At 39.7% G+C, this 576,716-nt stretch overlaps 1 protein-coding gene across 1 annotated transcript; it reads left to right on the top strand.

Moving 5' to 3' along the window:
• Window positions 1-100,965: 100,965 nt before the first annotated feature.
• Window positions 100,966-498,027, top strand: XKR4 (XK related 4). Its single transcript, XM_087420559.1, has 3 exons — window positions 100,966-102,685; window positions 353,783-353,982; window positions 493,345-498,027. The coding sequence occupies exons 1-3, from the start codon at window positions 101,880-101,882 to the stop codon at window positions 494,289-494,291; spliced, it is 1,953 nt and encodes a 650-aa protein (XP_087276685.1). The 5' UTR covers window positions 100,966-101,879; the 3' UTR covers window positions 494,292-498,027.
• The last annotated feature ends 78,689 nt before the right edge of the window (window positions 498,028-576,716 follow it).

The raw sequence follows: 576,716 nt of genomic DNA, 5'->3' as shown, positions 1-576,716 counted from the left end.
CAAGCCGCCAGCTTCATGGCCGCCGGGAGCAGCTCACAGGTACGCAGCCTCCCTGGAGGCGCGGGGCCCTGAGCCGGGGAGTGTCCCAGCTGGGGGCATTTTGTGGACCCACCATAATTAAGACCAGCAGCATAATATCTGACTTTGCCTGCTATTAAAGCATTGGGAGTGCCCCCAGAAAACCCGGTTCACAAAGAAACTAAAACTGGCTCTTAAAGGGCCCACACGCAAACTCATCCATTTCAGAAAACATCCTAAAATCACCAGAAAGAAAGGTGCATAGTGCTGTGGTGAAAAGAGACTCATCTAATAGGCCTGAGTGCATCTCGGTGAGGGGTGAGACCTCTCCAAGGACTGGGACATTGGCGGTGACCATTGTTGTTGCCTGGTGTGGGCATGCTGACACAGAGGCCACTGGAGTTCTCCCTGGGGCCTGCTAGCCCAGGGTCTGCCCCACCCCCTAGAGCACCGATTTAATCCAGCTCAGCCAGGGCAGGCAGCCCACCCTAGAGACTGGCCCCACCCAACAACAAGCCCTCAGGCAACTTGTGGGCCTGCAAAGATTGGTGACTGGATTCTCTGCAGCCTGGCAATTGAGCCGACTTGACGGGGACACGGTGTGTACAAGGAGCAGGTGGAGAGTGTGGGGCAGTGGCAGAATGTGTGGGGCTCCCAACGTGGAGAGACTGAGTCCACTTGGGGAGGTCTGGCCGCTCACATGGGGCAGAACTGTGTTGACTGTTTGTGTGGACCTGTGGGCAGCAGGGTTTGTCAGCTGCAGAAGAATTGTGCTTCTCAAAGACCCACATAGGAGGTTTGCCCCACCTTCCAAAGCCTGGAACAATTGGGTGTTCCTGTGCCTGAGGCCAGCCCCACCCAGCTGCAATCCTCAGAGAGCTGACAAGAGACCTAATAGGCTCGAGGCTTACAGCAATTGTAAGGCCCTGAGCCTAACATCCTGCCACGGTGGGGGCCTACTCACTTAAAAGAAATACTGCAACACAAATGTGGTATTAGAACTTGCAGCCTACTGTGCTGGGGCTCCCCACACCTGATAAAGAGACTGAAGGGCCACAACAACTACAAGCAGCTGAGCATTACAACAGCTGGCCAGGAGCATAACTCAGCCTCCCTGGGCGCCTACAGGGAGAGCAAACAGGCCACAACAGAAGGACACATGTAGCCCACATAGTGGTCACCCCTGGAACATTGAGAACTGAGGGAAGCACACTGGAAGCCTCCTAAGGCATCACTTACATAAGGTCACCTATCCAAGAGCAGGAGACGTAGCTGACCTACCTAATACGTAGACACAAGCACAGGGAAAGAGGCAAAATGAGGAGGCAAAGGAATACATTCCAAGTAAGGGAACAGGACAAAACCCCAGAAAAGGAACTAAGTGAAACAGAAATGAGCAACCTACCCGACAGAGAGTTCAAACTAAGAGTGTTAAGGATGCTCACTGATCTGGGGAGAAGAATAGATGAACTCAGTGAGAATGTCAACAAAGAAATGGAAGATATAAAAAAGAACCAATAAGAAATGAAGAATACAATACTGGAAATGAAAAATTCATTAGAGGGACTCAAAAGCAGAGTAGAGGATACAGAAGAACGGATCTGTGAGCTGGACGAAAGACTAGAAGAAATTACCCAAGGTGAACAGGTAAAAGAGAAAAGAATTAAAAAGACTGAGGACAGTTTAAGGGACATCTGGGACAACATCAAGCACACTAACATCCGTGTTATAGGTGTCGCGGAAGGAGAAGAGCGAGACAAGGGGGCAGAGAATCTATTTCAAGAAATAATAGATAAAAACTTCCCTAAATTAAGGAAGGAAACAGACATCCAGGTACAGGAAGCACAGAGAGCCCCAAACAAGATAAATCCAAAGAGGCCCACACCAAGACACATCATAATCAAAATGTCCAGAATTAAAGATAAAGAGAGAATCCTAAAAGCCGCAAGAGAATGTCAAGTTACATACAAAGGAAACCCCATAAGGCTATTAGCTGACTTCTCAGCAGAAACCTTACAGGCTAGAAGAGAATGGCATGATATATTTAAAGTGCTAAAAGGAAAAAACTTACAGCCAAGAATACTCTACCCAGCAAGGTTATCATTCAAAATGGAAGGAGAGATCAAAAATTTCCCAGACAAGCAAAAATTAAAGGAGTTTGTCACCAAGAAACCAGTGCTACAAGAAATGTTAAAGGGACTGATTTAAGGGGAAAAGAGAAGACCACAAATAGGAAAAAGTATCTATTTCCATGATTAGAACGTAATGGATACAAATACACAAAAAAGAGGTTAGATATTATATCAAAAACATAAAAGGAGGGAGGAGTGGTGTTAAGAGTACAGCTTTCAGGCAGAGGTCAAACTAAAGTGACCATCAATTCTGTATAGAAGAAGAAAGGAACAGAGAAGGACTACTAAAACACTGAGGAAAAAAAAGTTAAAAAATGGCAGTAAGTACATACTTATCAATAGCTACTTTAAACGTCAATGGACTAAATGCTCCAATTAAAAGGCATAGGGTGGCTGACTGGATAAAAAAACAACACCCATATATATGCTGCATACAAGAGACACACTTCAGACCTAAAGACACTCACAAACTGAAAGTGAAGGGATGGAAAAAGATACTCCACGCAAATCGCAATGAAAAGAAAGCTGGGGTAGCAGTACTCATATCAGACAAAATAGACTTTAAAACAAAAACTGTAAAAAGAGACAAAGAAGGGCATTACATAATGATCAAGGGAACAACCCAACAAGAGGATATAACACTTGTAAATATCTACGCACCCAATGTAGGTGCACCTTAATATATAAAGCAATTATTAACAGACATAAAAACAGAAATAGACAGTAACACAATAATAGTAGGGGACTTTAACACTCCACTTACACCAACAGATAGATCATCCAAACAGAAGATCAATAAGGAAACATTGGTCTTAAACGACACACTAGAACAGATGGACCTAGTAGATATATATAGAGCATTCCATCCAAAAACCGAAGAATACACGTTCTTTTCAAATGCACATGGAACATTCTCCAGGATTGATCACATATTAGGCCACAAAACAAGTCTCCATAAATTTAAGAAGATTGAAATAATACCAAGCATCCTTTCTGACCACAACGGTATGAAACTAGAAATCAACTATAGGAAGAAAATCAGAAAAGCCACAAATAAGTGGAGCTTAAACAAAATGCTACTGAACAACGACTGGGTTAACGAAGAAATCAAAGAAGAAATCCAAAAATACCTGGAGAAAAATGAAAATGAAAATACTACATGCCAGAATTTATGGGATACAGCAAAAGCGGTTCTAAGAGGGAAGTTTATAGCGATACAGGCCTATCTCAACAAACAAGAAAAATCTCAAATAAACAATCTAACAATGCACCTAAAGGAACTGGAAAAAGAAGAACAAACCAAGCCCAAAATCAGTAGAAGAAGGGAAATAATAAAAATCAGAGCAGAAATAAATGAAATAGAGACTAAAAAAACAATAGAAAAAATTAATAAATCCAAGAGCTGCTTCTTTGAAAAGGTCAACAAAATTGACAAATCTTTAGTTAGACTCACCAAGAAAAAAAGAGAGAAGGCACAAATAAGTAAAATCAGAAATGAAAGAGGAGAGGTTACAACAGACACCTCAGAAAAACAAAAGATTATAAGAGAATACTATGAAAAGCTGTATGCCAACCAATTCGACAATATGGAAGAAATAGATAAATTCTTAGAATCATACAACCTTCCAAAACTGGATCAAGAAGAAGTAGAGAATTTGAATAGACCAATCACCAGTAAGGAGATTGAAACAGTAATCACAAACCTCCCCAAAAATAAAACTCCAGGACCAGACGGCTTCCCTGGTGAATTCTACCAAACATTCAAAGACAACTTAATACCTATCCTTCTCAAACTCTTCCGAAAAATTGAGGAGGGGGGGAAGCTCCCTAACTCATTCTACGAAGCCGACATTATCCTGATACCAAAACCAGACAAGGACAACATAAAAAAAGAAAATTACAGGCCAATATCACTGATGAACATCGATGCAAAAATCCTCAACAAAATACTAGCAAATCGCATACAACAATACGTTAAAAAGATTATACACCATGATCAAGTGGGATTTATTCCAGGTATGCAGGGATGGTTTAACATTCGCAAATCAATCAACGTAATACACCACATTAATAAAATGAAGAATAAAAATCACATGATCATCTCAATAGATGCAGAGAAAGCATTTGACAAGATACAGCATCCATTTATGATAAAAACTCTGAATAAAATGGGTATAGAAGGAAAGTATCTCAACATAATAAAGACCATATATGAGAAACCCACAGCTAATATCATCCTCAATGGTGAAAAACTGAAAGCTATCCCTCTAAGAACAGGAACCAGACAAGGATGCCCACTGTCACCACTCCTATTTAACATAGTACTGTAAGTCCTAGCCAGAGCAATCAGGCAAGAGAAAGAAATAAAAGGGATCCAAATTGGAAAGGAAGAAGTGAAACTGTCACTATTTGCAGAAGACATGATTTTTTTTTTTTTTTTTTTTAATTTTTTGTTTATTGCAGTGACATTGGTTTATAACATTGTAAAAATTTCAGGTGTACATCATTGTACTTCTATTTCTGCATGGACTACATCATGTTCACCACCAAAATACTAATTACAACCCATCACCACACACATGTACCGAATTATCCATTTCACCCTCCTCCCTCCCCCCTTCCCCTCTGGTAACCACCAATCCAATCTCTGTCCCTATGTGTTTGTTTCTTGTTGTTATTATCTACTACTTAATGAAGGAAATCATACGGTATTTGACCTTCTCCCTCTGACTTATTTCACTTTGCATTATACCCTCAATGTCCATCCATGTTGTCACAAATGGCTGGATTTCGTCGTTTCTTATGGCTGAGTAGTATTCCATTGTGTATATATACCACAGCTTCTTTATCCATTCGTCACTTGATGGGCACTTAGGTTGCTTCCAAGTCTTGGCTATCGTGAATAAGGCTGCAATGAACACAGGGGTGCATGTACCTTTGCAAATTGGTGTTTTCAAGTTCTTTGGATAAATACCCAACAGTGGAATAGCTGGATCATATGGTAGTTCTATCGTTGATTTTTTGAGGAATCTCCATACTGTTTTCCATAGTGGCTGCACCAGTTTGCACTCCCACCAGCAGTGTATGAGAGTTCCCTTCTCTCCACATCCTCTCCAACACATGTTATTTCCTGTCTTGTTAATTATAGCCATTCTGATGGGCGTGAGGTGATATCTCATTGTAGTTTTGATTTGCATTTCCCTGATAGTTAGTGATTTTGAACATCTTTTCATGTGTCTGTTGGCCATCTGTATATCTTCTTTGGAGAAATGTCTGTTCAGGTCTTTTGCCCATTTTTTAATTGGGTTGGTAGTTTTTTTGTTGTTGAGATGCATGAGTTCTTTATATATTTTGGAGATTAAGCCATTATCAGATGTATGGTTTGCAAATATCTTCTCCCAATTGTTAGGTTGTCTTTTCGTTTTGTTGATGGTTTCCTTTGCTGTGCAGAAGCTTTTTAGTTTGATGTAGTCCCATTTGTTTATTTTTTCTATTGTTTCTCTTGCCCGGTCAGAAGTGGTGTTTGAAAAGATGTTGCTAAGACCGATGTCGAAGAGCCTACTGCCTATGTTTTCTTCTAGAACTTTCACAGTTTCAGGTCTTACATTCAAGTCTTTAATCCATTTGGAGTTAATTTTTGTGTATGGTGTAAGGTAAGGGTCTACTTTCATTTTTTTGCATATGGCTATCCAGTTTTCCCAACACCATTTGTTGAAGACACTTTCTTTTCCCCATTGTATGTTCTTGGCTCCTTTGTCAAAGATTAGCTGTCCATAGATGTGTGGGTTTATTTCTGGGCTTTCGATTCTATTCCATTGATCTGTGTGTCTGTTTTTGTGCCAGTACCATGCTGTTTTGGTTACTATAGCTTTGTAGTATATTTTGAAATCAGGGAGTGTGATACCTCCAGCTTTGTTCTTTTTTCTCAGGATTCCTTTAGCTATTCGGGGTCTTTTGTTGTTCCATATAAATTTTAGGATTCTTTGTTCTATTTCTGTGAAAAATGTTGTTGGAACTTTGATAGGGATTGCATTGAATCTATAGATGGCTTTAGGAAGTATGGACATCTTAACTATGTTAATTCTTCCAATCCAAGAGCATGGAATATCTTTCCATTTCTCTGTGTCTTCTTCAATTTCTTTCAGAAATGTTTTATAGTTTTCAGTGTACAGATCTTTCACCTCTTTGGTTAAGTTTATTCCTAGGTATTTTATTCTTTTTGTTGCAATTGTAAATGCGATGGTATTCTGAATTTCTCTTTCTGCTACTTCGTTGTTAGTGTACAGAAATGCAACTGATTTTTGTATGTTGATTTTGTATCCTGCAACTTTACCATATTCGTTTATTACTTCTAAAAATTTTCTGGTGGATTCTTTAGGGTTTTCTCTATATAAAATCATGTCATCTGCAAATAGTGACAGTTTCACTTCTTCCTTTCCAATTTGGATCCCTTTTATTTCTTTCTCTTGCCTGATTGCTCTGGCTAGGACTTACAGTACTATGTTAAATAGGAGTGGTGACAGTGGGCATCCTTGTCTGGTTCCTGTTCTTAGAGGGATAGCTTTCAGTTTTTCACCATTGAGGATGATATTAGCTGTGGGTTTCTCATATATGGTCTTTATTATGTTGAGGTACTTTCCTTCTATCCCCATTTTATTCAGAGTTTTTATCATAAATGGATGCTGAATCTTGTCAAATGCTTTCTCTGCATCTATTGAGATGATCATGTGATTTTTGTTCTTCATTTTATTAATGTGGTGTATTACGTTGATTGATTTGCGAATGTTAAACCATCCCTGCATACCTGGAATAAATCCCACTTGATCATGGTGTATAATCTTTTTAATGTATTGTTGTATGCGATTTGCTAGTATTTTGTTGAGGATTTTTGCATCGATGTTCATCAGTGATATTGGCCTGTAATTTTCTTTTTTTGTGTTGTCCTTGTCTGGTTTTGGTATCAGGATAATGTCGGCTTCGTAGAATGAGTTAGGGAGCTTCCCCCCCTCCTCAATTTTTTGGAAGAGTTTGAGAAGGATAGGTATTAAGTCTTCTTTGAATGTTTGGTAGAATTCACCAAGGAAGCCGTCTGGTCCTGGACTTTTATTTTGGGGGAGGTTTTTGATTACTGTTTCGATCTCCTTACTGGTGATTGGTCTATTCAAATTCTCTACTTCTTCTTGATCCAGTTTTGGAAGGTTGTATGATTCTAAGAATTTATCCATTTCTTCCAGATTGTCAAATTGGTTGGCATATAGTTTTTCATAGTATTCTCTTATAATCTTTTGTATTTCTGAGGTGTCCGTTGTAACCTCTCCTCTTTCATTTCTGATTTTACTTATTTGTGCCTTCTCTCTTTTTTTCTTGGTGAGTCTAGCTAAAGGTTTGTCTATTTTGTTGATCTTTTCAAAGAACCAGCTCTTGGTTTTATTAATTTTTTCTATTGTTTTTTTGGTCTCTATTTCATTTATTTCTGCTCTGATTTTTATTATTTCCCTTCTTCTACTGATTTTGGGCTTGGTTTGTTCTTCTTTTTCCAGTTCCTTTAGGTGCATTGTTAGATTGTTTATTTGAGATTTTTCTTGTTTGTTGAGATAGGCCTGTATTGCTATAAACTTCCCTCTTAGAACCGCTTTTGCTGTATCCCATAAATTCTGGCATGTCGTATTTTCATTTTCATTTGTCTCCAGGTATTTTTTGATTTCTTCTTTGATTTCTTCGTTAACCCAATCGTTGTTCAGTAGCATTTTGTTTAATCTCCATGTATTTGTGGCTTTTCTGATTTTCTTCCTATAGTTGATTTCTAGTTTCATACCGTTGTGGTCAGAAAAGATGCTTGGTATTATTTCAATAGAAGACATGATTTTATGTATAGAAAACCCTAAAGAATCCACCAGAAAACTTTTAGAAGTAATAAACGAATATGGTAAAGTTGCAGGATACAAAATCAACATACAAAAATCAGTTGCATTTCTGTACACTAACAACAAAGTAGCAGAAAGAGAAATTAAGAATACAATCCCATTTACAATTGCAACAAAAAGAATAAAATACCTAGGAATAAACTTAACCAAAGAGGTGAAAGATCTGTACACCGAAAACTATAAAACATTGCTGAAAGATATTGAAGAAGACACAAAGTAATGGAAAGATATTCCATGCTCTTGGATTGGAAGAATTAACATAATTAAGATATCCATATTTCCTAAAGCCATCTATAGATTCAATGCAATCCCTATCAAAGTTCCAACAACATTTTTCACAGAAATAGAACAAAGAATCCTAAAATTTATATGGAACAACAAAAGACCCCGAATAGCTAAAGGAATCCTGAGAAAAAAGAACAAAGCTGGAGGTATCACACTCCCTGATTTCAAAATATACTACAAAGCTATAGTAACCAAAACAGCATGGTACTGGCACAAAAACAGACACACAGATCAATGGAATAGAATCGAAAGCCCAGAAATAAACCCACACATCTATTGACAGCTAGTGTTTGACAAAGGAGCCAGGAACATACAATGGGGAAAAGAAAGTCTCTTCAACAAATGGTGTTGGGAAAACTGGATAGCCATATGCAAAAAAAATGAAAGTAGACCCTTACCTTACACCATACACAAAAATTAACTCCAAATGGATTAAAGACTTGAATGTAAGACCTGAAACTGTGAAACTTCTAGAAGAAAACATAGGCAGTACGCTCTTCGACATCGGTCTTAGCAGCATCTTTTCAAACCCCACGTCTGACCGGGGAAGAAAAACAATAGAAAAAATAAACAAATGGGACTACATCAAACTAAAAAGCTTCTGCACAGCAAAGGAAACCATCAACAAAACAAAAAGACAACCTAACAATTGGGAGAAGATATTTGCAAACCATACTTCTGATAAGGGGTTAATCTCCAAAATATATAAAGAACTCATGCATCTCAACAACAAAAAAACTAACAATCCAATTAAAAAATGGGCCAAAGACCTGAACAGACATTTCTCGAAAGAAGATATACAGATGGCCAACAGACACATGAAAAGATGTTCAAAATCACTATCAGGGAAATGCAGATCAAAACTACAATGAGATATCACCTCACGCCCATCAGAATGGCTATAATTAACAAGACAGGAAACAACATGTGTTGGAGAGGATGTGGAGAGAAGGGAACTCTCATACACTGCTGGTGGGAGTGCAAACTGGTGCAGCCACTATGGAAAACAGTATGGAGATTCCTCAAAAAATCAACGATAGAACTACCATATGATCCAGCTATTCCACTGCTGGGTATTTATCCAAAGAACTTGAAAACACCAACGCTTAAAGATACATGCACCCCTGTGTTCATTGCAGCGTTATTCGCAATAGCCAAGACTTGGAACCAACCTAAGTGCCCATCAAGGGACGAAGGGATAAAGAAGATGTGGTATATATACACAATAGAATACTGCTCAGCCATAAGAAACGATGAAATCCAACCATTTGTGACAACATTGATGGACATTGAGGGTATAATGCAAAGTGAAATAAGTTAGAGGGAGAAGGTCAAATACCGTATGATTTCCTTCATTAAGTAGTAGATAATAACAACAACAAACAAACACATAGGGACAGAGATTGGATTGGTGGTTACCAGAGGGGAGGGGGGAGGGAGGAGGGTGAAAGGGATAATTCGGCACGTGTGTGGTGATGGGTTGTAATTAGTATTTGGGTGGTGAACATGATATAATCTATGCAGAAATAGAAGTATAATGATGTACACCTGAAATTTATACAATGTTATAACCCAATGTTAGTGCAATAAACAAAAAATTAAAAAAAAAAAAAAGACATACTTCTGATACAATGAGGAAGAGCTCTGACAGAGATATACAGAGGCAGCAGGGAATTACAGAAGCACTAAGAAGAAAGAATAGTGTTTAGAGGCAAAGTGGGGGATGAACAGGGAAAGCTATCAGAAGGAAATGATAACTGAGCTAGATTTTAAAAGTATAAGCAAGTCTTAATCAGCTAAAAAGATTGGGAAGAGGAAGGCTACCCCAGCAGGAGTGGAGGCCAGGCTAAGCAAAGACAAGGAGTAGAAAATAGCATCACCCATGCGGGGAACTATAGGCAGTCTGGTATTGCTGGAGGGTCAAGTGGCATTTTTGTATGAATAATTTGCTTAATTATGCCTTTTTTTCTTCAGATATCACTTAAAAAAATCCTGATCTAGTTTTAGTTAGGTTGTCATTCTTTGAAGAAAAACTGTGTGGATTTAGGTTTTAAGTTCTTTTTGATTAGGTCATAATAACATCATCAAGGTACTACCATTCTGGTAGAGTTTACTTACCAAGGGACCCAACTGGTTCATTAGATCAGTGGACTTGGCACATCAGTGCAATAGTTTTGAAAGGATGTGAGCATCCAGGTGATGATGATTATATTAGACTTGACATCCATGCCAGTCAATTAATTAATGGCAAAAGCAAAAACAAGTGCTTTGAGATAAAGGGACGATATGTTTTCTGCCCTCTGAACCAGAAGACTGTTATATGTACATGCAGATGGTAAATGGGAAGTAGTGGAATTGACAACCACTATATAAAACCACAAATAAAATAAAATGCAAGAGAGATTCCATAATCCTTGATAAATAATTTCTGCTATGTGTAAAGTATTTTTCTAAAAATATTTGTATTCTACACATTTATATTTTTAGTAGAAAAAATTTAAAACCAGATCTACTTGCTTTACTGCTCATCTTGATTGTTCCCTTAAAATTATCTTGCTACTCCAGTCACGGAGCTGTCTTCTCTGAAATTTTTGTTAGATCTGTAGAATTAATGTGGGAGAAAGCCAGAATTATCAATTCAGCAAATTTTATGTTTTTCCAGATCTCCAAGGAGACTTAAAATTCTTCCCTTCATTGGTTATAAGGATTGTTCTTAAGAGTAAAAGATGAGCCATGGAAAGAGTTATTACAAAAAAATGGTGTTGCTAAGTCAGATTAAGCCTAGAGTAAGATGTTCTTTTCCCTGTGAGCCACGGCATGACCTCTCCCTGGAGTGAGGATTTATTTCTGCAATCTCAGTGGTGGGGAAAATCCTTAGAAGCCTCATCAATCAGAGCATTTTTTTCACTTGATTCTGGCTTTAATCTTAAAATAATGTAATGTTTTGAGTAGCATGTAACTACTCACTACTAAGAGTAATATGTAACCAGTGCAACTGCTTGTGATGGAAACTGTTATTCTCCATCTGGTCTACTCAGGTAAAACTTGAGCACAGGGCAAGTCAGGAAGCCTAGGATTCCCTTTCCTGAAGCTCTTCACAAATGCAGAATGATGCACAGTAGCTGAGGGCACACTTCTTAAGGCCAGCTATTCCTCCCCATCACATTTGTCATGCTTTTAAGACAAAATACTGAGAGGTCAAACAATGTGTTGGGATGATGATGTTTTAAATACATAAAATAGGTACCTGTCACTCAATGAGCTCTTGCTTAAGAGCTTCTTCTACTACTTTCAGTACTTTTACTTAAACATGAAATGCAAAGTTGATACTTGTGGGGCATTAGGCATTGCTAGAGCTCTATTTCCTTATCTGTAAAACCAGTGTTAGATAAATGGTCTCTACTTTTCTTTTCAGTTCTGAAATTCTATAGTTTATCTTACAATATCAAGAAATTGCCCTAGTAAGGATAACAATTATTTATGTTGTCTTACTTATTGATCATTTGTAGATATACTCACTGAGTAGGGGGCAGGCAGATGTCATGTCATTCCCAATACTACACTGTACCTAGCACCATCTGAAATGGAGTGCACCACGGAGCAGGTTTTAATTTGCTAAATACGTTTTCATTAAAATAAGAAAAGTGCTCTCTCAGAAATTGCCTTAATTATCTCTCTCCAAATATGATGAACAATGTTCTTTATTGATTGTTTCTAATTTTAGATCACTCAAAATGGGCCACTTAGTGAATATTTGTCACCTAGACACAAATGATGTAGGTGTGTTCAAGAAGTGATCTATAGGAGAATAAACTTGGGGTAGGTAATCAGTCGACAGGGTTATGGGATCTTGGGCAATTGTCTAAGTTTTATGGATCTCAGGATTTCTCATCTTTTTTTAACTGGGCTTCAGTTTAAAATATTCCATATGTGATTCTCAAATTCCCAATGTTGTGAGACCTTCGTCTGGATGGACATACACTTTAATTAACTGTCTAATGAAATCATTTTACTCTTTCTTTTTCTTTCAATTATTTTATTGAAGTCATATTGATTTATAACATTGTATAATTTCAGGTGTACATTATTATATCAGTTTCTGTATAGACTGCATCACACTCACCACCAATAGTCTAATTTTTATCCATCACCACACATATGTGCCCCTTTAACCCTTTTGCCCACCCCCTCCAACCTTATCCCCTCTGGTAACCACTTATCTGTTCTATTGAGCCATGCGTTTGTTTATCTTCCACATACAAGTGAAATCACACGGTGTTTGTCTTTTGCTGTCTGGCTTATTTCACTTAACATCATACCCTCAAAGTCCATCCATGTTGTTGCAAATGGGATGATTTTTGAGTAGCTGAGTAGTATTGCATTGTGTATATATACCACATGTTCTTTACCCCATTCCTCAGTTGATGGGCACTTGGGTTGCTTCCACATCTTGGCCATTGTGAATAATGCTGCAATGAACATAGGGGTGCACAAATCTCTTTGAATTGTTGATTTCAAGTTCTTTGGATAAATACCCAGTAGTGGGATAGCTGGATCATACGGCAGTTCTATTTTTAATTTTCTGAGAAATCTCCATACTGTTTTCCATAGTGGCTGCACCAGTTTGCATTCCCACCAGCAGTGTATGAGGGTTCCCTTTTCTCCACATCCTCTCCAACATTTGTTATTTTTGTCTTGTTAATTATAGCCATTCTAACAGCTGTAAGGTGATATCTCATTGTAGTTTCCATTTGTATTTCCCTAATAATTAGTGATGTTGAACATCTTTTCATGTGTCTGTTGGCCATCTGTATACCTTCTTTGGGAAAATCTCTGTTCACATCCTCTGCCCATTTTTCGGTCGAGTTCTTTGTTTTTTTGTTGTAGAGTTGTATGAGTTCTTTATATATTTTGGAGATTAACTCCTTGTCAGATATATGATTTGCAAATATCTTCTCCCAGTTGGTGGGTTGTCTTTTCATTTTGTTGATGGTTTCTTTTGCAGTGCAGAAGATTTTTAGCCTGTTGTACTTTCATTTGTTTACTTTTTCTTTTGTTTCCCTTGCTTGAGTAGACAGAGAATTTGAAAAGATGCTGCTACCACCAATGTCAAAGAGTACACTGACTATATTTTCTTCTAGGAGTTTTACGGTTTCAGGTCTCACATTCAAGTTTTTAATCCATTTTGAGTTAAGTTTTGTGTATGTTGTAAGATAATGGTCTACTTTCATTCCTTTGCATGTGGCTGTCCAGTTTTCCCAGCACCATTTATGGAAGAGACTTTCTTTTCTCCGTTGTATGTTCTTGGCTCCTTTGTCAAAGATTAGCTGTCAATAGATGTGTGGGTTTATTTCTGGGCTTTCAATTCTATTCCATTGATCTATGTGTCTGTTCTTCTACCAGTACCATGTTGTTTTGATTACTATAGCTTTGTAGTACATTTTCAAGTCAGGGATTGTGATGCCTCCAGCTTTGTTCTTTTTTCTCAGGATTGCTTTGGCTATTTGGGCTTTTTTGTTGTTCTATATAAATTGTAGGATTCTTTGTTCTATCTCTGTGAAAAATGTTGCAACTTTGATAATGATTGCATTGAATCTGTAGATTGCTTTAGGTAATATGGACATTTTAACTATGTGTATTCTTCCAATCCATGAGCATGGAATATCTTTCCATTTCTTTATATCTTCTTTTCTTTCAATAATATCTTATAGTTTCCAGTATATAGGTCTTTCACTTCCTTGGTTAAATTTATTCCTAGATATTTTATTCTTTTTGTTGAGATTGTAAATGGGTTTGTCTTCTTGAGTTCTCTTTCTGTCAGTTCGTTGTTGGCATATAGAAATGCAACTGATTTTTGTAAGTTGATTTTGTACCCTGCAACTTTGCTGCAGTTGTTGATTATTTCTAATAGTTTTCTGATGGATTCTTTAGGGTTTTCTATATACAGAATCATGTAATCTGCAAGCAGCGAGAGTTTCACTTCTTCTTTTCCAATTTGGATACCTTTTATTTCTTTTTCTTACCTAATTGCTCTGGCCAAAACCTCCAGTTCTATACTGAATAGGAGTGGCAAGAGTGGGCACCCTCGTCTTGTTCCTGTTCTCAGAGGGATTGCTTCCAGTTTTCCCCATTGAGTATGATGTTGGCTGTGGATTTCTCATATATGGCCTTTATTATGTTGAAGTACTTTCCTTCTATATTCATTTTATTGAGAGTTTTTATCATAAATGGATGTTGGTTATTGTCAAATGATTTCTCTGCATCCATTGAGAAGATCATATGCTTTTTATTCCTCATTTTGTTAATGTCGTATATCACATTGATTGATTTGTGAATATTAAACCATCCATGAGTCCTTAGTATAAATTCCACTTGATCATGGTATATAATCTTTTTAATGTATTGCTATATTTGGTTTGCCAATATTTTGCTGAGAATTTTTGCATCTATGTTCATCAGCAATATTGGCTCGTAATATTCCTTCCTTGTGTTGTCCTTTAAAGTATCTGTGTAGAGCCAGAAATCTCAGATGGTGTGGACAATGACACGACACTGTGAACACCTGAAGGCTTACTATGTGCTGAAGCTGTTGTCAGCACTTTGCAGAGCTTCTTCTCTTGTCCTCCCACAAAGACATTGAGCTAGACACTACTATTACCTCTTTCCTATCTGTAAGATCACGGAGGCTGAGAGACTAAACAGCTTCCAGAGGGTCGCACACGTAGTCAGTGGTGCAGGGAAAGGGAGCCTGAATCTTTCTTGCAGCTACATGGGTATTCTCAGCTCAATCACTCTAGGTTTACTCTTTTTGTAGGAGCACAAAGTAAATATCAGGAAGCTGCTTTAGTGAGGCCCACGGAAAGTTATCTTTGTGATGAAAAAAGTTTGTTTTTTATTGAAAATGACCCAGATTTCCCTTCTCAGGTTTTAATGACCACATTTTTCTACTCAAATGGACAATTATTTCTTTCCTTTACCCTCTTTGACCATATGTGGTTCCCTCATGCCAGCCTATGGAAGATCCCACATCCATCACCTCTGTAGTTGCATGCTCACGCACATGCATGCACACCCCACACTCTCACACACAGTTAGGGACCCTCATGGAGGCATCAACTCCAGATACGCAGCTGGAAATGGACAATGACATCTCTTCAACATACATAATCTCCATTTATAGTCTCATAGCCAATGTGGGTGTTTTAATCTCCAGGAAGATTTAACCCTAAAGCTGTAGACAAAGAATTTTATGTGTCCTCAAATCATGTAGTAAAACTGATGATGACGTAAAGGTCCTGGTTTGGTGTAGCTCAATCTCTCACTGAAAATGGAAATAAACCGGGTCAAGAGGTCACACCAGACTCAGTTTAGGTATGTATCAATTAACAGTGTGTTCATTCAATGACGACTGCTGCATTCTGCCTCAGGGAGAGAAGCCATTCCTTCCACCCGTCCTGGCCACCCCCCCATCCCCCGCCCCGGCTCAGGCATCGCGGTGGAAGCTAGTGTCGTGCTTCCGGTCCTCAATAGCCACTGGGAGAAGGAGGATCAGCAAGAGGAAAAATGGGTGGTACTTTTTCAGATTCTCTGACTTTGGCTGGCTTATATTTCCTTTCTTCTGAATTGTGGTCATTTTTTATACAGACATTTAAATGTATTATTTGAGGCAACCTATTTCTTCAAGGAATCAGATCATTTTTCTGCTATTGATAATTTTTTTCAGCACATACCTTACATTCCTTGGCAGCCGTGACACGGAAAAGGGGAGCCGGTTTCTTGCCTTTGGGAAGACAGCACTGTTTCCATCCCCTGCCTCTTCCATCTTGCTCTCAGTGTGCTCCCCACAGACCCTTACTTTTCTCAGCTGAAAGCATCCTTCTTCCTCTCGCCCTCCCCCTTATATGCCCTCTCTTGATATTTCTCTCATCCTCTTTCCACTGCTAAAAGCCAGTCGTTGCAGTTCTGTCCCTTACTTCAGGGCAGTAGCAGCTAGGAACACAGACTTCACAGAGAGGTTGCCTCAGTTCAGATCCTAGCTCTGCCACATTAAACCTCTCTGAGCCACATTTTTTTTTTTAACTTATAAAACAAAGACAAAAATAGCACCAACTTCCTAGAGCTTTTGTGAAGATGCACCCTATAAAACACTTAGGAAGCATCCAGCAGTACCCAGAACTTAGTCATGTTGGTTATCATTATCCCTGTACTCCGCCACATCTGCGCTCAGCATAAGAGACACAGACACAATCCTGAACACTTACACAAGATCATCCATATTTCGTGACTCAGTTTCCCCATTTGAAAAATAAAACTGATAATCACTATCTACGTCAGGAGCTATTTTGAGCGCCTGAGCTGCACCAACTTATATTCCTTTCACCTTCTGAAGGTGAACGAATTTTTCAAAATTGTTGCCACATTCTTTAGGAAATAGTTCACTATTCCATTAATCAACACAAAACTCCACTGGCCTAAATGAGACCAGACTCTTTCAAAAGGTAAGTGTCCTCCTCTCTGATTCCTGGCAAGGTATTTGAAAATGACCTTGGGCTCCTTAGAAGTGTGTCAAAATCCCAGAAGGACACTTCTCCTTGAGTTAAGTAGTCACCTTGCCCTGAGGGCCACTGGTACTTCCAAATTCAAAGAGGAATTTCTCTCTTGAAGATAATATGTTGCCTGTGAGAAAGATAGTTTGCACATCTGAGCACAGTTCCTCTCCTGGTATGTTATAGCTGGTTAGAATTAGGTGACATCAAGGGCGGCTAAGGAATGCACAGTGAGTAACAGACTGACCCACTTACGCCACTTTATTAGATGAAACTATGTAGGACACAAATGTTATTTTCTTCCCCTTTTCCTATCTTCACAGACACCTTTGTTTCCCTCCCTGAAGCGCCTTAGTTTATTCCAGAAGTCTTGGCCCCCAGCCTGAGAACCACACATGTAGATAATAAATGCAAGTCAGCCCCAAACCTTAGGAGGACAAGTGAACGACAGCTACAGGACCAGAGGGCACTGTCAGGATAGGGGTTTCTAGCCAGGAAAGTTTTCACAGGAATATTCCTGTGGTCTTCCTTCCTCTCTTCCTCCCTCCCCCCGTTCTTTCTTTCTTTTCTTTTCTCTTTCTTCCCTCCTTCCTTCCTTCCTTTCTCTCTCTCTCTTTTTCTTCCTTCCTTTTCTTCCTTTCTTCCTTTCTTTCTTTCTCTCTCTTTCTTTCTCTCTCTCCCTTCCTTCCTTTCTTTCCTTTTTTCTTTATTTCTTTCCTTTCTTTCTCTCTCTTTCCCTTCCTTCCTTCTTTCCTTCCTTCCTTCCTCTCTCCCTCCCTCCCTTCCTCTCTCTCTTTCTTCTGTCTTCTTTCTTTCCGTGTGTATGCGTGTTTAGCTTTGAATTTCTATGGACTCTTTGGCTGACTGAAATGACACCCAGTGTAAAGATGTTGACCTTGGCTTCTTACCTTAGGAGACATTATTAGGGTCTCAGGTGGCTGCAGTACCTATGCGTGTGTTTCCAAATCCCTGTTCTATCAGAACGTCAACCTGGCTGGTAGCTGCTGATGAAAGACATGACTGGAATTGGAAGACAGGTTTTAGTTCAAACCTGTTATACTTCAGAGTGAGGGAGCCCAGAAAAAACCCTTCCTTCCAAGCTGTCTGAGTCAATGGGCTTTGCAATGCCACTTGATGGGTTCAATTTGTAATCTGCTTCTGAACTGGAATCTCCTCACACTGAAGTGACACCTCCCCTGTAAGTTGGGTGGCTCTGGAAGGTAGAGCTGCACTTCCAGGTGAGCGCGGCGGGGGGGGCGGCGCGCAGTGACACAACCCTGCAGTGCTGTGTTGTAGAGCTCAGAGGGCAGGCTCGGAAGCAGGTGGGGAGGGGGCTCTGCACAGCTGCTCACTCTTCCTTTTCCGTCATTAGGAAGACTTCAAAATAGGCATTTATCTTAAAGAAATATTGACTAGTCCTAGCATTGTTGTCAGATTTACATTTGGCAGAAGTAAAGCGAACCTTATTGAATTCTTCCTTTGTGTCAGGAACTCTTCTGAGCACTTTGTATGTATTAAGCATTTAATCTGTAAAACAATTACATACTTCAAGCACTATTAATATCCTATTTGTGTAAGGAGGAAACTCAGCTCCAATTAAATTAAATACCTTCCTCTTGGTGATAAAATATGTCTAGAAGGTAAAAAGAAAACAAAGTTTGAACGCGGACACTAACTCTAATCTTAATCCCAACCCTAACCCTAACTCTAAGCCTAAATCTAAACCCTACTTTAACCCTAACCCTAACCCAAACCTGTTGTCTCCAGAAACCTCACTCTTAGCCCCTAAGCTGCTAGTGAAATAGCTCAATAGAGAATAAAATGCATAGGGATTACTATCTGGTGAAAATGATGAGATAATTTCATTACATAGAATGATGGATTCAGTGAATGACTAAATATCATGGCTTTGAGCTAGTGAGTTAAAGAAAATATTTAAAAGGTGTATTTGTCATTTATGCCTAAGTTTCAGGTAGTTTTCAGGTAGAAAAATGCTCCATTAGGATTAAAAGATAATGCATTTGTGAGGGTAACAGAAGTGAGATTTTCATTTTTAAGGTTGCGTTGACATTCTTAAAAAAAATGTTCTTTTTTCTTGTGAGACTTTATCTTGCCTCAAAGATGCTAGTAACTATATTTTATCGTTGAAATAAAGTGCTGTCAAATATTAAATTAGTTATATAACAATCCAGCTGCTGAGAACACAAATATTAGGTCTGTTGCACCCAAAAGATTGGCAAGATGCAAAGCAGAATGGAAAACATCAACATTCAAATGGATTTGCCATGAACTGAAAGCTCATTTAGAAGATGATAGATTCTTTCCCCTTGTGAGGCAAACACCAGCTGTAGGGTCAATGGAAATTAAATTTCACATTCAGTTTTATATTCAAAGACAGTAACAATGGAAATCAAATTCAGGATCTACAAATAGGCCAGGTAAATAAGGCAAAGAGACAGCAGAAGAATGCATTTCTATGATACTGCTCATCCCCAGGATTTTGCCCCAACAATATTTAAAACAGATCCTTCTGCATCACATAGGTGCTTAATACCTACTTGTTGACTGAATGAAGGAAATAAGTCATCACAGCTGATCTGTATGTTTGAATAGACTGAGAGAGAGACTTCAAGATATTAAGGAACCATATCACATAATTTTAGCCAGCTGCATCTTCAAAGAGCATGTGGAGAAGATAATATACTTTTTATGTGTTTGGGATTTTTTTTCTCAACTGACAGAGACATAAGTTGCTTCAACTCATTAAAGAGTTTAAACATGTTAAAAATCACTCTTTGATAAAAAATTTCTCTCCAAAATAAAATTTGTTTAGGAACAATGATTGGACTGTAAATTTGGTAACTGTAGCCATCTATGTAAATTGACCAGATTATTTAAGTTGATGAAATTTCCAGGGGAAAGGGAAAAAAGGAATTCAACTCACAAGTTGTAGCCTTTTCTAGCATTTGTTCCTTTATAATAGTAGAGGGTCACTCTGAGCATGTCCATCCGAAGGTACTTTGGTGCTAACTCAATTCAATTGCCATTACTCTCTGTTCTTTCTTTCACATGAACTGAGTGACAAACTTTACTGTATGTCTAAGTTGGACTGGTTGCTTCGTAGAAATATGTGACAGAATTATAACAGATTATGTCACTCTCTTGCTTAAATCCTTCCATTGGCCTCCTTTATGCTCAGAATAAAATCTGAGACACTTGATGGTGACTTTTGAGACACTCCATGAATGCTCTCCTGACTAATTGTTCTATATCATCTTCTACCAATTTCCTCCTCGATCACTAAGCAAAATATCTTTTGCTTATATTGTTCTTTTCCTCTTTTGCTTGTCATGATTTATAATTGTATATCCATATGTATGTTTATTTGTTCAGTGCCTTTTCTTCCACTTGATTAGAGAGGTGAATGATTTAGTGGATGTGCTTGTTAAATGAATGAAGGAATGACCCCTGACTTCAAAGACACTTGGAATGCAGTAGGGAGACAAAACTATAAATATAAACCAGAGAATTATATAAAAAGAAGAAAGTCAGTTGTGCGACATTCTGTGACTTCATGTAAATGCTATGGCAGTTAAAGAAAATGAGTAATCTGAATTGGAGCTTTTGGGTGGAATTAAGCCTGAATGCATATAACAAAACTGGTGGGAAGAGGTGGTTTAGATGGGGAATGGCTTGGGGAAAGGCTCAGGCAGGAATGACAATCACCTATGAGGCGCCATACCTGGAGTGCAATCCTCAGAGGAGTTAACCAGGTTCCGGGGATTATGTACACTTGCACCCCATCATGCCTGTGCCATGGTCCACACTCTGGGCAAAGGTAAGGGCTCAGGAGCATCATCTGCCATAGGTGCTCTGGAAGCCAAAGGATCGATTAGGCCAAAACTATTTGTCTCTTTTGGTCAGCTCTTCTTCCCCCAAAGCCTGTGAGGGTGCAATTCTCATTCCTGCCTGAGCCATTTCCCAGTCTAAACCACATCTCCGCACTGGTTTTGTTATATTCATTCAGGCTTAATTCCATCTAAAACCTTCTCCAATAACTTTAGTTCAGATCACTCATTTTCCTTAACTGCCATAATTTTTACAATACAGTCAGAGAATGTTGCACAACTGATGTTCCTCCTTTTGTATAATTCTCTGGTTTATGTTTATAGATTTGTCTTCCCACTGCATTCCAGTGTCCTTGAAGTCAGGGGTCATTCCTTCATTCACTTAACCAGCACACATCCTCACAGGTGTTGGAGAAAGAAGAGCTGACCATACAGAGAAATTGCATTTGCCCAGATTAAAAGGAAAAAAAATAGTATATACACTGGAGATGTGGTCCGACAATGGAATAAAAGCTTAAATTTGTATGATAAACATCTTCTGTGTAAGCTCGTTTAGGGATAACTTTAAAGTCTAAATTAGGAGCTATAAGCCCTGTGCGTATTTGTCATCCAGTAAGTATCTATTAAATGCCTACTCTGTGCCAGACACTGTTCATGGTGCTGAGTGTAGATAGATGAGCAGGCTCCCCAAGGAGTTTACAGGCTGAAACTGAGAGGTGGGTCCCCTCTTGGGACTCGTGAGGACATTCTAGGCCTGAGAGCTGACACTAAACTAGAGAGAAAGTGACCAAGCTAAGATAAATTTTGAAGGAAAAAAATTTTTTAATGTAAATTAAAAATGGCTCTACGGTAGGGTAGGACTGTTGATAAAAATGGTGATATTGGGAAAGGATACTTATGGGCAAGGATTGCAAGTTAGGTTTTATGTTCACTTGGGTTGAGGATGATGGTAAAGTAGAGAAGTGGAAAACTACTTAAGGCCTTCAAAATGTGAAACTAAAGAATAATGGACAGGCCAGGGCTGGGGTCATCATATGAGAGTATTGGACAAGAAAATAATTGCAGGTGCAAAAAAGGCAGAAGATTTGGCAGAAGGATTTGAATGAGAGTTCAACACATTGCTCCTACTTACCTTACCTCTCCCTCTTCTCCCCAAAAATCTGTTATCCCAAATTCATAAGCAATCAATGAGGGACAATTGGTTTCATTAATGATGCACTAAATCATAAATCACAGAAAAAAAATATGGAGTCAAAGATAGTGACTTTTGAGACGTCCCAAAAAGTTCGCTTTCAGTCTTAACCAAATTCAATGGCTTTATTCTTCTTCTCTGACATGACTTTCCTCTGGCTGAACTTGAAATGACTAGTTCCTTCACTCAGCCTTATGTGTACATAGAACAGTTAAATGGCTATATGAATATTTTGAGAGACAGCTAGAGTGGGAATTAGCAATTTAGGTCTTTGGATTAAATATTATCCTATTTATCCATTTATCTTTTCAAAAGTAAATACTCCTTGGGGCCGGCCCAGTGGCGCAGCGGTTAAGTGCGCGTGCTCTGCTTCGGTGGCCCAGGGTTTGCAGGTTCAGATCCTGGGAGCACACTGACGCACCACTTGTCAAGCCATGGTATAGCGGTGTCCTGTATAAAGTAGAGGAAGACGGGCACAGATGTTAGCTCAGGGCCAATCTTCCTCAGCAAAGAAGAGGAGGATTGGCATCGGATGTTAGCTCAGGGCTGATCTTCCTCACACACAAAAAAGTAAATACTCCCTGATGTTGAAATCTACTAAGTGATTAACATCTTAGTGGAAATTAATTTTTCAGATTTTTTTTGGTGGTAGAAAGAAACAGGTGCAGCTGAGGGTACTGAGCATTTGTTTTTGGTGAGGGAAATGGAAGAGACCCCACTGAGTCTAGAATGGAAGACAAACATAGGGCCCCCATGTGAACACTGTGCCCTCCCAGCTCACCACTGAGGCAGCCATGTTAAATGGGATGTTGTGTAAACAGAACACAATGAGCCCACTGCTTGATGCATTAGACGCACACAAGGCTAGCACACCCAAGGCTCCCTCTCCCAGACTTTGTATGGGGGCCGACAGGGACACAGCTCCAGGGCCATGGCAGCCCCGACAGCAAGTAGCAGCTTCTCAGTGCTTCTTTCACACCTGACCTGTTGAGGGGGACTCCGCACGGCCCCATTCTCTACCTCTGAAGCCATTCATTTCCAAGACATTGGAGTTGGGTTCCCCAGGGCACACAGCCTGAGATGTGATGACACTGACAGAGTCTTGGTGAAACCCCATTTCACTATTGGGACACTAGCCTCAGAGGGACTACTGTGCAGATTCTCTCAGCATTCTCCAAAGGCACCACACTTGACTACGGAGACTCTTCTTGTGTGCCAGGCCTGGAGTGAGCCTGGGGATAAAGAATACACAGACAGAGCCACTTCTACAGCCAGAATCTCTCAGGGTTCTGACTCCAAGCCCAGGGATCCTGCATAACCTTGTCTAAGGGAAGGGCTCTCCCTAGAGAAAGGGTAACTTGTTTGGCGTGTTGTTCAAAGGGGCTAATTTTAAAATAAATTTATCTGCTTTACATGAACACTTTATGATTCCAGAGCCAAACTGGCACTTCTATGATTTAATACACTACCTTTTCTCTCTGATTCACATTTTGTGAGTTCTCTCAAAGTTCAAGTTGTTGCTCAGTACTCTGGAAAAGGGAAGGAACAAATTTTTATGTTGCATTCAAAGGCCTTTTAATGAATATGACCATTGCAAAACATTGTCATCTTAGCTTCTCCTAAACTGTAGTGTCCTATGATAGAAGGTTTACTGTGGTAATGAAGTAATGCAGTGTCTCCTTTCTCTTTGAGTTATGGCTTTGGATAGACATATCCACACCCCACCCCCATTTTATCCTTAATATGTATTTTCTCCCCTCGGCCTAAAACGTTTTGAGCTATCACAGGATGTCTCTCCTGGGTTAATTCCATGCATGTCATACTTACTTGAGAATTACTAAAATAATCATTCTAAAACATAGCTGTTTATTACCCCCCACCTCCAAATAAGCTTATGATCTTTAAAAAAAACAAAGTTCAATACATCAATATGATAATGCAACAAATAACCTCTTAAATATAAATAAAAACTATAAATCACTCTTTTCCTTACATTTGAAAAATAATAGATAAAATGTTACCCTCCCCCCTCAAAAAAATAATAGCACAGAACATTTATTTTTCTTTGCTCCTCAAATTTGTCTTTTAGTAGTTGAGAGCAGAAAATCTTTTATCACTATATTTAGACGTCAACCAGGCAGGTTGGTACCATGGCAACTGCTGCACGAGGAAATGTTAGCAAGGGAGGCGCATGCGTGCTGAGAGGAGATGCTTACTTAGTGCCACTCGAGTGAGATTAAAGATACTGCCCGGCCAAGGCTACATGCCCGGCTGCTCTTGGATCCCTGCAACAGGGGAGGGCGGGCCATCTAAGCACCACTGTCACCCTGTATCAGTGAAGTCCAAGAAATGGCTGAAGGATGGATGCAAATGAGCTCTTGTGCTCTGGGCCCCTCACCTGAATCCAGGCTCCTCTCTGATCCTCAATAATGCTGCCTCGACCTTAAAAAATCCTACTCACTTTAAGTCCTGGGATTATTCTGAATGCTTACTTTATAAGAAGATATGGATAAAAGAGGTTTATTCCCTTGCATTTGTATCTCATGGTTTTTTTTGCACACCCGTCTGATGGGAAGAACTCATACAGTCAACAAGTTTTTATTGAGAGCTTGCCTTTTGCCCAATACTGTTTTAGGTGCTAGAGAGAGAGAAAGACAGACAGGGTCCTTGTCTTCTCAGAGCTTAAATTCACCAGCAGAGAGATGGATGACAAAATACAATAATAAACAACAATAGTACACATACAGTAGACATACATTTTAAAACCCCATGTTAGTAAGTGATGTGAAAACTACCTAGCAAGGTAGTTTTCATACGAGGGAGCTGGGTTGGTGGAGGGGGAACTCAGGGAGGGCCGCTCTGAAAGACAGGCACACGAGTTGTCACTTGAGTGGTGGGAAGACCAGTCACTCAAGACACGGAGAAGAGGGCCGCTCTGAAAGACAGGCACACGAGTTGTCACTTGAGTGGTGGGAAGACCAGTCACTCAAGACACGGAGAACACGTTTCCAGGGGAGGGCGGCAGTGCAAAGGCTCTTCGGAGCGAATGGCCCTGCTACATTCCAGGAACAAATACAAGTCTGGGAGAGCAGTGAGTGCTGCACAAGTAGCAAATCAGCTTGTCCAATCTATCACCTGCATGCTCTTCAGAAGCGCTCATGTCTTCAAGCACCTCTCAGACAGGCCGGGGAGTCCCCGGGAAGCAGTCTCCCATGAGATCCAAAAGGAAGAGTGCACGTCTACTAGCGAAATGCATCATTTTCCTTCTTTCCCGAGAGCTCCAGCCCACTGCAGCTGGGGCAGATGCCCAACAAGGCACTGATGCCCTCGGTGCCTGTCAAAGACGCTGCTGAAGTGTCTCACCTCCTGCTGAGGAACAGGGAGGTGCTGCTTGATTGAGGACTGTGCTCTGGCTTTCTAGACACTTCCTGTGACCACTGCTACCTACTCTGTGGCCTTTATCTCCTGCTCACAGGCACCCAGACTGCCCTTGGCCTCCTTGGGGCTGCCGCAATGACTGCTTATGCCAGTGCCAGGGTGATGATAGAAACAGCTCTTCATTCATACCCTTCTTGTGTGGCGGTCTTCTTTCCCTAGGACTCAGAGCATTTGGTGACCTGGAGACAAGCTGGGCAGTAGGCAGCATGTCTGGCTTAAAATTATCCTTCCCTTTCAATAATCCTTAGCTTCGAGCACCTCAACTTTCTCTTCCATGCAAGTGAATTCTTTCTTTCTTTTCCAGAAGGGTCTTTGATTTCTCCTGTGATGTTACCTCTACTGTCTTCCACAGGTGCAGATCAGCCTAAACTTGAGAACAAACCCAGCTAGGGTTCAAGTTGATTCTTTATTTAAACGTGTTTACATATTAATCTGTCTTGGACACCTCTCTCCCCCGCACTATTGAGAAATGTGCATCATATAGGTGAGCTATGTGGACTGGGTCACAGAGTTCCACAATGCTTCTTGGAAAGGACTAGAAAGTCAGTGGTTTTCCTTTCCTGGGTGTGAGGACTTTCTCTTGTTTGATTACAGCAGGATTTACAGTGATCTGGTAGCCCTATATTATCACTCTCTCTAGCTGATCAAACTTAAGAAGAATAAAGGAGTCTTAGAAAATGTGATTTTATTGGAAAAAGAAGTGATCTCTTTTGAACTTTCATCTAATGTCTACCTAATCTGGTCAGAAATACTTGAGGAGGAAAGTATGCAAAATGCATAGGAACATGGGAGATGGTAGCAAAGACCAGCATTCCCTTAGCCTAACCATGCTGTCATAGCCTCCACGTCCTAGTGAGGAATATGCATTAGAAACCAAAGAATTAATTTTCTTTAAAAAAGAAGACAAGGCATAGAGACAGGACACATATGGCACCATAGTTGTGGAAACATGTTTTTCAGGTTCAAGTATAATTTGCTCTGTTTCACATGAACTTGCTATTAAAAACAAGGAAATAGATCTTCCTCTTTGAGATACTGACCCTTAAAATAGTGAGAAAATTTGTTATTTCTCACGTTTAATAGGAACTGTGGAGAGAGTCAGGACATATGGCAATCTACTCAAGAAATAGTGTGAGCTGCTTCCCCAGCAGAAAACACTCTGCTAAGACTTTGGAGCGGCTGAGCTCAAGCAAGGGCAGACTACTGCGACTTGCTCACTCACCCAACATACATTTATTGATTAGTTCTAATAAGTGGTGTCCAATTTATAGCTGTGTTAGTAACACTTTCTTCAGGGTTTCTTGTGAGACATAAATTAGATAAAGTTGCTTAACAATACTTGTTAACTGGTAGGGAATTGTTAGATAATTTCCTGCCCCTTTCCACCCTTTTCAAGATAAATACTTAATTCTTTGCTTGGCATTTATGAGTCTTAAGAGAAAAAACTTCCAAACACCTATCTAGTCTTATTTCCTATGACTCTTGTTTCTGGAACTCCTATTACAACAATGGTGCATTAGTTTGCTAGGACTGCAGTAACAAAGTACCACAAACTAGGTGGCTTAAAGCACAGAAATTTATTGTCTCACAGTTCTGGAGGCTGGATGTCCTAGAGCAAAGTGTCAGCAGGGTTGGTTCCTTCTGAAGCTACGAGGGAAGAGTCTATTCCAGTCCTCTTTCCTTGTTTGTGAAAGGCTGTTTTCCTGGCACATGGCGTTCTCCCTTTACACCTCGATGTGTCCAAATTCCCCCTTTTTATAAGGACACCTGTTATATTGGATTAGAACCCACCCTAATGACCTCATCTTAACTTAAGTAATTATATCTGCAACAATGCTATTTCCAAATAAGATCACATTCTGAGACATTGGGGTTAGGACGTCAACATATGAATTGGGGGAGCAGTGATGGGGGGCAATTCAACTCAGAACAAGTGGTATTGTTTTCCTTGCAGTATTTGAACACACCCTGTTCTCCTCTGCTTTTCTAAAATCTATTCCTATTGAAATCTCTCTCCTTCAAGTCTAATTCAATGCTCACCTCTTTCATGTAGCTTTTCTGATTTCTCTAGCTGGAGTCGACTTAATTTTTTTGAACACTAGATGCAGTAATTTTACTTTATTTTTAAAGTAGTTTTATTTATTCTAGTACTTATTTTCTGTATCATTAACATATAGTACTATTCAATCAATAAATATTTGAATGAATGAAAGTATTTGTGGAGATGTTTCTTCTTCCTAAATAGGCTGGAAACTTTCAAAATAAGGGACCACATTTATACTTATTTTTATAATGAATTTTTTTTTTAACACAGATCCTTGTATGTATGTGGATGAACAGAGAAAATGCTCAAGTGGGGAAGGAGGAGGATCATTTGGGAAAGGACCGCACTCAGGCAGGACCCCAAAGGATACCACTTCCTTGGTAGACTTTTCACAGAACAGAGGCTGGTTCTTCACCTTACTAGCTTTGAAAACTGATTCCAACAGCAAACGGAGAGTGGTTTCATCTTTAAGATAAACACACGTATAAGGTCGATGGATAAAATCAGAACATCGATTTATTAATTCACAGTGAGAAATGAACTATCATAAACGCTGAAAGGTAATGTCTCTTGGTTAGTTCTATGTGGAAAGCCAGATATAATCAGAAGTTTGCTGGGTGAGCATGGCGTCAGATCGGGGGGAAATCAATAATTGATTTGAATATTTAATGGTGTCAGACTAAGAGAGTCTGACGCATTTATCTCCATAGTTGTAATTATCTTGCCAATGGAAGAATGTTCCGAGTCTATTGGCTAAGCAAAAGGGCACTACCAATGTTTTAATCTTGGGCTATTCTTTCTCTTTTTGTAAGTGGATTATCCTGTTTTATAATCTTCTTGGATCATACCTTCTTTTTAATATCCAAATAATCTACTTTATGGCTCTCATATGGTGTGACTATAAAAAAATCAGTCATTTCTCAAATATTTCTGAGAATTTCTTGTCCTACTTGTCGTTTTTTATCTCTCATTCCAAACTACTGCCCCTTAGGATCCTTCCCCTGTCACTTCTTAACATCTTACTGCTATCTCTATATGTTGTTTTGTCTCTCACTTGTCCACTTGGTCTCGACACTTATATATAAAGCTCTCTTTACTCCCCAGAAAAATAGGAACACTTGGCTGCACCAGTTAACTAATTTTCTTGAAATCTGTGTAATAAAGGAATTTTGAAACAGGAAAGGAAAGAAAAAGTTGACCAGATATCACTGCTTTCAAAGATTATTGGCCATGGTCCGTCAGACCATCCCTTAGTGGCAATTTCTCTGCTACCATGTTTTTGAAACTCCTATCTTGCTCTGATTAGAGATTTCTTCACTATCTTCTCCCGTGCTGTCTTTTGCCCCCAAACTCCCAAGCTACCTTCTCCACCTACGTAGAAAAACAATAGCAAAATCTCTTATTTAAAAAAAAATCAGGTTGGTGTCAAGACGGCGGTGTGGGCAGACTCTGAACTCACTTCCTCCCATGAACACAACAAATTCACAGGTACTCTTGGAATAATTACCCCTGAGAGAGAACTGAAAACTGAATAAAAAGAACCCACACAACAAGGGACAGGCCTGGCTGAGGTATGAAGAGGCAGAAACTCCTTTCTGCAGAGAAAAAATGCCACCTTTGCAAGCCACAGCACTTCATAGTCACCCGGGAGCAATCTAAATGTACACAGCCTTCCCTGGAGGAGAGGGGGACCTGAGTGGGGGAGCATTACCACTATAAGCATCTTTTGGTCCCAGCACAACCGAGACGAGTGCCATAATATCTGGCTTTGCTGGCTACTAACAACAACAAGGAATACCCCCAGAAAAGCTATTGGACATAAAGGAAAAAAAAAGTTGGCTCTTAAAGAGCCCTCAAACAAATTCACCCATTTTGGGAAACAACCTAAAATCACGAGACGGAAAGGTACACAGTCCTTTGGTGAAAAGAGACTCACCTTATAGGATCTGGGTGCATCTCAGGGAGATGTGAGACCTCTCCAGGGACTGAGACATTGGTGGCAGCCATAACTGTGACCTAGTACAGGTGTGCTGACACAGACGGTGGCAGACACCATTGGAGTTCTTCCCCTGGCCTGCTAGCCCAGGGTCTGCCCCACCCACTAGAGCACTGATATAATCCAGTTCAGCCAGGGCAGGCAGCCCACCCAAGGGACTGGCCCCACCCAACAGCAAGCCCACAGGGAACTGGTGGGCCTGCATAGGCTGGGTGCCTGGATCCTCTGAAGCTGGGCAAGTGCATCCACCTCTGCAGGGGAGGGCTTTGCGTGAGGAGTGGGTGGAGTATGTGGGACCTCTGCAGTGGGGCAACTGGGTCTGCTTCAGGGGGTCAGGGTGTGCACACAGGGCAGGACTGTGTTGACGGGGTATGTGGTCCTATGGGTGGTGAGGCTTGTCAGCTGCAGCAGACTTGTGCTTCTCAAACAGCCACATAGGGGATCGGTCCCACCTTCCAAAGCCTGAAACAATTGGGTGCTCCCGTGCCTGGGACCAGCCCCACCCAGCTGCAATCCTGGGAGAGCTGACAAGAGCCTTATAGGCTAGAGGCCTATAGCAATTGTAAGCCCTGGAGCCTAATAACCAGCCACTCTGGAGTCCTCCTCACTTAACAGAAAAACTACAACAGGAAAGTGTTATTAGAGCTTGCAGCCAACTGTGCCGGGGCCCTCCACACCCGATAAAGTGACTGAAGGGTCCATAGCAGCCACATGCAGCTGAGCAATACAACCAGCTGGCCAGGGGGACAGCCCAGCCTCCCTGGCACCTCCAGCAAGAGCAACCCTGCCACAACAGGAGAACATACATAGCCCACACTCTTGGAATGTTTGGAACTGGTGATGAGAGGGAAGCACACTGCTGGGCCTCATAAGGCATCTTTTACATAAGGCCACCTCTCCAAGATCAGGAGATGCAGCTAAAATGTCCATACTTCCTAAAGGATTCTATAGATTCAATGCAATCCCTATCGAAGTCCCAACAACATTTTTCACAGAAATAGAAACTAAAAAATTTCACAAAAACTTTTTTCACTGGAATTTATATGGAACAACAAAAGAGCCCAAATAGCAAAAGGAATCCTGAGAATAAAGAACAAAGCTGGAGGCATCACACTCCCTGATTTCAAAATATACTACAAAGCTATAGTAACCAAAACAGCATGGTACTGGCACAAAAACAGACACACAAGTCAATGGAACAGAATTGAGAGCCCAGAAATAAACCCACACATCTATGGACAGCTAATTTTTGACAAGGGATCCAAGAACATACAATGGAGAAAGGAAAGTCTCTTCAATAAATGATGATGAGAAAACTGGACAGCCACATGCAAAAGAATGAAAGTAGACCATTATCTTACACCATACATAAAAATTAACTCAAAATGGATTAAAGACTTGAACGCAAGACTTGGAACCACGAAACTTCTAGAAGAAAACATAGGCAGTTTGCTCTTTGACATTGGTCTTAGCAGCATATTTTCAAGCACCATGTCTGATCTGGCAAGGGAAACAACAGAAAAAATAAACAAACGGGACTACATCAAACTAAAAAGCTTCTGTGCAGCAAAGAAACCATCAACAAAACGAAAAGACAACCTAACAATTGGGAGAAGATATTTGATAAGATATCTGATAAGGGGTTAATCTCAAAAATATATAAAGGACTCATACATCTCAACAACAAAAAAACTAACAACCCAATTAAAAAATGGGCAAAAGATCTGAACAGACATTTCTCCAAAGAAGATACACAGAAGGCCTACTGGCACATGAAAAGATGCTCAACATCATTAACTATCAGGGAAATGCAAATCAAAACTACAATGAGATATCACCTCACCCCCGTCAGAATGGCTATAATTAACAAGACAGGAAACAACATGTGTTGGAGAGGATGTGGAGAGAAGGGAACTCTCATACACTGCTGGTGGGAGTGCAAACTGGTGCAGCCACTATGGAAAACAGTATGGAGATTCCTCAAAAAATTAAGAACAGAGCTACCATACAATCCAGCTATCCCACTGCTGGGTATTTATCCAAAGAACATGAAAACATGAATGCATAAAGATACATGCACCCCTATGTTCACTGCAGCATTATTCACAATAGCCAAGACTTGGAAGCAACCTAGGTGCCCATCAAGCGACGAATGGATAAAGAAGATGTGGTATATATACACAATGCAATACTACTCAGCCATAAGATACAATGAAACCCATCCATTTGTGACAATATGGATGGACATTGAAGGTATTATGCTAAGAGAAATAAGTCAGAGGAAGAAAGTCAAATACCGTATGATCTCATTCGTAAGTAGAAGATAAAAACAACAACAAACAAACACATAGAGACAGAGATTGGATTGGTGGTTACCAGAGGGGAAGGGGGGAGGGAGGAGAGCAAAAGGGATGATTAGGCATATGTGTGTGGTTATGGATTGTAATTAGTATTTGGGTGGTGAACATGAAGTAATCTACACAGAAATCGAAATATAATAACATATACCTGAAATTTATACAATGTTATAAACCAAGGCTACCGCAATTCTAAAAAAAAGCAAAGATGAAGAAAAATCTTGAAAGCAGTCAGGGAAAATGACATGTCATATATAAGAGAACATCACTTTGAAGGGCTGTAATTACTCCCCAGAAAACATAGAGGCAGAAGAGATGGAATTGCATCTTTAAAGTTCTGAAAGAAAAGATCAATCCAGGACATGATAGGGAGCAAAGATATTCTTAAGGATCAAAAGTCAAACAAAACCAAAACCAAAACCAAAAGAAAGGAAGATGGAGATGAGAGAAAAGGAGGAGAATTCATCACCAGACAACGGCTACAAAACACTCTGCGACAGGAACTTCTTCAGGCTGAGGTGAAATGACACCAGAGAGAAGCAGGGAACTTCGGGAACAAAGGAAGAACAGAAATGGTCATCTTTGAAAAAATGTGGTAGCCTATTTTCTCCTCTTAATTCTTTAATATGCATATAACTTTGAATGTAAAAAGGGCACCACAGTCTCAGAGGGCGGCATTCAAATCATATAAGGGTGACCCATATGACAACTATGAAAGAGTCGAAGGTAAAGAATCCATATGGCTGTAAGGCCTCTACATTTTATTTCATTGGAAAATGTTGTGTCTTATTAGACAGTGAAACAGTTCATATACATAATGTTATTCCCAGGGCAACTAAAAGTCATACAAACTCACTCAAGAAAAACTGGAAAACCTCAATAGTCCTATATGAGGAAATTTGAATAAGGCAGTGAACACATTCACCACACACATGTTCCTGTGAGAACATAAGTTGTGATTTCTCTTGGTTCACTGCCTAGGAGTGGGTTTGTTGGGTCATATGTTAAGTATGTCCCACCCCAGGTCCTCGTGAGTCCTCTGCACCCGCGGCCTTCCTTCCAGAATCTTCGCACACATCCATTCTTCCCTCACACATTCCAAAGCTGCAACCTAGCAACAGGCCAAACAGTGCCCACTTTGCCTTTGGTCTAGTTGGGACCTGAAGGAGAAAACTCGGAGTCCAGCTGTCTATTGAGGGACAGACCTTACCCACGTGCATTATGGGCAGTTTCCAGGGCAGGCTGTGCCCCTCACTCCCACCCTGGGCACCAGGGGCCAGCCCCTGCCAAGAGGGCTCTGCCACCTCCAGCCCTCTCACCGGGTCCACTGACTTCCCTTGGCTGGCCGGGGTCACCCAGCTGTCCACGTCCCATCATCCACTCGCAGGCCGTCCTACAGGTATCCAGTGATTTTACATCTGCGATTTCTCATAGCAACTCCCAGACGATGTGCCATGATCTGGAAGACCCTGTGCTCCTTTCTGGGGGTCCTTACCTCCATCTTCAGGCCTGGCCATCAGAGGAAGGCCATGCTATCTGCTCACACCTCTGAGATGTCCTGCAGCTCAGCATCTGCTGTGGGCAAAATCACCCTTGTTGTGGTCCAAGAGCAGGGAGTCACCCCGATACCACCCACAACACCCAGGTGTGCCCAGGACTCCTGCAGGGAGAAGATGGGAAAGAGTGGGAGAGAGACGGCCAAGCAGGAGGAAGACCCCCCCAGTCATAGAGAGGCAGGACAATCAGGAAAGGGGCCCTGACAATCCTGAGGGATCATCTTCTGCATTCAGCCCCCTGGGGGTCCCGGGAGGCCTCTGTTCCTCTGTGTCCAGGCCTGGGCCTCTGCAGAGAAACTTCCAAACCATGAGCTCAGACAGCAGATCCAACCAGAAATCCCAGACCTCGTGTATGAGCCTCCGCCCCAAGCGACATCCCATCACAAGCTCATACAACTCTACCTGAGGGTTCCCATTAGCACAGAGGAGGAGGGGTCTGGCCACATCCCACCCCCAGCTTCCCCAGAGGCCCTCCAAGAAAGCAAGTGAGGAGGGCCCTGGTCTCCCTCTGCAGCCTCAGTGCTTTCCCAGAGGAAGACCCAGCATGGAAAGGGTGCAGAGGCAACAACAGGGCAGACACAAACTCAGAGGAACTGTTCACCCACATCTGACAGTTCCAGGCCCTGAAAATGTAAGATTCCTCTGCTGCCACACAGGTGAGGGGACCCTCTGAGGCTGCCACCACCTGCTGAGGTGGGTTTTCAAGTCACTGTGGAAGACCTGGACTCAGAGAAGGAAGCAGCACTCCAGACCATCAACAGTTCATTGCGGAGTGAGACTGAGGCCATCTGGGACTGTGGCGCCACACAGCCTTCCTGTTCTGTCCCCGTGCTTGCTGCAGGGACTTCTCCTCCACCAGCTGTCCCTCCAGCCCCAAGCCTGGCTCCAAAGCTGGAGAAACAAGGGAAGATCCAAGTCTCCCTGGGCCCAGTGGCCATCGTGGAAACTGGGGGACTGGCTACCTCTGGGCATCCTTTGTCTCAGAGGAAGCACAGTTCACCAGGTGCCCTCGTCTCCCTGTCACAGCTCCTTCCAGAGACCTCTTCACACTCACTGCCCTCAGCCCCGTGCACCTGGCTGACCCCTGCTTCCTCCCCAGTATCAGGCAGGGCTGACCTGTCACTCAAGCCCCCAAACCCCTTCCTCCCTGCTCCCTCCCCCACACCAGGCATGGAGTCTGCAACCAGAAGCCCAACTGCTGCTGGCCTGGCCCTGCAGTTGCTGCAGCATTCCCTCCCCACTTCGTGTTGAAGTCCACCTGGGGGCCCCCTCTGAATGGGGGGAGGAGGCCATTTGAAACCTAAGGCCACAGTGTCAGCTGCAGCAGATGCCAGTTCTGCCTCCCCTGCAGCTCCCAGCACCTCCAGAATGGAGTCCCCCTCCCCCATGTGCATAGACCCTCCTGTCTCCCCCTCACAGAGCCCCCCTCCCATCACTGATCCTAGTGCCCCTCCCTCCACCGGCCTGCCAGTCACTTCTGCTCTCAGTTCCAGCCCCTCAACCAGCACATCTGCAGGCCTGGCTCCCCAGCCCTCTTCCAACACTGAGGTCACCCCCATGGACACCACTCCATCTCCCCAGCCTCTCCTCTGAGGTTTCCCCCTGGTCCAGTAGGAGCATCTTCTCATCTGCCCAGGCCCTTCCGACGTCTCCTAGTGACAGCATGGCCTCAGTCACCACTAGCCTCTCTGCACTGAGGCTCTGCAGCCCCACCCCAACTCTCAAACTTCCCATAAACCCTGGAGCCACTGCCCAGCCCATATCTGGGGCCCCTGATGGGCAGCAGCACGGAGCCACCACCTCACACAACTCTCACCAGAATGGAACACTGGCGGCTTCAGCTCCAGCCTGGGCCCCAGCCTCTGCTCCAGGCCAGCCAGCCTTGGGCAGGACCACATGGGGAGCTTTTCGGGTTTCACTACCCACACCTGCCCTCTTGGGCACCCATACCTACACCTGGCCAACCTTTGCTGCCATCCCAGATGTATGCCCCTTTGGCATAGCCCACATCTCTGGCTTTGCAGCTGCCACCTACTTGCCGAGCACTGTGACCAATGCTGGGCCCCAAATTAGGCAGCAACAATCAACATTTGGCAGCATAAGCCCAGCCCCCTTCAGGTTGGGGGTCTTGGCAGCACCTAAGGGCTTTGGGAGCAGAAAAGCTGTCTCGGATCTGATCTCTGCTTTTGCAGCACTCAGCATCACAACACAGACGAGTGGGGCCCTGAATGCCACACACTGCTATGGGGGACAGTTGGGCCTGAACACCTGGGGCCCCCCTCGCCCGAGCACTCCCACGGTGACCACAGGACCCAGCACTAGGAAGAACCCTGGGTTTGGAGGCACTTCTGCCCCTTCCTTAAGTCACATCCCCAGAGGCCTTCCCAGTAAGAGATGCCTTACTTCCAGCTGAGGGCCCAGCACCACTGCCCGCAAGGTGCCTTTAGGGGCATGTCCGTCCCCACCTCCACTCCTAGCAGCCCTGCCACTGCAGGGGCACAGCAGGAGCAGCCTTGCCATTTGGGATCCTTCATCCCCTGTTCCCGTGGTCAGAGTCCTCAGGACAGTAGACAGGGACACATGGCCAGTTTCCTTCCAGTCTTGGAGCAGCAGGGACACCCCCTGCCACCTACAGTTGACCATTCCCCTCTCCTCGTCTTCCTCCAGGAATCCTTGTGTCTTCCCCATAACTTATAATAAAGCCTTGTTCTTGTTCCTTTGGGGAAAAAAAGATAAATAAATAAATAAAAATCATTGCCCCCTTTTATACAATTATACCATCATTTCCATAAAATGTTTATTAAATTCCTACTATGTGCCAAACACTGTGATAGGTCTCAGGATACAATAAAGAAAAAAAAAACAAATATAGCCTATATTCTCAAATATTAATTAAAAAAATTACACAAATCAGTGTATAATTACAAAGCGAGGTTAGTATTCTGAAGACAAGAAATGTGGTATTTGGGGAGCATTAAACAATAGCATCTGGATTAGGTTAGGCATCAGAGAGAGCCTCTGTCAGGAAGTCATGGTAACACTAATCAGTGGACATGGAAGATGGGAAGATAGAGAGAAGAGAAGGGTGGAGAGGCACAGCCTTCCAAGCAGAGGGACACTGCATAGAAAATGTGCCTGGAGCACCTGGGAGACTAACAGAAGTCCAGTGTGATTGGAGAGCAGACAGTGTGGAGGAGAGAGGTATGAGAGCTCATGATGAAGCTGGGAAGAGGGGCAGAGAGGTCAAACCATGTAGGAACTTAGAGGGTTGATGAAACTCAGATTTAAGTTTTGAAAAAAGAGTCACTCTGGCTGCAGTGTGGAAAATGAATTGGAGGTAGACCAGTCTGCACAAGAAAACAGTCCAATCAAGAGATGATAAATGTTAGAACTAAGAGCAACCATCAACTGAAGAGGAGAGAGGAGGAAGGTCTTGAGAATTGTTAAGGGGCGAGCATCAATAGGGATCGGTGATGGATTGGATATTAGCAGTAAAAGAGGGAAAAGCCACAAATGTGACTCTCAGACTTGTGACCGCACACCTGAAAAGATGGAAGAATCATAGATAGAACTAGGCAGCCCTAGGAGAAGAGCAAGATTTGGAGGCTAATGTCCTGAGTTTAGTCTTACTTATGTTGAGTTTGAGCTGCCTTTGAGACACCCAAGTGGAATTGTTGGTAGTGACTGGATAAGCTGGCTGGAGCTCAGAAGAGAGACCTGGGCTATAATCATTTAAGCAATATTTGATCTGAAGATGTAGTTGAGGGTGGTGGATGATTGTCTAGGAAGAGAGTACAAAGTGAAAAGAGCAAAGAGTCTAAACATGAGCTGTGAGAAGTACCAGCATGCCATGGCTGTGAAAAGGAGGATGTGCCTAGAAAGGAGGATGAGAAGGAGAATGAAGTGCCATACGAGACTGCAGGAGGGGTATGTCAGAAGGGAAGAAAGTTCACATGCAGCTGCTTCTCATTTCAAGTAAAATAAGAACTTAAAGAAAATGCTCTTTAGAGTAATATAAAGGTCTGGGGGCTCTAACAAGAGCTGCTTTGGTGGAATGATGGGAGCCAAAATCAGAGTAGAGAGACTTGAGGAGGCTGGACCATGAGGAAATGAGCCAGATGGAGCAGGAAGGAAAGAGGCAATCAGCAGGGACAAGTCGTTCAGGAAGTTTTCTACAAAGTAAGAGAACAGCAAAAGGTCAGAATTTAGACAGGGATGTATGATAAAGAAAGGTTTTTGTTTATCACGTATGTAATTTAGTTGGGGGAGTTTACATGTAGATGGCAATAATAGGGTTGATAGATGTGGATAATTATACTAGATAGAGAGGATAATTGATACTTTTGGATTCCTTAGGATCAAAACACTGATACGGCAATTAACTTTCAATTGGAGGAGGTGCACTTCTGAAAAAAACAAGAAGAAAGAAAGTGGATGTTTCTAGACACAGGCAGGGTGATAGGTTGGAAGTTGAAGGATATTCCAAACGATGGCTTCAACTTTTTCTGTTAAGTAGAAAGTTTAATCTTTCCTGGGTGAGGGGATTGTTTGGGTGGAGTTATAGATTGGGGGAAAGTAGAGAAATTTTGAAGTGATCATTGGAGATGGATATGATGAAAAGAGAAAAAAGACAGTTTAGAGTGGTGACAAAATGTCTCTAAAATGTAGGAACATAAAATCAAAGTTGGATAAAGAAGGAAAGTAGAAGGGAGGCTAGATGATTGGGACACCATAGAGGCATCCTTGGAGGCCCCGTTGACGCTGAAACAATGCATAGTGGTAACAAGTGACAAGGGCATGGAAGGGGAGGGAGCTGCGGGAAGAATGTGGGATACTTGGGTTGGATCAATTTCATTCAGTGACAAGTCTTGGGTGTGACTTTGAGAGTGTATGGCTGAGGTGGAGAGAAGAAAGTCTTTCAATAGGAAGAGGTCAAGGAACCAAGAGGTTGAGGTATTGAGTGGGTCATCCCAGTCAGGGCTGAAGAGCAGTTCAGCTTCTCTTCTCAATCTATCTCTCAAGACTAAATTCTGGACCACAAACCTACAGAACCAAAAACGTCCATGGGAATGCTTTCCTAATCAAAAGAAAACCCTCCTAAAGATAAATTTTGTTTGCCTCCTGAGTGGTCTTTTCCCTGACACTAAATACATGGTGTCTTTTCCAACACCAATTCTCAGACAATAAGTGTTATGGACGGAATGTTTGTGCCTCCCCAAATTCATATGTTGAAGCCCTAACCCTTCAGTGTGGCTGTATTTGGAATAAGAAAGTAATTAAAGTTAAAGGAGGTCATAAGAATGTGGCCCTGATACAATAGGCTTCGTGTCCTTATAAGAAGAGACACCAGAGCGCTCTCTCTCTCTCTCTCTCTCTCTGCACACATGTGTGGAAGAAAGGCCACATGAGGACATAGGAAGAAGAAAGCTGTCTACAAGCCAGGAAGAGAGCTCTCACCAGGAACTGACCATGCTGGCACCTTAATCTCAGATTCCCAGCCTCCAGAACTGTGAGAAAACAAATTTCTATTGTTTAAGCCACCCAGTATATGGTATTTGTTATGGCAGCTCAAGCAGACTAATATACTAACCATCCAGAGTTAATGCAGACTCCATAAGTTAAGGATCTCAGTCCCACAAGACTGCCCTCACTTCACATGCCAGTTGAAAGTCCCGGGTCTCCAGAGTCCCTGCACTTCTGTCTGGCTTGGCTACAAATTGGGGGGTTCTCATGACCCCTGCACCGCTTTGATAATTTGCTGGAATGACTCACAGAACTTAGGAAAACACTTACTTATTTTTATTGGTTTATTATGAAGCATACAACTCAGGAACAGCCAAACAGAAGAGATGCATAGGGCAAGGTTTGAGGTGAGGGGGCGAGGCACTGAGCTTCTATGCCCTCCCTCGATGTGCCGTCCTCCCAGCAGCTTCATGTGTTCACGAACCTGGAAGCTCTCTGAACCCCATTGTTGAAGGGGTTTCTATAAAGGTTTCATTACATGCACGTGTACATATATGCATGATTGATTAAATCATTGGCCATTGGTAATTGAACTCAATCTTCAGCTCATCTTCCCTCCCCAGAGGTTGGGAGGTGGGGATAAGGATGGAAGGTTCCAACCCTCTAATCATACCTTGGTCTTTCTGGCAACCAACTCCCATCCTGAAGCTATCTAGGAGCCCTCAAGAGCCACTTCATTAGCATAAACTCAGGTATGGTTGAAAGGGGTTTGTTATGAACAACAAAAGCTCCTATCACTCAAGAAATTCCAAAGGTTTTAGGGGCTCTGTGTCAGGAACCAGGGAACAAAGATCAAATATATATTTGCCATTATACCACACTCCCCTTGAACGGTGAACCTGGCAGCAGACAGCTTTTGAAATAACAGCCATTGTTTCTGGTTGCTTGTCTTCATTGGTGGCCAAACTCTCCTCTTGTTGACCAATTCATTCATTTAGTTAGTTGCAATCAAACCATGGTAGCACAGCAGCCATCTTCTCTCCCCAAGATGACCTTGTGGATCTCTTATTCAATTCATTATATTTTGATTTTATACTTTAACTCAGAAGATATTCATAATTCTTTTATTGTCAAGTTCTTCAGGTACAGTAGTCTCCCCTTATCTGCAGGGGATATATTCCATGACCCTTAGTGGATGCTGGAAACCACAGACAGTACCAAACCCTATATATGCTGTGTTTTTCATAACTAACGAGCTAAACAGGCAGCAATGTAGACAGTGTGGATATGCTGGACAAAGGGATGATTCTTGCCCAAGTGGGACAGAGTGGGGATGGCGTGAGATTTCATCACACTACTCAGAATGATGTGCAATTTAAATCTTACGAATTGTTTACTTCTGGAATTTTCCGTTTAATATTTTTGGACCATGGTTGACGGTGGGTAAGTGAAACCTTGGAAAGTGAGACTGTGGATAAGGGGGTCCACTGTATACCTCCTAGTAGCCTTCAAGTACTTAATAAATATGAGTGCCTAAGTCCCATAAGAGCACAGAAATAAACAAATAAGAGCAAATGGCTACATTTTTTTCTGTTATGTTTTAAAATATTCTCTATTTGGATGTTTTAAATTAATATGTAGAGAGGAAGTTCATTACATTTTATGTTATGTTGCTTAAATAATTAAATGTGATATCTACATGTGCATACACTTCTATTTGGCCATCGCTTCTTATATCTACCGCTTAGTTTGCTGTACTCAAGGATAACCTGCCATTAGGCCCGACTGTCATGAAAAGACCCCTGGTTCACCTGGAGCACCATCTGGGCAACCAGACAGGCCCCTAGGGATAAAAGAAGCTACTCGAAGACCCACACTTAATTTTGGAATTCTTTAAACAGCATGACAAATCATCATGGTAAAAATGTTCCAAATTGATAAAGTATCTTTGGACTCTCTGCCTCATGTCTTTAGAATGTAAGTTAATAGTCCTAGCTTTCCTTTGCATTACCCATCAGGCTTATATTTTTCATCTGGTTTTATGAATAATGACACACATACAAAAATAAATCTGGGAGTGATTTTCTCAAGGTGCTGTCAAGTTTAGAAGGACCTTAGCTTTTCTTTTGTGAAGTGAGTAGGACATTCATTAAGGAATACTAGAGTTGTTATACATTATATACTTCAGAGCGAAACCGGTATAAATGGGAACAACAGTTACTTTGCTTCATTAGTCATTATAAATAGCCTTTTAAAAACATTTCGGGGGGTCTTACTTTTATTATTAAATCAAATTTTATAATTTTGTAGATGAGAAAATTTGGCCCAACGAGACAAGCCTAGGTTAGCGCTTGGGCCAGGCTGCTCCAAATCTGCGCTCCTTCTCTCCTCAGCCTGGGAAATGGCCTTCGAAGCCACAAATCAACACGAAGAGGCAACATACAGTCCTACCCTGATTCCCACTCCTCCACCTCATATTTTACTAGCAAACTGCTCAAAATTCTTTTTTAATAGATGATGTGTGGCTTTTAAACTAAGTTGAGCTGCTTCACAGAACATAAAGTTTCTACATTTGATACTTTGATTATGAGTATTTGCTGCCGGGAGCAATGTGACATCATGGCAAGCAGTATGCCCTGAAGTCACACAGACAGAAAGCAGTGGGATCTGGTGGGATCATAACGAGCTCTGAGTCAGGCGGAGCATCCCATAGCATCCTGACTTGGTAGCCAAGCGACATCCGGCAAATCACTAACCCCTTCGAGGTTTAACTTACTTATCTATCAAATGAGAAATAACACTTAACTTATAGAGTCACGTAGGGACTAAATGTAGTGTGTAGCAGAGTAGTGAAGCTTAACAACTAGAAACTCAGTGCTGTTTCTCTCTTTTATGTGTCACTTATCAGATTTGTGGTTTTGGGCAAATTATTTAACCTCTTTGAAGTCTCTGTATGCTCGCTGGCAAAATAGAGAAAATCATATCAACCTCACAGGAATGTTATGAGGATTAAATGATAAAAACATGTACAGTGGCCTTCAATACATATTTGTTCATTTTTCTCTCCTCTTTTCTCTTACCAATAATTCGTTCTGGTTAATCTGAACCAATGAACAGTTCAGAGTGAACTTTAGACTGGATCAACTTGATGGCAAGGGTGTTTGTGTCTTCATTTCAGGTGGCATATCATCTGCCCGTGCGCTCTAAAAGTAAAAACAACCAATGTACTGAGTTGTGGTTTTCTTGATTTTGAAAGTACCTCTTCCAAGGGATTTCTGACAAGAGGCTCTTGCATTTAGAGTTTCTTACATCATAGAAACTCTAACTCTGGGCACAGCTGGTCAGGCATGCCCCTCTTGGAAAGGCTTATAGATCCAGCAGTATGTGAAATGATCTTAACACAAGCTCTCAAGTTTATCTTACAAAGAAAGGAGGTGGGAGCTTATGACTCAGCGTCACTCAGAGTCAGCTGTTTTTCCTGGAATAAAAGTTTGTTGCGCTTCTCTCAGGGTGAAGATGAGGATTTCATCCTTGCTAACCATGATGTAACCCCTGCGGAAGCAGTTGTCTTGGTTCTTTTGCAAACCTTGGATGTGAAAGTGGGGCAAGGCCTTGACTGGGGTTTGGAAAAGATGACTGTGAGGGAGGCACCCACAAATGCAAAGGAACTGCTATTTCTGGCTCAGGCCTGTTCAGAAACAGAACAGAATAGTCACTGGTTACTCTAAAAATCACAGGTGATTTGTTTTTCCTTTTAAAAAAAAAATCACTCATAATAATTATCAATTTGTTAATAATTTTCTAAAATAATTTTGGGAGACAAGTAATATAGCCAAGCTATATGTTCATTGCTGTTGTTAGAGAGCATCCTAACTTTATAAGTTTCCACTTTACAGCAAACTTAAGACCTTGGACTAGACTCAGCATAACAAGCAAAACTGGAGTTAGCAGAGTTTGATTTTATTTCCAATTTTGGAGCTTACTTTTTGGAAGAACTTGGAAAAAGATAATAATACATTCATTCCAACAACAACAAAACTTAGGTTCTCTGAGCTATAGTAAACGAGCAGGATTGTGAGGTTTAATTGGATGATCCATGCATGTAAAACTTATCACAAGACCCAGCATCATGCACAGAATAGACCATTCCTGCATCTCGTCTTGTCTAATTAGGAAACACAATTGGAAGTTAAAGTCTGAGAATTTATTAGATCCGTTTGATACTGTTCTCAAAAGGCCAAAAGACCACAGTGTGATCCAATTGCAAGCAGCAAAATGCTTACTTTATATGTATTTTAGGATTTATTTATGTTATACAAAAAAAAGAAAATATTTTGATACTTACTCTGATACTTACTTTGATACTTACTTTCCACAAAGAAATAATGTGGTCTGCTAGTGTTGTTAGTATGTGCATTGTTACCTAATTTTTAATTATCTAGCCTTAACTTTACTTTTTTGAAAGGAAGTGAATTATTGTCATCTGCTTACAGCAAATTGTTATAGACAATATGCCATTAAAAATCTTGAATAAGTTTTGACAGTTTAACAAGTAATTCTTAAGAACAATAGATAATGCAAAGTTTGATATGAAGTATTCATTTTGTGAACTACAGGAATATAGAGGGCTTGTGCTTTACCACAAAATCATAGAAGAACAAGTTGCACTTTATTGTACACAATTGTATCTTGTTATGATTTAAGTAATTAGTTTGATATTAGAAGTATCTGATTAATTCAGTCACATCCAAACCAGTGAGAGCAGTAATTATGTAAATGAAGCATAAATAATTAAAAATGAAAAATAGTGAGTGTCTAGATCTAAAGCTTTTCAAAATAGTGTGCATGTTCTAGAACCAGCTCATTATACAGAGCAGTGTCTAGGAGGGTAAAGTTAAGTAGAAAATCACTTTGCAGACTTCTCAGTTTAATCTTAATCTAAATGATAATCTAAATGTCTAACCACAAATGAATACGTATGCTCATTATCATTTAGATAACTGTTTTGCCAAAACATTAATTTGGATTTCAATCTCCTTTTCAATTAGAAATCGAGGAAAGCAGAAATGTAAATGCCTTACCACTAAGGCACCCTACTGGAAATCAGCTGAGGCATATGCCACTGCCACCAAAATTGTGCCAGTCAGTTGAAGTCTAGTCATATGTTAGCTGTTAATCCCCACGTGAGAATTGCCCTTGGCAGGAAAGTCATTTCACATTTTCCTTGTGCTACTCAAAAATAGAGATATGTTTAGAGTAAATTATCCAGTCAAAATATACATTTTTATTTATTAGAGCAACTTCTTTTTGGTCCCTAAGTTACTGTCTGGTATAAGTTTGGCCCCCAAAGAAACCTATAAGTTTCTAAAACAGCTCAGTTCCCCTAAACGCCTGCCTTTCTTCTTTAAAGTAGAAGCCATATAAGCAATGGAAAGGACACTTTGTTAGGTGCTGTGCTGTCCAGATAAGTGCTTGATTGAAACAGAGTGAAAATGTGTTTCCTTTTCCTGAATATTTTTTGGATATCACAGTTTTTATTGTGAAAATTTTATCTTACATTTATGATATCCTTATATAATTTGGTCAGAAAGCACATTGAAAATATGCCTAGAGGTTCAAGATGAACCAGTACAAGAATGTAAAAAATCTGGGCTAAATATGTTTTATTTAGAGGAACGTCTGCTTCCAGATAGATGGAGTAGAAATACTTTTCTATATTCCCACCACTAAGTACAGCTAAACACCCTGGACGTTATACGTATAAGAAACTTAAGAAGACTGAAAGGTGGAGAGAAGAAGGAAGACTAACTAGGGATATCAGGACCCAAGCAATAACATGGAGATGAATTCTCTGGTTTTTCTTTTTGCCTTGTATGTCCAAGAGTGAATACTGGAGAAGCTAGCAACCTGAAATATTGCCAATGGGCACAGATAAAAAATAATAATAATAAAAATAAAATATAAAAATTATGCTCTCTCTAGTCAAATGACTAGGAAAGGAGCAGTCTAGAAAGACAGAAAATCTTTTAGGCAATAACCACTCTACTCTAGCCAAACACCACAGGAAAAATATATGGCTGCTTCCCCACTTCTGCCACCAAAGACTGAGTGAAGAACCCAGGTTTCCACCATCTAGGGTGATAACAGAGAAGAACAAGAAAGAAGTCAAAACATTTACCCCTGCTGGATGGTAATGGGGCCCTCTCCTTCCAAAGGTGTCAAAGAGACCACATTAGGATTCTGAACTTCCATCTCATCTGGTAGCAATGAGTTGCTCTTCTACTTCCTTCCTGAGGCAATATCAGGGGAGGATTAGTGGGGAGTCAGGACTTTCACCACCACTCAGGGGTAACAAGGCCACCCCCTCTGCCATGGTGTAAGTGGAGGCCACTTGGGGAGCAGTAACAAGGCACTCCTGCCACTCCCAGCCAGGGCAGTATCAGTGGAGGCCTAGTAGGGGGCAGGCATTCCCATCCCACCCAGCAAGAATGACCACCACCAGTGCTGATGTAGGTCAAGAAGGGAAACTGTACTTCCACCCCTTACCTGGCAGTGATGAGGCAGCACTCCCTTATTCTTCTGCTAGGGTAGTGTCAAAAGAAGCCACATAGAAGATTTAAGTAAGATCCAGGGTCTTATAACATAATACCCAAAGTATCTAGATTTCAATTAAAAATCACTCACCATACCAAGAACCAGAAAAATCTCAATTTGAATGATAAAAAACAATCAAAAGACAAAAATTCTGAGACAGCAGTGCTATTAGAATTATCTGAGAAGGATTTTAAAGCAGTCATCATAAAAATGATCCAATGAAAATTATGAGCATATTTGAAATGAATGAAAAAGTAGAAAATCTCAGCAAAGAAACACAAGAGAGAAGAAGAATCAAATGGAAATTTTATCACTGACAAAATGAAAAACTCAATGGTTGGGCTCAAGGGCAGAATGCAGAAGATAAAGAAAAAAAAATCAGTGAACTTGAAGATAGAGCAGGAGAAGTTACTCAATCTGAACAACAGAAAGAAAATAGATAGGGGCACAGAGGGAGAACAGAATGGGATTTTGAGGACTTTAATAATATTATTGAAGACCTAATATTTATGTTATTGGAGTCCCTGGAAGAAAGGACCTAAAAGTATTTGAAGAAATAATGGCTGAAAATTCCCCATATTTGGTAAAAGATATAAATCTACAGATTCAAGAAGCTGAGTAAACTCTAACAGGATATATCCAAAGAAATCCACTCAAAGACACATCATAGTCAAACTTCAAAAAAGTAAAAACAAAGAAAAAAAATTGAAAGCAGAAACAGTAAAAGTAAAGGTTTGAAAGCAGCAGAAAATCTTGCCTATAAAGGAAAAACAATTTGAATGACACTGAATTTCTTATAAAGGAAAAACAATTTGAATGACACTGAATTTCTTATCGGAAACCATGGAGGTCAGGAGGAAGTGGCACAATATTTTCGAGTGCTGAAATTAAAAAAGTGTCAACTAGAATTCTTCAGGAATGAAGAGGAAGTCAAAACATTCTCAGATGAGGGAAAACTAAGATAACTGTTGCCAGAGACCTACCTTTAAATAATGACTAAAATAAGTTTTCTAAACAAAAAGGAAATGCTACAAGGACTCTTGAAACATCTGAAGAGAAGAAAGAACAAGGTAAAGAGGGAAAATAGGGATGGATATCCATTTTTTTCTCCTCTTGTTTTCTAAATTGTGTTTGACAGTTGAAACAAACATTATAACACTGACTGATGTGATTCTCAATGTATGGAGAGAAAATATATAAGCAATTATATCATAAATGGGGAGGGTAAAGGAACGTAAAGGGAGGAAAGATTTCTATACTTCACTCAAGGTGGTAGAACCAGAAGACTGTGATAAGTTATGCATGTATAATACCTAAATAAACCACTAAAAATCTTTGTATAAGAAGCTATATAAAGAGAGACTCAAAAACACTATAAATAAATCAAAATTAGAATTCTGGGGAAAAAAAATTTCAGCTAACCCAAAGGAAGGTAGGAAAAGGAAACAGAGAAACATAAAACAGAGATAACAAACATAAAACAAAAAATAAAATGATACATGTAAGCCCTATAATGTCAATAACTTCATTAAACGTAAATGGTCCAAATGCACCAATTGAAGGACAGAGACTGGCAAACTGAAATTTAAAAAAGCATGACCTAACTATATACTGTCACTTCAAGTATAATGATATAGGTAGGTTGAAAGTAAAAGGATGGAAAAATATATACCATGAAAACACTAATCAAAATTAAGCAGGAGTGGCCATATTAATATCAGATAAAGTAAACTTTAGGGCAAAGAAAATTACCAGGGACAGAGAGGGCCATCACATAGTAATAAAAGGTCAACCCACCAAGAAGTATAGCAAACAGTAGAGCTGCAAAATATATGAAGCAAAACTGAGAACAGCAGAAGAAATAGAAAAATCCACAATTGTAGTTGTAAACATCAGCAACCCTCTCTCAACAATTGACAGAGTAACTAGACAGAAAATCAGCAAGGATATAGAAAAACAACATACCAACTGACATACATAGAGCACTTCACCCAATAACAGAATGTATATTCTTTTCAAGCACCCCAGGAACAAATACCAAGATAGACCATATCTTGGGCCACAAAACAAACCACAACAAATTTAAATGAATTTAAATCATGCAAAGAGTGTACTCGGATCACAGTGGAACCAAACTAGAAATCAAAAACAGAAAGCAACAGGAAAATCTTCAAACACTTGAAAACTAAGCAACACACTTCTAAATAAGACATGGGCCAGTGAGGAAGTCTGAGGGGAAAACTAAAATTAAATGTAAGTGAAGGAAATAAAAATACAGCATATCAAAATTTGTGGAACACAGGTAAAGCCATGCTGAAAGGGAAATTTATAGCATTAAATGCCTACATTAGAAAAGAGAAAAAATTCTAAATCAATAATCTGAACATAACATCAAGAATCTAGAAATAGAAGATCAAAAGAACCCAAGCAAGCAGAAGGAAAGAAATAATATAAAGCAGAAATTAATTAAGTTGAAAATAGAAAAAACAAGAGAGAAAATTAATGAAACAAAAACCTGGTTCTCTGAAAAGATAATAAAATTGTCAAACCTATAACAAAAGTGACAAAGAAAAAAACCATAGAGGACACAAATTGACAATGCCAGGAATAAAACATAGGGCATCACTACAAACTACATCAAAAGTGTAATAAGAGAATATTATGCACAACCCTATACACATAAATTTGACAGCTTACATGAAACAGACCAATTCCTCAAAATGCATGAATACTACAACTCACCTAATGGGAGCTAGATAATTTGAATAGCTCCTCACTGTTAAAGAAATTGTATTTATAATTAAAAATCTTCCAAAAAATATATCTCCAGCCCAGATGGCTTCACTAGAAAATTGATTTAAAGGAGAATTAGCATCAATGTTACACAATATCTTCCAGAAAACAGAAGAGGGACATTTGCCAAGTCATTTTATGAAGCTAGTGTGATCCTGATACCAAAACCAAAGACAGTACAAAATAGAGGAAACTAAAGACCAATAGCATTCATGAATATAGACACAACAATCCCTAATAAAATATTAGTAAATATAACTTGGCAATATATAGAAGGAATTTTATGTCTTGACCAGATGGCACTTATTTTAGGAATGCAAGGCTGGTTCGCTATTCAAAAATCAATAATGTAGTTCACCATATTAACACAAAAATCACATAATCTTATCAATTGATGCGGGAAAATCACTTGACAAAATCCAACACTCATGCATAATTAAAATATCAGAAAACTAGGAACAGATGGGAAGTTCTTCATTGACAAAGAACATGTACAAAAAACCTACAACTAACATGATATTTAATGGTGAAAAATTGAATGCTTTCTCCCTAACATCAGGAACAAGCAAGGATGATCAGTTCTCATCACTGTTACTGAACACAGCATTAGAAGTGGTAGCCACTTCAAAAAGGCAAGAAAAAGAAATAAAGGCATACAATTTGGAAAGGAAGTGGGAAAAACCCTCCTTACTCACAGATGACGTGATTGTATATGTAGAAAATCCCAAGGAATCTACCAAAAAGAAAGAAAAACTTTTCTAACTAATAATTGAATTCAGCAATGTCACAGGATTCAAGATTAACACAAAAATATCAATTGTATGTCTATGTACTAGCAATGAATATGTGGACACCGAAATTAAAAATATAATACAGTTGACAAAACTGTATCCCCTAAAATATCCCCCCTAAAATAATGAGGCTATACTTGTGTGTAAACCTAATAAAATTTATAAGACTTGTATGCTGAAAACTATAAAAAGTTGATGAAAGAAATCAAAGAAGATCTAAATAAATGGAGAGGAATGCCTATTCATACACTGGAAGGCTCTACATAATAAAGATATCAATTCTCCCTAAATTGATGTACAGATTTAATGCAATTCCTGTCAAATTTATAGCAAGATTTTTTTGTAGATATAGAAAAGATTGTTCAAAAATAATATGTAGAAAAGAAAAGGAACTGGAATAGCTAAAAACAATTCTGAAAAAGAACGAAGTGGGAGGAATCAGTCTACCCAATTTTAAGACTTATTATATAGTTACAGTAACCAAGACAGGGTGATATTGGTGGAAGGGTGGAAACGTCGATCAATGGAACAGATTAGAGAACCAGGAATAGTACCCCCCACATAGATATGCCCAGTTGATTTTTTTTTAAGTAATAACTTTTTAATTAATTTTCCTGTTGGTCTCTTTACCTGGGTTTCTACTTTTTAATTTTTTTGAGGAAGATTGGCCCTGAGCTAACATCTGTTGCCAGTCTTCCTCTTTTTTCTTTTTTCTCCCCAAAGCACCAGTACATAGTTGGAGGTACTTCTAGTTCTACGTGGGGCGCTGCCTCAGCATGGCTTGATGAGCAATGAGCAGGTCCTCGCCCAGGGTCCAAACGTGCGAACCCGGAGCTGCCTAAGCACCCGAACTGAACCGCTGTGCCACCGGGCTGGCCTCCCCGGCTAGCTTTTCATAAGGGTGCAAAAGTGATTCAATGGAGGAAGGAAAGCATTTTAAACAATGGCATTGTAGCAACTGAACAACCCATAAGCAAAAAAGAAATATATAAACTTCAACCTAAACCTAATGCCTTACACAAAAAATAACTCAAAATGGATGACATTTTAAATGCAAAATATAAAACTCTATTATGTTTAGAAAAAAACATAGAAGAAAAACTTCAGGACCTAGTGTTTCACTAAGATCTCTCGGACATGAAAACCATGATCCATAAAAGTAAAAAATGATACATTGGACTTCATCAAGTTTAAAATTTTTACTCTGCAAAAGACCCCATTAAGATGATGAAAAGATAAGCTACAGACTGTGAAAACGTATTTGCAAACAACATATATGTTAAAGGACTCATATCTGGACTATATAAAAAACTCTCAAAACTCAACAGCAAAAAACAAACAACAAACAAATCCAACAAGAAACTGGGCAAATAGCATGAAGAGACTTTTCACTGAAGAAGATATATGGAGAGCAAACAAGGAAATAAAATGTTCAACATCACTAGCTGTTAAGACCACAATGAGATATCGCTCCACACCTGTTACAACAACAAAAATTTAAAAATAGTGACAATAACAAATGCTGGTGAGGATGCAGAGAAACAGGATCTCTCATACTTTGCTAGTGGGAATGTTAAATGGTACAGTTATGTTGGAAATTAGTTCGTTAAAAAACTGAACATACACTTAACATGTGACCCAGCAATTGACACAAAAATAAAAAGGAGTAGAACAACTTGGATAAACCTCAATGACATTATGCCAAGTGAAACAAATCCAATATAAAAAACCCACTGTAGGGCCAGTCTGGTGGTGTAGTGGTTAAGTTCTCGTGCTCCACTTTGGTGGCCTGGGGTTTGCAGGTTTGGATCCCGGGTGCGGACCTACACACCATTTATCCAGCCATGCTGTGGCAGGTCTCCGACATATAAAGTAGAGGAAGATGGGCATGAATGTTAGCCCAGGGCCAATCTTCCTCAGCAAAGAGGGGAAGATTGGCAAGAGATGTTAGTTCAGGGCTAATCTTCCTCAGACACACACAAAAAAGCCACTGTATAACCTATATGATTCCATTTGTATAACTTTCACACAATGACAAAATTATAGAGATGGAGAACAAATTAATGCCAGGTTTAGGGATGGTGAGGAGTAGGGAGATGAGTGTGGCTATAAAAACGTACCACGTGGGAGAAGTTTGTGGTGATGGAACAGTTGTGTACCTCAACTGCGGTGGTAGTTACACAAAGCTACACATACAATAACATGACAGAACCATCCATGTGCTTTACACCATGTCAGTTTCCTAGTTTTGACAGCCTGCTCTTTGTGGGAGGTAGATAGTGCCAGGAAACGGGTGAAGCTACACAGGTCCTTTCTGTGCTGTCTTCGCAATTTCCTAAGAACCTATAATTATCTCAAAACAAAAAGTTTAAAAAATTCCTAATTTGGCTCTGGTGCTCTGTGGAACTCACAGTCCATATGACACCCTGTGTTGCAGAATCAAGGAGCCATTTAAAGTACATGTAATTTCTTTCATTGAGATGCTTGTCCACCAAGTGATAATGTGGGTCATTGCCTTCTAGGTTCTTACCCCTCTGACTTGGGATTGATCAATCAAGTCCTACTTGGGCTGAAGAGCTTGAGAAGCAGCATCTGTGTTTCTTCATTATTTTAAAATACTACAGCATAAAGCCATACTGGACACTTTTAGTCGTTCTATAAATAAAACACTTCCTCTTTCTTTTAGGAGACAGATGGATTGTGTCCCTGCTGAGTGGCCATTAAGGGAAGCACTGGTAGGTATATCTAGTTGCATGGAAGACGATAAAGGATTCTGGAGCTAATAGCATGTATTAGACATTTTTCTCAAAGTACTACATTTTTGGTATGTTTAAAAATTCCTGAAAAGCCATCTATTAATCCTAGATTTAATTCTAATTAAACTGGAATTCATTTACTTTTTATTTTAGAATTAGTATAACTAGAGCAAATTTATTTTTTACACACTTCAAGCTTTTCTTACAAAGCATAGCTAAATGTTATTTGGCAAGTTGCTCTAGTTTCACATCCTTCAGTAGTCTTTGGTGCTGCTTTATGCTGCCAGGGTGGCTCAAATCACAGAACTAAAAAAGACCTTACACATCATCTGGTCCAGAGGGCTCAAATTGGCAGCCAACAAGTTTTCTCTCTTGAAACATGACTATTTTTTAATGGACTTTGAATGTTTTTAGATTGGGCATGAGACATCCTGTTGGCCACAGCCCAAACCAGCCTCTCTGGGTCACCTCCACTTTCCCGCAATATAGTCCCTGCTTGGAATTTGAGTGTGAAACTCCTCCTTGTTTGGTACTCTCACAGCAGCCATACGATGTTCAGTTATTGTATCAAGGTCATATAGTTAATTCATTGCAAACCTGGATCTACGCCCATGTCTCAGTCTTCTGGTCCCCCACTTACTCCACTGCTCACCAGGCATTAAAAAAAAAAAAAAAAAAAGCCAGGTCCTGGGAGAGATCTAGAAACCCCACCTGTACAGAAGAATTTCTCTGTGTGTCCAAAAATACTCCAAGGAACAGCCCCGAGGGAGACCCAGGCAGAGTTCAGAGCCAGCTCTTGTTGCCTAACGTGGATCAGCCCCTATGAAGAGAAACAGCCCGCTTCTTGGTCAGCTCTCTCCCACCCCCAGTGAAACTGATTTTGTGCTTCCTGTTTTTCTGTGCTTGACAAAGAAAGCAAAAGTAACCTGCTGTCAATGGATAGCTGCCAGAAAAGCAGAGTGGCCTTTAAAAAAATCACTTGTTTCAAATTTCCAACTACAGTTCACAGTTGCCTTCCAAGCAGACACTGCATTATGCTAATAATATGATAATCATGACAGTCTTCCTATGTGTCTATTGACTGTTTAAGTAGACTGTTATGAGGGGGAAGTATTGGTGCCAGGAGTATTGACCCAGGTGCAATGTGTTCTTAAGCAGGCAACTCTGGTGTATGCATTACACTAACTCTGATACATTGCATGTCATAAGCCATCTCATCATGGCCCTTGATGTCACACTGAGATGGTCTTTTGGAAACTTTAACATTCTATAAAAATTGAGAAAATATAGGCCGTATAAAAATAATATTAATAATTATTTATTACTCATTGAGTTGTTTCTCTGAGCCAGGAACAGGGCTAGGAATTTTACCTATAGCATTTCTAATATATCAATGCTACTCTTAGGGATTATTGTCTTCTTTGTACATTTGCTGAAATTCAATAATGGCTATTATCAGGATTTGAACCTAGATCCATCTGAGTTGAAGTACATGCTCTTAAAAATGTCTGTACATTGCTTAAAGAATAATTCAAATTTCCTTGATCTTTTCTCTCTTTGACCTTTGAGCTATCAGACAAAGAGTTATCAGCAGTTTGGGGGTCCAACTGTCTTTTAGTCAAGTCAGTTTTCCCTCCATTAGTGACAAAGTGAGGGACACTGAAGGCAAAGGGGCTGCAGCATAGCAGGGTCCTCTGTGATGCGGTAACAGACATACATAATTCACACACATCCTTGGCAGCACCCAGAACCCAGTGCACACTTACTGGTGGTTTGGGCACACTTGCTAACTGTTGTACAGGCTTCCAGGGAAGCTGACAGAGGTGAGGTCCTGGAGGGAAGGGGAAAATTAGGATTAGGAGGGTTACTTTGACACTTAAATATAATTTTCAAAGGATCATTTTTAAAAGGCTAAATAAATTACAGAATGGTTTTCAAGTTGAGATTCATGGAGATGTCTTACCAGACAGAGGCTGGAGAAAGAGACAGGTTTAAGATGGGGGAGAATTAAAACGGCAGCCCTCAGGGTCCCAACCGGCCACGAGCATAGCAGCATTTGTCACTCTTTATACAATAGAGATAACGTATGACCTCTGTCCTTTAAAGACAGTACTCCATGGGGGGAAAAACTCTGAAATAGGAGTTGAATTGGCCTGAAATATTTGCAAACTAATCACAGATTATATAAAGACCCATTCAAAATGTTCTTGTTTATTTTACTTTAACTTCAGAATTTTAGAAAGATTTATATTCCTTGACGGTTCAGGTCTCTCTCTCTCTCTTTACCATTAAGTTAGAAAGTAGAATTTTTTGACCCTAACACTCATCCTGACTATGAACCTTCTTCTAAATTTGCCTTCTCAGCAGAGCAGAGCGTATGGTAACTATTTGCTGCTTCTCCATTCACACATTACATGGATTAGCTCTCTGTCAGACAAAGGGACAGCTATTATATTCCAAGGAGTAATTCATAACAACATTCTTTCTGTCAATGGGGACTAATAGTTCTCTTGCTGCCTTTTCTAGAATATTATGCTCTGAGCTTCAAAAAGCTTCTTTCATTTTCACGATTATTTTTCGTCTTTAATACCTTTTTCTTATCCAGGTCTTCATTCATTAATCCTTGTGCGTGGCTCATTCTCTGTGCATGTAAGAATGCTCTGTTTCCTGCTTCTACCCCAACTGTTCTTTTACTATGCTCTCTGGGCTCTGTTCAAAGTTATATATCTGTTTCCTCTTCTTTCCTTTTTTCTTTCTTTATAACATTATTTACTTAAATCATTTATAAATGAAATTTCAAGACTTTTCCCCAGAATTGACTCTCAAGAGCTATTTTCCCTGGAGAAGAATAATGTACCAGCAAAATTAGATAGAAAAATCTAGCATTGATTTTAGTTTAGTTTAGAAACATTTGTTGTGTGCCACCTCCTTGTAAGTTATATGCACAGTACATAGAATCTTGCTAAGTTGTGTGCATGGCACATAGAATCTCAGGACTCAAGTAAACACTCAGTGCCAGAAACCGCCCACCCCACACCCTGTCCTGTCTCTTCAGGGTCACTCTCACAACCTTCCTCCTGACCCTTTACCCACCTCAGCACATTAACTTTCCTCTCTCCTCTTAAAAGAGGAGCAAACAAATACATCCTGAACCACCCTCACCCCCAGATACAATTGATGCTTTCAGCTTCACAGCCAAACTTTAAAAAATGATCTATTTTCCTGTTTCAACTCCTATTCAATGTTCTAATCCATTGCAAACTAGTCCATCTGTTGCCCTACCACCCATTCTGCTCCTGCTTTTTAAAAAATATAACCTACCATTAAAAATCCACTCTAATTATTCACCCTGCACTTGCTCATGTCTGTTTATAAGTCTGTTTTCCTAACCAGACTGGGCCCCATAACGATAACGATTATGTTTTACTTATTAGATTAAATCATGTTAAATTGCTGTTTAAATTGCCATTAACTGTTTTTCACTTACAAAAACAGCAATTATGGATCAATCTACTATCTCTGTACCCTTAGCACCAAATACAGTATGTGGCACAAAGTTTAGGTTCAATAAATACTCAAGAACTGAATTAACATAAAATACTCATACTTTATGGACTTGTTAAATAGTTATTGCAAATTTTTAACTGACATTTATTTCTCAAAATTTGTTTTCTCTTAAATGATTTGTTCTCTAAATCTTCAAGCATCAAAACATATTTTACCTAAAGAAAAAGTTATCTATATACTTATAGAATCTAATATATTATAAATATTATAATATACATATATTCATGTATATACTGAAAGTGTACATAAAGCCATATTATAGATCTCTGAAATAAAACATTTAATTTGTATGTTTTTATACTACAATCATTAAAGTTGCAGTAAAATTTGGAAACTCATGTTACTTCTATGTGAAAATTGTTTCAACTTTGATGTGTGTTTGTTACTCTAAAATGAAAAGACGATGTCATCTTTTAAAAGCAAACTTCTAAGTTATATTTAGAGCAGTGGTCTATATGTCTTTTTCTTATCACACGGCAGTGGGTAAGTGCCAGGTAACACTGATTTCTAGTCATTTTCCTGACTTAGGGAATTGAGTTCACTTTAAAATGTTCATCTTTAGAGTAGAGACACAGGGACCTTCTCCCTAATCAGCGGCACATCCTGAAAAAGGCAGAAAGGTATTCTACCTTTCATTCTCTCTACGAAACGCATTTCATTTGTTCTTTGTCTTTGAATTAATAACATTGTCCCAATTCTCTTTTCAGAGGCTTGATCGTGATCCTGGATGTTTTTGCTGTTGCTTTTGTGTTTTTTTTCCTGGAGGCTGTTGAACTGGGAAAACTGTCACATTTCCTTCTATATCAGCAAATCAAATGTATCCTTTAAGTAAGCTAGATAGTTGAAAGAAAATGTATCCAACACAGATCTCCGGCGACATGGGCAGCCGTTACATCAGGCAGGAAAATCACCGCCCAGGCATGGACGCCAATGTATACTTCCAGAAATCCACTTCTACTCACTCCAGAAAGCCCCGGAAGCATGATGAGAGCAAACCCTTACCGCTGTGCGTCCCCGTGGCAGGAGGCACACACTCAAGTGGATTTGTTGTCCACCTTCTGTGGAATGCTGTGGAAAGCAGAGTATACAGCAGTCCCAGTAAAAAGAGGATTTGGATAAGAGAGGGAAGGAAACTCATCATTACTAGGCAGACACCGTATCATATATACCTTTACATATCCACTTGGATATAATGTTGGCTATAAAGAGGTAACCCAGGTAAGGTTCAAAGTTCTGCTTTGGCAAGAAAAGTCCAAATGGCCATGCTAAAGTTGAAAAAGTGCTTATAACCATGAAAATTTCACATTCACAAGAGGTGCAATAACTCTTTGATTCATTTCAAAGGAAAGAAAAACTCAACTTTCTAAAGGGTAAAATGTTTATGTAAGATTGTGTACTGCAAAATCCAAAAAATTTGAAGCCAGGTGAGGTGGAGTGAAGTTGAATCCAATGACTTTGGGAAAATGGCCTGAGTCTTAGGCCACGGCTTCCTCAAATAAAAATGGAAATAAGAATTCTTGCTTCTCAGGGTTATTGTGAGCATGGAAAGCATTGAACATTTGAAAGTGTTTTGTAAGTGTAAAATGTAAAATACATTTAACTATCTTACTTCCACTTCCTGGGGAAGGAGTGGAAGGCTGCCTGTTATCTTCTCACTGGACCTTGAAAGAAGGTGAGGTGAAGCAGAAAGAGCACGGCCAGAGAGACAGAAAGAGCTTAGTCTGAATCCTGGCTCCACTAGTGATGAGCTGGCTAATCCTGTAAAGTTACTTATTGGGAGGCTGGGAGACAGCATGTGTAGTGGTTGAGTGACTTGGCTCTGTATTTTGAATTTCATCTCTATCACTCTGACATCTTGTAATCTCAGGGAAGTTGTCCAACCTCAATTGATACTTCTATCAAATGGGGATAATGAAGTATATTTCTCATAGTATTGAAAGGAATAATAATAATGGCTAATATTTACTAGTTTCTGTTTTGGGAGTGTAAAATAGTCAGAACACGGTGAAGCAGACCCTTGCATTATTCTGAGATGGCCTGGAAGCACTAAGTGTCCACTTAAAGCCAGCGTTCAGAGAAGGAACTTGGATAACCTTTTCAAGTAAATGCTATTTTCCTTTCCTTTTCTTGGCCATGAATTAGATATTAAAGCACTGCATCTGAAGGAGACTCCTGGAAGAGAACTCACTTATGTTTTTGAAGTGAATAAATAAGTTTGATCCTTAAAACTCACCAGACAATCTGGTGTGTAGGGAGTTTGGGAGAAGGACTTTTAACAAGTACGCAGACTTCTAAATCTCCTCCATATGTGAGAAAAGCAAGCTGCCACACGAAGGGTCAAATGTTTCCACAAAGCTCACCAGGCTAATTCCCACACTACATGGGCTGCCTACAAAATGGGCATAAAAAGAAATAAGGTTTTTAAAGATACTCACCTCTAGACCCCTAAATATGGGTTGTCTTCAACCACCCTTGTGACTGCTTTCATAGATCACGTTGTCAGGACACAAGGCAGAAGTTTCAGCAATTGTAAACCCTGCAGATCCTTCTCAGTCCCCAGGAAAAAGGCAGGAGATGAAATTTTATTCACACACAATGGAATAGAAAGTCAATTGCCATGATGGAGCCCAAGTCTGCTATTTGGAGCCCACAGGACCTATTTTACATTATTTGTGAAGGAGAGATGCCCTCATCACCCAGCCCAGGCCAGGGTCACCTCGTGACAGGCAGCAACACCCAGCTCTGACCGGGAAGGATAATGCAGACTAAGAAAGAACATGGTTTGTGGCAAAAAGAGCTGGAGCTGCAAGCCGTCTCCTGCCTGGAGGTCAGTTCTGTTTTTGCACATCCTCTTCCAGACCAAAACCCAAGAGAGATGTTGGATGCCCAGCGAAAACTCATTGTGATTGGAAGTCCATGCCACCAGGGCAGCTCTCTCTCCCTTTAACAGAGCCAGCAATCTCCCAATGGTTGTGACCCAACCAATCTCTCTCTTTACAGAAATATAGGTTACAAGAATAATAATAAAAATAAATAGTGTTATTATTCAAAGAGGACTTTATAGTTTGAAAAGTCCTCTTCTATACAGTAGCTCATCTACTTCTCACAACAAACCTAGGAAATAAACGCTAGGCATTGTAGAAGAGAAACATTTGGCTAACATCCCAAAACAAGGGATTCTTGGTCAGCTGTCCAGTCACCACGTATTTTAAAGAAGATAGCCTCATAGAATTCTCCAGGCAAAGGAAGACTCTAATACTGTGCAAAGCTTGAGTTCCAAATCCTGTGATCTTTTACTCTGGTGAATAGGGCTGGACCAAAGATGAACCTTCTGTCTTTCTTCTTTTAACCCCCTTTCCTCTGATCTTACCCTTGTTCCCACCTGATCATGTAAAGGGAGAGTCATCTGTTCCTAAGTGTGAGAAGCCACAGATAAATCTCAGGTGACCAGCTGCGTGGAAGATGAGTTATAAGAGGGGAAAACATTCCAAAATGGAAATATTGAGTCTAAACAAGACCAGGAAAGAAACAGGTAATCCAGAGCAAGCAGTTCCACACAAAAGCGAGAACTGTGTGTTCTCCGTTCCAAAGTTCCACCTCCACCATCTCTGCCCAATAGTCGTTGGCAACAATCTGTCTCAGCAATTCTGCTCCACAGAAATGAGAAGATGGAGGAGATTTTGCCCTTCTTCACCCATGAAGGATCCTAATGATGCCCATGTCCCATCTAAGAAAGATTACCAAATTATCAGAAAAAACTCCTCTGTATTCTTCTGAGGGCAGTTTTCCAAACTTGTCTTTGCTTGTTTGTAGTCATGTTGTACCAGTTTGACATTACCCCAACCCACCTCTGAAAGGTGTGCTTCTGGTTAGATTTGGAAAATGATAAGAAACCTTTATTCCCTCAGTAACAACAAGAAAAACCCAGATAAAATTATGAGCATGTTTTCTACAGGGCTAGCAAGGAATTGTGGATACAAATGAGCCCTGATGCACTGAATTACAGAAAGAAATAAGCTCTTAACAGATCAGCCCAAAACTGTGTCAGCTTCCATAAATGAGACCGATATCTAATATAGGTATGGTCAGACTGAAAAGTTGGTTAGCTGTAGAGATGCATTTCAGAAATGAGGAAAAATCAGCTGAGCCTTAGACCACAGAGAAGACTGGCAACACTAATAGCAACTATGTATGGTGACAGATTTTAACTAGACTTACTGTGGTGATCATTTGGTAATACTGTCACACACCACACAATGATGTTTTGGTCAAAGACAGATCGCATATGTGATGACAGTCCCATAAGATTAGTACTAGATAGCCTAGGTGTGTAGTAGGCTATACCATCTAGATTTGCACAGTCTGATGTTTGAACAACTATGAAATCGCCTAGCGACGCATTTCTCAGAATGCATCACTGTTGTTAAGCAAAGCTGACTATAAATACAAATATTGCATCATTATGTTGTACATCTGAAACTAATATAATGTCACATGTCAATTATATCTCAATAAAAAAATAAAATACAACCCAATTAGATGTCAAGCTGAGAACATTAGGAAAAAAAGAAATTTTCTAATTTTTGATAAAAATTATAGACCCATAGATCCAAGAAACTAAAATAAATATCCAAGTAGAATAATTACCCCAAAAAAGAGAGAGAGAGGGAGAGAAACCCTCTGCAGTTAGCTGAAATACAAAGACAATTTTAAAAAAAAACCACTTTAAAGTAGCAATAGGAAATGACACATTACATAGAGACAATAAACAGTAAGAATTATAGCTGATTTCTAATCAGAAACAATGTAAATCAGAAGATGATGGAAAGATATCTTTAAAGTGTTAAAGGAAAAAAATAATTAGCAACCTAGAATTCTATTCTATTATTCAAGAAAAATATCCTTTAAACATTAAGATGCAATAATGACATTTTCAAATAAATGAAAGCTTTGAGAATTTGTCTCCAGCACACCTGCACTTTAAGAGAGGCTAAAGAAAGTATTTTGGATGGAAAGAAATGATAACGTAAAGAAACTTGACTCTATAGGAAGAAATGTATATATGCATGTATATAAATACAAAAGGAAACTTGTCTCTTTTTATATTTACATTAAATGACTCTTGATTTTTTAAAGCAAAAAGAACAATGTAGCAGTGGGTTTATAAAGTGTAGAAGAAAACATTTTGACAGCAACAGGAAGGACAGGAGGAGTGTGGCTCAGAGTATAGCAATGTCTCATTCTACAAGAAGTAGTACAACATGATTTCAAGGTAGACGATGATAAGTTAAACATGTTTATGATAACTTCTAGAGAAACCACTAAAAATAAAACAAAGAGGCATGTCTAAAAATCCAATAAAAGAAAGAAAATGGAATACTAAAAAAGTGCTCAATTTTTAAAAAAGCCAGGAAAGGAAGAATAAAGACTAGAAGGGACAATTAGAAAACAAATGAAAAGATAATAAATGTAAACAAAACCTTTTCAAAAATAAATTAAATGTAAATGGACTAAACACTATCATTAAAAATCAGAGATGTTCAGACTGGATAAAAACATAGCAGATTAACTACATATGGTTGATAAGGTTTAAATATAAAGACAAGCTGAAAGTGAAAACATGGAAATGATATAAAATATGAAGTACTGAGCATAAGAAATTGGTGTGATCACATTAATATCAGACAAAATAGAATTCAAGACAAAGATTATTATCAGATATAAGACAGATATTTCATGATGATAAAGAGGTCAATTCACTAGGAAGACATAACAATCTTAAATGTGAGTTCAATTATAGTTGAATATTTTAACACTTCTCCCTCAGTAATTGATAGAACAATGAACAAAAATCAGTAAGAATATAGGTTTGAACAACATTATTAACTATCTTAACCTAGTTGACATGTATGGAGTTGACACTCCACCCAACAAGATCAAAATATACATCCTTTCCAAGTGTTCAGGGAGCACTCACCAAGATATCCCATATTCTGGTCCATTAAAAACCTCAGTAGGGGCCCCCCAGGGGCCCCCCGGTGGCATAGCGGTTATGTTTTTGCATTCTGCTTCAGCGGCCTGGAGTTCGTTGGTTTGGATCCTGCATTTGGACCTACTCACCGCTTATCAAGCCATGCTGAGGTGGCAGCCCACATAGAAGAACTAGAAGGACCTACAACTAGGATATACAACTATGTACTGGGGCTTTGGGGAGAAAAAAGAAAAAGAGGAAGATTGGCAACAGATGTTCACTCAGGGCCAATATTCCTCAAAAAACAAAAAAAAAAACCCTCAGTAAATTTGAAAGGAATGAAATAATAGGTATTCGAAACCATTAACAATAAGATGTTTTAAAATTCTCCATATAATTAGACATTAAGCAATGCCCTTTGATTAAGAATTACAGGGAGATCAGAAAACATTTTGTGTGGTAATATAAAAACAACATATCAAAATTTACATACTGTAGCTACACCAGTGTTTAGAAAAAATGTATTCTTTAAAATTTTATATTAGAAAAGAAGAAAATTTTAAAGTCAATGACTTTAGTCAAGCCCATGTTAAGAGACTAGGAAATTTAGAGCAAATTAAACCCAAAGTAAGTAGAAGAAAGGAAATTATAAAAATGAGAGCAATAATCAATGAAATAAAAAACAAGCAATAGAGAAAATCAACAAAACCATTATTAGTTCCTTGAAAATATTATTAAAATTGATTGATCTCTACCAATGCTGTTCAAGAAAAATAAAAAGCACCCATTACCAATACAGGGAGCAAAATAGAGGACATTGCTGTTGATCATACAAATATTAAAGGGAAGTATATTATAATTACTTTTATGCCACTAAATTTTACAGGTTACATAAAATAGACAAATTCCTTAAAAGACAAAAATATCAAAGCTGACATACGAAGAAACAGAAAATCTGAATAGCTCTCTATCTATTTAAATGAATTGAATTTATAATTGGAAACTTTTCCTTAAAGAAAATTCGAAGCCCAAATGGCTATTTTGAATAATAGTAATCTTAGACAAAATCTTTTAGAAAACAGAGAAGTTATTGCTTCTCAACTCATTTAACAATATTACCATAACCCTAAAACAAAAACCTGACAAGGAACATCACAAGAAGAGGAAATTAAAGATCAATATTCCTAATGAACCTAGACATAAAGAACCTTTACAAGTATTAGTTAATTAAATCTAGCATTATATAAAAAGGATAATACATCATGTTTAACTGGGGTTTACCTAGAAATAAAAGATTCGTTTGATGATGAAACTTCAATCCATGTTATTCACCACATTAACGTAATAAAAGAGACAAATCATGTAATTATCTAAGTAGAAGAAGAAAAAACATTAGACAAACTGAAAACTCTGTTCATGATACAAGCTTTCAACAAACTATAAATAAAAGAGGCTTCCTCAATTTGGTAATGGCCATCACAAAAGCCTAGCTAACATTATGCTTAATGGCAAAGACTGTATTCTTTCCCCTGCATTACTCAGAGTTCTCCAAAGAAATAGAACAAATAACATATATATATATAAGAATTCACTTGTGCAATTTTGGAGGTTAAGTCCTAAGATCTGCAGTCGACAAGCTGGAGACCCAGGAGAGCTGATGGTATAGTTCCAGCCCAAGTCCAAAGGCAGGAAAATCTGATGTCCTAGATTGAAGGCAGTCAGGCAGGAGGAGTTCCCTGTTACTCATAGAAGGATCAGCCTTTTTTATTCTATTCAGGCCTTCAACTGACTGGATGAGGCCCATCAACATGAGGGAGGGCAATATGCTTTACTCAGTCTACCAATTCGAATGTTAATCTCCAGAAACACCCTTACAGACATTCTCAGAATAATGTTTGACCAAATGTCTGGGCACAGCATGGCCCAGTCAAATTAAGACATAAAATTAACCATCACCCCCCCTAAGATCAGGAACAAGGCAAAGATAATTGAATTTATTGAGGTCACGAGATATAAGATTGATAAACAATCATTATAATTTTATATACTAGCTGCAAACAATTGATAATGAAATTCAAATAAAATTTTTATGACAGCATTAAGGAAGGTAAAATAGTTAGGAAAAAAATAACCAAATATGTGTAAAACCTCTACAATGAAAACTACAAAACATCTCTGAGAGAAATTAAAGAAAACGTAAATAAACAGAAAGATATAGTATGTTTATTGATTGGAAGATTCAATATTATTAAAGATGTCAGTTCTCCCCAAACTGACCTATAGTTTCAATGCACTCTCAATCAAAACAGCAGCAAGCACTTCTTTTGCAGAAATTGATAAACTAGTTATAAAATTTTTTTACAGATAAGCAAAGGATCTAGAAACCCCAAAATAATCTTGAAAAAGAACAAAGTTTGAGTACCTACACTAGATGATTTCCAAATTTACCATAAAACTACAGTAATGAATAGAATGTATTGTTGGTGAAACAGCAGGCAAATAGAATAGATTAGGGAAACAGAATAGATCCCATAAATAGTCTCACTTATAGTTAATTTATTTCCACAAAAGCATCAAAGCAATTCAGTGGGGAAAGGAATATCTTTTCAAAAACTAGTGTTAGAGGGGCTGGCCCAGTGGCGTAGTGGTTAAGTTCGCGTGTTTTGTTTGGTGGGGGTTCACGGGTTCGGATCCCAGGCACGGCCCTATCCCCTGTTTATCAAGCCATGCTATGGCAGGCATCCCACATATAAAGTAGAGGAAGATGGGCACAGATGTTAGCTCAGGGCCAATCTTCCTCACCAAAAAAAAAAAAAAAAAAGGTGTTAGAACAACTGATTAACTACATGGATAAAGTGAACATTGACACCTTCATCACATTTTAGTGAAAAATTTATTCAGTAAGAATCACAGACCTAAATGTAAAATCAAAAAGTACAGAACTTCTAGAAGTATGGGATTATATATTCGTGCCTTTTAGGTAGGTAAGGATTTCTTAGAACACTGAAAGTGAAAAAGAAAAAAATACAAAAAAAAAAGGATAAATTAAATTTTATCAAAGTTAAGACTTTTGCTCTTCAAGATACCCTTAAAAAATTGAAAAGCAAATGACAGACTGAAGAAAATATTTACAATTCTTGTATCTGTTGTATATATGATGGTGATCCCATGAGATCTGTACCATATAGCCTAGGTGTGTAGTAGGCTATACCATCCAGGTTTGTGTAAGTACACTCTGTGATGTTCACACAAGAATGAAATCACCTAATGATGCAATTCTCAGAATTTATCCTGCTTGTTTAGCAATGCATGACTGTGTTGCTTTCACTCAACACTGGCCAATGAGTCCTATTCTAAGGCTTGGAGTGATCTGAGGTCTCTGGCTCAGTAACTAAAGTTTGGGTCAGCTCGCTGGAATTAATCCAGTTTCTTTAACCAGTGCTAGCATTGTTCCATTTCCATTGTCTCTGTTTCAGGAGCTAAGTGAACTCTGCAGTGGATTGCAGCCACCACCCCACATCTACAAGATGTCAAAAGCACCAAATCCTGGAGCCTAATGGGACCTCTGCAGTAGCCAACATCCCATGTGCATAAAAGAACCTTATATAGTAGTGTCTCCCCATCCAAGGGGCTGTTCCCAGAAGCCTAACCATGCTGTTCTAGACCCGCATGCCATTGTTAGCTGTACAGGAGAGCAGGGGCAGTGCTAGGATGTGGAAGGACATAGACAGAGAGAAGGGAGGAGAGAAAAAGAGAAAGGCATTTTAGTTCTTGTTGGTACCAGTTATCAGTGAATTTAATATACCAGTGAATTTAAAATGCACTTGGGGGAAGTTTCCCATAAATAGGTTAACTGCAAAAAGATTCCCACAACTAGGCAGACTGCCTCCTCTGAGGAGAGTGCCTTCAGAAACACTATTTTTCTGACTAACTTGAGAAACTTTAAATGCGGCCAACTCTAGCCCTTGGGTCTTCCCCAAGGCCTTCTTATTCTCTTTAGCATCCTTAATAAATATTTAAAGAACACCTTTTTAACATTTCTCTTTAGCTTCTGCATTCCTGATACCTTAATTCTGAATTGAAAAAGATCCCTGGTCTAGGACAATCTTTTTGCCTGTGAGCATTCGTAACAAGAAGCTCTCCAAGCTATGTGCCCGTGGCTTTGCGTTTCCTGGGAAAGGAGGAAGAAAGGAAAAGCAAATGTTATTTCATTCACCAGTGTCCAAAAGGCCCAATCACAGCCTCTCCCCAGGATCTCTGCCTATTCCAGGGCAAGTGGGCTTGGCCCCAGAGGGATCCGTCTCCCTCCTCTAATCAGATGGATGTACAGATTTCGTGGTCCACAGACCACAGTTGCTTTCGCAACTTGAGGTACCTAAGGGAGGCCGCCTTGACCCACCTGTGAACAAGCCTCTCTCCAAAGCTTTCCTCTCTTGACTAAAAGTGTGTCAAAGAATTGTGCAGCCGCTCTACAGCTTGGGGCTGCTGAGGGGCCCAGCCTCCAGTGAACACCTTGAGCTTCGCTTTGCTGAGCAATGCCAGAATTATCATTCTAAGGAAAAGGGACTTTGGCAGGATCCCAAGTCCTCAATGGGCTAACATAGCCACAGCCCAGTAAATTTCTGGGAAAAATTAATGCAATGGGACACTAAAGACAAAAATGCATGCTGAATTATTAAGCTACAGCTTTAGACTCGAATTTCTACCTGGACTCTTACCCTTGTGAACCTGAGTGGTATCTTGCCAGACCACGGAGGGCAAATTCATGCCCTGCATGCTCTGCATCCCCGCGAGGTGCCATCACGACCCAGAGGTGGCCTCAATGCTCCTCCATGGAGCACTCTGGGGCACATGAAAGGAAACCTATTTACCGTCTTGCACTAGATTAAGAATAGAACTAAGAAGACTGTTCCTTTGGCTTTTTTCCCTGGTCTTTGTTCCTTCTTGTTCTAAGGTGGGCACGGGTCTCTTCTTTCCAAATAAAACGCATGCTCAACCCTTTTATCACCCTAAAAGAGAATTATTAAAATTTTTTTTTAAATAGAGATACAAAAGGCCTGGGATTCACCAAACAACCTTTCAAGCAGAAACAAGACTTTTAAATGTTTTATTCCAAACTGTGACCCCATAGGTCTTGATCCACATCACACTTCTTCCGTGGGGTGGAATTGACAGGAAGGATCCTGGTGCGACACAGCAGGGATTAGAGCTTCCACTCATGTTAGAATGTATAACTACTAGTATGATTTGCATTGTCATCATTACATTAAAAATTATTGTTATTATGTTCATTTTACGGATTAGGTTACACCAAGACTGAGAGAGGCAAAATCACCATCTTGAGGTCACAGAGCCAGTGAGAGTCAGAGCTGAGTTGGAAAGTGCCCATGACACAAGTCCCTTGCTTTACCCCATTCCTAGATAATCCCCTCAGCAAGATGACTAGGAATCAGTAGTGTCTGTGGATCCTGAGAGGCCCGGGCTTAACAGTAGACCAAGGTAGTGTGATTCATAGGCTAATGGGAAACCCCACCTCCTCACCATCCCACTGCCTGCAACTCTCCCCTCACACCCACCCCACTCCACCCCAATACCCAGCTGTCTGGAACTCTACAATAAAAGACTCATAGTTTTGGAGAAATCATTAGTTTCACTGGGCATTGTATTAAATCAAAATACCCCTGAAAAGAACAAGCTTCTTCCATCACTCCCACCTTAGCATCAAACCTGTCTGACTGACGGCTTTTCTCTGGCACAACTGACCCCAGCTTTATAAGAGCACAAGCTACCTGCTTGGAAAGGAAGGAGAGTGTTTCCTAAAAAGGTAGAAAGAAGGCAGACTTTACAGCTGGGTAGAAAGAGCTTCCCTCTCACACCCAGGTGCCAAAAGACTGCCCTTCTCTTAGATAGTGTGTCAGCACAGGGCAAAGATGACTCATGGATTCTACTAAGTCTAGAAGCCGAGGTTTGAGCTCTCTTCCCATGGTGAGGAGTGGGTAGTCCTGCTAGAAGAACAGGGGACTTTCAGAAGGCCAATTTTCTCATTTATTACCCGAGTGTAACCTCTTTTTCTGATACTTCTCAGCTAAAATGCTAACAAATTTTATTTTTATATTGATTTACTTGGCAGAAAGTTCATTATGAACACTGGTAAGCTTGAAATTCAAGAAAAAAAATCTCAGTCTCTTCCATTATTGATAAAAAAAACAGAGTCGACTCTGGTACTGAAATCATTCTTAATTCACAGGAGGCAAGAGGCCTGGACGCAGTAAGACTATCAAATTAAAGTGTATGCAGGTGATGCCAAAGGCAGAGGGAGCAATGCTGATGTCCATGTGACTGTCTGAACCTCTGCAACTCCCCAGGACCTTTCAGACCCATTGAAAGAGGAGAAGTGAGTTTTGATAAGTCTGTTTTATTAAATAAATTAGTGTTACTCACACAGATACCATCCTTCTCTTCATTTTTGATTTAAATGAGATCTTTTTAATACTTGATATTTACATCGGTTCCTTTTTTCCTGTTTTAAGAGTTAGAGTATTGGCACTGAATTACCCACCTGAGTGGAGGTAAAGGAGTAGGCTGGGGAAAAAGTGTGAGGCTCTGACTGTTGAGTTAGAATATTGTGGTGATTGGTGAGTGTCCACTGGTTCCTCAGGCTTGAGCTCTTGTACCATTCACCCTCTGCTCTGGTGCACCAGTCACATTCTCTCCTGAATTCCTGTGCCATCTCTATGATAGCCACACTGGTCGGTGCGAGTTTTCTGGGGCTGTTTTCTTGGTCTCCCTCCCACATTATATTGCTAATCAGTTACAAAATCCTTCACGATTTTCTCCCTGACAAGAAATGTTTACCTTGACAACCACATTTACAGGCTATATCTCTCAAAATAGATTTACGAAGAAGGAAGACAGAGAGACAAAGGCTAGGGAAGGGCTTCTTACTCTGCTGAAGAGATTTTTAAATGTCAAAACTCCAGTGGACAAACTACTAGACAAGGAGGCCAGGAAGGGACGTAAGGAACATGAGGGGGGTTAGACGGGGGCTGGGGAAGACCCCAGGTGGGGGTTGTACAGGACCAGGATCTGACACCTGAAGGTGAACCTTGAGCTTATCATTCTGAACATGAAGGTAATAATGACCTGCCCTACTTTTGTCAGAATGTATCATATTAATTAATATTTTTGGGACAGCCTATGGAACCATATTTCTTTTTTCTTGTCTATATGTTTATAGCACTCTAGAAGAAAGATTTTAATTTGAAATTTATTGCCATCTTTTTACATTCAGACTATGAGAAATAAACTTGCCTTTCCAAACTAAAAGGGAAGATGAGCTTGAGCAACATAATGAAATCCAAGAACTTACTCTGTTTCACCCTTTCCGATCACTGGTCTTCCTATGTTCAGAGGGTAACGATAATAAAAAGTAAAATATCTTTTTTGTTATTTTGGACATTTTCTTAAACTGCAGCTCCAACCATGTCATTTTCTTGCTCAAAATCCTTCAAACAGTATATCAAATCCCTTCATATAGGGCTCAGCTTTCCTTTTCAGCTTTTTCTTTTATCCAAACTAGATGACTATATGGTTTCCCAAGATCTTCATCTGTCAAAATCCTAATTCTTTAAGGTCCATCTCCAAGTCACTTCTTGATTCCTTCTCCTTGATCTAAACTCTCCCTCTTTCTATCCCCATAGGACATTTGTGGATTTGTGTGTGCGTGTGTGTGCACTTAATCCATTCTGCCTTGCTGCCTTATGTTATAAATTATTTGTGCACCAGCTCTGCCCGTGTCTGAGTATAAACACCGTCCTGGGGGAAAAGTGGGCATCTTCATTATTTGGTGTTCTCTGCAGGCCCCACCACTGTAGGGTGTACAGCTCTGGCGACACTAAATGCCTGTTTGCTGAGTCCCTCTGTCAAATCACAACCAAGGGGGGACCTCATCCCTCACATACCCCACTTCAAAGTTGAGGATTGTCAGTTGATAACGAGGAAAGTACATTTTTCAGGTTTAAAGAAGAGAATATTAACCCCAAAAGAATACACAAATATCCTGCCATCCGTCTATTTGGTGCAGTCAGAAACCTGAACCAGACATCTCAACATTTAATGCTCTAATTTCTCTATTTTAATAGCCCCATTTCTTCTATTTTAAAGGCTGAGACATTTCCACATTAAAACAAAGAATCTGGGACAACCAGAGAGAACTGAATTTGGGCATAATGGAAAAGGACTTGGTAAGTGTTCCTTGAGGAAAACGTAACTGAATTGGAGTTATCCCAGATACCTATCCGTGTCTTTTATATTCAAAGCTCCTGCCACTGACTATGTTGCTAAATCTGTGCACGAGGCTGGCTGAACAGACCGAGGTGACCAGCCGTCCTCTCTGCAGCGCATTTGAATGAAGGCTGTTCTCTCCTTAGCAGCTGTAGACGCTGTTCGCTGAGCTGGTTGCTATTTTTGATTCTGGCTTCTTCAAAAAGAAGGAAAAGAAAAGAAAAGAAGGAAAAGTCACACCATCTCTGGCAGCCCCCATGTCCAGCTGCCCTCTGTCCACCTTCCCTAGGCTCGGGACTGCCAATGAGCATATACTCCTAGGTTTTCCGTTCCCCATTTTCAGTTCACTTTATTGCAATTGCTCCTTATTGAATCCACAGTCGTATATTAGTCTCACATCTGGAGCAGCAGAGAAGTTGCAAGCATTTTCAGTAGAGCCGGCTCACTGGCTGCGTTCCAAGGCTTCATTTTTTTGTTCCCATCTAGTGGTTTATTAATGGATACTGGCTCCCAGGTGACACTGGTTAAACCGCCCAGAACGGTGCACGTGAAGTCGGAGGTGAATCCGCTGGGCTCTGAATCCCCGCGTCCTGTCGGCATTTAGACCTTCCCCAGCCTGATGCCGCGCCTCGCCGGCCAGCCCCTCTGAGGGCCCCGCCGCCAACTTCATCGGGGCACTGGGATCTGCTTATGGAGCATCTTGTCCCTGGAGCTGAGTGTGACGACTGCTTCCGGACCTTGATTGCTGAAGGAAATCTCTGGCTTTATGCAGATGGATACGTAACATCTATTTCCCCCGGGCTTACCCTCCCTCATTGAGTGACTGACCAATAGAATGCAATTTCTTGCGTAATCCTCCAGGCCCTAGACATTTATGCCTCTGGCCTACATTCACTGACATTAAAGACGGCACACTCCTACCCACCCAGGTCCTCCTGTGTCACTGGAATACTTTGTTCCTCTGAGTCCACTACCCCTTAGCTAGGCAGCTCAGGTGTTGCCTGCTGTGACCTCCTCATACAGCTTCAATGTTCTATCTATCAGCAATGTCCTAGGCGAAAGCAGGGACTCCCTAGTATTTGTGTCTAAATAGCACTCAACAGAAACCATTCTAAAATATTCATATATAAACTGCCCGTGGTCTAACTGATATAAACACACAAAATTCTCCAAAGTCAATCCTAGTTCTCCTCCTCATGGCGAGAGGCACTGTGCTGTCAGGGTCACAGGCTTGGTCCTGGAGCTGGGTGACCGTGGGTCATCATCAGGCTCTGCCCCTTGTGAGCTTGTGACCTTTGGGAGCTATTCACCTTCTCTCTCCTTCAGTTAAATTATCTGTACAATGAGAATAATAATAGTCTCTACATCGTAGGATTGCTATGAGAAATAAATGATTTACTATATGTGCAAATTATACAAATAAATATAAATAATTAAGCAATGGAAAATTCTCATTCACCTAAACAATTTTGTGTAGAGCTTATAGAAATCTATAAAATCTACCAGAATCTTGCCAGCATTGAAGAGTTAACAGATGAATTGCTTTGATCAGTTTTTTATGATCCACCCTTCCTTTTCTGGTTGTGATAAGGATTTCAAAGAAATCTTTCTTCAGCAGCTTGAAGGTCATGGGGAAAAATATGTAGAATATTTAGACTCCCTCTTCTACTCGTGATTTTAAAATATCAGAGGCAGACTGTCTAACTTTGGGAATCAATTTAGGTATATACAATAGTCTTTATTAAAATATTAGCATGCAGAAAGTCATACATTTCACTCAAATTTCAGTGAGCATTTATAAACGCACTTAAATATGCTTGACTCTCCTGTTTTCTTCATATGTTTTGTTGTAAGTCAAATCAACGAACTACATGTCAGCATTTCTCTTTGGAATGATTGTAGAAAATGTATATTTCTTATGTTTTACGAACACAATTCAACTAGATTGTCATGATCACTTAGGCTAAGAAGGCAGCCACTCATGTTTGTTGAATGCCAGAACTATGCTGAGACGTTAATGGAGAAGGAGATGATCCTGTGGAAGTGAGAGGAATATACGACACTATTCTTTGAGATTAGTATTGGTATTTGTATTAGTAGAAAGTTACAGCTTAGTGGGGCTATATAGAGGACTTCCAACAATCTTATAATTTTACAGGGAAGTAACTAAAATCCAAAGAGGTGAAGATCACAAAACTAGTTATCTTTTGCCTAAGTTTGTTGACCTTCTCGCTGTACTGCCTAAGTCAGCAAAGTAGCCCTTGAACAGAAACACAGCTAGGTTGAAGGATTCAAAATGGAAATCTGGAATTGCTATGTGCTTACCAAAATTTAAAATATATTCAATGAGTAAATGCACTCCAAAGCCCAAAGGTGATGAAGTAAGTTCTCTTCTTTAAGTCTGATATACACAGAAATCTCGGTTTTTCTTAGAAAAAATAAAATCTCCCATGACTGGTTGTCTTACCTGGCCAGAGCATCAAGATCTACAGCATCAGGCTCTGGTAACATTCTTTAATAGCATCTCACAGTGGGAGAAGGAGCAAAAATTAAAATGTAGAAATTGGTCTTGTATTGCCTCATGTTGTTAATTTGATCTGATTCACTAAGCTGCTGTTTGGACTGTACTTTAAATGATACCAAAACTCAACTTCAGAGTCTTGAGAATTGTTCTCATAACCATAATTAGTGGTCCTCATCACCACTAAATAACTTTCTAAAATGATCTGAAAGCTTTATCTTACGGCTTTTGGAGAGGGGTATGGGTATGATAGTAAATACTCTCAGGCAGTATTCCTCTATAAGCCTCAGGCTAGTGGTGAGAATAAAAACACAGAGAATCTTTATCTATATCTGAATGTTCAGTATATTAAAATATTTTGGCACTTGAAGGTTTTTCCCCTATAGATTATGACTGTTTTTTTTTTTTTTTTTTTGGTGAGGAAGATTAGCCCTGAGCTAACATCTGTTGTCAATCCTCCTTTTTTTGCTGGGGAAGATTGGCCCTGGGCTAACATTCATGCCCATCTTCCTCTACTTTATATGTGAGATGCCTGCCACGGCATGGCTTGATAAGCGGTGCATGGGTCTGTGCCCGGGATCTGAAGCCGTGAACCCTGTGCCACTGAAGCAGTGCATGCGAACTTAACCACTACGCCACCAGGTCAGCCCCTGTTTTCTTTTTTACAAAAGAAATTATAGAAATGTCCAGGGAGAAAATACAGTTCCTTCTTTGCAAGAGGTCTGTACACAAATTATGTTTTATCTTGGAGTGGAACCATCTTATAAATTGTATATTCTAAATATATTGATATACTTCCATCTCTATCTCTAGGCTTTCTAGCTTTCTTCACTATGTTAAATTATCTGGATCAAGATCCTTTTGATTGCAAGAGATAGATTCTCAATTCAAATTAGCTCAACTCTAAGAAGGAAATTTGTTGGTTTGGGTTCCTAGGAAGCCCAGGGGTGGATCTTGGCCTCAGGTAAGGCTGGATCTAAGAACTCAAACAATATTGCCGGCTTTTCTCTCTTTCTCTCTCCTGTCTCCCATAATTTCTTTTGATTCTCTCTTACTGAAGATGTGCTAACTCTATTTTGGCAGGGTAGAAAGCAAGAGAAAACCTCAGCACAACTTTCCGACATCTCCACTTAACATCATTTGTATAAAGAGACTTATCTCTTCCCAATCCAAATGCCATTCCACGGAATGGACTCTGATTGGCCTTCCTGAGTCAGGTCACCGACCATGGATTAATAACTGTTGCCACAGGGATGGATTATTGTTACAGGCCCAGCTTAGGTCACATGCCTACCCTTCAGGTGGAGGTTGAGATTGGGACACCATTTCTGACAGCTCCATCAGAACCTCAAGGAATGGGAAGGAGTTTTGCAAACAGAGGGAGGCGTGTTAATCAGAAGATAGGGCATGGGAAAATGTGCTAGGCGGATCAAAAATTGCAGCTACCACAGTTTGGCACACTGGCTTTAGCTTTTTCAGCAAGGATAGCCTAAAGACAAGACACATGACTCCAATAGACACAATGCATTGCTCCTCATAACTAACCCCCCCACCTGAGGAAACATCACCACTTCACCACCACTTCTTCATTGTCCTCATATGAGCCTCCCACTCTCCTCTCTGCCACGAGTAAGGGTGGGTGCAGCTTTCCAAAGAACAGAAGTAGACCTCTGAGGTGCCAAGGGGAGAATACGGAATGGCTGTCAGGAAACAGGTTACGTACGTAGTTATTAGAACACAGGCTTTGGTGTCAAAGAGAATACAGGTTCAAATCCCAGCTTGACAATTCAGTGACTGTGATCCTAACTTTTCAGAATTTCAGTTTCTACCTCATTGGGTTATTGTGAGGATTTATTGAAATAATATATATAAAGTGTATGGCATAACACGTGGTGACAAGTAAGCTCTTAATAAGCAGTAGTCACCATTGTTATCAAGGATATGACAGCGATTATTATTTCCCTCACTCTGCTTCTCAAGCTGGGAATGAAGAGTAGCAATTTGGGATGGCGGAACCCTCTTGAGTTAAGACCCTGATGTTACAATGACATATATGTTGTTATGTAGGTGCATGAAGCTCTTTTATACCAGAGCTTTGTATTCTCTCATTTAGTCTTCAAAGCCCCCACTGAGTTGGATGTCGTTAAAACCCACTTTTCAAGTGAGAAAAATGAAGTGCAGTGAGATTATGATTTTATCAGGTCACGTAACTGGTAAGTCATGGAGAGAGGATTCAAACATAGGTTTTCTGACTCCAGATTCTGTTCTCTCTTAATTATACCACATTGTAGAGACCCATTTTTCTGAGAGCCCAGCATGTGCCTGAATATGGCCTAGCTAATCAGATGGCATAATGGGTAAGAACAGTGGCCTGAGAAGACCCTGGGAATTCTCATTAGGTCACCAAGGTTTTGAACATTTTGCCAGGGATTGTTTCTAAAGGTGATAATAGCTGGCAAGCTGTGACCTGTTGGAGAGAAGAGAGGAGAGGAAAGTTAAGAAGAAGGAAGAGAAGCTGAGTGAACAAAAGAAAAAGATGAAGGTTGGGGTGAGGAAAATTAAAGTCTGCCTGATTAGAACTGGTAGGAAGCCAAAGTTATTTTTTAAACTTGTTGCACTTTTTGATAAAAGAAAATTATCCTTGCCCAAATGCAACAATTATTAGTTACAGAGTCTAAGAAAGGAGAAAAAGAAATGATAATGCCCACTTTAGGAATAAATTGAATTATGTTTTCCCTCTGAAACTTTTAGATTTTTAAGCTTAGAAAGTGATATCCTTAGGGATTTCTATAAATGCAAACTTGTTTATTTAGTTTATTATTATGTGGTTTATTCCCCTTCCCATACAAAATCCCCAAATTTTAATGTATATATCCTATTACTCAAAATATCACCGTGTAAAACATGCTTTATCCAATATTGATACAGGGATTTAATTTTTAATTATTGCTCTAAACCTAATTTTCAACTTTCTCCACATTTCTCTGATATCCCCACCTACTTTCAGGGAAGAGTCTTGAAGATCTCTTGAAGAGAGCAGTAAACACAAATAGATGAGACATACGATACACACTTGAGCTTTGAAAAATGTCAAAGGATACATCTGTGGGATGAAATCACAAGCCCGTCATCTGGGCTCTTTATTTTTCTTTATTTTTTTTTCATTTTTGATTCTCAGCCCTTCTCTTCTCTATATTCACAGGCAAAAGCCAGAGAATGTAAATTATGAACAAAAGAAATGCTACATCGCTCTCAGTCATTCGTTCCATCACACAACATTGTGCCGAAAAGAGGGACGCAAAGCTGATATAAACCATCTCCGAAGTGGGGCAATTCTACTCTAATTTGGGAGAGGAGGTGTTTGCAGACATAATTTTAAAGCGAATAGAAACTTAAAAATAAATGTCTGGTTTTATTACCAAGGTATTACTGACTTCAAGGAGTGAGTTAGGAATTGTTCTCTCTATTTTTTGGAAGAGTTTGGGAGCTATTAGTGTTCATTCTTCTGTAAATGTTTGAAAAGAATGTGAATTCACCTGGGAAGCCATCAAATCCTGGGCTTTTTCTTTTTTTTCCCGATGTTTTTTGATTACTGATTCAATCTGTTTACTTGCTATAAGTCTTTTTAGATTTTCTATTTCTTTTCTAGTCAATTTTGGTACTTTGTGTCTTTCTAGCAATTTTTCCATTTCATGACTCTCTCGTCCACACAACAACAACAAAAAAAGCTGAACAAACTGGAAATCAACTACTCTTCTTAGGTCCACCAGGGAACTGAGGTCACAGGGCAAACTGCTGCCCCCCAAAATTGGAGAGACAGGCAGATACAGAGAATCACAACTTAGTAGAGCAGGAGATCAGGAGCAGAAGCCTCCAGGGAAACAGTTCCCGGGTAGGAAATCTAAGCTATAACTGGCAAATTGCTGGGGGCTCAGAGTGAGAGTTAAAAACCCTAGGGGTACCTAGTCATAGCAGACCCCCACACTTTTGTGAATTTTATCTGCAGGAGCTCTACCAGATTATCACAGTGAAGACTGGAGAAAAATCTCCTTGTGCTTCTGGCCAAGGGAGGGAGAAAAGGAACCATTTTGAAGTATGCCAGAGCGTTCTGTTCTTCTTAACAAGGCCTGCCTCAGCAGAAACTATTTAACCAGAGCTAAACTATTAGAGTTTTATCAGAGCCTAACTGACCCCAGGGGCTGGGAAATACCCAACTCCAGCCCTGTCTAGCCTTCCTGTCTCATCCAAAGAGAAAAAAACCAAGCAAAACTGAGAAGCCCCTGGAAGATCATACACCAGGGACACAGGCCCACTAAAGCACTGAGACTTAAGGATAGAACTATAGAAACTGTAAAATGCTAGAAGAAATACATCTTTCCATGAAAGTTTCTTTTGTTTCAAGGATCTAAAATCCATTCACATCTGCTCAAATAAAATGGGAATGTCTTCTTTTGAAGGAAGCAGACAGATCTTAGAAGAATCCAGGAAAACAAACAAACTGAATCCACAGGAAGGCTCTATCAGACTCTACACGGCCTGTCACCTCCCTCTTCCACTCTGACCCTGGCCCTCCCACTGTCCCCTTACGCCCACCACCCCAGCCTCATGGCCCCCTGGCTGTAACGCCAGTATGCTAGGAGCCCTCCTGCCTCAAAGCATTTGTGCAGGGGAGTGCTCCTCCCCAGATATGAGCATGACTCACTGCTTCTCCACTCAGGTCTTTGCTCAATGTCACCTGCCAGAGAGGCCTTCCTTAAAGACCGGAGGTAAAATAACACGGGTCCTGCTCCTTGTTCGAATCTTCCTTACACTGCTTTGTCTTTCCTCACAGGACTTATCAGCACCTCAACTTCATATGCCTTTATGTTTATTTTTCTCTTTTCCCCCTAGACTGGCCCATGGTAGACTCTAGGTAAGGAATAATTGGATAGGTGGAATAATTGGATAAATAAATGGATGAGTGAAGAACAGACACCAAGTTGGCTTTAGGGACCAGCTCTATCTCATTTCCTGTCTCCTGGTTTCTCTGCTTCTCTCTGTATGTTTGCTTCATTCTTCCTGTTCTTCCAACCAGCTTCTGACTCTCTGCTTATGACACTGGGGACACATAACCTAATGATAGGCACCCATCCCTGTTCTGCTGGTAGCTCCATTCAAGTGTTTATCTCCAACGTCTACTCCCCTCTCCGTCTCTTAGTTCAGAGACGCTATTTGTCCTGCAGGAATTTTCCTTAGTTTGTTTTGTTTTCTGTTTTTTGCAGGGCAGGAGTGAGGGTGGGGGAGGGAGAACTAGGTATCACAGACTCTGCTACCTGATCCTTGCAGGTTGGAATTCTTCTAGAAAAGAGTGTGAGAAGAAGGCAGGTACTTGAAATGTGTTTTTTCGAGGTAAGAGGTCAGTGGAACGAAGTGAAGAAAGGATTAATATTTGTTTGTTGAGCCCCTGCTAATTGCTAAGGACTGTGCTCAGCACATGGAGTGCATGTCATTCAGCCTTTCTATCTGCTTTCCAAGCTAGATATTACTGTCACCATTTTCACAGAGAGGTTAACCTATCATCATAGGATGTTGTTAGATTAGAAGAGGTGGAGATTTAAACCCTGGAAGGCTGACTCTAAAATCAATGCTCTTTCCTTTCTAACAATTTAGCTTTGGGTGGAGTTTACTTTAGAGTGGAAAAGGATGTGAGGAGGGCTTCATAAAGGAAGGAGCATTTGAGAGAAGATAGGCTTGGTGTTACCAAGCATGAGAGAAAGGCATTGCCAATGGAGAGAAGAGTGTGAGCAAATGGACACATAACAAGAAGGTAAGAGGAAGCAGTCTGGCTTGCCTGGAACATAGGGAAACGAGGAAGAAATGGGGCTGGAAAGTCATGTGGGATCAGATCACGGGGGGCCTTTAATGTCAGGCTAAGGACTTTGGATCTAGTGGACCTCATACAACTTATAAATTTCTAAGAAACAGAAAGATTCAAACTTTGTGATTCAAATTAGCATACATTTTAGAACGTGAGATTTTCTATTACTATGTCTTAAAATATATAGGCTGTATTAGTCTGCTCAAGCTGCTATAACAAAATACCACAGAGTAGGTGGCTTAAACAACAGAACTTTGTTTCTCCCAGTTCTGGAGGCTGGGAAGTCCAAAGCAAGGTGCCAGCTGATTCACCTCTTGGTGAGGGCTCTCTTCCTGGCTTGTTGATGGCTGCCTTCTTACCGTGCCCTCCCATGGATTTTCCTCAGTGTGTGTGCATGGAGAGAGAGAGAGGGCTCTCTGATGTCTCTTCTTACAAGCGCACTAATCCCACCAGACCAGGACCCCACCCTCATGACGTTATCTAACCCTAGTTATCTCCCAAGACCCCATCTCCAAATATCATCACACTGGGGGCTTCAGGTTCAACATATGAATTTCGAGGGGACACAAACATTCAGTCCATAACGTAGGCCAATCCAAATAAAATAAGAAATACAATTAATATAAGGATAGCTTTAGAATGACAGCCTCCCTGATGAGTGTCTGTTTCCTGCATGAATCAACATGACCTTCAGAGGGACCTGGCACCCGAAAGACCAGACTTGGGAATTTACATTGAGAATTCAACACTGAAGCGACTCTTCTTTATCATGTTGCTCAATTTTAATTTTTCCAGTAGTGCTTTCTACATGTACAAAATATGAACCACTGTTCAAACCTGAAATATTCCTCTTCAGCTGTTCTCCTTGCTTCAATGTGGCTCTCACTGACTGCCCCTCCTGACTGCCATCCAAGAGGTTTATGAACCAGGAAGAAAGGCTATTGCTCAAGAACTCTCATTTATAGGAAACATAAAGCAGAGATTTTTTCTTGTCTCAAAATATCCAAATAATGCATCCCCCAAAAATGAAATAATAAATCTCTCACCTGGGCTCTTTGCTTTGCTTTTATCGTCAGCTTTACTTCTCAATCATCTCATCCTAGTGCAACTAGCTCAAAATCAGAAAATAATCTGTGTTTGAAGGAAATATAGGAGGAAAGGCAAGGAAATGAGAGTTTTCCAAACACCCTTGCACCAGATATTGCATCAGACACTTTATACATATTTCATTTAAAAACTACAAAAACAGAGGGTATATTAATGTCTTTAACATACAGACGAGGACACTGAGGCTCAGAGAGATTCAATTGTCTGTCTGCACTCGCTTGGTAAGTCAAGGAGCCAGCTGAGAAACCAGGGTCTCATGTGCTGGCATGGATGCTACCCACGCTGCTCCCCGGAAACCATAACATTGAAATCTGCAGGATTTTAGTCACTTAAAATAAGTTGAAGTCTCTTAACGAGTCTCAGAAAAGCTTTAAAATTTCTCCTAGGTCGGAATGCCAAACCACCGTTTATTAGATTTCCCTCACCAGAGGGGGAGCGAGCCGGTTGCGGGAGCTTCCTCAGGCCCACTAGTTCAGCTGTGAGTTATCATAGAGGCGAACCCCACACGCAGGAGGGCATTTTGGCTCCTCTGGGGACCCCAGTGTTCTCCAACAAAGGGCCACTTGCCCTCTTTGGCATAAGGCTTCTGCGTGTGCTTTTGGCGTTCTGCTGCCATGTAGTTCAAGCCGCGGCTTCCCTTCTCACTATTCTGAGCCACATTTTCAAAGGAAGGTATATATTGTCCTTGGATTTTTGACAGCTATTTCCATATCCCTCAGTCAGTACGTGGCACTCATCTACGTAACGAGCCAACTGATGTCTTAAAGGAGCCAGATATTTATTCCTGCTGCAGAATTTTATGCCAAACAAATAATATTTATAAAAAATAAAGTTCTTGAGAAGAATTCCATATCTTTCCCTTCTATCTTCTCATGGCACTGAGAAAAATAAAACAGAGAGCAAAAAGCAGGTTTTCAATGGGTATCTATTGCATATGTGGTTTGGGGAAAATCTTAGATGGCAACCAATTATTTTTTCCAGTGTGCAGGATGAATACTAGAAATAGAATTTAGTTCATTTTCAGGGCATGAGTAGGATGATTAGGTTTCAGAGGAAGTGGAGATTATCCTTGCAATTAGTGAGCATGTTTGCTCACTGCCTCTGGGATTTATTTTGGGCTGTACCTGAGACAAGTGTGTCTCCTCCCCCACCCCCGGTCCCCCAAAGTTGGTTGACGGAGCATGAGAGACACGAACTCCTCGTGATGAAGCTTTACTGGTGAATCGGCTTTTATTTTTTCCAGCATTTATTCTCCATGTAATTCTCTTTTTTCAAGTAATGCTAATTTTACATCCCAGATTTCTTCACGTGAAATTATAAGGGTACCATAATTATTTATGAAGAATGTCAAAACAATACATTAATAACATTGTAGAGTTTAAAGCTCTTTAATACATAATCCATTCATGGGCACTACTAAGTACTTTGCTAAAATGATGTGTAAATAAATAACAAATGAAGTCTCATGCTGTGAGTTTGTTGTTTATTTCCCATATATTCAAGCTAGCTCGTATTCAGTTCTTTGAACCAAGACCTTGTCCTTCCACCTGGTAGCTGGTTGTCCATGTAGCTTTTAATAAGATGGCATGAGAGAGTAATGATCATATACGGACATACCTTTTTTTCTCCAAAGAATTTTTCACTTGGTCTACATGGAGAAACATAGCAATGAATTAAAATAATAACGTTAATAGCTGAACTGGCCATTTGTTGAAAGGCCTTTCCTCCTTCCCTTTCCATAAATTCTCAGCTGTGTCCTTCAAGTGGGGTTGCTCTCATCCCCCACTGAAGGGATGAGCTTTGCCTATGCTCGATTGCTGTGTTCCACCTTCTGGGATTTGTGACAGTTGGACACCTGTTGTAACTTGGGCCGATGCGACTGAGATGCTTACTGACAGCCTCTGGAAGAGAAGCTGTCTCTTTCTTCTTTGGGGACTACCAGAAGAGAGAGAGTTTCTTTCTCTGGATAGAGTGTTCTGGATTTAAGGTCTGAAATGCTGCAGCTATGATGCTACCAGGAGGGGAGAAGGCCTAGAGATGATGATGGCACACAGAGGAAGCCAGTGCTTTAGAGAACTGCAGAGAAAGAAAGCCCAGGCCTAGCAACCTGGAAACCTCTGGACTAAGCCTCCCCTGAAGCTAGATCTACTATTATTTAGTTACGTTAATCAATATATTACCAGTTTTTCTCAAACCACTTTGCATCATGCTTTCTATTCCTGGCAACCAAAGCATGCTAATAATGGATGCAACCTTCCAGATATCTAGGAGAGAGTCAGACATCTACTTCATGTTGGTGATGGTTTTCCTAGAGGCCTCTCTCTTTCTCTTTGGCTCTTTCTATGCCAGAAAGACCTTAACTCTTTATTTGACGTTTCAAAAATAATTTAGCCAAGATGCTCTGTGGAGTTCCTCACCTGCCTCTTAAAGGAGTTTTAGAGTCAATCATCCAACAAGTATTTACTGAATACATATTATACGGCAACAGCCCTCTCTACAAAAAGAGCACCTCAATTTTTATCTGTTTTTACTATTCAATGTCCACATAATATTATTTTGAAGAAACTATTCTGCAGTTAAATATATGAACTACTGATTTAGTCTGACCTCCTCATCTTGAAGGCTACAAAATTGAGCCTAAAGGAAGTTAGATGATTTGTCCAAGGTCTTATGGTAAATTTCAGAATTAGAAAGAAATTCCTGGTTTCCTGATCCACAGTCCAGTGGTCTTTCATTACCCTCTGCTGCCTCCTCACATTGTCACTACCTTTGATAATAGTTATGATATTATTGTTTTTCCCAGGCTTTAATTATTCAAATCACTTTGGTCTGCGAAGACTGAATCAGAAAGCCAACAAGAACTGACTTTCCTATGAAATTTCTAACACTTCCTATTTTCAGACAGGCTAGAAATACCCTGTGAACAGCCTTTCTCATAAGATTTGGCATCTGCTTCTTGCTATGATCAGAAATAAAAAGTGTAGAGGTTGGAGAAAATTAACCAGAAAAATATACCTGAAAAGTTTTAGTTCTACACACGTGGGAACTTTCATATATCAGACCTAGACCCTGATATTGCCCAAGCTCTCTTGATGTTTCCCTACAGACTAAATGCTTGTCCTGACCTGTTCAGTTTTCACAGAGGTCATTTGTTGTGGTATGTTGTGATATCATATGTTGTGATATATGTTGTGATAACACTAATTTCAGAATTGAGAGGAAAAGTTTTTGTTTTTAAAAATCAGATTCAGGAATGATTTCTGCCCAGTCATCTCCCATAGGCTGTAACCTTTCTCGCAACAGAGAACCACAGGGTCCTCTTGGAAGTTGATCTTTGTTTCTGTGTGGCCCCATAAGTAATAATTCAAGTGATTCCTCAGAAGCTCCAAGTAGACAAATAATGACATAATAACAGTTCTTCAGAAATATAACTTCCTTTTATACTGCTACAGTAGGGCCTGAATGGATTTTAATTCAATCCTGGGAGTCTAGTCTGGTTACTTACTATCAGTATTTGTTATACTAATCCACTTTGTTGTGACCAGCTATGTGCTCTGTTTCATTACTGTGCCTTTCATTAATTGTGTGCAATCCTAACTCTCCTCGATACCATATTTCATTATCATGTGTAAATAAGCCCCACCTAATCTATTTGCTTTCTCTTACTAATAAGAACACTTTCCTTTAGTGGTCGTAATGCTTCTTGAGGAGGGGGAGCTAGACTTTACCACACCTGTCTGACTGATCAGTGTGCTTATCCATATGGATCAACAACACGAGAAACGTATTTTGACCTTAAAACTCACTCAAAATATGTTGTTTTTATTTTGATCAGTAATGAGGGTGGCAACTTCCCTCTCTAATATTAAAGATTGCCCTTAGGGATTATAGTTCTAGGCTTTTAAAGAGGAGAGTAACTCTCAAGTTCCTTATATAAATGGAGTGTTGGGAAAACCACTAGAAGGAAAAGCTAGAAAAGTTTTATTGGAAAAAGGAACAGAAGTCACAAACTAAAGAATGGGGTATCAGATTTTTTTGTGTGTGTGTGAGGAAGATCAGCCCTGAGCTAGCATCCATGCTAATCCTCCTCTTTTTGCTGAGGAAGACTGGCTCTGAGCTAACATCTATTGCCAATCCTCCTCCTTTTTTTCCCAAAGCCCCAGTAGATAGTTGTATGTCATAGTTGCACATCCTGCTAGTTGCTGTATGTGGGATGCGGCCTCAGCATGGCCGGAGAAGCGGTGCATCGGTGTGCGCCCGGGATCCGAACCTGGGCCGCCAGTAGCGGAGTGCACACACTTAACAGCTAAGCCACGGGGCCGGCCCTGGGGTATCCAATTTTAACAAAGAAAAAGAACATTTCTCTTTCTGCTTTCTAAACTTTCTAATACTTCATATAGATAATATAGGAGATTCTGTATAAGTAGGTAGGTTAAGTGCATATTCACATATGTGTGTATATATTTATTATGAGGCATTCTTAGTAAATGAATCTTAAAAGTTCATCTAACTCAAAAAACAAATAGGAGATTTTAAAATTCACCAGGGTAAAAAGACCTATAGAGGAATAAGAAAGTATAATTGTACTGACAAGTGTCATACTGAGTTAATTCTAATAACTTTGATTCTGTCTACTTTGGTCATAATTACTCTACAAGAAAGTTGTTACCACTGTTGTCTATAATATTTAGATGATGGGTAGGATGCCAAAAGGTATTGAGTTTTGTTCAATTGAGTCTTTTCCAACAATACACAGTTGAATACATCCACTTTGGATATATTACAATTGTTACTGATATAATAAAAAATGAATACTTCTCGAGGTTTCCTAATGGTGAAATTATGTCAATAATCTGTTGTATGGTGTGGGCACCTTCAATAATTGCTTACAGTGTGCTTTCAGAACAAGCTGAGTAGTGCACTTGAGTTCCTTGTTTTTAAATCCTCAATGAAATGAAATGAAGCTCATTTCATTCATTGGTTTCACCTGCCTTATTTAGTTATTTGAAAAGCACAACCGTAGTCAAATCCTGTTTTAAGAGTTGGCATGCCCTTTCACTGGTGGCCAAGCATGAGAAATCCTGCCCTGATACCCCAGGGGACTCTGACTAGCATCTGGCTATACGGTAATTGATCCGGTGTTTCTGAGTGAAGAACACTGTCTTCTTTTCCACATTCCTCATCTCTTATAGGTCTTTATATTCATGTTTTCAACACAATTGGAAACACAACTATCCCCAAGGATGACTTGGCAAGAACACTTGGGTCCAACCAGGCGTCTCCAGGGCTTCCAGCTAATTCTGATTATCCACAGGGTTATTTTCAGAGTTCAAGTGCAACATAAGATTCAGGAGTCTAGAGCTTATCTCTATTCCCTCTGTTGATCCTAGAACCACAGCAGTGACAAGTCTTGACTTCCCTCACTCCCACCCTGGTTGGATCCTCTTCTGCTTCATGAAGTATCTCTTGTACCCATGCCTATCACCTGTGAAAAAAGTTGTAGACTCCCCATTTTCTTGATTCAGAGAAGTCAGTTGACTTCCCCAAGTTCCGAAAACAGGAAATCTAATCCTGTCTTTGGAAGAACAAAATCTGACTGACCTCTGTGCCCCTGGACTCAATGGCACCCAGGGCTCAACCAGAACTGGACCCTCTGTGAATGAAGCCAATTTTGTTTACAGCTTGCCTATTCAAAAACATACTTGAGTTGAATACATGATATGACATTTGCTCAGTAATTAACTCCAGGGACTTTCAAGTTCTTGGATAAGCTGAAATGGGTGGGCAGTCCACACAATATCCAATATGTATCCCCAGCATACTTAAGCGAACTAAAATTCTAATTTGCATCTACCTTCTGAGAGTTATTTCGTGAGAGATCACATTTCTCTTTGTTCTTGTTCCTGTGCGAAGCAGACAATTAGACCTAACCTTTGTAAATTTAGAAAATAAAAGCTGCCTTTGAGTGGAGAAATTATTTTGCTGGGCTTTTTATGCTATTTAATTTAATTATTCACATTAATCCTCTCTACAGTTCTAATATATTTATGAATTCCTTAAGATTTTCCCATTGTCCAAAAAGATATCTATATATTTTGGTGGATGTGTTACTGACTAATTTCTATTTATCATCACCTTAAAAATTTGTCATGGTTAAATTTAATTCAATTGAATTCAAACTCTCCTGAGATTGTTTATGTCAAATATTATCACATCTTTATTCTTCCTGACAAGTGGTTGATTATATTTCCACAATTTATCTGTAACATACACTAAGACCATTTTGGAAGCAGCAGAAACATTAAATACCTATTATAATTCTGGCTAAGTGTTGCTGGGTGTTTTTGTTTATTTGTCTGTTTTGTTTTGTTTTTTTGAAAGCTCAGTATAAGTCTGAGAGAAAAGAAAATTATTCCAGCATTGCCCATTTTAATTTTTATGTTTAGTCATATCTTTTTCAATCAGAATAATTAAAAACAATTTAAATCTACATCTGATTTATGAAGAAGTTAAGTTGAAATGTAAAGCCGCTGGGTTTTTCAATTACTTCCAGTTTTATTAGACAAAAAATAGGGAGTTTCCATTTCCGCTGCCTTCCACACCTTCATATTTTCTGAGGCATGTATGAATTACCTCAGTTTGCTATAATACTCTTTCTCAAGGAACTCGGAAACTTAATCAGGAAAAGAGAGTTCAGCAGCCACTAGAACAGGGTCCAGTTCTCTCTCAGACTTCAAAGGGAGCTCCTACTGCAGAAGTGATTTGGGAGCAGGAAACGGGAGGCGAGCTCGGGGTCTGTGGGCTCTTCAGGATCTGCTCTCCATGCTCCGTATGAACGACGGAAGCCCATCTAGAGGAGGATTGAGGGTAGCGGGGATCAAGTGCCGTGGAAGGAAATTTGCTACTATCAACACCAGAAACATTTCTATTACAACAATTAAGATTTCCGTGGACCCGTTTTTCAGTAGCCATCTTGAGTATATTCCAGTTAGGTATTTTACACCTTGAGTGCATTCCATTTGGATTTGTGGTTTTGAAAATTCTCTTGTCTCTATGTACTTACTTTCCTGTGAAATTTAATTGCATATAGTTCAGTAAATATGTCATACTGTTTCATGCCTCTTTATTCTTAGAAATTCTGCTTGCTCTGCATGGAATGCACTTCCCCACTCTGCCTCCCTGATGAACTTTGACTAATTCTTTACGGACTGTCATCAAACATCATCTCCTCTGAAAAACCATCCCTGATTGCAGAGGCTTAATTACGTATGACTTGAATCCATATTCTATCTTATATGTATTGCTAGTATACTTTTCATACTATATTACCAGCATGTGTATCTGTTTACCACACTGGACTAAAAGCTTTTTGAAGGAATGATCCATACCTTCTCCACTTTTTATGTTCATCTACCAGGTGCCAAGTTTATTGTCTATAAATATATATAAATTTACTGTTTATAATTGCTAATATTGTCTGTAATTTTTACAGCAGTTTCATAGCCATCACACAATAATCTCCAATTTATTTTCAGGGGAGGACATCGAGGCTCAGAGAATGTTGTTCAGAGAAGCAACTTTCCCAAGGGTGAGCACCCAAAATTCCTGTCCAGGATGAAATCATGACTCAAGTCCAGGCTCCCTAAAGTCCAGGCTCATTTAAGCCACCCCTATACTCACTTTCTGCAGACTGTTATGCAGATCACAATTTCAGACACTAAGAATGTTGTGTAATCAGTGTTTGCTGAATTGATGAAGAAATTGATTTAAAAAATTCAGACCACTTTTGGTACTTGTAATCTGCACTGTGTGCAGAACAATCCACTTATAGTCAACAAGAGAGACACCTGCCTCTGGAGATAACAGACCCTAGAAGACAGAGCTACTGCAACTTTTGTGGTTCCCCAGAAAATCCCCCTGGAGTAGGTGCTGCGTGAATATGAAGTATGGGATCCTCAAAACACTGGGTGCCCCTCCCTGTGCTCACATAAACAGAGTAAGACCCAAAGCGTTAGAGGACACGTCCCAGGTTGACCAGCTAAGGGGGGTCAGAGAAGGGACTAGTGAAGAGAGAGCTTTGGCCAGAATTGGTGGTGATCTGGACTTGATGATGCGACTCTACAATGCAGAGGCAACCTATGCTCTGGTTAGTACTTATTCCCTCTGTTCTTTATCATCAGCACAGTTTCGCCTTTCATTTTTCTTTATTTCCTTCTTTATTAAGTAAGACCAACTATTGATAACCTGTACCCCCTGTTGTTGTAAATCATTGTGCCTTCACCTTTACATGTTTGGGCTTTGTATGACTCTGATGCTGAGAAAGGGGGATCAAGGGATAAGACATCTAGTGTAACTTCCCTTGGTTCCAAGTGTGACATAAAGCCCAAATCCATTGTAAATGTCTCTGAGCTCTGGATGTGTGATGATAAGAACTCAGGAGAAGAATATGAGATGAAACTTTCAAAGCAGACTTTGCAGTAAAAGTTATACTTTAGTTTCTCCTAATAGTGCTTCAGCTGCTGATTATGGGATGTCGGTTGTTGGGTGATGGGAGGCCACTGCAGAGAGGGCAAAGAAAGAGTAAATCTAGAAAATGATTAGGAAATATTGGGGTGAGAGAGGGAGTTTCTGGCATATAAGCTTTGGCCGAAATACTTGAGTGAGGTTGGAGACCATCGAAACCTTGTCCCCATAGGCTGGCTAGAAAAATCATGTCACAAAAATCTCCTATGGTTCTGTGACCCAGAACTTGTATCCGCTTCTTTCTCTTTTAACCAAGATCCTCAAATGTCATAGCCACAAAAAGGGGGATCCTGGTATATACTGCACTTAGGACCCAGCTCTCCTGGCCCCCACTGCAGTGACCCTTCAGTCTCACTATACTTTATAGTGTACCATACTATACTCACTCACTGTACTGTATGATATACTATGCTATATTCACTATACTATACTCTCTCACTATACTCTGTAGTATGCTATACTATACTCACTATACTGTATAGTATGCTGTACTATCTATACTCACTATGCTACACTCACTATACTGTGTAGTGTACTATACTGTACTCACTGTAGTATACTCATTCACTATACTATCTCTTGATTATGCATTTTCAGAACAACACAGAACAGTGACAGACCTCAAAAAGCAGAAAGAGAATTTTAAGGAGATTGATTTTGTTGAATTTGAATTCAATTGATCTATATTTTTGTTTAATCATGAATCAGAGTTAGATTCAACCTAGCGGCTTATTTCAAAGTCAGCATTCTCTTTAAAAACCATTGGTGTCGGGGCCGGCCCCATGGCTTAGCGGTAAAGCGCTCATGCTCCGCTACTGGCGGCCCGGGTTCAGATCCCGGGCGCGCACCGACACACCGCTTGTCCGGCCATGCTGAGGCCGCATCCCACATACAGCGACTGGAGGGATGTGCAGCTATGACATACAGCTATCTGCTGGGGCTTTGGGGGGAAAAATAAATAAATAAAAAATTAAAAAAAAAAAAACCATTGGTGTCACTTCTTTATTAAAATTCCACTTTTGTGTTTTTGTTAAAAATACTCTCATTTATTTTAATAACAATATTATTAATTTCCTATTTATTACTTTGTTATTGTAATAACTTTCCTACAAAGGAAAACATTGTTGGAGTTCAGAGATAATTTTATTTGAGATCCAGGACAATTAGAAGACAAAACTTCAAAACAAATTATTACTCTCACTAAAGTAGATAACACAGCATTGCAAATAACTTCACTAGATTATTTGAAGTTACAGAAAGAAAAGAAACCAGAGAGGCAGAGAGAGAGAGGGAGAGCAAGAAGGAGAGGGAAAGACTTATTAAAAACATTTGAATGAAGTCTATAAATATATTAAATAAGGAGCATAATACTTCTCTTTAGTTGATATGCTCTATTGCGTATTACTTTTTCATACAAAATTATTTCCAATACAGATATGATTTCTTACCATTCTATAAAATATAAGTAGGAACTATTTCATGTAAAAACATTTTCCCAACCTTAAATGACCTAGAAAATAGATTGGAAATGGTTTATTCCTTGATTAAATAAAGATATTATATCTAATAATATGGTTGGCTCTGGAATTGTATCTTCCATATAGAAACCTATGTAACAAGGAAGTCGCTTTAGTTCCAATTTGTTTGTATGACCAGTGATTTGGGTACAGAGATTTAGGACCAGCTCTCCTGGCTCCTGGAATTTTGATATCAAAATTTAACATGTGTACGCATCCACACTCCTTTCATTAAAATAATACTTTTTTGGGGCCGCCCCAGTGGCACAAGTAGTTAAGTGTGCGCACTCCGTTGCGGCGGCCCGGGGTTCGCTGGTTCAGATCCCAGGCGCGCACTGACACACCTCTTGGCAAGCCATGCTGTGGCGGCGTCCCATATAAAGTGGAGGAGGATGAGCACGGATGTTAGCCCAGGGCCAGTCTTCCTCAGCAAAAAGAGGAGGATTGGCAGATGTTAGCTCAGGGCCAATCTTCCTCACAAAAATAAATAAATAAATAAAATAATATTTTTTTGATATTTATTGTATTCCTTTCTTCTCTTTTCCAACTTGTCTTTTCCTATCCTTTGCAAACATGCAAAAACAGGTTTGGTCAAACGTACATCAAAGAAACAACTGTGTGGGCCAGTAAATGCAAGAGGCTAAAAGAGAATTAATTCTAGATTCTGACACATCCCCAACATGGTGAAATGAAAACAAATCCACACTGAGTTCCAAAGGACAGGTAGTTGATATAATTACATCATTATGACCTCTTCCTTGCATATTTTTGGTAATGTGTTTATTACTTTCCTAGGGTTGCCATAACAATTGACCACAAATTGGGTGGCTTAAGATAACAGAAATTGATTCTTTCATAGTTCTGGAAGAGAGAAGTCTAAAATTAAGGTGTTGGCAGGGCTATGGACCCTCCGAAGACTCTAGAGAAGGATCCTTCCATGCCTCCTCCAGCTTCAGGTGGCTCCTGGTGTTCCTTGGCTTGTGGCCACATCACTCCAACCTCTGCCTTTGTCTTCACATTTCTTTCTTCCCTGTGTCTCTGTGTGTCCTTTTCTGTCTCTTAAAAGGATGCTGTCATTGGATTTAGGGCCCACCCTAATCCAGGATGATTTCTTCCCAATCTTTACCTTAATCATATCTGCAAAGACTCTATTTCCCAATAAGGTCACATTCTGAGGTTCTAAGTGGATGTGAGTTTTGGAAGGACACTATTCAAGCCACTACAAGGTGGAAAAAAAGTGTCTCTACAGGCACTCTTAGATCCATCTCTTACGATGGATGCTGTCCATACAAGTGCTTTGGTGCCTACTGCTGCTCCTTCGGCCCCAGCCCTTCCCCTCCTCAGTCATTCTCCACTGCCAGCAAACTTGAGCAATGGGACTCAGTCACCTGGCAACCTGCGTTTGAATATATTCCCCACCTAGTGTCTTCTGCCATCGTCCATCATTTGTTTTGCGCCCCCCCAGGCATATGTGCACATCTGGAATAATGGACTCTGTGTCCAAAAGAGCCCTGTCACCAACTAGTGCCCCAAGGAACTCAAGGGTGGGTTTGGAAGCATTTAACTGTTTGTCCAAGTTGTTTTTTTATGTTAAGGAGACACAACCAGCAACCACCTGAAGCTAACCAAACTTCCCTACAAGAGCTATGCCCATGATCTTGCCTTATTTTTAATGCGAAGATCTCTTCAAGAGGAGATTAAGCCTCATTACCATATTCTGCAGTGTACCTGCCTCTCCCTCTTCAATATTCATTCCCCAACTGAAATAAAAGTTCCTGCTTCCCTTTTTTCAGGGACACCATGACTTTGGAAATGATTCCTCATGGCCTCCTATTTGCTGCAAATACACTTTACTTTGTGAGACAATTTCCACTGGTGTAGAGTCTTATTTAACTCACCAGGAGGCGAGCCCACTTGGTTTGGTATCATGACTTCTACCTTTGTCATATTTTGCAAAGGAGCATCTCAGAGCAGAGAGGTGGAGCCTTTGCCTGAGGTTACATTGTGTCTGACCCACCCTCTGTACACAGGTTGTCCTAAGGGGGCTGTGCCACAATGTGCTGACTCGCTTCCTGTCACTTCATTTTGCGCAGTCTTGCAAGGTCATCTCTTTATTATAAAATTCTTGTTCTTTCCATTCCTCCTAGCCCTCTTCCAGATTCCAACTGACCCCTCATAAATCTTGTCCCGCTCCTTTCTCATCTCCTCTCCCTTGTCTTACATGAATTTTATTTGTTACCCCCCACATCCCCAAAGCCCCAGAGTTAAAAATGCTAATGATATATCTGTATCCAAGAAAAGAGAGAATATAAGTTCTGAAGTAAAATTAGAATAAAGAATCCTTGCCATCAGCTTCTAAGGCTCTTGAAAGTGGAGGGTCTCCTTCAATATATTTATAAAACTCTCATATAGTTTCTGTCTCAGTTGTTTCATTTATTGGCATAAAGTTGTTCATAATATCACCCCGTATTATCTGTGTGTGTGTTCAGTTCTCTGTGGTTTATCACCTGTATATGTTCATGTAACACCTGTATAGGTTCATGTATAGGTCAAGATACAGAACAGTTCCATCACCACAAGGATCCTCTTATAGCCACTCCCCTCCATCCTTAACCCCTGGCAATCACTAATCTGTTCTCCATCTGTATATTTTTGTCATTTGAAGAATGTTATATAAAGGGAATCCTACTGTATGTAATCTCTTGGGATTGCCTTTTTTCACTCAGCATAATTCTCTGGAGATTCACCCAAGTTGTTGCACATATCACTAGTTTGTGTCTTTTAATTGCTGAGTAGTATTCCATAGTGTGGATGTACCACAATTTGTTTAATTATTTACCCATTAAAAGATGTTTGCATCATTTCCAGTTTTTGGCTATTATGAATAAAGCTGCCATGAACATTCCTCTTTGTGTGAACATAAATTTTCATTTCTCTGGGATAAATGCCCAGGACTACAACTGCTGGGCTATACAGTAGTTTCATGCTTATTATCCTTTTAATGTTTGTCGAATTTGAAGTGATATTCCCTCTTTCACACCTAAGACTGGTAATTTTTTGTTTTCTCTTTTTCTTGACTGATGTTGCTTTTAACTTTATTGATTTTATTAATCTTTTCAAAGTACCAATTTTTTCAGTTTTTAAATAAACTTAGTTTTAGAATTGTTTTAAATTTACAGAAAAGTTACAAAAATGGCATCGAGAGTTCCTATCCATACCTCTCATTCAGTTTCCCCTATTGTTAACATCTTACATTAGTGTGGTACATTTGTCACAACTAAGAAACCAACATTGATACACTACTATTAACCAAACTTTGGACTTTAATTGAATTGCACCGGTTTACCCAGTAATATCGATTCCAGGATCCCATCCCGGACACCACATGACATTTAGTTGTCATGTTTCCTTAGCTTCCTCTTAGCTGTGACAGTTTCTCAGATGTTCCTTGTTTTTGATGACCTTGATGATTTTGAGGCGTACTGGTCAGGTGTTTTGTAGAATGTTCCTCAATTGGGATTTGTCTGATGTTTTCCTAATGTTTAGACTGTGGTTGTAGGTTTTTGGGAACAAGACCACAGAGAAGTCCTCATCCCATTTTCTTAGGGGTATCTGCTGTCAACATGACTTACCACTGTTGATGTTACCTAGATCACCAGCCAAGGGAAAGTTTGCCAGGTTCCTCCACTGGGAAATTACTCCCCCCTCCCATACTATGTTCCTTGGCAGCAGGTGACTAAGTGCAGGGTACGCTCAGGTGGAGGGTAAGAAAGGAATTAAGCTCCTTCTTCTGAAGAGGCTCATATGCTTTCTAATTCTCTTACTTTCCTCTCAAGTACCAGCACTAATATAAATAAAACTCTTTCTTATTCAATACTATAGTAATTTAAAAATTTGTCTAAGTGCTAGTATGGAAATGATGTATTTTCTTCTTTCTTATTGCAAATGTACATTTCAACCATGTCAGGGTTAAACAGGTTTTTATTGGCTGGCTTGGGGACTTAATCACCATTTATAATTTTTTTCTTATGGGAAAATGCATTTTAAGGCTTGAATGACTCACTAACATACTTCAGAAACAAAACGCACTTACCAGTCGGAGGCTACTATGAAGTATAGAAAGAAACCCGGGGCTCCTTTTTTCTTTCTGCATCAAATCTAAACCCCTGTTCCCAGCTGTGGAAACATTTCATTTTAGACCCTAAATTGCTTCCCATTTTATTTTCTTTTACTGAGGTTGTGTTGCTATGCCAATTTGGAAATGAAAATATTGGGGCATTTCAATCCTCCAAATTCCTCTAATGATAATTTTTAATACTTGTATCCCTTAGCACTAATATGCTCCTTCCCCAACTTACTTCTAAACTTTAAATTCCTTAGTATTGTTCTATATTTTATTTAAAAGCCATTTTCGTTGATTTTTTAGCATTTCATAAGTCTCTATGTTTTTGGAACTTCAGCTTTTTGAAAGTCGCAGTTATAGTTTTAACGGTCCTCAGAAGAGGTGCAGATTATTTATCCGGGAAACTTTTTCCTGGAATATTTATCAAACGTCTGTTAATATGTCAGACACTGTGTTAGGCTCTGGGCTCAGAGTATAGACATGGAAGATTAGTGGAATGTCATAAATCATAAACAGTCTTATATAAGATCTCTCTTCACTTCTCTACTTTGCTACTAGAATGCAAAACTAATCATGTCACTCCTTTATGTTAAATTCTTCAAGAATCTCTATAGTTTTTGGGGAAAAAATTATATCATCATCATTTATCTCCAAAGAATTGTGATACTGGGTAGTCTTTCAAACTCTCAAAGTCTCATTTGATTCTCTTTTTTAAATGGTGGTAAGATGTCTGTCTGGGTTCTTTCACAAATGTGTCATAAGGTCTTAATAACGCAATTGTGTTTGAAAAACATAGGATACAACATAATTTTATTTCCTCTTGTTTGTAAACTGTTTATTTCATATTTCTTACATTAAAAAGCTATGAGTTATTCTATTCATTTAAATGGAAGCCTGAAGAATGGAGAGGACTTACAAAAACGGGTATTGGGGTGAGGCGAAGGAGAGCATGCTCCAGACATCTGGAGAAGATGAGAATCTTCCCATACCTGGGACTGTGCAGTGAAGGGCATCTTGGCACACAGAAGGGGTTGCTGGCCAAGAACTAGAGCAGATAGCTCCAACATGATGGTTCCCATCAACTCTTAGAACAGGCCCAGAGGATACTTCTGCACTAATTAGAGATGATTGGACCTATAAACTTCTCAGAATTACAGTTGATACTATAAGAGAAAAATCTAAGATTTGGTAGTTCTCTAGATGGACTTCAGAGAAAGGTTCTGGGACATATACTATTGGCTTATTTATCAAAGCAGCTGTCTCAGTAGCATTCAATTACTTCAGAAATTTAAGGTTAGCTTTTGTTTTTTCAAAAGAAGCTTTTATTAGTGAACAAAAATATAACAGAGGAGTATAAATATGGATAACTATCCCATCTTAGTCTACTCAGGCTACTGTAACAAAATACCATAGACTAGGGGGACACAAATACTCAGTGCATAACACACTGCAAGGGGAATTCTTAATTCACCTAGTGTTTAACCACTGAATTTCCTGGCTGACTTCTGGGGACAGCTAGGTCTTCCCCTTTACTTCACCTCTACCTTTTCAGGGTCAAGTGAACTGAGTCAAAATACTTAATGTTGACTCTGTTTTACTTTCTACCTCTCCCCTGAGTCCATATATTCCCTCTCTAAACTTAGGTTGTAAGAAAATAGAAACACACTGTAGGTGGATCCCAATAAACCTTGCTTTCCAGCCTTCAGACTCACGTGATATGAATCTTTTGGGCAAAAGTTAGCATTAATGCATATTTGGATGTAGCTTCTGTGTTGGAGCCTACTGGATGAGCTCAGAGACCAGCGGGAAGTGTGGGGGCTCCCTCCAGAATGGGGAGGTTATCCTGCCCCCCCCCCCCCCTTAGCTGCCACAGAACAAGGCAGAACCTTGAATGGGAAATCAGAACTGTGAGTAAGGGCCCTAGGTAGACAGCCAAAGAGCCAGGCCTCTTGCTCTTGGTCTAGATGTAGAGACTCAGGGTATGAGTGAGATGAAGAGAGGACCCCTACTCAAAAGAAGAATGACCAAGCTGGAGGTGAAGGATCCCACAAAGGAGGATCTGAAGAGAAGACTTGTAGAAAATGAAACAAGCCCTATGCATACATGGAGAAGAGCACCCCAAAAAGAAAGAACAGCACAAGCAAAGACCCTGGGCACTGGCCTTCCTGGTGTGTTTGAGAAATCATAAGAACAGTGCAACTGGAGTGGAGGGAGGGAGAGAGTGGGTGAACAGTAGGAAATAGGGTCAGAGGGAAACTGTTTGCCCAGGGGTCAGATTATGTAGGGCCTTGAAGAAAAGTTTCCCTTTTATATGGTGCAGGATGAGAAGATGTTGGATGAATATGAGTCAGGGCTGGCTTCCTGAGTGTGTGACCAGTGCAGGTGCACAGGGCTCCACGCTGGGAAGGGCCCCATGCTCTAACACGTTGTAGTTGCCATCTTTGAACCTTGCATGTGTGTTTTGTGAGTGAAATCCAATGGGACAATGGAGCACGTGCCAGGGGCTTGGAGCCTCAGCTCACGAGTGGTCCTGCCTCCTGCTTTCCTGCCTCCCTGTCTCCTGAGGATGGGTTCTCAGCTATCCACCCACCACCTCCTGGTGCTCCAGCCCTGCCTGGCCTCTCCTTCGCACTCTCGCCCTATCCCATTATCACTGCTGTCCTCCACCCACAGTGCGGGCCTGGGCACAGAAGCGGGGAGTGTTGGGGTCAGGCGTGTGCCCCATGGCATTTCAGGGTGAGGCAAGGTGATAGACTTCCCCTTCTTGGGCTGGCAGCACCAGATGCCTTTCGCAGGGGCGTCTCACCTACCCAGGATCCAGGCACTGAGCATGTCTGTGTCCCAGTGTGAAGGCTGCAATCTCTGAGGGATTGCTTGTCTAATGTGGGTTGGGGCAGATGCCCATGGGAAGGGAGATTGATTTCTCTGCCCTGGCCGGGGTCCTGCATTATCATTTTACACTGGGCCCCACAAATTATGTAGCCAACCCTGATGTGAGTGGATAAATAGCATGATCTGGCTTGCTTTTCGAAGGGATCACTGACTGCTATGTCAACTGTAGGAGAGCAAGGGTGAAAACAGGAAGACCAGTAAGGAGGCAGGAATCCAGGTGGGAGATAATTGTGAATCAAATCAGAGTGGTATCAGGGAGGATGGTAATATATGGTAAAATAAAAATAGATTTTGAAGGTAGAGCCAAAAATATTTTCTGGCAGATTAGATATGGGGTCTAAGAGAGAGAAGTGGTCAAGGATGACTCCACCTTTTTTTGGCTTGAGGAACCAAAAGGACAGAGTTGTCAACTGAAATGAGGAAGGAGGAGCAGATTTGGGGGGGGCAAGATCTGAGGTTCAGCTTCAGATTATTTAGATTTGAGATGTCCACTAGGCATCCGAGTATAGATGTTGAGAGAGCAGTTGGGTGTATTCTGGGGTTCAGGGGACATATTCAGTCTAGAGAAATAAATATGGGATCATCAGTATGTGGTTGGTATTTTAAAACACACGATTCCATAAAATTATTGAGGGAGTGAGAGTACATAGAGGAAGATTTGAGGACCGAGACTATTCAAGGATAGAGGAAATGAGAAAGAATTAGCACAGAAGCAGACTTTGAGACAGGGACACAACCAAGAGTGTGAGGTATAGCGAAAGCCAAGCAAGAACATATTTCAATGAGAAGGGAGTGATCAGCTAGGTCAACTGCTGCTGAGGGGTTCAAGAAAGATGAGAACTGAGACGTTTAGTCAAGTGGAGCTAGACGGCTCAGGGCCTGGGAAGAGCAGTTTCAGTGGAGCGATTGTTGGTTTATTTGAGTGCGTTCAAGAGCATAGGAGAACAGGATTGAAGAAAGCCAGGTCAGGCAACTCTAGAGTCAGTTTGTTGTAAAAGGTTTCAAAGGAATGCAGTGGTGGTTAGAAAAGGAAGTGGAATCAAAAGAAGTTTTTTGTTTTGTTTTTTTGCTTTGCTTTGTTTTTTAACCGATAAATAGGAGCATATTTGTCTGCTGACGGGGATAATCCGGCAGAGAGGGAAAATTGATGATTGCAGAAATTAGTTTTGAATTGTGCTCTTGAGCAGTGAGAGGGGCTGGGAGCTGGTGAACAAGTGGAGGGGGCCCCTTGTAGAGGCAGGAGGCTGAGTAGGTGGGTACAAATGCTGGTAGGTGGGCAGGGAAGGTGCTGAGAGCTTCATGGGTTCTGTTCTGATTGCTTCATTTTTCTCAATGAAATGGGAAGCAGAGTCATCAGCTGAGAGCAAGAGTGGAGAAGGAGGGGTTTAAAGCTTAAGAAGGGAAAATAAGAAAAGAAATAATAATTTAAATGAGTAGAGAAGCAAATGGACTAGGAAGACGTGGAGTGATTGCTGAGCAGCCCTGGGCTCCACTTCATGTTTAAGGTTATGGATCCAAAAGATGCACAGCCAGCATGGCCGTGCCCCTTCTCCAGCCACAACCAGTTGCACAGGCTGAGGTCTGAATTTGGTGGAGAGCAGGGTTCAATAAGGGTTGGTGTCTTGTCAAGTAATAGGAGCAACAGAGATGAAGATGTGTTGGAAGGAATGACAATGGTGGTTGACCATGGGATTTAAGCTGTATAAGGAGAAAGGTGAGGGCAAGATGGGGTTAAGGGATAAGAAAATGAGGTAGAATTGAGTCCAAGGGTACTTGAGGGAATGAGCTAACCATTTAGGAGGAATTAATCGGAGAGCAGGATGCTCAAAATTGAGATTATGAAGCTGTTGAGTAATGATATAGTTCAGGTTATGACACTGGGAATGAACTTCTAAGTCAGGATGGAAGACAAGACCTGGAAGGAGAAAAGATCACAGTACTGACAGACCAGGCATCTGTATTAAAAAACAGATTCTGATGCAGGTGGTCCAAGGACTGCGTTTTGAGGAAATCTCGTTTTAGGGAGAGTTGACTAGCTAACCACAAATTTTAAAGTTAAACCAGAAATCATGAGGTGGGGGAAGAAACATGGAGACTGTTAGCAGAATGTTGTATGTTGAGTGTGCTGGACACGATGTCAAACAGTTTACATGCATTGTTTTATTTATTCCTGGCAACAAAACTGGATGCTACAGATCATTACCATTCCTACTTTACAAATGATGAACATGAGGGCCAGAGAGCTTACATAAGATGCCCAAGGATACCTTTGTCTGAGCCTGAACTCTGAGCTCTTCACCATTATCTCCATCTGCCTTGACAGGTGCAGTGATTACAAGAGAGCAGGTGATATTAAAATCTGCACCCTGAGATGTAAGTAATAGACTTACAGGGTTAGAGACTCCTGAGAACAATATTGTATACAAAGCCCAGCAATATACATTATCTCATCTAATCCTCACATTAATCCTCATAGTGTATTAAGCAATTTGCCCAGATCATGGGGCCAGTAAGTAGCAGAACCTGGATGTGAATGCTCATCCTCTGACCTCCTACTTGTGTACTCCCTTCACTAACTTCCACTGTCACTTTCCAGAGATGGTTCAGACAGAAACTTTAAAGAGTCTAAACAGTTCTGAATAAATGTATTAATAAGGAAACCATTACTAGTTACTTCTTTTTTAGAACAGGATAAGTCTCATAATTCCTATGTTTCCATGGGAACATCAGTTAGTACAGAATGTGGCCTTCTTCCTGTTGTGGAATATTTTTTTCTATAACTTTATGCATTCATTCAACTATAATTTATTGAGCAAATAGTCTCTGCAGGCACTATGCTAGGTGCAGAGGATACGATTAAATCAGAAACATCCCTGCGCTAAATGAACCTTCAGTCAGCTCCAGGCCTTCAAGACCTGATGCTCTGCAGGGCTTTTTCACACCTGGTGCAATTTAAGGCGCTGCATTTGACCGAGAATACACTCTATCCCTTAGGACCCAGTTACCTAAGAGATCATTCCTCTCCCCAATGGTTTGGCACAAAGTAAGATCAGCTGTAGTGCCCTGGAGATGGAATCTTAGATTTGGACTTTGGGGAAATAGAACTAGAGTGTCTTCCAAAAAAGGATTTTCTTACTCCAAGGTCCAATTTTAAAGCTATACTGAACAATACACCCTTTGCCTGGCATCCTCACTGGCTCAGTGGTTCTGCACTGACCCTCATTCACCACTTGGCCATGCCTTTTGCTAGAAATACTGGATTTGTACATGTCCTGTAATATTTATGGGTCAACCCTGGGGGTCTAGTGGTTAAGATTTGGTGCTCCCACCCCCATAGCCTGGGTTCAGCCTGGGTTTGTTTCCTGGTCAGGGAACCACACCACTGTCTGTGGGTTGTCACACTGTGGCAGCTGCCTGTTGCCATGATGCTGAAAGCTATGCCACTGGTATTTTGAATACCAGCAGGGTCACCCATGGTGGACAGGTTTCAGCAGAGCTTCTAGACTAAGACAGACTAGGAAGAAGGACCTGGCCACCCACTTGTGAAAAAATTGGCCACGAAAACCCTATGAATAGCAGTGGAACTTTGATATACTGCCTGAAGGTGAGAGGATGGTGAAAAAAGACTGGGCAGAGTTCCACTGTGCTCTACACAAGGTCACTAGGAGTCAGAATCAACTCAGTCACCACCAACAATATAATGTTTATGGGCTCTGTGGCCCAACACCTTCCTAATAGACTGTCAGGCAAAGGCCAAGTAAGGCACAGTCTGTAAGAATAAAGGACAATGCATCGAGGACTGGGGCAAATTCCACTTTGTCCAGGTTGGTGCTAAAATAGCAGATGAGCTGTAGCACAAGATGTCAAGGGTGGCTATTTCTACATGCAGAGAACTTGGGGCACTTCTACTTCCTAAGGCTACTGATTAAGAATGCACATACACTACTTCAGACGGAGCCTGCTGTCTACAACAGAGAAGGGGGAGGGCGTTATGTTTTGCCTCCAGATTTAGACCACAACTGGTGCTCTTAGCGGCAGTGTAACGCGTGTTGCCTCACTTCCCTCCGGTCTTAAAACAAGTGAGTCACAGTATAACTTAAGAATTACACTCTCTGTCTCTTACATTGCAATAGTTAAGTGAGACAAATCAAAGACTAAGTTTTCTTATTTAAAAAAAAAGATACTATATATATTGGGTTTTTAAGAATCTTTTCAAGCCGCAAAAATTTTATATTCTCTGTCTAATTTGGTGAACCACTCTGATCACAGATTTAATTTATTCGAGTCATCTCTGGAGTTGTGGGATCACACATTAAGTCTGCAACTCCTATAGCTTTAAGAGAAGGCAATTCTTGTCTCGGAGTAAGGGAGGTGCGCCGGCTCCCGGCTCCGCCACGCCCCGCCCGCGGGCCGGCACTCAGTTTCCAGCGGCTGCCAGCCCCGCCCCGCCCCGCCGCCCCGCGGCCCTCCGAGCCGCCGCCAGGGGTGCTGCGCTCCCCACCAGCTGGAGGGTACGGCCGAGGGCCGCCGCCCGGCCCGCCTGGCCCCCCTGGCCCGCCGCTCCTCCTGGCTTGGCCTTTTCCCGGCCGCGGAGAGCCGGTGAGGGGTATCGGCCAGGCGACGGGGGCCCGGGCCGCGGCGGGCGGCCGAGCCGCCTCCTCACCTTGCCGAGCCAGGGCGCTCCTGCCTACCGGAGAAGCCTGGAGCCTTCGGGCGGCCGGCTCCTTCCCTCGAGGGCGCGGGCGCGGGGCTCCCGGCGGATCCGCCCGCTCTCTGCGGCCCGCGCGGCCCGGGGCTAGCGCTCCGCTCTGCGCCTCCGCGGGCCCTGCACGCCCTCTCACTCCCCAGCTCTCCAAGGCCGGGCACACCCCCTGCCGCTGCCAGCGTTCGGGGCCCTGGCGTCCGAGTTAAACCCAGTCTCCCAGCTGCACACCCGGTCGTTCTCCAGGTACCCGCAGATCAGAACGGAATACAAAGCGGCCTGCGCTTCCCCAGCCCTCGCCGCCGCCGCACCCGCCCATGCCCACTCTTCTTCGACCTCCGCGATGGCTGGACGCTGGGACCCCTCCTCTCTGCGCCCTCCTGCCCCTCCCCCAGTGTCGGTCAAGTCCACCTAGCGTTCTCCGAAATCCCGTGAGCTGGGGCCCTCGACCGTCTCCCTCCAACCTCTCGGTCGCTCCTCCTGGCCCCCGGGATCGGCCAATCCCCCACCCCCACCCTAGCCGCGGTTCTCGTCCCGGCCCCTCCTCCGGGGCCCTCCTCCTCCCTCGCCCCTCCCGAGCCGGGGTGGGAGCGGCGGCAGCTGGAAGAGAAGGGATGAGGTCATCCTCTCCCTCGGAGTCAGCTGGTGGAGGAGAGGAAGCGGGAGGAGGGAGCGCTTGCGAGGGGAGGAGAGGAATGTGCAGGTCCGAGGAGCGCCGCGGCGGCCGCTGCTGCTCCTGCTCCTGGCGGCGGCGGCGGCTCGGGCGGCAGCCGCGGGGCCGGGACGGCGAGGAGCGCGGGCGGCGGGCAGGGGCGCGCGCTGGGCGCCGCGAGCAGCTTGGCTCCGCGCAGGCAGCCAGGCGGCGCTCCTGCCGGCCCCAGGCGCACCGCTAGCCCGGCCCAGCGCCCAGCCCGGCGGGCGGCGGGCGGCGGCGGGCGGCGGGCGAGGCGGCGCAGGAGCAGGAGGAGGGAGAGCCGCGCCGCCGGGGAGGGAAGCCGGGGCGAGGCGAGGAGGTGGCGGGAGGAGGAGACAGCGGGGAAAGGTGTCAGATAAAGGAAGGCTCTTCTCCGGTTTGGAGGCATCATGGCCGCTAAGTCAGACGGGAGGCTGAAAATGAAGAAGAGCAGCGACGTGGCGTTCACTCCGCTGCAGAACTCGGACCACTCGGGGTCGGTGCAGGGCTTGGCTCCGGGCTTGCCGTCGGGGTCGGGAGCCGAGGACGAGGAGGCGGCTGGGGGCGGCTGCTGCCCGGACGGCGGCGGCTGCTCGCGCTGCTGCTGCTGCTGCTCCGGGAGCGGCGGCTCGGGCGGCGGCTCGGGGGGCTCGGGCGGCGGCGTTGGCGGCCCGGGCGGCGGCGGGGCGGGCTCGGCGGCGCTGTGCCTGCGCCTGGGCAGGGAGCAGCGGCGCTACTCGCTGTGGGACTGCCTCTGGATCCTGGCCGCCGTGGCCGTGTACTTCGCGGACGTGGGCACGGACATCTGGCTCGCCGTGGACTACTACTTGCGCGGCCAGCGCTGGTGGTTCGGGCTCACGCTCTTCTTCGTGGTGCTCGGCTCGCTCTCGGTGCAAGTGTTCAGCTTCCGCTGGTTTGTGCACGATTTCAGCACCGAGGACAGCGCCGCGGCCGCCTCCAGCTGCCGGCAGCCTGGAGCCGATTGCAAGACCATGGTCAGCAGTGGGTCTGCGGCCGCGGAAGGCGAGGCTCGTCCTTCCACGCCGCAAAGGCAAGCATCCAGCGCCAGCAAGAGCAACATCGCCGCCACCAACAGCGGCAGCAACAGCAGCGGGGCCACCCGAGCCAGCGGCAAACACAGGTCTGCGTCCTGCTCCTTCTGCATCTGGCTCCTGCAGTCACTCATCCACATCTTGCAGCTCGGGCAAATCTGGAGGTACCGTATCAGGGGTGGGGGAGGGGGAGATCTGCTGTTGCTACTACATCCTCACTGCTTTGCTTTTGCGCGAATATCGTTTAGCGTGGCTGTGGTAGTAACCCTAGTCACACTCTTGCCGTGTTTTTTTTTTAGCTGGGTTTTGCATTTTTTGAATTTGTGATCACAACCTGGGGTGGGAGGGAAGTGAGAAACAAGGGAAAGGCAGCAAAGTGGTTTTGATCACCTCATCCCTTCTGTCCCCCCACTCTGCTTCACTGGCTTTTCTCTCTTTATATGCCACGACGCCTCCCCCTCCCATTTTCAGTGATACTGTTTCAGTGAGTAGGAGAAGATTCCTGTCACATCTTCTAAAAATCCCTTTTTATTATGTTGAATTTGAAATATATGTTGCAATTTGGCTGGCTCCTTTTGTTCCCGGAGAAAAATTGTTAATTCTAGTTAGATAGGAGTTGTTGCTGCTCAAAAGTACTCACATTTTAATGATCACTGGTGGAGAAGTACTGTGCTCCAAATGAAGAGCTTAGTAAAGACACGGCTTGTCTTTTTAGAGACTATCTGTATCTGTACCTATATTTATATCTATCTTCAAATATGAGTAAGGACTTTATGGGACCTAGACTTACTTTTCTGGTACACTTTCTGATTATCTTGCAATATCCCGGCATCTGGTTTCTCATATAACTAAGAACACTTGGAAAAGAGGTGCTGCACTTGTTAACTTGAATCGTACTTGGCATCTTCATTGACTGCTTTGCTCCTTGTCATCTGATCCACTAAGTCTTTTTATGCAGATATCACTTCCACTTACAAACTGGAATACAAGGCTAAACTCATTGGGCAGAGGGAACCATCATTTGAACAGTCACTGCCTGGAATTAGGAATATAATGAAACAATATACTCAAGAATGTGTTCCTCCGACTTTCACATGTTTTTTAATAGCTTTTTGAAGCAATATTTTGTCTATAAAAATTCTTTGTGTGGAAGTGTTTAGATGCTAACATCCAGAGCTTTTTGGTTTAACATGACTTAGTAGGTGTGTAGTATAAGTAAAATGAGGAAACTTCCTAGCGAGTGCACCGATATGGGGCTACATTCTGCCGTGCCAGTATCCTTTTCAATTTCATTTGTAGTTATTTTTGTGATAAAAGACATTATAAGTCGTTAACTATGCTGAGATATTCCATGTGGAAACAACTCAGAGAATTTGTAGAATAGAACTAATAACTTCTTTTTGTTTATGGTGAACAATAGTGTTTTCATTGAGAAGAGCAAGTGTGATTATTTTACAAGCCTTCCCGGGACCATTGCTCTGTAAAGCAGGGTGAGCATTTCCATAGACAGTGATCTTTCAAATTGTGAAACTTTTGTTTTTTTCAAGCAGATACTTTCTGGAAAGTGATCTATGATATGCAGTCAGACAAACTGCTGTTGGAAGCCTCCATAGTTTGGACTCAGAGGACTTTTTGAAATGTCAGTTAAATGTGATAGCTATATTTCCCATGGTTGACTGTTGTGAAGACTTATAGCTTGAAGCTCTTCTTCAAGTTAGATGAAGAACTCAAATGCTTGATTTGATTACTGAAACTGTTTAGTGGCTAGGATGCATGTGATTATCAGTTTTAATCTGATAATGTGGTACCTGATGCTTAACATTCTATGTGTTACCTTTTGCAAACTTTCTACAGGATTTGGAAATCACTTACTTTCAATCACTTTTAAAATTTCTAGATTTATGTAAATAATGCAAACACTTCTCAATTCTATTAGCTGAAGAACTATCCATGTTTCCTATGGTTTGATGCTTTATGAAAAATCTGATATCAAGTTCTGTGAAGTGAAGAAGTCATTTTAATTATAGCTGTGTTTACTAGACCTTCTAAACCAAGCATTTTCCCAATTGAAAAATGTTTGGTTCAAAATGATGTTTAATATCTCAGGGTATACAATGCAGAAAGTGAGAAATAATTAGGAAAAGAAAAGGGCCTAAACACATCTCAGTGAGACCACAGCCACTGGGTGAACTGGCCATACAGGAAAGCTATCAAGGGGGAGGGGGAATAGAAGGGTGAGGTTGAATGCAGAAGGAAAACCACAGGCTGTCAGACAAATGCGTTAACCTACACAACCCCAGAGAAACTATGGTCACACATGGCTCCTTTTTGTTAAGCATTTATACGATGTTTTCCTTAGAGGTTTTGAAGTTTATTCTGCTAACGCATGGTCATCTAGGAGGAAGTATTGTAAATATTTTCAGATATTTGTCTACATTTTGGGGATAACATGTTTAATATATAAATCTGAAGGATCTAATCTAACTGTTCTTGGATCCTAGTTAAGATATTTGGTGGATGGTGGAGTAACTTGGTGGAAGCATGATCTAAGATCAGCCTCATTTTCTCTCTATAAAGTATGTGTGAGAAAAAAAAAAAAACTTTAGCCTAATGCAAGAAATTGAAATGGGATCAGAAAGTTCATGAAATTTAACACTCAGATGCATTGTAATTGTTTCAGCTTCTCTGAGTGTAGAATATTTGATTGGAACCTGGGTGGTAGATAATCTTTGATAATAAGCTGGTGTAATGCAATTAATCTCAGATTATTGTATTAGATCATTATGTTAGACTACTATGATTCCCTAAATTAGGAACATTCCTCTGCCTCCTCTAGCTTTTCTTTTCAATGCATTGTACACAAGTATTGCAGACACCAGGGTACTGGATGGTTCAAAGCTCAGAGGTCATTATTCACGTTTTTAACATGCTACTTTCTAAGATCAATAAAATAGATTTTAGCTAGGTTGGTAACTGTTCATTGTACTTCCATGAAATTCTAGTTATTTTAGGTAAGGGCCAGATTCTAAAAGCTTTCTGTAGGTAAAATCCTTTGAAATAACATCAAAGTGTTTGCTTATTCAGAAATAGCTATTTCTGAACAAGCTATTTCTGAACAAGCTATTTTGGACAAGATCTGCACGTATTCATACTTTGATTACAAATGCAACTGCTGAAAGCAAATATACATATTCATTTTAATTACTGTTTACTAATGGGAAATTACTGGCAGCTTTTAAAGTCACAGGAGTTGATGCTAAGAAAGAGCCATTTGAAATAATGAAGTGAACTTTTGCTACCATGTGAAAAGAGCGTTTATGACTTTAAAGGAACTGTGCCTGTGAATGAATGAGAAACTACTTTTCTTTCTTGTTCATTTCATATAATTCCAGAAGTTACTAAGAGTGCAGTTCAACCAGTGAGCATCACATATGCCCCATCAGAACAGTTTTTAGTCTTCATACCAATGATCAATTATATCCAGATGTCTTCTTCCTTCAGAATTTATGACTCACTCTTAAAATTCTACCTGAATTTCTCCTGTGTATGTGTGTATGTATTTAGTTGTTTTCTAGCAAATAGGCACATTGCCAACAATAAATCAATGGATGGTATTTTTACTATTCTGGTTTTTGTGTCTGAATATCTATTATAAGAGTCATGTGAGGAAGATGGGGTGAAAGAACAGCTTTTTCTGCTCTTCTCATGCTTGACATTGCACGAGGTATTAATGTGTGTCCATGTTCAGATAAACTGGGAAAATGACATGTTAAACAGAGTTAAACAGATCTCTCTACAGCAAGACTTTTCAGAGCCTTTAATAAGCTAATGTGCAGTTGTCAATAACTTTTTAAAGGCATATCTATTAAATACTCTTGTAGTGATATGAGAAATACTGTTCTATGCTATTCTTAAACCTGGCTGAACAAAAATAATAATAACAACAATTTTATATGGCACTTTAAAAATGTTTTTATACTCCTTATGTCATCTAAGTTTTACAGTCACCAAAGAGGAAATCATTAGTATCTCTATATATGAGAAAACTGGCTCAGAGGAATTAAATAAGAGGCACAGGATTACCCAACTATTATGTTTTGTAGCTTAGAGTCAAAACCAGGCCTGTCTTATCCTAAAGTCTATGCTCTTTCTGGCTCAGTTAGCTACCTGCAAATGCCAACTTGGATAAGAAGGACAACAATGTATAAAAATGACAATTTACCTTCACTAAGGATGGCAAAGTGGGAGAGGGAGCTGCAGTTTAGATAAGTTAGGAGATCTTTCTGACAACATACCAGTAGTTAAATGGCGGAACAGGGACTTGAGCTCAGATCTTCTGACTGTAAGCCCAGTGCTCCTCTTACTACACTGTTAGGACATGCTGAGCTTGTTCCATTAAGTCCCAACTGAGTAATATGATCTTGTAGTGGAGTTAATGATTAAATGGCATCATGTATGTGAACAAGTGAAAAGTGCTTTGCAAATGATGACGAGGTTCTAGCGATAAGGAATGGATAGGAAAATAGAGAATACATAGGTTATATGTTCGTCTAGTGAAAAAGTACTTTATCAATTCTGAGTTAGTTCTGAATTCTGATAGAGGTCAGGCAAGATTGGCGCCCTTTCCTGAGTTGATTTAATGATCGTTTTTTGTGCATTTGTGCTCCCTCTAATACAGATTAATTAATTTGTTCATTCATCATATCTTGAGACCTATGCTGTGCAAGGCATTGTGCTAGTTACTAATTATCCCAAGATGAATAAAATACACATCTTCTTTCAAGAAATCTACTGTCTGATCAGAAAGACAGAAAAGAGAACAGACAATTTCAATACAGGGAAATAAGCACTATGATAGAAACAGGAGACTCAAACCACCTTAGTGGTTCAGGTAAGACTCCTGGAAGAGGGGATGTTTGAGCAAAGGTTTTAATGGTGAGAACATCTACTCTCTGAATAGAGAGGGGCGTTGGCTGTAGAGCCTTGGAAGTGATTATGCGTGAAGGCAGCCGGGCAAGAAAGAACAAGGCAGGTTGAGTGTGTGCTTTGAATAGAGAGTGAGTAAGAGATACTAACTAGAGATGAGGTTGGAGAATCAGTTGGGATGGACAAGGAAAAGAATTCAGATTTTATTCTGAAGACATTGAGGAACCACTGAAGGATTATAAGTGGGGAGGGATTGTTAACAAAAGTGTTAAAACATTGCTTTATCCAAAGGAATGGCAAAAGCTAAAAGTTTCAGGGGATATGTCATCAATTCCCCTCTAATTCAGTCTTCTCTTTCATTTATGAAAATTCATTGATTTTAAGGGGATTGAGTTTTATGTAATTGGGGCATATAAATAGGCCCAACATGGTGGGAGAGTTCGTTTTCAAAAGAACAGATTGGTTGAAATTTTTAATTGTATTTATACTAAAGTAAATTCTTGGCAAAACTGTATTTTGTGTTACTTTTTGAAGAAATTTTCTTTAGGATATGGTGGTCTTCACCTTATTGAAATTTAGGTTTCCTAGTCCTTAGAAACTTGTTCCTTATATTTTTGTAACACTTTTTAATCTTCTGAGGGCTTCCGTGTCTTCTTTCTTATTCGACCCTCAGGTAACACTTTCATTTTGCCTATGTGGAAACTGAGACAGAATGTTAAATCTTTTCCTCTTTAGGTCACATAGTTCTGCACAGATTCTAGGCTAGAATTTAATATTGATATGGGAAGGAAGAAAGGAACCTGAAAAATGGTTGATGAGACCAAGGATGATTAGGTAGAAGAGAAGCCTGAAAACTTGAGAGCTGTCTGGTAAGTATTGAAAGATGGTGATCTGGAAGAGGCAGTTGACTTTTGCATGAACCGTCTGGGACAAAATGGATGAGACCTACAGGAAGAGATTTTGAATTAATTCAAGGAAGAACTTTTTAAGTAGTCAAAGAGATCCCAAGATAAAGCAAGATTCCACAGAAACAGCAAGTTCTGCGTCGTTGGAGTGTCTAAGCATAGTTTGGAAAACTGTAGGCAGAGTTGCAGTAGAAGAGACTTTAACTCTCATACAGAGGGTTGAACTAGATCGTTTTCCAGCCCTGAGATTTTATGATGATTTCTATCATTGCATGCTGCTTCAAACATAGTGGACTAACCTTTGCTTTTTTGTGGATAAAAGAAGTAGGAGTTTGCTTGAAATATTGCAGTTGTGTCACTTTGAAATCTATTCATTGGTTTATGGACCCAGTATCTTCCCTGGAGCATCACAAATCCATACAACATCCTTGAATGTTGGGCTTGGTATTTAAATCTCTCAGTTAGCTAACAGATATAAATCCACACACAAGTAGTCCTCTGTGCATTTACTTGGGTTTCTGTATGAGTTGGAGTAATTTATGCATAAATCTATGTGGTAGATATACCTGAATTAGGTACAAAAAAATTCCTTAATATTTGAATATCCAAGTACACAACTCACTGTTCAATATGCTTTATATTTTACAGTTTGAATGAAATAGTCTACCTATGAATTTAAATAGCACCAGTCACTGAGTAGCAGATAAATAGAATGATCCCCGTTTATATGGACTTGCTGACTAATCTGATTAGCACATTTCTTTGACTTGCTTTAGAATTTGAATGGCACACTAACTAAGCCTATGGAAGCAAGACTAGGAATTAGAATCGGATTTATTATTCTTATGCATTATCAAATATAAGGTGCAGTGTGGTGCTAGTCATGAGAAAGTGCTTACCAGGTGTAATCTTATAAAATAGTTGTAATATGTTGATGGATTTCAGGGAAAAACATATTCAATAATTCTCAACAGGAAATATTGTCTTGAATGGCATTGCATAATTCTGACCAACATACTAAGTGACTTCCTTCCTGCTATATGATGGTTGGTAACTGTTATCATGGCCAGTTGGGAAGGAAGACCATGCATAAGTCCTCATGAAGTTACTCATGTATAAGAACATGCTCGGTGAATATTTACTGACCTGTAAATGAAACTTGGGCATTATTTTTTCTTCTTTGTGAGAGTGTAGCTGAACTTGCTGCTTGGTTGCTTCTTGAGTTTCGAATGGTACAGTGAATCAGAAAATGTGCAATGTTATCTCGAAAATATATGACAAATCACCCAGCTCTTTTTTAGATTACTAGTGTTAGGGAAGTGGGGCTAAATTTCAGAAAGTACTAGTTATCCTCTGAGACAGATGCAGCTAGAAGCCCAGCTTTGTATTCCTATTCTTGCTAATAGAAAAGTCAGACTGGGAAGCTTTGGGATAGATATTTTTCACTTAATTCTTACCTACACTTGGCTGTCTGAGAATATACTTATATACTGAATGATTTTTGGTGTTTTGAGGGCTTCTATTTGTCTACACAAAGAAAGTTTGTAGCTTCCACTATTACTGCCATTGCCACCATCATGACCATAATTCTTATCACTATAAAACATTAATTCCGTGTCTAGTCTATGTACAGAACTAGTACAGGTTACTGATTGCAAGAGAAACTAAAGGAGGGTTAAAATGGAAATAAATCAGTTCAAAAGTTGCCTAGAGGCAAGAGGTGGTCTGAGGGACACCATTAGATCTCTTCTAACTGTGGGATTAAGGTATAAGGTCAGAGTTAGAATATCACCGATGGGTCTTATTTAGAGAGACAGCTGTCCTTTGGGGAATTGGACTAAATGGGGAGTCAGAAGCGATGCTTTGGCTGCTCAGTAGCTCAGACCCCAGCAGGTCACTAACTGCTCTGTGTCGTGTGCAACACATGTGCCGATAATGCCGCACAGCACTCTGGTCCCCACAAAGTGAACCTTCTTTCAGTTTCCTCCTTCTGGATCTTAGTTTTCTATCTGTGAGATGTGATTGGTCAAAAAATAATATCTAAGTTTCTTTCCAGGTCTAAAATTCTGGTCCTGCTCTTATTATAAATTCTTTTTGCTTGCCCAGTCCCCAGAGTATACACACCAGCAAGTCTGTATGTTCCTCTAAGGCCACCGTTACTGGTCATGTAAGTCAAAGGGGATCTACAGGGGGTTTTCCAGAGTTGATAATATTAGTGTCTAAACCCCAGAAACTGGTATTATTCGTAAATGAGCAGGGAATCTTAAGCTTATTTGTGTAGTGCAACTTATTTTGTGTCATTTCCAAATTTTAGTTATAATCTAATGAAACAATTTTCCTTAAAACCCATATCTAAATATGTGAAGCTGATATTAAAAGTGTTCCATTTCACTAATTCTAAAATATATACCATATAAACTTGGGAAGCCAAAATTGCCATCTACCTTTTCTGTAGTGAGGTATGCACAGCTGGAGTGCTATGATTAGCAAATAGGAACAATGCTTCATGGGCTTAAAAAGAACTATCCATTATGTCAATGAGAAGGCTGTTGTCAGAGCAAGATTTGCTTTTAAATTAAAAGCTTTTCCTGGGTTACACTGTCACAGATTTAATATGCTAGAAATTGAATTTAAACTCTGTACAAAGATACTGTATCAGGCTTGTACTTGTTAAAGAATAGGAAGATGTTACACTCCACTAGAAGAAGAGAGCATTGCATTAACCTTTCCTAGATGAGAATTACCTGGATCTCTAGGATGTTAGAGATCTGTTGTGAAGCTGAACAATTTTCAACCCCAATTTTCAACCCCGTGACAACATTTCAGATTTTTAAATTAAAAAAAAAATTTTAAGCATTTATTTTAACATTATCTGAAGTATGTCAAACTATTTTCTCATCTTCATGATTCATAAGTAGGCTGTTTGAATCAGTTCTGCTTCTTTTGTTTAATTTATGCACATGCCCTGTTTTCCTGTCAGGGGAATCCTTTTATATAAACAGAGCAGTGGGCAGTGTGTGGGGTTGGTGAGGATTAGTCAAAGAGAAAATCACGCATATAGAGAAAAAGTGGGATCTACAGTGAATATGAGTCTAACAAGACTTGAGACGACTTTGATTTGACTTCCCATCAAGTACACTCTATTTAAGAAGGACAAAGTCACTTTTCTGAACAGCCTTTCTGGGTGATTTCATCCTGTAAAAAGCAGTCTGACTTCCTCTTTTTGCAGCACAAATAATAGACATGAATAAAGATATCAGTTTTGGGCTGAATTCTTTGCTTTTCAGGTCTTTTTTCAGTAAGCAAAGAGTCAATAATCAAAAAACAAAGGTAGCCATTGCAGCAGTAACAGTAACAAAATTCTCCCCCATAGCCTCCATCATTAGTTCATGGCATAATCACTGTATCAATGTAAGGTTAACAATGAAGAAATGATCCTTGAGGAAAGCAGGGCAAGGGATTTGTAAAGGCTTCTCTTGTTTTGATGGACTTTCAACTCATTAATTTCCTGTTTTACAAAAGTAAAATTAATAACAATCTTTTTTAATTTTTATTTATTTTGGTGGGGAAGACCGGCTCTGAGCTAACATCTGCCAATCCTCCTCTTTTTGCTGAGGAAGACTGGCCCTGGGCTAACATCCATGCCCATCTTCCTCCACTTTATATGGGACGCCACCACAGCATGTCTTGGCAAGCGGTGCGTCGGTGCGCGCCCAGCATCCGAGCCGGCGAGCCCCGGGCCACCGCAGCAGAGCTCAGGCACCTAACCGCTTGCACCACTGGGCCGGCCCCAACAATCTTTTTTTAAAATGTAAGTCAATTTCAGAAGACTTTCCAAAGTGATTTACAATACTTGGGTCTGTTATTATAACATAAATTAGGAAGTATGTCCCATAGGGTTTCATATTTCCAGGGGATGTACTACTAGTAAGAGTAGCAGTCACAGATATCTTATGGGATTTTTCCTGATTTGGTGATAGTCAGGTTTGAAAAATTGAGTTCTAGACTGGAACAGGTAACATAACATCAGCCTATTGACAGCATAAATATTAGCTGTGTTGCCACTTCTGAAAAGTAATCAAATAGTTACAATTATTTAAGGATATATTATCTACCTGCTTTAAAGTTGGAATCAAATTAGTAAGGGGGAGGAAACCTGCAGTTTTTATCAAGGAAGGATGTCCAAGTACCCTGGAAACTATCATTGAGTCCCATTCTTTGATGTGCTAAGAGGAGAGGAGGGTGGTATAGATAGGGCATGCATTTATTAGCTTGAGGAAGAAAATTTTAGCCATGAGAGAAATGAACAAAAATGGAGAATTTTATCCCATAATAAGAGGGTGGGATAAATCCTTGGTAGTAGGGGTGTGAAAATTGTACAGACCCCCATTATAAAACATAGCACAGGAAAGTTAAAGCAAGGCTTCACCAGCCGGGCCAGGCTTCCATTAGATGAGTTTGTTATAGGGGCAAAGAAGGCAAAACTCAAGTTGTGATAATGTTCAAGTCTATGGGATCAGCTTGATATTGAGGGCACCAGTGGGGTCTTTGTCTGAGAGTGTTTGACTTGAGAGTCCTGTGTTATCACACAGATCAGAAATAGGAAAGAAGTCAGCCGCCAGAGGGTCAAGGCCAAGGCACATCATCACAAATGGGAATATATTAAAAACCTGGGAATCCAAGCAAGGGCCAGAAACAGACTTGCTAATAGTAAAGGTAGGTGAGAATCTGAAATCAAGAGCATCGCGAAAGCAAACCATGATACTCGTGCTTCCAAATGTAAAACTAAAGGGAAATTTGTTTCATTGATGTTCTCATTATATAATTTCTGGCTGGTGAGATATTCAGAGTAAGGCCTAAGACTGGAGGTTGGGTTCTCATCCCACTGAGGGGAGGGCAAGGGGCTGGGATGGCAGGCAGGTGCTCAGTCACCGCTGTTGACACCTGCAAATTCATTAGGAGCCCAGTGACTACGTCACTCCTTGGTCACTGTAATCAGTTGCTGAGAATACAGTGACAAAAATAAGTGAACAATGATGACCTTTTAATCATGATTCCACAAACATCTGCTTAAAATCACAGTAAGGAAAATATATTAAAAAGAATTTGCTCTCAAAAGTTTTACTGTTTAGGAAAGGAGCCAAGTCATGTTCATACCCCCCAAATCAGTCTGTGATGGTGTGCTAAGCGTGGAGCTACTGCCTTGCAGCTCAAGGTGGGATCTGCAACCAGCAGCATCAGCATCTCTTGGAAGTGTCTCAGAGATGCAGAATCTCAGGCTCACCCCAAACCTACTGAGTCACAACGTGCATTTGAACAAGATCCCCAAGGGATGAGTATGCATATTAAAGTTTGAGAAGCCGAGTAGCATCTACTCCTGCCACCGAGGAGGGAGGAGTCCCTTTCAGCTGAAATGGCCAAGGACATTAATGGAAAATATGGTTGATTCAGACATTGTCACTGGCTTTCTCACCAAAGATATCTAACCAAGTATGATAGCGTGAGTTGGTGCTTAGAAACTAACAGTGATAGGGACATACATACACACAAAGGAACCTCCTTATAGGCAATATTACAAGCAAAAATATGAAATCTCCCATTGACAAAGAGAGTAAAAGATTTTAGTAAAATCTATTAAAAATCCATTACTTTATGATTTTGTTGTTTGCAACTGATCTCTCAAAAAATAGTTCATCACATTGACTGCCCACCTGTCACAGTTTTATACTATCCTCAGACCTTATGCCAGTGGGTCACTTGGGATGGAGCGGACAAGGGGTGATGAGAGAGGGACCAGACCTTCTCAACAGAGGTGGACACGAAGGAAAGTGTTGGGCTCAGAGTAACCAGGCACTGAGGATAGAGAATGAGGAGAGGAATGCAGGAGTGGTAGCTCTTACCAAGACGTAACGATTGCCCTCTCTGCTTAGAGAGGTGGAGCTGGACTGGTTGTGGCACTCTTATCTATACTTTTCTGGAAAAGAAGCAGCATGAGGATGAACAAAGGACACCCCACCGTGGGGAGTCAGGGATGGTGCATGGGGAGGTTGGCTTCAGGAATCCCTCACCTTCAGCCGGAAGTCTGATGGACCAAGGAGCCTCTGTATCTATGTGGGGAAAGAGGAACTAAGGAAGGAATAGAAGAAAATGGAACTAGGACTCCAGGCCTGCAGGGCTAGGCCCTGGCCGAGAGTTAGGGGGGGTATGTTTATAAAACAATATGGAAAGATTTCTGATGACCAACCCACTCTGTGCAATTCAGGTCTTCACAGTGACCCATAGGCCCACAAGGCAGGCTATACCATGGGAAGAAATAAGATGGTTCAGCCAGACTTCATGCTTTACTATTTTCTTCCTGAGAAATGTAACATTCAACAATAGACAAAATATGTCAGTGTCTGTATTGTAGAATAAAGAGAATGTGCCTTATAAAAGGTATATTTGCAGGGGCCAGCCCGGTGGCACAAGCGGTTAAGTGCGCGTGCTCTGCTGCGGCAGCCTGGGGTTCAGTAGTTCAGATCCCGGGCGCGCACCAATGCACTGCTTGTCGGGCCATGCTGTGGCGGCATCCCATATAAAGTAGAGGAAGATGGGCACAGATGTTAGCCCAGTGCCAATCTTCCTCAGGAAAAAAAAAAAAAAAGAGGAGGATTGCCATCAGATGTTAGCTCAGGGCTGATCTTCCTCACAAAAAAAAAAGAAAAGAAAAAAGATGTACATTTGTGTAGATCTATTATCAGTTTTCTTATTTTACACTAAACAATATAGAAAAGGATAACCTTCCCAGAAATGCTTCTTTTCAAAGTACTAGTTTTCTAATTTCCCTTTCCTAAAACAGCTGGTATTGCTATGCTGTCACTTGTGTTGCTAGGGTTCCTTCCCCCATCTCTGTGCTAGGATATGATTGTTTTCTTACATGTTTCCATGGAGAGTTACTAAGTTAGTTTTTCTCAGTCAGCTTTATCAGTGGGTGTGGTCCCCCTGCCAGGCTCTAGACCCACAGGGCTTTTCAATATGGCAGCTACTAGCTACACATGGCTGTTGAGCTGTGGAAATGTGGTCCAATTGAGGTACGTTGTAAGTGTCAGATACTCAGGGGATTTTGAGGACTTGCTGTGAAAAAAAGGGACGATAAATACCTCATTAATAATTTTTAAGTTGATTATATGTTGAACTGTAACATTTTGGATATATTGGGTTAAATAAAACGTATCATTAAAATTAATTTCACCTGTTGCTCTTTTTTGCTTTTTAAATGTGACTACCAGAAAATTAAACTTACACATGTGGTTTGCATTATATTTCTGTTGGACAGAGCTGCTCTAGAAGATATCAGAGCTCGGTTCTTCAGGAGTGAAAAGAGGGAAATCCAAAGTGAAGTGAAATGTTTTGAATGCTAAGATAGGAACTGACTAAAGTTACCAGGGAAAGGGCAGTGAGCTCTTTCACTTCTGAGGCAGGTTGAGTACATGGATTTTGCAAATAAGATTACCTGCTGGCAAAAACTGACTCTTTAGGACACGAAACCCCTAATGTGAGTGAAGCCCATTGTCTTCCCCGCCTCCTGCCTTGCTTAAGGCCTAGCGACATGCTGTGCTTATTTGGGGGTTTAATAAGTAGTATTCCATGATGACAGTAAGGACTAAATCTTTGTAAGTGCCATTGTAGCTTGCCAAGCACATTCACTCATAGTAAACCATCCAGTCTTCTCATCAGCTTCTCAAGGTAGGTATTACTGTTGTTGCCATTTGAAGATGAATGACTAAGGTTCAGAGGAGGTAGGAGACTTGCCCAAGTGCACACAGCTACTAAGCAGCAAGTACCTGCACTCACATTCGTGACTTCAGCTTCCCCGTCGTGTGCTGTCCCCACTCTATCTTACTGCTCCAGGGTTAATCCAAGAGAACCACTTGGAGAAGCATTTCCCAACCTTTCAGACTGGCAACTGTGCTGAAAACTGCAATGAGTCCAATTTTACTGTGACGTCAGTGGGAATTAGTTAAGACCAATTATGGGATTTTCCTCTGATTGCCAGGAAAGGGAGAGACACACCTGACCAAGGGAGGTCAGATCTGTGTCTTGACTTTATGCTGTAAACTTCTCAACAATAAAATGATGAGTAGGTGTTACATCGGATAATTTCTAAGGTCCCTCCCAGCCCTATAATTCTATGAAAACTAGTACCCACATGGAACATATTAACTCTTTTTATACGCCTTATAAGATATCCACTTGGGGGACAATATTCATGTTTTGTTGACCTGGGCTAGATTTCTGATAAACTATTCCTGGGATTGGTATTTCACACCAAACATCAAACACAGAAACTATAGATCAATTTTATCCATAATGTGTCACTTTCATCTGATATCTACTGGTAAATACATGTTATTTCCATTGGGAAAGGCATGGCACTAAAGAATACTGAGTAGGCTCCAGTCCCACCTGAATAGTATGTAATTAACCTGCATTTATATCCTCATTTTGCATGCAGTCATGCTTAGCATCTACTAGCATTCTACCCCACATATGCTCATGAATTATGAATTCGACTACAAGCACGCAAGGCAAAGCCACTCTGTCAGTCACATCTCTCTCTCTGAGATCAGCAGGATTTACATCTATGTGACTTAACTTCAAATTCAACTCCTAAGACCTATCTCAGAACCCAGCTCTCTAATAGCCCAGCGTATGTAAGTGCTAGAAAATTCATTCTCAAATGCACACAACGTGAAATTTTCAGAATCAGGCACAGCTAGTTTTTGTAAAAGCAATTCCAAATGTTCATTTCTAAAAATCGAGAGTTCCCCTGTACCTGTTTAAAAGATGCCCCCCAAAAGTGGATATGACTTGCCTTGAAAGGGCTTGTGAACTGCATTCTGGGCCTTATTATAATTTTTTTGTTTTTTGGTAGCGTTCCATGAAAAATATACAGTATATACAGTACATTTTTTTTTTTAGTTCAAATGACATTTTTGCAAAGTATAGTTTTTCCAGAGAAACTGAGTGGTTTCAAATATGATTTTAATGTTCATGACGTTAAATGGGTTCTTATTTACTGGATTTTTATCCCAAGTAGTATGTTCTAAGAAACATGTATATCTATACCATTGTTATTTTTCTCATGATTTTCTTCTATGTATATGCCTGATCATGTGGTTGTGTAGGTTAGGATATGCTAGAAAGAGCAGAAATGATTTAATTAAACTCAGATACTCTGGTGTGAAAATGCCTTCATTCATTCATTTTATAAATATTTATCCACATTCACTGTGTGCAAGCTCTGGGCACACCGAGATTAATGAAATGCCCCCCCTGACTTAAAAGAGCTCACTGTCTTGTAAGAGTCTCTCCTTATAACCGTTTACACCTCAAAGGGGCATACATCATCAGCAATGGCAGGAATAGGATTGTTTTGGGAGGATGGCGGAGGGATGGGAGACTTTGGTCTGGAAGGTTTCATAAGGGAGTAACATCTGAGTGGGACCTAAGGGAATTCCAAGCAGAAAGAAAAGAAGAAACAGAGACATGTTATACTGTGCTCTGTAAAGGGCTGAAATGGAAGATGTGAAGGAAAGAATGTCAAGAGATGAGTTGTGAGTTTGGGGCCAAACTAACCAGGGCCTTGGGTACTTTCCTGAAGAATCTGGACTTGATTCTGTTAGTGAATGGAGGTTCAGGGGACAGGTTCCAATATGTATTTTCAAACAGTTACCTTTTAGCATTGGGAAAGATTGAATCACAGTCTGGAAATATTGGAGAAAGAAGTCTCCTGCATTCGTCAGAGGCAGGGAAAAGAAAATGTGAGTGAGAGATGGACTTGAAAAATATTTGGAACTTAAAATGCTCTATGATGTGAGTGAAATGAAAGCGCTTCAGTGGGCTTGGCTGGTTCTTGCTAAAGATTCTGATAGTACTGGTTAAGAACTCTACTTAAGGGCCGACCCCGTGGCTTAGCGGTTAAGTGCGCACGCTCCGCTGCTGGCTGCCCGGGTTCGGATCCCGGGCGTGCATCGACGCACCGCTTCTCTGGCCATGCTGGGGCCGCGTCCCACATACAGCAACTAGAAGGATGTGCAACTACGACATACAACTATCTACTGGGGCTTTGGGGGAAAAATTAAAAAAAAAAAAAAAGAACTCTATTTAATGAGCTATTGGAAAAGGCATAAACATAAACAGAGTAGGGAGTGTGTTAAATAAAGATGCTCTGTAAATGCAGACTGGGCAATTAAAAAAGATTTACCAGAGTAAAGCTAAATGCAGTATAGCGGATAATTAATGGGCCTGTGACAACTCAGTAATAAGTACTCTGAACTTTTACAATAGTGCATTAACGTATGTGCATGTCAGAGGGAGGGTTTGCTTTTATAATCAACACCAGTTAGCCAAGAAATTCCCCTGCAGACGTTAATTAGGGGTTCCTGATAGTGGAACCTGTTGATTAACTTCCTGAGCCAAAGGTGACTGACTGCTCTTTGTACGTGGGTTTCTTGTTGAGCCTAAAAGGAATTTGGTTGTAAATTCAATCTCCCTTTCCTCAATTCTCTTGGCTCTAGATGCTATTTTAGCTTTCAGTGGGATTTACCTTTCTTACTTTAGGAAATGAACTTCTGTTCTTTTGTAGGTAGCTGAACTCCAACCTGGGAAAGACCTTTGTAGGTGAGGGAGCGTTCCCTGAATGGAACGGGCCATTCAGGTCTTTAGGATGTGGTGAATGCTCCATCTTTGACACTTAGCTCAGTAAAGATTTCTTAGAGGAAGGTACTTTTGAGACTCTTTTATTTCAGTATATCTTCACTTAACAACTTTTTAAATTTTTTAAATTTTTATTTTTTAATTAATAGACTATTTTTTTTCAAGCAGTTTTAAGTTTACAGAAAAAATTGAATGGGAAGTACAGAGTTCCTATATACTTCCTCTCACTTCCAATTTCCCCTGTTATTCACATCTTAATATTAGTGTGGTACATTTCATACAGTTGATGGACCAATATTGATACATTGTCATTAACTGAGGTCCATAGTTTACATTAGAGTATACTCTGTGTTCTAGATTCTGTGGATTTTGACAAATGTATAATGACATCTGTCTGCCATTACAGTAGGATACAGAATAGTTTCACTGCCCTAAAAATCCCTGTGCTCCGCCTATTCATCCCTGTTACCCCCGCCCCTGGCAACCACTCATCTTTTTACTCTATCCTTAGTTTTGCCTTTTCCAGAATGTCATATAGTTGGAGTCATAGAGTATATAGCCTTTTCAGACTGGCTTCTTTCACTTAGTAACATGCATTTAGGGTTCTTCCATATGTTTTGTGGCTTCATAGCTCATTTCTTTTTAGCGCAGAATAATATTCCACTGTATGGATGTGCCACAATTTATTTATCCACTCACCTGCTGAAGAATATCTTGGTTGCTTACAAGTTTTGGCAATTATGAATAAAGCTGCTGTAAACACTTGTGTGTAGGTTTTGTGGGGATATAAATTTTCAACTCCTTTGGGTAAATACCAAGAAGCGTGATTGCTGGGTCTTGTGGGAAGAGTATGTTTACTTTTGTAGGAAACTGTCAACTGTCTTCTAAAATGGTTGTACCATTTTACATTCCCACACTTAATAACTTTTGAGTAACTACCACATGCCGAATGTCCCTTGTTTGAGGGTACAAAGTTAGTGAATTGGGGCACAAAATGTCATTCTAGAAAGAGTTAAGATACCATGAACTTGTCCAAGTTACAAGTTCTAAATTTACTCTAAAGTTTTGGAGTGGTTTACTGATTAGCATCTATGCTTTATAGTACAAGTCACATAGTTATTCTGAAATGAGAAATGGGTAAAATAGTAAAAATTTAAATTCCAGTAAAATACTTCAGTTATTTCAGTGATGCATTTAAGTAGCTTTATGAAATTATTCTGCTAGACATCTAGACATTGAGGTCTTGTACCAACTCTCTGGTTTCACATGGGTAAAAGAAAAACTATTAGAATAAAATTAGCCTTCTTTTAATGTACCTTTGGGATTAGTGATTTTCATGGATTCCTGAACTTGCTTGGTAATTATTTCTTTAAAAATGTAACCATGGGGTAAATACTTCCTGTTTTTCAGGAAAAAAAAAAGCGCAACACACACCCCTCTGAAATGCTGTGGAGTTCTGCCCCAGCCTTGCACACTGGCCCTGCGGAGGCCGCAGCCCAAGTCACGACCCCTGTTCAGCTTTGACTTTGCCTCCACTGGACTTGACTGGAGAGTGTACACAAATGAATGGCACAAAACTGGTTTCTCTACCTTTTAAAAGGCCTTGTCAGAATTTTTGTTTGCATTGTTATAATATTAGCTAAAATTGAACTGAATTAGTTCTGTAATTCTTAAAAGCGGATAATGAATTACAAATTTTGTTCTCATCTGTTCAATGATAGCAACAAGTGTTAATCCTTTTTAGCCTAAATGATATAATCAGATAATTTTTTTGTTTCATTTGCACTATATAGAAACAAGTTGGGTATCATTGTTAAGTGTCTTTGCATTATGCCTAAATATTCATTTCAATCCATGTTCGCAAATTTGTCTCCATATCGCCAACGTTTTTCGTTTTAAAATTATATACAAATTCTTGTGAAACTGAAAATTTTACATGACGCTTAATGACGATTCTAGTAAGGCTGTCTGGCTGAGAAGGACACTAAAAATTTGCTAAGTTCGTTAAACAGAATCAGTCATTCTATCTGGTTGAGGCCTCTTAGCTTTAAAAGGGATTGAGACCTTTGCTTCTCTGTCATGCGTGTAAATATAAGTCTGTTGATTAGAATGGGAGGATTTGTGAATGGGCAGTCTGTGGGCACTTATTTCTTTTTTTGGAATTAGCAAAGAAATGCTAAAGAATCAGTTTACTGTGTGCGTGAAAGGAAGAACAAAGTTTTACCTGACGGAGACATGAAAGTTCTGAAATCCACTGAATTAAAAACAAGGATGACATAGAGTAGCAATAGACAAAGAAATAGGGTTCACATGAACTCTAGTCTAAATGCTGTGACTTGCAGCAAAGTGCTGTCTTTCTTTTCTTCTGTATAAGAAATAATTAACTAAACCCACAGTCACCTGAGGCTTTTCCTGTGTCATATGGGGGCCTTCTAGGGAAGTGAGAGGAAGATGAACTGGAAGGATGAGAGAGGAGGGGCAAGGCAGGCTGTGGATCAGGTCTATGTAAAAACACCTTTAGAAACTCGCTTCAACCCATTATTTATATGCTGGGTTGCACTTCTTCCATAATATCTCTTGCTTATTTTGGAATATAGTTATTGATTCAGATCACTTCTTGGTTTTGTCAGCCTCCCACTGGTTAGTTTCACTTGTAAATGCTGGCCCTTTCTGGAATGTGTGCTTCCTGAGAGCAGAAACTTTGATTTGCTCACCGCAGTGTCCTTGGTGTATAGGATAGTGTCTGGCACATTGTCATTTTATACATATTTGTGGATTAAATGAATGAAAATCAGCAAATTATTAGAGGACTTTATTTTTATTCTAGTGAAAGATGGGTAAATTCCTAATTTCTTTATGTTCTATTTTATTTGTGAATTTAATCCATGATTTTAAAAAGTATCTGATGCCCGGGACATCCCCTTGTAGCATGCCTGGTGCACTCCCTGTTGAATTTTGCAGTTAGCATCAGGCCAGTGGATGGAAGGACTGGATTTCTGCAGAGTTGGGACTGACTTGAACCCCAGAGCTTAGCCACCAGGACTTCAGAGCCTCCGGCCTGCAGACACTACATAATCTAAATTTGCCCATTGGTTCCCAATGAGAACAACTCAGGAGCAGCTACTTACTGAGAAAACTGTGTTCCTTCCATCCCAGACCCAGGACGAGCCTGGCCCCTAAAAAGTAGAAGCTTTGGCCCTGCTGGTTATGCTGTCCTTCCCAGAAGCAGCCTCAGAAGCCTGTCTTTGCATAATACGCTCCTGCAGTGTGTGTCCCACAGGGAAGATCCCCAGGGCTCCCTGGTGACAGCCGTGATTTATTATTCCAGGTGGTCCCCTTCTTGTTTTGTCTTGTGGAGTTAGAGTGAGCAAGAGATGCAATTTGCACCGTTTTCTTAGACCTTAAACCTACATTTTACACTTAACATTTCTGATTGGACAAAAATAAATGGCAAGAGGCATGATAGCGTCACATCATTTTTACCTGCTTTTGCCTGTCCACGAAGTCCATTCATTCACAGCAATCCCTCTATTTTTTTTTTTTTTTGCCACTATCTATAACGCCAGATGAATTCTGCTGTTTTAATTGTGCCCTATATTCCTTCCCCCTCTCTGTCCCCAATGCCATAATCTTAACTTGTATATGGTTCATAAATGCTTCCCCTGACTTACCCCTGCCTGGCTCAGAAGGCTGGGTCCACCTCTCCCGTACTGGCTACTGTCCTCTCTGTAAATGTGGTCCCTTCCCCTGTGCTCCTCCACTATTCATTGGTGCTTACTGTCACTGCCTGTCCCATCACAGTACCCTCTCCTGAGGTCTCCCTGTGAAGTGAGCAGAATCTGCCTCTGCATTCCTTCTTCCCAGCCTCTTGTTCCTGCAGAGTATCTTGAATTCCTCCTGAAGGCAGGGCAAAAGGTGCTTTGATTGGTCCATCCTCCAGGGTCCTTTCAGCTCCTTTCTGAACACCAGGGCTGCTGTGAGATTTAAAGCCCATTATTGTTAATAACAGTAGTAGTGGTCGTGAGATGGTGTCTCCTTGTATTAGTGTGGTTTAGCTTTTTTCTTTTTCAAAGCAGTCTCACAAACTTTTAAAGCAATTGTATTTTTATTACAGTTTCTTCTGTGGCATCAGAGTGTTGAGATTCACAAGAGTTTTCAGCATCTGGATAACGTGAAAATTCGACTGTGGTTCTACTGTTTACTCCTCTGACTCTTAGACAGCATCCAAACCATTTTAAATATCCTTATGTTTAACTGGAAAGCTAGACTGAGGTTTCCAGGTGTAATGCAAGATCACTAACATTTTCTTCAATGATAATTAATCTACCCATGCTTGAAATACTATATTCAATAATTCATTAGAAGTATTTAATAATGTCCTGCCAAATGCCAGACAGCCATTCACGGCAACACCTAGCCTCTGTTTACTCCTATGAGGATATTTCACTCATAAATTATAGGTTTTAACAAGAAGACTTTTTCCTGGAAAATGGTGTTGATGGGAGAAATAAGTATACCTGATGTCATCTTATAACGAAATCCAATTTAACAACTGTTTTTCAGATAGCTACAGATTGTGTGTGAGAGCCATAAGAAATAGTATTTGCCTAGCAATATTCACTTACCGGTTTTCATTTCTTTACAAATAAGTTGGTTTGTCCATTAATATGGTAAAATCCTTTCACACACACACACACAGGCTATGATAAGCTGTGATAGCATGTCAAAAGGCATATGATAAACTGGATAAATATCTTTGCAACACATATTACATATTATAGACAAAGAGCTATTTCTCCTAACATAAAAATTCTTATCAATCAATTAAAAAAATGGCCAATAACCGTTTTAAAAATGGGCAAAGAACATGTGTAGGCAGTTCACAGAAAAAATGTTTTTAGCACACAGCAAGATGAACAACTTAACTTACAATAAATAAATACATTTTTGTTTTCAAGCTGTGTTTGCATTTGCTCAGTGTATGAAATCTGCCTTGTGTCTCTTAAAAGCAAGTGCAGGGCCTTGTATTATGGCACAGGTTGCACACCCATGAAGCAGACCTTGTCTGTAGTCTACACCTGTAGGGGCTGAGATTCTTTTATCCCTTCATTTATGTAGTGGATATTATAGATTGGCTCACCGAACACCCATTCCAGCTCCCTTCTATCTTATGTGATAGAAACTGAAAAACTTAAAAAAAAAAGAGAAAAAGAGAGGAAAGGAGGGAGGGACAGAAGAAGAAAAAATTTTCAATCCTTTCATGCAGATAGAGAACCCAGTTTCTGGCAGAAAGTTGCATTTGTGGTAACTTGGGATGAGGAAGTGAGCAACTTAAGGTGAGCGCTGTGTGCTGGGAAGTGTTTTGTTCTTCTGGGGAAACCGTGCTAGAGATCCTGATGTCCTGTTCCTGTAGTCCTAGGTGCTGAGCAGCAGGTGGTTGCTATGACAGAGTCCCTGGAAGTGAAGTCTCAGGATGTGGCTAGTCACGGTCCAGCTGCGTTGCTCCTGGCCATGGAGCATCTGGGCTTGGTTCCTTGATGACCCTAGAAATTCTTCAAGTTATCTAATACCTTGTAATAAATCTTTCTCTACATAAACCAGCTGGAGTGGATTCAACAGATAAATTTTGAGGTAATCAGAGAGTAGAAGTGGAGGATGGAGGAGAGAACAGAGGCATATAAATAAATAAACCAAACCAAGAGAAGTTCCATACATAGTTTCCGTTCAATTTTCAGTTCCACCTACTTCGCTGCTGAAAAACACTGTAAATTAAAACTAAATTTGCTTCTTGGGTCTCCCCATTGAAATCTCATAAAATGTTATTTTCTAGATATTTACTCATTCGTTTAGTCAAATAACATATATCAATCAAGCACTTCACCAAATTAACCACAATTACAGAATTCAGGCGCACATTGATTTGTACGACTTATCTTTTCCCTAAAACGTATAAACCCAAGTAGTAACTTGCTATTTTCAAAAAATATGAACAGGAGTCTTTTTAAAAAAATAATGAGAATTCAAAGATGAATAGGATGTGGTTTCTCAGCCTCAGGGAAATTTCATCTGGTTGAACAATCAGATTAGAAAACCAGTCATAAAAATGCAACCTGAGTCCTACATTAGTAGGTTGTGTGGAGAGCTACGGGAACATGGAGGAATGCAAGAAACTGGTTGACACACTCAGGATTTCTCCACTTTTAAACGATTCTGTAATGAGGCAGCCAGAATGCCCTAAAGAGAATGTTAAAAGCTATTGGTGCCCATCATGGAAGATTGGGAGGTTGACCCTTAAAGCAGAGACAAGTTCCCCTGGAACTTCGCTCATTAGAGTTCTGAGTGCAGAAGCTCGAGCATCCTCAGTGAGTGCTCACTGAAGACACACACAGGCTGCTGAGCCAGCCTTGACTTTGCTTCAGCCAAAAACACTCATTCACACTTCTCTGAATGAAAGATTTAGTCAAGTCTGTCTTAGAGGCAAGCCTTAGCAGACGAGATTAAATGACTTCATTTTAAGATGGCATCTTGCTCATTGCAATGAAGTAAAAGCAACAGTGATTGAGTTCGTCTTGGAAGAGTGTATATATTTTCAGCTCATTTAAAACTTAAAAATTTGAAAACAAAAGAAAATCTAGTGATATGGCCCTGGAGGTTTTCTCTGGCTGACAATCAAACCAAACATGCAATAGTTCCTGGCATTTCAACACCTGATGTTTGACCTGTGCAACAAATAGATTCCTGATTTCTCTTTGGGGAGAAATCTTATGTAAAAAATGTCTCCGAAAAATGAACGGCACGGGTGACCTGGCCCCACATGTTGTTTATGTAGCTGCACTTTATTCAGGAAGTTGAAACACGGGTATTTGGTCATAAAGGTGGACTGAGAACCGGAATTTGGGAAACATGTACAGGAAACTTTTGTTTATAGGATCATCTCACCCATGGTGACGGGCTCTGAACCTTTCATCAACGAGAACCCCAAGCGAACTGAAAGCTTCTGCAAACATTCTTACATTCCAACTGAACCCTGGAGATTTTTGAATCAAAATAGGGAAATATTGACATTATAGCAAGAAAAATATTTTTCAGCAAAATTCTGAGAAGAGGTGAATAGCTGCTGAGTTTTGAAAATGGAGAGATAACCCAAAAATATCAGTTTTAAGGGAAAAAAACATTTTTCTTTCTAGTTACAAAGCTGGTTACCCACGTTATATTCTGAGAGCCTATATTCTGAGTCAAAAAAAGAATCTTCCCAGATAAAAAAGTGATGCCCTCAAGGGACTTCTCCCCTCTGGGCAAATTCCAATAAAAAAAATTCTGTATCCTCTCAAACATTCCTGCAAGTCTGGTGCCCGGAGGCAAAACTGTGTATTTCTAGAGCTGTACCTCCATAGGAAGTGAGGTGGAGTTAAAGGAGGATTTCAGTTTTACCAACTTCTCTTCACTGACTATAATTTAACCTCAGTTATGTGGATCTTAACTCATTACTCGACTGCAGAACTTTCACTGGATTTAGTAACAGGGTGATTGATCATTGGTGACCTGAGCTAGAGCAGTTTTGCTGAAGCGTGGTGGGCAGAAGCTTGATTTCGGTGGGTGGAGGACTGAGAGGTGAGGAAGTGGGGAGGGTGGGTGTGGCAACACTAGAAAGATGGACTGTGGGGCCCAAAGAGGGCTGGACAGGAATACGGGTCCCAGAAGGGGAAACACTTAGTTTTTCTTTTCTTCTCTTCCTTTTCTTTTGTGCCTTGTTGTTGTATTTTAAATGGGAGAGTCTGAAACATGTTTGAATATGGTTGAGAAGGATCCAAGGGGGGGGGGTGGAGAGAGAGAGAGAGGGAGGGAGGGAGGGAGAGAAGGAGAGGGAGGGAGGGAGGGGAGGGGAGGCGAGGCAGAGGCAGAGGCAGAGGCAGGGGTTGATGATATCTGAGACCAGCTTGGTTTCACGTGTAAGGTTTCTACGAAGCGGAGAGGAACGGTCCAGAGCACAGGAAGAAATGGTCTTTCTCAGGTGGATGAAGGAGAGGGGAGGACTGGTGTGATTTCAGGGGCTGCTGGCCATCTGGTAACTTCCATTCTCTGTTTGAATTAGGAGACAGAGCCATCTGCTGCGGGAGGGGTGGGTGTGGGTTAGAGCAGGATTTACAAGTGTGAAGAAATGGTGGTTGAAATAGTGACTTAAAAGAATGGAAAAATAACCTGAGTGGAGAAATCTGATAAGATGAAGGGTTAGGGGGCCCAGCTGAATTTGATGACCTTGATTTGGGAGCATTGCCAATCTACCTGATTTGTGATTTTTCTCTGCAGCATTCAGATTCTCAGAAGCATTCATTTAGACATCAGCATTCAATCAGCTTTTTTTATTCAAGTGCTCTTATTGGCACCAAATAGACGGTGACTTATATTCCAAAGAGGAGATATAGACAATAATTAAAAAAGGTAATAAACCCATACTGTGTCAGGTGATATATGCTATGAAGAAAAGGAAAGCAGGGAGAGGGTTCTGTTTTAGGTAGGGTGGTCAGGGAGAGTGTGCCATTTGAGCAGCGAACTGAAGGAAGTGATGGAGTCAGCCGTGCAGGTAGCTGAGACAGGAGCATCCCAGGTAGCAGTGTCACAACTGGGATACTGACAGTGTGGCAAGAGCACAGACAGCAGGTGGCAGAAGAGGATGAGGGAGAGGTAGCAGGAACCACACTCCGGGGTCTTGTTGGCCACAGTAAGGACTTTGGATTTTAATTTGAATGAGTATGTGTAGACTGTAAAAGGTCGACAGTGAAGTTCACTCCTTGTTGGGGTTTCACCGGGGGTGTGGAACCAAGGACAGAAGAGCACAGGTTGAAGGCATTTGCAAGAGAGTGATGGATGGACGCTGGTTAGGGAATGCACTGAAAAGAGGAGGGAACTGATTGGGCAAAGTGAAATGGTCCAGGGACTGTCACACCTCATGACCTTGAGGGACAGTTGCACCGTTGGTGGAGTTTGAGGAAGTCACCTGGAAGGACAGGAGGTTGTGGTCAGTGGTGTGGGAAGCAGTGTAGAGGAGATGTACTCCATTCTTTCAACACACTGTACAGCATGCTCGCTGTGCATCAGTGCTCTGCTGGGGTTGGGGGGATCCGTGGTGAAGGAGACAGATGTGCCCTGATATGAGGGGCCCTGTGTCTGAGAGGGACGCTGCCCACACAGGGGCTAGGTTACCTGGAGTGGCAGGAGGGGAGTGGACAGCTTGGGCCAGGGGTCCCTGAGTTTCCCCCTAGTTGCCTCACATGAGCCCCTCCAGATTGAGCATCAGTTTGCAAAGTCTGTGCACATTGCTTCTGGCTTTGCCCTGGACGGTGTTTCTAGACTCCAGTCCCAAGGTATGAATGACCAGATGACCAGGCCCCCGTCGTCTACGACAGAGTTCATATGACTTGTGCTGCATGTGTGTGTGTGCCCATGCACATGTGTGTAGACACGCACAAGTCTCCTTGGTAGAGGGAAGTTAAAGTTCGCCCCTGACGATCTGGACGTGACCGAGTGACTGGTAGTTTACTTTGCGTTGCCACTGTGGAGACTCAGCACCTTGAGACCCAAGGTTTGGTCCTTACCTGCTTGAAAGAAATGCAGACTCTTGGGCCACACCTCAAATCTAATGGATTAGGATCAGAAGGTGCATTTTAACAGGTTCCCCAGGTGATTTGTATGCATATTGAACTTGAGAAGTGCTGCTTTAGAGAGGCTCAAAACAAACAAACAAAAAAATTGGAGGGTTTTTATTTTTTCTATTTAAGATGATTTTTCTGAGATCCTTCTTGTTCTAAGCACATTCTAACAGGCCTCTACTTTCTTTGAACAAAGTAGAAACATTTGTATAATTACTTTGTTACAAAGTGGAGTACACATCATCTAATTACTTGTATAATGCGAAATCATTCCTTTTTCATCTGATCTTTCTTTTCAAGATCCAGATTCTTTTGTCTTTCTAGATAAGAGTCCTCTTGCCTTGAAGCTTGGACCACTTCAGCTACGTCAGATGTCTGGCTTTAGCCTCCCCTGAACTTAGTTGAGTTAAATAGCTCATATGCATGATTAGTATGCTTTTTGAAAGGATATTTGTAAAGATTTTCCAACATCTTACTGATGTTGGTTGCAGTATAAGTTCTGTTAATGCTTAGACTTGTGCATGGCTTCATGAAAGTCATTGTAGGGATAAAATGATCCTGTTTCTGCCCTGGCAGAGCAGTTTCATCTGGTAGCTAAAGCACAGGGCCCAAGGGGTAGGGCACTGCCATGTCATCAGTCGGGCCATACGAATGTCCAAGCCACGGGAATCCTCGCAGATGGGCAGAGCGTGATGGCAGGGACTGAGAACAGTGGCTTTAATGTATTGAGCTCGTTCTGTACACCAGGCACTGTGCTTTGCCTAAATGCTCTCCTTTCATTCTCATAACCCCCATAGTGTGAGCACTGTTATTTGCCCATTTTACAAAGAGGTCGAGAGAGAAGTTAAATGGCTTGTCCAAGATCATATAATTAATAGGCAAAGCTAATCTTCAAATCCAGGTGTATCTGACTCTAGGGACATATTATTAACTTCTGTGCTAGAACCATTTGTCAGAAATTGAGGTGTCAGACCTTTAACTTCAAGGAGGTTAGTAGTAATGGACAGCGTACCTGCCTCATGAGGAGCCCGTGAGTGGGAAAATTTAGTTGTGAGGTGGTAGTGGTATATCCAGGATGTTATCAGAGTAGAATTATAGTAAGAGGAATGAGGAAGGGACTGAGGTCCAGGAAAAAGACAGGTGTCTAGTTACTCAAACTGGGGTGCCCTGGCAGTGCCCGGCTCCCTGTGTGACTGGATATGGTACCATTGAAGATTGGTGAGGATGGCTGGAAGCATATGATAATCAGTCAGGCTTGGTCCTGGCTGGGGTGGGCTTAAGCCTATAGATGAGAAGTGGCTAAGTGACCAGGCTGGTCCTTGAAAGATGATAAGCTTTGGACACATCTGGGAAGTGGAGGTGGGAATAAAGAGAGAAATGCATTTTTGCCTGAGCCAGAAAGAGCCTGTCTGCCTTGCTGCTTCCATTTCTCCAAATACATAGTTGTATGGAAGGGAATAATTATTGGAAAACAGCCACAAATTTATGGAAAAGGAGATAATGGAATAGACGAGAGATAAATTTTTTAAAAATCTACCATGAAGGGTAAGTGGGGGGGTGAAAGTATTAAACTGCTCTGGTTCGAACTGCTGTGCTGAGGCCTGAAAACGACAGGCTTGCATTTCATCTTGCACAGAAGCACGCATAAACTAGTTTCAGTGCATAAGGCACGGAAGTCTGCCCAAGACACACGCATGGAGTTCCCATCAAATTCAACAAATTCAGTTCTGTCGGAAATGAACATGTTATCTGTATGATTTAGTTCAGCGGTTGGTGTAACAGATTAGGGTGAAAAGATGGCTTATGAATAGGAATCGTGCACTGAAGTATTGGTGTCTGTGAATAACCAGAAAGTGACTGATTTCTTGAAGCGGTTGATACTGAAGATTACTGAATAATAAGTTAACACTCCAGGGCATAGGAAAACTGAGAATGTATTTACCAGCCAAAGTTGTCAAAGTTTTGAATTAGGTATTTTGATACATAATGGATGATATTTGCTCCACTCAGTAACTGTCATCAATTAAAAAGAAGAGATGGATAGGGAGAATTATGTTGCACTTAATTTTGTCTGAATATTTAATCACAAATAATGGAGATGAAGATTTATAAGAGATATTTTGACATTCTGGGAGATGCAGTAAAGTTAATATTGTTGGAGCCTTTTCAGTTATGGATTGCTTAGAAAGTGAGAAAGTCCACAATAGCTACAGAGACCTGAGACTCATAAATTCAGCCTTTTAGATGTTTTGGAAGAGTTTTCCTCCCAGATAGAATTTTTTCTCTAAAATCAATTTATAAGTTGCTTCAATTACTAAATTTGAAAGGAAAGTAAAAGTCTGTTTATAAAAACGGATTAGAGGAAAAAAATACTTTCCCCACAGTGCTAATATGTATTGATATCTGTTGTATTAACATTTTCTCCCAAATGGGAGCTGCCCAGATCAGTTCACCCAAATTGTAGAAGAGAAAGTGGGTGAAATTAGATTGGTGGCTGCTATTTGAAGTGGGACATTTCTTTTCTTTCTTCTTTTAAAATTAGTTGGATTTATCCAGAAATATTTCTGTGATTATGGGAAGCTTTTTGTGTATATTTATACAGATGACAATAGCCAGTATCTACTTTGTGAAGGTAAAGAAAGCAAAATTTAAAAGGGAAAGGTCTATACATTCACATCAAATGTTGTTTTCACATAAAATCTATGAAAGGACAAAAAGGAGGGTAGAGGAAAGGGGAGTCAAAATAATGTTATCTACATTAGTTCATTCGTTCATTCTATGTTCAAACCTCCCAGCATGGCAGTGTGCACCTTTTTTTTCATGGGCATCTCTTATATTGGTTGCAGAGAAGCAATGGGGTGTAATGGAACATCACAGACCTGGTTTCTGCCTTTCTCACTGCTGTTTACGAGCTGCATAACTTTGAGGAAGTTACAATCTCTGAGCTATAGTTTCTTCATTTGTAAGTGGGGTAATAATATCTGTAACCCTGTCTTGGCAGGCTCTTCTATCAAATGAATCAAGTTTTGTGAAATTATCTCATACCCTTTGTTAAAATAGCATATACATATGTTCCACATTGAGCACTTTAGGTGAATTATTCTCATGTAATTCTCACAATCCAAGCCCTAATTAGCAGATGAAGAATATGAAGTACAGAGAACTTTGAAGGCACAGAGCTAGTAGGTGGAGAAAATGGTATTTGAACCTTAGTGACAGAGATCTAGAACAGTTTTGTTTTTTTCTATTTTTTTTAAATATGCATAGTAAGAAACAGATTTTACATTGTGAATCAGTACAGACAGACATACAGATATAGATATAGATATAGATATCCAAACAGATATAGATAGATGGATAGATAGATTTACACATATATGTATAATGTATGCATGTAAATTTGAAACAAAAATGTCATCAAACAATAGTCACACTTTTTGTGACACAAACTATATATATGGAATAGAATTATTCTTTTTTTATATATATGGGATAAAATTGTTCTTTTTTATATATATGGAATGGAATATATTCTTTTTTATGATGGTAATAACATACTAAATTGACTATGCAAGTCAATTATGATGCACAATTTCAAAAACACTAGTCTAAATCTCACACCCTTTAACCACTACATTATAATGCTTCTGTATTTGATAACAGTTCTTGGTACATAGTAGGTACACAATAAATATTTGTTCAGTGTTTTATGAATAATGAATAAGAATAATGAAATCTGCAGATCCTCCAAAAATCTTATCTGAACCAACAGCTTTCGTCTTTCTTCACCTATAATGTTAACTGTTTCCCTTCAGTTGATAAGAAGAAGCACAATCTAATGACACCATGGCTTTCTGCAGCCACCATAGTGTAAGCGATCTGGTAAGGGGAAGCCAACGGCAGATGTATCCACCGGACAGTTGAGTTTTCAAAGAGCAGGAGATGCATAAAGTCACAGCTGAGGTTTTGGCATTTATCCCATTATACCCAATAATATCAGCTTTAGATTCTTTGGTGACTCCTTTTTGCAGCCTCAGAGTCGAGATAAAGGAAAGGGGATGGTTGAGCCAGAGAAGGAAGTCTTATACTGTCCTTCGGGTACCCCCCTGGTCCCAGACCCACTAGGCAGGTCCACTCTTGCACTTGCTGCCTATTGGCTACTCATTCTCGCCTGTCTTAGGAGGTGGGAAGGCTCCTCAAAGAAGAGACTGGATATAAATCTTTTATTTTTCTCCTACATTTTCTCTCAACATTCTCAAGAGTTTGCCTTTACTGCAAACAAATCACAATATAATTACACACTGTTATTTTATAATTGGGGCATATTATTGGATATGCCTGGGGTGAGTAGGGAATTGTTTTGGGAGTGGCAGATGTATCTTCCTTCCTTCAGAGAGAGCAATCTAAAATTTCTAATATTCACTTGTCTATCCTTGATGAATCGGAGCGGAATGAATTACCCTTCAAGTATCTCCTCAGTTTAACTACTGCTTTGAGGCTTTCTGTAAATATGTAAAATAAAAATAAAGACCATATCTTTTAATTTTCTTTCTCAAATCAGCAAAGTGTTATACGTATGAGAGTTTTGAGTAAGTGGTAGTATGTGGGGTAATAGTATTTTTAATATAATATTCATGCTACCAGGAATAGTCAAAAAGCCTTTACTGCTTGTGTTATCAGAAAGGTTGCCCAGTAATCCAACAATAATAATTGGAGTAATTCAAATCCATAGGTCTTGATAATTTTATTCTCTCATATTAAATGAATTAGAGGTTCTCCTTTTACTGTGGGTAAATCTGATGTTTAACAAATTGATTATGTTTCTTTAATTAGTGATGGAGACTTTAAAATGGTAGTTACACAAAGAAATGAGAAAACCTGTTAAATCCTTTAGCTTAAGTTTAAACAATTTTAGCTCCTAAAATAGTTTTTAAAAATACCCTCGGGCTTTCTCCATGTATTACAGTTTTAAATGGCCTTAACCACAGAAGAAAAGATAATGTTAGACATTTCTGAGAACAATAGTTTTTAGGTCCTGGAGCTGAACTAGCATGAGCATTTCGTGTTTAGTAATCTTTAAGACTAGACTCTCATGTCAACTCCTGTGAAGATATCCAGAGAACCTGTTAGAAAAAAGGTTGGAAGGATTTGTATCAAGTCAAAAGAAAGTTGGGGGCTTTGGGAGTGAATGGGTAGGGAGAGAAAGGAGGAGAGGGGAGAAGGAGACAAGAGAATTTCTGAAATTCCTTCCAGGCTTCTTAACTCTGCCTACAGACTGTAAAATTTGCCTTTAAGGTGATTACCTCAGTTGCTCATTATTATCCAATCCAGTTAAATTCTGAGCACCTACTCTGATCAAGGCATTCAGTTAAAATAAAGACGGATTTAAAGAATAGCAGGTTTTCTCAAGCTCTTTAAGTCATTATTATGTAAGTGAAGAGGTAAAAAACAAAAATACTTGAAATAATCCAAATAACTAATAATCCAAAGCTAAAAATGATGAGGCCTACACACTTCACAGAAAGTTATAGAAGAGAGAAGACTCAACCTTGGAATGAAAGAATAATTTGGATAGAGTATTTAATAATATCTAGTATATAGAACACACATAATGGTCTTATTTGTATTAAGAGGTATGTTCTGGTATCCTGAAAGAGTGGCTGTTTTGCGTGTTTAATTTATAATCTTGCATAGCTAAGGAAGGTCTAATACTGGGGCAAGATCTTTAGGCCAAGATCCTTTTTTCGGGGAGGGGAAAAGTGTAGATTTCTATCTTTGAAAAGACAGAAGGAAGGAGGCTGGCTCATTAACTCTTGAAAGCCCGCCATTATTTTGGTGTCCTAAAATGGAAACAGAGGAGAGAGAGGCTAGTTCCAAAGCAAGTTTCTGTTTATGGCTCCTCAGTCCAAAGGAAGCCCTTTCTGCTTTAGGGTCGTCTCAGCAATTATTCCTTTATTGGCATTTAGCTCATTTAGGCCAGTTTACTAGCTGTTAGTAAGTTAGTTAAAAAGATATGATGGGGGAGGAGGAGACTGAAGCAAACAGATGCAACAAGGCTTTCAGATCATCTGTAGGTCTTAGAATTCATTCTATTCTCACTCTCCCTAATGGGTAACCAGGAGTGTGTGCTCGAGAGAAAGATGAGGAAGAGAAGGAGTCTGGGCAACGTGGAGAGTTGAGAAAAGTTTAATGTTAACTCACAGGAAAATATTCAGAGAATCTTCTAGAAAAAAGATATAATAGATAAAAATAGTCTTCTTTCTTAGATGCTCTACAAATATGTTAAAATTATAATGACTGCTAAAGAGTACCAGGATATTTCTGAAACACGGTGTCTAAGAATTGGTGCTAAACTTTGCCAAAGCAAAGACCGTGCATCTAATTATACATAAGTTTCAGTTAGTGTTTCTCTTATGAAATGAGGCTTACTTTCAGCTCATCCATTTAGTCAACAGATATTATTGAGAGTCCAGCATGTGCAAGGCACTATGCTGAGGGAAGTGACAGGAAAGTTTCTAGATGGGGATGCAGGGTTGAGGGAGATGATTCTTTCGTTTGTTTAGTTTTGCTTATTTTTTATTTTTCTGGAGGTGAGAGAGAAATGATAGTGGCTGCGAAGGAGTCTTGCGAGAAGATAAGTTGAATATGCGGAAAAGAGAGGAAGTAGCTGTTGAAGCAAGTTCAAGAAGAGAGTGGAGGGAATAAGATCAAGAACACGTATTAGGCGCTCATGCTTGAATAAGAAATAAGGCAGCTCTTCTGTCTCTCACATTTCTGTCTGAAATCTTTCAATTCTGTACTTAATCTGTGACAGTAGAGAGTGAAACTGTAAATGGTGCCCATGTGTATACTTTTTTGTGTTGGGACAAGATTCTGGAAACCCAAATTCTAATCCCCATCCAGTTGTCTGGCTTTAAACTGTGTTCCATCTTCTGTGAAAGAGGGTAGTAATGTTGATCCCATCTGTGTCGCAGGAGGGTCCAATGCGTCCGTGAGAAAGGACTTGTAGTAAGGAAAAGTAAGAAGTGCTAGTTAAGTACTTTTGAGCCCTAACTGAAATGTTAATAAAACAGGTTACTCAGAGGAAAATATACTTGATATCAATGCTGTATTGTCAAAATGAAGAAGCCGGAAAAGATAAATCAAATATTAAAGGGAGAATAATTTTTTAGTGCAATTATCTTCTTTGAGAAAACACCGAACTGAAACATCCAATTCCTCATTTGCAGAATGGGAATAATAATAATTGCTACCTCAAAAGGTTTGTGTGAGCATTTCATGAGCTAATACATTTAAAGTGTGCCTGGCACAGAAAGAGTGCTCAGGAACGGTTAGCTATTATTTCTATCATCCTCATCAATAAAAAGCAATAATAAAACCTTTTTACTTAATTGAATATGTATACCATTAAGCACATGTCCTTAATTTACCAAATTATGTGTAATTAAAGTTAATGTATTTACAAATCATTGATTCTTTTCCACTTCAATTAGCTAACAGTTGATTTTTAAGCTAGCAAAAATTAGGAAAGTCTTACTGAAAAAGTTCACATCCTATTTTATTTATTAAATTAGAAAAACATTACTTTTTTAGACCATTTTACAAGGTGAACTCTTTCTTTACAATGAAAAATCTCTCTCAGTTATTCTGAGTTGGTACCGTCTTGACAGAGTATCTTTTCCTCTGTAATTATCACGAAGTTGAGTTTCATCTGCAGACTCAAATAATTATTAGTTTCAAATCCTGGAGTCCATTTCAACTCTTAGGGAGGGAAGTGTGAAAATTTAAGAATGTGGTCTTAGTGGAAATCTGTAAAAAAATTTGTATTTGGGCCACTGTTTTGTTCACAGACCGTTCTTAAGACTTCAGATTATGATGCCACATGGGACAGAGAAACGTCTTCAGTTTGCTTATTAGGAGATGTTTCTGTTGCTGGAGCCCCACCTGTCAGCACCTGGTGATCTCAGCCCAGTGTGTGTCTTCATCCCAAAGATTAGCCAGAGGTCCCCACACTCCCCACCCAATACCTCCTGCTGGGCCTTCCCCTCAGCCTCTTTTCCTCAAATGCACTGAGGATTACCCATATCACAGCACTGTTGGTGCGCTAGAAAATATGTTGCCCTGGGTGTTTTCAACTTCTCTCTTTTTTTTCTTTCATATTGAAATGGACATAAAAGTGTGTATTTGGGGATATACAGTATTAAATATACGTTCGAGTGTTGCTGCAGTGGGTCCCTAGTCTGAGAGGCACTTGTCCTCTGCCTGGCTCCCCGTCAAGGCTCCGTCCTGTATGGTGCCTGAGGTGGGACCTTAGCTTATGTGACAAAGAGTTCCTTGCCCATGGACTTTGGCCTCTTTATAAGAGAATAATCTCTATCAAATAGAGAAATGAAGCTAGGTCATAAGGCCGTCTTGAGGGACCTTTCAAATGAACTGCAGACATTCCCTTGGGGATTTTCATTCTGTGCTGCAGGAAGTATTTTCAACTGGACGCTGTGATCACCCTGCCAACCAGCCCAGCTGTTACAGGATTGCCCCTCCTGCTCCCTCTGTCTCCAGGCCTCTCTCTCCATCTCCCTGCGGGGTCCTCCCTCCCCTTTCACTGTCTCTTGTCCCTCCCCCTGAATTACCTTGTCCCTACTGTCACTGCTTTGGCATCACCTGAGGTCGCCGCTCACCAGAGTCAGGAAGTCTGATTTCTCTTCTGCTCCCCTCCTCCTCACCTTCGGTCTACCGTGGAGCCCCAGATCCCATCTGCCTTAAGGAATGTTGGGTCATACAGACCAGAAACCTGCTGAAACTGGTGTAATCAATGGAGAGAGATGCCGGGAAGGCTGGGAGAACCCCAGGTGGGGACTTGGGCAGCTGTGGGTGACAGCTGTCGTCCTCTGTGTCTGGGTGTCCTGGGCTCTCCTTTCTGCTTCTCTCGGTGCTTCTTCTTCCTTCTTCTCTCTCTCCCTCAGTGGGCTGGCCTCTTCTGGTCTACTTCCTCCTAGTCCGTCAGTGTGGTCCCCAAAACAGATTGCCATAGATTCAAACCCCTGAATCTCAATTGAAAGCTCCCAGAAAAGAAAATGGGTTGGACTGAATTTGGTTTGGAGTCTATGAGCTATAAACACCCATTGGTCGCTCAGCAGGAGTTGGGCCTCTAAGGAGGTGAGCCCGCAGGGCCGAGAACAGACACGCTGGCCACAGCACACCTTCTCATCCTGAGGCTCCTCCAAGATGCTTCCCGGGCTCCACCCCCCCCAACCTGAGGGCGGTAAGCTGGAGCCAGAGCCTGGCTGTCTTGAAAGGCAGAGGACTGCACTCATGTTTCTTCCTTCCTCCCCCTCAGGCCTTGCCATTCCCCTGGTGAGTCCCCCAGCTGCTCAGAACTGTTAACACACTATTCTCCCCTCCCTGCCTTCCCTTCATCCACCACGGGGATGCAGGGCACTGACTCACCCTTGCTCTCCGGAGCACTTTGTCTTATCCTGTCCATCTGCTGGTTTAATGAGAGAATTCCATGTTATTGAAACTGGCTTTCACCCCTTTCCTTTCCCTCCATTTTTCCCAAAAGTAGGAGAAGTTGCTCTTCTCCTAGAAGTTGCTCTTCTAGAAATGGAAGGGGTGGAGTGCACAATGCTCTCTTCAGACTGCTGGCTGATTGCTGTCTTCCTACCTCATTGTCCTAATTAAAGGCCATTCTCCCTGTCCCCACCGTTCCCTCTTCTGGGTCCCACTCAGTGCTCCTGAGGTTGTCAATGGTCCAGTCTATCCTCCTGGGTCCTCCTGAAGGGCAGGCCTCAGAGCCACACGTAGGCCAAGAACTTGTTCAAAATGAAAAGATTTCTATGTTTTTTAATATTAATTAAAAAAATTTTACTCAAGTATATTTTAAAACTATTTATTTCAAGTGTATCTAGATGATTTTTCACAACTTAGATTTGAAGAATTGACCTCCAGAGATTTAAATACAGAGAAATAAACAAAAGTGGGACCTATAAGTGTATTAATTCTTAGTATTCTATACACTTTTTTTTCTCTTAAAGTTCCCAATTTTGGTAAGTAAATCCATCAATCTTCTGAACTTTGAAGCTTGAAATTTTGAGTTAGTGTCTTCTGTTGTTGTTGTTTTTCAGTAAGCATTTATTGCATGAATGTGTGAAGTATAACATACTTGCACAGACATGCACAGTGAAATGCAGCTCAATGAATACTCACTGAATGAGCCCACCCATGTAACGAGCACCCCAAGGAAGGAGCAGAACCCAGCAGCTCTTTTCATGCCCTCCGGCCAGCAGTCAGTCCCTCAAGGTGACAACTAGCATGACTTAACATTCTAGGTTAGTTTTCCCTGTTTTTTAACATCATATAAATGGAATCACACAATATATATTCATTTTATCTGACTTCTTTCACTCAACATTTAAGCTGAGAAGAGTCATCCTTGTTGTTATGGTTCATTTATTCTCATTGCTATGTAGTATTCTATCTTACAAATTTACCACATCATTCAATTATTGCTGTATGTTTGGAAATTTATTTCCCATTTGGGCTTTTACAGACAGTGCTCCTGTGATCATTCTCATGAATGCCTTTTGGTGAACATATGTGGCCTTTTCTCTTAGGTATGTGACTGGGAGTGGAATTGCTGCGTCATAAAGCATGTATCTGTTCAGCTTTAGTAGGCACCCCCAATTGTCTCCAAAGTTGTTTCACTCTTAATGACAATTTAAAAAGTGCAAAAAAAAAAATTATTTAACATTTCATAAAATTTTGATTTTTCTCAAAAGAGCTAATATCTGTAATGTAAATACTGCATTTTGTTCACTTCTGGAAGAGTAGGAATCATTATTCAAAAAAGGAAATTGCATAGAAGATGTTAGAATTTTTCAACCAAAAGAGGCCATAGAGGTTATCTAGGGCATTTTGAGATTAAAAACAAATTCCCTAGGGTTTGGTGACACCATGGTCATACCATGACTACATAGTCACACTGAGAAGGAGTGGCAGGGCAGGACTTGCCTCAGAGTCCTTATTTATATGACCCATGTTCTCTTCATTGTCGTTGGATTCTACACACAAGTTGGGTGTCCTTCTCTGGGCAGGTCAGTACACTAAGCATGTGGAGATTTCTAGTAACGGCAGAAAAGAACATTGTAGTGTAGGACCTTAACCCTTAGTGCAAAAGCAGATCCCTACAGTATTTCTGCTGGAGTGATTTTTGACTCTTACCTGACTTTTATCTCTAATAGCTAATCTGTCATTTATACCAAATTGACCCTTTTCCTTTCCCTTTTCATTACTTTTCCCCTAATTCAGATCCTCATCACTCCAAGACTGAATTATTGCAACAACCTCTTGGCTGGTTTCCTCAGCTGTATCTTCTGTCATCTCTAATATATCTCAGCATATTACTGATAAGATTAGTCTTTGTAAAACTACACATTCATTTTGCCTCTCTTCTAGTCAATGCTCTCCAACAGGAGTTACACACTCATATACCTTTGGGGCCAGGTAATGCATATGCATGAAGAAGGCCAAGTAATGGTCTTTGCATATTAAGCATCTAGTAATATTCTTTAAGTCCATAGAGGATTATGCTTTGTTCCATTTTCCTTGAAATCTATGAAGCTCCTGGTCTAGGTTTCATTTTTCTGATTTGATAAAGACTGAGCCAGAAAAAAATTCACTTCTCTTTTAACCCTACAATAAGAAAACCAACAGCAAGAGCACAAGCCCAACTAGAAACAGTGATGGAAATGCAGGAAATCCCCATTTCAAGAGAGCTGTCTGCAGCTGTTCAGCTCTGGGCAATTGTTGCCGCGATGGATTTTGACCTAGTGTTTTTAGATCTTCCAATTTTTCAAATGAATTAGGAAAGCCAGACTTTTCTGTGAAATCTCCTTATATTTAGATTTTTGCATCTAATCCAAGTTTTTTGGGGAAAAAACTTGTAAGTCAATAACAAAGCAAAACAACAGAAAAAAGAGGTTCTGTATGTGAAGGGGGTCCCCAAGCTGCCTGTTTGACTTCTGTCCTTCATCAAATACATGAAAAGCATTTCTATCATCCAAACAGTTACGACGCTTCGTGGCTAGGCCACTATTAATATTATTTCCCACTATCCCCAAAACATGGGCTTAGCTTCACCCTCTCCCCTGTCTTCTTCACGGAACACGTCCCGTCATACCTGTGGCCATCCCTTTGGCCATTTTTGAGTTTTAATCCAGTCATGCTCTCCAGTTCTCTCCTTTAAAGCTCATTCACATCCTACTTTGTTGATGAAACCATTCTTAAATACTTCAGGATACATTGATTTCTCCTTTTTCTGAACACAATATATTTAAAATCCATATATTTAAAAATCACTGGCACCACAATTACCATTAAAATTTTTTTTATTTAATTTTCCTAACAAGATTGTCTGCTCTTGTGTTTTAGATCCATATTGTAGTGCCCTTCCCCCCAGCAATATTTTGGTGTAATTTGGAGCATGTAGAGAGGATTAATAGCTGTTTTGTTAGCTGAGTGATTATATAAAATGTGAGATGGCATCTACAGCTCATCAAAATGATCGAAATATTTTAGCAACTATTCAGTTAGTTGTGATGCATACGTACTTTAACTCAAGATGTTTTGTTTGCTACTTAAGAAACTGAAACAGATTTAATAGTCTGGATTTTGAAATAAACTCTTTTATTTATGTGTATGCTCATGAAGGTGCATTTCCCTTGTGAAATTCTTAAGACAGGGCCATCTATTTATATCTTTCCTTCACATAAATTTTGCGTGCGATAGATGTAAAATGAATATGTATTGGCTGGTTAGTTCACTTCAGTAGTCTCATGAAGAGATTTGAACAGTTTCATTATTGGAAGCAGATCTATTTGTGAAACAAAGACATTATCAGTCATTTAGATTTGGAAAAAATGTTTTTTGTTTTTTTTTGTAAGGAAGATCAGCCCTGAGCTAACATTGGTGCTAATCCTCCTCTTTTTGCTGAGGAAGACTGGCTCTGAGCTAACATCTATTGCCAATCCTCCTCCTTTTTTTTACCCCCCAAAGCCGCAGTAGATAGTTGTATGTCATAGTTGCACATCCTCCTAGTTGCTGTATGTGGGACGCGGCCTCAGCATGGCCGGAGAAGCGGTGCGTTGGTGCGCGCCTGGGATCCGAACCTGGGCCGCCAGTAGCGGAGCACGCGCACTTAACTGCTAAGTCACAGGGCCGGCCCTGGAAAAAATGTTTTAGGGTCAGTTGGTAATGTAGATATTATCTCAGGTTTATTTTTATTGGTTGGGTAAGCTGTGAAGTAAAGCTGATGCTTTGGAAATGTGAACAATGAGATGACATTGTAACCTGAGTCACCAAAGAGCATGAAATATGATCTAAGGGCACACTGTTTTTGTTATACCTTTTGTGTTCTGCAAAGAGACTTGACTACTAGTGTTATAGGAGGTCTGAGATATGCATTCCTTGCCTATGCCACAAACAAGATTGAAATTCCTGGGCAAAAGCCAAGACTTTTCCTGGGAGCCCTCCTAAACAGCGCTATAAGCTTAGCAGAGACAACTGACAGGAAGGACAGCTTGGAGTTGGGGATGAGAAATACAAGCCTCTGGTTTCTAAGAAGTTAATGAAGGAGACTTTTGAAACAGTGTTAATAGCATGTAGTAATTACAGTGAGGTGAAAATTAGTTTCCAATATGACAAATACCATTCTATTAGAAATATCATATTTTGTAGAGTAACATTTTCCATTGCAGAACTTTCTGCAGTGATGGAAATGTTCTGTATCTGTGCTGTCCTACATGTGGCTACTGAGCACTTGAAATGTGGCAAATGTGGCAATTGTGACCAAGAAACTGAATTTTTAAATTTTAGTTAACTTAGGTGTCAATAGCCACTAGTGGCTACCATATTGGACAGCACAGTTCTAGAGGAAAATATATCTTTTTCATGTCTTTTAAAAGAAGGCTTAAAATAATTTTTGTTCTTCTATCCCAGTGAAGAACCCCAAATATCTTCAATGAAGATCTTTGCTTTTCAGTTTCTGAAGGTGAAAAGTCTTTAGGGAGAGAGAGGATGTGGGCAGTGTGAATGAAAGGCAGGGCTGACACTGAGCAGGAGAGAGAAGGCCAGCACCTCCGCCGTGCCTCTAAGACTGCCCTCTGGGTGAGGGAGACAGCCGCCCCCGCCCGTGCTGGACTTCCCTTCGGCAACAGCAGATATGGCAATTTACATATAATCATTCCGTAGAAGGGGAAGCTATGCTATATCCAATACAATGAAATGCTGTTTTTGAAAATAACTTAGGCACTTTATTAAAGTCAAGAGCAGTATGATTTGGTAGGTCATAGTATTAAACATATTCATGCTTATCATTAAAGTAGGTTCTGGGAATCTTTGAAGTCAAACATCTATTTTTTAGTGTATGTGTCCCAGTAAATGTGAAAGCAGCTATATAAGAAAATCAATTCACATCTGCTTTATTTTATATCTGACAGCTTCGATTAACATCTTCTTTTTTTAAAAGAAGAGACTGAAGCTTTATTTGGAGAATTCAGTGATCATAAAATAACCAAATAAAGTGACCTATCAACTAGTACAATAGCCATCAGTGAGAGATTGGGAAAGCCGTGGAGAGGTTAGCTAGACCAGCGGCCGGGATGAGCTGAGAAGACTGAAAGGGAGGGATACCTCTCCTATTTTTAAAGACCTGTAGGGAAGAGATCTAATAGCCTCTTTCATCTTTTAATTATGAGGAACACCCTATTTTATGCTGAACTTCATGATTCAGATTCTAATTTACATGCTTTATAGATTCTCCGAACTCTTAAATGACAAACTAAATTATTTCCAGTATGTTGAGAGCAGAAAATGTTGCTTATTCAATCCCGGTGGCTGTGCTTCAGAGTGGAGGGACTTTGCCGTTGCTGTGAGACTCCTGTTCAGGAGAGGCAGGAGGCTCTTTGACCACTTGTCTCTTCCCATTTTTCTAAACCTGTGCATTTGGCTTGAAATGTCGTGTTTTTTAGAGCACTGACATCTTGACTTTGGAAGAATCTCTGTAAACATGTGATGTCAGGTTGATAAATTACCAGTGATGGGCAAGAAGTAAAACCATAAGTCCTTCAGGCTTTGGTACTTTGATCCTATTTTGTATATTTTGTAATTTCCTGTCATAAATATGAAATTGTGCCAAAAGGGGAAAATATAACCAAACGAATGACGTAAATCAAGAAAACTAAAGCCACTACATTTGTGAGCCAAGACTTTTGTCGTTTGTGGAATCATAGCTGTTTTCGACCCTGGAGGACAGGAGTGTAGGTGGGAAGGGACAGGTGGCCTTGGGCTCCCATTCCTCATTTCTCTAACCTGTTACAAAAAGGGGGTGGTGGGACTGCGTTACGGGCATACTGGTCCATGTTAGAGCATGAATGTGTGAACACCGAATGTGCAGGTGGTTCCATAAATACGAGAGTTCTCATATATGAATTGCCAGAGGTTGGGTTTCAAGAAGGAAATATTTCACAGAGGCGTATAGCTTCCTTTTCTTCAAAATTACCATAGCTTAGGTTGACCAGGAACTGATGACCCCTATCTCCTCGAGGAGAAGAGTGTCTCATGTCCAGGCCTAGAATGCGATGTGGAGCTTTCTCTTTTAACTCATCAGGTCAAATAGTGTAAAATACATGACAGCATGAAATTCTTAAATTCTGGCCTTCCTCTCCCCCACTAAACCATGTTGAATTCTATCCAACTTAATTATCTAGAGGATTATAATTTATTATTGGTCTTTGAAATAATTAAAGATTTTTTTCCTTTTCTTTATTTCCTTTCACAATTAAAACCCAAACCTACACCCGTGAAGTGGTCAGTTAGCTTAAGGGGAAATTAAAATTATGTGCAGTTACATTACAATTGGTGAGTTACTTCTCAAAGCTGGGTTATAGATTTCTTTGGTTCTGTCACAGAAAGAGTCCTTAGCAGAGAATGGGCCTTCCTTCTTAATGATTTGCTTTCCTACTATTAACCCTTAAATTCTTGAGAATGAATATAATGTCAAAGACACAAGTAGCAATAAGACAAATTCTCCCATGGCTTAATTGGATGACACTCAAAAAATACTGCTTAGGACATAGTTTAACTTTTTTTGACTTCTAAGACATAGTCTTATTTAGTTTTTGTCTAGGACCAAGTTCTTAATTGATTTATTTGGATAATGGGCAGTGTCCCTTGCCCTGGATCTCAGGCAGGCAGACTTTGCTGACTGTGTCTATATCATTCAAGTTTTTGTGACTTCTTCATAATGTCCTTGACCCACATCCAAGTATTCCAACTGCCCACCAAATCATCTAATTATTCCCTTCACTCACCTCAGTCAACTAGTTCTCTTTCTCAATTGAACTCCTTTTCTCCAAGTGCTAATGAGGCAGAAAAAATTGTAATATTATCAGAAAGAGCTGCCCTAAGCCTGTGAAGTAGGAGAAAATGCAGGGAGGCGGGAATGGGGGACAGGAGCATAGAGGTGATGCATTTGAAAAGCTTAACACACACACAAGTAGGAGAATGAGAGAAAGGAAGAAAAGAGTGGGCCTGAATGGGGTGGTGGGGAGCCTTTGGAATTGAGAAAAAGTTTAAATTTAAACATTACGTAATGCTCTTCAGGGTTTCTTGGCAACATGGGGACCGTTTTTGATAACTGACACGATGATCACTCTGATCATGGTCGTGAACTGGAAAGAGCATTTCGGAAGATGCCACAAGCTCTGCCCTTTGGAGTATTTATAGCTTGGCTGAGGCTTTAGCAGGGCGGCAACCAGCAGACTGGAATTAGGAAAGAACTAGGTGTGGTGTTTGAACCTAGTTCTTTGCAACCCACTGCAGAAGCAGGTGCCCCCTTATGGCGCAATTCATAGGCACCTTTCATAGTGGCGGTGGTGCTAGCTCTCAGGGAGGCTTGCCTATCAAAACCCATACTGGGAAGCTTGGCTATTTATTAGTACTCAATTCCAGATAAGGGGAAACCAGATCGACCTGTTATTTATCTTGAAAATGCCTGCCCTCCAATGGTGCACCGTGAGCCGTAGGAAGAAACTGCTCTGTGAACCTAGAGATGTAGATCCAGTCCTGTCCAGTATAGTCATGGACAAGTCATGGACAAGTCAGCATAAAGCCTCAGTTTTGTCTTCCATGAAGTGTGGAACAATATGACCTTGATTATGCTTTACAACTCTAAGATGATATAAGCATCATTTCATGGGTTGCTTACTAAAATTGTCACTGGTTTGTGTAACTGAGTCTTGAAATTAATCAGAGCAATAGTTTCATCATCACACACTTTTTGTGACTATACTCAAACGCTTGGGTAACTGTAACTGCCACTGCATTTCTCTGCCACTTTTTTCCCTTCTTGTTTTGGTTCAGTTTACGGTTAAATCTGTTCCTAACGCCAAACATAGCAGATTTATTGCAGACTGATGCCGGTATGTTTTAGTATACTGTACGAGTCGCTGAAGAAGGAAGTGGGAGGGAGATTGTTAATAGAGGGTTAGATTTAGCTATTGCAGACTATGTAGATAAAATATAGTTTGAGCATCCAACAACTACGGAGTGATCTTTGTAAAGAGATCACTCATACTTAGCAAGTCACGCATGATCCTGCATAACTTTCCCTTTCCTCAACCCAACTCACTCACCCCTGCCAGTGTCCCCTCTACCATACCCCACCCTGCCTGTCACTGTTCCATCAGCAGGCCATGTGTCTTCACACCACTGAGCCCTACGCCCCACGTGCTCTCTGTGCTTTCTCCCTCTTCCCTGTTCATCAAACTCCTCGTCATCCTGGAAGTCCCAGTTCAGATGTTAGCAGACAAATATTTCTTCTTCTAGACTTGCACAGCCCTTTGTAAGTATCTCTCATATAATACTTATCACATGTCACATATGCTTGTGTGTTTTTATGCTCCAATAAACTGTGAGAACCCTGGGAAGAGGCTGGTGTCTTCTTCATAGTGGTCTCCACGATGTCTGGTGCAAAGTAGGTGCCAAAAAGCATTGTTTGAAAGAATGAAGGAGTGGACGGATGAGTGGAGGATGAGTGAATACATTTGTCTAAGTTTATGTCCGTGAAATAGCTAGTATTTCCCTCCCCATTACATTTAAGCAATAGATGCTTTGCCAAGGTATAACTGGTTGTAAATAACAGTGTTTGGTTTAGTAATTAGTAAACTTGCATTCAGTAGTTAAAGGAAATTTAGTAATATTAACATATTAGTACTTTTGTCTGCACAAGGCTGTCTTTTATTTATCATCTCTCAAGCTATAGGTAGTACATATCCAAACCCAACTCAGATTGCCTATCAACACTCTATCTCACACAGCAGCATGTTAATATTTAGTGAACAAGAATAGTACTATCTTATTATATCTAGAATTTATACCTAAATTTCTGGTTTGCAAAGTAAAATTCACAAATGTATTGAAAAGACAGTGTTTGACCTTAAAAATTTATCTGGTCGAATACCAGATCTGACAGTGAAAGAGGCTGAGACTGAGGGAAAAGTGACAGGAGTGTGAGGTGAATTTCTATCATCCGCTTCCTCTGAAGCAAAAGACATGCTGCCAATCGGACCGCAAACTCATGCCTCTCCTTGTTGTCTAATACATGATGTTACCACAAAATGATCAGTGAATAAGCCACACATAAAAATTCAGGCATTCTGCTGTCTTTCCTAGTATAGACATCCAGCTATATCACAAAAATAGATAGTTATCACTTAGAGTGCACATAACAAACATTTAGATATTGTTTTTCATAAGTATAAAAATAATGTATATTTCTGATAAACATTTAGAAAGGTACAAAAAAAGAAAATTTAAATCACTCCATGCCTTCCACTCACTACTGTTGTTGAACTGCAAAGACAGATCAGTCCACAGATAGAATTGCAATCAAGCTGTAAATGGTTTTTGTATCCTATTTTCACCTTACATTTCATTATGAACATTTCCTCATATCATTAAATGATTCTCAAAAAAATAATTTTAATGCCCTATCAATATTCAATGGGTGAATTCATCATAATTTATTTAACCATTTCCCTAATGTTTTCACTATTTTTACTGTCAAAATGCAATGAAGAATCTTGTGAGTAATTTTTTGTGTGTATCTTTATTTCTTTAAATTCGCAGAAGTATAATTGCTGGGTCATAATATGAAGCTTTTTAAGTCTCCTGATATGATAACAAATTGCTCATGTTATCTCATATTTCTTCTAATTGCAGCAGAGTCTACTTAAGTGAAAATAATACCCACTCTTACAATGGAAAAAAGTAGTTTTGAATTAACTTTATCTAGAAAACTTCCTGATAAAAGAGACTATTATTAAAAGAATAAGTGCTTTCAACATGAGCTTTATTTGTGAGGGGACCCTAGACCTCTCGATTCACAGAGGTCAATGAGGAAGTAGCTATGATAGTTTTGTTAACTTTTACATCTCCACACTCTTTAAAGCTAGAGAATAGATATTACGCAATTTTAAAGGACTCTCCAGAGAGTTTTAAGGCCTGATTTGAAATCTGATAAGATGTTCGTTATATACCATCTATCTTTCCTTCACAGAAAAATGGCAGGTTTTATACAGAAGCTGTATATGAGGCAAAAAATAAGAAAATATTACACAGGCTCTGAAAATTCTACTTTGTCTTCCGGGAATGATGAATGAATGGTCAGTCATTTAGATTCCTAAATTCTTTTTTTTTTCCAATTATTTTATTGAGGTCATAGTGGTTTGTAACATTGTGTAATTTCAGGTGTACATTGTTATTTGTCAGTTTCTGTATAGACTAAAATTCTTAATACTTATTAAGTATAGAGAACTTTTTAATTGATTCTTTCCAACTTTCCTGTAACTTAAATCTAGCAGTGGTACTCATCTAAACAAAAAGTGAGAAAAGTTATTAGTACAGATGATTTTTAAAGTTGGAAACATCTAGATAATTGATCACAAAGTGAAGGGGAAAAGTCAACTGATTTGTTTTTCTGTAAGTTTACTCAGTTCAGCAATCAAATCCAAATGAGACCTGGTATTTATCAGAGGACTGAATAGATCACATAACATTGTGAACTGAGACACCGAGATCCAGTTCCAGCTCATCTCTTAACTAGATTTGACCCCAGGCAAGTTGCTTCATGATTCCAAGCTTCAATTACTCACCTCTGAAGCCTGAGGATTGAATGATGCAATGTAACTGGAGGGCCTAACTTGAAATATAGCACGTGTTCTTTATAAGTATGAACTCAAGGCTTTGGAATTGATATGGTGAAGAACTGGAAGCCATAGATCCTATTCCAGGGGATATCTTTCCACCAGTATTTTTCTGGTGCTCCCTTGTGGGAGTCTAGGCTCACATGGGGTTGAGTTTAGTGTGCTTCTTTGGTTTGGAATGATCAAGACTCAAGGTCCACACTAGAGTTGACCTTAATTGCCTTAATTGCCACACAAGTTGTAGCATCAAATTGGCCTTTCAAGTGTCTCCTGATTTTAAAATGGGATGGGTTATTTGTATTCACTCAGCCTATATACAATTCTTGGTCCAAGTGTGCTATAGAAAAACTTTTGCTGGAGCAAACATCAAAAAATTGACATTTTCAGTGCTTTCACCTTCTAGTTTTTCTCCCAAGGGAAGATACAAGGGAGAAAGAGCCAGTTATTTCTCAAAGCATTGGACCCTTAATGGGAGAAAATATTCAAAGACTGTTCTATGACCTGTGGACCTTCAAAGAGCATATACACCAACGCTTCAGCCTTCCAAAGAGAAGACCAGGAGGAAATTAGCACTGCAGTTGCTAGGAGAAGAACTACCTTCACAGAGGTGTATCCACTTTAATGATAAAAATAAAATACATGAGATGTGGGTCAGGTTGAATCACTTGTTTCTGCATACTTTACTGTATATGGTGAACCACGAGAACATTCCATGAATTCCAATACAAAGGCAACATGCTCAGATTAATAATAGTTTCCCCCTCTTTGAAAGGCTTCTTTTAATGCCTTGACTAACTGTTAAGTACTCAGTTCTCTTACCCTTCTGAGCATGGAAACACAGATCAAGTCCTTGGTGCAGACATATCAGATATTTCCTCTGCCTCTAACTGATAGGTTCAGTGCTATCTTGAGTCTATGCAAATCCACTTGGAAAAAGGAAAGCCAGGTTTGTTAATTTATGAAGATATTAGACATATAGACAAATCAAAGATATGGGGGGGGAATTGACAAAGCATGTTGGCTTAGAGTATACTTTTGATGAGAGTGTATTCCCAGGAAGAGTAAACACATTGATAAACTCATTGCCCTTGATCTTCCAACACAGTTTCTATTGACATTTTTTACAGCTCCAGGCACAGATTAGAGAGTATATGGCCCATTGATTGCATTTAGGTCTCTTAATGACAGGAAAGAAGATTGAATTCGTCTCCCTGTATACACAGAGAAGGTTAGCAGCACTTCCGTTCTGGTGTTAACACACTTTTGAATTTGCAGATCTATTTTCAGATTCTGTTACTAATTCAGTAATTATTTCAAGAGATGTTTTTATTGTAATTCTTAAAAAAATTTAATAATATTATTTTAAATATGACAATTCAAGTCATAGTTTTTGCTTCTCTATACAAACAAAATTTTGAGAAAGTTGTATGAAAAAAGTTTACGCTATTCTTGTGATGTTTTCTATGTATATCTGTCATATGTATGGCAACCTTAAAACCCAAAAAGTTGATATTCCTAAATATTTGGGGAACTTTTTCTATTTTAAAAGATTAAAGATTTCTGAGAAAAATGTACTTAAGGTCAGTGACATCAAATATTCCATTCCACCAAGCCATGTGCAATGTTGGATAGGAACGGTTAACCAGCTTCCTTTGGCTTGCCTTAGGCCTTGGACCTCGCAGCATCTTTTCCATATTCATGGTACTGGACAAAATCCTCTGAAAAGCTGTCGCTGGAGATGTATGGGGGCCAAAGGCCTATTCATCAGGACACTGCACTTTAATAGAGATAAGAAACTCATTCCCATCATTAGGTTATTAGCAGCTGTGAGTAACCTAAACTCACTTAAAATGCTTTAGTAGAAAGTAGTTATAATTAATTAAAAGCAGCTTATTTATTGAGGTGGGAAATAGGTCAATTGAATGGAGATTTGGGGTGCATATTGGCTGGAAAGGATCACTACAGAATTTGTATTCACACTGTCAGAAAATCTCCTTGGTGTACAATGTGAGGACTAAGCAAGAGGACTTCTGTTTACACATGGCCAATTAAGCACATGGGTGTCCTGAGCAGTTCAAGGAGCTCCCTCCTCTATCCCATGTGGACAGATGACTTTCTTTCTCACCTTTTTTGCAGACCAGAAATTAATTCTCTAGAGAAATCAATCCAGAGAGGCTTGACTTGAGTCAATAGGTCCAGGGAAGAGTAGGGTTAAGATGTAAGAATGAAAACAGAGATCGAATATAATGCTGCACGCTGATCTATGAGATCTCCAGCCCCCTCCCCACTCTGCTCCCAGGGAGCCTGCAACTAGTTATATGCTCCCGGTATTCTCAGAAGAATGTGAATACCTCCAGAGAAAACAAAATCACAAATACTCTTAAGGTGAACAGAAAGCGAAAATCACCAGGTATTAGAAGAACATTCCCATTGTGAAAAACTGACCAAACAAATTTAAAAATGAGTTCTTTTTTTTCAGTTTTATTGAGATATAACTGATGTACAGCACTGTATAAGTCAGGTGTGCAGCATAATGACTTGACTTACATATACAGTTATGCGTAACTTAACAATGGGGATACATTCTAAGAAATGTCATTAGGTGATTTTGTCATTGTGCAAACATCATAGAGTGTACTTACACAAACCTAGATGGTACAGTCTACTACACACCTAGGCTGTATGGTACTCATCTTATGGGACCACTGGTGTATATGTAGTCCATCTTTGACTGAAATGTCATTATGCAGAGCATGACTGTATTGTGAAATGATTACCACAATAAGTTCAGTTAACATCTGTCACCTCATGTAGTTATCAAAAAAATTTTATTTCCTTGTGGTGAGAACTTTTAGAATTTACTCTTAGCAACTTTCAAATATACCATGGCAGTGATACTATAGTCATGATGGGGCATATTACACCCCCCAGTACTTATTTATTTTATAACTGGAAGTTTATACCTTTTTACCACCTTCCTCCAATTCCCCATCCCCACCCCCCATCTCTGGTAATCACAAATCTCATCTCTTTTTGTATGACTTTGGGTTTTTTTTCTTTTTTTTTTAGATTCCACATGTAAGTGAGATTATTTCTCTGTCTGACTTATTTCACATAGCACAATGCCCTCAGGGTTCAAGCATGTTGTTGCAAATGGCAGGATTTCCTTCTTTTTTTAATGGCCGAATAGCATTCCATTGTGTATGCATGTATGTGTGTGTGTATATATATATACATATATATATATATGTATATATATATGCACACTACGTTTTCTTTATCCATTCATCTACTGATGGACACTTAGGTTGCTTCTATATCTTGGCTATTGTAAATAATGCTGCAGTGAACATGAGGATACATATGTCTTTTCAAGTTAGAGTTTTTGTTTTCTTCAGATAAATACCCAGAAGTGGAACTGCTGGATCTTATGGTAGTTCTTTTAATTTTTTAAGGAATCTTCATACTGTTTTCCATAGTGGCTGCACCAGTTTATATTCCCACCAATAGTGCACAGGATTCCCTTTTCTCCACATCTTCATCTGCATTTGTTTAAAAGAGTTCTTAAAAGAAACTTAATACAGGGGCAAAAGAAAAATTTCAAAATAATAATATTTTTTTAAAAGACAAGATATTGAACATAAGGTAAAATAAGAGAATATTGTAATAGGAGGAACATCAGAAAACAATAAAGAGCTCTTGGAAATTTAAAATAAAGTAGGAATGTAAAAAAAGTTTTGAGAGTTTGGAAGAAGTCATTAAATCTCATAGAAAGTAAGGACACTAAGAGAAAAAAGATAAGAATCTTAGATGATTGATCCAAAAAGTTTAACATAACTAATTGAAGTTCCAAAAAAAAAAAATAGATATAAATAGAAGATATTATTCAAGAAATAACACATAAAATTGTGAAGAATATAAAGTTCTAAGTTAAGAGAGACCATCAAACACCCAGTCTAATTAAGAGAATAAAGCACACACAAACCCATGCTAACCATTGTAAGATATCAGAATAACAGGGATAAAGTATAGATCTTAAAAGTGTTAAAAATAGGACTACCCACAGGGAATAGCAGTCAACCCTCATATCAGTATTAGATAATAGGAAGCAGTGGAGATATACTCTAAAATTCTGAGGGGAATATGATTTTCCATATAAAATTCTACATTCAGCCAATTATCCTTCAAACATAAAGCAGAATAAGACGCATTCAGACATGCAAGAACTCACACACACACACAAAAAAGTACCTCTGAAACAACCTATCTTAAGAAGCTGCTGGAAGATGTAATTCAGCCAAAAGAAGAATGAGTGAGACATGAGATACAGGGACTGGGCTTTGAACGTAGGACAGTGGCCTTCAGGAGCAGCCGGTTTTGTCTGGAGCTGAGAAGCGTGACTGTGGGAGGGGGACCTCCATGGGGAAAACAAGGGGTGGATAGTTTGCTATTGTTTTGTACATTTGGAAAAATATCTTGCTAGGCTTGTGGCAAATCTGTTGGAACGCTTGGGAAGAAATTGGCAATTGATATATAAGAAAACAAAAATAAAAAAAATGAAACAATTTTAAATTCAAATAATTGTATAAATATTTGTGAGTCAGGGCATGTAATCAAGTACACTGAACAGCAGACGATGCTTATTTACATCATCACAATATGAGATGGTAAGGGGAGGGAGAAGTGAGGTGGAATGTAAGAGTTAAATCTTTACCTTAGTGGGTAGTTAATTCTGTAATCATGTCAAGAATTCATAAGGCAACAAATAGAAACATAAAGAGACTGGAGATAAATGCTTGAAGGAATACCTAAAAGGGTTGAAAGTATTTGTCTCTGGGGTGTGGGATTGGGCATCCAAGCTAAAAAAGAATAAACACAGGTTGCCTTTTCTCCCAATGTAAATCACTTAATACTATTTGATTTTAAAAAATGATATAGGTTTAAACTTTAATAAAAGTTTAAAAATCCTTAACGAAATGAAGAGACAGGAAAAGGGATGTACACCCTAAGTGTTCAGAGAGTCAAAATTTTGTTATACCACCACCCCAACTCTGAATGGGGTGTGGTCCATCCATAGGAAGGCCACATCACGGTGTGCAGGACTACACTAACAGCAGGTCTCTGTAAACTTACAGTGTAAACCAGTCTCTAAGAAGATTACTAACAATGGAGCTGAACTGAATATCCAGAATTTCAAATGTGTTATCAGACCATAAAATATAAAGCAGATTTTCACAGGTGAACATCACATCATCTTCTAATTTGATGCTCAGTGAATGAATATATATAATCACTTTTCATTGTGTTTTAAGGTGCATGCTGTTCCTGCAGATAATTCGTTGTTCTGTCATCTTAACTCAAAAGCCTGCTGCGTGAGGAACATTAAATCATCCCTCTACCATTTAGCCAAGTGACCTGTTGGCTTGCGCACTGTCTTTGCAATGGAAGGCTTTAGGATTTTTCCTGGCTCTATCTGAACTTTCAGCATGTCAGAATATAGCGCAAGATCCATTTCCTAAATTCTTTCCTGACATTTGTTTTTTTCTCCAGTGGTCTTTCCTAGCAAGCCTTCAGATCTACGCCACATAAGGTCTGGATTCTGCCCAATTGGCAGGGAAGTAAGGACAAGTAGAATTAAGGTAACTTACTACCTCCTCTACCAAGGACGACTTAATTCTTACTCTTGGACTGTCTCATTCCATTTGATGCTGTACTGACTTCTTTTATTGATAATATCCAGATTTATGCTGACTTATCAAGATCCTGAATTACCTTTCCTGCTATGTGTACCCTGAGGAACCTTTCCCACTCCAGCTTCTGGTTCCCTATCTGGTCAGAATTGATGCTATTCCATCACATTCATGTTGACCATTCTATCATTGGTCACCTATCCCAACCTTACTCTGGATATTAATGTTTGCTCCTGTACCTTCTATAGCAACTTTCTATGACCCAGTCATCCTATGGAATTCTAGAACAAACTACCATCTACATTGTGTGACTTTGGGCAAGTCATGAACATTACTGATGTTTTTATCTGTTGACCGAACATTGATCCATGTCCTACATTATTTATAGAGATATTTATGAATAGGTTTAATACTAGAAGTAGTAGGAAGCTTACAAGTAGAACTTATGCAGTCATTGTGAAATTAGAATAATATAGAAAATCATTATGATCCAGACAAAAGAAAAAGGTAATTGGGAAATTCTTAACATTTCCTGCTTCTATTTACCTGAGATGTATATATTTCAGACAGCTCTGCTCTGGAATGTGGGTTTACCAGCTCATAGTTGATATCCTTTCTTTGTTTCCTCTTTCCTATTAGCCACCAAGATGCTTACAGCTTTTGAATTTGATACCACTCCTGGTACTATGCCAAGTCTCTCAGCTAGAAGGCAGGGAGTCATCACCCAGAATGGCTGCCATATGGCTCAGTCTACCGTAGGGAGTTGTGTTAGGATTCCCACAGGCAGAGCTCACATATAAGAGCAGCAAGTTGGAGTTATGTCACTCAGAAATGTCTCCTGGGCATCATTGTCCTAATCATACACATTAGATAATAGCGAACTAAATCCAGGGTATAACCATGAGCTTCTGGGACCACTGGGCTAAAAGTATTAAGGAGAGAGAATGTAACCTGCAAGGCTGGGCAAAGGCATCTGCTTTGACTGCTTCAAATCCACTGAAGAGCCATTCCTTCCTTTCCTTTCTTTCTTGGAGGGGCCCAGGTCATCCTTTCAACATATTTTCGTGGAGAGTAGTCAGTGGAGGAAGAGGACTTCGTATATCACAGGGAACAGATAAACCTGGACCTAATCTGACTTCAAGTTTTTTGTGGATATTTCTTTGTTGACTGAGAGCACCCCAGTCCTGGAAATGACCCTCCAGATTACCCTTTTGTAAGTGCTTTACAACAAACTGCTGAAAATGCTTAGCTGTTGGATACATGAATGGAAAGGAAATTGTTAAATTGCCTGTAAAATGACACACAAGTCAAATCAAATTTAGGAAAATATAAAAAAACTGAAAAGTATGTCTTTTCTATGTTAAATTTATTAAATTTATTTTAAATTTATTATAAGCAAATTTACAAATAAGGAAAAATAAAAATAAAACTTAAAAATCATCCATGGTTGTACCACCTAAAGCCAAACTCTCTCTTTTTGCACTTATTATGCGATTCTGATCCCACTGTGCACAGAACTTTGTGTCCTTGTTTTTTTCATTTATCATAATAAATATTTCCCCACGTTTATAAGCTCTTTAGTAAATATTTTCAATGCCTGCTCAAGATGCAATTGTATGGTATTATTATGACTTATATCACCATTCACATGGAAGATTTGTGGTCAACTTTGTTTAGTATAGTAGCCAGAACATATTGCTTTACATGTTTACCTCTTATAATTTGCTTTTCTGACTTGGTCTATATAGTTCTGGAATCAGTTCTTGGGAATGTTTATCTATGGATAGGACATCGAGTTTACTTACTTAGAGAACAAAACAAGTATGTAACTTGAGTAGTGAGGTTTTTTGCATTGAAGAAATATTTTTCTCTTAGGATTAAATGAATAACGATAAAGGAATGCAATGTTATCCAAAATGGACAAGATGAGATATAGTCGATTTTAGTAACTTAAAACGTTATTTCAACTCTTAATATTATGCTTATTCTCCTTAAAATATGAGTAAAACATATATATCTCAAGACATTTTTGGAAGTACTTTTTAAATCCATGAACATGTATTAAGTGTCTACTATATGCCATACATTTCAAAGCACTTGAGATATATCATTGAACAAAGTAAAGATCCCTGCCCTCATAGAGCTTAAATTCTAGTGGGGAAGACAAGAGACAATAAGTAAAATAAATGATTTATATATATATATGTACACACATATATATGTACATGTACACACATATTTTATGTTATAAGGCAATAAATGCTATAAAAACAGAAAGAGGAGAGGAGTATGATGAGGTTTTGATGGAGCATGCAGTTTTAATACTGTGACAAGGTATCTTTTGAGCAAAGATTGAAGAGGTCATGTTGTCCTTGATATGAGTAGTTTAAGTGGAACAGTAAGGATGAAAGACTGAAAGCCTGCAACTAAGAGAGAACATGAGAAAAGGAATGAACAGGAAACATTGAGTGTTGATGACCCTTCAAAGAAATTTTGATGCAAAGTTGAGCATCAAAAGGAGGCAAGATAAGATTCTGTCTATTTAAGATGGGGGAAATAATATCTGATGGGAATAATCTAGCAGAGGGGGAAATTGATGATGTTGGACAAGGGACGGGTTCTAGGGCACAAATAGGGGAAATGGCTTGAGATGTGCACAGGGCTAGGTCATCTATGGTACCAGACTGCATCACATTGCCAATGGATTCAGGTGGTGATGTAGTAGGTGCATTGGCGCGGTGATAGATATGGCTTTTCTCTGATTGCTTCTTTAATTGAGATCATTGGATAAGAGTAAGGATGGGAAGGTGGTACTATGGATTTGAGTGAAGAAGAGAAGTTGTATAATAGCCATCTAGGAATGTAGGGAATAAATGCACAAGGGAAATATGGTATTGTTAGAAGCAATAGGGCTATGGTCGTGGAAGCAAAGTGAGACCATCTTTGTGGTTGCATTTTCATTCCAGCCGTATTCAGCTCATGGGTGCAGACCTGAAGTAGGTGGAAAGTTCGATTTAATCAGGATATGTTATTTTCCAAGTGAGAACAATGCAGCAATATGTATGCAATGTAAGGAGTGTTTAAATTAGTTGGCATGCAATATAAACTGGGAAAGGAGGGGAGAGAGGGTGAGGGACAGTGAGGAGGTGGTAGGATCAATGGATCAAAAGTTCCAGTAGGGTTGGAGTTGGAATTCTCCAGATTTGAACTGGAAGGAAAAGAGGTGATGGTTAGTGAAATGCATGGGCCTGAGATATCAGAGTGGTTGCCAGCTGCAGCTATTGGCAATGACAAGGTCTAGAGTGAATCCAAAGGTGAGACTGTGCAGGGCCTGCTCATCTTGCAAAACACAGTTCCTGGCAGAGCCTTCCCTAACCCTCTCAGGGAAATTCACGCGCCTCATTCTGCATTTCCATAATTCCATGTGAATGTGCATTTTTTATCATTATTTATTATCATCACCATCATCATTATTATATTAGTTGAACCACACAGAATTGCCTAAATTTGACTGTCTTCCTGTAAAAAGGGCAATTTAATGTGGTTCAACCTAATATTTTCACTAGTCTGAGCTTCTTGAGGGTAGGGACCATGTTATATTTATCTTTATATTTCTAGCACTTATCACAGTGTCTCATGTAATTGAGACTCATTAAATGTTTCTGAATAGATAAGTAAATAAATGAAATTTCATAAATAAGACCCCCACGCAAAAGTTTAAAGGTACTATATACTATATTCCAGTGGATGGAGTGTTTAACAGCAGACGAGAGATTTAATGGAAAGGCAAGAGTGCTCTCGGGACACGTCAGCGACCAGCGAGCAGTGCAACGGCTTCCTTAATTAAAGTAGGATTCGTGTTCTGGGCTTTTCCTTCAGTGGTGATTCTCTTCCCTGGGATCTTGCCAGCCAGCACCTGGAACTGGTTACAGCAGTGCTTCTCACGTGGCATGCGCACATTGGATGGGGGATTCGTGAGTTGGACAGCAGCAGTGATGCTCATTTTGCACAGTCATAGGTGCAATGCAGATGTAATAAAACTAGATCTCTTGTGTCTGCTTTTACAGACGGATTTATTTCATTTGTAGACAAGTTTCCTGGAATTTAAGATACAGGCTTAGATTTATTCAAACATATAACTGACATTTTCCCATGCAATGGAGTTGGTTGGTTGCCTCTTCACATCATGGTTCACATCCTAACTCCTGGATTCTCCCAGAGGTCCTGAGAGGAACCTGGAGTCCCCGAGCACCTGCTATGGGCTGGGCAGTGATGGGTCCTTACAGCCACCATCTCAAGAGGCAGGAAAAGACAAGATAAGCAATGCTCAAACCTCCCTCCACCTGTCTTCATTGGTTAAACGTGGATGCACAGTAGTTTCCACTTCCGACGGCTGCAGTGAAGATCAGACAGGTTATTACCTACACTGTTGGGAAGCACCTGGTTCCTCACTAGTGGTCACTGAGAAATTGCTTCCAGCAGGTGCCACCTACTGCTTTGTATGCATGAACTCTTTTAATCATTGATAAGTCCTTTTCTTCATTTTACCCGCGACAAAACTGTGCTTTAGAAAAGTTGAATATCCAAGGTCTTAAAAACCAATGTGTTCCTGTCAGCCCTTCCTTAAAATCCTGGGGTGCCTCTTATGATATTCAGATAAATTTTTCATGATCTGACCTCTGCTTTCCTGCCAGTGTCTCCTTCTGCTCTTCTACCCACTATAGACCTTTGATCTGACAGAAGAGCTGACGGCGTCATATGGTTTCAAGACTCTAGAAAAATATTTTCACATGATCTTCCCCTTACCAATTGGCCATCCTTCTCTAAATGATTTCTACTTGTCCTTTAGAGCTCATCTCGAGCATCATCTCCTCCAGGAAGCCCTCCCTGACCTGACTTGAAGTCGGACTGCGAGCATTCTCTGGGCCCTGGACAACTTTGTCTCTCATCCTCTCATAACATTCATTACAGTCTACTGTGGTCACAGAGAGCACGCCCAGATCCCTTGATGAGACTGGAAGGGCTTTAAGGATACAAACCAGCCCTTGTTTGTCTTTGTATCCATGGCACCCAGCACTCTGCTGTGCACCGAGCATGGCAGCAAGAAGTGCCTTTGGAAATAAGTGAGTTCATGGTGGAGCCCATGGTCTTTGGCATCATATAGACTTAAATGTTAGCATCATTTCCATACCTTAATAGCTGAATGAACTGCTTTTCTTAAGTTCTTACAACAGCAGCTTCTTCATCTGTAAAATGAGGATAATAATATCTTCTTTACAGAAATGTTGTAAGGATTAAATAAGATAATGTATTTAAATGATTTACTCAGAGCTTGGTACATAGTAATCATTGAATAAATGATATTATTGTTATGATCATTATTTTTAAAGCCAGGAAACAAACCCGAGTCTGGTTCCAGAAAAGATGTTCTTCCCACTAGTACCTGAGAGTGCCTCCTTGAAAACAGGCTAGATGTACAGAAAGCACGTTTATCTATGGGGTGTCAAGAGTACAATTTAGGGCATTACCATGTGAAATTGGACTACTTGTACCCTTTTACTATTCTAACTACTCAGTTAGAAATGTCCAAAATCTACACCAGAAGTTTTTTTTTCTGATAAGAAAACTGTATTATATCTGTCCATATGAAATGGTTATTCTGAGCTAAACTGCAAAATATCTGGACTCAACAGTATGTATCTTTGAACATATAAGTGGGAACAATTTAAAAAATATAGTCAAGTATTATGAAATATATATTACACAAATATATAAAGCTGTGCAATGCTTTCTTGACAATTTCCACTAAGGTCACAGTGTGCAAAAGGGCTGGAATTCATACACATTTCTAGTCCTGGCCTTACCTGTCACCAGGCAAGAGCATTTATGTCGTAATTTCAGCTATATGAGAATGTCTCCTTCCTAAAATAAATCCATGGCCTGCCCTCCTATACATACACATACCTGCTGGAACACAAAAGCTTAATTCTTTAAACTGAAGGCTCCAATCTCTGTTAACGTGCTGATAACTCTGGGAAGAGAAGACTTTTACTTACCCTTAGCCATTTGCATTTAAGTGTGAGTGACTTTCAGATCATTCATTCAAATAGGTTGCCTTTAGGCAGGGTCTGTAGGGAGAGACCGTGAAGACCCTGTGGACCCCAGAGAGAAGAAGCAGGAACAACTAAATGGCAAATGGGCAGCTCAGGTGTTGTAGGTGACCTGCATGGTTCCAAATAGAATTTCACTTCAACAAAGACTTCTAAATATTCTTAATTTATCCCTATGGACTCTGCCTTTTGATTCCATAGCTCAGGTAACCATGTTAAATAATCAGCATTATTATAAATACTATATAAATGCTCTTTAAAATAGAGTGAGAAAGCTGACTAAGAAGGGCCCAGCTCTCTAACGCCAGCATGCATATTCTAGGATGAGTGCGGGTATGTGTACACACACATGTGACACGCACACAATTGCTTCAGGAGGCTCCTGCACCCTTTTCTGTGACCCACACTGAGATCTCTGTCCTCTCTTCTGTCCAGGCCAGAGCCCCAGAGCAGCCCCACAGGAGCTCACCTGAGCATCGCCGGCAGGGAACATAGGCATCCTCCTCAGCCCCGTGCCGCCCCTCAGCCCCCCCACCCTGTGTTCAGTAGGCATTGGGATCCACCCCTCTTTCTCCATCTCTCTTCTCCTGACACTCTTCCACTATCCTGGCGGGCAGGATGCTGTGAGCCATTGCCGCTTGGTGGAGGAAATGCCTCTGGACTAGAAATAACTCCCACGTGTTCCAAGATCTAGCCTCTAAGAGGCTAATATTCACATTTTGCTGGTGGATACCTTGAAAAGTAAAATATAAGTACCTTGAGGATAGAGATTGGGTATTCTCCACAACTGCTAGCACAATGTTCTGAATATATTAGTCCTCAGGAAATGTTAGGAATTGTTTTTGCCCTTATGGTGGTACAATGGGCAAAACAAATACACACAGAACCAGCCCCTGAGCTGGCTGGACTGTGAGGAAGGGAGAAGGAGAGCGTGGATCATTTTCTAACGTGTTTTTATTTAAAGATTGCAGAGAGAGGGAGAGCAAAAGAATAAGACTGACTCAAATCTGATCCGTGTATAAGTACCATTGCCAATTTTTAAAAATTGTTTCATGTTTTATTCCAAATCTTCCTAACAAAAGTTGATCTATATTCCCCAGTGCTCAGGTTGAAAATAAGGGCTATTTTTCATACCAAAAAGTGGTGTATTCTGCTTTCCAATTTCCAGAGAAGATTCCCTGACTTGCCCCTACCTCTCCAGGGTCCTCCAGGCCCGGTGTTCAGGATTAGTCCCTTGAATTCACATTGAGGCAAGGTATTCATTTCTTGTCGAAAGGCAAAATCTGTGAAATTATGGCCTAGTGGCACAGAGGAAGTAGGACAGCCCTGGGAATTAGGATGATCAGGTCCCATAGAGGGTGAGACAATGAAAACTCAATATACTTGTTTTTTTCCAGTAGTTCCTTTTTGGATGAAGAGCCCAAGTTGCTTAACTGGTCTTTATTTGAAATTAGAGTGCTAATTTGTAAGAACCTCTCAATGTGAAACTAATGACATGTTAGAGGTGTATTAATGAATCCATGTATGGAAGACAAAAGAGGAATCAGGGCTAATCAAAATGCCGGCTATTTTAAGATCTTTCCTTGACCATGTAATGACCTTCATATATATTATGCACTATTAGTATTCATGACGATTATATATTTTTAATTTTCTCAATGTTACAAAACATTAATCATCGGTACCAGCAAATAAGATATTTTTTGCCTGAGTAGTTTATACAAAATTTTGGCAGTACTAAACTTGCAAATATCATGAAGTGTGTAAAAGAAAAGCCAAAAACTGGAAATAATCTACAAAACATTTACTAAATTCTGAATGTTGACAATTAACTTTGGTGTTATAATCAATGTCAGCGAAGAGGCATTTCAGAATCAAATTGACGTAAATCTTCATCTCTTCATCTGAAAGCTCATAAAATATGGTCTTGAGAATCAAAGAAATTTGTGGAAAAATAGGATGTTAATGATTATATGTCCTGAGAGAAAGTAACTACTTAAGTATAAACAAAATGAGTCAGGATACTTTTTACCTTTGCTCTTTGTGTATCTTTCACACTCAGGGTCAAGTGTGATGTGTTCAGAAATGACGTTGGGCATTACTTTGAACAAAATCAGTAGGGTGCAGGGAAAACCTATACATGTAGCAAAGTCTGTGGAGTTGGCTGTCGCTATCAAGCAAATGAGTCGGGGAAGGAAGGAAGTAATAGTGCTAATGTTGCACAAACTGTGGCCCAATAAATGTTGTGTTGGCAATAAATAATCAACCAGTCCAACTGTCTCTGTGTGTTTGGCCATAGAAGGTATCTTCTTTTCTTTTGCCATGACGCATAATACTGTGGTGATACTTAGGGATAATTGGATCCCAATCGATAGAGAAGTTCCAGCACTGTCATCCTGCTGATAGAGCATGAGGAGACTGGCTGGTTGGCATAAGAACAGGCATCTAGCCTGAGTCTTTAAAGAGAAGTGTTTCATTTATTCGTTTTAAAAATACATCTTAAGCACCTATCATGCCAAACACTATCCCAGCTCTGTGGATGCAGCAGCAAAAATGAACAAACAAAAAGTCGACAAAGGTCTCTGCCTGTGTGGAGCTCACATTCTAATGGAAGGAAACACAATTTAACATCTTAAGAAAAGCACATGATTTGTATGATGATAAGTGCTCTGCAGAAAAAATAAAATGAGAATGGCACAAGAAGTCCTGGGTGGAGTGGAGGAATGATTTAAATCTGCCTGAGAAGATGGTATATGGTGAGCAATGTGCCATCTGGGGGATATGCAGGTGGAGGGATCTAAGAAAGGCCTTGCATAGCATGTTCAAGGGCAGCAAGAATGTCAATATGTCTGAATAGGAGTGAGTGCAGAGGCAAAGAGCAGGAATAAGGATGGGCCCAAATCCAATACCAGCTGGTGGAACAGAGCAAAGGTGCTCTTTTGCTTTGAGTGAGATATGGAGACATTGGAGGGCTTTGAGCAGAGAGTCATATCAGCTTTACATTTTAAAAGGATCATTTAGGCTAAGAGTTGAGAATAGGTTGCAAGAAGGCAAGAGTAGAAGTTAAATGCTTTTGCCGTAATTTTAAGGGAGGAAGGATAGAAGCTTAAACTGGGATAGTAGCAGTAAAAGTGGTGGGAAGTGGTCTGGTTCTGTATCTATTTTGAAGGTAGTGTTAGCAGATTTCTTGATGGACTGGATGTGAGATGTGAGAGAAAGATAAGAATCCAGGGTGATACCCTGGTTGGCCTGAGTGACTAGAAGAATTAAGTTGTCACTTAACGTGATGGGAAAGACTCTGGAAAAAAAATGAGGTGTTTTTTGAGGAGGAATATTAGGGGTTATTATTTGGATATGCTAAGATTGAGATGTTTATTAGACTTTCTTCTTCCTCCACGGCATTCACTAGACTATATTTCCTGGTCTCCTTGCAGTTAGTCTGGCTTTGTGGCTCAGTTCTAGCCTGAAAATATGAGCACAAGTGATATGCATCACTTCCAGCATAGGCTGTGAAAACCTCAGAAGCATGATGATGCTCTCTAGTCTCTTTCCCCATCCTTAGAGGACTTCTAGCAGAAGGCAGTAGAACCACAGATGGAAAAAGCCTAGTATCTGAATAACTAGGTCTAAGGCCACCTGCCAGTTAGGAATGCTTATTAGAGACTTGAGGAGCAAGAAATTAACTTTTGTTGCATTAATATTTATTGCTTTATCTGTTATAGAAATTAGTGTTACACTAACTAGTACAGTATCCAGATTGGACGTATATGTTTGGGAGTCACCAGCTTATAGATAGATGGGTTTTAGAGTCACACAAGTGGATGTGATCCCCGAGGGAATGAGCATGGATTGAAAAGAGAAGAGGTGCAATGATTGAGTTTTGAGGACCCTAATATTTAGCACTCAGAGAGATGGGGGGTGAACCAGCATAGAAGCCAGAAGGGGTGACCAGAGAAGTAGAAGGACGACCAGGAGAGTGTGAGGTGTAGGAAACCACTTAAAGCAGAATTTCAAGGAGGAGGGAATGACCAAGTGTAAAATGAAGCTGATAGGTCAAGTATGGGAAGGAATTGGTCATTTCATTATGATAAGTGTAGGTATTTTGGAGAGAAGCTAACTTTACAGCAGAATATAATACAGACATGAAAATTAGGAAACTCTAGATTCTTTAAAAATAATACCCACTGTTTAAGAAGGGAAGAATGATATAGAAAATCTATTGTCCTACATGATAGTCCAGTGAAATATTCATTTCTCATTTACTACTTGAACCTGTAACTCTTCTAATTGGCCAAACATTCATTTTTCTTCATTTCTTAACAAGTGGGACCTTGAATTGAAGAGTTGTACTCATTTGCATTGCTTTTTTGTTTTGTTTATGGTGCGTTTTGCATCAAGGATATAGAGCAAAGATGGCTGTTTTAAATTGGGAAGTGGGAAATGAGTGACAAATATCGAATCCTTCACCCTGTTTTGTTTCATTCTAAGTTACATGAGAGGCTGATAGGTTGTTACTTTATAATAATTTAAAAATACATCCATTTTCCCACTTCTGTACACTTCCCTCCTAGTCTATGCTTTATTTTCTAGAGTCAGGAAAATCACTCTGGAAATATTGCTCTGAGGTAAATAAAATGAATGATACTGATTCTCACTGTGGGAAAAATGGATGCCCTGTTTTCTACTCACCCTGTATTATCTCATCTATTTGCTTTAGTTTTTGTTTACTCTGTGGTGGTTCTTAATTCATATGCCCGTCTACTGTAACTTCTCTTGTCAGAGTTGTGGTAAAAATTCTTCCAGAACATCCTTACACTTTTGGAGACTTTCCAAATCACCTTCTCAGCTCTTTCTTGCTGATCATACTCTCTTCCTTCATATGAGCAAGAAATTCCAGGACTTTTTGCCTTTATTTTACAAACAAGGACGTGGCAATTACCTCTGAAGTGTATACACTGAACGCTCTGAGTCCACCAGTCTGTCTGTATCCAGTCAACTGATTAACTGTGGCCATGGACCAGTCCTAGCAAACTGTAGGCCTACGGAAAATTCACTTCACATTTGATAGACCACTTCTTAATGAGCATTTCAGAAATAGTTTTTTTCAAATCATGTTCCTTTAAAAATATTTTTTGATTTAGTTTTTATTTTTTCTAGACACATGTTGCATACTAAATTTTGAAGAGTAAGCAGTCAAGTTTTTAACATGTGCTCTTTGAAATATTGACACAATTTGAAGTTTTTATACCTGGTGACCTTTGATAATGTCTTACATATAGTTTAAAATCTAAAACTCATCTTATTTCCCATGACCTCGGTGCTGGGGAAGGCTCTGTAGCTCTTGAGTCTTTCTGCCAGTGGTGGTTTCTAACTAACCTTTTTCGACTGAACACTGCAAGGAGGAAGACGGCAGAGCAGGCAAAATGGCAATAATGCCCATGAGTAGTTTCATCTTTTTGCAAAGATTGAATTTGAACAGTAAAAATGCCAAGCCAATATGAAAGTCATCAATTCAGGGTTATAGAAGGGCACGAACTTGTAACTTTCTCAAGATCCTTAGTGTATAATGTCCCATTTCCAACATACTACCAGGTGGATAGGAATCCAGCATCAGGGTTGGTCCTTTCACAAAACCATAATGACTAAATGGGCACTCAGGATTGAGACATCTTTCCTCCTTTGTGCTCAGAAACACTAGTGTGCAAAAATGATTCATTTTTCTGTGTTCCATCCAACTAAACTTTATTGATTTCAGACAAAGTGATATTAAGTTGTTTCTCCAATTAAATAAAAACTTAAAATTGTAGAGCTACAATGGAAATATCTACTATTCAAAGTTAAAATTTGGATAAGGATATTTACATAGCCAAGAAATCCCAAATCATTGAATCCCATATCATTGAATGTAAGGAGTTCTTACTCTCCTCCTAACCAACATTGATTCTTATAAGCGTAATCAGAGTAAGCTAACATCCTCTTAACCCTAGTTTAACTTTTATTCATCTGCCATTTTATAGTATTGCATGTGTCTTGAATTATGAAAGTAACATTGCCTTATACTCTAACAAAACAGGCAATAGTTGTCTTTTAAATACATATTCATAGTCATGTTTTTCTCTTCATATACTTCAACCAAAAGTTTATACCATATTCCAAACATACCACTCTTGGATTATGCAAGATGAACTAGTAGAGTATGTAAGATACTGTGGTAGACAGAATAATGGCCCCCCAAAGATGTCCCCATCTTAATCCCTGTGAATATGTTAGGCTACAAAGCAAAAGGGACTTACTAATACAGATGGAATTAAGGTTGCTAATCAGCTGACTTTAAAGTAGGGAAACTATCCTAGATTATCCAGATGGATGTAACGTAATCACAAGAGCCCTTAAAAGCGGAAGAGGGAGGCAGAAAAAGAGAGCCAGAGGGAGATGTAACTACAGAAGAAGGATCAGAGAGATGCATTGTAGCTGGCTTTGAAGATGGAGGAACAGGGCTGTGAGTCAAGGAATGTGGGTGGCCTCTAGAAGCTGGCAAAGACAAGGAAACATGTTCTCCCCTAGAGCCTCCACAAGAAGCACAACCCTGCTGCCACCTTTTGTTTTTTTTGTGTGTGAGGAAGATCAGCCCTGAGCTAACATCCGTGCTAATCCTCCTCTTTTTGCTGAGGAAGACCAGCCCTGAGCTAACGTCTATTGCCAATCCTCCTCCTCTTTTTTTTTTTTCCTCCAAAGCCCCAGTAGATAGTTGTATGTCATAGTTGCACATCCTTCTAGTTGCTGTATGTGGGACGCGGCCTCAGCATGGCGGGAGAAGCGGTGCGTTGGTGCGCGCCCGGGATCCGAACCCCGGGCTGCCAGTAGTGGAGCGCACGCACTTAACCACTAAGCCACGGGGCCGGCCCACCCTGCTGCCACCTTGATTTGAGCCCAGAGAGACCTGTTTCAGACTACTGACCTACAGAACTGTAAGAAAATAAAGTTATATTTGCTTTAAGCCGCTAAATTTGTGGTAATTTGTTACAGCAGCAATAGGAAATTAATATAGATACTCATGAGACATATGCATTCATCGCCTTCTATATCTATTGGCTGCATTCATTTTAGTCTGGAAGACATAAAGACTGTGATGATGGGCTCTGCGGAAAGATTTCAGTTAGTCGACAGAACATAGAGCACTTGGGGTAGCAGCGGCTGCCCCACAGTTTGAGTTTCTGGACTAAAATCTCTCTCTGACTTTCTGGGTATTGGCGAATGCTTGGTACCTGGGAGAGGGTGAGGCACACAGCTCGTTGTTTCCCCGTCACACCGCAGAAGGTCAAAGTCTCGCAACCCTTCCTTCCTAAGCAGTGAACTTGGTGCTTCCTGGAAGTATTAGCTAATAATTTTCTGTCAATTCTTCTGTGGTACTTTTAGCATCAGATTATTATATACCTTCTAAAAGTTAATATTTACTGAAAATAGCTCATGTATTTACTTCATAGATTATATGTCTTTCTTCAGATATGGGCAGAAAAATGGATCAAAATACTTACATATGTATACAATGAAAAAATAGCTCAGAAATAGTGAAGATGATTTTCAGTAGTTATGATAGAAAAAATGAAAATGCATTTCTGAGTAACTAAAGACTATTTTTGAGGTGATAGTGCTGAGTTTTATTTGTGAGGCATTTGATAGAAAATGTATCCTTACAGGCATTTGCTGTGGCATCTGATGGGAGGCAGAGTGGGGAGAAGGAAAGGAAACCGGGCCTGGGGCCAGGCAAGCGTGGGTTTGATTCCCACATCTAATACTTAGCTGGAGACCTTTTGAAAGTCTCTCAAGAGCTCAGGGCTTCCGTGGTTCCACTACAAAATGGACAACATAGGTCTTACCTCATAGATTCACTGTGTCCTTTCACCTAGTCATCACCCTAGGTTTCCCTAGTCTTCATTTCCAGCCCTGACTTGTATCCCTGCGTCAATGCATAGTGTGACTGAATTCTTCATCTGATGGTGCTTGGTTTTCCCTGTCTGTTTGGGATGCTACAGTCCATTCACTCTGCAGCCATAAACCCAGGAATTGCCCTACACTCTTTCTTCCCTTCACCTGCCAATGGGGTAACAAGTTCAGTTTATGTCACCTTCTGGTGTCTTAGCCATGTTCCCTGTTCTCCATCTGCACTTCCTGAGTTCAGATCCTCACCACCCCTCCCCTGAACTACAGCCATTGCTCTCTGGCTGCCTCCTTGCCTCCATTTCCAGCCCTTCCACTTTATTCTTCTTCTGTCTCCTCAGAGACCTTTATAACATACATGTGTCCAGTCGTTGACATTCTTCACTGGTTCCCTTCACCCACAGGATAAGGGCCTTAGGCGTTACTCACCTTTTCTCTGCCTCAGTTTCCTCAATTCTAAAATGAAAATAATAATCGTATGCAAACATAGGATTTTATAATTGTATTTTATTTTTAAATAGGTAATATATTTCCATGGTTCAAAAATTAATCATGTGAAAAATCTGACTCCCATACTTGCCCTACCCAGTTTCTCCTCTGCTCCAAATGGGCAAGAATTTTTATATTTTCTTCTGCATCCTTTCAAAGTTTCTTTATACAAATAAAATGCATACATACACACACGGATATAATATATATATAATTTTTTAATTTCCCTTTTCTTACACTAAAAAAGAGAAGGACTCAGAGTCAAAAGCATTTAGAAAAGGAAAGAAACTAACTTGTGCAGAAGTACATGGGAGCTAGCCAAATTTAAAATGGCACAGGTAGTTAAAACACACATATGATGTCACCAAATTTATCAGGTTTACAGTTTGTTCATAAAGAAAAACAGTCATTTTCTCACAAGATTAGCATATCCACTTTGTGGATATGCTGGGGCACATTATCAGACATCAGCAATGGAAAACCCAGGGAGAGAATGACTTCTGTTAGAATACCAATGATTTACAGGACGTGTTCAAGGTTTCATTTATTTCGGGAATTAGAGCAAGATGGGTTGACCCTGTTCTTTTGGGTTTTTGTTTGTTGGTTGGTTTGGCTTGGTTGCAACACACAAAGAAATTGTTTTCTTTTCTTTTCCTCTGACTGTGGAACGTGCTTATTCCTCATGGCAGCAGGGAGCGATGTCAGTGTCGCTTCCACACAGTTTTGCAGCTGGAGCAAGTACTTGTGTTACTTGCGTTAATGTGGCGCTAGCTTCATAAGCTCTCCCAGACTCTGAGTTGCTACAAATGCTCACCCCCTGCAGCTGTCCTGCTCTGCCTCCCCAGTGCACTCAGCTGATGATAAGTCCCTGTCCTAGCAGTGTGGCAAGGACTAGGTATAGGTTAACGCATGCACACTGGCATCAATTCCTGGCATGTCACGCGGGCTCAATAAATGTGTGGTGTTGTTGCTGTTGTTGTTATCAGTATGACTTCGCTCTCTTTACTTAAGACCTCCTTACTTCTCTAGCTTAATTTCTAAATATTCCCCTTCCTCCATTGTCTTGTACTTCATACCCCATAAATATAGGAAGATGTATAGCTTTAGAACATGTTACATTCATGCTTTATGCCTTTAATTGTGCTGTCCTCTCTTCTTGGACTGCCCTTCTCACTGTTCTTCCAACACTTTTTCTGATCTCCTCACAGAAGAGCTGACTTTTATTCTTATAATTTCCCTCATCTCTGCAACCCACTACCTAGCACAGTGCCAGGCACATTGTAAGAAAATGTTTGTTGAACTAACGTATGGTTGCAGGGCCTGGCGCAATAGCCTTTCCCAAACATGCTTGTCTTGTAAGATAATACCACCAATTAATAAAGTGGATATTTAATTCAATGTTAAGTTTCCTTTTTCATGTTAGAAAAATGTCTAAAAAAACATCTTCTAGATGTCTTGCATAAGCCCAGCCTCCTAATACATCAAGCCACCTGGCTTTTATAGGTCACTTTCTATTTACAGCAAAAGCAAAGGTACAAATGGATCTTGCATTCACCTAAAAGAAGGGCAAAGCTGGTTTCTTTGTGTCCTCTAAAAAAGGATTCCTCTCAAAGAACAAAAGGATGTTTCTTGCGCTAGAGCAGAAGGATGGAGACCACATCTATATCTTTGAGTGTCCAGTCCTTGCACAGTGCTTGGCATGTGACTTTCAGTAATGCTTGTTGAATGTCTAAATGAACATTTTCTTCAGAAAAAAATAAAGCAACCATCCTGTGATTTTAGGTTAGTTCCTGCTACCCTCCATCCATGACTGAATGGTTCCTTATCATAAGGTGTGAGTAGTACACGGGTAAAAATTGGAAGGCTTGGGGCTTTGGCCTCTTCTAACTCTGTTTATCAGCTAGTTGGAGTAGCAGCTGTCACTAGTCTTTCCTAGTTGGGATAATCGTAAACCAGTTAGAGATAATTCAGGGATGGTTTATCGTTCAAGAGGTTTAAGATGCAGCTGATTTAGCAGTGTCAGAAGCATCTCTCACAGAGTGGCCTGGGACATGGCGTAGTTGTCTCCACCAACTATCCCATGTCGTGGCCTGTGTGTCTCAGCTTGTTCTCCAGGATTAGGAGTCTCAAGTTCCTCCTCTGATGAGAAGACAATCAGAGAGATGTGACCAAAGCAATATGTCTTTTAATGGTAAACTGGAAGAAAGTAATTGCATTAGTAGACTTCAGAATTTTATATGCACATACACATTAGTGTTAAATGGTATAATTCAAAATAACAACTAATAAAATGCTATTGCATTTGGCTCAGAATACAACCAAAGATAGTATTTTGAACATTATTATCGTCTATATGAGATTTGTCAGGAAACCCAGGAAATGGTGGTGAATTAGAGATTTAAAACCAAAATTTCACCTGATGGTTGAAGAGCCTTTTGAGAAATTTTTATAATAAGCTTAGGTTTTGTAATTCAAAGCTTTAATAGAAATTGGCTTTGTCAGAAAGCAGTTTTTTATCCAGTATTTTGGTTGCTATGGAATCAATTCAGGCAGATTCTGAATAACTGAGAATAATATAAGGTCTAGCTTCCAAAGGCCTGAAACTGTGTGAGAGATGCAGCTAGTTGACCAATGGATGTTGACTGATTTTTAAATGTCCAGTTTTGTAATTAGGAATTTTTGCTGACATAATCAAGACTTATGCTTGGTCATTTAATGACTCAAGAAGTCTTTTTTAAACACTTTGCTACACGTTCAGAGTTTTGTCTGGATGCTAGGTCCAAGAAGAAAGCATCGCACTCAGAATTTCAGCCTTTGTCCTGGCCATAGAGACACCAAGGAACATCAGCACTGTCAGAATAGAAGTAGAACATTATGCTTATTTAAGCTTTATTTTAGGTTCTGTTTATAAAAAAAAAAGATCTGCTTTTGAGTCACTCACTTGTAAGATGGGAAAGAACATACTAGTGTGTACAAATATTTAAAACAAATAGTAAATAAATAAGCATATATAAATTATGTGAGTGGTCCATAAGTTTTAGAAGAAGTACACATTTAGATGTTTGGGGGTATAGGACCCCTTTCTGCTAGCTACTGTGATTAGAGGAGATAGGTTAAGTCACTTAATAGTTGCTCCACACTCTATAGAATGAAATTCTTAATCCCCATAAAAATGTGACGTCTGAGCCAGCCCTGATGGCCTAGTGGGTAAAGTTCAGCATTCTCACCACTTCAGCAGCCCGGGTTCGTTTCCCAGACGCAGAACCACACCACCCATCTGTCAGTTGCCACACTGTGGCGGCAGCTCACATAGAAGAACTAGAAGGACTTACAGCTAGAATATACAACTATGTACTCGGGCTTTGGGGAGGAAAAAAAAAGAGAGAGTGGAAGATTGGCAACAAATGTTAGCTCCGGGCGAATCTTTCCCTATTAAAACAAATGTGATTTTTTTTTTCTCTCTGTACTTGACAGATATGAAGTTGAGACTGCCTTCTAAAGCTTGAGATAAGCACACATCCTCTTTCTAAGTTACCTAATAAAGTAAATCATAGAGATGCAGGTGGCCTGTGACAAAACGCAGATCTATATTGTCAGAACGGAAGAACAAATTGTGCACAGCTACTAATATTTATCTCTGGCATATAAAACTTACATCGCATCATTTTTCAAGGAGCTCAGAAGTATATGTTCTATAAATATAGCATCCAGAGTTGGGGATTAACATCACAACATAGACAGATTAGGTGCCTTCATGACTGGAAGGGCTCACAATGGATCTAGCTGTGCCAGCTATGCATCCTGAGTGCAGTCCCTCAACCACTGCCTGTAGAAGAGACACACTTAAATGCAGAGTCCTATACTCCATTGTGTCCTTAGGACTCCTGCTTGCGGGCTGGGGCCTGGCGTGTGAGAGTGGTGTGTGTGCGGATGTAGGAAAATGGCCCAGTTAGTTCTGATTGTCTGTCAGGTTTGGAAGCACTGCATGAAGACATTTTTTCTGAAACAAATCTATTCAACTTATGGTAGGCACCAGACATTCACAAGGGTTTTCTCTCTAGTCCTTTGTAAATGTCTAAATTGTCAAATATGGACAGGCTTCTGATTTTGATCTGATCTTATTTCCGTTGAGAATCATGTGTTTCCTGTTAGGAAGCCTCATGGCACACCTTGGTGTACTTTTCACATATGTTGAAATTCTCTCCTGCTGGATGGCCAGTTTTCTTTTTTTTCACAACTAAACAATGGTATGATGATTTCCTGGGCACCGTGAGCCAAGGATGATGGTGATGGGTTGAGATGTGGGAGTGTGGATCAGTTACCTCACTCCCTGGCTAACTCACTTCTGCACACCAACATCGATCTCGGTGTGCACAAGGCAAATTTGTGCTCAGCCAAATTACAAAATAACAGGTGTAATTGCCTAATAATTTTCAACTCATCATAAGCAGAAATGTTAAATCCATAAATGTCAATGGTCTACCCTTTGTAACTATAAGAAAACATACTTCTCCTTGATTGACTCCTACATTTGTAAGGATGCCTAACAACACAGGAAGTATTGAGCTCCCACCCAGGGGCCATCTCAAGCACAGTGAATTTGCAGGCAGAGCCTAAGCATGGCAGAGCATACTAATAGCAGGAGGAGGGTCTTGTGCCCACCTTTGAATCTCTTTCCTACTAGACATGTTCCTCATAAAGCAAACTCATGCCTGGATCTCCCATTGGCTTTGAAAGGTATTCTCCCTGACTTTAGTTAGCTCTGTGGGTCACAGCAGGCAGGCCTGGAGCCCCAGCACATTCTCTCCTGCTTGGAAAAGATATGTGCTCTTTGTCATTCCTTGTAGGTAGTGTTCACTGACACCAACTGAAAGATGTCATTGTTCTGAAGTTATAAATGTCACATTGCTTCTTTCCCCGAGGATTTGGTTTTATAGCATGGCTATTGTCGGCTTTGAGATGGTTCTGATTTGTTTTGCATTTCTCATTATTGTTCTTTATCCTTTGAAAGGAGATTTTTTACAAATGTGATTTCCACAGCTTCCCTGCTCAACTCCAGTCCCTTCCCCTCAAATCCTCTCAAATATGTAGCCAGAGCTACATAGGCAGCCAAGGACCAGTGCCCTGCCAGGATGAGACTTAGTGCACTTAGGAACACCCCTGCCCTATGGAGGTGATCTGGAATTTGTCTTATCAAGGATTAAAACAAAACCCCTTAATAGCAGTGATTTCCCAGGAAGAGAAACCACTGTCAGCAATTTTTGCATTGTCTTCTGGTTTTACCAAGGTCACACACATTCTTGTGCTTGGGGGCATACAAATGGGCAGAGATAAAAGACATTGGAGGTCTTCTAGGAAAATTGCTACAAAGCAGAAAATGTTACTCCTTATATTTATTTCACAAACTCTATGGCCTTAGAGTTCAATGCCCTCATTGTCTTGACTAAGTAATAGCTGAAAGATGTTAAATGACCTAGTTGGGTCAGTTTCAAGGACAAGCCATGCCAACTACTGTGTAATCTGGGGCTAACCATTTAAATTAGTGGCTCCATTTCCCCATCTGTAAGATGGACATGGTGATATCACCTAATTCAATGAGTTGTTGTGAAGGTTAAAAAAGACATTGAACGTCAAGCCTTTAGTGCAGTGCCTGTCATATTTTAAAAAGTGTTCCCTACAATAATAGTTACAGTATTATTACTAAAACGGATCTCCTGACCCTAGCTGGCAGAGGGCTTCTCCTCTCATGCTAACATGTGTTCTCCTGGGAGTACATCCTGCCAGGGTTTATGTACTGTGGTAGAAGACAGGACTCTGATAACCATCAGAAGACCTGTGTTCTAGAACCCACGGGACCCTAACTAGTCAACGTGACCTTAGTAAATTAATCTAATTTCTTTTGGCCTTCATTTCCTCATAGATAACATGAAGACTAGAAAATAGAAAACCCTTGAAGAACTCTGTCATCTCTAACAGTTCTGGATCTACAAATATGAAAATAGCCACTTATATATACCCTCTCTTGCTTCAGGCTGTTGGTTATTACTGTGGCCACAGCTGCCTCATCTTCCTCACAGAATAGTCCAATCCTACTCTTCAAGTGGCAAAGAATTCAGAATGCTCACTTTCTTGCCTCTTGTTAGTGGAGTGTGGTGAGGTAAAGTGGATTTATCTGAGCACTGGGGAAATAAGAGTGAAAATAAGAACCTGTCCTTTATTTTCCCTGAAATATAATCCAAGAGGAAGTGAGCTTAAATGCAGCAGAACGAGCTAGAAATCATGGAACCATAGATTAGTATAGAGTAATAGAGTATTACAGTTTGTTAGTAGAAAGGATCCTGACAATAATAACTGTCAGTTCAATTACCAAACAGTGTTTGAAATATCTACCTTAGATACTTTAAAATAAGATAGGTTAATTTTCCTGAGACAGCTTGAGTTCAACTCTGTCCAACAGCAGAAGCATGAGGACACTCTACCTATTCATTCATTCGCTCATCCTGCACTGAGTGAGTGCCTGCTGTATGCCAGTGCTGATATGCAAGTCTTCTCAAAATCCCTTTCAGTCCTAAAGTTCTTCAGTTTTAGCAAGAGGGATATTGTTTGGCCCCCTAAACAGGTCATCTCGCACATTTTCAGTTTGGTATCCATCCATGGATTTCTACCAATTAATTGCTTTTGTGCTATGCTGTTGATCATTAGAAAATAATCCATAGCCTAAAAATGATTTATATTTTAAAATCTGGTTTATTAATCAACTTTTTGTAAAGATTGAAGGAGTAAGTTTCAGCTTTACATTAAGATCTGCAAATGTCAAAGCTGAGGCTAGCCTGGGGTAGGGCATTTGTTCTTCTACATTTGTCATTAGAAAATAAGCGAGTCTATTTTCATTGCCTAGGTAATGATACAACTTTGCTTTGGCTTCCTGGACACACAGCAATAGTACAGAATGGATTGTAATAAATAGTCAAGTGTGGCTGGTGTAATGGAATGTTGTAGGAGGCCTCTCAGCTTTACTCTTTTTTATTTGTCTTTTGTGCTAGTTCCATTAATATCATATTATAATAAAAATTACTAGTAACTTACTTAAATATGATCATATTTTCTTTTCAATGAAAATAGGAAATTTCTGAGAAGGCTTTATAGAAGAGTTTCTTCCTCTTCTGGCAGAAACTAGAATTATCCAGTGTTCCCCTAGAAGACCTTGATTATAGTCATTCTTTTAATGCAGTGATGTTTAAACACAATATTATTATAATTATATGCATAATGAGCTATGTCTTGATGTCAACATGTGGATTATAAACCTTTCTATTTGAAATAAATAGTAGTTCAAATGAACTAAATCATCTGAGATTAGATAGTTGAAAAGATTCATGAGTCAGAAGTCACATCTATAAACACCATTGATGGCATAACATATTTCAGCTTTGGTTGACCATTAATCCATCAGAGATTATCTGTATAGGCAAGGCTGCAAGCACTGGGGTGTAAATAGATCTCTATGTGAATGAGCATGAATTGGTTGGATATGTAGCTGGTGTATCGAAGTCTTTGGCCAGGAAAATGAATATGCAGATTTCATAGCTCTAATGAAGGCTACCTTCCTACTTTATTTAAGAAGTAACTCATTCCCTATGCATCTCTTGTGCTGTTGCAGCTCAGGGAGTCAATGTGGCCAGAGGACCTTGGAAGTCACTTTTTTAGTGTGACTGTGTATATTTGTACAAAAATATCGTGTATTTTTGTATAATTGTTTCTCCCTCTCCATGCTTTCTTGGTAACAAATGAGAGATTCATTTTGCTCTCAAATAATGAGAAGCTACCTGACACAGATCACAGCAAACTTACTAAAGAGTGATATTGATGAAGGATGCTGACGTTTGATGATATCAGTGCAAATTGATTGATGAACCCATTGAATAAAACTTTAAGTAAATTTGGACTTAGAGTCCTATTGGCAGGACTTTTATGAATAGATCCAAGTTCCTACCATGTCTCAAGAAAGGAAATTTGCAATTCTAAGCAAGTGGACTAAGTCTTATATATCATCCCTACTCTGGCTTCCAGTGTTCTTCTAGTACTTAGGCTTGATTGTCAAATAAGCATCTATATTCTCCAGTTCGTTCTTTGTGAGGATTAATCAGTAGAGTTTAAAATTATTGTTGTTTCCTTCTCTCTGTATGTCTCGTTCTGGCCCTAGTCTCTCAGCAGTGTCATCTGCTGGCACCCACGTGCATCTCGTACGTGGGTCACTCTGATGACCATTCCACAAGCCTCTATACCTCCTCCTTCATGGGCCTGCATTTTACACTCCTCCTTTGCTCTCTTTCTCCCTCTCTCCATGCCCTCCTTCTATTCATACTTTCAGGAACATTTATTGGGGATTTTTATTTATTTACTTATTTTTAAATTTTTTTTAATAAGATAACATTGGGGATTTTTATTGAAACATTTTAAGCAAGCTGAGGGCCCACTACCTGATATGTAGTAGCCATTCAATAAAAATTTGTGGAACGAATGAGGAATAACTCATGTTCATTTAGAAGGGTCACCTGGGCAGCAGCGTGAAGGTTGAAAGGCAGGTAAACCTATGAGGATCCAGCTGCATCTAGGCCAGTAGGAGATGATGAGGACCATGACTTCGGGGACGAAGGGGAGGAAAAAGATGAAAGGAGAGAAAATTGAATGGTAAAACAAAGAGGACTTGGACATTGACTTATTGGAGAGGGGGGTGTACCTTAAAGCAATGAGGGCAGAGAGGAGATGAGAATTTCTGCATTCATTGGATAATTTAAGACCCAATAGCTTAAAAGTCCTTTCCTCCACGAATCTTTTCTGAACTCTCTCTGACTGAATTAATTTCTCCCTTCTCTTGATTTTCATCACATTAGACTGAATTGAAATTATTTGTTTTTGTTGATTTTAAACATCTAAATTTTATTACTTTCTCAAGGCTGAGGTTGTATGTGGTTCAGTATTGTGTCTTCTACACATGGCATATGGCCCTCAGGTCACAAGTCTTCAGCAGATACCTGGGGACCGAATCCCTGTTCAATGCTGTATGCACCAGTTATTGATTTGCACATTTTTCTTACATTTAAAGATACACTCTACTTCTGTGAATTTTTCAGGCTACCATACAATGTGGGTCATAATTCCTTGAGTAACTTACAATTATGTTTTAAAGTTTTTGTTCAAAAAATAATTTTAGACATACGGAAGAATTGCAAAGATAGTAGAGTTCTGGTATATACTCTCACCTAGAATCCCCTACTGCTAACACCTTACGTAACCATGGGATAATTATCAAAATTTAAAAATTGATATTAATATAGTATATATTATGAATGCAATTAATCAATAATTAGTGTAAATGCTGTTAAGTAAACTATAGACTGGATTCAGATTTTCCAAGTTTTTCCACTAATGTTCTTTTTCTGTTTCAGGATCCAATCAGGGATCCCACAAATTGTTTTCAATTTTCCTTAGTCTCCTCCATTCTCTCCAAGTTCCTCCATCCATCTTTACTTTGTTTTATGATCTTGATATTTTTAAGGTACTGGCAGGTTTCTTCCTCCATTGTAAGATGCTATTTTCTCTCTACACACTGTATTCCTTATAAGCATGTCACTAAGTCCAGCCCATTCTCAAGGGAAGAGGACTTAAGCTCTGCCTCCTGGAGGAAGGAATGTTAAAGAATTAGTGGACATGTGTTAAAACCACCATAGTAATTAATATTTTGGAGGAGACTTTGAGGCTATCCTGTTTTTCCTCAAAGTTTTACCTGCTAATTTTAGCACTCATCAATGGATTTTTGCCTGCAGCAATTATTACCATAGTGATATAATGGCCTCTGTGTCCTTTTCAAATGACCCATGATTTGTTTTTTGGCGGGGAGGGGGTACTTATGTACTTTCTTACTTTTTGACACAGCAAGATGCTCCGGGCTCATCTGTTATTTTTCCTATCCCAGTCCTATAATCAGCAATTTCTCCAAGAAGCCCTGATTCCTTTTACTGGAGAATGTTATTTAGAATCCAAGATCTGGACACTAGACATGCTGGTTGCTACTTGGGGGTCAGAGCTTCTAGTCTCTTTAAGCAGACAGTTAGGATATATATTTAAGTATACCAATGCATGTATACACACTTCTATATTTCTGTATATCTATCTATCTATTAAATAAACATGAGTTCATTCTGATAGATTGAACTCCAGTCCAGCACCACAGGGTTCATTCTCACATTCCCCGTTGCTTATTTGTAGCTTCATTCTCCAAAATTGAGACCCTGACTCTCATTATGTATGATACATTTCCTTATTTCTTCTGCCCTAGTGTACATCTAAAGTCGTCTTACAGTCACTAACCTGAACCCTATGAGAAACAAATTTACAAATTAGAATATAGTGTTTGCATACAGCTCTTTTGTCTTTAGCCTCACAAGATCCAGTCAAAACTCTGTTTTCCAAAGTGGCTAGGGTCAGCATCTTTCCTCCCCATCCCCTTCAGTGTGGTTATGTAGCAGTCCCTTTGAAACATAATCTGTCACAGTCTGTGTTCCATCTTTGATTCCTCCCACATCCTAGTTGACTTTTTTTTCTATTTAAATAGAGTAAAATTCACTCTTTATGGTATACAGTTCTATGGGTTTTGACAAATTCAGAGAGTCATGTATCTACCCCCCATAGTATCATACACGATGTTCTATAAATCCCAAACTTCCCTCATGCCTCTCTGTAGTCAACCCCTCACTCCACCTCCAGACTGGTAATGACTGATCGCTTTTCTGTTCCTATAGCTTTGGCTTTTCCAGAATGTAATATAAATGAAATCATATAATATGTAGCTGTTTGAGTCTAGCTTCTTTCCCTCAGAAAATTACATTTCAGATTCATCCCTGTTGATGCATGAATCAGTTGCTCATTCCGTTTTATTGCCAAGTAGTATTTCATTGTGTGGATAGATGTACTACAGCTTATCCATTCAGTTACTGAAGGACATGTGAGTTGTTTCCATTTGGGGGCAATTGTGAGTAAGGCTGCAATTATTAATAAAGCTGTCAATAGGTTTTTGCATGAACATAAGTTTTCAACTCACTTGAGTAAACACCTAGGAGTGGTTTCGCTATGTTGTGTGAGGAATGTATGTGTAACTATATAAGAGACTCCAAACGATTTTCCAGTGTGGCCATAACATTCTCATACATTCCCACCAGTATTGTATGACAGTGACAGTTGCTCCACATCCTCACCTGCATTTGGCATTACCAGTGTTTTTTTTCTTTATCTGTTCTAATAGATGTGTAGTAGTATCTCCTTGTGGTTTTAATTTGCATTTCCTAAATGACTAATGATGTTGAGCTTTTTTTCATATGCTTATTTACCATGCATAATTCTTTTTTAGTGAAGTGTCTACTAAATCTTTTGTCAATTTTTTATCAAGTTGTTTGTTTTCTTATTGTTCCAGTTTAAGAGTTCTTTATATATTCTGGAAAGGACTTCTTTATCAGATATGTGATTTGCAAATATTTTCTTCTAGTCTGTGGTTTGTCTCTTCATTCTCTTAACATTCTGTTGCACAGAGCAAAAGCTTTAAATTTTGATAAAGTCCAATTTATCAATTTATTCTTTTATGGATAATGCTTTTGGCGTATTTTGAAAACTCTTTGCAAAAATAAAGATCACGGCTTTTCTCTTATATTTTCTTTGAGAAGTTTTATAGTTTTATGTTTTGCATTTAGTTATAATCCTTATTGAGTTAGTGTTTGCATAAGGTATAAGGTAAGCATCAAGGTTTATTTTTTGCATATGGATGTCTAATTTTTCCATTTCTGAAAAGATTCATTTCTCCATTGAATTGCTTTTGTGCCTTTGTCAAAAATCAACTGACTACATTTGTGTGCATCTATTTCTGGGCCCTCTATTCTTTTCCATAGATCTATGTCTCTATAGTTTCACCAATATCACACAGTTTTGATTACTATAAATTTATGTAAGTTATGAAATTGTGAAATGTGAGTCCTTCAACTTTGTTCTTCTTTTTAAATATTGGTTTGGCCTTTGCCTTTCATATAAATTTTAGAATTAGCTTGTCAATATCTACAAAAAACCTTGCTGGAGTTTTGATTGGGATTGTGTAGAAGCTATAAATCAATTTGGGAAAAATGGAGATGTTAACAACATTGAGTTTCCCAATCCATGAATATGGTATCTCTCGTCATTTATTCAACTTTTAATTTTTTTAATGAGCATTTTGTAATTTTCAACATATAGATCATACATATACTTTCTTCTCACACATGCTTGCTTGTTTTTGTGCTCACTCTTTGTTGCTATTGTGAATGGTGGTTTTTTTTTTTTTTTTTTTTAAATTCCAAGTGCTCGTTGCTGGTATTTAGGAATAAAACTTCCTATTGTATATTGACCTTATATCCTGTGACATTGCTAAACTCACTTATTAGTTCTAGATCAGTGAAGCCATCTGGGACTGGATTTCTTTTTTAGAAGATTTTTAACTACAATTCCATTCTTTAATAGATACGGGACTATTCACATTATCTGTTTCTTCTTGAATGACTTTTGGTAGTCTGCATCTTTCAGAAATTTATCGATCTCACCTAAGTTGTCCAATTTATGAGGGTACAGCTGTTCACAGTATCCCATCATTATCCTTTTAATGTCTATGGAGTCAATACTGATTTTCCTTCCCAATGTTTTCAATATTGGTAATTTGTATTTTCTTTCCTTTTTCTTATCTTCAGTCTGAATAGAATTTTATCATCTTATTGATCTTTTCTAAGAACTAGCTCTTGGTTTCATGGATTTTCTCATTATTTTTCTATTTTCAGTTTCATTGATTTCTGCTCTAATAAATACTTAATAAATAAATAAATAATATTATTGCTTTTCTTCTGCTTACTTTTGGTTTAAATTGATCTCTTTTCTCTGGTTTCTTCTGGTGGAAGCTTAGGTTAATGATTTTAGACATTTCTTCTTTTTTATTGTAAGCATTAATGCTACAAACTTACCTGTAAGTGCTCCTTTAGCTGTGCCCCACAAATTTTGTGTGATGTATTTTCATTTTTATTCAACTCAAAGTATTTAAAAATTTTCCTTGACACTTCCTCTTTGATCTGTGGGATATTTACAAATGTATTGTTTAATTTCCAAATGCCTGGGGATTTTCCATGTATCTTTTTGTTATTGATTTAGAGTTTAATCCCATTATAATCTGAGAACATACTTTGTATGATTTCTATTCTTCTAAATTTTCCAAGGTTTTTTTTATGTCCCAGAATATGGTCTATTGTGAATGCTCCATGTGCACTGGAAAAGGATGTCTATTATGCAGTTGTTGCATGGGATGATCTAGAAAATTCCATTAAGTCAAGTTGGCAGATAGTGTTGTTCAGGTCATCTATATCCCTACTTATTTTCTGCCTACTTGTTCTATCAGTTCCTGAGAGAGGTGAGTTATGAAGTCTCTATCTACAATTGTGGATTTGTCTATATCTCTTTTCAGTTCTGTTAGCTTTGCCTCATGTAATTTGAATCTCTGTAGGTGTGTACACATTTAGGACAATTACTGTTCCTCCCCACAAGTCAGCTCTACCCAGGAAGCTTTCTCAAGATTCTCACCAAACTTGCCTGGGTGCCTGGTAGGGTTCATGGAGAGGAATCCCACCAGAGAGTATGAATCCTTCCATTCTGAATCCCCAGCGGCTTCACTCCTCCTGATAGCCCACATTTAGCCTTTAGTAATTTGTTAGAAACGTATTTAGCTGAATCTTCTGACCAGCTCATATGGTGTCCAGCAGTATTTGCTCCAGGTAAGCAAATGCTTGGATTCTGTTCTCCCTGTAGATGCCTTTCTTTCCCCAGATATCATCTTGATTGGTTGCTCTCCAGCCTCAATTTTCTTGTAGGTTTAAAAAAAGGTGTTAATTTGCTGTTTGTTTGGCCTTTTCCTTGTTGTAAAAGTGGGAGAGACACTTTCCACATCTCCAAGCTGAAACCAGATGCCTCATAAATATTTTTGAGAATTGAAAATCTCTGTTTTTCTTGTTGCCACAATTTGTGTTATTTTGCCCTTTGGCTTCCCTTGTTTGTAGGCATCATGGTCCCCTGAAGCGCTCTGCTGGCAGAATATTACTTACTTCTTTCTGGAAAATTCTAACCATTGACTTTTCACAATGGGAATTGTGTATTTTTCTGCTATTCTCTTCCATATTCATGTGTATCCATTCCATGTGTCTGTACAATTACATTGGTGCTTTTTTGGAAATAAACTACTTATAAATCTCTGTGCCAGGCTGGGTCTCACTGTTGAGTACGTGTTAAGGGTGGTGATGATCTCGGTGATAACTATGGTAAACATGATTCACTTTACAGTTTCCAAAGCAATGTTTCTCCAGCATTAACCTTAGCTTTTCTGTCTTCTAATCAAGATGTGTGTTGTGTTTAGGTAATAGAAACCACTCTTCTCAGGAGTATTTCTATTTCCCTTTTTTAGGCCTAAATTATTATTAGTCACAGCATAGTAATATGCAACTGAAGAATTGCTTAACTCCGAAAAGGTATTAATATCTATATCTTAATATTCAATAATAAAGATGCTCAATAATGAAAGCCGTTCATTAATTATAGTTCATCTAATCTTATGTCGTTTGAGGTTCAGTTTAAATTGTAAAAAAAAAACAACACAGACAAACAATAGTTTTGCATATAAGCTGATCTGAGACATTGTGTTGTTAAGCAGTGACACAAAGCAAATTTATTTTTTAATAGCTTGACATGATGAAAAGCGGTCAGAGAAATATGGGGATCCTGTTTTTACTGCTTGAGGCAATCTCATTTGCAAAACCATTTCAAACCAAAGCCCATCTATCACTATGTAAACAACCTAGAGTAGTTTTTTCAGTATTGATATGTTTGAATTTAGAAATCCCACTTCTACGTAGTGACATTGAGGCAATAATTCCTATTGAAAGGTTACCTTCTCTTGCTTTGTTCTTCCTTTAACTCTTTTATTCATCTAGTGTACATGCACTCCCTTTCATGAAGCCATTTTTCACATCAACTGAGTTTTCTGATGGACACAAATGGAAAATAACCACAATTTGAATGACCTTTTAATAATTGTAAGACAATTCAAAACTAATGAAAGGTCTTCCTGCCAGCATATCCATTAGTATAATATTTAGAGTAATAGAAATGCAACTAGGTAAACTTTTGTTGAAAAACAGTTGTAAATATTTAAGCATTATTTGGAATTCAAGAACTCTGGACTCTTAAGGGTTTGCTATCACTTTCTGTGGTTAGGTAAAAAGTGCCTGGTTAAAATATGGATTTCTCATTAGAGAACTAAATGCATCATGACTGTAGCTGAAATTACAGATTATTAACTTATTAATGGACAGTAGAAATTTTCCAGAAGACAGTCTAAGAGTTTGATTCCATCTATGGAACCTAATCAGCTATTAACTCTCCTGCCATCTTTGGCCACTTGAGGCCTTAATGCGACGAAGTCATTGTTAAGTTTCTATGAACTTAGAGTCAAAAAAGCCAATGGGGTTGTTAATGGAACCAAAGCATGAAATTGATCACAAAAAATGGTTGGTAATTGTTAAACTATTTATATCTCTCTTTGGGAAGTGCTTCATATTTATATCAGTAAGGGTCTTTCTAAGGTTCCAGACATTCAGTGTACCCCAAAAAGAGTGATGAAAGCAAGCTGCAAACTCAGTAATCCAGCTTCCCCACCCTCGCTGGCAATGGACTGTTTCATGTTTCAGAATAATGCAAAAGATCAGGATAAGCACAAGCTTGACCCTCATGACAAAATTGCTAATTTGTGTTTTTCCTAAAGGGCAGGGAAATAATAGTTTAGATTTTAAAGTTCTTCTCTTCTGATTCCTGCAGATACATGGACCCCATTTATGTTAACAAAGTGCTAAAGCCAAAGAGATGATAATATCAGTAAGAATTTGGAAACAAGATTTGGCTTTAAAAGTCCAAATAGGAGTGATCCATCTGAGATAATCAACTGTGAATTCTTTTATACAGAATATATACCTTTTTCATCCTCAAATGTGCTTCATAATATATCCTGCTTTTCTTGAAGGAAATTATGCTCCCTAGATTAGGATAATAATAGTAATGAAATAATAGACTATTATATTTGTAATCAGTAATTACATAGTCACTAAATAAGTGGCCAGTCTCTAGGGAACAAGCAATTATAGGAGCTGTGATTACTAAAGAAGTAATTACGAAGAAAGATAAACCCCTCTTAGTTGTGCTTTATTTTTTTCTTGAGACTGGCATTTACATAACACAGTGCCTAATCCATAGGGAACATTTGTTTAGGTCTGAGAGAATGTGTATCTGTCATGTACAATTTAATACAGGAACCTTTGGCATTCGCGGATTTGACATTCTCAATTTCAACCTAGTGACTAGCGGTTTGAAGGACAGTGGCTTACTGTAACTACTCTACAGCACGAATTGGAATCATTTGCTGCAGTGTTTCTGTGCAGGAACCTAGACTGCCTAGCATTGCACCCAGTGTCATGACATGCAGGTCTCTTGTCTAGTGGGAGAAGCTCTGTGTCCAGGAAAAAAAGGTAAAAACACCTGCTATCGATAGTGATGGAACTAAGGAAACATAATTGCCATGGTCTGAATGTCTGTGTCCCCTCAAAATTCATATGTTGAAATTCTAACTCCCAAAGGGGATGGTATTAGTAGGTAGAGCCTTTGGGTGATGCTTAAATTGTGAGGGTGGAGCCCTCAGGAATGGGATTAGTGCCTTATAAAAAAGGCTCCAAAGAGCTCCTTAGCCCCTTTGGCCCTGTGATTACACAGGGAGAAGTCTGCACACAGCCTGGAAGAGAGCCCTCACCCGACCGTGCTGGCGCCCTGATCTCAGACTTCCAGACTCCAGAACTGTGAGAAGTACATTTCTGCTGTTTGTAAGCCACCCAGTCTGTGGTATTTTGTTATAGTAGCAGGAATAGACTAAGGCAGTAATAAATACTTGGAAAAACTAAACAGTAGGGGAAAGTATATACTGAAAATGTCTGATTGAATTTGGGAATTCTCAAAGTTCTCAAAGCATGAGCCTGTGATTATTAAGGCACTTTGGTGACCTTGTTGGATGTGTGAATCTAGCTGAGTAGTATTCTCTTCTCAGGAATCTGACCATCCAGGCCATCAAGATCTTGTTTTAAGTGATACAATGTGACATAAGAATTTTACTTTAGAGATAACTGCATTTTTTTAAAAATTACATTTAGCAAAACACCTACATCTCTAATAAACCTCAAGGCTGTTATTTTCTGTCTCTGTCTGGGGATGTTTTATGTTTTCTCAGATCCTGGATAATCCTGCGTGTTTATTCATTCTGTATATATAGCAAACAAGAACCATGGTAGGCACAGAGAAATGGAGCTAAGTAAGACCAGATCACGAATTGTTGAAAATAATATGATGGATCAAAAATTGCAAGGAGGTCCCAGGAAGCATGTTTAGCAGGGTCGTTTCCTTTTTTCCCCTTGCTTTTTAAATTCAAATTATTTATATAAACTATCTTTTCACAAACATTTAAAGATTGAATTTTCTCTATCTACTTGGAAATTTAAGATCCTTCTTCAGTGTGTGTATGTTTTTTGCTTTTTGCAATGGAGACAAAAATCACGACTTTTTCCTGGTGCCAGTATAATTTTCTCAAAAGTCTATAAATAATCTGTTAAAAGAATGCTATTAATTTTGTTTCAGAAATTCAGATATTTATGTAGACACTTGGGTCTGGATTCATAGAAACTTATAGGACTATATATTTAAAGTTACAACTGGAATTAAATCAATAGAACACTTCTTGTAACTAATCTCTTTTTAAAGTTGTTTAGTAATGCTTCATGAGAAATAGTCACATTTATTGTCTTACATTTCTAGCCATAACCATTAAATCAGTTTGATTTGATTTATTCTTAATTTTACTTTATAATGGTAGGAATTGGGTTTTTCAAGAAAACTCATTTCCCTTAAAAAAGGAACCTCACAACTCTTTGAGACCCTTTAATAGTCCACAATTTGTCCAAAGTAATCCTTAGTGATTAAAAGAAGCCAAATAGTAAGAATAAGACCCCGGGCTGAGAATATACCCTTTTCTAAGATAGTCTAGTGGTTCAACAGATCCAACCTCATCAACCCCCCAACTTTAAAGAAGGCAACAGGGCTGGCCCTGTGGTTTAGCAGTTAAGTGCACGTGCTCCGCTACTGGCGGCCTGGGTTCGGATCCCAGGCACACGATGACGCACCGCTTCTCCGGCCATGCTGAGGCCGCATCCCACATGCAGCAACTAGAAGGATGTGCAACTATGACATACAACTATCTACTGGGGCTTTGGGGAAAAAAAAGTAGGAGGATTGGCAATAGATGTTAGCTCAGAGCCGGTCTTCCTCAGCAAAAAAAAAAAAAAAAAAAAAACAGGAGGATTAGCATGGATGTTAGCTCAGGGCCGATCTTCCTCACAAAAAAAAAATTTAAAAAGAAAAACGACTGTGGCTTCCATCTTGGGTGTTCTCTCACTTTCTCTCGGATTTCTTAAAGAAGGGAACATTTTTTAAAGTATTTTTAAATAGAGACACTGAATTCCTGATATTCAACCAAGGGAGTTGGTGTCTATAAAAAAAGTAGAGAGAAATGCTCAACAGTTTTGGGTCTTGGGTTAAATTGCTAGGGTTTAAATCCTTGTTCCACCACTTCCTAGAGAAGTGACAAGTAATTAGAATGCTTAGTAATTGTGTGAAGTTGGGCATGTTGCTTAACTTTGCTAAGCCACAGTTTCCCCATCTATAAAATGGCAGTTATTATAATAATAATACCTACTTATAGAGTTGTTTGGAGAGTTAAATGAGATAATGCAATTGAAAGTCCTTAACACAGAATCTAGCTCATAGCAAGTATTCAATTAATTTCTGTTATTGTTTATTGAACTAAAGTATATGAGGTACCAGCTCTGTGCTAGGTGATAGGTTACACAAATCTCTTTTTTCATCTTGATTGGGAACTAGAGATCTAAACACACAGTTATAATTCAAAGTACAAGTTTAGATACACAGGATTGGAATCTTGAACTACTCCCTCTGCTCTACTAGGTCCCTGACTCCTAAATTGATGAGTTAATTGTGATTTCAATGGAACTGTGACCCCTGTTTAACTTAGTTTATTTCAGATTTTTTCCTAAGAAAGAGCAAACATAGATACATAACTAGTAAAAGAGGCTTAGCATCATCTGAAAAAGATAGAGCTTTGCCTGTTAGCTGACAATCTTTTTTCAAACTTCTTTTCAAAGATGCACATGTTCTGAATCTTCTTAAGAAATGTCTGCCAAGGCACAGCTGGTGTATGAATGTTTGTATTTGTCAAGATTTATGTTTCCTGTTCATTTTAAAGTCTCCTTTCTGCTACCATTTGATTTTGATAAAAATCTGCATCTATATAGATATGTAATCTTTATCTAATCTATATTGTGATATAATCTATGCTGAGTTTGTATTTGTACTAATCCCTTATTAGGAAAAGAAAAGGGAGTTAGAAATGAGTGTCCACACAACCTGAAAATCCACATGGCAGGCCCTTCTGTCATATTCTAATTAATTAAAACTATATTTTTTATTTCTTAAAGAAATTTGGTTTGTTAATCAGAAAGATTTTCATGAACCAAGACCAAAATCCCAGTTCTGGAAAGAATCATTGACTCCCTTGTTTAGAGAAACAAACCTAAAGGAAGTATATCACTGCACCTAATAAATTCCAAGTCTACCTGAAACAGGTTCACTTCGATCTGTATCTATATTTGGAACCTTTTGAAATGACTTTTTATGGGGCCATGTTTATGAACGGAGCCTGTGAAGGTTTGCCATTCATGGCTGCTGGTGCATTTTACTTTTCCCAAGGATCTGAGAGCAGGATCAGAAGGCTGGAGTGGCTGAGCTCAGAGCAAGAATGACTGTCAAGCATTTTGCGCACCAAGTACTATTTTCTATGCCCAATGATCTAGGGGAAATAATTACTAGCCTTCAAAGACTTGTAATAAGAGAAGAACAATTCCTTTGTGGCCATAGCTATATGATGAGGAAAAGAAATATTTCTTTTCAAAAATTATGAGCTGTAAAAAGTGGCCCCTGTTTAATTCAACAATTCTTTATCACAATGTTTCCAAAATTTTCCCTAAATTCACCTGGGCACTCTTTACAAACCTTGATTCCTGGGCTTGCTACTGAACTAGAGAATCACAACGTCTAGGAGATGGGACTCTGAATTTATATTTTTAAGAAGAACTCAGCTGATTCTTATGATCATTTAAGTTTAGGAGACACTGCTATGTAGGCTTAAATAGAGAATAAAAGTGTACGTGGAAAGGAATAATAATTTTTGAAAGATAACATGATATGCTAAAGCAGAAGGACAGGGGCCTTCAAATATTTTTTCAAGTAGGTTGTGTTCTGGACCAACAGCAAAAAGAATTGAACACCAGAATCCAGGGCTACTTCGCATTATGGAAACACGTATGTGGTGTGCAGTCTTGACAAATCTGAGAACTGCAATTTTTTAAGATACTGAAAACAGGGCTTTTTCAGTCTTTAAAACAATATAATATAGGGACTCACCTTTTCTCTCTGTAGATAGACTTAGCGATAATACCAACCTTTTTGTTTGTCAGCAGAGGGCTTCCCTATTTACTAAAATTTGGAAAATAGGGCTTTGGGATGAAAATCAGATGTTATTTAAACATGAGGCCCTTACAGAGCCCTGTAGAACTAAAGTGAGGAGGAGCAATCAGGTTAATAGGGCTTTTCTGGTCTTTCCTAAGATTTGTAACGGAGATCGCCTTAGTCAATGGCTCCGTGGAAAAATCCCCTTCTGTCCTTTAAAGGCTGGATGAATAGGTATGCTTTTGAGGAACCCCTCTGTGTCCTGTTTTGTGAGTTTTGATGAGTCTTCCATACACTGAGTGTTTGTGAGGACCCTCAACCCCCTCCTCTAGCCACCCTCATGCCCTGTCAGCTTTGCCATAGGCTTGCCACTCCCAAATTCTGTGTCTGTCCTGGAATGCAACTTATAGAAGGGATTGTGTAGTGGCCAACTTTCTGTATGTTTATAATATTTGTTCAACATATCCATAATAGTTTAGTCACTTAGGTTTTATATGGAACCAAATGTCTGCCAGTAGACCTTTAGCCCTTCTGTGCTCAGGACCTGCCGTTTGCTCAAGACCATGATCTGCTCCCTATGGATCTGCCCATTCTCTTCACAAGTATTCATTTAAAGGGTATGATGAGTATGGCTTTAATGTCCAAGTAAATGGTTAGCAATAAGTCATTCAACCATTACATAAACATGTGCTGTGACACAGGATTGGGCCATGCTTCCATTTCCAGTTTCCTTTTTTTTTAATACAATTCTTGCAAAGCCCCTTAACTTCTTTGTTGGAATTCCTGTGCTATCCATTCCACAGAGAATTATAGTCAGAAGTGTCTTGTAACCTAAACCCACAAAGTAAGTTAGGAGGCTTTTCTTTTCTATCAAAACATTAAAAAATGATTACTTTGACACTTATATGACAAAATTTTGGGAAATTTTGAATTATTTGTAGTTTAATCAGTTATTTAAAATGAATGTATACACTTTGTGTAATTAATTTTTATATACTTGTGTATTGTGCCTTTAGGCAGAAAAAATAAAACCTAGTAGACTGAAAGGAACATCCAACGTTTTTCATACTGGATCAAAACTAATCTGAAATACAGAGCTGTGTGAATAACTGGAGACTCTTGGGTTGCTGAGGCAGACCATGGGGGAGAATTCTAGATTTATTTTATCAGTTATATGGCAACATGTTAGCTGGTACTGTGCAAGTAAATTGTACATGTGTAAAAGAATGCAGTCATTGCTCCGTTCATCTTGAATGGAGTCTTTACTCTAGTTAGGTTTGTGGGGCAAATGGGGATGAGAACAAATGAACACTAAGCAGCCTGTTTGCAGGAAGCTTCACTTGATAGGGGAAACCCGCTCTGCAGTTGAGTTTGGAGCCCTTAGGCAGGGTCATGGGGTGGAAGGGGGGCTGTGAGTATGGCGCTGGGGAGCTCAGATCCGCATTTGGTGGCTGAGCAACTCCCCCGAGCGTGTTAGATGTGGCTGGGTGGCCAGAGAAAGGAGGTGGGCCTGGGCTGCCCCCACCCCCCCACAGAGGCCCTTCTTCATCTCTTCTGCTTCCAGCCTTCCCCTCCTTTCCCCTTTGTCCCCTGAAAGGATGCAGTGGGGATGGGAGTGAGAGTATCTCGGGAGACTTTAGAGAGGTCTTGGGATGCAAAAGATCTGAATATATTGGACTGGTTTAGACCTGCATTCCTGTTTTCCCCCACAAGCCATCAAATTCTGTGGCCTGAGGCAAATACCCTGATTTATTTATGCTCCTCTTTCTCCTTTTCAACTCCAGTCATTCTGTGTGATTAATCTTATGGGTGCTTTTTTAATTTCTACACTTCTTGTTCCCTTTCCCGTCTCTGTCTACAGTTTCTTTGTCTTTAGCTTACCCCAGCCCTTCTTCCCACACAAGTTCTCTGCACATTTTCTCCCTTTTTCCCCACTTACAGAAGTGCTAGGACGTTTCCCACACCGGCCAATCCCCCTGTGCCCTAACCTCTACTCCCTCTGAGGCTTGGTTCTCTTATCAAGGCATGTCTTCAGAGTTGCTGCTTGGGGTGGCCCGGGGTCCCGCTGTGGGCCCCTCACCCACACTTCTCGGGTCCATACTCCTGCATTCCCCTTCCTGACCATGCCCCCCAAGAGCAAGTTTCTGGAATTCTCTCCTGTAGTGACTCTCGTCTGCAGAAACAAGAATCACCAGGCTAGAAAAGACTCAAAGCAATGCAGAGCCCACCGAGCTCGAGGGAAAGACAGGAGCCTGTCTTTGTGATTTTCTTAGAAGCCCCAGGGTACTGAGTGGTGCCCCTGCCAGCCTTTGGGGGCTCTGGGTATGAGACAGCTGAGGACAGACGCTGTGTTTCTGGTCAGTTAAGCCGGTCACCCGACTGCCCACTCTCCTAACACAAACGACGACTGAGAACGTGAGACCCCCACAGGCTCTGCTGGCCTTCTGCCCTCTTCCCCGTGGGGCCCTGCCAGGGCCTCCCTGGGCGTTTAGCCCCAGCAAGGGGCTCCCTGCTCAGGTCCCCTCTCAGGCTACCTTTCAATCTGTGCCCTAGACACCCTGCAGCACGCACCTGTCTTCAGGGTCTGCTCCAGTGGGCAGCTGCCCTCTTTCAGAGTACCTAAGTAACCAAATGCCAGGTCGGATTTCCTATGTCTCAGAGAAAGAGTGGTTCCTTAATCCCATTGAATGATCTGGCTGTTCTGCAGAGTGACAGTTTGGTGCCCCTGGGAGCCAGTGAAATGACATGTCATTCAGCCCTGCAGACTTTCCTGAAATATTTTTAGTCAGCTCCTCATAAACCCTGACGACTGCGAGGTGCCAGTCCACTCTCTCTGGCTGCTTCAGGGAAATCTTCTCCTCCTTGAGGAACGACGGGGCTGCTACGTGGAGTCTCAGGGCTGACCCACTTAGGGGACCTCACAAGCAAGGCAGGTAAGCATCCCTTCTCCCCAGTGAGGACTCAGGTTTGGGGTGCCTCAGGCCCACACACCATGATTGTCTGACACCATTCTTTCCTTAGCTACCCCGTGGGCATGAACCTGTTGTAGAGAGACTGTCAGCGTACTTTAAGGCAGTAGTCTGTGTAAACGTTCCTTTGAAGAAACATAATAACTCTCAATGGGGTGCACGGGTCAGAGAGCTTTCAGATGTCTACTTCCCTCTGCATTATGCTACAATTAATCTACACAGCTCTCCCTTTCTCCCACCTCTTTCACAGTCAGCCTTTTCCAACTTTACAAAAGAAAGACATACCCACGTGGAACCCTACTATGATTCATAGCCCTGGGACTCAAAGGCCTCCCAGGTGTCAAACAAAGGGATAACTGGAACAATGTTGTTGAAAGAAATCAGTGATGCTAACGAATGGGTGACAATTATGATTAATAAATCCTTTTACAAGCTAGGTGGTTTCCAATTCTTTGCTTTCAACAAAAGTGAAGGAGGACCTAAGGAAGTTATCAGGTGATGGATTATTAAAAATTATTTCCTGATAGGTGACTATATGATTTGGGCTATATAACTTGGAAAGAATACAATGAGTTGAGTAAGTCACTACAAGGAAACCCCTTCCATTCCCATCTATTTATGTGAATAAAGCTCTTTAGCACTCAATTCTAAAAAAAGGGGAAAAAAAGGAATGGAGTTGATATTGATCCCTGTCCCTTCCAGCAATAAATAATTTTTAACAAACAAGTACATGAACTAGTTGAAAAAAAGCGTTGTCCATCAAAACAGATGCATTTACTGTCAAATGTCACTCTTAATATTAATAATCCATCAAAACTATAATATATTTATGTTTTTGATCAATTGTACACTAATAATAACATAATGAAAATAAAACAATTTTTTTAACACTTTAGAGATCTACAATCACATCAATTTTTTTCATTTTCATATATATATAATTTTTGTTTCAGAAAAGTCTAATAGCATGATCAATTAAATTTTGAAAATAAAAATATATTATATTAGCCTAAAATATAATGAGGGATGTAAAATGGAAATAAAAATTCAAGAAGAAAAGGGAATTATAAAAAAGTCTAATTGTTTAAAAAATAATGTTTACATATTTTTTATTGAGAGATAATTGACATATAACATTGTATTAGTTTTAGGTGTACAGCATAATGATTTGAAATATGTATACATTGTGAAATGATCACCACAGTAAGTCTAGTTAACATCCATCACCACAGTTACAATTTTTTTTTCTGGTGATGAGAACTTGTAAGATCTACTCTCTTAGCAACATTCAAATATGCAATATAGTATTATTAACTATAGTCACCATGCTGTACTTTACATCCCAGGACTTAATTATTTTGTAACTGGAAGTTTGTGTCTTTTGACCCTCTTCACCCATTTTGCCCAGCCCCCAGCCCCTGTCTCTGGCAACCACCAATCTGTTCCCTGTATCTTGAGTTTAGTTTTTTTGTTTGTTTTTAGATTCCACATATAAGTGAGAACACACGATATTTGTCTTTCTCTGTCTTATTTCACTTAGCATACTGTCCTCAAGTTCCATCCATGTTGTCACAAATGGCAAAATTTCATTCTTTTTTATGTCTGAATAATATATACACCATATCCATATGTATATATACCATATATATTCCATATATATACACACACACATGCATACACACCATACTTTCTTCATTCATACATTGGTGGACACTTAGCTTGCTTCCATGTCTTAGCTATTGTAAATAATGCTGTAGTGAACATGGGGGTGCAGATAGATATCTTTTCGAGTTAGTGTTTTCATTTCCTTTGGATAAATACCCAGAAGTGCAATTGCTGGATCATATGGTAGTTCTATTTTTAATTTTTTGAGGTACCACCATACTGTTTAATTTTTTGAGGTACCACCATAAATTGGTGGCTGCACCAATTTATATTCCTACCGATGGTGCACAAGTGTTCTTTTTTCTCCACATCCTCACCAACACTTATTATCTCTTGTTTTTTTAATAGCCATTCAAACAGGTATGAGATAGATCTCATTGTGGGTTTGATTCACATTTCTCTGATGATTAGCAGTGTTGAGCATCTTTTCACGTGCCTGTTGGCCATCTGTATGTCTTCTTTGGAAAAATGTCTGTTCAGATCCTCTGCCCATTTTTTAATCAGATTGTTTGCTTTTTTGCTATTGAGCTGTATGGGTTCTTTATATTTTTGGATATTAACCCCTTATCGCCCCTTATTTACATGATTTGCAAATATTTTCTCTCATTTGGTAGGTTGCCTTTTCATCTTGTTGATGGTTTCCTTTGCTGTGCAGAAGCTTTTTAGTGTGATGTAGTCCCACTTATTTATTTTTGCTTTTGTTGCCTTTGCATTTGGTGTCAAATCCAAAAAATCATCACCTAGACAAAGGCCATGGAGCTTACTTCCTATGTTTTCTTCTAGGAGTTTTATGGTTTCAGGTTTTATGTCCAAGTCTTTAATCCATTTTGAAGTTTTGTGAATGGGGGAAGATAGTGGTCCGGTTTCATTCTTTTGCATGTGGCTGTCCAGTTTTCATAATACCGTTTATTGAAGAAACTGTCCTTTCCCCATTGTATATTCTTGACACTTTTGTGGGAAAGTAATTGACCATGTATTTGTGGGTTTATTTCTGGGCTCTTTATTCTGTTCCATTGATCTGTGTATCTGTTTTTATGCCAGAACCATACTGTTTTGGTTACTATAGCTTTGTTAATATAGTTTGAAATCAGGGAGTGTGGTGCCTCCAGCTCCACTCTTGTTTCTCATGATTGCTTTGGCTATTCGGGGCCTTTTGTGGTTCTGTATTTTCCTCATATTTTTTAAATGGACAATTTTGGCTATCAAATTGCTTGGATATTTAGATTCCAATGCAAATATTTAAAAGGATGATATAACAGTTAAAATTTAAAATGACATCAATTTTATATCCTTTACAATTTTTAAAACTTATAAAGAAAAATTTTGTGTTTCCACTGTCAGAGGAGGTGTCTAGTTTTCAAAATTCTTTTGAGTATACAAATATTTGAAGACTACTGTTTACGATACTGACCCATGGATTCTAAAGGAGACTACCCATCAAAACCATTTCAAGGTATTTTTACATTTTATCAATACCAAAGCTCTGGCCACGCCCCTAAATCTGCCAAATCAGAATCTCTGGTCACGTGGCTTAGGAATCTATGGTTTCTCACGTCTCTCCAGGTGAGTCAGCCAAGTGGTTGGCTTGCCGTCTGCTGCTTTGTGTCACCAAGGACACAGCCCAAGTTTATCCAGACCCTGTTGGAGATCTTCTCTTCTCTAGCTCTCGGAGCTGAGGGCAATGTCCTTATGCTGCCATCTGAGACATCAGGGAAGCACTAGGTGGGGTAGAGAGAGCAGCCACTAGTTCTGGAGAGAACTGTGCTTGCATTGAGCTCTGCCATTTGCTGATTGTGCAGCCTGAGGCAAAACGTTTCTCTTCTCTGGGCCCCAAAATGCCTTCTTATACTGTTCAGAGGACAGTATAGTAGCTGATTCACGGTGATCTCTCAAAAAGAGGCAATTTCCCTCTACTCCTTTGTAGTAAATATAGTAACCCCCATATGAATGTGTGGTTGTGCTTCGCTAAGGATTTTGAATCCATGTTTTTAAAGCTCATAATTGAGCATCTTAAAAACGTTGCATTATTTTCTTACAACCTTAAAAACTCAACCAGATTATGGGTTTGTGAAAGCAAATGTTATATGGGAATCAAGACATGATTTATTTAAGTAATTTAAGTGCTGGAAAAAATTAGGAAACAATTGAATTTGTTGAATAAAAGAAAGAATCAGAAAAAACAATGTTAATATCTAAATTTCTATTAAAAGATCAAAAATGAATTAGAACGAGGGAGAATGAGTTAGAATCTTCAAGATAGCATAAGATAGAAGGAAAGAAGGGTGGACCTCTCTTTCTTTGGTGCTTCCCAGGCATACACATAATGCATGTCATGTAGTTGAACACTAAAATAGTTGGTCAGAGAGCATCTCTACAGTATGGTCAGTAGGTTTCTGAGTTGTCTCATCTACAGCCATTTCTGGTACAATTGATAGATACAAGTTAAGTAACTGGTAACACAGCCTTGAATAGAGAGAAGATGTATGGAGGGAAAAACAATCCATATTCCCTTTCTATAATCTATTAGTTATGGATATCAGTAAGGAGAACCCTAGCCCTGGTAGTTTACATTGCAGTTTTAGGTGCTATGATAATGTCACTCATGCTTTTGGGTAGTAAAGTTTAAGGCTGCCACAACTCTTGATGATTCAGTTCAATCATTGTCTCAAATTATAATCTGATTTTCTTTTGTTCTCTGACTCTTTTAATGGAGTGTATCCATACACCTTCATATTAAGTAATGTATTGCTAGTGTATTAACAGCATTTAATAAGAAGTATCCTTAGCTACAGCAATGAGCTTCTTGCAAAAACTGGATTTTTGTTACTTTGTGAACAAAAGGTATCCACTTTTTGTGATAATTTTAATGTAATTAAATGAATGGATAAAATGAGCTCCTTATGAGCTTTATATTTTAAATTTCAAAATGGAATCTGTCCAACACCAAAGCATTGGCTTCAGCTAAATTTTTAAAAATGAAGTTTTATGACTAAGATACTTGATTAAAAGTACAGTAAGAAATTTTCACTAAAGATCTGTCTAATTTTATGGTGGTCCTAAGCATCCTGAGACTGTCATAAAAAATAAATGCCCAACTAAAGTTATCTGCACGGTCCAAATAAAGTGTTTTTCTTAAAATCAAAGGTTTTGCCTAATTGATAATATCAGGCCCTACGACTATTTTCATGAAATGTTGGAACATCTCCATCCTGGCTACTATTGATTCCAATATAGCTGCCAAAAAGTGAAGAGTAAAAATTCTCTGTGCATCAACTAGATTGGGTCTCTATGGACTGAGATATCTATGCTATCCCGAGAGTGATTTCATCACAGTAATGACTGGTCGTGACAAGGATGTTAACTGTCATCTTCTCTACCTGAACAACTTGGTGTTTAATGCCAAATCTAAGACACAGCTTCCCGTATTTCAATAATCTTTTTATAGAATATAGTATAGATGATCAAAAATCATAAAAATATTAAAAAACAACTTAGAACTCATAAAGAGGATTAAATTATTGAAACTCTGTCAAGAAAAGTTATAAATAAAACTTTATAAATATATAAACTTTTTTATTGTATATAAATATGTTATATAAATATATGTATGTATATAGATACAACCCATACCTTAATTTACCTTCATGTAAATTAAGAAGAGAGTTCCACCTTTGAATACATTTATCAATTAGAAAATTGTAGTAAAATACCAATTTTGTTGGAAAAATTATTATATTCATATTTTAGAAAATATTAGAAAAATATACTCATCTGTCAGAAATTTGTCATAATAAATAAATGATCATTACAGTGTGAATGGTGCCCCTACAGTTTGTACAGGCTGTACAATATACAACTTCATAAATGTAGGTGGTGGCCCAGAATCCTTTAGTAACATTGGGCAAATATAACAAGTACATCTCAACCCTCTCTGTTTTATAGTGAGAGATATTATGTATCTCAATGTCTACAGAAAATATAATTTGACATTAAATTTAGCAAATTGATAGTCTAACCTTTGAACCAACTGTAAACAGCTCAGCTCCCTGCAGTTGGAAGGGATATGGAAAGCAATTTTAAAAAGCAAAGAAAATATTCAGCTCACGTATAAAGAAGCTATTAAAAACTTATCTTGATGTAGGCAACAAGATGGAAGGCAGTAAATGCGTTTGTAGTACTCCTTCTTCCGTATTAATGTGGTGTAAAATGGTCCATTACAGAGCTAGAGGTAATAGCACAATGACGGAAGGTCAAAGGCATTTCCCAAAACTACAGTGGACTGGGTCAGACTTTGATTTTAAAAGATAATAATAAGGTAAAAGAAGAGAGGTTAAAATCAGCAATTCAGCTATTTATAGATTGCCAAACTGCGAAATTCCCTTTATATGATCTCAGATTACACTTAGGGACAGGAGATAATGCATCTAAAGTGCTTAGCACTGTGTCTGCCTCATGGTAAGCACTAAATAATTGTTGATTATCATTATCAATTCATCATTATTTCCTTTTATATGAATCACTCATTAATAATACCTTACATCTCTTAGGGGCGGTGCAATTTCCAAAATACTTCTGTATATGGTTATTTTATTTCATCTTTATCACAAACCTCTCTGAGGGTTATGACACCATTGTGCAGGTGAGGGAACAAAGGCTCAGGGGCGTGAATGACCTGCACATAGTTTCAGAGTTAATAAGTTACAGGATCCATGCACAAAGTCTTTGAACTCTTCAGTTGGTGGCCTCTTCAGTATCCCAACTCTCCTGATAACAGCTAGTACCACTAAGATTGGAAAAAAATAAAAACTCCTCTAGATCAATGGCTGGGTTAGTGTTGGACTATATATAAAATAGCTGTGTAATATTAACTACTAACATTTATCTGAGGCTTACTATGTGACAAGTATTGTCCTAACCACTTAACCTGCGTTGTCCTTTAATTCTCTCAATACACCTTCTGAGATAGGTGCTATCATTTTCTCCATTTTTTAGTTGAAAAATTGAGGCTTAAAAGGGTTAAGGTACTTGCCTGAGGTCATGTAGCTGGCAAGTTGTAGAACCTATCAAACATACTGAGGGGTTCCAGAACCCTCAGCTCCTAACTACCTCACTGCAGCAATTCACATCAGTTAGACAATACCATGTGGATACGTCTGTACTGTATTTATAGTTCCAATAAGAGATATTGAGGATAAAGATAACCAGAACAATTATTACAAATACAGTGAAATATTCAGAACTTTTGATAGACATTTTAGGCAACTCTCAAGTTTATGTTTGATTTATTTGCCAGGAAAGTTAAATGTAAAAATGATATCAGTAAAATGTTTTTGGAAATAGAAGTGATCATAGCCTTTTAAAGCATTTTAGAAGTGAGTTAAAAATCATTTTTTTATCCGATAAATCAGGTCATTCTCTAATTCAGATTTGCAATAATATGCTGACACGGTAGTATGATTTAGTGTGATTTTTACTGTTAAACAAAGAAAAAGCCTTGTTTATGAAAGTTCTGAGGGAGAGAAGCTGTTTGTAGCATGATGAACTCTATCGCAGAGTCTACACCTCCTTGACTTTTGGGGCATATGTCAGCAGAAACTATGTTTTTAATGTTTTAATAATGGCTAAACAGTTTAAACGTAAGGTAACAAAGTAAATGTTTGTAAACAGTTGCTCTAAGCTGTACCAGTCTTGAATCATAGTTAATGGTAGACTAGCTGAATCTAACCAAAATATCCTTTTAGTTTATATTAACTAATAATGATGTACTACTTATTTGAGTAGCATTTCCTTCCAGCAGAACATCATAGGAATCTCTTTAGAGATTTCATTGTTGCTGTTGTTGTTTGCTCGTTTTTGTTTTAAGAATAGGTATTGGCTCCGGCACAGATAATGAACAAATGTGAATCTAAAAGTAAATCATTAATAAAGTTGACTTTATATCTCATAATTGAAAGTCTTGAAGAAATCAAGATTAATCAGTACTTTCTCTGTCTTTTCAGTTTATATCTGCAGAGCCAGGGACAGTGCAGGCAAATAGAAGGCACTCAAAAATGTTTGTGGCTGCAGTTGAATTGAGATGACAATGCATCTGAAAAATTGTCACGTCATTGGGACATTTCTATACCAACAATTGGTATGGTGACAGAGCCCATGCTGTTATAATGATAACTTAGTTTAACCTAAGCAGTAAGGAGAATACTATGTAAGGTTTATATATCTCTGTCGTCTCTGGACTCCAGAGTAATTTAAAATATGTCATTTTTCTCATAGCATTTCTGGGAAAATTGAGACCCAGAGAATTTTTATAATTCACTGGGGAGTACACAGCTGCTGTGCAGGGGGCAGCCTCCTCCTCCCTCCAGCTTCACCTCCTCCCGGTCTGTAGGAGAGAGCTGTTAGGGAGCTTTGTAATGATGAGGTATAAGGAATGAAGCTTTAGATCTGATTCTGGAATTTTCCAGTGTTCTGTGAAATGAGGGATGACTGCATGGCCAAATTGAGGGCTAACGTTCTGATGGCTCTGGAGCGGTACTGAACTAGCCGTGGATTCCCGCTGAGTTTGCACAGCCTCTTGGTGCTGACATAGTTGGGCATTTATAGGAAGGGGAAGCTTCCAATCAATATCTAATTCTCCAAATGGGGCCTCTATTTATGTTGTTTGGGAAATCTGTTGTTAAATCAGATGTCCCATTAATATTAAAAAGGAGCATCATTCTTTGGTTGCTAAAACCAAGACTTAATTTCTTTATTTACAAAATGGAGGCTTTGATGTTAGTTTTGCTCCGTATTACCCGCATTAAAGAATAGTGACTGCTCAAGAACTTTTCTCACTTAGGCAAATAATGTGAAGAGGAAGGAACTGGTGCCAACAGCTATTCAGATTCTAATAAGGATGAAATCCTAACAAGGGAATTGGTTCCAAATGTGAAGGGTACTCCATAGCTTGGACTTGCCTTTTAAAAGCTAGTGAACACGTAATCAGCCAGGGGCGTGAGGGACCTGAAATTCAATATGTCATTACAGCCAATTGGCTTGAGGCCTTACAAGAAGTGAAATGATTTATAGCACCGGGGTGGGATGGCTACCGAGGGAAGCTGGGAGTTGCCTTAGGAGGTTTATAGGAAAGAGCTAAACAATGTACTTTCTAGACTGAGAGATACCCCAAAAAGATGCCCTCTCCAAGGAGACCCTTCACAGACTCTGAATTCATCTTCAATGCCTTCCAAACAGTTCCAGACCAACAATTAACATTTTAATATTTACCAGTGATATAATCTTTGTGCTTCTCATGTACATCACATTTACTGCTCAGCATTTGGCTTACCAGTAAAGCTCTTTAGACCATGCTTCCCAGTGTTTGTCATCATGGCTCACCTGGAAATGACCAGCATTTATGGCTGGAGACCAGTGGTCTGGGGTCTCCTGCTACTTCCAGGCCATGCCCAGGGATCTCAGCATACCTGTAATCCTTTCAAAGCATAAGAGTGCCTCTGTTTGGGTAAGATTTAATTCTGATTCTAAGCAAACGACAGACTAAAATGTGTCATCATTGATGAAGATTTGAAGAAAGAAATGAGACTACTTCTAAAAGGTCCAATAGAGCAGCCATTAGATATGGCAGTTCCCAAAGTCATTGCCAAGTCTGCAGAGCAGCTCTGCCCATTCACTCACATGGACCTTTAGGGAGAGCCCTTGAATCCAGGCATAACTGGAGGGGTATCCCTAAGTCACAGGCATTTGAGATGACTCATGAGACCACATCATTGAGTGCTTGTTCCATGTGTAGCCAAGTTCAGACAATTTCAGGCTTAGCAAAATGCGCGGCAAGGAGCTTGGTGTAGAATAGCTACCAGAGTGTTTGACAAAACAACAGGCATGTAGTGTGCACGTCACAGTGGGCACCAGCTGTGACTCATTGTCTGTAATAATGATAAAGCAGACATGAATGCCTGCCAACCGGTGCCCCTGTTTCCAAAACCTGTACCTTGGCTTTAGACCAATACCACACTATCCTCCCTTTCCCTGCCTCCTCTGCTGCCCAAATTGCATCTGAGCACACCTTATGTCTGCAGTCACTGGGGAAAAGGGACTTGAAGGTAGGATGAAAATAATATGTCGCTGATGAATATGAGTTGGCAATAGTGTACCTCATTACTTTCAGGAGAGCCGTGAGCCATCTTCTATGCCTCCCCAAATTCCCTGATGATGAAAATTACTGGAGGGAGGTGGTTAGATTGTATATGGGGAGACTCCATCTCAGACCCACTGAATCAAGTTGACAGGATAGGCTTGGTAATCTGCACAGTGAATAAGCTTCCAGGTTATTCTTCTCAGGGAAGTTTGAGGAAGAATGAAGCTGGAGCAATGATTCTCAGTCTTGGCTGGAGATAGAACACCTAGGGAGCTAAAACAATCCCAACATCCAGACCATACTCAGACTAGTTAACTCACAATCTTTGGTGATGGGACCCAGCCATTGGTATCTTGTAAACCCCCCAAGGAACTTGAATGTGTAGCCAAGACAGAACCACTGAGCTGGAGGGAATGACTCATAAAGGAGATTCTAGCTGTCCAGAAAATCTATGTCCTAATGAGCACTCATCTGACATTTGTGTACAGACCACACCGCTGGGCACTGTGAAAATATGTGGCCTTATTTTAAGTTACAGAAAGATCCCTGCCTTTCTGAAGCCTTCAATTTCCTGGAAGAGATATGTACATGAAATGAATTCATAGTTCTTGAGCAACAAATCACAATGTGAAGTGGTGTTAAAAACAGAATAATACCTATCTGAGGGCTCAGACAATAAAGAAAGATCAGAATTTGGAGTGAGGTAAAGAGGAAATGATTCCTGGAAAGTACATTTTGAGCTGGAATCTCAAGTGTACAACTTCTCGTCTCTGAGAATACTTTATAAAAATGTATTTTCTACACTTTTCTTAGTGTCTAATAGTAACAGAGAGGATAAAATGGAAGATAACAAGAATGTATCAGTGATACATTTTAATGTTTTCGAAGGTAAATAAAAAACTTCTGAGGCTCTCCCCACAGGGCCCCCTTGGAGAGGGGCTGGAAGGCTGGTCAGGCGCACGCTGGGGCCTCGTGAGGCATTTACTGGATCAGATGGTTCAGGTGTAACTTGTTTTCCTGACTGCTGCCCTAACTAGCTGTGAAGACAGTTCTCTAGGCTTTCCAGAAGTTTTCTGATGAATGCCATCACAGCTGGAAAAGTGAAGAACAGCCATTTGATTCTATGCTTTCTTGTATTTACTAAAACAAACAGCAAAGAAAAACTTTCTTATTTTGAGTAAAGGAGATGAATATTAGCCCAGCCTCTTCTGTTATGTTTTGTTTTTTAAGGAGCAAAAATCTTTCTTGCCTAGTTGATCACATTTCATCATTTTCATGTCATGAGACATACACGACATTGCACTTTCAGATGTGTTATTTTGCTTTGTACTTAGGTTGTCTGACATGCACTTGTTGTTTTACAAGTTGATTCAAATTCAGAAGTGGAGAATGTTCCTTCTATTTTCATGCTGAAAGGCTCAATAAAGACTTGTGGAATCAATGAACAAATGTACTTAGGATGTCAGCAGACTGGAAATAGCAAATTCAGGAAAAAGAATCACACGGTTATCTGCTTGGGGCAAAGAATGTGTCCTCCAACTTCTCTTGAAAAATTAATTTTTAGTGAAAAATTTGACTGAGAGAAATCAACACTATTTCATTTCCATTCTTTTGCAATATGGTTTATTCAATAATTACAAGGAAGGGGTAAATCCACAATAAAGTTTCTATGTTTGATAAAACACTGGACACAAAAGCTCAAGTAAGTGATTTGTCTCTGGAGCCTCTCATGGTCAGAACTTTATGTGGCACATCTTATGGCACATAAAAATAGCATATGAAATATGTGACATTTCCTTTGTCCAGAATAACTATTTGGTTTTTTGTTGTTGTTATTTGTATACATTTACTGAATATGAGCCAGAGATGAGAGTAGGAACCAGCCTACAACTATGATAAAGAAAATCTCAACCTCTGAAAAAGAGAAACTGCCAGATAAACTGCAAATATTGTCACAAAAAAAGCTGGATCATTCACCTTAGTGAGTATTTGATTTTTGACATATTTATGATTTTGGAAAAAGGTCAATTTCTGATAAAAATACAGTTTTGGAGACTTTTTTTCATGGTCAGGAGTAAAGATTTAGGTTGGAAGTGGTGAAGGAAATTCCATGTAATTATCACAGGAAGAAGGGAGATTATGCTAAAAAACCAAGACTTATCATGACAGACCAATTCTGCATGAAGGGAATTGGAGCGGGTCTGGTTCAACAGAGTAACTGGCACATATTAGAATGCCAACCAGCCCCACGGGAATATTCTGCTTAATCAGGAAAAATTCAGCATCCTGAGGCCTGTGAACCTCACAGCATTTCAACTAGGAACCAAGGCTTGGAAGAAAAATTTCACACTCCCCAAATTCCAAAACCATGTTGAAGTTTGCCATTCCTTTCTGAAAGTGCACCAAGCAGGGAGGGCAGGCGAAGCTATGAATAGCTTGGTGCTCTGCCAGCCCAGTCTCAATTGTCCTGGCCTCAACCATAAGGACAGCATTTTTTTTGCAGCCTCCAAGTTTGTCAGTTCTATCTTAACATCTGGCACACACAGGGCCTGGGGGCCAGGCAGGGTAGGGCGGCATGGGCAGTGGCTTCCAACTCGATCTCAGCCAGGTGGAACAACATCCAACTCAACATCCCTGGTGCTCCCAAGGGACCATTCCTGCGCACACCTCTCGACAAATGGAGAGGCTGTTCTCCTTCAGGATGCTGTGTAAATCTTGCATACTCCATCCCCAAACCTTTCTTCAGTCATCTCCCAGCCCTAATTATCCCATGAACTCTGTTCCCCAGGGTTGAATCATATTGTGCTTGCACAGAGGTATCTTATATGTGTGACATTCCTGTCAACCTCGTTACATTTTGAGTCCTGCTGTAGCAGGAATCATTGTTATTATCTTATCATCACTATCCCCATCCCTACTCCTTCCTCTGTCGCTTCCTCCATTCTCTTGCAAAACACAAATTCACCAGCCCCCCGACACACAGTAGCTCTTGCCCCTGTTGAATGCTTAGTAAATGGAGACTTAATCCCTGCTCATCTTCTCATAAAGTGCGTCAGGCCCGCAAGAAGAGAAAACTAGGCAGAGGAAGAGGAAGAAGAGGGAAAAAACAAACCAGTTTCATATTGGCAGTGTGATTAGATCCAAGCAAACCCGTGTGGTCAACCCTGGTGTCTAGACCCCACCTCCACCCCCGTCCTGCTCAGGCCCCAAGTTCCTCTGGCCCTCTCTCTCCTTCCTCGGCTCCCCTGATCAAAACGGCTTTGGGAAAAGAGTTCATAAGTGTCCTGAAACCATGTTGACCCACAAACCTCCTGTTGGCTTCCTGGTTTAGCAGAATGATGGAAGCCTATGGTCTGTATAGATCCTCTGGTGTAACTCTGTTGTTTTTTAGTTAAAGAAACTCGAGTTCATGGAACCAGACTAGCTGGTTCTACAACACACATAGTTGTAGAGAAATGGAGAAAATTCCCCACATTCAGTTTTTTTCCCCAACGTACCTGTTAACCACTCAAGAAAATGCCTTTAAGCTGAAGGAGAGAATTTCTAATTAGGTTATTTTAGATACAGTGATTAAATGAGAACGAAGTTGGGAAGTTGCTATGGTTTGTTTTCTTTTGTGAAAGGAACCTTAAAACCCTACAGTATAGAGCCCGTCACTGCATCCCCCCACAAGCCTGGCCCGTGCAGATGTATATGAATAGACAAGCTGCTCTTTATTCAGTCCCCTGCTCATAAGTAACGTGATCCTTCTGGTGGACAGACATATACCACACACTGGATATAGAGGATGAGGAGAAGAGAGATGTTCTGCCTCACCCATCGCCTATGCCCTAGCACTCTTATTGGTTTTCTTGTTTTTCCTTTTTCCTCTCATGTTTCAAATTAATATCTTTCAAAAAGATCCACTCTTGGCTCACAGGCAAGCAAGTTTGTAGTCGAGGCCCTGCTGTAACCAGCTGGGTAATCTCGGAAAGTCAATCCACTCCAGTAAGGACATTACCCAGCTCTATAAAGTGAATGTGCCCGATCAGACAGCTGGGGTCCTGATTATAGAGAGCACTTATTGGCTAAGCTCCCTTTCATTTAGAGAATTTTTAATTTGGGGAAGGAGTTCTCAGAACACCCTGAGGAGAGAGAGAAGAGGCAGGAAGAGAGGCAGAGCTGTGTCTGTGTACGACATTTATCTTTCACCCCCTCTCCTAGCACCTCCCAGGCGCAGGCACTGTGCCCAGGGCTTCACGTGTTACCACGCTTGCTCCTCGTAACCAGCCCTTACACATTGCCGTCGCTGTTCCCATTTTACAGGTGAGCAAGCTGGGCACAGAGAGGTCAGTTAATGTGTTAGTTGTTTATGGTGTCATGCTAGCTAGTGGCAGATCTGGAATTTGAACCCAAGCAGTCAGTTCCAGAGCCTGTGCTCTTAAAAACTACCCTGTGTGGCCTCCACCTGATCGTGTTAAAACATCTTTTCGAAGGCAGTTTTGCGGGGAGGGCAGGGTGAGGGATAGTAGTCCTAACTACAGAGTTTGTAAAGTTCTTTCACATGCCTGCTATGGTGTGATCAGCAGATGTGCTTTATCTCAAGGTCCAGGCGTGGCCCAAAGCCGGGCATATGGCTTCCAGGGTGATCTGGCTGCGCCCCCTGCTGGTCCCCCAGCTGCTGCTTCTGCTCTGCAGGCCAGGAGGCGTCTCCTCCTCTCTTCACTGCACAAGTCACAGCCTGGGGAGGGCCACCATCAGCCAGAGCAGACTCCTTCCCAGAGAGGGCCCGTGAGTGGCTTGGGTTCCTGCTTGACCTTTCAAGTAAGATTTAAGTGGCAGGGCCAGTACTAGAATCCCTGTCTTTTTTTTTTTTAATTTTAAGCTCACTTTTCTTTTCCTAGACATGAGTCCAAGAGTTTTGGACACAAAGGACAGTCTTATGTGGCACTTGTTTTCTGCAGACCTAGTTATGGGAAGATCCAGTGATTTGCCCAAAGGTTGAACAATAAACTCATATTGGAGACCAGGCCAAGAAACACAGATTTCATCTATTCTAGAATCTAGTGTCTTCACCCTCTCCATTCTTTTGTTCTGGTCTTGTAGTTGGCATTTCTCTTCTTTGACAAATCCGCCACACGTAAGTGTGATAAACGTTAACAAATGTGGTGAATTTTCATCATTCTCTATGATAATTAGCAGAGCTTGTGCATATTTTTCATCTCTCTCTCATGAACAGAATGGCGGATTTGTAAGTAATTATGAGAAGAAGAAAAACCGGAAAGTTTTGAGGCATTCAAATTGGGTTCTTAAATTATTAATTGGTCAAAGACAACTTCATTAGAAGGTCCTAAAACACCCAAACATCATTCACAGTATGTCTACATTTATTTATTCTGAGGCTTTAAGTGTTACCGTTTTGTTATTTATGAATCTATTTCAAAGAAGAGGAAAATTTGATTGTCCCTCCAAATTTATTTGGGCTTGGAGATTAGTTAATTAGATTCATTACGCCAAGTACTTTGTCAAAATGAACATTGCACACATCACGATTTGATTGCACAGATGAAGATTTGATATACAGACCCCTTGGCAGGCGCCTGCCAGGAGTGTCTGGGGCAGGAAGGGAGTGCTAACACTTCCAACCTGAGCTGGTTCCTTACATAGTATGTTTCTATAGTAGTTTCAATTTTTAAAATAACTCTGGCTCTCTCCTTTTAATAATAACCGGTAAGGCAGTTTTACTGGGTAATTCCATGTGAAAGAATTTGGACATCAGTTTTCTTTCTTTCAAAGAGTTTGTGCTTATATGTCAATTATATCTCAGTAAAGATGGGGAAAAAAAGAGTTTGTGCTTCCTCTACTACTGAGGTCAAATAACGCCATTTATAGTTGTGTCTAAAATGCATCATGCTCGATCAAATATTAACCTACTGGTTTCACTTATAGATAGGGAAAGATAGTTCTCCACAAGTATTCCTCATGTACCTTAAAAATCCAGAGGCTCATATAGACACGCTTCAGGTAACTCAGATAGAAGTGAATCTCAAAGCAACATTCTGTAAGGTGTGTTGCCTTCCTGGCTTTTCTCCCTTCTGAGCCGTAGACTTTGATTAAATTGTTTGGTGGTGCTCAGCCAATTCTTATATCAGCTTACACCAATAGCTGGAGCAGGTCATTGATTCAAGAGTATGGAAACTCCAAAATATAATTTGCTGAAAATGATTGCACACTGAGGATACGAATAATTTATTATTCATTATACATGAAGTAAATATAAACATACATACAGAACAATAATGAATAGCCAATAGAGTTTGGATAGGAAATTTCTAGTTCTTTCTCATTAAAAATTGATGAAAATTTTTCAAGTTTTACTGATTCTTTTTTGGGTGTCTTACCCAATTCTTGGTTCCAAAGTCTGAGTTGAGATTTATCATTTTCTTATACAAGACTCGTGGTTACTATTAGGAGATAGTTCTTTATCTTTGCATCTGGTACGTAGTCACTGTCAATTGACTCCTGTTCAGATTTGCCCTTTTCATATTCCTCTGCATACTGCTGGCTGGCTGCCCCACATCTCACCCTGGAACTCCTGCTGCCTGCTTGCTTGGCCTTGCAGTTCTCACTAATCTGGACTTCTTTAAGTGTCTGTCGGTCTTATGTATCCTTTAATGTACTCTGTCTTCTGTGACCTTGTGGGTTCTACATGATGTGGCAATGAGGGGCATTTTAAACACATTTTGGTGGAATCATTTTCTGATACAGGTCCAAACTGATTAAAGTTTATCCACCTCTCCAACTCCTGCCTTTCACTCAGTAGCGAAATCAGGCCGTGAGAAGACTTCCTGTGTAACGATCTCAAATATTTTCCCTGGCTACAGGGTCTTTTTTATGCAGGCTACCATTTATTTGCTGAGTCAGTAAACAGAGTTGAATCAATAAAAGCTCATTATTAATACAGGATAAGCTCAGACAAAATAAAATAGAAAATGAAGTAACTAAAATATAACTCAACGAATTTTTAAAAAGTTCTGGTATGCACATTGTGAATAAAAATGTCAGATTGTAAACATGTTGAGAGCAATCTTGTCCCTAAGGTCATCTAAGGCAATGATGCTGACTTAAGTTCATAATTTTCACAATGCTTAACATACTGCCTTGTACTTAAATGTACTTAATAAATGTGTTCTTAATGGAATATTTTATTTATGTTTCCTACATAATACTTAGCTCAATACCTTGACCACAGTACGTATTTGATATATGTTGATGAAGAGTAAATAAATGAATGAAAAAATTACTTTTTCCTGAATTCCCAGCTTTCATTGATCATATTCACACAAGCACATAGATATCACCAAAATATATTTAGTGATGATGATGGTGATGGTGATGGTTTTTTATTTTAAAACATTATAATATCATTTAGGCAAGTCCTTCAATCCCATTGAACTTGAGGTTTTGCATCCCAGTAGTGACCATGGTAATCTGTAGTGTAATTCTCAGGTCTGGGGAGTGGAGTGGGCAGGGTTGCACTGACACTGAAGTTCCCTACTTCTCTGTAGGTAATTGGGTAGAGGTGGAAGGGGAAGAGAAACTACCTTTCCATTTCACTTTAAAGGAGGTTCATGGTTGCATCTGGGACTAGTAGCAAAACAACACAAAATGTCATTTATTGAACAAGTTATCTATCCGATGTCAGAAAGAATTCTGTTTTATAAAATGCACGTACTTTAGAGCTGTACACAAAAGAAGAAAATATACCAGAAATTACTCCTCCAGGCTATGTTTCTTTAACAAAATAAGGTAATAAATTGTGATTCTACTGCCAATTAATATTTCCTATATTGTGAATTCTAACATCTTTATCATATGCCTCTTAAACTGATTCAGGTTTAGAGTATACAATAAAAACAATTCCTAAAGCCAAGACCAAGTGTATTTGTTTTTCTCTTACTCTTCATTCAGCTGGTGAAGAGTATCCCATCAACATGGGATAGATCAGAACTCCTCAAACATCTCCTACTGATTAGGGGGAGCCCTGAGGGCTTACTGTTGAGGTCATAACTTACCCACTCATAGACCATATAATTTAATCTGGTCCAACAAAATTCCTCAGGTGCATATAGCATAATAAGGCTTTTTCTGGATTAAACAGGTAAGAATTATTTTAATCTTAGTTTTTTTCCCCAAAGAATAGAAAAATGGGAACATCCCCTAACTTATTATATGATATTAAAACTAGAAAAGATCAGTATGAAAAAGAAATTACTGGTCAATCTCATTCATGGATACAGATGTAAAACTACTATACAAAACACTAGCAAACTGAATTCAACCATGATTAAATTGAATTAATCTTAAGAATGCAAGAATAATTTACCATTAAAAAAACTCTAAGTGTAATTCACCATAATAACAAACAAAGAGGTTAAAAACTACATAGTCATCTTACTAGCTGCAAAACAATTGATAAAATTCCACATCTAATCATAATTTAAAAAAACAAACTCTTGGAAACTAGGATGAGAACATACTTCCTTAAACTGATAAAGGCTATCTACCAAAAATCTATAACGAACATTATTCTTTGTAATGAGATATTAGAAGTATCTTCTTTAAAATCAAGAGCAAGACAAAAATGCCCACTAATGCTCATTTCATTCAGGATTGCTTTTGAGGTATTGATTAATGCAATACAACAAGAAAAATAATTATGAGTGTTGAAAAATAAGACACCAAACTGTTTTCTTGTAAATGGCATGTTTGTCTACATTGGAAACTATCTTCCTCCTCCCCCCCAAATACTATTTATAGTAGAATCTAAACACATAAACTGCCAAAGAAAAATATATATAACAAAAATAAACAAGACCTTCATGGAAAAATTTTATAAGTTGTTGGAAGTTTTTAAAGGGGGAACTAATTAAGTGAAGATATATACCATGTTCATGGATAGGATGATTAAAAATCATGCATTATCAGTTCTCCACAAATTGATCTCTACAGATTGATCAAGGAAAATCAAGTCAAAATTCATAGAGTACTGTCACAGGAACTTGACAAAGTGATTCTAACATGTACATAGAAGGATATAGGGGCAAACATAGCCAAAACTCTCCTGAAGAAGTAATTAAGGTGGCACACGCTGTACCTGATATGAAGACTCACAACAAAGCTGTAGTAATCAGGGAAGTGTGTAGTGTTGGTGCAGGGACAGACAAAGACTATGGAACAGAATTGAGAGCCCAGAACCAGACCTACATATTTTTGGTCATTTGATTATGACACAGGTGGCATTGTAAATAACTGGAGAGAACTAACTATTCAATCAATCAATCATGCTGAGTCAGTTGTTTATTAATATGGAAAAGTTAAAATTGGACCCTACTTCATACCACACACAAAAAATAAATTCCACATGGACTAAAGGCTTAAATTTTAAAGGCAAAGCTTTTAGAAGTCTACATAGGGGAATATCTTTATGAACTTATGGTGGGGAAAGATTTTCTCAAACAAGACAATAAAAAATGTTATCCGTAAAGGATTGACAAGTTTTAATCAAAGCAATAAAAACCTTTAGCCTTAAAATATTGATGAGTTCAACAACATTAAAATTAGAAATTTCTGTTTGTAAAATTACCATAAAGATAATGGAAGAATCAGCCTTGATCTGGAATAAGATATTTCCCAGATGTATAAATAAGAAAGCATTACAATTGCAAATAAATAAATATCTTTGGCAAAAAAAAGTTCAAAAGAACTATGCACAAAAGACATGGATATTCCTTTCACAGAAAAAGTAAATTAATGGCTAATAAATGTATGAAAATATCTAAATTATATTAGTAATCTGATAAATACAAATTAAAACTACAAAGTGATACCATTTTATATCATCTAGATTGGCAAAAATTAAGAAATCTAGTAATACCAAGCACTGGAGATTTGAAGCCATAGACCTGCTACATACTGTCAGTGGGCATGCAAATGGGTACCACCATATTAGAAAATAATTTTGTATTGTCTTACAAAATTGAACGCATAAATATTCTCTGACCTAGCTGTTCCTTTCCTAAGTCTAGGAAATACACTTGCACTTTTGAGGTATATTCAAATGATGGAATATTACTCAAAATTAAAGTGAATCATCTACAAATATAAACAAATAAGTTGTAGATACAAGCCAGTTGCAGAAGTCTATATAAGTATGATACCATTTTTTTATAGAGATCAAAAGTTCACAGGGCAAAACCAGGTAGTATTATACATAGATTACATAGAAAGATAGACACATGCATACATACACACATACATATAGATATAAATATAGGTAATATAGTTTTAGAAGACTGTTTTGCAGAAGACAGTGAAATCATAAACACACACTTTAGGAAAGTAGTTACCTCTGGTGGGGGGAAGTAATGAGAGCAGAGATAAACACACAGGAAGACTCTGTTCTCTTCAGTACTAGAATGATGAAAACAAACGAAAATCATAATAGATGATCTTTTCTAACTCTTCCCCATGACTCTCTCCCTTCATTTTTCACTAGATGTTTTTAAAGCTTTCTCTCAAAATGTAATAGAAGTTGGAGAAAGGGGACTGTGGGTCGGCACTCAACAAATATTCTCATTTATTCCTCACAAGAACCAGTAAGCTGCATATTACCTTACTTACTCTAAAGATAAGAACACTAAAGCCAAGGAAGTACAATTATCTGCACAATCTCACACAGCTCTAAAATGGTAAAGCTAAATTTTGAATTCACATCTGTGTTATGAAAGCCCATTTTTCTAACAAATGATTCAATTAGTCATGTGATAGATGGTTATTATCCTTTAAAACCAAGGGACATTTTCCCTAGGATGAGGTGACCTTTCAATTTGCTTTTATCAAGAAATTAAACTCTTTATGAAATGTAGTATGAAGGAAGATGACCTAAAATTTAAGTGAGAGTTATCCACATACCAGAAGAGACTGAAACACTGTCTCATTTGTTCTGCATAGATTTTGAGTGATAAAAATAAACAAAAATCACCACTAGAATTAAATTTAAAGGGTAAAAACTAGTATCAAAATCATTGTAACTAATCCCTTTTAAGTTATAAGAATAGGAATATTTTACATCTCTTTGAAACCTAATTTTAAAATAGTTCCAACCTTTGTGTGTCCAGAGATCTTATTTTTCTTTGTGATATAAAACTTCTTGTAAAATATTTTAGTCACAAGGCACCTTTATAGCAAGTTATCATATTCTTTGAAGTAGGTATAAATCTGAACAAACAATAGATAATGATTCCACAATTTTTGAGATGTTGTTACATTTCTGCAAAAAGGAGCATCCCTCTCATCTGCTCAGAATCATGACTTGGTTTATTGAGGTGCCATTAGTGTTCTGCAGGAATTGTTCCCACATCTGACACACATATGAGAGCAGGCATTCCAAACACCTCCAGTTCAGAAAGTTTAGTATCTTAAAAACAGTGAGATCCACCTCACACCAAATTCTAGAAGCTGTCTTTTTTTTTTTCTTTAGACAGGGGCCTTTATTCTGGCATGAACCCTGCAAACCTGGAGAGTCCTGTATCCCTTGCCATAGCTTGGACTTCTGTAAGCCATTCCCCAAGCAATCAGGTACTGGGTTCCCATCATCTCTGAGTAATTACGGGAAATGGCAGTCATGTCTAAGGTACCCGTTAAAAGCATTGTTGTTTGCTGGGCCCTTAACTAGTCAGTGATAGCTGATTCATTCATGGTCTTGCCATGGATCTTGGTTCCTTTCCCATTCAGAATCGGCTCTTCCCACTTCAGTCTGGATGTTTGCAGATCATGCTGAGAGTAGCAATTCATTCTTGGCAAAGGCTCCCCGGTGGCTAGGATTACCCAGCTCCTATGTTACTGTGCTCTGCAGTGAGCATGCAGGCTGAGGTGGAGGGGTGGAAGAGGGCCTTAGTGGTTTTCAGTGTGCTCAAGCTTTCTCAACATTGATCTGCTTACCAAGGGGCTCCAAAAACTAAAATATCACAGTTATTTTGGCTGGGCTCTGAAAAGGATGTGTGTGTCTCTGAATGATGAATGATATTCTCTCCTCAGTCGATTTCTGATAAATCAGGAAAATACCTGGACCCCAGGCCCTGCAAAACAACAACTTCCCCCATCCTCTTCTCAGAGCCAACCAACAAAGTATTGATTCCTACTGGAATAAATACTTTTAAACCAAACCTGAGGCTTATAGGTATGTAAGCTTTTCCATAAACTTTTGCTTTCTTATAACCTTCACTAGTTCCTTTGCTTTGGTGACAAGGGCATAGAAATAAAGTTAAACTTTCTATATATATTCTGTTCTATGGGAGCTTTAAGGAAAACGAAGAATTGAAAGTTCTTTTTTGCTTCTCCCATGCATGTTTTTTTACATGCGTTTACCTTAGGTCCCAACAAGATCACGAGCTCTCACAGGCTGGGAGCACATTTTCTTCTTATAATCTCCTCACATGGCCCCATGGCCAGCACATGACTGGCACTTCGTACATGTTTCATGAAAGAAGGGCCTAATAAATTGATTTATTACCTCATTGCAATCTTATAGCAACTCTTTAAAGTAGGTTCCTGTAAGGTTCCTGATAATTATAGAAGCTAGAATCTTAAAGTTAACATCAAGCAACAAATAGGTATTGCTAAAATTAAGAATTCTCAAAAAATAAGTGGAAGCATGTTTTCTCATAAAATGCTGGAGTTTGTGCCCATAGCAAATCCATTGCTTAAATAGGAAGTCGTAGAAAATTTTTGGAGTATATACTTCTAATTTGACATCTATCTTTTCTTCCAGATGACTCAGTTCTTAATTTGCTAGATCAAAACTTTACAATAGCATTGAAAACTACAGGTTTTAAATCTTGGCTTACATAATCAAATGAATAGAATAAACTAGTGGTTAAGTGTGGCAAAGGCAAAGACTCTGAAAATGTTCAGTTACATGCCACAAGGGAAAGGAAGCACGTAAGTCTTCTTGAACGTTAAATATCCTATACAAATACTGCAATGCGGTGACAGTGGTCATAAATATTTACTTTTCTTGGAATAGAAAACAAATTTTTAAAAAATGCTCTAAAGGATATAGCAGTGTCTGTTGCTCCAGCACCAGCTAGCTTCATGTACTGAAACCTACAGTTTCTGAGCCAATTCCCATCAAGCCCGGCTCTTGGGGAGGTGAGGAAGGTCCTGGTGTGACTGGGAAGGGCTCCATGGGCCAACATGGCCCCGCACCAGAGTCTTCCACTAAACTCCTCAATTTTCGCTCCTAAAACCCAGCCAGTTTGGTTGGGGCTCTTGCTGTCTTCTAGGTCTTGCCATCTCTTTTTTCCCCAGGGGCTGAGACCTCTATCCTCTACTCCCAGTATCTGGTTCTAGCTTTATCACTTACTAACTAGTTTATCCTGAGCTAGTTACTTAATCTCAATTTTAATCTTTAATCATAATCTTTAAAATGAGGATATTAACTTATAAGACTGTTACGAGGATTAAATGTAAAGTACTTAATATAGTGCCTTGCCTATAGTACATTCTACATTAATGGTAGATACTATTGCTACTAATGGTCCAATGTGGACAGACCTCTCTTTACCTACAAACCACCTTCAATTATCACCTCCTCCAAGATGTACCTATTATTCCTCCTAAACCATCATTGGCTCAGGTGTTTTGGGTGTCCTTGCCAGGCAAGATTAGATTTGAATTGGGCTTTGAACACTAGGATTTGCAAGGGTGGCCAACCAGTATGGAGCCCAGCCCTGTTGGTTGGAGTCTTCCAAGTGTTTTCTTGTTTTCCTTGCCTGCCAACCCATGGATAAAATACCTAAAAAATTATAGCAGATAAGCAGACAGTGTGTTTTATCAACCTGGGTCACGGGTGAGTTTTGTCAACCTGGGTCACAGGTGAGTTTTGTCAACCTAACTTGCATACAGGGATAATAAAATAAAAAGGGATTAAAATGACAGTTATGACAGTCTCTGGCTCTGAGAAAGCCAATGAGACTATCTCCTTTTGTCCTGCAAGGTCCAAGCAAGGTTCATTTGCTCTCCTTAGCATCCGTTCCCAGTCTCCTGGCAAATAGTGTGTGGTAGTTTCTCTGCCCCACACCCTGAAGGCCCTGGTTTGCTGCCCTCATGGTCAGCAAAGCCAAGATGGGCATCATCTCAAGGTTTATATTTCTTTAGAGAAATTGCTTTTTTATCTTTGTGGCGCTCACGCTACTTCTTGGTGACCCTCTTTCTGTCATCATTCACATTCTTCAACTGAGCTCGAGAAGTTTCTTCTCCCACCAGCCGTAACTCTCCTTACCAGCCTCCCCAAATGGAGTGAGGTGAGGAGCAGCGAGAAGCATGCACTCCTCGAGTACTCTAGTGTCACAGTTCCTCCATTAGGCTTCTTCACTATCTTACAGCCCCTTCTCCAGAGGATCTTACGGGGACAGGATAACCTATCCTAGTTAATTTTGTGCTAGTACTGTTAGTTGTAGCATGTGTAATCATTGTCTTCTTGGACGTTGTTTTTAGATCACATTTTTCAAACTTTTGAATCATGACCCATAGAAACAAAAGTTTCATTAAACACTCATCTTTATTATGTACAATGCTTTCTAATATTTTCTACTCTATTCCATTCCATATTTTAAAAATAATGGCCACAACCCACTAAATTGATTTTTTAACCCATGAATAGGTCGCAGCCCACAGTTTGAAAAATACTGTATTAAGACCTTATTCATATAAAGCTATTGACATTCTGCCATGACTTGACTCAGTCTTTTTAGTGAGGGCACTTTCATCCGCCTCACAAAGCCTTCTCTGATCACTGAATCTAAAGTAGATCAACATTACCTGTCACAGAACTTTGTTAATTCCCTTCATAACATTAATAGCAATCCGTAAGTATTTTATTCATTTATTTAAGTCCTTATTTCTGCCTCCTTAAATGAAAGATCCACAAGCTGAACTTTGCCTTGTCCCATTCTATCCTCAGAACAAAGTCCCTGGCATGCCTTCGTTGAATTATTGAATTAATGACTGAAACCCTCACTACATATGTATATATAAGGAAGTCTGGTTCTTGAGGGCATTATGATTCCCTGTCAATTTCATTTACCGGATTCTGGCTAATTTTTTTTTTAAAGGAAGGGACATTTTGTGTGTGTGAGGAATATAAGGTCATTTATGGCATAGAATGGGAGGAGCCAGGCAGCTTCAGGGATCCAAGTAGTGGATATAGAGGACTGTCTCTTAGGGCAACATCGTGAGGTTAAATCATCTCCACTCAATGTTAAATTCGAAGAAAAGAGCATCGGACTGAACTTGTATCTTATGAACCACTCTTGACCAAAAAGCACAGAGCACCTTACTGACAGCGAGACTGAATGCAATGAGAAGGCATACTTAGTTACTCAAAGAAAAACGCTGATGCTGTTACCACAGGTAAGATTGGATAAACAAAACCAATGGATGTCCACTATGCACATGTTTTTATGACTACTGTTCTTGCAAGAATTAACAGTGACAGCCAGGGTGCGATGTTGGCTAAGTAACTGAGACAGATAGTATTTCTTAATTTTACAAACCCTTCACTTCTCTAAATCCACATAGACTAATAGGTCTCCTATGGAGTACTTCTGTTGTACTCTACTTTTTATTAGTATTATTATTAATCCATTTATCCAAAAAGTATTTAAAATGCCATTTTGTATTCAGTAATAAATGAGGCACTGTGGAAATTTCTAAGATAAAAATGAGGCACAGTACCCCCCTCCAGCAGTTTACAATCCTAATGGAAGTCAAGACATTTGACACATTTAGGAAGTGATATAATATAGGTTTGTATCAAAAAATGTAAAGTAAATGATGACATTTCTTTTATTCTGCATTTCTAGAAAGTAGCTAATATTCTTCCAGTGAATTTCTAGAGAGTAGTTGAAATTCCTCTAAATTCTTTAGAGTAGTTAGAATGAAAACTGTAGTTGTTTGCCTCCACTCCAACCTCCTTGAGTTGCTTGAGTTGTTAGTTGATTTAATACAGGGATAAAGGACAGAAAGACTTCAGAGTGATGGCTAGATTTCGTTGGCCCTTGAACGTTTATTGTCACCTTTCACTGGAGGGTAACAGTTTGCAACGCAAGGAGAGATGGTTCGTGTGGGACATGGTAAAGCTAAGTTGCTTGATCTTCCGCCGAAATTCTCTTTACTCCTGTACAAGCTATAAATGTCTGCCATAGAAAAGGAAAGAAATCAAAGGAGAGAGAGAGAACTCTAAAAGAAATGACTAAACTTGCAGAAAAAAAGATTATTTAAACTTATATTATATTGAGTGAAATGGAAAGAACATTGCTTCACTAAAATTTGTATAAATTCATTTATCTGCTCTTTGAAATTTTCTCTTCCCTCCTCTCTCTCCCTCTTCATTTTTACCTCCCTTCTCTAAGAATTTTATTCTTTTGTTCTCTTAAGTACTGAGTATCCTATTTCCTTTCATTTTGCAATAGTCCTCACACCTCCAGAAGTGTTAAATTTCTTACCTTCTAAAATTAGTTCCCATTAACTGAGTCCAATTTAGCAAACCTTAGAATAAAGAATATGGATAATCCTCATATAAAGAATATGGATAATCGTATTTGTGTCGAAAAAGTAAGTTTACCTTTCTACATGAAAATATATAAAAGTTTCATAGTGTCAGTTCTGGAATTTGCGAACTGGTAAATTGGGTTAGAAAATTAAAAGGAAAGATATTTGTCTCCTGTGTATTCTACGGAACAGGCTCAACAATTATGTCATACGATTTTGTTCACTCTCAATTGTGTCATGTAATTATTCTTGACACTCCACAATTGATTTGGGCAATAAAATCCTTTTAAAATAACATTTCCCAAGATATGCTAGAAGGAGCTCTAGTTTCATGAAAATGTAATGTTCAGTACTAGAGAAAGAGAATGGACTAGGAGAGTGCTGGGTTAAACAAACATGCAAGTTTCTTTTCTCAAGTGCACTTGAGAGTCACCGAGGTGAGCTGTAGTATATGTTGCACTTCCTAAACTTATTTAACCACACTTTTTTTTTTTCCTACAGAAAATCATAAAGGTTTATTATTCTCTGGTAAACATTTTGGAAAAGACTAGATGAGATTTTCTAAATGTTGCTTTATGGCATTTCTCATTCTATAGAAACATTGGTTTCAAGTAATGGCATTTACTGCAGTATATGATTTCAGAAGCACTGAGGGGCTATAAACTCATTTTTTAAAATAATAAAAATTGGGTGTTTTCTGATATTGATGAACTGTCATTTATGATATTAGGAGCAATACACATCCTGGTTTTTGTATAAGGTATCACATGTGAACTAAATGAAATAATTTTAAAACTTAGTACATTATAAATATTTAGAATAAAACATGGTGTAAAACTTAGTGTACCCTCCACCCTCATTGTGGAGCTTTCTCCATGCTTCCCTTAATCTACTCAAGTGAGTGCATCTGTCTCATTTAGGATTCATGCAACATCAAGTCACGCTGTGTGACTGTGCATATTCCAGATTTCACAAGCTTGAATGACTCTTTCGCTTCCTCATTTGGCTATTTTTGATTTTGGTGAGGTATAATGTTTCAATTCACAATTTACATTTTTTAGAAATAATGACTAATTCTGCAAGTTAATTATTTACATACAAGCATATGTATTGTATAGCACAATTATAATATTTAGAAATTGCACTTTAGGTGGCATAGATTGTATAAAGAACTTTATGGTGTTCTTTGCCTGTTAACCTTTTCGCATTTCCTACAGCCTAAATGGGCTGTGTAATAGGATCATTGCTGTCACTGACCCTATCATGCTGCTCTGTGACAAGCGGTCATGCTAATGATAATCTGCACCTGGAATGGTCTATGGACCATTCTCTTCCTATGGAGACAGATGGCAGGTTTAGCAGTGACCCACAATGATAGCTCCTATACTTAGGTTTTCAGTTTAGTCATATTCTTCCTGAGCCAAAGGCTGAACTGTACATGAAACCATCACACTCTTAGCAGATGTCCCCATGACATATGCACATCAAACCCATTCCCGTGCTGTGACAGGTTGTTTTGAATAAATGGCATTGCACTGTATGGTGTTGACAATCATCGTTGTTTTCTAGAGAATATTAGAAGCAGGCACCAGCTAGCAAGTGAAACAAGACAGTCCACATCAAATGTGTTGTTATAATGTCTCAAGTGTTTTGGTTTATTTGCTTTTTTAAAGTAAGAAAGTTATTTTGTTTTGTAAGAGGTGAAGCAATACAGAAAGCATTTAGTGGCCAGAGTTGGCCAGAGTGGAGATGGCCAAAGTCTTAGGACCTTGTCTCCATATGAACCAGATAACTCTGCCCTCTACCATGGCTACCCGCAGTGACCATGGTCCATTTGGATGCCTGGCCAAAATAGCCAATGAAGCAATATTTTTTAAAGTCCTTCAAAATACAACCAAGAACCTCAACATAACCTGTTGAAGGTAAGTCAATAACATCTTTACATGCAAAGATTAGCAAAATATAATTTATTTAAGGATTCATGAAAGGAGACAGGAAAAGCAGGAAATGTGGTTTAAGGAATTTCAAAATTAAGGCAAGAGTATAAATTTTTTCTCAGATCTACAGGAATTTTGCATTAATTCATGGAAGAGAGAAAACACACACCCAGTAGGGTAACTGAGCATATAAATTAGACTGAAGGAGAAATTTTCTTAGGTGTGAAATGAAAAGAATGATAAAGGAGGGCTTTCATGTAGGCTGTGACCTATGAAATGATTGTCTACTCACAGAATGAAATTTTTTGACTCTGAATGTCAAGAAGAATGGCAGCAGTGCGGGAGGTAGAGAAGGAGGGATGCATCCTTGAGTGAAAAATGTCTTCCCAACTCACTTTTAAAAGATTCCTTCTGGGCCGGCCCTGTGGCTTGGTGGTTAAGTGCGCGCACTGCGATGCTGGTGGCCCGGGTTCGGATCCCGGGTGCGCATCGAGGCACCACTTCTCCGTTCATCCTGAGGCCGAGTCCCACATACAGCAACTAGAAGGATGTGCAGCTACGACACACAACTATCCACTGGGGCTTTGGGGGGAAAAATAAAATAAATAAAATCTTTAAAAGATTCCTTCTAAGGGCTGGCCCAGTGGTGTAGTGGTTAAGTTCACGTGCTCTGCTTCAGCAGCCTGGGGTTTGCAGGTTCAGATCCAAGGCGCAAACCTACACACCACTCATCAAGCCATGCTGTGGCGGCATCCCATGTACAAAATAGAGGAAGATGGGAACAGACGTTAGCTCAGGGCTAAACTTCTTCAGCAAAAAGAGGAGCATTGGCAATGGATGTTAGCTCAGAACCAGTCTTCCTCACAAAAAAATAAAAGAAGATCCCTCCTAGATTCCTTCCTCTTCTTTAGGACCCCTGATGTACAGTAAATCATCCAGTGTGACCTGTCTTGCTTCCTAAATAGCTTGAAACACTACCTTCCTCTCCATCCCCACTGTCACTACATTTGTTCAGGCCCTCATCATTCTTGACTACACTGCTAAAATCTCCCCCTAACAGATCTTACCCTCCCACCTTCCTTTCAGTGCATCTTGTTAGAAGAATCCTGCTGCTGACAGAGTGATCCTTCTAAAATGTGAATTTGATTATATCATCCTGTAACTCAGAATCCTTTACTGCCTCCCCATCACCTTCAAGATGAAAGTCAAGAACGTGAGCAAGACATGTGAGGCTTTTTATTGTCTTGTCCCTCCTATCTGGCTGCTCCATAAAATGTATCCTGTATACCTGGCCCACTCTTACTTATCTTTGCATACTTGGGGATCAGCTCATTCAGGAAGCCCTTGAGGAACACCCCAACACCATCCACCCTCCAGGGTGTAGCAAGAGCCCTCCACTTTCTGCCAGGGTGCCCTATGCATAAACTTCTCATGACGTTTATCACGTGCATCACGACTGTCTGTTTTCTCATCTATGTCCTTCCCTAGACCATGAGCAACTCTGCCATTGGATAGGCCTCAAATAGTTACTGACATTATTATTATTATTCTTATACATTAATGATGTGATGGTCTCACTACACTATGCACAAAGGCTTGAGAATTTTCACTTATTCAACATATGCAATGTCCAAACCATGATTTCATTCATTAAATAACTATTGAGGGGCCAAGGCAGGCCCAGCACTGAGAGTGTTGCCTCCATCTGCTCACTTCACCTCACGATGACATTGCATGGTAAGAGTTGTCATTCCTTTCTCAGATGAATAAAATAAGCCTCTTCATCCAGCCTGAGGTCCCAGAGTCAGTGCCCCAACCAGGTCTTTCAGGGTCCAAACCCATGTTCTCTCCACTTTTTTTTTTAAATTTTTTGTTTATTGCAGTAACATTGGTTTATAACATTGTATAAATTTCAGGTGTACATCATTATACTTCTATTTCTGCATAGATTACATCATGTTCACCACCCAAATACTAATTACAACCCATCACCACACACATGTGCTGAATTATCCCTTTCGCCCTCCTCCCTCCCCCCTTCCCCTCTGGTAACCACCAATCCAATCTCTGTCTCTATGTGTTTGTTTATTGTTATTATTATCTACTACTTAATGAAGGAGATCATACGGTATTTGACCTTCTCCCTCTGACCTATTTCACTTTGCATAATACCCTCAATATCCATCCATGTTGTCACAAATGGCTGGATTTCATCCTTTCTTATGGCTGAGTAGTATTCCATTGAGTATATATACCACATCTTCTTTATCCATTCGTCCCTTGATGGGCACTTAGGTTGCTTCCAAGTCTTGGCTATTGTGAATAACGCTGCAATGAACACAGGGGTGCATGTTGATCAAGGATAATCAACGCCTCTTCCTTAAAATGGGGAAACAAAATTAGTTGCCTGAACCAATACGCCTTGAAAGGGCTCTGGCTGAGCTACTGACTCACGGTTACAGTGGGACATTTTGGTGGTACTTCTGCACAAACAGCTTGAGAACCCTGAGGAGACAGATGGGAGGAATAGAGGGTGGCAGGCCAGGGGACTGTGAAAGAGCAGCCTCCGGCACAGGGCTCCGGGATGCGATTTAGTGCAGCCCAGGGCCTCCTCCATGTCCAATCGCATGAACAGGAATGTGCAGCTCAGACCCATCTTTATCTTCAGGACTTGCTCTGGTTCTGTGTACGCCACATAATGCCATGACTGTTTTTAGCATGCCAGTCACGTGGGATCCGAGATAGTCAAAGATAGGAGACAGAAGGCATACCTATCTTTGAATATATCAAATTTTACAACACAGTCATTAAGTACAGTTTGCTCTACATATTAGATATCAAAAAGAACCACTGAAAAAAAATAAATACTCTTCATCCAAAGAGGGTGAACCTACAGGAAATGGTAACTTTTAAGAAAAGTCAAATTTTAACATAAAATCATTTGTATTTATTATGCATTATTTGTTTGATTTCTTACCAGGGCTCTCATTTCTCAGAAGCCTTGGGCACATGTGTGAAATATAAATGGAATCATTAAATCCAATAGTAAAATCTACACAAACGAAAAAAAAAATCAATGTAATGTTATTGTTTACAATTTAATTGAAGAAATCACTTAAAACATTTAACAACTTAAACAGTTTAATAAGGCCTTCACCCTAGTCTCAAAATGAGGAGACAGGATCTAACTTAATGTAGCCCCCCTCCTGCTAGTCCTTGTGTAGTAGCACCATATCTATATTCTTCATAGCTTACCATAGTTGTAACTATTTTATTTGTTTCCATTTTGTGTGTTTCATTAAATATTTGTTGAAGTGTATGAATGCAAGTATGTATATATATATGAATATGCATATATAATATATGTATATATGTGCATATATATATGTATACACACACATACACACATTTCTATTTCTGTCTCTAAAATGTGATTCTGGATTCAGGAATTTATTAAAAGAAAAGGTTGTTTCTAAACAACCCTGATCATGGGGCTCCCTTCCATTTGACTGATGTTTGGTTAAAGAAGAATCACTTCACTTCTGTCAGAAATTTCTATATCTTGCCATTAAAGCATTTTTCTTTCTAAAGAGCTGAATAAAAGCTTTGTAAAGGAGCAGAGCAGCAGCTGCTGTCCCCGGCTGGAAACGTGCTATCAGACACCCATGGCTGGGTTCCCAAACCGAGCCTATCTGCCCTGGATAAGAAGCCTAATGGTCCTTGCTTAAATTTATTCTGCCTGTAATGTAGGCAGCGAAGGATGCCTGACCTACACTCTGAAAGGGTTGATGGCATTTGCTGTCCACATTTTGTTGATTTCAGCTCATCTCTAACCAAGGCTTTTGGGCAGGACCAGAAGTTGTGAGCAAAAGAGCAGAGTAAAGAAAAGAAGGATCTGGAAGGCACTGAGCTGATGGAGGTAAGGCACATCCTCCACTGTGTACTCCACCCTTCCTTAGAACCTGATAGTTTCCTTTAGTTGTTTCAGCCTCCCCCGTACCCTTGACTTATTCAGAGACAAGTTCAGTGTCTGGAACACAGCAAGTGCTCAATAAATAAATGGATGGGGGATGGATGGATGAGTGGATAGATGGATCGATAGATGGATGAAAAGAAGGAAGGAAAGAAGGATGGAAGGAAGGAAGGAAAGAAGGAAGGAATTGAACACTGTTTCTTTCATATTAAAACTCTCCTTTTCTTCCTGGGTTTCTTCTCTCTCTCAGGCTGATCTTCTCTGTCTCCATCACCATCCGTGTATCCTTCCCTTCTGTAAAAGATGTATTACCTTCTCCCGCCCTTGGTCCTCTGTGTGTCTCTATTCTCTCTATTCTTGTGGCTACTACGTATTTGTGGGTTTCCCATAGGATTCCCTTGGCCTCCCTACAGAATCTTAGTCCTGCATTGCCAAATTCTAATTGGACATTCTCCATTATGCATTTACCATATCCTTAAACCAAATATAGCTATTGCCAAATTAACCAGGTTTTTTTTCCTCCTAAGTTCTCCAGTTTTCCTGGTAAATACATAAATCATCCTTTTGGGTACCTGGGCTTGAAATCTTATAGTCGTCTTTGCCTCTTGCCTCTCCTTTGCCTGTTCCCTTTGTTTCAGCCTTTGCTGCCCCCTTGCTAGCTCATTCCTCTCACTCTATGCTGATGGTGTTGCAATTATTTTCTAAGCAGGCTTTCTGACTTCATTTTCTTCCCACTAAAGTTGATACTATTCACTGAAGAACAATTAATTTTCCCAAATTACTTCTCTGTTCATGTTACTCTCTGATTTAAAAATCTCCAGTGACTCATTATGGCTTAAGGCAGTGGTTTCCCAGAATTTTAGATATGATAGAGCAGTAAATAAAGCAATTAGAAAAAAAATCAAAACTAGAAAAAAATTAAGGAGGGAAATCTCTTCTTTTTTCTCCTAGTAAAGACATTTTCAAAATTGCTGTCTGTGGTAGCCATTATTACATTTACGGAAAGACATTTTAATCCTAAAAAGTAGGAATGACAATTTCAGAATAGAAGACAACCTTTAAAATTAGAAACAGTACTTTTATGAAAAACTCAAACCATCATTCACCTTTGTCTCCTTGTTCCTTGGACTGGTGGCAGCGTCCCTGCAGCAGCACGCGCTGTCCAGCCCCACCGAGCCCCCAGCAGCACTCACAGTCCGTTCTGTGTCTGTCTCTCCTCTCACCGGCAGCTGCCCGGCTGATGACGTCTGAGCACTGTGATTTTACTTAAGAGGCGTGTGACATGCTGCCTGAACTCTTTAGGCCTCAGTTTCTTCCTCTTTAAAATGAAGGCTTTGAAATTGATGATAATGAGGTTTCTTCCAGTCCTAAAGTCTATATTGTTGATTGATTGATTTACCTAATTAAGGGTGATAGCTATATTCATCTAAATCTGGTTTTCTGTTACAGAAACTCAAATTAAAATACTGACGATTATAGGCAAGGATTTTCCCATTAGAGGATGAAGAATAAATCAAAGTATTAAATTGAAACCGTTCTTTATTCACACCTGGTTAGCTTGACTTCTGTAAATTGGGAAAGCAGAGAACATCATGAGTGAAGTGGGACAGGATGATGAAAATACTCATTTCATACATCATTTTAGTGTGAGGGGAAAGGAAATAAAGCCATCATTGCTAATCATAAGAGAATATCTACCCTTCCATGTCATTTAACTATGAAGAAACCACTGATTTAATTTACATTGTCATTTTTAATCCCTTTGATTTTGATTTGTTTACTTCCCCCCGCCCTATCCTTCCCACTCTGACACAGGCAGAGTTCAAATTGAGGTAGCCAAGACAAAAAGGAGGGGGCAATCAATCAATCAGACCAATTCATATTTTTTGGCAAAGGAATTATAAGGCTTGTGATCGCTAATCTTGGCAGGTGGATGTGATCTCATGAGTCTGTTTTGTAGACTTTCAGGGCTATCCGGGAAGAGCTGACTGAAAGATTGAGTGGGGAAGAACATGGACACAGGGTCTACAGTAGGAACCCCACCTGTAGAGCAGAAATACTTATCAATCCTACAAATTCCATCTCAACTGATCTAATTTGAAAGATTCCCTACCACCCTGTGTACGTGAGTAGCAGCAAACTCAGAGAGCTTGAGATATTTAACTACAATATATTCATGTATGGATTTCCAGCCCTGAGGGCCAGTTATCATTTCATATCCATTTAGTGTAACTGAGGGTTTCACAAATACTTCTTTGATATTGACATCATTATCAAACTGATGGATGGGCTCATAAAAGAAAGGCATTTTGTCCTTTCCAGTTTTATGTCTCCCTGACAAGGCATTGTTGGTTCAAAATTGAATCCCTTCTCAAGCTTGTCATTCCAGACCACGGATGGCATCTTGACTCTCAGAAATCATTTCCTATTATGCTGCACATCCAATCCCCTGGCTCTTGTGGCCAAGGGGAGGGAAGTCTGGATGGCTCTCTTCAAATAGGAAAGTGGCACTCTCACTTTTGGTGTGGGCAGGCAACTTGCTGGTCATTAGTGATGCTTGACCAAGTGCCAGGAAGAGGCCATTAGCTGGTGTACTGCTGGGAAGAGCCCATTAGCACCCAGCTGCCAGCCATGGTTTAGAATGTGGAGTAGGCTATGTGTTCACAGCCTGAACACGGTGCTTCTCTCACTATCCTGCAGATGGCTTGGAAAGCATGTAAAGCTGAACCACACTCCACAATCACTTTGACACTTCATCCCCAAGACATCAAAATGAAAACTGTGGTCAGTCTCCTGTATGTTTTGTATACAAGGGGCTTGTATGGAAACATCAGACGAATGACCAAACTTTTTCATTTTATGAACATACAGAGAATCATGTAGAAGCCTGAATTTTTCCCGTAATAGGATTTTGTTGTATGCAAAACCTATACTTTAAAAAGGACTCATGAGCTAATTAAAAATAACAGTAATAACAATGTATCAAAAATTCTGTATTCTTAAGAGAGCATTTGTTTTCTCCTCCATTCTCTCCCATCTCGTTTGTGGGCATTTCCAATGAGGAGACAAGGGATTGTATTATCAGGGTTCTCAAGAGAAGCAGAACCAATAAGATATACAGGAAGAGATTTCTTATGAGGAATTGGCTCCTGCAATTGTGGAGGCTGAGAAGTCCCAAGCTCTGCTATCTGCAAGCTGGAGGCCCAGGAGAGCTGGTGGTGTAGCTCCAGTCCCAGTCCAAAGACCTCCCCTGAGTCCAGGGAGCTAAGGGTGGAAATCCCAGTGCAAGAGCAGGAGAAGACTGATGTCCCAGCTCAGGTAGGTAGGCAGGAAGCAAAAAGGGGCAAATTCACCCTTCCTCCACCTTTGTGTTCTATTCAGGCCCTCAACAGATAGGATGATGCCCACACACACTGGGGAGGGCAAAACACTTGACTGAGTCCACTGATTCAAATGCTGACCTCATCTGAAACACCCTCACAATCACACCCAGAAATCATGTTTAATCTGGGCAACTGTTGGCGCATAAAATTAGCCCTACAGAGATCAACCAGTGTGTGTGTCCATGAGCCCTCCATGGCCTGGTGCACCTCACGGGCCTAGTTCTCTCTGCTTTGTACATCTTAATCTCTCCCACTCTCTGCCTCCTGGCTCTGTGTGATCCTTTGTCGCTCTCAGCCCTTTTGGTGCCTGCATCCTTCTCAGGCTGTGTCCATCTGTGTCTTTTCTGCCCACTATGAGTGGGGCATGGACAGGAAGGAGGGACGGTGCATTTGTGAGAGACAAAGTGGGTATATGGAGGGCTGGGCAGACTGGTTTGGGGAAAGTTCTGTTCATGGGTCACTTTTCACTCTGTGTTTTGATCCAGGCAGTTGATTGTAAATTAAAGTCACTCAGTTGTAAAGAGAAATTCATTACAAGGACACAGAGATGTCTCACTGACCTGGCCTCAGAAAGGGCAGGAAGTAGAGCGTGTTCCTTGATCTCAGAAGCAATAGTTCAAGGAGTTTCACTCCAGTTCCACTATGAATGAAATTCATCTATATTCCTTCATGTCTACTGGTTTCTGTCCTGCTACTAACTCACTCAGTCTCTTATCCCATTCCAAATTCCCCGTAGGAGAATCTGATCAGCCCACCCTTTTTTCACCAGGCCAAAGTTACTGGCCAGACTGTGGGTAGCTCCCTTTCAGGTCAGGAACAGCACTTGGTCCAATCAGCTGCACTCATGCCTGCACTTCCTCCACAAGCTCTAGAAGGCAGTAGATTCTTTGAGAAGGTATGGGCATGCCAAACATGCAGAGCACATCTAATTACATGGCTAAGAACCATGGCACCTGCCATAGTGAAGTGGACCTGATTTCCCATTCAGAGAGCTTATTTATAGGGGAAAAATGCCCCCAAAATGTGAAAATGCCTAAAATGTGACTTTAAGAGAAACCTGCAAAATGGTGAAGTCTAACGCATTTTAACAAGCTTCTCCCACATTTGCTTTAGCCCTTTGTCTCCTTAACCCCACTGAAACATCGTCCTTTAATATTAGCTTAAGAAAATGCAACAAGAGTATACTTGTTGCAAACACTCTGAATAATTGAAACTATGAAAAAAATGCAGAAACAAAAGATAGTATTTCAGAGATTGTGATTATTACATCGTGGACTTAGCGAGGAAAGACAAAAATTACATAAGAAAAATTGTGCTAAATGGGAAACCCAGAAAATGTGGGTCAGAGCCAGAAGGAGCTTATGAGTGAGTACCAGCGTCAATGCCATTATCGAGCCCCTGAAGTCCGAATTAATATCACACAGAATTTAGGAAACTGTGGTCAAGAAAAATATTAGCGAAGTGTAATTCCCACGGACCATGAGTGGAGAAGCCTTCATTACCTACATAGATGCGGCTTTCAATTTCACACTGGTGTAATTTTAACAGCCTGGAGCTCCTCAGACCTGAAAATGCTGTTAGGCTTGTACCCAACCTATAGATTTGGATATTAGCCTCAAAAAAAAAAAAAAAAATGTTCTTACTGTATTTCAAGCAATGCAAAGTCAGATTTTTGGAAAAATACTTTGTTTTTCATCTTTGTCCATTTATAGCTACTTGAAAATACTTTTCATTATAAACAAACATGAATTGTGAACTGAAATGGTTAATCAAAACAAAAGAGACAGGGATCTTGAGGTCACTCCAAATTCAATACCTTTGGGGGCTGAGTCTGAAGACCGCCTCTGAACTCAAATGTTTGCAGTCTGAACCAGACTGCTGAAATCACCCCACATTACACATATCACAAAATCTTATTACTTCCAAATCCAAACTCTTGTTAAAATTTGTATCACTCCAGTAGTTTTATATCAGTAGGAACACTGGCAATGTTGAGTGATTTTAAGGTAATTGAAGCATATTTATTTTAACAGGCATTGTAATCTGGCAGCCACTGAAGCAAACACAGGAATATTGTAGCAAATGGGGATATTGAAAGGCATATCACCAAGAATATAATAATCAGATTCATTAAAGACACAGCAAAAACCAGGTATGATGGCTCCAGGGATATCTCTCGGGACATCCACAGACCCTTTGCTGTGGAGACAGCACAGCAGAGTGATCAGGAGCAGACTCTGCATCCAGACTATTTGGCCCTGTACTTCCCACCTGTGTGTCCTTGGGCAAGGGCCTCAGTTGCTGTGTCAGTTTCCTGTGGCTACCATAACAAATTATACAAACTGGGTGGCTTCAAGCAACAGAAATTTATTCTCTCACAGTTCAGGTGGCCAGAAGTCTGAAATCAAGGTGTTGGCAGGGTTGGTTTGGTTCCTTCTGGAGGCTCTGAAGAAGAAGCTGTTCCATGCCTCTCTCCTAGTTTCTGCTGGGGACCAGTGGTCCTTGGTGACCCTTGGCCTGTAGACGCATTGCTCCAATCTCACCTTCTTATTCACATGGCCTCTTCCCTGTATCTCCGCGTGTCCTCTCCTTATATTGTTACTAGTCATTGGATTTAGGGCCCACCCTAATCCAGTATGCTTTCATCTCAATCCTTACTTTAATCACATCTACGAAGACCCTATTTCCAAATAAGGTTACATTCTGAGGTTCCCAGTGAACATGAATTTGGGGGAGGTCACTATTCAACCCACTGCAGTTGCCTCGATTGTAAAAAGTAGAAGCTAAGAATATCTGCCTCATGGGTTGCTGTAATGTGTCAGATAATGGAGACAGAGTGCTTAGAACAGTACTTTGTATGTGGTAAGCAGTGTATAAGTTTTAGCTATTAATTACAGTAGTAAGTGAAAAGACCACACTTACTAAATGAACATAAGTTTGTTTTTATTTGTCATAGAATCCTTTGCAAGTACATTTGTAAGATGTACTTTTTTTCCAACAATACCATCCCTACCTCCTTTCTCCTTTACCTACAAACTGTCCATGTTTTAAAATAAGAACCTGAAGGCAAACCTTGGCACCAAATGCTGCCACAGCAATAGAAAGGGAAAAGAAGGCAAACTCATCCACAGCCTGATCCTGGGTGACAGAGGACAAAGAATCCGTCAAAACAGTGCATGGCTGCTGGTTGCCAAGTTACAAATTGGCAAGGCTTGTTGGGCCTATATAACTGACTCCCTTTGATTAAATTGCCTCAAATTGAGCTTCGGGCTATGATTTTTCATATTGAGTTTGGATCTGTGTGATCCGGCTCAGGCCTCTTGGCATAAAATTGTGGTTGTCTGATGGTATTTCAAATCCCAACTCATCTCGCTCCAGGTCTGCTTGGCCAGCGTGGACATCATACCTGGTTTGCATTGATCATAAAGTGCAGGTGCTCCCAGTCTACAGGCCCAGCATGGCCTTGCAGGCCATGGTGAGTTGGGGCATGTGGAGGAGCATAAACACCAGCTTATAACTACCCAGGTACAGGTGGGAACCAAGGGGGGCAGGTGCAAGCTAAAGAGAAAGAGGGGAAAGCGATGCTTTCTTGTCTTTCCCCTTCTCCTTCCCTTTGTATGGGAAAGATTGTTAAAGGGAGGCACCACGGGACTGCATGAAGTCCACCACTGGCTTGGATTTCCAGTGGTTTCTGGCCCTGTGTCTCCCAGTCCACATGAATGAGCACTTCATATTAACCCACATGATCATTTATTCAACCTGACTCCTGTGCAGTCCACACAAGGCTGGAGATCTTTCCAAATGCAGGTGTGAAGGGAATTACCTGAGCCTGCTTATCCTGAGGGAAGATAAGCAAGTGGGTGGCACATGGAGCTGGCCTTGGGTGGACTCCCTGTCCACACATACTGCGTGACTAACAGATCATGTCCTCACAATGTAGATGGCCAGCACCGATTGGCTAAAATCAATGCAGTACCTTGGATGGACCAATGATTCACACCTGCCCCCAGTCTGTCTCTCCATCCTTCCTTATCTGGCCCCAGCTCCTCTATACCACACCTGCTCACTGTTCCCTGATCAACGGGCCCTTTCCCCGTCTTGGTCTTTGAGTCTGTCCTTCCTTACTTCCCACCCGGAATGTTTATTTTATCTTTAAAGCAAAAATGAGGCCACGTTTTCAGAGGAGAGTAAGAGGTGGTGGGAAACCAGCCACCATTTAACCATCTGTCTGTCCATCTTGCTCTTTCTGAAGTTGTTTTCAATCACTGTGTTCCCACTGCTTCTTGAATGGTGATGGTCTTCAAAACCATCCTCATGGCAACTGATCACCTATTGATGGTTGAAAAGTGTGTGCTCAGGGTGGAGAATGACTCGTCTCCTTTTGTCCCCTCTAGTTACACTTCAGCTTCAAGGTCTAGTTCAAATATCACTCTGATTTGAAGTCTTCAACTCTCCAAGGCAGAGGTAGTTTTTTTCCTTCTCTGAGTCCACAGCGCTTTATAGAAAACTTTGTACCCATTTTGCTCTCCTTCACTGGGGATGGGGGAATGGAGGGAACAGAGAATGTGTCTCAATCACTTTCATATCTTGGTCATTAGCAGAGGATCAGCATATAGTGAATGATCAATATAAGGAGCAAAGGGAATGAACACTGTGCAGTGCATATTATATTTGTTAAGTCATTTTATCCAGGTGTAGAATGTCAAAATCTCAGCCCAGCAATTCAAATGTGAACGAAATCATCACTTTCTTTCTTTTCCATAACTCCACCTGATTTATAGCTCTGACCCCCTCACGCTTCTGGGCTTGTGGAAAAATAATCTGCCATACTCTGTGTCCCCTCCTCCTCCACCCCCAGACTAGTGCCCAGTTCAAGCTTGTGGGTATCACCAAAGCACTGGGGCAGGATGACGTGGGCCTCTGGCCCTGGGTAATTGTTTGACTTAAGAATCTGCTGAAACATCCGTTTCCATAGTCTGAAGTGTCCTTCCCAGTCCAACAGACTCCACCGCTCATGGCCACTCTCTGGGCATCAAAATCTTCTTGTGGGAATACGGTTCTGTCTGCCTCTTCTGCTATGGGGTCCTGTTTCCTGCCTGGAGGGCTACAAGGAAACCAGGCCCTAATGCATGATCTTGGCTGCTAGAACTCTCCTTCTCTGACTTTAAACCCTTCTTAGTCTTGGCTGAGGGTACAGAGAGCACATCAAGAAACTCACTCTTCTGCTGCTTTTTCAAGACATTTTTTTTTCTACCAAAGAATCCCTTTCTGTTATTTTTGCTTCCTCCAAAAATCTTCCAAGTTCTAAGGAGTTAAGCTTTTGGAAAACAAAGGAAAAAAAAGACTTGGTCATATTTTTTCTCTGACTCGATACTATGAACTAGTATGATTTGGGGGGATCAAAGATGAAAATGAGAATTAACCAGTAGGAAAGTAACCCCAAAATACAGTGGCTTAAATAAATAGAAGTTTATCTCTCTTTAATACAGTCCAAATGTGGGTAGGCCACCCAGCCAGAGGTACAGCTGTGCACCAAGAGGTCAATGGTACCATTCTCAACATGTGGCTTCCAACTCTGGATCCAAGCCTGCTGGTTCAGCCATGCCATCTTCTATCCAGCAAGCATCAGGGAGCAGAATTCAGGGCAAGCATAGCTAAGGTGACTACCTGGAGTTACACACACTGCTCTGCACACACCCTTTGCCCTGAGCTAAATATGGCCGCACCTGGCCGCAAGACAGGGCAGACACGGTCAGGAGCTGTCTGCCAGGGGCCCAGCTAAAACCCTGGTGGGAGAGGTGGTTCTTTTATTAAAAGGAGGAGAGAATTGATATGAGAGCCCAGTCAGCAGTCTGCCTCTTATAAGGAAAATAAAAACGACGTAAATTAAAACCTCAAATATTGTCCAATTATGCTGGCAACAAAGCTGTTCTGATTCCATTTTAAGAATGAATAAATGAGATTCAGAGAACATTAATATTTTATCTAGGTTCATATAGGTAGCAAATAAGTAAATAGTGGAGTTGAGTCAATCCTAAACCTGTCTGACTTCACAATCTATACATTTCCTCTATATTCTACAGTTATTGACGCATTTGAGTGAATAAATTTTAAGATTTTCTTTCAGTTTTTGCTGGTTAACTAGCATGTTTTATTTTTTCATATTAACCCATATGAAAATGTAATAATTTGGACTCTGTTTTAATGTTCTTTGCTTTTTATAATTATATAATTTATTGTTACAGTGGCATTTGAAATATCGATAGATTTTTAGGATATTGGAGCTTGAAAAGCACTGTTAGCTTCACTGCTCTGTGTTGGGTAGAGATGTCATGAATTCGTGTCACTTTATACATGAAGTATCTTGTTGTTTGGTCATGGGTGATAGCTCAAATTGTGTTCAGATAGAAAAGGAAGGCAACAAATCAATATCAATAAACTCTATGCTCTACCGGATGATGCTTCTTTATATGCAAAACACAAGCTGCCTGCAGCTCAGAGCGACTTAGAAATGCCTCTTACTAGCTGAAAGGCAAGCAGCATCTTTACACTGCCTAGCAGCCCCTGAGAACTGGAGCGTGTCTCTGTGCACCTCGCTCCCTGCACTGCCCTTGGCTTCTGTGCAGCTCTGCTCCTGCTCCTCCTCCTGGTTTCCACGTCGTTCATTGTGCTCCTCTTCCTTCCTTGGCCTCTATGTGTGGACATTCTTCTAACGTTCTGCCCTGGAACTCTTCTCATGCTGGGTGTTCTCTTTTAGAAACCCATCCACTCCCATTTCTCCAATAATTTGGAAAATTATCAAATTTGTATATCTAGCCATGACCCTCCTGGCATATTATAATAATTTCCTGATATCCCCTCTCCAATTTTTTTGCCTAAGTTCCCATTGCATCCTGCAGCTTTCAGAAGTGGCCTCCTTCACGCAGCTTGCATGGTAGTTGGCACTTTGAAGAAGGTCCCAAGAGCAATAACTCTTGCAAACCATTTCCCCAAAGCACTTCCTATTCACACTTGACCTCATGCTCTTTCCCCAGAACTTATCCGCCTCTGATACCACCAGGCTAAACTGAGCATCCTGCTACTGTGACCCCATAGATCTTGCTTGCATCTCTATCATTGCACTTAGAACATCTCATTGAGCTTGCATATGTTTCTGCCTCCCCTCTACACTGTAAGATCCTTAAGATAGGGTTATGCTCTTGTCCCTAGCGTGTACAGTGCCTGGTGCATAGTCTCTGTGCACACAACTTTGAGCTGAATTAAACAGATCCTTTTTTTCCAGTGATTTCTCATGAGTCAACCAGTAAGAACACGTTTATTAAATATTCCCAATAGTAAGAATCATGAGGATTTAAAAAACTAAATATAAAAACACAGCTCAAAATATACAAAGAACTCTTGAACCTCAAAAATAAGAAAGCAAACAGTCCAAGTAAAAATGGGCCAAAGACTTTAACAGACTCCTCACCAAAGAAGAAAGTATGGATGACAAATAAGCATATAAAAAGATACTCCATATCACATGTCATTAGGAAAATGCAAATTAAAACGAGATACCACTATATACCTATTAGAATGGACAAAATCCAGAACACTGACAACATCAAATGCTGGCGAGGATGTGGAGCAATGGGAACTCTCATTCATTGTTGGTGAGAATGCAAAATGGTACAGCCATTTTGGAAGACAGTTGGTGTTTTTTAACAAAACTACACATACTCACCATATGATCCAGCAATGGAGCTCCTTGATATCTACCCCAAGGAGTTGAAAATTTATGTCCACAAAAAACTTGCACATGGATGTTTATAGAAGCTTTATTCATAATTGTCAGGACTTGCAAGCAGCCAAGATATCCTTCAGCAGGTGAATGGATAAGTAAACTGTGATATATCTAGACAGTGGAATATTGTGCAACACTAAAAAGAAATGAGCTGTCAAGCCATGAAGAGACATGGAGGAATCTTAAATGCATATTACTAAGTGAAAGAAGCCAGTTTGAAAAGGCTACATATTGTATGATTCCAACTATATGACACTCTGGAAAAGGCAAAACTATGGAGACAGTAAAAGATAAGTGGTTGCCAGGGATTGGGAAGGAGGAGAGGGATGAAAAGGTGAAGCACAGAGGATTTTTAGAGCAGTGAAACTACTCTGTATGATACCGTAATAATGGATAAATGACATTACACATTTATCAAACTCACAGAATGTATAACATCAAAAGTAAACCCTAAGGAAACTATGGACTTTGGGTGGCTATAATGTGTCAATATAGGTTCATCAGTTGTAACAAATGTGCTATTTGGTGTGGGATGTTGATAATGGGGGAGGATATGCATGTGTGGGGGCATGGGATATATGGGAAATCTCTGTACTTTCCCCTCAATTTTGCTGTGAACCTAAAACTACTCTAAAAAAACAAAGTCTTGACAAATTGGACACCAAAGCTAACATTCAAGTACAAAGCAATCTACATGTTCTTAGATACATAAAATATATATATATTTAAAGACATGGAGCTGGAGGGCTTTATCACTTGTATCGATGAATCTTGGGACAGTTTAACCAGCATCCAAAGGAGGATGTCTTGGCAAAGAGATAAGACAGGCCCAAGAGATTGGGAGGATGTTTGTATTAGGGGTTTGAAGGCTGCAAGGCATAAGCCTGGGGCAGGGAAAAATAAAAAATAGGGGTTAAAGAGCAGGAGAGAATATGATTAAATGGAGGGGAAGATTAAAACTTCATGTGACCAGGAATTATTTGAGCCACATTGTACTAAGAAGGGTGATAGGAGGAAAATAAAGCCTCCTTTTCCCCACGAGGAAACTGAACCCGGGAGGCAGATCAGTAGATTCCAAGACACAGGCAAAGGAACAGCTTCGAGTCTCCGAAGCCAATTACTAAAAAAAAAAAAAAAATAAAAGTTTTTCCAAATAAATTGTCATTTCATAAGACAATACACTAAGTTTAGTTATGACCATGACATTTTCCAAGACTGACACAGCTCAAAAACAAAGCAATGACTGAATCACACATGTTGAAGATAGCAATTCCAACTTGAGAGAATTTCCTTATTTCCAGTGTTGTGCTCTGGCTTAGGAAAAGTAAGCCTAAAAACCCTGCAGAGGACTACTTGGCTCTCTCTTATAACAGAAGATTTTACCTGCTAATCAGATTGAGTCTTTAGCCAGTAGGGACCAAGCATCCAGTTCATTTTAAGGATAAAGATTTCTAGCTTTCTGTGCTTACGTCTGCTTAAAGAAGAGGAATTATTCAAAACGAGTGTGTTTGACTTTGGTTTAACCTCAGACAATGAGGGTACAATGGATTATGAGTGTATGGAGGAGTTTGGCTCTTAGCCCGTCATGTTTCTGTTATTGGAACTCCAAACCCTTTCATTCATTTACTCAATCATTCATTCTTTCAACTAGAATTTATTGAGCACTTTGTCTATTCCTATGTATATTTCCTTGTATATTCCTATGTTTACTTTTTGTATATTCCCTTGTATGTCCCTGCCCTCACGGCACTTACACATCAGCCCCTTCTCCTTTCTTTGGAGTCTTTGAGCTGGGTCCTGAGATTCGCACTCAGTGGCTGTTTTTCCTGTCCTGTGACAGCCTTGGTTGTCCTTGCATTGCTGCTGTGCTCACTTTTCTCAATGTCCCACGAGCACTATAACCATGAGTGAATAGAGTTCTTCCTTTTAAGCCCTTAAAAGCTAGCCTTTCTCTGTCTTCACTGCAACCCCTTCAGCCCAGGAACACAGTTCCTTTGGGGACTGGCCTAGAGACTCCCGGCACAGCCAGTGTCCCTGGATATGTATTTTGTTTCCCGCTTAAAGAGAATTTCTGGCCTTCTCAGAGGTTGGGTTGGCTTTATACCCTCATCTTGCCAAAATCTTAATAACAGAACATCAGAGTTCTGATCATTCAGCCGAGGTATCCTTCGTTATTTTTCATGTTTGGCTTAAGAAACTTGATGCAAATACCTCTGCTTCTTGCTGCCTTGATATTTCAGAGTTCCAGAGCTAGATTTTAATCAAATGCCATAAGGCTTATAAAGTGCTTAACCTCTGACATGTGGTAGATCCTCAATAAATGATAACTATTATAGCTAATATACAATTATTATTACTAGTATGTAGATTAAATTCTAAACATGATCCCAACTTCCTGGCTATGTGTAACAACAACAACAGTAATGATGACGATAATAATAATAATAAATTATGGCTATAAATGTACTTGCAAATCTAAAAGTTCTAAACTTTTGGTTCTTATCTCTTCTAGAAACATTACTATATAAAAAAATAACACTTTTATATCCTAAATGATTTATTAAGAGCCAAAAGTGGAATACAACTTATGTTCATTCATTTATTTACATGTTAAATAGTTGCTTTGTTCTTACTTTCTTTCAACTTAATTCCATCTGAGTGTCTTTTCAGTCCCCCATAGGGGTCCATAGCTTTGCTCTTGTCCCGATTGGTGTGCATCTCTTCAGAGACTCCACTTGGGAGTAGAGGTCAGCATCCGCACCTCTTTGGGGTCCTTATTCTACCATGTATAAGGTTCTGAGTACAAAGGATCAGGTGAGGACCAGCCCACAGTTGCCTTGACCAGTTCCATCCCTACTGTGTCAGCGTCAATTATCTTGCTAAGACTCGGAGGGAGACAGGCTGGACCTCAGAACTTCATGAATCACCTCTGAGAGAGGAAATGAGATGAGACATTTAGCAAGACAGTGCAAGAGGGAAAAAGGGGAGTCAAGATTCCTAGTCACTTGGACAGTTCAAAAGGGAATGGGATTTTAGAGTGAATAAAATGTTTAAAAATATTTATTGATAATCAAGGAAATGCAAATAGAATAATTGGTACGATGCCATTATCACTTTCAAAATGGTAGTAATTTAAAAAATAATAACTCAAAATGTTGGTGAGCATGCAGGAGAAGGTGCGTGTGCCTACATTGCAACAAGACTCTGGGTTAGTCCCAGGGTCCTAGAGAACAGTTGACAGTGAGCACCATGGGAAGCATGCATTCAATTTTAGTTCAAGGAATTTATTCTATGGACGTTATCCGAAATATGTCCAAAGATTTCTATTTAAAGGTATCCATTATGTGAGGAAAATTCCAATGAGTGTCATGGCTCGGGCTGCTATAACAAACTATCATACACTAGGTGGCTTAAACAACAGAAATTTCTCTCTCACAGTTCTGGAGGCAAAAAGTTTAAGATCAAGATGCCATCAATTCTTCTTCCTGCCTTGCAGATGGCCACCTTCTTGCTGTGTCCTCACATGGCCTTTCCTCTGTACACATACATGGAGTAAAGGCTCTGATGTCTTTTCTTATAAGGATGCTAATCCCATCAGATCCTAACAGAGGCCTCACTCTTATGACCTTATTTAACCTTAATTACTTCCTAAAGGCTCTATCTCCAAATACAGCCACACTGGGAATTAGGGCTTTCAACATATGAATTTTGAGGGACACAAACATTCAGTCCAGAACATTCCATCCCAACCATCCCAAATTTATGTCCTTGCATGCAAAAGATATTTGTTCCATCCTAACAGCCCGAAAAGTCCTAACTCATTCCAGCATCAACTCTAAAGTCTAAAGTCCAAAGTCTCATCTAAATATCATTTAAATCAGATATGGGTGAGACTGCAGAATGGTTCATCATGAGGCAAAATTCCTCTCCAGCTGTGAATCTATAAAACCAGAGGTGCTTCCAAAATATAGTGATGGAACAGGCATAGAATATGCATTCTCATCCCAAAAGGGAGAAGTAGAAAAGAGGTAAGGGGTGATGGGTCCCAAGCAAGTCCAACTTAGCAAGACAAATTCTATCAGATCTTAAGTCTCAAGAATAATCCTCTTTGGGTCAATGCTCTGTCCTCCAGGCCTCCTGGGGTGGCAGCCTGACCACCATAGCTCTCTGCAAAGGCCCTGCCTATGCACCTCTCTCACTGTTATAATCAATGAACTCACATTGACACATCATTATCACCCAAAGTCCATAGCTTACATTAAGGATCACTCTTGGTGTTGTTATGTACATTCTATAGGTTTTGACAAATATATAATAACATGTATCCAACATTATAGTATCATACAGAATAATTTCACTGCCCTAAAAATTCCCTGTGTTCAACTTATTTATCCCTCCTTCTGCAAAAATCCCTGGCAACCACTGAGCTCTTTACAGTTTCTGTAGCTGTGCCTTTTCCAGAACGTCATATTGCTAAAATCATACAGTACGTAGCCCTTTCAGATTGGCTTCTTTCACCTAGTAATGTACATTTAAGTTTCTTTCATGTCTTTTCAGTGGTTGCTTCCAAGTTTTGGCAATTATGAATAGAGCTGCTATAAATATACGTGTGCAGGTTTTTGCATGAACGTAAGTTCTCAATTCGTTTGGGTAAATACCAAGGAGCTTGACTGCTGCATCGTGTAGTAAGAGTATGTTTAGCTTTGTAAGAAACTGCCAAAGTATATTCCAAAGTGGCTGCACCGTTTTGCATTCCATCAGCAATAAAAGAGGGTTCTGTTGCTCCATATGTGTATTTTTTAAAAATTTTATTGAAGTCGCGTTGGTTTATAAAATTATGTAAATTTCAGATGTACATCATTATATTTCAGCTTCTGTATAGACTGCATCATGTTCACCACGGAAAGTCTAGTTTCCAAATGTCACCACACATATGTGCCCCTTTACCCCTTTCACCCTCCCCCCACCTCCTTCCACTCTAACAATCACCAATCTGTTCTCTGTATCTATGTGTTTGTTTATCTTCCACATATAAGTGAAATCATATGGTATTTTCCTTTCTCTGTTTGACTTGTTTTGCTCAAGGTCCAGGTATGTTGCCACAAATGGCAGATTTCATGTTTTTTATGGCTGAGTAGTGTTCCATTGTGTGTGTGTATATATATATATACACACACATATGTGTGTGTGTGTGTGTGTGTGTGTATATGTATGTATATATATATACATCACATCTTTATCCATTCATCCATTGATGGACGCTTAGGTTGCTTCCAAGTCTTGGCTACTGTGAATAATGCCACAATGAACATAAGGGTGCATATATCTTCTCCAATTAGTGTTTTCATGTTGGATAGATGCCCAGAAGTGGAATAGCTGGATCATACGGTATTCTGTTTTTAATATTTTGAGGAATCCCCATACTCTTTTCCATAGGGCTGCACCAGTTTGCATTCCCACCAGCAGTGTATGAGGGTTCCCTTGTCTCCATATCCTCTCCAACACTTATTATTTCATGTCTTTTTAATAATAGCCATTATGATGAGTGTGAGGTGATATCTCATTGTAGTTTTGATTTGAATTTCCCTAGTAATTAGTGAGGTTGAACATCTTTTTTTCATGTGCCTATTGGCTATCTGTACATCTTTGGAAAAGTGTCTAACAAGAGACCCCGAATAGCCAGAGCAATCCTGAGAAAAAGAACAAAACTGGAGGCATCACAATCCCTGACTTCAAAATATACTACAAAGCTATAGTAATCAAAACAGCATGGGACTGGCAGAAAAACGGACACACAGATCAATGGAACAGAATTGAGAGCCCAGAAATAAACCCACACATCTACAGACGGCTAATTTTCAACAAAGGAGCCAAGAACATACAGCAGAGAAAGGAAAGTCTCATCAATAAATGGTGTTGGGAAAACTGGACAGCCACATGCAAAAGAGTGAAAGTAGACCATTATCTTATACCACACACAAAAATTAACTCAACATGCAGATTTTAATTGCAATTCTGTAAGGCTCGAGAGTGCAGTAGGCAAAATCCAGGCTCTGGAATCAGAAAATCCAAGTTCCAGTCACGGCTCTACCAAGGGGACAACTCTAGGAGGAAGGTGACTATGGGATTTCTCTGACACATAGTGGTGAGGATTAAGTGATACAACAAATGTGAGTGTGTGCACAGTGCCTGCCGTGCACGTGATAAGCACCCAACATGCAGGAACATGCATACTCCTTTAGGAAAAAAAGGCAATGGCTATAAACTGAATATTAAATATTCTGATTCTTATTTTTCATTTTTGGGTATTTTATATTTTTCCAAAAAAACACTTACATTTCTTTTGGAGTAAGGAAAAAACCTCTTTTATATCAAAAAAATCTACAGTGTGGTACAACACCTTGAAATAAATGGCCCAGACGTCTTCCAGCCAATCAGTTCCAGCTCTCACTTGTTCTTTAGCTTGCTGATTGCTTCTTGCAGATTTGGGGGTTTTTTGCTGACCCCGTTTCTCCTGCGCTTGATGCCTCTATGGCATCTCTACTTGGATGTCGAGCAGGCACATCAGGCTTGCTAAGTCCAAAACGGAACTCTTGAGTTTTCCACAGAAACCTGCTGTCTCAAGAGTCTCTACATATCAGTGAGCGGATGAAGGCCTCTACTGCACTGGGCGATGAGTTTTCATGTCCTTCTGACTCCTTTCTCTCACACTCCACACCCAGCCCGTCATCAACTCCAGTTAGCTCTGTCTTAGAAATGCCCCTATCCAGCCACCTCTCACCATCTTGACTCCAAACACCCCGGTCCAAGTCACCCTCGTCTCTAACCCAGACTATTTGGTCTAAGACTGGTCTCTTTGTCCAAGTAGTCTCTTCTCACTCTGCAATGACGGTATTCCTATTCAAGCTAGATCATTTCACTCCTCTGCTCAAAACCACCCAGTGGGGCAGGGGGGCTAAAACCACCTCTCAGTGGCCCATCTGAAATTTGAATATCCCAAATGAAATTCAAAGTATTTCCCATGGCTTATAGGGCCTTACACGATCTGCCCAGCCGTCCATGCAACTACACTCTGATGTTCCCATCACTTTGCCCCCCTGGTTGTTCCTCACCTCCTCGTCCACCACCTCTTCCCTGGTGGAGCAGCTTGGAATGCAGAGCTTTACTTTTGCTACCCCTTACCTAGAACACCCTTACGTCAGTGTCCCACATGGCTTACTCCTCCACTTTCTCTAGTGTCCACTCAGCTCTCATCCTTCCTGACCACCCTATCTAAAGTAGTGCACACATGAGCTTGCACACCCAGGCACACACACACACGCCAGACTTTTCAATCCCTATTCCCTTTCCCCTCTCTGATAGCCTCTCTCTTTTATGTTTTCAGTTGGGGATTGCATCTGCTTTGTTCATTGCGGTATCCCTAGCACCTGACAGTATCTGGCTATACTGTCAGATTGAGGAAATGGATGAGGGCCTGAAAGAGGACTCAGAGCAAGGCTGGTGTGGAGGAGAATCTCCTGTTGCTCGACGCCTCAGTCACAAAGGACACAATCTGCGGCAGGTCATTCGGGCAGCACAGCGAGTAAGGAGGACTAGGAGAAGAGTTTATCCTGAGAGAACACGGGTGTGGTTTCCCCAGCATGTCAGCAGCCGGAACATAATTTGGGGAAAGGAATGAAAGAGTATCCTGGTCCCATTTATTCATGGCCAGTCATACCTGCAGACAAATCAAATGGACTGATTGGCTCTTGACTTTGTGGCTTATGAAACAGAAGCTTTCCTCATGCTAATCCCTTGAAAGAGTTTCTTCTCCCTGCCAAGTATATAATTGATATTGGGCATGTAGATTTTCCTTTATTCCTCCATTTGAGTTGTATAAAGCAAATTCCTTCAAAAATCGTTGAGCGTAATAAGCATTCTGGAAGGTGTCTGGGCCTCAAGAGAAAAGACCTCATTGAATTTTGAGTCCAGATTGAGGAGATTTGGATTCCATTTTAAGCTTCATCAGTGACTCAGTGGTTCTTTGATTCAATTACTCAACCTTTTATCCCCCAACCTTCCTCGTTTGTAACATGAGAATAATAAGAGCTGCCACAATCTGGCTCCCAGAGCGTCGTGGAGATTCCTCTTTATTCACTATGCTCTGGATTTCTGTGAGAAGAATCTCCAGGGGTGGGCTGAGTGCCCACCTGCAGAGGGAGAGATAAAACATCTTAGTGTTTGAAAAGTCACATAAAATCCAAGCCAGGAGGAAGAGGGAAAGGCAGGAGCATTCTTTGGGAGACCAGGGCTAAGGAAAATCATCATGAGCATTGCTCCCTTTTCTACCTCCTCCCTCTCCTCCATAATGTGTTTAAGCCGAAGGGAACAAATTGGGTTAGGGTGAATAGCAAGGGGAGTTCTCAAAGTGAAAACCTGCCTCCAAGTGGCAAATGAAGCCTGAGGTTCCAGTGGTGTGAGTAGGAACATCAAGGGGCTATGAGCTAGAAACTGTCCTAGAATGATATAGGAGAGTGAGCCCTTTTCCTGCCACTTAAACTACTTCTCAAACTGCCTGGCCCCAAGCTTGACCTAGGACTCCTCAAAGGAATTTTTTTAATGATAGATTTTATATAACACCAATTTTGAAAGTACTTTTACTAGCATTAGCTCTTTCGATTTTCACAATTCCTTACTTAGGGCAAAAGTTATCATCATCATCATTTTCCTAATGAAGAAACCAAGTCTAGAGAAAGTAAATGGCTTTCTTGAGCCCATATAGCCAACAAGTGAGACAGTTGGATGGAAACCCAAGCCCTCCAACTATAAGTTCCATATTCTCTTAACATGCAAATGTTGCTAAGCACTCAGTGAGATGGTGCTGGAACTCCCCAGTCACCCTCATGCCCCCATCCCCTTTGCATTTTCTGCCAGACTAAAGATCTGATCTCTTCTCCTGTAGTTCACAATTACTATCACAATGCTTTACACTCTCTCTCTTGGGTTACAGAGCTCTCCTGGGCTACTCTTTGAGGAACCAATATGGAACTACTCACGTTATTTTTTTCTTCTTATTTACGCCTACCAAAGATGCAACAGGGAGAGTCTGGAAGCCTCTTCCTGGAATATTTATCATCCTTCACATGAAGCTGAGTTTCCAGTATTTTTAATCTTCCCTTTTGCTTGGCATACAATGCTATATCTGCTTTCTAAAGAGCCAATTCATCCCCACCCAAGAGCATTCATCCTCTGTTAACATAATTTAATTTCTGTCATTCGACATTCATGCATACATGTGTTTGCCTCTACTAGCATCACAGCTCAGAATTAGCAGACTTATCAACCAAGTCTGAAAATCAAATTGTGTTGCACAGCTTTTCCCTCCGTGTCTCTCAATCAGTGGTGAATATTTTATTGTATATCAAAATAATACATAACAGCAACAGTGCCTTGTGTTTGTAAAGAGCCTTTCTACTTCTCCCAGGACTCACATATTCACTCTACCTCATTTATCCTCAGTGTTTTTGCATGTTTCATAGGGTACCTGCACGTAAATAATTTAAATGTTCTTATACAAGTAGATATATGTATCAGCATACTTTCAAACTTAATATTCCTTCACATAAGTTAAATTTTTTTATTTCCTTTTTCCTCTGCTTTTCTAAGACTCTCTCCTGTCCCTATTAATTTGACATATAGATAAAGCTCTACAAGGACCGAGGTAGGCAGGCTGGAGTCTCAGAGTAGTTGCCCTAGAGCAATGCGATTTCCTACTGACTTGTGAGCCATTCCTTTCCACATGTCACTGCACTATCATGTCTCAGTGGAGACATAAAGAAAGGAAGATTGGAATTTAAAGGTGAAGTTACAGCATTGAGGCATAACAGCAAAGTGACCTATTCTGTTAATTATGTCTGTGAATCACTTAGCACCATTCCTTGAGCATAGGCACACACTAAATGTTGGTTAAATCCAAATCTGAAACACTTTGGTGGTGCTCCCATCTGCCTAAATCTTCTTCCTTTTCTCTTCGCATTTAAGTCCTACCAAGTATTCAAGGCCTTGCTCCACTTCTATCCTCATCATCTATCCTTTCCAGATTCCTTTGGCAGAATTTATATTTCTCTTTATGTAGTCAGTTCATTCAACAATCTTTGTTGATTGCTAAATGTGATTCTTAAGTCAAGGTCAAAACAGGCAATGTCCCTGCTTTCAAGAAGCTCATATTCTGGTCAGGAATTGTTTGTTATAACAAATGAAATCCACTCAAGCTAACGAAAGGGGTATGTCATGCAATTCAAGGATATGAATATAATCAATACTCATGAAGAACTAAATCTGAAATTGAGAAGTCGTTGGAGATAAAGTAATGACTCTTTCTCTCCCCCTTTTTCTAGAGCCTTGTAGGCTTTTGTGGGGTTTTTTTTGAGGGTTTTTTTTTTTTTTTTTTTTTTTTTTTGGTATTTTGGTAAGGAAGGTTGGCCCTGAGCTTACATCTTTGCCAATCTTCCTCTACTTTGTGCGTGGTTCCCTGCCACAGCATGGCTTGATGAGTGGTGTAGGTCTATGCCCAGGATCCAAACCCGTGAACCCAGGGTAGCTGAAGCAGAGTGCGTGAATTTAACCACTACGCCACTGGGCCAGCCCCCTTTTGTGACTTTTTATTGTTGTTGATTATGCCAATGTCATTCTTCTCTCTGTAGACTGGCTTTGTCTTCTTGAGTTATAAATAATCAAAATGGCTGTGTAGGCCTAACTTCTTGTGAGCTCCCAGTTGAATCTCTGAATTCTCAGTTCTCATGATTGGCCCTGTCCACCCAGTGGGCCGACTCCATTCCTAGACCAAGTGCACAATGCTGCTCATGTGGTTTTGTGGGTTGACAACTTCAAATTGCCATTGAGTTTTAATATTTGAGGACTTTAATCATAACAGGTTATGTTCTTTCCAACTGTCTGGCAATTCCATCGCACTAAGCATCAGCTGAAGATGCGCCAAAAACTGTCCACAAAGACTTACATAAAGGTGAAATAGAAAGACTTTGTTTACAACCAGCTGATGATGTAGCCACATTAAATTTAGTATCCTGTTTAGATTTAATATTCTGTAGAATTAATGTGTCAACTCTTGTGATTCTTACTTTATATCCATATTGACTACTATCATTTGTATATAGAATTACACATTATTAAATAGCATCATTTTATTTGAAGTATTCTAATTATAAGAATGTGATTGGGAAACTAAAAACTTCAATAATCAAGGAACTACTTATTAATGCTTTTTTTATACCTTCTGGATCAGGGAAATTATCTGAAAAGTTAAGTATGTGTTTTTTTCTAGTATTAGCAAGTTGCATAAGCCTTTTTCATCCACTAAAATCTTAATGGCATTTGAGTTAACACACATTTTTCAAGGTCATTTTTTTTTCCCCCAAAGCCCCAGTAGATAGTTATATGTCGTAGCTGCACATCCTTCTAGTTGCTGTATGTGGGATGCGGCCTCAGCGTGGCCGGAGAAGCAGTGCCTCAGGGCACACCCGGGATCTGAACCCGGGCTGCCAGTAACTGAGCGGGAGCACCCAACCACTAAGCCACGGGGCCGGCCCTCAATGTCATTTTAAAATTTCATAACTCTTGCAGAGAAAGTGTCTTAGGTTTCTAATGGTTTGACTAGAAAGTTGTTATGGATATTTAAGAAGTATGAACTTTAGAGACAGCTAAAGTATAGCTGAATGTGAATGAAAGAACACATTTTTTTTTTCAAAAAGGATGCAGCAGATTGGTTTCCACACATAGAATCAAAATTATCTCTCTTCCAACAATAACATGACAGAATGACTCACATTTATTGTAAAGAAATCCATAGATCCTGAGGAATATCTACAAAAACAGGTGGTCTAATTCTTTTATTTATTTGTTTTTTCACACTATGGCTTTTGATGCTGTGATTCTGTATCTTTGGGTGTCTAATTTAGAGTTTCATAAGAGACTTTTCTCTAAGAGCACTGAATGAGTTCCTAACTCCTATGAGGATATGTAGAGTCACCTAGCATGGGCCCGACCCATAGTCATCATCTCAGTTTGTGCAGTACATCCTACCTGGCCCAATGGCTGCAGATTCTTCTAAATTAAAAAAATTTTTAAAGCTGTAATTTTACAATTTTCACTCTCTCGTATATAATACATCCTTTGGCTTGTGATCATCTTGTTTGAAATGGAAAAAAATGTAATATCCACTGTGAATGTCAATTTTAGAATGGTCAATTAAAATAGAAATGAAGACAGGACTTAGTACATACTAGGCAAGCCATTCATACTTTTTGAATAATTCAAATATAGATAATCGTTTACCTTAAAATAATGCAAACCCCCTTATTAGGCATATTATGCCACTTTCAATGGTCATCATAATTCATCCTTATTTCTAGGAGAACAATGTATTCACAGATCCACAATATTTATTGAGCATACTGTGGCAGTGCTAAGGATCGCAAAAGGGGAATAAGATACACCCTCAAAAAACTATAGGAATAGGTATAGCTATAAGTACAGGTAAAGATACAGTCCTTTTCTGTTACCTGCCGCTACCAATGTTGTCACCTTCTGGTGTTGTCTAGACCTCTGAAAATAACCCATAATCATTTAAGATCAAGATGTGTGGGGTCAGAGACAACTGTTAGCTGCTAAATCCTGTAGGGGATGTTGACTTTCAAAGTGCATATAAGTGGCAGCTGGCTCTTCTGCAAGGTTTATATAGAATATTGTCTTTGTTGCCACTGTCAACCTATTAACTTTGTTTAGACATAAATACCATTGAATGAGATAATTAGTTATAAAGCAAGGAAAGAAGGGGTCCTATAGACCCATAAAGCTTAGAGAGATAGTGAGTAGCTGTTTCTTATTTGTTATTTGAAAGCTTGATGAGTGAAAAAATCCACATTTTTTTTAAAAAATCCAGATTTGAATCTCTAAATCGTGAAGAAGTCCATTACCCTTTATTTGATTTAGTACAGTAGCCTAAGAGAATCAGAATGAGCATGAAGTCACTGTTCTAATACATTTGCTGTCATACCTGTTCTCAAATACAGTAATTAGGGTAACATTTGTTTTGCCCTTAGGGACTTCACAGATGTCTGGCTTGAGCCACCAGAAGGAAAATATGCAGACATAGTTTATCAGTCTCTAAAACAAATGTGTTAGCTTTCTCATTCCCAAGCCTGCCTTGCTCCCATATCTGGTCAATATTTATATCATGTACTTGTTCTGTTTGTCATTATTGGTCATGATAGTCATTTTCTTCACAGCACATTATACTAACTGGCAATCTCATGAGTACCAGAGGCTTCATATTTCCATAAAAGTACCAGTTTCCTCCCATATGGAAAATCCATATTTGTCCCACATTCAGTTGGAATGGATAAAACTTTGTAAAAATGTCATTCCTCTGCCAACAGATATAAATTATGTGCGTTTGTAGAAAATTTCCCCAACTAGATTCAGTATCTCCCACTGGGTTAAGAAGAGTGCTGTTCAGAACAGCAGCAGCTGCACGCTAAGCATAAGAAAAGCAAATTGGTCTATGACGTCTTTGGATTTTCAGTTAGATTCTTGACATCAAGTTGGGAAGTCTGCTGAAATTTCCTGTTCAAAAGAAATGCAGATGTAGGACTGGATAAACTACTTGCCTTTGATTTTCCTGTTTTCCCCAAACTGAAGGATCTCAACCACGCACCCTGAGAGGCAGGGACAACTTTTGTTTTATCATTGTATGTTGACTGCCTGAGCTTGGAATAATGCAGACATTTAAGAGTCTGCTGAACACACGAGTAGTTAACTGTGGAGGATGGCATGAGAGACTGCACAATGTGGCCTAATTTGCCACAGATGGAAAACCAGGAGTTGCTGGAAATGATAAATTGAAGTCTGAAAGATTTGTCATTCCACAGTCTTATGCATAAACTGCGACGTTTTGCCCTCACCAAACTGGGCTGTTCCCTGGATGAGCTGCCTCAAAGCCCATGTGCCAGTGAGATCCACGTTGTCCATGTCAGAAAGTGTGTTGGTTACTGATTACTGATCAGTTGGTCTACGGGAAAGCCTTCTCGGAAGGAAGAGACCCCTCGTGAAGTCTCTGAGGTGATATGAAAGGTGAGGAGCTGGGACTTAGCTCGTTTATGTGTCCAGCTGGAGTGTCTGAGACAGAAGATATAGTAAAGAATGAACGTAGGTCAAAATCAGATGGCGCAGAGACCAAATGCGTTGCGTACAGGCTATTCCTGGAGCTCATGGCCTCCAGCCTGCCCTGTCTTGTACTATTTTCAGGCAGAGGATGGAAAGGAGAGCCGTAAACTGGTCTCCAGGTTTCCTAAAACTAGAACAAGTAGAGCATGATACAAGAAAGCATAGGGAAGGGGCAAAAACACAAGGCAAATGAATCTGTCTGACTTGAACTACTTTGTTGAAGAGTTTCGTGTACAGAAACAATTTGCAAAAAATGGAGTATTTGGGTGATCTGAAAATTTTAGTTGCTATGCTACACTTTTTCCTTCCTGTGTAAATATTCTATTCCTTCCTCAGGGCAATGGTAGCAAAAAGTTACCACTAAACTTTTATCCGTCATGGAAGCCAATTGCAAAGCAGTGGCAACACACCACCATGTCATTTTCCTGGGATGCTTCTTCACAAGGATGATGGATTTATGTCACATAAATGGTAGGGAAACACACTTTTTTGGTGACTTTCATACACAAGTTTTACTGGGTTTATTTTTATAGCAACAATTAAAGTACTGGTAGAATAATAATCAACCCCATAATTTTTTCAGACTGACCATTATGAAAAATGAAAGGCTAGCAGAGTTCTATAACGTTTGTTCTCAGACACTGCATAGGCTGCATCTTGTTCCAAGAGTCTTATCTCAAGGATTTATGATGGACTTTAATGCAGGCTGCAAGTCAGTTTTCATTCAGAAAGATCAAAGCCAGGAGGGGAGGGGGTTATTGTCTTTGTGACACAGTGTTGTGTTTGGTGGGGATCTCTCAAAGGTCATCTCATGTTCTCTTGTATGCCTTGATTTCCCTCTTCCACTTTTGCTGGGTCTTATCTTTCTCTTCCACATGTGAAAGGACTTCCTGTGAAGTTGTTAAATTGACATAGATTAAATTTTTCAGTTGAGTCTTTCCTTCTTTTTTCTGTCTGTGTTGTGTGGGAAAAAAAAAAAAAAATAGAAGTGAGGTATGTTCTTTCTTCTCTCACAGCCCTTCTCTTCCTTTCCAAATAAGAAAAATTATTAACTTGTGCAGTGCCTGTGAGAATGGACCTGAACAAATTTTAAACACACTGAAACTGCTTGTTCCAACCAAATAACCAGTGTGTGTAATCCTGTCACAATTGGTACCTCGTCTTCATTACACACGGTTGTCATGGATCCGGTTTGTAGCAATTCAAAGAGCACAGGATAAAGTACAAACTTTAAGTGCTTTTCTTTTTCCAGAAAAATCTATAAATGGCTCTTTTTCAATGCCTTGCCAAATGATCTCATGGAACAAGTGATCCTTTATCAAATAGAAAGGAGTGTTCACGCTTTGATAAAGACAGTGATACAGAAATTCCCCTAGACAATCTTGTCCCTGGTGCTGGAAAGGTATTGAATAGGTTATACTGCAGGCTGGGGAGGGGGAGTGCCAAACTGGTTCCCATGAGCCCTGAGAATCACATGATATCTAAAACCAGCCAGTCATTCCACTGCCCAGCACCTCATTTTTCCATTGGTCCCCATGCAGTGGCCCCGGCGCCACGGAATGGAGTCCAGTCTCCAAGTGGTTTCCCACACCTTTCAATTGCCTTATTTGCTGGTTGCAAACTTCCTGATCACCAAGGGCTCCTCTTACTACTTACTTCTCCCCATGGGCGCCCAACATTGAAAGGTTTTATCTACCAACAAATAGTACTTCGGAAGTAATAATACATCTTCTCTACTAGTCAATGTCATACATGACAGCCCAGTGGAGTTTCTGGATGCCATGAAAGAACCAGCATTACCACACTCAGTTTGTGGAATTTAAGCTAAAACCAAACACAACCAATAGGTTTTTAATTATTCTGCACCACTTTCCTGACTATAAATGCAACATTTCCATTAGGTACCTGGATGTCTCCGCTACTGCATTCATGGACTTTCTAGAGGAAATTCTGATCTATGCATACATTTTCTTTTCTGGTTCTGGGTAGTGAAGGGTCTGTGTTTTGAAATCTGACAGACCTGGTTTTAAATTTTACTAGCTGGGTGACCTTAGACGAGTTATTTTACTTCTCAGAGCCTGTCATAAGAACTGAAAAGAAAATATGTGAAGTGCCTACAACAGTGCCTGGTAAATAATGAGTGTTCAATGGATGTAGCATTTTTCAAATTAGCTACCTATCATTTATTAGCATCCATCATCATTTCCTCCACATTTCTCAGCATATATCCTCACAACTTTTTATTTATACAAAATTACCCAATTAATAAATAAATATTTTATTGTAAATGTCATGAGGACAGAATCTGGGTCTTTTGTTTTTGGAGTCTCAGTATTTACAGTGTTGTTGAAGCATAAAGAAAACAACTAGTACATGCTTGGTGGTGAAATGAATGACTAAATTTAAAGAGTGATGTTAAATAATAATAATAAATACACATCTATATATGTATAAGGTTCACAATTAAACATTAAAGTAAACTCCTAGACAAAGACTACACCAATAGGAGATATTTAACCTTAAGAGATGAAGGAGTGGCTCTGTTTTTAAGTTTGTAAAGTCATGAATTACATGAGCTGTGATAGACAAATTACCTGTAGTCAGAGCCAGAGAGATAAAAATGAGTTTCATGACATGCCAGGTAAAGTTCTACGTGCTGGAGATAAAAAGTGCGTGAAGGATGTGTTTCCTGCTCCTAACAAGCTTACAGGCAAATGATAAGAGAGACACATAGCCAGATAACTGAAGTAGGGAGAGAGAAGTACAATGATAGAGTGATAGAGGTGTGCCCAGGATGCCATGGGTGCATGGAGCAGGGCGGTGGAGAAGGGGCAGTTTCCTGGAGGGGTTGTGCCTAGGTACAGTGTAAAAGGATCAGTAGGTCAGGGAAGCTAGAGGGTGACCTGGGGGTGGGGGAGGGCAGGGTATCCCAGGAAAAGGTACTTAGCAAAATTAGGTGGCGGCTTCATTGAGCCTTGTGTTGCTGGAGGCTAAAGCATAAGGCTGAGAGTGAGGGAAGTGGAGAGTGAAGACTTGCTCCCTGTGGATCTTATTAAAGGGCTTGAACTTTAATCTGTAGATAGTCAGAACCCTGAAAAAGTTTAAGCCAAGGAGTGGCATGGCCAGATTGCATTTTAAATGAATCCCCTGGTGGTTCTATGGAGAAGACAGAACTGAGTTCTGGGCAACAACTGAGGGACTATTTGCAATTAGTCTGAGAAACTGGAAACCAGGGCCGTGCAGGTTGGGTTGGAGAGGAGATAGCAATTTGAGAAATATTTAGGAAATAATATCAGCAGAAATTGGTGACTAAAGGGATGTTGGAGTTGAGTTGAGGGAAGAGTTTAAGACAATTTGAGATTTTTAGCTTGCATGGCTAGATGTAAAATGATTTTATCCACTGAGAGAGAAAATGGCGAAGGAGGAATGGGTTTTTAGAGATAGTGGTAATGGAGTGAGTCTGAGATGCTTGTTGGATGTTAAAGGTGTTCAAGCTTAAACCTCAGAGAAGAGATTTAGACTAGAGAAGTGGGATCATCTGCACGGAGAAGGACAGGAATGTCACTTTGGAGATAGTTCTGTGGCATAGACAGTGACCAGTTGACGTGGTTACATAATATAAGTAGGAAACCAATGGGGGGAGGATAAAAGCCTATTAAAAACTACTTTAAATTTCCTAGGGCTTCCTTGAGAATTAGAGAAAGCAGTCAACTTTAAAATTTTAAATTGTAAAATAAAGAATGGTGTCAAAAGAGTTCATTCAATAAATATATGTTGACAGTTTAATATATAAAAAAACATATTTCTAGAGAGAAAGAGAGGGATAAACATAAAAAAAGGAAGGAAGAGAGGAGAGGAGAAAGAGAATAAAGAGCAATTCACATGGAGGAAGAGAGGAAAAGAGAAAGCAAGAGTGTACAATGGAAAATGAGAGAGAGAGACCTGAGGGGGAGAGAGAGAGAGATCTCATGGGAGGAGAAAGAATTCCTGTTTATGAGAATCTGAGGATGATCCCGGCCACTCTTCTGCAGAATGGACTAAAAATCCTGTGGCAGTCTCTTTCTGTTCTTCTTAAAGTGGAAAAACTTAAACTTCTATGCATGTATGTATAGAATGAATGATATATGTGCACACCAAGTTTCCATTTAAAATTTTTAAGGGTGTGTTCAGTATGTGACACTTGATTAATAATGAATTGATACAGTGGCTATGCACTCTCAAATGAAGGGAAAACATTTTCAGGACTTAGAGTAAAACTATTGGTTTCTGCATTCTGGTGTTTTCTTTGAGCCTCTATGAGTTTTAAAATGTTTCTTAGGTCATACTTGTTTTCCTTATACACAAACTCTGTTCTCTCTTCTGAGGTGGCCCTTCTAGTGGCCACCAGGCTCCTCCCTGCCACCAGTGGGCACCAGCAGGAGCCACAGGAGATGGGCTGTGGTCAGTGGAAGGGTTCAGGCCATAGGCTCTGAAAACGACTAGACTGGCCTGGTTCAAATCCCAGCCCTGGGTCCTGAACTGGGGACCCTGGGCAAGTCCCCTAAAAGCTGTGTCTCAGTTATGTCAAATCCAAAGTGCGGGTAACACCAGAGTCTCCCTCTCAGAGCTTTGGATATATGATGTGAGCACTTGCCTAGTGTCTGGTAACGAGTGAACACTCCTTACTGAGCAATTGTTTTTATTATTTAAACAAATTCTATTATTTACTTAATTAAGCACAATCTTAATTTAAGTTGTTAATGATCGTTTGTATTTTAGTGATCAAATCTGCACTCCTATGGGGAATGGGCCTTTCGAGTGCTTCTCACTTCCCTGCTGTCTCTTGTAAACCACAGACTCAAAAGCTCAGGGGCTGGGGGACTAGTAGAGTAAATGTGCAGCCACCAGGGAGTGGGGCAAGCCATGGGAAAACAGATTGGTTTCGGATCTGCCCAAATTTAAGAACACTGCCTTCTCTTGGCCAGATGGTGAACTGAATGTCTTCATCACAATGAGAGTGAAATTTCAGGATACAGAAGAAAGACGTCTTCACGACGGAGTGGGAACCTCAGGTGTGACCTGCCCTGATTGCAGATCTCCCTGGAGACCTTGACCCCTCCAGGCTGTCCTGGTGCTGGTATGGCCCCGAGTGGGCTGACCACAGAGGGGCTGCCTCACTGCTGAGTGCTCGCAGGCTGCTGGCTACGCTTGGAGCAGGGAGCAATGCTCCAACCCATATTATTACCTTTCCTGGAGCAAGATGACCCATTCATTTAAAATTCAGTTACAATTTTTACCCGTGAAGAAATCCCTGTACAACACTCTTTGGCTTTATTTGGACACAAAAAGTTAAGCTTCTCCCGATTCCACTTAGGGAGATATATACAGGACCTCCTGTTATGAGAGGTTCGGGGATTCGATCGGAGACGTAAAAGAAACTTTCCACTCCAAACAAATGGACTGAAGGTATATTTTATTATATAGAGGAGAGTAAAAGTGATAGTCTGCAAACAGATCCGAATAGGTCAAATAATAAGAGGGAAAAACACCAGGTCGATCAGAAAGGGAAACACCAGATCGTCTGAGATAGCGGCAGATTTGAATAGGTCATATAATAAGAGGGAGAAACATCAGATCAATCGGAAAGGGAAACACTAGATTGACTGAAGGGAAATGACACAAATCAACCAGAAAGAGAAACACCAGGTCGACTGAAAAGAGAACACATCAGATCAGTTACACACAACATCCACGCCCCACTGCCGGGAGAGTCCATTCAATCGACACGGCTGGGCGGGAATCACACGTCCTGGGCAAGGCGTCCCTTCCACAGGTGAGACTCTCACCAGGCCTCGGTTTCCAGCAGTTTATATAAGCAGTTACAGAGTTTACAAGCATTTACTGTTCCCATGCACAAATGGTTATCAGTGGCACACATGCACTGAGTCACCTGGCTATCATCCACCGGCAGTTGTGTACGTGCATTGTTATTGTCCCAGCCCGGCACAGATGGCCAGTCTGCCACAGGCCGTGACGCCCAAAGGACCTTGAAATTCTTACAAATTGCAACTATCTCTGTGGGAGAAAGGCCCGTTCCCAGGAAAAAGGGCAGTTCCCACCACACAGAAAGCAGCTTTATATTTCTTTGCGTGCTGGTGGCTGTAGGTTAATGGCCAAACATGGCTGTACTCAGGTCAAGACACCTTCTTAAAAAGGACTTCCCGCAGGGGGTTGTAGCTGCTCACCAGTCCCCTCAGTGTAGTTGGGCCCACATCTGTGGGAAAGGGATGTGGACTGCGGCAGACAGACTCTTGCCTAACAGCACTGATTCCTGTATGCGGACTCCTGGGAGCAGAAAGTGATTTTCCTGAGGGATCCCCGGTTTCACGCTCCACTCGAAGATTTCCCTGGGGCTCTCCTGTACGCCAGTGTAAGGCCCTGGGGGGAAGGAGGGTGGGTGCACAATGAGGCTACATACTCCAAGCCCTTTCCTCTTTCGCCTTCGCTCCCCATCAGCCTCTCTGTAGCCCTCGCTCCTCCGTTTTTCTTCCTCTCTCTCCTCTTCCACCTCCTCTCCCTCGTATCTTATGAGAGCACCTTATGTTTACGTTTCGCTCATCAGGATGTTTGCTTTTAGCTGAATTTTATGGTGATTCCAGGAAACTCAACAACTCTCCTGACCCTTTTGGCTCTGCAATTGGCAGGCAAGTTTTGGGTCACTACAGACCTTTCTAGTCTTTACCTCCATTATTTTTCTAGATTGTAGAATGAAGTGTCACAAACATTGAGCAAATAGCATTGATTTGCTCGCTAAGCCCAAACGTTCCTTTATTGGCATAAACTATACGTGTGCCGTTGGAGAGGGCTCCCCTCAGGTCAGTGGCTCTCCTGTTCTCTTCAGTGGCAGGCCCTCACCGGCCGCTGGGAAGGGGTTAGTTCAGCAAGCACGTTTCGGTCTGCTCATAGGGACGCTGTAGCATTTGGAAAACACTTGAGATTCTTTAAGCCACCGTATCCTACAACATAGTGCATGAGGCGGGAGAAGATGAAGTTAACGTTGACCAAGCACTTCCTGAGCTTCAGCCCCTTTCACAGCACCTGCATTCCTAGGAGAACACCTGGGCAGGGGGTGCAGCCCAGTGGTGAACCTTGCTTGGGGCTTCGGATCCATGATTCTGGGTTCACGTCCTTCTCGAGAAAATTCTTGAACCATTCTAACCCTTGGCTTTCATATTTGTGAAGTGGGGTGATAATACCTGGTTTAATCACGAGCATTAAATTAAATGATGTATGTAAAGGACTTAACATTGTGTCTGGCATTTAATAAACACTATATGAATGGTAGCTACGAATATTATATTAACTGGTTTAGTCCTTACCACCCTGTTGTGGATGAGGACACTGGGGTACAGAGAATTAGTGAAGTCTGCCCCAGGGTCAGAGCTCTTAGAGAAGTGGTAGGTGGGGGTTGTTCTCAGGTGTATCTGACTCCAAAGCCCACCACCCCCACCACCACCCAGAGCCCCTCAGACATACCCACGCTCGGAGGAGTGGAGCCCTGAGTGGGTGAGGACGCTCACTTACACTTGTGAGTGTGACACACATTCGGAGAGTTGAGGGAGGTGATTTATTTCTTCCAAAGGTACTTGCACTGTAATGATGTAAATTATTAGCCCTATTGATCCACCTAGCTGGTCATTTTTATGGGACTTTTTAGTGTAGAATGTGAAGGCTTATACCAATTAATAGTTCTGAATTCTAACAGACTATATATTACACTTACAAGTGAGAAATTTTTATTAAACTTAATTAAATCTAATTTTCTTCAGACCTTTTCAAACAGCATCTCAGTGAGGCGTGCCCCAGCCATCCTATCTAAAATCTCACACAACACATGTGCACACACACCCTCAACCAACGTATGAAACTTCCCATTGCCCTTCCCTCTTTACGTGTCCTACTTAGCGCTTTTAATACCTGGGAGTCTCTATATTGACTTATTTATCTTGTTTGCTGTCTGTCTCCCCTACTAGAACGTAAGCCTCTGCGGTTGGTGCTCAATGAATACCTGCAGAATAAGCGCGTAAATGCACCCCCAGTGTCTCCCCTGCGCCTGCTCACTCTTCAGCCTGACTATTCCACAGAACCAAAATTCTCCAGCTGATGGGGCTCCCTCCCTTCTTTTACAATTTGCTCCAAAAATTCTTCACGATGTTTCATTTCTACTCCATCACCTATTGTGACCTCAATTAAACTGGTAAATAAATAATATGGGTCTGTCTTGCCTTAGAGGTATTGAATTTATTTCTCTGAAACATATGAAAAAGGCTGTTTAGTATTTCTATCATTATACCCAGGGAGGTGAGACTTTAGAGAAACCATATTATATTGAAGGGAAAAGAAGGAGAGAGAAGAGAAGAATAGTAGACTAGGCACAGTACCTGAGTCCGATGCTGACAATTACGGATCATGTGACTTTGGAAAAGCATTGTACTTCTTTGGAACGAAGTTTCCTTCCCCGGGGAATGAGTGGGTCAGCCTAGCTGACCTCAAAGTTCTCCAAAGGTCTAATATTTCAGTGCTAACCATCTAGAGGTCTAACCATATATAGGTCTCACCATATAGAGGTCTGACCAGGCCTAACATCCTGTGACTCAAGATAACTGAAAATACCTTTTCTAATGTCAGGGACACTTTTCAGGTTTTACTTCTTTCTACAATGCTAAAGAAATGGTTCTCCTTTCACAGCTGTAAATATTGCTCCAACAAAGTTCAGCTTAAAGATTTTCTATTTTGAGTTCCTTTGCACCCAGGCCAACCCTTCATTTTCTGAAGAGTAATAGAAACAAAACTGTCAGAATTTTCAAAATGGATGGAAGGTGGCCTTTGACAACCTTTTAAATTTGTTCTCTAGGCTCATGCAAAACATGAAAAATAAAGCTTCAAGCTTTCTTTGAAAGTAAAATTGGTTTGAAACTAATGGGGATTCGGAAACAGGCAGCTGAGCAGATTTCTTTCTGTAAATACCACATTGATTCTCCATGGAGGATGGGGAATGTGAGGAATTTAAAAATAGATTTTGATCATTAATAGGCTAAAGGATCACTCTTCAGAATATGAGACATTGCTGGTAATATTAAATTCTTTCCACTGAAGAAGATTTGGCTTAAAAAAAAAAGTATATTCAAAGTATCTCCTTTTAGATTGTAATCAATCTTTATCCATGTCCTGGAAGAGAGAGTTGTTAGTTTTAATAAAATGAGAGATCATGAGAGCACTAAGTTGGGGAACTTTGATGAACAAGGTCAAAACCAGCATTGCCCAGATATCATCTGAAAACTGCCTTAGATAAATTTCAAAATGAGTTTGACTTCACATAATATTAAAGGAGAACATGCATGTAAATATTTTTGGACATTACTAAATAGGCAGGAAGTTGATAAATAAATTAATTTGTTAATGAAAAATGTTAAGTAGAATGTCGCTGACATTTATGAAGACCTTGTCTGAACAAGTCCTTCATGTAAATTTCCAAAATTAACCTATGCAACAAATATTTGAGGGAGATATTATTTTTTCATTAAACTTGTGGGGAAACTGGCTCAGAGAAGTTTGGTAACTTGCCTAAGACCAAATAGTGGTTGTTATAGACTGAATGCTTGTGTCCCCACCCCAAATGCATATGTTGAAGACTTAAGCCCCAATGTTAATTAAGAGGCAGGGCCTTTGGGAGGTGATTAGGTTTAGATGAGGTCATGAGGGTGGAGCCCCACACAGGATTAGTGTCCTTATAAGAAAAGGAACAGAGATCAGAGCTTTGTCTCTCATCTCTCTCCATTGGCACATCCTGACAAGGAAAGGCCATGTGAGCACACAGCAAGAAGGCAGCTGTCTGCAAGCCAGGAAGAGAGTCCCACCAAGAACAAAATCTGCCAGTACCTTGATCGGGGATTTCTCAGCCTCCAGAAATGTGAGAAATAAATGCCTGTGGTTCCCTCAGTCAGCCTGTGATATTTGTTATAGCAGCCTGAGCTGACTAAGACAGCGGTAGAGCTGGCGCTACAACCCAACTCCCTTCTCAGCAAAGTAGAAACCCAGAAAGTGGCGATTCCTTCCTGGGTGTCTCCCTGTCCCACGTGAGCCCGTACAGAACTAGTTCACAGCCCTGCAGCATCTCCCTCTTTACCTTATTTCAAGCCTGTCTCTTCTGACCACCCTGCTCTGCCTGCCGCAGCACCTTCTCTCCCCACTGGTCTCCCTGCCTTCAGTCTTTCCCCTTCCATCCGTCCTAACAGTGGGGGTCAGTGTCCCGCTGTAAGGAGAACACGCGGGCTGGGTGATATTGCAGCCCACAGTATCACTGTGGGACATACAACCCGTCACAGCTGAGGGCTGCACCCTGTGCCCCGTGCCTCCGTGTCTCCTTGGCATGACCTAACGCCGTTCTTCTCAATCCCTCCCCTGCTCGCCTCCTTGGGATAAGCCAGATCCGGTAAGCAGGTACGCAGGTACGCTTTTCTAGGGATAAAGGCAGAAATAAATACAAAAATAGATAATTAAGATTTTGAACTGAAATTGTATGCAGATATAAATAATGCATATTTAAAGTAATCACTGTAATGCTATTTATATAACACCTTTTCACCCAAAGATGGTAAAGCAGTTTACAGATATTCTCTCTCTGATCCTCGTCATTCTCCATTCAATTATGCTATAAATGCTGTTTCGAATCATGAATTTCTTTCTCCCTTTCACCTTGCAAACCATCACTAGGTAATTTATTGAGTTACTTAACGTAGGCAGCGAGTTAGTCAACATAGGTGCCACGTTCCAGAGTCGATGACTGTTCTATTGCAGACTGAGATGCAGTGCTCAGCTGTAGCAAACATGTGAGTCAGTGCAATCACCGAGCCACGCTCAGGTGTGCAGAAACGTGCCAAAGGCCCATTAGGGTCACTTCTCATTTTCTTGATTGAAATTAGGAAAATAATAATTATCAGTATGCTGAGGGCCACAGCAGCCTCCATGCATGGGTTCTTTTGTAAAAGCACGCTAGTTTCACCATCCAGGACAGGCACCATGGCTGAGACACAGTACTTGTAGACTCTACATGGTCTGCCTCCTGACCTCGCTTGCTATTTTTTATCACTCTCTCCCTCGCTCATCTCACTCCTATTACTCTGGTTTCCTTCTGTTACTAGAAAATTCTAGGCATGCTCTGGCCTCAGGACCTTTGCATCTGCTGTTCTCCTGGCTGGAGGCTCTTCTCCCATTTGTCATCCCAGCTCACTCTCTCACTTTGTTTGGGTCTAACACAGCATGCCTATACCATCCTTGACTCCCCTTACCCTACCTTATATTTTTTCTTTGCCTTTATAAGCTCCTGGCAGATTTTATGTTTATTTGTTTATAGTTCTTTTCTCCTTTCCATAATCTACTCTCCACAAGAGCAGGGACTTTATTTTTTCACTGTTGTGTCTCCTAGTGCCTAGAACTGTACCAAAAACATAAAGGCTCTCAATAAATATTTGATGAATGAATAAATAAGCGAATTAACAAATGGCCCCTGGCTAATATCTGCAGTGTAGTTAGATTGTAGTAGAATGATTAGTATATTTATTTACAGCTGTGCTCAGCTGTCTGTTCTTAAAGTAAATTGTTAAATCAAGGTTATAGCCACAATTAATACCTTAGTATATGAAACTGTGTTTGGATTTCCATGAGATTTGTAATTTTAACTAGAAACCATGTAAACGGAAGATATTCTCGTGGTCTAGAAGTTGTCATCAAGGCAGACACTTTTACATAAGCCATTAACTAGTGTGCAAATTGCCATGCGTGAGTGTGGCCATTATTTATCACTCCTCTTCTGTGTGTGACTATTTCTGTCTAGACAGAACACAGACGGAATATATGTATACATATACACACACATAATTATGGCATTTATGTAGTATTTATTTGCCTCCAAAGACACCAATTTTAAGACCTGGTGATATATATGAAGAATCCCAAAGTCTTCCAAAAAATTCTCTTCTACTGGTGGCCAGATGGTTCTATCTGCTGCAGCTATTTCCCAGAATTCCACAGACCATCTGTACTATCTTAAAGGATGACTCTGAAGCATTTCTTTTGACCACTCTGTTTGCTCTCACCATAGGACATTGGTTTGTACACGCTACTGGCAACCAGTGTCTACCTGTGTTCCATCAAGCAGAGGGTATTTCAGCAAGTAGGGCTTCCGTACTGGCAGATAGATTATAGTCCAGAACCTCAATTCTGGTGGTCCAGTCAGTTCTGTGACCCATATAGAAAAAATATTTGGAATGTAGAGCTCCACCATTTAGACCACCGGCAGATCATCACCTCTGCTGAGTGTTTTTCAACGTGTCAGGAAATAAGGACTAGCAAATATGTGTCGCATGAAATCTACAATTGCTTCAATAGACACTTTAGACATGTGCTTATTTCAGGGCCAAACTCAGTTTTGCTTATACGCTCTTTGGAGGCAGCTAGGAATTATACCAGAGGTCTGGCTCCCCCACATGGCCCCACGGCTGGCCTGAAAGTACCCCCATCCGGAAAGCTGGTCCTTCAGCAGTGGAATCCTGAAGGCCAGAGCTGGGTTTGGAGGAGGGAATGAATTACTTAGAGAAGGAAACAGGGAAAGTAATTAGTGAGGGTGTAAAAACCATGTTCCAGCTAAGAGTAAACGAAAAATTACAAGTCCAATAGCCTAGTGTGGTGGGGCAATCATGGGAGCAGTTATGAGGCAAAGCTGACCAGGAGCTGGGCAAGTGTAGTCGCAAGTGAAGGCAGAAGAGAGGGACAGAGCAAGCCCAGTGTCTCCAATGGTCTGTACTCTTGAGCCACCTCTCACACTCATCAGTGTGTCACGTGGCATGAGACAGACCTGACTTAAAGGCACACAGTTAGGGGTGGCCACAGGGAACATCCATGAACAGGATAATAGAGCAGGAAGAATGCCCGTGACATTTACTAATGATAGCTCGCTGAGAAAGGAGGAGTGTTCAGCCCTTTCAAGAGAGGATGGAAATTCAATACACCTTGAAAAAGTTGAAGATGAGATCAGTTTCAACCAGTATCGGATACAGGGTATACAGAGAGAAAGAAGGAAAAGCAATTTGCTCAAATACAAGATCAGAAATGAAAGGTTTTGTGACTTTCTAGATGGCACGGCCATGTATTGCTATTAAAGGATCAGGAAACTGAGATTCTCTATCAGAGCAATCACCAGAACAACCATCTATTCTTCACACACAGGCCCCCCTCCTCAACCCCCCTCCCTGCCCTGGGCCAATTTGATCCACTTCAAGAGATATGGCCTCTTTCTCTGAGTTTTTCTTACTGAAATCAGGTAGAAAGCACAGATAAAAAGTTAATATCATGTCTAAATATCATTAACATCACAAGCCTGTGGGATAAATTGCGTTACATGTGCGGTGGTGGCCGAGAGAGGAATTATGGGACTTGCATGCACTAACAGTGATCGTCAGAACGGATTTGCTGCATCTTCTCCCATCATGCAGGGAAATATCAAAGAGGAGGTGGTATTTTAACAACTGCTGGAACAAAGGGAGACGGAGAACTTTGATGGAGATGGGGAGGGAAGCATTTTGCAGGTTTCAGTACAACCAGAGCATGAGGATGGTTAGGAGATCAGCTGAGTACGGCAGCAGAAGCGAACAGAAGCTGAAGATCGGGAGGGCCAATTTAGAGGCTCAGACAAAATAAAGTATAATTGGGATTATTCAAACTACAGAACAAAAACTTGTGGGTTACTATAACGCAAGCATCTGAGGTCTATCAGGTATTACAAATAAACAAAATTTGAGCACACAAAGAGACTAATGCTAGTAACTAACATTTATGTGACACTGTACAGATTACAAAACACATCTACATATAATGTATACTTTGCTTTTTCCAGTAACTCTGTAGAATAGGTGTGGTGTTATTATCCTCACTTTCCAGTTAAATAAGTGAAACCCAGAAAAACTTAAACAACTGTCTCTAGGACATAGAATGCACACTAGCTGCTGAAACAAATGATTCCCAAAGTGGCTTAAAAAATGGAAGAATATTTCTTGTGATAGATAGATGGTAAAGAGATAGATAGACAGACAGACAGATTGATGATAGATACATAAAATTAGCTACAGCATAACTAAGAGATTTAAGGCATTAAATTGTAACCAACATGTTAACAAGGATTGTGATAGTGTGGTGGGCTTATGAATTTTATTCATTTTATCATTTTTTTCTGTTTTTGTAATATAGTTTCATTATTTTTATAATGACTATAATAATTCTATAATTGACAAAAAGTGATCCTTTTACCACTTTCTGAATTTGGGAGGATGGACTCACCTAGGAGCCCCTTCCATCTTTGTGCTGCACGTGGCATCTTTTCTCCTGCTACACACGTAAGTGTTCTGCGGGAAGAAGAGTGATCTCAATGTGTACAATGGTACAATTGTGCTGCAGTTTGTTCACCTACTGGACAGTTTGTAGTTACATATAGACTGAGATAACCTTGTTTCTCTTTTAAGTGATGTTAATTTAGAAAAAGAAAAATCCTAGTTGAGGAATGAAAGAGGAGGTAAGGAAATGAATGGAAATGAAAGATTGAGAGATTAATTGGAGAAAAAAATCAGGGCTGTTTGGCTTTACCCTATATTGGATGTACATTACATCAACTAATGGATGATATATTACTATGAAAAGATGTTGTCAAAACAGGACATGAGTCTATTGATTTTGCATCATGAGTGCATTACACTCTTACCTTTGCGAGATTAAAATGAACGGAGGGAGTAACAAGATTCTCTATAAATTAGAGTCATTCATTTTCATTTTAAGAAAATGAAAGTATAACCAATTTTCAGCATTTTAATTGAGATCTAGCAGGTGAGAACTTCACAAGATAGTAATTTTAAAAGGAATTTATTTCTATCTTAACAGTAAATATGTATAATGATACAATGGTAGCCTTAAGGTAAAATGTTGCAGAGATTCAGCACCATAACGGAAAGAGTTCGCAACTGACGTTGATACTCTTAATTGTGCTAGCATAAATACTTTAATACATGATATATAAAATTCCTGTATTATGTAATCAGGTTTTTTATTCAACGGATATTTACTACATACCTGCCAAAAGTAAGGCCCTGTACTAAGTAACATAGAAAAAGAATTTTAGTGTATGGTCCCTGCGTTCAGAAATGATGATCTAAATAGGGAGGCAATGCTCACACATGCAGCAAGCAATGATAATTACAGCAACAACAGCAGCAGCATTCACTGAGCACCGACAATGCGCCTAGCAGGATGCTAACTGTTTTTACCAACACTCGATCATTCATCCCCACGAGGACCCTGTGAGTATACCGTATCACTATTCCCACTTTATAGATGAGGCAATGGAGGCTCGGGGTGTCTATCAGCTTCATTGGAGAATATTGTTCTACATAAATAAGTTTCCAGACAAATGAAGAAACATTCAAAGTCCCTACATCTGTTTTAATCATCTTGGATGAACTTGAGCTAAAACGTGTGGCACAAGCTCTACAAGAACAGAAGAATTCTGGAACTCTTTCCTTGATGACTTAGAGTACTCACAGGCACTTCAAAGGTGTCGTTTTGTTTTAATTCGGTGATTTAGCAGCTACAGACCCTATTCTGAGTGGTGTCAGACTGACAGAAACCCAAAGAGTTAGAATTCTGTGTAAAATAAGAGTCAATTATCTCCGAATGAAGTCCAGACGAACTTGCACTACACAAAGTAATGCACTTTCAGAATAAATTTTGTTTTCTGGCTGCTCTAGGGCTTTTAGTAGTTTGCTTGCTCTTCGGTCTCTCTTCTGGTACTAAGCTGTGATTTGAATAGTTACGTTGTGGCATAAATGAGATATTATTGCATATGTTGCAAGAAGAAAACATTAGCAATAGTTTACTTTCTATAATTTGTTTATGATCACTAAACCCTTAGCACAGTTTATAAATTGTTCAATCTGAAATCATTAGTATGGTTCTGAAAGTCTTCAATTTTAGGTTCCGTGACAAAAATGTACTTCTGTGTGCATGTGATGTTACTAGAGTTATTGACAGTATGTAAATTCTCCTTTCCCAGAATATTGTATATGTTAGTGGACAGAGGGAAAATGAGGGGAGGAGGGATTAGACTGAGAGCTGTCATCCAAAGGTTGTGTCATGGTTAATCACAGCCGGGCTCAGAGCCAGGTCCAGGGAAGCGGCCTTCCTTCTAAAGGCAGCACCCTATCAGAGCCACCACTAGCCTTCAAGAAGCCACTCCTTTCCAGCTCCCCACAGGCACAGATGGAGTTGACAGACACCCAAAGCAATCCTGGAATATGGAACCTGGATGCTCTGTTCACTGTGAATTTTTACACATTTTCATGCTGATGACAGTGCTCAGGGACCCTATGTAGGTTGGTAAATGAGACCCCTTTAAAGAAATGTCAGTAAACAAGTTCTGAACAAATAAGCTAGTAAAGAGGTTCACTGTGCTAAGCTGATGGCACAATTATGCTGCAGTTTTGGAAGCGTTATTTGGGAGTCATCAGCATTGCTGTCATTATCTTTACCTTTTATTTATAATAATCAGCCAAACATGAATTAACCATTCTCATGATGTCGCTGACTCCTTGCTTTAACTCAGTATAAACAAAAATATCCTTCATTTAGGAGTGTTCTAGAGGAGGGACCCTTGCTTGCATCCATCCTCTGCATCCCCTCCATCTCTTGCATCCACTCACTTGCGTCAGCGAGTTCCCTCACTCTGGTTATTCCTCTGGTCCACCTGGGAGGCTGTGGAGGGGGTTTGTGCATCTGATAAATGTTAGATTAAATCACCTTTGAGGCTTCAAGCGGCAGCTCATACGTTTCCAATCTTGGAGCCCTCTCCACTCTTGCGAGAAGAGTTAGGTGTTCCCTCCACAAAAGCCTCAGTGCTTCAGACCAGCTCTGCAGGGGGTTGATCACGTTGTATTGCTTGCCTATCTGATCACTCCCACCATGAGCTTTTCAAAAGAGGCACCATGTGCTGTCCGGGTTTGTATTCCTGGGATCTAACATAATGTCTGGAGCATTACAGGTACTCAAGTAATGTGGTTTGAGTTTAATTATACTCCTCTGGGAATATAATTCAAGCTTACCTACATTAGATAATGTAGGCTAAACTGCTTTAACAAGAAGTTCAAAAATTATTCAGAAGGTTAGATTATGGAACAGTTGACAGACCAGGATAGATGCTCCATTTTGCTGATGGTTGATGAATGAAGGTCATTCATTCCTTCTTCAACACATGGTTTCCAGGCCACTCTGCACATGGCCATCTCGGCCAGAAGAAGGGAGTAAGCAGGGAGTAGACCTTGACCTTAAAGCTTCTGGCCCACAGTAGCCCACAGCACTTCTCAGTCCCATAGACCAGAACATTGTCCTCTGGCCATACCTAAGAGCAAGGGATGCTGGGACATGGGTTCTATTTGTGTGCTCAAGAAGAATGGAGAGCATGCATTTTGGTGGACAGCTAGTGTTCCTGCTACAAGGTTCTTCCTCCTGCCACCTTTAAAAGCATGACCATATTCCCCGTCATTGGGCTTCACAATATCACAATTATCTTTGACTTCTAACTATTCTTTCTTACCCCCCCATCTAGAAAGTCATCAGATCCTATATTCTTGACCTGTAAAGTCTCCTTTTCTTCTCTACTGCTTTGTTTATAGTTCAAGAGAACATGATATCTTAAAGTTAATCATTAATGCATGTAAAGCTAAGGGAGTGAGAGTATTAGAAAGCAGAATGACAGTAGCTTATTACTAAATAAAGTAAACTATGACCCTAAGGGGAAATAAAATCATGGAAGAAAAGGATAGTATCTTTCATGGCTTGTTTTTGTTTGAAGGGCTCCAAAAAGTAACAATAAAGAAAGACGGTGGAGAAGGAAACGATTGTAGAAATAAACAAAGACCAAACAAATGAGAAAAGCGAAGAAGATTTTGAGTTTGCTAAATGGCAAGGGAGTCCACCAGGTTACTTGCATTTTGCCAGTGACTCAAAGGCAGCAGAGGAGCTGGGAGAGCTTTATGGAGCAAAAAAGGGGAGGCTTCAGGTGTGCCCTGATTGGAGGCTGTTGATGGGGGGAAGCTGTAGGAAGCTGAAGAGAAGTGAGGTATTCCAGTGATTGGTTAAGGGAGCATATTTGGCTTTCTCTGGTTGGTTCTAAATTGGAAGCAGGAACAAAAATTAAGGAAGCTGTCTGTTATTAATCAAGTCCTGGCCATTTGGGGCTGTTACAGAAGTTATTGTTTAGGCTCCTGAATTGTTTCTAGAGATAGCAATCTGGCTTCCTGCAAGTCTGACTTGCAGCAGGCTGCCTTCCTGAGCTGTTTATTGTAGATAAGAGGCTGGTTTCCTGGGAAGCTTGCTGCAGGTTGTGAGTCAAAGTTCTATTTTTGTATGTATCGATTGTGCATCTATATATTGTCCATATATTTGTCTGGGCATTGTCCATTTGTATATTCAGTCTCTTAAGACAAAGAGATAAACTAAGAATTTGCTGTTTTGTGTGTAAGTGTGGTGGTGGCACAGAATGGGGGAGAGAGCTGCTTACAGAGGTGTTTCAGTGGGAATAGACTCTAAGGGAAGCAATTGTTAACAGAGCAAGGAATGATGTTATTCTCCATAAGACAGGAAGTTACTAAGGTGACAAGAGGCATCTTCATACAAGAATAGACCAGGTACTACCACTGTTAGAGGAAGGACAGAATTGAAGTCTTTTGATCTTAAAAAAAAAAAAGATTCAGAGTAAGTTAGTAACCCAAGATTAACAAGCAATTGGATAGTAAATAAAGTTGAGAACTGTGTGAGTAGTGCCTTAAAGACGCTGCCAGGTAAAGCCACTGTGTAATGGGATAGCCTCCCAAAATAGCGGTGGCACGGGGGAAGGCCTTCGACAGAATTTATGGGGCTCTCCATTTGCCACAGAGCTTATGACAATCCCCTGGTTGAAATCGAAGACTTCTTCCTAGATTGCAGCTCTGGAACATCTTTGACAAGATCTTTGCACTTCATGCCAGATTTCTGTTAATTGTCCATGTGCCAGCCTCTGCTCTGTCTCCAGGATCTCTCACCAAATCTGTCTTTCGCACCTGTTAATCTGGTGTCTCCCTGCCTCTCCCCTAGTTTCTGCCTCTCCTCCCCCCCGAGCCATGCTAAATCAGCAAACACAACAAATGCTCCGGTACACTTAAACATTCTCATTCCCTTAAAATTAGACGCAGATGACATCTCTGTGTTTAGCTACTGTTATGATACATAGTTAATTACTCTATTCCGTCCTTTAAAGAAGAATTCCAAGAATTATGTTTTAGTGTAAATGTTAATTAGCTGTAGAATGACTTACTTTTCTCTATTAGTTAATCATGTCTGGAGATATCTAAACTATGGGACTTAAACGCCTCTGATAAATACCACTGCCCACTTGGGGCCCGTTAACTGAATTTCAACCAAAACGCCTAGAATGCCTCAGCCTGGCTCTAAGGGGTGTGACAAGGTGATGTAATCGCGTTTAATGGGAGAAAACATTATAATATCTGTTAGCTTAATTTTTCCCAGAAGCGTACTAGGAATAGAATAGAATGAAAGCACTATAGTGTCGGGAAGAGAAGGGGGTGTGTGTGTGTGTGTGTGTGTGTGTGTGGCCATGCCTTCGCTGACTAATTATGCCTTTGTTAGTAGATCTGTCGTGAGTCAGTACCATCTAGTGAAGCTCAAAGGAGACAGTATATGCAAAGCTCTGTAATTCTGAATTCTTGCCCCTAAAGATGAAACAGGAATAAAGCTTGTTTGCCCAGAGTCAGTTTTTTCACTTGTTCGTGCCTGAGACTTTCAGCAAACTGAATGAGAGCATTGAACAAGTTAAGGACCTGAAGCAAGATAAGGATGATGATTATGGGAATCACGAATGCAGACACGTGAAAAACAAAATAATGTCAGTGTCACTATCACTAATAATATGTCTAGTGCTGGATTAGTTTGTTAGGGCTGCCGTAACAAAATACTACAGACTGGGTGGCTAAAACAACAGAAATTTATTTTCTCATGGTTCTGGAGGCCAGGAGTCCAAGATCAAGGTGTCGGCAGGGTTGGTTCCTTCTGAGGCCTCTCTCCTTGGCTTGCAGACAGCTGTCTTCTCCCTGTGTCCTCACATGGTCTTCCCTCTGTGTGTGTCTCTGTCTTAATCTCTTCTTCTTTTAAGGACACCAGTCATATTGGATTAAGGCCCACCCTCATGACCTCATTTTACCTTAATCACTCCTTTAAAGGCCCTATCTTCAAATGCAGTCACATTCTGAGGTACTGGGGCTTAGGACTAAAATGTATGAATTTTGGGGAGACACAATTCAACCTATAACAAGTGCCTACTGCAGTAAAAGCAGACTTCTTTAGTGTGTGCTAGGGTAAAAAATAAGACTCCTGTGTAGAAACTAATCTGGAATTACATCTTGTTTTCTAGGGAAATATTAGAAAACTGGAATTCTAAAATCTTATTTAAAATTTAATAAGAAGTTTACATATTTTGCAGAAAATCTTTGTTATAAAATGAAACGTCCATACAAAATATTTCTAAGATATGATATTTTAGTTTTAAAGAAAATTATTTCAATTTTGAAAGTAAAAGTTTTTATCATTTCATATTTCTATTTTGACAGATACTTAGAATAAAATGCCTAAAAATAGTTTTTTAAAGCATGTAATTTTAAAATACAATATTTTCATAAGGCTATCTTATGTGCTATTATTGTAAAAGATAGGGTGAATAGATTTTATAGTGTTAAAATAATTTTCTAAGCCCAAGATGGAGCCACTCCTGCCTGGGGTGCCATGTCAGCAAACCAAAACTTAGATCACTTTCGTGTCCCTGTAAATGCTTTGCTTGACCAGAAATGCAGTCTATCCGGTCAGCCAATCCCCAAATGCCAACCCAACTCTGGGCCTTCTCACCCCAACCTAGGTTGACTATGTGGCCCCAGGCAATCAGATATTTTCTATTTTTCTTTTCCTTGTTCTTTATCCTTTATCCTATAAAAGCTTCCTGCCTTCTTCCCCACTTTGCAGTTCTCTGAATGGAGACTATCTGCTTCATGAAGTATTAAATAAGTTTGTTTCTATCACCTAAATTGTCTTCTTTACTCATTTTTAACAATAATAATAAATGTAAAGAATAATTCAGCTTAACTATTTGATAAAAAGGAATATGATAATTAAATTTGATTTTCAGTTACATAGGGAAAGAAAATTTAAATCACATAGATATCTTTGACTCCTCCAAGATATTGTATAATAAATAGATTCATTTTGGGCTGAACAACATAAACAAGGATTGTTGGTTGGGTATAATTAAGCTAGAGACTACCAGGGAAGAATCTTAGTAATGTTAGACCCAATAATCTCTCCTCAGAACTGGATCATCCTAAAAAGAAATATATCCTGCAACATACAATCTAGGTCTGCAGCAATGGTATTTTGTCATAAAATACCTTTTGGTATTTCAACATGTTATTACTTATACTCCTCATGAATTTCTCCTTGAGCAATTTGCTCAGCCAAGAAAATTTCACAAGTATCCACCAGTTCACTGAGTTCATACCACATTTATCTAGTTTATACTAATTAGTCTAAATCACTTGGTGTATAGGGTTGATCCTAAGAAAAATTGTGAAGTGTTTTTCCTTGGCCGAATGCCCCTCAAACACCTTGTCCTCATTGGATGACCATTGGCCAGAAGCCTCCACATGGGCCAGCCTGTCTAAGATGTCCTCCTTCTCCAGATGGAGAAGAATCCTTCTCCAGATTCTCCTTCATCCCATTAGAATGGTAAAGGTTGTTTCCCTTAAACGTTTTGGTGGTTCATTTGCATATTAATTATTCCAAATCGCCTTTAACAGTGCTTCTAATAGGAGGATTTTTAAGGCTTCTGGCAAATTGGTAAAAACAGTTTCCTCTACTAGAATGTCCAAAACCAATCCACACAGTGAACCCCTCGTAAGTGAACTGCACTTCACACAGTGAATGCCAGTCTTTAAATGCCAGTCTTTTCCTAGGTCTCTCAGACTGTATTTAGCAGAATACCCTCAATGCTTAGTTTCTTTGAAGGCATTGGGTTGGTGATGAGTAGTTGGAAAGCCAGAGGTGCTTTTACCTAAAAATATCAAACTTCTTATCAATAAAATCTACTCTTTCCAAAACAGAAGATTTGGGACAAAATTAGTCCAGTGGTCTGAGAAATATACAAGAAGGTTGCTTGCCTTTCTAGTTCCCTTTGCTCAAGTAGTCATAGCATAGATAGCAGAGATAACAATTGTAATAACCAGAGAATAACTTCATACAGAAATCAATCATCACTCCTTGTCTTCTACCTTTTTCAGAAGACAGCTTGAGCACCAAGAAACCATAGTGCAACTCTTCACGTTAATTTGTAGATGGAGATGCAGAGATAAAATCTAAAGTAATTTCTATTTGCTATTCATTCCTTAGAACCTCACAGTTTCTGAGTCTTGCTATGAAACAGTCAACTATTTTTCTTAACTGTTTTCTAAATAAATAATTACAGATAAATTTGATTTATACTACTTCAGTAAATATTGGACACATTAATTGCTGTTTTTGAAATGTCAAGACAGAAACAAATCATCAACTGTTATTGCATTTTGCAGTCATTTTTTTTAAAGGCAATTTTACTTTTCTTGCAAATTCCAGAGATACATCAACATCCGATATCTGAACTGGAAAGGAAAAGTACAAAATAAATCCAGTTAGACAATAGAAAAAATAAATTATATTTTAGGCAAAGCTATGTAGACTTCAGTATTGCCATGGAACATTTGTATTTTGTAACTATTTATGGAGGATTTAAACTGAAGGACTATACTTTATTGGCTGCCTCTGTGCATAGCTGAGGCTCACAGCACTTGGAGAAGCCAATTAAAAGCCAAGTTGGATTATTGAGCAATGTTTGACAGAATGACTGCCTCCCAGGATTTACATCCAGATCCTGCCCTTGAGAACACTCACTCAGATCCCATGGATGTCAATATGAGCTGTGGACGCATGGTCCTCCAAATGAGTGTTGTTCAATTATGTGCATCTCTCAGTTATCATTATTTGTTTTCTATACATAATTTATAAATCCTTGATGCTAAGGTGCTACTAATGGAATAGAACAGTATATCCACTGATATACTATTTAATAACAGGCAGATGGGGCCGGCCCCGTGGCTTAGCGGTTAAGTGCGCGCGCTCCCTACTGGCGGCCGGGGTTTGGATCCCCGGCGTGCACGGATGCACTGCTTGTCCGGCCATGCTGAGGCGGCATCCCACATACAGCAACTAGAAGGATGTGCAACTACAACATGCAACTATCTACTGGGGCTTTGGGGAGGGGGGGAAAGAGGAGGATTGGCCATAGATGTTAGCTCGGAGCCGGTCTTCCTCAGCAAAAAGGGGAGGATTAGCATGGATGTTAGCTCAGGGCTGATCTCCCTCACAAAATAAATAAATAAATAAATAAAATAAAGGAATCCTGGCTTTAAAAAAAAATAACAGGCGGAGCTATTTCATAAGTGTGTATATATACTTACATACACCTATCTCCTGAAACATTTCCAGTTTATGGGGCAAGAATACAGATGGAGGCCCATGTACCCTTTCTAAATATTTAAACGTCATAAATCAGTCTTACAAACTGTGAAAAATGAAGCATGTTCTATTGTGTTCATTCCCCTACCTTGATAAATAAACCTTTAAAATATCAAAATCAAAAAACTTGTCAATATTGTTTATATTGCTTATATATGACTGAAAGTCATCAAAATATCAATGATGACTGAGCTTTATTATTAATGCACAAGGCTAAGCGTTCGGCTATGAGTTAGCAGCATTTGCTAAGTAATACAATGAAGCACACATAACTCACACATTATTATATATCTATTCCAAAATATTATTTTTCTTGTCTTTATTTCAACAAAATCACCAAATATGTTGCTATAGTCAATATCTTCACACAATTTTTGTTCTAAAGATAGTAATGTCAAATTAGCAATTTGTCTTGGGTTATTGTAATTTTTAGATTTTTTCATTCGTTTCAATTTGTAGAATCTTCATTGCAATAAGGAAGTACCAACTGGAATTGTCAATGAAGTTTTCAAAGCAATAGTTAGAATCGGAAATCACGTTCATATTCAAATATTATAATGGGTCATGCATGACAAATTCTTATCGTTTAATAAAATATTACAAAATATTTTAATTTCATTGTATAAATCACCATCACAAAGTACGATTTTCACCACCTCTGGGAACAATAGCTGGATCCAGACAGTTAGTAAAGAATGAGCCTGGCACTTCTCTCACTTTACAGCTACACCTACAGACATACAAGTTTAACTGTATAATGACCTGTTTAATATTTCAAAATGTTCTTCAGCTTCCCTGGGCAACTCTTGAGATACTATGCTACTTCATGAGTATCTCAGAAACCACAAATTGGAACATGAAGAGAAGCCAAAAAAGAAATGGACTTTCAGGAGTTATTGGGAAATAGTTCTCTATTATTCAAGAACCTGTTGTGTCCATGCCTTTTAAGAAGAAGGACTGAAGATTAATTCACTTTTCTGTTTTCTTGCCTAAGTGATTCCACTGTTTAAATCTTCCCTATACGCCAAAGAACATTCAAATCCGAGAGCGAAAGAACACAAAACTTCAAGGCATTCAGCTGTGGTCTTCTTTTATCTAGAGAACACAGGCAAGCTATGTAGAGAAGCATCTCCCTGAAGTTTGAAAAATGTTAACCACCAGTGTGTTTGTGAAAGGCAGAGCCCAGGACGCGCTCCTTTTTCCATGTCTAAAGTGTTCTAAGGTACTGGCTCTGTGCCATTGATCTCCGCACTTTGTGTGTCCGTAAATTCGCAAATGACGCTGAGGTGAGAATATCTTCAGTGGCTCTACTCTCATCCTGGCAGAACTCACTGGAGTTGTCTCAATTGTGATGTGCCCTTTTGCTCACTTTTTAAGTGGGCCAGCTGCTGTCAGGGTGAACCTGTTATCCTCTCTCCTATACTTCGATATATCCGAAGTGTTAAGGGTAGCAAATTATATAGTTTAGTAGACCGAATATGGTTTCAGCCCATCTGTCATGTTTCTTTGGCTTGAAAGCTGCCACCGTCTGAGAAGAGTCTTTATTTTCTGATTGAGCCACCTCTTCAAATGCTAAAAAGCAACCATTATGATGTGCTGGGGACAACTCTTCCTTTCAACCTCATCACCCAGTGTGATCAAGGCTTCATCATGAAGTCATGCTCATTTCCTCCAGAGTAGTGCCAATTGCTTGGGATGTTGTTCCCTGAGAGGCTTACCATTTAGAGGCCAACAGAGAAATGACTTGATATGGATGGAACAGATGAAAGCAGTTGTACTTTTTTGCAGAGTAAAGCCATGTATTTGCTCTTCTTTCAAATGTGAGCTAATATTAATGTGAGCGTAAGGTGAAAAAGAGTTGACAAAGCTTTCTAAATTGTTTTTGGAGAGATGCATCAAATTTCTAAAGGTAACAATATCATTAATGATGGTCAGATCATTTCTCTTTGGCTTTGTAATTTCTGTGTTTCATTCAAATACGAGCTACCTGATGAGAGGACTGCCTACTTTTGAAATAAATAAAGCCATTTTGTTAAGGTCAGGAGAGTGTAGAAAAGCATCCCGATATCCCTGATCCCATGGTGTATTTTGACCCTAAGAATTAACTGACATGCTTTTCTGTTGTGTGAGCCATTGTTTCTCTTTCTATCTGGCACAAAAGAGTATGCTGTGTACTGAGTCATCCGACATGGAATTGACAGTACTGGCAGGATTTAATAAATGTACAAATGGGCAACCCACTAAGTAAGCTTATATTAGCTCAGGGTGTCCTGTTACTTACACACAAACATTTGGTGGTGAGTGCTCTGCTGGTAATCAGATTGTAAACAGCTACATTATTACAAGAGTAGGAAGTCCTCTTCCTGCAGTTCTCTCAGCATTTCTGCTGCCCGTACCTCTCAATTTCTCATGACACTGAAAATGAGACCATATAAATGAGAAGCCTAGTTAAGCCTACATTTTGCTTGATTATTTCTAATATTTTAATGAGTGTACGTATATCAGCATGACCATTTCTAATCATTCCTAAGGAGTTACAATCACTTTGAACTAATAAAGGATATTAAAATAATATTTGATTTTAGATATGGAAATAAAATTTATTCAGAGGCCATTTAATGATAATATGAGATATCAATGGCTTTATTAAAATTAATAAAAGTTTGAAAAACAGAACTAAATAATAATCATCCTATAAGTTAAAATATTATAATACATATAGGTTTGAAGACTAAAAATTCATCCACTTCCTGTTGAACATCAAAGCAAAATTTCCTAATTAACAGTTCTAGGTTGGTCTAAGAAGATTTTATTCTGAATTTGAACTAATGGTTTTGTTAAGATGCTACAATATGAAGAACTACATGTGCTACCACCTTTGGCTTTGTATGTGGGAGAAAAGGCAGGTCTTTCATAGTGGCTCAGGTTTCAAATGACAATAGGTAACAATGGAAAAATAAAATCCCAATTTGCCTCTAGGACGAATCATAGAACTTCTTTGGGTTTTAGGTTTTCTTTCTGCAGGAGTTGGGCAATGACTTTCCTAAGAGAATTTCAATATTAATTATTCATAATTTTGGAAAAAATGACTAGGTTCATGATAATATTGATGTACCCTAAATAATGATCCTCTGATCTCAGCAGAGTTGGGTGGCCAAAATTAAGTAGTTCATCAAATAGGCACATATAACCATTCAATGAAGTTGATTATTTTATTCAAAAAATTATTGGCTGCCCAGCAACATGGACATCACTTATTTTCTCACAAAGGAATGTGTGCAAGTAGGGAGAGGGGAGAGGAGGGACTCTTGAAGTCTAAGACAAGAAGTGGGAAATCCCTAAAGTTAAAACTTGAATGGGAAAAAATATTATTTCAGATGAAAAATTTAAAAACACACATGCCACTCACATTGAACTGTGAGCCTCACAGCCAATGTCAGGTTTTGTTAATCTGTAAAAAAGGAGAAAAACATAGACTTTGTGAGGAAAACTTGTTATGACTCATTCTTGTTTTGAGGGGGGCTGAGGGATGATGGGAGGGGAGTTTTTTTAAGTCACTTCTCTCGTTGTTTATATTCTGGTGTGCTTTGTCAAAAAATCCCCAAATGAACTCCCTAGCATGATTTCCAACCCCCCCAGTGCAAGGAAAGACCGCTTCAAAATTTTACATCCCAAACATCAGCACAACTATCAGACTGCATGTTGTCAAGCAGGTCTGAAGCTGCTCCTTCATGGCTAAACCTGCATTATTCCCAACGTTGGCAAAGAAACTGTGAGATTCACTGATACCTTCAGTGGCCATTTACTTCTTCCCAGGGCCTGGTCAGGAGAAGCAATGCTCCGGTTGGCTCTGTGAGGTGATGGGCACCCAAGTGGGTGTTCTGATGGGATGGAGTCAGAGAGATCCCAATCCCAAACTCTAATGAAAGAACTCTAGCCACGGGTCTTTCATAGAGAAAGGTATCATTTTTGTTCCTTTAATGATAATCATTTATTGTGCTATTATTATATGCCTGGCATGGTGCTAAGTGTTTTATTTGTAATGACAAACGGACGATTTGGAAAAGCAGCTATGGAATAGTGGATACCAGCTTTTGAATACCAGCTCTGCCACCAACTGCTCTGTGGCCCAAGGCAATTCCAAACTTTCCTGAGACTCAGGATCCTGTCTGCCAACATTATACATCAACACCTCCCTCAAAGGGCTGTGATGTAGATGACAAATCTCTTAGTGTGTATGAAAGTGCTTTATAAACTGTAAAGTGCTATCCAAATGTCAGCTGTGACTGTGATTAAAATTATCCAGCAAATGAATGCTGGAATAGAAACTACCATCCTGACAGCCATGTGTATTTTTGTGGAAGAGATTGCTGGTGATCTTTTCCTCAAGCTGAAAAAGCATTCCAAAACCTTTTTTTTAAATAAATAACCTCCAATAAAATGATTAATCCTTGAAATCTGTGTACAACTCCCACCCATTCTCCTCAGGTCTAATATGAGGCCGGTACATTTCACAGCTGATATTACTGAGAAATTACCAGGAAAGTGCAAGAGGACAAAGCAGGAGATTTACACTTTGGTAATTTTTTAGAGTAGAGAGCCAAATGAGAGTTCCACCAAGCCATCTTTCCACTCTACAAACCCTGCCGCAATTCCTCAGATAAGAGCAGAAGTCAAATATGATTAACTCATGGGTAAAAAACAATATGCTTTCTCCTCTCCTCTTTCTTACTGATGCCTAGGGACCTACTTTTTATTTTTTTAGCAATTGAGATACAACGACTTGAATTATGATGGGATGATGGCCAAGGTGTTGGATTTCTTTATAGGTAATATTTTTCCATTTATTATGTCAGAAAATACAGGAATTATATCAATAAATTTACTAAATTATATAATATAAACCCTTATTAATATTTGTAAATATTATTTTATTAAATTTTATTGATTCGTTTGTTTTTTAAACAACAAATATTTATTTTTCACAATTTCCACATGTCAGGAATTCAGGAGCAGCTTACCTGGGTGGCTCTAGCTCAGAATCTCTCATGAGGTTGCTGAGATAATGTCATGCAGGGCTGCATCATCTGAAGGCTTGACTGGGGCTGGAGGATCCACTTCCAAGATGGCTAAATTTGTATATCTGTTGACAAGAATCCTCAGTTCCTCACTGGCATGGGCCTCTCCATGTGGCTGCTTGAGTGTCCTCATGACATGGCAGCTGGCTTCCCCCAGAGTGAATGACTGAGAGAGAGTGAGCAAGAAGGAAACCACAGTACCCTTTTTGGCCCTAGTCTTGCGAGTCACACATCATCACTTCCACCACTTTCCATTTGTTTGAAGTAAATCACTAAGTTCAGCCCATGCTGAAGGGGAGGGAAATTAGTCTTCACCTTCTGAGGGGAGGATTGTCAAAGAAATTGTGGACATATTTTTAGACTATTGCCGCTTCTCTTTCACTTACGAGCCACATCCAATTTATTAGGGAATCCTGTTGGCTATACCTTTAAAATAAATCCAGAGTCCAACCCTTTGCTACTAATGCAAATACTACTCCTAAGTCGCAAATGCTACTCCTAATTTCTTGTTTTGCCCCCTGCCCCAACCTTCAGGCTATTTTCAATATAGCAGTCGGATTGATCCTGTTAAAACACAAGTCAGATCACAGCCCATCTCCCTCGGACTAAAAGCCCAAGTTCTTACAATGGTTGATAAGGCCTATGGCTCCTGGCTCCATCTTTGGACGTATCTCCTACTTTTTTCCCTCTCTGATCCTCTGATCTCAGCTGAATTGGGTATCCAAAATCAAGTAATACATCAAATAGGCACACATATCCATGAAGTAAAGTTGATTATCTTCTTCTACAAAATTTTTGGCTGCATAGGAACATAGATATCACTTGTCCTCTCATAAAGAAATGTGTGTGAGTAAGAAGAGGGGAGAGGAGAGACTCTTGAGGTCTAAGATGGGAAGGAGGGAATCCTCTAAAGCTAAAACTTGAATGGGAAAAAAATATTTATTTCAGAAAAAAAATGAAGTAACCCACAGTTTTGAGTGAAAGAAAGAAGAATTGAATTAGTCTGGTTGGAGAGAGAGAGGGAGAGAGAAAGAGAGAAAGGGGGAGAGAGGGGGAGGGGGAAGAGACAGGAAGGAAGGAAGCAATACTTAGATAAATGGTATATTTAGAGCAAAGCTTGCTGATTCTTTTTGATTGAAAGGAAACAGGAAGTGTACCCACTCAAAGAGTTTTTCTGTCCTTTTATTCTGTGTTTCTATATTACACACATTGCTTCCACCTCTCCATCAGAGGTGCTTCTGATCTCCAAGCTGACGTAGTTCACTTGGTCTTGGGGGGCATGTAGACAACTTTGCCTAGCTCAGCCAAACTAAGCCAAGGCTGTGGGCACATAGGAACACTTGCTCCAAACCTTTTTATCACCCCTCCAACTGTCCTTGATGTAAGCCTATCATGCCCCTCTTGCCTTATTCAATGCATTTGACATTAGCTCATTCAAGACACCGAGAAGCAAGCCTGCGTTTATTTTCTAATAGAAACAAGAGGGGGCTTACAGGAATTCTGCAGACATTATCGATTTTTCACCATTGCCTGTATGAGTCTGTCTTCTGAGGAGGCTGCACGGAGCCCCGCAGTACCTGGCTTGGGAGTAACAGTCACATTTACTTCCTACAAGAAGAAAGAATTGTCATAGGTATTGTCAAAGAGCTCCAATACAAAATAAAGAAAATTTTTCTGGTTTCCTACCTCAAGATGACAATTGAAAAATGAGTAGTTCTGGTTCTGAACATAAAAATGACATAGAAAGAGAAGGGAGTCACACCACAGTGAGATTGTCTGGGAAGGTCAGTGGATGGGGAGGCTGGAGTTGGGTTGTGAAGGGAGACGTGGAATCGATGAAAATGGGAAGAGAGAGAAGATAACCCAGAGAAAGCATTGTCTTCAGGGCTCCTATTGGAGATTAGGCAGCGTCTCTTCTCTCATGACCCTATCGAGAATGCACAGAACAGACATCTAGCAAAGGCACTGTGCCAAGTGGCAGCCTCTTTGCTTTGGGAACACTGGGTAGGAGGCCATGTATTCTGGCTTCATAGGGATACAGGGTTGTGAGGATCGTATTTTGAGTGGTGAGCGCACAGGGAGGCAGGAGTAAGCATCCCTGGAGAGGGACAGCCCTCCAACAGCAGGGTTGGCCCAGGCATTGGGCCGGCAGCCGGTGTTGTCCAGGAAACGTCCACACGCCTCTCTGGCAATGTGCCTTCAGCTGAAAGGTGATGACCTCTAGGAGGGTGGGGTCCTTTCTACTTTTCATGGGATCACAGAGCCTTTGAGTTCCTTCCTTCAGCAAATGGACATGTAGGGAAATTCCTTCCATGTGATTAGTACCATCCTCTCGTCAAATAGGAGAGCCCTTCTTAAAAATGCCGAGATTTGAAAATATTTAGAGCCAAATGCGAAAAGGTCTGTATTGTAAGGAAAGATACATGTGAAGTGACCTGACATAGACTTTTGCTCAGGACCAAATTACTGCTGTCCAGAAAGTTTGTCCTTAAACTATATTTTAGTCAACAAAGTTATTTAGTCTAGGGGGCTGTTAACTTCCAAGAATATAGCATAGTTTTGTGATACTTCCTGATTTACATTGTTTTTCATTTTCAGCATCCCCGTTTTGCTTCCCGTGCTTTACAGATTCTTTTCAAAATAAATTAGTTCTGATTCATCCCATATCTGTATTATGTGAAAACTAGGCAAACAAAATCGGTTCGGTTAGAGGCTCTCTGTTTTTGGTTTTTTGTAGACCACTGAGGTGCAGAAGAGAAAGTTATACTTTGGGGTTGGAAATTTAAGGCCAAAAAGAGATATTTCAAATGTTTCTCGAAAAGAAACAAACTGCAGTGACCCAGGAAGCATTTTAAATTAAAAAAAAAAAAAAAAATACAAGAACAAATCACCAAACGCTTTCAACCAATTTATATTTTCAAAAAATCAAGATATAAATAGGAAAATTAGAAGTGCCAAAAGTTGGAATACACTGTACACTAAGTGATCAGATACTGGTCACTGGAGATTTCGGAAGGGCAACCTTCTGTTGGGCTGTTAAGTTCAAGACCATATTTGGAAAATCACTTTAGCTCTAAGCACATTTGCATATATTAGAGACTTCAGGTGCATCTACTCAGCCTGAAGTGCTGGTGAGAACAGGCGTTAGGGATCCCCAAATACTAGTTCCCCATATCCAAGATGTTTCAGCTTCTCCTAAGAGGATTTAGGATTCCTGTCAGGGAACGCAGAGCAGAAGATCTTTCACCTATTGAGAGAGAGGGGATCTCGGCCTTGAGGCTGAAATGTGCTGTGTGCTCAGCAGACCCTGCTGTGCTAACAAAGCCAGAGACAGCCTGCTCGCCAGAAGGCTTTCTCTGCAGACTAGCAGGTTGCTCGCCCTTTGTGGGGAGCGGTCCTTTCCCATCCATGTTCACCCTGAGGGCCTCACACAGAAAGCCATTCCTGAGGGGCTTTGCTTGTGGGAATTAGAAGCCCCGTCGAAGAGAAGTGTATTGTTGCTAAAAACCCGCTAAAATAAAAAAAGAGGCTTTCTCTGAGCACTGCTAACCCCAGTTAGTTAGTAGGATAAAGAGTAACTCTGACTTCCTGTTAGAACCTGACTGAATTTCCTTTGCACAAGACATATTGCCACTTCCTTTCCTGCTCTCATCTAAGAAGAATATGAAGAGTTATCAGGGGCAGGGTGGCCCCACCAGGGGGACATTCAGGATTCAGTCACATACAGACTGCAATGCAACTTTCAAGAACTCAGAGAAAGAGCCCTGTTATTTGTGAAGACTATCATGCCTCGTGACCATTTTAGGCTTTGCTGTTTTGCAATAATTAAAAAATAATGGCTAAAAGTGTTGCCAAGAAAACTCAGGAATGTGAAATTTATTTAATTCACTTAAAAATCTTATTCTTAAAAATTTCAAAATTGTGGCTTCTACAATGGATCCTGAAGGTACTTTTCTGAAATGAAACTAGATATTACAATTCACTTGTAAAAGTAATTTTAGTCTCATCTTCCTAGTGCACCAAATAATGATGAATTTGATACTCAGGGAATATTTAAGCTCAGTACAGGGCTATTTCTTTTTTAAAGCAAAAGCTCATTGTTTTCTCCAACTGCTGTTTGTTTCTATTGTATTTTTTAATTCACTTTTTTATTTTGAGAAAATTATAGATTGACATGCAGTTATAAGAAATAATACAGAAAGATAGATCCTTGTACCCTTTACTCAGTTTCCCCCAATGATAACATCTTGCAAATCTTGAGTACAACATCACCAGCAGGATGTTGACATTGATAGAGTCAAGAAACTTTCTACTGCCACAAAGACCCTTCTGTGGCCCTTTTATAGCACACTCACTTCCTTCACCCAACCCTAATTTCAACCCTGACAACCACTATTCTGTTCTCTTTTCAAGAATGTTATGTAAATGGAATCATACAGCATGTAATCTTTTGGGATTGGCTTTTTTTCCTTGAGCATAGTTATCTGGAGATTCATCTAAATTGTTCCATATATCAAGTTTGTTCTTGTTTATTGCTGAGTAGTATTCCATAGCATGGATATACCCCACAGTTGTTTGCCATTCACCTGTTGAAAGACACCTGCCTGGTTTCCTGTTTTTTATTATTATGAGTAAAGTGCTATAAACATTTATGCACATTTGTATGAACATAAATTTTCATTTCCCTGGAATAAATGCCAAGAGTGCAATTGCTGGGTCACATGGAAGTTGCACATTTAGTTTTGTAAGAAACTGCCAAATTATTTTCCAGAGTGACCATGCCATTTTACATTCCCACCTATAATGTATGATCCAGTGTCTTTGCATCTTTACCAGCATTTGGTTTTGTTGCTATTTTTTATTTTAGCCATTCTGATAGATGTTTAGGGATATTTCATTGTGGTTTTAATTTGCATTTCCCTAATGGCTAATGATGATGAACATCTTTTTTTTTTTTTTTTAATTTTATTTATTTTTCCCCCAAAGCCCCAGTAGATCATTGTATGTCATAGCTGCACATCCTTCTAGTTGCTGTATGTGGGACGCGGCCTCAGCATGGCCGGAGAAGCGGTGCTTCGGTGCGCGCCCGGGATCCGAACCCAGGCCGCCAGCAGCGGAGCGGGAGCACCCAACCGCCAAGCCATGGGGCCGGCCTGATGAACATCTTTTTAAGTGCTTATTTGCCATCTGTAGATCCTCATTGGTGGACAGTCTCTCCATATTTTTGCCCAATTTCTAATCGGATTGTTTATTTTTTTGTATACTGTTGAATTTGGAAAGTTCTTTATGTATTCTGGATACTAGTCGTTTGTTAGATATGTGGTTTGTAAATCTTTCCTCCCAGACTGTAGCTTGTTTTGTCATCCTTTTAAAAAAGTCTTTTTCAGGGAAAAGTTTTAAATTTTGATATAATCTATTTATCTCCCTTTATGGATCATGATTTTGGTGACAAATCATGCTTTAGGGGTCAAATCTAAGAACCATTTGCCTAGTGCTAGATCCTGAAGATTTTCTATGTTTTCCTAAATATTTCTCACGTTTATTCTGAAAGTTTTTTCATTTCATGTTGTACATTTAAGGCGGGGCTCCATTTTGTGCTAATTTGCATATAAAGTGTCCGGTTTGGCTTGAGCTGCAGCTTTTGGTTTTTCTGCCTACAGACGTCCTATTGTTCCAGCACCGTTTGTTGAGAAGGCTGCCTTTCCTCCGTAAATTGCTTTTGTAACTTTGTCAAAAATCAGTTGGGCATATTTGCGTCGATCTATTTATAGGTTCTCTATTCAGTTCCATTGATCTGTGTGTTTACCTCTCGCCAATACCACACAGTCTTGATCAGTATAGCTAAATAATTAGTCTTGAAATTGACTAGACTGATTCCTCTCACTTTAATTCTTCTTATCAAAATTGTTTTAGCTATTTTAGTTCTTTGCCTTCCCATATAAATTTCAGAATGATCTTGTCTATGTCCACAAACAATCTTGCTAGGATTTTTTATAGCCATTTTGTTAAAATTGTATGTTAATTTTGAGAGAATTGACATCTTTACTATGCTGAGTCGCCCAATCCAGCAACATAGTATATCTCTGAATTTCTTTAGATCTCTGATTTCTTCCACCAGCATTTTGTAGTTTTCAGCATGTAATTCTGTACATTGTGTTAGATATATACCTAAGTATTTCATTTTTTTGAGTGATTGTAAGAGATGATGATGTTAGTTTCAGTGCCCAGGTGTTTATTGCTAGTATATAGAATTATAATTGAATTTTGTGTATTATCTTGTGTCTAATCGCCTTGCTTAATTCAATTATTACTTCTAGGAGTGGTTTTCTTGGTATATTCTTTGTGATTTTTCTATGTAGATGATCATGTCATCTACAAATAGGAACAAATAGATTTTTTGTAGATATTCGTTATGAGGTTGAAGTTCTCTATTCCTATTTTTCTGAGTTTTTTCTTTTTTTTTAAATTTTTTGTTTGTTGCAGTAACATTGGTTTATAACATTGTATAAATTTCAGGTGTTCATCATTATACTTCTATTTCTGCATAGATTACATCATGTTCCCAATGTACCCAAATACTAAATACAACCCATCACCACACAATTGTGCCGAATTATCCCTTTTGCCCTCCTCCCTCCCCCCTTCCCCTCTGGTAACCACCAATCCAATCTCTGTCTCTATGTGTTGTTTGTTGTTGTTATTATCTACTACTTAATGAGGGAGATCATACGGTATTTGACCTTCTCCCTCTGACTTATTTCACTTTGCATAATACCCTCAATGTCCATCCGTCTTGTCACAAATGGCTGGATTTCATCCTTTCTTATGGCTGAGTAGTATTCCATTGTGTATATATACCACATCTTCTTTATCCATTCGTCCCTTGATGGGCACTTAGGTTGCTTCCAAGTCTTGGATATTGTGAATAGCGCTGCAATGAACGCAGGGGTGCATGTATCTTTACACATTGGTGTTTTCAAGTTCTTGGGATAAATACCCAGCAGTGGGATAGCTGGATCATATGGTAGTTCTATCCTTGATTTTTTGAGGAATCTCCATACTGTTTTCCATAGTGGCTGCACCAGTTTGCACTCCCACCAGCAGTGTATGAGAGTTCCCTTCTCTCCACATCCTCTCCAACACATGTTGTTTCCTGTCTTGTTAATTATAGCCATTCTGACGGGCGTGAGGTGATATCTCATTATAGTTTTGATTTGCATTTCCCTGATAGTTAATGATTTTGAACATCTTTTCATGTGTCTGTTGGCCATCTGTATATCTTCTTTGGAGAAATGTCTGTTCAGGTCTTTTGCCCATTTTTTAATTGTGTTGGTAGCTTTTTTGTTGTTGAGATGCATGAGCTCTTTATATATTTTGGAGATTAAGCCCTTATCCAATGTATGGTTTGCAAATATCTTCTCCCAATTGTTAGGTTGTATTTTCATTTTGTTGATGGTTTCCTTTGCTGTGCAGAAGCTTTTTAGTTTGATGTAGTCCCATTTGTTTATTTTTTCTATTGTTTCTCTTGCCCAGTCAGACATGGTGCTTGAAAATATGTTGCTAAGACCGATGTCAAAGAGCGTACTGCCTATGTTTTCTTCTAGAAGTTTCATAGTTTCAGGTCTTACATTCAAGTCTTTAACCCATTTGGAGTTAATTTTTGTGTATGGTGTAAGGTAAGGGTCTACTTTCACTTTTTTGCATGGGGCTATCCAGTTTTCCCAACACCATTTGTTGAAGAGATTTTCTTTTCTCCATTGTATGTTCTTGGCTCCTTTGTCAAAGATTAGCTGTCCATAGATGTGTGGGTTTCTTTCTGGGCTTTTGATTCTATTCCATTAATCTGTGTGTCTGTTTTTGTGCCAGTACCATGCTGTTTTGGTTACTATAGCTTTGTAGTATATTTTGAAATCAGGGAGTGTGATACCTCCAGCTTTGTTCTTTTTCTCAAGATTTCTTTACCTATTCGGGGTCTTTTGTTGTTCCATATAAATTTTAGGATTCTTTGTTCTATTTCTGTGAAAAATGTTGTTGGAACTTTGATAGGGATTGCATTGAATCTATAGATGGCTTTAGGAAGTATGGACATCTTAACTATGTTAATTCTTCCAATCCAAGAGCACGGAATATCTTTCCATTTCTTTGTGTCGTCTTCAATTTCTTTCAGGAATGTTTTATAGTTTTCGGTGTACAGATCTTTCACCTCTTTGGTTAAGTTTATTCCTAGGTATTTTATTCTTTTTGTTGCAATTGTAAATGGGATGGTATTCTGAATTTCTCTTTCTGCTACTTTGTTGTTAGTGTACAGAAATGCAACTGATTTTTGTATGTTGATTTTGTATCCTGCAACTTTACCATATTCGTTTATTACTTCTAAAAGTTTTCTGGTGGATTCTTTAGGGTTTTCTATATATAAAATCATGTCATCTGCAAATAGTGACAGTTTCACTTCTTCCTTTCCAATTTGGATCCCTTTTATTTCTTTCTCTTGCCTGATTGCTCTGGCTAGGACTTCCAGTCCTATGTTAAATAGGAGTGGTGACAGTGGACATTCTTGTCTGGTTCCTGTTTTTAGAGGGATAGCTTTCAGTCTTTCACCATTGAGGATGACATTAGCTGTGGGTTTGTCATATATAGCCTTTATTATGTTGAGGTACTTTCCTTCTATCCCCATTTTATTCAGAGTTTTTATCATAAATGGATGCTGTATCTTGTCAAATGCTTTCTCTGCATCTATTGAGATGATCATGTGATTTTTATTCTTCATTTTATTAATGTGGTGTATTACGTTGATTGATTTGCGAGTGTTGAACCATCCCTGCCTACCTGGAATAAATCCCACTTGATCATGGTGTATAATCTTTTTAACGTTTTATTGTATGTAATTTGCTAGTATTTTGTTGAGGATTTTCGCATCGATGTTCATCAGTGATATTGGCCTGTAATTTTCTTTTTTTGTGTTGTCCTTGTCTGGTTTTGGTATCATCAGGGTAATATGGGCTTCATAGAATGAGTTAGGGAGCTTCGCCTCCTCCTTAATTTTTTGGAAGAATTTGAGAAGGATAGGTATTAAGTCTTCTTTGAATGTTTGGTAGAATTCACCAGGGAAGCCGTCTGGTCCTGGACTTTTATTTTTTGGGAGGTTTTTGATTACTGTTTCGATCTCCTTACTGGTGATTGGTCTATTCAAATTCTCTATTCCTTCTTGATCCAGTTTTGGAAGGTTGTATGATTCTAAGAATTTATCTATTTCTTCCAGATTGTCAAATTGGTTGGCATATAGCTTTTCATAGTATTCTCTTATAATCTTTTGTATTTCTGAGGTGTCTGTTGTAATTTCTCCTCTTTCATTTCTGATTTTACTTATTTGTGCCTTCTCTCTTTTTTTCTTGGTGAGTCTAGCTAAAGGTTTGTCAATTTTGTTTATCGTTTCAAAGAACCAGCTCTTGGTTTTATTAATTTTTTCATTGTTTTTTTAGTCTCCATTTCATTTATTTCTACTCTGATTTTTATTATTTCCCTTCTTCTACTGATTTGAGGCTTTGTTTGTTCTTCTTTTTCCAGTTCCTTTAGGTGCATTGTTAGATTGTTTATTTGAGATTTTTCTTGTTTGTTGAGATAGGCCTGTATTGCTATAAACTTCCCTATTAGAACTGCTTTTGTTGTATCCCGTAAATTCTGGCATGTTGTATTTTCATTTTCATTTGTTTCCAAGTATATTTTGATTTCTCCTTTGTTTTCTTCGTTGACCCAATCATTGTTCAGTAGCATTTTGTTTAATCTCCACGTATTTGTGGCTTTTCTGATTTTCTTCTATAGTGGATTTCTAGTTTCATACCATTGTGGTCAGAAAAGACACTTGGTATTATTTCAATCTTCTTAAATTTATGGAGACTTGTTTTGTGGCCTAATATGTGATCAATCCTGGAGAATGTTCCATGTGCATTTGAAAAGAATATGTATTCTTCGGTTTTTGGATGGAATGCTCTGTATATATCTACTAGGTCCATCTGTTCTAGTGTATCATTTAAGGCCAATGTTTCCTTATTAATCTTCTGTTTGGATGATCTATCCATTGGTGTAATTTGAGTGTTAAAGTCCCTACTATTATTATGTTACTGTCTATTTCTCTTTTTATGTTTGTTAATAATTGCATTATATATTTAAGCGCCCCTGCATCGGGTGTGTAGATATTTACAAGTGTTACATCCTCTTGTTGGATTGTTCCCTTGATCATTATGTAATGCCTTTGTCTCTTTTTACCGTTTTTGTTTTAAAATCTGTTTTGTCTGATATGAGTATTGCTACCCCAGCTTTCATTGCCATTTGCGTGGAGTATCTTTTTCTATCCCTTCACTTTCAGTTTGTGAGTGTCTTTAGGTCTGAAGTGTGTCTCTTGTATGCAGCATATATATGGGTCTCATTGTTTTATCCAATCAGCCACCCTATGCCTTTTAATTGGAGCATTTAGTCCATTGATGTTTAAAGTAGCTATTGATCAGTATGTACTTACTACCATTTTTTAACTTCTTTTTTTTCTGTGTTTTAGTAGTCCTTCTCTGTTCCTTTCTCCTTCTATACAGAATTAATGGTCTCTTTAGTTTGACCTCTGTCTGAAAGCTCTACTCTTTAACTCCCCTCCTCCTTCCTTTTATGTTTTTGATATCATATCTAACCTCTTTTTTGTGCATTTGTATCCATTACCCTCTTATCATGGAAATAGATAATTTTCCCTATTTGCGGTCTTCTTTTTTCCCATTAAATCAGTCCCTTTAACATTTCTTGTAGCACTGGTCTCTTGTTGAGAAACTCCTTTAATTTTTTTTTTGTCTGGGAAATTTTTGATCTCTCCTTCCATTTTGAATGATAACCTTGCTGGGTAGAGTATTCTTGGCTGTAAGTTTTTTCCTTTTAGCGCTTTAAATATATTGTGCCACTCTCTTCTAGCCTGTAAGGTTTCTGCTGAGAAGTCAGCTGATAGCCTTATAGGAGTTTCCTTTGTATGTAACTTGTCTTTCTCTTGTGGCTTTTAGGATTCTCTCTTTATCTTTAATTCTGGACATTTTGATTATGATGTGTCTTGGTGTGGGCCTCTTTGGGTTTATCTTGTTTGGGGCTCTCTGTGCTTCCTGTACCTGGATGTCTGTTTCCTTCCTTAGGTTAGAGAAGTTTTCATCTATTATTTCTTGAAATAGATTCTCTGCCCGTTTGGCTTGCTCTTTGCCTCTGGGACACCTATAACATGGATGTTAGTGCACTTGATGTTGTCCCAGAGGTCCCTTAGACTGTCCTCACTCTTTTTAATTCTTTTCTCTTTTACCTGTTCACCTTGGGTAATTTCTTCTAGTCTTTTGTCCAGCTCACAGATCCGTTCTTCTGTATCCTCTGCTTTTGAGTCCCTCTAGTGAATTTTTCATTTCCAGTATTGTATTCTTCATTTCTGATTGGTTCTTTTTTATATCTTCCATTTCTTTGTTGACATTCTCACTGAGTTCATCTATTCTTCTCCCCAGATCAGTGAGCATCCTTAAGACTCTTTGTTTGAACTCTCTCAGGTAGGTTGCTCATTTCTGTTTCACTTAGTTCCTTTTCTGGGGTTTTGTCCTGTTCCCTTACTTGGAATGTATTCCTTTGCCTCCTCATTTTGCCTCTTTCCCTGTGCTTGTGTCTACATATTAGGTAGGTCAGCTACATCTCCTGCTCTTGGATAGGTGACCTTATATAAGTGATGCCTTAGGAGGCCTGCCGTGTGCTTCCCTTAGTTCTCAATGTTCCAGGGGTGACCCCTATGTGGGCTACGTGTGCCCTTCTGTTGTGGCCTGTTTGCTCCCCCCGTAGGTGCCCAGGGAGGCCGAGTTATGCTCCTGGCCAGCTGTTGTAATGCTCAGCTGCTTGTAGTTGTTGTGGGCCCTTCAGTCTCTTTGTTAGCTCTGAGGAGCCCCAGCACAGTTGGCTGCAAGTTCTAATACCACATTTGTGTTGCAGTATTTCTTTTAAGTGATTAGGCCCCCAGCATGGCAGGTTGTTAGGCTTAGGGCCTTACAATTGCTATAAGCCTCCAGGCTTTAGGTCTCTTGTCAGCTCTCTGAGGATTGCAGCTGTGTGGGGCTGGCCTCAGGCACAGGAGCACCCAATTGTTTCAGACTTTGGAAGGTGGGGCAAATCCCCTATGTCGGACATTGAGAAGCACAAGTCTTCTGCAGCTGACAAGCCCTGCTGCCCACAGGTCCACACACACAGTCAACACAGTCGTGCCCCGTGTGAGCGCCCCGACTTCCTGAAGTGGACCCAGTCTCTCCACGGCAGGAGCCCCACACACTCCACCACTGCCCCACACTCTCCAGCTGCTCCTTGTGCATGCCCGGCCCCACTGAAGTGGGCTCAGTTGCCAGGCTGCAGAGAATCCAGTCACCAATCTATGCAGGCCCACAAGTTGCCTGAGGGCTTGTTGTTGGGTGGGGCCAGTCTCTAGGGTGGGCTGCCTGCCCTGGCTGAGCTGGATTAAATCGGTGCTCTAGTGGGTGGGGCAGACCTGGGCTAGCATGCCCAAGGGAGAACTCCAATGGCGTCTGTGTCAGCACGCCCACACCAGGCCACAACATGACCGCCGCCAATGTCCCAGTCCCTGGAGAGGTCTCACCTCTCACTGTGATGCACTCAGAGTCTATAAGGTGAGTCTCTTCACCAAAGCACTGTGCACCTTTCTTTCTGGTGATTTTCAGTTGCTGTCTGAGACAGGTGAGTTTGCACGTGGGCACTTTAAAAGCCGGTTTTAATTTCTTTGTGAACCATGTTTTCTGGGGGTACTCCCCAATGTTTTAGTAACAGGCAAAGTCAGATATTATGCCACTCATCTCGATTGTGCTGGGTCCACAAAGTGCCTACAGCATGAGTGCTCCCCGGCTCGGGACCCCGCTCCTCCAGGGAGGGCTGCAGACCTGTGGGCTCCCCGGGTGACCGTGAAGCTGGCGGCTTGTGAAGGCGGCATTTTTCCTCTCCAGAAGGGAGTTTCTGCCTCTTCTACCTCAGTTAGGATTGTCCTTTGTTGCAGGAGTTCCTCTTATCCAGATTCCAGTTCTGTCTCAGGGGTAGTTTTTCCACGAGTAGTTGTATATTGGCTGTGTCCGCGGGAAGAGGTGAGTTCAGAGTCTGCCTACACCGCCATCTTGACTTCTCTCTGAGTACAGTCAGTTTTTATCTTTTTTAAATCATGAATGGATGTTGAATTTTGTCAAATATTTTCTGTGCATCACTTGATATGATCATGTGATTCTTCTTCTTTAACCTAAGGTGGATTATATAGATAGATTTTTAAATATTGAAATAATCTTGCATCTCTGGAATAAACACCATTTATCATGGTATATAATTTTTTTGTGTATCATTTAATTCTGTTTGTCAATAATTTGTTAAGGGTTTTTGAGTCTATTTTTATGAGATATTGGCCTGTAGTTTTTGTTTGTTTGGATTTGTTTTTGTTTTTGTTTTCATTTTTTGTTTTTTGTGTTCCCTTTGTCTTGTTTTGGTATCAAAGTAATACTAGCTTTATAAAATGAACTGGTAAGTGTTCCCTCCTCTTCTATGCTTTGGAAGAGATTGTGTAGAATTGACATCAATTCATTAAACCTTCCAATGGAATCATCTGGGCCTGGAGATTTACTTTGGAGGGGGGAGCTTTTCAATTATGAATTTAATTTCCTTCATAGTTATAGGATTATTCAAGTTATCTATTTCATATGGAGAAGTTATAATACTTTATGTTTTTCAAAGAAGTGGTCCATTTCATCTAATTTCTTGGATTTATATTTAGAGAATTGTTTTTACCATTCCTTCATATCCATTTGATGTCTGTGGGGTCTGTAGTCATATCACTTGTTTCATTCCTGATAATGGTGATTTGTATCTTCCCTCTTTTTTTTCTTTTCAGTCTTTTTTTAATTTTTATTTTTTTTTTATTGCAGTAACATTGGTTTATAACATTATATAAATTTCAGGTGTGCATCATTATATTTCAATTTCTGTATAGATTACATCATGTTTACCACCCAAAGGCTAACTACAATCCATCACCACACACATGTGCCTAATCATCCCTTTTGGAGGTTTGTCAATTTTACCAATCTTTTAAAAAAAAAAAACAAGTCTTTGTTTCCTTGATTTTCTCCATTATTTTTCCATTTTCAATTTTATTGACATCTGCTCTAATCTTTATTATTTCCTTCCTTCTACTTGCTTTGGGTTCATTTGGCTCTTCTTTTTCTAGATTCTTGATATGGTAGCATACTACTGATTTCAGACTCTTTTTCTTTCCTAATGTGAGGATTTAGTGATATAAATTTCTCTCTAGTGCTGCTTTAACTGTGTCCCATGTTGTATTTTCATTTTCATTCAGTTCTATATATTTTTATTTCCCTTGAAACTTCCTTTTTGACCCATAGATTATTTAGCAGTGTGTTGTTTAGTTTCTATGTGCTTGGAGATTTTCCTATCTTTCTCTTATTGATTTCTAGTCAATGCCATTGTGGTCAGAAAACATATTCATTAGTGTTACTAAATGCCATTTTTTGTGTTGTATTTTAAAATCCAAATAGTTTAACTTAAGCTCTTTTATAGGAAGAAGGAACAAATGTGAAATTATAAATGTTCAGTTGTAATAATTGTTCCAATAATTCTTGTAAGATAAAATTACTCTAAGAAGCTCTCTTCTTTTCGACGTGACTAACTGGCTACATTCTGGAGAAGAAAATGTAAAACAAGTCATATAAATTTCATCCTATACCTGCTTAAAATCTGAGAAACAGTTTATATGTCATTAAAACAAACAGTTTATATGTTTTGTTTATTAAAAATTATAGTATTTTTTCAGTAAAGCTACAGATTTTTATTTCTATCTTAGGAAGAAACTTGAAAAGCTTTACCCATTTTTTATAGGGACTATCATATTTTAAGCCGTTTTCCTAAAGAAATATTTTATGTACTAAACGTGCACTATTTTTGTTTGTTTGTTTCTTTGTATAGATGGACATTTATAGGATTGAATGAAAAATCTGAGCTTAGAATATTGATTTAACTCATTCTGTCATAATCAACTTGAAATGGCAGGTCTAGACTAATAGTTCGGAAATGAAATACTCGGGAAAAAATATCAATCCATTCTTGATTTGTTTAGATCTAAATTTAAGCTATCCATTCCAGTTTTCATGAGATTAATTTCTTGAATGTCCTATCGACATCTAAATTTGATTTCTTGAAACATTAGCTTATTAAAATCCCCCGTCCTCAGGACACTGGGAAACAGGAATATGAACATTTGGACCCATATAAAATCTTCAAAGCCTTCTATAAACTAACCTTGTTGTATCTTCAATTTTATTTTTTATCATCCACCATCATCACTATTTCACAATATCAATCAATAGTCTCCTGCCTCGTGATTTGCTCATTCCTGCCAGTTTGCTTCCCATTCTAGGATTCCCTTCCGGGCCTTTCTACCATCTTCATAAAGACTGAATTGAAAATTCATCTTTTCTTAGAACATCTTGAACAGGGAAAGGGACTCCCTGTAGTGCCACCCTAATCCACCATCATCACTATTTCACAATATCAATCAATAGTCTCCTGCCTCGTGATTTGCTCATTCCTGCCAGTTTGCTTCCCATTCTAGGATTCCCTTCCGGGCCTTTCTACCATCTTCATAAAGACTTAATTGAAAATTCATCTTTTCTTAGAACATCTTGAACAGGGAAAGGGACTCCCTGTAGTGCCACCCTAATTTCAAACTAACTAGTCCTATATTGGTCAAGTGCAGGTTTTTCCTTCATACCATCATCACTCCAAGATATCTATGTCCCTGCCACCTCCCTAACACACACGTCTGGGCTCATGAGTGGTGGTCTTCCTGGACTAGTTGGATAGTGTGGGGGTAGGGGGCATTGGGAATAGCTTGGACACAAATGAGCATCTCTCCAACTAGAAAATTGATGGACAACATCTGGTAAATGGTAATCCTCAGTAGATGGCATCAAGAGGGGCAATTCACTCTGGACTGTTCACCTCACAACTTCCTGGTATGGTTTATTCTTGCTCCCTTGCTCCCTCCTTGTGTCCAGGCCTGTTCAATCTGTTTGCCTAGTATCTCAAGATTTGGAAAATTTCTTCTTCTAGTATTCCTTAGCGTTCTTCTGTCACTTGGACCACCTGCTTTGGTTGCTTAATAGCTGAGTATTTGCAGCCTTTGTTTCTGGTTCTGTCCTAATGCCGAAGGGGAAAGATGAAGCCCTCAGCATAGTGAGGAAATTTATACAAAACCAGTTGAAAATGTTACCCTACCACATTTCCATAATGAGCCTCATTTAATCCTATATCCCTTTGCTCCTTAAGAGGTCAACATAAGAGTATTAAATTAATATGTCTCTCTCATTTTCTTTCTGTTTATTATTTTCTCTCCATGCCTAATCAACAAAACCACTTCAGATAATTCATGATAAAAATATGTCTACAAAATATATGTATTTAATACTGTGTATTAATATAAGTGTTGATACTGCTAGTAATAAGGGTAGTACACTATGCTATCTGTACAAGGAATGGAAAGGTGATTCTGACATGGGTTCTCTCCTTCCATTGCTTTCCAGCTCCACATAGGAGGGGAGAGGAGATAAATATGACTTTCTGTGACAGAAGGTAGTGATAAATGACATGAGAGAGACACAGAAAAGCTATTATGAGAACAGAGAAAGAGGACGTCTTTCCTAGCTGAAAGCATCAGGGACTATTTCTTGGAGGAGATGAATTCTGAGGCTTGTACTTTAGGTTTGATAAGGCAGACCTTTGGACATGTGGGACAGGTATTCCATGGTGAATATATGCTTAACCATTCTTTCCACACATAGTAATTGAGCACCTACTATGTGCTAGTAGCATGGACAAAGAAAAAGCAACAATATATTAGGTGATTCTTGCATCAAACTGTAAAGAATTCAGTTTAGCTGGAGCAATGGGTTGTGTGAAGGAGTGGTGGGAACTAAAGGGTAAAGCTGTGTATGTGTAAAATAAGATCATTGAGAATTTATTGGTTTACAGGGTACATTTGCTTGGTACTCACTGGATTTCAAGCTTCTTCTTGGTTAGAATTTTGTTTTCTAAGCTTATTGCCAAAAATGATAATTAAATGCTCAATTAGAGTATAAATACGAATTATCTTTCTATTCCTGATAGCTTATAAATGGGGTAGATTTATTGATCATATGTATTCATTTTATGTTAAAGTGGTTTTAGTTAATGTTTATTCCATTTTTCTTATTTTGTACTCCACAAATCTATTAAGACTTTGATTGAATAGCATTAAACAAAGATTGTATTTCATAGGCTATCAGTTTGCCTGCTGTAACAGAGAAATTCAGAATAAGGGTGACATAGATAAGATAGAAGTTTATTTCTCTCTCATACAAAAAGAAGATAAATGGTCCAGGGCTGCTATGGGGCTGGACATTCATCAGGGATCCAGGCTCCTTATATCTTGTTGCCTGACATCCTTGTCACACGTCCTCCATCTCATGTTGAAGCTAACTGCTCCGTCTACCACCAACATACCAGGATTCCAGCCAGCACAAGGGGAAAGAGAGAAAGGTGGGGGGCATATATTTTCTCTTTAAGGGAATGAACCAGATATTGCACATATCACTTCCATTTTCATTCCATTATTTAGAAGTTAGTCATATAGCCATCCTCAGCTGCTGCTGCTGGTGAGACTACAAATGGAGGCTTTGGCTGAATGTGTATATGACCAGCTAAAATGTGGCATCTTATTATTGAAATAAAAGTGCAGATTGGAGGCTGGGCAGCAGGTAATAGTTTCTGTCATAATTATCTATTAAAATTATAAGCAAATCATTTCACTGATGAAGGCCTTTTGCTTTTTTATCCATCCGCCTAATTTGCCACTACCCTTTTTTTTGCTTATGGAGAAAACAAATGCAGGTACCACACGGAAACTCATCATTGGAATCCAATTGCAGTGGAAATTTAGAGAGTTAGTGAACAATCAGGAACCAATCATGCATACGTGAAAGGTCATAGTTGAGCTCCTGTTGCGATCAGAAGATGGAAGCAACAGTTTTAGACATAAAGAAATTGCGTAAGACTAGGCAGGGTCAGAGGAGACCTTAAGATTGGGAAAATCAAGCAGGACTGCTGAGATAAAATTGGCAATTTTCACACTCACTACAGCTTTTGTTTGCACCAAAACATGTACATGTTTATGAACATATGTAGATGTTCATGAGAAAAAATAGAATTATACTATAAAAGAAAGAGCAATGGCCAGCAATAAAGAAGTCTGGGTTCTTACTACTGTCTGTAGATATTTAGCTGTTGGTCCTGAACAAGAAGTTCAACTGCCCAAGGTCTCTATTTCTTTATCCTAAAATAAGGATGTCAGATTAGATTTATCAACAACAGAAAATACTCTTTGAAAACCCCTTCTGTGCGACACAACATTCTAGACATGTGAATCAATGCTTCAAGGAGCTTCTATTCTCTTGGGTTGGACCCGGGGGATTGGTGCAGACTGGTAAACAGGCCATTGCAATACAGTCTGGTAAACGCAACAGCAGGAAAAGGCGTCCGGTGCTTGGGGAAGTCCTCAGAAGGGGCTCCAAATTCAGACCGGAACTATCAGGTTTGATGAATGAGTAATACTGAATTATAATTTTATTAACAAAAACCAAGATCCAATACTAACTTAAAATTGCCAATCAAATTAGAAGGGCAGAACAAGTTCAATTTAGGCAAGATGGGTTAGAATGATGCTATTTCTGTGTAAAATATTTGTTAAAAATCAATATGTGCTGGGTACTCAACAGAGGTTGAAACAAGCAGGGTCCCTGTCCTCAAAAAGCCTACAACATACAACATTGGCATATAAGATCCAGAATTTAGAGAGGGCTTTTGAGACTTGGAATAAAGTTTCTGTCATACAATCTGGTCATAAGTGACCAGATTTGAAATGCAAAATATGTCCTTACAGGGCAAAGGCCAGGGTTGCCCTTTTATTGGGAAAGGGATGGAAATAAGGAAAAGAGACTTGGAAAATTGTCATAATTTTTAAACCTATAAAATTTTTGTGAATACTTGGTTCTCTAAGAAAAACATAATTAAACTCCTTAGGTATGTAGACAAACAAGTTACCTAAGATGTTTCTAAGGAGGGCTCTGTCTAAATGTGCTCTACTCCTGGCCCTGTCAGCCAAGGCTATGGGGAGATGGAGCCTATTTGCTTTCTTTTCTTTTTCTGTTCATTGTTAAAGCAGTTTAGATTTATTTTCAATTTTATTAACCAATTTACACATAATTACTGTATTAAATTTTAAAAAATAAATAATAATAAAGAAAATAAAATCATGTAAAATTCCATCAACAATTCCATCATCTGATGATAATATTTTATATACACTCAGAATTTTTCTAAACAGTGCATACAGTCTATTGTTCTGGGTTTACTCGGCAATTTTTTTAAAATAAAATATTTTATAGTATAAGAACTTCTATGACACCTTTTAATTTTAGATCTTATATACCAAAAATAATGATGAGAACAGAATTTCTCACGTTTGCTTGACAACAGTTACAAAACTGGAAGTAAAAAAAATCCTAGAACTTCCGTTTTAATTTTATTTGGTAAAATAACTTCAAACTTACAGAAAAGTTGCAAGAGTAATACACAGATCTCTTATACCCTTAACCCTAAGATCACCAAGTTTAATATATTGCCACGTTTGTTTTATCATTTTCTCCCCTCTCTCTGTTGGCATCATAGATGCACGTATACGTGCTTCTATCACCATATATATACCATCGTATATATATATATACACACACATAATAATGTATATAAAATTTATTTTTTCTGAGCGATTTGAGATTAAGTTAGATGTATCATGCTCCTTTCCCCTTTAATACTTCGGTGTGTTCCAAGGGGAACAAGGATATTCTCTAATGTAACAATAGATGTTACATCTAATATATAGTTATCAAATTCAAAAAATTAACATTTATTTACAACTTTTATCTGATCTATGGTCCATATTCCACTGTTTCTAATTGTCCAGCCCTTAGTACATTTTTTTCTCCTCTAACGTGGAATCCAGTCCGGGACCACATGTTGCATTTAGTTGTCATGTCTCTTTAGTTTTCTTCAGTGTGGAATGGGTTCATTTTATCTTTCACTACACTGATATTTTGGAGAACAACAGCCAGTTATTTTATAGAATGGCTCTCAAAATTGGTTCGTCTGGCCTTGCTAATTTTAATAAGTAGGTGCTGATAAGTACCCACCAGGACAAAACGGTGAGTACAGATATTCCTGACAGCATGAGGAGCATAATGCAAAGAGATCAAGAGAGAGCATGTAGCACAGAGGAGGAAATTAAAGAGGCTCGGTACGACCTGCTTATTATTTGTGGAGTTAGAGCGTGAAAGGAGAAGCAGACAGTGAGATTAGAGAGAGAATGTGGAGTCAGGTGCTGAAGGGTTTAGAATGTGAACTTGATTCTGAGAGTAATGGAGATCATTGGAGAATTTCAGTCAAGGACATTTTGGTTTCTTAGAAAGATAATGTCTTAAAGGTAATTCAGTGAATCGATCTGATTGAGATCACAGAAGAAAGGGTGAGACTTTTGTTAAAGTATTGTGATCTGGGTTGTAGTAGAAGTGGGAATGAAAAGATGGAATACGTTGAGAGAAATGTAGTAGAAAATCTAGAGAACTTGGTGATTTGATGTAAAGAGTTGAAGATGAGGGAGGGTCAGTGTGACAACTAAAGTTCTGTTATGTGCACTGATCGGCAGGGGGTGTAATCCACTAAGATTGGGAGCGTAAGAGGAAGTGGCTCAGTGAATGGAGAAAGAGGCCAAATACCATTTTAGACATGGTATGTCTGTGTCTGTGGTACATCCAAGGGGAGCTGCCCCCCAGGACTCTAAGAGAGAGATATGTACCAGAAATACAGATTTGGGCATTGTCAACTCACAGACAGTCACTGAAACTATGGGCTGGAAGAGATCTCTCTGGGGTGAATAGGGAGCACAGTAGGATCGTCTAGCAGTATTGATGGCCCCACTGAGGTTGGAGAACCATGAATTCGTAGACATCAACATGTTGATAGAGCGACTTTCCCAGCAGCACGTTATAGCTCAGGTATACAAAAGGTGAAGCATGTAGTTCGGATAAACCAGGTGAGTGTCATAGAAAGCAACAAAGGAAGAGAGTTGAAATTATTGGCAAATGAGCAATTGAAATGATAGATGACAGAGTCTATGCTGCATATTGAGGGAAGTAAAACTAGATGGAGGCTGAAAGATGAGTGTCAGGCCTAGAAGTTTCTATAGGTCAAACAATAGATGCAGTAGCTGTATCTGAGTTTTTCACTCAGAGAGGAGTTATATATAGGAGGTGGAAATCAGAGATTGGAAAGTTTGTGTTTCAGAGTTCCTTGAGTGTACTTTTGAATGATGACCAGGTCGAGGAGAGCTGATAGACAGTAGCTAAGGTGGAGTGACCGTGGAAGTCCTTGAGGTTAAGGCCTCGAGTCTCAGATGTATTGTCCTCGTGGGTGTTGAAAACATCTGAAAGATGACGAGTCTTGGAATAAAAAGTATATCTATGGACAAGGTACCAAAGACTTCAGTAAATGACGGAAATGAGAAGAGATAAAGCTAGATATTACAGGAAAGAGGAGGTGTAAGTGTGTGGAATAGCCCTAAGGAGGGGAGCGGATGCTGGCCTGTCCTCCAGTGTGGTCTTACTAAATGTGGGGTAATAAGAAGCTTCCACTTAAGGGCTGCAAGACAGAATCAGGTTCATTAAAGTGGGACGATGGCCCTAACAAAGATGACATCATTGGAGAAGAACTTCCTAGGGAATAGGGTTTCCCGACAGCAAAAGGTTAGTGTGGGAGGGAGGGAAAAATGAAAGGCTGAGCGTCGTAAGGCTAAGAGTAAAAGTGGATTCTATTTTAATTTAAGAATAATAGAGATGAAGTGGAGTCCATAAGGATGTTTCTCACGTTTCTCATCAGACACTTTATTACCAGAGGCAGAAATAGTATGTTTCATAACGTCAGAAAAGAGAGATAATAAAAATGAGATTATTAAACACTTAAATAAAATAATAAAATTTTAAAATAATTATTTGTGTTTTTGTAAGGCTAGGGAATAGGTCAAGGTTAGAGATGAAGGGAAAGGAAGAGGCACCCAAATTGTGCTCAGCCATTGAAGATGGAGAGAGGAAAGGACTAGAACTTGCTGTCCTATACGGCAGCCAGTAGCCATATATAGCTATTCAGATTTAAATTCTAATTAATTAACATTAAAATTCAGTTCATCCTAACATTAACCACATTTCAAGTATTCAACCGCCACATGTGGCTGGTGGCTGCCATATTGGAGAGTGCAGATATAGGACATTTCTGTCACTGCAGGAAGTACTGTTGAACAGTGTTGCTCTAGAAGGAGCATGCTGAGTTGGGGTGAGGATTCCTGGACTCTTCGTTGTTCTAGGGAATCTAGAGGAAGGGAGTAGAGCCAGGAAGGCTGTGGAGTTTCTCATCTCTTACTTCCAAATTGCCTTTGTGCTCGTTAGCGTAAACTGAATATTAGACTTGAGGTCAGAAGACTTGGATTAAGTGTACATGTAGTATGAGTATGTCACTTAAGGACTTTACCTATGTAAATTGGGTATAGTAATACCTCACAATGGCCACGAGGATTAAATTTTAATATTGTATAAAATTACTTGTTGACTTAACAAACACAGCACTATTTAAACATGAGGAATAGTACTAGTAATGTCAGAGAAAGATGCCTAGGATTGCAGCAATCCTCCTTTGCAACTCACCAAATTCAGTGCCGTTCTCAACTCACTGAAGGAAAAAAAAATTCTGACTTGTTTATTTATTCAGGAAATGTCTCTACCACTCTCCTCCAGTGAAGACAACACTCTTTCCTACCCAAGGGAGATATCAAAAGCTTTAAAGTATAAATGGCAAATGTAACATTTAAGAGTAAATGAATTTCAATGTATTCCATCAAGAAATGTAAATAAGTGGTTTAGTTCTTCCCTTTCTGACTATGAGGAACTAGCAGCAGGGGCTGTAGAATTCCGGTGAAGAGAGGGTGAGTAAGATGAGATCTAGAGAATGTTTGGGGAAGGCAAACTTCAGATGGCACCATTGAGTTTAAAGCTGGGTATATCTACCTATCCCTAAACAGAGACAAATAAAAGCTGTGTGCATTTTTGTCAGAAAGCTGTGCACGTGGGCAGATAAACTTTACATGGTTTATAAACGTCAAAAAGAACAGTAGGCTGATTTCATTTAAGGAAATGCTTATTAAGGTAATATTGTACTTTGCTACTCAGCTTCTCCTATAGGTAACTATTCAACTTTCAAGTATAGAGACACAGCAAAGAAGATCAAATATAACTGAGACTAAGAAAATCAGCTCCTAAAACAGTTCAGAAAGGACATATAAGGAACAGACACTGTATGAAAGATTGCAGACCCACACAAATGTGCTCAACTGATTTTTGACAATGGTGCAAAGGCAATTCAATGGAGGAAGGATAGCCTTGGGATGGGAGCAATTGATACTGGGGCAATTGCATTTCCATATGCAAAGTCCGAATTCCCTTGAATTACTGTTCAAGTTATTGGAGCAATTGGACATCCATATGCAAAAAAATAAATAAACCTCAACCTAAACTTCACAATTTATACACAAATTAACTCAACATGGATCCTAGGCTTAGACGTAAAACCTAAAACTATATAATTTTTAGGAAAAAAACATAGGAGAAAATCTTTGGGACTCTAAGACTAGGCAATGAGTTCTTAGATTTGATACTAAAAACATGATTCATAAAAGGAAAATTGATAAATTGGACTACATCAAAATTAAAAACTTTTGCTCTGCAGAAGATCCTGTTAAAGGGAATGAAAAGGTAAGCTACAGACTGGGAGAAAATATTTGCAAACCATATATCCAACAAAGAACTAGTCTCTAGAAGATATAAAGAACTCGCAAAACTGAAAGACAAACAATCCAATTAGAAATTGGGCAAAAGATATAAAGAGACATTTTACTAAAGAGGATATACAGGTGACAAATAAGCACAGGTAAAATGTTCAACATCATTAGCAATTAGGGAAGTACAAATTAAAAACATAATGAGATATCACCGCACGCCTACCAAAATAGCTAAAATTAAAAATAATGACAATACTAATTGCTGGCAAAGATGTGGAGAAACCAGATCATTCATACTTTGCTAATGGGAATGTGAAATGATAGAGCCACTCTGGAAAACAGCTTGACAATTTCTTATGAAACTAAACATGCCACTATCATACAATCTAGCAATTTCAATCTTGAGTACTTTTACTAGAGAAATGAAAATTTATGTTTGCAAAAAGTCCTGTACAAGAATTTTCATGGGCACTTTATTTGAAATAACCAAAAACTAGAATCAGCCCAGATATTCTTCAACAGTTGAATGGATAAACCAAGTGTGGTATATACATATTGTAATGGGCAGAATAATGGCCCCTCACAGATGTCCGAATCCTAATTCCCAGAACCTGTGAACATGTTATGTTACATGTCAAAGGTGAAGTAAGGTTGCAGATGGAATTAACGTTGCTAATCAGCTGACCTTGAGTTGGAGACATTATCCCGGATTTTCTGGGTGGGCCCAATTTAACCTGAAGTGTCCTTAGAAATGGAAGAGGGAGGCAAAGAGGAGGTTAGAATGATGCAGTGTGGGAAAGACTTAACTTGTTCTCGCTGGCTTTGAAGATGGATGTAGGATACTGTGAACCAATGAGTGCAGGCAGCCTCTAGAAGCTGGAAAAGCTAAGGAAATGGATTCTCCGCTAGGACATCCAGAAACTAACACAGCCTTGCCAACACCTTAATTTCCCCCCAGTGACACTCATTCTGACCTAGAGAACCATAAGATAATATATTTGTGTTGGTTTAAGCCACTAAGTTTGTGGTAATTTGTTACAGCAGTGATAGAAAACTAATATACATATCATGAATGCTACTCAGCCATAGAAGAGTGAACTGTTGATACTCACAACAACTTGGATGAATCTCCAGAGAATGATGCTGAGTGAAGAAAACCAGCCACAAAATGTTACATACCGTTTGATCCCTTTTAGATAACGTTTTTGATGTAACAGCACTTTCGAAAAGGAGGACAGATTTAGTGGTTGCCAAGAGTTCAGAATGGGAGTGGGAGGTGGATGTGGGAGGAAGGTTAGTGTGGTTATAAAAGAGCAACATAATGGGTGTTAGTAGTGATGGACTTGTTGAGTATCTTGACTGTTGTGGTGGATACACGAACCTATACAGATGATAAAATTGTATAGAACTTAATACAGATGTACAAATAAGTACAAGTGAAACCGGGGAAATATGAATAAGATTGGTAGATGTCAATAATCTGGTTGAGATAGTATATCACAGTTTTGCAAAATGTTACCATTGTGGAAAACAGGGCAAAGTGTAGGAACAATCTCTCCACATTATTTCTTACAACTGCAGGAGAATCTACAATTATCTCAACAAAATTTTCAATAAAAAATATTGTAAAAAATTGTTATCTTTGCCACTTAGGACAGCCATGACTATGAACTGTCTTGATTAAAAACTAGAAAGGAGGAGCAAGGTCATTGAATTACCTTTGTACACTGGCTCCCTCAACATCATATGCCATTAATCATTTAGATGCTTTTTGTTAGTGATGATATGTTTGAACATACCTTAGGGCAGGGAGTGTTAACGTATTTCTGTGGATTCAGGGGGTCTTTAATTCACCTGGAAATTGTATTCAATATTATATGTGTATGTGTGTGCCTCTTTCAAAAGAGTCTATGATTTTTCAAAGGGTTCCATTACTCCCCTAAAAAAAAGATCAAGAACCATCACCTCAGAACTTGGCAATCCTATAATTTAGAAACAAGGTCCTTCAAAACACACTAAATATAAACTTTAAACATATATTTTCTTGGAGCTATTTAAAGTAATACTATGCACAATTGCATCGATTTTTTTAATGTGAGAAACTGTGTGTAATTTTTAGTAGAATGGGCTCTGGGGTCAGACATCCAAGTTTCAGATCCCAGATCTGCCATGTACTAGTGCATGATGTTTGGCAAGGTTATTATCCTTTCTAACCCTCAGTTTTCTCATCTATAAAATGGAGAAAATAATATTTCTTATTTATAGGTTATTGTGAGTTTCAAATGAAAGAATGTTTGTAATAATGATAGTGTATATACATCATTTAGCTTAGTGCCTGACACATGGTAAGAACTCAGTAAATATTAGCTCTTATTAGTGTTGTTATGGTTAAATAACCACTTCTATGGTTAAAATGGAAAGAACTAAAAGTTCTGATTATTCCTTTCAAAGGAACTTTTCAAAATAACAGAACAAAGGGTGAACAGTTCAGTGGAAGGAACATTGGTGTTAGTAGACTTGCTCTGTCATTGGCTCACTGAGTAAGTTTGGACAAGTCACACGCTCTCTGAGTGTCAATCCATAAAATAAGAGGGGTAAAACTTTGTGATTTGGAGTGATTCTGTATCTGCATCAATTACCAAGATGCATTAATTCACTTAACGAGCATTTATGAGGAGTCCCTTAGGCTCTTTCTTTGAATTCCCCCGAAGCAGACCCTGAGCAGGGGCTTTGTGAGAAAGGGTTTATTCTGGAGTACCCAGGAAAAACTGCGGGGAGTGGAGGAATGGGAAAGTGGGACAGAGGAGAAAAGAAGGTCAAGCAAAGAGCCACAGAGGGTCGCTTAGGGTCAATGCTACAGAGAGCACTGGAGATGATGTACATCACCCCCAGCATCATCTCCACCAGGGGCCAGGGAACTGGGGTATTTATACCCTCATACCAGTTGGTTGTTATTTAAGGCAGTCCACATTCAGGTAGACGGTCAGGCTCTACCTGCTCTGTGCATGAGCCAGCCAAGTGAATTCTGACTGCCTGAGGGCAGCCCTTTGGCAAAAAGATGCAAGCCTTGGCTTTTAGAAGAGTGAAAACACACGGGGAGCTGATGTGCCTGGAATGGAAAAAAGGATCCAAGGGACATGAGCAGAGTATTGACAGCATCTGCAAGGTAGAGCTTTTCTCTCTCTTACAATGTAGCAGGGAAAGTGACAAGTAGCAGCACAATTAGAAGGAGATAGACACATGGGGTGATGAAGAACACAGAGGAGAGGGCTTGAATTCAGCCTCAGGTGACAGGGAGGAGCTTAGTGGGGACTTTCAGGAGCAAATGAAGGAAGACAAGGAATTAGACAAGCAAAATAGGGAGACCAAACCAGCTGAAGAGAATGTGACATTCAAGGAATTTGAATAAGCCCAGTATAATTGAATTGAAGGAGAGAGGAATGGCTGAGGGTGACACTGGAAAGTGAGGAGAAGCTGGATTATTATTATTTTTTTTTTTGTGAGGAAGATCAGCCCTGAGCTAACATCCATGCTAATCCTCCTCTTTTTGCTGCCGGCTCTGAGCTAACATCTATTGCCAATCCTCCTCCTTTTTTTATTTTTCTCCCCAAAGCCCCAGTAGATAGTTGTATGTCATAGTTGCACATCCTTCTAGTTGCTGTATGTGGGACGTGGCCTCAGCATGGCCGGAGAAGCCGTGCATCGGTGCACACCCGGGATCCAAACCCCGGCCGCCAGTAGCGGAGCGCGCACACTTAACCGCTAAGCCACGGGGCCAGCCCGAGAAGCTGGATCTTGAAGTGAATCACTTGAGTTAATTTGTAGGGTTTTAGGTTCATACGCAGTTTGAGCAGAGACAAGTATCAGCAGAGGATTCAAATTTCTTCATTTACAATGAGATGATTACCTACAGAGTGGATCCTATTTTCCCATTAACATCCATGGGTTATAGAGAAAGAAATCCTGGGGACATATAATCATTTTTAAAGAATTAACGCTTGGTAGGTTTAAAATTCTTTTGCATGATAGAAAGTAAAAGAAAATTTATATAGAGCCTAAAACAACCAAAAATGTCTCTCTGATCTAGCTTAAACAACAACAAAAACTAGACACAAGAAGAGCTTCCATGGTTATGTTAATAATGTTATGGATTTTCCTCATTTTGTGGTCCAGAGTAGTCTACCATCTACTGAATTAAATCCGTAGATTCTCATTTAGATTTGCTCTGAAACAGCCTGTTCTAGCACAATTTAATTTCATGGTCAAATGAGGATAATTATTCCAAAAACCTTTTAGCTGTAAGCCTCTTGTGATTTTTAGTTGCAAATGCAGCCACTTCTAAACCTGTTCTGTGGTTTTTAGGTGTGGACACAATAAACTTTTGCCTGTGCCCACTCTAAGTTTTTTTTTCGATAGGAAAAATCAGAGATTTCCGTCCAAAAATAGGAGACCACCTTTGGATATTTCTGTTGATACAGATTACTAAACTATTTCCTCAAGTTAGTTAAATATCAATAATTCATATCTTGTCAACCTACAATAAAACCTTTGTTTTTTTCCAAGGTTCATTGCATGACAGATTTTTAAGCAATAAATTTGATGTTTTCATTTATTTATAAGATCAATTACAACAGCATTACAGTTGCTTTGCATATTTAACAAGTTGATACTAACCCCCAAACTGTGATTATACCCACCACCTCAGAGATCTGTATCCTAGGATCACAGTTTAGCACTTTTGGAGGGATTTGAACAGTAAGTCTTTATATAGTCAAAAATGCAGGCAATTTAGGGAATGATCATTGGAATTTAACCTGGATACCGATATTCCTTCTGTTGGAAGAGCGGTAGAACAATAGTCCATCATCAGTCTAATAATACCCATCAGGCTCTTGTTTAGAAGTATTCTCTTTTCACAAATTTCAAGAGTATCTTTTTTCATAATGAAGGTAAAAACTTTTTTTTTTACTCCTGAAATTAATTTAAATCTTTCTGATAAAGCTCTAATCACTAGAATTCAAAAGCCAGCTGCAGCCTAAGACCCCTCCTATTATCTGCAACTCCTAGGTGGGATCAGGACAAGGAGAAAGAGACAAGACCACATTGTGGTGGCTGTTAGATGGGAATCTTTTATTCTCATCCCTTAGGACAGTTTTGCATTTAGATTCTTTAAACAAGACAGAGCATTTGATTAGTTTTTCTTAAAGAACTTCACATGACACAGTTGTTTGGTTACATTATTCTCCTTCCTTTCTCTGAGTTTATAGCATTTTAATTGCTGTTTTAATCTTGTGCTTTATATAAAGCATACATAATTCCCTTGGTGAATAGAACCCATAGAAGTAAAAAGTGTTATTATTATGCATTTCCCAGTCTGTTAGTGCTTTGATAGATTCCCTAATTCACTCTTCGAAATAAAATTGCTATATACATTGGATTCTTTTTACAACATTACTATCCTGAGTAGGAGGAATATTTTAGGGTAGGATAAACAGTAATTGGCAAGGAGCTATAAGACTGGTTTGTACGAGTTTAGTGTCCAACCCATTCTGAGGACACTGTTAGAGTAATGGGTGAAATGAAGGGAGTGCCAATTTGCTAAACTTTACTTCGGGAAAAGATCAAAGTGGCATTAGGGCTTTAGAGACACTACCCTTGGCAGTTTCCTGGACACTCTCTGGCTCCAGGAAAAGTAAGTGCACAAGCTTCATAGAAGCAGCATGATGTTTGGGCAGAAAAGAGGCCCAAGACCCTCAGAGAGAGCAGGGTGCTATCGAAGCCACTAGATGGGGGTGTCTACCTTCAATCTGGTCAAATACCCCAAAAGCCAATTGGCATGAAAGAAGTAAAGCTTAATATGAGGGTAAATTCCATATTCCTCAATGCCATTCCTCTACATAAAGGGAAATGTGCTGCATGTCACATGTAACTTCAAGGCTGCTCCGGCCACCTGCTGCCTCCAATGATTTGACCAGGGAAGGATCGCCTTTTGGATCTCCTGATCCTCAGGCTCCTGGTTGAGAATGGCGTTCCTCTGGGAAACAGGCAATATAGAATGACTAATTAGAGCAGAAGTGAGGCATTCTGCTCAGTTTTTCTCCCAAGTTATGAGTGCTTCTGGCCTAGTTATTTAAACCCTGGTTGCCTGCAGCTTTCTATTTTTCCAATGAAGAGACTCATGCTTGTCAATGACAGCCACCAATAATGACATTAACTTATAATTTATAGGTGAGCTCCAAAAGTGGTCAATCCTTAAATAAATGAATCTGAGGAAGACGAGCAGCAGTAGAGGCAGTAATTTCAGGATTCAGCCAACACCAGATGGAAATTCCATCCTTTGGTTAAAATTCTTCTAAGACCTTGGCTGACTGGTGAACTTGGCAGACCCAATTATTATAGCAATTAAGATTTTAAAATGTGAATCAAATTACGAGCCAACCTATGCCAAAAGCTGGCAGACAGATACCCGGAATTTAGGTCAGGGCTGTTACTCCTTGTACCAGCAGTAATTCAATTACATCCCAGCCCCAGGCATGCATGTTCTGACCCCAGGAGACCTGGTAGTCGTAATAGGTCTTCTTCGGGCTGCTGATATCCCGGGACACCATTCTTGCCCCAAGTCCACATCTGTGGGGCGCTGACCTTGCAGAACAGCAGGTGGGCACCATTTGTTCTGACATTCACCTCCTTGGGAAACTGCCATGCTGACACAAATGCCTTTGCTGGCCAAATTTGCCTTGCTGTGTTTATTACAAAAGGATTACTGGACAATTGGTTAGTATTTCTGATAAGATCTTGAAGTGGAAATGTTTTTCTTTAAGGAATTGAATTTTTTTGCCATAATATTTTCTTTTTAGCATGAAGCATTCTGCCTTTAAAGTACTATTACTGCTACTACTAATTCTTATTATTATTATTTAGATACTGTGAGCATGGTAAAAATTCATATATATAGTTGAATCTCTCAACATCAATATGTTAAAAAAGTATTTTTTATGACAGCAAGTGTGCAACCAGATGATATTTATTAAGTGATATTAAGGCATAAAGATAAACAATTTCAAGCTTCTATTTTTTTCTATTAAGAATTTTTAAGTCACTGTGCCCTCATTTTGCTCATGATTATAGAAGAAAATATATAGTTTTGCAAAATTTGCCTTTTCTGTTAATCCTTTTGATCCTACTCTTTCCCCCAAAACAATGACAACAAAAAACGATTTGACAGAGAGAGAGAGAGGGAACACAATGGGTAACAACCTGCCAAAGGTTGGAAGCTAATCCCCTCTCCCCCTACCTAACTGTTGGGAGAGTCATCTCATATTCTGAGCCTCAGTTTTCCCATCCATAAAATGATGAGGATAAACTAGATCAAGAAGGGAAGGCAGATTCTTCTGCAGTGCTGGCTCAGTGTGTTGAAGCCTCCAAGATCCAAGAGGTCCACATAGAAGGAATGTCCTGATGGAGCAACGATGTTGACTACAAGGACAGGGGAGGCGAGAGAGAGCAAAAATGCTGTGCATTTGCCATTCCTGAACTAGGTGATTTTATGGCATCATTTTCATTACTAACAATCTTTTAGACTAAAAATGCATTTCCTGAGTATTCTAGTGAAAGAGCAATTCCAGGTTAGAGCGATGTGTCAACTTTATGCCTGAGTGGTATGGGACAGGGAGACCTATTTTAAATGACAGGTACTAATTTCATTAGCAATTAGCTTTAGCACTCATTCATGGACCAGCTGTTCTGTACCCAGCACTATGCTGGGCTCCAAGGACACAGAGATGAGTAAGCCAGGTGCTAGATGTCAGAAGTTTGCAGTCCAATGGCTCCAATGGAATTTTTGGAAATTCAATAAATGGGTGAGTTTCCTGTTCAGCCATGGAGTGTCAACAAGGAGCATTTTCTGGGCAATGTTGCAGAATAAATACAGAGCTTTGCAAGAACAACTAATCTGCTTTCTGAGGGAAACCTTCTGGACGGGTCTGCTACTGGTGACCACACTCTTGGGCCATGCCATTCCCAGGAATTACCTAGAGCACATTCAAATTGGAAGAACTGTTTATTGTACAAAACCACCTCGTTATGCCTTTCAGTCCAGAAAATCCCCAAGATGTTCTTAACAATTGTTCTGTGAAAAAGAGAAAGTGGCTATGCACGATTTTAGTAATTTAAAGAAACACTGGAGTTTTTAATGCACTTTCTATATTTTCAATGCTCTTCACTGAGTAAAAACCTTAACACAGGAACACTATAGCATCTCTCTGGAAATCCTAAAAATTGGATGGACCCTCATGGTTTAGTGTTACTTGAACTAAAGACAAGAAGACTCATTGATGAGCTTCATGAAGTTCCTGCCATCCCAGGATCTTAGACCTTGGCTTGTGGCTACATGGAGCCAAAACAATCAGCTAGAAAGTAAAGAAATCATTCAAACCGGCTATTTGCATTAATGGAATCTTTAACATCTGCCTGCTTTCAGATGAACCATTATATGTAGACCCCCTCCAAAATAACAATGATATCTCATGCTAATATTTTACAATTTCTAAAGCATGTTTACATGCATTTTCTCTTATTTTTGAAAATCTGTTGAAGGAAGTTCCCCACCGAAACACGGAATCTCCCTCGTCCTTGGTCTTGTGAGCAGCAGCACCAGATCTTAGGCTGGAAAGAAGGGAACAGTCACATGCAAGCTCCAGCCTCACCTGGTCCCTCCCACACGCCTCTGCCCACAATTCCTGATATGTGGTCATGCCTAGCAGACAACATACACCTTTGATTCAGGATTAAAGTCGTGACTTGTCTGGATAAGCCCCTTTTTCAAAGTTGATTATAGCAGAAGTCGGTTTAAAACTGAAACTCTGCTAGGGAGATTTATCATTTATGGATGGCGTTGAAAGAAAATCACATTGATTTTAGTTTAGAAAGATGTTTTGCAAAACTCAGCTGCCTGTGTTGCAGCTAACCCACTTGAATATCCCATTCCTCCCTCTTCTCCTTTGTCCCTTCCTCTGGTCCTGCTCTGCCTCGTCCCTGTATTGCAGCCAAACTGTCTGAATACCCAGTTCCTCTGTCTTTACTTTGTTCTTGCCTCTGGTCCTGTTCCACTCCACCCATTCTCTACCTCAATCTCCTTTTTGATATGACTCAGAGGCACAGTGGTTTGGGCTGAATTAAAAGAATGGAAGCTTAAAGGAATTCTTATACTCTTTGTATCTAATGAATGTCTCTGGTGCAAATTCAATATTAAGTGCAGATTGCAGCTAAAATGATTCTTAAGGGAATAACAGAAGGATATCGGATCTTAAGGTGACTGCTAACTGAAAGGAATTGCTGGCTGGGAAGCTTTTAATAAACATTTACTTTCCATGGCTTAAAAACTAAGGCTGTCAGAAGGGGAGGGGGAAGTGTGGAGATGACTGTAGCCTTTGTTAAAAATAGCCTGAGATTGATTACATTTGCTTGTAATAGTTAAGGACTTGTCTTTCTTTCCTGACATGTGAGAGGCACTTGGTCAATTAAATCTGTAACCAGTATCTCCCACGAAATGAGTGTTGCATGAAGATTTGAATTAGTGGTGGCTTGTTCTCTGTGCATAACTCATTGGAGTTCTCTAGAACCTTGTTTGTTTAAAGCACCTGCTGATTACCGTTTAAATTTTTTCAACTTTAAGCATTGCTTACATTCTATCCTTTGTCGTATCATTTTACATTTTTCCTCTCCTTTTTGTGTTTTTTCGTTTTCTGGGCCATTTTCCCGTAAGACAAATTGTCCTTAAAATTTCACTCACTGAGTCTGTCCTGCATAGAGTTCAGGACAGTAAAGATTTGATTTACCAGAAGTCCAGTGTTTTGTCAAAACCTTGACATAATTCTCCAAAAAGAGAGGGATTCAAATGTATGTATGTGTAAATGTCTAAGTAACACGGTGGGCAGAGAATCTGCATGAAGCTCCAGAGATCTGAATTCTGGTGCATCTTGCTTTCACTTATCTTATGAGTCCTCAGTTTCCTCATGTACAAAGTAAGGAGGTTGCCTGTATGAACTTTCTAAGGTCATCCTTAGAAAAATATCCATGGCCTTCTTGTGCCAGACTCTTTCACCCTAAAATAGTTATTGTTCCTATGTTATGCGGGACAGAATGGTGCAATACCTGAAGAGAATAAACACAACTCAATTCATTATGTTTAAACATTAATTTTTATTTTCTTTCCCACTATTCCCCTCTCCCATCCACATGTACTCCCATTACTCCTACCACCTCCACTACCCTCTAAAATAACAAAAATCTCTTTTGTGCCAGAGAATATGAAGACATCTGTTCTGGAAAGTTACAAACTAGGAAAAAAAAAATTGAGATAATCTTTAGCTTGCTCATTTCTGAGAGATTTTATAGTCACTCATTTCAAATATTTATCTGAATTACTTGGTGTACTATCATAGATGATGAGTGTCCAAAACAATTACTTACATCTAAAGTAGCATGGAATTAGTCCGTTTTGCATCTAAATGTCTCTGAAAGATTGATCATGGAAAAACAAATAAAAAATCCTACCCTCTACCCCCAATTAGCCATCACTTTTCTAACTTCAGATTCATTGTATCTCTTTGAGTCTAGGGTTTTAGTCTAAGTTCTTTGGGCAAGGCTTTGGTAAATTAAAATATGCCCCCATCATTTCATTTTTGTTAGAAAAAATAATTCATACACATCTGAGAAAACAGGATTCATATTAAATAGCATTTCCATGTTAACTATGAATATTGGCTCTGATATCTCTATGGATAAGAAATGGGACTTTGGAGTTTTCAGCTCAGAGTTCACTGAGAGTCAGCCATAGCCTTCCATCCAGTGATCATTCATGCTGGGCCCAGGCAGCGATGGAAGGATCAGTACCTGGAGGTCACTCCACTACTGTGGGTGACAGAGACTGATGTGGACAACCTGAGCAGCAGGTGGTCAGGAAAAGCATGATGTCAGGGAAATATTGTGGAAATCACCCAGCAGTATAGACTTGATTGGTGGCAAAGAGGTCCACAAGAAGTAGCAGGGTCCTGGCCCAGAGACTGGGCTTCAGAACAGAACGCTGAGCCCAAGGATGACGGCTACAATCTAGATGCAATTGAAGAATCCAAAAGAAAAACAAAAACAGAAAGATAGATAGGAAGCCATCTTCTGAAAATGTAGTACCAGGGTGTAATTTATTCACAGAGACCGAGTAATAATCCCTTTTAGTAGAACCAGTGTTCAGGGTCAGACTAAAATTGGTGCAATGTTGGCTTGGTGCTAAGTTGTTTCAATTGTTGGCCTGGATTTATGTCTCTGTTGACACTGGATCATTTTAGAGTTGGAGGTAGGAAACAGGCAGTATGATCTTCTATTTTGTAAACATCTTCCTCAAAAATTACCCTGACTAGCCTGCATCGTTGGCCCATCTCTTCCATCTTATTTGAATCAATGACGATAGGTACACAAAGACCAGATAATCCTGAGTCTGGCAGAGCCAAAAGGAACATTATAAATATCTTGATCATCAATATGTGGTTGTTCTTGAGTAAAGTAAAAATCCGATGAAATTTTCCTGTTCATATCAGCAAGTGTTTGTCAAGAACCTATGATCAAGTGGAAAAAGTGCAGGAGGCTATGATGGCATTAAAAAAAAGAGCAATTTTGACTTCAGTGCCTCTCCTCTGTTCTTTTTAGCAGTTTGTTCCAACTTCAAACAGAAACGAAACAATATTCTCCATTGCATGGCCCCAAAACAGGGAATAGGCAAAGTGCAATTTTGCCTTTTTGTGAAATGAGAAATCTCAGAATTGGGAAGTGGGATTTATGCTTGCCATCTGGAAACTGTTGAGAACCTATATGGGTTGAGCATTGTACTGGACTCTTGGTATGTAAAGATGACTACAGAATGGTTACCGGCTTGAAATAGCTCTCAGCTCCAAAGGGAGGATACACACACGGAACGTTTCCCTAGGAATAGACGTGTCTGCTGCTATCAGACACCTAAACTCAACACCAGTATTTCGTATAAGACAGTGCTTCCCACTTTGCAGGGAAAGAGTTGTTATAAGTTTCTCTACTATCAAATGTGACAAATTAACAGATAGAGCAATATAGGTCTGTAACAGAAAGAGCATTTGGGAATAATAAAATTTGGTTTCAGTATTTAAATTAGGATAACAATGTTCTAGTACAGTACATATTGTCAAAATGGAGGAGCAGTGCCTCCCCAGAAATTGTAAATTGTCTGACTTTTGTTCATTTTTTTCTCTTTGTGGCAGCTTGCTCTCTCTGCATCTATTTTTTTCCATGGAAAACTTATTAAGGTCATTGTGACATCCTATGTTGCAGAGTGGGAGAGAAAAAAAGAAACAGACTGAGAAAAATTCATAATCAAGTCAGATCAAAGGAACTCTTATATACCTATTTTTTTCTGTGATTCTTTTCTAATAAAATTTCAAAAGAATAGTAAAACCTAGACTTATAAGTTTTTACTTGATACTCAGAAGTAAAGTATATTTTGCAATTTGTGATTCTTTGGTGAATTTTAAGTAGTTTTACTACAGAAGAGCAAAAGCATCGTTCCTTAACCATTAAAATATCATGCAATACAAATATCTAAATTCATTTTGCATGTGAAATATATCACTCTTTTGTACATGCATTGTTGGATGCCAGAAGGTTAGTACACTGAAGTAATTTGCCATGCCCCTAAAGGCCATTCTGTTATAAGAATGAACATGTGGAAATAATCATTCTCCAATTTACATCCATTTGTGGGCAAGCAACTGTAACATGTGCTGCTGGTCTACAAAGATGAATAAGTTGTGATTCCTTCTCTTAAGGAGCTTACAGTCTACCGGAGGAGACAACATAAGTACACCTAACTGTGAAATTCAAGGCATATCATGGTAAGTGCTACACACACATAATATAATACAACAAAGTATTAAGGACCTATATTAGGTTAAAGCTATTTTCATCTCTTAATCTTTACAATCCTAGGAAATAAGTTATTATTTTTATTTTGGAGATCAAGAAAAGTTACTTGGAAAGATGGAATAATTTTCTCTAGTTTTCCTGTTTAGGCAGTGGTAGAGATAAAACATGTCTATGTGATTGTGAGACCCGTAATTGATACTTCTCAGCAAAGCAGCATGATCAAAAGGAGGTAGCATTAATTGAAAAAGTAAAATAAAAATGAGCCTTAACCACAGTTATTATCATTGTTTCCCCAATTTCTTGCTGGAAAGGTGAAACTCACTTCTCCCTTGGTCCTCTCTCATTTCTGGACTTAATCTCCTTGTGCCATCTCTTGCAGAACACGAGGGCTTAAGAACCTAGCAGCCAGTGCATTGCGGTGGGTTATATCAGGCTAGGCAGGCTGGAAAATGTTATTATATATTGATCTGAAAAATAGTCATTGAAAAGTTCTTTAACAGTGCAAAACAGAAGAACTAACAGTAGTTTCAAACAATGAATATTTTTGGTAAGAAAAATAAAGCCAAACCCCTTGTTTGACTTCTACATAATCTCAGTACCTCACCCTTTAGGGTCAGAAGTTGCCCTGATAATATGCAAGAGTTAAGGTACTTACTTAGACCTTAACTAAATCTCGAGTGTAAATTCGGTACCGAACCAATGTGCAAATTTTGGTAGAGGTAATAGATGTTGGTTGTTTTGGGAAAGGGTAGAGGAAGAAGTGTTGTGCTTTTTGCTTAAGTACTATGAAAACTCACAGTGGTTGGGCTTCTTTTCACACAAGTAGAAATGTTTTATTTGGATTTTAAATTAGGGGGACATTAATGACATTACATTTGTTATGCCTAAACTCCTAATGTTATTTTGGGGAAGCATATCCTTTTTTTCCATCTTTACTGAATCTTGCCTGATTCCATCACAGCTTCTTCTGGTCTGCCTGTATAATAGATACAGCATCCTTTATCAAGACTCAACTCAATGTTAACCCTTCTGTAAAGTCATACATAATCCTCTCACGGGCGTAGGACACATCCTTCTTTGTGCCTTGCAGACCAGTCTCCTCTCATGGATCCTAAACTCACACAATACTCTCGTTTTCTGTCACATGCGTCTGGCAAAGTCCCAGTCCTGGATGAACCCAACTCTTCAGCTGAGCCAGAGCAGCTGAGCACCACCAAGTACCGTCAGAGTGGTTCCAACAACAAGACAAATTGGTACCATTAGAAATTCATGATCATCCACCCCATGCTGTCCCCAATATCACTTGATAACCCTACTCTTCTTTTGATCAACTTACTCTCTGTATCTAGAAGGACTGTTTCAAATCTTATCCACATTCTTCAAACCTGAGACATCCACCTCTTTACCTTCTCCAAACATCCTTCTTTACAACGAAAAGAAGAGTTGTTGGAATCCCTTAGCTTCTCTGCTTTACATCTGCATCTTCACCTCCCATTGCTTCCTTCCCCCTGAAAGGAAGAGTTGAGAAATCAAACTCAACAGGGTCTAATACAAAAGCCAGTTCTTTCACTACTACTTTTCACAACCTCCTGAAGCCTCCCCTTACCATACCAGACTGTAAAAGCCTTTAATTTGGCCTCCTATACAAATATTTTACCACTTTTCTCAGCACATGATCCTTTAGGGTCATTGACTAAAGTATATCTTATTTCTTCAATAAGAATAAAAGATTTTCAAGAGTCAAAACTGAGTCTTCGGGCCGGCTCCGTGGCTTAGCGGTTAAGTGTGCGCGCTCTGATGCTGGCGGCCCGGGTTCGGATCCCGGGCGCGCCCCAAGGCACCACTTCTCCGTCCAACGCGAGGCCGAGTCCCACGTACAGCAACTAGAAGGATGTGAACCTGTGACATACAACTATCTACTGGGGCTTTGGGGGGAAAAAAAATGAATAAATAAAATCTTTAAAAAAAAAAAAAAAAAACTGAGTCTTCTATTTCTTTTACAGATCTCTCAAAATATGTACCACATCTTTTATGTACCACAAAATTTATGTATTACAAAATAGATGCTAAATTAATGTATATTAAAGAGATTTGGAGGAAAAAAAAAAAACCTAGTCAAAGAGAAAGATATGTGGCCTAGTTTTAGCTGTGTTTTGGCTAGCAGCCACAAAGACTTGGTAGTCCATTTAGGAGATGTTAGTATTGCTATACTATAATCAGAGAACAAAAACAGAGAAGAAGATGTTTTAAGAACGTGTTTCCTATACATTTGCCTCTATATTTATTTTGAGTTTTATAGATTAGGTTTAATTACGTATATTGGACTAAGATTTGAATTGGCTTCCAGGGCTTCCTAACTTCAGGAATTCCTTCCATTAATCTCTCTGTTTTGATTATCCAGACAATGAAGTAGGAGATCTGATGCTGATCCCAAATCTTCCACTGATTTACTGTGCAGGCATGAGTAAAAAATTTACTCTGTGGGGTCTTCAGCTTCAAATTTAAATTTGAATATAAATAAAATGTGTTAAAACCTAAAGAGTTTTGAAGACTTTGTGAGAAAAGTTTTATGTAAACTGTCCTTTATACCAATTTTAAATATTATTTTTTCTTTCCTAATTAATTTCAGAAAGATTCAAGAGGTGACTAAATACAAAAGCACTCATTACTAAAATATTGTTCACTTTCCCCATCATTGTTATACATAATTACCTGTCTTCTTGGCCTACAATCTTATCACTGTCAAGAAAAATTTTTTAGAAACTTCCCATGTAAAAGACACTATACAAATAGATTCTACAGGGAAATTTGTACAGAAGGGTAAGATATGGTAATTCTTCTCTCAGAAATTCATATATAGTAGGGGAGATAAGGCTTGTTCACCAGAAAAAATAACTGTTACACAAGGTGGAATATGATAAATTTCAAAGCAGTACCATAAGTATCTCAGGGTTTAGGGTAGAGATAAAGATGAAATGTGGATTCAGTCAAATTTTATAGCGTGTAATTTTGAATGCCAAACCAAATATTTTGGGCTTGATCCTGTAGTCAACAGAAACCACTGAATATGTCTGAGTTGCAGAATGATCTGATGTGAGTGATATTTAGGAAAACAAATACAGAGGAAAGAAAACTGGAGACAGGCACACCTGTTAGGGGTGTACTGCAATTGTCCAGTCAAGGAGACTATATACACCTGGATGGGGATATGGTGATACTAATAACCACCGTTTGTTTAATACTTACTATTCCAGGCCCTGTCATGTGTACTTAACAGCCTTAGTTCCAATTTTCACAGTAGCCAAGTAAGATGTATTACTGTCTTCATCATGCAGATGAAAAAAGAATGTCACAGTGATTATGTGATTTGTTTAATAAGGTCATAAATCAATTCTTTCTGGATCCTAAGCTATACTACACAATGTTACCCTCAACTGCTTTTGAAAGTTGTGAAAGGTGGATTTAGGTTATGGATGTAGGCTGCAATAGTATATTTGAGCTTCTAAGCCTAATTGATTTGAATTTTCAAGGACAAGGAGGCCACACGAGGCCAGGAAATGAGCGTGGACCACAGTCAAACGTGGGACTGTTGCCCAAGATGATTTCGGGAATAATGAAGAAGCTCATCTCACTTGCTTCTGTATGCTTGAAATCATTTTACAAAAGGCAACACCTAGGATGCCAGTAGCTCCAGGAGAAGAAACACAATCAGTTCAGTGCACTCCAAGGCATATAGGAAACATGTCAGATCATTTCTAGCCAAAAGATTATGACTAGCTTGTCCAGAAACCAAAGCGGAACGTCAGTAGCCCCCTAAACCAGGGAAGCAGGACAATCATAAGAACCCTGAGTGACTTCACAGTTTGGCTAGCAGTGGCCTTTATGTCAGGGTCCTTTCACTGAAGTTGCTAGATTTTCTCCCCCATTTAGAAAAATGAAATGTTTACAATATACGCTCAAAATCCATTTCTTGCTTTGAAAGCCTCTTTATACTGCCCCCAAATCAAGAGGATGAAGGGAAATTAGAGCCTGTAAAGTACACAAACTGCCCAAGTACTATGTTTAAGGCAGTTTGCCCTTTAATTTCTAACAAACAATATTATTAATTCATTGTTGGAGATGGCACAGAAATCAAGCTGGAGTTAAAATAAGCCTCCCCACTGTACGATAATTAACGTCACTGTAGGTTTAAATTGTTTGGAGGTTGTAATTTACCAAAGCCATTCTTGAATGAGAGCTTGCAATCAAATAGTATTTATGTCCCTTAATAAGTGTAAATGTAGCATAGTATCTTTTCAAACTTTATTAGCGTTCTTTAGTCATAAAGAACCATATTTGACATAGAACTCCACAAAATATTGGAGTAAAAACAAATGTTCTCTGTAATAACTGTGACTTTTGTGACATTTTAAATGGAGAAAAATAAGTCTGCCTGACCTTTCAGTCAGAACAAATAAGACGCCAATTGCCAAATTCACATGGTTAAACTCTAGCAGCAGAAAATGAGATATAGCTTTGCAATCAAAATGCTTGTGTGGTGATGGTGTCAACCGAATCTTAGGAAAGTTCACATTCCAATTTCTATGGATTGAATTTTTCACATGTTGGCTTCAAGTGAAAGGCCAACAATGTTACTGAAGCAGTACATGGTGAATAAGGAAGGGATAAAGCCCGTCTTTAGGTAGTGTACCTTCTCTAGATTGTAATATCATTGTCCCCGAGAACGTCGCCAGTAACAAAACAATGTTTGAATAGTGTCTCAGACTTTCTAAATTGCCTCTCAGATTTTCTAATTGCGTCTCCTTACTCCTCACATCTAGCCCTTTGGAAAGTGTCATCAGCTTGACCTCCAGAATATGTCCCCAACCCATCAACTTCCTTTCAACCTCGCCATCACCGTCTCTTACCCAAAGAGCACGGCAGCCTCCACCTGTGCTCTGTGTAATCCAGTGTCCACACAGTAGCACTTAGGTGGCTTCACAGTGCACAGTGAGCAAGAGCCAGCCACCTACTGAGGCTGCTCAGTCCTGCCTGGCCTGGCCAGGATCCCTGTCTAGTCTCATCTCCCGTCACTCACGACATCCCACCACGTGGACTTCTTTCTACTCTTTGACATGCCAAGCCCATACTTATCTTAGGGCCTTTGCACTTACCATTCTCCTGCCCACAGCTCCCTTCCCTGAATCTTCTTGAGGCTAGCATTGCCATTTCATTCAGATGTCAGCTGCAATGTCCCCTCCTACCTCTCAGTCGAATTTATCCACCACCACCACACAGGCACTCGCTCTGTTTTCTTTTCTTCATAGAAATTACTACTCTCCGAAATTACCTTGTTCATGTATTTGTTCATGGTCTCTACTCCACAACCTTGTAGACACCCTGAGACAAGGGTATCTGAGCCTCTCGTTCACAGCTCTGTCTCCAGTGCCTAGATCAGTGCCTGGAACGAGGTAGACCCTCAATGAATATGTGTAGAATCTTCATAATAATCCTGATTTAATAGTCTGGTATTTTCTTTTCAAGCAGGAAAGTTGGCTTCCTAAACCTTCTCATGCCCCTGCCCCTGCCCCAGGATAGTAGTTTTCATAATTGATATATTTAAAATCATGGAGAAAAATAGCATGGGGAAAGAGTTGAGGGAAAGGGAGATCTACAATCCCAAATTAGTCTATAAGGTCTACATAAATATTCTACATGGACTAAAGTTAACCAACAAAAGTAGAACACTAAATTAAAGGGAAAGTAATTACATTTGACATAACTTAGTAATTAGGGGTTCTAAAGATTTAATTTCTATTTACTAGCCTGTGCTTCCTAGACTTTTTAGAGGATCTCTTTCCCTTGCTCTTTCTCTAAGATGCATTAAGGTTTCCCAATGTTCCATACAAAAGGTAACTATAAAATGTTAAGGCTTTAATCAATCCACTCGCAAAAATAAATCCTCTTACTTTATCATCAATTGCTTTGTATTGAATATTGCTTTGTATTTTTATGTCCGGGCCCATTTTCAACTACCAAAAGCACACTCACCCGAATACAGGAGGCAACATGATGTAGTGGAAGAGACCAGACATAGAGCACAAAGGTTTGGTTTAAATAAGAGCGCTACCACTTTTTGGTTTTCATTTAACATCACCAAGCCTCAGGCCACATGTGGAAAAATGGAAAAAATAACTAATTTACAGAGTTAATTCCAGGATGCAATGAAAGAATATAAGTAAAAGGGCTTATCATCATCTTTGAGCCAGATCAGACATTACTGGTGAGTTTTTATTGGCATATAATATTTCTCTTCCCCCAGGACCTGTCGCAAAGATAAACGAGACAGTAGAGCTAAGCAGTTATGAGTTCGGGCACTGTAATCACACACTTGACTTGACTGTAAAGCCCAGCTGTGCCACTCACTGGTTACGTGACTTCTCTCCAGTTACCCAATCTCAGTAAGATCCAATTTCCTCACCTGAAAAATGAGGGAAATATTTGTCTTCACCTCAGAGGTGGGAAATGAGGATTAAATGAGAAAATGCTCATAAGGGCTTAATATGGTATCTGGTACTTGATAAGCAGTCAATTATCATTTGTGTTAATCCTGAATTCTCTCGGTGTAAAAAATTGGTAAATACATACTGTTTTATAAAAATATATATTATGGTCCACAGTAAATTAAGTGCCATTTAAATCGTCTTAATGTAATGCTTTTGAAAGTTTGCCTCTTCTACTCAAAGTGACTTCAGTTCACCATAATGAAGTTATGCTCACTCTAAGCTTTCTACCAAGATCCTAAACTTTCTGAAATCTTCACCTCTGTATCCCTGAGTCATCCATATCCAGGCATCTTCCACTAGTCTCCATGATATGGCTCATTATCTTCCTCACTGGGGGTCATGAGCATCCTCATCACCAAGTGCGTCTTCCTTCAACTATTCGCCAATCTTGCTGAGCAGAGCGGGACAGCAGGGCGGGGAAAGGACTGCAGGACCAGCTCATACGTGAATGGCCGGGGATATCCGCATTTTTGAGTCCCTGGGGACCTTTGCATGTTATATAATCATTTTTATTTTGGTAAAATATACATAACATAAAATTTACCATTTTAACCATTTTTAAGTGTACAGTTCTGTGGCATTAAGTACATTCACATTGTTGTGCAACCATCACCACCATTCATCTCCAGAATGTTTTTATCATCCCAAACTGAAACCCCATCCCCATTAAACAATAACTCTCCATTCCCCCCTCCTCCCAGCCCCTGAAGACCACCATTCTACTTCTGTCTCTATGATTTTGACTACTCTAGGTACCTCATATAAGTAGAATCACACAATATTTGTCCTCTTGGGATGGGCTTATTTCACTTTTATATGTCTTTAAGATTCATCCATATTGTAACACGTGTCAATATTTCCTTACTTTTTAAGGCTGAGTAATATTCCATACTATGTATATACTACATTTTGTTTATTTGTTCATCTATTGATGGACACTTGGGTTGCTCATAATTTTGGCTATTGTAAATAATACTGCTATAAACATGGGTGAACAAAAATCTGTTTAAGTCCCTGCTTTCTGTTATTTTGGGGATATACACAGAAGTGGAATTACTGGGTCATATGGTAATTCTATTTTTAATTTCTTGAGAAACTACCATACTGTTTTCCACAGCAGCTATACCATTTTACATTCCCAACAGCAATGTACAAAGATTCCAATTTCTCTACATCTTCACCAACACCTGTTATTTTCTGTTAGTTTGTTATTTTTTTTAATAATAGCCATCCTAATGACTATAAAAGTGGTATCTATTTGTGGCTCTGATTTGCATCTCCCTCAAGATTAGTGATGGTAAGCATCTTTTGTGTGTTTATTGGCCATTTGTATACCTTCTTTGGAAAAATATCTATTCAGGTCACTCGCCCATTTTTTAATCAACCAGTTTATTTTTTTATTGTTGAGTTTTAGAAGTCTTTTTGTATATTCTAAATATTAATCCCTTATCAAATATATGATTCGCAAATATTTACTCCCATTCTGTGGCTGGCCTTTTTATTCTCTTGCTGAGTGTCCTTTGATGCACAAAATCTTTAATTTTGATGAAGTCCAATTTGTCTATTTTTTCTTTTGTTGCCTGTGCTTTTGGTGTCATATCTAAGAAACCATTGCTGAATCCAATGTCATGCAGCTTTTTCTCTTTGTTTTCTTCTAAGAATATTTTAGTTTTAACTCCTGATATTTAGGTCTTTGATCCATGTTGAGTTAATTTTGCATATGTTGTAAGGTAAGGGCCCAAATTCAGTCTTTGGTATGCGGCTATCCAATTTTCCCAACACTATTTGTTGAAAATACTGTCCTTTCTCCAACAAATGGTCTTGCCACCCTTGTTGAAAACCATTTGACCATATATGCAAGAGTGTTTTTCTGGGCTCTCTATTCTATTCCATTGGTCTATATACTAGTACTACAATGTTTTGATCACTGTAGCTTTGTAGTAAGTTTTGAAATAAGAAATGTGAGACCTCCAACTTTGTTTTTCTTTTTCAAGATTGTTTTGCCTATTTAAGTTCTCTTGAGATTCCATATGAATTTTAGGATGAATTTTTCTATTTCTGCAAAAAACATCATTGGGATTTTGATAGAGATTAAACTGAATCTTTAAATTGCTTTGGGTAGTGTTGACATCTTAACAATGTTAAGTCTTCCAATCCGTAAACATGGGATGTCTTTTCATTTATTTGTGTCTTCTTTAATTTCTTTCAACAATGTTTTGTAGTTTTCAGTGTACCAGTCTTTTACCTCCTTGGATAGATTTATTCCTAAGTATTTTGTTATTTTTTATGCTATTATGAATGGGATTGTTTCTTAAGTTCCTCTTCAGGTTGTTCATTTTTAGTGTATAGAAAAACAACCAATTTTTGTGTGTTGATTTTGTATCCTGTACCTATGCTGAATTCATTTATTAATTCTAATAATTTTTTGTGGAATCATTAAGGATTTCTACATTTAATCTCATGCCATTTGTGAGTAGAGCCAATTTTACTTCTTTCTTCCTGGTTTGAATGCCTTTTATTTCTTCTGCTTGCCTAATTGCTTGGACTAGGACTTCCAGTATGATTTTGAAAAGAAGTAGAAAGAGCGGGCACCCTTGTCTTGTTATTGATCTTAGAAGAAAAATTTCAGTCTTTCCCATTGAGCATGCTGTTAGCTGCGGGCTTTTCATGTATGGCCTCTATTATGTTGCAGTAATTTCCTTCTATTATTAGTTTGTTGAGTGTTTTCATCATAAAAGTGTGTTGAATTTTTTTAATGATTTTCTGCATCAGTTGAGATGATCATGTAATTTTTTTCTTCATTCTGTTAATATAGTGTATTTCATTGATTAATTTTCATATATTGAACCATTCTTGCATTACAGGATTAAATTTCACTTGGTCATGGTATATAATCTTTTTAATATACTGTTGCATTCAGTTTGCTATTATTTGGGTCAGAATTTTTGCATAAATATTCATCTGGGAAATTGGTGTGGTTTTCTTTCCTTATAGTATCTTTATCTGATTTTGGTATGAGGGTAATGCTGGCCTCATACAATGAGTTTGGGAGTGCTCCCTTCTTTTCAATTTTTTGGAGGAGTTTGAGAAGGATTGATGTAAATTCTTCTTTAAATTTTGGTAGAATGCACCAGTGAAGCCATTTGGTCCTGTGCTTTTCTTTGTTGGGAGGTTTTTCATTACTAATTCAATCTCCTTACTAGTAATGGATCTGTTCAGATTTTCTATTTCTTCGTGATTCAGTCTTGGTAGGTTCTGTGATTCTAGGAATTTATCCATTTCATTTATATTTTTCAATTTGTTGGCATACAATTGTTCATAGAATTGTCTTATAATCCTTTTTGTTTCTGTAAAATCAACAGTAAAGTCCCTTCTTTCATTTATGATTTTAGGAATTTGAGTCTTCTCTCTTTTTTTTCTTAGTCTATCTAGCTATAAGTCTGTCAGTTTTGTTTATCTTTTCAAAAACCAACTCTTGGTTTCCTTGATTTTCTCTTTTGTTGTTCTGTTCTTTATTTTATCTCTCTCTGCCCTAATCTTTATTATTTCTCTCCTTCTGCTAACTTTGAGTTTAGTTTGCTCTTCTTTTTCTAGTTCCTTAAGATGTAAAATTAGATTTCTGATTTGAGATCTTTTTTTCAATGTAAGCATTTACAACTATAAATTGCCTTCTTAGCACTGCTTTTACTGCATCAAGTAAGCTGTGGTATGTTGTGTTTCCATTTTTATTTATCTGAAGAGATTCTCTAATTTCCCAAATATTTATGAATTTCTAAGTTTTCCTTCTGCTGTTGATTTCTAGTTTTATTACATTGTGATTAGAAAAGATACTTTGTATGATTTTAATCTTTTAAATTTTATTTGGACTTGTTTTGTGGCCTAACATATGGTCTAATCTGGAGACTATGCACTTAAGAAGAATGTGTATTCTGCTGTTTGGTGGAGTTCTATATATATCTATTAGTATAATTGAGTTATAATGTTGTTAAATTTCTCTATTTCCTTATTAATCTTTTGTCTTGCGCTCTATCCATTATTGAAAGTGAGGTATTGAAGTCTCCAACTATTATTGTAGAGATGTCTAGTTTTCCCTTCCATTCTGTCAACGTTTGCTACATATATTTAGGAGCTCTGTGTTTGGTGCATGCATGTTTTTAATTATTATATATTCTTGGTGAAGTGATCCTTTTATCATTATATAATGCCGTTTTTGTCTCTTGTAACAGTTCTGACTTAAACTCTGTCTGATATTAGTTTAATCACCCCTACTCTCTTTGGGTTACGTTTTTCAAGGAATATCTTTTCCCATTCTTTCACTTTCAACCCATGTGTGTTCTTAGATGTCAAGTGAGTCTCTTGTAGACAGCACATAGTTGAATTCTATTTTTTTCTCCATTCTGCTGATCTATATCCTTTGCTCAGAGGAATTTAATCTGTTTACATTTAAAATAATTACTGGTAAGGAAGGACTTACTAGTGCCATTTTTCAATTTGTTTTCTGCATGTCTTATAGCTTTTTTTGTTCTTCATTTCCTCCATTTCTGTCTTTTTTGTGTTCAGTTGATTTTTTGTAGTGACATGTTTTGATTACCTTCTTATTTCCTTTTGTGTATATTCTATAGATATTTACCTTGTGGTTACCATGGGGATTACAAATAATACCCTAAAGTTGTAACAATCTATTTTTAACTGATGCCAACTTAACTTCAATAGCATACAAAAACTACTCTTTTACAACTCCATCCCCTGCTTTATGTTATTGATGTCACAAATTATATCTTTATATATTGCGTACCCATGAACAAAGATTTATATGTATTTTTATGCTTTTGTTTTTTAAATCCTGTAGAATGATAAAAAGTAGAATTACAAACCAAATTACAGTAATGCTGGTTTTTGCATTTGTCCAGGTATTTACCTTTACCAGAGATCTTTATATTTTTATATGGCTTCAAGTTACTGCCTCGTATCCTTTCATTTAGGTCTAGTGGCAATGAACCCCCTCAGCTTTTATGTACGTGGGAATGTCTTTATCTCTCCCGCTTTTTTGAGGGACAGTGTTGCTGGTTACAGAATTCTCAGTTGACAGGTTATTTTCTTTCAGTACTTTAAATATATCATCCCATGGCCTGCTGGCTTGCAAGGTTTCTCCTGTAAAATCCAATGAAAATCTCATTGAGGATCCCTTGTACATGTCACTATTTTTTTTCTGCTTCAATGTTTTCTCTGTCTTTGACTTTTGACAGTTTGATTATAGTGTCTCACTCAGTGTTAGTCTTTTTGTGTTTATTCTAGTTGGAGTTGTTGAGCTTCTTGTATTTGTGTGTGTGTGTGTGTGTGTATATATATATACACATCTTTCCTAAAATTTGGGAAGTTTTTGGCCATTATTTCTTCAACTACCCTCTCTGCTCCTTCTCCTTCTCCTCCTCCTCCTCCTCCACCTCCTGGGACTACCATAATGCATATGTTGGTCCACTTGATAATGTTCCATAAGTCCCTCAGACTTTGTTCACTTTTCTCCATTCTTTTTTCTTTTTGCTCCTCAGACTCTATAATGTCAAATGACACGATTTCAAGTTTTCTAATTCTTTCTTCTACCCATTTGAGTCTGCTATTGAATCTCTTTAGTGAACTTTTCAGTTCAGTTATTATATTTTTTCAGTCCAGAATTTCTGTTTGGTTCTTTTTTGTAATTTCTGTTTCTTTATTGCTATTTTCTTTTAGTTTATATATCATTTTTCTGATTTTGTTTAGTTTTTTATGCATGTTTTCTTTTAGTTCTTTGAGCATATATAAGGCAGTTGTTTTAAAGTCTTTAGTAAGTCCAATGCCTATGTTTCTTCATGGATGGTTTCTGGAGATTTATTTTATACCTTTGAATGAGCCATGTTTTTCTGTTTCTTTGTATGCCTTGTGATTTTTGTGGAAAAATTGACATTTGAAAAAGCAACCACCTCTCCCAGTCTTTGCAGACTGGCTCCACGCAGAAGTCACTAATCAGAGACCTTCACTAACCAGCCCAGTGTGAAGGCTTAAGTTCTTCTCAGGCCTTTTCTGAGTGAGCATTTTCCCTGGGCGAGTGTGTATGTGTGTTTTCTGATTCTCCTGAGTACGTGACTGCTTTTAAATGTCTTAATTTCCCTATGAGTCTCACCCCTGCTTCTTCTCAGGCCCTTAGCTGTTCTATTGTATTCCTCAATCAGTAGTCTCTTGCTGCAGGTGTCTATGGGTCGTTAGTCCCCTTGCAGTTTTCTTGAGCCATGGCCACTGCCTCCCATGGCTTCCACTAGTCTGCAACCTGAGCTGTGCTGCTTTTAGCAGTCTGTGCTCCGGGTTAGGTGACACAGAGACCAATCGCTCAGGCTTCCCCGGACAGGTTAGAACGCTATGAATTTTGTCTGCTCTGCTTTCTCTGGTTTGTGGAAAGGACCTGGGGACCGGGCCACTGCTTCCCCCAAACCATGCTGCATGGTGCTGGGGAGAGAGTGGGACAAGGGTGAGTAAAAATGCCACAAAATTGCCTACCATTTTTTATGTGGCTTTTTCTTGATTGGAAATTCATTTCATTGCTCTAGATCTTTAACTGATTTCCCTACTCTCTGTAATCATCCAAAATATTAGCCTCTACACCTGTGCCTTCCAGAATTTTTAAGTACAGTCGTGCATCACAGAATGATGTTCTAGTCAACAACTGACTGCATATATGATGATGATCCCATAAGGTTAGTACCATATAGCCTAGGTGTGTAGTAAGTTGTACCATCTAGGTTTGTTTAAGTATACTCTATGATGTTTACACAAGGACAAAATCACCTAATGATGCATATCTCAGAACATATCCCCATTGTTAAGTGACACATGACTGTATTTTTAATAAAGCGACTGATGACCTAATGGCCTGAGATGTGTATGGACGTAGGTGTAGATATATAGATAACCTGTGGGCTTTTCCTAAAATTACCCCCTTCTATATGAGAAGGCTACACCAAAAAAGGAAAATTTTTATGTCTTAAGGAGTAAGGATATGTGACCTCTAGTCTTGTGTGAAAATCACTTACTTGAGGCCTTTAGCTAATTTCTCTGGGCCCTTTGCTAATGATGATACTGCTCCTGGATTACTTCATGCCGTTTCTGGGTCCTTCAGCCATAGCCCTGGGATCAACAGATCCCAAGATCAGCTGTTTTGAGCTAGACAGCAACCTACAGAAGGAGCATGAGTCTGTGGGGCTGCTCCATGCATGAGTGGTTAGCTCTGCTTTTATGAAATCTGGCAAGTTCTTAGACAATATAGGGACTCTACTGTATGCATGACCTGGGTCTAAACTTAGATAGCTGCTGTTAGTACCTGATAATGTTTTAATCAATATATAAAACCATGAAGCAAATTCAGAGGCGATAAAGATAAACAGTATGTTAAGAAAACTCAATAAGTAGAAACCTAAATTCACTAAACAAATTATTTGTGGGGTATATACATTTCCAAAGAATCATTTGCTTTACAAAATGACTAATTACAGGATTCTTTGAAGTAGAGAGCATCTTTGCAATATTATGCAGCAATTAAAGGAAATAATCTTTATGTGAATTAGATATATGCATAGCAATACCTATGGATCTTAAAAACATGGCACTGAGTGAAAGAAGAAAGCAAAATGTTTTTAACACAATGCCATTTAGTAGACAAATGCATGCAAACAGACCAAATGCAAGAATGAATGCCGCTGTCTTAGAATGTTACACATACGTTTACCATGTGACCCAGCAATCCCACTTACAGTAATTTATTTTAGAGAAAGGAAACTTAACGTTCATACAAAATCTCATATTTAAATATTTATAGCCGCTGTATTCATAATCACCAAAACCTGGAGACAATCCAAATTTCCTTCAAAGGATAAATGGATAGACAAACTGTGGTATACATTTATACAATGGAGTCCTACTCAGCAATAGAAAAAAATGAATGATTGATACATGCAACAACTTAGATGGATCTCAAGGGCATTATGCTGAGTGAAAATAAACTAATCTTAAAGTGTTAAGCACCATATCGTTCCATTTATATAACATTCTCAAAATGTCAAAAGTACAATGATGGAGAACAGCAGGGTTGCCAGGGTTAGGGTTGGTGTTGGGTATAACTATAAATTGGGTAGAACAAGAGAATTTTTTTAGGATCCTGATTGTGGTGATAGTTAGATGAATATACACAAGTAATAAAATTTTATAGAACTATACACCAAAAAAGAAAAACAGAATGCTTATAAAAACTGGTGCAAGTCAAAATAAGATCTATAGCTTAGTTAACAGTATTAAACCAATGTCAACGTCAGTGTCCTGGTTTGCTAATTGTACTGTGATTATATAAGATGTTGTCATTGGGGGAAGCTGGGGGAAGGTCACACAGGAACTCTTAGTACTATTTTTTCAATTTCTATGTGAGTCTAAAATTATTTCTAAGTGAAAAGTTTTTTAAGAACAAAGGCCAATTATAAGAATACGTATTATATACATTTTAATGGTCGCCTATGGGAAGAAAGGAATGGAGACTATAAGGAGAGGGAGAAAAATATTCCAGAGTATATTCAAATACTTGATTTATAATTTTCGCAGAGTACACTACAGTTCTCTACTACTAGATTATAAACACCATGAAGTCAAGAACTGGTTATTAGTCGTTTCTGGATCTCTCAGTGACTAGCATAGTGGTGTGTTTATATTAGGTTCATAATGAACATTCGTTCTATTATTAAACAAATGAGCTAGTGAACATATTTATTTCAGTGCTGAACTCCGTAAAGCAAACAATCCCAAATGTGCAAGTGTTTTTTGGTGGAAGTGTTGACATTTTGTGAATACATATTTTAACCATGATGCCTTATATTGAGGTCTGAAACCTTTCTGTGTGTTGCAGTTACATCACACCAATCTCTTACCCACCAGCGGATGCAGCTGTGTCAGTATATTCAGGAGTTAGCGGGAAATAACAGATGAGGAGCCAATATGGTCTCCTCGCTGAGAAGGGCCTTAGTGTCTTCTCCCACCAAGATCTGCCTTTCAACAGAAAAGAAATTGTAGCTCCTAGAAATGTCAGCCTGCAGGTTTCTGAAACCCAAGCTGGCCTCTTGAATTAGAATGCCCCGTTAATCAAATCACATGTTTTGTTTCACTAGTTTTTATGTTTTCCTCTTTCACCTTAAGAGGGCCTGCATGTGATTTAATATTCCTTTACGATATCTTCTGCATCAAGGCCATGTTTCTCAGCTAGTAATCACAGTCCTTAAATGTGTAATGAGGGCTGCTCAGAAGTGCACTGGGCCATATTTTCTTACTCTTCATTGCAAGTTTATGCTGGAAAAGATTGCAAGTATCTAGGAAGAGTATATCATATTAAATATGACGTGGAGAAAAGACAGAAGCTAGTGAAAGGGAGAGAGGGAAGAAGGTAGATGAGAGAGAGAGAATTTGTATGTGGTGGGAGGGGCAATGGTAAAATAAAAAGGGACTTTAATAAATAGGTAGATATGAAAGGAGTGGTTCCAAAAAGTTCACATGATGTGAAACATCCCTGAAATACCTTGGATGAAGGTTTTCTAAAGGAAAACCCTTTACTAGTTTCTCTCATCTCTGAATCCTGTGGTCCTTCTGAGAACAGGATAAGGAGTTTTCTTAATCTGGACAGGAAGGGTGGAGTATTTTCCTCACTGTGTTGTAAGAAAGTCAAACATGTGACATTTGATTACCCTGCTGCCATAGTCAAGACGAAGTGTCTTCCTTTCACTCTAAACAGCATGTCTCCTGTATTGTCTCTTGCATGAGCGGCCTGGAAACAAAAACTGATTACAGAAATAGGCTGGTTTGGCACGCTCTGTATGACAAAGTTAATTGAGCAACAAGTAAAAAATATAAGAATTTTGTCAGGCCTTCTGAAAATGGAAAGTCACATGGATTTGAGAGAGATCTGCCCTTAAAAATGAAAAAGGATCTGTTTTTAAAAATGCTACTTGCTCTCCCAAATTTTGTTTTAAAATTTGCATTTTGAATTTGAGCAACTGTCACTTACCTAATCCCCCCTCCCACACAATCCTTGATGAGAAAAATAAAGCTCTAGATTCACTTACTTAGCCTGGATCCACCAGGAAGCGGAGCCTGAGACAAGAGCTAGTGTGCATGTGGTTTATTTGGGGAGGTGGTCCCAGGGGGCAGGAGTGCGAGACAAGAAACGCGGGACTGCCAGCCCAGGATGCTTTGTCACGCTGGTCACCACTGTGGACACGTCTTGGGGGAAGAGGGGAGCTTTTAGCCAGTGACTCCTCTGATTCATCCTGGTCAAGAGTGGCCACAAGGGTGAGTAGCCCTGTGGCGAAGCTCAGGAGAAAAGACCACAGCTCCCCCAAGGTGCTGTCCCGTTACCCCTGTGCAAAGCCAGTGACCTCAGCACAGGCTGCAGGGAAGCTGGGCTGCAGGCTGGGAGGCAGGGCGCAGCGCAGTGAGAGAGCTCAAGCACAATCACACTTCCACACTTGCAGTCTGGGCTCCTCAGCCAGGTCAAGCCCTAGAGTTTGATTTTTGGCTATTTTGGATTCATATACACAATTTTAAAAACACGCTCAAGAAAAACGATGCTTGTTTGTGACAAAGTGAATCAATGAATAAATTGAACTGCCTCATGCACCTGTTGACAAGCAGATTGCTTGGTATGAGGACCCAGTATAGTAATCCCAGTCTTGCCTTCTAGAAACTCACATTTTAAAGGCTGCTCTGAGCCACACAGTGTGTCAGGTTCAAGTCCATATTAAGGGAACTAGTTAGTTCTGACCCCAATTACATTTTCACATGAGAAGACCAAGTGGTGATTTGGGGATGGGTAGCTGACACTTCCCTGGACTGGAAGCCTGAGGTTGTTTCATGGCTTAGGATGCTGTGGAAGTGGGTCTGGCTGTGTCTAGACAGCATGGATTTGGAAGGCTGACAGAAATGGCGTCTACAGTCCATTCAACTGCTTACTAGCTGTGCGACCTCTCTAAAGGACCTGAGCCTCTTATGGAGAGGATTCCTCATGGACCAAAGGGAGGAAATAACGCCATCTTCTTAAATCATCTGAGAAGACGGACTAAGAAAACATTTATGAAGCATTTTACCTGGGGCCTGTGTCTTTTGGGCAGAAAGTTAATTCCCTTTGCCTGATCGTGTGCATTCATTCCAGAATGCTGAATGGCAGAAGGAAACCTTGAAACTGCTCATGTACACTGTTGTACCTCTCTCAGGCTAGTTCCCTGTACTGCTGCTCAGCTGCCATTCAAAACCAAGTTGAAAGTTTGAGTCTGGGTGGCAATGGCACCTCTGTTTTTTTAAATATCAGCAAGTTTAATTTTAATTCTGTGTTATGATAAAACAACAGAAGGATGTAGGCAGTCTTTTGTTATTTATGCAGCATGCTAAAAATTATGTGATAGACAATAAATTAAGAAAAGCTGCCCTATAAATTTCAATTAAATCTTACGTTGGTTTTAATATTTAACACATCATCATGAATCACATTTCCATAAACCACAATAGATGTTCAGGAAAAGCCTATAAGAATGTATGATTTTTACTATAAGAACAATTCCTATAAGAATGTTAGATTTTTACTAGTATTAATTTTCGTCAACTAAAGCCATCCTCTAAGTAAAGTGTGAAATCGGTTGGATTTTCCTCTATGTTGTGAAACACAAAATCATGTCTCATTGACCACTGATGTTGCTGAATTGAGTCCAAAGCACAATGCACAACTTTAGTTCATAAGTTAGCAGAACAGCTCAAATTATATCCTGAAAGAATGAGTGTACATGCCCATTCTCTCTTGATTAATTTGTGTTTTTAAAGAAAATTGGCTAGGAGACACTAGTTGATAATAAAATATGATATAGCACAAGAAGAAGATCTGTGTAGCAGAAAGCTCAAAGATGAGAACAAAAAAATGGTTTAAAATCCTTTACATTCAATTGCATACATAACTATCAGTTGCCAGCCAAGAGAGAAGCGTTTTCAGCTGAGCCTGTGTGGTGTATCATATGTGTGTGGTGATGATGTTGGTTCTCGGCACACCCAATATGTGTGTGTGTGAATATATACACACACATGTACATATATATATATATATGAGTTTACCCTCATAATTCAGCTTTAAGTTTAGATTAATGAATCTATGTTTAGACTGATGATTTGGATAGGCACAAAGAGGAAGCAGATATGTACCACAGGAAAACCACCTTGGGGGCTTATAATCTAGTGGGAGTCAAGACTAAAGAGCCCATGAAGCAATTCGAGCAAATACCTGCTGCCTTGCCTATTGCACATCCAATGGCAGATGTCACTAACTAACACCAAGGAGCTCAAAGGCCAGCTCAGAATGCTTCTCAACACAGTTATCTCCAATGAATCAGAGTTAGCATGCGAAACAACACCTGTTGTTCACTCATGAATTAGGGATCATTGGGTACCAAGACTGTTGGTGCTGAGTGAGTTCAACAGAACCCCAGGGGTAAGAATCACTGTGGTAGGAATAGGGGTCACGGAAAACGTGAGCTAAGCCTGAGGAATTTCACTTGGATTTGGTTGCGCACTTTGTGCAGGGAGGACAAATGTGATTAATCACCAAGGGAGGAAGGAAAAGGGGCACCCAGGACCAGAGGGAGAGCAGTCTGCATGGGCTACACATGCATTGCCATGCAATGAGATAACCTGTGAAGCTGGACCTGATAAGAGACAATCTGGAGAGCTCAGCAGAAGGATCAAGACGCAACAGGAAAATTGGGAGCCATTTTGGGGTTATTGAACAAGGCACTGATGTGAAGCCAGTAGTATTTTTGGAGGATTTGTGTCCAGAGGAAGAAAGTGCATCACTGGGGGGGCTGCAGTGAACCTGTGGTGTAACTAAGAGGAGGACTTGAGTGTAAGTGGTTTATTTGAAGGTGATCCCACAAAGCACTGGTAGGCGGTGGGGAAATGGGACAGGGTGGGAGGGAAGGCAGTCAAAAGAGTGTATGTTAATGGGCAGGTCACCACTGCAGGCTGCTGACACTCAAGCCCACCAGGGACTCTTCTAGGCAGTAGAGAACATGCTTCAAAATTATATCACCTGAGGCAGCTGGGGTATTTATCCAACCATTCCCCCTGTCATTGGCAGAGGACTGACCCAGAGCATTAACTCCTGAGCCCTTTCATGCTGCCCTGCATATGGGTTGAGAAAAGACCCTCAGCATGGACCAGAGCATGGGTGACAAGGGGCCATGGGCAGGAGGTCAGCATCTCAGCTCACACTTGCCATGAAAGTGCCTGGTTTCTCTGTTCCTTCTCCTTCCTTCCCAGTTAAGAGCCAGCCCAGCCATTTCTGGCTACTTTACAAGAACGAACTTTCTGAAGATAACTGTGTCATTTTCACCAACATATCCACTGAGAAAAGCTAACAAAAACTGCATCTAGGTTTAGACATCATGGAAACCTTATCATCACATTAGTTTCAAACCCATACTGTTCAACATTTTCCTAGGAGTTTGAAATAAGCCTTGTGCCCTCTTAGGTAGACAACCCTGGTGCCCTCTTAGGTAGCTTTCTTTCCCCTCTCCAGGCCTTGGGAGGGAAGAGACTCCTGAGAATTCGCAATTCCCCAAAGGAAGCCAGATTCCCTGGCCCTGGAGTCGCCTGATGTATTTAGGCATGCTGTCTTTTGAAGTAAAGCCTTCTCATGTCTGGTGAGGAGGCATACCAAGCTTATTAAGATTGGCACAGTTTCGCTATGAGTAAGGGTGATCTCATTTTGTCTTGTGGCTTTAAATACTATAATGCATCCCAAATCATCTGGACCTGAATTCCAGACTCATTTCCAATGGCCTTCTCAAGATCTCCATTTAAAGCTTTACGAGCCGGGTCTGAGGCTCATCATCATCTGCTAATCTGCCCATCTCAGGAAATGACAACTCCATTTTTTCAGTAGCTCAGGGCAAATATCTTGGAATCAACATTTCCTCTTCTCTCTCACACCCATGCCTGATCTGACAGCGAATTCTATTGGCCCTAACTTCCAAATAAATACCCAGAATCTGCCTGGTTCTCCACTGCTGCTACCCAAGTCCAAACAACCATCATCACTGGCCAAGATTATTGCAACAGCCTCCCTGATTCTACACTTGATTCCCTTCATTCTATTCTCAGCACAGCTGCCAGAGGGTCCTTGTGAAATGTTGGCTAGATCACGTCCCTCACCTGTTCAAATTCTCAAATCTCTTCCTCTCTCACTCACACAGTGCATACAGGGGCTACCAGGCCCTTCGTGATCAGACCTTCCCATTTCCTCTCTGATCTTGTCTCCTACTGCTCCCCCTTTGCTCATACCCATCTACCTGATGCTCCAGGAAGGGACTAGGCACACACCCACCTCAGTACCTTGTACCTCCTGTACTTTCTGTCTGGAATGTTCCTCCTCAGATTTTAAGTGAAGAGGGCTTACTTCTCTCTCCTTTAGATTTTGACCCAGATTTCATCTCTCCAGTGAATTTCCCTGGGTGTACCTCTAAACTGACAAGTACTTCGACACTCCTTATCCTCCTTCTTGGGTTATTTTTTCCTTGGCACTTAGCATGAGCTTATATATTTTATCTCCTACTTGTTTATCTTGCTTATGGCCTTATCCCCCACTAGAATGTAAGTACATATTTCATTCACTGCTATATTCCCAGAGTCGAGAGGAGTGCCTATCTCTGAATAAGTGCTCAATAAATACTTGCTGAATGAATGGATGAGGAAACGAACTCATTATTTTAGGGGAAGGGGATGTTCCTTTTGGAAACACTGATGTTTTTGTTTGTAGGCACAATTCCTAGGGAACAGTCTCTACCATTACTAGCTTGGTAAGTGGTCATGGAAGCTTTGACTGCAGTCTTCCCGTGCAGGTCTTTATACGCTGTCAGACGACTCAGATGGAGGATCAGCCCCCTTCCACGATTAGCACATTGTTTTTTCACATCCCATGACCAAATCCTTACAGCCAATTGTGGTATGACAAAACAGTTGAGAACACAGATTGCTAAACAAATAGGAGGAGAAAATAATTATGTCTATAATGAAGGAGAAAGGTCTTCTCCCTCTCCTGGACTCATCTCCATGAGCCGCTTTGTACTGTATTACATGTAACCCACCCCCAGGAGGGAACATTCCAGCCTTAAGACAAGTGCTGGCTCTCTGCACAGGAAGCTCTCATGCTTTCCTTCTGCTGAATTGATATAACAACCTCCAAACTCTGGTTCATGAAGACTTTCAGCTCTCCACTCTCAGACATTAGGTACTCAAGGTCAAACTGATAAACTCTAGATTAAATCGGCCAATGTAAGCTTGGAGCAGGCAAACATTTAGTGTTCTCATCTCAGAATCTTGCTACACAGGGCACAATTGATGGCCTCTGTGGAAAGTAAAGCCTGCTGAGCTTGTGACGCAAAGAGAGGGGCACTGCTGCTCACCAAAAATCCTCCTATGTGCAAGCACTAGAATATTTCCCACCCAATCCATTCAGAACTCCAGCTCTTTTGTTTCCCATCTTTCCACAGCACTATATTTTATGTTGCTTAATTCTGCCAAGATTCTATACAGATCATACTTGAATCTCTTCTTCCCCTAGAATGAATGAATAAATAAATAAATAATAAAATTATAGTAAGACAATATTGATATGAACAATAATATGAACAATAGTAAAGTGTCTTGAAGAAAATACAAAATGCTTGCATTTAGACCTGAACAGCTCCAAGAACTCGATGGTGCTGGTGAAATCCATTGCTGTAATGTACATCTGCTTGTGGACGCTCCAGACAGGACCCCAGAGCCACCCAGGAACATGGCACACCCTGAGCCACGATAAGGCATCCGTGGCCCACCCCTCATAGTCTCCTCCCTCCCCACTTGGCCCCCAATGGATGTGATGTGTCAGATGCCCCAGGCCTCTGGATTTTTCGGTTAGCTTTTAAAACTATAAATGTCTGTAAGTCTGCTAAAGCCAAGGATTAAAAAGCTGCAAGACAATATCTTGTCTTTTAAAAAGAATAAAACACTACACAAATGCGAACACATACACACACACACAGAACTTTCCTCATTTGTCGTAAAATCAATCCAACAGGGCTTAGGCTGAAGGTTCTGATTCTATCATAATCACTATTTCCTGAATAATAAGAACAAATATTCTGTTAACCCATTTTTTAAAAAAATATGGTTAATAATTCCTGCCAGTATTCTGTTAATCGTTTGAAGGATTGAATTAGTTACACTATGTCAATACTATATCAAATAGTAGTCACTGCTGTATTTGCTCCAAGCCACTCCTTTCCATCTGAACACACATTTTACTATTAAAATATTAGTATGTTGGAACTCTAAAGAAAAGAATAATTTGGGGAGAAATGCTTCTTTTGTTCTCTCTGAGGGCTAGGTACTAGTTGCTATGAGCTGTTAAGAGTGCGTAAAGAATCTTTCAAGATCAATAACTTTCTCACCTGTTTCAGCTGAACTTACCAAGTTTCCCAAGAGGCTCTGGCCATGTGCTCATCACAGGGGAAATTATTTGGTGAAGAGAAAAACTATTATTTCCTACTCTAGATTTGAGAAAATACTTGAAGAGTACCTATTTATGTAAGAAGTATCCTTATGAGAGGTACACATGAGATTTAAACAGAACAAAAATCACCATAAGAGGCAGTGATGCCCTTAGGGGAAAAACCAAAAGTGTGGTAAATGAGGAAAAGGTGCTCAGCTGCTTGTCGCCCTCAAGGATTCCTCGGGAGATCCGGAGTATATTTTCCTGTCTCTCTTTTCTTTTCTCATCGCGAATATCCGTACGTGCATATGAGAGGCAGGCTGCAAACACGCTCACTGGTTTGGGAGCGCTTTTGTGCTTCTGGCGAGAGGTGGCGCACCTAGGGCGCTGTGACAGCGCAGAGTTGGAGGGTGTGAGCAGGCAGGCAGCTCTGTGGTGCGGGTGACAGCTCACTCTGTCCTCTCAGGGTGAGGGGCAGCCCAGACAGCCCTCTTAGAGCTGTGACCTCTAATGCTAGTGTCAAATGTAAAGTCATCCAGTTCATTTTTCCCTCTTAATACACATTTTTTTTCCCTTTGGATGATTAATGGGAAATAGAATCTAATTTTAAAATAATAGCCATTAGGAAAATGTTCCACCATAGAAATATAGGCCAGAATTTTAAGTCATTTTTATTATTATTCAGCATAATTGGAGACAGCAGAGATCTGACATTCTGATGTTAAAAAAAGGTATTGTGGTTGTCATTATTGATTAACGTATCCAATAAGGAACTTCTTAAGATGGCAAACCATACAGTTTTGTTACTTATTAGTACCTACTGTTGAGGAGATAAATATACATATATAATGTAACTACACATATATAGTGTAAAGCTTTGTTTGTAGCCAGGCAATAAAAGAAAATGTTACTTGTTAGAATCACTGTTTATTGGTGTTATTTCTTTAAGGCTCTTCTGCACATATTTTAGTCTGCATTTTTCAGAGAGTAAAAATAACGGTTGTTCACTGCTACAGATATACCAGTGGTTACCATTTTATCAAATATTTAAGGAGTGAAGTATTTATTATAAATATGGACTATCTGAAACATGAGTCATACACATCTCATTTCCCCACAAATATCTCAGTCTCATTAAATTTCAGATTAAACACATACTAGCTCTCTAACATTTGACAGATTGAATGTTTGGAATTTTCCTCTCAAGTTTACTCTTTTGTCATATTATGTTTAGGTCTGAAGTTGGTAATACACGAGGCTGTGACTTTAGTCCAGGTTGCTCTTTGAATTTGGAAAATATTGTTGAAAAGGAGCTGAGAATTTAAATGCAAGTTGAATCTTCAGAAAATCATTGGACTTGATTTTGTGCCCGTGTGTGCGGAGGGGGTGGGTTATGTGTGGTGTCTGTGTGTGCATCACGGTGGAGAGTTATGTACGTAGATGTGTCTGTGTGCACATCTTCAATAATGCTAAGGAAATTACAAAATCAAAAAATTGTTAGATTGAGGTTATGTTGACAAAGTTGGTGCAGAATTCCTAGTGACCTTTTGTGATATAAGGAAAAGTATATCTTCCATTAGCATGCTTACCAAGACAATAAATAATAAGAATGACCCTATCAGAAAATGAATCAGTCATACAGTGAGGATGACAAATGCCCTCTGAGTGTGTTCCCCTCAGAAGAGGGGTGGGACATGCTAACATTTCAGAGGGGACTTTCACCAGGACCATCTCCCATCAGCACTAACGAGCGCAGTGTATTTAAGCCACTGCTCTCTCATGCTTGAGCATATTTCACCCTTGATGGCAAAGCTTCACAACTTTTTTTTCCTTCTTAAATGTTACGTTTTGGTAATTACACTAAATTTTTAACTCTAAATATAGCTTTTTATGAATCCTCCCTGCCATCTGTATGAATATCTAAAAAGAACTGAGGCTTTTCATTACTATAAACTTCCTTGGTCACCTATGCCCTCTTCAGAGAGATTTTTCTTTCATCAACACAGCAAAGCAGAATCCTAAGGAGAAAAACATTCTTGAGTCCCCCCACTCCCCACCTGGACCCCAATCTGGATTCCTTTGATGCTCAGGAAGTCTAGAAATAGTCTTATTTCTTAGAAGACTTGTAATCTTCTTCATCTGCCCCTCTGCAAGATCAGGCGAAGGCCAAATGCAGCATGATGGAAACACTCCCTAGAATAAAATGCCTAAAGAAAATGAGAAGAACGGAAGGTGAAACTACCTTCAGTTATTAGGGTAAAAAAGATGAGCATTATACAAGAACCCAGAACATAAATAACCTTGGTGAGCAGCAACTTTCCTATCATGAGCCAGGCACATGTGCAAGACACATCCTCTCATTTGATCCCTACAGCAGCCTGGAGGGGAGGTACAGTTATCTCCACCTTTAATAGGGAAACTTGACTCGGAAGCTCAGTGGCTATAAGAATGGGAGGGGAGAAAAGACTTTCCAGTGAGATGATAATAACACAGATGCCAAGAAGATAAGACTGCTTGGCCTTTGCCTTCAAGTCTACAAAGCATCATTTTCTAGGGACAGGCCATCAGCCGTCCTCTCCTCCCCTGGTATCAGACTAGACACGTGGTTATAGTGCAGTGTGAAGGATCTGGATTAGACTAGGAGGGTCGCTCACAACCATGAACTTCTTGGCTCTGTCTACCCAGTAGATTGCTGCCAAGAACCATTCAAAAGCTAACTTGTGGTGTCATATGGACCAAGCTGTCCTCTTCTCTGTGACTGGGGCACCCAACTCTGCATCTCTGACAAACATTCTAAGTTCCTAGACTTCACTGGTGGGTTGGACAGAGCATAGTGGAAGCATTTGTCAGATCAGGTGAGTGAATGTGCAAAGGCAGTCACAACGAGGGTCCGTGATGGGATGGTATACAACAGAGGCTAACATTGCCATCGTATCTGTCTATAACCAAGGGTGGAATTCAGTGCCTCTCAAGTTTCTTCCGTCTCTATTATGATTCCAAGTGACCTTACACTGCCGTCCCTGGTCAGGGGGCCTCTGTCTCCCGGAGTACAGTTGCAGACCTGACGCCTGGCGGCTAGCCCATCGTCAGTCCTCACCAAAAGGGAGTAATTCTTTACAGAAGATATCTCACTTTTAAAACCTCTTCCCTTTTTGAAACTCAACTAAAGCCTAAGAGTGCTTAACATAGAAAGTAACTCCAAGGCCCTTGGCCTGGTAGCTATTAAAAAAACAAACCAAAAACACATCCACGGAAGAGCAAACTTAACAATTTTGCTTCTGTTTCAGGAATACAAGTACTTTTCACTGGGACACAAGCCCTCTCATGTCATTCTAAATTTCCATACAAAATGGATCTATTCCTCTATATTTATTTCTCGATTCCTTATGCAATTTACTAGACAAAAAACATAGTGAAAGGTTAGTCTAGCTTCTTTGAACAATCCAACATCTTTCCTCATTTGTTAGAATTGGGTGACAAATATTACCAGTCTTCCTTTGTTTTTGCATTGATGGTTTGTCTCTAGAACAGGTGATATTACAGTTAGTAGAGAGAGGTTTGGGGCTCTTTGTCAACATGGAAAAAATTTCTAATCCTGAGAAGTAAATTATTATGAAACCAGATCTCCCTGAAATCAGACCTCTTGCCACCTGCTCTGTGGAAGCACATTGTGGAATTGCATGAGGCTGGTCAAATGTTGAATAAAAGCTGAAGACCTGCGGACTTCTCTCAGGGGCTTGCTTTACAACTGGAAGGCAGGTGTCAACACAGCCCACATGGGAGGTAGCAGCGGCAGAGGGGAAAGAGTGTGACGTTGAAATACACATTTGTGTTTTCATCCTCCACTCACCTGGGGCAAATTTTTCTTTCCATGTTGTGAGGAATAAATGAGAACATGTGTGACACATAGTACACGTTTATTCTCACACTCATTGCCTCTCTTCTATTTCAACCTTCTCTTCTGACAGTGAATAAAGAATCAATTAAAAAATAATATGGCCAAAATGTGGTAAACTATTTACATATTGACAAGATGGAAGAAAGCCAATTGTGATTGCAAAGTCTCTTTATTCTCACCAGTTTTCAGAGCACCAACTTGGGAAGAGCCCAAGATGGCATTTCCTCATGACTAAGTTATGGACGTAAGACTCCTAATGTCCATCACTGCTGATTTAGAGAAAGTAGAAAACTCTCCTGACATTAATATTTGTAGTAGTGCTAGTGTTAGTTAAATATCGCAAATTGTTACGTGCTTCCAACTGGAAGCAAAAATTGATATGATGTAGGTTATTTATCAGTCTCATGAAAATAACTAATTATAAAGAAATACAATTTGAGATTTTTTTCCCTCAAGTCAATGCAACACACATTTGGTGAATCTCTACGTGTACAAAAAATAGTGCTAAATGGTGTAGCTTCAATGATGAATGGACACACTCCAGCCTTGGAGGGCCTGGAGTGGAAGCCAACATATAAGCAAATAATTCCAACGTAGTGAGATAAGTACACTATTGGAGGTATGCACAAAGTCGGGTGCAGGGAATGACTCTTGGTTGGGGGTCATCAAGGAAGGTCTTCTGAGGTGAGATATAGTAGCAGAGTTTTAAACCACAAATATAAGTTTCCTTAATGCAGAAAAGAGAGAAGGCCATTCTAAGAAAAGGTAACATGAAGGTACAAAATACATTTCAGGCCACGGGAACTACTTATGCAGACACATATCAGAATACAGGGCATTTTTTTCCCAGCTTTGTGCCTTTGCCTATGTAGTTCCCTTGACCCAAAATTTCTGAAACTTTTTGCATGTTCTGAATTTTGAAAATTCTGAAATCTTTTGCCCATTCATGTTACATATTTATATACAACGTGTGTATGTGCATACGTTCACATACACATACACACACATATTGTGTAAGTTTAGAATTCTTAAGTAGGTAGATAAAATTATTCTAAGGACTTCAACTTTCTTGTCAACTTTCTTTAATCAAGAAGGCAACCCTGGGGGCAGGCCCCGTGGCTTAGCGGTTAAGTGCGCTCGCTCCGCTGCTGGTGGCCCGGGTTCGGTTCCCGGGTGTGCACCGACTCACTGCTTCTCTGGCCATGCTGAGGCCGCATCCCACATACAGCAACTAGAAGGATGTGCAGCTATGACATACAACTATCTACTGGGGCTTTGGGCGTGGGGGGGGGAATTAAACAAAAAAAGAAGGCAACCCTGATATTCAGTGATTTATAGGCATTAAATGTGCAGCAGCAGCAGTTCTGATAAGACCCTTTACCTTCCTCACTGTCATTGGCCTGTGCTGTAATACAATAATGGGAAAATAAAATCTTTTATTTCTGTTCCAGAATCAAATTTTCAAATGTTATTCATTGAATGAATGGATGAAATGGAACACAAAGGAAAATATACAAACTAATTTTACATAAATAAGTTAAAACTGTGGCAAAGCAGCAAGAGAATGTTGACCTATGATAAACTTAGGCCATGACAATTATAGCAGAGGAAAGCCTTCACTTCACAGTGAGGGAAAATATAATGTAAATCTATATTTTTTTTAGAAGTAATTAAAATTCCAAGTCCTGTGAAGGAGAAATTGAAGCATGTTCGGAGAGGGACCAGTGTGGTCGGGGGGCTTGGAATGTCCTGGGAAGGATGGCTGAGGATGCTGGAACTTTCAGCAGGAAGGGGGAGAAATGGAAATCTCTGGGGACTCCGAATTGTCTTCTAATACTTGAAAGGTTGTGTAGAAAAGATGGATTGAATTTGTTCCATGTGGCCCTCAGCGAATGAACCAGAAGCAAAGGATAGGTGCTGTGGTAGGACCACTGTCAGAAACTTTCTCCTTCTCAGAGCTGGCCTGTACTCAAGGACAGGATTTTGAGAACTTATCAATATCCATAAGGAACAGCATATCGTATAACCCAAGGAACAAGAAAGCAGAATGTTAATTAGATCAAAGGCTTATGTGGCTTTACTTTTTTTGTGGTATACCGTCTTGTCTTTGTCTCTCCATGGGATAATTTGGCTTCTTTTTTGTGGTGTTAGAGAACAAATACAAGTTTGTTGGAATAAAAGGTGATGGCCATTCAAAGACAGCACCTCTCACACCCAATCAGAAATGGCTCTGCTTCTAGGGTGGCCAAGCTGGTTCTCATTCCCAGACTTCTCCAAACACATTTGGAATATTAACATGTAACATTTAATATTATCACATTGGTGATTGTTTGTCAGGATCCTAATTTTCTTCAAGAAGAGGGTAATTTTATTGCTTTACTTTGGTTTCTTTTTGTAAAGACCAACAGAAATATATGGATAGATGGTTGGGTGAGTGGATGGATAGATGACAGATAGATAGATAGATAGATAGATAGATAGATAGATAGATAGATAGACAGAAATAGATAGATAGATAGATAATGTCCACAGACTTTGAGTTCTCTGAGATAAGGTGACCCTCACATATCCTTGAGTCTCAAGATGACTTGGGTCCCAGGCAGCGGAAAAGAAAATCCAAAGTTTAGGGTACCATTGCTACTCCCCATGTTACTCCTGAAAAATTAAAACAACTTCATACTGATGACATCTAACATTTATTGACTGCTTAGTAGGTAATTTATGTACCTCATTTAATCTTATTTTTAATTATTTCATCTTTTTTTTTCGTTTTTTGCAGAAAGGAAACCTAAGGCTTAGGAAATATAAGTAATTCCTCAGAGTCTTAAAACTGCCAGAGCCAAGACTGTAGTTCTATTCTGTCTCCAGAACTAAAATTCTTAACTTCTAAACATATTGTCTGTCAGCAAAAAAAAAAAAAACATGCAGAAGACAGAAGAAATATAGTGAATGCTGTTGTTTTTTACATATGGTGAATTCCAGAATAATTAGAGCTAGATGGATATAATGAAAGACTGTGAAACTTGACATCAGAGTGGCTGGGATCTTGGTCCAGCTGCCATTTTTCAGCCATGTAACCTCAGACCACTTATCAATCCCTCCAGCCACAGCACTCCATGACTCTAGGCTATAATATTATAGATAAGATACAAGGTGGGAATTTGTCAATGATTTGGTTACTGTGGTCCATATAAGTAGCCAAATTTGAGAATCCGGGCCTTAAAAATTAATATATTAAAGTTGAAAATGACCTATGGGCAAATCACAAAATAATAAAAACAAGTGGCCAATACATATTTACAAATGTTAAGCCTCAATAGTAATAAGAGAGTCACTGATTGAAACATATGTTATAGTTCACCCATAAAATTAACAAGATTTTTCTTTTAATGATAATGCATAAGGGTTTAAGAAAATAGGGACACATATAGTGTCCATTGGTACAGCCTTTCTGGAGAGCAATTTTACAGTATGTACCAAAACCTTTAAAATATTAAAGCTATTTATGCATTTAAACTTTAGCTATATGAAAGTTTATCATAGCATTGTTTATGAATTTCAAAAATAATAAATCAATAATCTATAATCTCATTCAGAGATCACCACGTTAATATTTTGTTGTTTAAGTTTCTAATCTTTATTCTGTACACACATACACATACATACACACACACATATATATATTTTTTAAATTATCAGTGGGATACTTTTCATATGCTGTTTTAAACTGTGTTTTGCCTTAACAATGTACAAGGAATGAATGCACTGTAATTTGTCTACTACCCTATTGTTGGACATTTGGAGTTCAATCATTTTTTATGTTATAAATAACACTATGCTATATGTCTTTTTAGCTAATTTTTAGGGACTTGTTTGTGCACATTCTATGCCTATTATTCTAAAAGAGCAAAAATATGACCAGGATACCACCCTGGCACTCCACACACACTGCCCCTGCCCCTTGCCTCCTAGTGGCTAGGCTTTCAAGCTAGTAGATGGAGCCTTATTGGTGAATATTTTCCCATTTCAATTTTTATAAGCTGAACTCATCAAGGAGTTGCTATGTTGTATAGAAGTCTAGGAATTAATCCCGTTGCCTCCATGCTTTGCTCTAAGAGCACTCATATTGAGTCCTTCTAGGGGCATCCAGTGGTCATGTCCTCTGGGTCTGGATGGGCAGTTTCCTCCTAAACAAAGATTCAGTCATTTTAAAACTTCCTATCTGGAATGAAATTCAACCCATGCTACAATATGGGTGAAACTTGAGGACAGTATGCTCAGTAAAAAAAGCCAGTCACTAAAAGACAAATACTGTGTGATTCCACTTACATGAGATCAAAGTCGTAGAGACAGAAAATATAACGACGCTGCCAGGGGCTGGGGGAGAGAGGAATGGAGAGTTGTTGTTTAATGGATACAGAGTGTCAGTTTTGCAAGATGAAAAGAGTTCTGGAGATGGATGCTGCTAATGGTTGCACAACAATGTGAATGTACTTGACACTGAACTGTACACTTAAAATGAGTAAGATGGTAAATTTTTTATGTGTATTTTACTGTAATTAAAAAAAAAAAACCTCCCCATCCTGGACCTGGAAATAGCTTTTCTTACCATCCTTGATTTATAGGTTTGCACTTTGTATGTACATTATTGGAAGACTTAATTTTGTCTTATTATGTGAAACTCCAGGAAGCCAGACAATGTGAGCTCCAGGTGCTACAAAAACAAATGTTTCATTGCAGCAGAAGAGTTCAAGTGGCTGTGGGCCACAGAACTGGGAGAACTGTTTGTAGCTTTTTAACCTATGGCGCAGGGCTAAGGGTATGCATAATCTCCTCCCCAGGGGAAAACTAGAAATAAAATAGCTCAAGGAGGCATCTGTAGAAACTCTATCGTCTTTGTTAATGCCACAGGGGTCCTGGATTTAAAACTTCTGTGATATTCGCAAGGAAGGTGAGCATTAATTCATAAATTTGTTTACTCAACATGCAAAGGCTATCAGTGCTCTCTTCATGATATATCCAAATCTGACTCCTTGTCACCACCAATACCACTGCAGCTTAATCAAAGCCATCATCTCCTCTCACCCATATTTATTGCAATAGTCTTATTACTGACGTCCCTACTTCCCCTCTTGCCACACTGGCGTCTATTTTCCACACAATAACCAACTTTGTTAAAATGCAAGCCAAATTTATCACTCTTCTGCTCCAAACTCTCCAGTGACTTCCCATCTCTCAGAAAAAAATATAAAATTGCAAATATTGTGTGTGCTCAATACATACTCATTGAATGAATAAAATGACATGAATTGAGTACCTATTAATCGTCAGAAACTGAGCTAGACGTTGGGGTACAAGGACAAACGACATTCTTTTCTCCCCAAAAGTTTATATTCTGGGATGTGAGATGAACTCACAAATGAATAAATACAACAATGATGTTATTTTTCCCTGGTCAAAGTCTAAATAAAGATAGTTTGGGCACACACAATGGCATGGCCAGTTCTGCCTGAGTGGGAAAAGAGGGTGAGGGGGAGGTGATACTTTAGTCTTATAAAATAATAGAAATTCCAGGGTGATAAAGGGTATGGAGAGGCATTCAGGCAAGAGAACCACAGGGACAAAGGTATTGAGGTGTGACTTCATAGCCAAGGAGCAGCAAATGTTTTAATATGATGAGGACAAAGGGCATAGGACCTGGGATAGAGGCCAAAGGTTAAGTTAGAAAGGGTAAACTAAAAGCCTTAAAAATTTGTATCTGCATTTTTTTGAGTTTCTTGTTTATCTTCTAGGCAGTGGGGAATCACTGAGGTTTTTAATATGGGAGATATTGAATTCAATTTATACATCTAGAAGCAATGGAAAGGGTCCATTAGAGAGTTCAAAGTTGATTAATAGTAAGAACTAACATTTATTGAATGCCTACTATTTACCAGGCTCTGTGCTCAGTCCTTCACTTTTATTTCATTTAATTCCCAGATCAACCTATGGGACTGGTACTGTTATCTTCCCCCTTTAGTGATGGAAATGCTAAGGAAGAGAGCTGTTAAGCCTAAGGTCGAACTATTGTAGGTTACAGAACCAAATAAGAAACCTAGAGATTCAGACTTTAGAAAAGAGAGGGAAAAAATATTTTAAGGAGATAAAAGTTCCAAAACATAGTCTCTTATCACATATAAGGGGAAGGGAGAGGTGGGAGCCTCACATGCCCCCCAGCTTCTAGCTGGGGTGACTGAATGGATGGCAGTGTGGATTACCAGTATAAGAGATGGGACAAATTTGGAAGGAAAGCTAATAAGCCATTTTGAATATGTTTGTTTTGATATGCCTGTGGGAAATCTGGAAAGCATACAGACAGACAGTTTGGATCTCAGGTGAGGGTTGGAGTGGGAGAGGCAGATTTGGAAATCACCAAACCGGGGAGGAGAAGTCATAAGATGAACAAGATCAAACATGGATAGAAGAGAATTACTGGTCAAATTTGTGTCCCCCTTTTAAAAGATGTTGAAGTCCTAATGCCCTGCACCTGTGAATGTGAACTTATTAGGAAACAGAATAGGGTCTTTGCGGATGATCAAGTTAAGATGAGATCACTAGGGTGGGTCCTAATCCCATATGACTGTATGTTTATAAGAAGGAGATATTTGGACACAGACATGCACGCGTGGAGAACATCATGTGAAGGTGAAAGCAGAGGTTGGGTGATGCATCCACAATTGAAGAAATGCCAAAGATTGCCAGCAAACCACCAGAGGCTAGGAGAGGGGCATGTAATAGACTGTTCTTCACAACCTTCAGAAGGAACCAATCCTGTCAACACCTCTTCACAAGAATGAGCTTGTGAAAAGTTGTGGAAGTATAAGAAAGGAAACACCAGCAGTTTGCACTGGGCTAACCACAAGCTGCACCTGTGGAGTGGTGAGGGATCACAGAAATCTGCTCATGAATGTCCCCATAAACAGTGCTATAGCAAATGTCATCTTATAATTGATAGAGAGCTGTCAAAGTCCCAAGGGAATATTAAATCTGTTTTGTATTTTAAAATGCTACTGTTCTGTAAATATACTGTCAGTTGCAGCATAGTTATTGAATCTACCAAAATTATCCCATTAAAACAGGCAGAGCAAAATGGAAGAATTGTGATCATACCTGCAATAAAACTTAGTGCTGAGATACCCCCATAATTACCTAGAGACAGATTAGTGACAGCTTATAAGAGCCATGTGATATCAGCAACTATGCAGGAAGAGGCAGGAGGAAGGCGCTGAGAATATGAGAACCTCCAAATCCCCCACAGGCACTCACTGGAAAGTGCAGAGGGCCAATCTCAGAGGAGCAAGGGAGTCTAGAATTGTATTCTCAACGATCTAGTGCAATGGTGAGTCCAAGGGGACCATAAAGCAATAAGGTCTGATGCCGTTGGAGCAGTCTCATTATTAACAAACTGAAGACCCTTCCAAGACAAGGCTCCGCATTGAGGAGAATCTGCTGGGAATGGGTTCCAAATCGAGCAGGACAGGGACTACCACCAGAAATGAAAGAGAAGGTCCAAACTAAAGGGGAGGGGAAAGAGAGTAGAGGCAGCTGATCTCAGAAAGTTAAGAGGCGACATTATTTTTATCACTTCATGAGAACAACAGAGGAATGTGCACTGGAGCTGTGAAACCAGTAAAGCTATCCTGGCCCACTTACCCCTCCTAAAAGTACACAAAAACTAAATTAATTTTTAAAGCTTAGCAACAAGAAAAATATCAAAATTATTGTAAGGAAATAATGACGTTCCTACAGATAATGAAATCATACCAGAAAAACACATGTAGAAAACAGATAAAAACCATAAGAAAATATTTCAAAATGAGCTAAAAGAAATTAAGAGAATTATAAAAGCTATGAGAGAACAATATAAATCAGAATTAGAAAAAAATCAGAAAAAAATGAGTAGAAAAAACTAAGATTTGACAAGAAAGATGACATGACTCAATATGCAATTCTAATTTTTTAAAAAATTAGCTCAGAAATGAAAACTCAATTAGAAGGAGTGTGACACTATTCAAAAACCATAGTTATAAGATGAATAGAAGATGGAAAGGAGGAAAAATTTTAAATCAAAAAGCAATTTGAAATTAAAAGGATTCAGAGAAGGCGATAGACATAAAAGACAAAGAAGACATAACATAAGTAAATAGGAGTCCTCAAAGAAGAAATCCAAAGCAATGGATTAGAAAAAAATACTAAATACTATAATTCAAGAAGACTTGAAACTACATGTTGAAACTTGAAACTACATAACGAAGAGGCACACCACAATCCTGAGAAACATTCCTGAGATGCCAAACAGCCAATATCAAGATACATTCTAATAAAACTACGCATCTTTAAAAAGAAACAAAATATTCTTTGGATGTCCAAGCAAAAAGATCTAGTAGCTTTCAAGAGAAAGAATATCAGATTTTTATCAGACTTTTCTGTGACAATACTTGATGCTAGTAAGCAATGAAGTAACAGATTTAATATGCTCAAATAAATAAATTGCAGATCTTGGATCTTCCATGGAATATGGATTTTACAGCCACCCAACCTGACCCTCCAGTGACAAGTTTGCCCAGGCTTTTCTGCTTTTGCTTTTCATTGCTGTAGCCCTATGATTCTTCCCTCTTGGTATCTGAGAATCTTTGCATTGTGTAGGTGCAGTTCTTTCACAGACTCTAGAAATCAGCACCAATTCTGATTAAAATTGTGAGACTTAAATAATTTTAAAAAATAAAATAATGTATACCTGAAATTTATACAATGTTATAAACTAATGTGACCTCAATAAAATAATTTTTTAAAAATTGTGAGACTTTAGAGTCTGCACAGTAAAAGGAAACTTCTCCCCACCCAAGGCAAGATTGATAACCAAATACTGTTAAAAATATGCAAGAACTCAGAGAATATTGTCCCTATGCACCTTTCTTAAGGGATCTACTAGAGAATAAGCTTAAGAAAACCAAACATACTGTAGAGACATTGACCTTAAAGGCTGGAGAAGTATTCTAGCCAATAAAGAAAGAAGGGTGGTAGATTCAGAATATCACCGTTTTGCAACCCCTAATGAATGAGTGGATCTAGGAAGTGATCCTCAGTGGATGATGTCATCATAAAAAAGAGCATTAGTGCCTCCTTAAGAAAGTTCTGAACATCACCTACTCAAAATGGTCAAACTTGAATCTGATCAAAATTCTAACACTAACTACCTAATTGAAGAGACCACAAAGGACAGAGATGTCAACCACACTACACGAAGACGATCATCAAAATCAAGGCAATGGAAAATATGCAGGAGAACAAAGAAATAGAAGGGGAATCCACGGTGTAAAGAGGCGTAAGATGCATATCCAATAATCATCATGTGTGGGCTTGTTTGGATTGTATTTCAAACAAACTGTAAAAAATTTAGGATAACCAGGAAAATATCATTACTATTTGATAAAATATTAAGAAATTATCCTTATTTGTAAGTCTAATAATGGATTTATGTTTGTAAATTATTTTTAATAAAATATTTACAGATGAAATAATATAGTGTCTGAAATTTGATTCAAAATAATCTGGTGGCAGGGAGTAGGTGGAAGTATAAATGAGAAAAGATTGACAATATACTTAATTATAATTAAGTAATAATTACTTAATCTGGGTGAACACTATAGTGGATTTAATACCATATTGTGTTCTCCTTTCATAAATGTTTAAAATTTTCAATAATAAGTCTTTAAGAAGACATCTGGAGGGTTTACAGCACATGCACTCTAGTACTTCAGACTCGCATCGTGCCCTAGGAGAAATCTGTCTCTGAATACCATTGAGCACATGAGAGAGAGTACGTGTAGATTTTCAAAGCAGCAAATCCCTTCTACTTTACCTGAGGTTCTAACACATCTCACCTCACTCTTTGTATTGCAATTCGATGGAATGCCTTTAGTGAGGACAAAAATTGCAGTGACTTCTCGAAGTGAACATTTAAGAATAAGAGTACTCCTAAATGGGGGCTGGCCCTGTGGGGCAGGCGGTTAAGTGCGCGCTCCACTGCGGCGGCCTGGGGTTCTCCGGTTCGGATCCCGGGCGCACACCGACACACGCTTGTCAGGCCACGCTGTGGCGGCATCCCATATAAAGTGGAGGAAGATGGGCACGGATGTTAGCCCAGGGCCAGTCTTCCTCAGAAAAAACAGAGAAAGATTGGCAGATGTTAGCACAGGGCTGATCTCCCCCCTGCCCCCCACCCCCCCCCAAAAAAGAGTACTCTTAAATGGTTAATTTTGGGCCTTAAATTATAAGCCGCTACAGTAATTGTTTCTTGTGTGTGCTTGCATGGTAGCTTGCAGAAAAGAAAAACAACCCTGCTGTTTGAATTATAAATTATCACTTACCTCTTTCTTGTTCTCCATGTTTTCTTTCTAGATATTTCCACACAATATACTTAGGTATTCGAAGTCGACAGAGTGGGGAGAATGACAGATGGAGGTTTTACTGGAAAATGGTGTATGAGTATGCAGATGTGAGTATGCTGCATTTGCTAGCCACCTTTCTGGAAAGTGCTCCACAGCTGGTCCTGCAGCTCTGCATTATCGTACAGACTCATAGCTTACAGGCCCTCCAAGGTAAGGGCTTGCAATTTGGTTTCTGAATTTGGGGAAAGATTGACTGGCTGCTTTTGTTACAATCCAAGGAACGGTTCTAATACCCTTTGTTGGCACAGGCCACGGTGCTCCCTGTTATATGTCTACTGTTTGACATGTGAATTTGCGAATGATTCATATTTTCTTCCTCACCATCAGTTGTCATGGCTAACTTATAGAAAGATAATTCTTTTTTGCCTTTAAGCTGCCCTCTGAGTAGGAAAAAATTATTTATGATTTTATACTTGGTCAATATGAAAATAGAGTCAAATGAGGCTTTCTGGTTTGTATGATAGAGTAATTTCCAAAAACTTGAAAAAAAGCCATAATTCTCTCTCTGATATTATATATATATATTTTTTTGAATATTAGGGTAATCTCTACCATTCCCTTTTGACATTAAAAAATAACAAGAGAGAGAAATTAAAAGAAAATGGTAAAGATTACCTTAATGTTTAAAAAGAAGGTCATATGCAAAAAATGTCAATATTTGACAATATGTTGTTTATATACTATTACCTTTTATAAAATGATTATAATCAGATTAATATTTTTGTGTTTTGCTTTTTTGTTTGATAATCTCATTGGTTAGACTATTCCAGTTATAACAGATCTGCCCAACGTTTCCTTTAGGGCTTGCTGCTCGAATCTTTTCTAGAAGCAGGAAGATTAGACAGACCAGTGGGTAGACAGGTGAATAAATGGAGGTTGGGTGATGGATAGGTATTCGTTTTCTAAATAAAGAGTTTCCTGGTAATTTGTCGATCCTATAACTGAATAGATGTTGTTAAATGGTTAATGTCTTATAATGTGCTCCATTTGTATCAATCTCCGCAGAGCCTTGCTGTGACTTCCTCTACATACACACACATTGCGGTCATGTTCTGGGCCATGCTCTAACTTGAGACTTGATGGGGTTGGTCTGGGGAATCTCTACAATGTCCTTATAAATTTTTATAACAAGGAGCACACTAGCTTAGGCTGAGTGCTTTAATTGGGAGAGGAGAGGTATATTATAGGAAAAGAAAGATGAAGGGTGTACTGGTAGCCAGTGACCTGTTTATTTATGAATTCCTGGCCCAACCCTGGCTCCACACTAGAATAGCTTTGGGCCAAGAGGTTTGAGAAAAGGATCAAAGAGATCCATGGGGTGTAATTCTCATATGCTAGAAAGCAAACTGGAAGAAAGAGAAAGTGAGATGTTAGCACAGACACAGAAGAGAAAATCTTGGAGAAGGCAAGGTGTAAAAATTAGCCGTCAACAACTGCATTTAGTGGTGAAAGACCACGAGCTGCATGGAGAAGTTCTGGCTTTGGTTATCTCACTACCTTGCTGTGAGACCTTGTGGAAGTCAAACTTAATCTCTCTGGGCCCTGTTTCCTCAAATGTAGAGATCACAAACTAAACTACATGGTCTCCAAACTCTTTGGCAGCTCTGTCCCATCTTTGCATCAATGAACTCCCAGTAAGCTTATAGGGCCAGGTGTATGAGTTAGGAAATGGTCTGTAAATGAGGATATAAATGAAATTGAAAGGTAACATCAAACTAAATCTCTGTCTAAGAATCTATTACTAATCTTCAGAACAAATTGGCCACTCCTTACTACAGTCAAACGATTGTGAACTGTCTAGAAAGGAAAACCCAGGCACAAAGTGGGAGGGTTGTCAGCCGCCTTCCTGTGGTCCAAGATTACTAAGTGTCTCTACTAGTTCTAAAAGATTTAGAAAATCATAGAGAAGTTTTTATCCTAAAGATGATGCAGATAGACGAGGAAAGGCCAGAGAGGGTCTAAGAAAATGATATCACCTTTTCAGTTGGAGAGGTTTATGTAAAGTTTTATAGGAAAAAAAAATAGAAAAGGCAATACTTAGTCTTTATGAAGTTACTCATTCTAAACATAGAGATCAAAATTTATGTTTTTTAGAGTTGTGCCTCTTCCATGACACCTGGTGTCCCCAATTGATCTGCTAAGCTCGGCAAATTTACATCAGGTTTACTTCAGACTTTGGGAGCCGGACCTTGTTGTTGGGCAAGGCAAGCCTTGCTGTCAAAATCAGAAAGCCATAGGGAAAATATGTTCTGTATCACTCCTAAATTGGTCAAAACACAGGTTGATCCAAAGTTCACTACAATCATTGAACACAAGATGAGGAATAAGCCTGCTAAGTTGATCTTTTTTTTTAATTGAAGTATAATTGACATACAACATCCTATTAGTTTTAGGTATACATAATAGTGATTTGATATTTATGTGTATTATGAAATGATCACCATGGTAAGTCTAGTTACCATCTGTCACCAAAGTTATTACAATGTTATTGACTATATTCCCTGTGCTGTACATTACAGCCCACGACTTATTAATTTTGTACCTGGAAATTTGTACTTCTTAATCCCCTCACCTATTTTGCCCGCCCCTAAACCTCTCCCTGCTCTGGTAACCGCCAATTTGTTTCCTGTATCTATGAGTCTGTTTCTGTTTTATTTTGTTTTTTCGTTTGTTTTGTTTTTTAAGTTACACATATCAGTGAAGTCATGCAGTATTTGTCTTTCTCTGTCTGACTTATTTCACTTAGCATAATACCCTCTAGGTCCATCCATGTTGTCACAAATGACAAGATTTCATTCTCTTTTTTTACAGTCGAGTAATATTCCATTGTATGTATACACCACATCTTCTTTATCCACTCAGCTACCGATGGACACTTAGGTTGATTCTATATCTTGGTTATTGTAAATAATGCTGCAATGAATGTGGGGGTGCAATATCTCTTCGAATTAGTGTTTTCATTTTGTTCAGATAAACACCCAGGAGTGGAACTGCTGGATCATATGGTAGTTCTATTTTTAACTTTTTGAGCAATCTCCATACTGTTTTCCATACTGGCTGCACCAATTTACGTTCCCACCAACAGTGCAAGAGAGTTCCCTTTTCTCCACATCCTCACTAACACTGGTTACTTTTTGATAATACCCATTCTGGCAGGTGTGAGGTGATATCTCATTGTGGTTTTGATTTGCATTTCCCTGATGGTTAGTGATGTTGAGCATCTTTTCACATGCCTGTTGGCCATCTGTATATCTTTTTTAGAAAAATGTCTTTTTAAGTCCTCTGCCCATTTTTTAATCAAGTTGTTTGTTTTTTTGATATTAAGTTGTGTAAGTTCCGTATATATTTTGGACATTAACCCCTTATCGAATGTATGATTTGCAAATGTCTTCTCCCATTCAGTAGGTTGTCTTTTCATTTTGTTCATGGTTTCCTTAGCTGTGCAAAAGCTTTTTAGTTTGATGTAGTCCCATTTGTTTATTTTTGCTTTTGTTGTCCTTGCCTCAGAAAATTGATCAAAAATTATTGCTAAGACTGATGTCAAAGAGCTGACTATGTTTTCTTCTGGGAGTTTCATGGTTTCAGGTCTTACATTCAAGTCTTTAATCCATTTTGAATTTATTTTTGTATATGATGTAAGATAGTGGTCTAGTTTCATTTTTTGCATGTAGCTGTCCAGTTTTCCCAACATCATTTATTGAAGAGACTATCTTTTCCCCATTATATATTCTTGCCTTCTTTGTCATAGATTAATTGACCATATATGCATGGGTTTATTTCTGGGCTCTCTATTCTGTTCCATTGATCTATGTGTCTGTTTTTGTGCCAGTACCATGCTGTATTGATTAGTATAGTTTGAAATCAGGGAATGTGATGGATTCAGCTTTGTTCTTCTATCTTAAGATTGCTTTGGCTATTGAGGGTCTTTTGAAGTTTCATACAAATTTTAGTATTCTTTGTTCTAGTTCTGTAAAAAATGACATTGATATTTTGATGGGGATTGCACTGAATCTGTAGATTGCTTTGGATAGTGTGGATATTTTAACAACATTAATTCTTCCAATCCATGAGCACAGTATGTCTTTCCATTTATTTCTGTTATCTTCAATTTCTTTCATTGATGTCTTATAGCTTTCAGAGTACAGGTCTTTCACCTCCTTGGTTAAATTTATTCCTAGGTATTTTATTCTTTTTGATGCAATTGTAAATGGCGTTGTTCTTATTGTTGCCATTTTTTAACAAGGGAGGTGGGCAGAAGATTGTGTTAAAAGACAAAAGAGTGGAAATACCTGACAGCAAAAACAACAACAGCAAAACCTCCAGCAAATAAAGATCAGCTCAGACTACCCTATCTAAATCCTTTTGCATTTTGAAGAGAAATCTATCTTCAGAGACAGCGTCTCAATACAACCCTCTGCTGACAGATTATCCCATTTACAAATGAACCAGCTTTTAAATTAAATTGATGTGAATTACAAGAACAGAGCTTTTCTGCTCTAGGAAAAGAAAAATAAATGTGATAAGGGAACCTAGTCTGATGTATATTTCATATATATTTATGGTAAAAGATTCTTAGGATTTATATGTAAAAACAAAAATTTCTGCTGTGAATGCAAATAATCAATGGGCAGGACACCTGTGAAGTATTTGCAAATAGCTCTGAATTAAAATCTTTAAAATATTCTCATTTAGCAGGTGGAGAGCAGTCCTAAGTCTGCAAGTCATTTCCATATGTGACTATGTCTAAAATTATTATTTTTTTAGGGTAGAAAGAAAATTGCTTTTTTAACCTAATTTCAACTATCTATTACTCTCTGAAGGGCATTTTTAAAAATAATAAGAAAATCAAACAAGAAATATGACATTTTATAACTGATGCTAAAAATTGTATTCTCCTTATAGAAGTTGATGTAGCCCTAAAACACTGTTAGCTGTGGAAATCCTCTCTCCGCTCTCCTTACTTAGTGAATAATTAAGTCAGAGATACCTCATTGTGCTGGAAGCTGACAGGCTCAGTGGAGAACTGTTTAAGTAGAGCATAAGTGTTTCTCAGTTTGTACTGTCCCCAGAAGAACAGTGTGGCTGCTGTTCTGAGACCATGAATCAGGGCAGAGTGGAAACTTAAACATGAACATCCAGTTCTTTTCACTCCACACTGTCACCTTAGACATAACTGCTGCTCTGCAGTGAATCCAGTATTTTCCTAGGAAGACCTACCTATGGAATGGAATATGAGAAATACTCGATGAGGTCCAGCTGTACATGCATAGCTAAGATGGCACATGGTAGATAAGATGGCACATAATACAGTGCCCTGTACTTAGAGAGTTTCCAGTTTACACTTGTTATGATTTTCCAATCCAATCCCATATCCCCACCAGGAGAGAGAGAGAGAAAGAGAGAGAGAGAGAAGGGCAGGAAGGAAAGAGGGATGGAGGGAGAGAGGGAAGAAGAAAGACTGCCCAGTAAGCAGAGATGGGCAATGGCACTCCTATTAGTCTCCAAGTAGAGGATACTGCTCTCGTATTAAAGATGTAAGCTGTGGTCCAAGGCCTCAGTCGTATTGTCAACAACATCTCAAACTCATCCTGGACTTTTGATTCTATCTAAATGGTGCAAGCAAAGGTAGAAGGTTAATTGTCTATCTTCTGTAGACAGAAGTTACCCTACCTGGACTTTTGGATGGCCCAGAGAACCTGTAAGATGAGCAGGCTGGGCTGGAGGGTCTCTAAAGTCACTTAGTTTTGTGAGTGTGGTTCTCTGAATGCTCCATTTGGGTTGTGTAAACCTAGCTTCCCAGAGCTGGCAGAGAAGATACTGATTCATGTACAAACTATTCTCCACAGGCCTTCCCCAGCAACGTAGCATGGCTCAGTGCATGTTCCATGTGGTATGCTCCATGGAGCAACCCAGGAAATCCTGTGAGGATCATGGCACACCACGTAAGCTTCACAATGAATTTGTATAAACCACAGCCCGGGATGCATGCAGCACAGTCACCTGGCTGTCAGAGCCAGGTGAGTATGAGTACATGCTCATGCGGTAGAGCCATCATGCAGAAACAGTGCTTCCTTGTAAGGAACCATCTGGGTAAAGCAAAAGAAATCAAGTCTTCACTAGATGCGAGTGGGTGCCAATCCACCAATCCAAATGTTTCTACTTTTTCCAGATGGCTTTAGTTCTTCATTTCCAGTTTCCATCTTTACTTGTCATTACTGGAAAATTTCATTTTACACTCTAAGTGTATTTATCTGCGATGTTGAGAGCGAGTTACAAACAAATGCCATCCCACAGGCCATGTGCCCAGGAAAGCTTTGCTGAGCAGGGAAAAAACACCTACACCAACTTCGATTCTGATTTTTCAAATCCAAAATCCTCATGTGTTGCCCCTTTTGCCAACAGTTTATCCTGAATATTTCATGAAAGGAAGAGAAGAAAAGAAAGCTCTTTTTCTGTCTTGCATCCCATGAGACTACTGGGGAAGTCAGAGGTTAAGGGGTTGTTCTCAAACATTGGCAAACTCTGTCCCGAGCTAACTGGAAAAAATGCCTCATTTGTCATATCCTGATGAGGACTTGCAAGAACTAAATCATTGAATTTCGAGTTGCTCAACTTCGTAGTAAAGCAGGTAGAGCCACCCCCAGCTACATGTAAGTGGCTCAGGCTAGAGAAGAAACCCAGCTACCCCTAGGCCCACATCCTTCCTCCTCTGCCAAATGCCTTGTCTCTGCATGTGCCCGGCTCCACCTCTGGATTTCTGCAGGGAGGAAAAGCACAGGCGAGAGTGCCAGTCTGTGAGTGGGACTGTGTCCCGCGTCCCTCTAGGTCTGTCTACTTTGCCGCTGCTATTTTCGTTAGTTAATTAACACATTTATCGAATGTCTATTGTGTGCATGATGGTGTGTGAAGCTCTGCAAAATTTATCCTAAAAAAGTTCCCTTTTTAAAAAAATTTATAATGTGACATTATAAGCAACGTGACAAAACATATTTAGAAACACCTAATTTATCTGAGTGTATTCCAGAATGAGCTGTTGCATTTTCTAGATGGGATGATATAAAATGAGAGGAGCCCTTAGAGCGTATCTAGCTCACCCTCTCTCTAAGGGGCCACACAGCCTCTGCTTGAGTCCATTGTCCCTACGAGGCAGTTCTGACGGACTCACAGACTCTGTGGTGGAAGGGACCTTAAAGGGCGTCTAGCCCATCGCTCTAACTGGCACACAAGTCTCTGATCACTTCCCCGCGTTCAGCCTCAGGGTCCACCATCTCACCAGGGATCTGCTCATTATCATAAGACGCATATAGTAAAAGCTCTTCCAAAAATACTGTATTTTAAAATTTCTACATATTTTGAATTTTTTAAATATTAACTATTTATTCTCTATTACACCTGCTATTGAATATAAAGTAGAAAACACAAATATGCACAAAGGAGAAAATAAAAATTACCTTCCTGCCACTCAGAAGTAATAAAAATCCTGCCACTGAGAAATAATTAGGGATTATATTTTATTGCTTCTCTTTATAGACTTCTTTCATGTTTTAATATTTATTACATTACCATATGGATACTATTTTGTAAACTCCTTTGATTCACAACACATCATGAACATACATCCGTGACAATGTATATAATTCTGTATTATTTCTAATGACTACATCATATACCAACATATGGATTATCCTTTCCTTTTCCATTAAGTCCCTGTTTTTGATATCATAAGTTACCATCTATATTTGCTATAATAAATAATCCTATGATAAACACATTGAGAACTAAATCTCTGCAGATAGCCTTAATTATTTCTCAAAGATAAATACCCAAAAATGAAATTGCTAGATCCGAGGGCAAGCGGGGTTTGAAGGCTTTTGATTTATTATGTCAAACTGGCAATTTTAAAGTGCATTTCTTAAGAAGAATTCTGCAATGACTCAAGTTTCTGATCCAAATGCACAGAAAGTGAGTGAGGGCAACAAATGTGACAAGGACTAAGAATGGGGTAAATCTCTTGAGATTTGGGAAAGAGCTCTTAATAGTGTCCATTTGAATATGAAACGCTTAATTCCAAGAAGGGTCCTGATTTCTTCCCTCATTACTTCATTGTATCCACTTTTATAAACTTTATTAAATTTATTTTATTGAGTAGCAGCAGTTCATTATTGATGAAACCAAATTTTAAGAAAAGCTTCATCAGAGACTTTTGATTTGAACCAAAATTATGAGGAAAGCAGACATGAATTCCTCAAAACTCTTGACAAAAATCTGACTAAAGAAAACTTGTAAAAAGCTGAACCATACAAAAATTATGAAACAGTAGCCTCTACATTGGACAGTTTGTGATTTCTTTTGGCTTTATAAATATATTAGATTTATCTAATAGCATTTAGTGCAAAGCCCTGCTGGGGATAAAAGAAAGACAACATGTCCTCCCTCCCAGGTTTAACAAACTCAGAAGAGGCTGCACAAACAAGGGTGATGCCAGTGATGACTCTACACTCAAAGGCTATTACACATTCCTTCCTGGCAGCATGGGACCACCACACTTGGCACATAGTAGGCAATCAATGAATATTTGTTGAATAAAAAGAAGAATGAATGCCTGCTATGTGACAAAGCCCTTTGCTAGGTGTGACTGATACAAAAAACAAATGTCATAGCCCCGGCTCTCAATCTAATGGAAAAGAAAGACAAAAAAATTATTATAACTCAATGTGCTATGTCCTGTTGGTGGCCATATTAAGGCCCTTTGGTGACACAGAGTGATCTCTTATGGAAAAAGATACAGGGGAGGTAGAAATGCCATGCTATCCTCGTTTGAAAGAGGAGATGTCAGAGAATGTTGGAAGAATCAGGGAAGTTTTCATGAAAAGGGTGGCCTTTGAGCTGGGTCACAAATGATGCCTAACAGTTTGTCATGTTCTATAAGGAAAAGATAGCAACATGAAAAAAACCAGAAGGGAGAGGCCATTGATTTGGTCCATGCCTATGTCTGCTCAGCAGTGCTGGTGATAATAGTCTCCTCAAAGCAATGGGATTGTGAGTGTTATTTTATAGCACATAATTAGATTTATTCCTCACACTTGAAAGATCTCTCTAGTAGCAGGGTAAATCCCTGCATATATGCTTTAAAAGAAGCACAACCTCTTTTCCTGTATTTCTTATTTTTCAGCCTGTCTTTTTGCATTGCTCACTACTTGAGATTATCAATTAATAAATCAATAAAATAGCAAGTCATCAGTCTGCTTAATCAATACATATATAGAGTTGAGTTTTAAAGACTCATTACCATCAACAATTTTGTAAAGAGAGACTTACAGAACTGACATGATGTGTTGGCCACTCTATTGAAAAGCAGTGGCGGAATAAACGATGAGTGTCATGGGGGTAATGATATTATTGATCTCTTTATTTCATATTCAATAGCTTCTGAGTCATGGTACCACCCCAAGTTATACTTAGAAGAACAGAGAGAAGCTTCATTTGTTTATCATTGATTCAAGTGCTTGAAATCAACTCTGTATGGTATATCAGCCCTCGGCACAGCTGCAAATAGTTTTGAATTTGAATCATTTTGAACATAATATGAAATAAAGGCCTGACTATTTTTAGGTTCTACTTAATTATCTCCAATAATCAAGCACAAATCTTGGAATTTTTCCACTCAATATTCCTTCTTTCTCCTTCTCTCTGCTTCCCTGTGAGATGTTAGTGAGCACATATGCATGTTCAGGCATAGGGTGATACACTAGGTTCTGTGTGTGGGTGAAGAGAGAATGTGATTAATTGTACACGCACAGCTATGGAGAGAAAAGACCTAGCGAAAAGGTGCAGAGTGGTTGCTACAACCCTGTTTGAAACAGAGAAGCCAACATAAATAAAGGGATGTCTGCAGTGAAGTGTCTCCACACACTCACTGTTCCTTCTGCCTTTCTCATGGCTTCTTTGTTTACTAACCTCTAACCTGCCCAAATTTCAGTAGTGTTTCAGCACTTCATACCTTCAAGGAAGCAGAAGCCCACGTTTATTTTCCATTTACCTGACCTTTAGCCCAAACTTAGAGCAGGTGTTTACTTTGACTGAAATCAACATACCGTGTGTAGGGGAGAAAAATTTGCTTCCACCCTTCTAGGTTCTTTTGGCTGGTCTGATAATTGAATTGATGTAAGACAGATTAACAGGAGAAAAACAAATTTAATTTCATATGCACAGGAGCCCCAAACATATGGGACTCAAGGGCGAATCAGGCAGTTGAGGCTTATATGCCATCCTGGGTTAAGGAATGGTAGAGGGGCCTGGGGCTTCAAAGAGGAGGAGGATAATTCACAGGACAATAGGAAAAGCAGATGTTTGGTAATTAGCTGTTTGCCTTGCCATACAGATAGGTCTCTCAGATAAAAGTTGTCTTTGGTAATAGCTTTCTTTCTGGGCCAGGCCCCCTATCAAAACTTTTTTAAGTGGTTAAGGGAGAGGTAAAAGTTTTTCTTGAGTCTGCTGGGTCTTGACTGCCTTCTGCTTAAAATGATCCATGTGCCAAAGTGGAACATTTTGGGGTCACATATTCTACTCCCCCTCACTATAATTATTATTTCTAAATACTATAAATAACTACTGTGAATAGTAATCAAAATGCTTGCTGAGCAAGGACAAGGTGAGGTCAACTTAAAAAATTCAAAAGTGGCTTACTATGGTATTTTCACAAATAGATTTTTTCTAGGAAGCTACAGACAGTTACATGATCAGGATTTTCTAACCCATTTCTGATTGGGTAGGTAGATGAAGGAAGCTCCCACAACCACTTAAGTAGTTTTCACTATGAAACCTGTTCTCTATAGACAAACTGTTGCCATCGTAAAGTGTACATTCCAGTCTAGAAATATATTTTGCATTTATTCGGTAGATAGGAGTTAGATTGAATTTTAAAGAATTCTTTAGACATGTGAGCTAATATTTCCTTGATGACAGAAGGAATAAAGGGCTGGGATCATTTCCTGTTGAATGATTCAAGAAAGGCTTATTTTTTTAAATGTACTGCTCATGCATGGGAGAGTGTATGTATGCAACAGAGATCCAGAGCTCTGCACACTGTCAGAGCCAGATGCAAGCAGAGGGAAAGGGGCGACTGACTCAATTGGTATGTAAACGTTCCTTCCTATAAAACCACTTGGAGATTCACTCCTCGAAGCTCACAATGAGGCCCTGATTGCAGAAGCACAGGGCCTGCTGAGCGCTGCCTGCCTAAGGTTTTGTCAGCACTTTCATTGTGATCCTAAATTTCCACAGCTTTCCACTCAGCTGTAGAAAAAGTCAGAGAGTCTGTGAGACTAACAAGACTCCCGAACTCCAAAACTTTTTAAACATTCATAATATTATCAGTTCAAACACTTGGACAATTCTATAGGGCATGAAGTTCTCCAATGTAGAGCTGAAATGTAGGAGTTTCCAGTGTGTAATCTTCTATGAAGGCATGTACTTCCAGATTTTTGTTAGCTAAAACATTGAGTTAAAATTCAAATTTTAAAAATCTAAAACACATCTCCTATGATGTAAATAGGAAACAAATATTTTTAATACAGACTTTTAGAATAAATGACTGAGTAAATAAAATATTAAATATTAAAAAATCACAAATTTAAAAAATCAACATAGAAAAATGAAGCAGCTATAAAAACCATTTGAAGCAAATTTCATTTTTAAAGTATTTTGTGAGATATTTACTTCAAATTCAAGGATGCTAGGGAATCTCATGAAAGAGGGCATGTTGGACCTTAAAGAATGAGTGAAATGATTTTGAATGCAGAAATGCTTGGGAGGCAGACGTGCTGAGCCCTGAGGAGGAAGTCAGAGCATGAGGCACTTGTGTTGTAACACTGCCAACTCCAGAGAACAGAAGGCGAATAACATGAACTTGATCCTGAAACTTGAGGGTCCTGAAAAATCACTCTTTGTTCTTAAGGTCCAGCAATACATCTCTCAACAGTAGGCTGCAGTGTCTTACTTAGGACCTGAAGGAAATCATTAATTATTGCATTATTTACTCAATAAAATTTATGGAGTAGCTATCCATGGCAGGCACTGATTTGGATACTAGAAAAAGGAAGATGACCAGCACCATTTACACCCGCAGAGCCAGCCCAGTAATGATGAACAACATATGAACAATTAAGTGCAAAGGTTGCCGTGGGGACTGTGATAGGAGTAGACCCAGAGGGGAGTGGACACCTAAAGAAGGAAGTGACCCACTCCACCTGGAAAGGATGGGAAAGGCTTCATAAGCACTTTCGCTTGAGCTAAGTTGAAAGTTGAAGCAATAAAAATAGAAGAAATCACCTAGAGACAGATCGATGGAGGAGTAAAAGGCCAAGAACAGAATCCTGGGAGACACCACCTTTTAAGAGTCTAGAATGGAAGAAGAGCCAGTGAAGCAGAAGGAAATAAGGGAGAGGTGGGAAGGTCAGAAGAGCGCAGTGATGTGGTAGCCAAGGCAGATGTTTCAAAAGAAATGCCCATGGGGGACCAGTCAAGACGAGAACTGAACATGGTCTGTTAGATTCAATGATTACAACATCGCTGCAACACAGACCAGAACATTTCAGTGCAAAGTGTAGGAAACAAGTAAAGAATGTAAATTAGAAGAGAAGAAACAGTGGTAGCAAGGGTAGAATTTCTAGACTGCATATAAAGGGGAGAATAAAATTAGTGAAGTGGCTAAGAGCACAAATTGAAGGATAGAGACATAAACCTAAGACTGTGGTGAAGGAACCTTTAAAGGGTAGACTTGAAAAGCAGAGCAAAAGCAAGATCTTTCTCTAATCCCATTTCTGCCCTCCTATCCTAGTAGTTAACAAAAGTTAGTGTGTTAACAAAGGTGACACCACCAGTAACAGATAGAGCTAGGACCAGAGCCCGGGGTTCCGGGCTCCATCCTATCAGTAAAAGACCTCAGCGTGGAGAAATTCCATCGTGAATGATCTTTTATATTTTCACTCGTCTTCTAGCTTGAGTGTGTTACTTAACCACACTGAGCATTATCTTCTCTGACTGGAAGATAATTTAACCATCTAAATTGCAGTGTTGTGTTAGAATGAAGTAAAACGAACAATGTAAAGAACCTAAACCTCCTGTCTGGCAGGAGGATGCTCAGTCCACCCGTGTCATTTTCTCCCTTCCTTCCTTCCTGTCTCAATGGAAGAGGAAGAGCACCCTCAGCATGTTTCTGAATTTGCTATGAAATGAGGTTTCATAGTTCACATCTTATTTCTATTTTCAATGGATGTCGACCAATTTGAACTCATTTTACCAAACCTTGAAGTTAAATGTTAACTTGCTCTCCCACAAGAGCTCTGTGTCAGGCCCAGGTTGCTTATGCCCTCCAGAGCCAACGCCGACTGCAACTATTGTGCTCTTGTCTCTTAAACTCAGAGTTGTCCCAGAGGGTTTCGAAACCTCAGAAATCTTCCAGCAAATGCCACTTAGGCTTTGCTCTGTCCACTGACCTATATTTTTAGCACGAAATACTTTTAGCCTTGATTTTTTTTTTACAGAATATACATTTATGAGGGAAGAAAATGTTATGCATGTTCTTTAAATTTTCTAGGCACATCATCTTTACTCCATTAGACGTCGAAACTAATCTTTTTCCCGCAAGCTTATTAGCATTCACATCCTAAGTGTTGAGATATTTTCTACAGTCCTGGGAAAGTATAGGATTCCTAAAATTGATGGTCATATCTTCTTCATTTTTTTAATACTCTCTATTTTCTAGAGCGGTTTTAGGTTCACAGCAAAATTGAAGGGAAGGTACAGAGATTTCCCCTATAACCCCCAACTCCCACACGTGCATAGCCTCTCCCATTATCAACATTCTCCACCAGAGTGGTACCTTTGTTACCAAGGATCAACCTACATTGACACATCATAATCACCCAAAGTCCAAAATTACCTAGGGTTTACTCTCGGTGTTGTACATTCTATGGGTTTGAACAAATGTATAACAACAAGTACCAATCATTATAATATCATACAGAGTATTTTCACTGCCCTAAAAATCCTCTGTGCTCCCCCTGTTCATCCCTGCCTCCCCCAACCCCTGGCAGCCACTGATCTTTTTACTATCTCCATAGTTTTGTCTTTTCCAGAATGTCATATATTGGAATCATACAGTATGTAGCATTTTCAGATTGCCTTCTTTCACTTAGTCATATGTATTTAAGGTTCCTCCATGTCTTTTCACGCCTCGATAGCTCATTTCTTTTAGCCACTGAATAATATTCATTGTCTGGATGTAGCACAGTTTGTTTAGTTTATCCATTCACCTACTGACTGACATCTTGGTTACTCCCAAGTTTTAGCAATTATGAATAAAGCCGCTATAAACATCTATGTGCAGGTTTTTACGTGGATATAAGTTTTGAATTCCTTCGGGTAAATACTAAGGAATGCAGTAGCTGGATTGTATGGTAAGAGTATGTTTAGTTTTGTAAGAAACCACCAAATGGTGGTTTGGTGGCTATACCATTTTCCATTCCCATGGGCAATGAATGAAATTTCCTCTCCAGCATTTGATGTTGTCATTGCTTTGGATTTTGGCCATTCTAGTAGGTGTGTAATGGTATCACATTGTTGTTTTAATTTGCATTTCCCTGATGACATACGACGTGGAGCATCTTTTCATATGCTTATTATTACCATATGTATATCTTCTTTGGTGAGGTGTCATTTAAGGTCTTGGGCCCATTTTTAGTCGAGTTGTTTATTTTCTTATTGTTGAGTTTTAAGAGTTCTTTGTATATTTTGGATAATAGTTCTTTATCAGATATATCTTTTGCAAATATTTCCTTCTGGTCCATGGCTTGTCATTTTGTTCTCTTGGGCAGTGTTTTTCACAGAGCAGAAGTTCTTAATTTTAGTGAAGTACAGCTTATCCATTATTTCTTTCAAGGATCATGCCTTTGGTGTTGCATCTAAAAGTCATCACCATACCCAAGATCATCTAAATTTTCTTCTATGTAATCTTCTAGGTGTTTTATAGTTTTGCATTTCACATTTAGGTCTGTGGTCCATTTTGAGTTAATTTTTCTGAAAGTTATAAGGTCTGTGTCTAGATCATTTTTCTCATGTGGCTATCCAATTGTTTTTTGTTTTTTGTTTTTTGTTTTTTTGTGTGAGGGAGGTCAGCCCTGAGCTAACATCCGTGCTAATCCTCCTCTTTTTGCTGAGGAAGACCGGCTCTGAGCTAACATCTATTGCCAATCCTCCTCCTTTTGTTCCCCCAAAGCCCCAGTAGATAGTTGTGTGTCATAGCTGCACATCCTTCCAGTTGCTGTATGTGGGACACGGCCTCAGCATGGCCGGAGAAGCCATGCGTCAGTGCGCGCCCGGGATCCGAACCCGGGCTGCCAGTAGCGGAGCGCGCGCACTTAACCGCTAAGCCACGGGGCCGGCCCGCTATCCAATTATTCCAGCACCATTTGTTGCAAAGATTGTCTTTTCTCCATTGCCTTTGCACCTTTGTCAAAGATCAGTTGATTATATTCATGTGAGTCTATCTCTGGATTCTCTGTTCTGTTCCATTGATCTGTTAGTCAATTTTCGGTCAATACCACACTGTCTTGATTATTGTAGCTTTATAGTAAGTCTTGAAGTTGAGTAGGGTCAGCCCTCCAACTTTAATCTTCTCCTTCAATAGTATATTGGCTATCCTGGGTCTTTTGCCTTTCCATATAACTTTTAGAATTAGTTTATCGATATTCACCAAGTTACTTTCTGGGATTTTGATTGACATTGCATTGAATCTATAGATCAAGTTGGTGAGAACTGACATCTTGACAATATTGAGTCTTCTTATCCGAGAACATGGAATATCTCTCCATTTATTTATTTCTTTGTTTTTTTTGTCAGAATTTTATAGTTTTGCTCATATGGGTCTTGTACATATTTTGTCAGGTTTATACCTAGTGTTTCATTTTGAGGGATGCTAGTGTAAATGGTAGTGTGTTTTTAATTTCAAATTCTACTTGTTCATTGCTAGTTTATAGGAAAGCGATTGAGTTTGTATATTAACCTTGTATCCTGCAACTTTTCTATAATCACGTATTAAATCCAGGAGTTTTTTTCTTGATTCTTTCAGATTTTCTACATAGGCAATCATGTTATCTGTGAATAAAGATAGTTTTATTTCTTCTTTCCCAATCTGTACACTGTTTGTTTCCTTTCTGGCCATATCTTCTTGATATTAGAGGCAGTCTGGATTCAGTGAACAGCGTTAGTCTAATAAATCATCATAAGTGATTATATTTCTTTCTGTTTATCATCTTTCACCCTTCTCTCTCTCTCTCACTCTGTCTTGGTCTCTGTCTCTTTGTCTCTGTCTCTCTCTGTCTCCATCTCTCTCTCTGCACACACACACACAGACACACACACACACAGAAACACAAATGTACCTGAGGTTACAGGTACAGACTACTTCTCAAACTATAACACAATATTTGAAAGTCATATGCCTAATGGCAAAGGCAGTTGCCCCCACCTCCACCACTACCCAGAGAATGAAAGAGAGAGACGCAGGCTACCTCCTCAAGGAGCATAATGGAGAGAAAGTTCAGAGTCCAAAAACCTTGTTGTGAATCTTGGCTCCACCACTTAATAACTTTGATCTATGGCACATTTCACTAGCTCTCTGCATCTGTTTCTTCATCAGAGGAGCAGAGAAAGTAAGCCCTACCTCATAGGGCAGGCATCTGGAAGAATTTTCTGAGACAATGTGAAGGGCAAATGCCCTGTATCATATCTTGTATATGGCAGGTACTCAAGAATTGCCCTCTTCCATGGGGAATATTTAACTCTGATGAGTCAGTATAGACAACAGGAAGCAGATCATTTATAACCAAGGTATTAACATTACCACCAAGACTGTACCACCAAATAAACTCAGGGAATTAGGAATACACCACTGGTTTTTTTCCCTCAAGGAAAGAAGAAAGGAAGAAAGAGGGAAAAACTCAATAACCTGATATATCAAAATTAAAAAAAAAAAAAACCACCAGGACTCCATGAGTTTCTTGTGCCTCCCTGGCCTAATGTTGTCTTAATTTTTCACTTACTTGATGCTTATCAGCACATTGTCAGGCTGCACCTGCAACCTCATGGATAGAGGAAAAAAATATGAAACATTAATCTGATATTATCAGACCCCAGAAAGGCACTTTTGGAAACACTAATTAGATTTTATTCAGCCTTTTTTAATTTAGTGAGTTCTAGGAGAAGATCACACCTCTCCTAACACTTATAAAGAGAGTTTTTGAGCGAGATTGTGTGCGAGTAATACCTGTTCGATGCTCAAGGCAACATGTTGCCATGGTACCAATCAGATTTTGTCTTCATCAGGGAATAGAAATTAAAACTGACAACATTTAAGTGTAACTGTTTTTGTTTGTCCCCATAAGCAGTGTTAGTGCTTGGAAAGAGAGGAGGTCTGGTTTTGCATCATTGTTGTTTTCTGGTTTTGAAATGACAGTCCATTAAAATGAGTAGGACACGAAATAGTGCAACGAGTTTAGAGAAACAAAGAATCGCCCAAAGGAGCTCATTATTCTTATAAATTTACATTATCAAAGGATGTGGAAATGCCAAAAAGTGAGTTCTTGATGGTCAGAAGCTGCGGTGTCATCTCAGAGCCAAAGAGAGTGAGTCAGTGACTAATGGGGTGCAAGTGCAAGACTGATCTGGAAGCCTAATTGGCTATTTTTATGGCTTTAAAATTCTGATCTTATATTAGAGCTATAAAATATCCATTGTGCTTCAGGGAACATCTGTGCGTTTGGCTCTCATAATAAAAGAAATATTGCAAATCAAGAGAGGTAGCCTGGTATGGAGAAAAACAAGAGAATGATTAACTTAAAATTCAGGAAAGTGGTTGCCCATGGGGATGAGGTGGAGGGAGGAAGGAGTTTCATAGACATCAGTAACATTCAATTTCTTACGTTGAAGGGTATTTTATTATTCCTCTGGGAACTCTACATAGACATAATGCACTCACAATAAAAATTTACTTAAAAAGGTAAAGAGAGAGAGGATAGAATATGGCAAGCAGATGGACTAGGGACAGTGAATTCAAGTCCTGACTCTACTACTAACTAGCTAAGTGATTACATGTCACCCTGCCTGAGACTCAGTTTTCTCATCTGTAAAATAAGGCATGCTAAATGGTCACTATATCCCCTTCCAGATAGAAAACAATCCAACTCTATGTTTATCACGTGGAATACAATATTGCTGAATTAATCATGCTGGGGAAATACTATCTTTTTGTTATGCAAAAACAAAAAGTCCTACACTTACCATCCACCCCAACTTCACTAGCAGAGTAAGTTACTCTCTTATCCCAGGTGTGCCCCTTTAAGTTACTCTACTATTCCTTGAGCAGAATTTTGGGGATTCTTTATAGGGTGAGATATTATGAAGTCAGTGATGGAGCCTACAGTGTGGGAGTCAGAGGTCCTGTCTTGTGCCAACACTCCACACTCCTCTCTCTGCCTGTCAACTCATCTTGTCATTCAGAGCTTCTCTGAATGTAAAATAGCAATATACTAAACTCAAGAGGTGTCTAATTATTTCATGTTCATTAAATGCTGTCAAGTGCTTCATATTTTCCCCAAAATTACCAAAAATATAACTACACTTTTCAGGACTGGGCTAATCACCATACCAATTGGGTTTCAAGGAAATGATTCCTTTTGGTTTGCAGACTCAAGAAGACAAGAGACATCCCCTTTCCTCATTCTTTCCACATGTGTTAATGGAGTGCCTACTGTGGGTCAAGTCCAATGCTGGCTGCTGATTCCTACTTAATTTCTGAGAGCACAGATAGGAGATGTGGTTATTACAAATGTGCTCTGGGGCATTGTAGCAAATTTCCCAGGCACTGGTGTTCACTCACACTCGTTTGGATTTGTGTGTCAAATGAGAATAGGTAGATTTGTGCTGCTGTCTTCCACTTCTGGTTTTGTTTCAGGCTCCAGTGTCAGTCACAACAGGATGCACTTTCGTTGGCCCTGACCAACTGCCTAGCCTTCACCCTGAGAGCAGTGCTGCCCGCACATCCCGCGGTGCTTCCAGGGCAGAACCCCAAGAGAGGCCACAGGAGAACCACTGCCTGGGCTCTGAAGTTGAGCACCAAGCTCTGAAAACTAGACAAATGTCTTAACCTCTCGGAGGCTCAATTTATTCCCTGTGAAATGGGGGACTACCTCAAATGTTATAACGATCACTGTGAACACATTATGTCATAATGCCTATAAGTCACTGAGCTCAAGGCCTGGCACTTAATATTAACTCAAAATAAAAATTACATGTTCTTCCTCTTACTGTTCTAGCAAATTAAATACACAATCATGTTTCAAAGGGAAAGCTTCTGCCCTCAGAAGAACTGCCTGCTGCCCTCCTGCTCCATTGGTTCTGAGGGGAGCCTGGCTGAGGGAATCTGGCAGCATCCAATTCTCTCAAACATGTCCAAGCATCCTTAAGGAATATTCAGGTTTAAGCACATGCTTAAGTTAAGGGGGGCAGTGCTGGACACCAGATGTATTGTGGCATCTTAGGAAGCAAAATCAAAAGACTGATGTCATCAAGGGGCTACTTTGAAGGTGATGTGGCCACTTTCCTTACCCTAGCCCCTTTCAGTAAGAGCTTAGTGTGGGATTAATAAGTTTGCAAAATGTCTGTGCTAACATGTTAAAGAGTAGAAGCTGTTCCTATAATAATCAAAATTATCAAGGAAAAGCATTCATTCTAAATGTTGAAAGAAAAAGGAAACTCCTCAGGAAATCAGCTCTGAGTTCTGTGACATTCTTCTGCTTATGTAAATATCCAGATAATGACAAAACACACAGTTTAGGTGAACTTTCAGCTGCTATGTTTTTCTTATTTCGTTTATTCCTGGTAATTGTTAATGTTTTCAATTTACTCAGAGAACGAGTAAGCGACTTCCTGTGGGACACTAGGTCCAGCTTAAACCCCCTGCAGAGAAGCTGAGCTCTCCCACTAAGTCACCAACAGGAGAACCTAGTCTCTAACAACCCACCACGTGCCTCCAGGACTTCCCTTCACCGAGTTCACAGATGTGTCTCTGGTATCTCTAGTGACTGCTCTGTGATCATTTATTCATATAGTCAATCCTCAACAGAATACTGCAGAGGTGATGTATGCATTCGATGAAAGAATCAAACTAGGTCATCTCTAACCTAAGATTCAAAATCAGCGCAATCATGTTTATTTCAGCCAAAAAATACTTTACTACTACTCTGTTCATCTGGTTTGGTGAATCTAATATTAAGGTAACAATTATCCTTTAAAACCATTTCACATCTAAAAATAAATTAAATGCTCATCCGATGCAAGAGACTTGGCCATGCATGTAGTACATAAGGTCAACAATAAAGCCAGATATTTAAAAGTCCAAATTTATTAGACATGTTGGGAAAAAGGTGATTATTTTCATTTCAAGAAGAAAAAATTAAAATTACTCTGAATATGATGAATTTCAGATCTCAGCTTTCTTACTTTATCATGTTATTAAATTGGTTCCAAATTTTTTTCCTTTGCCTCTTTCTCCTAACTGAGAAATATTTTATTTTGATTGCCAAGGGAAAGCAAAATACTTTAGAATCAATAAGTTGTCAATTTCTAAACATGACTTCTTTGTGGATGTTTAGTTGGTTTTCAAATTAAGTAGAAGTCCAGTGACAAACATTTATATGACATCATTTCATCAAAATATGTCCACCTCTTTCAAGCCTCTTCCTCTCCCCACAGGTGGAATGTCTTCTATTCCCATCTTCCAAATGGGGAGCTGAGATCCAGAAGGTCAAACACTAGGACTGAGAGGAGAGGTCAAATCAGGGTCAGAGAGAGACCTGAGTCTTGTCTTCCAGTTATTTTGTGTTTCTCTTATGAAGCTCCTCAAAAAAATCAAATGTTATGCCTATTCTAAATACTACTGTTAAAGAAAAGAGTTATTCTTTGAATCTTTAGAACATTATAATTGGAGATGCCTTTGTCAACTTTTCTCCTGCTAAATGGCCAAGAAAGGCAATAATCATTTCTCTGATGCTGAGGTTTGATATTTTAGTAGAAGAACTCAAAGTGTGACTTGTACTTAACTCTAGTCCAACAGGAATTTGCAGTAATGAATGAAAGTGGTTGCTGACCTGGAATAAGATCACTTTGAACATGACACTATTATACAAAGTGGTAGCACTTATTTTCAGATAACCACTTTTTAAAAGCAGTTGTGAATATATTCCAAAGAATAAAATGCCAGCTACAAGGTTTTGAGAAGCAGAATAAGTTACTGAAGGGTGATATATTTTGGCTGATATGGCTGAGGTGGTTTGTTTTAGAGTTTATAGCTATAAAGGTAATCAGGTGATTCTTAATGTCGCCAAGAGTACTGCAGTGGAACCATTAAAGGAAGGAGAAAAGCGAGGGCATTTGGAAGGTCAGAACTTCGATTCTGGAACATTTCAATTAGGTGTTGATTCCATTGACTCTTATAGCCTCCTAAAAGTGGAAGATTCGTTTGTGAAAAATTGTGTTGTTTCAGAAGGTTAGGTGAGTGCCCGACTAATACCAGACTTTATCAGCTAGTATTCTGGAGGGAAGTTCCATTTATTAACACTTGCTGTTTTTTAGCGTCTCTTTTTTTCTCACTCAGGATTTTAGGTACATGGTCTCATTTTCCCAAAATATTCAGGTGGATAGGCTGAACGGTGGGGAGAGTCAGAGGTGTAGATGCATACAGCACAGACCAGGGCAAAGACCCTGGAAGTGAACACGCAAATGCTCAAACTTAAAGAGACAGAAGGAGCACTGCGCTCATGCAGCCTTTGATCTCCTGGATCTCAACTCAGGCTTTTTTTTTTGTGAGGAGATCAGCCCTGTGCTAACATCCGCCAATCCTCCTCTTTTTTTGCTGAGGAAGACGGCCCTGGGCTAACATCTGTGACCATCTTCCTCCACTTTATATGGGACGCCGCCACAGCATGGCTTGCCAAGCAGTGCGTCGGTGCGCGCCCGGGATCCGAACCAGCGAACCAGCGAACCCCGGGCCGCCGCAGCGGAGCACGCGCACTTAACCGCTTGCGCCACCGGGTCGACCCCTCAACTCAGGCTTTTTACGTATCTCAAGTCTCGGGCATATTTTTTGATCCTCAGTACACACAGCAAAGAGCTATAGGAACTGCTTAAGATCCTGAAGAGGGATGAGGGAAAGGGGAGGAAATCACTTAATCGAGTGTAGAGGAAATAACTGAGACACTCTTCGTTTAGACGTTCTGAGTGTTTCAAAGAGCAGGAATTTTTGATTTGGGTTTTTTAGTTTTTAGTATGACTGATTTTTATTTTAGGTGAATTGGTACTATAATTTGGAATTTCCTACGATGATATGTATTAAGCAGTTAACATTTCTGAAATGATTCCTATTTTCCTAATAATTAGAACAATGTTCTAATTGTTAATGTATTAATTTCATTTAATCCTCGCAGTGGCCTTCAAAGTTCTAATATTATCCCAATTTTACATAAGTGGGTGGTGAGAAGATTGGGAAGGTACGTAATTATCCCAATGTCACTTAAAAGGAAACAGAGGTGCAGAAAAATAACCTGTCTAAGGTCATAGGAAAAAACAAAAGACAGAAGCAGGATTCAAATTTAGGCAAGCTGGCTGCAGAGATAGCACATGTACCCGCTGCACTATACTGCAAACGGTAGTTACCCACAAATTGTCTCACATTCTCTCTTATATTTTAATATATAATTAGGGAGGGGAGGAGTCAAGTGAGAATTCTGAGCCCTAATCCATTAGTCTCTTTTGCAAATCGTCTTTAGTATTACTGCATCATTTCTGGACGTGCAGAATGTGACTGCAGAAAGTGTAATATTAGAGGGGAGAGATTTTCAAGAAGAGGAAATAGCACACGCCGAAGCACAGGGCGTGAGGGCGTGTTTCAGGAATAGCAAATTGCTCTACGTGCCTGGAGGTGACGAGTGAGGTTGACGATAGGAAGTTGTGGGTCAAGTCTGGAGGAGCGAGTTGAAGGCAGGTCTTCCTTCAGGTAGAAAAAGGCAAGAGCAAAACCATGCAGGGAAAATACTTTTCTACGTTTCTGCAGAAAAGGAAAGCGTACATTGGGAAAACTGTGTAAGATATCAAGTGTGTTATTTATTTGATATTATTTCATTGGCTGTGTTTAACTCGTCAGATCGTGGTTAGAGTAAGAATGGCTGCAGGGTCAGAACAAAAAAGCTCTAGAAATGGTAGCCTTGTAACTTACCATTTGAACTGCTGAACTATTTTTACCAAGGGAGAAAATAGTAGGCAAAGAGTTGAATGAGAAATGGCAATTCCAGGTGAGGACTCGTTGCTTTCTGCTTTGTCTGTTTTTAACTGAACCATTGGGTAGAATGACTAAAGGACTTAAGTTTATTCTGATGGAAAGAGAAAGATCCCTGAAAATAGTGAGGCAGCAAAACACCTTGGAGACATTTACCTACAAATTAGTAAACAGGGAATTAGGCATATTGACAGTAAATATAGGCTGTTGAGAAAGCAATCAAACTAATAGCAGAGAGCCACTGCAAGGTGCCTCTGAAAGCATCTATCAGCCCACACGAAGTGTGTTTGTAAGGTAATAAGTCTGATTCTTTAGCAAATATACGCAGTGTACGAATTTCAGATAATTTTTGTCACCTCCAAAGCAGATTCCACAAGTAAGCTTAGTGAGTTATTGTCATGGTAAAAATACACCAGGGACTCCTCTTTGAGAACTGCCATCGTGACTGGTGACTATTCTTTTGAATGTCATTGATACAACAAATAATATATCTCTTTTTTTTTGAGAGTAGGTGTGATTTTTAGAAAATGTAAAAAAAAAATTTACAGAATTAAAGCTAGTAAAGAAGGATGCTCTAAATTTGCAATATGCTCTAGGGTCAACCAGAAATTGTGATTATAAAGAAAGAGATAGGTGTTATTGACTGAAAGCCCATCTATTGGAAGCCCTGCCAACTGTCTGGCCACGTCTTTCTGCATTTGCTGTCGCACCCTGCTTGAGAAACACAGCCTCCTTGAAGGCTAGCAAACAGGCTTCAATACTCCAGGCCCATGTGGATTTTCACCTGCTAGTCACTGGCCTCAACCCTGACCCCTTTCCATTTTAGTCTGGCAAAATTCTTCCCTTTAAGAGTTTACTAGGATATTACTCCCTTGCTGTGAAGCCATCTCTGACCCTCAGTAGAACTTGGAACACGCGTCCACTGGCATATACCTTACTTTTCCCTTTCTCACTCAGCTATATGCTTCTTGAAGTCAAGAATCATATTTTATTTGTCTTTGTACCTGTAGGTTCTACAGAGTACCTCGCACATAAGTACTCAATTAATATTTGCTGAAGAAGTGAATGAAATAAGCAAATTCCAGAGAATGTTATGCAAAGTAGCATTACAGAAGAGAGGAGATAGAACAGCCTTCTAAGAAAATTGCTTTGAAAAATCAATAATTCTAGCTTCGCTGTGTACATTTTGGTATATTTATTAAAAAATTGATCCATCTTTAGTCTCAACTTTTAGAAAATACATAACCTCACTCATGGGCATATTATGCTCAATCCATTAGAAAGAACCAGGAGGAGAGACATTCTATTGCACCAACAAAAAGCATCTAAAAAGAACTGGTAGTGAATGTGATAGAAACAAAAATGTATTTTATGCCTTCAAATTCTGTATGCTGCCTTTATTTTTCTTTATTAATTGCTTAGATATTTCATATGTACAATATTTAAACATTCTTTTTAAACCATTTTATCCAAAGCATATTTAAAGAGACTCTGAAAACAGAGCAGCTACTGTCTGAAGTAGAATACACTCATGCCTAATGAAATGTCAAGACATCAAAATGCTTATTTATTTTATAGAACTGGGGAAGAGCAAATAATCACCAACATGAAGGAAATGTCCCTGATGCCAAATGTAATCACATTCAAATCCTTAGGGACCCCTGACCGGGCTCAGGAAATGTATTGCATCACCAGTAGTTGGGCCTTTTCTGAGTCTGCCCCAGGGAACCCCACTCCATGCATAACCTTCACACATGATGTGGGGAAGCCTGACAGTCCCTCCAAAGGGAGTTCTGGCCCTGATCTTTCATCACCGCTGCTTGTCTCCAGTAGCCAATTAGTACACCTCACAAAGCACTGATTAAAGCCTTTTTATAAAAATCCCATCTAATGGTCTGAATATAAATGAACCGAAAAGGCATTCATTGCAATAATGGCCAGGCAGATTGACATCTTTGCAGTATGTGTTCCCACTTTTTTAACTGCTGATTCAATAAGAAGTTTTTGTAAGTTGAAGTCCTACCCATTACTGACAAAATGAAAGTCAAGGTGATTCCACTCATATTTCCTCTTTGGCAATTTGGTTTTAATATATCATGGGATATAGTAACAAAGAAGAGATAAATATGCAACTGGATAAATAGGAAACCCTCTGGATCCCTGTATTTCACAATGGGAGGAGGAAGTACAAACCACTGGAATTAATGCACCTCATTTTAAATTGGTAGTGTTCTCTCTTCTAACACATTTATTTCATTTTGTTTTTAGACAAATTTTCAATTCTTTTCTAGGAAGAAACTTCATTATAACATGTATTATATATCCTAGTCTCTCTCTACCTAAAAATCCAGATCTAACAAATATCATATAGCAAATATCTTATCAACAGCGTTATATACTGCATAAAATACCTTATGAAACCACAGAGACTTCAAATCTTGGTCTTAATTTGGCAATTTCAGTGTGGTTAGCTGGGCTCTCTGTGTCTCTTTCCCTGCTCCTCCCATTAAGCTTCTGCCTGGTCTGCCTCTCTTGGTACCAAGCCTGGCCATTAGCCTCTACTAATTACTAGCTGCATGCTCTATTGTTTTTGACAACATTCTGTGGCATCCTGTGCCCTTAGTCTGATCCTATTAAAGTTGTACCCCTTTTAGGGGCAGGGCATTGCCAGTCTTTGAGCTGCTCTGACCCCAGGAGGGCTCTTCTCAGCAATCTACTTCCTTGCTTCCCTGTGTTAAACTTCTAGCTGATCTACCATCTCACTCTTGCTATGAGTATCATGGATCACCTTCTTAATCTCCATCGTTTTTGACAATGCCCTTAGGCATGAACTTCCACATGCCTTGTTCCAAATAAAGTTAGTCCCTGACACACTGGAGTCCTCTGTTCTTAAGGCCTGCCTCTCCCCCTAGGCAGAGCCTTTATGCCACTGCACCGGAGCTGGGCTGGGGTCAACAGCCTACTTCTCCCAGAACAATATCCCTGCTCTATTACTGGGGTTCTGGGTAGGGATGGTAGACCTTAGTCCTCTCAGTTTGCCCCTCCCGGCATGGAACTTCTGCCCTATGAGCAAGCCAGGGCAGGGGAGTCCAAGGCCCAGTATTCTCAGCCAGCTATGTCTGGATTAGAGTTTCATTCAACTCTACAAGTGGGGAATCAGTGGGATAAGGGGCCCCATCCACTTGGCTGTACCCACCTGGAATAGAGCTTTGGCAGTACAAAGCTGGAAGCTGGGGGTGATGAGTGAAGCCAACAGCTTGCACCTTCTCTGGTGAAACTGTAGCTCTAGACTGAGAGACAGAGGAGAGGGAGCCCCGTCTTCTTAGCCCTACCCACCCAGAAGAGAGCTTCTGTCTCACTGATCTGGGGGAAGGGAGGAGTGAATGTGAGCAGATCATGGCTCAAATGTCAATGTCTTGCTGTTCTTACAAATTTAGTAGATTTTCTTGAATAGATGCTTCTCCATTTGATATAGTCTCTTAGGACAATTTTCAGAGACTTTAAGGGGTTTGGTTTTGTTGTTGTTGTTGTTTGTTTTTTAATTTTCAGCAGTTAAAGGGTTGTTTCACTGGCGAGAAGTTCTGCCGACCACCTAACTCTGCCATTTAGGAAGTCAGTATCTCCTAATTTTAAGTTCTTACAATCACAGCGATCTAAATATTTACCTTCTTTTCATTGTCAGATCAGAAGAGTGTCACTTAATATTAACCATTGTGTTGCTTTATAAATCCTAATACATGTATTCAGTCATCCCAATAAGATCATTCCCATTAAGGCCAAGCTATATCTCTTATTGTTATTGGCACACTCTCAAAAGCCTTCTTCTAGAATAAAAAAAGAGCGATTTTTTATTCTTAAATTTTCTCTGTTGACAGGCATCCTCACCGACGTCCACCTCACAGGACAATGAGAGGATGATGGTTTTATTAACTCCATATGAAGATCTATCAGCCTAGGATTGCACTCATGCATTGAATAGCAATTAATTGATTTCCACTGATGATCTCACCACTAAGATATCTATTATGAGCTGAACTGTGTTGCCCAAAATTTCATATGTTGAAGTCCTAACCCCCAGTATCTCAGAATGTGACCTTATTTAAGAATAGGATCATTGCAGATGTAATTAATTAAGATGAAGTCAGTAGGGTGGGCCCTAATCTGATATGACTGATCTACTATTAAAAGGGGAAATTTGGACTCGTGCACACACGCAGGGAGAACACCCTGTGAGGACTGGAGTTATGCTGCCACAAGTCAGGGAGGTATCAGAAGCTAGGAGAGAGGCTGGGGCAGACCCTTCCCAGCACCTTCAGAGGGAGCATGGCCCTGCCAACACCTTCATCTCCAACTCCTAGCCTCCAAAGCTGTCAGACAATAAATTTCTGTTGTTTAAGCCACTTGGTTTGTGGTACTTGTTACAGCAGTCCTAGCAAACTAATACAATCCTCATACTGATGGAAAATGATTTCTTGCTAGTTTCTTCCAAGTCACCTAAAACCTACTCAGCATTTATATAATGTTCAGCAGACCAGAGATTATTATAAAATTGACCCTTTAAAATAAAGAGCAACATAAGGGGAAGACTACATAGTGGCTCATGGATACTGTTTGTCTCATGGAATCCATCAGAAAACGTATTGGAAGAAGTGCACTTTAATCTGAAATTTCAAGGGAAAATGGAATAAATCAACTGGCAAGTAATAAAGAAGGAACACAACTACACTACACATGTAAGAAAATAAAGTCAGTGCTAGATTTTATCTTCTGTGGAGTCTACCCCAGGGTTTCACAACCATTTACTCATTTAACAAATATTTATCGAGTGCCTCTAGTTTGCCGGGCTCTTCCAGTCCCAGTGCTTATTAAATAGCTGTTGAAATAAAATGCAGTTGTATGCCTATCTTTAAGTCCCTGGCAACCCACTCTCATCTCTGCTTAGCTACTGCTATTTCCAGGAACTTGGAAGCATATCTGTGTCCTCCGGTTCCTAGTGCCTGCTAGAACTCATACATCTAATGTTTCTCTTTCCCTCTGTTGGACCCAAGGCTTACAGTGAAAGTCCCTGCCAAGGGCTGGTTTCTATGTTCTAATTGTTATGTGCAAGTTGGAGAGGGGCCTCTACAGTAACCCTTGATCCCAGGGAAAAATGCTGAGGGAAAGAACCCAATTTTGACAAATGGAAACTGGCCTGTGGTTATCTCAACTTCCAGTAAGGCTGCCCATAGGTCAAGAGATAAATTTAACAACTCATTTGTGAGCGTGGAGAGGCTTCTGGCTGAGGTATATTTAAAAACCAAAAGAAAATCTCTTTCTTCCTCTAGTTAACTTCTTGGCCTTAGGCTTCTAGTGATGTTTTTATGAATCACACCAAAAAACTGAGGAAGTTAGGTTAATGGTATCATTTGTCGGTTTCAATCTAAAGTTTATGGTTAGCAATATAAAACCTTAATAATAAATATCATTTTAATATCAAAAAGAAATTAGTCTTTGTCCTGTATCATTTGCTTTCATGGTAGAAAATTCTGAAAAAAATTCTTCACAAAGTACGTACTGCATTTTTGTCCCATCAACATACAGTATGTTTGCATCAAATGATTTTTTTCCTTAGTATTCAGGAGATCCTGATGTTGTCCACACCTGTAAAATTGAGTCTTTGGAACTTTCTCCTTCCATTAAAACCCATGTCTGAGTAGGTTTAGACTGTGGGATGGGGGCAAGGATTCTGTTTCGATAAAGGTCAGGGCCATGAACCTCAGCTTAGTGTTTGAATCACATTCTCACGTATTGATTTGCAAAATGCTGTTTGCTTTCTCCCTGCTGGTATTTTCCATACACCAACTTTTGACCCTAAACCACCTGGAGCTGGTTGCTTTCCCAGGACCAAGGTGGTGACCATGACAATGAGTTGGCTCCTCGTGTGAGGCCAGGTGCACTGAGAGATTTGTGTAATTATCTGACGGAGGCCCCCCCAGCCCCCACAGATATATTATAGATAAAAAGGAACTTGGAAGTCATTCTCATCTTTTTCTTTTCCTGCTACCAAATTTTTAAACCTAAAAATAAATTTGAATTCCCAAATTGGCAGGTTACTTGGTGAGTTTGATTAAGTGCTCTACTCTAAAAACCTCAAAGTTTGACAACATTCTCTGTTGGCATATGAAACATGCAAAAAGGTTTGCCTCTCTTACAACGAGAGCAGCTACAGTGGAATATCATTTCTTTCCCATAACGTTGACAAAAATCCAAATGTTTGACGATGTTCTCTGTTGGGGAGGCTGTGGAGAAACAGGAGCCCCCCGTGTTGACGATGGGGTGCACAATGACGCAACCCTGTGGACCAGGATTGAACAATATCTCACAAAGTTCACCCTTGCGCTTGTTCTTGACTGGCAACTGACTTCTTAGCATCTACCCCGAATATGTGCCTCCAAAATATGCAACAATATTTAACAAGTTTATTCATTACAGCATTACTCATAATAACAAAAACTGGAATCAGCCCAAATGTCCATCAATAGGGACTGGTTGAATAAATTAAGATATAGCTACACAATGGGGCGTAATCCAGCTGTAAGCAGAAAAGAAAAAGGGAAAGAAATCTATGTTCTAATTGGAGCAATTTCCACGATATATTGTTAAAAACTAAGTTTTTTAAGAACGTATTTATTGTATGTAGCCCTTTATGTAAGGAAAAATTATACACACACACAATCTTATTTTTGCAAAAGGAAACACTAGAAGGGCAAATCAAAATTAACGAAAATGAGAAAGAATAGGATGAGAGGGACAGGAATGGAAAGATACTTCTCTCAATATACCTTATTATATAGATCTGACTTTGGAAATAACATAAAATAATGTAAAAATACCTAAAAAAATAAAAATAAGTATATGGATGAATCTACCTTTAGGTCAAGTAGTAGCATAACTACAAAGACAAGATTTATTTCAAATGTCTTTAAAACAGTATTTTGGCTACACTAACTTAGTGGAACATATTCTAAAGAAAAATAGAGCTGCACAAAAATCTGAAACTTCAGCAGTCAAATTTGCAGTTGTAATGTTAGTAGCAATCATTTTGAAACTGTCCTATATATGGTGTCAAATGATGAAAAAAGTAATTATGTTAATGTTAGGAACCAAGACCATCAGTGTAAAAGAAAAGAGTTATAAGCGTAAAATGAAAGAAGATAAGTAAAAAGCTATTATTTCCAGTTCAAATTTAACATACCAGTATGTGCCCATAATTTTTTTCAAAAATATACATTTTGTATATATGTCCACTAAAAAGGAGTAGAAGAAATGAAAAACTGCAGTTAATACACGAAGAGCCCTGACTGTCAAGTCTAAATATCATTCCCTTCCAAAAGGGAGTTCTTGGGAGGAAATATACAAGATGATCCTGGAATATCTTGTTGTTCTAGAAAGCAAAGAAGCTACCAGAGACTCATAGGTTATATTAAAAGGAAACCAAAGCTGGGGCTGGCCTGGGGTTTGTGGGCCCAGATCCTGGGTGCGGACCTACACACCACTCATCAAACCATGCTGTGGCGGCATCCCACATACAAAATAGAGGAAGATTAGCATAGACATTAGCTCTGTGACAATCTTCCTCAAGCAAAAAGAGATGTTAGCTTAGGACCAGTCTTGCTCACCAAAAAGTAAAAAAAGGAAACCAAGGCTGACATGAAGGGACTTCCATTGGCAAAAGATGAAACAATTTTAATTAAAATAACAACGAATGCAATTGATTGAAATGCATTAATATATTAAAAATATATTTGAATTGTTATTCACAAATAAAAGAAAAAAAGCCCAAAGGAGGAGAAAAGCTTATTAAACACTTTGGAAATAACTTGGATGCCAACATCTTACTCTGAAAGTTGCCAATTAAAAATAAGCAACAAAGCATTTATCTTGCCTTTTCTACAAGAACTGCATTTCAGGGTACCCAAGTTGGCCCAACTGATGAGGGGAAGTTTTTATTCAAAAATAATTTCAGTTACTAAATCTGGAAAGAAGGTAGAATTAGAAAAATCATCATTTTGAAACTCCAAAGGAAGTAATAGATTCAGCAAGGATCATTAATAGTTGAAGCCATGTGATGAAAAGTGATGGAAACGTCATAATGTAGAGATCAGATCGTCTTAGCATCACAGAAAGCAGGACAGGACATCGTATATCTCCTAAAATGAAGCAATAAGAACGGCACATCACCACTTCCTCTCCAGAAAGGAATGGCAATATAATCAAGTTAAATAACGTCACAAGGAATCAAGCAGAAAATTCTAAAATATGAGATTTCTAAAGCATAGCTGTTCTTGTTTTTCTTCTGAAGTAAGGATGGAATGACAAATGGATGGAATATACTTCTTAAGGAAAAAAGAAAGAAAGGATAACAGATGAAGCAAATGTGGCAAAATATTAATGATAGTTGAAGTTATGTGATGCATATATGGAGGCTTATTATACTAGTCTTTCCACTTTTGTTTTGTTTGAAACTTTTCTTAGTAAAAAATTAAGAAAATGTTTTCTTTTACGATACATAGAAACCTTGGAGCAGTTTGGCTTGCTCTGCTCTCTGCAATAATCAACCCAGTTGTAGATGACACTATACCTGGCAATGAAGTCATGGTTGGAAGTTGACAAGCTGGTTACCAGCTTCAGGTGAATATCCAAAGCATAGATGTTGGATTGGTAATAATAAGCAAACATTCTTTTTAAAGAGATTGAACCAACTTAAAGCAGTAATCATAAAATATAGATGTCTCCTTTTTGCAAGTAAATAAATGACAGCTAGAATTTTCTCTCTTTTCTCACATCTTGAGGTTGTGCCTGTGAACCTACCTGAGTAATTCCTTTCTGCCCAAGCAAGTTAGTCACCAGCTGGAGCTCCTTCTGTCCTGCATACAGAACGATGCATTTCTGGCACAACGAGGATTGAAAAAGAAAGCAGACTGTCTTAGTCCATTTGGTCTGCTATAACAAAATACACAGATTGGGTACTTATAACAACAGAAATTTATTTCTCACAGTTCTAGAGGTTAGAAGTCCAAGATCAAGGCCCCGGCATGGTCATGTTCTCTGGTGAGGGCCCTCTTCCTGGGTCATAGCCAGTGTCCTCATATGGTAGAAGGGCCTGTGGATCTCTCTGGAGCCATTTTTATAAGGCATTAATCCTGTACATGAGGGTCCACCCTCATGACCTAACCACTTCCCAAAGGCTCTACCTTCTCATACCATCACATAGGACATTAGGATTTCAGCATATGAATTCAGAGGGGACACAAACATTCAGAACATAGTACAGACACTGATCAGGGAAAGTTTGCCTGGGAACATAGAACAAATGCAAGAAATAGATATAAGAAAAGGACGAAAACAAGCTCTTAATTCAGTAGCCAAGATATGGTACTAGACTGCTTTTCTGAAGCCCAAGAGAATCCCATTCTCAGAGCCCTCCTAAGCAAAAAAAAACCCAACCCAATTTTCACATTCACTGTTCATTTTAACTAGCTTCCCCTTCACTCAATATCCCTTGAATACTGACTGTGTACTGTGGATATGAAAATGAAGACATGGTTCAAGCCTGCAAGATGCTTACTGCCTAGGAAGGTATTTAGACATCTGCATAACTAACTGTAGGAGGTCCTTACTATTTGAAGAAAATTGATACCAGAAAAGGTCAAGTTAAAATAGCTCTCATAGGGCCGGCCCGGTGGCTTAGTGGTTAAGTGCGCGCGCTCCGCTGCTGGCGGCCTGGGTTCGGATCCCGGGCACGCACTGATGCACTGCTTCTCCGGCCATGCTGAGGCCGCGTCCCACATACAGCAACTAGAAGGATGTGCACCTATGACATACAACTATCTCCTGGGGCTTTGGGGGAAAAAATAAATAAATAAAAATAAAAATAAATAAATAAAATAAAATAAAATAAAATAGCTCTCATAAATAAGGGCCAGAACTTCATTGAAAAAATGGAGACCTAAAAATTTATTGAGCCTTTATCTTAAAAAACGAAACTAAACATCATGAAAATAGACTTGTTTTATTGTATTTAATGAGACATAGTTTATACATACACCATGCACTGATTCATAGAACAAAGAGTTACACATGTGGTGGAAGGCATGGACATAATCTTACCAACAAATTACACAATAGCATGATATAATACCTTCCATTTCCTGTTTTATTTTCACAACAGGATCACAAAGAGAGTAATTAAAACACAACCACACACACATGCACGCATGCACAAGTTTCATCAGCTTTCCCATAAGCATGTCTTAATCAGTTCTCTTCAAATCATTCTCTCTAGAAGCACCTACCACATCATTAATTATCATTTTTTAATTTTCTCTTCTTCAACCATCTAGTCTTCATTGGCCAATATCCCTTTATCTTGCTTGTGATTTAGGGTTCCCCATCATCAGTTTCATCAACTTCGTGAAATTCCCTATCTTTTCACCTTCATTTTGTAATCACCTTGCATTGAACTGCTATCCAAAAATCAGCAAGACTGACCAAGAGATACCGCCGAAGTAGATGCTAGGGTTAATCAGGGAGGCGTGATTGGGGGAGCTAGCTGTGTAAGTGGTCAATTTATTAGTAATAATTTACTTCTCCAGGAAGTGGTGCAGTTATAATGACCTGGATAATGAGGACTCAGATAATGAGCCCTCCTGTATATATCAAAGCCGTCGTGTGCAGCCTCTCCACCTGGAGGAGGTATCACACCACCTGAGGAGCTTTATGAAGTGATCTGAGGGTAGAGAAAGGGAGGTTGGGAATCATCTGAGAAAGTTCCTCACATAATTTTGACAAGCACCTCTTTCCGTGGAGGATCACCGAGGAAGAGTGTGGTAGATGCTATGGGAGCTCACACTGAGCATATAAGGGCTCATGCCAGATTTCCATGGAGAAAGGAGCAAGTGAGCTAAATCTTGACATCTGAGTTTGTAGTTTGAAAGAAGAAAATGGAGGGAGAGATAGTCCAGGCCACGGAAGGGCATGACCATGAAGTAGAAAAGTGCAGGTGCTGAGAAATCAAAAGTAGTGTGAAGCCATGCGAGCACAGGACTCGTGCCAGGGTGTGATCAAACGAGAGGCCAGGAAGGCAGGACAGGCCCAGCCCACGGGACGTCTAGAAGACAAAACTCGTTTGGTAGATAATGGGGAACCAGGGAATGTTTTTGAGGGGACAGTGACCTGGCCCTCAGCGCTCAAAGGTGATCACTCAGCACAGTGAGCAGGATGAATGGGCTGAAGAAGCAAGAGATGAGGACAAAGACCCAGTTAGGAGGGTTTTTAAATAGTCAGGTGCATCCTGCCTACCTTAGATCTAGGTGGAAAGCGTGTGGCAGTGCGGTATCCAGAAGGTATGATTTAAGCAGCAGTGGAGAACACTGCCCTTCACAAAATATCTTCCCACCGACCCTGAAATAGTGCTAAGGATTTTTATATTACTCAATTCTTACAGGACTCAAGGCCTCTTTTGAAATGCATGTGCTGTTCGGCAGGGAAAATCCGCAACAGCAAATCTCTACCTTGTTTTCACTGGTTTATCTCTAGGGCTGGGCAGATACCCTGCCAAAGTTTTGTTGTGATAAAGGGCAAGGGGAAGGTCTATTGCCAGAGATGAAATGAATGTCGTGGAAAATTCAGGGCCCTTGGGGGTGAGTCTAGGAGTATCGCTGGCTGAAGGAAAGAGAGCCATGTCACCAGTGCCCCCGAGGGGTGGGAGAGAAAAAGAACAGTATAGATGAAGGGCCTGAAGAAAGTTCCACCTATTCCACGGCATCTCCCCTTTGTATTTCTTCATTCCTCACGCTTGGACATTGACTTTAGGATGGGAGAGTAAAGCAGACCTGAAAGGGCTTTGTTGTGATTTCTTTGAAAAAGAATATATCCTGAATGCACATATCTGTTTACATCCCCTTTCCAGCCATGGTTTTTTTGAGTAAATTAGTGAGGTTTAACAGTACTTTGATAACTAAAACCATGATTTAAAGAATTTATATGTATTTACTTTGGACTTTCCAATTGCCGTAGTGGGCTGAGTTGTATTCACGTTATTTATAAGTAAAGCACAAAATCTACTGAGAAATCTCTTTGAATATATTTTCCAACATCTGACAATAATCATTGTCACCCTTTCATCTTCAGGGAGTAGTTCTGTATTGCCACTCATAAAACAGTGTAAGATGAAGGAACAGTGTAAGATGTAGGTTAATTTTCAAATTCTGCCTTTTTATTTAAGGACTGATATTTCCCCATCATTTCTCTATGATTGGCTCACCTAATTCTCTGCACATACAAAGTGAGAAACAAGGCAATATTCTAGATAACTCGGAACAAAGTTAACTTTTTGCCTCAATTATTCTCTTTATTTCAATTGAAAAATTTTTAGGAGGTGAATTGTGTGGACATTCAGTTAAACTCTTCACTAGACACTGCATGTCTGTAAATAACGCGTCTTATTTAAACTTTTTCTTGCCGCAGTAATTCTTGCTTCTATTGTCTAATCTCAACGGAAAGGTTCTCAGGGAACAATGCAGGGAAAGCCAGAGCCCTTCTCAGGGCTGTATGGGAAAGACTGTGGCCTCCTATCTCTGAGCAGCACACTGGAGCTCAACAAGTGTCTGTCTGCGGTGGGTTAGCTTGGGTTTGGAAACTTGTGACCTGAAAGTAAGAGGTGGCTGAGTGGCCCGGTGAGGGACAACCATGATCAATACTGTACAGTTAGTGGGGTGTGACTCTGCCATTATCAGAGCTATGCCGTTAATGAAGCACAACTGTCTTTTTATCTCCTAGGAGCACTCTCCTGCTATTCCACCCTACCACACACACGTGCATGCACACACATACATGCAGGCACACAGAGACCCACGTACACACATGGACACACATGCACACACACACGCACACCACTCCCAAGCCCAGGTGTGCATTCTAAGTCCCATTATCACAGTTGGCTAGTTGTGAACTAGCCACTGATTGACCAGTGGTCTCCAGGCCTTTCTGCACGTCGTGAAAAGTCCCGAGGCCTTGGCCCAGCCCTAGGTGTCCTGACGTAGCTAGCTGACTGACTTCGCTGAGTCTGTGCAGGATTAGTGGGCCGCTCAGCAGGGGCCCAGCTGCTGCTCATCCCAGGGAGCCACCCTAAGGGCGTGCACCCCCACCCAGAGTGTCAACTCCCCTGAGGGAATGAGACCCCTGAGGGCCTGAACCACCCTGCGGGGCTCTGACCTAACCACTCGGGGGGTGATTTCCTTTTTGGGGAGCCCTCAGGTATGTGCTGCAGCATTATTTGAAATCAGGCCAACCCAGACTATCCCCCAGTTTTAGTGAAAACCTACATGGTCTTTTTCAAGTAACATGATAACAGATAGAAAACTAGTTTTATATGTAGAAAAGACTCCTGACATCCCACCTGGTGTATGTGCGCTTTGAAAAGATGAAAGGGATAGAACTTTCTCTCCCTCCTTGAAGCATTTCTCTCCAAAACAGGCTTCCCCGAGCCGACAGTGTTCTCCAGGAGTGACGCTGACCCCACATCTGCTCACAGAGGCGGCCAGCCCCCCAACACCAGAGCAGCCGCAGAAAGGGAGATGACGAGGACTTGCATGGGCCACCCTCCTCCCCCATCCCTACCGCCAAATCAGGGAGCAAAGCTTATCAGTGGCTGAAGGTCCTTGTCTGGATATTATATGGATCTTATCCAGCGCTGTCATTCTGCAGATATCATTTTATGTCTTCATAAATTTCCATATCAGTCCAGAATAGCATGCTATTTAAAGATACTTCAGAATAGATTTGTTCTTTGTTGGTTGGATTAAAAAAATGAAGGCAAGGCAGCATGGTGCAATTAATGAACCCACAGGAGAAGTGGTGGGCATGGGGGTGTTAATCTTTGCTTGGGCATTTGTTGGCTCTATGGCCTCAGGCAAATCACTTCGCTTCTCTGGGCCTTCGTCTTTAAAAGAAAGATCCTGAAAAAAATCCGCCACCAGACTCATAACCATCAGGAGGAGACAAGAAGGGATTAGAAATGAGTGAAAAGACAGGGTTGTAAGGAAATAGGGCGTGATGGCAATCCGAAGACATTTGTATTGAAAATTTTAAAGTCAAGTAAAACATGATGGCAAATTCATTGCAAGGGCAGCCAGGGGTACCCTCTCACAAGAGTCTTTAAGGTTCTTCTTTTCTTCAAATATTATGATCTGAAAAAACAATGTTTTGGAGTATTTGAGGCTTTATAGAAACAGTTTTCTACAAAAGGTTGCATGCCTGTTGAGTTCCATAATATTTCAAATTCAAAATTTTATTCTGCATCATGGCAACATTTTAGTACACAAAAACACTGTACTTCCCATTCTTCTGTCTACCACCAGCAAAGATTTTCTAGAGTTAGTAAGTTATTGAGTTGTTGTCTTGGTTCACCTCAGGGAAAGAGATTTATTCAGAGTGGAATTGGAGTCTTCTTCTGCCTCTGACTTCAGTGTCCTGACAGGACTGTATGGCATAGCCACTTCAAACTCTCCAGGCCTAGCCTTTTCTACACCCATTATTGTCCACATGTGCGGAAGATGGATGTCTGACGTGGGAAGAAGTAGAAAGAACCAAAGGAGAGAAGATATAATTCAGCATAAAGAACAAGTGGCATTTATAGCCACTTTTTCTGGAGCAAGCCAGTAGCTAAACAATAGGTTTGTGAGTTAACTTCTTCCCAGTGACAGCTCATATGTTACTATGCGAGCAGAATAGTCCCTGTGATCTTTACTTTTGCCTGATTTTATTAAACCTCTCTCGTTATTTCATCTGTCATTTACAATGCATGTTCCTATTCCTATCCTCACCCATAAAATGTATAGAAATGCACTAGAGACCTTGAGATCTTCAAATACGGGCACAGACAGGAATCCAAATGTGTAATCCCACTGTCCTTGAGAAGGAAACTGTTCGCACGGTTCTCTGACATGGGTGCTCTTGCCAGTCAAGCCACCGGGGAGGGCGGAGCTCGGCTGGTTGACGTCCACAGAACAGACAGAAGAATCACGCCTTCTTCCTGGCCAGAAGGGCTGGATGAGCAGAATTAATGCGAGAATAGAAGAGAGAGGGAGAGCCCTATAGAACCACAGCAAAGCTGTAGGATACACACCACAAACTGCCAACACAGGAGCAGCCAAGCACGCTCAGGGCTCAGGGAGGGAGCGTCAGGGGCTTCACTGTCTCCAGTTTGTTCCTACCCTGCTGAGTTTTCCCCATTGTCCCCAACATGCTAAGGATCTGCTGCTCTTGTAAAAAGCCACACTCCAGGGCAGAGAAGACTTCATCTGTACTTTTGCCCTGGGCACAGTTCCAACAGGCTGAAGTCTCAAACACCTATAAGCACTGAAGGAACATGAAGAAAAAATCATTTCAGAGAATACAGCCAACAGATAAGTCAACTTTCCAAATGACACGTTTCAGATTCTGAGGAAACCAAGAGCAGCAGCAAAGAGCTTTCCTAGACCCAAAATTCTCTAGCCTGTGACAGGCTGCATCAAATTTCCCTCTCACTCTTTAGATTCACCCGACCACCCTCCTTCTTCCCACCCCATAAAAGTGAGCTGCCTAAACGTCGTCTTTCTCTAAGAAACGCCGCAAAAAATCTAGTTCAGACCTAGATTCCCTGTACCTCCCCAGTTCCAGTTTCCGGTGTCCTGCTCATAACTGGGCTGCAACTTACCACACCCCCAAAACCATTCATTCCTTCCTAGTCCCGGTTATCAGCTATACACTCTTCTGGACTGTTCTGTGAAAACACTCAAATAAAACCCCACCCATTGGTTCAGGCAAGTGTGCTCTTAAAATTTCCTCTAAATCAAGGTCACGATATGAAAATATATAATATCGTTATGCAGTGATTCTTAAATTTGGGTTATGTAAAAACCATCTTGGGGCCTTATAAATACAGTTCCCCCTTCAGTCTCCCCACCCTGATCATTCTGATGCAGCCTGTCTGAGTCAGATCCTAAGAAGGCGAGTGATCACTAAACCACACCTGGAGAAATGTCACCTTAATGATCCAGGAACCACAAGGCACACACAGTCCCTTTGGGATCATTTTCTCTTTGAGGTCATGGGACAAGGCTAAAGAAGGAAATCCCTCTGGGTGGTACTGAGGGGGTCAGGGCAGAGTTGAGACAGAGGCATGGCAGTAAGACAGCATGAGAATCCACAGCCAAGTCAGATTCTCTCCACATTTCCAAATCCATAAGTCTGATCCAGATCCTTTCTATTCCAACAGTGAATCGAAAGGCCTAGAATTATACAAGCTGTGTGAGCACTGGTTTCCTGAATGACACAGACTTAGACTTATTTACATATTGCTTTCAAAATCTGGAGTAATTGTGCTTTGCATTTCCTGTTCAATGTTGCATTCACGAGCTGCCTATGCATATGCTGTGCTGTTTTGTCAGTGTCTTGTGAAACTCTCTCTCCAAGATGACTAGTGAAGGCCTGAGCACCATGTGGACCCACCCAGAGACAGATCTTGAGATCACAGTCTTAAAGGCAGACAGTGGGAGAAACAAGTAGATGATGCATCCACTCAGCCTCACAGACCCAGCTCCCAGCTGGCAGGCTCAAGGCTGCCCATGCGTTTCCATACAGATACGGTACTCGACTAGGTCCATTCCTGGTACCTGCCCCGGGGAAAGCACAATATATGCATGGAGCAGCCCGGGGCCAGCAGCCAAATGGAGATACATGGGTAGCGCCATTTCCGTACCGAGTCCCCCCTCCTTGTAGCCGCTGGTCAGATGCTTTGCGCTTTACTTGCTCCACCTGTAACCGGAGAGCACGTGCCGGCTGAGCTGGCATGTGTTGTGGCCGTCCTAAGGGCAGCTCCTTTTGTGAGTGAAATGGTCCGTCTCCTACCATCTGGTATCGCAAAGCACAGGGTGAGCAGGAGGCGTTTTAATTATCGTGAATCTTCAGGAGAGGACAAGATAAAGAGGAAAGGAGAACAAGCCCACAGGAGCGAATCAGGTCATTCAAGTTCACCAACAGCAGCCTCCTCCTTGCTCCAGGCTGAGGACAAAGTGGCAGACACCGACGGTCACCTCCCCAGTCGGCGGCTAAGGGACCTGAGGGGTGGCTGCGGGCACAGCTATGGCTGCAGCCTCGTCCCATGGTGCCCCCTCCTTGAGAGCCTGCTAGCACCGCTGCTTCCCATGCCGGGTCTCAACTAATCTGCAAGGTCTCCCTGGAGCTTAGCATTATCCTCCTTCCAAAGATGAGTAAACTGAAGTGCAGAGAAGGTAGGAAACTTGCCAAAGTCCTCGAGTTTGGGGACGAGTCAGAATTCAAGCCCGGGTCTGTTTGACTCCAAAACCCATATTTGTCCCACTAGGGCAGCGGATCATAAGCTTTTTATGACAAGGCCCCCTTTACACTCTCAAAGATTATCGAGGACCCCAAAAGGCTGTGTTTGTGTTGATTATATATATCAATATTAACCATCTTAGAAATTAAAACTGAGAAAAATTTTAAATATGCATTTATTAATTCATTTTAAATTAACAATAAAATTAACATTACATGTTAAGAAAAATAAAATAAAATAATAAACATTACACATTAATAAAAAAATTTTTTAAATTATCTTATCAAAAATAACTTTACTTTTCAAAACAAAAAAATTAATGAGAATGATATTGTTTTACATTTTTGCAAATCTCTTTAATGTCTGGCTAATAGAAGACTCGTATCTTCTATATTCAATCTGTTGCAATATTATCACATAGCTTCTAGAAAACTCCACTAAATAACTCATGAGAAGAGTGAAAAATGTCTTAGTATTATTTTGAAAACAGTTTTTACCTTGAAAACCTCCTGGAAGAGTGTCACGGACCCCGGGGGTCTCCACACCACATTTGGGAACCGCTGCACTACAGCACACACCCAGTGTGGGGAGTGGAGTTGGGTCTGCTCTGTGCAGGTCCCTGGCTGTGTTTGCTCCGGAACGCCTTCACCAACACAGGCCAGTCACTTCAACCATGAACCACTGTGTACATAGGTCTTCTAAGACATTTCTAAACATTGCTTTAAGGATCTCAGGGTCGAGGCTTCTTCTAAGGACATAAGAGACCATCCTGGTCTCTCATTTGCCAATGTGGGTCCAAAAGAGGAACCTTGTCATTCTTACGGTGCCCACAAGGCTGTGCTTCTTAGAAAGTGGGGTTGCCACACCCTGGGAGCCCATGCACAGGTCCACGTGTACCAGACTGACCCAGCCATACGCCCCGTCTTCTGAGTATCAGTTTCTGCAGCTTGTGTTCAGAATAATTAGCGGCATTTACTACAAAGTGCTGCTTTTAATTTTCACTGTGAAAATAAAGACCTTCATATGTCATGGGGCAAGACAGTGGGCACTGCCTGCTTTTCTCCTTCAGTGGGGTGAAGCAGACTGAGGGTAGCGTTAGGGATAATGACTGTCAAACTGAAGCTTCAAGCAAGGGAAGCAGACAGGATCCAGGGTCAGGTTAACAAACTGGAGCCAGATGAACAGAGATGAGGACCCGGTGGGGAAATGCAAGAGACGGGAAGTGAGGGCAGCCCCACCAACCAGAGTCAGGCTGCCACGGTCAGAACAACAGAGCCCTGCCAGCTCAGCTCACGGTCAGGAGCATCACAGAGCAGAATCCAAAAGGGCAAGGGCAGGCCGGGGCTTGGCTCCCATCCTAAAACACCGTGTTGGCAGCAAGAGGCTTCTTGGATATCGAGGTCCTGGTTCACTCCACCAAGTGCCATGTGGTGTCCCTATGGAATATATCTAACATCATTTCCATAACAGGATATTATGTGCTTATATTCAACTTTATCAGTAGTTAACTTAAATTTTGTTGATTTTTTAAAATAGTATTTCACATCAGCTTTGAGAATTTAAAGATTTCTATGTACATCTTTCTTGAATTACAGTTTCCATTAACTTTGCAAATTTTGCCTATAGGGTCCAAAATGATCTCTTACCTATTACTTGGGCTTTTAAATAGTTTTCCTAACTTTTTAACATTTTCTCACTTTCTAGCTAGGCTATTTATGTGGGAACAATTTATAATTTATGTAAGATAAGTAAATTAGAACTTGTTCAAACTATGAACAACTGCCAGTGAAGGACAAATAGAAAATAAATAGACTCACCTTTAGAAAAACATCATCCTATTGCAGACAAGCATTAGCCTTTTGGCAGCCAGCCATCACTTTATGGCCAGCAATTAAGTAATTAATTGTGTTTAATTAGGCTGTGTTTCCATTTGTCTCCTCACCATGTACTAACCCGGCAAGTCTGCACTGAGTGTCCGTTATAAGCAAAACCATGGAAAGCAAGTTGCTTTTGGAGACAGTTTAAGGTTACCCGTCTTCTGAGACTCAAAACAGACTTGGTCACAGCTTCCACTTAGCCTTTTTCCACCAACTTTCTTCTTGGTCTCTTTTGCTTCCCCTGCCTCTCTCACTTGTTTCATTCAAGAAATTTACTAAGACCTTCGTGTGGTCAGGAACTCTGGTTTTTCCACAGTGAAAAGCTTTATGGTGTCACTGCTGAGACCTGGCAAGTATCACATCTCAGAATTTCACAAAATGCCCAGAGCACCCCTGCACTTCTTTCAGCTTGACGTCATCAATGCCCTTATTACTCACTCTTCTGGGACCCCTTTATGCCCCCACCCACCTGCTATAGCCTTGGAGAAAGCAGAGCAGAGAGCAGTTCCAGGGGTAGTTTCTGAAAGAGGGCACATGAATATGTATACGTGTGTGTGTGCGTGTATCTATTGATCAATGGATCAATAGATAGATACATATGTATATATATTTGATTACCTTAAACCTGTTCTCTAGTATCCTTATATTATTTCAAAATACTAACACTCTTTTTCTATTGGTATCTATTAACAATAGAAAGGTTAAATGATGTATGTGTGGTGTGTAAAATAGGAGATAGATAGATAGATAGATAGATAGATAGATAGATAGATAGATAGATAGATGGATAGATATTTAGAGCATAATCCCTTCATTCCATGTTTAGGGACCAGAAAAAGTAACCTGAAGTCATATTTAGCAACCACGATGAGCAGCATGTTGCCTTGTTGCTTTGTGTCTTGTGTGTTTGGAGGCAGGGGTAGGTCATTCCCCAAGAGCTTCTAGTCTGAAGATCAAGTAAACATCCTTTTCCATGCCAACTACAGAAATGCCCTTGTGTCCATTTATCTTCCTAATCCTACTGTTATTTTAATTTTTGTGATCAATACACAACAAGCTCCACGTTTCACACACCTGAACTGCTCTGTCCAAGTACACCTCATTTCTCAATAGTCAGACTTTGATCACAGATCTTAACATACACAGCTCTTGATTCCTGCCCATCTCGCTGGCTGCTTTGTAGATGAAAAAGAGAAGTAGATATTTAGAGGCAGAGAGAAGAAGGATAACTCTTGCAAGGCATTCACCTGCCCATCATGGCAGAGCCATAAACTATGTTTGGATCCACTTCACTCAAGGGGTATATTAATGCCTACTTGCCTTCCTGCCTCACAAAGCAACAAGCACAGATTACTTCTTTGATGCTGTGTTGTGCTGTGGCTTTATGCGATTTGACATCTTCACAAAATCTCTGTCTCTCCACAACGAAAAAAATGTCAGTTACAATTTGTGCAAGAATTTGATGCCTTAATACACCAAGTGACTTAGACATTTCTTTTAAGGTGTTTCTCTGCTTTGTGAGAATGCAGAGCTGTTTGTCTGAAATACCAGTGATCCCCTAGTTCTCCTAACACTCTGGATCAGAGGAGAAACCCTCTCATTCTCTTGAAGTCAAGCTGTCAGTATTGTAATGGTCAAATTAGACATGGGTAGCAAAAAATTAGGCCTGACAGCCTGGATGGGCAAGCCGAGAGAGGGGAAGTAGAAAGGACAGAGAACTCAGTAAAGCCGCTGCCCGCATTGGGATTTGCTCCCTGAAAAAGCTTAAATTACAGTTATGACAGCAACTGTCATCAGGAAAGCAGAGCTAGCTGGCTTTATTGTTTGCTTCCTGAAACTTCAAAAATCTCATCACCTTTTTTAAGGTGAGGAGAGCTGAGAGATGCCAGTGTGTTATCACCTCTTTGCTTCCAAGAGTCTATCAGTTATGTAGCAACAAGTTAAGATAGGAAAACGTAACTCATGACTTGTGTGGGATTGACTCTGTGAAGGACTCAGCAGGCCCTGATTAGCTAGTGAGGGCTCCACATCATGTCCTTGATGGCACACGCTCTTGACGCTCCTCAATTCCCCAACTCCTTTAATTTTAGAATATGTTTACTTCCAGGGTGTCTGCACAAGGAGGTGGGCTCAGAAGCACACTCTTAGTCCAAGAACTTACCCAAAACGAAGTAGTTTTACAGTAGTAATTTCACTGCTGCCACTTATGTGGTGTGTTCTGAGGGCCGCGGAAATAGGCGTCTGTGACTTCGCGGTGGGTGTCCTTCTCTCTCAGCGAGCCCTGCTGTTTGCATGTGGGACTGACCAGCCTCTGGACCCACAGCGACAAACATCATCAAAGCCATGTGATTCTGAACCATCAGTGACACATATGTGGATTTTACCATTTTAAGCAATTTGCAGATCAGTTGACTCTTGGCTCAGCAGTGAGATGTGCCTCTTCTCATCCTCAGCCTCTGGGTGTAAAACATCTGATTAGAGTCATGAACCTTGGATAAAAGTGATTTGACAGTAATAAGACTTGTAAAATTTATTTAACCAGTACTATAATGAAGACAATCAGGAATATTAATGGGAAAGTTTAGCTTATCCATACAGCAGCAGTTACTGAAGCCTCTACTTCCCTGACTGTGTCTTTTCTTCCAGCCTCTGGATTCAGTATCAGAAATCTTGATAAGAGTAATAGTCACTACCATCTCTGAGCATTACCTGTGCAGACACAGCATATATATCCAACTTACAGAGATCCCAGGGCGGCCTGACCCCAGAACCAAGGTCTAACTACTTGCTGCTCTCCTGTCAAGGAACCTTTGTCAGCACATGTGCCAACAAGCATTTGACCCCAGCCTTATCTTGTCTGAGCATTGTGATTTGGGGCAAATTATTTAATGCTTTGGAAGTCATTTGCCCCAGCTATAATGTGAGGACAATAATATCTACCCATTGTTGAAAAGGTGAAATGGGATCATAGTGTCTAATATGGAATCTGATACATATGAATCACTAAGTGTCTATTGAGGGAATAGATGAGAGAATGAATGAATGAGTGAATGAAGTGAGACTCTATTGATTCCTTTCACTCTTTCAGAGAGTCAGTAAATATAGAAGGAAGAGAGGAAGACAGGGAATCACTATTGACCAAAATATTCAATAAGTACTTTGTTGGAAATATACAAATAAGTTAGTATAGGAGTTCTTAGTAGAAAAGGATTCACATCTTTTTGTACTTATTGCCCATGTTGTCCAAAATCCTGGAGCCAGGAAACCAGAATGATAACAAAGTACAATTACCCTTCTCTGGCCTGGAAACACCCTTATCACCACTCACCATGGGCCCCCATTAAGTCCTGAGGTGTCTGCAGAACCCCAGCTAGAGAGTTCCAGACCGCAGGGAGCCTGGGAGGCAGGTGGCACTGGGTGACACCCACTCCAAACGGACCATGGCCAGAAAGGATCATGTAGAGTCATCTCATATGGACAGAACTTGAGATTATAAAAAGTATTCAGGTCCTGGTCGGGGCAGAGGCAGTCTCCAGTGAAAGGGGGAAATTGCTGGGATTCAAGCTGAGCTTTTGATGCTCATCCCCTTAAATCATTGCCCCATGGAGGGAGGGACGGGAACTCCAGGCATCTGATTATGGGGTTACAGTGGTCATTAAAGCGATTTTCGATATCCCACTTGAGAATTACTGACTTAGAAGAGCTTCAATGTTGCCTATAGGTCCCATCATCATCAGCTGTCAGCCCTAGTGTCATGGACCCTGTCTCGTGTTCATGGGCCTGCTGAACTGAGAGGCGGAATCACAGGGTGGAGCAGAGTGGGCCTTCAGGTCAGCTGTACCTGGGCTCAAAACGCAGCTTCACCATTTACTTACTTCCTGTGTCACCAGGGAACTTTCTGAGTCTCTCTGAGACTCAGTTTCCCTTTTTGCAAAGTGAGTTTAAAAATGCCCTCTTCCAGGGGCCAGCCCCGTGGCGTAGCCGTTAAGTGCACGTGCTCTGCTGCTGGCTGCCCAGGTTCAGATCCTGGGCGCACACTGATGCACCGCCTGTCAGGCCACGCTGTGGCGAGGTCCCATATAAAGTGGAGGAAGATGGGCACAGATGTTAGCCCGGGGCCAGTCTTCCTCAGCAAAAAGAGGAGGATTGGCGTGGATGTTAACTCAGGACTGATCTTCCTCACAAAAAAAAAAGATGCCCTCTTCCAGGGCTCTCGTGAGGACTAAGTAAGGTAACATACGTAGAGTGGCAGGTGCTTGAGAAATCCCTGAGGAGATCAAGCACTATGTAGGCTTCCACTTCTTGCTCATATTTCAGCTAAGAGGTCTTATTTGATTTTGTTCCATACGGAATTTTTGCTTTTATTTTTGCTTTTACACTTCCATGGAGAACTATCTTCATGCCCGTTCTTTCATGAAAGACAATACATAGGCCAAGAAAGGCTTTAGTGGGACCTTGAACATAGGGCCAACTGATTCCATTTCATGATATATTTATTCAATGTCCATCTATGGCTAACCTGAAGACATGATACCAACAGTCAAAAGCATTCCCACTACTCACCCAGATTAGTAGCTTAGTCAGCGAAGGCATGAATGAGTAGTTACTTCTGTAGCAAGCCAAGATAGAGCCCCATCAACATTGCTGCTCCAGTGCATATCCACATATGTAGTGTGTAGCCCTGCTATAAACTCCCTGTTACACTGTTTAGCATAAGGAGAAAGTGGATGAGTGGTAAAAAACAAGAGCCCTGAGTTGAGATAAAACATTTTTTGAGGGCCAAGTATGTACCATAAACTCTTATATCTCATTAAATCCTCTGAGTGACTCTTGGAAGTTAATACTATCATCTCGATATTTCATCCAACGAAATTCACGTCCAGAGAAGGGGAAGAATTTGCTCACATTTCCACTGCTGTAAGTGGCTGACTCAGGTCATTCAGGAAATGAAAGAAAAAGCATGATTCAATGAAAAAAATGCTGGCTCAGGAGTTGAGTCCCGGCTTTGCTACTCATTAATTCTGTGTCATGTCTCAGAATATGGCCCAGGGAACTGCAGGGTGATGAAGACCGGGTGCGGTCAGGACCCAGGAATAGCCCCTCCCAGTGGGGTGGTGCAGGCCCTGGAGGAGCAAACGCAACCACAAGAGGGGCCGGAAGTCCCAAGCATCAGACGGAAGTGCTTCTGGAAGGATGTGGACGCAATGGTCCGAGAGAGCCCTGAGGTCTCCTGACAGAGTTGGCAGCGGGAGCCAAGCAGTCCAAGCTCACAGCTTGTGGGGAGGTGGAAGGGTCCCAAGCGCTGGCGAGAGCTCAAAGACAGAGCCACGGCATCAGGAGCGGGCGGGACAGGGGCTGAGTAGGTTCCAGTGTCCAGGAGGGACTACGATACTAGACGTAGGATCAAGGTAGAAACTGAGGCACAGAACAATGCAGACATTCAGTTACCAAGACTGGGCAGCTGAGGACTGACCCTTAGGGAGAAGGTCAAAGCTGTGTCAGAAAGACATCGTGGACCTGGTAGCCAGCGCGGCGACCTGCCTGCTGGAGTTTCTGAAATCCTTCCTGCCCAAGTCCAGTTTCACCCCTGGGAGTGGACTGAGCCTGTGGGCAGGGCGAGAAGAAACTTCCACTGTGGGAGCTGTAGGCTTTTCTGGGTGATGTCCAGAAATTTCTGACCACGGGATTTGGGTAAGTCAGTTAACCAGAGTGAGCTTCAGTCAGTAAAAAGAAGAGAGACAATGTGATGATTTCAACAGTACTTTCCAGTTTTAAGTCTCTGAGTTTCTAAGTATCGTGAATCAACAAGAACGGATATTGAAATGTGATTTGTTTGGAGAGGTCAATGGCACGTGAAACAGAAGTTCAAATTTTTTTGAAGCTGCCTAACCCGCAGTATTTAATTTTAGGAAGACCTTTGACTTTGATTTGCTCAGCTATAAGTTGGGGGTAGAGGTATGAGTTCTTTAGGCATGCAGACATAATTTAAACTAAACAAGGCACTCCTATGCTTACACAATATACATAATGCAAATACTGAAAATAATGGAAATCTACTAGCCTAAGATCACTTTTAAAAAAAAAGAAAAAACCTGTAGGAGAAAAAGAAATCGCTTCCATTCAATTCCAGCCAGAAATTAGAGAGAGTAGGAAATTCTGATTGCTGAAAAGTGAAGAAAGCACAGCTGCAGAAAAAAACTAAAACTTAAATACTTTTGCTGCAGTAGCTCTTCTGCCTTTAATCTCTGTAATTGACTGCTCCCAGCTACGTGGAAACACATCTTCATCTGTTGGAAGTAAATTGTGTTGAACAATCTGACTGGAGGTGGGAAATGATGGAGAATTGCTTTATTTCTATTTGCCACGGCTAGTTGATTCCTCTCTATCATCAGTTTTAAAAAAATAAATGAGGCCTTTTGAAATAGAGATGGTAAAAGTTCCTTCTCTTTCTGAAAGGCCTCTCCTCCTCCCATCTCTTGACTCATCTCCTTCTCATTGCATCTTTCAGACGGCCCCTACCCCGAGTCCCCCTCTGCTGCTCACTGGGGAAGGTGCTTGTCATCCTGTCCTCCTTCACGTCTCTCCTTCTCTACTACCTTCCTCAACCATCCACCCACTGTGGGGACTGTGCCAGGCATCTCTGCACTCATAACTCCGGCCTTGATCTTGTCCTGGGCTCCAAGCCCTGCTTTGGGCTCCCCTGGGTGTCTCCACATGGGTGGACTGCAGGACTCTCACACATGCACAAGAGCCGAGTCTGTCACTGGGGTTCCAGTCCTCAGCTCCCAAGTACCTCCCACAACCTCTCCTTCCCTGAGTCACCCTGTCTCGACCGGAAGCTCCTCAAGTCTCTGTGCCATGCAGGCTGGTAACCAGGGTTCTGTGTCTTCCCCCCGGATGTGGCAGCTGTCACTAGGCCTTCCAGTTCCATGTCTCTACTTCTCCTCACGTGCATCCCCACCTGTCCTGCTCCACCTCAATCTCCACTTCTCACTTGGACCCTGAGAGGCCTCCTTGGACTGAATCCCCCAACTGATGTCAAAGTTCCCTTCCCAGAACACAGGTGGCTCATGGCATTCTTCTCTAACATTTAATGCTGATACTTACTATCTGCAAGATAAAATCCACACATCTTGGTTTGGATTTGAACCCACTCATGACTTTGTTCCAAACTCTATTCCAGGCAGTTCTCCCACCCTGGGCCTCCACGGGGCTCACACCCCCAGCATGCGGAACTCTGCCATTCCTGAGACCCAGCACACCCCTCCAGTTCTTTACGTCTTGGTCCAACCTCTGTTCATGCCTCAGCCAGCAGCACCCTGAGTTAGCACCAGCTTTCTCTCGCTGCTGCTCCTGCGTTGCATTGCTTTTACTACTATTTAGCAATTATTTAATTTTGTCTCATACTAACGTTAGTTATTTGTATGTCTAATGAGACCCGAAGTTTCTCGAGTGCCATCCTCAAGGAAGCTGCAATTTTCTTGAGTCCTGGGTTGAGGTTAAGGGGCCAGGCCCTGGAGAAGCACCACTGGGACCTGAAACCTAAGGCCCCACTATTGGGCTCTGAATTGTCGGGCAAGTGACCTAATCGCTCTCACTTCACTTTCCTGATGGGTAAGATGAGGATCATAAATGATGCTACCTCAGCAAATTCTTGAGAGGACTGAATGTCATAATATACGTAAAGTGCTTAGCACAGAGCCTGGTACATAATACATGCTCCATAAGTGTGAACTTTTATTTTTTATTATTATTCTTCCTCAGTTTTGTACTCAGAACAGTAGAAAAGCACTCAGTGAGTTTTCAAAATTGAATTCTTCCAAAAAAGACTCCGGGTCACATGCAGATGATCTAAGAATGGTGTGAGGTTGGAACGTTTCTGTTAGTTCTTGGTCCTGTCTAACACTGATGCCCAAAAACAAAATGGAAAAGCAGGCTAGAAATTGAAGCCCCACTCCCCTTGGCTCTGTGGAATGAGGGCAGCCTTGTGAAGGAGGTCTCCTCCTTTCCCTGACAATCAGAGTCTGTCTTCAGGCCGAGTGAAATGGAATTGATCAAGGGTATTGGGGCCCCATCGCCAGTGCAGTGAAATGGCCCAGGTGCAGAAGGGATCAGTCACAGTGGGCGCCAGGTCCCCCAGGCCTAGCACAGCCTGACGGCTCTCAGGCTGCACTCGTCCATGAAGGACAGTGACAAGACATCCTGTCAGCTCAGGAACAGGGAACTGGCTTCCCCGACAAGCCCACTTCCCTGGGAAAATTCAGTCTCCCAAAAATCAGGTGGAGAAACTGCTCAGGGAAACGTTGTGTCACATTTCAACCTCTTTGAAGAAGCTGAAAAATTTCATAGGACTCCAGACTGTGAGGAACTCTCAAATCTGTGGCTGGCAATTGGGAAGGGGCAGCAGGGTGGATGCTAATGCACCCGGCGTTATGCTCAGTCAGAGTCACTGAGGGAAAGCAGAAAAGAAATGGAAGCAAGTTCCCAGTGGTTTGTGGACTGAGTTCTGAACCAGCTCTCTATCAAGCTTTGGCATTCATTGATCAACCATGAAAATGAAAATTCACTTTTGTATAAATTCGCTTGCCCAGTGCACACTGTCCCCTTCCTTTAGTATCACAAGACGTCATATGACATCGGTGAAATTGAAACATTTTAAGCCCTCAAAAAATTCATTTATAAAAAGATATTTGAAACAGTTGAAACCAAAGAGTCATCTAGTACCTTCTTGCTAGTCAGCCTGATTTGAATTGGAGAATCTTGGCTGGGGAAGAACCAACCATGTTGAATTGAGGATGTGAGAAGACTCCAGAACTGCCCTCACACTTCTATTCCCACCATGCACACACAGCTCTTGAAGAAGCTGCCTGAAGTTGGCTAACACAAATGATTTCCTGCCATTTCTGATGAACAACTGAGGGAGGAGAATCATTTGTCCTTTAAGGTGTCCTAGGAGGCAAAGAAGAAATTTCTGAAACTGTTCAATGTGGCTTTGATGAGAAAGTAATTAAAGCCACCAGCAGAACTAGCCTCATGTTTGAGTCAGATAACAAAGCCATTGACAGTGATGGTCTATGCTGAAGGGTGAAAATCAGAAGACAAATGAAACCAGATTCACCCTAGATAATTTTATTAACATTTCCAGCTCTTTTAGTTAGTAACATTTAGTCCAAAATCATATATATATAATCATATATATATGACAGTGTTTTATTGATTGTCTCCTCTTTGTGTGAGAAGAAATGACGATAAAGAAGTCAGTTGCTATATTGATCCTATGACAATGACATATCTTCACTTTCGTCTGACAATCTGCACTTCATTAAAGTTTCTTTCCCTGATTACTTCCTTTTGTGATGTTAGCAAAAGAGCACCCTTTAAATGTCCTTTAATACAAACAACTTTTTAAAACCCTGGTTCTGTTTAAGTCCTTGAGAACTCGGTCCGATTTCTATCAGTGTGCATAATAACCAGAGTGACATATTCTGTCACATATTCTGGTGCACAGGTAACACCAGCATACCTCGGGCCCACAGTTCCCACTTCTCCAAGTCGGTCTCAGTGACCTCCTCGCCTTCCTGCACCAGTTAGGTGTTATATTAAAAGATAACAATAACAAACGAATATGGGACAAGAATATAAGAGTAAATTTTTAAGTGAAAATATTGTTTTGCTGCTCACTAGTAACAGTTCTGTGCACTGCACATGAAGACAAGCTCATTTTCTAAATACTTTCACATGATTACTGATTTTTACATAAACCGTGTCCTTTTGATTATAGAAACAGAGATTATGCTTTGATTTATGATTGCATGTTATAAATTCCCTACATCATAAAGAAATGATGAAGTCACGTCATTTACTCAAGATTTAATTGTGTCTTCTACAGGAGAAAGAGAACTCTCAGCAGACATTATGCTTGCAAGTCAGTTATTAATATATTAAGATGCGTGAAAAATCAAAGAAATGATTAGTGAGTCAAACAGAAGCCTTGTCTAACATCAAGTTACCCAGCTGTATCTCGGTCCTTAAAGGCAGGATTTATTCACATATTTACTAATCAGATATTTATTCAGTATTTGCTATGTGTGAGGCTCATCTGCTATGTGCAAGGAATTCAAAAATCAATAACAGTGACTTTCTGTTCTCCAGAAGTTTACAGACAAGTGGGAGAAATGACACATATTTATAATATTAGTTAAAAAGCGGTGGATGCCACAAAAGAATGTTATGAGTATTTTATCACAAAAGACAAGAGACAGGGAACACAATTGGAGTTTAGTAGAGGGAAAGCTTTTGTGTGTTTAATATTATATTAATTATGTATTGCTGTTCAATAAATTATCCTGAAACTTAGAGGCTTAAAACAACAAATATTTATTATCTTAGAGTTACTGCTGTACAGGAATCTGAGTATGGCTGAGCTGCGTTCCTCTGTCTCAAGGTCTCTCATGAGCTTATAGTTAAGTCAGCTGTGACCATGGTCTCATCTGAAGTTTCATCTGGGATGAGGTGGGGAGGGGAGTATCTGCTTCTAAGCTCACTAATGTAGCTGTTGGCCAGCCTCAGTCCCTTGCCCTGTGGGCCTTGCCATAGGGCTGCCACACGACATGACAGCTGGCTTCCTCCATGGTAAGTGTTCTAAGAGAGCACTCAAGATGGAAGACATGGTTTTTTTAATAACCTAATCTCAGATGTGCTGTATTCTATATGTTAAGTCCAGCCCACATCCAAGGACAGGACATTACACAGGCATGTGAAGACCAGGAGGTGGGATCATTGGTGGCTGTCTTGGAGGCTGCCGACCACAAATTCACTGTTTTTCCTATTTAAATAGTAACACAGGACAACAAGATTCACTGTTGTAACTGGAGTTACCCATCCAATTTTCCAAATCCATCTTGAATCAAAAGTCTAATAAGAATGCTGGGAAGGGGACAAACCTGCTGTGTGTCTCTTCCTCTGCTTCCATATATATTATCAAAGAATTATAATATTTATTTTTCTCCAGCCATCTCAAAGTAGGTGCTAGAAAGTAATGTGGTGATTAAGTGCCTCCAGGACAGGAGAGCTAGGTGTGCATCTCTTCTTTTTTTTTTTTTTTGTGAGGAAGATCAGCCCTGAGCTAACATCCATGCTAATCCTCCTCTTTTTCCTGAGGAAGACCGGCTCTGAGCTAACATCTATTGCCAATCCTCCTCCTTTTTTTTTTTTTCCCCCCAGAGCCCCAGGAGATAGTTGTATGTCATAGTTGTACATCCTAGTTGCTGTATGTGGGACGGGGCCTCAGCATGGCTGGAGAAGCGGTGGCTCAGTGTGTGCCCGGGATCCGAACCCAGGCCGCCAGTAGCGGAGCGCGCGCACTTAACTGCTAAGCCACGGGGCCGGCCCCACATCTCTTCTTTACACATCTCTCCTCCTTGTTTCTTGTTCAGAATGCTTAGTCCTGTCAAAACAGGCAGAGCACATCTTGCCTAGCTAACAATAGTCTGTGATGGTGCAGAAGAAAGAACTGAAATCTTAAAGACAGCTTAACAAAGAAATGCCGGACAACAATATGTACCACCTTTTCAAAGTCACGATTTTATCTCAGATTATTCAGATCAGGAATAAGGGAAAAGTTTTCCCTTTCAGAACTTCTGATTGCCCTGTTACGTTTGTGTGAGTCAGGGAGATCAAGGACATCGTACTGGGACAGGGGAGTGCCAGGCTTACACATCGCAGGAGGGTGGAAAAAGGATTATATGAATCGGTCAGAAAAACCGCAGTTGTATAAAGTCATGAAGACGTCAGAAGCTAAATACATAACGACTGAGTTATCTTCACATACGGTGTGGGAAAAGAAATAGATTCTCAGGCCTCACCTTGCATTCAGCAAGCATTTATTGAGTTCCTTTTATGGGCTGTGTGCTGAATCCATAGATGAAGAAGAAAAAAGTCTGAATATACATAAACAATTTATCATTACAGGAAACTAGTATCCTCTTTTATATTTGGAAACCATTAGACTCCTTCAAAGGGTACTATTACAGAAGAATTCCTGGCCTGCAACATTTTTTCTTTTCTAATTTTCAAAGAATTAAAACCTCATTAGAAAATTGTTTTAAGGGCAGAGTAATTATGCAGTGAAAACACATAGATTACAGAGTCGGAGAGACCTAGGCTTAATTGTGACCCTGCGAGTTAAAAACTGTGACCACGGACGTAAGGCTTAATTCATAGAGTTATGAGCATTAAATGACATAACTCTTGAAAATCTTCTAGTGCAGTATTTGGCGTACAGTAGCTGTATAGTAAATGGAAGCCATCATTATTAGTAGTAATAATCACATTGATAAAAATGACTATAACTTGTGTCTTAGAGTAATGTAGAACTAAAGCTAATGCAGTAGAAACAAAGTGATGTCTTTAAGAGCAAGCATAGCACTAAGCACTACGAGGTTATTATGTTTCCACTCCTGCCATAATTTTTAAATTTGTAATTAAAGACCGGGTCTGGAACCTTGCAAGTTAAATGAATGTGTAGAACTAGGAGAGCTCTCTAGAGGAATGCACTGAAAATGATTAGAAGGCTGGAAAATCAGGCCAATGAGAAAAGCTCTGAAGAAATGAAGCTACAGAGTATGGCAAAGAGAAAGCTGTGAAGGATGCTAGCTTAGGCTATACAAAGGATGGCTGTTACTCATTTCATTTAGGTCATATTAGAGAAAAACTTCTGGATTAACATAGGAAGTTTCAGAATCTTTTACAGAGATATTTTGGTTGTGGGTCTGAATTACATGCCCACCTCTTACTTACTCTGCTTGTTTCTTAACTGGGATGAACCTCAGCTTCAGTCTCGTTTGCCGGAATTACAGTGACTGCAGAGTGCTCAGGGATCTGACTGGAAATTATCTGGCTGAGATCAGTTTTGTTGATAGAAAGTTGATCGACATTAATGTACTGAAAGTGATCTGGGACAGACTGTACTGAGCAGCAGGGAGGCTTGCTTTATTCTTTCTGGCTGGCTCATGATCACGGCTGGGGGATCATGAACATGATGTCAGGGGACAGCAGCCAGATATATCAGGCAACTGGCTTCCATCAATTTCTTTTAGCCAGATGCTTTCCATACAATTGCTTTGAGCCAAAAATGTTTTTTACCTGACAGAGCAGTGATTCTCAATCTGGTCTGCCCCTTAGAATCAACTGGGGAGGTTTTAAATTTTAAAATATCCCAATGCTCAGGCCACAACCCAGACCAACTACATCAGAATCTCTGGGTGGGACCCAGGCATCAGAAGTTTTAAAGCTCCCACACGCTTCAATGAGCAGCCGAGGTTGAGCACCACTGCTATCGAGGGTAACAGGGAGACTTAAATGAAAGAGTCCCCACAAAGTCACCATCATGTGGTGAGCACTCAGTCAACTCTAGTGTTCTTTTTACCTCATACAGCTTTCAGAGGGCACATGGGTTTTCCCCTAGTGGACATTTTGAGGATGGACTAGATCATGCATTGCAGTCCATTCTGCACCAGAACATGAGTTTATGAGAAATGTCTCTTATTTTCTTTACAGGCTTTCTAAATGGCCAAACATTTCATAAATTGGTTAATTCAGTTCACAGATCAGTCCATTCAAAGGATGCAGTCAAATCCTATGTCTGGTACAATGTCAACAAAAACAATTGCTTATAGTTGCCTAGATTTTTCTGTTTTCAAATTTTGGATAGAATGCAGATTCAAATGTAGAGGCCTAAGGAGAAAAACCAACAAATTGCAAACTGGTCATCATGCTAACAGGCTTACAGCACTCAAAATTTCAAGAAAGCGATAGCTATAGGGTGTTATGATTTTGCTGATGTATATGAATCACAAAGGAAAACAGACATATCTGAATTCAATTTGAAAGCATTGCTTTTTATTCTTAATTTCCCATTTTTAGTTTCTACTCAGGAGCATCACAGTTATCTATTAACCACATAACAACTATTCGTTCAATATCTTTTACGAGCGAAGTATAGAAATAAACATAGCACAGTACCGGACCTAGTACAATCTGGTTTGGGAGACAATCATTATGGATATCTGCAAAGCAGACACTGAATGGAACTTGGTGGGATCAGCTACACCAAGAAGAAAGACATAACTTCTATTTGGTGGACCCACAGAAGGTGTCTTAAGGTGGGTCCCATGAAAACATTCTGAGATTTGGGTACAGAAAGTTTATTGGGGTGTGCTCTCAGGAATGATGCTGTGAGGGATGGGGAGTAGGACTGGGCTGAGCTGGGCTAAGGGAGGAAGGGAGGAACTGAACGGTGATGAAGTTGCCACAGGGGACTGAGCCAACCCTGGGGAGCCTCCCAGTGGTCCTTCATTAAGGCAAGCAGACACACGAGTCTTCCCATCCCTGCCTCAGGTAACCATTGGATTGGATCTAGGCTGCCCTCAGAGGGGAGGCATAACCTCAGCAAGGCAGCGCCCTGCAGAGGGCAAGGCCCAGAGAGGAAGTCAGCTAAGAGCCTTCAGTAGCAACGGCATTTCAAACCGGACATGAGCTCCTGATAGTTCTCCCCAAACCTGTTAATTCTCACACCTCCTCATCTCAGTTAATGGCAAATTCAATCTTCCAGTTGTTCAAGCTAAAAGCCTTGCTGCTATCCTCGACTCCACTCTATTTTTCACACCCAGATCTCTTCCATCAGCAAATCCTGTTAGTTTTAAGTTAAAAATAGATCCAGAATTCAACTGTATCTCACTCCCTCCACTGCCATCATTCTGACGCGATAACTTTGTCCCAAGTCTTAGAATAGGCAGAGAAACTGGTCTAAGTCACTCTTCTTCTGCCCTTGCCCCTCAGTCTATTTTCAACACAGCAGCCAAACTGATCCTGTTAAATGGAACCCAGATCATCTCACCCCTCTGTTCAACATCCGTCAACATCTTCCCAGGTCTTCTCATGTCGTCGCTAACCCCACAAAGTCACTGCTGCAACTTTAGTGAAGGGCATCCTCAGCACTAGCCATCCCCCCACCCCCCCACACACACCCCTACAGACACACACCCACGTGCCCCACTGCTCCCAGCCTCCACAGGGTCACGCCAGCGGCTGTTCTTTCTGCCTGGATGGCCCTTCCCAACACCCCGTGGTCAGCCACTGCACTTGCACAGGTGCTTTCTCAACAGTCACCATCTCAGCAAGGCCTTCCTGGCCGCACATCCCTCTGACACTTCGCCTCTCCAGTCCTTGTCTTACTTTTTTCTCATTACCGTTTATTTCCGTCAAACATCGCCTATTTTTCCTTTTTAGATGTGTTTTTTGACTGTCTTTCTCGATAGACTATAAGCTGCATTAGGACTGGTGTGGGTTTTGTCTATTGAGTTTACAAGATATCTCCAAGATCAGTGCCTGGCATACGATCCAAGCTCAGTTAACCAGTACGAAAACCAAGAAGGAGACGCTGAATTGCAAAACTTGGAGAACACCTCATTGATGTTCTGTTGTATTGGACTCATCTTTTAAAACTGACCGTTCCAGACTCCGTGATTCAATACGTACTACTAGTTTTAACAATTTTCATTGTAGTGTTTTGTTGTTACTGCTGTTGTATTCAAATATTTTTGATGCATGATGTAATTGATCCAGCTCCCTGAGGCTTCTAGAGGGAATGATACGGTCTTAAGTAGATAATGAATCAATAAAATGATTTCCTGAGGCCTCGTTAGGGTCCTACTACTTAACAAATTAATAACAGATTGATTTGTTCTTCAGTGATGTCTAGGCTCTCAGCCTCTTCAATAGCTGACCATTCTTTTCATCACACAAATCCTCAAGAAAGTTTTGTATTGTTTTGGTTGGTTGTTGTTTATCACTCAGTATTCTTAAAAGAATTGGATGGGTAGAATGCAGAAGATTTTGGAACTGTTCCTCTCTATTTTTCATCAGCTTCTCCTTCTAATTTCTTCCTCGTATATCCAGCCCTTATAATAACACAATGATAACAACACAAAGTCCTTTTGAAGTTAGAGTGAAATTCTTGCCGTGTGACTTCTGAAATAAGAATCACTCCAAATATTTTAATGAAAAGCCTTGGTATTTTCAGTCAAGAGCTACTGTAAATATAGAAAACTCTGTTTTGTTTTGATTTACTGTGGTTTGGTTTTTGTTTTAGATTTGCTCTGGCTGTTGCTTTTTAGGTTAAATCTTTCTCTCTAAGAAGGCAAAAAAGAGCAATAAATTGAGTCAACTTCTCTCAATTTTAAAAGGCTGTGCATAAAAAGAAGCCATGCTCTCTGTCTAGCCTGGAGCAAAAAGGTCCAGAGGGGTGATTATAAGTACCCTTTTGCTATTGTTTTTCAGACAGCGTGCTAAGCTACATTTTTCTTTTATATTTGATTATCTTTATAAATTGTGAAGGTTTCTACTCATTCTTTGTGGTTTAATTATTAAATCTGATTAATAAAGTTGAAAAATATCAAGTATTTGTAAGTAATACTTCAGAATAATCTAGCAAGCTCTATGCTATTTTGGCTTTATAAAACGCTTTCCCCCCCAGAAAAATACTAGCAGGTAAGTCTATTAGACTTAATTCAAACTTTTTAATAGAATTGAATTCAAAGCCTTGCTTTATTTCTCTCTTCTAATGACAACACTTCACTTTAGTGAAGTGCTTTGAAGTTTATAAAGTGATTTCTTACATGTTATCCTATCTGATTCTCACAATAACTTTGTTTAGAGATTAGGTAGCCAAACTTCTGGTAGCTTAAGCAATTTGCTCAAGGTCACAAAGCCATTAATGATGGAGCTAGATAAAAGATGAAAATTTCTCTTTGAAATTTAAGTTCAGGGATATTTCTATGTTACCATATAGCCTACTTGGTGGAGGCAGGTCCAAAGAAAGGAAGCTTTGGATTCAACCAGTGGGCCTCAGTGATGGCCTGCAAATATTAGTGCTAAAGCCTAGTGTAACAACAGCAACAAAGAATAGTGCCACTAAAGAGAACACCCAGACCTTCTGCACACAAACCTCTCTCTCCCTCTCTCCTTAGGGTCTGGTCAACAGGCAACAGGTCTATATGCAACGACACCCATTGAGTATTAGGTAATGGTGGTTATTTAACAAATTTAGTCTGCAAGAAAAAACATTGAGTGATTTGGGCTAATCATCTGGGTTTTAGACTGGCACTTGACTACCCACACAGGCTAAATTGCAATTCTTCCTCTCAACTTGCTACAGGAGCCATGTGCAATCTTAATTGACATCTGTGTATAGTGAGAAAATGCTGATTTCAGTAACAATATTTACATTTAACTAGGTCTTCAGAAGGAAGAAAGAGACACGAGGGAAGCAGTTGCAGGTGGTAAATGGCAGGGCCCAGAACAGAAAGAGTTTGGTTCCAATCCCACCTCAGCTCTTTGCTAACTCAGTGGGCTTCAGAGAGCCTTTTCACCTTTCTGTGCTTGCACCAAGAAAGATGCTGTATTGATACACATATTAATGTCCCATGAGCCTTAGGGCGTAAAATAAAATAATAAACATGGAATCATGTATAAATGCTAAAATTAATGGTTCCATGAATTGAGACCATACTAAATACAAGTACATAAAATCAAGTCTTTTTCAACTCATAAATAAAATTAGCAGTGAAAAAAATTTACTAGCTAGTAGAAATACAGATTTCAATAAATGTTAATCACCTTTAATGTGAAGAATCCTATGCTAAAAAATATAAAAGATGCAAAGTTGAGAAATACACAGCCTTTACCTCAAGTGCATCAGAGTATGTACACACATTACACCAATAGGGCATAATTTTACAAGTGCAATATAAGAGATGTACACTTAATGCTGTGTATGTGGGTGCAGCACTGGGGATTTAAAGGCAGGAGAAAATACAGTCGTGGGAGTGAGGAGGTTGAGGGATGATTTCACAATCAACAGAGCATTTGAGCTGGTCCATGAAGTGTATATTTCAACATATGCAGGCTGGGGATGTGCAGTCGAAACTGAAGGATGTTATGAGCAAAAGTTAATGAAGCAGGAAAGCAGAACAAGCAGTCTGTGTTGACTCCCAAGGAGCTGAGTGCAGGAGAAGCTGAGAAGGTAGGCTGGAATCATATGAAAAGCTTTGAATGCCAGGCTGAATGGTTTATTCCTGGCATCTCAGGCTGTGGGGATCCATGAGAAACTGCAAGCAGAGAAATGATAGAATCAGAGTTACATCTCAGGAAATTTAATTTTGTGGCAAAGCATAAAAGGAATGAAAGTGGGAAAAAAAAACTTGAGGTAAGGAAGTCAGTGAAGACAATATTGCTTTAGCCAGTAAGAGGTACCCAGATGTAAATGTGAGAGGGGGCAAGGAGAGAGAGGGATAAATGGGAGATGGCTTATCTATCTCTGTAACATCGATGCACTTACAAATGTCTTTGAGATCTATGAAATTGACAGATAATATGCTCATTTAAAAATGGCATTAAGTCCAAGACAGTGCTCCAAGTCAGCATGTACTTTAAGAATATTACCTATTAAATCAACAACATATGACTTGAAGATTATTCTAAAACCAAATCTTGACACATAGTTAAGAAATTGTGACCAGCTGCATCAAAAGATGCCTTATTTGACTTGGTAATGTCAGAAACACTTGCTCCTGGTTATCTTGGAGCTTTCACCATCTTTCCTTGTCTGGCTTACTCTGTTGCTCAATTTTAAATGTCAGTTTTCACATCACTTCCTTTGGGAAGTCATTGCTTATCCCTCAGATTGAGTTAAGTTCTCCTTCTAGGAGCCTGAACTTATAATATTTCTTCCCAAATAGCCTGACTTCTTCATTAGACTATAAACTCCATGAAGGCTCGGAATTTGTCCAATTTGTTCTCGTACCCAACACCTGGCTCAGTGCCTGGCACACAGGAAATGCTTAATTAATATTCCCTGAAGTAATAAATGCTTTATATTGCAAGACAGACTCTTTGATATTGCATAATTCTTATCTGACCCAATCAAACTCACAGGTTTTGTTTCATGAGGTCAGCTGGGCCCCCTCACCACAGAGGGTCAGGAACAGATTTTCTGTGAATTGGTTCACTTGAAAGACAAGAGGTGTCAGTTTGTGGTGATGGGAGCAAACCTTTCCTGGAGCAACTCCATTGTCAAGAGCAACCCCCAATCCCTATGGGATCCAAATATACATCTGTGCCTTCCCAGGAGCTCAGCACGAGGCATCTTATTTATATTAGCATATGCAATTGATTGGCAACTAATTTGATTTTGCACCTGCTTAGGATCCCCTCAGGGCATTGCACTATACCCCAGGAATCAATTTCTTTAAAGTACAGCTTTCAGAAATGTCGAGTTGCCTCTCAAACAGCTACTCACACTTCCATGAGCAAAAGTCACATTTACATCCCGTGAGCATCATAAAATCACTTGTTTTAGACACATAGGCAGGGTGCCAAGTAGGACATCATAATCATTATTACAGCTCACCTTTTACATAGTTAATATGGCAACCAGAGCCAGAACACAGGCTTACCACTTTATAGACCTCATCTCACTTCATCCTCACAATACCTCTGTAAGTTGGTATTATCATGAGGCACACTTTACAGGCAAGAGAACAGAAGCACAGAGAATTCAAGAACCTTTCCAGGGTCTGTTTCTAGTAGTCGCAAAGCTGAACATGTGGCATCCGGTAAGTGGCAGAGTTAAAATGAACCCATCTCACACCAGCAGCCACGTACTGGACTGCTTCTTCCATCACAAACACTGGGGTTTGTTTCAACCACAGGTCAATATCACAAAGCGAATAACCACAGGGGAAAACAATCTCCTTATATGTAATTTACTTTTCAGGATTTTTGACTCCCTTATTTACCACTAAATCCATTGAACCTGGCCCATATTAGGCACGAAGTAAGTCCTTATTGACGGAATGCAGTCCTCGTGAATGGGACTTCACAACTTCCTGACCCTCAACATTATTCTCTGTCACTCCAACCCAAGTTGCCTATTGCACAGTGGTAGACCACAGATATTTTTATTTTCCCCTGGGCCTCTGCATAGAGTTTGAAATTTTAATCAGCTGCCAAGATTAAAAAAGTGGAATATTTTAAATAAAAGTCTAGATTTCTTAATTCTCATGAAAAAGTGGAAGATCTGGCAACCTCCACCTGTACTCTGTAATGGCCACAGCTGAGGTGAGTTGTGGTTGCCCTCTTTAGACAGGCACACGCTCTTCAGCTTGTCTCAATCCCCACCATGCCCTATTGCTTTAAACCAGCATAGAGGCCTCAATAGCTGTCTCTTCATTGTCTTACAACCAAGCAGCCTCACTGACTGATGTCACTTGCCTGGCCCCTGGAGGCGTACAGTGAGCTCAGATCTAGAGTAACGGGATTCCAGCCTACAGTTAAGTCATCCAGGATTTCAAAGAGTCACAGAAAGTAGTATCAATGCCAATTCTGGAATTCATGTGCTCAGCTAGATGTTGATTCCTCACCCTTTGGAAATTGAGTCTTGCTTGTAATCCGTGACTGCCCAATTGTTTCATTCTGTTCACTCTCCCAGCCTCTCTCACTATCTTGCTTAACTACTACCCTGAGGCTGATGATTATCACGTGGAGACCTCCTGTCTTGAACCTTCTGCTGAGCGTCTGGCTATCATATGTTATTTCCTTGAACATCTCGACTTGTACGTCTTGGAAACACCTCCAATTCAGCATGTCCAAACCTGAAAGTGCATCTTCCTCTGCAATCTCCTCCTTTATGGTAGATAGGTGTTGGTGGCATCCTCGTAGTCACCCACACCAGAAGTCTGAGTGTCCTAGGATTTTCTCGCTCTCATTTCATCACATTCAAACACTGAGAACTAATGACTATATCTCTTAAATATTTCTCATGCCCACTATCTTTCCTCCATCCACTCTGCCACTTCCTAGTTTGAACTTCATAGCTCTCAACTGATCCGCTGTAACAGCCGTTCTCCTATCCAAGGCTTCTCCAAGGCCACCCTGCACAGAAACATCAGAATGATCAAATTAAAAACTAAATATAATTGGGTAACCCCAGCTGCTTAAAACCCATGGGTGACTTTTCTTTGCCCTCAGTCTAAAATAAAGGCCCTTAATGTTCAGCACCCTCCATCCTCACCCTGTCTCCAGACTGAACTCACATCACATTTCGCTTCCCTCTTTGTGCCTCAGCAACACCAAACTGCCTTGAGTTCTCGGTAAATAGCAGATAAACGCCTGGAGCTACCTCCGGGCTGACAGAAACATTAAACAGGTAGAGACATTGCAAGTAGGACATTTGTTCATGAACATAGCAATGGATGTCTATTGCTTAGGTGAAAGGAACTAGACTTTTCAAAGTTAGAGATGGACAATTGCAGAATTTATTTTGCTTCAGTAATGCTAACTCTATTTCTTTTCTTCCCTCCATCTTTGCCTGGCTAATTTCTTCTCAGTATTTAAGACTCTGCTCAGATAACTTCTCCCAGAAGCCTTTCCTAAAACTCGTAGCATACCCCACTCATCTCTCGCTCTCTGTCTCTCTCTCACACACACACATACACACACACACACACACAACTACAAACGCTGGGTTTGGTGCCCTTAATGTTTGTTCCCCAAAGGTCTGTCCATACATTTACTATGGAACTTAATAAGTCATATTTTAATTATCTTTTTTACATTTATATCTCCCTTACTAAACCTGTACATGCATAAAGTCAAAAACTGTATATTACTTTTCTTTGATCTCCAAACCCAAGCAGAGTAGTTCAAAACTACTAAATGAATGAATTAATGAATGAGTGAGCAAACAAATTATGACACCAGAAAGCTTAAACGTGGATCAGACACTGAAAAAGAGTCTGATATTTAGGACAAATTGAGCTGGAAGCAACTCAAACCAGCAGTTTGGAATCACACAGTATTTTTACCACCAGCAATTGTGAAACCAACCCAAACTGTGCTAAAAAGTTGAGCAATTGGATACATTTTCTTTTTGTCCAAACATCTTAGTATTTGTAGACAAAGAAATAGTGTCCGTCTAGCATACAGATGAATTGATTTTTTTAATATTGACTGACTTTCTGTAAATTCATAGATGATGTAATAATATTTGTGGAATAATGATTTCTTACCACTGCCTACAGTTACCATTCACAGCAAGTTATTTACCAGAATTTCCAGATAGTAAAAGCAAACCAAGTCAGTGCTACATATAAAATATGGTAATAGTTAGTAACAATCCTTTAGATTATTACTGTAATACTACATTTTGCATTCATATACACATATATTTGGATAATAGCAGCATTATTGAATTTGATGTTCAGCGGTTATCCTAGAACTGTTATCAACAATGCTCCACTGTATTTAGAGTAGACATCCAATAAATGGAAGAGATATGCTCAAAGTAAAAGAATATTAGATGATTCTTACCAAAATGGTTAAAAATAAAAGGATGTGTTAACTCTAAAGTGTCTGTGGTTGGATATGAGCAAGTATATCAAAGTTGCTATATTTTTATGGTATTAATTAGAGTCAATTCTTAACTATAAGTTAAAATTTTGGTTACAGGAAAGTATATAATGCAAGGAGGAAATCTTCTCTCCATTTGTCTATAAAAGAGCATGATAAAAAGGTCTATTTGTCATACACATTCTGGGTAATAAGCTCTGTGGAATTGTCCATATTCAATTTTAGAAGGACTAGTTATCCCCACCTAAATAATAGGCTCTCTTGAACAAATGTCTTATCTCCAAATGTCTCTACCTACTTGCTGAAGATATCATGCCAGAGATGTCATTTGTTTATCCCTCCTTAAATATTCATTAAACCCTTAGTATGTCTTGCAAGTCCATAAGGGAGAAAAAGAGCCATGGTCCCTTCTCTTGTAGCTTAGAGTCATTGCTCCGACTCTGCAGATGAGCTAATTGAGAGACCAGTACTCAGATTTTCATAATGGTGCTGCTGTAGGCAGTCTCTAAGTGCAGATTATCATTTGTATGAACTAAATTGTATTGAGAAAAATAGAATGTTGTGTAATTTTTTTCAGTCTATGGAAACTGGATGTGGTTTATATAACTTACTGTGCCTTAAAATTAGTTATAGGGCTTCCACTTCTGGGAAGATCGAATATGTGTACATATCCCTAGTCTCACTAAATACAGCTGAAAACCCTGGACACTATATAAGCAATCATAAGAAGACTCTGAAAGGTATACAGAGTAAGCCAGACTGGATAGGGACCTTGGTACCAAATGAGCAACACAATAATGTGTTCCCTGAGTTTTCTTTGTGCCTCATATATCCCAGATTTGGAGGGCAAGCCTGGAAACCTGGAAATGCCAATGGGCACAGGTGAAAAAGCCCCAAGTAAAACCTGCTTTCTCTAGCTAAAAGACCAGGAGAGGGATATCCTAGCAAGACAGAAAGCTTTTAGACAATAATTGCTCTACTCCAGCTAAACACCACAGTAAATACTGCCATCCCACTCCTATTCAAACCAGCAAGGCTGAGTCGGGAACCTAGACTTCTCCCATAGTCAAGCTGTAACGAGTTGTCCCAAATCCCATCAGGGTGGTATTAGAGAAGGCAAGTAGAGAACCTGGACTTTCCTTCCCACCAGGCACTAATCGGTTCCCTCCTCTCAACCTCTTCCCGTGTTAATAGAGACCACATGGGGAGCCCGGACATCCACCTCCACCCAGCAGTAACAAAGCAGCCCTCCTCCTTCTGTGTAAATCTAGTAAAGCATGTACAGGACTTCCATACTAAAAGTTACAAAATATTGATGAAAGAAAGCAAAGAGGATCTAAATAAATGGAGAGATATATCATGCTCATCAATTTTAAGACAGCATTATAAAGATATCAATTCTTCTTAAATTGAAATATGGGTTTAATGCTATTAAAAAATCCCAGCAAGATTGTTTCTAGATATAGACAAGATTATTCTGAATTTATATGGAAAATAAAAGAAACTAGAATAGCTCAAACGATTTCTGAAAGTTAAGAACAAAGTAAGAGGAATCAGTCTATGAAATTTTAAGATGTATTACACAACTACAGTACTCAAGACTGTGCAGTATTGGCGAAGGGATAGTTACATAGATCAATGGAATTCATGTAGAATAGACACACAAATATAACCAACTAATTTCTGACAAAGATGCAAAAGAAATTCAATAGACTAAAGATAGCCTTTTCAACAAATGGTGTTGGAGCAACTACACATCCACGGGAAAAAAAAAATTCAACCTAAGTCTTAAACCTTATACAAAAATTAACTCAAAATGGATGACAGACTTAACTGTATAATGCAAACCACAAAACCTCTAGAAAAAAATACACATGAAAATCTTTGAGATCTAGAGCCAGGCAAAGAATTTTTAGAATTAACACCAAAAGCAAATCCATAAAAAGAAAAATTGATACATTGGACTTCATAAAAGTTAAAAACTTTGCTTTGTAGAAGACCCTGTTAAGGGAATGAAAAGACAAGCCACAGACTGGGAGAAGACATTTGCAAACCACATATCTGACAAAGGACTAGCATCTAGAAAATATAAAGATCTCTCAAAACTCAACAATAAAAAATAAACAATCCAACTAAGACGTGGGCAAAAGACAGGAAGAACATTTTACCAAAGAAATATATAGATGGCAAATAAACACATGAAAAGATGTTCAACATCATTAGCCATTAGGGAAATATAAATTAAAACCACAATGAAATATTACTACAAGACTATCAGAATGGCTAAAATAAAAAATAGTGACTATACCAAATGCTGGTAAGGATAAAAAGAAGCTGTATCCCACATAAACTGCTGGTAGGAATTAAAATTACAGTCACCCTGGAAAACAGTTTGGCAATTTCTTAAAAAACTAACTATGTAAATCCCAAATGACTCAGCAATTGTACTACCGAGCATTTATCCTGGAGAAAGGAAAACTTGTGTTCACATAAAAGGCTATATAAAATGTTCATAACAGCTTTATAACAGTTCATTCATATTCATAACAGCTTTATTCATAATACTCGAAGACTGGAAACCATCCCGATTTCTTTCAACAGGTGAATGGCTAAACAAATGTATGATTCTATTTATACAACATTCTTGAAATGACAAGATCATGCAAATGAAGAAGAGATTAGTGGTGGCCTGGGGTTAAGGAATGGGTAGAGACAGAGGGAAGTGGATGTGGTTATTAGAGGGCAAGCTGAGGCAGCCCCGTGCTGATGGAGCTGTTCTGCATCTTGATTGTATCAATGTCAGTATCCTGGTCGTGATTTTGTACTGTAGTTTGTAAGATGTTACCATTGGGGGAAACTGAGTAAAGGGTATGCAGGATCTCTGTGTATTATTTCTTACTGCTGCACGTGAACCTGCAATTATCTCAAAATGAAAAGTGTAATTAAAAAAGTATTCATAAAGGTGTTTGAGTAAGTAATTAGTCAAATGTAGTGAAAGTGACTGGACCTTGATTAAGTGGAGAAATAATTAAAAGTGCTACATTGAAGCTTAGTCTTCTCTCTGAGATAAAGCAAAGCATTATTAGAAGAGAGAAAGAACATCTAAGTGCCTCTGTTTGCTTTATATAGAGAAGCTTTTTAGGGATTTTAATTGACAGAATTTCTTTAATCCCCAAAACATCATTAGGCTGTGTAACTTACATATAGATTGAATGTGAATTTACTTCAAGTTAAAAGGAATTCAGAATCAAAGTTCAAAATGCTCTTAAATGCCAGTATTTAATAATATCAGTAACTACAACTAAAGATCAATTACCTTGGCCTACTGAGATTTTAGGAATGTAGGTTCATTTTCAGCTTACGGATTCCTCATGTTGTTCCTATTATTTGGAATGTGAAGTGTGCATGCCTGTGTCTATGCTGTCAAAGTGAATTCTTTGTTGGCATTTATCAAAAACATCTGATATATAGATGTGTCTGCAACTTCTTAACCCTATGAGCATTGTTGAGTACTATCGCCACATACAGTCATCTAAAATTTCAGTTCCTAGCATAAACACTTTTTGTATTAAATTTTCTTCATCATCATATACTTCCTTCTATATTTTTCCTTAACGGTATTCTTGGAGAAGCTAATAAACTACTCAAGGAAAACTTGAGTAGTCACCCTGGAAAACAGAGAGGATGCATCTCTTGGGGTTGCTCAGCTGTTCTGGCATCTGATCATTTCTTCATGGACTGGAGAGCAAAGCCACTGGTAGTTAATCCCGTCATGCCCACGTGACATTATGGACTGTAACGTTTAGCTCTTTCCGTAATTTAAAATACCATCTCTCTACGGTTGCAAGGGCTAAATTTATCCAGGAGAAGGCTCACTGCAATCCAAACATTGACTTGTGTGTGTCGTGGGTGGTAGGGGCAGCAGGAGGATTGCCTTTGCTAAGATTTAGCGTTTCAGAGCGTGAGCTCTGGATACCGACTGCGTGGGAGGGACTCCTAGCTCCGTTTGTTTGCTATGTGACTTAGGGCAACTATTTTATCCTCTCTGTGCCTCAGTTTTCTCATCCGTAAAATGAGGACAATACCTACTTCCTAGGGGGTTGGTGAAGATTAAATATTTGTAAAGCTCTTAAAACAACACCTGGTGCAAAGTAAGCACTGTGTTAAGTGCATATTTTTTTGCCCCTGAGCTGTTGTAAACCACCTACTCCTTGTGTTATCCTGGTATCCAGTCTGGCTTTGTCTCCAATCAGAAAAAGGCAGATAATGGTGGTGGGGGCAGGATAGGGAAACTGCATTAGTGGTGGCAGTAATCTTTAGCGTAAACTAAGTAGTGGGTAGTTGAGCATGTATACATGTTATACATTGCTTTGTGAATATGAAAACATTTATGGGAGGAAATCTGAAGGTCTCAGAAAATTCCATTTATCAGAGAAATTATGTTGATTGCATCCTTGTTGTTCCTCTTTCTTCCAGATAGCCTTCTTGTCTAACTGCCTCCCTTGACCTTATTTTGATCAACTTTTCCATGAAAAGGCCATACTTGGCCCCCTAAAGTCTGAGCTCCTTCCCTCCTTGACTTTATCTCCCTCCTAATATCAGAGAAACGCAAAGGAAAGGATGATCATGAAACACATGTTTCAATATAGGTCTTTCTGTGGTTCACTCAAGGTCTCGCTCAGCCAGGTAGCAGATGGATTCTTCATCCACCTCCCCTCCTTCCTGATCAAGGTTAAATCACTATCCATGGCCTGCCCTCTGCAAGGTGACAAACTAGCTCTTAAAGAAGCATTGCCTTTTAGTTTACTGAAAATATATTAAAATTTAAATTTACAATACAAATTTTTGTAGGTATACGTAGTATTTTTCTCACAGTACCAGAGGTTTTTTTTTTCCAACCCAAGAATTATTTTTTTCCATTCAAAATATCAAGACAAAAATGTATCACAGAGGAAAAGAGCTAAATATCTATAAATGTAACTCGTTTATAATATCTTAAATATTAATTAACAAACAAGTGTAATTGTATATATATGTATATATATATAGATACATATAAGCAAATGGTCTTCAAGACTGTTTAGATAGTAGTTAACTCTATGAAATCCAATCATAGTAGATAAGCCAGCTTGAAAATGAGGTTCCATCATGGGACTGCTGATGTGAAGACAAAAGCTACACTTCGTTAACATGCATAGAATAAACAGCCTTAAGATTTTAGTTTTATTATTATTATTCATCATACAGCGTTTGCAAATAGCCTCCTGTGGATGTGTTGGACTTACATGTGTAAATCTGTTCATGGTAATGGGATTTCCACCCACTCAGTGTGGGGAAGATTAACCCCACAGTGTTTCTACTTAACTGCTTTTTTATTCATTTAGTGGAAGGATAGTTGAACTCGAGAATTCTTTGCATAGTTACACTGTGCCCCAGAGCTGTCCTTGCCTGCCCTGGAAGACTGTGTTGGGGCACACACGGGCAGCTCTCCCTTTCCTGATATGCAAAGTGGGGTTCACCCTGCAGCCCATCATACAACTCCTTATCCCACAAAAATCAATAAGAGTTCACTGCACACACACCTAAGCATGCTTACAGGCACTTCTAAAAGTCTAAGGAATGTTCATGCTTTTGAACACAGGGCCACACACACACACAATGTTACCAGAAGTCTTAGCTGGTCAAAACATGCCCCCATCCATCTATCAGCATGTGTACCAATCCCAGCATTAGTGTCACTTGTTCAGGGCTTTCAGAAGATGCAAGCATTTTATCTGGGTTAAGATATTTAGTCCGCTTATAGAGTTAATATATTGGTTTGATGACACATCAATTAGGATTTGTTTGAATTATTGACTCATTGTAAACCATTGTGCCCTAGTCAGAGGAGGGGTCTCTTTCCTTAAATAGAGTACAATAGAGGAAAGCATCTATGACGAGAGGAAAGGAGACAAATTTGAAGCTTAGGGCATTTCTTGGACCCTGTGAGTCCCCTAAAGGGGGCTGTGGAGTGGGCGCAGAGCAACACGAAGACTCCGGCATATGACTGCAGCAGAAGGAAAGGAAATTTTGTCCCAGCAAATTTTGCCCATTTCATAGTTTTGCCTACAGCTAGGCCTAATTTTCTAATCCACTTAAAATATATACTTAGAGATAAGTTAGCTGCCCCTGAAACCTTCCCGCTGATCCTCGAAGGGTTGCTACTGTTCTTTTGAGGATGGAAAGATGTAATGCTCTGCAAAATTATCTGCATGTTGAGCTGCCCAGAACTAGCTGCCCTGTTACAAATCACTTTTCAATACAGCGTATTTTTCTCAAATGCTACATACTTATCAAGTGCATCATTTTCCTTACATATGCAAATCTATTCTCTCTACATTAGTCTTTAATGCACAAGCCATTTTATGGATTCGGTTTTAAAATGTACCGTATAATATATTCAGTCAGAACCATTTTTCTTATTAAGACAAATTAGCAGGTTCTCGATTCCCACAGAATGCCTAGGTGCTTTACTTTACAGTGCTTCTACTTTTAATGACTATTTAGCCAACCAAAATTTAACCCTTGCGTGTCCTTCACGGCCGCAGTCAATTAAGAACTGCGGGTGGCACTGGTGTTACAGCTCTGCTAAGAATAGTCCGCAGATGTGCTTTTAAGTAAAGAGGGATTTAAAAATAAATGTATTTGACAAGTTGCTGATCAGAAGCCTATATTTACCACAACCGAATTAGAATAGTGTTGCACAAAAGTTGAAGTTTATCCTGGAAAATTCCTGAGATGTGTTCGGATTTGACCTCAGAAGTCGTCTTATATCACTTTGGAAAGACATTTTGGCTTCTTTGGTCCACTTTTTTCTTTTAACTCAAAGAAGACTTTTCTCCCCGTGGTCTTTTGACCTCTAACCTCACACATTGATAATTTATTGCCAAGGACATGTCATCAGAAATGACCCGGTCCTTAACATTACTCATATTCCTACCATGGCTGCATATGACGTAAAGGAAACATTTTTTTCCTAAAAGCCAAATGGGTAACTCTCCATAACCATATAAATACAAGGTTTTTTCAAATAAGATTAAGTAATAAACTGCAGCACTGTTCAAGTTGTACACATTAGAAGAGGTCAAACACTGCTGTTTTAGACGCAGCAGTTATTCCAGATTCTGTAATGAGAAACACTGTTAAAACTCCAGCCTTAAGCAGGAGGCCTCGATAACACTCAGCGTCCTGGGAAATCCGCGCTGCTGACCCCCACCGAGGCTCCTCTTGAGCCTTCTGCACAGCAGACAGGTGGGCACATGCAGCTTGCCAGCTGTCATCCACAATCATGTCATCAGAAAAGTGGCCAGACTGCGTCTCCACTTTATGGGCTAACTCCTCCGTCTCTTGTAGGTCCTCCTCCTGCAGGAGAAGTAGGAAAATATGGATAGCACAGGCTTAATGAGACAAATGGAAATCATACACGGTTTTTTTGCTATCACGTTCAGTTGTGAAGCTATTTATAAGAACAATTAGGTCAATAAATGTTCTTTATTCTAAACCACAAAAAAAAAAGAAAGAAAGAAATGTCTCAGTCCTGTGCTTCTGTGACACTGGGCACAGGGTTCAGGGCTGACCATACCCTGCAAATCATTTCTCTTCTCTGAGCCTCCATTTCCCCCTCTGCAAAGTAAAGGCATTGAACTTGATTATCTCTAGGGACCTTGCAAGCTTCAAGAGTTGATTGACCCAGATACCATAGAAGGTCCAGCTGCTAGTGCACCTGAGCCCAGGGTCTGTGCACGCTGAAAGGGCTCTCAGACACACATGTCTGTGCTCAGCATTCCTCATTACTTTCATTGCTATTGCTGCCATATCTAGTTTTCTAAACAAGGAAAAGAAATGTATGTTACAAAAGTTATGGGATATGCTATTTCTGCTCAGAATTCAACACAGAGATTGAAGATTAAATATGTGTTCTTCATAGTAAAAAAAAAAAAAAAAGAGTTTTTAACTTAGCAGTTAAGTGCAGGGGCTCTGCTGCTGGTGGCCCAGGTTTGGAGCCCGAGTGTGCACCGACACACCGCCTGCCAGGCCATGCTGTGGTGGCGTCCCACATAAAGTAGAGGAAGATGGGCACAGATGTTAGCTTAGGGCAAGTCTTCCTTCAGCAAAAAAAGGAGGATTGGTATGGATGTTAGCTCAGGGCTGATCTTCCTCGTGCGCGCACACACACACACACACTAAATAAATAAATGTTCAAAAAAAAATTTTTTTTAAAAAGAGTTTTTGTAACGGAAGTAAGTTGTGCATAAAAGTATTGATAGCAGGATTCTGATATCCAATCTGAATCAAGAGATGACTTTAGCAAGCAGCTCATTCAATTTGCTATATTGAGGAGGGATGTTTCTAGCTGAAATTAAATTTAGACGTTTACATGTGATTTGTGAATCAGGGTTAAGTAACAATAAAGCTGATGGTCCAGGGATTCTAATCTAATCTCAAGGGTTTGTAACATGAGTCAAAAGCTCCCTTTACTGTAATTAGGTTGCCAGCTACCTACATGGTCAATTTTAGAGCCTTGTTGTAAAGAAATCCCACCAGTCCCCCAAAGTCATATGGATCTGAGAATGTGAATGACATAAGGAGGAGAAGCAAACACTTGTTGAGTGCCTACTATGTGACATGGACAATGCCACTTACTATACATACATTGTTTTATTTATTGGAAGACAGTGTTTCATACTGGTAAAGATATGGGCTCTGAAATCAAGTTTCTAGGTCAAATCCATCTCCACTATTCAATACCAATAAAATGTAGGCATGTTAGTTAATATGTAGATGCTTCAACTTCCTCATCTATAAAATGGGGATTTTTAAATGATACCTGCTTCTTGGGATAGTTGAGAGGATTAAACGACATAATGCTACATAGTGAATAAAGTAAGACCTGGCATATAGAAAATACTCAAGTAATAACTCAAGCAAATAACAGATCTATGTTTATTAAAATTCATGACTGAGTAAGAATTATTTTGCATGTGGTTTACAGATAGGCCTAACTGTCAATTTAGATGTATGAACAACAGGAATGAGAAATTTCTTTTTTTTTTTTTTGAGGAAGATTGGCCCTGCCCTAACATCTGTTGCCGATCTTCCTCTTTTTCTTTTTTCTCCCCAAAGCCCCAGTACATAGTTGTGTATTATAGTTGTACAGTTGTAGCTCTTCTATGTAGGACACTGCCTCAGCATGGCTTGATGAACAGTGATTAGGTCCACATCCAGGATCTGAACCGCCTAACCCTGGGCCGCCGAAGCGGAATACAGAGACTCAACCACTATGCCACTGGACCGGCCCAGGAATGAGAAATTCTTTGAAGGAAATGTTAAGTGAGTCACAAAGAGCAAAGAAGCAGGAAATGTGAAGAATCATGGGACCTCTTTTAAAGAAACTAGGAAGGGGCAGAATCAAGATGAAAAGAGTAAAACTGAAAAGGTCCTGGGGGTAATCATGAGAGAAGGTGTGATAGCTGGAGCAGCTGAAGAGCGAGAGAGGTTGGATCCAGAATAACTCAGTAAGTGTAACGCTAGGGGCACAATACCAGATGAAAAAAGTTAACTTAGGTCTGAACTCAATTCAAAGGAGAACACCTAAAGCAATGCACCAAAATACCTTTGCATGTTCAATGAGCAGTGACTCAGAGCAGACTTCTTCGTGGCCTGAGATGAATAACATATGGAACTAGGAAGCAAAACACAAAGAGAAAATAAGAAAGAGAGAGGCTTATAAAAGAAGATGCCAAGAAATGAGTCTGCCCAAATCAATTTAAAGAAGAGATTAGTGGTTTTCTATGCCAGGCAATATGGCCTATTATATAGATAAAGAAAACCCTCTGGTACAAAAACTTATAAAATGTTGAATAAAATATATTTTAAAATATTGATGCATAGCTGAGTTGGCAGGAATATAAGGACAAGAGAAGCTACAAACAACAGGAAAGCATGATCCAGAGTGGTGAGTGTGAAGCCAGTTTTTACTCTGAGAGCATCTGCTCATCCTAGTGGCAGAGAACCTGAATTTTAATGAGCCCAAGTAGTGAAGAGGGCCAATCAGAGATACCCATGTAAAGCCAGAACCTCAAAGTGTGGGAAAGCCAAAGCAGAGAGGAGGTGGGAAATGAAGGAAATGATCTTGCACAGGGGAACTTCCATAGCTCAGCCTAGACTCTGAGCAGAGAAGCAAATAAGATTAAAGTGTCTCCTATAAGCACTTCCAACCACTTGGTTACTCTGACCTGGATGTGTCTTAAATTCATATTATGTATGGGACCTGAAAATCCTCAAGCTAAAAATTTAATTGAAAGTGACATAGGTTTATTTTTTTTCCGTGAAGCACTTGTCAGAAAGAAACACAAATGTACTTTAAATCCATGCCTCAAATAATGCCCACATATAAAGTCCCAGGGAACATGAGCTCCCTCCCAGCTCAAATTCTCTAAAGACGCAAGGAAATAAGACACCATGAGTGAGAGTCGGAAGACCTCAGGAATAGATCTACTAAATCAGTAGATACTGGAATTATCAGAGTGAAAATATAAAATAAGTATTATTAATATTTTCAAAGAAATAAGAGAATCGTGCAGAAATTAGAGACAATTAGGTACAGCAGGACCAAATAGAATGTCTAGAAATGCAACATTAAAGTTGTAATTAAAATCTCAATGGATGGATTAAGCAGCAGATTAGATACAACCAAAGAAGAAATTGGTGTGGTGGAAGAGAAGTCTGAAGAAATGCAGCACAAGGAGACAAAGACATAGAAAATATTGTTTAAATGTTAAAATGTGTAGAAGATGGGGTAAGAAAGGGTTACCATATATTTAGTTATAGTTCCAAATGAACTAAGGGAAATTGGGGATAGACAATATTTGAAGAGAGAATGGCTGAGCATTTTCCAGAATTGATTAAATATGTCTATCTTCATATTCACGAAGGCTAAAAATTAATCTTCAGCAGAATAAACAAAAGTGAATCCCCAACTAGACACAACACAGTGAAGCTCCAGGATTCCAGAGAAACAAAGATAAATAGAGGAATATAAGGAGCTGTGGGGTGGGAGGAAGGAGAACAAAGATAGATTATTTACAAAGAAGTTAGTTTTGGACGAACAGCTGGTCCTCAAGAACAGAGACGGAAGCCAGACAGTGTTAGAGGAATATCTAGTAATATCTTCAAAGTGTAGAGAGAAAAGAACTGTCAACCTAGAAGTGTATAGCTAGTGAAAATATGTTTCAATACAGGGGCTGAATAAAGACATTTTCATAGAAAACGAAACTCAGAAATTTTAATATCAACAAACCTTCACTAAAAGAACTTATAAAATAGGTAGAACTTCAGGTAGGACAAGAATGATTCCATAAAGAAGATGTAAGATGCATGAAGGAATGATGAGAGGAGGTGGAGAAAAGATCACTGTATAGGCAAATCTAAGCAAACAGTGATGGTATTAAACAATAAAAAATGTCTAATTTAGAGGATTTTAGATTTTGAGATAGAATTAAAATCCTGACAAAAACAATAGCATATAAATCTGGAGAGGGTAATCAGATTTAAAAGAAATTATGGCCTGGGGATTATTTGAGAGGAAGGCAAAGATTCTGATTTAGACTTTAAGTTAAATACGCATGTTAAGATTTCTAAGGCAACCTCTAAAAGAATACAAATAGATTATATAACTTCCAAACTAGTAGCAAGAAAAATGAAATGAGGAGGGAAATATTAATTAATCAAATTGATGGCAAGAAAAGCAGAAAATAAAAGAGACTAAAAGAGTACGGCAAATATAAAACAAATTATATGGTAGAGATAAATAGAAATATATTGAAAATAACAGTGATTGTAAATGGACTATAATCACTAAGTAAAACACAAGAATTTTATGACTCTTTCTACAAAAAAAAAAAAAAAAATCCTAAAATCTAAGGACTCAAAAACATTAAAGGGTAAAAATATGATAAAATATATATATATTTGATAACTATGATAAAAATATATATATATAGCTAGTGCAATTATTCAGTTATCAGAAAAAAAAATAGAAGCTTTAAAGTAAAACACATAGCAATAGAAGGTAATTACAATTAAAAATAAATAAATCATCAGGAAAATATAATAGTTCTAAACTTATAAGCATCTAATAATATACCAACAAAATAGAAAAATCAAAGATTTTCAGAAATATAAGGAGAATTTGACAAATCCAACATCAAAGCAGACTTCAACACAACTCTCAGAAAATAACAGATTAAGTAGACAAAAATGAGGACGTACACAGAATATTTGAAAAAAACAATTTTTAAGCTTGATATAATAGTGGACACATGGGACATTGCACTCAACTCAAGAATACACATTCTTTTAGAGTACACATGGATCATTTATGAAAATTAACCAAATTCTAGGCCATAAATAAGGTATCAATATGTTTCAGAGTTGGTTTCACACTGAGAACATTTCTCTAACTACAACTATATGTCAGTAGAAAATATGTAAATCAGTAAAAAATATAACTTAATAAGTGTTTGTCTGTTTAAAGATACAAGTCTGAAAGAACAAAGTCAAAAACCAAAAAATAACCGTGACTCAAAGTATAAACCATATGGAAATTGAAAAATAACTTGAAGACAACAATAATAAAACATTGTATATTATTACTTGTGAAATATAGCTAAAGCAGTGTTTAGAAGAAAATATTAAATTTTAAAAGATTATATTAGAGGCCAGCCCCGTGACTTAGCAGTTAAGTGCAGGCGCTCTGCTACTGGCGGCCCGGGTTCGGATCCCGGGCGCGCACCGACGCACCGCTTCTCCGGCCATGCTGAGGCTGCGTCCCACATACAGCAACTAGAAGGATGTGCAGCTATGACATACAACTATCTACTGAGGCTTTGGGGGAAAATTAAATAAATTAAAAAAAAATTAAAAAAAAAAAAAGATTATATTAGAAAAAGAAGAAAAGCTCAGAATCAATGAGTTAAGCATCCAAGTTAGGAAGTTAAAAAAAGAACAGAATAAGCAGAATGAAAATATAAAAAATGAGATTATAAATATAATAACAGAAATAAAGTGGAAGGATACAATGGAGAAGATTAACAAAGTTTTTTTGAAAATAATAATTGACCAATATTTAGCAGTATTGATCAAAAATTAATGAGGAACACACAAATTTTTAAAATGAATAAAAGAAGTTATCAATATATATGCTAATTTTATGCCTAAAAATTTGAAAACTTGGTTGAAATGGATAAAGTTCTGGAAAAACATAAATTACTGATTCAAAAATGAATAGAAACCACTTCACACTCACTAGGATGGCTAAAATCAAAGACAGACAATATCAAGTATTGACAAGGATGTGGATAAATTGGAATTCTCATACCTTTGAATGGGGGTGTAAAATGGTACAACCGCTTTGGAAAACAGTTTGACAGCTCCCCAAAAAGTTAAACACCAAGGCACCCCATGACACCACGATTCCACTCCTAGGTAAATATGCGAGAGAACTGAAAACATGTCCACACGATACACACCAAAAGCCTTTGACAGAATGAGAAAAACAATTATAAGAGTAACTGTTCCTACAGTAAGAGTAGCAACAACATTATTCCAGGTATTCTTATTCATGTGCACAGACACTCAGTGCCAAGCCTTACTAAACAGGCTGCCATCCTGTGTCTGCAATGCCAGCTGCATGAGCCCAAGTTTCCTAGTAGAAAAGGCCCCCAACTGCATGCCTGTGGAAATCTTCCGGAGGAAAGCCTCCTTGTGCCTTCTGGGGCTCTGAACCATTTCTGTGCGAAGGACTGACTGATTCAGTGAGCCAGTGGCAGATTACTATCCCCAACCTCAGTATTTCTGGACTTTGTCATCTTGCCTTCCTCCACTCCAATGCCTGGCTCGGCCCCCACCCCAAATCTACAGTTTTATTCCTAGTAAGGCAGAGGAAAGGTGTGCTGAAGACCCAACTCATCCATTGCGTGGAAATATCTGGCCCAGTGCAAACCGAGCTTGGGGCTCGTGTCTAGATGCTACAGTGGGCTGGCGGCAGGCTCAGCAGTTCCTCCAGAATTTTGGCACTGGGAGATTATCCAAGGGCTGGACTGAAACAAATCTGCTTTAGCTTATCAATTTAAGCAGCGGATCAGTAGTAATTCTATTGTGATGAGCTTGCCCAATAAAGTTGTGGGGACAGTGGCTTCATGTAACCACCATCAAACAAAACCTATCTAATGACAATGAAGCCCTTTGCCAGGCAGTGCTTTCTGGAAGAGATTCCTCCAGCTATCCAAGGAAATGGCCACCTGCTTGGATCAATTGACACCTACAAAGTGAGTCTTCAAGGAGCAAACCCTCACAGAAACGTTATCTATACTCCCCAGTGATATGTTTACTGTCAAAAACCCTGCTCCCTCTCTTGTGCAAAAGGGATAGGAAAAAATCAAATTTTCATTAACCCCAGAGAAGAAACTTAGTCTTATCTCTCACCCAATTTTTTGAAATGATGGTATAACCTATCTGGTTGAAAAAAAAAAAGCAAGATTTGAAGTGGGGAATAAAGCCCCTAATGACAAAAATGCACAGATCGAGACCTATGTGGACCATTTACCTGGACAGGATCTGTTGATCTGCCAGTTATGAGACAATCAACACTAAATCTAGGAACGTATTACTAGTAAAAAGACCAGAGAGCACAGGATAATATTAGAAACCATTTTATGTGGCAAGATTGGAAAGAGGATATGACTTAAATCAGATACAGTCATCCGTGCATCATTCCAAGGTTGAAATCAGGGAAGATAAGATGCTGCGCTCTTACCCCTAGTGCTCTTGTTATGAGCTGAAAGGGGAGGAAGTGAAACTAGCAAATGTAGAGTAGTTCCCCAAGAAGGTTGGCCAAGAAAGAGAGGAAAGAACAAGGTGGTGAAAGAGAGGAAAGAACAGCAGAGGTGAAAGCAAAGACCCCCTTGACAAGTCACTGGACACTATTTTTTGCTGCTATGTTGGTATCACTATCTACCATTATCATTATTCTTTCATTGAGCATTTGCTGAATGCCATGAAATGACTGTCCTCTGCTATCTGAAAGACAACCTCATAGGTCTCCCTTCACAGAAAAGAAACTGCTAGTCACCAGCAGTCATTTTTCAGCTTGCAATAAAATTCAGGCAGGATATTTTTTTCTTAAGATCTTTTCTAACCCATAGAGTTTTAAGGAACATCCAACAAACTCCTTACATTTCGATCTGTATTTTCTCTCTAACAGAAGAATTGGGAGTTTGAGGCTGGAGAATTTGAGATTTCCTTAACTCCATTTTGATGCTTGGTTTATTAAACTACTCATTTTGAAGGAGGGTCGTGTTGACATCTCACAATAAATGGTGCCTGTCTGTCAAATACTCTTGGTAGAATATCAGTCAGCAACTGAACAACACCAAGCTGCCACCCTCACTCCTTAGATTGTCAGCCAAGGGTACAAAGCTCCCTGGCAGGCAAGCTGTCTGTCAATTTTGCTAAAAAGAACAGTAAAAGTAGGAACAGCCAAGCTTATACAATTTTGCAGTTCCTTTCTTTTTCAGTGTATTTTTAGGTTGGCAGAAATCAGTTTCCTTTTCTATGCTTTGTACATTCCTATTCATAAGCCTGGCATTACCAGACAATTTATTAAACTTTATTTTATTCATACAAAATAGTCACTGCTCTGGAAAAGAGTGACTCAATGAAGTGCTCATCTTCCCGTACACCTGAACTTCTAGCCAGAGAACAAAATGCAGTGTGTACAATGAACAATCAATGAAATGAAAGCATTTTGTGCAAAATAAAACTTAGTCTTGAAAATCTAAACATTTCTTTTACAAGTCACTGATTGAAGGGATCTTTACAATCAAAATGAATCTAGGCAAACCCACGCTACTGGAATTTGACTAATCCGACCAAAATCTACTCATCTGTGTAACGTCTAGCTCATAAGTGAGATGCTTTTGATTAGTGGTTTGTGGAAGGCTCCAGGTGGGGTTTGCTAACTAGCAAACCTCATTTAGTTTTCTCTGATTGGGATTCTGCTCTTTAATAAGACGATTATAATTCTTGGTTTTCTGGTTTCTTTCCCACCATTTATCTCCACCACTGAAGATCTTCCATATGGACTACACAACAATAATCAATTGAAATGCAGTGTGATCAACCTAGTTTGCTGGAGCTTTGCTTCATGAAACAGGGATGAGGCTAGAGACCAAACATGTACATTATGTCTTGCTCATAACGTTATAAAGAACCGTGGTGAACCAGCCAAGACAGCCATGTATACAGACCAAAAATCAGACAGTGGCAATGGAAGGATATGCAACTACTTGTGGCTCTGTGATGAAGGTCCTTACAGACCTGAAAGTGTGCTTGACATTGGACTCTTCCAGTAGCCCTAAAATCAAATTTTATGATTTGTTTATTATATAAACAGTAGATGAATTAAACTTCCAGCCATGGTGGTGTTAAGAGCACAGCAAATCCTCTAAGGGGGAAAAAGGTATAAAACTGGAAAAAATTGCCAAAACAACATTTTAGGACTCTGGAAGTTGACTAAGCCAGACAGTAAATTGAGATGCATTTATTCTTGAAAATTTTGTAGGGCTCCAGGTAAGGGCAATGGAAGTCTATGACCTTCTTCACAAGGACTGCTCCCCTCCCACCTCCCAGTTCAGTCAGTGAGAACAGTAGTTCTAGGAGTCTGAGGTTGGACATGGAAACAATCAGCTTTGGTGCCAGAAGGGGCTGACTCAATTTGGGGTGAGGGGGAAGTGGGTCAAAATCCCATAGCCTTATCCACTAAAAGTGGCAAACTCATTAGGAAACAAAAGAGGAAACCTGGAGCTTTTCCAGCCTGAGATTGCTGCAGCTTTGCCTGCCTAGTTGAGACAAGTGGCAGACCAATGAGAAATTGAACAGGAAAACCTTGGATATGAGAGATCCATAGAAGGATTAGGTAAGCTCTCTAAACATTCCTGGCCTACTGGGAACCTATATGTACATGCAGCAGAGACTCAAGAAAGCCTACTGGGAAGCTAAAACCAAGGCAGTGTTGAGAATGGTAGAATTCTGAATGTGTTTCCTGAGCCACACAAAGATTGACTAGCAGAGAGTAGAAGCCTTATGGGCTCAAAGTGTTTGCGAAAAGTCTCTACTCAAATCTTGACTGACCACTATGCTAGGTAGACACAGGGTCAACATCAGTAGCTGCATGTCATGGAGAAGAAATATTATAAGTTTAAGTCCATGAAAGTTACTTAAACAATATAAAATCCTCAGGAAAAAAATCAGAACTCAGAGTTACTACCACATATTGTCTAAAATTTCAATTTTTAAGAAAAACAGTTACTAAACTTGCAAAGAATCAGAAAAGTGTGACCCATACTCAGGAAAAAAAACGTAGTCAATAGAAACTGACTCTGAGTAAACCCAAATGATGTATTTAGCAAACTTAGAGTTTAAGACAACTGTTATAAGTATGTCCAAAGAATTAAAGGAAACTATGTTCAAAGAATTAGAGAAAAACATTATGACAATGACTCAACAAATAAGGAATATCAATAGAGAAATAGAAACTATGAAAAAGAACCAAATGAATTAGAGTTGAAAAGTGCAATAATCAATATGAAAAATTCACTTGTTACATTCAACAGGGTATTTGAGAGGAGACAAAAAAGAATTAGTGAACTGAACGATAGATCAATAGAAATTATCTCAGTCTGAGAAAAAACAAAATAAGACTTAAAACAGAAAACAGGGCCTTAGAGATATGTGGGACAATGTTAAACATATCAACATATATGAAACAAGAGTGCCAGAAAGAAAGTACTGAAAGGAAGGGGAAAAACACATATGTGGAGAAATAATCCCTAAAATCTTCCCAAATTTGATGAAAAATAATCTACAAATCTTAGAACCTCCATATATTCCAAAAAGGATAGACAACAGAATTCACACCTAGACACATCATAGTCAAACCACTGAAAAACAAAGACAAAGAGAAAATCTTGAAAGCAGTAAGAGAAAAATGACTCATTATGTACAGTGAAACAACATGATTGATGACTGACTTATCATTAGAAACAGTGGAGGCCAAAAGGCAGTAGAATGACATATGCAAGTGCTGATTTAAAAAAGAAATCCATCAACCAAGAATTCTGTATCCAGAAAAACTATTCCTCAAAAAATGAAGGCAAAATAAGCATATTCCCAGGTAAACAAAAACAGTGAATGTGTTATTAGCAGACCTGACCTACAAACAGTACTAAAGGAAGCCTTTCAGTCTTGATAAATATTCCCAGACATAAACTAAAATTCTTAGGGAGAGATGAAGAGCTCTGGAAATGGTAACTATGTAGATAAATTAAAAGACTCTTTTCTTAATTTCCTTTAAAAATATATTTTTAATAATAATTGCAAAACTTTATTGTTGAGTATGTAACATATATAGGTGAAATATATACATATATACAACATATACATATATATTTTATCTATATATAACTGTAATAGCACAAAAGAGGAGGAGAGAAATGGGGCTATATTGTTTGCAAAGTTGCTGTGTATTACTGGAATTAAGTCAGCATTAATATGAGGTAGACTGTAATAAGTTAAACATTCATCTTTCATTCCTTAGAGTAACCCATAAGAAAATACCTCAAAAAAATATTCAAAAAGTTAACAGAGGAATTAATATGATACATTAAAAAATATTTGTTTAACACAGAAGAAGGTGATATGAAAGGAACAAAGGAACAAAAAATATACAAGACATAGGAAACAAATACCAAATAGCAGGTATAAATCTAATCACATTGATAAATACATTAAATGTTAATGGACTAGATGCTTTATTCATAGGGAAGAGATTGTTAGGCTGGATAAAAGAGCAAGATCCAACTATAATCTGTCTACAAGAGACACCCTTTAGATTAAAAAACACAAATAGCTCAAAGTAAAAGTATGGAAAAAATAGACTACACAAACAGTAACCATTAAAGAGTTAGAGGGGCTGTATTAACATTAGACAAAATAGTCTTTAAGGCAAAGAAATATTACCAGACACCAAAAGGGATATTTCATAATGATAAAAGAATCAATTAATAAAGAAGATATAACAATTATAAATGTATTTGCACCTCACAACAGAGCCAAAAAGCATAAGTAAAACTGACACAATTGAAAGGAGAAATAAAATTCAATAATTGTAGTTGGAGATTTCAATACCCCTCTCTCAATAACTGATAGAAAAAAACTAGATAGCAAATTAATAATGATATACAAGACTAGAACCAATTTAACCTAGCTTAATATATAAAATAGTGCACACACATTCTTTTCAAGTACACATGGAATATTTTCCAGAATAGACTATATACTAGGCCATAAAACAAGTCTCAATAAAGGTAAAAGAGCTGAAATCTAACAAAGTATGTTCAACCACAGTTTAAATTAGAAATTAACAACAGAAAGAAACGTGAGAAATCTCAAAATATTTGGAAATTCAATGACACACTTCCAAATAACCCATGTGTCAAAGAAAAAATCACAAGGGACCTTAGAAAATATCTCAAATGAAAAATCAAAACACAACATATCAAAATTTATGGGATGCACCTAAAGAATTGCTTAGAGGGAAATTTCCAGCTTTAAATATTTTATATTAGAAAAAAATATCTAAATTCAGTAATCTAAGCTTCTACTTTAAGAAGCTAGATAAAGAAAATGGAATCAAAATCAAATTAAGCAGAAGCAAGGAAATAATAAAGATAAGAGGAAAAATCAATGAACTAGAAAAAAGAAACACAACAGAAAAAATCAATTAATCCAAATGTTGGTTCTTTGAAATATCAACAAAATTGATAAGCCAAGACTGAAAAAGAAAAAAGAAGATAAAAGTCACCAAAATCAGCAATAAACGATGAAACATTGGTACAGACCATACCAGAGATTATAAGAAAATATTATGAACTTTATGACAACAAATTAGACAATTTAGATGAAATGGAAAAATTTGACAAATCTCTCCCTTGAAGAAATAGAATACCTAAATAGACCTATATCAAGTGTATTGACAGAATAGATCTGTGTCAAGTGTCCTGATAGATTCTCTGGTGAGGTTTGAGAAAGAATAGCAACACTACACAAACTCTTTCAAAAAACTAGAGGCAGAGGTAACACTCAGAACTCATTTTATCAGGCCAATATTACCCTAATATTAAAGCTAGACAAAGACATTACAAGAAAACTACAGAACAATATCTCACATGAAAGTAGACACAAAACGCCTTAAAAAAATATTAGCAAACCACTAAGGATTATGCATGATGACTTAGTGATATTTATCCTAGGAAAGGAAGACTGACCACAGGATCATTTCAATATATGCAGAAAAAGCATTTTTTAATGTCTAACACTCAATCCAAATAAAGCTTCTGTACCTAGGTTAATAGTATCGTACCAGCATCAATTTTCTGGTTTTGACAACGCAAACTAGGTTGTGTAAAATATTATAACTGGAGTAAATTTGATGTAGGGTGAACAAGAACTCTCTGCACTATTTTTGCAACTTAATGTGAGTCTTCACCTTTTCCAAGATAAGAAGTTATTTTTAAAAATCTAACACCCATTCATGTTAAAAACTGTTAAGGAACTAGGAATAGAAGGAACTTCCTCAATCTGATACTTACATGTATAAAGAAAAATCCACAGCTGACATCATAATTAATGGTGAAAAATTGAATACTTTTCACCTAAGATCAGGAACAAGACAAAGATGTCCACTCTAGGATGTCCACTTCTATTCAACATTGTACCAGGGGATCTAGCTAGTACAATCAGGCAAGAAAAATAAATTAAAGGCATATAGATTGGAAAGAAAAATTTAAAATCTTTATTCATAGATGACATGATCTGTATGTAGAAAATTCTAAATAATCTACAAAAAAAATCTATTTAAAAAGGTCACAGGATGTATGATTCATATATGAATGTCAGTTGTATGGGAAATCTCTGTACCTTCCCCTTAGATTTTGCTGTGAACCGAAAAATGCACTAAGAAATAGTCTACTTTTTAGAAAGCCAATTGTAATTCCAGATACTAGAGGCCAAAAATCTGAAAATGAAATTAAGAAAACAATTCCCTTCATAATTACATTAAAAAATAAAATATTTAAGATTAAATTTAACAAAAGAAGAGCAAGATCTATACACTGAAAAACTACAAAACATTGCTGAGAGAAATTTGAAGATACAAGTGAAAAAAGACATGCTACGTTCTTGGATTAGAAGACATTATTGTTAGTATGGCAGTTCTCCCCTAGATTCTATGTCTATAGCTTCAACTCAATCTCTATCAAAATTCCAGCAGGCACCTTTCAAAGACATTGACAAACTGATTCTAAAGTTTATATGGAAATGCAGAGAGAATAGCCAAAACAATTGTGAATAAAGAAATACAAATTTGATGAATGTACATTAACTGATTTCAAAACTAATCATAAAGGTATGCTAGAGAGTGTAATGATATCGGAGTGAGGACAGACATATGAACAATGGAGCAGAATATAAAGTGCAGAAATAAACTCTAATCTTTATGGTCAACTGAGTTTTGACAAAGAAACCAAGACAATTCAATGGGGAAAGGAAGGAGAGTCATTTCAACAAACAATGCTAGAACAGTTGGATATTCACAAGAGAAAAAAAATAAATTTAGGTCCTTGACTCACATTAAACACAAAAACTAAACACAAAAACTAATTCAAGATAGAACATAGACCTAAATCTAAGAGGTAAAACTATAAAACTTCTAGGAGAAAATCTTTCTGACCTTGGTTTAGGCAAAAATTTATTCAATGTGTGTGATATCAGAAGCCTGATCTATAAAAGAATATCATTGGAAAGTGGACTTCATAAAAAATTAAAAATTTTTGCTTTTCAAAAACAACTTTAGGAAAATGAAAAGAGAAGCCATAGACAGAAATAAAATATTTGAAAATTATGTATCTGATAAAGGACTTGTATATGGTATATATAAATAACTCATACAACTCAGTAAGACAAATTCTTTTTCTTAAATTGGGCAATTTGGCAATTGGGCCAAATTGGCAATTTGGCAAATTTGGCAATTGGGCAATTCCATTTTCTTAAAATGGGCAAAATATTTGAATAGACATTTCATAAAACAAAATATATGAATCGCTAGTAAGCACATAAAAAGATCCTCAACATCTTTAATAATTAGGGAAATGTAAATTAAAACCACACAATAAAAAAGACCAACAATACCAGATGTTGGCATGAATGTGAAGAAACTAGAACCCTTTATACATTGCTGGTGGTGATGTAAAATGATAGTCACTTTGGAAAACAGTTTGGTGGTTTCTTAAAAAGTTAAACGTACACTTAACATATCACGCAGCAGTGCCATTCCCAGGTATCTTCCCAAGAGAAATGGAAACATATGTCCACACAAAGACGTGTTCACTAATGCCCATAGCAGCATTATTCATAATGGTTAAACACTGGGAAAAAAACAAATGTCTATCAATTGGTGAATGAATAAACAAAATACAGTATGTTGATACTTGAATACTATTCAGCAATACAAAAGGAATAACTACTGATAGATGCAACAATATGGGTGAACCTCAAAAATATTGTAAATAAAAGAAGCCATACACAAAGACTACATATAGTTCCAGTTATATGAAAATTCTAGAAAAGGCAAAGCTATAGAAACAGAAAGCAGATTAGTGGTTGCCTGAGATGGAAGTGGGAGTGAGGACTGACTGCAATCAGGCACAAGGAACGTTTTGGGGTGATAGAGTGTTCTTAGACTGGATTAAGGTGATGATTGAACAGCTGTGTAAATTTACTCAAAATCATTGAATTGTGCACTTAAAATGAATGAATATTAATGGCATTAAATTATACATCAATAAGGCTGCTTTAAAAACCAATAGATATTTATCAAACAAAATAAAAACAGAAAATACAGGAAAACAAATTTCTTCACCCATGATCTTACAACATATATAATCAGTTAACTTTGATTACTTTGGTTTACATTCCCCCACATAATAGACGATATACCAGAATGTGTTTAGTCAATCCACTATTGTTGGATTTTTAGGTTGTATCTAGTCTTTCACTAATAACTACTGCTAAAATAAACATTCATATTTTTGTTTGGGTGTCTGATTGTTTCCTTAGGATAAATTCCCATGCTTAGACATAGTAACTCAAATACAAAGTACGTATTTATTTTCTATGGCTATGGAACAAATTACTGTGAACTTTGCAGCTCCAAACAACACACATTATTACCCCATAGTTTCTGTGAGTGTAGGATCTGGGCAGAGCTTAGCTGGATTCTCTGCTCTGCATCTCACCAGGCTGCATTCAGGTGTCACCCAAGACTACAATTTTGTCTAGGGTGCAGGAGCCTTTCCAAGATTAACACTGTGGGCAAAATTCAGTTCCTTGTGGTTGTAGGACTGTCCCTCAACTCCTAGAGGCTGCCAGCTGTTCTCTGCCATGTGGCCAGCTTCATAGCATGATAGTTTGCTTCTTCAAGGCCAACAGGAGAGCATCTGCTGATGCTTCTTGTCACTTACCTCTGGCCACTTTTCTAAAGGGCTCACCTGATTAGGTCAGGCCCATTGAGAATAATCTTCCTCTCAGTTACCTCATAGTCAAATGGTTGGCAACCTTCATTACATCTGCAAAATCTCTTAAGCTTTGTCATATACCATAAGTTAATCACAGGAGTGCTATCCCATCATAGCCACAGTCCCACCCTCACTCACAGGGAGGGGATTGTACAGACACATACACCAGGAGGCAGGAAAATAGGGGGTTCTTAGAAATCTGCCTATCACAAAGAGTTTGCACATTCGTTAGGATTATGATTCAGATTGCCAAATTTTCTGAAGAACATTTATACCCCTACCCGCAGAGTGCTAGTTTCTAGTTTCCACAGCACTGCTGGTTATTATCATTATTCTTAATCTTTGCCAAAGATAGGCAAGTATTGCTGGCTTGGGACCATTGGAGATGGATGTGGCAATGAGAGAACAAATCTTGCACTTCTTGGTTAGTATTAAGATTATTATGGTCTTTGGCAATGTTTACTTTTTTTCTGCAAAATATCTATTCGTTTATTTGATTGTTTTTCTCTAGGGATAATTTTCTGTTGCTTGCTACTTCGTAATCTCATTTTGAATATTAAAAATATTCTATTAATGGTCTATATAGCAAGTATTTTCTCGATATATTTTCTAACTTGGTTACAGTGACTTGCACCATGTAAAAAATTTAACTTTCATAATCAGACTTACTAACCTTTCTAGTTTTTTTCTTTGTTTGTTTTTTATACTCTGACATGTTTCCCTGAGCTTTTTATTTCTGAAAAGAGAGAAGTAAGGAATCAGATGGGATTTCCAGTTTCCATCTCAGATGACAATTAGGGGCTCTAGACAGGGGAACAGTGCACGAAGATGAAGTTTCCAATAATGCAGTGCCCATCAGTCTTCTAATTGTTGTGTAAACCAGTTCTTAACCTAAGGTGTCCAAGCAGAGAGATGGACGCATCATTCCTTCAAATGGCTTGGCCGAGGGAAATATACCACATTCTTCTGTTAACCATTCAGGACGCCGTGTCAGCTCCACTTCTTTTCCTTTCTTGTCTTGGGCTATCCAATTACGGCTCTGCATATTTGAAAATAGACAGAAGCATAAGATCAGCTTTTTTCTAAAGCATTTAGTTTTGGTCCTGAGTTTTATCTCCATCTCTAAGTGCTAATTTCATATGATATTTAATATTCCCATTTTAATCTGGGACATAAAACTAGTCATATTTTTTAAAAAAATAAAACACATTGGATAACTAAGAAAGCATGCCCTTCAGGCAAGATCACTTCTCCCTGCTGATGAAATATTTCCTTGGCAGAAACAAAATCATTTTATGATTTATCTGTTAAAAAGTAGCCTCAAGGGGCTGGCCCAGTGGCATAGTGGTTAAGTTCGCATGCTCTGGGTTTGCACTGGGTTTGCAGGTTCGGATCCCAGGCACAGACCTACACATCATTCATCAAGCCTTGTGGCGGCGTCCCACATACAAAACAGAGGAAGATGGGCGCAGACGTTAGCTCAGGGCTAATCTTCCTCAGCAAAAAGAGGAGGATTGGCAATAGATGTTAGCTCAGAGCAAGTCTTCCTCACACACACACACACGAAAGTAGCCTCAAATCCCTCCTTCATTTATAGATGAATAAATCATAATATAAGGATATGAGTCAGTTCCTTAAGCCTTCCTTGGAGTCTCAGGCATTAAATTTCCTCATCGTTAAATGAGAAAGTTACACTAGCTGATCTCAGGTCTTACTCAGATCTAACATTCAGATTCTGCTTTTAAGTTCGACTCAAGGTTTTCTACTTGTATTCTTTCTTTGGCCCTTCCAAACTCCCAGTCCTAAGTCTCACCTTCAGGTTCTCCCTGTTTTAATTTTCAGATTCCTATTATGCATTCTTGTACGACATCCCTCATTTCCAAGTCAATATATCCCAAACCAAACTCTTGCCAGTCCTCTCAAACTCCTTGGTTTCCATATTCCCAGGATTTGTACCACTCTCCTCAGTAGGCAGACATGAAATAAGGGATCATTTTTCATCATCTTTCTCTCTTCCCATATTTAGTCAGTATCCAAGGCCAGAATATTTGTCTCCTGCAATATTTGTCACCCTAACCTTCTTTCAATTCTTACCAACACAGTAGTTCAGGCTCCTAGCATGTCACTCCAGGACCCAATGTTGAAAATTCTTTAACCTCTTTATCTTTCTTGATATGATTAATCCAAAACATTGTAGTCAGGTTGATGTTCCCAGAGTTCCCTATTGTCTGTTGAATTAAGAACCAACGACATAGCCTGGCAATGCAGCCCCTTCACGATATGTCCCAGCCTCCTTCCCAAACTTTTGTCTTCCCCTCTGCTTATGCCCAATGTCTTAGCCACTCAGGATACTTACTATTTCCTGAACACACCCTGCATTTTGCTGTTTCCTTGCTTTTTTGGTTTGATTTTGAGTTCTTATTTTCGGTTCTTAACATTTCTGTATATGTTTGGGATATCTACTTTAGCTAAAACAAGAAAAAATAGTAAATAATCATTTTAAATCTTTATTCTTATTCAAAAAACCCAATTTTTATTTTTCTTGGGGGCAAAACATATATTACATATCAGTGAAATACAGCAGAACTGTCAAATAAAAAGCCTGTGCAGAAGGCACTGGAGGGTGAGTGTGTTGGAGCTGGATGGGGTCTTGAGAGCCTCTACTCCAACCTCCACTGGTAAAAGTCAGAGAAATGAGTCAACTTACTAAGGTCACACAGCTACTCAGGAATAAATCTGGGACCAACGATTTGAACAGTTTTCTATAGCTCAAAGAACTATCAAAACCTACCTTTTCATAGGACTTGGCCCAACATTCCCTCACCAAATAGGTCTTTAGTGTCTGCAGTGGGTGATGTGCTGGGTCTTGGGAATATAAAAATGAAAAATGGTTCTGCTTTCCAGGAACACAGTCAAGGAGGAGGAGATAAGTGTGGACAGATAAATGTAATGAAAGGTGAGCAGTGCTGTGATAAACATTGTGCGTTCTTCAAACAAAAAGGAGAAGGCAGTCAGCTCTACCTGATGTGACGGGGGAAGCAGAAGGAGTTCATAGATAAGATAACCCCTTGGGCTTAATATAGATAGAAAAGTTGTGTTCACCGGGGTATACTGGCAAGAAACAAACACAACCAAAGACACAAAAGCATGAATTAGGTGAAAGTATTTGGGGAAAACGCAAACAATTTAGAGAATCTGGAAGGTAAGGTAGAAGACAGGCATATCAAAAATAAAATTGGAGGGCCGGCCCAGTGGCTTAGCGGTTAAGTGCGCGCACTCCACTGCTGGCGGCCCAGGTTCGGATCCCGGGCGCCCACCGACGCACTGCTTCTCCGGCCATGCTTAGGCTGTGTCCCACATACAGCAACTAGAAGGATGTGCAGCTATGACATACAACTATCTACTGGGGCTTTGGGGGGTAAAAAATAAATAAATAAAATCTTTAAAAATAAATAAATAAATAAATAAATAAAATTGGAAATCAAGGCAAGCTCCAAATTTCAAAGGGACTTGTACGCCTTACAAAGGAGTTTGGAATAATAATTATTACTGTTAATACCATTTTTATTAATGATTATCACTTTCTCATTATAATTAATGAGTTCTATTTATTGATCACTTGCTATGATCACTATGATAAGTGATTTACATTAATAGATGAGGAAACTGAGGATCAAAGATGAACTCACTTGGCTAAAGCAACATAGCTATTAAGTCGTGGAGCCAATATTTGAATCAAGCCCAACTGGTTTCAAAGTTGAACATGAATTACACTATAATCTATCTTTAGTCTGTGGACCATGTGGAGCCATTAGAATATTTTAAACAAAGAAGAAATGTGAATGGATTCTTGCCTTCGAACAGTCTAGCAACAGTATAGAGTTGCATCATCCAATAGCCACTAGCTGCATTGAAAATTAAATAGTAATTTAATAATTAAAAGTTCAGTTTCTCGGTTGCCGTAGCCACATTTCAAGTGCTCAGTAGCCACATGTGACTAATGGCTACTGTAATGGACAGCACAGAATGAACATTTCTATCATCCCAGAAAGTTCTATTGACAACACTGGGATGGAGGATGCATTGGAGTTCTGTGAGATAGAGGGAGGAAGAGTAAAGAGATCATTACCTACGACAAGTGAGAAAGAATTAGAGGAAAAAATAAGGCACTAATAGTGGAGACTTAAATCAGTGATTCCCAAAGTGTGATTTGCCCACTCCTACCCCCTCAACCAACAGCCTCAGATCACCTGGGAACCTGTTAGAAATGCAAATACTCAGCTCCACCCCAGACACACTGAATCAGAAACTCTGGGAATGGGGCCCAGCCATCTATGTTGTAACAAGCCTTGCAGAGGATTCTGATGCTCAGTGAAGAGTGAAGGCCATTAATTTAAAGGAAGCGACAGTTTGTGAAGTATGGTACAGAAATACAAGCAACTTTGTGGCCAAATATGGGGTATACAGGGGAAGAAGGAATCTAGGATAACTCCAGGTGGGTTGGTGAATATAGAAGGAGAAACACATTCAAGGGGAAAACATAGAGTTGGCGTTTGAGTTCCCAAGGGACACTCAAGTATTGTGATTCTGTTGGAAGTGTCAGTCTAGAAATCAGGAGAAAGTTCTGGAATGGAGATACAGATTTAGAGTCATCAGAATTTAGGTGGTAGATTAGCCAGGAATGGATTGGATGTGTAGCTCTCAATTTTTTTCCTCTACAAAAATGATATTTCTATATGTGTCTGTAAATGCTGAGCGGTGTAGCTAAGGTTAGGTGCAATTCTCCACACACTGGCTCTTTTTTTCTCTTCTTTAAGGATGCATCTCAAAATGCAAATTTGGTCTATTAAATGTGAATATGTTCTATTTTTAAAAATAAATAATTAACCTACACTGTTATTCTGAGTATTGTTAGTACCTATAACTTGTCAAACAGGATACACACAATCCTAAAGTGTGTACTGTGACAAGAGCACAGGTGTAAGGGTTGACTCCCTTTCTCTCCGATCTTGGAGTGTGGGCTGCAGCAGAGGAACCAGCAAGAGGGGAGGAAATGGTCAGAGAGGTGACAGGATAGTGTCCCACAGGTCAAGAGAGGAGCATCTCAAGAGCAAGTGATGAACACTGCCATATTCTGAGATGCTGGTGAGATGAGACCTTGGACTTGGCTCGTAGGCTGTCATCGCTGACCTTTGTCAAAGTCATTTCTGTAGAGCAGCTGGGGACAATTTGGCCAGTGAACTAAGGAGACTGAAGTGGTTGAAACAGAAATAGGAGGTAAGGAAATGGAGGCAGCAAGGGTAGATTCATGCTTTGCACTGTTCCTTGGTTACAAAAGAGTCACCTCACATTCTCAGTATCTTATAGAGATCTAGTGAAACAGCTCTTCTAATTTGTATATTTGCTCTCCCCAGGGCCCTGGCATAAGGATGGGCCAACATGCTATGAATGAAATCATTCTGTCCTCTGATATTGATCCATTGATCCTAGTCAACCACTGAGCTCAGCTTAATCCTCTCCTCGCCTTGGATGGGGTCCTTTCTAGGATTCTTCTTATCCTGGACAGTCTTGCTTGGCCTCCCCCACATACTGGAATGACATGTCTGAATCCTCAGAGTAAATATAGCTTAGGCTTTAAAGCTGAGACCTTCTCTACAAAAATACCATTTGTATTGTTCCTTACAATTGACCTAGCCTAACTTAATCTTCACAGCCATCCTGTGAAGTAGGTGGGAAAGTATTATTGTGCTTATTTTGCAGATAAAAATTGAAGTTCTATGACTTGTCTAATATATCCCCTCTACTAAACCACAAAGCCAGAATCCTATTTTATTTTATTAACATATTCATTCCACATTTTTCCATAAAGGATTCCAGGTAGGGGCGTCTGAAAAATAATAAGAGTAGAATGTCAAGACTAGATGATAAAAGAACAGAGGTATTCAGCTGTTGAGTCTCTACACAATTGGCATAGCTAGCTTTAAATTTAGCTCTAAGTTTTTTGGCAACCAAACAAAAAGGCAGACACTGTCAATTATGCAGTTCCTATTTTCATAAAGGAATAAATGTGCCAGTTTTTCAGAGGAACCAAAGTGCCACTTTGCCTAAGTTCTAAAAGAAACTTCAGATCCACATCTTCACATAGAGGGCATGTCTATAAACCAGGGTAGTGAAACATTGCATATGGTAGCTTCTAATGATTTCCTTCAGTAAAACCTCATTTATACCATTAAGTTAAAAACTGACTTTTCAACACAAACACATGTACTAATTTACTGATCACTGATGGGCAGTTACCACAAGGATATAAAACCTTCCATCTCGGGCTGGATCTCAATTTTCATAGTTGTGGTTAAATGCTATGCACTAATTAACACATATTCGTGGACAATGCCCTCTCAGAGTATTTACACATCTGACTGTAAATGCTAAGGGGTGTATCTAGATTTAGGTGCAATTCAGGTAGCCTTTCTAAGTGTCCACACTCTTGTAAACACACTATATACACACCAACACTCTACCATTTAATAAGAAAAACAAAGAGTATAAAGTTATTTTTAGAAGAAGAAACTAAAATGTTCTTGGATTTTTAGGAAATGCTAATTGGCTTAAGTGAAATGTCATCTATTATTCTAAGATGTTCCTGGAATAACTATACATTGAATTGGCTAGAATATAGGCAAATTTTTTGGCATTTAAGTTATAATTAGAGCAGATATTTAATAACCATCTCCCCTGACTCTCAGGCACTGATGATTACTAACATTTTTAATTAAATACAAATCCCTCTTGGATGCTAATCAGGCTACACCAAAATGGCCCCTTCCCTCTCACGAGGTGCCAAATGAGCTATGCATCTGATGCTGTGTCTGTATATCTCGTTAGGTAATCTGTACATGGATATCCAGTCCCTGCATTACCATAGAGCTCCCAGGGCATACTTGTTCTTCTAAAACTAAATGTGTGTATGCAGAAAACCAGTCTGTTAAAATACATTTAATGAACACCTGCTGGCCTCAGAGTTCTGAGCAAGGCACTGGTCCAGAATATTAAAGAGGCAGGGCATTCTCTCAGTCTTCAAGGATTTTAAAATCTAGTCAGGGAGACAAACATACACACAAGTTATGCAACTAAAAACAATAACCTAAGAACCTATAAACACATGCAAAATAATATAGTACATAATCAATGATGTTAAACAGTATGCAGATATCAAGGCAGTAAGTAAGGATGATGACTACTGATAGGATGAAGACTGAAGTAGTGACCTCCATCCCCACCAGCAGATACAAAAGTAATGTAAAGTGGCACCCAGAAGCAGAGGGCAATAGTAAGTAGAATAATAGCCATACTATATATAATGCCCCAGGGATGTGAGCAGGTGAGCCAAATTATGGTATGTAGAGAGAAATTCTATACCTGAGAATATGGAATGTCTTGTTTCAGTGATTCATACATTTTAATGAGCTCTGACTTTACTTAGAGTACTTTTTAAAAAAAAAAAAAAAAAAAAGCAGATTTCTGGATCACTTTTGGATATTCTGATTCTGTGGCTGGGGGTAGACCTGGAAAACTGCACTTTCACAAGTCTCCCAAGAATAGAGTGAGTTCAAGGACCCCAATATGATACCCACTGCCGAGGGTGCTCACTCAAGACCAGCCATGTGTGATATAAGGGCAAGTCTGTAACAGGGCTCCCGGTGTTCCTGACTATGGTTAATAAGCAGTATGGAGGAAGGGATAAGAATTCTAGAATGATCCCTCCACAGGTCAAAATGCCACTCAATGCAAGAGACAGATAGCATTTTAACTGGTGAAATTTCATTTTAGAAATTATAAACACATGTACAAACCTACACTGAAAAGTATTATTCTGTGATTCATTACTAACCAGTAGATTTTACTGGATGATTATATGTTGGGTTTTATAAAATATCATTTAATTAAGTTCTTTGAACTTAGAAAGGAGTACAATATAAATTCAAAGGGTTACAATAAAAAGGAGTTGTTTGCATTAAATTTGCTACCTAATAATTTTCATTGAATGTAGTTTGGGTTTCCAAAAAAGAATTTTTTTTCTTCATTATTTGACAGACCTCAATTAGATGTGTTTGTTCTCTCAGATTAAATGCTGTAATAATATTCTGTGAAACCTCGTGCCATGCTGTTATTAATTATATATAAAAAAAACTTTTGCAGATATGAGATCTTCTTACCCCAGGCATTTTGCAAATGAATGATTGCTATCTCTGTTCAAAAGAAACTCAAGAAACATAAGGAACTTACTCAAATTCTCAGAGCAAATGAATATAAGTGGGAATTGACTAAAGATCCATTCACTCAGATGGCAATAGACATCCATCATATATTCTCAAGGCATGATGTTCTGAACTGTTTGGGAACATATTGGGTGTATGGTTAGGAACCCAAACTCTGGACACCAGTCTGATTGGTCTTTTTAGGCTATATCTTTTCCCCCAGAATTATCACTCCTTATTCTATCTCCATAATTTCAACTACTACTTTGTTCTAAACTAAGAAACAGAATAGCTTTAAAAAGACTGCTTGGGAAACTAAAAGGAAACTTGATCCTCAAAGAATTCTAAATATAAGCAAAAATGTGAAGCCAGAAAGGCCCCTATTCAGAGTGGTGTGGAGCAGTGAATTGGGCAGGAAATAGGGTTTCCGTTGCAAGCAGTAACGGGAACTGGGGCTGTAAAATAAACTGAGCCAAACTGTGGAGGATTTAAAAGCCAGCTGATGCCCTCACTCTTGCGTTGTTGGTGGAAGCCAGGGGGAAACACGGGGAAACTAAACAATACACTTCAAAATGGGTCAAAGATGAAGTTTCAAGGGAAATTTTAAAAATACAGTAACTGAACTTTTGAACAAATGGGCAGACTTTCAGAGGAAGTTAGAAATCACCAATCGGAGGAGAGTACCGACATCAAGCTGAGATTTGATAAACCTCTTGGAAAGAGAAGCAGCCTGGGTGTGCTTAGAGCCCACTACATGTAGGAACAGGAACAGGAGACAGGCTAGTTGTCATCTGAGAGGTAGACGATCTAGAGAATGTAAATCAGTGTACTTAGGGGAGTGGACACAGTGAAAACCATGCTAAGAAGGAGTGTAGGTATTGATCATTGCAGGTCGGGGTGGGAGATAAAGCATTGAGATACGGTAGACATCTTGGAGCCGAATACACAATTCTAGAAATGTAGCTGCAAAGAGAATGGAAATAGGATATATATCAATGAGGCAGCAAGATCAAGTGAAGAGTTTTTTTAATGAATTTTTTTTTAAAACACACGAACAAGAGATACCTGGCAAATTTATTGGCAGAAAGAAAAGCATCTGGAAAGAAAGAAATTGAAGATGTTTGTGGGAGAGAGGATGCAATTAAAAACATGAGAAAATAGCATTTGTGAGAAGAAATAAATTGACATTAGGAGCAAGGATACATCTTCCAAAAAGGGGGAAAGAAGAGAAGACAGGAGGGAGGTTAGATGTTTTGCAATAGCAGGGATGGAAAATAAAGTCTCGTTGGACCACTTTCTTCACTGCCTGGAAACTGGGACGTGAGGAGAGGAGACTTCAGGACATTGGTCTTCAAAGTGGGATCCAGGAACCCTGCGAGCACAGGGCATTGAGTGTTCTAAGGAAATTGATTTCCAGATCCCCTATTTCCTCGTGACTTGCTGGAGAAAGCCCCTATGGGTCAGCACATCTTCTGTTCTCTCTTCACTCCCCTCACATCCCTCCCTTCCTTCAAAGTAGGCAAATCTCTCGTCCATCCCACAAATTGCCCAGGTATAAAAACACAGGTGCACAAAACAAAGAAAAAATTCAGCAGTTACTTTCATCAAGTAACCAGATACCCATTCCTATCTGTCTAATTAAGAGATGCCTTTCCAATAAAATGCTTGCTTAATAAATATTTCTCAAACACTACCACACATGTATGACGTTTTGAGCAACTCTGTAATAATTTCATGATAACCCAGTTCAGAAAAAAATGTTTTAATACAGAGTCTTTTAGTCATAGTAAATAAAAATGAATAAATAAATAAAACACATAGGCATTTTGTTATATAGAAGTCTTATAGAGCGATGAATAAATGACATTAAGCATAAAAGTACATTAGGATAAAATTTGGGAGGAGCAGAATGGAACATGAGCTCAAGAAATAAAAGGAATAATGTGAAATTTCTGTCTGTTAAAAAAGGCTTTGTCTGTGTGTTTAAATGGACAGCAGGTGTCAAATTACCATGGTATTTGCATTATACTGGATTCATTTAAAGGAGCAATGTAATACTTATATTTTAAAATGTCAATAGTACAATATACCAGAAAGTACATACTTTTTAACCATTTAAACTTTTCCTGAAAACTTTTGTATGTCCATTTAAAAATATATGGGTGTGTACATAGATTTTCAAAATCATTTTAGGATATACATGAGTTTAGAAGATCACTGAGGTCTTCTAGGGAAACAAAAAGACATGAATGATGGAACTGATGAGCAGAGACACGTGCCCAGGTGAAGTTAACGTGAACCGATAGTAGATTGGGTTGGCAAAGTTCCAGCACTTTCTTTGGCAGTGATCTGCAGCCCAGAAGCAGATATGAAGAATGAATGATATGAAATGATAGAAAATTGGGCACAGCAAGATGCTAAGAAGGCCTTGAGTATTACTGAATACAAGTTAAATTAGCTGACCATGGTATCTAAACTGGACAGGGAAGTAAATGAGATGGGAAGCAGGTTACTGAATAGTGTAAGTTGGTTGGGTCCTAATAGCTAAAGGCTGAATTGAGGTTGTAGAAAGGGAAAGAGAGTGAGAGGAGCATGCTAAATTCCAAGCTTTTCAACGCAGAGCAGTATAGTGTAACAATACGGTTATTACTTTGTGATTGCTGTAAGGAGATGGAGATTTTCATGACGAGGAGGTCAAGGAATCGTGAGGCTAAAGGCAGTAACCAAAGGCCAACACCGATATTGAAATATATTGAAATGGCTGGAGATGCTGTCAGGGAATGAGGTAAAGAGGAAGAACATAAGCAGATGCTTACCAGTGGGCTGGTATTGGACAAAATATCAGAGCAGCATAGTTAGGGAAGGATGCTGTAATGGACAGTATGGACTTTAAGAACCAAAGGATTTCATGTTCCAGAAGTGACACAGGGACTTGTATAGAAGATGCAAAATCTCACACTCCACATCAGTTGTACAGAAAGGGAACTTTATTTTCCACATCTTAACTTGCTTAAGAACATTGATTTGCATGGGGGTCAAGGGAAAAAGGAAACAAAAAATCCTAACCCCATGCCTGCACTGCAACTCAGTTCCTCCTGCTTTACAACATGGTCTGTTTGGGATCAACATTATCAAGGTAAAATTCAGGATTCTCCCAGAATGTGATCGAAGTTTCTAGGGTTAATTCATACTATTGTCCAGTATCGGGGAAGAGGCATCTGTTCAGGTAGTTAATTACAGCGACTCCTTCCAGTTCATCTCTAAGTATTTGCTATTAATTGATCCAAGCCAGAAGCCTTAGTGGCTCTCCCTACTGACAGCTTCTGAGGCTCAAGCAAACCCCCATCCAGGGGCTGAAGAACTAACAACACACTTTGAGGTCTAGCACCACCATGGTCATCTGTCCTCCACTGTGGCTAGCCTGGGACATGGTCTCTTCCCCTAGTTTTAGGCAGAAAACAAATCACTGTTTGGCAGAATCCAAATTAAACCATTTCTCTCTCACTTACCATCTTGCAACTGAAAACCAGATTTCCCAAACTGTAAACTGGGCGCCCAAATGGGGCCTCTTCTCATGGGTGTGCAAAGGGGACTCAAATCCAACAAGCACAGAATTGAACTCATCTTTCTCTCAAAACTCTATCTTGAACACCAAAGGCATGACCTACAAAGTCATGGCTGGGCTTCATTAAAATTAAAAACTTCTGCTCTATGAAAAAAAATGTCAAGAGAATGAGAAGACAAGCCAAAGACTGGAAGAAAATGTTTGAAAAAGACACATATCTGATAAAGGACTGTTATCCAAAATATATAAAGAACTCTCAAAACTCAACAATAGGAAAGCAAACAACGTGATTAAAAATAGGCAAAAGACCTTAACAAACACCTCACCAAAGAAGACATACAGATGGCAAACAAGCACAGGAAAAGACGCTCCACATCGTATGTCATCACAGAAATGCAAATTAAAATAACAATTAGCTAGCTCTACACACCTATTAGAATGGCCAACACCCAGAACACTGACAGCACCAAATACTGGCGAGGATGTGGAGCAGCAGGAACTCTCATTCACTGCTGGCGGGAATGCAAAATGGTACAGCCACTTTGGAAGACAATTTGGCAATTTGTCACAAAACTAAACACTCTTGCCATACAATCCAGTAATCACACTCCTTGATATTTACCCAAATGAGTTGAAAAACTTATGTTCACACAAAAACCTGCACACAAATGTTTATGGAAGCTTTATTCATAATTGCCCAAACTTGGAAACAACCAAGATGTCCTTCAGTAGGTGAATGGATAAATAAACTGTGGTACATCCAGACAATGGAATATTATTCAGCACTAAAAAGAAATGATCTGTAAAGCCATGAAAAGACATGGACAAACTTTAAATGCATATTACTAAGTGAAAGAAGCCAATCTGAAAAGGTTACATACTACATAATTCCAATGACATGACATTCTGGAAAATGCAAAACTATGGAAATAGTAAAAAAAATCAGTGGTTGCAAGGAGGGAGAGATGAATAGGTGGAGCACAAAGGAATTTTTAGGGCAGTGAAGCCATTCTGACTGATATAGCGATGGTGGATACATGTCATTATACATTATCCAAACCCACAGAATATACAACACCAGAGTGAACCTTAATGCAATGTAATGTAACTTAATATATGGGCTTTGGGTGATGATGTGTCAGTGTAGGTCCCATACTGTAACAAATGTACCACTGTGGTGAGAGATGTGGATGGTGGGGAGGCTCTGCATGTGTGGGGGCAGGAGAGATCTGAGAAATCTCTGTACCTTCCTCTCAATTTTGCTCTAAACCTAAATTGCCCTAAAAAATAAAGCTTAGAATTTTTTTTAAAAAACTGTCTTTTTCAATTATCAGCTATCTAGGCGAATGCACCATTGTCCACTCAGTTTCCCAAGCCAAAACTACAGGCAAGGTACTTGATTCCTCGCTCTCTCCTAACAACAAATCAATCACCAAGGGCACCAGTTCATTTTCAGCATCTCTGAAATCCATCACCTTCTCCCTATCCTTCTGCCTTTGTTCTAGTTTGTTCTTCTTTTCTTCCCTGGATTACTGAACCATCTTCTTAAACATTCTTATTCTACTTTAATCCACTCTCCATAGTAAGTCTTTCCAAAACGTGAAGACAGTCGTGTCACAGCTCTCCCTAAAGCCCTTCGATGGCTCTCGTTACTCTCAAAGCAAAGCGCAAGCAGCCTGGTTTACTAAGCTCTACACCCCTGGCCCTGCACTCCCCAGCTTCACGACTCTCTCCTGCAATCTGAGATCTGGCCACATTGACCCTCTTTCAGGTCCTTACTGCTCTTGTGTGCAGCTTTTCCCTCATGCAGTTCCCTTTTCCTGGCACAGTCTCCCAGGACTCCCCTTTTCACCTGTCTATCCCTTTCATCTTTCGAGTATCCACTTAGTCATTTTTCTCTCCAGGAAGCCTTAGTTCCAGTTAGGAGCTGGAGGCAGTACTCCCCATGCCCTCAAAGCACCACTTCTAACCACAGAAGTAATTAACACTTTTCATTATCATCATTAACTTACCCCCTTGGTCCTCCCCACGAGCTGGCAAGCCCTGTGAGGGCAAGAATTGACATCAGTCTTGTGTGCTGTTAGCCCTTAACACGCTGCCTTGCCTGAGGCAGAAGTTCAATACTTGTTAATTAAATGAATGAATCAACAAATGAAGGGATATGCTGAAAGAAGGTAATGAACAAAGAGACTGTCCCCGCCATGGTGGAGAGGGGAGGAGAGGCGAAGAGAAGAACTGACACAGGACCGATAACAAGGGAAGAACTGTGGAGTTGGCTGCATGGAATAAGAAATAGCACAGGGATGCCACAAAGGATGAAGACTTGTCCAGCTCATTAAACATAAATAATAATGCACACACAATGATTAGCATAAGCAAACAAGTGGTTTACTTAGTGTTAAGAAAGTGAGTTCAGAAGGATCTCCAGACAGAGCTGAAAGGGTGTTCAAGAGAAGAGGAATGAAAGTCTGTGGAGTCCTCTGATCCAGGGGGAGGCCCTAGAAAACCCTCAAGTCTCTCCTCTACTCTGTGCACCTCCGGTTATACCTTTCCAGGTGTGCAGGGCACAGTGACGCTTACCATCACTGAGCAACGCTGAGGAGCTCTAACAGAATAACAGAGTTAGAGAATCTATCTGCATCCATATAACCTGTGGATGATTGCCTTTGTAGAGTGAAACAAGACAGCCAGGATGTTTATAATTTATTAATTAAAGCTGTGAAAAATATTTATTTCCCATTGGCTGCAGAGCTGGTCGCTGTATTCCCTGTGGTTTCTCTCCATTTGGCAGGTCAGCCAGCCCCTGGGGCACAGGACAGGAGCTGGCTGCTGCTGTGGCCCCAGGAGCTGAGCAGGAGACACTGAGTGGGGAAAACAGACCACTGTTGTGGTCTGGAATGGGCGCCGTTACCTAGAGTGGGCAAGCAGAGAAAACAGGGCGGAGCTTGTGGGATGCTGCAGAGAGGAAAGAGGGAATGGCTGTTTCCTAATTGTACACAAACCCACCTGGGTGGGCATATCTGGGCCAAGCTGGCCTGAACAGAGAGAAGAGGCATTTTCAGGTGACCATCCTACCGCCCTGTCACACCTATTTCTCCAAGACCAAGTGGCCTCAGCTCTCACTCAGCACAACCCCCACATGCGCAGGGTCCTTCGCCCTTTCCTTTGATTTCTCGTTCTTCTTCTACAGCAATCCTGCCTCTGGGGGTGGAACAGAAGTTACTAACCTGAGTTAACAACTCAGGAATATGATCCTATCAAATGGTTCGTAACATGTAAGTAAATAACATTTAAAAAGCCATGTGAAACAATGAGTTACCATTACATGTCCTTAGAATGGCCAAAATCCAGAACACTGACAAGACCAAATGTTGGTGAGCATGTGGAGCAGCAGGAACTCTCATTCATTGCTGAAGGAATGCAAAACAGTACAGCCACTTTGGAGGATGGTTTGGCAGTTTGTTACAAAACTAAACATAGTCTTATCAAATGATCCAGCAGTCACACTCCTAGGTATTCACCAAATGGATTGAAAACTTAGGTCCACACAAAAACCTGCACATAGATGTTTACAGCAGCTTTACTCATAATTGCAGAACCTCAGAAGCAACCAAGATGACCTTCAGTAGATGACTAGATAAATAAACTGTGGTACATCCAAACAGTGGAATATTACTCAGTGCTAGAAAGAAATGAGCTACCAAGCCATGAAAAGACATGGAGGAATCTTAAATGCGTATTATTAAGTGAAAGAGGCCAATCTGAAAAGGCTACATACTGTATGATTCCAACTATATGGCATCTGGAAAAGGCAAAACTATAGAGACAGTAAAAAGATCAGTGGTTGCCAGGAACAGGGGGGGCAGGGATGAATAGGTGGAGCACAGGGGATTTTTAGAGCAGTGAAATTATTCTGTCTGATAGTGAAATGGTGAATACATGTCATTAAACATTTATCACAACTCACAGAATATACAAAACCAAGAGTGAACCATAATGTAAACTATGGACTTTAGTTAATGATAATGTATCAATATTGGCTCATCAATTGTAGCAAATGTTGATACTACAACAAGATATTAATAACAAGGGAAACTTGGCGGGGGGAGGGTGGATATGGGAACTCCCTCTACTTTCCACTCAATTTTTCTATAAACCTAAAACTGCTCTAGAAAATTTAAAAATAATAATTAATAGATTTTATATTAATTTTTTAAAAAATATAACTTAACAGTAACAGTGCCACCCTCTCAAAAACTACTTAGTGACTTTCCCACAAAAGATGGTTTGAAGTACTTATATCCGTTAAGAACAACATTTATAATAAGACATGGAGATATTTTTGCAAAACAAAAAACCATGGAAAGTTATGTTTAACAATAACACTAGGGGGCCGGCCCCGTGGCTTAGCAGTTAAGTGCGCGTGCTCCTCTGCTGGCGGCGCAGGTTTGGATCCCGGGTGCGCACAGACGCACCGCTTCTCCGGCCATGCTGAGGCCACGTCCCACATACATCAACTAGAAGGATGTGCAGCTATGACATACAACTATCTGCTGGGGCTTTGGGGGAAAAAATAAATAAATAAAAATTATAGAAAGAAAAATAACACTAGGAGTGAAAAAATGAAGTCTTGGCTCTTCATATTGTGTTAATTTAGGTAAGTCATTTAACCTCTCTAAACCTCAGTCTAACACCTATTTACAAAGAAAAGAATAAGATGATGATGCATCAAATATTTTAAACAAGATCCTTGCATTTAACATATTTGATTTCTGTTTTAAGTATTTCATTGATCTGACATTCAAAAATTTTCAAATAATTCCTAGAACTATATCACTTATAAATACAATAATCTATGTTATTTTAAACTGCATAAGCTTAGTAAGTTTTCAACATAAAAATCAAGTCAAAATCAATTACACATTAAATTGGTTGCATGTACATCTTTAACTTATCACCATCTACCTTCAGATCACTTGATTCCACTCTACGTATAAGACCCTTACGACAGTACACTTCCAGTTACTCCCTCCCAGTCTTGGTGCTACTGTCATCATCCATTTACTTCTACACGTGTTATAAACCCCACAACATATTGTAAGCATTTTTGCCTAAACAATTGGTTATCTTTAAATAAGTTTAAAATGAGGAAAAGTATTTTATATTTATGCAAATATTTATCATTTCTGGCACTCTTTGTCACTTTGTGTTGATCCGAATTTGCATCCAATATTATTTCCCTACACCTAAACTTGCTTTAACATGTCTTATAGTGCCAGTCTACTGGTGACAAGTTCTCTCAGCTTTTATTTCTTTGGAATATCTTTATTCTGCCTTCATTTTGGAAGGACATTTTCTCTAGATACAGAATTCTAGTTTGTCAGGAGCCTTTTCTTTCTTTCAGCACTTCAGAGAAGCTGTTCCATTGTCTTCTGGCCTGCGTTGCTTCCAATGTCAGCAGTCATTCTTGTCTCTGTTCCCGTGCGTATAACATGTCTTTTGTCTCTGACTGCTTTTAAGATTTTTTTTCTTCCTTGCAGCTTTTTAGCAATTTGACTATGAAGTGCTTTGGGGAATGTGTAGGGGTGTGTGTGTCTGTGTGTGTGAGTGTGTGTGTGGCTATGTGTGTGTTTATCCTGCCCATGGTTTGTTGAGATTCTTGGTTTACAGTTTAATCAAATTTGGAAATTTTTCAGCCATTATACTTTCTAATATTTTTCCCATCCCTCACCCCTTTCTGACACTCCAATTACACATATGATAGACAGCTGTCTATTGTTTCATGGGTCCCTGGGGCTCAATTGGTTTTGGTTATTTTTAGCCTTTTTGCTCTCTGTGCTTCAGTTTAGATGGTTTCTATTGTTTTGTATTCAAGTTCACTAATTTTTATCTTCTGCAGCCTAATAGTCTGTTAATCCTATCCACTGTATTTTTTATTTCTGACATTGTATTTTTCATCTCTAAAGTTTCATTTGGGTCTTTTTTATATCTCCCCTTTCTTACTTCACCACGTTCACATTTTCTTCTACATTCTTGAGCAAATTTATAGTAGAGCTTTTAAAGTTCTCGTCTGTTAATTCCATGATTGGTGTCATTTCAAGCTCTATTTCTATTGGCTGGTTTTTCTCCTGGTTATGGGTGACATTCTTCTGTGTCTTTACATGGCCAGTGATTTTTTATTGGATGCTGAATATTGTGAATCTGAATTTTGTTGTCTTCTTTTGTAGAATGTTGAATTTTGACCTGGCAAGCAGTTGATTTACTTATGGATGGGCCTAATGCTTTGGGGACCTGTTTTTAAGCCTTGTTAAGCCAAGTCTGGATACCCATTACTCTAGGGTTATTTAGCCATATTTTTTAAGGCATGGTCTTTCCAGGGTCTTTTCTTAACACTCCAAGTGTTCAGTCGGGTCTTTTATTTCTGGATGGTCAGAACTTACAGTCTCCCAGCCCCACTTAAGCTCTGAGAATTGTTTAGCCAATAGTTCCCCAATAGTCTATTATTGCTGGGCTTATGCATCTGTTGCTTAGTATTCAGCAAAAAACTCAAGGAGATGCGGTGCAGATTTCCAGACCTCCTTCTCTGCATCATTCCCTTCTCTCCAGTATTCTTCCTCACAAATTCCAGCCATCTCAGCTTTCCTGAACACTGATACCTGTCTTTCAGAGCAGTGCTCTACTTGAGTTCCCCTTCCTGGGCCACAGTTTAGAAAGTGCCTCCAGGCAAAAACCAGGCAATTGTTGGTCTCACCTGATTTGTTTCCTTTCTATGTAGCATACAGGCCTGTGCTGCCTACTGTTCAGCATCTGAAACAGCACCTGATATATTTTGTCCAGGTTTCTAGTTGTTTATGGCAAGAGGGAAAATCCAGTACTGGGCAGTCTATCAAAATTTTATAAACTTACTTAAGTCGTAAGACTGTCTTTCTAATAGACCATATTTTCTTAAAAATTGCAAGTACATTAAACACTATGTATGCACATAGTCCTTCTTAACCCTAAAATACTAATGCCACAATTTTACTTTTCTTACCCATCGTTATACTTAATCCTGTTTGAAAGATTCTTATCCATTAAGGAAGACAATTGCCATTTCAGTTAACTGAACAGATCTTAACCACAGCACTGTGTTCATCTTGGCAGTGCTGAGGAGACTCACTGAGTCCTATTCATAATCACTTTTTCAATGATGCCATAACTCACTAGAAGTGTCACTTGGCCCATATCCATGGATTCAAGATAAAGACATTACCTAATTCTTCAGTCTATTCACAGAAGTCCACAACTCCCACTCAGGTTGATCAATTAATCAGATTCTGCATTTTTCATTCCTAAGATGATAGATAGATAGATAGATAGATAGATAGATAGATAGATAGATAGATATAGATATAGATAGATATAGACATATAGATACGTAGATATGTCTTTCTTTATGTCTTAGAAGACCTTTAAATTCTGTGGAGTTCTGCTGTTTTTCAGTCCCAAGTCTTACAGATGATATATCGATATTCAATTGGATTTTAAATATTTCACATGGCTTTGTCAAACTTGCAGCTATAACATCTGAAGTCACTCTGTTGACACAGGGGCCCTGTGAATCTGTGAGCACTGTGCCAGCACAGCCTTAAAGAGCTGTGGTACAGATAGGGCAGATGGGATCCTCAGTACCAGGGCAAATGGTGAATATGCCAACAACAGCTCTTTGAGACCAGCAAAAAGATACTACCCATCCACACTTAAAGTGGGCTCAGGAAGATAATAGAGGCCAAATGGATATATTGGTTTATTTGGGAAACTATAAATCCCTCTGGGTATCTCAAACACAAAGTTATTTAAATTAGGGAATTAAGAGACAAAATCTGGGGACTGAAAGAGCAAAAGATAGGAAAGTTGGAGGTCTCCAGAGATCAGAAACTGCAGAAAGCCGTATCAGCCAGGAAGGAAGTAACACTCATCTGAGCCCACGCTCTTCTGCACTGATACAGCATGTAGGCTCCAGAAGGCCTGGGGTCTGCTAGCTATTGCCTCTGTAGGGATCCATGCTCATCTTCCGGCAGCACTAGAACTGCTGGCCACTACTGCAGTAGTCTGCAGTCACCTGCCACTGCCGGAAACAGGGTAGTTTCTATTTTCCTCCCACATTTAATTAGTTATGAATACATATCTTTGCCTCCCATGGACTCCGCAAAGCAAAGAGTCTGTAAAATGAAGTTTGCATGTTTCCAGCCACAGTGGTTTAGGGGAGAGTATAAAAGACCAAGTATGGGGCTGTGTCAACAGACAATACTTGGCAGAGTTTATTGGGCCAGCCTCTCCGCCCACTAAGATTTAGTCTTCTCATCCACAAAATAGCGATGATAATAGTACCTATCTCATAGGGTTATAGTAAGAATTAAAGGAGCTATGGTTCACAAAGCTCTTAGAAAAGTGTCTGGCACATAAACTCAAGTAAGTCATTGTAGGTTTTATTATTATTTAATAAACAATAGAATGAAAAGTCAGCCTATCTCTGGGTTGACCACACAGAAGCAGACTGTAAAGGTGACTGTGCCCTTTGCCCAACAGTGCTACCCATCCACACAGTTCTCATTTCTCCATTCAGGGAGGGATAAAACAAAGACTGTATTGATTTCCTGCTCACTGTGTTATTAATTTCTTGTGGTCCCCAGACACTGTGTAAGTTAATAACCTCTGCATCCATGTATTCACAGTAAAACAAGTTCTTTACCAAATGCATATGTTACACACCTCAAAAAAATCATATGAGAAATAGTTTAGAAAAATTGCCACAGGCATAACATTGAGGTCAAATTAACTTGAGAATACAAACTCAAAAATATTTGCTTATAAATTAATTCAGTCGCTCAATCAGGGCTCCCCTGCTGGCCCTCTGGAAGCTTGACTGCACTGGAACGGCCTTGATAGTGTGTTCTGTAAGGAACCCAGGGCAACAGTAGGCATTTGATATATGTTAAGTGATAATAATGAGGGCAATCAGTACTTGGTATACTGAGTGGATGGAGCTATTCAGGTTAAGGAAAATGCTTCTCAGCTCTAATGCATAATAGATAAAAATTAAGACTCTGGAAACATTTCCACATCCAACAGAATCACAATCTCTATTCAGCATCTCAGCCAATTTCTGGACCAGAGACTGATAACATGAAAATCTCTTTAAACAGCAGCCAAAAAGCCTCATATTGTAGTTTTTGGAAAATATCAGCCTTTGAGCCAACCAGAGACCTGGGTTCAAATTCTAACTCTGTCTCTTATAAAAGGATCTTAAGATAGTCAACCTCCTGAGCCTCAGATTATTCATTTAAAAAATATGGGTATTGATAATGTTTCAAGATTGCAGAGTACTTCTCACAGAAATAATGCATAGTTTTATTATAAAACCAACCTGCAATTATAGGCAACCCTGGATCAATTATCCTCCTTAAAAACTAAAACAGAAGGCTAGACTCCAAAAAGTAACCTATTTGGCTTTTGAATGAGATTTTGTATGTGAATATCTATATGTCATACATACTATACCTCAAACAAAACCCTAAATATCTAATTCTGGATGAAGTGGAAAATTAATTTTCCTAGTGTAATACTTTTCAAATGTTTGAAGTATTTTCACAAATTATAGTCCCATCATTAAAAAGTAGCATTTGATACATCAGGATTTACTCACTAGATCCAAAACGTCGTCGGAAAAAATTAAGTCAAATTTTCACACCAGTCTACCCAGTCTGTTCTTCCTTCAGTAGTGATCTCCACCGGAAAAAATGAAATCTGGACGGGCTTACCCAACACTCCCACAACCCCATACCCAAAAAGTTAAGTAAACACTTTCATCCTGGAGGAATCAGGATAAGGAGACAGACTTCTGAAGGTAGTTCCTACATGAAAGTGTCTCCTCTCTCTTCAATGACCAGAGAAAAATCTTTGAGCTCTAAAATCACGATTCTGAGCAGTATTTCCCAGATGCCCATTTATCAAATTGCCATTTCCCTGTTATTTTTAGTACTTAATCTGAACAGTGAAAGTCATATAAGGGATTGACTATAAACTTGTATGTGCTAATCAAAATATAATTATGAAAAAGGCTCTGATAAGAACTCTACAAAACTACTGCAGGGGGATTTGTTTGTTTTTATTAATATGTTTTAAAATGGACCATAGCAACAGATATGCAGATTATTTATTCTACTGGGTTTTTTAAAATGTGCCATAGCTGTGGGAAGAAAATAATATTTATTGAATGTTTATTATATGTCACTGTTATAAACTTTTCCTTTATTGACTTTTTTACCCTCAAAACAATCCAATGAGGTAGGTCCTGTTGTTATCTTTATTTTCATCCTAAGATGATCCCATCGCAAAAAATGTGAACTCCATTCTTCCATAGTCTTTCAGGTCAAAACTTTGGCGTCATCCTTGATTCTTCTGGTTCACTCCCACCCCACATCCAATCCCTTAGCAAATTTCAAATTTGAAATTTACACATTTTGGTTGCTTTCTACTCCAAGCCGCGTGGAGTATTCTAATGGCTCCTTCCTCACCGGCCTCCTGGCTTCCATCCTTGTCCCCTGCAGTCTAGTGACCAAACAACAGCCACGGCCATCCTTTTAAAATACAAGCCCGATAGTGTCACCCTCTGCTCAAGACCCTCCAATACCTTCCCGCCCCACGCAGAGTGAACCGCGAGGTCCCCTCCATGTAGCCGCTGGCCGGGGGTCCTCTGCCGCCGCTGCCGGGCTGCCCCTCACCCGCTCTAGTCGCACCCTCTCCGGGGCCCCTGCGCCGCCAGGACCAGTGCAGGGGCAGGGCCGCTCCGAAGGACCCCTGCTTGGGGTTTAACCGTCTGTGCGGCTGTCTGCTATTAATACTTTCATCTCGGAATGTGCGTTTGATAAGCGAAGATGACAGAGCCTGCTCGGGGGACTGGGTCCCGCCTCCGGGGCTGGGCTCTCGGCCCCGCTCCGCCCCGGGCCCCGGGCCCCTCGCCCCCTCCTCCGTTGGACCACCCGGGTGCCATGGTCCAGGGAAGACCGCGCTCCACGGTCGCCCTCCGCTCCCGGGGGGGGGACCTGGCGGGGCGTGTGGAGGCTGGAGTGGCCACGCGCCCCGAGCATCTCGCAGGCTCAGCCCCCTCCGGGTACCGAGTGCGTCCTGGCGCGGAGGCTGCGGTCTCCGGGGGTTTCCCGTCTGATTGAGGGGTGGTGACGGCCGGGACCCCACCTTTTCATTTTGCGCTGGGCCCCGCCGCTTACGGAGCCGGCCCTGCTGGCCCCCTCGCTGTTCCTCTAACACGCAGGCTGCCCCACCTCAGGACTTTGCAATGACCGCGTCCTCCCCAGACCCCACGGGCTCCTCCTGGACTTCTCCAGGGGCTCTGCACATGTCATCCTATGGGGGCTTCCACCCGCCCTAGAGACCTACCGCTCCGTCATTCCCCGGGCCCAGTCCCGGTTTAATTCTCTTCAGAGTACTGTCACCCTCCTAGGCCTTTGTCTATCGTTTCCTCTCCCCACTAAAATGTGAGTTCTAGGAGAACAAGGACATTGGGGGTTTGCTCACTACTGTATCCCTAGCAGTGGGTACTTGCAAGTGGCAGTTCATGAAAATTTGCTAAATAAGTGAATTCTCATTTTGTAAATGAGGAAATTGAGACTCAGAGGTGTGAAGTGACTTGCTTAACATCACAGCACCAGGATTCACACCCAGGCAGCGTGCGGTGGAGACCCTGCTCTGAACCACTAGATGGTTCAAGTGCCTTCCCAGGTGGCAAAGCTTGGAGTGAGAAAGAAGTCTTCACTGGACATAAATGAGGCCTCTGCAAATTTGTCTGCTGGATTTGAATCAAATGTACGATGGAATGTCATCTTTTTTATTTGATTAACTTCTCCTGCTTAGATGAAGAACTCTTAACACATATCCTCTGAATCCAGAAGGGGAGTTAACTGACTTCTAGATAGTAATCTTATGGAAACTATAGGCACCACAGTTAAACATTAAATGTGAAAAATATCAAATCACAGTCTGTACTAAGATGCATGAAAAAACACTTTGAGAATATTATTACATTACTTGAGATCAAGGAGTCTTTATCACTATTTGAAATGCCTGGACTATAGAGGTCCATTAGAGAAACAGGTTATTAACATGTTCCTTAAAGAAATGCAACTCTCTTCATATTGGCTCTTCCTGCCGTTTGGAAAGCATTTCCCACCTGCCATGTGGCGCACATCATTTGGTCCTCGGGACCCTGGGAACGGAGCTTTTCAGCTCCAGAGGGCTTCATCTGTGGAAAAATAATGACTGGCAGAATATCTTTTCTGTTATTATTTTTGCAAATTTACAAGTTAAGAACCTGAAACGTGTTCCAGAAGCGTCGTCTGTTAACAGGCAGAGAGAGCTTGCTCTCCACATCTGCAGTGACCTATTGTGGGCCGGCCCTGAGGTGGATCAGGCCACAGAGCTGAAACTTGCGAAGATGATGGGGAGAATTCAAAGCAACTGATTGCAGCAGCTTGGCAGGGAGAGCCATCGTGCACTAATAATACTGATTTGCTCTCTAATTATGTATTTACACAGTGGTCGGCTAAATACCCAGCTGTTGCTCCATCTTTAGCTCACAGTTCTCCTTTCTGATTTTGTTTTGTTTGGGCCCAAGCTGGAATTCAGGATGGAGCCTAGACATTTTCCTCCAGTTTATGAACGTCTCAGTCCCTAGGTGAGTCTTCCTCGTCTTTCTATGAAACAGAGCACCCACGTCTCTTTGAAAGTAAGAGGGAAGAAAAACAATAGCCAGTGTCAAAAATTTGAGAACATTCACTTTCTTCTTTCATTTCTTCCATCCCACTTCTCTAGAGTCTGAAAGTAAAGGTGAGAGGAAACACTGTCCCTGCCCCAAAGTGTCCCCCTGGAGCTCTGTGCCTTGGGGAGGAAGGGCAGGGTTAGGAGGAAGTGGGTCAGAAGTTCTAGGGAAAACATCTGCTCCTGCAAATTGGGCCAAAAACTTAAAGAAATGAGAAAATTGCAGCAAGAAGGAAAAAATGAATAAGTTCATAATCCTTGAGTTCCCTTTTTTCTTAGCCTTAATTTTTCTCCAGAGTTCTGCAACCATAAAGTATTATCTTCATCAGAATTGAAAGCCATATTCTATTCCCAAGGGTCTAGATGACCTATTTGTTTCTCCCTGAGATTGTCTTCAAAGCTAGGTGAATGTCATTTTGATGCTTATTGTACCACAATGACAAGATTCAACCATTATTCTCTAAGTGTATATTAAGCGGTGTGTTAGACCTATAGATAGAAGACAAGATGACCAGTCTTTGTCATCTAGGATCTTACAGTTTAGCTTACCACAGAAGACCCTCATGCAAACTTCCAAAACAATTTCCTCGTCCTCTCCCACCACTAATCTGAAAATTGCATGGCACAGTCACCATTCCCTTTCGTAGGACAACTGATCACTTACGGAGGCAAAGAGAAGAAGGAAACCAACCTTTGCTGAACTCGCTGGCCCGACAGGCACATACTAGGTGCTTTTGTATTTATGATCTCATCTAACCCTCACCAAACCCTACAAAATTAATGTTGTTAACTCTGTGTTACAAATAAGAAAACTAAAGCTCCATGTGCCATGAGGCTGATGGGGGTGGAGCTAGCACTGAATTCTAGGTCTAAACCAAGGTCCAGATCCAATGTCTTGCCATTCTACCAGGCTTTCCTACAGGTGACTGAGAACAGCTGTTCACCCCACGGACGTGCTGGCAAGATGACAGAACTAGGAGAGGTGCGAGGTGGAGTTACATGGACTTCAAACCCAAACAACTTTGGGGCCCTGGGAGGTGATGAGTTAAGCGAAACAGACAAAGTGGAATACAGTAGGGAATTCTGGGGCTTACAGCGATTGGAAAGACTAATCAATCTAAAGCAATAAATTCAAATATTTTTAAAAAACTGTGTAGAAACCTAAATATATCTAGTGCCAAATTTGATACACATTAAAAATGTTCAACTTCTGCTTTAACTGTTAAATTTAACTGGGAACAGCACCTGGTTGTTTTTATTATGATAAAGTATACAAAACGTAAAATTTACCATCTTAACCATTTTTAAATGTATGGTTCAGTGGAGTTAAGTACATTCACACTGTTGTGCAACCGTCACCACCATCCATCCCCAGAATTTTTTCATCATCCCAAACTGAAACTCTGTACACATTAAACAATAACTCCCCATTCCCCCTCCTCTAACCCCTTGAAACCGCCCTTCTACTTTCTATCTCTGAATTTGACTAATCTAGGTGCCTAATATAAGTGGAATCATACAGTATGTATCCTTTTGTGACTGGCTTATTACTGCTAACATAATGTCCTCAAAGTTCACACATGTTGCAGCATATGTCAGAATTTCCTTCCTTTTTAAGACTGAATAATATTCCATTGTATGTATATCTATTATCCATTCATCCATTCAACCATTGATGGACATTTGGGTTGCTTCCACCTTTGACTATTATGAATAATACTGCTATGAATGTTGATGTACAAATAACTGTTCGAGACCTGGCTTTCAATACTTTGGGGTATATACCCAGAAGTGGAATTTCCAGATCATATGATAATTATATGTTTAATTTTTTGAGGAATTGCCCTTCTGTCTTCCATAGTGGCTTCACCATTTAACATTCCCACCAACAGTGCACAAGTGTTCCTATTTCTCTACATTCTTGCCAATACTTGTTATTCCTGGGTTTTTTTGGTAATAGCTATCCTAATGGAGTGAAGAGGTATTTCACTGCGGTTTTGATTTGCATTTCTCTAATCATTAGTAATGTTGAACATCTCTTCATGTGCTCATCAGCCATCTGTACATCTTCTTTGGAGAAATGTCTGTTGAAGTCTTTTGCCCATTTTTTAATTGGGTTATTTGCTTTTTGTTGTTGTTGAGTGGTAGGAGTTCTCTATATATATTCGGGGTGTTAATTCCTTAACATATATGATTTGCAAATGTTTTCCCCCATTCTGTGGGCTGCCTTTTCATTCTTCTGATAGTGTCCTTTGATGTACAAGTTTTAAATTTTGATCAAGTCTAATTTATCTACTTTTTTTCTTTTTTTGCCTATGCTTTGGTGTCACACTCAAGAAACCATTACCAAATCCAACGTCATAAAGCTTTTCCCCTATGTTTTCTTCTCTAACATTTTCTTCTCTAAATGAGCTCTAACATTTAGTTCTTCAATCCTTTTTATCTAACTTGGTGTATGGTGTAACGTAAGGATCCAACTTAATTCTTTTGCATGTGGATATCCAATTTTCCCAGGGTTATTTGTTGAAAAGATTATCTTTTCCTCATTGAATGTTCTTGGCACCTTTGTTAAAAATCATTTGACTATATATTTGAGAGTTTAATTCTGAGCTCTTTTTTTTTATTCCGTTGGTCTACATGTCTGTCTTTATGCCAGTACTATGTTATTTTGATTACTGTAGCTTTGTAATAAGTTTTGAAAGCAGGAAGTGTGTGTCCTCCAACTTTATTATTTTTCAAGATTGTTTTGACTTTTCAGGGCCCTTTGAGATTCTATATGAATTTTAGGATGGATATTTCTATTTCTGCAAAAAACATCATTGGGATTTTGATAAGTATTACATTGAATCTATAGATCACTTTGGGTGATATTGACATCTTAATATTAAGTCTTCCAATCCATGAACATGGATGTCTTTCCATTTATTTTGTGTCTTTAATTTCTTTCAGCAACTTTTTATAGTTTCAGTGTACAAATCTTCTACCTCCTTGGTTAGTTTATTCCTAAGTATTTTATTCTTCTTCAAGCTATAATAGATGGAATTGTTTTCTTAATTTCCTTTTCAGATAGTTCATTGTTAGTGTATAGAAAGGCAACTGATTTTTGTATGTTGACTTTTTATCCTTCAGTTTTGTTCAATTCATTTATTAGTTCTAACAGTTTTTTGTGAACTCTTTAGGGTTTTCTACATATAATATTATGTTGACTATGAACAGGGATAGTTTTACGTCTTCCTTTCCAGTTTGGTTGCTTTTTGTTTCTTTTTCTTCCTAATCACTCTGATTGGAACTTTCAATCCTATGTTGAATAGAAGTGGCAAAAGCAGGAATCCTTATCTTATTCCCAATCTTAGAGGAAAAGTTCTCAGTCTTTCACCTTTGAGTGTGATATTACCTATGAGCTTTTCATATGTGGCCCTTATTATGTTGAGGTAGTTTCTTCATCTTCCTAGTTTGTTGAGTGTTTTTATCATGAAAAGGTGTTGAATTTCATCAAATGCTTTTCTGAATCAATTGAGATGATCATGTGTTTTTTTCCCTTCATTCTGTTAATGTAGTGTATTACATTGATTGATTTTCATAATCAATCATAATTTTTCATAATTTTCATTGATTCATTTTAATATTAAACCATTCTTGCATTCCAGGAATAAATGCCACTTGGTCATGGTGTATAATCCTTTTTATATACTGCTGAATTCCGTTTGGTAGCATTTTGTTGAGGAGTTTTGCATGAATATTCACCAAGAGTATTGGTCTATGGTCTTCTTTTCTTGATGTTATCTTTGTCTGGCTTTGGTATTAGGGTAATGTTACCCTCATAAAATGAGTTAGGAGTGTTCCCTCCTCTTCAATTTTTGGAAGCCTTTGAGAAGAACTAGTGTTTATTTTTCTTTAAATATTTTATTAGGATTCACCAATGAAGCCACCTGGTCCAGGGCTTTTCTTTGTTGGAAAGTTTTTGATTACTGATTCAATCTTGTTACCAATTTTATAGATCTGTTCAGATTTTCTATTTCTTCATGATTCAGTCTTGGCAGGTTGTATGTTTCTAGGAATTTGGCTATTTCATCTAGGTTATCCAATTTGTTGGCATACAATTGTTCATAGTAGTTTCTTGTAATCCTTTTTATTTCTGTAAAATCCATAATAATGTCACCACTTTCATTTCTAATATTAATAATTTGAGTTCTCTCTTTTTTTCTGTCAGTCTAGCTAAAAGTTTGTCCATTTTGTTGATCTTTTCAAAGAACCAACTTTTGATTTCATTGATTTTTCTCTATTGTTTTTCTATTCACTATTTTATTTATCTCTGCTCTAATCTTTATTATTTCCTTCTGCTAGCTTTGGGTTTAGTTTGTTCTTTTGCTAATTCCTTAAGGTGTAAAGTTAGATTGTTGATTTGAGATATTTCTCCTTTTTTAATGTAAGCATTTACAGCTATAAATTTCCCTCTTTGCACTGCTTCACTGCGTTCCATAATTTTTGATATGTTGTGTTTTCATTTTCATTTGTCTCAAGATATTTTCTAATTCCTTTGTGATTTCTTCTTTGACACATTGGTTGTTTAAGACTGTATTGTTTAATTTCCACATATTTATGTTTTTCTTCTACTATTGATTTCTACTTTCATTCTATTGTAAAAAGATACTTTGTACAATTTTAATCTTTTTAAATTTATTAAGACTTGTTTTGTGGCCTAACATGTAGTCTACCCTGGAGAATGTTCCATGAGCACTTGAGAAAAATGAGTATTCTGCTGTTGCTAAGTGGAGTATTCTGTTTATGTCAGAATATGTCTACTTATATGTTTATGACTATTTATGTCTGTTAGATCCAATTGGTACCTTGGTTGTTCAAGTCGTCTGTTTCCTTATTGGTCTTCTTTCTGGTTGTTCAGTGCCTGATTTTTCTTTAAAAGAAAAAATCTTATGGGGCTGGCCCAGTGGCTTAGAGGTTAAGTTCACATGCTCTGCTTCAGCGGCCTGGGGTTCACAGGTTCGGATCCCAGGCATGCACTGATGCCCCGCTTGTCAAGCCATTCTGTGGTGGCGTCCCATATAAAACAGAGGAAGATGGGCACAGATGTTAGCCCAGGGCCAATCTTCCTCAGCAAAATAAGAGGAGGATTGGCATCAGATGTTAGCTCAGGGCTAATCTTCCTCACACACACACACACACAAAAATCTTAGGAAAGCTGGAGAAGACACCAAAATACATGAAGTAATCTGTTCCAAATCAGGTCATGTCCACCACACATTAAATAATCTTCCTATATCAAAAAATACATATTTGAACATTTGAAGCAACTTTTCCAGGGCTGTTATATTTGGTCATACAGAATGTGCACTATCCAATATGGATTTGTGCAATTGGCTTTTGCTTTCAACAGACCAGTAGCCAGCATGTCATAGCCCTGGGGCAATGGAAGCGCAAAATGCAATTTTCCTCCCGATGCACAGCCTGTATCCTGATAGAGGTTTTGGTGTGCCTCCACTCCCATGAATGCATAAAATGCAGATGCAACTCTAATGGTGATTTATACCAGCCCACAGGGCATCCCAGGAGGGCTTAGGAAAGTGAATAAAGCAGAGAAATGACTCTTGAGTGGGTCTGAGGGTATCTACCACGTGGAAATCAAATATATGGGCCTGAGGGGCTCACAGTAGAAATCACACACCAGCCCCAAGTGCCTCTACTCAAGATCTCAGTCAGACGGAACAGCTGCACGTCAGGCATGTACAATAGGCCTGTCCTGCAGTGCCTTGTTCAATCACCACTCAGCAGTAGCAGTAATGTCTTCATGTCTGCCTGCTTTCTCTTAGCATCTTACAAAGAACCTTGCTGAAGCCCTAGCAAGGCCAACTTCCTATCTTCCACCTTGCAGAGAACACTGATTTTGTTTAAAATATCATCTTTTCTGCAATGTAAGACCATTTTATATGCACACTGGTCCATTGTCTGTCCATGATTGACATCCCCTTTCCCTACCAATATCTGATAGAAGCTGGTTTCATGCCCTGTTTGATGCAGATTTTAGGTCCATGCTGTTCTCATTATGTCTCATCCCTAAGAGGAAAAGTCCATGCAAAACAGACCTGCTGTATATTTGAGTTAGCTTAGATTTTTGACAAAGTTTATAATGGAAACAATAGTCTGCGAACCCAGCACTTTTCCCATGAAAAGTGCAGTGACTATACTGGTTCGCTACTTTTAGGACATGCCACCAGGCAAGTACTACTTGCTTTATTCAACAGTGAGAATTATTTAGCCCATTGTTTTCTTTAACTTTGGTGTCTTAGAAGCTCAGACATAAATTTAAGTGCTCAATTAGAATAGTAATGTTAGCCTAGGGTTGTGGTGTCACTGTTTTCTTTTTTCTTATTCTCTATTAATCATTTACTTAGATATGTTTATTTTATAATTGTCTGCTTCAAGTCTTTTTTACAAGTTTATCATTCAGAATAAACTGAATGGTGACTATTTGCTTCAGAATGATCATGTAAGGGTCACAGATATTGGACCACTTGCATATCAGTATCTCCATATTGTACCATTCCTTGTATTGCACTAATTGAAAAATTCTGAGACATGTATGATCCTAGAGTTTTTGTTGAGACCTCAGACTTAAGTTTCCCTTGATACAAACAAAATTGCCCCATATGTATTTTAGAAAGCTTAAAATAATTTATTCTGGTGAATTTAGAAGATTTGGAAGGAGCCTTGAGTCTGGAGTTGGTCATTTCCATTTAAAAGTCTCTGTCTTGGGAAATTACTGTTCTTGTACTGCTTGCTAGCATACAAAATCCTAATTGAAAAACCTTTACACCTGGTGGTGGCATGGATTTAATTTACTCCTGTCCTATTAGGAACACGTCTTGGTCAGGGAAGGAATGACTGGAATCCTGATGATTTGTGTTTTATACAGTCTGTCACGGAGAGTTAGCTTGGCCCCAGGACAGCAATAAACAGTCCCATACCAAGGTCATTTGTGTCTCTTTATTATAGGTAAGAACGGCATCCAAGCGATACCTCAATTTAGAACATCTCCAAATTCAGTTCAGTTCAATTCAGTGCAATTTATCAAGTAATTATCAAGTGTGCTAAGCATTTTCTGAGTCTCTGGGAGTATAACAATGAATAGAACTCAGTCCCTACCTTCATGGATTCCACAAAAAGAGAAAGGCTGATAAATAGCTCAAAAATTAAAATCAAGGTAAACATGAAGTGGTAAGGGAGCACAGAAGGAGAGCTTCTGGCCACCGGTGGGGAGAGGGCAGGACAGGTTTTCCAAAGGAGACTGTTACCGCACAAAGGGCACGATCTGCTCGCCGTGAGACAAAAGCCAATCATCAAGAGGCAAGATGGTGGAAAAGAAAGGGCAATTTATTACAGCTTGCTAGCAAGGGGGAAGACGGCTGACTCATGTCTCAAAGAACCATCTTAAGGGGCACAATATCTTACAGCAGTTATATAAGCCCGTGGGTTATAGGGGAGGGGGTTAGGAATGCTGACCTTCTGGTGTTACAGACTGGGAGTGCCACACCAGATCTTTCAGTTTTCACCGATGATGCCTATCAGCATAGACTCTCTGTTCGGGGGTCATCACATTCCTAAGGAACTCAAAAGAACAAAGTCATCATCTTATTGCCGGTGGGAGGTACACGCACAAGCAGGGGTTGTAAAATCTCCAGAGCAGTTAGATCTCCTGGAGGGAGCATACCCAGCTGGGTTAGTTAGTCAGAGGTCATTCAAAGTTACAATAGGGTTTTTCTTTTCTGCAATATAGCTTCCCTTATGTCAACCTTGTCTTGAGCCAGTATCAAGATGATGGCTCTAGCAGACATCACAGAGCAGTCTTTGGAGGACACATGATAGAGATCTAGGCCCAGATATGGGTCAAAAAACCCAAAAGGTTCAAAAGAGATGGAGGACTAGCATCTCCCTGAGCATTCCCAGTGTTAGCCTAGTGGCACACCAAGGTAGGCTAGGAAGACTCCCAGTAAATGTTTGTGGAGTTGAATGAGTGAGTGTGAAGGAATCTAAAACGAAGCACAGTAGTGTGAGAAGTGATTGTGAAGGAGTAATTACCTCTTTTTTATCTGGATCTCTAAAGGTGTTCCAACTTCAGACTACAAACTGGTTTGAACTGGGGATTAGTGTATTTACCTGATTTTGAGGTGATTCTTAATATAAAGCAACCCTCCATTTTTTTCCATGAAAGGAGGATATATAGAATAGTTTTGAGCCAACTTAAATATTTAGTTTTTGGGGAATGAAGATGAAATAGCTGAATGTCTATTCATATTATTTAACTCTTTAATTTAGTCACACGTACACATCAAATAATATATAGATTGAGAAATTTTACCATATTTTAGTCATCTGGGACAGTTTCGGGGGCACTGCCTCTGCCCTCTTCCTGCATTGTTTAGGATACAGCAGATTCTGAAAAGGCCTGTGAGGCTCTCACTAGAGACTATGTCACCTGATGCAGCTTCTCATTTGCTGTTGTGATCTTCATAACCACTTACTATGTTGCTTTAAAAAGATGATTTGTAAGAGCTATAGGGAGAAAAATATCTTTTCCTTCTACCTCTTCAAGTTCTCAGCTGGAGCCCCTGTAACACAAAACAGATTAACAAGAGAAAAGCATACACATTTATTTAACATAAGTTTTGCGTGATACAGGAGCCTTAATAAGGAAATGAAGACCAGAGAAAGCAGATAAACCTGAGTGTTTTTATGCCACGTTTGATGAAGAGTAGAAAGTCCTGGGAAAATATGATAAGACAAAATGGGTGTGAGCTAAGCACGTGTAGTAACTGGGGAAACAGCCAGGCCTGTTCACTCAGATTCCTCTCAGCGTCCCTCCATCTTTGGAGACAAGGATGCTCCTTTCCTTCAGGAATAGGAAGGCACTCCTCACATGAGGGTCTTATGACCTGCACCAGGGGAAGGTCAGAAAATCCTTTCTGTACCTGCTGTTTCTCAAATTCTTTCAGCTTGAAATATTCATTATGCCAAGGTGTCATATTTGGAGTAGTGGATCTGAGCAGAATAAGGACGGGACTCTGCCCCTCACCCTTAACGATCAGGTCCGGCACCTCCCAGCCCAGCTATTTTGGAGTCAAGATAAGCAACCTTCCAACCCCAAGACTGCCGGCAAGCAGTCGACCCCGACTCCCTCATGCGCACAAAGCCTCAAGATGACCACAGTACCACGTTCCTGGGGTGGCGGTAGTGAGCAACGCAGCCATTTTGAACCTACTGGGCAGGCACAGGGACCAACCCCAACAGGGCATGCGAAGAGGACCCCGCCAGGAAGAGCGAAGCAGAACGCCTCTGGAGGAGGAGGATCATGACGCCAGTCCCCTCCCTTCACCTTATAAAAGACTCAAGCCACCCCGTTCAGAGAGCCCGCCAAGGAGCCACTTCTGCCACTGTCTCCCTTGTGCTGGAGCATAAGCCCCAGTAAAACCTTGTCTGAGGCTTTGGTTGGGCCTCTTGTCAATTTCTGCTACAGAGAGAGCCTAAGAATCTAGGGTCGGTAACAGATGTGGAACCCTGTCCGAGTCAAAACGTGATTGTGAACTCATACTTCCAGGAATAATTGCTAAATTGAGTTAAATTTCTTTACTTCCTTTTTTTTTTTTCTTTTTATTCTTTCTTTTTAATCATCCCATACAGACGCTGGCCGGTTCCCACGCAGTGAGAGGTGCTGGAGAAGGCTATGGCCACAGGAGGCGGTGGGGAGTGACCAGGCTGGCTTCAGAGCCAGGAGCCTGTGAGCTGGGGCCTCTGATGCCCAGGTGGGCTGGAGGAAGGGACTCAGAGGCCAAGCGGGAGAGAGAGGAAGGGGTTAACAGGGCGTGCGGGGCAGGAAGTTGGAGAGAAGCCGAGGGGTTTGAAAAAGGCCAGCTCTGGAAGGGCTTTGTTACGGCACCAGGTCCGTTTTTGCCCGCTGCCCAGAAAGCCAGTCACAGAGAGGACAAGGTTGCAGAGAGAGGGGGTTTAATCACAAGGCAACCAAGTGAGGAAAACGGGAGAACAAGTCTCAAATCTGCCTCCCTGAAAATAGGGACTCAGGGGTCTTTATGCGGAAGGGGGCAAGGTGGTCTGAAATGATTGGAGGTGAGGAGAGATGAGGTAATTGATGATCTGCGCAAGCGTAGTCAGGCTTCCTGTTTCTTCGTAGGACACATGTTCACAGAATGGCGGCATTAGCATGCCCTGAGGGTGGAGCTCCAACCTCTTGCCATCAAAAGGGCCCAGTTGATGGGTTGGTGGTCTCAGTCCGGCCTGAAGTGGACAAGGGGCTCAGTTCCTGAAAAAATAGCTCAAACACCCATTACCATAGTAACCCAGGCTCCAGGGAGATGTCATCTATAGGAATCTAGTGGGAGTCAGATAGCATATTGCCCAAACAGCACAGTTAACAATGAGTAAATTTACCATGCAGATTTAAGTCCTCGCCTTCCATTCTGATAAGTTTCTAAGTAAGGCCATCCCCACTTCTTCCTGGTGCAGGGAAGATATCTTTACAAATGGAGATTTTCTTTACAAATGTAAATGTCTCTCATAAAGGGTAACTAGAACTAAGAATGGGCTTAGCACGGGAGTACTGGGAGATGTCTATAGTAATGGCCATTTCTGCGAGCAGGCCTCCCATTCCAAACTCCTTTCTTCAGTTAGTGAGGGTGGGGGTCAAAATGTCATTCAGGCAGAGACATATTTTGAGTTCACAAATTCCAATCCCCCATAGTTACTAGCTGTTGTGGGGGAAGAGGGAGAATCCCCCTCCACCCTTTCCCTTAAGGTTCTTCTGGCTGGCCAAATAATTAACAAGACAGGTTAGCAGGAGAAAATAATACCAAGTTTAATGACATGTATACATGGGAGAAACCAGGGAAACTGAGTTTCTCAACACAATAGCAGAAATTCTCGTCTTAAATACCATCTTCAGCTAAAGACAAAGGAGGGTGTTGGGGGTGGGGAGGGAGACAGAAATCACAGTAATCAAGGGTATGTAGGGGGCCAGCCCCATGGCTTAGTGGTTAAGTGCGTGCCCTCCGCTACTGGCAGCCCAGGTTCGGATCCCGGGCACGCATCGACGCACCACTTCTCCAGCCATGCTGAGGCCGCGTCCCACATACAGCAACTAGAAGGATGTGCAACTATGACATAAAACTATCTACTGGGGCTTTGGGGGAAAAAAAAAAAGGAGGAGGATTGGCAATAGATGTTAGCTCAGAGCCGGTCTTCCTCAGCAAAAAGAGGAGGATTAGCATGGATGTTAGCTCAGGGCTGATCTTCCTCACACAAAAAAAAAAAAGTCATCAAGGGTATGTAGATTTAAGGCCTTATCCTCCATGCTGATAAGTTTCTAGAGAGGACATCCCCTTTTCCCCCCAGAGTGGTAGACACCTTTACAAATGGAGATTTCCCTTATAAATGTAAATGTTTGTCTGGCAACTCCTTGCAGGGCCACCTAGAGAATGTGGCCAGAGAGACAGAATTTTTGATAAGTTGGGCTTGTTGGTGCCTTTCCTATTGTAACATCTATTTTACATTATATTACAGCCATCAGATAGTAACTCCTTCCTGGAACAGATCTTCTATGTCAAATTCTTTAGGCAGTTAGTGGGGGAGGTTGCATGTCTGTCAGAGAAAACAAGGTAAAGAGACATATTTCCCGGTGGCCAAATCTTGATCTCCCACACTGTTTAATCATGAATGGCGGTTTGCCGGTTTCAGCCTGGTACTCCTTTATCCTGTGGGGTAACAGGAAGCCCTTGAAGGGTTTTCAGCAGGAGAGAGATGTGATCAGATGTCCGTCATAGACAGTTCACTTTAACCCCAAAGTGAAAAGGCCATTGGAGCGGGGAGATGGAGACCAGAAGTCCAGGTAGGAGGCTGTGCCTGACGGGGTCCTAAACTGTGGGAGGGGCGGGGGGAACGCAGAGGGGTCGACTTCCCCAAGTCCTGCAGGGCGGATGCAAACCTCCCCCACCTCTGATTCTAAATCATGGATGGTGTCAGCTCGGAACCTGCTGCTGCTCCCGGGAAAAGAGCAGCTCGTTACTCTCCAATCCGAGGCAATTTTCATATTATTAGAGGCTCTCATAGCCTTTCTTCTCCTGCACTCTTCTTTTCCTTCCCAAAAGCATGCACAGAGTGCCTCACAGACAGCCGTGTACAAGGAGTGTGCCAAGTGACCCTCCCAAAGAGGAGAGAGAGAGGACGCAGGACCAAGCCCAAGGCGGAGAGAGTGGGGGCGGGGGGCTGGGAGGCGGAACCCCAGCTTTGTGCCATTTGTGAGCCCTTGGGGTCCTCACAGGGCCTCTTTCTCTGAGCCAGTCCAACCGTAAGAACAGATAATGCTACAAATCCGTGTCCCCGGGGTATTGAGTCATTTTTTGTAAATCACCTAGAAAGGCATTTGCGGGGCTTGAAAGCACAATTTATTGCTGCATTATTAAATGGTCCCAGCAGCCAGCCACGCTCTTGTTATTGATAGAGTAAAAATGAGGCAACCAAGGGGGAAGACACCGGAAAATAGGGCAGAAGCTGGGGGTTCCTGTCCCCACCCCCACCCCCGAAAAAGAGCCTCTTCCTGCTCTCCTTGAACCCTGCAGGCCAGGGAAACAATGAGACATTGAGATCCTTAGGGAAAACTACATCCTGTAAAAAGCAAGGCATTTTTAAAGGGCATCCATTTCTGCCACAAATTGTTTGAGGAATGAAACCAGGAAAAAGAAACAATCAAAAGCAGATAAATGCCCGTTGCCCTTCCCAAGGATCTGAACACGACGTGGGGGGGGGTTCCCCCCTCTTGCTGTCCTTCTTCAACCAGCCCCCTTTTCCCTGCCTCCTTCTGGGGATCCACTGCCTCCTCTCCAGCCTGGAGGACCCCCTGGGCCAGGAAGTCCTGGGGTTGGAGGGCGCCTGTGCTCTGGGCCCGGCCATCATCCTTCAGGAGTTCTCCTTTCTTGTATTCAATTCAGGAAAATCCTGTGGACCCACACTGTTCCTGACACCTGGGCTCTCCCAACACCTGGCCACCGCAACCTGTTCCTGCCTCCTACTGTTCTGCAACCCTGAAACCATTTCACCCACATCCCCTCCTTCCTTCCAACTGACTGGCTTCTGTGTTATCTGCCTTTAATCCAAATAAAATGAAGTACATATTCCATCTGCCTAAATAATGCCAACTGTTTTTCCCTCCTACTTTAAAGTGATTTTTAGGAATAGTATCCTGTCAAAAGAATTTATTTCATGTCTGTAAAGAGGAAAAAATTTCTTTGCCCTATAGATTGTACGTCTTTTTCTGTTCTTTCTCTGTCCTCTTCTGTTAAAGCCAACCTCCTCCAGTAAAACCTCCTCTGAATCCAGACATAAATGGGCTCTTGAGGGGGGGGCGGCAGAAGGGGGCAAATTAAGAGGAAAGCTAGGATTTGGAATGGCTAATTATACAGAAAGTGTTCTGCTCACAAAATACTTTGAAGAACACTATTTCATTGATTCTCGCTCAAACCTGGGAAGAATAGGTAAAATCAGGCAAGTTGCCCAGAGTCACACAGCTGATAGGTATGAATTTCCCCCATCCTCACCGCCATCTCCCTCAGACGTGTTGCAAAGCCTCCCACCTCTGCCTAGAGTGTTTCCCGCATTCTCATTCACCCTGCCACGTCAAGGTTCGCGCACACCTTGCCACGAGGCTACTGTAGATGCCATTGCCTCCGGATGAGGCCCAAGTCCAAGTGCTCATGTCTGGTATATTGGGTCCATAGTCCTCTTGTCAGCTCTCCACTCCTCCTCAAACACCCGCACTCTGGCCTTGACCACATCTACAAGCTTTGGCATGTGCCGGTCTTTTCCTGGGCTGCCTGCCCCCTGCTAGACAGAGCCTCCTGCAAAGGCTGTTTCTTCCTTCTCTACACTCCGCTCACCAGGTTGTGATATGTGTGCTGCAAACACACGTCTGTCTCCTACACCGACTTTCGGTTCCTCTAGGGAACTGCGTTTGTGTCTTCAGCACCTGGCACTTACAAGGTGTTCAGTAAATGTTTATAAGAGGAAAGAATCGAGGGCGGGATAGAGAGAAGGAGGGAAGGAGGGGAGGACCTGAGTTTGGGCCTTCAGGATGCAAACCCCTTGTTGTTGGAAGATAACGCCAAACACGCGTCCCCACAGATGGGCTCTGCCGGTGTGTTCTCTCCATGGCCTCTCCTTTGGAAATGTTCCCATCATGGGCACTTTCCATCTTCCTCTCTCGCAGGTAGGCAGAGTTGCACTTAAACAGACTCTCAACTCTCCCACCAGAAAAGAGCTTTGGCTGTCGATGTCCATAAACACGGTATTTATGCCACCTCATGTTAGCATGAATATCACATGCCAGTGCCATCTGACAGATCCTTGGCTCGGCCTCCACCCCGTGCCACCCACCACTACACCTGCCACCTGCCGCCCAAGCGTGCCTCACTCTTGTTGGTTTTATTTACCCTGGGTTAGTGTCACCATTTCCCATCCTCTGGGCCTCCTTCCAAGTCCTTGAAGCACAAATAACTCTGAATGTGGGTGACTAGATGGTAGTTGTCGTTAGAATTAACACTTGATTATAAACCCTGGAGACCCAGACTCTGTCATTCTCCCATGGATGCCCTGAATTACAGATTCCCCTAAATAGGCCAATAAATGTCAGTACTGGTGACGCTAGCTGGTGATTTGTGGCGTGTGGGACACCAGATTCACAGGCATGGCAGACCACAAAGGCACCTTGGGAACGTAAGGAGAGAGAAACAAAGACTCCGTCTCAGACGCTTCTGCCGGTGTGGTCGGGGCCAGGCCACGTGCAGAAGCTGGCTTTCCCCAGGCCGGGGCAGAACACAGCGTGCAGGAGACCAGCCTGACCCAGTGGGCCGGCCTGCCCTTCCACTCTGCAAATGCCCACCTGCTTTCCTTGAAATGATCAAGGAGGTTTTGCGTGTGGCATTTGTGCTCCTTATCAGATAACTTCAGGTGCAGAGTCCCCCTCAGGAGAGTTCTTCCTGCCCAGACTTCATATGTGTTTGGGATATACTGACGCCAAGCGGTTTCCTGTGGTTCTGTTTCTTCGTTTGGTTGGTGGGTCACAGGGCCCCTGGGCTTTAATTCAGACAGCCGTCACACTATAACCTATAGCCGCCTAGAGAGGTGTTCCCAAAGATACTGGGTGTCATGATTGGCCCAAAATGTTTCAATGAGTTTAGGGAAAAGTGTAAGGACTTTAAAGTCAGAAAAAATGTGAGTGTAAATCCTACCTCTGCCATTTATTAAAAATGTGTCCACAGGTTAGCTGAGGGGGTCAGGAAACTCAAGCCTGTGGGCCAAACTCGACCCATTGCCTACTTTTTAATTCATTTAAGTATTGTCTATGGCTGCTTTCTCTCCACAATGGCAAAACTGAGTACTGGTGACAGAGACCAATGTGTCCCACAAAGCCCAGAATATTTCCTATCTGGCCCTTTACAGAGGAAGTTTGCCACCCCCTGGGCAAGATTATTTCACCTCTCTGAGCCTTGGTTTCCTCATCTGTAAAATGGGCAAAATACTTATGTCAAAGAAGTGACGCTGTAAGAAATAAATGAGATAATAAACGTGAAAAAATCAGCCACGTAGCAATGTTTGATACATGTTGGGATTTTTTAAATTGTCATTTTAATCTTGCTGTTGTCCAGCCATGTCACTCTTTGACAGGTGAGAGGACACAGCTTCTGTCTGCTGCCTCTATCCCTGTTTCCCTCTTTATTCCTCTTCATTTTGCCCCACTACACCCCCTACCACCCCAAGGAAGAAAACTTCAAGAAAAAATAGTGTGATGGTAAAAAAAAAACTATATAGAAACTAAACTTACTCTAAAGAAAACTTTACTTCTATTGAGCATCAAATACTTATTTTATGTCTTTTGAGTAGTAATTTCTGTTATCTTATTTTCAATGTAAATTTAACCATGCAATTTGTAATATTGTACTAAGAACAATGACTTCTTGCCTTCTATATACAGAATTTTTTTTTTCCTAGAGAAAATATTAGATGTTTTCAAATTCCTACACACAAAATGCTTGTCCTCTTGGGAAAATATAATAAAAAGTTTTAAAAAATGTAAAATTTAAAAATGAGATAGAGCTGTGTGAGATTATCTGAGTTTTTTTTTTTCCAATCAGAAGGAAATAACTTTCCATATTTGTTAAGAAGGAAGAGAGACACCTTGCTTCTCCCAACAAGTTTCTTCAACTACTTTCATATTAAAACATTTTTTTAATTTCAATTCAGTGTTTCCCTTATCACCTCCTTAGCAGCCTTACAATTTGCCTTGCAAAGAAGTTGAAATCCTCAGAATGGATTACGAAAATAATGTGTATCCCTACCAAAACTAAACATATTAAAGCATTTAAATATTTTTAATCAGAACTATTACAAGGTTTAAAACAGAGATAAAATGGTTTCAGTGCAAGAAGGTTTAGGCCATCTTAGACCCATGGAGCTTGTATGACTTGCCTTCCCTTCACCAGACTCAACATAGATCAGAACACAGAGGGCTTTACATTTTTCCCATTATTACATTATTTCAGCGAGGTGAATTCAATATGAGTCCAGCCAAGTGGATCTACTGCTTTTATATCCATAGCTAAGAGACGAGCTCTAAACCCACTGCAGAAATGGAAGACCATTCTGGTTCTGGGTATTCATTTTGAAACCTGCTACTCTCAGATCAAATAATTCAACTCAAATTGGTCAACGTTTTTGCTCAGGTGAAAATCCAGGAACACTACGAGGGCTGTTAGTTCAGAAAATGTGAAAAAGAGAAGAGCTTGGTTTTCCTCCTAGGTGTTTGTGCTTCTGATCCATTTTATGAAAAGAATCCAAAATGGGATCCTTCGGCCTGGGAACAAACATGGTTGCTGTGAGCCTGGAGGACCAGGTATGTGGGAGGCAGAGGCCTGAAGAGGTGGCACTACTTAAAGGACCTCCAGGGTCGTCTATAACCCACCATGTTGTTCTCCCATGAATTTGGCTTGTGGGAGATTCAAGAACTCACTGCCCTTGTCCATGCCTCATCTCCCCCATTGTTGGTGGGGCTAACCATCCCAGTCTGTTGTTGTGGTGGACAGAGTTTGGGATCTGTGAATGCTGATGCCTGCCCTCCTTGCTAATTAGGTGAGCTTGGGCAAGTTAATTAACCTCTTTTTGAGTCTCTGTTTCCCTGAGCACAAAATAGTACTTGCCTCAAACTGTTATCATGAAATTTAAATTGGATAAAGGATGTAGGTACCAAGCACATCCCTGTGCACAAAACAAGGGCCCAACAAATGCTTGCTCCTTCTCCATTTGTCTATGATTATGAGCCTCAAACTCACTTTTGAAACTATAAAATTTTTTGACTACAAGAAATCAGTATCATATTGTCATCTACAAGTCAATGATTTGTCTGTTTGTTTAGGGACTGTAACTTTAGGGAAAGATATTATTGTGTTTGCGGTGAAAAGACTGTGTATGTTATAAATGGTTATACGAGAATCTTGCCTCCATAGCTGAGGAGGGTTATGTTGTAAATCATCAATTCCCAAACTATTGGTGAGAAAATACTTTAAATTTCCTCCAAAAAATGTTGAAATTGACAAGTAGAGTGAAGAAATGGGGTGAAAAGACAGGAAGTCAAGATATCTGCAGTCAAGATGGTGGGCAAACAGGAAGACAATGTGAAAGCAGCTACTGGGTGACAAACATACAAAGTTCAGAAAATGATACACAAGAGAGCGCCAGATGGTGGGACACGGTGGTCAGCCATAGGATGCAGAGCCAGCCCTCCTGGGCAGACACGTCCATCATCACCCACACGGATGTATGACTACAGTGGATGTGCTGGGTGGGGTACAGTGAAGAACAAACACAGAGGGTTGTGGGCACTTGTAACAGGGGCACTGGATTTGGATAGGGGCGAGGAAAGACTTCCCTGAGGAGAGGAATGACACTTAACCTGAAAACTGAAGGATGAGTAGGGATTAATGGGAGAGAGGTGGCTTTTCAAGGGAGAGCTAGCATTTCTTGTCTGTGGGAAGAGAATGCGGTCCTATTTAGCATGTGAGGAGTGGAGAGATGGCAGTGTGTCTGGAGCCCAGAGAGGCAGGGACAAGATGAGCCAGGGGAGGTCACGTGGCCCAGGGAGCTACAGGTCAGGCTTCCTAAGACATGCCAACGAAGCATCAGCTATCAGAGTTAGCTTTCCACACAGCCCTTCTGTCTCTGTCAGTAAAGGGAAAGGAACATTCGGGAAGGATAGATGCAAGAAGACTTGGGAAGGAGCTGATCCGAGGCTCCATCAGGAGGCGTCTCCCTGCTGGTCAAGAGTCATTCTCCCCTTGTCATGGGTTTCAGAACTCAGTAGGACCTTTAGTGGATGCTACATGAAGTGTATATTCGTTGTACTGTTCTCTCTGCTTTTGTATATGTTTGAAATTTTTCATAATAATTAATTTTTAAGTTAAAAAATAAGAGCCCTTCTCCCTAGCTACAGTTTTGCTGCATACTTGGGCCAGTGGCTGGGTATTTCTCTGAGATATAAACTTTGGCTGACCTGTTGCAGGGGAAGAGCTGCAGTTGTGCCCTTCCTCAGGAGAAGGAAAGAGACAGGCTCTGTTTGTTGAAGAATCAAAGAATTAGAGTACTCGGTTCAGTTCCCCGAACCTCCTACATCTAGGGAATTAGGCTATCAGTCCTATAAAGCCTTCTCTGGGGATTTCCAAGAATTGTTTACACTCAGACCACAAACAACACGACAGGAGTACAGATTTTATTTCACAGTGTTTTGGCATTCACAGCTCTGACTAAAATTGCAAAGAAACAGAAGAGGAGAGCAATGAAGAATTGTGCAAATTTTTTGAATATCTCATTCTCCCTGTGGTTCCGTCTCTATATAAGGATGATATCTCCCCCCCCCCCCCTTGATCTCTCTCCTCCTTCCCTCCTTTCCTTCTTCCTTTCTTTCTCTCTAAGAGCCAATTCTTCATATATCCCGGGCACTGTACAAGACACTAGAGGACAGAAAGGTAAACGAGGCAGGTGCATATTGTTACCTAAAGGTCCACTCTAGTGCGAAACACAATAATTACACAAGCACAAAATGAAACATAATTATAAACTGTGCTCTGAAGGAAGAGGATGGGGTATTTGATATGAAAACATGTTCACGGAAACAACGAATTTACATTTGGGGGCCAGAAGTAGCCCCCTCTTAACCTAGAGGTTTCAAAATCAAAAAGATCTCTTGGATTATAGTATTTCCAAGGGTCTTGTATCCCATACTAACCCCTTATCCATTATTTCTGAAAGGAAATAGTGTTTAAATTGAGATGACAGAGCTTTTGCCCACAACCCCCTCCCACACCTCCCATCAACCGTACTCTAAGCTGTTATTTTCTATAAGCCTAAATAAAATATAAAGAATTCTTTACATCTCTCATTAAGATTGCATTTATATCCGAATTAGAGGAAGATTATAGGAAAGCAAGTTACTTGTGATGAAAAACAGAGGTTAGGGGTGATGAGTCCCTTTGATGGGAGCTGTGGGAAGCCTTGACAGCAAATCCAGATTTGGAGCAGAGCCATAGGACTCAGAGCAGAGGCAGGAGAAGAGCTGTTACAGCAGACCACCGACACTTAAATCAGGCACCTTCCTTCCTTATGTGGAGTTTATGTGAGTTTTAAGAACAGTTGTGAGGTTAGATTTGGGCAACGCCAAACATTATTTCATTAATACAACTATTTTTAGAAAATAATTCAATTCCATGTTATGTTCAATGGGAGCAGGAAATAGGGAAAACAACAGAGTGAGTGGTGGGGCAGGGGCAAAGTGGGGGAGGAGAGGACAACAGAAGAAGGAGGAGAGGGAAGAGAAAGACGCGAAAGACCTGGAGACGCCCTGCCGGGAAAGATGTCCATAGGAAGCAAGGAGAAGAGAGGGAAGAAATTCAAAACCTCGCTGTTCACTTGGGCTACGTGATGTCGATTTCTGTCAGTTCCCTTTGAAATGCTAGTTATCTGACTAGCTAGTATTAGACTCATAACTCATATTCTGAAAAAAACTTTTATTCAAAATGGGCAAATATCTTAGCATTCCCCTGAGAAACTAGTCTCTGAGTTACTAAGCAGTGTCTAAAACAATTCAAATGCACAGATCTAAGAAGTTAGAAGTAACTTCCTCCTGGTTTAGAGGTTTTAAAAACAAAATTCTTGGAGCATAATATTTCCAAAGTTGTTATATCCCTTACCAATCCTTATCCAAAGACATATACATATATAAAATCAGTTCAAAATGATGGAATAAACTGTCACACAAACTTTATGGTGATTAAATTGTTTTATTCAAATTCAGATCAGTTGTTTGGGCTTCGGTGCAGTGAGAAAGCAAAAATACTTGGAACAACGGAACTCAATTCGGTGGCAGAGGTTTTCTGGGAGGAAAAACTTTCTCTCTACCATCTCAGGTTCTGAGAATTAAACCAACTGCAAATTAAACCAACAAAATACAGATGAGCAAGACAAAAAACAATGTAATTATGTATTTAAATATGTAAATTAAATATGTAATTACATATGTACCGAACAGGGTTTCGTAGAGAAATGTGACTCAAGGAAGTGGTTAAAATTGGGGGATTATATACCATCTTAACTGGGGATGGGGTGGGGCACTTCCGGGAGAACAAATTATTTCTTAGAAATGAGGGAGTAAGGGCATTTATGGAAAAAAACAAATGACTTTTTGGAAAAGTAAAGGACTCTTAGGAAAATAGATGGGAGATATGAGAGTTTTGTGACAATGTCTATTTGGGTATGGTGCTGACTTCTCTCCCAGAAAAGAAAATTAGAATTGCTCCCAGGGAGAGAATTTATGACAGAGTTCTTTTGGAAGGCACTGCTTTTAGGCAAATAAGCAATTTCAGGAACTCAAATGCCTTCAAAACTCAAAATAATTTTTATGCCACTGTGGTTTATTGTAGACCCCTTCAGACACAATGCACCAAAATGGCACACTTGTGAACACTTGGATTTGGGTGGCTTTGCAAAATGGTATTTTAGTCAAGCTGCACGTAAAACCATCTTCTTAGAACTGTGGCAGCCTATCTGGAAATTCATGTTCCCTCTCATTCTGAGAAGGGTATTAAGCTAACAACAGGCAGCATAAGGGGAAAATTGTCTTCTTTCCACGAGAAAGCAAATGTTGTCATGTAGAGCCAGATTGCTTCCAAGTATTCCATCGTGTGTACCTCCAGCACACCTCGACCGCAGGCCTGTGGGGTCTCAGGCCAATAGCGAGACACACAGTCTGGAGCTGGAGACGGCAGGTCGGGGGATGGATGTTTGCTGAGTTGGAGGAGATGATTCAAGGCGTAGAAGTGCGTGGAATCACTCAGAGAGAGGCTGAGAAGGGAAGAGAATCAGGGGCAGCATCCCTAGCAGTGCCAATATCTCTAGGATAAGCAGATTAAAATGGGAAACAAGAAACAAAAAATAGGAGGAACAACAGGAAAGAGACAAGTCTGAAATAAAGGAGAAGAAAAGAGATAAAGTCAGGGGCATTTCATGGGATGAAAGGAGGCTTGTTACACACTTGTAATCCCCAGGGAAGGAGCTCTTGGAGAGGAAGAGCTGGGATACACAGAGAGAGGGGGTGGCTGATGGGGTCCTTTCTCCAGGAAGCAGGAGGGTTAGGTTTGAATTGGAAGGACAGTTTTCATCCGAGACAATGGGGCGAAGGAGGGAAGATAAATCATTTAACCTCTCACAGTGAGACTCTATCTCTTTTCTGTAAAATGAGATCGTTGCACTAGGTAATTTCTGAGGTCTTATTATCTATTTTAACATTTTAATAAATAATATAATCCCATTAAATCCTCTGTAGCTGTTTCTGTAGTTTGATTTTAGAGTGATATGCCATTCATTATTTTGAAAGAAAGTACTGACAGACACATTATATACTTCTTGGGACTACTGAAGGAATCCTTATATTTTAGTATTTTAATGGTGTGGGGGGAAAAATATTGTTCAATGTCACTTATGTAATATTCCAGCTTGGGATGCATAACCTGAATCTATCCACGAGGAAACAACAGACAAACCCAAAACACGAACACTCTTTTTTTCTTTATTTTGAGGTACTGTACTTTTCAAAAAATGTCAATGTCATAAAAGGCAAAGAGAGTCTGTGGAAATATTCCAGATTAAAGAAAACTAAATTGATGAGACAACTAAATGCAACCCCTGATTCTAGACTCAATTCTGTTCTAGAAGAAGAAATCCTATAGTGGACATTATTAAAGTCAATTGATGAAATTGGAATATTGACAGTGGATTAAGAAAAAAGTATTGCATCAATGTTAAATTGACTGAAGTTGACAAATTTACTGTGGTTATCTAAGAGAATATCCCTATTCATAGGAAATAGGAACTGATATATTTTAGGGTAAAAGACCATTGTCTTAGTCCTTTCAGGCTGCTATAACAAAATACCACAGACTGGGTAGTTTATAAACAACAGAAATTAATTTCTCATAGTTCCTGAGGCTTGAAGCCCAAGATCAAGGCGCCAGCACAGTCACCTTCTGGTGAGGACCCTCTTCCTGGTTCATAGCCAGCACCTTCTCACTATCTTCCTCACATGGCAGAAGGGGCTAGGGATCTTTCTGGAGCCTCTTTTATAAGACAATAATCCCACTCATGAGAGCTCCATTCCCATAACTTAAACAACTCTTAGAGGCCCTGTCTACTAATGCCATCATTTTTAGGGGGTAGAATTTTCACATATGAATTTGGGGGGACACAAACATTCAGACCATAGCAGCCATGAGGTATGCAGTTTACACTCAAATGGTTCAGAGAGAGAGAGAGAGAGAAAGGGAGAGAGAAGGCAACGATAAAGCACATGAAGCCAAAGACAATCTGGGCAAAGAGTATATAGGTGTTTAGCGTACTATTTTTTTCCTTGGAATTTTTCTGTAAGTTTGAAATTATTTTCAAATAAAAAGTTAAAATATACATTGTTAGCCAAAGGAGTGCTCAGAGTTCTGTGTTCCAGAACTGTGCCACCATGTGCCAGAAGTTCTGGAGAATTCTACTCCATTACTAACGTGGTGCCTTGCTGAGGAAGTCTCTCTTGGCATTTGAAACAACTGAGCTGATATTATTTGTGTAAAAAGCAAAAGAACTAAGCATTTCATGGCAGGTGTGAATTTGTAATAAGGAGTAATTCTAATAATGGCCCCATATTTTCTGTTCAGGCATATATTGGTCTTACAAAAATTAATTGCTAAACAGAAGAATAAGAAATCATAATCAAATGAACAAGGGCAACTCTTGCTAAAACGGAGAATTCATAAAGGAAGTGGTCATGATGGACATGACATTTGCCTTTGGTATAGACTTCTTAAATAGTAAGCTACATAGAAAGCAAAGCTGATAGAAAATCTTCATTTTTCTACTGCCAGATATTGTCTTAACAACTCCCTGCAGCGTCAAAAGCAGGCTGAATTACTTTTTTAAGACATACAATAAAAGAGGTGAAGATTACAGGGGGATTTGGACTAAGCTAATTTTCCAATTCTTTTAAATCTGACAAAAGATAATTTTATGATGTTGTGTACGTAAAATTTTTTTTACTATGTTTCACCGCTTTGGAAAACAGCCTTTCTTTCATAATATCTCCCTGTACAAACGAGTACCTTGGGCTGACTACCCTGAGCGTTCTGACTAGCCTGATCCAACCGGCTCCCGTTGCGGGAGCCTGACCGCCAATGCAGCCATCTTCCTGAAGGTGGCGCTGTGCTTAAGGACGTAGTTCTTTAAGTCCTAAGGAATGGAGCGGGCGTGTGAAAACAGGAGAGCCGTTCCTGTGGAGAGGCAGCACTGGGTGCAGAGCTTAAACGCACAAAAACACAGTCTATTCAAGCAGCAATCCGTGCCATCACAAATGGTACAGATAAGGAGCAAGGTCATGAGGAGTGAGGTCACCCACAAAGGTGTTCAAATTAAAATGGCACTACCTTTGCTCTTATATCCTAAATCGATAATATGTGGTTCAAATAGTCATTATTCCATCAACTTTTATTTCCCATCCTCTCACTTTCTTTCTTCTTTTTTTAACTTTTCCTCCATCCCTTTCTTTTCACTTCTGAACTTGCTTTATAATTGATATAGGTGTTTCCACCACATAGAAATTACATTAACATAAACTCCTTGTGTACTGGAATCTCACTGACCCAGAAATATTGCCATAACTGCCTGAGAGTTAAGGTAATGAAAGGTTTTTGTGCTGGCCAGTAAAAACTGAAGGTCCTGTGTAAGATGTGGTGTTCTGCTGGCTTGACTGGGATTAGATATGAGAAGTGGCTGTTGGAAAATATTTTATCAGTAATTGTGTTTTTCTGGAGTTCATCATAAGAAAAATGTGTAAGAAATGATTGTTGAGTTTGCATATTTTTTCTATCAATTCAAGTAGCTCTTTCCCACAAGAGTCATTTTTTTAAATTCATTTTTCAAGGACCACAGACAGCTTTTCTCTATCAAAATATGAAAAGTACAAATTCCATTGTAAGTTCTTGGCAATCTCCCTTCTGTTATTTCCACAGTGGGAGACAGACTCTTAACATGGCCTGGTTATATCTAGTAGTAGATTTAGTAGTAGTAGTAGTAGTAGTAGTATATTTAGTAGTAGAACTGTTCTTAGTCTTGGTAAGTCTTGGTACGGTTTGTTAAGCAAACCAGCTGCAATGCAGATTGACATAGCGTTTCAGTGACAAAGTGGAATTCCCCAAAAAAGCTATCTCCTAAAGCAGGCCAGTGGGCTTTTGGTGAGCCCTGTCCGCGTCTGGACCGTAGAGGTGATGTTTCAGACACAGAAGATGGAGCAAGAACGGAGGGAACCAATAAAAATAATTTTTAAAATTTGGAAACATACTTTTAGGAGGAATACTAACCAAATGGGGCTCAGAAAATGATAAGAGAAGTGTTTGAGAAGTGATTTCTATACCATCTTTAATTTATAAAAGAATAAAAGATGAGTGTCAGTGAACAGACATTTCTTCTTCTAAGCAGAAGAAAGCTGTAGGAAGAGTGTCAGATTATATTAGGACAAACTGCACACCAGGTATCACAGGAAACATTGCCAAGGAGGTTCTGTGGACTCCTTTTCTTATTTTTAAGAAATAGTACACTTTCTGGGGCTGGCCCAGTGGTGCACTGGTTAAGTTTGGCGCCCTCGGCTTCGGTGGCCCAGGGTTCACGGGTTTGGATCCCAGGCGCAGACCTACATCACTCATCAAGCCATGCTGTGGTGGCGTCCCATATACAAAATAGAGGAAGATGGGCACAGATGTTAGCTCAGGGCTAATCTTCCTCACCAAAAAAAAAGAAAAAGAAATAGTAAACTTTCTTTTGTGAATGAACTACATTTATTCTCATTTAGAAGCAGAAGGGTAAACCAGCTAGCCCCTCAAGTTTCCTGTGATTATTTATCCCTTTCAATCACAGAATCTCAAAGCCGACAGGGAGCCTGGAGATCATCCACTTTATAAATGAGGACCCCAGTTTAAATGATTATCCAAAGTCATGCAGGTAATAATCAGCAAAGTTGAAACAGCAACCCAGTTCTGTCAACATCCAGTCCACAATTATATTCCCACTACATAAAACTTTCTCCTTAGTCTATTTACACCAAATACACAGAAAGTTAAACCCACTCCATTTCCAGATTCCACACCCCATATGATGGTTTTGAGGAGCATTCTTATTAGCTTCATGACTTCTCCATATGGTTGGGGCCCCAAAGAGGACAGATACTAGGAGCCTCATCTGAGCAGTTAGTCCAGCTAAAACTCAAAGAAATTAAGAGCTTTGCTGAGGTCAAAGCTAGCTGTCTCAAGTCCCCAGCTCCACGTGACTTATTTTCAGGAGACAACACTGCATCTCACTTTTGACAGAATGTCTTCCTGTTTGCCTTTGTAGGTTTCACAGCAGCAGCCTCCCTCGTGTCTTTGGCTTGGGCCTTGGCCTCTTACCAGAAGGCCCTCCGGGACTCTCGAGATGACAAGAAGCCCATCAGCTACATGGCTGTTGTCATCCAGTTCTGCTGGCACTTCTTCACCATCGCTGCCAGGGTCATCACCTTCGCTCTCTTTGCCTCGGTTTTCCAGCTGTACTTTGGGATCTTCATCGTCCTTCACTGGTGCATCATGACCTTCTGGATCGTCCACTGTGAGACAGAATTCTGTATCACCAAATGGGAGGAGATCGTCTTCGACATGGTGGTGGGCATCATCTATATCTTCAGCTGGTTCAATGTCAAGGAAGGCAGGACACGCTGCAGGCTCTTCATCTACTATTTTGTCATTCTTCTGGAAAACACAGCCCTGAGTGCCCTCTGGTACCTCTACAAGGCTCCCCAGATTGCAGATGCGTTTGCCATCCCAGCGCTGTGTGTGGTGTTCAGCAGTTTCTTGACTGGCGTTGTTTTTATGCTGATGTATTATGCCTTCTTTCACCCCAACGGACCCAGATTCGGGCAGTCACCGAGCTGCGCTTGTGAGGACCCGGTCGCTCCCTTCACTCTGCCTCCAGAAGCGGCCACAAGCACCCTCCGGTCCATCTCCAACAACCGCAGTGTCGTCAGTGACCGTGACCAGAAATTTGCAGAGCGGGATGGGTGCGTGCCCGTCTTTCAGGTGAGGCCCACTGCCCCATCCACCCCATCATCCCGCCCACCACGGATTGAAGAATCTGTCATTAAAATTGACCTGTTCAGGAATAGGTACCCAGCGTGGGAGAGACATGTGTTGGACCGAAGCCTCCGGAAGGCCATTTTAGCCTTTGAATGTTCCCCGTCTCCTCCAAGGCTGCAGTACAAAGATGATGCCCTCATTCAGGAGCGGCTGGAGTACGAAACCACTTTGTGAAACAAAAGGACTTGGAGGAGCCACAACCTCCAGATGAAGGGGTGACAGCAGGGCTGTGGCAATAATGAAACTTCATCCTAGAGTGGGGCAACGAGCTGTAACGTTTAGTCTGACCGTCGTCATGATTGCTGTGTGACCCTCCATCAGCTGACTGCCTGCGGCTGGTCTCCTTTCAAAATAGCAGCCCTGAGAGTCTCCTGCTCCACCTGAAGGGAACGTGCCAGCTTAGCAGGACTCCTTGTTGCTACCGACCTCCTGCGCAGTCTTTCAGCTCATCCACCAGAGGGTACTATTATAATGGAAAATGTTGCCTCCAATCAATAGGGTGTTTTGATGGGATTAACTGATCTTTGCATAGAAATATATTCAGTCATTCACACACACATACACACACACACACACACGTACACACACACAACGCCAGTCCTCTGTCAAAATAGGTTAGGTGATTTTTCTTGATGCAAACCTCTGATTCCCACAGGAATATAAATAAAAACAAAGAGAGAATATATCCCTCAAGACTCCAGAAAAACAAATAGTACTGCTTAGAAAAAAATTCATAAACCATTTTCTCATTGGGAAACCAATACCATGCGTGAAAAGCCTATCCAATGGACAGCAAACTCAAGTGTGTTTACACGTGTATTAGAATTGATGGATTGGTTGTTTTTGACACATTTCAGGATTTGTTTTTTATTTTAAATTTTCAGTTGAGAACATGACAGAAATCCTATGCAGCACGTGTGTGGCTTTTGACAAGACCAAGGAGCTCGATAACTTAGTGATGTAAACTAAATGATAATCATGATTCAGTATTCAACAGCAAAAATTTAATAAATACACAAAGAGGAAGTGGGGGGAAAAGGCAAAATGAGCATCTGATTTCCCGGCCTGTGCAGCTCACATTGGAACGCAAGGGCAGAGCGGCGGGAGAGGAACCGGCTGGAACTGGATGCTGCAGGCCGCCGAACGCGCGGCTCTGCGATCACAGGCGGGCGCGATTCCAGAACCCGCCACGCCACACCTTTCTAGTGCCAAACACCGTCCAACCGCGGGGCTGACACGCAAGCCCTGAACGACTGAGAACGAGCGGCGTGAGCCCCAAGAAAGCAAAAGCGAGCATGAGCAGTCACGTTCTCCACTGTGTACAGACCCCCTCCCCCGCCCCCCCGTCCCCCGCTCCAAGGTCAAAGTGATGTGTCTTTTAGAGGCTTTGGGACACCTTTTAGTAAGTATGAGCAGACAAATGGTGAATATGCTATGAGAAAACCCTTCTGACTGACGGAAGGCTTGCCACTAGATCCAGCTAAGATTTGTATTTGAATCATTTGTAAAGTCACTCTTACAACAAGCTTGTGGGTTTTAAATACCTCCGTACAGCAAGTAAACGTTCCCCGCTTTCTGTTCCCGGTGTCCTCGGTCATGGTGCTTTTTTGTTGCATTAAAAGTGCCGGTCAAACTTTGATAGTATTTTTTTATAGTTGGTGCAGAGTGGAATAACTCATGGATTATTTCAATATTTTTGTAATAAAAAATATAGGGTATACATATAGGCATCATCACTTTTTTTATAGACCTGGAATCGTTTAAAATACTTTAAGCATCATAATTACTTGGGATGTCAGAAACTGGTCCACAAATTCCATCAGCCTGCCTCGGCAGATTAAGAACATTTGTCTCTTGCAAGATCACCCTACTTTGCAATGTTGGTGCCCCCAGGAACCTGGCCAGGGGTGCTATCAGAATATCAGGTGACGAGAGAATCAGCTTAACTAGAAAGGGCTTGTCAAGACTGGCCAATGTTTCCCAGGAAATCAAAGATGTAAATGATTACTTTCATCCGTCCATTATGACAAACCTGACCACAGTGGAAGATGTCTTAAACTTCCTTCCCTGGTTTTATATTAACCCAACTGGTATATTAAATATTAGTCGTCACTAAAAAAAAAGAAAATGAAAAAAGAAAAAAAAAGAAAGAAAAAAGTCAGTTTAACTTAATTATTTAGTTATTTGGATTGTCCAATTCTCCTAAAATAGTCAGGTTCTATAGCCACCACCTGTAACAGGTGTGCCACAGAGACTGCTGTCCCCATGATGACATCACAGGAAGTGACAGAGGGTTCAACTTGGGACTTCTTTTGGTACAAAGCCCCAAAGCAATGTTTAAAAAATAGATGATTTTTATCAGTAGACATACTTTCCTAGTACTCCATGATTTGATCCTCCAAGCAAGATTTCCACTAAAAAATAATAATCTTTTGTTCAGATGTGAAAAGGTTACCTAGTCACCAGGAAAGGCCCAGGAAGACTCTCTCCTTATCAGCAATTGGTGAAAACATTCCACCCCCTTTATAGAAGGAAAAAATGATTATATTGGCAAATTCTTCACTTTTGTGCAGAACCATGAGTTCTTAGCTTCATTATTTCCAAGACAACTTTTAATTCATGATCTTTGGAAATTGAATTGCTCAACTGAACTATACCTTTGATTCCATGAATAAATAACAGATTATGGTATAATAATGTCAATCATCACACCAAACAGGCCCCATCACTCTTCAATCATGTAAGTCCTAAGTTATTTCTCAACTCGATCCCTCATTTAACATGTTAAGAGTCAAAATGAGTGCTATGTGAATAAAAAATAATGTATTGTGCTTTGTCTTAGAGGTGAAAACACAGTCAGGAAGGTGTAAGAAGTTTGAATTTTTCAATGATTTCCCAAATACTGTAAATACTCTGTTATCCAACATACTTGAAGATTATGATGTTTTAGGTCGTCAAAAATTCTTCTTAAGAAAATGACATCTCCGCTATGTTATAAATTACAAACTTTCTCAAGATTACACGAACAAAAAAATTTACTTCCGAGGAAAATCATGACTTGTTCTTGCTTCCAGGATTCAGAAAGCACTGCACTGCCATCAGACTGTGTGGTGAAAAGAACTTTTATTAGTTTCTAGATACACAGATAACAGAGAGTTTAAAGTATTAGGATTTAAAGAGACATTGTCAATGTACAAAGGAACAAAGTTTGATTTTTGTATTTATATTTGAGTTCTTCCTAAGATTTCATTTTCAATCTGCCATTGAACCCTCCAGAGAGAGTAATTGGAGAATCCAAAAGGAGCAAGCTGTGGTTAGCACACAGACCGGGAGTGCTGGATTCTATCTGTGGGCTCCGACTTCCCAGGCCTGAGTCTACTGGATTCTTTACAGGGGAGTCTGGTCTTAGTCCTCACTTTTTTCGTAGGACCGTGAAATTTTCTAAAAATATTATAAATCTTTTTCACTTCCAAATTAGCATTTCTAAATGAAACCATATTTAAGATTAAGGAATACATATATATCTTATATTGAGACTTTAAGTATTTGTGTGGAAGAAAAAATATTTTTTCCATGTAAGTCAAAGTTTGGTCCCCCAAAATGACTATGTCCTTTAAATTCTTTTCTCACATTTACATTGTCCTACTTAACTATGTTCTGTCCAGTTCAGTAGCATTGACTTTGCAGACACTCAGTTACTATTCATTTATGGTAATGCTGTAAACCCAAATGAAATAAATTCTCCTACTGACATGGCTAGAATATGCAATTCAAATATTAGCAAAAGATAAAACGCAAAGATAATGTGAAGATAAAAGTATAACGAAGTATTTCTACTTAATTTCTAAATGCTTGATTTATTTTGCTCTATGAATAAATGAAGTGATAGCATTGACCAATTAAAAGTGAATGGAAATAACTGAAATCTCAATGACTGTTTTTTTAAATATAATGTGTGTGTATATTATATATATATTGTATTTTGTATGTTATATATGTATATAGATATATATATACACACACACAACTAAAGTAACGGAGATGAAAAGGATAAAGTATATACTACCCTTTCATGTATAAATTGGTATGTTATTGACACATGACATTTAGATAAAAAGCTTTTAACTACTTCTTTTTCAGCATCAGCCCAGGCTGGCACTCCATGTCTATAAGACATCAACAAACTTGTGAATTCAGTTGGAAATACCTAGATATAATTTAGCCCTTTTAGCTTGAATGAGCTTTATTACTCCTTAAGGATCTCATCTTTTAAGCAGCTAAATAGAAAACAGTTTTGAGTCATTTTAAAGTTTCTTGCTCTGAACTGATTGAATTGAGCAAAGAAAACCTCTGGTGTCCTTACTAGGGTTGTGTAAGGTTACGCATTTGCCTTTAAATGTACCAAAATGTCATTGAGTTGAAACAAGTTCTGACACAATGTTTAGACAAAAATCCAGAGATTTTTTTTCTAATGAAGCACTTTCTAGGCTAAATATATGCTCCCTTGCATTCTCACACATCTTTCCATTAGCCATTACTGTTTCTATATAAAACTTGGATGTGATGCCTGCATTTTTATGGTTCTAAGGAGAATTCCTTAAAGCCTTTGTAAAAACAGCTCCAACTGTCTTTTAGAAATATAGCTCAGAGGATGCTGAAGTGCACGGTGAAAACAAAACAGGATTGAGGTGCTTGTTTCTATAATTTCAGTGATCGATGCAGATCAACTCATGTTCATTTATGTTCAGCAATCCAATGTCACTTTTGAGAACAGTCAAAATGACTGCTTCTGCCAGCTTGTGACTCCTAACACCCCTTCTCCCCATCTGAAGCTGGAGCATTTCAAATTGGCTGAGGATGGGCCATTTCCCTCTATCACCGCGCCCCTGCCCCCATTCCCCCACCTCGTTTCCAAGTCTGTGGCCCTGACCTGTATCAGGCTGTGAACTGGCCTTAACAGTAGGGCTGCTTCTCTCTCCTCACTCAGGCAGGCTGCGCTGGCCACTGCAGAGTTCTCTCTATGGACACATGTCTTATCCAGTGGCTTTCCTAAAAATCGGCACATGGAAAGACTCAATATGTGCCTGTGATCAAGAGCCTCGACAGGATAATTACTCATTCAAAAGTAAAACTCTGCAGAATGTGGGTGGAATTGTATAAAAACACAATGAGCCATTTAATTTTGCTAATTGTAGCAATTAGGCTAGCAGGCGCACAGCCTGCACTCACAGCAGAAAGCCAAATGGAAGAAGTGGCAAACAGCCATTTGCCCACAGAAATGAGGGGTTCAGAAACTCTCCCTTGGACATCATGTTGTTTCACCATCCATCTGAAGCTCTTTCTCTAGATTCAGCAAGAAAAAAAAAAAATCAGAATGTTCTAATATTGCATGCGATGATCTAGCCCAGAAATGTGAAAATTCACTCCACCTTTTGTGGCCTGTGTTCTGCTAAATAAGAGACAGTTTAATGTCCCTGAAATGTTTAATCGTTTTGCTAAGATATTTTCATGACATAATGTAAGTCGGAAGCACTGACCAAATCAAATTTTTGCTTTTGTTGTTTCTTTTCCCCTTTGGCTTTCTTATAGTACAGTTCCCCATATTGATAGTAGCCTACTATGATTGCGAGCTCATAATGTGCCCAGTGCTCTGCTAAAGAGCTTCATCTCTGTGATCTCATTTAATCCTCACAGCCGTCTGTGACTTAAGTACCATTTACAGATGACAAAACTTAAACTCAGAGATATTATACAAGTTGCCAGAGGTCTCACAGCTAGGAAACAGCTGAGCTGAGAGTTGAACACAACTTGTAACAGATTTTAACAACCGCACATCTTTCTAGAAGACCAAGAAATATTTTCCCACCAAAAATCTATTCCTGATTTGGCAAGGTGTCAGGAGAAACAAAATTATGGTCTGATGATCAGATTTTTCAAAGAAAATTTTATTTAAAAGTCCAATATATCTTTCAAAATGAAAAGTTAAAAATAAAAAAGTCAATGATGAGGAGTGGAAGTCTCTATCACCCGTAACTGAATTTTACTTCAACTCCCCTAATTCATAGTAGGCAGATAGATGCTACTCTTTCATTTCAGATAACTGTCCCCCTCCATGGCCCTACTCTACACCAAAGTAAGTGATAAATATAAATTAACCTGATGGCTATTCTCTTGTATTCAATACATGTACACTACTGTCATCCAGTTAGACAGACTGAAAAATAGCTCAATCCCACTACTTACTTTGACACTCTGACAAAAAAACAAAAAAGAGAAAAAGAGAGAGAAAGAGGAAGGAAGGAAAGACAGATCAACAAATGTTTGCAGTGACATTATTCTATTCCATTGCCATATATTTCCCTAAATTTTATTCAATGTCTTGCAGATGACAAAATCTAATATGTAAGAGGATTATTAGGCCACCAGATTTGCCCATCATGTAAATCTAGGAACATTATCTTAGATGGAAAGATTAGATGCAAAGTATACAGCAAATGTTGACCAAATATTTGTTGAATTGATTATAAAATAATTGACATACCCTTTCCCTCCTCAGCTTAGATGTAACATATCTGAGGTTTTCAGGGTGACAGAGCTGTAAGCATTCAATGGTGTTGTGTAGTAAGCTATGTGTGGTAGTGTTCGAATTGATGTTAACAAGGTAGCCAATAATAAACCAAAATTTTCTCAACCCTGGTGTTAATTTAAAGATATGTAGTGGTCAATCTGAATTTAATGTATTAAAAATACAAGCAGTCACCTATCTTTCTACTTTGATAAAATTTAGGCAGATATTTATGAAGTTATGTTAAATTAGAAGTCACTAATTGTTATAGAAAGGAGCATCTAGAAGAGATCTAAGTGTCACTTCAGCACACTTCTTTTATAGATGAAACAACAGAGATCCAAATAGATCAGGTCATTTTTGTAATCGGGATTCCTTCAGTCGTTCGTCCCACAAGGATGATCTACGTGGAGAGTATTGCTGGGCAACACACAGCCAAGAGCCAAAGGAACCCGCCTTCCAGCTGCTCACACTTGGGTTATTAGTAGCACAATAAGAGTGTGTCGACGTCAACTCTCTTTTCTGCTCTACCACACTGCTTCTCTTTTTAATATTGATATTTAATTCTGTACTAGATTAATAAAGAAATGTAAGCTTTTCCAAGATGGTGTTATGTAAGCCTCACAATAAAAAATTGCCACACACAATGACAAACATAAGGCAATGATATAAATATAAAGATAAATCAACAATGGAAGACTGCCTATAAAGAGAAAAGTAATGTTTTAATTTGTTCTTATGCCTCTCCAACACTAGACAGTTTTAAATCAAGGTCACAAAACAACAAAAAAATTGAAATACTCCTTTGGCAAGTAATGTTTGACTCAAAACAGTCATCTCTGAATAAATTTTGGAGATATTCCTGAGAATTTCTTTTAAGAAGAGGCATGAAAATTGGACGCCTCTAAAATGTCTGAAGAATTTTCTACTAGGCTACTTCTCTGATTGGGGAAACATCCTTCATTAGCACAAACAATATGTCTCCAGCATACTAGTTATTTAGGAATCACAAATTTCCAGACATAAACTCAGTTATTGCAACCTGAGAGGTTGTTCCACAGCCATACTTCCATTGCCCAGAAGAGCAGCACTGTGCTGCGTTACCCTCAGGAATCAGGATGGCCAGACCCACCTTGTGTGGATGCTCATGCTGGAATTATATCCAATCCGAGCTCTCCTATAATATGGTCCACAGTGATTGGCTTCCCACAGATGTAAGGAGTGTAGTATTGTTTAAACATGACTATTAATTTGCACAACTAATCTTCTCTAAGTGAAGTGATTCTGGTCAGCGAATGTATAAATCCACAGGTCCTCTGTGGAGTAAAAGGAAAGAGAAAAAAGCATATTAATTTCTACAAGTACAGAATAATTCAAAGAATTCCTTGGTGAGTTCTATCAAGCATCCATAAAGCAGCTGACCTAATGATGATGCTAGGTCTGAGGCATGATTGCTAAGTTCACACCACCACTAGTGGTTCGTTGCCATGATTACTGCTATTTTAGCCATTGCACGAGACAAGAAGAGTATAGTTAGTGATAAGATGTTTGTAGAGCAAAGATCACATTTCACAAAATAGATCAACATCAAAACTAAATAATCAACTTGATAAGCAAATATTACCCACACAGTAACAACACAAAATTTTCTTTTGTGTTATTATTGAAGCCTGTCATGTACTCTGTTATTAGAATTTCAGAAAATGTAAGGTTTCATGTTTTTATTATACTTCCATCTACCAAATTAAGCTGGTGCCCACCTCCTCTCTTTATTACTTGATTTGCATTAAAATGGAACTAATCAAATTCTTATTTCATTTAAGTACTACAAATATTAACAAAAGGAGATGTTGTGTTTAGGCTAATTTATCTTAACTGTTCTAGTGGTATTCTGGTATGGAGTTGTATCAAATCAACATTCTTAATTATTTCACATTAATTCATTTATCAGAAAGTCTTAAAACAGCCCTAAGTATGTTGAAAATATATTTTGGGTTTCCCTCATTATAAGAAATTCCTAGTTTGATTACAAACCAGTAGAACATGTCTTAATCAACATCAGCATTTCAATCCATTGTGATTCTGGAAAATGAGCACTTGTGTTTGGGTGTGTTGGGTACATTAACTTAGAATTAACCCTGGACCTGTGTCTTTCAATTGGCCCCACTGTGAGTTTTTACTCTATTCAAATTGGGAGCAATAGCACATCATCCAGTAACCAAAGGAGATCTGTCTGCTAGTCAAAGAATTGTCATTTTATATCCTTCTTTCAAAGAACAAAAGTATTTAATTTCCTTTAATAACCTTTCTAAAGTATTGTCCATAGAAAAGGAAATGGATCTCTGACATATGTTTTGAAAGCCTAGGATGAAACATTTCCCTTGGTGCTCTGTGAAAAGAAATAAATCTCTCCTGCCTCTAGAGAGGGGAAGGGGAGCAAACCAGTCATACTCAGAAATTCGAGCCTCAACTGTCACAAAGCTGCATATTGCTGATGCTATCGATTCCCTTCTTTTTTACAGAAACATCTTGGAACTTGTCAAGCTTTACTGAAGGTGATTTGAGTTAATTAATTCAACAGACCCTTTAATCTTGCAAATTCTTGACTTGTAATATAGTAGCCAAGCTACTGCAAGGGAAAATGAATCAGTTAGTGGAAAGGAGCACGCGTTCAGTGTCAGCCGTGACGTGGCCAGGCCTGAAGAGAAAGACCTCTGTGAAGTAGAGCACTAATGAATTCCTGCTACCTGCTTCCTCATCATTCATGCTATGAATATTCATCCGCTTCATTTGTTTTTGCCAGTCAGCACTGCTTTGAAAAAAAGAAAAAAAGTCAATGGATTCCTAGGGGCTTGCATAGCTCAGAGAATGGGTACTGGTCATGGAGACTCACTTTAAATGCATACAAATCTACTTGTGTTTGGAAATGAAAAAATGTCATTGTCATCTCTTTGATGATCGATCTGAGTACAGTTGCTGCCTTTACTTCGTTTCTTGAGAGTACTGCTGTCAGCATTGTAATAACCAATTTATAAAAATTGAATTTATAATTCAATTTTAGAGGTAAAATCTGCATGGATTTAGCTATTGAATAATTTGATTCCTGCCTTCCTAGGCAGCAACATTGCCAGTTTCAAACTGAGATATATTTGTATGTGGAATTGGCTCTCCTGTTGCTTCTCAGACCCTGCAAATCCTTGATTATGAGCTCTGAGGTCACCAATCTGATATTCTTAATGCCTAAATGTTCACCTAAAAGCAAGCAGGTAGTCTCATAACTAAAAATCCTGGTTCTTTCTCACTTGCTTCTCTGTTTTTAAAGAAAGGTTTGAGCTGCAAGATAAGAATGATGTACTTCAGATCATAGTTTCAGAGTTTGCAAGAGCTTCAGGCGTCCATATGTTCTTGTCCATATGTCCATATGTTCAGTTTTCTGTCTAATCTTTTGGTATAATAATTTTAGGAGTGAACCCTAGACGAATGATTGAAAGTTACAGATTTATCTGATGAGCAATCTAACATCAAAATAAGCAGCAACAGCAGGGATCATTTTCCTTGTGTTTCAAAGATATTTCTCCTTCCTAAGTGATCATCTTGGGGATTAGCTCCAAGATGTACCCAGAGCTCCTGAGTGATTGTCCCAGTTACAGGCACAGTATGGTGCTGCATCCCAGATTCCGGTAAGCCATTTTTCAGAACTAGCTCTTGGCACAGCACTGAAACTTAATGGTTAAAAAAAAAGTGGCCTACCACCATGTGACTTATTTTCAATTGCAAGGCAGTGAAAACTAATAAGTTGAAGAAAATGTTAATTTCCTGAACTCCAAAGCCAAAATAGGCACAAACATATTCTGTAATGTGTAATGAGTTGGTTGACTGTGTGGACACAGGAGCAACGAACAGTCCTCTTAAACAAGGCTCGTGCGTAAGAGTGACTGTAAGTGGTAGTGGGACAGGAGGTTTTATTAATGTAGAGCTGCAGGTGTGATTGAAGAGGAAACCTGTCAGTGGCTTGTCAGGAATGTTTGCCTTTTTATAGAGCAGAGGTTCAAGGTCGCCCCTGCCATTCCATACCTATGGCAATAGATGCATGCACTTATGACAGGCTGGGGCGTGACAGAAGTGGGAAGATAGAGGAGATGTCAGTGGCTTCATGTCTGAGACTGACTCTGTCCTTAAGGGAACAGTTCTCCTTGGTCATTGTCCCCTATGCTGCTAGCTAGCTCTGCATGCCAAGAGCTTCTGATGGATTACAAGATGAGATATTTTAAGGTATTGTAAGTACTCTTGCTTGTAAAACGTGAACCATTGACCTACCCCCCGTTTTAACAGCAATGAGATTCAGGGTTACCATGGCCTTACTCATCATCCCATTGTAAATATAACATGACATCCCAAGAGCCTCTGTGTTTAAATTCACTAAACCAGGTTTACAAGTATTAGCTGAATCCTTTAAACATATTTTGGATCTTGATTCTGCCATCACGTAGTCTGTGTATCTATCCCCAAATTGGAAAAATAATTCTGTGAGAATGATTTTCAGAATAACGGAAGTGAAAAAAAAGTGGGCAGTTAAGCAATTTTTCAGTGTAGACAAAACCACTAGACCATTGATAGCCCTAAAGCTCTGATTTTTCCTCATGACTAAGTTTCTTTTCATTTGGGGGCTTTCAACATCCAAATTTTCCAGATGATTGCTGAACCATCTTCATTATAGGGAAGTAGACATTATGGCATTATTAAAAAATAAAGACTGTCCACATGAATGCAAATATCTCAATGAAAAGTGAATAAGTAGGGCACTCAAGGAGTAAATTTGGTCTTTAAGATGTCAAACATCTGGATATTCGGGAAAATCCAGGTGTTTGAATCACACAGTTTTTCATCTGGTTGTCTGGTGTTGTCTAGACAGACAGAAAATGCTCAGGTGTTGTAGGTGATGGAATTTAACTTTCTTCTGCAGTAATCTATTGCTGGTGATATTCTGCTGCTAAAAATCTCTTTGTTGTGCAAGGAGAAATAAAGAATGCAGAGCAAATGCTATTTGGTTTTTATTTACTTTCAGCAAACGCATGAATGCCAGAGGTTTAGGAGGCTGTCCTGGGTGTATTCAGACATGGTTGCAGCCTAGACCTCCTTCAGAGCGACGGTTCTGAGGGGCTGCCACTTGGCCCCTTCCTGGCAAGGAAGCTTTTTATTCAGCCTTTTTCCATGTTTCGTAATTTTGTAGTTGCCTCTCTGGTCTTCACATACTGTTAATCATTTACAAAGTCTACTTGATGGAACTGTTTAAGGAAAACACAAATTTGTTAAGTTTTTATTCTTCAAATAGAAGTTTTAATTTTAAGGATTTCTTATACCTTTTAAGCATAAAAATAGTTTAAACTGCTTGATGCAATTATTTCACGGTAAATTTTACGGTGTCAATAGAAGTAAAAGTTATTTTTCCCAAATTAAAAAAATGCAGATTTTTTTAGTTTGGTTTGTTGATGTCACTCTGATTGCCAAGGACTAACTGGTTATTGCATATTGAATATTAGTGATTTCTTTGTAGTCACAGAAAAAGAAAGAAAAAGATGACGTCAAAGGGAAAGTCACTTTCCAGAAGGGAAGGTTGAGATATTTGTACAACTTTTGTATTTGTGGTTATGTGTGGTCGTTTCTTCCCTGTTTCATCCGATTTGGCTCTGGATTGGTGGTGTGTGTATTTCCTCAAATTGTGCGCTTACCTCATTTACTGCTCTGAAGCTGGGCGGAAAAACAGGCAAGCTATTCAGACCAATTTTCTTTTAAGTGCGCTTATGTTGTGGAACTTGCTCCGAGGCATTGACTATAAGCAGGCACGCAGAGCACTGGAAGGTATTCAGCTATGCAAGATCACGAGAGGATTTCCAGAGAAAATCTAAATGTTTTGTAGGTTCTTAGGTAGTGTTTTGACTGTATCAAGTTCTGCGTTTAGTGCCAAGTTAGAACGACTTCATGGGATTGGCAAGCCCCTTCCTTGTCGGGTCCCTCCTCCCATCGGAGGCAGAAGTTTCCGCGAAATCAAATGGATACTCCACCTTGTGTAGCAAGGGCCTCCAGTCACCAGGTGTCACTGCTCTGTGCTAATTGTGTTTTGTAAATGTTCCTTCGCAGGGTAGACTGTTTGCTAGTCACACTCTTGGGAAAGCCTCTAGGACACAGAGCCGCTGCCCAGTCACACATATGCATACCAATCCTATTTGGCTTTGCTTTTCCTTTTCCTTGAAATTTTTACTTCACTAAATTCTTTTCCAATCTTTTCACCTTCATGTTATTGACAGGATGTTCAGTTCAATGTTTAGGTGAATTGGCAACAAAGAGGTGATAATCAATTAGCAACTACAAAAACATTATGCATTTTTTTTCAGTTATCTTTTTTACATATAGAATTGAATAGAATTTACGGTTTAGTAGAAAACCAAAAATCCCTGTGTTGAATATAATAACTGTTTAAATATACTTAAATATAGTCTAGGAAACAGTATCCTTTTACACTATGGAATATATTCCTTTCTGGAGACAAGGACTTGGAGGGCGTGGTCTGGTGATGGGAACACAGGGTATGGGAGTCTGAGCACCCTGGAGTCCTCATCCCTGGTCGGTCACTTCCGCCTCAGAAACTCATCCCCAGCCTCATTTTTCCCATATGTGAAAGAGAGATACTATTGATCTACCTACCTCATAGGTGTTGTGAAGATCACTGGAGTTGGTAACGTGCTGTGACACTTGATAACTGGTGCTGGCACAAAGGAGAAGTGTGTGCAGCCCGGGAACAGGCTGTGGTGGGGGCGGTGGGGGCGGCTTAGCAACACAACAGCAATAACTCACCAAGCAGCGTATGATTATTCTTGATCACTTAATAAAAGGGAAACTGGTTCTTCAGAGGTCTATGTAGATCTTTTTTTTAATTATCAGCTTTTTAATGAGAAAATTAAGTCCTTTCATACAAACATTGAGAAGCTTCATATAGAGTGATGGTTTTCCTCTTAGCCAAACTGAATTTTATTAAATATTTATTAAAGGTAGCCAGAAAACTTGGCTCCTTCTGATGCCTAAGAAGTTTGCATGCCTGATTTCAAGCTACATTTTCCAAAACGCATGACTGATACCCAATTTCAGTACTAATGATTGCCAAGGCGTATTCTGAAATCCGCTACCAGGAGGGAAAATTTTTAATAGATATTACTGAGATTAGATTTTATGTTGTTTACAGTGAAATTCTTTTTCATCTCTAAGATGACACATCTCTCCCTTTACAACCCAATAAAAGAATGTAAAGCCTTATTTCTGCCTGGAACTTCTGAGTTGATTCATTTTCAGATTATAAATATATTTTAAATATTTCAGAGAATTATTTACACAAGAGCTTCATCTATACATTGATATACAAGGTACATATAGGTACTTATATGTGCCTTGATATGAGTACCTACTAAGGGACAAAGAGATGGTGGGTAAACAACCACAGAGAACATCCTGCACAACTTCCCCCAAAAGTAACATGTTTCCTCTTACTTAAACACTTAGTCCTGATACGAACTAGGGCTAAATAACATGATTTGTCATTTTTGAGTCATGGAGACAATGTTGTAAAGTAGGAAGACACCCATGAAACTATACTAGCAATAAAGATAATGTTTTAACCATCATTAAACTTCATGAGGCAAAGTTGTTGTACATAAATATCATCCATGTGCCCTTATTTAATAATTATATTCCTTTGCAGAAAAATTTGCATGCTCTTAAAAATACTAAATACGGTTTAAGAAAGTTTATCTTGATAAGTGGGTTTAAAATCATGTTGTGCCGGGGCCGGCCCCGTGGCTTAGCGGTTAAGTGCGCACGTTCCGCTACTGGCAGCCCAGGTTCGGATCCCGGGCGTGCACTGACACACCGCTTCTCCGGCCATGCTGGGGCTGTGTCCCACATACAGCAGCTAGAAGGATGTGCAACTATGACATACAACTATCTACTGGGGCTTTGGGGAAAAAAAAAAAGGAGGATTGGCAATAGATGTTAGCTCAGAGCTGGTCTTCCTCCGCAAAAAGAGGAGGGTTAGCATGGATGTTAGCTCAGGGCTGATCTTCCTCACACACACACACAAAAAATCATGTTGTGCCTGGAGCTGACATAACATATATTCAACATAATCCCTTCTGGATTCTAAAATCTAGTTGCTAGTTATATATCAAAGGCTTAAAATTTCAGGTTGGTTAAATATTTCTAATGCATGGTATTAAGCTTTCTGAAGCATGAATTTAACCTAGGCAATTATCTAATCTATTAAAAAAAATGTATGTTGCCACAACAGGCTTAAGATAAGTATCTTTTTTTTTTCAGACTCAAAATGAATATAGGAAGTGAGTCAAAATAATCTGAACTTCTCTGGCTTTTTTTTTTTCCAGTTCCTAGCATCAATACTTTTCCCACCAAGTGTGGCAGAATATCCTTGTTGCCATGAGGGGAAATATTCACGTCTTTGTTTTTGCACAAGAAAAACTGAAATTGACTGGCCTAGATGCAAGGGCCTGGTGATAAGAAAAGGTGGGGCAGCTTTTCAGATGGGTTGGCTAAGAAAGGAGGGCAGTGGGCAGAATATGTCACTGGAAGATTTTACCACAAAGGTACAAAACAGAATCTAAGTGTTAGAGTTGGACAATTCTTTGAAATGGTAGAATCTAAATTCTAGATGAAGAAACAGTTAGAGGCAACATGTTATTAGATACAACCTACACATCTAATTACTGGAGAAAAGGAGGTTTGGATGCCCCATAAATTTTACCCTTTTTAAGGTTTTCCAGCCCATGTGAAACTCTCCAGAGTCCTCCTTGAAAATAAGAGACTCTTTTAGAAAACTAGTTTTTAGCAAAGATATATATGATTATACTGCCATGGACCAGTCATTATGTAATCATCCCGTATGTGATGCTTTTTAAATGTAATTGTCAACTTTCATGGCTACTTCCAGTTAACATTCTATCCCATAAACAAATGGTAGAAAACACATGGAAAATTCTCTTTAGCTCAAAAGGAATGTCTCCCAACTTTTTTATATCCATTCTTATCCCTGGGGTATTAATTTCACAAAACTCTTTTTATATCCTGATGGTGTGAGATGGTTGAAAAATGAAGCTTTTGGTCAATTGTTTATTAAAGGTCCCGCCTGTAGCTTCTGTTTAGTAAAAGGGGCAGGCAGGAAGAGACAGGACCTTGGATGAGAACCTTGCCTCTACCAAATTGTTTCTGCTTTTCTTCTCAGTTACCAGACAGCTCAGCAGCCTAAAGAGAGATATGATGAAGGATATACAAATTAGGTTTTTCCCATTCTGAGAACCAAGAGGGCAACCAATGAGCCAGAGGTTACCTCCCCGTTTGAAACCAAATAGTACATTGAATTTAGGGCTAAGACAAAAACATTGTAAAAGTAAGAGCAAACGCATCCTTCCTATTGATTCTTTTTTCAGTTTTTACTAAATTCTTTTCACAGTTTGGATTGGAACTTTCTAGTAATGATAATTATTGCCATTTTATGTCATAGCTTCAATGCAGAAATGGTGAAAGGATGAGTTACAAACAAAATTACTGGGGATACAGTCTTTATCTGTACTGACACTCTACCAAGCAAATTGGAAACAAATACTACTATCACTCATATTCTGGTTTGATTAATAACATCTAATAGAAATATAGAAGCATTTTGCTCAGCATTAAACCATTGCACAAATAAACTTGTTTTCAAATGGCAAGGATTTTTGCTTCTGACATTTGTTCTTCATTCTCCAGTTACTTTAAGTAAATAAGTTTCACATCTAACTACCTCAGCTACTGTTGTTTTATTTAGAAACATGAAATTATGCACTTTGTAACCAACAAGTTTTTCACTTAAAATTTCAAAAGCATACTTGGTGCAAAGCAATTTTCAAAACTTTGTATATGACATAAGCAACCCAACCACAGAGGGTTGTACTTAATTTTGTTTGTTTGTATCTAAGTTCGATTTGGGGTAAAATCCTCATTTCCACTCAACACCAAGAGAAGCTACTCTATATTTGCTTAATTTGCCTTAAACATCTTGTGCTCCTTTCCCTGCTCAATTTTTTTTCTTTGTTTTAAATCTAACTCTGAAAAGAAAATGTAACAGGTGGCAGACGAACAGCAAACTGAAGAGAATGCACCAATCATTTCTCAGTTCCCTGTTGTCAGCTCTCTGCATGACATTCTGATTGTGCAAAATTGCCATTCCCGTGCTTCTCTCTCCCGTGACCATGACAGGAATAAGGTCTGAGAGACCCCACGTGTGTTTAGGGAGCAGTGTAGACATTCCCCCCAGTACAGCACAGTGCCTGGACCCGAATGATAACCTTGGCAGTTGTTGTGCTTTTACTTTGTAAACATTGTACAAATGTATTTGGAATTTTATTTGAAATGAAGAATTAAACTAGTTATGAAATTTTGTTCCTTCCTGTAAATATATATATTCAAACTCCATGTATCCAAACATTCCTTTAGCGTTCGGATTGTAAGAGTGTCTCTATTGGCTGGGGCCGCCATCGCCGGCGCGGTCCCACGTGCTCTAGTGAAAGCACAGTGTGTAGAGTATTTGATGTCTACAGTACCATAGTTATTTTGGTCTGTTAAGTAAGTTGCAATTTGTGATGAAATGAAGTGGAAAGTAGTGCTTCATAATGAACAAATTTTCTTGGTTACATGATTTTTCCTGTAAAACTTTAAAAAAAAAGAAAACTTGAAATTTTATATATTTGGATTTTGTAGATTTTTTTTTTATTTTATTGCAACACAAGGTACCAAAATCATTAAATAAAGTACACTGTGGTCATTTTAACAGAAGTCTGAGTTCCTAATTCTTTTTAAGTCCAGGAAGAGAGCAGGACATCATGGGTCTAAGATGGGACGAGAGGAGGAGAAGGCCGTATTCACAGGCTGAGTCTCAAAACAAAGTGACTTAAACCTAAAAATAAACAAAGCTGAGTTCTGCCAAATGTGAAATAAATTTAAAATTAAATTATACTGATTTCTAGGATATGTTTCACTTATTTATTTCACTTATTTTATTTCTGAAAAGTGCTAAAGAATGTTTCTCTAGAATCACTATAAAAGCAAAGGGATGTTTCAGATCACAAAGAGGCTTAAGAACCAAATAATTTGGTTAGACACTAATAGAAGGAAAAATTGTCAATGAACAAAAGTACTTTTTAAAAAGATGATGTGTCTAAGTGCCTGATTCTTCTACAAAATGAGGATTTTGGCTTTACATAACTGTTTTTCTTAAAGTATTCTAAATTTTAGTTTTAAAGAAATTTTTTATTTTCTATGCAGTTGGTAAGAGGTCTACTGGTTTATAAAAGCCTCCCTTTGCAAAATGTTAAAAGGGAACTGTACCATGAGCTCTGACTATATGTGTAGTCACTGCCACAGATAACAAATAGAAACATAAACAAAACTATTAGAGGGGCCGGCCTGGTGGCATAGCGGTTAGGTTCGCGCACTCCACTTGAGCAGCATGGGGTTTGGAGGCCTGGATCCCAGGCACGGACCTACACACCACTCATCAAGCCATGCTGTGGCAGCGTCCTACATAAAAAATAGAGGAAGATTGGCATGGATGTTAGCTCAGGGCCAATCTTCCCCAAGCAAAAGGAGGAAGATTGAAAAAGGTTTTCAAGAATTCACTTGTTTCTTTTTTAGAGTAATTCATCTGAGTTTTCTTTTTTCCTGACTATAAGAGTAACACATGCTAAATGTAAAAATACTTGAAGCCCACCATTTTGATGTACTTACTTCTTCCTAGTCTTTTTTGTAAGCATTTATATTTTTTACGCTGTGATCTTAACAAATAGTTCTGAAAATCACAACCATTTGACATGCATGGTATTGGGGTTATAAATATGACTGAAACACATTTTCTTCTTAAAGAATGCAGTCTAGTAGGGAAATGAGTCCAGATACACTAATTATTATACTATTTGGTGGTAAAAGCAAAAGTAGAGATCTGCACAGATTATTGTGGGAGCATCTAACACAGCCTGCAAGGGAGTGTGGTGGGAGAGGGAGTCACACCCTGGAAGGAGCCTGGGTCCTTGAATGAGTGGATGGAGCAGAGTCCCCACTGGACTCTGGCTGAGCCAAAATGGACATGAGCGAAATATAAACGTCTACTGGGTTGAGCTACTGACATCTGGGGTTGTTTGTTACAGCGGTTAGCCTTTTCCGACTTTTAGAGGAGCATTCCATGGACCAGTGATGTGCAAGCAGCTCAACCATGAGTCTGATCAGCTCAACTCTACCTGAGATCCAAAAACAAGGAGGAAAAGACTGGCTATTTGTCTATCCTATTTCTTGTTCACTACAATGAGTGGGTATTGTTATTATAATCTGAAAACAAATAAAATTTCTATTTAAGGGGAAATTTTTAAAAAAGAAAAACACACCATATTCCTGAATTAGAAAACTTAGTTTGTAAGGAATGCAATTGCCCCTAATTAATCTAGAAACACAATACAACTCCAAACAAAGCCACAAAAATATTTTATAAAACTTGACAAAATCATTACAAAGGTTATATGGAAAAATAAAAGCACTAGAATAACCAAGTGTTTTGTTTTTAAATAAGAATATTGATGGAGCGGTGCCCTCCCAACTTACTATAAGTTATAAAACCATAGGACTGTACTACCAGCACAAGAATATATAAAAGAGAAACAGAATGTGTACATATTATAAAAATGAATTTAGTATATGATAATTTTAAATTAGCAGAAAAAGGATGGCCTCTTCAACAGATGGTCTTAGGATAACTAAGTCACCACTGGGGACATCTCCTACCCAAAGTCATATCATAGAGATTAAAGATATAATTCTGAAAAAGCACAGCTCTAAAAATAGAATATTACTATCACCAAAGGTGGGAAATATTTCCTAAGTTTTATTCCAAATGAGAGAGAGAAAGAGACAGAGGGAGATTACAATTAATAAGAAAGTAGCCTAAGGATATATTTCCATTACTTCCCATAAAGGAGAAACACAATGTCCAAAAATCAACTGAAAGAAAGTATTGAACCCAGGCCAGTCCATTGGCATAGTGGTTAAACTGGCACACTCCACTTCAGCAGCCCGGGGTTCACCAGTTTGCATCGTGGGTGCAGACCTACGCACTGCTCATCAAGCCCTGCTGAGGCAGTGTCCCACAGAGAGCAACCAGAAAGATGTACGGCTATGACATACAACTGTCTATTGGGGCTTTGGGGAGAGAAAAGGAAAAAAGGAGGAAGATTGGCAACAGATGTTCAGAAAAAAGCAACTGAACCCACTAGTTGGGCAAATATCCTAAAACGTATATACAAACATATTTATAACAGGGATTACTGGAAATACTTGAAAAACAAACAATAAGAAATAAAATAAACTATGGTATCTCCTTATAAGAGACACCCCGGAACAATTTAAAATAATAAATATTTTAAAAGTATCCTTATTGTATTAAATAACCATGTTAATTGTTAAAACTTCATTTTGAAAGTAAAGAACAAAGAAACAAGTGTCTTGATAAGCCATAAACAAAAATGCAGTCAGACATTAGAATACTAAGCAAATAATGGTATAATGAGCAAAAAATATTGAAAGGAAAGAGAACTGGCTCTAGCTGAATACGCAGCTATCTGAGAATGGTCTTGTCTGACACACCAGTTGATCAGTGAGTATGAAACCGGCAACTATGCTAAGTGTGAATTGAATTTATTTGACAGGTTTTTGAAAAAGATATTACCATGTCGGGGAGCAAGTGAAAGTTTCTCTGAAGGGTGTGTACCTAGAGCTGGTTTACAGAAAGTGGTTGGGTCTGGAGAGACTTCAGGAAAATGCTGCGTTTTTCAGATAATCAAAGTCCTAAAAAAGAGAGGAATTGAGAAATGGCCACCTTCAACATGTGTGCAGGAAACCAGGATTGCTGAAGGAGTGTTGCAAAGAAACCCCTGTGTTATTCAAGATGGTCAGAAGTGTAACAGCACCTCCTACAGGCAAGAGGATCTCAGTTGTATAAAAGAATCAAAAGCCAACAATCTCCTAAACAGTTTAACTGAGGTAGTGCTGTCTTTAAAAGCCTCCGACTCATTTCCAGGCAACTCCTTATCATTTTTCTATATACGACCAAGCCTGCCAAGCGCCCTGTTCCACCCTGACCCCTCACACCCCAGACGCCGTTGCTGCCTTTCTGTCTCACAGGCAAAATAATAGACACAAACTCTGGCCCTCCTCCTGAAAACCAAAATCTATCTGTATTTGCGAGCATCCTTGCCACTGTCTATAAGAGACATTCCTACTTCTCTCCCAGGGCTTAAACTCTCACCTGTGTTTTTTTGTTTTTGTGAGGAAGATCAGCCTTGTGCTAACATCTGCCAATCCTCCTCATTTTTTGCTGAGGAAGATTGGCCCTGGGCTAACATCCGTGCCCATCTTCCTCCACTTTATATGGGACGCCGCCACAGCATGGCTCGACAAGTGGTGCGTCAGTGCGCGCCAGAGATCCAAACTGGCGAACCCCGGGCCACCGCAGTGGAGCACACGAACTTAACCACTTGTGCCACCAGGCGGGCCCCCCACCTGTTTTTTAATTCCATATTTTCCACTTCATTTATGGGACATCACTGCGTTTACTCTCCCCTGTCTTTCATATCTTTCCTGAGACCACTTCCATTTTATCTACCATAGTGCTGAAGTCACCCAGGACAAAACCAAAACCCAAAGTTGTGTCCCTCCTGCCCTCTCTCTCCCCGACTCTTCTTTCTGTCTCCTCTTCTGCCCTTTGTTCTATTCTTCTTCAATGAAGAATTTAAAAATTTAACATTATTCATTCAAAAGTAGGAAATAAAAGTGTAAATTCTTTCAGAGTAGGGATCAGACCATGGTGGGGTTTTTTTCGATTGAATGAATCAAGGAACATTACCATAGACAAATTCATTAAATTCTTAGAACCTAACTTTTCTCATCTGAAGGAGGGTGGTTATGGTGAAGGTAGAGATACTGTATGGAAATCAACCAGCACAGTGGCTACGACTTCTTAGTAGATAGTAATAAACAATAGATGTTACTGCTACTGAACTAACTCTCGAAAATCTAAGTTGCCAATTCCCAAGTTCAATGGCCTCTTTGCTCTTCCTCCTACTTGACCTTTCTTGGCTGCTTTTGACACTGTTGGATGTTTCCCTCTTAGAATTTAGGGATGTGATTCCCCACCAAGTCTGTCCTGCCTCTGTGTTCTCCCTTTCCTCACTCTTGGTGGCACTTCCTCCTCTTCCCAAACTTAAATGTGGTGATTCTTGATGTTCCTTCCTCAGCCCTCTTCTCTTCTTTCTCTAGGCACTGTCCTAGGCCACTTCTATGGCTTTAGATATATCTTATACACAGAAGATCAGCAAAAAAAATCTCATCTTGCTGGGTTCAGACATATACACTCCTATTCAAAGAAAAAAAAAGATCACCTTTCCCCCAGGTTTTAGAACTATTTACTCACTAGGTATGCTGTCTGAAATGTGTTCCCATTTCCTTTTTGATATATCGTCCAAGAATGGGTTTTCCAGAATAAATTTCACATAGAGCAGAAAGATTTGGGGTATAGTTATTTCACCATTGATCTTGGTCCATTCCTTATTGCCTTCAGGAATTGCTTGTGATTGTTTGTTAGTATTATTGACCTTGATTACCCTTTGACTTCATAGAATATATAACTCAAAATACCTACCTCTGTTGAGACTTATGCAAAACCACTGCGACCATCAAGTGTTGTTTAGTGAATCTTTCCAGTGGGTGAAATAGGAATGTGTTCTGCCCCTGCCCTTTCTCTTTAACTTGCACCTTAATAATCTGATATTCTTTTTTGGTGAATTAGATACATCCTCTTTCTTTCTACCCAACTCATATATTGGAAAAAATCATTCTGTGTGCCAATGAAGTTATTTTACTGGCATGAACTAGGTCAAGCCTTTACAGACAACCTACCTGTTAGCTAACTACCCTTGGACTATAGATTAAGATTTCTACATCTAGATCATAAATGTTGTAAATATTCTTCAAAATTTAAGCAATGTTTAAATATATGTAGCAAGTCAATATATTCAATTATTTAGGACACAATATGTTTAAGTGGAGGGTTCATTAGGAAATGACATTACCCAAATTTTGATTCTGTGGGTACAACACCAACTTTAATGTGTTTAAGACTAGATTATCATACCTGGACATTTGAGACCTCCATCAAGAATTCGTTAGGTATTGGTGGGAATCCAAAACAATTTTCTGAGGAAAATCTTTACCCTGCATGCCAGGCCTCCTTCCTCCAACCTCTGGTGAAAAGAGAATGACATTCTATTCAGGCACAATTTTTTGAATTCACAAAAAGATATAAACAACTCAAGTGCAATTGCCTGTTGAAGTATGGCTCTTCTCTAAAAATGTTGATAGATATACTACCTGTGTTCCAAATTTTTATCATAGTATATAAACTGATATTTTCTTCCACTCAATAATTACCTAAATTTGGAATGAAGAATACACATCAAGAGTTGCTTGAATGGCATGCAGTTCATATCTTTCTCTGTAGCAGAGGCTGTAAATTTTATAGCTACAGGAGTCAGGCAAGCAATGTAAATGAGTGAGTCTATGGCAAACTAAAAAGCACACTCCCCATCTAAAGAGACAGCTGCCCAATGGCTGCCATACAGGAAGGCAAGCCTTGTGGTGCCAGGTCTTCTTACGATTCAAGAGAAGCAAAAACTAAAAATAAAATAAGATAAAATATAATATAGTATAATATGGATTTTTATATAGGAACTCTTAATAGTTAATCATTCAAAGAATTCAATTTTCTAAATTCTTCATGTTAAAAACAGTGTCTACTGACCAGATACAGCCTATGGGCAACCATTTGTTATCTTTCGAGATCTAGATTTTACTTTTTATTTTTGTTGAAACCAGATAGCTTGTAAACCTGGATCCCACCATCTTCCCCATAAGCAATTCCTCTGAATGAACTACTTTTTGGGGTGACGCCACTGGCCTATTTTAAATGACTTTTTTAAGTATGGCTCAAAAAAAATCTCACTTATTAGTAAATGTTTTCTATGGATATTGTTAAGAATCTTGTTCTCTATAGTCACATGATGCCCTCTTTATGGGAACCCATGTAATGTCTTTCAGATCTCAGTACCACGGATAGTTATAACCCCCAAATAGCATTTCTACCTTAGGAATACTGTGACTCAAATATTTCCCTCTATGCATTGAGTCATAGGAAACACAGAGGCCTCCCTCCAGCAAAATGTAAAGGTACACATATATGTGTGTTTGTATATATGTGTGTGTGTACGCTATAGACTTTGGGGTTTTTAAATCCTTACATTTCTGTTCTCCACTGCCAACTCCACTCTAAAAATTCCTCATTTTATGTTCTTTTTAAAAATTTTATGGTATGCCAGTATCTTTAAAAACTGCCTCAAATTGGTTTATTTTCAAATTTGAAAGCATAAAAATAGGCAAATCAACAAAGAAAACTAAATAGATTGATAGTGTTCATCCTCAGCCTTGAACTCTCTCCCTAACTCCATACACGTGTAACTTTGCTGACCAGACTTCACCACCCAATCATTCCATAATGATTCCACCTGAAATTCAACATACAAAGAACTCAAGTCATTATCATTTGTAGTTTCTCTTCATTCTTTAAGCATCATAATAAACGGCACATCAGTGCCAAAACCTCAGTGTTATCTTTGACTACTCCCCTCTTCCTCCCCAATATCCACTCTGTCACCAAGTCTTGTTGATTATATTATAGAAATATCTCAAATCTATCCCAACTGTTCTACTTCACATCTGTATCATTTCTCACCTTAAACTACTAAATTGACTCATTTCTCACCTGAACTACTAAATTAAATTTTATTTGAGTTCCCTGGCCTAACTATCCCCTCTCCAAGCCCTCAATTACTGGGCAGTTTTAAAATATCTTGCAGAGATCTTTCAAAAACACATGTAACTGAAATGTCTGGGCCTCACCAAACTAAGATTATAGAGTGAGTAAATAAGTAGGTAAACAAAAAACTTAAAGGTGGATTAGGCCACTTTCCATCTTCTTATATGATCAGACCTGAATCATGCCAGAAACCCCACAGTCTGCATGGCAGAGTGTGCAAATTGGCCATGGAGAAACATGTATGGGCAAGGGCAGAGTCCCGAGAGTTTCTCCCAGAATCAAAACTGGGTCAGAGAGATGTATGCTGGCACCACGAGATCGAGAGCAGAGGGGAAGGCCATGCTCTGTGGAGTGGACAGGAATCACACTGAATTTGTGAGCCAGGGGGCTTAAACACAGGGGACTCCTGACAGTAAGGCCAGAGGAGGAACACATGTCCCTTAAAGGAACCCCATCAGGACTGGTGGCTTAGAGGGAGTCTAAAGGGAGGAGTGCGATTGTCCACCAAGTTCAGGACTGAGTAGGTAGAGAAAGTGGGCAGGACAAAATAATTGGCCTGTTGGAGGACATGACTCCTTCCCGGGAAACTTACCCGAGACTCTTCCCTTGGCAGCTTCCCTCTGAGCCACCCATTTAGTCTTAAAAGAACAGAGACTGTTAGGTGCAGAAATGACTCCTCATTGGTTAAGGTCTTCTTCAAAGGTCTCTGAGCAAACACTGTTACTTCTTTGGAGAAGCCAGAGGAAAGCATGCTGCGTCCCAGCCCTCTCTAAGATCAGGCCAAGAGAATTGGTTGACCAGATGTTCAAGCAGGACCTATTCAATTCAAGGCAATAAGCAGTGATTCAGGGCCTCTGGTATGTAAGCAGTTGCTAAGTTGGGCCACTCTGATCCAGCACAAAGGTCTTGGAATAACAAGAGTGAAGAGCTGTCAAAAATCCCCTCTGGCACAACCTCATCCCAACCTATAAGAATATTATGAGAAACATCATCAAAACATCATCATATCATGGAAACACGATATTTTGATATTCCCCCACATCATTCTCTCCCAACTACATGTTATATGACAAATGGGCAATGGTGTGTTTCAGTGAATAGCCCCTCCCTAGTTAACTCCATTTCTTTATCTTCCACTAACTAACTCCTCAGGCCACTTCAGTCTGGCCACCACGCCACTGGGACAGCTCTCACCAAGGTCCTTACAGACTTTTTTATGACAAACTCCAATGGATACTTTTTTCCTCTACTTTATTTGATCTATCATCAGCATGTGATAGCCGGAAATTTAGATGTCTTCCTTGACTCCTCCTTCTGCCTCACCTCCCTCCAACATCCAGTCAATGACCAAAGTGAGTCTACCTTCTAAATATCTCTAAATTCTGCCCGGTTTTACCATCTCTCCTGGATTGTTACAACCTTTCCAGGTATTTGGTATCATTGCCTCCTTTCTTGTTCTAATCAAATCCATTTCACATAGAAACCAGAACAACCTTTCTAAAATGCAAATATGATCAAGTTGTTGCCATCAAACTTCAATGGTTCATCAGTGCCTTTAAAGTAAACTTCATACTCCTACGGCTTAGAGGGCCCTGCACAGCCTAGAACTCTTTCAGGTTCATCTCTCCTGACACTCTTCCCTCACCATGTTCTAGCCACAAAGAAATAATTTCAGTTTCCCAATCAGTTCTCTACCTGGACCTCTTCCTGCCCCTTTAGCTTTTCCTGCTCCTCACCACCTTCAATCTCAGCTTCTCAGTGCACTCCTTCCAGAGGCGCCTGGAGATCCCACTGCATCCTGGCCTGCCTTCAGAACACTTGCCCTCATGATTGTCTATTTTCTTGTTATCCCTTCAACAAGTGTGTAAGCACAACCTCAGGGACCATAGGTGTCTTGTTGACCATCGCGTGCCCAGCGCCTTGCAGAGGGCCAGATACATAGAACACAGACACCAAGTTGCTGATTCATGTTTTTATTTTAATCCCATTTGGGGGATCCTAATGAGATCATGATAGCACAGACAGACTCATCAGCATTTACTTTTGAGCTAATAAGGAATAGAGTCTGTTTTTTACATAGACTGAAGACTTTCCCTACCCTGAAGTTCAGAGAGCTTGGAACTGTAGAGTGCTCTCAAATATGATCATCATGTACGGATATTCGTGTCGTCATCAGCTCAGGCTGCCATAACAAAATACCATAGATTGAGTAGCTTTAACAACAGACATTTATTTCTCACAGTTCTGGAAGCTGAAAAGTCCAAGATCAATGTGCCAGCAGATTTGGTTCCTGGTGAGAAGCCACTTCCTGGCTCGTAGATGGCTGCCTTCTCACTGTGGACTCACCTGGCCTTTCCTCAGTCGTGGAAAGAGAAAGATTGTGAGCTTTATGGCCTCTTCTTTGAGAGCACTAATCCCATCTTGAGGACCCCACTCTCATGACCTGATCGAAACCTAATTACCTCCCAAAGGCCCCATCTCTAATACCATCCACGTTGGGGGTTAGGCTTCAATATATGAATTTGAGGGGGAGGGACACAGTTCAGTCCACAGCAATTTGTAACAGCCCTCCATGCCCAGATCTGAAATTTTATTCTCTTTTAACTGAACCTAATTATATTCATAACATTTTTACAGATTTCTTTAGATTAATACTTCCTTGGGAGCACTGCCCATACAATGATGGGCAGTTACTGAAAAACTAAAGTCTTTGTTAATTCCTGAGATAATGAATTCAATTGTTAAACTTGTCTTTAACAAGAAAAGAAATTTAGGGCAATTAGGAAGTAATAAAGCCTTTGCCAAAAGCAGCAATTGATGTAAAAAAAAAAAAAAAGGCAGGTAATACAATGCCCTGGAAATGTTGTAACAGGTACAGGTACTATATTTTGAAGTTGCTGATCCAAAAATGTTTCAATCAAGATCCACAAAATGTTTTTTCCACTACTATTTTCCATTCCCATAGCAGAGGCGTTTCAGTATCTAGTCAGTTTAAGGCAGCCACACTTGGCAAATAGCAGCTCCTTTATTTATACGTTGATTCTCTTGATAATTCTAAACGGAACCAGATAGTCAATGATCTTTTGTAAAATACATTCAAATTGGACTTAGAGAAGATGAATGTTGATTGTTGCCATTTCCCACGAGAAGCAAAGTTGGAAGAAGTACCAGTGAGGTGGGAGAACAGGAGCAGGAGTTGAAAACCCAGCGGAATGCTGTGGTCTGCTGCAGCCTTCATGTGGGTGGCTGATTTCTAAGGATAAAATACGCAGAGAGAAGTTTCAGAAATAAACCTTCACAGCACCTCAAGATATTAGTAAACATCTTTGTGACAACACCTGACCTCTATCATAATGAAGCATCTCCCAGCTTCCTCCCTGTTTTACTGAATTTCCTCATCTTAAGCATGGCCAAACCTGGTCTACTGATGCCTAAACTCAACCTAGAATTCTGTGCTTCCCAGGAACTTTTATGCTTGAGTATTTTCCAGGTACCACACCACTTGGTAGGGTGAGGAGTGGTCTAGACAAGTTGAAGGTAGGGAGGGGGCAGGGTGAGGGGGAGAGCACAAGAAAGACACAAAATAATCAGTGTCTGGTTCAACCTTGTTTATCTCCCTTCTTCCCTGATCTTCAAGCCTGCACCAGCAACTCTGTTTTATTGATATCTGTTATAGGCTGATTAAATCGGGCACCCCTAAAATTCACATGGTGAACCCCTAACCCCTAGTACCTCAGATTGCAGCTGTATTTGGAGATAGGACCTTCAAAGAGGTGATTAAGTTAAAATGAGATTTTTATGATGAACCTTAATCCAATATAAGAAGAGGAAATTTGGGCACAAAAAGTCACCAGGGATGTGTGCATACAGAGGAAAGACAACATGAGGACACAGCAAGAAGGTGGCCATTTGCAAGCCAAGGAGAGAGGCCTCAGAAGAAACCAAATCTACCAACACCTCGATCTTGGACTTCTAGTCTCCAGAACTGTAAGTCAACAAATCTCTGCTGTTTAAGCCCCCAAGTGGTGCTTCGTTATGGAAGCCCTAGCAAACTAACACAATATGTTTAACCTAATCTTACCATAATGCTTAATATTTTATCCTATTTTTTTCTATGAACAGCTTTCAAGCAGTTTGTTTTCAAACAATTCTCATCGACCCACTTCATTACAAGCAGAGATGACAGCATATGCAAAGGCACTGAGGCACAACTGCCAGCAGGAAACTACAGGTAGCTCACTCAGAGGCAGCTCAGTGATAAGGTGAACCAGGGCAACTCCAAAGCCCTTCAGTGTGCAAGAGCCTCTAAAGACCTCAGAGAGTTTGCAGCCTTTGATTATGGAATCTGCTGCTCCCCCTGCATTCGCAGAAGTACAGTTTATGTCAATTACATATGTACACACGTTTTCAGTTATTGTTTCAAAAGAGATTATAATCTGAGGCATTCCCCCAGCAAAATTCATGTATCTTTACTTTAGAACAAATGCAAAGTATAAAATATGCACGTGACTTCCGTATAAGAGCAATTACCACAACATGCACTCTATGAATGCACATCTCTGATTTGTAGTCATATTCATTGGTTCAAGAACAAATTTCAATAATCAGAAGCCTGGTATGCCCTAATTGTGAATGAGACACATGGAGAGAGTGGAATATCTCAATTAAGCAAGTAGTCAATAGGTCATTTGAATTACCTGTAGGTGGTGAATAATTAGCCAGTCCTGGTGTCTAGTGGTTAAGATTCGGTGCTCTCACCGCCGCAGCATGAATTTGTTCCCTAGTCAGGGAACCACATCACCCATCTGTCTGTTGTCATACTGTGCTGGATGTGTGTTTCTGTGATGCTAAAAGCTATGCCACTGGCATTTCAAATAACAAGGGCCGTCCATGGTGGACAGGTTTCAGCAGAGCTTCTAGACTAGACAGACTAGGAAGAAGGACCTGGCCACCTACTTCTGAAAACACTGGCCATGAAAACCCTACGAACAGCACTGGAGCATCATCTGATATAGTGCTGGAAGGTGAGAGAATGACGCAAAAGACTGGGCAGGGTTCCTCTGCTGTATACAAGGTCGCCAGGAGTCAGAATGGACTCAACGGCACTAACAACAAAGTGAACAATCGTAAAATAAAAAATAAAAGACCCTTGCTGAGAGTCTTTTCTTGGCCAGATAATTGGACCAAGCAGGAGGGGATTTAAATATTGTAATAGTGGGGGCCGGCCCGGTGGCACAGCGGTTAAGTGCGCGCACTCCCCTGCGTGGCCCAGGGTTCGCAGGTTCGGATCTTGGGCGCACACCGACCCACAACTTGCTAAGCCATGCTGTGGCAGCGTCCCATATAAAGTGGAGGAAGATGGGTACGGATGTTAGCCCAGGGCCAGTCTTCCTCAGGAAAAAAGGGGAGGATTGGCATCAGATGATAGCTCAGGGATAGTCCTCCTCACAAAAAAAAAAATAATAATAAATAAATATTGTAATAGTGATTTAATCTTTATAGTCATAGAACAATATATTAAATTTAAATATGTTCCTAAAATTTAAAGACTAGCCACTAGAAGAAAAAATGGACATCAAATTCAAAGTGAAAAAGAATCAACAAAAAATATAACAAATGAGGAACACAAAACAGGATGTCAGGAATAGGACCAACCATACAATTTATTACTAAAATATGTTGTTTAATTTACCTACAAAAATAAAATGGGAACAAGAACAAAAAAATCAAGTGATGTAGAATTTGCAGGACACTGAACAGTTGAAAGCACTGAAAGATTATGCTGGACCAATGATAACAAAAAAGAAAGCGGGAATGAAAGTATTAATATCAGATAAAATAAATTTATTATATGGGACAAATATATTTTACATTGATAAAGAGGTTCAATTCAGCAATAAGATAATGTATGTGAAAACAAAACTTCAAAATAAATAAAGTGTTACAAATATCACAAAAAAATATAAAATCCACAATAGATCTGCCTCCCTCATAAATCAACTGATTTTTGTAAACTAAAATAAGGAAGGATATAAGGTACTGAATAACACAGCATGTTTGCCCTTGCAAATTGAAGAGTACCATAATATACCACCCCAAGACACGCCTCTTTGGCATATGGATTATTTGAGCTAAGGGCCGTTGATAATGAGGAGATAAAGGGCAAGTTCTCTATTCTGTTCCATTCTTCTATATGTCTGTCTTTATGCCAGTACCACACTTTTCATTACCGTAGCTTTGTAGTAGGTTTTAAAAGCAGAAAGTGTGAGTCCTCCAACTTTGTTCTTCTTTTTCAAGATTGTTTTGGCTATTTGGGGTCCTTTGCGGTTCCATACAAAGTTTAGGATCGTTTATTCTATGTCTGCAAAAATTGCCATTGGGGTTTTGATAAGAATTAAATTTAATCTACATTGCTTTAGGTATTATGGACATCTTAACAATATTAAGTCTTTCAATTCATGAACATGGGATGTCTTTCCATTTATTTGTGTCTTTAATTTCTTTCAGCAATGTTTTGCAGTTTTCAGTATACAAATCTTTTACCTCCTCAGTTAAGTTTATTCCTAAGCATTTTATTCTTTTGATACTATTTTACATGAAATTATTTTCTTAATTTCCTTTTCACATTGTTCATTGTTAGTGTATAGAAAAGCAACTAGTTTTTGTGTGCCAATTTTGTATCCTGCAACTTTACTGAACTCATTTATTAGTTCTAATGGTTTTTTGTGGTATCTTTAGGGTTTTCTACATATAAGATCGTGTCATCTGCTAATAGAGATAATTTTACTTCTTCCTTTCCAATCTGGATGTCTTTTATTTCTTTTTATTGCCTACCCACTCTGGCTAGGACTTCCAGTACTATGTTGAAATGTGGTCCATTATATTTCATATTCTACTTCATAATATATCTGCTATGGTCTGGATGTTTGTGCCCCCCTAAAACTCATATGTTGAAATCCTAACCTCCAAGGTTATGGTATTAGGAGTTGGGGCTTGTGGGAGGTGATTAGGTCATGAAGGAGGATTAGTGTTCTTATAAAAGAGGGTCAAGAAGCCTTGCCCCTTCCACCGTATGAGGTTACGGTGAAAAGATGGCTGTCTGTGAACACAGAAGAGAGTTCTTACACAGAATCTGCCAGCGCCATGATCCTGGTCTTCCCAGTCCTGAACTGTGAGAAATAAAGGTTTGCTGTTTATAAGTCACCCAGTTTACGGTATTTTTGTTATAGCAGCCCGAATAGACTAAGACAATATCCATGTTTGTTTTAATATGAAAATAACATTTTCTCTGCCAAATCTTCAAATAAAATTGACACACTAGAATGAGGTACCATGTTTATTCTGTGACTTAACATATTCCCTCCAGTGGTGTGCTGGAGGTAGCCAGCTCCTACCAGCTCATGAATTCTGATTCATAAATCTCCAGGAATGTTATAAGCCTATTTATTTTTAAACCATTAGTATCCTGAAATTGACCCTGGTGGGAGCATTCATGCCACAGAATCAGCAAATACTACAATCAGAATTTTTTTTTTCTTCGACAGCCTGTTGTAAGACGTTTACAAGCACAACACTGACCCAGCACACCTCATGTGCTCCTGCAGGTGTAAGACCCCCAAGTAGCAGACGGAGAATCACCGTCAAAATTCCCTCTGCCTTTCTTCATTTCAGAAAATCTCTGCATTTATTCAGCCTTCCATTCTTGGAATTCTACCCTAATCTTTAATCTTTGCCTCTTTCTCGTTCCTTCCCTCCTACATATAAGCATATTTAAGTCTCCTTCATTGAAAAAAATCCTTTAGCAGGGCTACTCCCTCAAGAAAAGGAATGAAGAAACAAGTTAAATAGATCCCTCCAGATCCTAAAAACAAAATGAACAAAAATACCAATGAATATTTTGAGGCCTCAATGATGTTTTATAATAGATTATTGTCACCAAAACAATTCTTTCCAAGTACTGTTAAGGGAATATAAAATTTCAAAATAAATAAAAAGAATATTTTACTACTTTTAAGTGGCCAGAGGCAAATCAATAGAGAAAAAATATTTTGTTAGTCATTTGCAAATGACTGGCCCCAAATGTTTCATAGACACTTTGCAGTATTTAAACTACAACAGTTTTTTCCCAATTCTAAATATTTTACGTGATTTCTATTAACATGTAGAAAATATAAAATGAATAAAAATAGTCCTCTTTCTTCTCCAGTGATCTACTCATTACCTCTACTCAGAGGTAACCAATGTTAACCATTTGTCATGAATTCTACCAAATATTTTCTGTGCTTCTCTGAGCATATTCATAAATATCCTTTATTTACACAAATGGACTCATCCTACATGTTCTGTCCTGCGACTTGGGTTTTCATCCAATGACATACATCACTGACATCTTCCCAATGTCAGTAAATAGAAAAGATCTAGTGTTCTTTTTTAAAGCTGCATAGTATATTCCACTGTGAATTACCATAATTTATTTGATCCATCTTTATGATGCATAAATGGATTGGTACTAATTTTTTGCTACCAAAAACAATGCTACAATATTTGTTCTTGAATATTTGCACTTGTATGAGCATTTCCTAGAAATTGAATTTCTAGGTTAAAATGGATGTCCATTTAAATGTAGGCAGATGTCCTAGGTCAGAAGTCCTCTGAATGTACTGTTTGCAATCTTACAATGAGGGTAAGAGATTGCCTTTAGCCAAACAGCCTCACCAATCCTAGGTATTATCTTTTCATCTTTGTCAACATGCAAAATATAATAGGTTTGTTTTTAAGTCAAGCTAAGTGATGACTTCTGAGATGGTACTTTACATACTCACTATTTGTCAGGAACAAGGCAAAGATGTCTGCTCTAATCACTCCTTTTCAACATCACACTGGAAGTCCTAGCTAATGCAATAAGCCAAGAAAAGGAAATAAAAGGTATTCTGTTGGGGAAGTGTCTTAGTCAGTTTGGCCTGCTGTAACAGAATGCCATAGACTGGGTATTCTGGCTTATAAACAACAGAAATTTATTCCTTATAGTTTTGGAGGGTGGAAGTCTGAGATCAGGGAGCCAGCATGGCCAGGTTTGGGTGAGGACCCTCTTCCAGGTTGCAGACTGCTGACATCTCATTGTATTCTCACACGGCTGAAGGAGGGCTAGAGAGCTCTTTGGGGTCTCTTGTACGAGGACACGAGTCCCATTCATGAGGAGTCCACCTCATGATTACTTAACTCCCCAAAGCTCCACATCTTAATAGCATTATCCAGGGGGGGTTAGCATTTCAACACATGAATTTGGGGGGACACAAACTTTCAGCCCATAGCAGGAAAGAAGAAATAAAACTGTATTTGTTCACAGATGACATGATCATCTATGCAGAAAATCCGAAAGAATCAACAGAAAAAGTCTTCTGGAATTAATAAGTGATTATAGTAAGGTTGCATGATATAAGGCTACTATACAGAAGTCAATCGCCTTCCTATACATCAGCAGTGAACAAGGGAAATCTGAAATTTAAAACACAATACAACTTATGTTAACACCAAAAAAATACTATTTGCAGCATCATGCGCTGAGAAGAACCTTGTCACTGATGTTTTATTCTTTATAAATTGATCCAGGTACTGCCACAGGGAAGTTTCAAGTTAAATTGAGGTCAAAACTATTTTTTTTTTACAATCAAAAATCATTAAGAGACTACCTTAATATCTGCCAGCCAAAGTCGATTCGACACTTCTCTCACTGCAAAGTATTAAATGCTTTTTTGCAAAAGAAAAATAATGAGCCACTATGAGCGGAAATAATGAGCCATTCTATACGTGTATAACAGAAAGTGAGAAACCTGCTCTCCTGGATACACAAAAGGAGAACTGCCTCTGATCCCCTCTGCGGTTGGGACACACTTTTAAAATAATTTCCTAGGAAACTGGTTTATGCTATTTAGGCTACACCTACATTTAGTGTACAGGAATCAACACAGAACAATCTCCCCAGCTGCACGTCACGGCGACAATAGCACAGTTAGACAACTCAGCCCCTCGAAGCCCCTTCTCTTTTTATCCAGATACCCCTCAGAAGCTTCAGTACATTAACAACAGGCAGACTTTGCTCTTATTCCACAATTCAAAACCTATTTCTCCCCATTCTGACCTTTTTTAAAAAGAAAGAAAGAAAGGGGCTGGCCCGTGGCATAGTGGTTAAGTTCATGTGCTCGACTTCCGCAGCCCAGGGTTCATGGGTTTGGATCCAGGTGCAGACTCGCACACCGCTCATCAAGCCATGCTAGGGTGGCGCCCCACACACAAAACAGAGGAAGATGGGCACAGATGTTAGCTCAGCGGCAATCTTCCTCAAGCAAAAAGAGGAAGACTGGCAACAAGTGTTAGCTCAGGGCCAATCTTCCTCACCAAAAAAAAAAAAAAAAGAAAAGAAAGGAGAGAGAGAGCAAGAGGGGAAAGAAGGAAGGAAGAAAAGAAAGTATAAGCACTCTGTCTGTCTTCAGTGCCCTGCTGTGGATTTACTAGATAGACAGTTTCAAGTAGTTTTAATAAGGTTTACAAGTTTACAGATCTTTCTCCTGCAAGTAACTTCAGCCCCCAAGACACTTCTTGGCATGTACTACATATTTGTTGAATGAACAGATGGAAAGAAGAATACTAATTTGCACATCTGTGAGTCTCCCTAACATAATTATAGGGGAACTCTAATTGTAAGAAAGTTTGCAGTTTTTAAGAGAGAATTTGACAGTCGGAAGTTCCCTGGGGCTGAGTTGCAGAGGACGGGTGCATTTTGTTAGGTCATAGCAGGGTGGGGACCCTGCCTCAAACTTTGTACTTTAAAAATATTAAGGGCCGGCCCTGTGGCTTAGTGGTTAAGTGCGTGCGCTCTGCTGCTGGCGGCCCGGGTTCGGATCCCGGGCGCGCACTGACACACCGCTTCTCTGGCCACGCTGAGGCCGTGTCCCACATACAGCAACTAGAAGAATGTGCAGCTATGACATACAACTATCTACTGGGGTTTTGGGGGGAAAAAATAAATAAATAAAATCTTTAAAAAAAATAAATAAATAAATAAAAATAAAAAATAAAAAATAAAAATATTAATTGTATTAATGAAAGAGGAGAGGTTACAACAGACACCTCGGAAATACAAAAGATTATAAGAGAATACTATGAAAAGCTATATGCCAACCAATTCGACAATCTGGAAGAAATGGATAAATTCTTAAAATCATACAACCTTCCAAAACTAGATCAAGAAGAAGTAGAGAATTTGAATAGACCAATCACCAGTAAGGAGATCGAAACAGTAATCACAAACCTCCCCAAAAATAAAAGTCTGGGACCAGACGGCTTCCCTGGTGAATTCTACCAAACATTCAAAGAAGACTTAATACCTATCCTTCTCAAACTCTTCCAAAAAATTGAGGAGTGGGGGAAGCTCCCTAACTCATTCTACGAAGCTGACATTACCCTGATACCAAAACCAGACAAGGACAACACAAAAAAAGAAAATTACAGGCCAATATCACTGATGAACATCGATGCAAAAGTCCTCAATAAAATACTAGCAAATCGCATACAACAATATGTTAAAATGATTATACACCATGATCAAGTGGGATTTATTCCAGGGATGCAGGGATGGTTTAACATTCGCAAATCAATCAACGTAATACACCACATTAATAAAATGAAGAATAAAAATCACATGATCATCTCAATAGATGCAGAGAAAGCATTTGACAAGATCCAGCATCCATTTATGATAAAAACTCTGAATAAAATGGGTATAGAAGGAAAGTATCTCAACATAATAAAGACCATATATGAGAAACCCACAGCTAATATCATCCTCAATGGTGAAAAACTGAAAGCCATCCCTCTAAGAACAGGAACTAGACAAGGATGCCCACTGTCACCACTCATATTTAACATAGTACTGGAAGTCCTAGCCAGAGCAATCAGGCAAGAGAAAGAAATAAAAGGGATACAAATTGGAAAGGAAGAAGTGAAACTGTCACTATTTGCAGATGACATGATTTTGTATATAGAAAACCCTAAAGAATCCACCAGAAAACTTTTAGAAGTAATAAACGAATATGGTAAAGTTGCAGGATACAAAATCAACATACAAAAATCAGTTGCGGGCCGGCCCTGTGGCGTAGCGGTTAAGTATGCGCGCTCCGCTGCTGGCGGCCCGAGTTCGGATCCCAGGCGTGCACCGACGCACCGCTTGTCCGGCCATGCTGAGGCCGCGTTCCACATACAGCAACTAGAAGGATGTGCAACTACGACATACAACTATCTACTGGGGCTTTGAGGGAAAAATAAATAAATAAAAAAAATTAAAAAAAAAAATCAGTTACATTTCTGTACACTAACAACAAAGTAGCAGAAAGAGAAATTAAGAATACCATCCCATTTACAATTGCAACAAAAAGAATAAAATACCTAGGAATAAACTTAACCAAAGAGGTGAAAGATCTGTACACCGAAAACTATAAAACATTTCTGAAAGAAATTGAAGAAGACACAAAGAAATGGAAAGATATTCCGTGCTCTTGGATTGGAAGAATTAACATAGTTAAGATGTCCATACTTCCTAAAGCCATCTATAGATTCAATGCAATCCCTATCAAAGTTCCAACAACATTTTTCACAGAAATAGAACAAAGAATCCTAAAATTTATATGGAACAACAAAAGACCCCGAATAGCTAAAGGAATCCTGAGAAAAAAGAACAAAGCTGGAGGTATCACACTCCCTGATTTCAAAATATACTACAAAGCTATAGTAACCAAAACAGCATGGTACTGGCATGAAAACAGACACACAGATCAATGGAATAGAATCGAAAGTCCAGAAATAAACCCACACATCTATGGACAGCTAATCTTTGACAAAGGAGCCAAGAACATACAATGGGGAAAAGAAAGTCTCTTCAACAAATGATGTTGGGAAAACTGGATAGCCATATGCAAAAAAATGAAAGTAGACCCTTACCTTACACCATACACAAAAATTAACTCCAAATGGATTAAAGACTTGAATGTAAGACCTGAAACTGTGAAACTTCTAGAAGAAAACATAGGCAGTATGCTCTTCGACATCGGTCTTAGCAACATCTTTTCAAACACCACGTCTGACCGGGCAAGAGAAACAACAGAAAAAATAAACAAATGGGATTACATCAAACTAAAAAGCTTCTGCACAGCAAAGGAAACCATCAACAAAACAAAAAGACAACCTAACAATTGGGAGAAGATATTTGCAAACCATACTTCTGATAAGGGCTTCATCTCCAAAATATATAAAGAACTCATGCATCTCAACAACAAAAAAACTACCAACCCAATTAAAAAATGAGCAAAAGTCCTGAACAGACATTTCTCCAAAGAAGATATACAGATGGCCAACAGACACATGAAAAGATGTTCAAAATCACTATCAGGGAAATGCAAATCAAAACTACAATGAGATATCACCTCACGCCCGTCAGAATGGCTATAATTAACAAGACAGGAAACAACATGTGTTGGAGAGGATGTGGAGAGAAGGGAACTCTCATACACTGCTGGTGGGAGTACAAACTGGTGCAGCCGCTATGGAAAACAGTATGGAGATTCCTCAAAAAAGCAAGGATAGAACTACCATATGATCCAGCTATTCCACTGCTGGGTATTTATCCAAAGAACTTGAAAACACCAATGCGTAAAGGTACATGCAACCCTGTGTTCATTGCAGCGTTATGCACAATAGCCAAGACTTGGAAGCAACCTAAGTGCCCATCAAGGGACGAATGGATAAAGAAGCTGTGGTATATATACACAATGGAATACTACTCAGCCATAAGAAACGATGAAATCCAGCCATTTGTGACAACATGGATGGACATTGAGGGTATAATGCAAAGTGAAATAAGTCAGAGGGAGAAGTTCAAATACCGTATGATTTCCTTCATTAAGTAGTAGATAATAACAACAATAAACAAACACATAGGGACAGAGATTGGATTGGTGGTTACCAGAGGGGAAGGGGGGAGGGAGGAGGGTGAAAGGGGTAATTCTGTACATGTGTGTGGTGATGGGTTGTAATTAGCATTTGGGTGGTGAACATGATGTAATCTATGCAGAAATAGAAGTACAATGATGTACACCTGAAATTTTTACAATGTCATAAACCAATGTTACTGCAATAAACAAAAAATTAAATAAAAAAAAAAGAGTCATAAATTCAATGATAGGTATAGTAGAGTTCTGGGAACAAATTTACAATCCTTGATTGATTATTAACAAGATCAAACCCTTCCCTTTTCTTACTTAACTGAGAAAGTTAAGCAAAAGCATGTACTGAATGCTTACTAAATGCCAGGCTCTACGCTAGATGGAATTATGTGAGATGTGGTTCCAGTTCCCAAGGGGCTCAAATCTAAACTGCCATAACTAACTGTGTGAACTGCAGCAAGTTGTTGACTTCTCTGGTGATTTGATTCTCTATATGTAAATAAGGAACAAAGCATTGGTATTAGGATTTTATAAGATAACCTAGAAAAGTCTTGCCTATATCTCTACCTAAAACATTTTAGGTGTTGAACATATGTTTCTTTTCTTCATGTTATTTAATGAAGATGTTTCTGAAAATTTGCTAAAAAAAATAAATCTCTATAATCAAACCAAAAAAAAAATTAATTGTATTAATTAATTCAGAGGTAAAAGAGCCCTAGGAAAGAGTCATACTAACTAAATGTAGAAAAATCAAATTAAGGTAGAAAAATGAAATCATCTCACAGTGACCTCCAATAATAACTAGGTTGGTTCTCCCCACTACCCCACCTCTCTCCTGCTAGCAAGGAGATGATCTCAGGACTCTGGCTGTGCAATCTCTACTTCACTCCCCCGAGGCTGGTCCGAGGGTACACAGGGGACCAAAGCCAGAGCAATCAGACTGCGTCCCAACGTTATTCAGACTGGAACTTTCTCCTTTGACCCTGGTTATTAGGCTGCAGTCAGGAAGCTCCTGGCAGCTGTGCTCTACGAAGAAACTTAAAGTTCAAAAAAATGCAGAGAAGTGAGCTAGAGAGGATTCTGTCACGGTTCAGTCTCCGCCTGCAGTAAATTCCAAAACCACAACAGCCCGTTAAACGAGCCCAGGACCGGCGACGGCGCCAAATGAACTTACGGGGTGCCTTGTTAAAAAGCAGGAAAAACGTGTCATTAAAAGTACTAAAAATATAACGCGTTTCGCTTTCTTCCGCGGTCTCTTTCTGGATCCATCACGGTGAATTTCATTTGCTTTTTGACGTCGCACTCCCGGGGCGAGCCAGCCCTGACCACCAGACTCCTGGGCCGGAACGCAGCGTCCCCACGGCTCTCGGGAGCGAGCGCCTGAGCAGGTGCCCCCTCGCACCGTGGACAGCGGAGCCCCAAAGGTCCTGCACTTTCGGCGCCAGGACGCGCGGGGTACCTGAATGAGAGGCGGGCGACCCTGCACCCCGGGGCGCACCGACAGCGCCTGCCCCGCGCCAAGGCCGTGTGCGCCCAACCCGGATCCTCGCGGTTCCCCACCCGGGCCGCCTGCCGCTGAGGGCCGCGGAGGTGGGGGCAGATAAAATCCTGGAACCCAGTGAAATTTGAGTCTCAGCTCATGTTGCAGTATATCTCATGCAATATTGGGGACATACGTAAACTTAAAAATGATTCGTCATTTATATGAAATTCAGATTTCACTGGGCATCCTGCTTTGTTTTCGTTTATTTTTGCTAGATCTGGGGACCCTCGCCCTGGGCACCGGGGCTTGGGGAAGTGGCGGTGGAGAACACGTCCTGGGGAGGCAAGGAGGCCTGTGAGCCAAGGCTCCAAGCCTCTGGGCCATACTCCATTGTGCCGTCAGATTTCACTTACAAAACACAGATTCGAAGGTAAAATTACTGAGAATGTCAAAAGGGGGACCACGAGCTTTAAACTCCAAGCTCAGGGCCCTTCTGAGTGCGGGACTCTGTGCAGCTGCCCGCGCCACAGGTATGTGAAGCCTCCGAAGGAGCTCAGAAGAACTCCTCTTCCTCCTAAGCTAGTCTGAATTGATCTCGGCTCCTTGCTCACAAGCGGATTCTGATTAATATACCGAGATTCATATTTGTAAACCAAAAGACCAAAATTATGCATTTACAGTAGCAGTGGAGCTGTAAGATACACAGTTTGATGATAAATTTTTGTTCTCTGATCTAGGGAAAATATTTCTTTCTAAGTCACCTGGAACTGTACTGTACTCAAGAAATATTGAGAAATTCTTATTTCTTTTCCAGTCTATGCAGAATATCACTCCCCTGTCTTGACAATAATAAATGTCATCATTAATTAGACCAAGTTTATTAAATTATATTCCTATAACCTCCTTGAGAATTTTTTCATGTGATTTAAAAGGCTTTCTTCCTAGCCCCATCAGTAACAAATTATCTCTGAAGGTGATTTTCCTATTTTCATTTCACCATCAAATCCTGAGGGTATACCCTATTTGTGGTTTATATCACTCTTGCACAAATTATAGATTTTGCTAAAATTTCACCTGTAGGAATCCGCAGTTGGAAAGCCTGCCTCCACCGTAGTTCATCTCTTCAGGGATAACTGCTTGAATCAAAAAGGAAAATATTGGCCGAAGTCATTTATCAACACAAACTTATAATGTTAACTGGCACATTCTTCAATAAGCCAACGGGGATTTTTCCTAGTTCACTATCCAAGGGAATGGCATTATTGACTATTTAATAATTGTCCTTTCATTGCTTATCTCCATTCTTAAGATGGATTTCCAGACTGTTGAAATTAATATATCCTCTTCAAATTTATAAGGGAGTTCAATATTGCTGACTCTGAGCTTTACTCGTCACATAGTAATAATTACAGAAAGGAGAGATTAGGAAGTGGAGAAGGAGAGAGGAGCTTTCCACTCTCTTGATTCAATTCCCTGGGGCCTAAGGATTGATATTGAAATAATAAGAAAATAACACCATGAGTTCATAAAATTAATAAACCATCTCCAACAAATTTGATAGCTTTATTTTTAAGATTAACAAAAGTTGTGAATAACAGAAAAACAACAGATGTTCTTATTTGGAAGTTCATTAGTGTTTCAAATACAAGAACTTTTAAAAAAATTACTTGCAAAATTATGACATTAATTAATGATAATATCAATCATTGAAAGATACTGAAATGACCATGGCTATAACACCAAAACAATTGGATGACTCATTAATTCAGAGAAATAAGTATTGTTCTTTGATACACTATTTCTGGATCACTGTTTAGGTTTTTACTGACACTATTTCTGGATCACTGTTTAGGTTTTTACTAGAGAATGTCCACACCACCCACTTCATCATCCTTCTCAAATGTTCCTTGGTGTGTATTATCCCTCTATTCCCCTTCCCACCTGGGTGGACAACTTCATCAACTCACACTCTCCCTTGTTTTTCAGCTGCGCTCCACTTCTCAGGAATGGTTGACAAGGAGCTGAGCAAATCCAGCTTTATTTGAAAGGAGAGAAAACCTGTCTTAATCAGCTCCAGCCGCTAAAACAAAATACTATAGACCATGTGGCTCAAACAACAGACATTTATTTCTCACAGTTTCAGAGGCTGGAAGTCCACGATCAAGGTGCCAGCTGATTTGGTTCTTGGTGAGAGCGTTCTTCTGGTTTGCATATAGCCGCCTTCCTCTTGTATCCTCCCACCAGGGAGAGAGAGAAAGCCAGCTCCCTTCCTCTTCTCATAAGGACACTAATCTCCTCGTGGGGCTCCACCCTCATGACCTCGTCTAACCAAAGGCCCCACCTCCCAATGCCACCACATTGGAGGTTACAGTTTCAACATATGAATTGTGAGGGGACCTGAACATTCAGTTCATAACAACCATAACAACCTGCTAGAGTAGAACCATAGATAAAATGTGCAGGCATTGATCACAATACAGGGGAAATAAATAACTTTTTTAAAAAATTAAAAATTGATCAATCTATATAATTTATTAAGATGAATACATTCTATTAAAAAATACTAAGAATTATGCAGAATAGGGGAGGTTGTCTAATAGGAAACCAAGGAAATGCATAAGAAACAAAGATATAGGCTCCAGGCACATCATTAAATCCTTCCTTGCAAAAATTTTCTAAAATATTTTTGATTAGATAATCTTCTTTCATTTTGAGTTTCAATGATCTCACAACATAATCTCATATAGTTTAGTGATTGTTTAATTAGGAACCACTCCAATTTGGAAAAAATAAGTGAAGAGAAAAATTTATAATATCAAAAGGAGTCCATGGAAATGCAAGCCTTAATGTGAGAAAGAACCTCTTTAAATTAAATAATACAGTTCTTAAAGCTATATGAACAGCAATATGGTGGAATAAATGCAAGATCCAGGGAGACCCTGACTATAGAGCTTTGAAGCAACTTCGAAGCACCTGGACAAAGCACTTACAAAAATGATGTCCCCGGAACGAATCAGGGAATTTCAGCCAATCATAGTAATGCATGTCTGCTTGCCATTTGGATCTGGAGCATCCTATGCATTATCCAAGCTATCAGCTTCACAAGATGACTGAGCATAAAATCTTCCCAGTTTATTCTTCAGTAAAAACTGAAATGAAAGTCTAAAAAATTATCATTGTATGGTTTTCCATACCAAAATAGCAGTCTTTCTTTTAACATGAGTGGCTCTTGGGTTTCTTTCCAGTTTTATCTGTACTCTTTTCCAACTACTTGTAAGAAAGGTGTAGGGTACTTCTGTAGGTGAGTCCTTAATCATCCAGAGTCAGTCAATACAAGATTTTAAGATACATTATTCTCATTTTGTGTTTAATATTTTTGCACTTAATAAATATAGAACTCTGTTCTTGGCTTGGGGACTTCACTAAGATTCTAAAAATAAGCTATTTCTTAAATTCTTTTCTTTCCTTAGACTAAAACTAGTGTCAACAAAATGCTTCATTCTCAGTCTCCACACTTTAATCCCATGATATGTCCCCTCAAGGCCTGTATCTGTTATCTTAAGAATCCTTAATACCCATCAGTGGGTGACAAACTACAGGGGAAGGGAAGGTCAGATGGGGGGAGAAAGTCATTCTATTTATGTTATTTGATTTAATCTTCATTAAAACCCTAAAGGAAAGATGTGATTATAACCATTTTGCAAATGGTGAAACTGGGATGCATGGGGGTTCAGTAACTTGGCCAAGACCAGGCAGATGAGAAGCAGCAGAGCCCAATTCACATCCAGGGTTGTGTTATTCTAGAGAAGAAATTCATGATAACTGGGGGATCTGGGATATGCTGTTGGAAGACATGTGTTTTGTGCAAGACCTTAGGGCTAAGAAATATCTCTAAAAGAGGAGTATAATTTTGACAGAGGGAAGAGATATGGCTTTTGGGGGTTCTCTAAGGTCTTAAATTGTAAAACAGCAGTTTTCTTTTAGTGGCATTGACATTATTAATGGTTCTTATCTACAGACCAGGATAATAATTTTCCTTTCAAAAAATTCTGCTTGCTTAATTTTCAATAATGTGCTTGGTAGCAGGCTTTGGTTGATTTAAAATAGTGGTTTTCTTTCTTTTTTTTTTTCTTAGAACCTTTTGTTCAAATAAAGTTCTATTCAGATGCCAAAAACCTCACTATGAAACAGCAGAGCCCCTTCTCTACTCCTTCCTCACACCCCACCCTCCCCAGCGTAGCTCCCCAAGGAGCTCCTCCCAGCTCAGTTTGAAAATCACAAATAAGAACTTACCACACAGCTGGACGCTCAGATACAAACACTAGCATTGCCTTAGATGTAGATAGAAATATTCCCCAGAGCTCACACCTAATGTGTTTCTAAAAACAGCATGTGTCACAGAACGTGGCACCAGGATGGTATCACTTGTCTCAGCAAAAAGGAGTTCTTTTTTGAATGTGTGTCTTGCATTCTGAGTGGCAATTCTTACTTTGCTCATGGGACTGAATTTTGAAATAATTCGAGTGACAATGGCCTCCACCCCACCGCACCTAAATTGCTCGGTTGGGGTTGGCCTGCCTTCAACTACTGAGGCAGCACTTCCTTTTGAGACCGTCCTATCAGAAGAAAGGACCTAGTTGGTTCTGATGATGGAATTATTGAAAGTTCCAGTGAATATGGAAAAGAAATGCAGCCAATGGCAACCATTATAAGGAAGGGGACATTAAGCATCTCTCTCAGAGCACACTGATAGAATTAGAGGCAATTTCAAGAAGGTTGAGCATGGTTCTTGCCTTCAGAAATACTCACTTCTGAAAAAATAATGGGCTGTCTCCTCAGGCCTTTATGCAAATGAGAAGAAGACTGAAGAAATTCAAGCCAGTCCCTTTCAGCTGCCCAGAGCTCCACCACAAGGGTCCTTTGTACCACTGTCAAAAACAGTGGAACCTCTACACCTCACACCAATCAGAATGGCCATAATTAACAAGACAAGCAATAACAAGTGTTGGAGAGGATGTGGAGAAAAGGGAACCCTCATACACTGCTGGTGGGAGTGCAAACCAGTGCAGCCACTGTGGTAAACAGTATGGAGATTCCTCAAAAAATTATGAATAGGACTACCATATGATGCAGCTATCCACTACTGGGTATTTATCCAAAGAACTTGAAATCAACAATTCAAAGAGATTTATGCACCCCTATGTTCATTGCAGCATTATTCACAATAGCCAAGACATGGAAGCAACCCAAGAGGCCATCAACTGATGAATGGATAAAGAAGATGTGGTATATATATAAAACAGAACACTACTCAGCCATAAAAAAGACAAAATCATGCCATTTGTGACAACATGGATGGACCTTGAGGGTATTATGCTAAGCAAAATAAGTCAGACAGAGAAAGGCAAACCCTGTTTGATTTCAATCATGTGTGGAAGATAAACAAACACATAGATGAGGAGAACAGATTGGTGGTTATCAGAGAAGAAGGTGGTAGGAGGAGGGAAAAAGGGATAAAGGGGCACATACATATGGTGACGGATGAAAACCATTGGTAGTGAACACAATGCAGTCTACAGTCTAACAATTATTACACAATGTTATAAGCCAATATGACCTCAAAAAGATTTAAAAAATAAATAAATAGATAAAACAGTGGAAACTCAAATAACAGTTCATTCTTCCTCTTTCTTCTCTAAAAATATTTTACTTCACAATGACTGAGAATTTACTATGCGTGTGTGTCCCTTTAGTTAATATTTCCATCACATTCATTTTTCCCAAGTCTTCCCCCAATTTGGTGAGCACAAGTGGCCCTTTCACAGCTCCTTATTCCATATTTTCCCCTCTCATTCATGCCTCCAACTAAGAAGCAGCTCTCCTTTATTCTTCCTTTTCCTCAGTTTCATTTCCTTTTGCCACTTCCAGAAACTACTCCTTAAGTTACTTTTTTTGGCATCTCTGATCCTACCTATAAAACACTTTTTTAGTCTGTCTCCTTCTTAAAAAGTTCCCTTTAGTCTTTCACCTCCTCCCCTCTGGCCACCCTGCCCGATAGCTGTCACCCTTTCCCCCTCCATCCCTCCTCCGTCAGATGTCATGCAAGAAAGTTGGTTTTTTCACTTTTTTCCACCAATGTATTTCAGAGCCTTTGCAGTCAGGTTTCTGCCCATGTGATTCCCCTGAAAAGACCCTCCCAGATGTCACCAATGACTCCCAGACCTCAAGCCCAATTGTCTCTTAGTGCTCATCATCCTTGAGTTCTGCATGAGTTGACACTGCTGATATCTCCCTCTCCTCCCTCGGATCCAGATCCGGAAAAGCTATATTCTCCTGATTCTCTTCTGGGATCCTGGTCTCTGTGTATAGCTTTTTATTCTCTTCCTAGACCCTGAATGGAGGTATTTCCCAGATCTCTGTCTTTGGACGTTCTTAAGAAATAACCCATCCAAATCATGACTTGACTATCTCTGTCACAGAGATGGCTCCTATATCAGGATCTTTCCATTACAAGGGAGGTGAAACTGAACCAAAACTGAATCAGCTTGATACCCTTGAGGCAGTTTGATCCAGGGCTCGAAAATGTCTCCAGGACTTCGTTTCTCTTTCTCCACATATCTTAGCTCCATCTTATTATTATTTTCTCCATTCTAGGGTGTTCTCCCCTTGCAGTTGCTAAATAGCTATCAGCCACTCACAGCTCACAGTTCCAGGACAAATACAAGGAAGAGTATCCCAACCCTCCCAAAGGAAATATGTCTCCTTGATTCTGATTAGATTATGCATGCTGAATCAGCCCTTGGAGCTTGGGAGTGCAGGGAAGGAATTAGAGGATTGGCTTCCTGTTCAATGTTCCCCTTACCCTCAGATTCAGCCCGACAGTTCCCCACTACTTTGTCATCTCTCCAATGCTTTTAAGGTATCATTTTAAAAATATTTTATCCAGTGCAATTTATTATTTTCATAAAGATTAGTCTGAATAACCTAGCCCACCATTATTAGAAATAGAATTTCACTTAGAGCTCTTATCAATTTAAAATTTGTTTTGTAATTATTGATTCATAGTCCACATTTTCCATTATAGACCAATTTGAAGACAGGGATCTTATTCTCTTTAACTTTGTATTTTCCGTAGTACCTGAAATAAAATATTGCACATATTAGGTCTGCAATTAATAACAGTTTAAATAAAGAATAAACTAGCGTGACCTTCACTCTAATTAGTTCAGAGCTACTGCTCTGGTTTAGACAACCTGTGGAAATTTTCCTTTTATTTATTTATTTTTTTAAAGATTTTATTTATTTATTTTTTCCCCCCCAAAGCCCCAGTATATACTTGTATGTCATAGCTGCACATCCTTCTAGTTGCTGTATGTGGGATGCGGCCTCAGCATGGCCAGAGAAGTGGTGTATCGGTGCGCGCCCGGGATCCAAACCCGGGCCACCAGCAGCGGAGCACATGCACTTAACCGCTAAGCCACGGGGCCGGCCCCTATGTGGAAATTTTCAGACTCTCAACAACAGCGGGAAATTAAACAATAGCCAAAAATATATCATAGTTCAGACTTTGACTGAAATTAGCCAACTTCTCCATAAGATAGAGAACTTGGGCATTTGGATAAATTGTAACTGGCAGAAATTCCACAAAGAGGAGGCAGTGGTCCTGTCACTGATTATGGGAAAAAACCCTGAAGACTTTGGAAAAATCACCACGATTTTCCACCAACCTCCTTTTAAGACATACTCTCCGCCGTGGTGGGTGCTTCCTCTGGGGCAGCTCTCCTTCTCAGTCACTGAGACCTGAATTAGTTTGTTAGGGGTGCCATAATAAAGAACCACAACCAAGTGGTTTAAACAACAGAAATGTATTGTCTCACCGTTCTGGAGTCTAGAAGTCCAAAATCAAAGGGTCAGCAGGGTTGGTTCCCTCCGAAGGCTGTGAGGGAGAATCTGTTCTTTACCTCTCTCAATCTTTGCCATTCCGTGGCTTGTAGAAGCATCATTCTCATCTCTGTCTTCATCTTCACATGGTGTTCTCCTTGTGTGTGCATGTCTGTCTCCAAATTTCCCCTTCTTATAAGGACACTATTCATATTGGATTAAGGCTCAGCCTACTCCAGTATCATGTCACCTTAACTAATTGCATCTACAATGACTCTATTTCCATATAAGGTCACACTCTGAGGTACAGAGGATATATTAGTCAGGGTTCTCCAGAGAAACAGAACCAATAGGATATGTAGACATATACATAAAAGGAGATTTGTTATAAGAATTGGCTCACTTGGTTATGGAGCCCAAGAAGTCCCACAATCCACCATCTGCAAGCTAGAGAACTAGGAAAGCAAGTGGTGTAATTCAGTCTAAGTCCAAACGCCTGAGAACCAAAGGGGTCAATTACACAACTCCCAGTCCGAGGCCAAAGGTCTGAGAACCAGGAGCTCTAATGTCCAAGGTGGACGTCCCAGTTCAGGAAAAGAGAGAGAGAATTTGTCCTTCCTCCACCTTTTTGTTCCATTCAGACCCCCAATGGATTGGATGATGCCCACTCACATTAGTGAGGGTGGCTTTCTTTATTCCATCTACTGAATCCAATACTAATCTCTTCCAGAAATACCTTCACAGGGCTTCCCTTAACGCAGTCAAGTTGACACACAAAATTAACCATCACAGGGGATTAAAATTTCAACATATGCTTTTTGGGGGGTGGGGACGGGAGGAGATGATAATACCTAGAATGTTTAGAAAAGACCTTTTAAAATCTATCTCAAGCATAGAAATTGCAGCCTCTTTTCTCAGCACAAAACTCACAGGCACTTAAACCCAATAGTGTGTGAGGCTCAGAGATGGCTGTAATGTTTTGTCTGGAGGTCAAGAGCTTACTGAACACATGTGCAGGGATGATACACATAGTCCCCAGACCTGCAGGCCCCTCATGCCCCTGGCTCACTGGAAGAGCCTTCAGGGGAACGCTCCCACTCCTCCACCCTTTCAGCGATACCAGGAACTGTGTCTTCACTATTTGCAGCAGAAAAAAATTAGGATCCAATCTGGTTGCATCATATCACAAATTGATACACTGCTGTACAGACCACTCAACTTCTTAGCGCTCAGTGTGAGCCACAGAGGGCCTGTCACAGTGTTCTCTGCAGTCAGCGGATGCAGGGCTTCAGGTCCAAATGCACGAGGAACTCAAGATCTAGAAGACAGTGGTTTCATCTAACTGGAAAGGAGGTACATTCTGCAGAAGACTGACAACTGTGCCCAGTCAAATGGAAAGCACCTTGGTAACTAATTTTCTGCTTTGGGCATAACTTTGGTTTGGAACGTGTGACTCAGTCATCACAGAGTCCCAGCACCCCTTGGTAAGATGACCCATGGCCTCCACACCTACATCCTAGAAAGGATAGATGCCCAACCAAAAGGCAGTGATGCTGCAGAACCAGGCTCACAACACCCCTGGGGGCATCATTTCTGATGCTTCCCCACTGGATACACTACGAAAGTTTAAGACCTGTCACAAGCTGGCTCTAATCAGCCTTATTGTTTGTTACTCGTGCACGTATTTGCCTCCGCAGGACTCTCCCCATCCCTGACTAGGATCTGCGCTTTGACATGTCCGTGTCTTTGCTCAAGTTGTTCACTCCCTGGAAGCCCTCCATTCTTCTCCCAACATCTTGGCTCTGTCTGACCGAACACTTCAAACTCATCTTTAAGGACAATCTTTCAAACTCCACCTATGCAGATGCTTCCTCAGCCCTCCAGGCAAAATCATTCTTCTTCCATCAATTCCAAATAATTTGTTGATGTGGATCATGGCACATAATTTCTCCATCTCATCAGGTAGCCTGTGAACACTCAACAATATTTGAACAGAATGGACAACCGGACAAGGCTTATCCATTCTTACCAAACATCTCACTCTGTGCAGGCTTCAGGGGAAAATTCCAAGGGCTAGTTCCGGTCTCTGCAACACTAAATGGATTTACAGCCCAACCACAAGTCCATCATGTCAGCTCAGATTACTAGTATGCTACAGTGTTTTATGCCAGGAGCTTGCCCGTTTTTGTAAACCTACCTTGTTTTGTGCAGAGACCCAATCTACCTATGATTATTTTATCACTGAAGGCACCATTTTAATAATGTGATAAATGTCTCTTATTTTCTGTAGAAGTTTCTACACGGGCAGGTATTTGTTTGCTCTTCAAACCCCTTTTAGAAAGAAGCGTGCTGCCATTTCTCACTAATCAACTGCAATTGTTGTTAAGTATTTGCTCACTATATTTACAAGTTTGCAGCTGCAGTAAAACTTGCACGCTTTGGGATTTTTCAGATTGCTTTCCTTACTTAATTATTGTGCAAGATATAAAAGCTGCACCTGGCTTTAGAATTGTAAATAGTGAGTGTGATTTTAGGAACAAGGAAAAAATATATTTGGGCTTAACGGAAGTACCTAGTATCATTACCTTAGACAAAACTGTCCTTAGTACACGGATCATAATTTCTCTAAGGTTAAAAGACCCTATAAAGCTGTCTGTGCTGGGGAAAGTGTTTCTGTACCACTCTCCAGTACCATCTTCCCATAAAGACAAGTGTGGACAGAGGGCTGAAGAGGGAGGCCAAAGATGTGGATTTTAGTCCTGGCATCAAGATACAGCAGGAGCTGCATGATTTAGACAGGTGACATTTGTCTGGGTCAGAAATTCCTCATAAGCAAATCGGAGATTTGACTCGACAATCCTTATGGTTATGTCTAGAGTCTCTTAGAAGGTGCCTGGGTTTCATTCAGAGAACTGAAGTCAACCATTGAAAGCAATAAGAAAAAGAGAGACAACCACTGATTTTTCTAGACCTTAGTCATTAAAATTGAGACGTTTACTTAGACTCTGCTTTATTTTAGAAATTTTGTTATTAATGAGGAAATTAAACATCTGTTCTATTATCATGGACAGCTTTCCCATAGCATAACCATATTACATTTTATTTTGTAATATTGCAGTTAATCATTAAAGTTGGAAAGTGAAGGTCTTAAAACTTTAATACATTCATAAATGCATTTTCTTATTTATTCACTAAGAGATTTGGGATTTACGACTGAAAAAGACTTTATTTATATTTTAATATTATAGAAAAATTTTGCTGTTGCTGCATAAATCTGTGCACATTTTTTCATCTTGTTTTAATGACAAGTGTTAAGCAGGGGTTAAATTTTAGCTTCCCTTTAGCTGAGGAAAAGACTTTGACTCTTTCTTTAGCAGTTTCTCTGTCTTGTAGGGGCTCATCCAGCTGACAGTGACCATGAAAATTCTATAAAAGCAGGGCCTGGGCAGGTCATTTTCCCTGCGGAAGATCTGAAGAAGTGGTGAAAGCTATTTTTGTCACTAAATGTGTTAAAGTTACAATTAAGAAGGGAGTTGACAGGCTTCCTGCTGCATTAGATGATAGGATTACCAGTAATGATGATGAATCTACAGCCTTCCAATACAGAAAGTCATTCCTTGACAGGCATTCAGCTCTCCTTTGGTTGTGTTATTGAATTTCCTTGGGAAATTTCCTCCAGATTATAAGACTATTATAGGACCATTTCCATTTCTTATGATAATAGACAATAAGAAACTTCTATAAAATGAAGACGTAATCAAGTATCCTTAGTAAAAATTCTGGGATTAAAATTACTTATTCATACACCCTTGATCTCAAATTTAATTAGTTATGGATGATCTAAGATTAGGTGTTCGAAAGATAATTTATCTGCTTTGAATATTTCCTATACATTTCTATTCCTCTTCATCCCTGTCTCAGGTGACATGGCTGTGTTTATACACTCCTCAGGTAACACAGACCCCCCCGACCTTCTTACATACAGTGAAGAAGAACCAAACGGACTGGCTAAAGTCACAGCAAATGAACAAAAACTGTCCTTTGTGGAAAAAGATCTTTATGTAGCACAAATTTTTCAGGGGAAGAGTCTTAACATTACAATAATGTCATTATGGAATATTTTCTAAGCAGGACTTGGCACTGAACAACATTTTCAGCAGGTTTTCTGAGGCCAGATTGCCTGCGTTCAAATCCTGATTCTACCATTTATTAGCTGTGCAACTGTGGTCAAGTTACTTAACGTCTCTGTATCATTCTTTCATCATGAGTTAATGGGGATATTAATAATTCTGACCTCACAGGATGTTATGAGCTGAATCGTGTCCCCCTAAAATTCATATGTTGAAGTCCTAACCCCCAGTACCTCAGAATGTGACTGTATTTGGAGATAGAGCCTCTAAAGAGGTGATTAATTTAAAATGAGGCCATTAGGATGGGCCCTAATCCAATCTGACTGGTGTCCTCATAAGAAGAGGAGATTTGGACACGCAGAGGGGTATGTGCACACACAGAGGTAAGGCCATGTGAGGACACCCCAAGCAGGAGGCTGTCTGCAAGCCAAAGAGAGAGGCCTCGGAAAAAACCTAATCTACCGACACCTTGATCTCGGACTTCTGGCCTCCAGAGCCATGAGACAATAAAGCCCCTAAGTGGTGCTTTGCTGTGGAAGCCTTGGCAAACCAATACACAAGGTCCTCCTGCGGTTAATAAGGATTCATGAGTTTCACTATTATTATTTAGTTGATAGGATTTGTTGGTTTGTTATTTTTACTTCCCACTTATATGTTTTAAATCTATCATAAACATGGAGTAAAAATCTACTAATTAAATCATTCTACTCCACCAATACTCATGTGCCCTTCTGCAAACCATTTACCATCTCTGAGTTTCAGTCTCCATACCCATAAAGTAGGGAGACTACATTTTGTGATCTCTAAGAATATCATGTTCATCTCACATCAGTGATTTAAAAATGGACTCAGGTTTGATGAAAGGAGCTATCTAAGGAGGAGGATTTGGCTCCAGCAACAAGCAGTTAGCCCTGGGCTGGGAAGAGGGGCAGAAAAAATGATTGTCCTCGTGACTTGTCAGCTCAGGAAGAGGCCTCCAGCATCCCTTTGGAGGCTCCAGTCCACCCTGGGTCTCAGGGAGGCAAAGAGAAGAGGATGCCCGGCATTCCACTGAGCTGGAGGAAAAGGGAAAACAGTATAAAATCTGGGGCTGGGCAGAGTGGATGACGCTTCATTAGACAATCCCTGAATGATATCAAATATCAAAAAGAAACCCTAGCCAGAAAAAAAAAGACTTGGAAATTAATTTAGGAGCCATAGCTAGCATTTTAGGAAAAGAAGGACATAGAATAGGAGACAAGAGAGTGTGAAGAACAGATGGCAAAAATAGAGCATTTTATAAATAGCCATGTGCAATTCAGAGACTGTTAATATCCAATATACTTAACTCTGGCCAAATATCCTGACTTCTTCCTGGAATAAGATACGTATTATTGGAAAATGGGGCATAAAAAAAATTGGCTCAAATGAAAGAAAGCTGTATGTGTTTGGTTTACATTTTAGCACATTTTAAACTGCCTTTCACATAAATAGAAAACAATTAACACAGATATATACCACACAAGTAATAAGCATGACATGCAGAGATTAAATTTTTTTATTCAAATTTAACCCTGGAAAATAAACATGGGCTCTGAGCTGCACACTCAGTTATTTTTAGTCAATCTTAATTCAGAAGGTATCTGTCTCCTCTGCGCTGTCTGAAAATATCATTCAATTTTTTTCTGTAAAGTGAGTATGCATTTGGGAGATCTCGCTCCCCAAGCAAACTCTCAGAGGGGTCCACTTGCAGACTTCTGCTCCATCACCGCAGAGAAAAATACCAAGTTATGTCTAGACCCAGCAGTCACTGGCTAGGAAAACGATTACTCCAGAGACCTTCCATTCTCCTCCCCTCACTGCCGAAAGTGTAATCGCAGCCAAACGGAAATGAAGCCAAGCTCCAGCTCTCTCCAGATGGCTTAGGATATTTTATCAATGGAAACAATGAAAAGCAGAGGTAAAGGTGTATATAATTCATATAAAATGTGCAAGTTACCCTTACTAATTTGGGTAGAGAGAAAAACATTTCTAGAGGCCCATTTTTATGCCTCAACTCCTGCAAACTTACTAAGAAGGCTTTAAATGAAAAAGAAATTGAACAGAATTTTCAGATCTGGTACATTTTCTTTTAATATGTACCATTTGTGGTGAGTTTAAAGGGGAGGGACTAGAAAGAACTAAAGTCTCCCACACTTTTACTTCAAAAATAAGACCCTCTGCTAATGATTCTAGAGGGGGTGAGGCACCGTGTAGTGGAAACAAGATTCAGCCAAGAGACAGGAGTATCCTGATTTTGCCACCAACTAATTGTATGATCTTGGCCAAGTCACTTAAATTCCTAAAAATTGTTCCCTCATCTACCAAATGACAAGTTAATCTCTAAGATCGCTTCCAACTCTAATATTCTTGATTCTCGGGCAACTGTAGATCACTCTCTAACGACATCTCTCTCCTTGCAAGTTCACCTTCCTTGGTTGGCTGCCCTGAGCTCTGCACGAGCCAGTGCAGAACACAGCGTCCTTTCCACCTATGAGCAGATCACAGCTTAAAAGCAGCTCATGAGTCCTTGTGTCCAGAAACCCAAAGTGAAGTTATCGATGTGTTTAATGTGTACGCATCTATGTCATATATGTGAAGTTAAGTTTTAAGAAAGATTTATGGACTAAACAGGCAAAAAAGGGAGGAAAATTCTTCTAAAAACAAGAACAATAGGGCAATTGTTTTCGAGTAAATATTTAACTCTAGCCTTACAAAGAGTTAAATATGCCACAAAGCTGCAACAATCAACAGAAGAGTACTGGTGTATGGAAATAGAGGGAGATTGGAACAGAAAAGAGAGTCCAGAAATAAGTCCATAAACAGACGAGTGTTTAGTTAGGAACAAGGCAGCTTTCCATCAGTGAAACAAGACGGACATCTCTGTCAACCAGTAGCCATTGGGGAAAAAATTAGTCAGATCTCTAACTCCCTCTTTACACCAAAATAAACTCCAGATGTCTGAAAGATTTCAACATTTTTTTTAAATGAAACCTTTATAAAAGGAAGGAAATCTTAGGAGATTCTTGTATTATCCCAAAGTGGGAAAGGCCTTTGTAATAAAGATTCAAAATCCAGAAGCCATTTAAAAAGAGAAGGGTTGAGGAAGATGGGCACGGATGTTAGCCCAGGGCCAGTCTTCCTCAGCACAAAAAGAGGAGGATTGGCATGGATGTTAGCTCAGGGCTGATCTTCCTCACAAAAAAATAAAAAATAAAAATAAATAAAGAAAAAGAGAAGGGATTTGACTGCATTCAATTCCTTCAAATGTCTACATTGAAAAAAAAAACAGAAGTCAAAAGAAAAATTATATCTCTAAGTCTACCACCCTAAGTAAGTCAAAAACAACCTTGTCTCCTGGTAGAGTTGAAGCTCATGGAATTTAGCTCAAGACAGACCCAGGGCTCTGCTACTTCTGAGCAAGTGTCTGAGCCTCAGATTCCCCGTCTGTAAAATGGGAGGACAAGGGACCTTCTTCAGAGGTTGTTATTGGGATTACACACAATAATACATGACATAGAACATTCATGACCGTGTGGACTAACCAGTAGGAGTTCAGTACCCACAGGTTTTCTGTGCTTTGAGGAGAGAGGCTTTGAGAGTGGAGAGAAGAAATCACGCCTAGCTGGGAAATCAAGAAAGGCTGCTGAGCACAAAGCATGGATTGACAATTAGAGAAGGAAACTGCAGGGCGCAGGCAGGAGCAGGCCCACCAGAGAGCACATCACGTCTCCCAGCAGTGTGAGCCACAGCGGGTTAGCTGTCAAGACGGTCCCCAGATCCAGCCATTTGGCACGCATCGGCACGTCTCCATTTGCAAGTGGGAATTCTTTGCCCTTGCAGTCTATATTTGGTTTTTAAATTGTGCAAATTTGTAGGCTCATCACAGTAAGATCTGTGCCAACCAGATGCCTGCTATGCAATTAGTCAGTTTTCTGTAGTCCCAGGATATTAGAGCTGGAATAATAAAAAATAACCATTACCATTTATTTAGCACCTATTCTCTGCCAGGCTCTGTAGCCAGCGCTTCCTATTCATACTCAGTCAAATACTTATGAGGTACCCCTATGGCCCGTTGCTGTCACAGGTGCTGGGGATAATTGTCCCTGATACCATCCCTGACTTTGCAGTGCTCAGAGCTCAGTGGGGCACGTGGACCAGTAAACAGGCAGCTATAACGCAGTGTGACGAGCTCTGAGAAGGGGACACACAGAGGGCACCTAAGCATACCTGGGGCTCAGCCAATACTTCCAAGAAGAGGGGCTCCACGCTGAGGGCTGAAGGAGGAAGAGGACAGAGAGGGAAATAAGGTGACCTCAACAGAGGAGACTGCAGCCAAAAGGGAGCACAGGGGTCCAAGACGTCAAAGAGCCTTAGTCCGGCCGGAAGGTGAATTCAGGGTGGGGCGGGGGGAGAAATGAGGTTGGAGAGGGTGTGAAGGCCTGGGAAGTCTCGGGCTCCATTTCCAGAGCAGTGGGAAGCTACTAAAACATTGTAAAAAGGGAAGGGGCATATCCAAAATTGTGTTTTTGAAAGATCACTCTGGCTGCAAAGTAGACAATGAATGGGGGGAGGGGCAGGAGTAGTCTTCCGGTCGGAGAGGAGTGAGTGCCACTGAGACAGGTAGGGATGCGATTAGGAATGGAGTTTGTGAGGAAGAGGGAAGAGTTAAGGGTAAGTCCCCGGCCTCTGGCTTGAGCAGCCTGGTAGATGTTGAGATAGAAAATACCAGACAGGCGAGACGCAGTTAATTCTGACAGAAACATTATGAGGTAGAAACTGTTTTTCCCATTTTACTGATGCAAAAACTGAGGCTCAGAGAGGTTAAACTGAAAGTTCAAGATCACACAGCAGACAGTCAAACCAGTAACCACAGAGTTAATGTTCTTTCTTCTTTGCCAAGCTAAAAAGACCATTTCAGGCCCCCTGACTCAACCTTTTCCTCCAAGTGGGATGTACTGGAGGCTCTAGGAGGGCCCATCGCTCATCAGGGTTGCACTAAGCTACTGGAAAGCATACCCCACTGGAGCCTGTGTCTCCTGGCTCCCAGTAACACCATAGTACCCCTCCGGTACCATTGATCACCAGTGCTTGCCTCTGTGACTGAAGAGACGGGGCAGCAGCAGGCAGCCCGGAGGGTCAAGGGCATATGCTAGAATGGGTAGTGGGTACAGGGCAGCCTGGGGGATGCCCGGACTCCCCGGCCCAGCACATCATATCTCCAGGCTGACTCACATGCAGACATTCAATCCTTCAATCAGACATACTGAGTGTCTCTCTGTTAAATGCCTGGTGCTGGTTCTGATGTCCCCATGGCAGGTGGCCCAGGACACATCACTCCTACCAGGCTGACTCTGAACTTGCTGCTTTGCTCCACCATGCTAACAGGTCTGAAACATAGTCTCTCCTGGGCGGTGAGGCAAAGAACGTGCATCCTCTTGCTTTCTCTTGACCATGAGGAGGAGTATGATTTAAGCACTACTTATAAGCTTGGGAATCAGACAGACTAGGCTCAAATCCTGGCTTCACCATCCGGTAACCCGGTGACCTTAGGCAAGTTCTTAAAATGGAGTAATATTTTATATGGATATTTAAATATGTCTCATAGTGCTTCCCATATAGCATTGAATAAATGGTGGCTATTACATTTATTAATCTATACTAGGCACACACGTGTTAAACATTTATACGTTTAAATACTCCGAATATTATTTACCTTCATATCATTTTATATTATTACACGTATTATGACTTGTGTTAATTATGATAGAATTGATGGCTTTGAAAGAGAGAGGCAGTCACAAAGGGCCTGAAGGGTGTGGGTGGAAGGGAAGCGGTGTGGCCCCCGGCCTGGGCGGTAGTGGGTGGAGAGGTGACGTTTGGTGCCTGGAATGTTTAGGAGCGATGCAGGCGGTCACCTTCCACGACCTCTTCAGCATCCGTCCCCACCTCCCAGGCCTCACTACTCAGTTTTCTTCCCACTTCCACCCGGCAGCCAGTGACTCCATGAGTGGATGCCTAGTCCTGCCTCTGCCTGGGAAGACAGCGTTCTGGGACACTAGCACCTCTGTCTAGTCCTCCAAACCTCCTCGCGCCTCCTGGGTAATGCAGTGGGCTAGCGGACCAGCTCAAGGGGCTCCCGTGACTGCGCCACATCTCTTCAGTGTTACGCCTCTGTTTCCTCACCTGTAAACGGGGCTGGTAACGACCCCACAAAACACTGCTGATACTAAACATAACACTTCTAACGCCCCTCTCCACACGTAATGTTTATTCAGCAAACATTAACTAGTCTTGTTAGAGTGTCTAATCACCTTTGAGAGATTTGTGTTTCAGAAGAACGGAAGGCAGTGAGGTTTTATTATGCATTTTAAAAAACAGAAATAACTTGTTAATGCTGATTTTATTTTTGTACCAGATGAAGTAAAGGAACTTTCACTCCACATTAATGGGAGCCTTCCTCTTCTCCTGAAGCATCATCAATCCAGCCCTCCCTCTCCAGCCTGCAGCGGTGCAGGGCAGCCTGGCGGCAGGTGACGGGGGCTCCCACCCCAGCTCTGTTCCCAGCTAACATGTCACTAACTTATTTAACCTTTCTGGGGCTCGCTTTGTGACATCTTTTAAGTGAAGGATATGAACTAAAAATGGCCTTTCATGTCAGAATAAGTGTCTTTCATTAACTATGTAACTAAAGATATGCAAGGCCATGCAGCCCTAGCACACAACCGGGGCTTCATAAATGCTTGCTAAATAAGCAAACACATCTCAATGTGTAGATTTAGAACAATGGGACACAGGGAAAGGAGATGGGTTAGCCAAGATCAAGGACCTCTTCAGTAACAAGGCTGGGGCTAAAATTCATGATCTAGTGCCTGGTTTCATATTTAGCCCTGTCTCTAACTAACGCACCAATTCTTTGCTCTAAAACCCACAATCAGAAGAAAATGGACAAGACAGTGCATTTCCTTTAGCATCATTTGCTCTGTTATCTCTAAGCATTAGTTAGTTCTGTTTCCATAGCTCCTGGAGGACATCGACTTTTTGATCTGAAGTAGATCTTAATTCTCTCTGTCCCTTTTCTAAAACAAATGCAACGTAACCATTTCATTGCTCTAGTATTTCTTTATAATCTGAAATAAGCCCTTGAAAACCACTTTGGCAAAGACAGGCTATCTTTTATCTATATTGTGTTCAGTGATTTGAAAACTCCTTATTGAGACAGTTTTTGCGATATTCATTTTTTATTTCTTTGGGCTCTAACTTATTCTCCCCTCTGCACCTGACAATTTTCATAACTGTCTCAGGCCTCCTTCTTCACGGTTTTTGTATTTTGTGAGCATCCACATGTGTCCTAGATGGTCTTCATTTCCCTCCTCCACCAGATGGTCTCTCCCGTTCGTTTACACGTTGTTATGAACACTGGTAGTTTTATTTCTGTAGTTGCAGCCTCTCTAACTCCTTTTACGTTTAGACAGATGTGATTTTGCTTTGTCACTCTAAAATGATGAATGCACCAGGATGAGATGATATTTCCCTAACAAAACAACTTACCTTTTTTCTGAGATTAGTTTGGAAATCCATGAACCATGTCCCTGAAGCAATAAGAGGGAAATTGAATTAAGCAGTTTCACTATTTAGGCAATTTTTTTTTCTTTCTTCATATTGATTCTCATCTCCAAAGAACTAAAAATTAGGTATTTACCTGTTACTGAAACTAAATTATTTTCCTGATTATACTGGATTCTTTTCCACTTAATTATTTTGTTCTGAATCCTCGGGCTTTGTCTTGAAATAAACAGGTAGTGAGGTCCAAGCCTTGTAGCTGCAACTACAGGACACAGCGGACCGGTGGCTTCCTCTCTCCATCTGCCCCTGAGGCGCTCTATCCACCAGGACTGAAGGCCGTCAGAACGGGGCCAAGCCAGTTGTTGCGGCGTTCTGCTGGAGGCCCGCAACCCCTCTGGGAGGCCATTCTGAGAGCAGTGGGTTTGTCAAGAGGGTTCCTAGTTTTTAAGACAGGGAAAAACAAGAGGACTAGCAAGTTTGGTTTGAGGCAAAGGCACATAACTTGTTTGGCATATACTGAGATCGGGAGCCTGTGGGATAGCCAAGTGTGGGAAGTTGGACATAAGGTATGAAGCTCAGGACAGAGATGTGGGTGGGACATACAGACACACCAATCAATTATGACATAGAGGATCACTGAAACAAGAGGAGAGATGCTCAGAGAGGGAGGAGGCCTATGAAAGCTCTCGAGGGACACCAATATCTCTTTAAGGAATGACTATGCCAGTGGAAATCAAAAAGAAATAATCGGAGAAATAGAGGTAAAATCAGCAGCATATATCACAGAGAAAAATAGAAGAAAGTGAATCAAGAACGAGAGTATTGCTAAGATTGAAAAAGCAGCAGAGACGTAAAATAAGATAAAGATGGAAAAGTATAAATTGGATTTTGAGATATAATTCACATACCATAAAATTCACCCTTTTAAAGTTTACAATTCAGTGATTTTTTTTACTACATTCACAAGATTGTGCAATCATCACCATAATCTAATTCCAGAACATTTTCATCACCCCCAAAAGAAAACTCATACCTGTGAGCAATCAGTTCTCATACCCACCTCCCCGCAGTCTCTGGCAACCACTTTCTGTCTCTACGGATTTGCCTGTTCTAGATTTTTCTTATCAATGGAGTCATACAGTATGTGGCCTTTTGTGTCTAGCTTCACTCATTTAGCATATTTTCAGGATTCATTCATTTTGTAATATACAATAAATCAATACTTCATTCTTTTTTATGGCTGAATAATATTCCATTGTACACCAATGGATTTTTTATAGCAAGGATATTCCCTTGCTCTCAAAAAGGTGTGAAAACCCTCCGGGGGTAGAAAAGGGAGAAGTAAGGAGGTTTCTTCCTATTACCTGGATTCTATTTCAGCTACCTGCCATGGGAAGCTCTTCTTAACACTGCCTATATTGAGGTGGGGTCCACAAAGCAGAGTTTATCATCAATCACATCAGGAGTGAGCAGAGATAGAAGGCTGTAAGGGGATTCAGAGACTTACGGGGGCATATATAGTATACACCCTTGTGTTGTTTATGTTTTTTATGTATTGTTTAGACATTATCCTATTGACAGATTTTTAGGTTGCTTCCAGTTCAGAGTTATCATGAATAAAACTGCTATTAAAATTCAGATACAAGTCTCTTCATGGACATATGTTTTCATTTCCCTTGAGTAAATACCTAGCAGTAGAGTTGTTGGATCATACATCGTGGTAGGTTTAATTTTGTAAGAAATTGGCACAACTACTTTCCAAAGTAGTTGCATGATTGTATCTTCCCACAGCAAATTATAAAAGTTCTAGTCGTTCCACATCTTTATCAACAATTGATGAACCTGCACTTGGTGCTGTACATTCTATGGGTTTAGACAAATGTATAATGACATGTATCCATCACTGTAGGTTCATTCAGAGTATTTTCACTGCCCTAAAAATCCTCTTTGTTCCACCTACTCATCCTTTCCCCTGCACCAAGCCTTGGCAACCACTGATCTTTTTACTGTCTCCATAGTTTTGCCTTTGCCAGATGTTATATATATGGTTCCAGTTGGAACCATACAGTATGTAGCCTTTCCAGATTAGCTTCTTTCACTTAGTAATACGCATTTAAGTTTCCTTCATGTCTTTTCACCGCTTGAGAGCTCATTTGTTTTTAGTGCTGAATATTATCCCATTGTATGGATGTACCACAGTTTATTTTTCCATTCACCAACTGAAGGACATCTTGGTTGCTTCTGAGTTTTGGCCACTATGAATAAAGCTGTTATAAACATCATGTGCAGGTTTCTGTATGGACATAAGTTTTCAGTCCATTTGGGTAAATTCCAAGGAGTACGATTACTTGATCATATAGTAAAAGTATGTTTAGTTTTGTAAGAAATTGCCACTGTCTACCAAAGTGGCTGTACCATTTTGCATTCCCACCAGCAACGAATGAGAGTTCTTGTTGCTCCACATCCTCATCATCAATTGCTGTTACCTGTGTTGCAAATTTTGGCCATTCGGATAGGTGTATAGCGGTATCTTGTTGTCGTTTTAATTTACTCTTTCCCAGTAACATATGATATGGAGCGTCTTTTCATGATTATTTCTCATCTGTATATCTTTTTTTATAATGAGGTGTCATTTTGGCCCATTTTTCAATTGGGTTGTTTGTTTTCTTATTGCTGAGTTTTAAGACTTCTTAGTATATTTTTGATAACAATTCTTTATCAGATGAGTCTTTTGTAAATATTTTCTCACAATCTGTGGCTTGTCTTCTCTTGACATTGTCTTTTACAGAGCAGACATTTCAGTTTTAATGATGTTCAGCTTATCAATTCCTTCTCTCATGGAGCATGCCTTTGCTATCATATCTAAAATGTCACCATCATGCTCAAGGTCATCTAGGTTTTCTCCTGTGTTATCTTCTAGGAGTTTTATACTTTGCATTTTACATTTAGGTCTGTGATCTATTTTGAGTTAATTTTTGTGAAGGCTGTAAGGTCTGTGTCTAGATTCAGTTTCTTGAATGTGAGTGTCTGGGTGCTCTAGCACAATTTGTTGAAAGGACTGTCTTTGCTCCATTGTATTGCCTTTGCTCCTTTGTCAAAGATGAGTTGACTGTATTTATGTGGGTCTATATCTGAGCTATTTTGTTCCACTGATCTATTTGTCTATTCTTTCACCAATTTCATACTGTCTTGATTACTCTAGCTTTATAGTAAGTCTTGAAGTCAGGTAGGGTTAGTTCTCCAACTTTGTTCTTCTTCTTCAACACTGATTTAACTATTCTGGGTCTTTTGTCTCTCCACATAGACTTTAGAATCAGTTTGTTGATATCCAGAAAACAACTTACTGGTATTTTGATTGAGATAGTGTTGAATCTATAGATCAAGTTGGGAAGAACTGACATCTTGACAATATTGAGTCTTCCTATTCATGAACATGAAATATTTGTCCATGTATTTAGTTCTTCTTTCATTTTATTCATCATATTTTTGTAGTTTTCCTCATATAAATATTGTGCATATTTTGCTACATTTACACCTAAGTATTTCATTTTTAGGGGTGCTAATGTAAGTGGTATTATATTTTTAATTTTAGATTCTACTTGTTCGTTACTGTATATAGGAAAGCGATTGACTTTTATATATTAACCTTGTATCCTGAAACCTTGCTATAATAGCTTATTAGTTCCAGGAATTGTCAAGTCTTTCAGATTTTCTACATAGATGATCATGTCATTTGCAAACCAAGACAATTTTATTTCTTCCTTCCCAATCTGCATACCTTTTATTTCCTTTTTTTTTGTCTTACTGCATTAACAAGGACTTCCAATATGATGTTGAAAAGGACTAGTAAGAGGGGACATCCTTGCCTTGTACCTGATCTTAATGGGAAAGCATTGAGTTTCTCTCCCTTAAGTATGATGTTAGCTGTAGGTTTTTCATAAATATTCTTTATCAAGTTGAGGAAGTTCCCTTCTATTCCTAGTTTACTGAGAGCTTTTGTCGTGAATGGATGTTGGATTTTGCCAAATGTTTTTGTGCATCTATTGATATGACCATGTGATTTTTGTTATTTAGACTGTTGATGTGATGGATTACATTAATTGATTTTCAAATGTTGAGCCAGTCTTGCATACCTAGGATAAATCCCACTTAGTTGAGGTCTGTAAATCTTTTTTTACATTATTGGATTCAATTTGCTAATATTTTGTAGAGAATCTTTGCATCTATGTTCATGAGAGATATTGGTCTATAGTTTTCTTTTCTTGTACTGTCTTTGCCTGGTTTTGGTATTAGAGTGACGCTGGCCTCATAGAATAAATTAGGAGGTATTTCCTCTGCTTCTATCCTCTAAAAGAGATTGTAAAGAAGTGGTATAATTTCTTCCTTAAATCTTTGGTAGAATTCGGCAGTGAACCCATCTGGGCCTGGTGCTTTCTGTTTGGGAAGGTTATTAATTATTGATTCAATTTCTTTAATAGATATAGGCCTATTTAAATCGTCTGGTTCTTCTTGTGTAAGTTTTGGCAAATTGTGTCTTTCAAGAAATTGGTCCATTTCATCTAGATTATTGAATTTCCGGGCACAGAGTTGTTCGTAGTTTTTTTAATTATCCTTTTAATGTCCATGAGATCTGTAGTGATATTCCCTTTTTCATTTCTGATATTAGTAATTTGTGTCTTCTCTTTTTTTTTGAGATAGCCTGGCTAGAGGCTTCTAGATTTTACTGATCTTTGCAAAGAACTAGCTTTTGGTTTCATTGATTTTGTCTACTGATGTCCTGTTTTCAATTTCATTGATTTCTGCTCTAATTCTTATTGTTTCTGTTCTTCTGCTTAATTTGGATTTAATTTGCTCCTCTTTTTCTAGTTTTTTAAGGTGGATATTGAGATGATTGATATTAGATCTTTCTTCTTTTCTAATATATGCATTCAATGCTATAAATTTCCCTCTAAGCACTACTTTCATTGCATCTCACAAATTTTGATAAGTTGTGTTTTCATTTTCATTTAGTTCAAAATATTTTTTCTCTTGAAATTTCTTCTTTGACCCAGGTATTATTTAGAAATGTGTTGTCTAATATCCAAATACTTTGGTATTGTTCAATTGTCTTTCTGTATTGATTTCTACTTTAATTTCTTTGTGGTCTGAGAGCAGATATTGTATGATTTCCATTCTTTTAAATTTGTTAAGGTTTCTTTTATGGCCCAGAGTGTGGTCTATTTTGGGGAGTGTTCCATGTGAGCTTGAGAAAAATGTGCATTCTGCTGTTGTTGGATGAAATATTCTATTATAATATAATATAATTATATCCAGTTGATTGACGGTTTTGTTGAGTTCTACTATGCTCTTAATGATTTTCTGCCTGCTGGGCCTATTTCTGATAGAGGGGTGTTGAAGTCTCCAACTATGTTAGTGGATTCATCTACTTCTCTTTGCAGTTCTATTAGTTTTTGCCTCACATAGTTTGGTGCTCTGTTGTTAGGTGCATACATGTTAAGGATTGTTATGTCTTCTTAGAGAATTGATCCACTTATTTTTGTCTTTATATTGACCCCTTTATCATTACATCATAAATGCCTTTCTTTATCTCTGATAACTTTCCTTGCTTTGAAGAATGCTCTGTCTGAAATTAATATAGCTACTCTTTTTTCTTTTGGTTAGTGTTAGCATGGTATATTTTTCTCAATTTATTTACTTTTAATCTATATGCCTTTATATTTAAAGTGGGTTTCTTGTAGACAACATAAAATGGGGTCTTATTTTTGATCCACTCTGACAATCTCTGTTTTTTAATTTGTGCATATAGACTATTGACATTCAAAGTGATTATTGATATAGTTGGATTAATATCTACCATATTCATTACTATTTTCCAATTTGTACCCATGTTCTTTGTTCCCATTTTTGTCTTCCACTCTTTTTCTGCCTTTTGTGGTTTAATTGAGCATTTTATGTGTTTCCATTTTCTTTTCTTAGCATATTGGTTGTACTTCTTTTTTTACTGTTTTTAATGCTTGCCCTAGAATTGGCAATATACATTTACAGCTAATTCAAATCCACTTTCAAATAACACTATACAACTTCATGGGTAGTGTGAGTACCTTATAATAACAAAATATTACTAATCCCTCGCTCTGGTATCACTGCTGTCATTCATTTCACTTATATATAAGCATACATAAGTGTATATATATACTTACATATAACATATTATGTTTGTATATGTATGTATATATATATAATATATAAGTATATGTAATCCAATACATTGTTGCTATTATTATTTTGAACAAACTGTTATTTATTACATCAATCAAGAATAAGAAAAGTAAACATTTTTATTTTACTTTCATTTATTCCTTCTTCAATGCTTTTCCTTTTTTTATGTAGATCTGAGTTTCTGACCTATATTATTTTCCTTCTCTCTCAAGAACTTCTTTTAACATTTCTTGCAAGGTAGGTCTCCTGGCAGCAGATGCCCTCAATTTTGGCTTGTCTGATCAAGTCTTCATTTATCCTTCACTTTGAAGGATAATTTCACAGGGTACAGAACTCCAGGTGGGTGGTTTTCTTCTCTCAACACTTAAAATATTTCATTCCACTCTCTTCTTCCTTACAGTATTTCCGAGGAGAAGTCAAATGTGATTCTTATCTTTGTTCCCCTATAGGTAAGGTGTTTTTTCCTCTGGCTTCTTTCAGGATTTTTACTTTACCTTTGATTTTCTGTAGTTTGAAAATTATATGCCTAGGTTTAGGGTTTTGTTTTGTTTTTGTTTTTTGTTTTTTGGTATTTATCCTGCTTGGTGTTCTCTGACTTTCCCAGATCTGGGGGTTTGTGTCTGATATTAGTTTGGAGGTGTTGAAGCAAATAATCCATAATCAATCTATAAATCAAAATTGGGGTGAGTTTATTATGAGCCAACTTTTGAGGACCATATAGCCTGGGGCCTTCCTTCCCCAAGGAAGGAAGGGCACCAAAGAAGTGGGGTGTACAGAGTGGTTATATACCATCAAAGAGCATGTATCACATATGATTGCAATGTCACAATGACAACAGTCACAAGATCACCCTGTCAGATTGCCCCGTCAACATAGCTATTGATGGACACAGCAGGTAGCAGGTCTGTTGTCTTGAGTTGGGTGGTCACAAGATGAGCACAGCAATCGAATCCTAGCCTAGGGAGAAATGCTTATCCTTAAGGAAATGGCAACGTGGGGGAAGTTGCATCCTATCTTAAGGGCATTTAATCTTCTCTTTAGGACATGTTAATTGCTTAAAGCAGATACACAATGCATGTTCAAAGGCAATGGGCCCTTTTGAAAAAACGAACTCAGGCCAAATTAGTTTTACACCAAATGTCTTCCTCATATGTTCCAATATATCCTATTGCTTGCCATTTATTTATCAGAGGAAATTCTCTGTGATTATTGTTTCAAATATTTCTTCTGTTCTTTCTCTCCTTCTTCTCCTTCTGGTATTCTGGTATGTATATGTTACACCTTTTGTAGTTGTCTTGCTGTCTTTGGATATTCTATTCTGTTTCTTTCAGTCTTTGTTCTCTTTGCTTTTTGGTTTTGAAGATTCTATTGATACATCCTCTAGTTCAGAGATTCTTTCCTCAGCTGTGTCCAGTGTACTAATGAGCCCATGAGGGTGTTCTTCATTTTTGTTACAGTGTTTTTTATCTCTAGTGTTTCTTTTGATTCTTTCTTAGGATTTCCATTTCTCTGCTTACATTGTCCATTTGTTCTTGTATGCTGTCTGTTTTACCTATTAGAACCCTCAGCATATTAATCATAGTTGTTTTAAATTCCAAGTCTGATAATTCCAACATCACTGCCATGTCTGTTTTGATGCTTGCTCTGTCTCTTCAAACTGTGTTTTTTGCGTTTTGGCATGGCTTGTATTTTTTTTAAAAGCCAGACATAGTGTACCAAATAAAAGGAACGGCTGGTAATAGGCCTTTAGCAATGTGGTGGTGAGGTGTGGAGGGAGGGGAAACATTCTATAGTCCCATGATTACCTCTCAGTTTTTTAGAGAGCCTATGCCTCTGGACTGTGAACTTCACAAGTGCTTCTCAGGTTTTTTTCTCCCCGTTTAGGTGGGACAGGATAGCTAGAGTGGGCTGGAGTTGGGTGTTCCCTTCCTCCAGGTCAATTGGGCTCTAATACTACCCATCCAGATAGGCTCTGGTTAACTAGTTCCCCCTGAAGCAGACCTTGTTAAGAATTAAGTGCTCTGACCTGTTTCAGAGTGGTTCCTTTTCCCTCCTTCTACCAGAAACACAAGGAGATTTTTCTCTGATATTTACCGTGGGAAGCTAGTCGAGCTCCTGGAAGTAAATCTCACAATATTATGGAGGTCCTCCTATGATTGGGTTGCCCCAGAGTTCTTAGCTCTCAGACTTGTCCACACTGAGCCTCCAGCAATTCGTCAATTACAGTTTCGGTTTTCCTACCCGGCACTGCTTCCTGCAGTGGTTTCTGCTTGTGAGTCTCTGCTCCGGTGAGCCGTGACTCCCTGTATTCACCTGTCTGTTTCTCCAATATTATAGGTAGTGGTTTGTGTTGTGTTCTCCCCTCTCTTAGATATCCAATAAGAGTTATTGATTTTTCAGTCTGTTCAGCTTTTTACTCGTTGTTAGGACAGAGGAGCACCTTCTAAGCTCCTTACATAGCTCTAAGGAGAACTGGAAATCAGCAGTCCCAGATTTTGCGATTTGGACTTTAATGCTTTAATTTAGCCTGTGAACCTTCTGATCTGTTACCTCTAGTATAGCCTGAATATAATTTCCCAAATGGAAGTACATCTTTTGCTCATTTGTTCCTAAGTATTTAATGATTTCCAGTGCTATTGTAAATGCAGTTTATTTCATTTTTCATTTACTTTGTGCCAGTATATAGAAATACAACTGATTTTTGTATATTGATTTCTGTCCTGTGGCTTTGTTAAATTCACTCATTAATTCTGGAAGGTTTTTCTTTTTTTGGTAGATTCCTTATGATATTCTGTGTATACAATCATATCACCTGTAAATAAAGATAGCTTTACTTTTTGCTTTCCATTCTATATGACTTTTTTTTCTTGCCTTATTTCACTGGCTAGAAAATAGTGTTGAATAGAAGTGATGGGAGTGGACGTCCTTGCATTGCTCCCTGTCTTGGAAGGAAAGTGTTCAATATATCACCACTAAGATGTTAGCCATATCAAGTTGAGAAATATCCTTTCTTCTCCTACATGGCTGAGAATTTTTATCATGAATGGATGCTGAATTTTATTGGGTACTTTTTCTACGTCTATTGAGATGATCATATAGTGTTTCTCTTTCATTCTGTTATAGTCATGCATCGTTTAACCACAGGGATATGTTCTGAGAATCATTAGATGATTTCATCTTTGTGTGAACATCATAGAGTGTACTTACACAAACCTAGATGGTATAGCTTACTACAAACCTAGGCTGTGTGGTACTAATTTTATGGGACCACCATTGTATATGTGGTCTGTCATTGACCGAAATGTTGCTTTGCGGCACATGACTATAAAATGATGAATTAAGTTGATTGATATTTTTGAATTTTGTATCACCCTTGTATTCCTGGTATTCCTCACTTCACGATGTATTATAATTTTTATTTATTGCTAGAATGGACTTGTTAAAATTTTGTCAAGCATTTTGTATCCATGTTCCCAGAGAATATCGGTCTGTAATTTTCTTTACACTAATATATTTGTCAGGTTTAGGTATCAGGCTTAAAATGAGTTAGGATGTGTTTCTTCCTCTATTTCCTGAAAGAGCTTGTGTCATACTGGTATTATTTATTTTTTCTTCTTTATTTGTTAATGGATAGACTTCATCAGGTAAGGCTCTGGGCCTGGAATTTTCTTTGTGGGAAGATTTGTGATTACTGTGATTATGAACTCAATTTATTTAGTAACAACAGAAATAGATTCTTTATTTCTTCTTGAGTGAGCCTTGGTAGTTCGTGTTTTTCAAGGAATTTGTCTCTTTTATATAATTATTAAATTTATTGGCATAAAATTTTTCTTAATATTTCCTTATTATCCAATTAATGTCTGTAGAATCCATAGTGATATCCCTCTTTCATTCCTAACATTGTTGATTTGTGTTCTTTCTCTCTTTTCCTTATAAGTCTTGATTAAATTTTATCAGTTTTTTAATATTTTCAAAAAACTGATTTGGACTTGTCAATTTTCTCTATTTTTTTGTTTTCTGGAAACTTATTTGATTTTAGATCTTTCTTCTTTTTTATACAGGCCTTTAAAGCTATAAAATTCACTCTAATCACTGCTTTAGATGCATCACATAAATTTTGCTACATGTGTTTTCATTATCATTTTACTGAAAATATTTTCTAATTTTGCTTGTGACTTCTTCTCTACCCATGAATTACTTAGAAATGTGTGTTGTTTACTTTCCAAATATTCAGGTGATTTTCTAGGTATCTTATTGTTTTTGCTTTCTAATTTAATTCTATTGTAGTCAGAAAATGTACTTTCCAATATTTCAATATTTTAGACTTGTTTTGTACTCTAGCATATAATATCTTGGTGAATATACCATATTCACTTGAAAAAAAATGTACAGTTTGCCATTATTGTTTATAGTATTTTGTAAATGAAAATTGAGTCAAGTTGATTGATATTGCTTTCAGATCTTTTCATTTCCTACTGATTTTTTTCTACTTCTAGGAAGTGGTGTTAAACTCTCCTGTTATGATTATGGATGTGCCTATTTCTTCCTTTATTTATGTCAATTTTCTTCTTATATTTTGAAACTCTATTATTAGGTACATACACATTTAGGATTTTTGTGATTTCCTATTGAATTTACCCTTTTATCATTTAAAACAGCTCTCTTTATCTTTGGTAACACTACTTGTTTTGGATTCTACCTTGTCTGATATGACTATAGCCACATCAGATTTCTTAAGTTTATTGTTTCCATGGTATATTTTTTCCCTATTTATTTAATCTATCTGTCTTTATATTTAAAGTCCTTCTCTTATGGACAGCATATAATTGGGTCTTTGTCACAGGTTGGATTCTCCAAAAGCAGATGCTGAACTGGAGTTTGCTGTGCAGAATATTTAATGGGATCAGCAACTTTGGAAGTAGGATGGGGCAGAGGGAAAAATCACACTACACTGAAGTCTTGACAGAGCCTCAGCCCACCCCACAGGGAGCTCTGGTGCATTACAGCTTGTCAGAGTTGTCCCACACTGGGCTGAAATGGCCAGGTCTTTATGCCCCTCCCTCAATCAGTAATTTGATGTGGACCACACTGAGAAGAACATGCTTTGAGTGAGGCAATTCTCTGCAGCTGTGGCAAACCTTGAAGGAGCTAACAGAGGAAGGCCCACTTCTGACAGCCTGGGCAGCAAGTCCTTCCTTGAAGAGGGTCTGGTAGAGCGGCTCCATGTCCACCATAGTCTTGACAATACTCTGTCTTTAAGTGGAATGTTTGGTCCATTTATATTTAATGTAATTATTGATATGGTTGGGTTTATTCTACAATCTTTTTATTTGTTTTGTATTGTTTCATATGATTTTGTTGTTCCTGTTTTTCTTCACCTGCTTTCATTTGGATTAATCAAATAATTTTTAATATTCCATTTTATTTCTTGTATTGGCTTTTTAGCTATGCCCCTCATTATTATTTTTTTAGTAAATGCATCTTTGATTCATCACAGACTACTGTCAGTCCACCACTTTCAGCCACAATGGAGTAACATGGACTGGATTTATCATCCCACCTGAAAAAACTAAAGATCAAACAAAATAATCAACAAGTTTTCAGACCTTGGACACCAGGCAGTGCTGCCTGTTGTCCAATGCCTAAAAAGACTTGCCTCATATGTTGCATCCAGTTTTAGAGATTTTACAGTGGGAAAGCAAGTGTCTTGATTGTTAAATTTTGTCATTGATAATAACAATATTGACAGAGTGCTTTCACATCCTTTTTTTTTTTTTTTTTGTGAGGAAGATCAGCCCTGAGCTAACATCCAATGCCAATCCTCCTCTTTCTGCTGAGGAAAGCATCCGTGGCTTTCTTCTGCTGGGCTAGCATCCGTGCCCATTTTCCTCTGCTCTATATGGGACACAGCCACAGTGCGGCTTGACAAGCGGTGTGTCGGTGCATGCCGGGATCCGAACCTGCGAACCCTGGGCCACTGAAGCAGAGCACATGCACTTAACCACTACACCACCGGGCCGGCCACTCACATCATTTTTTATTACTCAATATTTATTGATTGAGCTAAGCAATTCGACTTGAGTCATTTGATCTGAGTCTTATATGGGGAATAGAGTTTTTTCCAGCTTATGAGGAGAGTGTGAACAGCCTTTACACCCAAGAAGCACCTACTAGATTCCAGTCATCTTACTTGTAATATCGCCATCTAATTCGTCATAACAATCCTGTGAGGTCCATATTGTTATCCATATCAATTAAATGAGGAAATGGGACTCAGAGAAGTCAGGCAGTTAGTCCAATGTTACTTGGTCAATGAGAAGTGAAGCTTGGTGGTCAGACTCCAGAGCCAGTGTTTTCCTCCTGTGACACCCTTCCTCTCCAGCTTTATCCTCCCAATAACCCCTTAAGGCAAGTTTTCAAGGTTAGGAGGGTTAACAAGGTGACTAAAGTACCTAAGCAGTAAGTGTTTGATCCAGGTCCTTTTCTCTTCAGATATAGATGATTATCAAAAAATGAAGCCCATTTCCACTATATACTGTCTAGTCAAAAAAATTATTTTGTTAAAATTCAATTGACAAAAACATGTCCACATCTGTGACTCGAGTGAGATTTCAGAAATTCTTTGCAGCTATTGCCACTGATATATTATTAAGACAAATTGTGTTCCAGGAGTGTTTTGTTAAGCCACATTGCTAATATTGTAGATGGATAAAATAATGCATCTGATGTCTTTTCAGTTTTTTTCTCTGATTATTTGTGATCATCCTGATGGTTTGGTAATAGAGAGAATAGTCTAGACAGCAGCTGCAAAACACACACACACACCAGAACACACAGGGCTTGATTGAGGAAGTAGTCAGTGCTCATCAGCATTCATCATCCACTTATCACTGTGACATTTCCTAGGAAGGCAGGAATTATACATCCTGCTCTCTCCATATCCATTTTTCCAGAGACTTCTTGCTAAGCACACCAACTGAAGAAATATTACAGTAGTGTGGAAGGTCATGCCCTGTCTACTAATAGCATCAAGCTATAAGATTCCCTGGTAGGGGTGAAAGAAAAATAAAGATGAGAGGTTTATGAATGTCTCTCTTCTGGAATGTGAGTGCAACTGTCACTTGGTGATGAATTTAACTTCTCTGCTGCTGGGACGCTCCAAACAAAGAATGATTACTAGATGTCTCTTGGCACTAAGTTTAAAGCAGACAGTAAAGCTTGATTAACCAGAAACATAAACCCATCCAAATATGGTATAGCTTATGACTTTGGGGGCAAAAGCATGGGTCATAAGGAAACCAAATTATTTTAAGATTTATTCAAAAAATTACTGTGCCAGTCATGCCCTGGGGTCAGTGAAGACTTGGCTGTATTTCCTATGCATTTTCCAGAAGAAACTAGGGCAGGGGTCTGGATGTTATGATGGCCTCAAGACATTACAATAGCTTCAGCCTTCACAAAAAGATTTCATTTTGTTCAGAATATTGCACTTACTAAGTTACTAAGACAGAGAGGCCACAACACACATTTTGGACAGACTTTACAGCAAGAAAAAGAGTGTGCAGGCTGACCCATTAAGTAATTAGATAATTTCATCAAAACATCTCAGTCCCTCCACTTTCTGTCCATTAATTTCCAAAGCAGAGGAAAAGGAAATGTCTACATGGATGAAAGATTAACAATCCTAAGTGAGTGATGGTGCTTATTTCCTGTGGACAGGGCTTCCGCTGAGGAAGGCGCCTCTCTCCTCCTCCAGTTATCACAGTGCATTGGGCTCTGCTACTATCGCTGGTTTGCAACCAACATTTTTGATATTACTTTGATAGAGCTGTATTTATTATATAGCATGCATTTATTTATTCATTTACAACAAACATCTTTGAGCAGGCACTCTGGAGATAGTTAAGCGAGTAAAACACAGACGAGCTCACGGTCCAAATAGGGATCTGGATTTATAGTCAGGTACACTCAGTTCACTGGGATGGGCAAGTACAAGGATCTGGGGTACACAGAAACTGTGCAGACTAATGGTGCCCTTGGGTGTCATCAGGCAAAATTTGATGGAAAGTCAGTTGGACTGGGTCTTGAACAACAGTGGGAATTCTTCAGGCATATGGGGAGAGTATCACCAGCCCTTACCCAGGCTCACTCCCATGAGGCAAAGTCGTCCCATCTTTGTGTTCTTCTGTTTCATACCCCAGGCAGATGACAACAGGTTGTCCACATGCTTGTCACCATTGGCGCTCATTTTATCTCTTCTCAAGGGAACTATCCTCTTGGAATAGGAAGAATGAGGGATGTGATGACTGCAGATGACAGCCACTGGGAGATGGCTGTGGGTCCCCACAGCTACAGGGATGCCTTGCCGATCACAGGCTAAGAACACAGCCATTAGCCCTGAGTCTGCCTTTTGTTCAGACCGCCTGTACCTAAAAAGAATGCAAGAGGCCAGCCACATTCCAAGAGATGAGACAGGCAAAAGAGCAACTCCCCACCTTTTTACGGGACTCATGGTAATTTTAGTAGACCTCAGAAAACGTTAAAGCAGGGCCTGCCTTAGAGGTCTGTAAGTTTCACAGGGTTGACTTATCAAACACAGACCCTGCTCCAGTGAAACTATCTTCTAGAAGAGCTCTATAGTTTTAGTTTTTGTGGATCCCAATATTAGTGCCTGTAATTTGTTAAGACCTCCTGCCTTCTGGGGATTAGGTATGGCTGGCTCTTCGGATCACCCAGACCCTTTTGGCCCACCCAGGGGGTCTACCAGATGGGATGTTTGGCCAATTTACATATAGGAAAGATGAAAGGGCAGCAAAGCACAGGAGGATCTGATGGGAGGCAGGAGAGAGGGGAGGCCTGGTGGGATAGAGATTTGCATTTTCTAGTCCTCAGCGTCCTGCACTTACTGCTCCCTCTACCTGTGCTCTTCCCTGGCGTCTCTTCTTGTCCTTGGCTTCATCTCAAATGGTACCTCCTCAGAAAAGCCTTCCATGACCACCAGCACTACCCCCACACCCACAAATTGTTCTTTTCCCACTACCCTATTTCAACCATATCATCATTTTAAAAGGATCTTGATTTTTATTGGTTAGGTTACTTTCCGTCTGTGTCTCCCATTAGATTGTGAACTCCTGGGGCAGGCACATTGTCTGTCTTCACTGCTGAACACGCAGTACCTAGAAGGTGCCTGGCACACAGTAGGGACCAGGGCGATCCTTGATTCATGGCACCAAGGAAACAGGCGGGGCCTGGGGAGGGGAGCTTCAGGCCCCTGCAGGCACGATGGAGCTGGCCTTGCAGGCTGAGGACATGTCCCATAAATGAATTTCCGTCCCAGAGGTCACTCAGTCACTCACTGCTCCTTGTGCTCTGAAATAAAGGTTACATAAGGCATTGTTAAGTGGCGTTTTAAAGAGGAAGTGAAGCCCTTTCTTTATAACCAGTTCATCTCCGCAGGGTGGTTACTGCTCTGTGGACTGATAGTTTTATTTTTTTGTAGAGCACTTGAAGATAACCTGAGTCTGCCAAGTACAATATAAATACAAAATTGCTTTATACTGAATCTAAGGGATAGGAGGATTACCATAATTTAAGAACCATGATAAAATAAAATGAACATGGCATTAAAGTGCTGTGACAGGAGTTATTTTAGAGAGAACACCACTGGGACTAACGAAGGTTAAACTTTAATTCTGTTAGAAGCACAACTTTTGAAACCCCGAAGCAAATACTTATCTATTGATGCACACATTGCCAAAGGAAATGAAACATGAGTTAAAAGGGCCTTTCTTTAAGAAAATGCAAGTTTAACCCTACTCTTGAAAATAAGAGTTTCCAGAGAGTGTCTCTTTGTCAGTCTCCTCTTTGGTGTGAGCACTCGGCTCCTAGTTAGATAAGTGAGAGTAACATACATTCTTCCAACAGAGGCAGCCGTCCCCATGCATCACCCTTCCAGACACCCTGCTTTCAAGCCGCCTTTTCTGAATGTTCACTTGTGGATGAAATTTGGCATGTTGAGGGGAGGGGGTAGTATTATAATATATTCAGCTGATTCTTCAGCTTGGAAGTGATTAAGTGAACTGAAACTAATTCAGGGCTCTACTTTACATTTTTGGCAAATGAGCAAATATGCAGATTTGTACCAAACAGATGCATCTGCCAGTTCCCCCAGTAGCAGTTCCTGAAGCCGAGGTTCATTGAGCTAGTGCTCCAATTAGTGAGAACATCATAACAAGTCTATAATTATTCTGGAACCTGTTGAGCTTTCATCTGCTATCAATTTCATTTTATTTGAGCCCAGTTCAGGCTGAACTTGCAGTGAACTCTATTATTTAAAATGGAGATCTTAGACTGACACAACTTTTGTGTTTGACATGTGCTTTGAGGGAGTGGTCAGGAAATTGCCTTTGAAATGGGCACAATTTGTATTCAAATGGTCTCTCTGGTTGGTGATAAATCTTTATTGGCACTGCAATCACAATTATTTACCGTGCTCTCCAATATTACCATAGTAAATTGCTTCCTGTGAAAAATGTGAATCCTAAAGGAGAGGTGGGTAGCTCAATAGGTACCTTGCAGTATGGCTCTGTCCATTCACGCAGTTAACCCGTCAACCACAATGCACCAGGCACTGTGCTGGGGATACGAAGGTGCTAAGATGTGGTTTCTGCTGTTGTGGAACTCAGAATGGGAAAGGAAGTTGAGTTATCCAGACGAGTTACAGCACAGCGTGGTGGGCGTTAGAGAGGGAGAATGAACTGGATGTGATGAGAGCACTGAAGATTCAGCAACCCATTACACTTGGAGAGATCCAGGAGGGCTTCCCAGAGGAGGGGATGTTTGAGAAGAGTCTTGAAGGGTAAAAGTTTTCCAGAGAGAAGAAGAATGGAGAGAAAGGGGAAACTCCAAGTTAAAGAGACACATTCAAGGATGTGGACCCACGAAAGGGCAGAGTATGTTTTAGAAATAATGAGAGTTCCATGTAGCAAAGATTAGAAATTAGGGAAAAAAATGACTAGAATAAAAGTTCCAAACTTCTTGGTTTATTGCAACCTTTGTGTCTCAGTAATGTTTTCATGGCACTCTTGAGGCCAAAAGAAATATCTAAAAGTTTCATTTATTAAGTAGTTAGGTTTAAATAACATTTAAGTCACAGAAAAGAAAAAAAACATATTTTTACTTCATTCTTAAATAACCACAATTACTCATTTGGGGGAGGTGTGTATCAGTTGGCCACCACGTAACTTCTCAAATCTTTGAATCAGATTGGACACAACACTCCTGCTTCCTGTTCCTCATTGATTTTCATGTGGTACTTGATTTTTATCAGAGCTACTGCCAAAATCTCAGCTTCACAAAGACATTACTTCAGTCGAATGTGTTATTATCTAATGTTTAAATTGTAACTTATCCTTAACCAGTAGTACCTAGTTTTGAGTACCCTGAACTCAAAAATTTAAAATATTCCCGCAGCCCCCCTGTAATTTTCTTGTGGTACCCAATGCACCCAAGCACCCAGTTTGGGAACCACTGGGCCAGTGAATAGGTTGAAGTCAAACCGTAAAAGATCTCATATATAAGGAGACATTTCTCAAATACAAATGTGACATGGCCATGACAATGAAGATATAATCAACTGGCAACACCTTTGAACTAAATTTCTAAGGGTGATTTGCAAATATGTAGATGAAACGGGCAAATAAACATGTTATCTTCACATCCGTGATGCATAATAAGGTAAACAGAGATTCTTTTACTTCTTACTCTCAATCCACAATGGCGTCTGGACTAGCCAGACAAACACAGAGTCTAGAGTAAATGAATCTTGACTAGCCCATCAGCATTGTTCAACTAAAATGAGCTCTGAGTAACATGCACTTTAGAAAATATTAAACTTTTCCATGAATGTTCATAGCAGCAATATTTGTGATAGCCAAAAAGTGGAAACAACCCAAATGTCCATCAACTGATGAATGGACAAATGGTGATATATACACACAGTGGAATGTTATTTGGCCATTAAAAGGAATGAAGTACTGATACATGCTACAACGTGGTAGAACCTCTAGAACATTATGCTGAGCAAAAGTAGCCAGACACAAAGGGCCACACGTTGTATGATCCCATTTATGTAGAGACAAAGATGGTTCCCTGAGGCTGAAAGGAGGGAGGAATGGGGAGTGACTGCTAATGGGCATGAGATTTCTTTCTGAGGTGGTGAAAATATTCTGGAATTTGGTAGCGGTAATGATTGCACCACTCTGAGAATATACTAAAACCCACTGAGTCGTATAATTTAAAAGAGTGAATTTTATGATATGTGAATTATATCTCAAAGAGCATCACTTGCCCAGACCCCCATTCTCCACTCCAACCCTCTCAAAGTCAAGGATTCCCTCCTGTCTCAATGGGGCCACAATGGATGTGATGTTAACTATCCCTCTTGTACATGATAGCTGCCGACCCCAAATTCACAGGTGCTCGTATCCTGGGGGATATCATGAGGGGCCTAGACAGGATTCAAGGTATTATCTGAGTCAGCAAAAACTGTCCCCACGGCAGGGCTTTCCTCAGCTAGACGCTGCCGTCGCATGCTGCACCCCTCCCGCCACATCCCCCCTGCAGTTCCCCATGACTTCCTCCACAGCGCTGACATGCTCACCTCAGTTGAGCTCCAGGAGGTGAGGGAAGTAGCCAACACAATCGATGAAAATCTCTGTTAGTTCAGCATGTGACCCTGTCAGAATCCTGACTTCAACATTGTTCTGTAGTTCTGCACGACGTTACCGTTGGAGGAACTGGGGGAAGGGTACATGAGATCTGGCAGGGAGAAACTTGATCAGGCCTGTTCCAAAAGGCAATTCTAGGAAACATCAAAAGAAAGCTTGTTATTCAGCAGGTTGTTTTAGCAAGTCACAGTAAATCATAATGCTAAAATCTTCCAGTTATGTGCCTCACCTCACACCTACAATCACAAATTACAGTCTAATAACCCTGGAATGAGGACTCAAGGACCCTTTTCTTCTTTCTTCCACTTACTAGCAATATTTAAGAAAAGTTCCTTGATATTTTTAGGTCTTTATTGCACCATCTGGAGAGAAGAGATAAGATTGTTTTTATTGGTTAGTATTCGTAAAGCGTTTTCATTTTTCAGTGAAGAGTAGCTATACTGAAATAAGAAAAACTGAGTAATAACTACAAGGTCAGTGTACACAGCACACCCAACCCACGGCAGGGACTCGTGCAGGAGTGTGATCACAAATCACCTCCCCCACCTCCCTTCCTCTGCACACAGAGGAGAAGCTCCCTGCCGCTGGATTAGGGCAGGATCCGCCAAGGTGGCTTGGGTACATTTGCACTCGGGCCTGTGCAAGATGATCTACTGAGTTGCAGGAGGAAAATACTAGAACTTCATTTGTTTTTTCTTATTCTTAGGTTTATCTTATCCTTTGTTAACATTTGTGTTTTATCCTTAAACTTGGATTTCCATTCCACTCCTGCCATAGAATTTTGTTCAAATTTAGTGTATTTTTTTCTTGAAAGCCTTTTTATTATTACCCTAAATCAATGAAAGTTAAAATTGGAAGTTGGTTGTTTATTTCCTATGAATTTAAAGTTCTAAATTTTAAAAAATGTGTGGATAGAATTATCATTATAATTATTAATAGTACACCACTGAGGAAAATGATCAAATGTATTACAGGAAAAGTAAAAGAAAAATTGGAAATGTTCCTCTTAATAGATTTTGCGCAGTTCTTTTTCTGATGAGCTTCCATATCCTTAGATGACTACAACTTACTGCTAAAATGACACAGGACACAGCATTCATTCTATCCTGATTTTTCTTTTTTATAGATGAAAATGCAGAAAGCTCCTTACTCACCTAAATAAGTAGATGGGAATGAAGGCATTATAGTAACGTCACTCAACTGCTGAATTCTCCCTGAGTTCTATTTCCCCAAATTAGCATAGTTATGTATCCTCAAAATGTATTTTTAAATGATCTACCAGCTGACAACTCCATCAAGTTCTCCTTCAATTTTGTTGTAAAGCAAGAATTGGAAACCACCTGACTTAAAAAGGAACAGCTCCCCACTCACTAGAGTCTATCGCTTTCTTAGACCCATGTCAATAGTTCAAATGATTCCTTTGTGCGAAGATTTTAACCCTCCACAGCAATATACTGCAATAAAATTTGAATTGGGGGAGAGGCGTGTCCTTCCTCTGTAGAGCAGGAAAGGGCGTCATTATGAAAGGGGAGATGGGAAAGAAGCAGCAGAAAAACACCTGGGCCACAGGGCCTTTTCAAGCAGATCAGTTGGTCTGCAAGTTGATGATCTTAAAATGGATTACCTTACAGCTCCCCAAGCTCACACAACACGGCACACCTTTGGCCCGCCCATGCCTCTAACTCCCCCAACTCTCTGGGTTGTGTAAGCGCTGGGTGGGGCAGAAGGAAGAGGTGCTGAGCCCCAAGCCTGGCACCTGTTGGAGAAAGTGGCCGATGAGCAATCTCCTGTGGCAAGGTAGCCGAAGGACATTAAAGGACGAGAGTGTCCAGTGATCAGTGTTCAGTGGTTTGGGATTCTACCTGTAAACAGTCTCTGTCTCCCCAGACCTTCCTGAAATTGGCCACACACAAGTGCATCAAAAGAGAGGGCTTATGGAAATCAGCCAAAGAAACCGAGTTCCACCTTGGAGCAGCACAGAGCAGAGAGAAGAGAACAACTGAAGGGGAGAGAAAAGTTCAAGAACCCCCTCCAAGCAGGGACTTGGAGCCAGAATTGACGGTGGGAACAAAGCCCCTAGGAATCTGCAGAGACCCTGGGGAAGACGGATTTTGTGAAGGACGTGAAGCAAGAGTTTACATTAATCTTGTCTTGATCTCAGAGAACAGAACAACCTAAGCTAAAAGCTGAGTTAGTTAGGGCAAATTAACACCTGGAACAAAGACGGCAGAAGCCAACCTGCTCCACCGCTTACCCTCTGGTGACCTTGGGAAGTCATTGCCCTCTTGTGGAGTGGTGTCTTTATCGGTATTAATTATACCTAGCTCACTCATTCCTTGTGAGGATTGAGTAAAATCATGTCTATAGCACATAGCCCACAATCACTATCAGCTATTATTACTATTATTAACTATTGGTTCTATTCTTGTATCCTCTGCTAAAATAGCGTATGTCCAGATTTTCTTTTTATACGCCTCTAGAATTCACCACTCATTCATTCAGCAAATTTTTATTAATGCCTTTTATGTGCAGACCACAATGAAAACAAAAATTTAATTTTTTCATATTATTGTTTTTATTTATTTCTGGTTGAATTTATATCTTCATCCCTAAAAGATGTAAAGAATCAAAAAATATATGCTAGACAATTAAAAGATTTTACCCCAAAGATTAAAAATTCATGGCAAAGGGAGAATTGGTGTCACATAATGAGATAAAAACAAGGAAAGTTAACATATAGAAATATATGCCATAACAGCCTGCATAGTTGATTATGAAAAGTGGGCCATGCATTTAATGCTGAATTGCCTAGTTACCAAAGCAAAGCCAAAAACGTGATCGGTTACTACAATCATATTGCCCATAAGATGCAACAAATACTATTTACTTGAGAGGTTATGGCTGTCAGTAACAGCGAGACCTAAGGCAAATTATCCCAGGTGACACTGAGTGATGTACTATGCACTGAGTGACACAGTGGACATCCTAAAGAATCTTCCTTCAATAGCTACAGCAATCTTGCACTTCTACTTAATGATTAAAATAAAAAAGGAACTGGAGGATTCTTCTGAGACCCAATGGGGAACAAAAGGGGGATGAATCCTGACCAAAGAGGGGAGTTAAGAGTTCCGTTGCTCCCACTCCTGGCAGGGTCGGGTCCACACCAATGGCAGAGAGCAGGGAGGAATTGCACAACACTCGTGGCTTCTCAGAAAATTGGATACTTTCTCTACACAGCTGCTTCTTCCAAGGTCTCTGAGGGCTTAACGCCAGAACACTCTTTAGTAAAACTGATTCTGTGACCTGGCTTGGTCCCAGGTAGATTTAGAACATAGAGAGCATGGGATCTTAATTCGGAGTGTAATGCTCCTCATTTAATTGCAGTCTTCTTGCCTCATTTCAGAGAGCCGGATTTCAGAGTTGCACAGTGGGGTCAGGGCCTAGCATTTTTAAGGAGCCCCTCAGTGATTCTGTGCTGAGGGCCCATGGACCACACTTTCTGAAACGCAAATCTAGGAAGGATAGAGGAACTATACATCCCTCAGAGAATCCCTCTTTCTGCCTGAAACTGAGCCAGAAAAGAAGTAGGTTATGTTCAAGGTTATATTTGTTAACAAGAGCCCAGAATACATGTTCTTGCTGCAAGTTTTAAAAAGAGCTATGTATTTTTAATAGATTTGAATCATCTTATAAAAATTAAGAACATAATCAGACTTATGTCAGACTAGAAGATGAACAAGAAGAAATATTCCCAAGTTAGGGCCAATATTTCTTCAAAACACAGTTCTGTGCATGCTTTTTTTTTTTTTTTTTGAGGTAACATTGGTTTATAACATTATACGATTTTCAGGTGTACATCATTATATTTTGATTTCTGTATAGATTACATCATGTTCACCACCCAAAGGCTAATTACAATCCATCTGAAACCGGCAAACAGTTAGCCATTGATGATTAAGAAGCTAGTAACTATGGGGTATCAGAATTGGCCCCCAACCCCACTAACTA

Source organism: Ceratotherium simum, chromosome 31, assembly GCF_057802395.1.
Source record: "Ceratotherium simum simum isolate JZ-2026a chromosome 31, ASM5780239v1, whole genome shotgun sequence".
NCBI lineage: Eukaryota > Metazoa > Chordata > Mammalia > Perissodactyla > Rhinocerotidae > Ceratotherium > Ceratotherium simum.
Note: the sequence above shows the minus strand (reverse complement) of the source record. Positions and strands in the feature narration are given on the sequence as shown.

What these genes read in the sequence shown, in the direction of transcription:
- XKR4 (XM_087420559.1), top strand. Translation starts at nt 101,880, where the DNA reads ATGGCCGCTAAGTCAGACGGGAGGCTGAAAATGAAGAAGAGCAGCGAC. An exon ending in CAGCTCGGGCAAATCTGGAG is followed by an intron (nt 102,686 to 353,782) that starts GTACCGTATCAG and finishes TTTTCTTTCTAG; the next exon opens with ATATTTCCACACAATATACT. An exon ending in TAGCTTACAGGCCCTCCAAG is followed by an intron (nt 353,983 to 493,344) that starts GTAAGGGCTTGC and finishes TTGCCTTTGTAG; the next exon opens with GTTTCACAGCAGCAGCCTCC.